Source organism: Symphalangus syndactylus, chromosome 6, assembly GCF_028878055.3.
Source record: "Symphalangus syndactylus isolate Jambi chromosome 6, NHGRI_mSymSyn1-v2.1_pri, whole genome shotgun sequence".
Lineage (NCBI taxonomy): Eukaryota > Metazoa > Chordata > Mammalia > Primates > Hylobatidae > Symphalangus > Symphalangus syndactylus.
In genome coordinates, this window is record NC_072428.2 from 110,924,529 (window position 1) to 111,501,244 (window position 576,716).

Below are 576,716 nucleotides of genomic sequence, written 5' to 3' on the forward strand. Positions count from 1 at the left end.
TGATCTGCCTGCCTCAGCCTCCGAAAGTGCTGGGATTACAGGCATGAGCCACTGTGCCAAGCCGGCTGTTTATGTTTCAAGCAGTTAAGTCACATATACCTTCTAAGTCTGTGTTTTAACTAATAGATTGTTAGATGCTGCCGGGCACGGTGGCTCACGCTTGTAATCCCAGCACTTTGGGAGGCCGAGGCGGGCGGATCATGAGGTCAGGAGATCGAGACCACAGTGAAACCCCGTCTCTACTAAAAATACAAAAAATTAGCCGGGCGTGGTGGCGGGCGCCTGTAGTCCAAGCTACTCGGAGAGGCTGAGGCAGGAGAATGGCGTGAACCCGGGAGGTGGAGCTTGCAGTGAGCCGAGATCGCGCCACTGCACTCCAGCCTGGGTGACAGAGCGAGACTCCGTCTCAAAAAAAAAAAAAAAAAAAAAAGATTGTTAGATGCCTACGCATTATTAAAATAGTTATTTGAAAGCAATTTAATAATTTCTTAATAAATTATTCAGAGCTATATAATTCAGTTGTTAGTTAACCAGGTACCACTTTTTTCTTCACTGTTAAAGAAAATTACAGAAGAGAACATTATAATCATTCATCTTTCTGCTGCTTATTAAAAGTTAAAGATTTGATGGAACTTATTGCCAGTGTGGGACGTGAGAGTGTGGCTGCGTGTGTCTGTTGATGTGTTGTTTATTCACTTTCTCCACTCTACCTGCCTACGTTAATACGAATAGCTCTACTTAGGAAGGTGTATACTAGTATGCTGCTAGTCTTTGAGGATGGACTAATTTAAAACATTTACAGGTTTAATATCAGTTGTAGGAAAAGTTAGTGTTCATATGTTAATTATTTTTTGTGTTGTTAAATCTGCTCCCGTACAGGAACCTTCCATACTGATACGCTAAAATAAGAACTATTGTAACAGGTATCAAGTTATTTTAAAAAGCTGTATAAGTCAAATGTAATATCCCATACATTTGAGTTGAGCATAAATATGAGGCAATCCATTGGAATGATTTAACTAATATTATAACTAGTTTTAATGTTTAAACTATTTGATTTTAATAAAACTAGTTGTAATGTTAGTAAAATCATTCTAATGGATTGCCTCATATTTGTTCTCAGGTAAATATGAAGTATTAGTAGAATCTAATTCTAATGGGATATGACCTCCCTGGTATATATCCCATTAGAGTTTATCAAAGTTTATGATTATATCCTTGAAGTATTTGTGTATTTATCTTAATATGGTCATTCTTTTTTTGAATACTTTGAGGAACTGGTTGTAAAGATAATTTTTGTGGGTTTCCCAAATGTGCCAAAACACATTTTCACTTTACCAGTGGTCACCATGCATAAACGTTTTTAAAAGAGTGATCTGTTGAAAAAAGGAAAAAAAAAAAGCTTATATATTGTTAGAGATCATACGGTTTAGATTAGATATAGAAGTAACCTTTTGACTTTATGTGGTGGAATGTGACTAAAGGGATATACTCAGTCAAAGAATGTTTCCTTCTTACCCAGCCAGATTAGCTATGTGAATGCCAGCATTCACTGAAGTGATGAGACAAAACCTTCCTCCCTCCCATCCACATCACACACATCAATTTTCAGATAGTAAAATGACACTTATATGAAAGTTTTAAAATACCTTTTATTTTCTGAAAATGGACATGACTGTTTGAATTGTGAATACATTAAAAAAAGAAAGCAAGAAAAGAGGAAAAGAAAACAAGAAAAGAAAGCAAGCTAAATTATGTGGCTATCTTGAGACATTTAAAAAAATGTATACAGTTTCCAAAGAATCTTGTTTTGCAGGTTTACAGAGAAGACACATGAGATTCTTCACGGAGAACATTGTTTGATCTGTCATACAACAAATGAAAGTTAAATATTTTCATGTTTTATATATCATTGAACTGATTAAAGCAGAAATTCTGGCTCCATACCAAGGTATAAATTTATGTCCTGAAGAAAGTAATGAAAAAAATAGTATAAATCATTGGGTTAAATATTTACCCAATGAAATGTTTACCTCATTCCTCCCACCCGCCCCAATTTTACATGTGTGCCCACTAATTGAAGTGATTCTACCTGTCTGTCTTTTAGAATGTGTGTATACATATATACAGATGTATCTCTATATCTGTATATATAATCTTTTAGAGGATGCAAATTTGAAAGACAAATTTGAGAGGCTTAAAGGAAATTATATGCCCAAAGTTGCATTTGTTTGGGAGAGCAGTATAATTACACATTCGGGAAATGGCTAAAATTCTAAGGAAGTTAATCATGTCATTGCCATAAGCTGTTGAGGCACTCACTATTGTAACTTAAGTAACACACAAATTTCAGGCAGCTGTATGTAAAAAAAAAATGTGCAACAACTATTTGTTCAGTTAATTTTGAGTTTCTTTACCTTAGCACTTTAAATAAATGCTTATTTTTATAGGTTTTGAGGGTACACCTACAGTTTTGTTACATGGCTCTATTGCATAGTGGTGAAGTCTGGGCTTTTAGTGTATCTGTTTCACAAACAGTGAACGTTGTACCCAATAGGTAATTTTTCAACCCTCGGTCCTCCTCCACCCCACCACCCTCCTTTTGGGCTCTCCAATATCTGTTATTCCACTCTGTCTGTCCAAGGTGTAGCCATCGTTTAGCTCCCACTTATAAGTGAGAACATGTGGTATTTGATGTCAAGTTATTTCGCTTAGAAAAATGCCCTCCAGTTCCATTCACGTTGGTGCAAAAGACATTATTTCATTCTTTTTTATGGCTGAATAGTACTCCTATGGTGTGTGTGCGTGTTGTGTGTGTGTATATTACATTTTTTAAATCCAATCCACTGTTGATGGACATTTAGATTGATTCCATATCTTTGCTATTGTGACTAGTGCTGCAATAAACATAGGAGTACAGGTATCTTTTTGACTAATTGTGTCTCCTGTCCAAGGAATAATCAGGCATGATAGCCGGACCCTGCTTAATTTCTGAGATCAGATGAGATCAGGTGTATTCAGTGTGGTATGGCTGTAGACTGATATAATGATGCCTTTTCCTTTGGGAAGATACCCTGTATGGGATTGCTGGATCCAATGGTAGTTCTGTTTTTAGTTCTTTAAGAAATATCCATAGGGTTTTTCATAGAGGTTGTATTAATTTACTTTCCCACCAACAGTGTATAGGGTTCCCTGTTCTCTCTGCATCTTCATCAACATCTTTTGTTTTTCTGTTTTTTGTTTTGTTGTTTTGTTTTAGACAGCATCTCCCTCTGATGCTCAGGCTGTAGTGCATCTCAGCTCACTGCAACCTTTGCCTCCTGGATTTAAGCAATTCTCGTCCCTCAGCCACCTGAGTAGCTGGTAGTACAGGCATGCACCACCATTCCCAGCTACTTTCTGTATTTTTAGTAGAGATGCAGTTTCACTATGTTGGCCAGGCTGATCTGAAACTCCTGGGCTCAACTGCCTCAGCCTCCCAAAGTGCTGGGATTACAGGCATGAATCACCATGTTCGGTCATCTTTTGTTTTTCGACTTTTTGCCATTCTGACTGGTGTAAGATGGTATCTCACTGTGGTTTTAATTTGCGTTTCTCTGGTTAGTAATGTTGATTTTTTCCTATGTTTTTTGGCCACTTGTATGTCTTCTTTTGAAAAATGTTCATGCTCTTTGCCCATGTTTTGATGGGGTTGTTTTTCTGTTCTTGTTTGAGTTCCTTGTAGATTCTGGATCTTAGCTCTTTGTTGGATGCATAGTTTGCAAACATTTTCTCCCACTTCCAGGTTGTCTGTTTGTTGATTATTTCTTTTGCTGCCCAACCTCAGCACTTTCAACATTTTGTGCCAAATGATTCTTTGTTGTGGGGGCTGTCCTGTACATTGGAGGATACATTTAGCAGCACTCCTGGCCTCTATACACTAGGAGTCAGTAGCATCTCTGCCACTGCCTTACCACCCCCTGCCAGTTGTGACAACCAAAAATATCTCTAGAATTACCAAATATCTCCTGTTTGGGGGGATAAAACTGCCTCTACTTAGTTAAATGTTACCATAATGTGAAACCTTGTGGAAAAATTCAAATAATAATGGAAAATATTTGAATTTATGCTGTGTAGAATTCTATAAATATAAATTTTTTAAACAATCACTTGCCAAGGGTGCTAGATGCTCCCAGGGGATGGAGGTGAGTAAAATCTTCCATCATAAGCAGTTTATATGGCAAAGGATTATAAGTACACTAGTAACTAAAATACAGCACAAATGTAATGAAAATAATTCTGGTACTTGTGCAAGCAAATTCAAAATGCCTATTAAAAAGAGTAAGTTGTGAAAAATAAAGTGACCCATTGAAAACTGTGGAAAACTGAAATGTGTATGTCCCATTTAAAACAGGCAGCACCAAGTGTTAGCATAGGGGAACTCAAGGTGATTTGTATGCTCAGAAACACAGGTCTGATGTACAATCTAAGATTAAAAGCATTTAGTTTGGAGGATTTGGTCTATCTGGACTGTTGGTTCATCTAGAAACTTACAAAGAGATTGGCAAACAAAAACTAAGAAAGGAATAGTAGCAAAATGAAGAATTTTCACTGCGGCATTGTACTTCCACGTGTAAATTGGACAAATGCTGTGCACAAGGGGAGTCCTGCACATTCTTCCTATTACCCTTTGACACAACTCCTGGAGCTTTGCCATATCCTGCTATCACCCTTCACAGCCTAGGGTGGTTTTAGGACCACTGAAAAGGAAGAGGGAAATCTTCATTTTTAAAAAAATGCATAGAAAGCGTCATAAAAGATTCAGGCATCTTAAATTTAAGTCCACAGTCTGTGCAAAAGTTATACTCTGTGTATACATAACTCTGTGGAATAATACATCGTCAGGCGTATTTGCATATACCTTAATTGAATACAGCATTTGTTTCCTAAGGGACAGTGAAGGACTCTAAGGCAGGAATCTGACATTTTACATAGATTTTAAAATTAAATCTTACGTGTATTTTGCACTAGAATAAGCACGTGTATTTGACTCATGTTGTTCTTTCCCCACCTATAAAACCAAGAGATTTTGCTTTGTGAGTTTACAATAGAAGGTAATGGTAACATAACAATATTCTCAGATAATTGGAGACAATGGTCACCCTACCCTGAAAACTACCATATCTTCATTAATAAATCTAGGAGAGAATTTTTTTGGATTCCTACTGTCTGCAGATAAAGGCTAAATAGACTGTTAAACTTGGAAGTGATAGCCCTCCTTTATCTGTACCTAAACATAACACTCTTTTTCAGCTATATCTCGGTGGTCTCTTACTAAGACATAAGACTTTTATTTTCCCTCTTGCAGGAGTTGAAATCTTTGTGACTTGTTGGGGCCCAGTTGGGAAGTGGCTACTTTTTTCTTATCACCTCTCAAAAGATGTGAACTCCTTATTTTGATTCTCCATGGTGCTTGGAATATATCCATCTTAGTTGTGACTGGAACTGCTGTCTGTTTATCAGCCTTATTTCCTTTTCCTCCTGGGCGTGTATCTAGACCTCATTTCACAACCCCATTTCTGTTAAGTGGGTCCGTGTGAGTAGGCTCTGGACAATAGAATATGGCACAAGAGATATATGCCAATTTGAAGCTTGGCCCATAAAAGACCTCCCACAAAATTCACCATGCCCTTTCTCATCGGTTGTCTGCTAATGGGAGGCAGAGGATCCCAGTGAGTATCCAGGATTCTAGGTTATGGAAAGTCACCAGGTGGAAGGACCTTAGGTACCAAATGTCTTAGAGAAAACTGACAAACACTTAAAAATGATATGAGTGAGAAATGAGCTCTTATTGTATCAAGCCAATGAAATTTTACGGTTGTTTCAGCAGTTATCCTGCTGTGACCTATTCATCAGTGTGTTTCTTATATTTCAGTTGTTCATAGTATTTGTCATATGTCTTCTGTTTTTCCCAGCACCTAGGATGATGTTTCTGCATAGTAGAGATTCAGTGTGTCATTCAGGGTTTAAAAACCTCATCTTAAGTTCATAGCTTATGGGGCAAGTTCTAGAGTCAGCATTAGATAAGAGGTGGTAGGAGCTGAGAAGAGGGCTGTCAAACTTTCTAGGGAAGAGGGACTGGAAGGTTAGAGACCAGGCATTGCTGATAAGACTTCCAGCACTTAATCCATGACGTCACTGCTAGTGACTACAGCTGGATTTTACCTTATCATAGTCAGATAATATCCTGAAAGGGAAAGGCTGTTCCCTGCAGGAAAGCAACAGAGCCCAGAATCTGAAGACAGAGAGGAAATCCATGTCAAAATGTATCCCTAAAAGCATACATTTTCATAGCCTAGGGTGACCTTTGAGGTCATCAGTTGATTCCTGAAACCCCTGTTTTATGAGAAAGATGGGACTCAGAGGGATAGAGAGAGATATTACTTTCCCAAAGTTCCTAATCCAACACTGGGATTTTATGTTAAGAATACTTTTATACCCTTAGTTAAAAAAAAATTAAAAAAAATACCTTCTTCAAACAATTATTTGAGTGCATACTTTCCTCTTACCCCTACTCCACACCAAAGACCAAATGAAATGTGTAGGAAGGGAGCGTATATTTTGTGTTGGAGAGGTTTGGGGAGAAAGATGATTCTGTTTTGTCCAAGCTCGAAATGATAGGATCCTGAAAGGCCTGTTAATCTATTGTCCCAGATTAATCTGCTTAAATACAGGCCCTTGAATACTGAAATTATTTAGTGTAAAGTGTACTTTATGAAGTTATATGCACAAAAGCATTTAGTCTGAAATACTGCCAGAATCTACAGCCTCATGGTTCTAGTGAATATTTATCCTCTCACCCCATCCCTAAACTAACTTGTTCTGTCTTTATTATTCCCTGTTTGTTTGTTTGTTTTGTTTTGTTGTTTTTGAGACAGGGTCTCACTCTGTTGTCCAGGCTGGAGTGCAGTGGCACAATCATGGCTCACTGTAGCCTTGACCTCCCCAGGCTCAGGTGATCCTCCTACCTCAGCCTCTTGAGTAGCTAGGACCACAGGCACACGCCAACAGGCTCGGATAATTTTTTGCAGAGATGGAGTTTCGTCATGTTGCCCAGGCTGGTCTCAACTCCTGGGCTCAAGTGATCCTCCCGCCTTGGCCTCCCAAAGTGCTGGGATTACAGGTGTGCAACATCACAACTGGCCTCATTCACTCTTCTGATTCCTTCAGGCTCTGTCATTCCATTCGAATGTGTGTAACCTACTGCTCCGGCGTAAATACCTCTCAGGTAGAGTCTCCACATGCTGCTTTCATGCCACCCTTGCCCTTGTCCTCCCAAACCAGCATCTGCTGGTGGGTGCACTTCTATCTCAAAGAGGGAAGGGAAGAGAACTAAGAGCTCATGTTTGTTTTTGGTGTTTAGATGTTCCACGGGACTCATTATTTGATAATTATCTTTTTATGTGTCTGACACCACATCTCCCATAAGCTCAGTGAGGATGGAGCACAGCCTCAGGATTCAAACCTTAACAGTCATGCATTCAGCATTCATTTATCCAGCAAATACAGAATGCTTAGTTGCTTTCCATATATTATCTCATCTAGTTGTACCAACAACACTTCAAAGTAAACATTAGTATCCTTATTTCACGAATGAGGAAAGCTGAGACTTTGGTCAAACCACTTGTTTAAGAACAGCTGATAAAAGGCAGTGCCATGAATCATATCCAGATTGGGTTTACTCTAAAATCAGATGCTTGTGGATCACTTTAGTCTATTTGGTGATAATTCCTGCTATATCTCCTTTCCCCCTCTTGTTTGCACCGTCTCATGCTACCTCTTTTCTCTCTCTTGCAAATATTTCCTTACTGCCTTCTTCCACTCCCTTGGACTCAGTGGTTAAAATGGGAAACTGGGTTCTTCAATCTACTAGAATCATTTCTGGGATACTAATTTTCCACCTTCTTCCCAATTCCCGTTATTTGAAGCCTAGCTATATCATCTTAAAATTTTCAATACTGTTGTCTTTCATTTCTCCCACCTGAAAGGCAATTTTATTTTAGCATCTGATTTACTCTTTCTTCTGTACCTTGTTCTCAACAATTTCATAAAGCATAAGAATGACTCTTCAGATTCCCCAAACTCTGTTTTTCAGACTTCTTGCCTTAACAGAACTTAATAGAACTGTCTGCCTATTCCTTATCACTCAGTAACAGCATTGTCACACCCTGGATTCCAATTTAGAAATCTCATAATTCTTATTATCTCTCAAATCACATTGCATCCACCAAAACGATATGTCCTACAACACCATTGTTCAGCCATTTTCTCTTAAAACTCTTTTGGCTTCTAAAAGTGAAGCATCACTTTATTTTTCTCTATCCCATTTGTCATAAGATTAAGGACTCTGAATCTATACATAAAATAATATCAAAGCCACTGGAGGTGATACATGCAAGGGCTTGGGATGAATCCAGCTTCCGTGTGAATATTTCTTCTGTAATATGTTAATTAATTTGTTCTATAGGATGTTAAAAGTGTTTCTCACAAGCAAGGAACTCTAGATGCCCATTTCTCTGAATCTGTGATAGCTGGGCACCCCTAGGGGGCGCTCCGTCTCTCAAAATACAAGGGACTGACAGCAGCGTGCCTCTGGGTGAGGCTCACTCTAGGGGTGTGGCCTCACGGAGAACCTCAACCCACAAGAGTTTGGCTTAGAAACAAGTTTGAAAACCTCTTCAGGTCCAGAGCCTTTAAATAATGCCTGCTATGCGCTAAGACAGCCCTGGGTATCCAGAGTTCGCAAAGCAAGGACTGATTTCCGGACTGATTTCCTCTCCCTTTGACAGCCTCAGCAAAAGTGGAAGGGGGTTTGCAGAATTGCAGTATTAGCAGCGTCCACCCGAAGGTCTGCAAGAATTAGATTGAGCTGATTCTGGACAAATCCCACTGTGTACCTTTATCTACTGGGCAAAAGTTACCCCCAACACCTGCTATAATCAACTCATTTTAGGAGCAGAATGTCAGGCCATAAAGCATCAGATCATTGAAAGACGCAACTAATTAGTCCAGGAAAGGAGTAATAAGAACATCTGTGATCTGACTTCCATACTAAGGCACAGAGAGACGACTGAGTTATTCTGGTGCTTGCTGTCTGAGGTCCAGACAGTACTTGTGACCCTCTTATCCTCAGAAGAGTAACCACAATTCCCTGGAGTGAAGAATATCCCAATTCACTCATGGAGTTCACTTTAGTCTCGTTCTCGACCTTTGTCCCCAATTGGCTAAGGCTATTTGTTTTTCCAATTCTATATTAGGAAAAAGAAGTTGCATAGAGGATCAGACATCAGATACGTTTCTAAATTCTGCAGCTCTGGGTAGGCAGCCTCATTTGGGGAAATGCTAGCTGCTGTTTCCAACGTGGGGAAGCCCACTGTTTCGGACCCAGAGCTGACAGCGCTGCTCCAGCAGCCCCCAGGGCCAGAGGAACCCGGCCTTAGCTCCGCCCCGCTCTGCCCGGCCCCGGGTGGCTGCGATGCCGAGGTCCTCTGCTCCCGCCGGGCGTGCAGCGGGCGCGCGCGAGTGTGTTTATGTGTGTGTGTGTGTGTGTGTGTGTCTGTGTGTGTGTGAGATGAATTGGAGTCATACGACTGGGTGTTTCCTTCCGAGTGGTTTTCATCAGCAATCCATTAGGAAATCATGGAAACTTTTTTTTTCTGGCTAAAAGGATGAAAACTGAGTAAGTACATAGAACTTTGAACTTGAGACGGAGTGAAACAAATTCAAGCAAAAACTCTGACAGTAACCATGTCCATTCAAATTGCGTATGCCTTTTTTATGTTAAAAGCTGTGAATACTTACAGGACAGTGGGAATTTAAAACTAAATGAAGGGAAGCATACAAAAGGCTGAAAGCAAGACTGCTTTAAAACCGGAGGAAAATTGAGGAACTGCTAAGGCAACCTGGCCTGAGTTCAGCTGTGCAACAGGCACTTTGGGTTTTAATCTTTTGCGTTCTTCAATGCTGTTTTCAGACTCCAGATTTACTTTGGTATTGTTTTCTCTCTTCCTGGAAAGCTGAGGCAGAGTCGGACTCCTTTACTGTGAGTTTAAAGATGTGAAAATAAGGCATTGCTGGAAGCAACAGTTTGGCAGCCTGGGGTACACTCAGGTTATTCGTTACAACTATTATTATTTGATGTCTTTTTTTAAACTCAGGTCATCCAGTTTTGACTGTCATCCATGGAAGAGCTCTTATTAAACGCCTCAGACTTTCGGGACCTATGATTCTTTGGCACAACCCTTTGGAAAATTCTTAAGCAGGGATGAAGCAAACTTGATTGGAGTTGGGGAAAAAAAAGACAGATTAGTATTTTTCATGCTGACAAAAAATAGCTGCTATGACTTTTCCCGCAACGTGGACAGAGGCCAAGTGAAGCTGAACTGGTCATGGTCTGTCGCCCAGTGTTCCCTTGTCGTCGGCGATTTTGCCCCCGACCCTTCTTGGTGGGCTTAGTGGTGGCAATCTGTCTCTTCTACCAGACTCTGACCCTCCGAGGGACGAGGAAGCTCACAGCCGCTGCCCCTGGGGCTGTCCCACACACATCCACTGAAATCCAGGCAAGCAGATGCAAGAAAGGATTCTCTCAGGACAAACAGTGCTTCCTTCTCTCTGGTAATGCCCAGGAAACCAGAAAGGTAAGACTCTCATAAGCTTAATGGAGACAGTTTCTGCAAAGACAGCAATCTGCTTCTCTGTCCTTTCTATAAAACTAAAATTAACTTCCATGAGGTCTGAAAGGGATCCAGAGTGTAAACAGCCTAGAGAGTGACCTGATGACAGGGAAACACGTTACATAAGCTTCAACTTCTTATAGTTACTTCCAGAAAGTTCTGGCCTTACTTTATCTCTTAGGATTTCACTTCATTTCAGTGGAATGAAGTAGACAGTTTGGAGGAGGCATAAGATGATGTGGATTCTTTCTAAAATATCAGGATTCTTAGAGATCTGAGGCTTTACAATTCAAAAACATAAATCAAAGATTCAAAAACATAAATCGAAGATTCAAAAACTTTGATGAACCTTGAGTGTCTCTTTTCTCAAGGCAGTCAGTATGAGTACTTAGACCATTCCAGACTCAAAGATTCTCCAGAGTTTCATTTTGTAACTAGCTGGATAGATTCTTAATTGGTGACCACATTTCTAAAGCAATATATTTACTTCGAAAGCATTTAAAATAATAGGATAACAGGTTTCTTCAAAAGAATCGATGCACTGTGTTTTATTGTTTATAGGATCAGGGAAATACAGATTATTCTATATTTATACTATTCAGCTAAACTTACTAATCTTACTTGTCAAATGTTGAAAAAAAACACAAAAAGCACACAAAGTAACACAGGATTTCTATTTTAATATACCACTCTCCTCATGCCTATCAGTAAAATAATGACCTGTAACATAGTCAAGTGTAAAACAGAACATGAACAAAGAAAAAAAAAATCCACGCAAAAAAAAATCATGGTGGCAAAGCTACTAAATTTTATGTTACAACAAGTAGTATTGTAGCAGCATAATTGAGGGCTCTGAAAGTAGCATCTTATATCTACAGTAGATTCTGTTCGATCTTATGATGCCGGTTACCGTTTGAAGTAGAATTTCTACTTGAACACCAGCTCTGTCGCTAGCATTATTACCAAAACCTCCACGATTGACCAGCACCACCTGTTTTAAAAACTCTTTTATTTATTTCGTTTCAGACTACTGCCCTGTGAGACAGGTACAGTAAACATTATTATTAGCATTTTATGAACAATGAGCCTGACACTCAGTGCCATTTAGGTAGGTCACATGGTTAGCATTATGACATGATGCATCCCCACAGCAATAGCTATCAAGCTGTGTGGTTCCTACTGCAGGGCTGATGCTCCAAATAAAAAGTAAATTCAAAGCCCTTGTAATAATTTTTGAAACCACAACTACAAGAACTTATTGAACTACAAAATAACGTTAAGTTAAAACAAAGAAAATTTGAAACTTTTAAGTGACTTCATTTGTTATCCGTAATGCCAAGAAACATCTTGACCAAGAACGATCTTATGACAAAGAATAGTAGATAATATAAGTTGAAACACTTTAAAATGAAACTGCAACCGAGATTGTACATCTATTTTTAGGCACAGGAAAGTGATTGAAGAATGTGTATTTTTGTTGTTGTTGTTCATTTATACCAGCATTAACTTTTTTTCTTTTCCTGAATACATCACAGTTGCAATGGATGTAAACTGTGACTGTTAAAGTCATTTCTTGTTAGTTTCCAATATTGAGAAAGGTAATTTATTCAAAAATAGTTGACATAGTCTTGCTCTTATTTAATGCCTAAAATTTTTGCTAAGAATTTTGCATGAAAAGATTTTATTAATGAACTTACAGCTTTCTTATTCCCCTTGTTCTGTGTGATTCCTGCTTTGTTTGTAATTTAGGCATATGTTAGCTGTTATTTGTGGGCTGTCATAGAAAATTTTATTTCAACTTTGAATCTCCTACTACTTATAAACCATCTGAAACTTACTGGCTGCTGGTGTAAAACATTCACTTGAGACTTTTCTTCACCAAAAATGCCAAACACATGATGAATTTGGTTTACAAGTGATTCACAGTCTTAAGTATTTTAACTGTAAGCAAGATGCTAAATTTACAATTATAGTTCAGGAGCCCAGTGGATATGAAAAGTAGATTTCCAAACATTAGCCATGTCATTCCATTTTTAACCTATGCCAGCCCCTGGATTAAAGCCACTTTTTATTTGAGACAGAAAGGAAGTGAGAAAGAAAGTATCATACACATGTTAATTAAAACCAGATACAAATTAATTCTACTTATAGTATATGTTTTGAAAAAGGAGTCAAATCATACTGCAATTTAAATTATTAGATACTCTTTCAGATGGCTAAAATGAAGAGAGAAAGCTTTTGGGATCAATATATTGATCATTTTCTAAAGTAACTATTTGTGAAGTTCATTAAAAAAAAACTGATTAGATGCTATATAGGTTTCCTGAAAACCTAGAATTAGCTTTGAGGCATTTTATAGAAGTAGCATTGCTTCTATCCGTAAATTTTGGATTTTGTTATTACTTTTATTTAGTCAAATCTTTGCTTTAAGTGTTTTTAAAAGTTACTTAAAGCAGCTGATTTTGACCTAGGGTTCATGGATTCCAGAATGTATTTAGATGTATAAAATGTATACATCCATGACATTTTATGCAAAATACTGTAATGTAGGTGTATGTGAAGATCTTTGGGGGGAAATTATAGATTTCTGTCAGATATTCAGAACTAAAAACATGCTAAGAACCACTACAAATGCTTAACAACCAGTAGGTTTACATGTTAAACTAACTGCCCCTCCAGGATGTGTAAATTTGATCTAGATTTAAAAACGTAAAATCAAAAAAGCATAATTAAATACTTCAACTGAGCATATTAGAACAAGTGTTTCAGTGAATGTTTTAGTGTTTGCAGGGATAAACATTCAGAAACCAAAGTAAATACACAGAAATAAAAACTTCTTGGATCAGAGTTTTTATTCATTGAATAAGTAATACGTATTTCCCAGCCTTTTTTGTTGCAGTTGTATCTATGAGAAGACCTTTTCTACTTTGTCAGCCTCCTAATGGAGGGTTCTGTACTACCAAATATTTGATTGTGGGTGACTTTACCCTGCACACTTTTACACATGGGATCTGGTTCAATGTGTAAAGCTGTTTTCAGTATGGATTGAAATCATGGTATAGTATATGCCAACTTTCCATAGTGAGGAAGTACTCTCCCTCTTTCTTGCCAAACTTTAATTCATTTTTCCATTTGAATAATCCAAAGGGCTTGGCTAAGCAGATGTATTTTTGTCACTTCTTCTGAGTTTTCTCTCAATATCAGTAGTCTGAATATTGCCTGACAATCTGCCAAGTCTTAAAATTATTTCAATTTAATATATAAACACAGATGTGTTGTCTTCGTCAAAGTAGGTCACGCAATAGATTTATCTATTTTATAGCATCTAACATTTTAACATTTCATAGCACAGGAAGCACATTAAATTATAAACAGAAACAATGAAAGAAAATCTCCTTAGTATATGCTCCTTTAATGGAAACTTTGCTATTTGGGGAATACGTTTATACTCATCATAGCCATGTGTTTCTGATTACCTCCTGTTGATGGCTCCAAAATGAGAACTACTATTTTGTTGACTGTTGCTTGACTATTCATTTCCCATGTCTTCTTGACTCTCCCTTCTCTTTAAATGACCGTTCTATATGGCATCTACTTTCTCAAGGATCCAAACACAGCCCAATGCAAATAAGTGGATGTTCTCATTGAAAATGATCTAATTAATCTTGTTTGCATTTCTACTAGTAAATAATATATTTAACATTTGAAACTTTCTAAAAAAATTCCTTACTTGGCCCAGGTTTTCTAGAAATAGAACTGGAGGCAAACACTTGCATGCTAACACTTTATTGGAGAATGCAATCCCAGGGACACAAGAGTGAGGAAAGAACAGAGAAGGGAGAGCAAACAGAAGGGAGTACATTATTGCAAGTCATTTCCAGAGAGGCTTTCTTCAATGACCACGTCTCAGTACAGGTGCCAGACAAAAGGAGCAGAAAGGGCAAGCAATTTATGGCCTGATCTCTTCTCCTGCCTTTTATTGACTGGAGTCCCTCTCATGGTACTTACAGGTTGAGTTTTTTGGCTTCTCAGGGCAGCCAGTAGAGAAGCTAGCCCCTGGATGGGGGTTGCCCTGCAGGTGCAAAGGTGAGGTAGACCCTCCTTTTCAATCAGTACTGTGAGTAGGAGCTTCCAGGTCTGTGCTTCAGAGACAGTGAAAACACTGTCCTTAGTTTGATGACCACAACAATGGTGAGTAATGCCCACTAGAGGGGTAGATGAGGCAATGTGACCTACTCACTACTGAGACAGTAGTTTCATAACTTTGCTTTCTAGAAATCCACCAAAAATCCAGCAAAAAATCCTCGCACTCTTGGGAAGAGGTCTCTTCTTTTATATAAAAATGTTGTAATTATCTCACTGAGAATCCTTCTCTGTAGCTAAAAAAAAATCCCCCACAGAATCTTGCTTCATCTCTACCCTTTCTCCTCCTGATACCTTTCATTTATTCATTTTCATTCATTTAGTAAATATTTATTGAACAATTTGTATGTATTAGCCTCTTTATGAGATACAAGTTATACAGAAATAAAAGCTTCCGTGAGACAGACAAGTAAATTAATACGGTGATAGGAGACTGATAATTACAAGACTACTTTTTGAATGTTGAGAAGGAACTAGAGAGGGTAGAGAAAGAAAAAAGTATTACATGCAGAACAGCCTGCATATGCAAATAAGAAATGAAATAGCCGGATAGCCTGATACATTTGGAGAATTCAAAGTATTTGTTATACTGTGTGTGTGTGTGTGTGTGTGTGTGTGTGTGTGTGTGTGTGTGTGTGTGTTGTTGTTGTTGTTGTTACTGATGGAAGCAGGAAGGCAAATACACAAAGTAGAAAAGTCAGCAGGGTCTGGATGTTGGAAATGTGCACATGGTAAGGAGTCTGGATTCTATTCCAAAGGCAACAGAGAATCCCTGAAGAACGTTAAGCAAAGACTGGCATAAATACATAAGTGTATTAGAGAGAAAGTACGAACACACATTGCAGAATGGACTGGAGTAGAATTGAAGGCAGGAAGACCAGTTGGTAGGCTGTTTCAATATGCCTCTTCTTTGCCAAATCTTACTTTCCATGTGTGTTCCTGAACACCCCCTTTTCAACATTTTTCAAAATTGGCTCCACAGTTACCTTCTATTACTTATAATATTGCCAATTCCAAATCTTTCCTCCTGCCAGCAAACATGTGTAGAACTAATAAAACAATAAGCTTTCTTTGTACCTGGCAATCTACCTAATATAATATGCTCCCTGTCTCTCTACTTCCATTCGGAGAAACTGTAACTGGTTCTCTTTGCATGTACTTCCTTGTTACCTCTCCCCATTCCTTATCCTTTGCATTTGGTCATTTCTATTGAAACCTCTCTTGGTGAACCCCTTATTACCAAATCTACTGATCTAATTTCAATCTACATCCTTCTTCTCTGAGGCATCTTCTGCTATTGGGAAGTGACTCTTTCTTGAAATTTCCTTTTTGAATTCCACAACACAACAAGGTTATTCTGAAAAGCGTGTGGTCTCTTTTTGAGTTCATTTCCTCTCTCTGATGACACAGGTAGACATTTCCAACCTTAGGCCCTTGGATCTTTGCCTTGTTTTATACTTTTCCTTGATGAATGTATCAATTTTGCCTATTGTTAATTTTCACCCTTGGCAGATGACATATCACCTACCTCTTCAAATTCCTGTTACCTTTTTCTATAATATTATAAAATACTACGAAAATTTAAATAATTTATTTCACAAACTTCATGCCCAAATCAATGACTCCTCTTAATCTCCCTATTTCCATGAATAGGACCTGACACCCAACCACCATTTTCTTAGATGCATAGTTTTTATACCTCTGATATTTCTTTCTTCTTCTCCATACCTTGCTCATCACCAAATCCATCTTGCCTGGCTTCTTACCAAATCTGAGGCCTACCACTGAGCAACATGGCCAGCTCCTAATTAGAAAGGCCACAGCATTCTTCAATTTCTTCTTCTCCTTCTCCTTCTTCCCCTTCCCCTTCCGCTTCTGCTTCCCCTTCCGCTTCCCCTTCCGCTTCCGCTTCCCCTTCCCCTTCCTCCTCCTCCTCTTTTTCTTCTTCTTCTTCTTCTCCTCCTCCTCCACCTCCTCCTCCATCTCCACCTTCTTCTTCTTCTTCTCCTCCTTCTCCTTCTCCTCCTCCTCTTCTTCTTCTTCTTCTTCTTCTTCTTCTTCTTCTTCTTCTTCTTCTTCTTCTTCTTCTTCTTTCTTCTTCAATAACTCTGGGAGTGGTGGCTCACATCTATAATCCTAGCACTTTGGGAGGCTGAGGCAGTAGGATCACTTAAGTCCAGGAGTTCAAGACCAGCCTAGGCAAAATAGGGAGAGCCTATCTCCACAAAAAGTTAAAAAAATTAGCTGGGATTGATGGCATGTGCCTGGAGCACCCCAGCTACTTGAGAGGCCAAGGTGGGAGGATTGCTTGAGCCAGGGATGTCAAGGCTGCAGTGACCTGTGATCGTGCCTCTGCACTCCAGCCTAGGTGACAGAGCAAGCTCCTGTCTCAAAAAAAAAAAAAAAAAAAAAAGGACTTATCCTTAAAAAATTTTAATAGAGGTAAAAAAAACCCCACATATTATAAAATTTACCCTCTTAACCATTTGTAAGTATACAGTTAAGTAATATTAATCATATTTACATTGTTGCACAAAGGCCAAAACTTTCTTGCCTTGTTCACAGCCCTTATTCAGAAACATTAGTCTCAACTGGCTTGCATGTTGCTTCCTCTTCTCCTTGGCATCTGGCCCAGATCTGGATTTCCTCCTTGTGGTTTATATATTGCCTGTAGACATGCTGCTCCTTTTTTAGCTCTAACTTCTAATTTCTCTCTGGGACCGTGCTGTGCACTTAGCCCTTTATTATACTATTATAATTTTAGTAAATATCACATGAGCACAGCCTTTATGGCTATGTAAAGTGGAATTTTCTCTAGTCCTCCAAATTAATTCAGGTAAGAGTTCATCAGATTCCAAAATCTTAGCATCTACCTTCACAATCTCAATGCTGTGTCCTCGTTGTCACTAACCTAGACTCGTTCAGTGGTTTAACCAGTTACCCCTCCATCTGCCTGCATATTCTATGCAGTCTGTGCACAGGTCCCATTAATACCTCTGCTGAAAGCCTTCAGGAGTTGTAACGTTGAGCACACTCAATTGAGTAGAAACCGCCCTGATCCTGGCATGTTCCAACATACTTTTCCAGCCTTATCTCTACCCTGTCTCTATGTGTAATCCATAATCCAGCCAACAGCCTATTTTCTAAACTCCCACATCTCTCCTTCTGTCAGGAGTCTCCTCCAGGGAGCCTGCTCTACTCAATACCTCTAAAAATCTTCATGATCATTCTTAAAGCTTTTGAGAACCTATGAAGTTTCACCTCCTTCATCATAGCAGCCCTTATCTCCATGAGTGGATGTGTGCTTAAACATCCCTAATAAAACTTATGTTTCATTGTAACTATTTATAAATGAAGGAACATTAGAATGTTATAACTACAAATAAGTTAGAGATGATTAAGTTCAACATCTTTCTTTTTTAAGTGAAGAGAAAGAAGGCCACAGAAAGAAAGTGGCTCTCTCGAAGTAACATAATAAGTTGATAGTGTGGACAGGACTGGACTGAGACCTATGTCCTTTCTATTTTATTATAGCCCCATATGCTAACTCCATTCATTGGTATTATGAGTTGAATTGTGTACCCCGTCCCTGAACAGATATGTTGAAGCCCTAAACTCCAGTACCTCAGAATGTGACCTTACTTGGAAATAGGGTTATCGCAGATATAATTAGTTAGGATGAAGCCACACTGGAGTAAGGTGGCCCCTAATCCAATATGACTGGTGTTATAAGAAGACAGTAGATGGGGCGTGGTGACTCACACCTGCAATCCCAGCAGTTTGGAAGGCCAAGGTGGGTGGATCACCTGAGGTCAGGAGTTCGAGACCAGCCTGGCCAACATGGTGAAACCCTGTCTCTACTAAAAACACAAAAAAATTAGCTGGGCGTGGTGGCGGGCACCTGTAATTCCAGCTACTCGGTAGGCTAAGACAGGAGAATCACTTGAACCCAGGAAGCAGAGGTTGCAGTGAGCTGAGATTGTGACACTTCACTCCGGCCTGGGTAACAAGAGCGAATTTCCTCGGTCTCGAAAAAATAAAATAAAATAAAATAAAATAAAATAAAATAAAATAAAATAAAAGATAAAAAGAAGAGAACAGCATAGGAAGACAGAGACACACAGGGAGAATGCCATGTAATGCTGAGGGCAGACATTGGAGTCATGCAGCTGCACCCTAATGGACACCAAAGATTGTGGCAAACCCCCAGAAACTCGAGAGTCAAGGAAGGATTCCACCACAAGTTTCAGAGGAACTGCTGACACTGTTATTTTAGGCTTCTAGCCCCCAGAATTACGAGATTTAGTAAGTAAGCTTCTCTTGTTTTAAACTATCCAGCTTCGAATACTTTGTTACAGCAGCCCTAGGAAACTAATAAATTTGGGAAGGCAGAATAGTTAAGTACATAAACACTGCATTCAAATTAATATCATTTGTTAACTTGTTACCTTGGGCACATTTCTTGACCTGTCTAGGATTTAGTTTCCTTACCCGAATATGGATATATTATCACCAACTCCCCAGGCTAACATGAGCCTTAAATGAGATAAATCACATGAAGCACTTAAAGTGTCTGGCAGATAGAAAGCACTCAATAAATATTAACTATGAAAATAATTATTATTTAATTTCCTTGAAGACTCACTCCTCTCTGTGGACCCTATAGATCCTAACATTTGGCCTTCACAAAGTCAGTGAGCAATAAATTATTGCTGCAATGAACATAAGTCTTTGGATAAGAAATGTCTGAGATGAAAGCTTTGTTGAGTTTCTCTCTCTATCCCCCAGCCTCTAAGCTGTTGCCTTTCCACAGTAAAATGAATCTTTTGAATCAAGACCAAATTTAGGGAGGCTGATGTATCGCTCAACGTCAGACTTGCTGATCTATAGGCAAGTCCTCAGTTTTGCAGAATCTTTTTTTTTTTTTAAGTCTGAGTTGCTGAGACGAACAGCATGTTATAGCTGGGGATGGGGAGGAGTGAGTTGAGTGCAGATAGGAGGAAAGAGATTAAGATTTTGGACCCTGAGTAACAAATCTATTCACTTGTTTATTGTCTTTCCGCATGGAATATAAGCTCCTTCAGATCAAATACTTTATTTGATTGGCTTACTGCTACATCCCCAGTGTCAAAACAGCCTCTGATACATAGTGAGCATTGAATAAATATTCAGTCAATGAATGAATAAATAAATGAATGATGAATTTGATTCTGCCAACTCTAGAGCAGGGCAAGATATGAGAGGAACTCTTTCTCCCTCTTTTCTTTCTCTTGCTGAACTAAAAAGTCCTCCACTTCTCCTTCTTCCTGTACAAGTATCCCTTGATCTCTTTACTGTACTATCTCTTGGACTTCTGGCTAATGGTAATCATCATGCCACTTCTACATTAAAGTTGATTAATTATCTTTGATTAATTAACTATCACTGATTTCTCATTATCATCAGCTCCATTGTCTCATCCTTAGCCTATAAACATTCTCAAGTACCTACCATGATAATAATAAAAATAACATCCTTTCCTAATCATTGTGCCTTTCTGTTTACATCTCTTCTTTTTTATCCTCATTGTCACCATCATCTAAACTCTATTTCTGTTAAGGAATTTCCATTTTTAATAGATTGATCCTACCTAAAATTGAGCCATTCCTTTTATACATTTTTATATTGTAACTGGATTGGAAGATGTAGATTTAAAAATCTTGCCGATGGAATTTAAATACAGGAGTTTATGTATAGGAGGCTCTCAAGAGATGTTATCAACACACTAATAGGTATGCAACTTCCATAGAATTAGTTAGGCTGCCTGATGAGCATTTAATGCTTGTGAATTTATCTGAGACAGTTGATTAGAACGATGTTACATTTTTATAATGAAATATGCATATGGGTGAAAAATTGCTCATACTGAGAGAATTTAAACAAATTCAAATTTGTTTACATTGATACATTTTAATGAAGTCTTGATGAAGCTCAAATTTTAACAAGTTATATTAAATGTCATATGTATCAAAGAATTAATCATTTTATAAGTGTCATTCTCTCTTGTTTTTTCAGATAGTGGCAGGAACTTCTGCTTCTTTCTCCTTCTAAGCAATTCTGTTTCTTGTTTTAATGGAATTGAAAATTCATATAAGATAAACCCTCTGAAATAGAAACCACTAAATACACTGACATTATAAAAAGTGCTTCCTGTTATCAACTCTGAATCTGTGGCCTTTTGGGGTGAAAGGAATGTTTTGGTTTCGTTTTTCCCCTTGGCTTCCTTTAGATATTTTTTTCCAAGGGATCTGTTCTCACTAAAAGAATGAGCTCATGTTCTAACATAGGATTTATGTTCTGTGACAGAAATTACATCAAATTTGGAAATTTGCAAGGTAAACAGAACTTTGTCAACTTTTACACTTTTTTGGAGACTTGTTCAAAATATAAAATTAAGCATTTTGACTTATCATGTATGGAGTTCAGAAAGAAATATGACAAAGACTGAGTCAGCCATGTATAAGGATCTTAAAAAATTTTATTCAACTCTCAATTAAATTCACTAAGAGAGGCTGGGGTATTTATGATCCAAAATAATAGATGGATCAAAATAATATTAAGAAGAACACATGGATTTGGCAGTGCAGAATGGGCCTTATCATGTTCCTTGACATATAACTACCTTTGGTGTCCCTAATCTTTATCTGGGTGTTCTCAATAGGAACCCCTACCAGTTCATTTATAGTGCAGGCCAATCAGAGTAACCTGGTAAGAGGGAAGCTCTGTAACTGAATATTGCTGTTGAGAATAGATCTTACAATCTTCAGCACAGCTTTCAATCTCAAGCCTGTTAAGTATATTGAATAAGAAGCCTAGCAGATCATGGGTATGTTGTGGAATACATTGGTCCAAATTCCAGCTTTATCCTAGCTATAGGACAATTGGCAAATTTTATATACGTTTTTAAATCCTCAGTTCTCTTATTGGAAAATGGAACTAACCCCTATTTGTGGGAACTGAATAAAATCATATGTTTGAAAGCATCAAGCATGGTTGTTGGCCAGAGTCAATGTTCGATAAACATTACATGTGTCCTTTCTTCCCCTGAGAAGCTGGGTTTAAGCTCTGATCTCAAAAACAAGCACTGGGTATATGTTACATTATATTTTCTTCAATAATGCATATATAGTATGTATTTTTTATTGTCACCCTGTGTTTTCTTTGGTACATTTTGCTCAGGTAAATGTTTAAAGCTGCTTGTCCACTTTCCTTTTTGGCACCTATAGATACAGTCAAATGCAAGCATATTCCATGGGGTTTCCAGGGATATGCATAATACTTCCTCATCTGCTCAAGAAAGTCACTTTGACTGCCAGGAGTCAGAATGCAACATATCTTCCCTCATTTATTAAACATAAATTATTCACAAATTTTGATATTTTAGTTCTTTTCATAGCCAATCTCTTGTAACATACATCACAGCTGATCTCGACAAACTGAAGCTGGTAATTGCTGACCTGAGCATATTTTGAGTATGCTCGAGAGAGGGATTTGGGGTAGCCAATCTAGGAAGAGAGAGTCAGGTGGAGGAAGATGCCTGATGGTAATGTGTAACTATGGGAAGAAAATGGAATTTACTTAAAAAATAATATTGCTCCGGGGTCATGATATTTCTTATTTCTTTTGGCATAGGAAAAAGTAGGTGGTGTTAGGGTGGTGGTGCAGACTTCTAGAAACCACCAGAACAACCTGTTAAAAGTTCATGTGTCTGAAACAGATCCTGCCATGACCCATTCACCCTTTCCAAGAGAAAGGGAAATTACCTGGGACTGAAATGGGGAATCCCAGTTTGCATAATGAAGAGTTGGGTGACCGTGGACAAGTGACTTCTTTGGGTTTTATTTTCCTAGTCTGTGGTCCAGGGATCGAAATGCCTGTCACAGAGGTGCTATGGGATCTAATTAGACACTTTAGCTGAGAGTACTTTGAAAAACATTGAGATTATAAAAGACAGGGGAATATATAGTTTCATATCCAAAAGAATGATATCATTAAAATATTCTCATTGCATTTGGTGCCTCTTGGGAAAAGAAGACATTTATATATAACACAAATGTGATTACTGGAAACACTCTTTTCATTAAAAATTTATAGTATAGTGTGCTATACAAATGCCAAGTTATAAAGTTATGTTTCAAAATGCCACTAGGAGTCCAAAATTGTGCTGCTACAATTGAGTTTCCTCTTGATGTTTCACTATTTCTTTAACAAGCAATAGGAAGTATAATAGCATTCCAATAGCTACAGCCCTAAGCCTACTTCTTCCCTGGTGGAAAATCTAGTATTAATTTAGCCAAAGTGCACAAATGCTTCAGGAAAAATGGAACAGGAAATTAACTTTTCTATAGTAGTAAAGGAACTACCCGACCTTAGCAAAGCATCAATCAGAAAGTTGACTTTCATACTGAGCAGTAAACCTTCCCTACTGGACACACCCAGAGGGCAGAAGTGATTTTGAATGTTTCCCTTTACTCCCTTGTCTGTTATTATCTTTAAGAACTATCTTTTTTTTCCTGAATAAACAGTGAAAACATTAATAACACATCTGAAACTCCCAATGGTACAAGCTAAACCTACTTATCTAAGTATTTTAGAACTACATAAGCTATTTTAAAAGCAGATAGGTTTGAGGCAGAGTTAGTTTTCTTGTGGGGGAGTATATGAGGATAGGGAAGAAAGGAGGTGAGTGTACTACGTTTCTTTTAAAAAAATGATTAAAGTACGACCATGTTTGCTTTTAACAAACTTGTTTTGCTGGAGAGCAGATAAACTGTATTTGTGGAAACATATTCTGTCAGACATATGAACTTCAAAACCTAGAATTGTCTCCTATTTTTCTTGTAAAATAATATCTTACAAGGAAGCCCCTTTTCTGGGATATAAATAGGAGTATGTCTCATGATCCAACAATGTGTACGTAATCCTAAGCACATTTCCAAAGCAACCAAGCATTTATAGTAATGTAACCATACCCTGTGAAATCTAGCATTAAAGCAAAACTTTCCAATAAATTACTGTCAGCTGGATCAGGGCAGAGACCAAGTTTACACAATTCCTGGCACATAATATGTTGAATGAATGGACAAACGAGATCTAGTGTAAGTTCATGTTGTGTATTCAGTATAGAACTCTCTGTGGTGGTCAGCAGTCCTTGAATTCTTCTTTTGTACTTTCCATTCAGCTCTTAAACTCTGATTATTCCCAAACAATGTCCCCACCCAGGTCTTCCTTCATTCAAAAGATGTCTTCACCTCCTGCCTTCCTGAGAAGACCAAAGCAATTTGTTTGACCATCTAAGACATGGTTTCCACTTTAGACCTGACTAAGACCTACTGCTACACCCTTTCAGAATAAACTAGAACTCTAGGAAAGGAAATTCCTTTTCCAGCCAGCCACAGAAGAAAGCCAAAAGCTATTCTGCAACACAATTGGTCCCATAAAGAAAGGATTAGAGAGTTTAGGGGCTTGAAAACTTGATATCAGTATTAGATGATGTATTATTCCTTCCTTTAGGAAACAGTGCTTATATTTGGGAATTTTAGATATTGGCATTTCCTGCCAATTTTTGATTGTGGGAGCAAGAAGTTGGCCATCTGATATTTAAACATTCTAGAATGAATATGTAATTTGGAGATCTCCAGGGCTGATCTTGAAAGAATATGTGAGGTCGTGTTATGATATGTTAGTGTGATTGTGCAGCATCTGGCAACATGAGCAGGAACAGGTAGACATGGTAGAGTGGGGGGACCTCTCGAGGGAAAGCATGGGAGAGAGAGTTCTTGGAGCTCAGTCAGGTTGGAGAAAGTGTTATCCAGGGTTGTCTCAAAGGAGAGCCAAGGTTGCATGTCAGTAATGGCCAGTAAACCGAAAGGACCAGATAAGAAGGCCATGGAGAGTGAATAGCCATGAGGGTAATAAGAGTAAGCAAGAAAACAGAATGAATGCCCAGGCATAAATGTGTGCTAAAGGAAACTTGGTCTACTTCTTTCATGTGGAGTGTGGTGCCTCTTTGCCACATTCTTCTTAACACCGTGGTCCCTCCATGAATAGGATAAGGCAACGTTTCTCTGGGTTTGCCAGGTATGTGCCTCTATCCTGCAGCCCTTCATTCAACAAGAAGTGGAGCAGATCTTTACTGCCCTGGAGTTGCAGAGCCACCTGCATGAAGGATGTTGGCTATCCATCCTTAACCATCTGTTTAGCTCAAGGGAGCCCTGGATTTCTGGGGAAAATCCAGATGAACTGGTTGCTACATGCATCTGAATGCCAAGGGGAGAAGTCAGGAGCCAGAGATGCTATGCATGGGATTGACTATGTTAAACAGTTGAAATGGGCTTAGAACCTATCCTCCTCCTCCAGGGGGTATAAATGTGGTGACTGGATAGGCAGTGGATGGAGAATCTCTTAATCCCCAAATCAGTGCCTGAATTCTACCCTTACATCCGGCAGGTGTTCCATTAGGCTGGATTCTGCCCAGAGGAGGACATGTTTGCTCTGTGCCAGAAAGAGATTCTAGGCCGGCTGCCACAAGTTCGTTCATGATGACCCACTGCAGAACTCTGGGCTGTGTGTGTGTGCAGAAGTGAAATGCAAAGGGGACAGCAGAACTAGGAGGACAACTGAGGTCACAGGCTGGGCAGGATGGAGGTGGGAGGATGAGGAGCACATTTTGTGGTTGGGAAAGTAGATAGAGAAGAATGAAAACTGAATGGAGAATGAAAGCAAGGAATTCAGGAATTTCTAGGGGAACCCTTGGAAGACCCTAAGAGTAGACACTGGTGACCATATTTTCTGAGCCATAAACAGAGAATGTAATGTTTCATAAAGGGCTAATATCCTAATGTGTGAATTTATTTATAGAACATTATAACAAAGTAAAAATGAAGTCATATTTAGTTGTACAATTAACAAATGGCCTAACTTCTAGTCCAGCCCCCAAATCTAAGAAGTATGTTCATTATATGTATGACATCATGCCCCTACGCATTTTTATAATGATATGTTTGCTCTAGCACTGAGTTTTTATCAGAGAATAATCATAGAGATGGTGGCTCATTTAGTATTTTAAAATTATTTAATGTCTCATATATAAACACTACCTTTTTGTATCCTACCTGTAATTTGACAAAACCCTTATGAAACAATATGATTAAATTTTAAAGGCTTGTGTTCTCATTGTTTAACTCCCACTTATGAGCGAGAACATGTGATGTTTGGTTTTCTGTTCCTGTGTTAGTTTGCTGAGAATGATAGTTTCCAGCTTCATCCATGTCCCTGCAAAGGACATGAACTCATCCTTTTTTATGGCTGCATAGCATTCCATGGTGTATATGTGCCACATTTTCTTTATCCAGTCTATCATTGATGGGCATTTGGGTTGGTTTCAAGTCTTTGCTATTGTGAACAGTGCTGCAGTAAACATACGTGTGCATGGGTCTTTTTAGTAGAATGATTTATAATCCTTTGGGTATATACCCAGTAATGGGATTGTTGGGTCAAATGGTATTTCTGGGAACATCACACACTGGGGCCTGTCGGTAGGTGGGGGGCTGGGGAGGGATAGCATCAGGAGAAATACCTAATGTAGGTGACTGGTTGATGGGTGCAGCAAACCACGATGGCACATGTATACCTATGTAACAAACCTGCACGTTCTGCACATGTATCCCAGAACTTAAAGTATAATAAAAAAATTTAGAAACAGACAAACAAAAAAAGCTGTTATTCCCCATTTAAAAAAAATTTAAGGGCTTTTACTTAAACTATGTTAATTTTTCAACATGTTCTTTTGTCTGACAATTCTTTAAGATCTATTTCTCTAGTAATATCTTACGCTTGTGTGGGACTCCATATTTTGGAATGCTTTTGTCTAAACTGAGTCACTTTGGATTCTTACAGTAGCACAAAAAGTAGCTGGAAGGTGTCAGTGCTCATTTGCAGATGAAGAAAATGAAGTTCATCAAGTGGAACTTAATTAGTGTCAGCTGATCATGAATGGGGTGTGGGGGGGAAATGGAGACTTGAGATTCAGGAGGCTTTGTGTTGTGGCTGGAAAAGCCTCAAACTCAGATTCAGAGTTTCTGGCATCTATGAAAATGTTTGGTCGACCACATGATGCTTAGGTATTGATATTGTTGTAATTGCCCCAATGCTCTTTCCTTTCTGCTATATTGCCTCTGTATAGACTTACTATTTTAAGGCTGAATTGCTGAATTAACTTGTTGTTTTGGCATCAGGGGACAGAGACTTGCTATTATATTAACATTTTTCAAAAGAACAAGGTCTTTCCTTGTCCTCTGCTTGTTATTTCATAATTGTGGATTGTCAATTCTCTATTTTCTTCATTACGGACATCCTTTAACTACTTCTGACGCTGTGGTAAGACTCAGAGGGCAATAAGGAACCTCATAGAGTCAGCTGGAGAGCATTTACTTTAACACCAGCAAAAGCAATCAGGGCTTGGAGATAGAAAGAAAATAACTTCTTCCTCCTGTTAAGGGCTACGTGAGTGTCTGAGAAAGAGAGGACAGGGATAGGGGAAGAGTCTAAGGAAGAGGAAAGCAGAGGGAAGAAGAAGAGACTAAAGAGGGACACACTCAGGAGTGATTTTCATTGGCTCCAAAAGAGGGAATCACATCAAATTGTGTCAAAAAAAAAAAAAAAAAAAAAAATAGCAAACTACATTCTCTTTATCTCTTCATTTCAAGTTCTACCTTATTTTCAAGTTCTGTCTTATTCTTACAGATATATTGAAGGAAATTGTCAAGACCACCATCTCTCAGCTATCCTGGTGTTTTTGTAATCTCAGTTGGATCTGTGTTATGTCTGTGAGGTTACAGTAAATAGTAAACTGCTGACCCACAGCTGTGCAACGTGGGTGGCATCTCAAAGGAGCCTTGAAGAGGAGGCTCAAAAACATACTTTATACTACTTTTAAAAACAGCTAGAAGAGAGAAAAGGGAAAATTTAGGATAAGCAGAAAAGGGAAATAGTATAAGTTCCTTCACATTGGTTGAAACGAATGAGCATTCCAGGGGAGGTGGAGGTTGGCAGGCAACAATGAACGCGAGGCACAGGAAGGCTAGAAGTCACAGCTGGTGATCCTAGCTATGCACTTGAGGAGAAAAAGCTGTCCTTGTGTTCTTAGTTTTGCCTTTAATTTCTTTCTGCCTCCAAGATTCACCCTATGCGTAGGGGTCAGCCTGGGGAAGGAAGGAGCCTCACTGGAGCCGAAGCTATACCCAGAATGATTCTGCATTTGCTGGAGTTTGAAGCGTTGCGAAACTGTTCAGGTTGCATTTTTTTTTTTTTTTTTTTTTTGTCTTGCAACTTGCACTCTTGCATTTTCCATTCTCTCCTCCTCTCCCTTCAGTTACACACCTCTGTGTTGTATACTTTTTCAGAAAGGCACCGTATGGTCTCAAAGTTTTGAGTGAGGAGAATGGGCATTAAACATTGAGGTTACCCAGGAGTTCTCAGAGTTTGCCTCCAGATTATATGTTTACTGTTTTATAGATTTGATGGAAAGTCTTCTGATAAGGAAAAATCATGACCGATCTCTAAGGTGTCAGTATTTCAGAAGTGGACTAAGGCAACTAAGGCATTACAGCATTTATTGTTAATTATTTTCTAGCCTGGGATGTCCAAGTCAGGGTCTGCCCTGCTGTTCTTCTGTTTTCTTCTTTTTCGCCTTCTTTCCTTCTGATAGAAACTAGGCTTACAGACTCCCTTTCTGTTTACTGAGTGTCTTCACAACAAATTAATTTTCCTGGAATTTTCTCTCCAGTACTGGAATGTTTTCATTCTCTGTACGTTAGCTCTCTCTTTCTGAGTTACACATAGCATTATTTGACCATCCTGTTGCTGCTTCTCTTTGCTCTTTCTACACCAAATCAGGCTCCATAGTACAGAACCCACTGCTCAGGCCCTCACAGTTCTTTCTCTTCCCAGTCTTCCCCTGTATGGTTTAATGCCTCCTTAGGCAGGTCTCAGGCATCCCTCTTATGGCTTAGTGACTCAGGTTACTGTCACTGTTTTTTCTTTCTTTCTTTCTTTCTTTCTTTCTTTCTTTCTTTCTTTCTTTCTTTCTTTCTTTCTTTCTTTCTTTTCCCTCTTTTGTTAACCTCTTTTCGGCAATATGGAAGGGGTGTCTTGAGGTATTTAGAAAATACTGCAACTTAGGTAGTAAAAGTCTCACCTTCTGAAATTCTATCAGGGTACTCATGCATCCAGAAAACAAAACAAGAAAAGCACGCTTTTTATGTCTATACTAAGCCCGGTTTTCCTCATCTGCCTCCTCCCTGACATGGCTTTAGTAAACCGAATCAAAGTTCTTCAAAGTTGGACTTACGTGTAAAGACCAGTATAGAGTTATCAACCTTTAAATTCTCCACTACTCACTGCATTTAGGTTTCCTACTAGCTACTTAATAAGATAATAAGTAGTGTTGCATTGCTCCATTTTTATCATCATTGCCAGTCATTTCTTGTTTCCTATCTGACCCTATTTGCCACTCACAATAAAAAGTATTCATGGTACTGGCCTTTAAGGTCAACAGCAAGGACCTTCAAGAGAAAAAGGACAACTCTTCAAGGCAAGGAAAAGATAGGAAGATAAATTACCAATTTAATTACTTATTTTCTTTCATACACAATATTCGTAATATAGGCAAGCAATAACACCAAATCATCTAAAAGAGCTCCTGGGTCATTCTTTAACAAACCAGAACCCTTATCTCCATAGGAAATTATACGATTTCATTAATGGTTTTTTGCTCTTCTTGCTAAACACTAGCCCTCCTAGTGAGGGCTAGAACCTGGATAAGATTCTTCACTGTTGCATTCCCAGACCCTAAGACCATGCCTGTTACACAGAAAATGCTCAAAAATGTTAAATAGACAAATGAAAGAATGATGAGAATAAGCCAGAGGACAGAGGCAGAATCGGTTTTGCCATCCAGAATCTGTCCCACTGGGTGCTTTTCTTCAGTAGCTCTCAGCAATCCCAGCCCAGGTGCAGGACAGGCAGGTTGCTGAGATCACCCTCAGGTCCCTTAGCTCAGTGTTTCCACAGCATCCTATGCATCCTGACTTACTGGGCTTATCCTAGTTTATTATAACTAGTTGCTTATGTCTGATTTTCTTGCTAGGCTCTTAGCTCCTTAAAGGCAGAGAGGATTTACTGTGGATTCCAAGCTCTTTCATGTTTGATGTTTTGCCATGTGGATGTGAAGGAAGTGCAGCAGAGCAAGGAAATTTAATATATTAGCTAGAGGGTGGTCAGAGTGTTGGACCATGGAATCTGAACTGCAGAGAGAGAGGCTGAGGAAAAAGGAGGCCAGTAGAAAGTTCAGGCTGGGCACAGTGGCTCACACCTGTAATCCCAGCACTTTGAGAGGCTGAGGCAGATGGATTGCTTGAGCCCAGTAGTTCAAGACCAGCCTTGGCAAGGTGGTAAAAGCCCCACCTTTACAACGAATATTTAAAAAATAGCTTGATGTGGTAGCATGTGCCTGTAGTCCTAGCTACTTGGGAGGCTGAGATGGGAGGATGGCTTGAGCCTGAGAGGAGGAGGTTGTAGTAAGCCTAGATCATGCCACTGCTCTCCAGCCTGGGTGACAGAGCCAGACCCTGTCTCAAAAAAAAAAAAAAAAAAAAAAAGTTCAGATTAGGCAAAAAGACTAATGACTGAAGAACTAATACATTGGAAATAAATGAGAAGAGCCAGACACTTCAATGCAATCAAAGAATGGAATATCTCATTTTATAATTTCAAGGGAGGGGCTGTTCTGAGATCACAATGTCTAAGATATGGCCATTGGAGCAGGTGTTTGAAACGAAGTGGAGGAGAGTCAGTGGAGATGAAGAGGTCATGAATATTTTATGGTTTGAGATGCAAATATTGAACCCTTGACTGAAATATTCTGGTAGATTTTTTTCCACCTAATAGTTAAATAATTAAAGGGCATGCGTGTATTTATAAAAAATAAGCTCATACTTTACATTTATGTATTCATTCATTTGCTCATTTATTCATCCATTCTCTCTTATTTAGAACCTGGCAGTAAGTTGCATATACAACAATGGCCAAAGCAGACAAATCTAGGCCCTCGTGGAACAGAGTAGTAGGAGAAGTGGACATTAAACAAATAATATATAGTTATACATTTTGAAGTGTGTCCTTGGGAAAATTACACTGAAGGATATAGGTGATAATGGGTTTTGGTGATGCCTATTTAAGTGGGTGCTATTTCATCAAAGCTCTATTGGGAATACATTTTTTTTTTAGTTTTTAAAAATTTTCTTGAGATAGTCTCGCTCTGTCACCGTGGCTGGAGTGCAGTGGCACGATCTCAGCTCATTGCACCCTCTACATCCCGGGTTCAAGCATTCTCCTGCCTCAGCCTCCAGAGTAACTGGGATTACAGGCACACCACCATGCCCAGCTATTTTTTCTATTTTTAGTAGAGACAAGGTTTCACCACACTGGCCAGGCTGGTTTCGAACTCCTGACCTTAAGCGATCCTCCTATCTTAGCTTCCCAAAGTGCTGGGATTACAGGCGTGAGCCACCACGCCCTGCAGGAATATATTTTTGATAAGCAAACTTTATTAGTTTTTTATCTCTCTTATTTGTATATAAATCCACAGGTGAGTGAACTTGCCTATCATTAGATGTTGAAGGTTGGGATAGCCCCAAAGTACGGTTTAGGAGTACAGTCAGAAGATGCTCAGTGACCTGGAGTAGTTCTGAGAAATGTGTAGCCCTCCCATCATCAGCTTGAGATTCAGTTAAGTCAGCTGTAAGATGCAAACAGAAGTACACCAAAGCTTCGTTTGAAGAGGGACATCCTTTCAAACCTCATCTTGCATATCCAGAAACCTGTGGTCCCTAAAGTGTCCTGCAATTATAAGTTTTAAATAGAAAATGTATATGATATAGATCCTAGAAAATTCCTTCCATTTACTTCTTACATTCCCTAAAATAAGAGTGCATTTCACCAGTGGGGAAAAGAATCTGTATTTTATTCTTACAGTGCAAAAATGAACACATAATTCACTATGATAGACTCTATAATATTTCTAAAATGCCAAAATCTGGACCAGGAAGGCAATTTAACTTTTAGTCATATATGACACACATCCAAAGTCTACTATATGATTTGTATTTGAGCATCAAAAGATGTCATAAATACATGGCTACTTTAATAAATCCAGAAAAAAATCTTTCTACTATGTGAAAAAAAAAACAAGTTTTATTTTTCAGCCTTACTATATTTTGAAGAGCTATATTTCTTTGCTTCATGGTAAGTTTTAGTAAAGATTTTAAATGTGTAAGTAACTGAGAAATATAGTACTTTTATAATGTAGTTCTTTATTCATTTTTTTACTGTAAATTCATTATTTTGCTTAAATATTTAACTCTGTATTTGTCATTCTTGCTAGTATTTACAATTCTATTGAAATAAATTTGTTAATACAAGTCTTAACTACTTTCTATTCCCAGTCTTCCATGGCTGTATTTATAACAAAGACTTCTACACATTGAAGGAAAAGATGTTTGTATTCACTCATTCAAAGAATATTTATTATGTGTCTCTTATATGCCAAGTACTGTTTTTAGGCTAGGAAAGCAAAAGTGAACAAAACAGTCGAAAACATATGCTTTCATTTAGCTTCCATCCTGGTATAGAGAGACAGAAAATAAACATATAAGTTTTCAAGATATGGAAGGCCCAGGAAAAAAATCAAATAAATGTAATAAGTAAACAAATTATATTTATGCATTAAAACTTAATCGCTCCTATAGAGGAAAACATGTATCAGGTATACGGAATCATACACATTATTGCAAAAATGCTTTTTAGCGCATAGATCAAACTATATTAATTGAAAAGCTTACGGAATTTTGAATATAAAGTTACAATATAATATTATTACTGAGTTTTATTTACATATATTTAACATAATTTATTGGTGAGCCACCATGTTGGACCCTTTCATATTGAAAATTCATTTAATTCCCAATACAACCTCATGCAATAGGATTTGTTACTTCATTTACACATGACAGAAAACTCTGATGTGAGTAGATTAAATAATTTAGCTCAGTAGATGAAGCAAGCAAGTGATGGAGCCAGAATTCAAATCCAGATTTTTGATTCCCAATCTTCTCTTTTTACTCTACATTGCTGCATCCAATGCCCCCAGTACTTTATGACAGCATTTTGTCCTTTGCTTTATCTCCAATGGCACAAAGTTTTCAGATTTTGACATCCTTTCATTAAAAATAAAAAGTGTCCAGTTATAAAACAACTTTTATGTAGTCTAGCAAAGGGATTTCTAAGGAAATATTTTGCAGCTCTCTCAAGATGAGAGGCAAGTGAACACTCAGAATTAACATTACGTAACACTCATTCTTTTCTAAATTCTGGGCCAGCAGGGTTGTGTCAAGTGAAGTTGTTGTAGTGGTGACCAGGTGAAATGTATTCTTCCATTAAAAATATACCTTTGGAATTGTAGGAATAATCAGGACCTCTTATTTCTAAAAGTGCTGCTATTAGCATTTGATGATCTTGCACTTGCCAGTGCGGTTGACATAATTGTTCACATCGTTTTAATTTCACATACGCAATGTGTGCACCTGTTGTCAGACTGGCTAATACTGTTCTTGCACTTTGGTATTGGGCCATTCTGCTGATACAGTGTGTTATAAATATGACAAGGACAGCAGCAGTTTGTATTACAGGATAGTACAACATAATTCTACTGACAAGCTCATTTCCTATTTACTCTCTATAGTCTGAGATGTGGGTTAAAATTTCAGTCTATGGCTATGACGGTTATTACCAAATATGGCCAATAATTATACTTTATTTAGAATATGCCTTTTACAGGGTATATTAGTAAAAGTTACATTGTTTTTGCTTAAATTGATCTTGACTGGGGGAAAAGAGGATGGTATCTTTCAAAATAAAAACAACTCAACGTTTTAAAATATACCTTCCCTGTGTGAAATTCCTTTCGTACTTGAGCCAGCTGTAATAGAGAGGAGCATCCTGTGATTACAGAAGAAAATGTGACATGGGAATTCTGGATACAGTGGGTTTGCTTGAGTGACACTGATATATTGGGAAGCATCTGTCTTCCCCTTTCACCTAGACACTTGTTTGTTTACTTTGGCTTTCTACAGGCTACTCAGTTCCCTCTAACCCCTGTGTCCAAAGGCTCAATGTGTATTTGGTTTCAAACACTTCTTATAAATTTATTATTGCCAACATTTATTTTCATTTATTTATTTATTTATTTATTTTTTTGAGACGGAGTCTCGCTGTGTCGCCCAGGCTGGAGTGCAGTGGCGCAATCTCGGCTCACTGCAAGCTCCGCCTCCCGGGTTCACGCCATTCTCCTGCCTCAGCCTCTCTGAGTAGCTGGGACTACAGGCGCCCGCCACCACGCCCGGCTAATTTTTTGTATTTTTAGTAGAGACGGGGTTTCACCGTGGTCTCGATCTCCTGACCTCGTGATCCGCCCGCCTCGGCCTCCCAAAGTGCTGGGATTACAAGCGTGAGCCACCGCGCCCTGCCATACTGCCAACATTTATAACAATGGGGGAGAATCGTGTCCCAACTTTCACTTAAATTGTTGCATTTAAATGGTTTTCTCATCAATAAAACGCAGTGTCTTTTAACAAAGGAAAATATCTAATCAATCTTGTTCTCCCAAAGTAGCACGTACAGAAGGTATGATTAGCTACAGTTCTATTCTTTTTCATTATATTCATCATACATATAGTAAGCTGCTATGTTAACATGTGCCAGGCAGAGCGCAAACTCAGAAGCAGTTTTTCCAGACTCATTGTTCTTTGTGATATATTATTATTAACAAATAATACCTCACAGCACCTCCTACATAGCAGGCATGGTTCTGAGCACTTTACAAGTATTAACTGTCTAATCTTCATAGCACCTTAGGAGGAAAGTATTGTCTGAAGTCACACAAATAATGCTGGTGCAGCCAGGTGATTGAATCCAGCAGTTTAGATCCAGAGTTTGTGTCCTCCTGAACTACTCTGTGCTTTGTCTATGAATTTTCAGCTAGCAATAGTTTGTATGCAATAAAAAAATAGGATATGGTTCCTGTCCTCAAAGGATTTACAATCTAACCCTGTTTCTTCTTTCTTTCAATATGCATCTTCAAAGATTTTGATAGATGCTATGATTCATTAATTTACTAAATATCTTCATTTATTAAGCATGTACCATATATCATGTCTTGGGATAGACATTTGAGAGACATGAACAATGCAGGCCTGGCTGTTAAGGGGCTGATTGATATGAAAAAAATATAATTTCCTTTCATGAGTGCTAATGAAAGTATGCATTTCAATTAAAAATTTCCGTCAGAGATAATGTTTGACTATTGAGAGTTGATTTGGAATTTGATAAGTGAAATAACGAAAAGAGGAAGGAATTGTAGGTGGAAGGAATAGTGATGTATAAAGGAGCAGGTTGTGGGTCAGGAATAAAGATGATTAAGAGTGTGATGTGATCTGACCAGAGAAGGAAGGCAGGGTATATGTTAAATGATCTTGTGTTGCTTGATAAAGATGTAGAATTGGGCCGGGTGTGGTTGCTCACGCCTGTAATCCCAGCACTTTGAGAGGCTGAGGCGGGTGGATCACAAGGTCAGGAGATCGAGACCATCCTGACTAACATGGTGAAACCCCATCTCTACTAAAAATACAAAAATTAGCCAGGCGTGGTGGCGGGTGCCTGTATTCCCAGCTCCTCGGGAGGCTGAGGCAGGAGAATTGTGTGAACCTGGGAGGCGGAGTTGCAGTGAGCCGAGATTGCGCCACTGCACTCCAGCCTGGGTCGACAGAGCGAGACTCCGTCTCAAAAAAATAAATAAATAAAATAATAATAATAATAATAAAATAAAAAAGATGTAGAATTGATTCTATCAGTATGGGAAATAATGAAGACATTTAAGTGCTGAAAAACATGGCATTCACAACATTAAAAAGATTGTGTTTTAGGTTAATAAAATGGACAGGTTGTTGACTCAGAGCTGTCATTGCAAGTAATTTAGATTCCCAATTGTGTTTTTTACCAAGTCCCCCTCATCTTCTCCACCACCTCCTTTGGCTCCTCTTGTTCAGCCTCTCTCCTGGTTTTTGCTGACCTCCAACCAATCTCATCACTCCTTCTAGTAATAAAAATCATCTGTACTTTATTGAGGTTTAATCTCAAGTTTTCAGAAAAAACTGAGTATCTGCCTTTAAGCCTTATAATGAATTTAAATTTCAGCCTTCTTTTTCCTTGTCAGTTCAAAAATCCCCTTTGTTAGTAGAATTTCAATTTCCATTGTGAGAAAGGGGAATATTTATATGAAAGAGCAATAAACTATTGAGGGAATAACATAGAATTACGATACTTCAGTAGTTCTCCTCTCCTCACATGTGAAGACCCATTCTGCCTCACTGAGATGCGTTCCAGTTTTGCTACAACCTAATTGAAAGAAACTGCAGCATTGTTTATCTACAAAGAGCTCTGGATTGCTTCTCACCTCAACCCCTTCCTGACCATGTCCTTTCCGTAAAAAACCCATTCTCTCTGAGTGTTTTCTCTACTATGTTTACCTAAAAGAGCTATTAAAATATAATGCAGCTAGAACTACTTTATAAAAGCACAGTGCAGATTAAAGGCATTGCTATTAATTTGTATTTTCAGCTAGAGTTGAGCTCTATATTTCTATGCATCAGTATTCCTCCAAAGACCTCTATATTTTATGGCCTAAAATTTTCATCTTTCTGTTACAGTGAGGACAATTCAGTTGACCTTCAGTTCTTGCATATGAGGTCATCTTTGTCCTTGTCAGCCTTTCAGAGAAACTGTCTTTCACTTCTAGAGAAAAGCTTTAGAATAACTTCCCAAATAGCCCTTGATTTGCATTCATGATTTCCTATAAGGGAAATGTACTACTTTTTTATATTGAATTTCTATGCCTTCTTTTCTTAGATCGAAGAATCAATGGAGACACACTTTGGCAGCCATGGCCGAAGGGCCATACTCTACAGGCCTCCTTTCCACAGCAAAACAGAGCTTCAGCTACACCAGCGCATTCTGACTCAACATGGCTATACAGTTGTCATCGCTGAAGAAAGGCTCAATGCTGGCCTAGCGCTGGGGCTACTAGAACAAGGTCAGAATAGTAAGAAGTAACTGCCAAAGTCACTTGATGTATAATGTTAAACAATTTCTAGAATGTGCTACTATCTCCCTCTAGAAAAATTTATAAAAACAAATATTTATCCATGACCAACTTTCTCACATCATAGAAAACTTATCTCTTTTTTTTTAAATTTCCCCTCTATTTTTCTTTAACTGTATCTCTTTATTCCTGAAATTATTTTGTTTATATATTTGTAGCATTTTGGAGTTGTATAGTTCATGTATAAATGCTACACAAAAAATGTTCATGTTTATGAGACTGAATACATTTTCTGCCCAGCACCCAAACTGCTTCATATTTTAAGAAGATTGCAGCTTCATCTGACTGCAAGTAGAATGTGCTGGAAATTGTTTCCAGAAGCCAGCTTAAATGTGATTCACAGATTGGCTAAAAATAGGAAAGAAGTATGGATATTGATCATATGTACCATTACTTGTCAAGTACATTATTTCTGTCATTTGGAGAGAATAATAAGAGACAAGTTTTTAAATAAGTTATTTGCAAAGAAAGTTGAGTAAATAATGAGAGTCAAAAGGGCAATAACAATAAGACCTAACATTTCTTGAGCAAGTAACTGTAGCAGATTCCATGCTATACTCTGTATTCATGATCACATTTAACCTACACTACAGCTGCCAAACATCCTAAGATTAAGAAATATTAATTCCACCCCTAACCCAGATTGCAGAAAAGGAAACTGAGGCTTTACCGGCTGAAGTGACTCACCCTGCATCTTACATCTGGTGTGAGGGATGGACAGATGGTGATACCTGTGTTTCAACTCTCACTTTCTCTGCTCTGGCTTTTTACCTCTTTGATACTTCAATCTCTCCCTTAGTCCATAATCCTGCACTTACCTATCATTATGAGAGCTACAATAATGCAGAACCCTCATTCAGAATAAGCAAATCAGATTTTTCTCTTTATGATTGTACAATATATCTATTTTCCTATTTATTACAAGGGGAGGAGGAGAAGCAATTTGAGTTAAATGCTCTCAGCCATCGGTTCCTTTGGTGGAGAATAGTCAGATCCTGGTATTACAGTAGTTTTCAGAACAATCTTGCCATCATCACAGCACTCCTTCAGTTAGGTGCCCCTTGCTGGTTTGTGCTGGCGAATGAATGAAAGCAAGTTGGGAAGATGTTTCTGAGAAGGTTGGGGGACTATTTAGCCATGGCCATCCTTTATCACATTGGCAGTGAAACTGTGAGCTACTTAGAAGAAACTCTGAGGGAATAGAGCCCAGAAGATCTGCTTTGATGAGAAGAAGAAGGTCTTAAAATATGCAGAGCCTGGGTCATGGGGACACAGGCATTTGTTTATTCCATTTAGTCATCACTGCCTTCTAGGAGTAGTGTGGAAATCTAAAGCACTGAGCTTCTGGAAGCAAGTGAGGAAAAGAAAACAAAATAGGAAATCTCTGGAGTATTAAGGAGATCTGAAAAGAAACTTTGCAAACCTTATAGTTTTGCTGGTGTTGGCTCTATTATGTAAGACCAATCTAGAGTTCTGGGATACTCATAAATGATATTTAGAAACCTATTTATCAGAATACCTATTAGTATAAAGAAAAAAATATGAAATATTTAATATTTCTTTCATTCAACAAAATATTTCATCCCATCACTGAAGGGGTGATTGTATAACTACTGTGCACTGCCATGGGACCCATGCTCCTGGAGCCGTGCAGAATGGCCCTGATAACATGCTACTATTTTCTAAAATTCCTAAATTTCCCTGCCTTCTTGGTGCTGCTACTGACTTTCTATGGGCACAACATGGATAATCTGTACATTTCAACTTGAATTTTAGTTTTCAATTTTCTCCAGCTGCAAAACAGATGGATTATATCTCCTCTTTCCCTCGATGTTCTTGGGTCAGTTTTACCAGAAAAAGGAGAATTACTCTGCAGCTTCCAAATATCAAGGAAGTGCAAAAACAGCCTGAAGGCAATAGAATATGGCAGCCAAAGGAACTGCTGAGCCCAGCGGCCCAAGATAACTATATAGTGTCCCTAGAATTTGTCAGTGTAAATGCTTATTTGGTTTCCTTTTCCCACATTCCCACAGCTTTTAAAACATCTAAATCCTACCTCTGTCTTGGCATTCTTTTACTGTGTATAGTAAGATATTATTACTGGATAGGTCTCAAGAAAGGGTAGCAATTTCACAATTTCATGAGTATGGAACATTGATTTTTGTTTTTTTATTTGATTTTGTAGTTTTTACTATGAGAACAATATGCATCAAATACCTGAAATTTTTTTAGAAAAGAGTTGTGACTATAATCTAACATTTCCTTGATGATTTATTGTATAGAAAGAAAACATTTTTATTGCAGCCTATTTTCCATGCCACAAATTTAATCTATAAATTATGTTTGAATTGAGGCACTTGCTACAAAACAATATTTCCTAGAAATGTGATTCTTACAGAATTTGTTTTGCTTTAGTTTCACATATTCATCTCATGGTTATTTTTACCATGTGTATATCAACAGAGAATATGAAACTATAGTGGGAATATTTAAATGAAACCTTCCCAAGTTGAGCAGCCTGGGGGAAGAGGAAACAATTCAGAATAATCCAGAACCCTACTCCACTTCCTTTTACCACTGCATTTTATGCCGATTACTAACCTGCAATTTGAAAATATTACATTAAAAACAAAACAGATACTCTAACAAATGCTACTGAGTACCCAGGTGCAGTTTTGACACTTTGATAAAATGTATTTTTCATCCTAGGACAATAAATATAGAAGGTATTTTCTCTATTTCACCTGCTTTCCTGTCCTTTCCTGATCCATTCCATTCACCTCTAAAATCTACTTTGAGTAGATTTTAATCATTGGATCTGAATTATTTACATATACTTGAAGAGTAGTACATATTTAGCAATTTTCCGTCAATTTCTGAATACATATTGCACTTTCAAATTATGTATATTATAATCCACACAAAAAACAAAATGCAAACCTGCCATCAAGCTACAGAATTAAAGTCACTCACTTTGCACCATCTTTTGAAGCACACGTTGCCCCTTTCCAGCTTGGAGCCATTCTTTTTTAACCTTTTGAGGAACATAAAAGGATAAAATCAGCAAAACTAAAATTGTCATAGGCCAGATAGGAAATACTCCACTATTAAATATAATATTTACTGGTTGAGTAACTTTGAGTTTTGTATTTGATTTAGTTTTCCTATGATTTATATACTAGACACTTATTGAAAAGGGAAAAGTAGGCAATTTTGAGTCCTACATTAGAATATGGGTGTTATGTCACCCCACCCACTGGTTAATTCCTTTCTAGTGACATAACAGAAGTTGATGTCTCTATTGGGAAAGATTTTAGGGCTATGAACATATGACTTAAGCAAGTTAAGTTCTTTGAGCCCTAGTCCTCTTATCTGTTAAAGGCATTAATGTTCTTAACTTCAGAGTAGTATGTGATGGGGATTAAATCACTTTGTCCAATCTTATCAGAGTTCTAGAAGGAGACAAGGTAAAGTCCAGTCAGTGTTTTTTCTCATGCAGTAGCCAGAGAAAGCAACCCAGGATTTTACGTGTTAAAAACAGCCACAAATAATTCTTATGTGTAGCCCAGTTCGGGGAGCACTGTTCTGAGGGACCTATTATTGGTTCAAAGAGTAACAATTTTTAGAGTTAATTTTGGGAATAAAACAATGCAACAGTCTGCTTGCTATTATGCTATTGCATTGCCTATGATTTAACTGCATAGGTATTTACAAACAGCATTTCATCTTTAAACTGATTTTGAGAACAGTATGAGAACAATTGTCTTTACAGATTTAGGCCTACAAAACGTAGCATAGTAAAAGCATGCACTATTATGGTTCTCCCATCCCTTGCTTTGGAAAAATATATCTTATGCCCCTGCATTTGTGAGAACATATAATTCTCTAAAGGAAAATATAGGAGCACCATTCAATTATTTTGTTTCCTATCATGTAAGTGCTGTTTAGTAAATCAACGCTTCAGTGCACAGTGGCCTAAAAAGGAAAGTTTTTATCCTACTCCAGTGGTAAAATCCAAGTAGTATGTGGTCAAGGACTCTGACTTAGAGTAGATTTTATCATTGGATCAGAATCATTTATGTATACTTGAAGCGTAGTGGATATTTGGCAATTTTCTGTCAATTTCTGAATATATATTGTATTGAAAAGGGTATACAAATATACAAATTATGTATATCATAATCCATGTGAAAAACAAAATGCAAACCTGCAATCAAGCTACAGAATTAAAGTCAGTCTTGCAGTTTGAAATTGCTCTTGTTTTTATAACTTGGGGGTTTCACATAGAATGTTTTTTGAAGAAACACAGAAAGTAAAAGACCATATAGATGTCCTTGCCAAGGGCTGGCAAACTACAGTCCACTGGCTAAATCTGGCCCACTGCCTGTTTTTGTAGATAAAGTTTTATTAGAACACAGCCACTCTCCTCTGTTTTTGTATTGCCTTTGGCAGCATTTGTTTTACAAAGGCAGAGTTGATTAATTGCAACAGAGGCTGTATGGCTTTTAAAGTCTAAAATTTTTATTGTTAGGCCCTTTACAGAGAAAAGTTTCCTAGCTCCTATATACAGTATAAGCCTATGTAACTTGATGTCATACCAAGTTGATGATTCAACTCTAGGACTGAGATGTTTCATTTTTTAACTTACACCAAATCTTATTCAAAAAGGTTTTGGTTTACAATAAAATATATAATAACAAAATTAATAAAATGTACATATAAAATTAGGGGCCAAACTGGTTATTCCACTTAGCTACCATAATTTAGGCTTAGTTTTGTCTGTGAGCCTCCAAGCACCTAGAACAAACAAGAGAAATAATAGAAGTTTTACTCTCAGGAAGAGGGAACCATTATGATTCATCCCCCTAACTTCCCACATGCTCAAATGAGATATTTAAAACAATTTTTTTCAAAGGGAGTATTAAGTAAACAATGGTAAGTTATGCAATGGGTCAAAAGCCAGAACAACATTTGTATTGAAAATAAAGTAGATGTCATATCTTGGTTCATATAGCAACATTCTAATATGAGTTGAGAGTATAACATTGCAGCATGATATAGCAAAGACATTTCCATAAAGGGCTAGAGTTAATACTACAATAAATAGTATTTATTGGAATTTGTATTGATATTAAACTTGATACAGTGTGTTCTGGAGAATAGTATTTAAATGATGCTGCTTCACAGCTTTTCAACTCCTAATAAGGACACTGTTATTTACCCAAATGTGTTCTTGGGAAATACTATTAAAATATATAGTTAATAGAGCAAGAGATACAGATCACTACTTAATGTTGTGGAAAATATAAAAAGGAAGATCTATTTCCTTCCTTGTTTATAATTTAATAGATTTCTATCTTCCTATATTTTATTTACATTCACTTGCACTTTAAAGAATGTCCAACATCAGTATATCACTTGAAATTTAGTCTAATTTCGAAGGTTATTTATAGTGGCTACTTGCCAAAAGCTGTTTCTGAAGTTTGTATAGAAAAGAAACATCCACGACAGATCAATCTTAACCTTTGTAATGGAAAACATATTTCACATTTTTCTTTTTATTTGTAATAAAAAAGAAGCTATAAGGAAGTCGAGCTTTAAATTGCCCATAAGTAAGACGAATTTAACCACAATAATAACTTTCTTGGGGAGGTAGTAGACTTTGGGAATTAAAAAGTATAAGCATTGAAGTAAGACAGAACCTAGGTTGGGGTCCTTAGTGTTACCTTTTAATGGTTACATAACCCTGGGCAAGTAACTTATCCTCTGAAAGTCTTGGTTTTCTCATCTACAAGTTGATCCTTTTGAGGTTGTTTTAAGAATGGTACATAGTAATCACCCTATAAACGGGAGCTAATATTGTTACTGTTGTCAAGAAGTAGTTACAGAAAGGAGAATATGACATTTCCCCAGTAGGGAGATGTATTTAAAATATGCAGTAGTATAAGAGTGCTGCTGTTGGATGTTATTATGGGTAAAATGAACTTGATGGGTGTTTTTCAATTTAGCCTTCTCAACTTATATGTTCTCATTAGAAGGTCTGGGTTGTAAATCCTCCTGAAATTCTGACATACTCTCCTGGATTATTCCCTTGGAAACATCTCACATAAAAAAAAAATCTGTAAGCTTCCTAAGGTCAGGGACCATGTCTTTTCTGCTTATCATTTATAACCACAGCTTCCACATAGGGGCATATGATAAATATTTATTAAATACATGAACAAAGGAAGATAAAATAGTACATCAATATTTGGGCTCCTTAAACAGCAAATTCACTCAGGAAACTCGTATTAAACTTAATTCATAAAACTTTTATTTTATTTGACTTTAGAGGAACACTGATATTCTACTTAGACTTAAGTCCACTCTTACACCAAAGATAATGAAACCATAAATATAATATTACATAGGGCTGATAGTTTATACATCAAATGATTCTATACTGCTGGGGCTTTTAAGTACTTGTGTCCATTTTTAAGAATTTTACTCTCGCCTTCCTTTCAAGGCTCTCCTGTTAACATTTGCCAGGTTACTTGACCTGTTGATTTTGGGACAGGTTTGATGAGTTTTGTTCTATACATATTCAGTTATAGGTGCTGTGAACTTTTCATAGGGATGTATTCAGCAGAAACTCAAGCAAGCAGAAAGGCCAGGTCAGGAGATGTAGATTTGTGGGTCATCTGCTGAGAGGTGATAATTGATTTACTGAAGGTTCAATAGCCTATAAAGCAGTGTAACACATAGTGTTACCTAAGGATGCTCTCTGGTAAAAGTAAGTATACAGCTTTTGCTACTTGCGAACATACAAAGCAAGAAGGAGGACAGTCAAAAACCGCATCGTATCACTTAGGTCCTATCTGCATCCTCTATATTATGCCCTGTAGTTTATTTCTTAGTGTAATGTTAGTTTTATTGGTCTTCCAGTTCTTTGCTTTGAAAAAACATATATTATGATCCAGAATTTTAATAATATACTTCTCTAGAAAAAAAAGACACCATCAAATTATTCTCTTTCCTATCATCCAGGTGCTATTCAGTAAATCATTGTTTTACTTCATAGGATAGTAAGTGGCCAGAAAAAAAAAGATACGTATTTTTCTAAGTTTTTAACCTGCTCCTGGGGTCAAGTCTCAGTAATATGTAGTTCAAAAGACTCTGACACGGAGTATATTTTATCATTTTGTCAGAATTATTTACATATACTTCAAGAGAGTTTATTTCTACAGTTGCAGCAGAAGCCAGAACTGTAGCAGGAATGAGAAAACAGATTGTTCAACTGAAGAGAATGTTTCTGGGAGGCCCTATAAGTAGTTGAACCAATATTTTTGTATTCCCATTGCTTAACAAGGTGCTTGAATGCAAGATTTATTTTTAGTAACTCAAGAGGGCATCACTAGGACCAGTTTATGGAAGGACATTTTATCTATCAGAGTTGTCCAGCAGTAGAACAGCCCAGACCAAAAAGTAGGAAGTTTGGTTGCAACAGAAGCAACTCTAGGTTGCTGTATTATGTAGCAGAATGAGTGAAATGACCACTAAAGCTTTTTTTCAACTCTACAGTTCTGTGGTACAATATAAGACTCAAACACACAGAATGAGAGAAAACAAGACAAAAATGTGAATCTCTATCATTGCAGCGATTCGTTTTCTTTAGTCTTCGCTTTGTCTGGTGTTGCATGGGCGGAAGAGAGAAATAGCAGGCAAGGAAGAGGTGAGAAACACCAGTGTGGAGCAAATCAGGAGGTGGCCCTCTTGGACTAGTAGTGCACGTTTATAGCAGATGCTTCTGCTGAGAATTTAAGACTTGAGAGCCTAATGAACTTCTCTTCTCATTCCTTTTCCCCCTCTAGCCCCACACCAGCACCCTGCTGCTTTCCTGAGTTTAATATGCTGTATGACTATTTAGCAGGAAGACAAAAGAGTAAAGGTCACATTTAAAAGGCACTGTGTGTTTTGCCTTGCCGGTGTTTTGCCGAGAACACATTTGACATACGTTTTTCATTATGCAAGTAATAGGCTTTGGATGGTATCAGAAGTGCTTCTGTACTTTAGTTAATCAAACTGGGGGGAAAAAAGAAATTGAATCAAAGAAACATATAAGACTGTGCTGTTGTATTTTATTATGTTATGACACACAGTAATTGTATGCTCAGGTTTATTGTTATTTTCCTCAGTGCTTATAGAATTACTGATGTATTTATGACCAAACAGAATTCGTTCTTTAATTGGCTCACTGGAGCTCAAGGAATGTTTATTTAACCTTAACTCAGTTGAGTTGTTTAGACTACAGGGACTTGAGTTCAATTTACTTTAATTTTTGAAAAAAATTTTCTTATTTATAAAAGTTGAGCTTAGAGTGGCCTCCCCATTCTGATGTTTTCTTTACCCTTCGCTGTGCACAGAGAACAAAAAGCCAGTGTCTCATTTTTACTCCAAAGAAACTAAACTGCTTCCTTAAATGGGTTAGCTCTTACAACTGAAAATGGCAACCAGATGTTTACCAAAGTCCCTAGCATTGCGCCTTCAAGCCTAGCTTCTTTCTAATTGTTTGATCTTTTTAAGTTACATAGAAACCAGACTGGGTATTTAAATTGTCTAAAGCTGGGAAATGCTTAAATACAGCTTTGAAGATACTTTCTCTGAACTCTCTTGTTAGATGTACCTTCTTTTATTTTTAAGGAAAAATGCAGCACTGAAAATTTGGTAAGTAATTTACTTCGGGTCATTGTTCTTTTTGTATATCTTTAAAATGGAAAAAAGACTATTTTTTGAAAAGAAATTAGACATTTTTGTTTAGTTTTGCCTAAACTGTGCTTTGAATGGCAGATTTAATTTGTAAAAACACATAATATCCGAATTACATTTAGATTGAGGAAGGACTCCAGGAAAGATAAACAAACTCCTTCATATGGGAGCTTTCAAACCACAGTTTGTGGATTAACTAAAAAGGGAGTTTGGAGACTCCAAGTATAGTGTGTTTGCTATGCCAATGCATTATCCAGTTTAGCTGCTTGAAGTATTTTTGACATTTTTCTCAATCTGGGAGGAGTTTGAGAGCTTCTAACTATAGTTCCCAGACTGTCTTTTAATAATTGTACAACTTTTACTTTCTACTCTCAATATTATAAATATTGTTGAAACCTCTCAACTCACTTCCTTTTTAGACTTGATGTTTCCCAAAATAATTAACATTTTCTCCTGATGGTCTTTCATCTTTTTTAGCTGAAGTTGCTTCCCTCTAACACTGTCTCTCGGTGGACATACAAACTACCATTTGGGTAATAAAATCTTAAGAAAAAGTAGAAATTTTTTCTTAGCAATCTCTCTCCAATTAAATGTCTATAATGACTTTTGCCCCCACCTACCTCCTAAAATTGTGCCTTCAAAATTTACCAAGAAACTCCTTTTTGTTAGGAAATTCAGTCACTATTGAATTGCAATATTTTTGGTATGAGAATAGATTTGGGCGTGAGTAGAATATCAGTGTTTCTCAAAAGTTATATAAATTCTATTTAAATAATGAATTAAGCATTGATGTGAATTCACTGAGGTAATTTCTCAGTTTCTTTTTTCTTACTCTAGCAGTGTTTCCCAAACTTGATGAAATGCATGAGCCGTAGTGGAATAAACATCTTGCACGCGGTATGGCTTGGGAGTGTTCTTCCAAACCCTTTTCTCTCTTAACCTCCTGAATGATGCCTTAACCTGCATCTCCCATCTTTCAACCCCTCCTTCTTTGTGTTCTTTCTCCAAATATGGACATTCTCTAAGACGTTTATCCCCAGTCACTTTTTTCCTTTTCTTGATACTCCTGTCAAGAATTTTTTCTACTCTGCAGATGCAATATCGCCCTCAGGAGACACAACCTCTAAATAAGGTTGAATCCTACCTAATTTGTCTCCTATGGGCAGAATTTGGAGAGTCAAGATTGGCCAGTTTCCTGACAGATGTTTTGATTTGTGTGTCCTACCGCCTCAACACGTGTAAAACACAACTGATGGTGCTATCCCAGCAGTATCTATCATTCTTGCCTGACATGTTTCTGTTGCTAGTTCCATGTTCCCTCACTCTCTCAGCTCTAAAGCTCATCGTCACATCCCCCATCCCCATTAGGAGATCACTATGATTCGGGCAGTCTTCCTTAAGCTCTGAGCGATCATTTCTTTCTTAAAAACATGTTAATTTCTGCGATGCCAACTTTATATTTCTATTGAGCAAATGACAGTAGTATAACCATCAAAAAAAACAAACAAACATAAAACAAACAAAAACAGAGGACTTGCTTACTTAGGTGAACTGGAATCTCAAGTTTTCAAGAGAAACTGGCCTGTTCAGGGATCTACCTGCCTCCTTACAGTTTCAGTTTCTCTTTCCTGAAATCACAACACACATCTCTCACCAAGCCCTGTAAAATGTGCATCTGCTCTGCCCTGGCTCTGCTTTCCCTACAGCTGCTTTGCCTCATCCTTCTGCTATCATAGTGGCTATTAAACACTCCCCTATTATTTTCTACTAAACAGAACACACATTTCTTAATCAGGCATTCAATACTTTCCCTGCCATGGGGTCAGACACTTCCACATCCCTGCTATAGCCATGGTTCTCAGGCCTGTTCACACATTCCAATTACTTAAGGAACTTAAAAATTTAAAAACCAGTGCCCAGGTGACACTCCAGAAAATTAAATCAGAATTTTGGGGGAGGGAGACAGACCAGGACATCATTATTTAAAAAAAAAAAAAAAAGTTTCCCAGGTGATACTGATACATGGCTAGGGAGGATAGCTACAGTAATTGGCCTGCTCACCTTTGCCTGATCACATTTCAAAGCTTTCTGCCTTATGATGGTGTTGAAGTTTTTGTTTCCTAGAGCTCCCTCCTGTCAGTTCTTTTTTTTTTTTTTTTTTTTTTGAGACAATCTGGCTTTGTTGCCCAGGCTGGAGTGCAGTGGTGCAACCATGGCTCACCGAAGCCTTAACATCCTGGCCTCAATAGATCCTCCCACCTCAATCCCTGAGTAGCCAGCACTACAGGAGCGTGCCACCAAGCCCAGCTAATTTTTCTTATTTTTTTTTTTGTAGACAGGGGAATCTCACTATGTTACCCAGACTGGTGTCGAACTACTGGGCTCAAGCAATTGTCCCGCCTCAGCATCTCAAAGTGCTGGGATTACAGATGTGAGCCATCTCGCCTGGCTCTGTCATTTCTTAAAGTTCAAATGAATATATGAATTCCCCCCTCAAGTCTTCTCGAGCTAGAAATGGTGAACAAATTTCCTTAGACCTCATCACACATTATTCATATATCTCTGATGCCTAGGGTATGCTTTGTGTCATACTTTTTGATAATTTTTGTGTGTTCATCTTATCTCCCCTTTTGTATTATAAACTTCTTGTGAAGCAGGGAGTATTTTATTCATCTATTTATATGGTATTCTGCATAAAGCAGTGCCATGCATATACCTAGCAGATACACAATTAAATGTATATGGAATTGAAAAAACAAACCTACAAATACACTAATAAAATAGCTGAATCTCTCCTTCAGATATTCAAGTGCCGTTTTCTTCTTTGGACTTTTGGAAAAAAAATTAGTGATCATAAAGAAACAGCTCTATGGTAGAGCAAAATGAAACGTGCTCAGGGCTGTGTCTGAGCTCAACCAACTGAGGAACAGAACTCACATCCCCCTACCCCTAGTGAAGTCTCTTTGTAACATTCTTTCAGATTTCATCAAGCCAGTGACATCTGTTGCCAAAGAAAGAATTCTACCAACAAGTTAATTATAACATTTAATAATAATAATAATAATGAGTTTCAGCTCTTTCTCGAAGGAAAAGTAGGAAAGTCACATGTGAATCTCACCATTTATACAACAAAATGTTCCATTTAGAGTGGAGAACTCTTGGAATTTAAAAAATCTTGTTTAACATTCCACCTCCTTATCAGAGTCACTAAACAAGTGATTAAGGGATGAGGAGAACAGAGGCGACTCTTGGGGACCTGACTAGCTCTATATTTTATAATTATCAGAAGCTAAAGGGAATCCCTGTCTGGATGTTTGCTTGAAAACACAGTTTTGGCAAAAACTACCATGGTACCTACTGATTTGCTAGGATGGTGATTTTCAAATTTGGCATGCGTCAGTGTTCTCTGGAAGGCTTGTTATGTTGCAGACTGCAGATTGCTGGGCCCTACTCACAGTAGATCTGATTCAGTAAAATGGAGAGGCAGGTTAAAAATTTGGATTTCTAACAAGTTTCCAGGTAATGGTAATATGCTGGTCCTGGGACCACGTGTTGAGAATGTCTGTGCTAGTTACTTTTTTATTATGTTTTTTCAGCTTTTCTTACAGAAGCACAAAGAACTTCTGTGTATTTCCTATTTAAGTAGTTAGTAGCCAAACAATTCCTCATTTGCCTTGCCAGGACCCTGAATCAACCTTTCACTTTGGGGAGAAGCCCCACTACTGAATTTGCGTAGACGCTGAACCCATTAATTATGAGTTGACTTGCAAAGTATTTGTACATGTTAGCTTCTTTACAGTCAAAGCCAGTGATCTCATTTTAAAATGATAGCACAAGCAGCTGAATTTAGACTGTCTTTGGACACACTGAACTTTCTGGAAGAGAGTAGGATCAAGGCAAAAATATGAACACATGATTTATTGCACATAATAATTATAGGCCCCAAACAGAAGCAAGATGAAACTGTGGAAAAGAACATCGGCCTAGGTTGCATTGTCTATGTGAAACCATGTCTAAATTGCTTAATTTCTCCAGATGCTTTTCATCTGCATAAAATGGATATTTTTGGATTAAATGACCTTTGAGGTCCATTCCATTTGGAAAGTGCAAAAAGAAGTACACTAATGAATGAGAGGGATTACCTGTAACCCACCAACAATGATAATTAATTTTGGATGTTTCTTTATAAGCTTTTATACATTTTATGCAGTTTTCTAGCTTGCTTTTTTAGCTATTAGTTTAATAGCTAATAATAATAAAGCATTTTTAGCTTTATTATTATCAGAAACACATACCATAAAAACTTTGTAAACATTATTTCAATGGCTGTATAAAGTTATATTATATAAATTTATTTAATACTTCCTTAACCTAATTTACCTAATTTTTCCAACATCATTAGATAATTATATTTCCCACTGTTTTGCTGTTGTAAATAATGCAATCATAACATTATTATATATAAATCTTTGTCCACATTCCTAATTATTTTTAGCATAGATTTCTGAAATTAAAGTTATTGGAATAAAGGGTGAGAATAATTTCTAAAGGTCTTCATTTGTGTTATCAAAATTCTATCTGAAAAGGCTAAGTCATTTCTCATCAGTTGCACAAGAAATTTCCCATAAGAAACAAATCTCTTATTTTAATAAGTGAGGCTGCTTTAAGATTGATAACTTCACCTGTTGTTCTATGGAAGTATAGAGTGAAATTCCAAATTTATAGTTGTAGTATAAAACTGATGAACTTTTTTCTGGAAAATTGTTATTTGTGTCATATTAGAAATTCTGGGAATGCTGGAATGGCAGGCACGTTCCACGGTTATCTGAAAACTCATCCAGATAGCAAATGTATCGGGAATAATGAGGGTTTACATTTTCATTGGTTTGTTTGCTTAAATATTTCTGTTCATTATTTTTCCACCTTCAGGAGAGATAGCATATTAAGGTTAATCAGCAACAATTTATTTTGTGTGGTACCTGAAATCTCTATAATTGTACACGACATGATTACCACATGATAAAATTGATTTTTCTTTCTTGTCTTATGGAAAGAAATCCTATTATCTTGTCTTACCACATTGAGTATTTTTAAGGCACTCTGTCTTATATCAGAGACACTTTGAATTTTAAAATGATTCCTTTATAGTGCTTTAAAAGATACAATTTATGTTTTAGAGAATGATGTTCCTTACCTTGATGCATAGTCTTCCTGTTTATAAAGATGTTACATGTTTATGGTGGAATATTCAATCAAATACTGGTAAATACAAAAATAAAAGTGAAAATTACTCCAAATTCCAGAGATAACATGGTTAACAATATTGTGCATATTTCCAGGAATCTTTTTAAGCATCACACATGCACACACACACACACACACACACACGATAAACACACACACTTATGTTTTACTCTTTTACCTCCTGCCTCTTTACAAACAGTACATGATAAAAGACTTGCCATATTAACAATTTTAAACAATTAATACATTTTTTTTTTTTTTTTTTTTTTTGAGACGGAGTCTCGCTCTGTCGCTCAGGCTGGAGTGCAGTGGCGCAATCTTGGCTCACTGCAAGCTCCGCCTCCCGGGTTCACGCCATTCTCCTGTCTCAGCCTCTCCGAGTAGCTGGGACTACAGGCGCCCGCCACCACGCCCGGCTAATTTTTTTTGTATTTTCAGTAGAGACGGGGTTTCACCGTGGTCTCGATCTCCTGACCTCGTGATCCGCCCGCCTCGGCCTCCCAAAGTGCTGGGATTACAAGCGTGAGCCACCGCGCCCGGCCAACAATTAATACATTTTTAAATCAATAGTTTTAAGCTAGCCTTTATTGAGTACAGTATTCCTCCCTTATCCATGGTTTCACTTTCCATGGTTCCAGTTACCCGTAGTCAACTGCAGTCCAAAAATATTAAATTGAAAACTCTGAAATAAACAATTTGTAAGCTTTAATTGTGCATCATTCTGAGTAGCGTGAAGAAATCTCAAGCTGTCTCACTCTGTTTTGCCCCAGGACATGAATCTTCCCTTTGTCTAACATCTCCGTGCTGTAGATGCCCCCAACCCTTGAGTCACTTGGTAGCCTTCTTATTTATCAGATCGACTTTCGTCTCAGTGCTTCTACTCAAGTCATCCTTATTTTACTTAATGGCCCGAAAGGGCAAGAGTAGTGATGCTAGCATATTGTTATAATTATTCTATTTTATTATTAGTTATTGTCATTAATCTCTTAATGTGCCTAATTTATAAATTCAGCTTTATCAAAGATATGTATATATAGGAAAATAATAGTATTTATTGTGTTTTGTACTATCCATAGTTTCAGGCATCCACTTGAGGGGGGAGGTCTTGAAACATATCTCCTGCAGATAAGGGGGACTAGTATATTAATTAAATGCATTGTTCTATGCACTTTATATGTATTAACTAATCTATTTCTCACTTCTAGTCCATAAGGTAGATATTTCTATTTCAAAGATGAACTGAGGTTTAGACAGCCATATATCCAAAGGAGTTCATGTCATAAGTGGTGGAGTTGACGCTTGACCCAAGGGTCCGTTTATCATCAAACCTGAGCTTTTAACCAGAGTATCATACAAATTTCCTGAAAGTGTATAGAAAATGCATGCTTCATTCTTTTTAGCGTATTATTGTATGCATACACCATATTTTTAAATGAATTCCTTCTTAATAGATAATTAGATTTTTTCAACTTGTTGCTATAAAATACAACTTTGCTGTTATATTCATTTATATTATATTTTAGAGATTTGAGTTATAATACAAAATTATTGCATCAATGGGTAGAAATATTAAAACTGTGGGCCTGTCTGCCAACCTTTTTCTTTTTTTGTTTTTTCGAGATGGAGTCTTGCTCTGTTGCCCAGGTTGGAGTGCAGTGGCGCGATCCCGGGTTCAAGCGATTCTCCTGCCTCAGTCTTCTGAGTAGTGGGGATTACAGATGCCTTCCACCACACGCAGCTAATTTTTGTATTTTTAGTGGAGATGGGGTTTCACCATGTTGGCCAGGCTGGTCTCGAACTCTTAAACCCAAGTAATCCACTCGCCTTGGCCTCCCAAAGTGCTGGAATTATGGGTGTGAGCCACCACACCCAGCCAGTCTCTGCCAATTTCTCTACAAAAAGATGGTTTCTGTTTTTGCTTCCACCAACAGTGCTGATGCCCTATGTGTCTTCAGTATTAGACATTATCACATGTCTTCAGTATTGGATATTTATCTCATCAGATTAAAAAATGACACTAAATTTCTATTTTTAATAAAAATTTTGATTTGCACATCAATTGAAAATATATTATTGACTAAATACATTTAAAATAATTTTATTTGTAAAACTTTTAATACTATGTATATATGAATACACAGTTCACAGAAAAGCAAATTTAAACGACAAAATGAAGAAAAGATGCTGAACCTCATAAAAACTTAAGGAAAGATAATTTAAAATATAGTGTATTACTTTATGTTCATGAGATTGGCAAAACCTAAAATTAGTGATATCACCTATTGATGGTGAGGATTCTGAGAAAGAAAGCTCTCATACATTGCTTGTGGAAATGTGAAATATTATGGCCTTTTTTTTGGGAAAGCAATCTGGAAATATCTATACAACTTTAAATATACTTTTAAGCCAACAATCTTATTCTTGGGAACCAATATGATAGAATTTAAAGCATCAAAACATTATAAAGTATATACCTAAATCTTAAAATTAATAATGTTAATGAAGTAGGAAAAATGATTTTAAATAAGGACAAACAAAAGAAGCAAGATTGCTATACAGATTTTTAGTAGTAAACAATTAGAGATAAAAACAGCAAATTATGTTCTAAGCATTTCTGGAAAGGTAGAAAATTAATGTTATGATACTAAATGAAACTATGATTTGGCATAATCCTGTTAAAATATGTGAGATAAAGTGTGCTTCTCCATCATTCTCAGCAAACTAACATGGAACAGAAAACTAAACACCGTGTGTCTCATAAGTGGGAGTTGAACAATGAGAACAAATGGACACAGGGAGGGGAACATCATACTGCGGGGCCTGTCAGGGTGTCGGGTGGTGGGGTGGGGGGGAAGGGGAGGGAGAGCATTAGGACAAATACCTAATGTATGCGGGGCTTAAAACCTAGATGACAGGTTGATAGATGTAGCAAACCACCATGGCACATGTATACTTACGTAACAAACCTGCACGTTCTGCACATGTATCCCAGAACTTGAAGTAAAAGAAAAAAAAAAGGAAAAAAACAAAAAAAAACAAAAACACTTCTTTTTTTTTTTTTTTTTGAGACGGAGTCTCGCTCTGTCGCCCAGGCTGGAGTGCAGTGGTGCGATCTCGGCTCACTGCAACCTCCGCCTCCTGGGTTCACGCCATTCTCCTGCCTCAGCCTCTCCAAGTAGCTGGGACTACAGGCACCCGCCACCACGCCAGGCTAATTTTTTTTTTTTTTTGTATTTTTAGTAGAGACGGGGTTTCACCGTGGTCTCGATCTCCTGACCTCGTGATCCGCCCGCCTCGGCCTCCCAAAGTGCTGGGATTACAAGCGTGAGCTACTGCACCCGGCCAAAAACACTTCTTAGAGGCATAGGAATGATGCAGTTTAATAGTACTTGGCATAGTTTCACATTGGCCTAAATATTCTTCATCTCATAGATGACAGAATTATTAGCCTTAGGAGACACTTCTGATATACCCTTGGCTGCGGGGAACAGGGCCAATTTTAGGAAAATTGTGAAGTGGGTGAAACTTGTCTTAGGCGACAGCCCTGATTACTTATTACCCAGCGTCCTCCGTATCTAAAGCATACACGTTAGGATCCAAGGAGACTTGGCCTGGCTTACCAGGTAGCACCTACCACCTGGAGCTTGTTGTTATTTACTCATGTAAATGTACCTTCCTCCATCATATTTCAGGGCTCAAGATGTCACCTATTCTAGCAAATAAGAGGAAACTGCTGAGCCTGGTTCTAGGTAATACACATACATTTTAACTGAGGCCAACTACTCTGAGGTCCTCTCTTTTTCTTAGATTGAAACCACTGCTGAGTGTCTGTCAGGTTAATATTTCTTCCTTCTGTGGGAGGAATGCCTGCTGAAGAAACATGAGGGTGTGGGTCAGGGTTAGAAGAGAAGACTATTATTTCCTGTGTTTTCTGCATGACACTATGTTATGTCACTGTGTTCAGAAGCCTTAATAATAGGCTGGCAAGACACATAGAAGTCACATTTTGTTACTTGAAAGTTCATCACCTAGATGTAGGATTCATCTGCCTGTATCTACCTACCACCTACCTAGCTATTCATTAAATAAATGCTTATATAAAGCTATCAAATACTGACAGTGTCCTACACATTTTACAAATATCAACTCACTATCCCTGTAACATGCCCAAAATGTGAGTATTATCATTCCTGGGAGGTCTGAGTTTTATGCCTCATATCCTCTATTTGAAATGACCCTGAACAAGCTCATTAGATTATCTATTGTTTGATTTTAAAATGGAAGATAAGACTTTCTTCATAAATATCTCACAGTAATGTTATGGTTGGATTCAATAAATCTCCAAAGATTATTGAAAATAATGCTTATGAATAGGAGATGTGTAATCCTAAAATACTTGTGACATTAAGTAATAAGCCATTGAGAAACAGTTGATTCTTCTTCTCATGTTAGCGAATTATATTTTCTCAAGCCCTAATTCTCATCTGTGCTGAATTAATGTGGATTTATTCTTGAAATAAATTAGAAATCAGTGGTTCTTTCCTCTCTCTTAGACATCTCACAATCCCCAATGCCTCATTATACAATGTTAACCCAGATATGATGAGGTTTTATTCATTGCATTTCACAAAAGTCATGAAAAATAACATTTAGTAGAACAGGAAGAAGGAATAATATTTGGTTAAATGAAGTGTCATAATGCTAATTATACACTAAAACCTCTTTTGCTGTTCTGCAGAATTTGGCATAAGGAATGTCTATCAAAAAGCCATATTATATACTCAAGTAATACAAGTAATAAAAGAAGCCAAGATAAAGCATCAAACTCAAAACAAGGATTATAAGGCGGACATTATTATAGCCAGACATCAAGGTTTTTTTTTTTTTTTTTTTTTTTTTGTGAGACAGAGTCTCACCCTGTCGCCCAGGCTGGAGTGCAATGGCATGATCTCGGCTCACTGCAACCTCTGCCTCCTGGGTTCAAATGATTCTCCTGCCTCAGCCTCCAGAGTAGCTGGGATTACAGGCACCCACCACCATGCCCAGCTATTTTTTGTATTTTTAGTGGAGATGTAGTTTCACCATGTTGGCCAGGCTGTTCTCAAACTCCTGACGTCGTGATCTGCCCACCTCTGCATTCCAAAGTGCTGAGATTACAGGTGTGAGCCACTGTGCCTGGCCGACATCAAGTATTTTATAAGTAACACTAAGCACTCAAGTTTTGTTCAACACACTGTTATTAAGTAAGAGCTATATGTAGGACCCTATAATTGGTGTGGGTAGGGGAGGGAGCATTACAAAGGTGAGATCTTTCAAAGAACAATTGGGCAGAGGTGTATATCAGTGTTTCTCGAACTTACTTGTGTATACCAATCATCTAGGGAGCTTACTGGCAAATTCTGATTTGGTATGGTCAAAGATGGGGCCTGAAAATTTGCATCTTCACCAAGCTTTCAAGTCATGACAATGTAGCTCTATGGAGCATTTCTGAGTAGCAAGGCTATACATGTTTAAATGTAATATCAGGTAAAATAGAAGCAGTCTTAAGGGCAGAAATAAAATGTTATGGGAGAACAGAAAAGGAAATGGGCAATTCTGAATGTGGGGACCTAGGAAGGTGCCACAAGTAGAACACTTGGCGTGTAAGGATGATTTCTTAAGCAAATATTGGAGGGAAGAGCATTTAGTAGTATGAGCTCCATACTAGAGGCATACAGGTTTGTAAGAGCTTGGAGTTTCAGGGACCAAAAAAAGGCAGGTGTGGCTGGAGAACAGGAGTGTTTGTGGTAGGGAGGGGCTACTTCTAGGGAAAGGAGACTGGAAGACTGGGTTGGAGTAGATGTGCAGGGACTTGGTTGCTTTGCTAAGGAATTTGACCTGTAGTGTTCTGACAAGGATGAGATCTGTATTTTAAGAGAATAACTCTGACTATAGGAGGAAAAATAGATTCTAGAAAGAAAAATAATTAGAAGCAGGGAGACTAGCTAGAAGACTTTGCAGAGATGATGTCTTAGATTTAGAGAATAGGATAGGATTTAGAAAGGCCAGGAAATATTTTAAAAATTAAAATTTAGAATTGATGGTGTTTGAAATTAATAAGATTTGGGAATGAGATGTGAGTACCAGTTGAAGATGTCCTTATGCCTTGTAGTTTGAGAAAGAGTGGCTATAGCTTTGATGATTTAAAAAAAATGTAGGGCTGGGCACATTGGCTCAGGCCTGTAATCCTAGCACTTTGGGAGGCAGATGTGGGAGGATTGTGTGAGCCCAGGAGTTTTAGACCATCCTGGCAAACATAGTGAGACCCCGTCTCTACAAAAAATTACAAAATAGCCAGGTATAGTGGTGTGCAGATGCAGTACAAGCTACTCACGAGGCTGAAGCAGGAGGAACACTTGAGTGCAGGAGGTCAAAGCTGCAGTGAGCCGTGATCGCACCACTCCATTCCAGCCTAGGTGACAGAGTGAGACCTTGTCTTAAAAAAATAATAATAAAAAAATAAAAAGGAGGAAGAGCAGGTCTTTTGGTGGGAGATAATGGGTTCAAATTTGCACGTTTTCAGCAGGGCATCTCTTCTAGAGTATTACTGGACATGCCTCTTGAAACATAAGAAAGATTAAGAAATGTAAATTTGTGAGCCAATGACAGAAGCAATAGTTAAAACCATATATGTCAATAAAATGCCAAAGGAGTTGTTAAATTTAGAGGGAAATAGTAATAAAGGTAAAGGAAAGGTAGGGATTTGAGGGGCTGCATACATTAAAAACATTTATTTCAATAGGTTTCTGGAGAACAGGTGGTGTTTGGTTACATGAATAAGTAACTTAGTGGTGATTTCTGAGATTTTGGTGCACCCATCACCCAAGCAGTGTACACTGCACCCAATGCATAGTCTTTTCTCTTTCACCATCCCCCATCCTTTTCCCCAAATCCTCGCGTTATCATTCTTACGCCTTTGCATCCTCATAGCAGCTCCCACATACTACTGAGAACATATAATGTTTGGTTTTCCATTCCCGAGTTACTTCATTTAGAATAATAGTCTCCCAGTTCCATCCAGGTTGCTGTGAATGCCATTATTTCATTCCTTTTTTATGGTTGAGTAGTATTCCATGGTGTGTGTGTGTATATATATATATATATATTTTTTTTCTTTATCCACTCATTGATTGATGAGCATTTGGACTGGTTGTATATTTTTGAAACTGCAAATTGTGCTGCTATAAACATGCTTGTGTAAGTATCTTTTTCATATAATGACTTCTTTTCCATGGGTAGATACCTAGTAGTGGGTTTGCTGAATCAAATAGTAGATCTATTTTAAGGGTTTTAAGGAATCTCCACACTGTTTTCCATAGTGGTTGTACTAGTTTACAATTCCACCAACAGTGTAAAAGTGTTCTTTTTCACTACATCCATGCCAACATCTATTTTTCTTTTTAGTTTTTGATTATGGCCATTCTTGCAGGAGTGAGGTGTTATCACATTGTGGTTTTGATTTGCATTTTCCTGATAATTAGTGATGTTGAGTATTTTTTCATATGCTTGTTGGAAATTTATATACCTTCTTTTGAGAATTGTCTATTCATGTCTTTGGCCCACTTTTTGATGGGACTGTTTGTTTTGGTCTTGCTGATTTGTTTGAGTTCCTTGTAGATTCTGGATATTAGTACTCTGTTGGATGTATACATTGTGAAGATTTTCTTTCCCTCTGTGGATTGTCTGTTAATTCTGCTGATTATTTCTTTTGCTGTGCAGAAGCTTTTTAGTTTAACTAAGTCCCTTCTATTTATCTTTGTTTTGGTTGCATTTGCTTTTGGGTTTTTGGTCATGAAGTCTTTGCCTAACCTAATGTCTAGAAGGGTTTTTCTGATGTTGTCTTCTAGAATATTTGTGGTTTTGGGTCTAAAATTTAAGTCTTTGATTCATCTTGAGTTGATTTTTGTGTAAGGTGAGAGATGAGGATCCAGTTTCATTCTTCTACATATGGCTTTGCAATTATCCCCGCACCATTTGTTGAATATGGTGTCTTTTCCACACTTCATGTTTTTGTTTGCTTTTTTTGAAGATCAGTTGGCTATAAGTATTTGGGGTTATTTCTGGGTTCTCTATTCTGTTGTATTGGTCTATGTGCCTATTTTTATACCAGTACCATGCTGTTTTGGTGACTATGGCCTTAAAGTATAGTTTAAAGTCAGGTAATGTGATGCCTCCAGATTTGTACTTTTTGCATAGTCTTGCTTTGGCTATGCGGCTCCTTTTTGGTTCCATATGAATTTTAGGATTATTTTTTCTAGTTCTGTGAAGAATGATGGTGATATTTTGATGGGAATTGCATTGAGTTTGTAGATTGCTTTTGGCAGTTTGGTCATTTTGACAATATTGATTCTACCCATCCATGAGCGTGGGATGTGTTTTCATTTGTTTGTGTCATCTATGAATTCTTTCAGCAGTGTTTTGTAGTTTTCCTTGTAGAAGTCCTTCACGTCCTTGATTAGGTATATTCCTAAGTATTATTATTATTTTTGCAGCTATTTTGAAATGGGTTGAGTTCTTGATTTGATTCTCAGCTTGGTCACTGTTGGTATACAGCAAAGCTACTGATTTGTGTACATTAATTTTGTATCCTGAAACTTTGCTGAATTCATTTACCAGTTCTAGAAGCTATCTGGATGAGTCTTTAGGGTTTTCTAGGTATACTGTCATATTATCAGCAAGCAGTGACAATTTGACTTCCTCTTTGCCAATTTGGGTGCCCTTTATTTCTTTCTTTTGTCTGTTGCTCTGGCTAGGACTTCCAGTACTATATTGAATAGAAGTGGTGAAAGTGGGCATCCTTTTCTTGTTCCAGTTCTCAGGGGGAATGCTTTCAACTTTTCCCCATTCAGTATAATGTTGGCTGTGGGTTTGCTGTAGATGGCTTTTATTACCTTAAGGCATGTGAGGAGCTGCATGTATTAAGAAGGGGCTTTCAACTCCAAATTTGATCTATTTTTCAGTCCTCTGAATTTTTTTTAAAATTGGAATTTATTTGTGGAAGAATGCATGTTGCATAAAAAGTAATTTACTTTCAGCATTATAATGTTGATTGGTTTTGTGATACAACATTCATAGTATAAAATACTTTGGTGAGATATATAATTAATAGGTGAAAGGTTGTGTCTAGTTACCACCACGTAACAATCATCATCTTATTTCTTCTGGAGAATTCGTTTATTCAGACTTTTAAAAACTGAAGTGCATACTTTGTTCAGATTTTCTTAGTTTTCACCTAATGTTCTTTTTCTGTTTCAAAATCCCATCCAGTATACCATATTACATTTAGTCATTGTGTTTCATCCAGCTCATGCCTCTTGGCTGTGACAGTTTCTCAGACTTTCCATTTTTGATGACCTTGACAGTTTTGAGAGGAACTGGTCAGCTATTTTGATGTCCCTCACTGGGAATTTGCCTGACGTTTTTCTCATGATTAGACTAGAGTTATGGTTTGAAGGAGTGTGAACACAGAGATAAAGCATCATCCTTATCACGTCATGTCAAGAGTTTTTCAACCCACATGACTTAGCTCTGTTCATGTTAACCTGATTATCTGACTGAGGTAATGTTTGCTAGGTTTTTCCACTATAAAGTTATTCTTTTATTCCCTCTTTCCATATTGAACTATTTGGAAAAGTGTCACCATGTGCCATTCACACTAAAGTAGTAAGAACTTATGCTCTACCTCCTTGGAGGCAGAGTAGCTGCATAACTGTTTTGGAATTCTTCTGCATGAGATATTTGTGTATTCATCACTATGTATTTATTTATTCAGTCAGTTGTTTGCACGATTATGAGCTCATGGATATTTATTTTCTACTTTAGCTTATAATTCAATATTACTCTATTTATTTAGTTGTCCAGATTGCTCCAGCTCTAATCGTTGACTTCAGTGTGTCTTTGACGTACCTTTGTTGTTGCTTTTGTTCGTTTGCTTGCTTGTTTGTTTTTGAGCACTTTCTTACTTTCTGACACTGCAACAGTCTAGGCTTATCTTGTGTATTTCCTGCCCCAACCCTTGAATCAGTCATTCCTCCAACAACATGGTTCCTTTTATTGGAGAATGGTATTATAAACCAACATTTTGCAATGGGAGTTTTATTGATTTTTAAATTGTTGCAATGTTAATATCTTTTAAGGTGTTTTAAGCTGCTGAGCATTTCAGACATTTAGAAATTTGGTAAAATGCAGTAACTATAGTGTTGTCCCAGACAGACAATAGTCTTGAAAGCAGTAAAAATGTAAGCACACGTACCCACACATGTGTATAGTCAGTTACACTTCAAAAGAAGATGACATAAATGGCATGAACACCTTTTTAAAAAAATCATTTTAAAAAACTAGCAGGGAACTTTAGCAAGCTTTCTAAAGTGAACATTTCTTAAAGGATTTATTTCACAAGAGTAAACTCATCTATTTCCTTTTATGCTTTTTTAAATGGCAAATTTCTTCACAGCAAAAATCTTTTCTTTTGCAAAATTTTAGGGTAATGTCACTTTCTTGAACTTATGAGTAGCTTAGAAAAATTTGGGGAGCTCAAAACTCATCACAGATACTATTACTTCTCATTGATCTTTACAACCTCTTGTTGGGCAGAAAGAGGGTAGACATTAGGACAGGAAAGCCTGACCCCTAGTATGGGTTTAGGCCATTCATGGAGAGAATGGTTTAAAATTTCTCTGTTGTGTAACATAACATTTTCATTAACCCTTAAAGGACATGGAGCCAGAAGCATAGCAAGTAAATACCCATGACCAGCCACTTGAGGTGAAGAGACCAAATTTAATTAGATTTTGTGGCCATGTTGTATAGCTCATTTAGGATCTCAAGATTCCGTACATATGATTTCTCTTAAATTTAATTCTGAAAATTGACATAGTCAACCCAGTAAACATCTACTAAGTGTCTACTATAGTCAGTGTTAGAAACAATAAGGTGACTGTTTCTTGTCCTTAAAGAGCAATCATAAATAGAATTAATTATGGGTGCTATGGTACTGTTCCATAGCTACATGAAGAGTGCAGAGTAAGGAATTGGTTAATGCAACTTGAGAAATTTGGGAGGAGATAAAGGTATTTGCAATGATTAACTTATATCCAACTAATCTTGTGGTGGAATCAAGTATAGACCCTAATTTATCATCAATAAGCTAAAAATGTACTCATGAACATAATACTATGCACTAATCCTGATAAAGGATGGATACAGGTAAATACTTTGTTATTTAATAGGGATTTTATAATTTAATTGTGAAAAGAAGGGTAATACAAATGAACAGTGAACAGATAAAATATCCTCACATATTATATTGTAAAGGAATACTATGAATTACTAAAAAATTAAACACCTTTACTACTTCACCGTAAAGGAAAAAAACTCAGGAAATCATCCTTGTTGTATCCTTATGGAATATGATAGTTTAATATTGTGAATAAGTGAATGAGGCTTGGCTTTTGTAGCTTTGTATTCTAGAAGCTCTCGGACATGTTTATTTTCCAAACTATATAAATCTGTTCTGCCTCAGATTAATGTGTAAATGTTTACAGAAAATTTCCAATATGTAAAGCACTGGAATCTCCCATTTGTTTTTATAATTTAAGCACAATGAATTATTAACTTTGTTCTTCTCATGTTTATTTCTCCTTTTTTATCCTTATCAGCTAAGAACCAAAATTATATTTATTTCCTTTTTAAAAAACTAAGGTTTTTCTTACTATTATTCTATTTTTAATTTATAGAATAGCATTTCAATATACTTGCTTTTGATTTAATTATAATTGCTTGCTGTTCACATGCAATTATTCACTGATTCACTCATTTATACATTTTACAAATATGTGGCAAATGCTTTACATTTCAGCCACTATTGTAGGTACTGAGAATCTAGCAGTGAACAAAATAGATATAGTCTCTGCCCTCCTGGAGCAGAGTTTCAAATTGGGGGAAACATAATAAACAAATACAGAAAAAATACATATATATATAAAATCTGTGAGATGGTCGTAAATACTATGCAGAATAATAAAGCAGGAATAGACTTAATATTCTTAGATTTTTATTACGTGTGCCAGAAAATCAAAGTTGTCATTCCTTGAGAATAAACAGCATTTGATGCTAATATGAACGATGCTATCTCAGATTTCTCTGTTGTTCTCTGGATTAAATTACAGATCTTGCAGATGTTATCAGTGAAGGAGGTCATTTGTGAGCCAGGAAATGAGTGTTTGCTTTATGGCAGCCTGTCTATGAGAAACTGGAAATATTCTAAAGGCAGCCTCACTCCTTAGGGCAGATGCTTCATTTTAAAACCAAACAAAACAAAAACCTCTAAAAATTGCTCTTACTTTTAACAGGAACAGATGTTAGCTGGTTTCTGAGAACACTTAGAGAAGGATAAAAACCATAGTCAGTGACATTTTATATCTGAATTAATTGATCTGGACCCTGACGTCTCCTTCCAAAATTGTCTGAGGAGTTTTTGTCTTTTCCAGAGATAACACTATGAAGGCATGATAGTGATTCGTGTTATCAGCAGCTTTGCTTCCGCGTGTTTGGGAGGTGCCTGTAGGTTTTTCACATTCTGAGATGGGGACTGGAGCATCCACATCCTGTTTTCCTAGAATTATACGCTATGACCTTTCTATTTAAGACCTTGATAAGCCTGATCAGGAAGTTCTGGTTTCTCCACAACAGAGAAAGAAATAATTTTAACCATTAAAAAAAAATTTAAAAAGTTTTAAGGATATATTTTCAAAAATAGGTAGAGGCCAAGTACATATTTCTAGTTCCTGAGTACCTGTGAGGTAAGTACTAGCTCCTTTTATGTAGGAAGATTTAACTTTGATTACCAGTGGTACTGCCAATAGTATGATGGGCCACAATACCTAGGTGAGGGTCTAGGGATATCTGAGTTATACCTGCTGTAGTTACTTCTTCCTCCGAGCTTCCAAAGAAAAACAGATGCACTGGACAGTGAGAGAGAAAGGCTAGAGCTGGATAATTTCTGTGTCTGTTTCCTCACTTGTAAAGTACATGTAATAACATGTAATAATTGTTTCTACTCCACAGGGTTGTTGGAAATATTACATAAATTAATACATGTAAGGCATCAATAGCTAAATTTCTTTGTTGCTTCCCTGTTTTCAAAGGAGATAATGGTGCAATGTTCAAGAACATGGCCACTAGAGCTAGTTGTTTGTATCCAAATTCTCTTCCCACCACTAACTGGAAGGGCCACCTTGGGCAAGTTATTTAACCTTTCTGTGCCTGTAAAAAATAGAATAATCATATCAAATAGATTGTTGTATGGGATAAATGAGATAATACAAATACGTGGAACAATATTTGGCACATTGTAAGTTCTGAAGAACTATTAGCTGTTCACATCATTGTTACTACTACTTCTACTACTAATTTATTTGTAGTGGCTTTGGCCCCCAAATCCTAATGCAGTATTCTAAAGAGCAAGGCTAAATCATATAGAGTTGTCCTTTTCCCCATGCAAGGAGAACCTAAGAAGTCATCATCCAAATTAACCAGGGGCTTTGCCTGTTTTCAGCTAACACAAATCTGATGTCTTAGCACTTCTTACTCTAATCTCAACCTTCTCGGTGCAGAAAAGGCACATCGAGAAAGACACAAACAATGAGCGTTTACGCCAGTGCTTAGAAAGAGCCTGTCCTAGGCCATTTACAACTATGGCAACAGCCTTGAGACAGGCTCAACATGGAAAAAAAGCGTAACGAGAGGGTGTGAATGAAAAAGAGATGAGGCAAGGCCAGGTAGGAGCAGATTCTGGGCCACTTTTGCACTCCAACTGGGAAGAAGAGATGGAAGAAAAAAAAGATGATCAGAGACCACTCTTGATTTTTCCAGGCTCTGAAAGGAAGGAACCCTAAGAGGCTAAGTTGCAGCCCTTGCCACCTTTAATGTAACCAACAAAATGTCCTTGGAATTGAATGACCTTCCCCAATCTTATGGAATAGCATGATAAATCTAGAGATCAAAGGGTATATTCAAACATCCCTCTAGGGCCAATTAACCAAATAGTAGTTTGCCTGATGTTATCTTAATAAAAACAATTTATCTAATGAACAACTCTAATTCATTAAAAGCTAATGCACAGAACACCAATTTGTCAAATGGTCAGCTCATGGAAACCTGGAACACTGTTATTTTATGCCAGGTCTAGAATGGTGTGCTGCTACTAGAGACAGAGCCCAAGCAGAGGAGGTAGGGTAAGAGGTGTGGGGGTAAGAGACCATGGCAAACTGGAGAACATGTGGGAAGTGGCTCCAGCCAGTCACTGCCTTGTAGGATATGGACCCAGTGTTACCAGAGCTTCCAAGTTTTCAAATAAAGGCTGAAATTGGAATTTTCTATGTGAATTGAGCTGACATTTGCATTTCGGCAAATACTTAAAACAAAAAACAAACGCTGTGCAGGCCAAATGTATCCCGTCTGAGGGCTTGACTTGCCTGTGTGCTTTTAGTTTGCAATCTCTGCTGGAGACCTAGGGCATTTGCCTCCTAAATGCTCATGCTTTCAGCTGTGAAATGTGGCTCCAAAGCCCCACATTATTTAGTAATTTGTAATTGTGCTGAGGTACCAATTTGTATCCCAAATGCTCCAAGGCTAACTTCTCAATGTGATTTACTTAGATAGTGAAAGTGCTTTGATCTCTGCCCAGTTTCTACATTTCAGTGTGGCTTTAGGGTTTCTTTAACTAAATTTTAATACATAGTAGCTCTCATGAAACAAGTGAAACTTCATTAAGAAAAGAAAAAGGGCTTTGGAAAGCAGGGGAGGGAGTTGACTTCTAATGTTGGAAATAGAAATGAAGACAAAGTGAAAAGGTCTACTAAATGTTTAACTAGGAAATAGCTTTGGGGACATTGAGGTGGGATTCAGTGCAGGTAACAGTGGGGGTTTTGAGTGGAAACAATTAGCATTTTTAGACCGTGCCAGCAAGCATTCGTGAAGAAGGTGTATGAAGATATTACTTGAAATTTCAGTTACACTTTACTTCATTTTTAGAGGAGATTTGTGGACTGTACAGTATTTTTAAATTATTAATTAAAAATATTAATTAAATATCTTTGAGGGATGAGGGGGTCACCCTTATGAATGCCAAAAAGCTGTGTAATGCTTTGTAAGTTATCTTACTTTCTCCTACTTTGTTTTTAATGTTTAGATCCCTCAAAGAGATTGCTGAGGGCGGTGACTTTCTGCTCTTTTTTTTTTTTTTCTGCTATTTACTTTCATACCTTGAGTACAATGTCCTGTTCATAGAAGGTTCTTAATAAATTCAATGCTTTGAATTAGTTAAATGTGTCTTCCCATTTTAAACATTTATGGCTTAAATATATATTTCCATCAACTCTAGAAATTGTGCATGTGCCTTGAATAGTGAAGAAGGGTATGCTTTAGACGTAGAGGAATATAAAACTTACTCTGAGACCAAAACGCTGCAGGTCATGATTTGAAATCCCTTTTTGCATATCCTTATCTTCTTAAAATATTTAGTTGGGAATCATATGACAGGAGGTTTCTTCTAGGGTTCTAGTTTTTCCTGGGCTAGAAATGATATAGAATAAAACAGTCTTTGTGTTTCGCTTTGAATCCAAATTCGGATGAAAAAGCCAGGTGCACGTTTAAAATAAAGTATTGGATTCATCATATAGTATTTGGTTTTGTCTATAGGAATCTATGGGAACTTTCCTTGAAAGTGAGAGTGTATGGAGCAGGGTAGATCTTGCAAGCCTAAGGCCTGATGGTTGCTGCATGATGAGATTTCTCTCATCCCCAAATCAACTGCTGCACCTCTCCTCGCCCCTTTGCCTTATTGTGCTATCTTCCAGCATCTTGAGATACATCAAGCAAACAGAGAAGTTCTAGGATAAGAGCTTGAGTTCAATTGCCTGGATTCCTTGTTTGGCAGAAAGGTTTCCCTTCTAGTAACAGGACAATTAAAAACAGAGGAACCAGTAGCCCAGACAGCACAAGACTTGTGAAATTGAAAAGGACTTGATTGATGGGGAGTGAAATTTCATTTCTAATTTTCATAGATCCCTCTTCCTTATTAATACTTTTCTCATAAAGCCTTTCTTTGGAAATATTATGCTTCTCAAGTGAGAAAGTCTTTTGAAAAATTTGAAAAGAGAGGCATTTAAAGAAGTTGGTTACTTTGTAGCTTTTTAGAAGCTACTAGACATAATACAGGAGATGACTGGTGAGGTCTGGCATAAATAATTACTCAGAATATTTATCTCAGGACTGATCAACAAAAGAGGCAATGTATACAGAAATTGTTTTTTAAATTGGATTTTCATCCAAAATGAAGACTATTTCCTAAGTAATACCAATCCATTTACACATTACCCAGTGGGGTTTTTTCCTGGTTATTTTTGGGATACCTATTTCTATATTGTCTCTGAATAACATTAAAAATTGAAATACATTTCTTCTGTTGCTTTTATTGTTGTTTTTTCTCCATGAGGTAATGTGTTTACCATGCTCTCAAGGGGTAGTTATTCATGCATCCGTCAAGAAATATTTTTAAAGCACCAATTATATGTAGGGCATGTGATCTATATCTATATATCTATAGATATAGATATAGATATATAGATATATAGAAATATATATAAATCAAAGTGAATAAAGAAAAATAAACCCATGTATACACACAAATGTTAACTTTAAAATGTTTAGAGATTAGGCAAGAATATACCCTTCTGAGATTATTTTGGCAAGTTACTATGATTTATTGGCAAAGGGCTTTGTCCTTGGTGAAGTAGCTGAAATATCATTTGCTTTCATCCGTGTTATACTCCATAGTTTGAACTGAACTCTGCTGTGTATAACTAGATTACAAATTTCTTTTATGCAAAACCCGTCATTTTAATTTTCATTGAATTTTATTTTCTGTCTATTACAACATTTTTTTTATGAAACATCACAAAAGTAAATTTGATGTTTGACGTGTAGATCTATGAAAAATAGTGGGAATATCTAAGCCCAGAACAAAATATTTGATGTTTTCACTTCTTATCATTATTTGATTTCACAGCTTTCTTCTATCTTAAAAGATTTTATTATTTTTTCTCCCAAATCTACAAAAAAAGACTTTATTAATTTTTAAAATAAGTGATTTAAGGTATTCTAATTTCAATATTTTAAAATAATTTTATAATGTCTTTTAAATGAATTTTATAATATGTATAATATAGACAATTACATTTTCTATAGAATAAAATACTAAATGTAAAAATACTAGAACTTCCAAAATTTAAAAAGTTGAATTTTAGTTATTTTACTTTTAGTCTTAAGTATATTTGAGATCATTTACTTGTTTCAGAATTTAAATAATTACATTTTTTAATCTGAAGAATTAAATATTGCCTTTAAAGTATCTGATGAAAACTTACTTATTTTGAATATTCTTTTGCTTTTAGGTGATCTGGGCTCTTGGGATCTGCTCATTTGCCTGTCTTCTAAGAAAGCAGAAGGAAAACCCTGTATATCCAAGGAAGTCATGTGCCAGTTAGGTTTACATCAAAAGGTAAATACTCTCAAAATGTGCACAGATTTTATCAGCCCTACAGATATTAACACTGGCATTTCCTGGTCTATAATGTTTAAGAGTCTTAAAGAATTAGAGTCATTATATCTATGGAGAATCTTCCAACTGGCCATGCCTTATACACTTTACCATAAAATAGTCACCACTTTTTGTTTGATAAGATCTCCCTCAGCTTCAGCTGCTGCAGATATTGTTGTTTTACTCAGTAGGATCCAACTTTATCTAGAAGTCTGCAGCCTATGAAGTGTTGCTTAATCTGACCACTTGTTCACCGAAGTGGTAAAGTCTTTATTTTTTAGATGCCTTTTCTAATTTTTTTTCTAACTTAAGTTGGTATCATAAGTTATAATAAAATTTATAAAATTTCTAATTACCGTTTAAAATTGACATTTAGTACTTACTGTTTATATTGTGTGAACTTTCGTAGATGGTTTTAGAAAACTTAACTAAAAATTATCCAATGTTTACCATGTGCTAGTCACTGTGCTGGAAAATTTACATATTGTTGATACCTATAACGAATCTGTACGAAAAGTGCCAAATCCAATAGCTCTTATACAGCCCCTAACTGGAGACGGAGTATTGCACCCAGATCACTTGATATTCCTACAATTCGCCATCTAGATAACACCTTTCTTCTTCCTTTTTTTGAGACGCAATCTTGCTCTGTTGCCCAGGCTGGAGTGCAGTGGCAGGATCTCGGCTCACTGCAAGTTCCGCCTCCTGGGTTCATGCCATTTTCCTGCCTCAGCCTCCGGTGGTAGCGGGCGTCTGCAGCTGGGACTACAGGTGCCCGCTACCACGCCTGGCTATTTTTTTTTTGTATTTTTTAGTGGAGACGGGGTTTCACCGTGTTAGCCAGGATGGTCTCGATCTCCTGACTTTGTGATCCGCCCGCTTTGGCCTCCCAAAGTGCTGGGGATAACTCCTTTCTTCTAACTCTTCACTTTTTTGGCATTTGAGCTGAGCACACGCGTTTGTGACTCTATGTACATTTCTGGCCATTCCTCCTCTGTTTTCTTTACAACCAACTTTTCTCTGCCCATTCTTTGAATCCCTGTGTTCCCTAACACCAATCCTGAAATTTCAACAACCATTTGTAGTTGAGATTCCGAAATCTACCTAAGGTACAGAGCATGTTTCCAGGCTTCAGGCTTGAATACGCAACAGGCTGCTGAACATCTGCACTTGGATGTCCCACAGACATATCAAACTCAACCTGGCGAAAACTGACTTATTCTTTTCCTCAGTAAATTTTCTCCTGCTCTTGTGTTCAGAAGCTTCAGCTCTTCTGTTTTGTTTGTTATAAGCAGAATCACCCAGTCTGTCATCTCCCAAGATAGAAATTACCCACTTTGTCATCTCCTAAGATAGAAGGGCCATCACCCTTGAGCCCTTCCTTCATCTTCCTTGGCATTGACCCTCTGTTAATTGCCAATACTACTGAATTTAACCTCTTAACATGTTTTTTTTTCTTCTGTTCTTGTTTTTGTTTTGTTTTTTTGAGACAAAGTCTCCCTCTGTCACCCAGGCTGGGATGCAATGGCGTGATCTCACCTCACTGCAACCTCTGCCTCCCAGGTTCAAGCAATTATCGGGCCTCAGCCACCCAAGTAGCTAGGATTACAGATGTGCACCACCACGCCTGGCTAATTTTTATATTTTTCGTAGAGATGGGGTTTTGTTGTGTTGACCAGGCTGGTCTCGAACTCCTGGCCTCATGTGATCTACCTGCCTCAGCCTCCCAAAGTGCTGGGATTACAGGCCTGAGCCACCATGCCAGGCCTATCTCTAAACATTTCTCACATCTGTCATCTATTCTCTGTACTTACTACCTTTATTCTGGTCAGATAATCATCATCTCTTACCTGGTTTATTGGTAAATCTTCCTCAATGGTTTTTCTGAAGCAAATATTTTACCCCTGAAATCTATCCTCCTCACAGTTATGAGATTAAAAATATAAAATTATGAACTAGCCTTTTTACATTTATGCTTACAATCTTGAATGGCTTCTCATCAACCCTAGAATAAAGTTTTAGTATTTGCTTTGTATTAGGCTTCTGGGAAGAATCAAATGCCATACTCATAAAGGTGTATCTGAAGACAAACTAATAAACTATTTACAGTGGTTTTGGCAGGGAAAAAGAAACTAAAAGGCCTAGTGAGGCACTTGGGAGCTAGCAACATTATAAAAGTTTCACCACACTGGGTCGTAAGAGAGATGTGTAGAAGGAAGGGCATAGCTAGAATCCAATGAGAGCTGGAACCAAGAAGGAGGCGTCCTTGGAAAGGTGTGGTAAACTTAGGGGAGTGTAGCTTTTGCCATATCACAGACCTGCAGAGAGGGAGCCTTGGGGATAAACACCCCACCTCTCTCTACTCCTACCCTCCAGTCTCTTGCCAGTGCCTCCCATTGGTCCAAGCTAACTGCTAGTCAAAGGGCAAGAGATTCTCTGTGATGCCACCCACAAAAGTCAGCCTCCTGGGGGACAGAGCAGGTGGCAGAGACCTGGACGGCCAAGTGGTGAATATTTAGCACAATAAGCTATTCAGGGTTTTTTGTGAGTGGCTTTTGCCTAACAGTACCCTTCTCTTATCTCTTTCTAACTGGGTGTCATGCTGCAAGTGATATGAAACTGCTTATTATTCTCTAAACGCCTGTGCTGTTTTCTGTCACATACCTTTATTCTTACTGTTTTGTCTGCCTGGAATGCTCTTTCTCAGTCCTCTTTGCCTCAGTGATTTTCAACCAGGGAGAGATTCTGTCTCCTCTAGTAATATTTGGCGATGTCTAGAGATATTTTTAGTTTTGTCACATCTAGGGGGAATGGTTGGTACTGGCATCTGTAGGTTAAAGCCAAGGATGCTGCTAAATATTGTATAATGCCCACAACAAATAATTGTATGGCCAAATACGTTCATAGTGGCAAGTTTGAGAAACCTTAATATGGTCCCTTGCCTTAAAGTCAGCTGCTTAGGTCTGTTACACTCAGCACCACTATCACCTCAGAAACCCCAATGCTTCTGTTTTGTTGGTTATAAGTGGAATCACCCACTCTGTCATCTCCTAAGGTAGAAATCTGGCCTTCACCCTTGAGCCCTTCCTCTTCTTTGTCATCTACAATTGCCAATACCATGGAATTTAACCTCTAAATATTTCTCAGATCTGTTATCTATTTTCTGTACTTACAACCTTTACTCTGCTTACCTGGATTGCAGGCGGGGCTTCCTTGCCTTTCTCCTCCTGGATACTCATACAAATCCTCATGCATAGCTCGAATTCTGTACTTATCACATGGTTTATTTTTTCCTTTGTTGTCCGCAAATGCACGTCAGGCTTCACCAGCTAATGAGGACAAATGAGGTCACGTTGGCATTAGTATTGATATTTTGGGGGCAATACAGGTTTTTTTTGTTTTGTTTTTTGTTTTTTTTTTTTTTGAGATGGAGTTTCACTCTTGTTGCCCAGGCTGGAGTGCAATGCCGCAATCTTGGCTCACTGCAATATCCGCCTCCCAGACTCAAGCAATTCTTCTGCCTCAGCCTTCGGAGCAGCTGGGATTACAGGCATCTGCCACCATGCCCAGCTAATTTTTTGTATTTTTAGTAGAGACGGGGTTTCACCATCTTGGCCAGATTGGTCTTGAACTTCTGACTTCAGGTGATCCACCGCCTCGGCCTCCCAAAGTGCTGGGATTACAGGCGTGAGCTACGATGCCTGGCTCACCCACAATACAGGTTTGTTGTTGTTGTTGTTGTTGTTTTTGAGACAGGAGTCTTGCTCTGTCACCCAGGCTAGAGTGCAGTGGCCGATTTCGGCTTACTGCAACCTCCGCCTCCGGGTTCAAGCAATTCTCCTGCCTCAGCCTCCCCAGTAGCTGGGATTACAGGCATGTGCCACCAGACCCAGCTAATTTTTGTATTTTTAGTAGAGACGAGGTTTCACCGTCTTGGCCAGGTTGGTCTCAAACTCCTGACCTTGTGAACCACCCGCCTCTGCCTCCCAAAGTGCTGGGATTACAGGCGTGAGCCACCGTGCCCGGCCACAGGTTTTCTTAAGAAGCTTTCTGGTGGGTCTCAGCAGCTCAGGCGGTGGGAGGAGCGGCAGCAGCCAGGCAGCCCAGCTTCGCGAAGGCTCTCGGTGCGACGAGGCCTGCAGGCACCTGGCATGCGCCCTCCTCGTCACCAGGATGCCCAAAAGGAAGGTCATGAAGGGACCACCAAGGAAGAGCCCAAGAGGAAATTGGCGCGGTTGTCAGCTAAACCTGCTCCTGCAAAAGTGGAAGCGAAGCTGAAAAAGGCAGCAGCGAAGGATAAATCTTCAGGCAAAAAAGTGCAAACAAAAGGGAAAAGGGGAGCAAAGGGAAAACAGGCCAAAGTGGCAAACCAAGAAACTAAAGAAGATTTAACGGCAGAAAACGGGGAAATGAAAACTGAGGAGAGTCCAGCCTCTGATGAAGCAGGAGAGAAAGAAACCAAGTCTGATTAATACAGTATACCATGTCTTATCAGCGGTCCCTGACTCCCTTCTTCTACAATCCAGAGGAATATTTTTATCACTTATTTTGTAAATGCAAGTTTTTTAGTAGCTCTAGAAACATTTTTAAGAAGGAGGGAATCCCACCTCATCCCATTTTATAAGTGTAAATGCTTTTATTTATTTTTTTTTTTTAGAGGTAAAATCATTTGCTGGTTGTTTATTTTTTTTGGCACAACCAGAAAATAGTGTGGGATATTGAATTATGGGAGGCTTTGACTGTCTCGGGTGTCAGCTTAACATTCCATAGATGGGGGGTTAGTTTTTATATCCTATAAAACAAAGCATATTAAATGGAAATATGAAGTCAGTCCTGCATTTAATGTCTTGAACATTTTAAATTACTTCTATTCCCTTGTTTTTTAGTAGAATTGTTTTCTAAAAAAAACCACTCCTTGAGCATGGCTCTCCCTGTCAGAATTGTGTGCACTCTGTAAGATCTTTGGTTGTGGTAGTCCTGTTTTCCTAATAACTTTGTTACTATGCTGTAAAAGATTAAAAATTTGAATATGTAGTGTATATGCTATTCAGTTGTGAATTGGTGAAATGTATGTAACAGCTTATCAACATGTGAAGACATTGATAGCCTCTTAAGGAAAATTTGCTTCCAAATTTTAAGCTGGAAAGTCGCTGGAATAACTTTAAAAAAGAATTACAATACATGGCTTTTTAGATTTTCGGTATGTATGTTAAGAATTGTGTACAAATTTAAGTGTCTGTACTGATCCACATCCAATAAAATCTCAATTATGAAAGAAAAAAAAAATCTTTCCCATCTATTTCCCTAGCAAGTGTCTTCCATGTACTTAGAAACAGTGTTTTTGGTATGCTGTTTCAGACCATTACACCAAATGCATTGAGGAACACCCCATACTACTTTGGCTGCCACTGATGGCTCCTGTGATAGTTATGTTCCCAGCCTGGGGTGCAAAATCTCTCCCCACAGCTGTAAAATTTTTGAGATGCCCAAAGTCCTGCATTCATCGGTCCTATCTGAATTGAAACTAGACTTCGTTCAGTATAGACCAAAGTGAACATTATTCTATTTAACTCAGTTCTTCACTTCGTTTCCTGAGCCCCAAAACATACGGTTGGCACCTGGACAACACGAAGTCACACAAAAACTCTTCCCGTGACTCTTTTGTCCCCTCTCCTCGGGCTTTTGTGGTCAACCCTTGCATCATCACTCACTAGCTAAAGGATTTTGATCATGTTATTTGATCTCTGTAGCCTTCACCGTCTTTTCCTGAAATAAGAAGGCATTAGACACTGGACAGTCTCCAAGATACTTGCTAGCTTTATGTTTGTGTGAGTCACTGGAGGCGAGTGGAATATGTGATGAGAAGAGAACAGAGCAGATCAGGCAGCGATGGCAATGGAGAAGGCGAGAAGGAGGTTATGGGTGAAATAGGTAGAGAAGGAAGTTATAAAGTACAGCGTCAGTTATGCTGATATTCTCTTTTTAAATTTAAATTTTTATTGTTTTTGGGAGACAGAGTCTCACTCTGTCTCTCAGGCTGAAGTGTAGTGGCATGATCTTGGCTCACTGCAACTGCGGCCTCCTGGATTCAAGTGATTCTCACGCTCAGCTTCCCGAGTAGCTGGGATTACAGGCATGCACCACCACACCTAATTTTTTTTATTTTTAGTAGAGACTGGGTTTTGCCATGTTGGCCAGGCTGGTCTTGAACTCCTGGCCTCAAGTGATCCACCCACCTTGACCTCCCAAAGTGTTGGGATTACAGATGTGAGCCACTGTGCCTGGCCTTAATTTTTAATTTTGTCATAATTTTAGACTTACAGAAAAATTGCAAAAATAATACAAATATTTTTCCAAATACCTTTCACTGAGCTTACTTTAATGTTAAATCTTACATAACCATGGTACTTTCATCAAAACTAAGAAATTAATGTGGATACAAACTGTTAACTCAATTATAAACGTCATTCAGATTGCATCTTTAAAAAAAAAATGTTTGCCCCTTTTCTGCTCTAGGAACCTATCAAGTACCCTTCATTGCATTGAGTTTTCATATCTCCTTACTCTCCTTCGATCTGATGCAATTTTTTTTTCTTTCATGACCTTGACATATTTGAAGAGTACTGGTCAGGTGTTTTGTAGAATGATCCTCAATTTGTATTGGTCTGATGATTTTTTCATAAGGTTCTGAATCTTTGGCAAGAATTTCTTGGAAGCAGTCTACCCTTCTCAGTGTAAAATATCAAGGGACATATGATGTCCTTGTCTCTTGTTACTGGTTATGTTCACCTTGATCACTTGGCTAAGGTGGTGTTTGTTGGATTTTTCCACATATAATTAATAAACATCTTGGGAGATAATATTTCAAGACTGTAAAAAGATCCTGTTTTTCTTCAAATTTTGCCCTCTAATTTTAGGATCCAGAGGTGGATCTTGCTCACAACAATTTTTATTCTGGTGTTCTAATGGTGATTTTCTATTTCTCTTATTACTTTCATAATTATTAACTGAAATTCTTCTGTAAAGAAAAGCTAGTCTTTCTCCTGAATTTATTTATTCAATAATTTATGTCAGTATGGACTAATGGATATTTGTTGTATTCTATGGGTTATAAATCAGTACTATTGTTATTAATTTTTTTGTTGTTGCTCAAATTGTTCCAGCTTTGGTCATTGAGAGCTTATTCATGTTGGCTCCTGGCCATTTTGACATGTCATGTGTTCTTTTCTTGGACACTTCCTTACTGTTTAGCACCATGAGATACTCCAAATTCATCTTGCATTTTTCCTGTCCCAGGCTGGAATTAACCATTTATCCGGGAACCCCATCCCTGTTATTGCAGAACGTATTTAAAAACAAAGATCTGGGTACTAGGTGTTCCCATTGCTACTAGGGTGTTATGGAGTTTGGGCTCTCTCAGCAGAGAGAGCTTGGAACTGTCTGTATGTATACTAATCCATGCAAACATACACTTGTATTTATTTCTGTGTCCGCCTCTATATGTACATATTAAAAAGCTGATTCTTACCATACCCCTGTTTGCCATCCAACACCACAAGGTTCATTATAGCCTTCTGCTGTCCTCATTTGTAACTTCATTCTCAGACAGTGAGAAAATTGGATCTCATTTACATCACAGTTCCCTATTGTTTAACCCTAGCATACCCATACATTAGTTTCAGAATTGTTAACCTATACCCCTGCGAGAAACAAATTTACTAATAAGAGTGAACGTTTTGTGTATGGTCTTTTTGTCTTTTTGTCTAATAATATTCAGTCAAAATATTATTTTCTGAAGGTAGGGCATATCTTTTCTCCTTGCTCCCTTCAGTGCGGCTATCTCATTCAGTAATACAGTTAGGGTCATTTGCTGCAATTTATATATTATTTGAGTCCCCAACCTCCACCCCCACTGCAAATCAGGGTTGAGGTTTGTTTTTTTTTTTTAATTTGCATGTACTAAAATTCATTATTTGTGGTTTATAGTTCCATGGGTTTTGACAAATGCATAGTTATGTATCCATCCTCACCCCTCAGTCATGGCAGAATGGTCCCATTTTCTCCAAAATTCACTTGTTCTGCACCTTTGAAGTCATCCCCTCCTATGATCCCTACCCTTAACAGTCACCACCTCCTGTGATCCCTACCCTTAACAGTCACCACCGACTTCTTTTCTGTCTCTATTGTTTTTTTGTTTTTGTTTTTGTTTTCTGTTTGTTTGTTTTAAATAGAAAGCCATATAAGTAGAGTCATATAATTTGTAGCATTTGGGTCTGGCTTATTTCACCTTAGCAAACTCATTTAAGATTCATCCCTGTTGTGTCAATTAGTAGTTTATTCCTTCTTATTGATGAATAAGATTCCATTTTATGGATGTATCACTGTCTGTTTATTCATTCACAAGTTAAAAGACATCTGGATTTGTTCCAGTTTATGGCCATAATGAATAACACTTGCCATAAACATTTGCATACAGGTTTCTGTATGAATATAACTTTTTCCCTCTTAAGGGTGATTCATATGGCAAATATACGTTTAACTTTAAGAAACTTTAAAAACTGTCTTAAATTTAAAAATTTTAAAAATGTTTTAACTTTAAGAAGCTGCCCAATGTTTCTATAGATGTGGCAAGTTGCAGTTCCTTTTATTTAAAAAATAGAGAAAGTCACACATGAGAAATTTCCTGCCTTCAGGGTTACTTTACAGTAAATTAATTTTTTAATCTTTCTGTGAGCATATCGTTTATTTCATGCTTTTATCTGATTGTGAAGCAATATTTACATAGCAATCACAATAGATAATTGCACTAAATGTGAGTATATTATGCAAACACTAACACAAATTACAGGTGTGACAAAATATAATTATATGTGTAAAAATATAGGTAAATAATTATATATATAATTATACATATAAAATATAATTATACATTCATATAGTTCAGTTTTTTTCTGTTGTTGCTAGTAAAAATTCACTCTATTATTTGTTGATCACAAGTTCCATAGTCAATACTTTGTTTTAATGAATGACTTGAGCAGCAAAGCCTATAAAGCACATTTATTTAAAGACAATTGTTTTATAGAGATGTTTTGGAAACTGTTAGAAAATACAGTTTCTCTCAGAAATGAATAGAAAGAAGTCCACTTGTTTCCTGGATATTTCAAAAAAGAAGAAATCAAAAATAGAAACTAAAAATCAAAATTTTGAATGTGTTTTATCTAATAATTCTATTTCTTGGAATTTACATATTATTCTTTCTGGTCAGAGGATTGAACAATGATTATGCTAATAGTGTTACTTATTATAGTAAAAAATTGGAACCAAAATAAGTATTTTGGAAAAATAAATAATGCACATGAAACTCATTAATACATGATTAATCACATGGAAATGCTCAGAATATGAGTAAAATAAGCAAATCAGAAAACAGTTTATATGTCCCAAATCCAAATTGTGTTTTTTAATATGTGTAGAAAAATACTGAATAACTGAAATGTTAGGAATGTTATTTATTTCTGGTTGGAAAAATTATGAGTGATTACTGTTTTCCTCTTTACATTTAACTAAATATTCTATCATACATGTATGTTAATTCTACCATCAGGAAAAATACTGTTTTAGGGAAGGGCAATCCCCTATTTAAAATAAGTTTACCCTGCTAATTCTTATTAAAAAAGAAAAAAACAACAAACATTCATAGTTGAATTGATCTGGCAGTTGGATGAGGCAATACCATTATTTTCTATATTTAAGTATGCTAGTTGTGAATCACTGCTTTAGCAGACAGTCCTAAAACCTTTATCCCACACTCAGTACCTTTTCCATTCTCTCTCCACATCCCCTTTTTACTCTTTACTGTGTTCTCCTAATTCTTATAAAACTTTAGCTAAAATAGTGACAATGAAAGTGTCAGTAACATTTGCCATTATAAGTTTTCAAATCTCCTCTGGGATATGTTCTTATATTATTTCTTTAATCATTTCTCCATTCCCTTTCCTCTTTTTACTTTCTGGAACTTCTATTTGTCATGGGTTAAACCTCTTGGTTTGCTCTCTAATTTTCTTTATATCTGCTTCACTTTTAAAAAATTCATACATCATGTTTGTACATATTTATGAGGTACATGTGATATTTTGTTTCTTGCATAATATGTGCAGTAATCAAGTCAGAGTATGTAGGCTACTCAAAACCTTGAGTATTTATTATTTGTATGTGATGAAAACATTTCAAGTTCTCTCTTCTAGTTACTTGAAATATACAACACATGCTCTCTATTTTTTTATTTTTTATTTTTTTGAGACGGAGTCTAGCTCTATTGCCTAGGCTGGAGTGCAATGGCGCAATCTCGGCTCACTGAAACCTCCACCTCCCGGGTTCAAGCGCTTCTCCTGCCTCAGCCTCCTGAGAATCAGGGATTACAGGCGCACGCCACCAGACTCAGCTAATTTTTTTGTATTTTTAGTAGAGACGAGGTTTCATCATGTTGGTCAGGCTGTTCTCGAACTTCTGACCTCGTGATCCGCCCGCCTCGGCCTCCCAAAGTGCTGGGATTACAGGTATGAACCACCGCGTCCAGCCTCTATTTTTTATACTAATTTCAACTTTTATTTTAGATTCAGGAGTACATGTGTAGTTTTGTTATATGGGTATATTGTGTGATGCTGAGGTTTGGGGTATGATTTATCCTGTCACCCAGGTACTGAGCATAGTACCCAATAGTTAGCTTTTCAACCCTTGCCCCCCACTTCTCCTCTGCAAATCCCCAATTTCACTCATTGTGATCCTTACGTCCATGAGTACCCAATGTTTAGCTCCTACTTATAAGTGAGAACATGCGGTATTTGATTTTCTGTTTCTGACTTAATTCACTTAGGATAATGGCTTTAGGCTAAATTTACACAAATACCATTTATCAAGATGAAGGCCACAAAAGGCCTGAGAGGCTTGACTTGCAGAATGTCTCAGTAACTTTATTCTTGATTTTATTGACTCATTCATTCATTCATTCATTCATACATTTATTTATTCATCTATCCCTTCACTGTTTCTACAATTATTTATTAAACATATTTATTTAGCTCTACTTTAGGTGCTGGGAAGATAGCAATTAACAATACAGACAAAAATATATATTATTGAGAAGCTTAGACATTTTTGGGTAGACGGGGGAAAATAACCGCTAAGTAATAATATGATAGATGGTAAAGAGCACTAAGGAGAAAAATAAAGAAAGGAGACAAAATATTGGGGGATTGAGTTTAAGATCACCAAGAAAGTGACATTTGAGTAAGGCCTGGAAGACAGGGCGCTCCCCATGCCAGTGTCTGGGGTAAATCCACCGAGACTCAGAGGAGAGGAACAATAGGCCTACAGTAAAGGGAGAAAGTCTTGGTTGTTTGAGGAACGTAAGGAGTTCCATGGGACTGAAGTAGAGCGAATGTAGTAAGAGGTGAGGGCAGAGAGGTACCTGGAGCTGGGGAAGCTCAGCCATGGGGCCACTGGAACCATCGGGGCTTTTACTCTTGGTAAGTGGAGAGTAATTGGATGATTCTGAGCACGCAGATGACAGATGACATGAGTCCACTGGCGTTTTTACAGGATTGCCTTGATTGTTTTGTTGAAGTAAGCTATCCAGCAAGCAAAGACCAAAACAGGGAGACTAATTATTGTAATAACGTAGGTGTGAGAGGAGAGGGACGTGGGCTAGCAGAATAGCAATGGGGTGGTGAGCTGTGGCTAGATCCTGAAGACATTTTAAAGGTATAAGTGACAAATAATAATAGCTCACACTTACATCTCCTTACTGCTTGCCAGGCACCTTCCCAAGTGCTTACATGTTTATTTATGTCCATTCTTTACAGATGAGGAGACTGAGGCACAGAGAGGTTATAAAACTTGTCTAAGACCTCCTAGCTAATAAAACGACCAAGATGCAAACTCAGGCAGTCTCATTTCAATTTTATGTTTTCTTAATCATATAATAGCACCTTTTGATGTAAACATTTAGGCAAAGCACTTACAGCCTAACCTAATGAGTATTCTTAAGGAAACACAGATTCTAAATGATACATGTAGATAACTGTCACTCTATAACAGGAATAATTTGAAGCTTTATGAACCATGACTTTATTATGTAAACAACATAGATATTCAAAACAGAAGTTGGTTCAAATTTGTTGGAGATGTTGTAGAATTGTCAATAACCTTATAATGAACAAAGAGAGGACACTGGCTCAAATTAAGATTACTAATCACATTAGAGCTTTGTGATTTTAGAGCTTAATGAAAATGGTCATAAGATCTGTTATTGAAAATAAACTGCCAGGAGTCTCCCCAGTCAGCAGAATAGTAATATGAATTTAAAACTATCAGTCTGTGTGATGATAAAAGTGAAGTGAGGTCCATTATTTGTGGTAACACTAAGTTTAGTAATTGGGGCTGTATCTCACCGCAAGTAGACAGGTGCTAGTGTTTCAAAAGCAGAGAGATTGATTTCTAGCTCTAAATTGTTGTAGGATTAGCAGTCCCTAAAGCTAGGATGCTGTTCTTAGTACATAGGAGTACTGAGAACTACCAAATGGCTCTTATTTTAAAGCATCCCAGGGAATTTTCAGGTGAATTTGATGGAATGATAATTGCACTTGAGACATGGGGAGAAAACACATTTTTCTTTTGATTAGCTGGTTCTCCTAATTCCTTGTCATTGATTCTTTTCATTGTGGATGATAATGAACAGCTTTGGGAGAAGTTCTAATTTTTGTTCAAGTAAAAGCGTGAACATTTCTACAGATATGAGGAAAAGGAGCATTTCTCTAAAATGCAACATGATGTGTGTGTCACTCTTAATGTTCAGGAACAATAAAAAAAATCAATTCCTTCCCCCTCCAGTGTTTTCTTACATTTTATAACTAGTTCAAATTCAGGTGTCCACTCTCCCTAATAAATTAATAATATTATTGTAGTTTTAGTTTTTTTTATTTATAAGCACTCCATAAATGGTTATAATTAATATTATATTTTTGCTCTTATTAATAGACTGTCTGAAAAGAATATTTTACTTTTGCTTCTGACAATATGTAATAGAAACAATTTAGATGCATATTATCACAGATTAGGATTCTGAAAGGTATATTGGGATAGAAATCTTTTCTAATGCATATTCCCTTTTTCAAAACTTGATCTCATAGAAATATCCTAGGGTTTAAGTATTATTATCATTTTATCGGTGCATTATAATTCTTTTAAAGATATGAAAGGATTTGTGCTAAAGAAAAATAAGTCTGTGTATAAATATACACTCATACACATAGATGCATATTGTATATAAGGCATTCAAACCTAACACAAAATCTGTATGTATTAAAAACCATAAAAAATGATAATTTGGATGATAATGATGTGTAGGTTCATCAAGTGTAACACATGGCCCACTCTGGTGGGGGATATTAATAATGGAGGAGGCTGTGTGTGTGTCAGGGCAGGGAGTATATGAGAAATCTCTGTGTCTTCTGCTTAATTTTGCTGTGAACCCAAAACAGATGTAAGAAATAAAGTCCATTAAAAAATAATAATTGCAATGTTAAGCTGGAGAAGCTCATCATATAAAAGTCAGTTAATCCAAATTAAAACTCCTTTGATGATGTTCCACTTAATAATGATGCAAATCTTATATATTTTATGATACATGTAAAAGTAAAAATACAAAGCAGTAGGATATAGAAGAGTATTACTAGGTTTAACAATTAGAAAGTTATAATCTGTGTAATATAGTTGAGTTACTACAGCTGTATGACACATGACCCTTGAATGTTTTTACTTCTTTGTGCTGTTATTTTACTCAGTTTAACTGCTTAGTTTGGTGCTCAGTTCCAGATTAGAATAGAGGTGATGTTTCTGGTGTCACATGTCACTATGGTCATGTCATCAGTCGCACTATTAATTCTAAAGATGCACTTTGGAGGAACACAGGGAGAAGTCATTGTTTGGGGGACAGGAAAATAGAAGGCAGAAGTATAGAACAATTGTTTCCCTTGGCTTGGCTCTATTATTTTGAAGTACTTTTTTGGTTAAGAGAAGGTTAGCAATGGATCTGAGTCAGTCCATAACCTTTAATGCTACTTACCCAATGCTGATTCTCTTTCTGAATCATATTGTTAAGGATTCTATTAATTCACCAGCAACGGAATGATTTTGCCCTATTTAGGGAAAATGGCTCAATTTCATTGATTGTTGAAGCTTTTCACAGACTAATTTAGAAAGATACTTTGTGAACTTAAAAAACAAAAAACATTTCTATTACAACACTACATTGTAAAAGTCCATACGGACACCAAAGTGTGTATTAGTCCTTTCTATTAGTCTATTATGGGTTATCTATACTTTTGCAGTGCTGTTTGTTCCCTCCAGCCCTTGTTAAATTCTGAATTGAAGAATTCAGGGTTTATGAAAGCCCTTCTTTTTCTACATTTAGTTCCTGAGATTTCTTACTTTTGGATTTGAGAAATCGAGGCAACCTTAAGATCGAAAGTGTACTGCACTTACAGCCTTTTCTCAATTCTTAGTGCAAATGAATTAAATGACGTCCACTTTGATATGTTTTGGCTGTGTCCCCACCCCAATCTCATCTGGAATTACAGCTCCCATAATTCCCACGAGTTGTGGGAGGAACACAGTGGGAGATAATTGAATCATGGGCGCGGTTTCCCCCATCCTATTCTCGTGGTAGTGAATAAGTCTCACGAGATCTGATGGTTTTATAAGGGATTTTCCCTTTCACCTGGCCTTCATTCTCTCTCGCCTGCCACCGTGCAAGGTATGCTTTTCACTTTCTGCCATAATTATGAGGCCTCCCCAGCCACGTGGAACTGTGAGTCCATTAAACCTCTTATTCTTTATGAATTACCCAGTCTCGGGTATGTCTTCAGCAGCAGCATGAGAAAGGACTGATACACACTTTGGTGTCCTTGTGGACATTTACAGTGTAGTGTTTAGGAATGCCACTGGTGCAGAATCACAACAATAGGTTCTGCTGAAGCTTGGCTTCATTCATACAGGATCTGGGCTGAAGTTTGTCTTTCTTACAGCTATTATTGGGGAAAAGAAAGTTTGCTGAACACATGAACAGGGTTAATAAAGTAGCAAGGATTGGGGAAGATTTCATCGATGCACGGTTCCCAAGCGCTTTAAATGAATCAGTTTTTAGAACTGTATCTTAATGATTTGGTAAAAATCTTAGAGCAGAAGTGGAACTTAGAGACTAAAAGCTCTAAATGCTTTATTTTGCAAATGAAGAAACTGAAAAAAAAAAAAAAAAGCAAATGATGATTCTCTTAACTGCCCGAAGCAAGCTACCACCCCTATTTCCAGTTGCCTCTCTTCTCCAACTGCAGCTGGGTTATTTCTATCAAGTCATGCCAGCAGGACATAGTGGAGAAACTGCAATACTTTATTAGGTTAGAGTGTGTTAATTTGGAAGTAATCAATAATGTCTCAAAAATGAATCTGATTTTCAAGCTAATTTGTACTGATCTCTGTTGGTTTTAACAAGGTTTTTTCATATTGGGTATTAGTTTGAGGATTAAGTGGATGATGTTAGTTAATCAATTTGTAAATTCACAAGAGAAGGGAAGAGTTAAAGTTGTCTGTATCTTTTATACTCTTCAAATTCCATAATTTGAATTTATGATAATATTTAAAAAGCTGTCTAAAAACACGTTTTGGTTGAAGTTTCGTGGGTGACTGGGTTTTATATTTAGAAATAATAATGCCCTTCAGTATGAAGTGAAGAATGTTTATGAAATTTTAGAACAGGTTTAACACTGAATTGTCACTAAATGTCAAGTTATTTATGTTACTATATTTGTCTCAAGTATTTTATTTTATATTTAGCAAATATCATGGCTTCAAAATATGAAAGGGTTTTTCTTTTTTTTTTTGAGACGGAGTCTTGCTCTCTCACCCAGGCTGGAGTGCAGTGGCGCGATCTCCGCTCGCTGCAAGCTCCGCCTCCCAGGTTCACGCCATTCTCCTGCCTCAGCCTCTCCGAGTAGCTGGGAGTACAGGCGCCCGCCACTACGCCCGGCTAATTTTTTTGTATTTTTACTAGAGTCGGGGTTTCATCGTGGTCTCGATCTCCTGACCTTGTGATCCACCCGCCTCGGCCTCCCAAAGTGCTGGGATTACAAGCGTGAGCCACCGCGCCTGGCCTATGAAAGGGTTTTTCAAAAAGTGGTCCCAAGGACCACTTTCAAAGCTTCCCAGGGGCAAGTTTTAGTTTTATCAAATAAGCTACTTCAGTATTCTGGATTTGCATGTTGACTTGCAGAGATTTGAAGGTGGGGTGTGGGTGGTTTAGACAATGCATCCCATCTATACTCTCTGGATTTTTTGTGTTTGCTTGGTTTTGCTTTAGCATTGATGAATGCCTAACTCACTAGAATCTTTTTCATTCCTTTTAGGCAAATATATTACCAGCAATACAGCAACCACTTTGCAGAAAGGAAGGATTATGTCAAATAGTTAGAAGATTCCCAGGTAATCTTTCGTTTGCTTCCTTAGGCTTAAACATGTGAGCTATGCAGGCTTCCTTAGCAGACAGCAGCTAACATGGTCTCAGGTCAGCATCTGTTGCTCCTTTGTCTATCAGTTCTACAATCACAGATCCTCCACAGTTCACAACGCTTTGCCAATGAAAAGACCTAAAGTGAGGAATAACAACCGTAACACTTGTGTTCTTTTAGTTTTGCCTTCTGATTTGCCAGATGAATATATTATTCTCCTTTCTGTTTGTTTTTAAAATAATTGCTGCTTTATTTTTAAAGTAACCATTACAGTAGTTCTTAGTTATGTAACACTTGGGGGTTTTTATCAAAGTATGTATTTCTTTATATTATTCTGATCCTAAAAACATTGTTTCTCCTTTCTGGAATCCTCTCAATTTCTCTGTGTGTTAAATACAGGACACTGAATGAATAAATTCTGCGTTTTAACTATGTTAGGAATTTGGGACAAAAATTACCATCTTCAGTTTCCTCATAGGTTCCCAGAGTAGAAAAAGCATCAGAAGGTATATGAGCCCTCAGAGATGAAATAAGCCCTCATAGAAAAAATGATAGCCTACTTTAAAAGCCATCAGTGAAAGGGTTCCTCAAATTTCTTGTTTAAAACACATTTAATGTTTAATAGTTTATGTCCCCAGAAAATTCCTTACTGCATAATTAAAACTTAGATCTACATAGCTTTAATTTTGTTTTGTGTTGATTTGTCTCCTAGTTGAATCAGGAAACAAATAATCTATCTTAATCCATCAGCTCTCCCATTGGGGTTTCTGCTCCCACTCCAAACATAAACCACACTGGCATGTTCCACTGTAAAGACTACAGTCATCGACTGGTATTTACTGAGAATTAAAATAAAATAATAAATCTCAATTCAACTTTCAATTTAAGATACATATCTAAATAGCTATGTAAATTTGGTTCTGTAGTTATTGTTTTATATGACAATTATAACTGACTACATAAGCTGAGTGTTTTTTTGTTTTTGTAAACTCTAGCTGGAGAGTTTTTCAGTATATGAAAAAAGTAATGTTTTGAGGAGAAGCAAATAAAATAATTATTTTCATTAATACAATATTAAAATATCCAGAAATTCTTTAGAAAAGGCAATCTGAAGAAATTATTTTTACTTTTGACCAGAACCTACACATTTTAAAGTGTGTTTTTCTTTGTTGCTATTTACATTTCAGAATGGTTGATTCAGAACATTGTTTCTTTAGCTTTGTACTTAACAGAATAAAATCATAGAAATGAAAGGCTGTTTATGGTCAGAAATAGATTACCAGTTTTTTAAAAAGTTCCCCAAGCAATTCTTATATAAGTTTATATTTTACATTTGCTTCTGTAAAACTAAGAAGTATTTTCTATCTTCTTTTGCTTCAAACATTTTTTTATTCTTGAGAACATCTAAGTTCTAGGCATCTGTTATTTCTTTCTACACTCTGTCTAGTGCGTTAATTTTGTATTTATCTCTGTGACTAACAAGATAGTTTCACAGAATGCACAGCTTTTTAAATGGAATTATTTCTACCATCATGTTATCTTTCTCTAGATGAAAATAATTTTCTTACACGTGTAGCTTTAAAGAAATGTCTGCAGCATTATTTTCTGACCTAAGTTTTATGAATAGTAGCTTTCGTTGTAGACTGTTGGTATAAATATATCATGTATAATAAATTCAATATTCACAAAATTAAAATTTTATTTGTTATGAATACTGAATATTTAATATTGAATACAGATTAGGTAGTGACATGTCAGTACCTAAATATAGAGTATGATTATAAAGGTATAATAGTAAAACTAAACATAATACTATATAATCCAGACATTATATCAAAAGCCAAAACGTCCTGTGTAATTTTAAGCTGTGTTTCATTTGAAGATTGACAAAACACAAATTTTGAAACCAGAGATTTTAGCTCTGCCACCTATTCTCTGTGTGACTTCAGGGGTTTTTGTTTTTTTTTTTTTTTTTTTTGAGACGGAGTCTTGCTCTGTTGCCCAGGCTGGAGTGCAGTGACGCGATCTCAGCTCACTACAAGCTCCGCCTCCCAGGTTCACGCCATTCTCCTGCCTCAGCCTCCTGAGTAGCTGGGACTACAGGCGCCCGCCACCATGCCCGGCTAATTTTTTGTATTTTCAGTAGAGACGGGGTTTCACTGTGTTAGCCAGGATGGTCTTGATCTCCTGACCTCGTGATCTGCCTGCCTCAGCCTCCCAAAGTGCTGGATTTACAGGAGTGAGCCACTGCGCCCGGCCTGTTTTTTGTTTTTTTAATCCACAAAGTGGGGTTAAGAACACCCCTTTCATAGGTTTAATTTTAAAAGTCAGGCAGATTGTATATGTGTGTATATATAAATTAATTTGAAGAATAAAACATATTACACATTATTCCTAACACATAATGTCCAAATAATGGTAACTGGATTACCCTGGATTTGAAAAATCAAGCAGGCAAAAATCTAGAGGCAAAAGGCCTCAGAATACTTAATATTTTGTCCCTTTATGTGATAAATTATCACTAAGATTTTATCTTTGGGTCAAAAACTGTGAAGGGTTTGAGATCTTACCCCCTGTCGCAAGCTTACAGGTCAACCTGCCTCAGTTTCATGGTTATTGGTAGAAGACATGAGATGCCTAGGTCAGAGACCAATGACTTTTTTATTTATAGCAATAATGGTAAGCCAACTATCAGCACATGTACCAGTTCACTGAAGCCTGTTGGCCCTCTGTATCTGTGGGTTCCACATCTCTGGATTCAACCAACCATGGATAGAAGTATTAGGAAAAATAATCTCACAAAGTTCCCAAAAGCAAAACTTGAATTTGCTGCATGTTGAGTATTACATTGAATCCATAGGAATGAAGTGATATGCAGGCATTGTGTTAGGTATTATAAGTAATCGAAAGATGACTTAAAATATACAGGAGAATTGCATAGATTGTATGCAAATACGACATCATTTTATATCAGGAACTTGAGCACCCATGGATTTTAGTATCCATGGCTGGGGGGCGGCAGGGGATGGGGTGCAGTCCTAGAACCAATCAACTATACTTAGTGGTTTGCATTTTTTTTTATACTTTAAGTTTTAGGGTACATGTGCACAACGTGCAGGTTTGTTACATATGTATACATGTGACATGTTGGTGTGCTATACCCATTAAGTCGTCGTTTTAACATTAGGTATATCTCCTAATGCTATCCCTCACCCTTCCCCACACCCCACAACAGGCCCTGGTGTGTGATGTTCCCCTTCCTGTGTCCATGTGTTCTCATTGTTCAATTCCTACCTATGAGTGAGAACATGCGGTGTTTTTTTTTTGTCCTTGTGATAGTTTGCTGAGAATGATGGTTTCCAGCTTCATCCATGTCCCTACAAAGGACATGAACTCATCATTTTTTATGGCTGCATAGTATTCCATGGTGTATATGTGCCACATTTTCTTAATCCAGTCTATCATTGTTGGACATTTGGCTTGGTTCCAAGTCTTTGCTATTGTGAATAGTGCTGCAATAAACATACGTGTGCATGTGTCTTTATAGCAGCATGATTTATAATCCTTTGGGTATATACCCAGTAATGGGATGGCTGGGTCAAATGGTATTTCTAGTTCTAGATCCCTGAGGAATCGCCACACTGACTTCCACAATGGTTGAACTAGTTTACAGTCCCACCAACAGTGTAAAAGTGTTCCTGTTTCTCCACATCCTCTCCAGCACCTGTTGTTTCCTGACTTTTTAATGATGGCCATTCTAACTGGTGTGAGATGGTATCTCATTGTGGTTTTGATTTGCATTTCTCTGATGGCCAGTGATGATGAGCATTTTTTCATGGGTCTTTTGGCTGCATGAATGTCTTCTTTTGAGAAGTGTCTGTTCATATCCTTCACCCACTTTTTGATGGGGTTGTTTGTTTTTTTCTTGTAAATTTGTTTGAGTTCATTGTAGATTCTGGATATTAGCCCTTTGTCAGATGAGTAGGTTGCAAAAATTTTCTCCCATTCTGTAGGTTGCCTGTTCACTCTGATGGTAGTTTCTTTTGCTGTGTAGAAGCTCTTTAGTTTAATTAGATCTCATTTGTCAATTTTGGCTTTTGTTGCTATTGCTTTTGGTGTTTTAGACATGAAGTCCTTGCCCATGCCTATGTCCTGAATGGTATTGCCTAGGTTTTCTTCTAGGGTTTTTATGGTTTTAGGTCTACCACGTAAGTCTTTAATCCATCTTGAATTAATTTCTGTATAAGGTGTAAGGAAGGGATCTAGTTTCAGCTTTCTATATATGGCTAGCCAGTTTTCCCAGCAGCATTTATTAAATAGGGAATCCTTTCCCCATTTCTTGTTTTTGTCGGGATTGTCAAAGATCAGATAGTTGTAGATATGCGGCATTATTTCTGAGGGCTCTGTTCTGTTCCATTGGTCTATATCTCTGTTTTGGTACCAGTACCATGCTGTTTTGGTTACTGTAGCCTTGCAGTATAGTTTGAAGTCAAGTAGTGTGATGCCTCCAGCTTTATTCTTTTGGCTTAGGATTGACTTGGCAATGTGGGCTCTTTTTTGGTTCCATATGAACTTTAAAGTAGTTTTTTCCAATTCTGTGAAGAAAGTCATTGGTAGCTTGATGGGGATGGCATTGAATCTATAAATTACCTTGGGCAGTATGGCCATTTTCACGATGTTGATTCTTCCTACCCATGAGCATGAAATGTTCTTCCATTTGTTTGTATCCTCTTTTATTTCATTGAGCAGTGGTTTGTAGTTCTCCTTGAAGAGGTCCTTCACATCCCTTGTAAGTTGGATTCCTAGGTATTTTATTCTCTTTGAAGCAATTGTGAATGGGAGTTCACTCATGATTTGGCTGTTTGTCTGTTATTAGTAGTTTGCATTTCAAGAGAGCAACCCAGAGCTTAGGAAGTTTGAATCTTTAATAATGAGCAGTGAGTATGCCTACCCTTTGCCCCAGAGAGAGACATTAAATTTGTTATAGTAGACAAAAAAATAAACGTTCCTTTGCTCTGGAGTAAGGCACCATCTCTATTTTTCAAGGCTTTCCACTATATAAATATCTTTGAAAAGCTAGTTCAGAACAAATGTGCTCAGTGCCTCTGTTTGCAAAATGTGCAGAAATATGAAAGATAGAGCAGTGTCTCCAACAATTTCAGCGAGGAATACCTAACAAGTCCTAGCTCTGAGGCTTAGTCATTGTATAATTCTGAGGAAGACTTAAAACTTACTTGTACTTCAGTTTTCTTATCTCTAAAAATACAAAGTTTGGCAATGATCAATAATGCTGAAATCCCATAATTCTGCTGTGACTTTTCCCCATATAGACTTGTCACAGACTTTATATTCAGTAGTAGGTAGAGACAGGAATGCTAAGAAAGGAGAGATGACCATGCTGGTAAATGTGGCTGGAACCCATGCAAGTGAGGCAGGACAGAGTGTTGGCTAGATGCAGAGGAGTGATTGGAGATAGCACGTAAGGCTAACACAGTCTGTTCCATTCCATAGACAGAGTGTACCTGACATTAGACTTGTGACTCACATTGAAGGGCACACATCCACGGAATTTTTACTGGCTAGCACAAAGATTTATTTTTTTCTTGCCATTTAATGCTTTGCCTTTTGAAAAAAAAAAAAGTGTCATAGTTTTTAGTCGGCCCAAATTTGTTGCTAATGTTTTTTGTTGCTTTTTATTAAGTTTGCTCATTTTGATAAAAGGGAATTTTTCACCATATTTGAAAGACAAGTAAGTATAAAACAAAACATAAGTGAACTGTTTTGCTTGGGCTGTGAGTTGTTGTTTTTGTTCTTTTTAGTACAGCATCGCCATCTAAAAAATCCTAGTTAAAAGTTTGCCCAATTTTTGGCCATAACTCATTCTTTCCAGTAGTTTTATCTTACCTCTGAGCACTGACCTTCATGTGAAACTTGAAATATACCAGGACTTGTATTCAAAGATAGCATTTTGGACATTTTAGGATTTGTGTCCTCATTTTAAAAGTAACATGTGAGTATATAAAGAAAAATGAAAATAATAGGTAAAAGATAATACCTTTTGTTGTATCAAAAACAAGATGGAACTTTAAACATTATAGATAGTATTTACTACCAAATATAAAATATATCTTCAAAATAATAATTAATATATAATTTATATTTAATATAATTAAAATAATTTTTAAACATTGACCAATAATAGTTATTTATTTTAGGTGGCACTGATGATTGCTATTAATATCCCAGGTCTAATATTCTAAGCAAACTTTCAGAGAAGGTTAAAGTTTGCTTGTTCTCTGTGTTCTCAAATCCTGATACCCCCTCTCTGTGGATTCTGTGGGCTCCTTGATGCTTCTATCATTCCAAAGAATCTCACCTCTGTCCCAAACATGATTGTATTCCTTATGCAAAACATTCCACTCCCAAGTAAAATTCTCATCTCTTTAGTATGACTTACTTCAGCTAGGTAATAGCAGAAAGTAAGCTGATGGAACTAATTCAGACTAAATTATACCCTCACCCCAGTTATAAGCCTCTTAGATGTATTTGCATTTTTATAAAAGAATCTTGCAAACCCAATGAATTTCTAGTTGGTATAATTTCTGGAAGTGCATTCAAATTCCCATTTAATTCATCAGTAAGCCATCCATCCCCAAAGCTTACCGAATTTGTCCACTTTTCTCCATCTCTGCCATGACCAGCCTAGTCCAAATCAGCAGTCTCTCATATTCTTCTCACTTCCTTTCTTGCTCCTAAATAATCCAGTCCATTCCATTATCCAGACTGTAGCCAGATTGATCTTCCTCCCACCATTTCGTAAATAACTGAAGCAAGTTTATTAGGCCTGCTCACATAAGTCTGTTTAGGGACTGAAACAGTGTAGCCTAGGTCACCAACTCTTTGATGTTCTGACATGATCCAGGGACAGATTTTATCTAGAATAGGAACCATAAGCCCAAATGCTCACAGGGCCTTGGCATGTGACATAACAAATTTCCTAATAAATTCAGAAGCTTTAGAGGCCAGATAACCTGCGCCTTTTCAGTATTTGGCCTGCCATCAAATGTAGAGACTTTAATAAAAGCCATTTGGTCTCCAAGAAGAGAAGAGTTGAAGATACAGGAAAGTACAAGACAGGAGCAAGTGGCCTCACTGAGACATCTCTCTTGGCAAGGTTGGAAACCTCTGGATAAATTTCCTCATGTTTCTTTTTTTTTTTTTTTTCTTTTTTTTTGAGATGGAGTCTTGTTCTCTCGCTCAGGCTGGAGTGCAGTGGCGCGATCTTGGCTCACTGCAAGCTCTGCATCCCGGGTTCATGCCATTCTCCTGCCTCAGCCTCTCCGAGTAGCTGGGACTACAGGCGCCCGCCACCACGCCCGGCTAACTTTTTGTATTTTTGGTAGAGACGAGGTTTCACCGTGGTCTCGATCTCCTGACCTCGTGATCCACCCGCCTCGGCCTCCCAAAGTGCTGGGATTACAAGCGTGAGCCACCGCGCCCGGCCCATTTTTCTTATCCCTGTAAAATTCAGTAACCATTAGGATTCAGATCCCATCCAGTGGTCTAGTCCTTCTTCTCCCACTTCCTCAGTCACATGCTTTCCTATACTTTCCCTCAGCACATTCCCTTAGCCCTTGGTAACTTTAGCTGCCATTTTCCCTCACAAAACAGAAATTTTGCTAGCCAAGGATGACAATGAAGCAGGGCTTTTAAATTAAAACTTTACTCTCTGGTATTAGCAGGGATTTTTCAACATAACTTTGCTACTTTTTCTTACTATCATCTACTAACTTTTAAACCATTCAACCCTTTTTTTTATTATTATTTCTTTTGAGACGAGGTCTCACTATATTGCCTAGGCTGGCCTTAAATTCCTGGGTTCAAATGATCCTTCTGCCTCCACCTCCCAAGTGGCTGAGACTATAGGCGCGGGTCACCATGCCTGGCTCATCCAACATATTTGATAAGAAACTTATCACTTAGGTTAATTTCTTCCTCTCCACTTCAAATCTGTAACCATTCTTGTCAGTTTCAACATCTGTAAAGATGAGCCTTTAATTTCATCAGTCTAATCTCATAGCTCTTTGAGTTTATCCATGTTCTCATTTCTCTTCAGCTTCAGCCTCCCACCTCTGTAGCCCTGCTCAGTAACTTTTATCACCCACAACTGTCTCTGGAAGCTCAAGCTTACTTACCACTTTATAATCACACTCTTTTGGCCTTCCTCATTCCTTCAACACCACCAATCTTGGAAACTCAGATGACATTTTTGGTAATCTTAATTCTGTCACTTTCCCCAAGTCCAACAGTCAATTTTTAGATCATAATTTCTTTACTACCAAGCCTGGACCATTGAATCTGTCAGGTGAGGTAGAAACACCTGGAACATTCTTTCACACTAGTGCTTAAGCCACCAACCAATTCTACATTCTGATTTCTCTTTTCCTATACAAAAAAACATGGGAGTAAATTGCACAGTGTGCTGTTCTCCCCCCTAGGATGCCTTCCTCACTTACTAAAATAGAAAAAATAAAATCACATTAATTCTGCAATTGTCAGCTCAACCACCACCACCACCAAGAAAACTGGCTAGTGGCCACGGAATTAGCCTCACTCAATTACCCTCTAAAATACTTAGGAAAATTCATACCAAAAAATTTTAAGAACTGCTCTCAGCATTCATAGTATAGAAGAATCTAGGATAAATTTCCATGCATTCCAAGGCTGATGGAACTAAATTTTAGTTCCTAATGCTTTGTTCAATTCAGTATGGGTAGAGGAACCCTGTACCTCCATGATCAGGATGTATTTTAAAAGAAAAGCCAGCAGAATGTGCTGATGGTTGAGATGTGGTTTATAAAAGTAGGTATCACTAGAGTTTTTTTCTAGTCATTAGTTGAGATAGACAAATTAGACAGTGGGAAATAGAGCTTTAATTTGTCAGTCAACCATAGGCTTAAGAGAAGACACATGGCAGATCACAGACACATTTCTTCCGATTTGAGCATATTGGTTTTAAAATGAAATTTATATATGAAAATGAGTATCCCAACCAAAGATAATTACTAGAAAAGTTTTTATGTATACATTTCATACGAAAAATTTAAACTTGTTTTTTTAGACATTAACTCAACAGTATGTTCAGAGTGAAGTCTACCTAATTTGCTAAGATAGATTTACACTATGTTTCCTCTGTGTTCTTACTATACCTTGAAAAGCCTCCATTGTAGCAGTGTCACAATGTGGCTTTGTTGCATAGTTGACCCTTGAACAGTGCAAGTGTTAGAAGCACTGACACCTTGTGCACTTGAAGACTTTCCCATAACTTTTGACTCCCCCAAAACTTAACTACTAATGGCCTACTGATGACTGAAGCCATACTGATAAAATAAACAGTCAACTAACACATACTTTGTATGCTATATGTATTATATACTGTATTTTTATAAAATAAGCTAGAAAAAACAATATGTTATTAAGAAAACCATAAGGAAGAGAAAATACGTTCACTGTTTATTAAGTGGAAGTGGATCATCATGAAGGCCTTCATCCTCATCATCTTCATGCTGAGTAGATTGAAGAGGTGGAAAAAGAGGAGGGTTTGGTTCTGCTGCCTCAGGGAGGCATAGGCAGAGGTGGTGGAGGAGGTGGAAGAGGAGGCAGAGGCAGGCACACTCAGTGAAACTTTACAAAATATATCATAATTTCTGTCTGACTTTTTTGCTTTTTCATTTCTCTAAAAATATTTCTACATAACACCAGTCCTTCTTCTACAGTTTACTTTAGCTTCAGTGCCCATATCGTAGAAGGGTTCATGTTGTAAAAGAAGTCAAAAGCCGTCTTGTGTAATGCGAACCCTTCTTCCAGGTTGTCTAATGTCAACTTGTTTTCTGGCACTGCTTCTTCTACATCTTCTTCTTCATGATCTGGTACTTGTTTGGAAGGACTCATCTCCATGAAATCATGAATACTTCAAGTTATCTTTTGTTAATTCCTCCGGTGTGGTGTCTATTTGCTCTTGAATTTCTCCAAGATCCATATCTTGAAACCCTTCACCTCTACCCAATTTTTTTTTTTTTTTTTTTTTTTTTTTTTGCCAAATCCACAAATTATTTCACAATTTCCTTGACTGGCTCTCTCATTAATCATGTAAAGCCATGCACAACATTGGGACACAGTTTTCTCCAGCAGGAATTTCTTCTTTTGGGCTGATGGTTTTCATGGCTTTTTCTATAGCAACAGTGGCATCTTCAATGGTGTAATCCCTCCAGATTTTCATGATGTTCTCTCTGTTGGAGCTCTCTTCCATAGCACTGACAATCCTTTCCATAGAGTACTGTGTATAATGAGCCTTAAAGATCCTATGACCCCATGATTTGGAGGCTGAATTAGAGACATTGTGTTTGAGGGCAAGTAGACCACTTTGATGCCTTCAAAGTGTAGAGCTCATGGAGTTCTGTGTGATCAGAGTCTTTGTCCAATGTGAAAAGAACTTTAAAAGCAGTCTCTTGCTGGCAAAGTACTTCCTGACTTCAGGAACAAAGCATTGATGGAACCAATCCAGAAAAGGGGTTCTTGTCCAGGCCTTGTTGTATAGCCAAAAGACTGGCAGCTGGCATTTATCTTTGCCCATCAAGGCTCAGGGGTTAGAAGCTTTATAAGGACAGGCCTGATCCTAAACCCAACTGCACTTTCACAAAAGAGTTGAGTTAGCCTACTCCTCCCTGCCTTAAATCCTAGTGCTCACTTCACTTCCTTACTGATAAATTTCCTTTGTGGCTTTTTTTTTTTTGAGGGCAACTTCATCTGCATTAAAAACCTGTTCAGGCATATATCCTTTCTCCTCAATGATTTTCTTAATGGTGTCTAGGAACTCGTCTGCTGCCTCTTAGTTGGCAGAAAATGATTCTCCTGTTACCCTGACATTTTTTAAGCCAAACCTCTTTTTGAAATTATTAAGCCATCCTTTGCTAGCATTAAAATCTCACCTTTAGATCCTTTACCTTTCTCTTGCTTTAAGTTGTCATATAATGACTTCGCTTTCTCTTCAATCACATTAGAGTCTGCAGGCATGCCTTTCTTTTAGCAATCCTCCGCTCACATAAAAGCTGCATTTTCAATACAAGATAAAAAGGTGTTTCACAAAAACTGCAATGTTTTCACACCTGCTTGTGTAGCTGCAGTGATGGCTTTATGAATTTTATTTTCTTCTGTTTACCATGGTCCATATGCTGGATTCATTTATTTTGAAATGGTGGGCAACTGCAGCTACAGACCTCAATCTATGGTACACATCAAGGAATTCAACATTTTCTTGTAACGTCGTGGATTTGTCTACTTCTTGGGAGCATTTTCAGCATTACTAGAGGTACTTTGTATGAGTCCTACAGTCTTATTCAAGGTTACAGCATGGCATTAAACAAGATGAAAAATAATAACAACAGGAGGTTTTTTTTTTTTTTTAGTTTTTACTGCAATACACAGTTTACTGGTCTGACAAATTGCTTAGGAGAAAATGATTAGCATCACAAGTCATTTTAAGCAAACACTGGAAATACTTGTGCTCACTGCGATAGCAACAGGAGATGGCTACAAAATTATTACAGTAGTATGGTGTGTACTACTGTTAATTTTATGCTGTTATGATTTAATATTGCATTTTTACATTTGTTTACCTTTCTCTCTGCAGTGCCATGCATGGTCTCAATATGTTCGTGTGTATAAGTTTTTATTTATTTATTTTTTTTTGAGACAGAGTCTTGTTGTGTCACCCAGGCTGGAGTGCAGTGGCGTGATCTCGCTGCAACTTTCGCCTCCCAGGTTCAAGCAGTTCTCCTGCCTCAGCCTCCCGAGTAGCTGGGATTACAGGCATGTGCTGCCATGCCCGGCTAATTTTTGTTATTTTTAATAGAGGCAGGGTTTCACCATATTGGTCAGGCTGGTCTCGAACTCCTGACCTCAAGTGATCCACCCATCAATAAATTTTAACTTTTTATAAGATTTATGTACATTGCATGATAGTAAGTGATAAAATAGACTGAAATCTACATATATTTTACATTTTCATGGCATATCTCACTTTTTCTTAATTTTTAAAATATTACTTGGCTGCGTGATTCAACTTTGAGCTTTTTAAAAAATTGTTGCAAATTTCCAAAATTTTTCCCAATATACTTATTGAAAAAACAATCTGCATATTAGTGAACCCATACAGTTCAAACCCATGTTGTTCAAGAGTCAGCTGTATTTGTATGTGTTTGTCTCCCCACAAGGACTGAGACGCCCTGAGGGTGGGACATTATTTTTTCACTTTTCAAATTCGGTACATGGTCATAGTCCCTAATATATAATAGTCACTCTAATAATTTTGAATGAAACATGCTAACTATGGGGGCCAGAGTTAAGGAAGGGGAACACTGCCAATTATCAGAGAGTTTTGGCAATGCCTGGACCGATTTCTCTACGTATGCATTATGAGCTTGATATTGAGCTGATGCTATGGGGCAAATAACAAGGGTCGGATAAATCAAAAATATAATTCCCTACTCCTGCAAGACATAATTAACCATTTTAAATAATAAGCTTTCTACATGTGTGAAAGAACTAGAGAACTAGTTTTAATATTGTCCATAAACTAGGTAGAAAGATAGCAACAGATTTCATAATATAGGATCCATTTCTGGGTGGTTACCATTGCAGCCGAGAGACTGTTACTGCTATCTAAAAGGACAGGTTTGACCCTTTCTTACATGGTTGGTTGATCCTTGTGCATGTGGTCTGGAGATGAACAAGTAATTTTTTCAGGCTGACTCATAGTTTTGTACATTTCCACCCAAGTCTTTAAGTATTCGTTCACCTTTCATTTGAGGAGAAGCTAAGTGCTGACTGCCAAAGGATGGAATAGGAAGACAATGGTGAGAGTTTTCTCTCTCTTCTTATCCAGCAATGTTTTGGTACTTCTTATAGATTAGCTCTCTGGGCAGTGTCTTCATCCTAATGGTTCTGTATTCAGGGAAAAGGGAATAAATCTGCTATTTCTTGCTGACTATCAGGCTTTAGCTTTTCTTCTCCACGGATCTTGTAAAGAAGATAGTGAGGGTGTATGATATATAGCCAGAAAAACCTAAATCAGAAAGAAAGAACATTGATCTAGATTGCAGTGGATATTGGTGGATTTTTTTAAAGCTCTAAACTTTAAAAAAAAAATACTCAGGAGTCCCATATAACCAAGAAAGAAATAAAATGACTGTGATAAAGGGTAGGATCCTCTCCCCTGTATCCTCCTCTTTGCCCTTTATTTTATTCCTCCTGGTGGCGCCTGGAGACTCCTGCTTGACACTACTCCATCCCCCACGAAACTTGGGAGAGTTCAGTGTGAAAATAATGACTCCAGGTAAGGAACTCTAGAATAGATTAACAGCAATCAGTGGTGGTGGGTATATTTTCTACCCCCACTTTTTTGTGATTCTCTCTATTTATCAAAAATGAAACTTAGTAGACATGTTCTTTTTCCTTCCTGTATCCTTTTTAGGTTTCTGGCCATCTGTGAGAAGGAAATTAATGAAAATGGAAGTCAAATTTTAAAAATGACTGAACATGCATTTTTTCATTCCTTTTAGCTTTTGCTTTTATTATGTCTTTATCAAACAGTAAGACACATTCATTATGAAAAGAATAGAAAATACGGATAAGCAAAAAGAAAGCAAAAAATGAATTTAATGAAATTACATACCTTTCCCATTCATGTGCAATTTTTACATACTAGAATGCTACATAATTTAAGTGTGAACAAATTATTGCACATTTATTGGTGGGAAACTGAAGACATTATAAATAATGGAGATCTACATTTAATGTTACAAAAATATTCCAACCATATTGTTGAGTTAAAAATAATAGACAGGAAAGTAGGCTCAATAATGTATACATTATATAGATGTATTAATATATTTTATATATTTTTCCATTTATACAATATGTATTTAAAATGTATATTAGCAATATGCTTTGTTTTAAAATAGATACACTTACATATTTACAAATATACTAATTTTTTTTAATGTAAATATATGCTTGTCTTTTACCTTTGTTTATGGTATTTCTAGGCTCACATAGGTTTAAAATTTTTATCTAATCAAATTATTATTTTTAAAGTGGTTTTTACACCTCACCTTCAGGCTTAGAGTATCCTCAGAAGTAATTAGAATTTACCTTGCTCAGTTAGTTTTTTCTTTTTATACTCTGTTGTTCAGTACTTTATGATTTGTTTTTCGCTTCTTACTTTTTATTTCATACTACTTTATCATTTGTATTTTTCGTTTTGTTTTTGAGACAGAGTCTCACTCTGTCACCAGGCTGGAGTACAGTGGCACGATCTCCTGTCATTGCAATCTCTGCTTCCTGAGTTCACGTGATTCTCCTGCCTCAGTCTCCCGAGTAGCTGGGACTATAGGTGTGCACCACCACACCCAGCTAATTTTTGTATTTTTGGTAGAGACGGGGTTTCACCATGTTGGCCAGTATGGTCTCAGTCTCTCGACCTTGTGATCCACCCTCCTTGGCCTCCCAAAGTGCTGGGATTACAGGTGTGAGCCACCGTACCTGGCGTATGTGTTTTTTAATTTTTAGTGGAGCATTACATTTTCATAAGCCATTTCTTAGTTTTGAAATAAATGACTCTTCTAGCCAGGTGGAGCAGTAGCATGTACGTATAATCCTACCTGCTGGGGAGGCTGAGGCAGGAGGACTGCTTCTGGCCAGGAGTTCGAGACCAGCCTGGGTAACATGAGATCCTGGTTCTGAAAAAAAAAAAAAAAAAAAGACTTCTATTATTGACATACTAGTTGAAACTCTGACCATTTTATGCTTGAATTGCATATATGCTAACTATTTCTGTACGTTGGCTTTATTCTTTCTGCAGATGGGCTTTCTCCACATGATGGAGAAGATGGCTGCCAGGTACTCCCTGTTCAGAAATGCAGCCACTTCCCTTTCACCTCCAAACTGGGAGACCAACATGTGTCAACAGCCCACTCTGCTCAACACTGTGACCAGGAGAATAGCTCCTGTGAATGGTTGGGCTGAGGCTGCTCCCATGGGCACTGAATTAGTTTGCTAGGGCTGCCGTAATGAAGTACCACAGACTGGGTGGCTTCAACAAAAGAAATTTCATTTCTACAGTTCTGGAGGCTGGAAGTCTAAGATAAGGTGTCAGCAGAGCTGCTTTCTTCTGGGGCCTCTCCCTTTGACTTGCAGACGACCGCCTTCTTGGGATATTCTCACATGTTCTTTTCTTTATGTGCAAGCCTATGTCTGTGTCCTATTCTCCTCAGGACATCAGCCATATTGGATTAGGGCACACTCACGTGATTTCATTTCACCTTATCTACCTCCTTAAAGGCCCTATCTTCACATACACCCATATTCTCAGGTACTGGAGGTTAGGACTTCAACATATAAATATGGGGGAGGAACACAATTTGGCTCATAGCAGCCAGGGATGGGTGAAGAAGACAGAAGGCTGCGAGTAGCAGATTCATGATATCACATGGAAACAGGAGAACAGATCCCCAAAGGAGAAAGAGATACTGGACAAAAACAATAGATGTGTATTAGTAGAGGTGTTTGAAAAATGTTTGTTGACTGCTTGTGGTAAAGCCCATGGAATTCTTAGGCAGATGTAGTCCTTTCAAAATCATTTTAAAGTAAAGAAATATTAATCTTTCCTTCCCTTCAGCACCAAGAACTCTGATACTGCCCATTGGCTACCCAAGTGCCCATCTGCTGGTCTATATATAGAATTGCCTTTCTGTGCCATACTTGGTTCTTTGTCTCGCAAAAGCTAGACCAAGCTCACTGAGCCAAAGGTGTCTCTTGCTCCTGTGTTGCTCATAGCTTTATACTTTGCTTATTTGGCATCAGGCCAGTTTAAAAGTCCATTTTCCAGAAAACATTTAGCAGTTTGGTGACATCTCTGAAGTTGTGAAAAAGACTGATTGGCTAAGAAAGCAGAATAACCCCTCTGCTCTTTGGTAGAGTAAATTTCAAAGGCACCAGTGTTTAACTGATTTGGTAAATTTTACGTTTCTGGTGTTTGACTTCTATACCTATGTTGTCCTGTATAGACACTTACCTATTTCACTTAGAGAATTTGTCATCTTGTGCCAAATGCCACTAGAAATTAGGGGCAACATTGGGTAGCACGCTGATAATTTGTAGGATTCTGACAATTAATCCTGATTTTCAATAGACCAAAAAGGAAGAAGTAAAAAGAAAGATACTCACTTTTGTGATCTAAATCTCTCCAGCAAGCCTGTTTACTCATGTAGATTGTAAACATAGATGCGTAGCAGTGTGTCTGTATAACACCAAAACAGCTGGCTAACACATGAACTTCATGCAATTGATATTGGATTTCTTTGCATTACATAATAAACACTGAGTATATCATATTTTTACTTTGCAGATTTGGTTATCCTGTTCACCTAGCCTGAGTCTATTAATCAATAGTTTATTCTTAGTTGTGTGTAGACATACTCCATGTCTCACCATATAGTCTGCGAAAATAAAGTATACTATAAAATAAACTATACTACAATTGTTTGGATCTTCCTCAACTAATACATTGCCTGTGATTGTGATATGATATTTGCCCCAATAAATTCTTCCTGAGCCACTCTGTTTGCAACAGAAATATTAGGAGTTAATCTGAAACCTGGGTCAGATTTCTAAAACACACTGCTTGCTTCAAAATAGATGAGAAATTTTTTGCAGAAGTGGTCAAGCTTTTTATTTTGAAGCCATCAGGGGCTCTGCCTGGGGATGACAAGGACTGGGTTAAGGGTACAGAGCACAATCAAGTTCCAAGAGTTAGCTGCTGAGGTGGTGAAAATTCACCCTAAAATTTACATACCTGCTTTGTGAATAAACCCAGTGAGTGAAAGAGAACTATATTATAATTTTTATTATTTATTTATGCATTTTGAAAACCTTCATTTTACACACACATACACACATACATATACCCAGAGAGAAAGAGATTGAGAGGGAGAGAGAGAGTTTGGTGTTGGGGGATACACTGTATTGAACTTCAAGATGATCACTCTTTCAATATCCTTCTGCTGGTAGAGACAGATATTGAACAACAAGAAACTTACAAGTGTTAGAAAAGCAGTATTAGTAAGTTTGCAGTGCTTAAGGCTGTTTTCATTTATTTTCACAGAAGTCCAGGGCTATGCACTGATTTTTGATTTGCAACCTATCAATATTAGAAAATAAAATCCCACTAAAGTGATGCATTAGCTGAAATGCACAAAACTCCATAAATTGTATGCTATATAACATGTTACTCATGGAAAGGCGATGCTCGTTATGACTAGTCTCTTGAACTTACTTTTCATTTTAACCATAATTAATATTATTAGGATCAATGCATTGTCACAGGCGTCTAGCCTCTTCTAATCTGACACATCCTGTTGAAAAATATATTGATAAAGACTCAAAATGAGAGTTGCAGCAAACTATAAACAAAGTGCAATACATTCATCTTCCTTAATAGAATTTTAAGAGTCTTTCATTTGCATTTGAAGTTGTGGTTAGAAAAGGAGCATGTTTTGGCAGAAGTATAATTAACTGAATAAATAGGGTAGCTTTGGAAGATGTTTTACTCTTTGATGGGTTGGGTGTGCTCCTTTCTGGGAGAGAAGCATGAACTCCATTATATAGAAAACCCCATTCAAATCCTGTGATTCATTGCATCAATAACTTTTAAGACCATTTTCTTTCCACTTCTCCTAGCACCATCTAATGGTGAAAGATGGAACTTTCTTTTTTCTTCTGCATCACTTTTCATTAACATCATAGGGTTAGAGCAGCTGTGCAATCCCAGTGTTGATACTCATTTCACAAGCAAATGTGTTGCATTTGAGAAGGCCAACTTTTGCCCAAAAGGAGGCACTCTGATTTAGAAAAATAGGCAAGTAAGTGCAACTTATGAGAAGGCCAACTTTTGCCCAAAAGGAGGTACTCTGATTTAGAAAAATAGGCAAGTAAGTGCAACTTAGAGATAGTCAACAAGCATAATTAGTACTCGCTTTTGGCTTGTTGTATAGATAATTATGGTGGGCTTTATAATTTATGCTGCAGGATTATTTTATAGATAAGTTACCCTAAAATAATAACAGGAGAGAACATTAATTTGTTGAACTTATCATATATCAAATACCGTGTCAGGCACTTTATATACTTCCTTCTTTCAGCCCTCTATAGCAGTTAATTCATCCACATTAGCTGAGAGGGCCTTTTCATGGCTTATTTTGTCTCACCTGTTTCTGAGCATCTGTGAGAATGTACGTATGTTCTCACACGAATTTTAACCCTAAAGGAAGGAATTTACAGTGATGGTGGAAATCAGGAATCCTATGGCCCAGGCTTACAGCAGCCTAATTCCAGTTCCACCTAGCTGCTAAATATAGTCATACAACTTTGGGAAAAGTCCTTAGCCCATTTGAGCTGCTTTTCTAGACTCATAAAATGGAAATAATTAAACTGACCATTCTTTTCTTCTAGAGTTATGAAAATGCTTTATAAAAGAATATTATGATCTATGAAAGTAATATATAAGAGATTATGTCTGTATTACTCTGGATATCCATGGATTGATTTGCAGAAAGCAATTGAATGAAGTTTTCTGTTTTCTACCTCAACATAAAGCTGTCACAATAACATATAATGTGCTTTTTTGAGGCATTCTGATTTAGAAAGAAATAGGCAAGTAAGTACAACTTAGAGGTTGAGTATAATAAAAAAAATAATTAGTACTTGTTTTTGGTTTGTTTTCTAGATAATTATGGTGGGCTTTATGATTTTATGCTGTAGGATTATTTTATAGATCGATTACCTTAAAATAATAGCAGGAGATGACATTAAAATTTTAACTTATATGTCAGACACTATGTCAGGCACTTTATACACTTCTGTCTTTAAACCATCTATAGGATAACCATCTGCAAGATAGATATGTTCATGCCTTTTTTAGATGAGTAAATGAAGCCTTCAAGAACCTCTGGGCTACACAGCTATAAAGCAGCCTATCCATATTTAAAGTATTATGCTATAACTTTGTGATAAACTTGAACCACTATACTGTATTTTAAGTCTGTCTTATAAATAAGAAAGGAGCTATTTAAAGAAAATTGTTTCAGCTAGGCCTAATGAGAAACTGAATTTACCTATTCTATTATTATTTATTATTCTTTCATCAGCTAAAATGATCCTTTAAATTTCTTATTTATAATAATATTTATGCATAAGCAGAAGTTAAGTGAATATGCTGAAGGCAGAAGACTGTCTTTCCCTTGCTTTGTCTTAGTGTTTGTATAGGGCATTCAACAGCAGATGGGAATGACCAGCTCTAGGAGAATCAGAAGCTCCAGTTCTCAGCTCTCACTGGCACTCTGCTTCTTGAGGGTCCTCCTTACCCTTTTCTGTTGCATCTTTCCTGATGTGCCTACTCCAGACTCAGCTCCTCAAACCATCTACAGCCTTTCTAGGTAGCATAGAAAATTTACCAATGCAAATCTCACAGTGCAGTCTTATGCCTGGGATTTGTGATGAATCAGATGTGGGTGTAGCCACCAGCATTAGGTCTGGGCCTCCAGAATAATAGTGACCCTCTCCCGCATGGGGCACTTGGAAGGGCCAAGAATTAGTTGTCCTAGCTTTTTGAAGCTGTTCTTCTGGTCTTGGGAGGGTTTATGATAGTCTTTAGATCACTGATTGTGTTGCCAAACTGATTTGTATAGCACCAATCTGGGAATGTTAATGAATGCGAGTAGAGCCAAGTTATGTTTTATGGGAAATATATGATTTCTGTGGAATTAATGGTTGTTGAAAATAGTTTTCAGAAAGGGTAATTGCTTTGACCTAATTGCACAGGTGCTGGAGGATGGCGGGGAGGTACAGATGGAGCCAGGCTGCGTATGTGTAAATCCTGTCCTGCCCACTTGATATCCCAGTGTCCTTGGGCAAGTTGTACCTTCTCTGTGCTTCGCTTTTCTTCCATCTAAGTACTAACCAGGCCCAACCCTGTTTAACTTCCGAAATCAGATGAGATTGAGCACTTTCAGGGTGGTATGGGGCCGTAGTCTGTGCTTCAGCTTTCTGTCTACAATGTAGGGATGATCAGGACTCTGTCTCCTAGGGTTGCTGAGAGGACAGAATGAGTTAATACATTTCAAGTACTTGGAACAATGCACAGAGTGAACACCCCATAAATGTTGAGTATTATGATTGTTTTTTTTCAATAAGTATCTCCTGAACTGTTAGTTTATAATTAGTAGCTACGACTTTAATCTAGTTTGGTGAGACTTATGTTTTTAAGACTCGCTAACCTGGAGATAGAACTTGGATTCTAAAATCATTACAAACATATTTCTTTGCCTCTACCTACATTTGCTATTTTCAGGCTCCTTCCCCTTAACATCCTGTTACTAACCACTACTGAGTCATCATAAAGCAATTCTCTCACTCCTATCAGACTCCAAATTCTCTTTTGGAAATAGATATATATTCATTGACACCTGGTTGATCCAGAATGAAATATCTATAACTCACCTATCCACATAATTTTAACACACCAGTATAATACCCCAACTCTTTTATAAAGGAAAATTAAGGTGAAAGTAATTTATAATATAACAACCTGTATTTCAATGTGTAAATATTTATGCATGATGACACCATAGGGTGTAATGAAATAGTCAGATGCTTCCACTCATCTTTAGAATCACCGTGAATGTGACAGCTACAAATTCAAATTGCTGTGGTTGTATCGTAGAGGGCAACGAAGATTCCATAGGTCACATTGCTATTGGTGATGTGCCTTTCCAAAATGGAAGCAACTCTGGAGAAAGTCACAAATAAAGCAAAGCTTAGTGTCCCCTTGCTTGGCCATGGAGTTTCATTTCTGCAAAATTCAGTGTGTAATAAAACTGATTAAAATGAGTAAAAGTGAGTTTATATGCAAAACCACATCAAGCTCTAGGTTCAAATAATTACCAACTGGCTTTTCATCCACATCAATATCCATTGAGACATTCAAAAGTGATGTGGGACAGGGGACAATGTGTTGTTGCGCAGCGTGATACTCAGCATAGTAGCAGCTGTTGTGGTATGAGAATGAATGCCTAACCATTTAAACAGATGTTAGACTTTATACCTTACCAGGGCATTCCAAAGAAATACCACATCTATCTTGCACAAGGCACAAATCTATCTGTGGCCTTTATCTATTAAATTTCAGTAGCATTGCTCATCATGGTGACGGCCCCAAATGCTCCCTTTGTCTCAGAGATCATTTCCTATGTATTCATAAGTACAATCCTCTCATACCTGTTACGGCTATTCACCGTTTACTCCACTTCTCCTGGAGTCCCCCATGGCCATCTGCTGCTGATGTACACCACTGCTCATGCCCACCAAAGGCACTCTGCCCCTGGGCTCCATGTGGCATCAGTCCTGCTGCTACAACTGCCTGTGTCTGTGCTGAGGTGCCATGTCCAGGGTTAGGGACACAGATTCATGCTGTATCTGCTTCTCCTCCTGCTGCTGCTGAAACTGAAACTGCTGGTGCACATCCCACTGTACCAGTCACTTTCCTGCCCAGGGCCTGTCATCCCTTTGGTTTTCCAAAGCCTGAATAAGTCAAAAATAAATTGGATTTTTTCACTTCAGTAGGCAAAATCCTTCTTTATTTTATTATTTTTTTCTATTGTATGTAATATTGTAGTCTCAACCTCTCACAGATGACTTGAAAAAAATGTTTTAGTATTGTTTTAGCTTTTGACCTAAACCCTGGAGTGGAAGTGGAGCCTGTGGAATACAAGAACAGCATACAAAAAGGTGCCTTTCTCTTTTGTCATCCTGGTATCCTTGGGCTTCTCTTGCCATCTACCTCTTTTCTCTTTAGGAGAGATTCCTTACTATTAAACCTCACGCACAGTTCTGCCAGTCAAGGCCAGACACAGTGGACTCCTTGTTGAACATGGATTAGTTTCACACTAAACTGCACTACACTAATAAATAATAACCGAATAGCATCTTGTCATCTCTCATTGACGATAGGGTTTAAAAGAACAACAACAAAAAATAGATGTATTTTCTACCATTTCCTATTTTGGGGGTTGTCGTGGTGTGTTTAGTACCCCTGGGTTTTAACAGTGTCCCAACTGAACCTGAAATATTTCTCCCGAACAGACTTTGGATACAGAGCTGTATTTAACCTTCACATATAAAGCCATAACTATTTATACCCTTGTGATCCAAATATTGCAGAAGCAGGAAGGTTTACTTTGAATCTAAATACAGAATTGAGAAGAAAGGGAGGAAGACGACATGGTTGAGTAGAAAGGTTATGCTTAATCTGTCTTCTTCAGTTCAGTATTTTGTAATGTTTCTGTTTCTACATTCCTTCCCTCAGTCCCGTGTAGGTCAGCCCAACAGCCAATTTTAGAACAGTTTTGTGTCATTTAAGGGAAAGAACTTTCAACTGTATTTGTAGCAGGCTATAAAAAGCAAAGATACCACCCACAAAATGATATCTAAATTTTTCCAATTACGTGATTTATTGGTAAATCTACACATTTGTTGTGCCAAGAGCAAAATGAGAAATGTGCCAGGTGTACTCAGAGTTTTTAATTAAGGAAACCTTACCTAATGGACAGATTTTAATAGGGTATTTTGTTCTTTAAAAGCCATTGAAACAACATTTTAAGCCATTTGTCGATAAAAAGCCCTCAATTACGTAGAATATGGCTCATGAGGGAAAGTATACAAACTGGAAAGAAAGCAAAAAAATTTGAGTCTTATGTTGATTTTGAAAATATCTAGTCAGAAACATGTGCCCAAATGTCAACTCAGGCTCCTGGGACTAGTAGATACTTCAATTTTTTTAAAGTGATTTAGGTTGGAAAAGCTAGATTCAGGGGATAGAAGAAAATGCTGAGTAAATGGCAACATTCTCCAAGAAAGTGGCAGTCACTGCAAGTTGGAAATGAGGTGAATGGTTCTGAAGCACAGTGCTGAAAACCTGAGTTGCAAATCATTTGATGGATAATGGTGGCCGTGAACTTTTGCCACTTTTCACTCCAGATACATGAAATTGAATGAACACTCTTGAGTTTACCCTCTCTCCTAATAGAAACTTCATGCACTTTTGCTCTAAATCTGATTTTGCTTTACTACCAATGACCACCACTCTTCACTGGCTGGCCCCAGAGGCAAGGGAACCTAACCCCAGCCGTGAGGGCTTGAGCCAGGCATAGCAGGGGACCTAGGTAGAAATGACCCCTTAGAGAGAAAGCTGAGCATTATGTTGTATTAAGCAAGTAAATAAATAAACAAATTAAAACAGTCAGTCCCCTCTCCACCCAATAACAACAGATCTGATTCCCAAAGTCTTGAATAGGAGTTGGCAATTTTAATATAGTTTTTTTTTCTTTGGTGGGGGCGGGGAGAGTGCAAACAAAAAGGCAGCAAAGGGGGGATTAGGCATCCTCAATACACAATAAATTTTTTTGCAAAATTCAGTTTTTATAACCCTCTTCTCCTACTAAGTAACTCCCTCTAGCTCACTAAAACACTATCATCCCGCCCAATATCTCTCTTCATTGGTTTCTTTGTCTACTCTTCTCTCTGCAACAAACTGATATAGATTAATAAATCAGCTTATTATTTCCCATTACTTCAAACAACATAATAAAGACTTGGTTCCCAAATTAGCCTGTATCCTTCTTCCTTAGAGAGGGAAGGAAGAGGGGTATCTGTATTTTGACATTTTTTTTACTGTTATCCAATAATTTCCATTTTAACTTAAAGCTATCTTGAATTATCTCTGCTACTTACAATTCAAGCTTTTATTCAGCTTCCACTGTCTGGGTCTGCACAGCCAAAATATGACAAAGAGTTCAAGTTCAAGGATTCTTTCTTTTTCTTTTTTCTTTCTTTTTTTGACACAGTCTTTCTCAGTTGCCCAGGCTGGAATGCAGTGGCACGATCTTGGGTCACTGCACCCTCTGCCTCCGGGGTTCAAGCAATTCTTTGCCTCAGCCTCCCGAGTAGCTGGGATTACAGACGCCTGCCACCATGCCTGGCTAATTTTTTTTTTTAATTTTTAGTAGAGACAGGGTTTCACCATCTTGGCCAGGCTGATCTTGAACTCCTGACCTCGTGATCCACCTGCCTCAGCCTCCTAAAGTGCTGGGATTACAGGCATGAGCCACCATGCCTGGCCTGAGCTCACAAGATTTTTAAAGCTAGGACTATACTTCCCTAATTTATTGAAAATGACTATGACATTATTAAGTGCTACAAAATTATTTTCTCTAAGATACTTAATATATTTGATAATAAATAGCAAGATATAAATGACTTCTTATCCATCATTCACCTATTCTTAGGCATTTATTTAGCAGTTTAAAACAGGAAGTTCAAGTCTAGGATTGTTATACAGGGCCATGCAAGCAAGTGGTGTTAATTGAGACAAGGTGCTGATGTCAAAACCCTAAAGCCTGGGTTAGCGTATGTTAAATTTGTGAAAAATAATTCATACGTGTGTATATTCATATATATGGTAAAAGCATCTTGCCAGCACAAGTGATAAGAGATGATTACAGAAAACTTGGAAGAATATCTTTATAGAAATAGTCATTTGAGGCCGGGCGCAGTGGCTCGTGCCTGTAATCCCAGCACTTTGGGAGGCCGAGGCAGGCAGATCACGATGTCAAGAGTTCAAGACCAGTCTGACCAACATAGTGAAACCCCGTCTCTACTAAAAATATAAAAAATTAGCTGGTTGTGGTGGTGTGTGCCTGTAATTCCAGCTACTCGGGAGGCTGAGGCAGGAGAATCGTGTGAACCCGGAAGGCAGAGGTTGCAGTGAGCCGAGATCGTCCCACTGCACTCCAGCCTGGGCGACAGTGCAAGACTCTGTCTCAAAAAAAAAAAAAAAAAAAGTAGTCATTTGAATGTAATGTCCTGGCTTAAATTCTACCTGGAAAAGAAACAGGTTAACTTCAAAAGTTAAAATCTAGACAAAAATAGGCAAAAAAAAAAAAAAAAAAATTTTTTTTTGAAAATGTAATCATCTCATTAACATCTTTAAAGACAAGCAATTATTTAGCACTTCAGATAGGAAGGCCCTTCCCCTCTTGGCTCAATTAATTGGATAATTCTTTACTCATATACAAGATATAAGATAGATGTACCTGGCTAATGATGGGGATAACTAGCTAAGGCTGAGAATTGAGACACCGTTTCAGAAACTCTTCTCAGGTTCTGCCTGGCTTCTGACTCAGGCGCTTGGGTCCTCATCTATGAGGAGTGAACTCTTGTGTTATATGTCACTCAGCCAAACCTGAACCCCTCAGGTTCTAATCATATCATTGAGCAACTGGAGGGAAAGAACCTCAAGGCAAAATGGTTTAGTAATCCTATGGGAACATCTTCGCTGACATGTTTCCATGTTCTTGACCTATTTCTGGCATTTGGAGCTCTAACCCTCATTAGATTTCACTGTGGCCGTTGGCTCTTGCCTCTCCGTGGTCTATATTCTTACCTCCCTTTGGGAATCAGATATTATAAAAATCTTGATATTTTAAATATGTACTTGGTTCACGTATAATATGTTTACTTTTAAATAACATAGAAATAGAGGTAAATTAACAGGAATATTGTGTACATCTTATCATACCAAAAATACCAGGCAAAAATTGAAAGTTAAATTTGCCTGTGAAGTTGCCATTAAGTAAAAGATATATTAACACACGGTTTCATTTAAATAGGAGCCATGACCCCTAGTGTTTGTGTGTTACATTTAAATTAGAATTGACTTTCACATTCTGGTAAGTTATTATTCTGACTTAAATTATTTCAATAATATCTGATAGTTACTACAGAAAATATTCCTGAGAAAAAAGTTTACTATTAATAAAGTGATAAACTACTTTTCACAGTGGGTGGGTTTAGGCTGCCATTCTATTATCATATTTGTTTCACTCTATGTATTAATATTTTTTGGAGGTTGTGTTTTAAATTGTTATTAATGATACTCATTAATTTATACTAAATTATCCACCTTTGGTCTTGTTGCAGTAGTCAAGCATTTTTCCTTTTTAAAAAAATGTCATTTCCCCTGGAAAATTCATGCAGAAAAACATCAAAGGAAAATTAAGCTGCCATAAAGTAATAAAACAATCTTTCATGCTGTTTGGTCATTGCAGCGAAATCATAGGGCAAGATAATTGAAGTAGTAGTCTAGACACAGCTTTTATAACTGGCAATAATGAGCAGAACTCAAGGTTCTTATGTGGTCATGGTCAAAACATAGAGCAGTCCATGGGGAAAATTATTTCTGTAGAATTGCACGACTTTGACACTCCCACTGAAAAAGACTAGAAAGGAGAACGTTCATGGCTTGCATTTACTGAGTGCTCCGTAAGCATTTGATTGAGTGGTTAGCTGGTGGAAAGTTTATACAATGACTACCCCTTTAGAGTACATTGCTGTGTCATTGATCTGGTCATTTTTATGGGTCAAATTGTGTCTCCACTTCCACTGGGACATGGACTGCATTTCATTTCCTATAACAAAGTGAAAGTTACTGTTTTTCTGCCAAGAGTACTGTATAGAAATACCATGCTATTCATATTTGTGGTTTGATGTACACTGATATGATAACATCATATGAAAGATATTCTGAAACCATAGAGAATAAAATATTATTATCAAAGTCACACAAGTAGTAATACAATAATGTCAGATCTTGATAAATGAATTATGAGTTGCCTAGGTTAAGGCTAGAATTCTGTACTAATATACCTTTATGTGTTTGGTGTATCTATTTTCTCAAAGATACTCTAGTCAATGCTATTTGCATAAAGTAAAAGTAAAAATTTATTAAAGAATCGATGTGTTTAGGCCAGGCGTGGTTCACGGCTGTAATCCTAGCACTTTGGGAGGCCAAGAAGGGCAGATCTCCTGAGGTAAGGAGTTCAAGACCAGTCTGGCCAACATGGTGAAACCCCGTCTCTATTAAAAATACAAAAATAAACCAGGCATGGTGGCAGTTGCCTATAATCCCAGCTACTCAAGAGGCTGACACACAAGAATCGCTTGAACCCATAAGGCAGAGGTTGTAGTGAGCCGAGATCCTGCCACTGGCACTCCAGCCTGAGTGACAGAGCGAGACTCTAAAAAAAAAATAAAAATAAAAATAAAAAGCATGGAATTGTTCAGAGTATACAGATCCCCAAATTATATTATTTAAGCTGAAGTGTAGGTCTGAAATAGTTCCTGGAGTTTTGCCTAGGTGTCATAAATCTGTTGATTATAAGCTATTTCTGTTTTAATTTGAGTTGGTTGCTTGAAAAGAAGTATGTCTCTGAACAAAATACAGAGGAAGAGACTTAAATACTACAATAACTGAAAAAAAAAAAAAAATGCAGTAACTGACTCAGTCTTAGGTTTACTCAATCCATAGAAAACTAATACAGAATTCCTTTAAAGAAGTGAAACAGAACAAGAAATGAATTCCTTTCCTGGGATACTGCAATGCAAAATTTGAGGAGGATCACTAAAAACACAGTGTGTCTTTACAGGCCATGTATAAGTAAAGATACTGTGTTTCATTTTGGTCTTGTTTTTAAGAGAGTAATGTCAAATACCAGATGTTTAAGAATGCCATAAGAGGATTCAATGGATTCGCTTTTATCTGATAGTGAGTAGTGGTGGGAACCTCTTAGTGTTATACTCAAAAGGAATAATATTGTAGCTACTCTTTGAAATTTCCGAAGTTAGAAACAAGATTTCTAGATTATTAAAAAATCTATATTAAACTACTATTTAATAGTAGTAACTGTGTAACACTTCTTGAGCACATAAGTCAAAGGCTGTGCAAAGCACTTTAAGGGAACTTCATATTTAATTCTGTCAGCATCCACATGAGGTAAGTTCTTATTATTATTACTATTCTTATTATTCTAATTTTCCAGATAAAGAGACTGAATTTTAAAAAGTAAGAAATTGAGTCATGATTACACCTCTATAGGCATCTATTAATAAACAGGAATTCGTATTTTTAAAATAAATGTTATTTATAATATTATTTGTAAAATATTTTTGGAAAAATATTATTTAGCAACTATCTACAATGTGCTGGACAAATTAGATTATGCATCTTTATTGGTTTCCCCCACATCTTCTTGGGCCCGAGTTCAGGCAATTTGGTAAGACAAATGAATCCTAGGCCCCCAAATCCTTCACTTTCTCAGCGTTCCTGTAAGGAGCAGTCTTCTTTTTGGCTGTCTGCTGGTGACATTCTCTCCTATGCTTTCCCATGCTCACTGTGGGTTCCAGGGGGCTTTGCTGATATTAGGCCTCTTGGCCTTAGATAGTTAATCTATGAGCTGTGGATCCCTTCCTGGGACTGCCTTGGTGCCATTGTTGCAACCTACTCTTGTGTACACAGTATTGTGCCCATCTAACACTACATTGTGGTAGCGAGAGAAAACCAATCCCCACCCGTGTTATACACATTTCCTAGGTCTGAACAATAAGTTTGCATTGTACAAATCCAGTGAAATTGCTCAGCAGTTGACTTGTTTACTCTTTTCATTTCTGCACATACATCTGGTTACTTGGGTAGGAAGAAGGTGGAGTTCACTTATTAAGTATAGATTTATCTGAGATCCTATATTAAGTGCCAGGATGTGTTTGGTGCTTGGCACTAGTCACTCAGTAGAGAAAAAAAAATTAGAATCTCTGCCGTCGTGGAGCTTATAGTCTAGTGAACTGAGAATACCCTTAGATGCATTCAAAATAACCCTTCCCTTCTAATTTCCAATGGGTGATCAAGCTTGTAACCTTGACTCTACCTTGGGATATGTTTTCTCACCATTTTATACACTGCTTAAGAGGTGAAAGGGTCGTTGATGCTCCTCAAATAGTAGTTAGGGGATAGGAGCTTGTTCAGCTAAAGCCTCTTCCCATGAGGCTTATTGAGCCTCACTCAAATGAAACGAGCTGGTTGACCCTGTGGAGCACTCACAATTACCAGAACGTGAGAAATTAACAGGGGGACTGCATTTCAGCTCTGGTGCTGAGACCCTGGCCACTTATCTTCTCCATTAGGTCATTTATAGCACATATTTAAATCATAACTTTGTATCTAGGATCACAGAGATTGAAGATTGCAAAGGACCTTAGACACCATCTACTTATTCTTTTAGTCTACTTGCTGCTAGACTTTTTCATCATCATACAAAGAGAAAACATTCAGAGCTGAAGATTTTTGTTCTCTTCTAGCAACTGGCCCAACTTAGACTAGGCTTCTATTGTTTTCAAAGCATAAGCCAAATGCTCATTGAGTGATTTCAAGATCCCCCTTTTGCCATTTCTACCCACTGACATTCTAGCCACTGGAACTGTTTTTCACCGTAGTATGTTTAGTCACTCTTTCTTCCCCACCGTAGGCATCATGGTGAAGGAAAAAAAAATTAGGTTGAACATTACGAAATTGCTGATATTTGATCAACATTCAACAATTTTTTTTACCTAACAAAAGGCAATTTTATGTGGCTCAACCTATGCTATCCCTTGCTGCCACATCTAAATGCTCTTATTTGAAATCAAAGCTAACATTGCTCCCTTTTTCTGTACACACACACAGAAACACACACACACACACACACACACACACACACACAGTTGTTTGTTTGTTTCTCCAGGACATGTGGCTACTGAGAAGACTAGGGCCAAAACTTGTATTTACCAAGTACTGTGTAGAGTTTGTGCTGAATAGTCTCTATTTGGCCCTCAGATTCACTCTACACACTTCTCCAGGGAGCTGCCCTCCACAGACTGCATCACAGGGCATCCTTGTTCCCTGGCATCTAGCGAGAGATTGAGGACAGGAGGAAATAATTTGGGAATATTTGTTGCCTGGCTACCTCCCCTCTGGACCCTGGCTTGGAAGTGGCTGTGTTCCTCTACCTGTAGCCATAGTCTTTCTTAATGGCCTTTCCTATAACAATGCTTTTGCCTGGTTCTGGAAACTTCTCCTTCCTGGGCTAATAGTGGTAAAAGCTTCCCATTTTGTCAGCCCTGGGGAGCTCCTCTACCCCTTGTTGATTTTCCTGAACTACACCCATGTGTTTGTTAACAGTCCCTTCTTTAATAGTCTCATGGTTAATAGTCTCTTCAGTTACTCCTTTGACTCTGCTGTCTTCTGGGGCCCTGACTGATAGAGTGATTTCCTCGCTATGACTTCAGTTTGTGCATATATTAGTTTCTATTTGCTATATGTGAAAGTTCTGATGTTGTATTTGCAGAGCTTTTATACCTGTAGGCTAAGTTCTAAGACTTATTAATGCCCTCAGGAGGAACGATTAATGCACTCATAAATGGTACTTATTTACACTTCTAATCTCAAAACTAATTGCTAATTATTAAGTAAGGCCTTTATCTTTATTGAAAATTTTAAAATAAGAAAATGCTGGCTAAATCTAGTTTTCTAAAATCAAAATGTGAGACAATATTCAAACATCTGTGAAATATAATTATACTTTTATTATTACTTCCCTATTAATTATTAGTTGTAAGGCAAAACATTTAATCAAATGCAATATAAATTTGGCATCTAATCTTTGCCAGTATAAGTGTTTTTTCAGTGTTTAATATTTGACTGTGGTGTATATACTCATATGTCACATAGAAGGGAAAGAAGTAATCAAATAAAATGTTTTTAATTCATTGGAATATGATTTTGTTCTCTAACCATAGATTGGCTTAACCCTCCAAAACAAGTTCATTGTTAGAACAAATACTTCAAATATTTCCTGAGCACTTATTTTAGTACTTATTTTAGTCAGTATAGTGTTCAGTGATATGGGAAGTTCAGAAGATTCATGGGATTTATGTTCTGGATTTTAGAAGGCTTCCTAACAATGTCACAAGCCTATTAATTGTTGGTTGACAAGAACCAAAATGAAAGCCCAGGTCTCCTGTTTCTGGTTTAATCATCATTTTCATAATACTTTTTCCCCATAAGCAGGCGCTCAGTATCTAGCCAATCAGACATTAAAAGATATTGAAAAGCAGGTTTCATGCATCCCTAACAAATTGTTCACTTTTATTCTGGGTAAACTTTACTGACCATAAAGTTACAGGCTTCAGGGCTCTCTAAAATAAGCTAAGAGTAGCCAATAAATAAAAGTCCAGCACTACTCACCATATGGTATTTCACATTTTAATCTATTTTCCATTCAGTTTGCATATTATGGGGGCAGGAAAGCCCTAAGAGTCATGCTAGGTATTCCATATTAAGTTACTTTAACATTTTTAACAAGTATATGTTAATGAACTAGGCTATTTGGAAGACTGTGTCATACAGCCTCATCACCCAAATCCCTTCCAAAAACAGAAGGTCGTTTGAGCATTGTTTGTAGGAGATTTCTAGGCTCTTTGAGTGTGTTGGTTGGGCCATGGAGAAGGGGAATGGAGTAATAAATGGATTAGACTGGACTGTTGAGAGAGCCCTTGAAGGCTATGCCAGATGAAAGATACAAGAAATAGTGCTCCAGACATACCTTTATCTGTTAAATGGTAGCCTAGGACACTGAAATGTTTACATGATTATTTATAAAATTCCATAAAATGCATTTGCAGCTTTTAAAGATATAAATGAAGCTTATATCTAAGTTGTGGCTATAATCAAGTTAAATGAGAATAATTTTAGAGGGGACTGCTAATTAGAGTTTTTTCTTTCTTTTAGAATAACAAAAAGTAACTGCAAGCCTGGAATAATATAATAGGAAGCCTACAATTTATTGATATATGTATAAATATAAAAATAAAGGTAAATTTATTTTGCTCAGTATTCATTTCCATTATCCAATCACAGTTTCAGAGATTCATGTGGAAATCTGACATGGTCTTGGCAATTCCTGTATTGGACCCCTTCAGTTTCATGTATGGCTCCACTTGAGCTAAACCAGAAAAAAGTGACATAAAATTGTTTATTTTTTTGACATGTTTTTCGACAACTTCCTCAAAACCATTGAGATACTATCTTGGCACAAAACTTAGTATGTCTAGTTTCTTTAATGTCAAGTGTGCTTGGGTTTGAAATCAATTCTGTGCTTTTTGGCAGCAAGGTAAGAGGGAAATCAGAGTAAATTATACTTTTCTCATACTATACAAAAGAAGCCTCCAAATCAGCTCCTTGGAGACACAAAACTTGTCCCAGTAATATACTCTGAAAACATAACTCTATTTAGTAAAATTTTAATTAAGAACACGTATTTTATTACTGCAAATTTAAAGGCTTACATAAACACTTCAACTTTTTAAAAGTTGTGATTCCCAAGAAAAGAAATTAACTTAATGGCTGTTCATTCATCACCTCCAAAACCAAAGCCATTTGAATATTTCCTTTATTATGATGTATTAGAACTTCACTAAAAGGGTAAACTTACAAATAAGTTATCATTTTTGGAGCAAGATCACACTGTGCTAAATAATGAGATATGGGAATACATTGAACAGCTTGACTTCTGCTGACTTTTACTTAAGAGTGTGAAGTGTTTTAAGTTAGACTATGTTAGTATTGATGAAATGTGCACAAAGGGGAAAAATAATTTAAAGGCTTTGTTCTATTTTGAGAGCTAGATAAATTATATAATTAAAAAATAAAGCACTGTGACCTGGGATTAAGAAAAAAACTTCCAAATACTGTTGGAGAGAGTGGAAATTGGAGCAACCATTTTGGGAGGCAATCTGGTCGTGTCTAACAAATTTGCAGTGCATTTACCATTGACCTGGCAATTACACATACCGATACAAATCTGCCACTAGACAAACTTGTAAAAGTACACCAAAATAGATGTATAAGAGTATTCATTGCAGTACTTTTGAAATAGCAAAAGAAAAACATTACAAAAATAATGTAAATACACAACAATAAAGAATGGCTAAATCAAATGTATATTTATTTAATGAAGCACCCTAAGCTATTAAGAGGTACGTATGAAATTACTCTGAATATGCTGATATGGAAAGGATGCCAGGATGGGTTAGTAGGTATAAATAAGCCAGACATATATTATTATAACACCTCTTTTGGATAATTAAAAAAACAAACAGAAATACCTACATATACCGGTTCATGTAGATACATTGATATTTATATTAATTACATCGACTTTTATATTGAAGAAATATATGCATCTGACCCAATGTGCTTATTCAGATCTTACAGGTTAATATGTAAGCATTGGTTTTTGGTGAGAAGAGATTCTAGATAGAAGTGAATTGGAGGATGCTTTTTCTGCTTATTTGATTGCTTTCTGTAATATTTCATTTTTGTAATCATGTATATGCAATACCTTTATTTTTAAGCATGTCAATATGAGTGTTCTTAAGTAAACCATTATTATTGTTCTTTATTTTTATATACCTTAAAACCCAATAATTAATATTTTATAGGACAATAAAGTCCTGTTGTTGAGATTCCCAAGGTCACGAAGCATAACAAACTTTAGTATATCAGCATTGTATTGTCAGGAAATCAGCTCAAGTTTTCTGTGTAATATTCTCATCACAAACAAAAGTCTGCTCTTGCAGCCACCACCCCCTCATTGAGAATGCATCCCTTAGCTTTGTAGGATAGATCAACTTGATGTTGGGCAGTTAGAGACATTGTGTCTACCTCCCCTTCTGAGCAAGAAAATGAAATCAATTATTACAATTGTTTTCCTCCTCTGTAGTAAGAGAACATATGGCAAACAAAGACCTCTCTAAATATGCATTGGTACTTAGTGGATCCAATTTTGATTCAGAATGGGGAGAAAAATGGTTGCATATTTCTCATGTACCCTGCAGTTTAATACAGCATACTCTATTTTCAAAACAGTTCCAAAAAGAAACAATAAAATGACTGTCTTCTGCTCTCTTGAATCTTTTCAGAATTGCAACTTCCAGTGAGTCCCTCTGTGTGTCTGGATCAGGGAATACAATTAAAGCCGAGTACTTCGAGTCACCTTTTGAAAACAGTGAAGCCACGTATGTGGAAACCAGGGGACTGGAGACGTGAACAGCTGTAAGCTAATCATTTTGAATTGTTATAGCCAGCATGCATTGTAGGAGACAGCTAACAAGAGAAAAGCGCAGAACAGAAATGGGGGGTTCACATGTGTGAATTATTAGTTTCTCTTACATAAATTTTCAGCTCTCCTTTTTAAATAAAGAATGCCATCATTGACTTTCTTCTACATTAATTCAAACCTGTCCTCCCAGAAAATAAACATTTGGGTAAATTGGACTCTTATCTAATAAGTTACGTTAAAGGAAATTGAATTTAAAACCTTGACAATGCAAACTATAAAATTTTAAGTTCCATTTTATACTCAAATGACTTTGCCTTAGACTGTGAATATGGCTGGATGTATTTTTTTTCTGCTATTATTTTTTTATGGCTCTTAGCATCTAAAAAAGCATCTGCTGTGTATCAAGTTATCCAAGTTTCCTCCCGGGAAAGGATTTTATAATGTAGATAAATTATAGTTAAAAATTAAGAGGTTTTAATTATCTTATCCAAGACACAAATAAGTTTGCCTCATCTAATTTTATAATTATTAAGTAGTATTTAAACAGTTAATAATATTTATTGAAGAATCGTATGCATATTGTGCCAACCTAGAATTTTAAAGTTTAAAGTAGGCCAGGCTCATGCCTGGAATCCCAGTGCTTTGGGAGGTCAAGGCAGGAGGATTACTTAAGCCCAGGAGTTCAATACCAGCCTGAGCAACATAGTGAGAATCCATCTATGCAAAAAATAGAAAAATTAGCCAGGCACAGTGGTGCGTGCCTGTAGTCTCAGCTACTCTGGAGGCTGAGGCAGGAGAACCAATTGAGCCCTTGAAGTGGAGGCTGCAGTGAGCTGTGATTGCACCACTTCACTCCAGCCTGAGTGACAGCAAGACCTTGTCTCAAATGTATATATATATATATATAAAAGCACAGTCCTTTCATTGATCAAACTTAGATATTTAACATTTAGAATTATGATGTAGAAAAGCAAATAATTATACATTTTGGTATCATTTATGATGAAAGCATATGTTTCATTACAAAATATTAAACTGGTGTTACTTTTCCTTTGTATCCTGAAGTGTTTTTTTTATTTTTTTTATTTTTTAATATGTCATCCCTTAAGTTAACTCTACATTATCTGGGAGTAGGGACATTAGGTAAGATTGAACTAGTGGGGAAAGTATTTTTGCATATTCTTGGTGACCTGTCCACTATTTAAAAACATAACGTGTTTTTCCAGAGAAGAAAAAATAGAGCAAAGGTAGGCAGAAGTAGACGCTTTTAGAAAGTTTCACCCAAACTGTAATTTATATCACTTTTGTTGCAGTGGTACCATGCATCTGAGGTCATGGGTAATGTGACTAATTTATATATTTATTTTTTGAATTCAACTTTATTCTACATACTACCTTTCCACCTTTTTATTTAATTTGATTAATTAATTAATTTATTTGAGACAAAGTCTCACTCTGTTGCCCAAGCTGAAGTGCAGTGATGCAATCTCGGCTCACTACAACCTCCGCCTCCCAGGTTCAAGTGATTCTCCTGCCTCAGCCTCCCAAGTAGCTGGGACTACAGGCCCATGCCACCATGCTCGGCTAATTTTTGTATTTTTAGTAGAGATGGGGTTTCACTATGTTGGCCAGGCTGGTCTCGAACTCCTGAGCTCATCATCCCCCCCCTGTCTTGGCCTCCCAAAGTGCTGGGATTATAGGCATAAGCCACTATGCTCAGCCACCTTTCTTACTTTTTAAAAATACTTTGATTAAATCTGCCAGAGTGGGAAACTATTACCAATTTGACTCCTCTCTGTACCTCTCCACTACCTGGTGGTGATGCTAATAAGCAATTGAAATTGTTCAAGGAAACCCACACACTGAAGGCGGGCGTCCTATGAAGGATAGAAGCAGTTTACAAAGCTTGTAGGTAATTTACAAATTATATACTCAACCCTACATTATGGAGTGCTAACTATGTTGTTTTATTTTTTTTTTAGGAATGAAACGACAGTCCTTGCTCCACATGAAACAATCTTTCGAGCTGAAGATCTATCTGTGATTCTTAAAGCGTATGTGTTGGTGACATCTTTAACCCCTTTGCGTGCATTCATTCATTCAACTGGCACAGTTTGGAATCCACCAAAGAAAAAACGCTTCACTATCAAGGTAAGCTCTCAGTTGAAGCTATTATTTCATGTAAGTACACCGAAGTAAAATAAAGTGAGTTGGGCTGCCATTTTCCCACCTTTATGGTTATCAAATCCCATTGAACAAAGATCACATCTTTTTTATTGCTGCAAGAAAGGATTTTCACTTAATAGGTGCAGGTTTAAAAAGGAACTGGAAGCAGCTTAATTCACTAGGGATCACAAAGGCTACATTCTTTTTTCTCAATTCATCATGATAGTTCAATTCTTTGATCTACTTATTACAGAACTAGTTCACAGCTATACTGTTTTTCTTAATTTTTCACTTATTCGAGAAAAATATAGTCAAGGCAACAAATGAAAATACAATTTTGCCTTTGTGCTTTTTGCTTCACCCTTAGGAAGCATAATGCTAGTTCATCACACCAGTCAATATAGAATATTTGCTGAGTGAAAAATAAAGCTCTCAAGTGTGCCTAATATAGCAAGCTATGACATAAAGGATAATAAGGAAGATTTCAGGGAAGATCTTAATAATAATCCCCAAAAGTTTAGTAAGTTATAAAAGGTAGCTCAGGTCAACTTGGCTGAAAATGAGATCTAGTGACAATATGTTTGATAGATTTTAAAGAAATTTTGATTTTACAGTATTTTATTCTGTGTATCAAAAAGAGGAAATAGAAAGAAACTGAAAGAATGCATAGGGTCTCATAGTTTCAACAGATTAAAGAATGACTGAACTTGATTTTTTTCAGAATTTACCTTCATAAATTGAATTTTGAATTTTGGAAAATCTTCCACCTCAAGGAGAAGGCATGAGCAAATTGTTAGAATTCATTTCTGCCATCTTATTTTTTTATTTAGTATGCTTTCTTTTTCTCCTCTTAAACTTCGCTTTTTCACTGAAAAGCTTAAATATTCTTCTGTAAGTTTAAAAGTTGTGCATTCTTTACATATATAACATACAGTGGTCACTGTTAATTTAAAACATGTACTCATGTTTATGTTTTCCTATGATTTCTTAGACTTTTCAATATCTCTATCTGCTTCCCAGCCTTGCCTTCTCAAGACTCTTTCGGTCTCTGTACCACGTCCCCAAATCCCATTATCACAATGTAGATTTTTAGTTTTAGTTGAAATAATCACTTGTTCCTTTTTTTGGTCTTTTTTCCCTCAAAAACAAAACAAAACTTTATCAAGACACTTACCGACCTTACTTCCCCACATTGTTTACAATGCCCTCCTGGATTTATTTCTTTTATTATTTGAGTGTTGCCAGTTTGGGTCTGATGTCTTTAATCTTTAATTCTAAAAATTTGTTTTCATGATTTCTTGAAATATTTTTGCTCACTGTTTTTATTCTTCCTTCTTCTGTTGACTAGATTTGATCCTTCCATTTCTATTTATATTATTTGGCTTTTCTTATCTGCTTTCTGGAAGCATTTCTGTTTTCTAAGACAGTGCTTCAATCTTATCTTTCGAATCATACAATCTGTGTCAGTCCGTTTTTGCATTGCTATAAAGGAACACCTGAGGCTGGGAAATGTATAAAGAAAAATGTTTATTTAGTTCATGGTTCTGCAGGCTGTACAAGCATGGAACCAGCATCTGCTTGGTTTCTGGTGAGGCCTCAAGAAGCTTCCACTTATGGTGAAAGGCAAAGTGGGAGCAGCCATGTCACATAGTGAGAGAGGGAGCAAGAGAGATGCCAGGCTCTTAAACCAAGCTCTCCTGTGAACTAATAGAGGGAGAACTCACCACAGGGAAGGCACCAAGCCATTCATGAATGATCCGTACCTTCAACCCAAATACCTCCCAGCAGGCCCCACCTCCAGTATTGGGGATCATATTTCAACACGAGATTTGGAGGGGGCAAATATCCAAATTATATCAAAATCCTTCTTACACTATAGCTTTGCTGCTATCTCATCCGTTGTTTCTTGTATTTCAGTTATTTAATGCTGCATATATAACTTAAATGCTCATGCCCCTTCACTTAAAAACTATGTATATTTTTATTTATTTCTAATATTTTTTACTGTATTTCCTTTGTTCTTTTTAATGACTTCTTTTTCACATTTTATTTTGCTACTATCTTCCATTATTTCCTTGAGTATATTGCTGGCATGCTTATTTTAAATTCCTCGTCTATCAGTTTTGGTAGCATGATATATATTGTTCAGTTTGTTGCCTTTCTTTTGAAGTAGCTGTATTTTTTGTGCATTCTCTATTTTGTCCTTTGAGCTTAAGTCCTCCTGCAGACATTACTTATTCCAGCTAGTATGATGTTTGGGGAAGGTCAGTCCTTTCAGGTGAATCCAAGGAGAAGGGAGAGAATGTGCTCCAAACATGAAGAAACCACTTTTGGTCACTTCCCTTTGTAGCCAGGTAACTTCCCTGGTCAGAATTTCACCCCCTAAACTCTCTTAGGCATAAAAGCACTGAGAGGAAGCACACCTTCTTCCATTATACGTCATCAAGCCTGAAGGTTGACAGACAGTAGGGTGGAGGAGTGAATGCCACATGTGACCAGTAACTCCATACATTTTTTCCTCCTTTCTCCCAAGTAATTCAGCAATCTGAATCCTGGGCCTGGGCTTAGTATCCTTAACAAGGAAAGAACAACCAATGATTGTCCTAGAGGAAGACAGGGGAGAGTTAGGAGGAAAACGAAAATATTTTCCTTCAGCCTGTCGTCTCAAGTAGCCTCCAACAACTCCCCTCCCCCAACTCCATTTATCCCTGACCATGGCTACCACTGGTCAGACCAGTTCACAATAGCTCTAGAATCCTTTTCAAAGAGGTATTTGTTATTTGTTCTTTGTTATCAAATTCTTCCTTCGTTCTCATTTCACCTGGGCTAGTGAATCATCTTAACAGGAAACTGAAGCTCTTAGGTATTTTAAATAAATTTTAAAGTATTTTTCCTCTTTTTACATAAGTGCGGCTCCCCGTACCCTGATACAAATAACAGGCTAATTTTTATGATAGTTTTTATTTATGTATTTCCTGAAAATAAATCATGAAAAAAGAAATCTCCTTGTGATCTGGTTTTCTTTAGATTTTCATGCTTTATTCACTATTTCCTTTCTTATTCACATTTTTGTCTTTTCTGTGAGACAGATGCAAGCTGCAGTTGTAGCACAGGAAAGCAGGCAGTTCTTGTCATTTTCATCCTCTCCTTGGGATTTATCTTTTCAAGATCTTGCCTGATTATTCTGAACAATACTGTTATCTCCTCTCAGAGGGAGGTAGTGCAGCTTCCTGGGTCAATGTGGAGAAAGCAATTGTTTCCTTACTAGTTCAAAGTTACGCTTGATGATACAGATAAGTTTCAGAAAACAAGAGGATATTTATTTACCCTTCAACTGATGTACTTGTTATTTCAGTTAAAACAAATAGATTATAACCCATCTGTTGAATTACTTAGCCATCCTCAGAAATACTGCTTTCTCCTGGTATTTTTAGATGTGAAAAAATACACAGAAACTTCTCACTGCTAATGTGGAGGACAAAACCAAAACCCACTTTAAAAACTACCCACGCTATACCAGCATGTTATTAAACACTGTTCTTAAATTCCACAAAACACAATTTTGTGTGTGTGTGTGTGTGTGTGTGTGCATGTGTGTGTGTACTGAGTGCTGAATTCAAAGCCCAAATGACTTGGTTAAATGAGTAGTGATTTATGTACTGTGTGATGAGGCAAGCCCACTAAACTAGTTATCAGTGAACATTTATAGAACATTCTGGCAGCTAAAGAAGGTACGAAGGCAATAACAGATATAACTATGAGCTCATTTATTTCCAATTGGGTCTTCTGCTGAGATACTTTATCTGTTAAAGCTTTGGAGAGAGTAAAAAAATATCAAGAAATGCAAATTTGAGGAATAATGGAAAATAGAAGCTTTGTAAACTATTTTTAATGCCCTTCTACAGAATAAAATACTTAAAAATTTAAGTGTTAGATGTTTCCTAAGGATGTTCAAACCTAAAAGCAGATGAAGTTGTGAAAGGGAAAAAAATTGCAAATGTAATATTTGCTTACTATACCATTTGATCTGATTTTAAATCAACTCTATTTGTTGTTGTTAAGATAATATCATTTACTTGATGAGTATAATAAATCCAATTTTAAGAAATATTTTATTTAAAAATGTCTTCCCTTAAAAAGCTCTCTATTTAATTATAAAACACTTAAGTTTGTATCTATAAATTCACGAGTAAAACTCTTTCACAAATATTCTAACTATAACTTTTGGTTAAATGCGTCTATGTCTGTCTTAAAACACAGGTCATATAGATTAACTGCAAGAAATGTCATAAATTTAAATTTGGTTCTTAGAGCAAAAAGTCACAAGTCATCCCTTCATCCATTGTAAATCACAAAATAAGTTACCCAACAGAGAGGCAACTGTAGTATCTGTAACTTTTTATGATGTCTGAAGATTCTTTATACTTCCGACCGTAGTTGACTGACTGTTTTTATGAAAATGTATTGCTAAAGAGATTTGTGACTTCTGGCAGAAAAGTTTGTCCAAAGCCTTATTTTGTCCAGTCAAGACATAAATTAAATTAATTCATTGTTTGATCAGCCATCCCATATTTGAAGATGTTAGATTTGTTGCTATTCCATATTTGAAGATGTTAGATTTATTGCTATTCCATATTTGACATCAGATATAAAGTTATATGAAGATGATTCCTTGCATATAATCAGCTCCCTATAAATGTCTCTTCGATTGAATTGAATCAAAGGTCATTTAAAAAATTTTAACTGCATGAAGAAATTGCCTGAGTCTACTTTATCCCTAACTGCTATAAGCCAGCCACTCTACTTTGCAATGATATATACATGATATAGGTAAATATTATATAAATGATCATTTGTTTTCCAGTAAATGCAAGAGACAGATGTCATAATCTGAATTTCTGGATAAGGGCCACTTTGATAGAGATAGGGAAATCTGGGATGCCGTAGCCTTTTTTCAAGTCAGATTTGTGAGTTCTAAATCACCAGCTCTCTACCACCACTGCACTGGCCTTCAGGGGACCATTCTTCCATCTCCAGTGCCTGCAGTTCCCTCTCACATCAGTACAATCAGCAAATGTGCACAGAGGGCAGAGGAAAACTGTGGCAAAGAGAGGAATGGTGTTATGTACAAGATTCCTTTTAAAAAGATGCATATATCCCTTATTCATTTTGGAAATATGACACAGTTGCAGGGATGAAGTTAGCCTCATTTGTCGTCAATATTTATGCACTGCCTTTGATAATGTTGGGTGAGATCGCTTATATATTCCCAAGGTAAAAATGAGTAATGTCTTTGGAAGAAGGTATAAAGTGACAGTATGGTTTTTCAACCTTAGGAAGTATTCTTCTCCTGATCTTCATTTTATGTCCAAAACTGCAGGCTATGAAGCAGACCTTGTAAAAGGCTTTTGACTGAGCATCTGGCCCTTTGCTAGGCCTGGGAGATTTATGTCAGCTGTAGAAAGAATGTGAATAAAAGTCTTCTCCTGAGAGTTTGTAAAAAGAGTTGATGTATTACTTAACCTACTTTTGCTTGAATTAAATTTTAAAATTGCATCAGGGTGTTCATTTTAAAGTATGATTTTATATAAATAGAAATTATAAATAACCAGCATGTAATTGAATAAACTTGTGACCAAAGCTGACTTACTTTAAAAACTTTTATAATAACTGCAAAGTAATCAGCCCACATCGATGTTAGATTGCACTAATACTCTTTATAGCAAATTTGTGTCTTTTTTAAAAGCAGTTCATTCACTCAGTCATTCATTCCTTCATTCCCAACTTGGTTCTATTAAAAGAATTGTCAGGTCATTTTGTACATTCATTAATTCTGAAGGCTGAACTTGGATGATTATCCTAAATGTAAAGAAAACTATTCATTAATGATGATCATCTTTATTTGGCCAAAATGATAACTTAAGCAGATGACTCTAAGCCTCAAAAAGGCAAGCAATGTGTTTGCATTTCCAGAGCCTCACAGAATTCCTGTTGCATGGCAGACGCTCAAAAATGTTTATCAATGAATCGTTGTCTATCATCCTTATTTTAATTAAAGGTACTTTATTAATAATAACTTATTAAAAACTGCCATTTGGGGAAAATATGATTTAAGAGCAGGTTTTACAACAGAAGATAGTATTATGGATTTACATATTCCATCATTGTTAATTCAAGCATATTTTCTCTTCTGAACTAGGGTAATGAATGCATAGATATATGCAAATATAATTAACTAAAATAATGCTTTATATAGGTGTATATATATATATACACACACATATATATACCTACATATATCTAATGTATTTTATAATGACAATATAAAGGTAAAACCTAACACTAATGAATAAATTTGCTGATTATTATTGCCTTTACTACTAGAAAATCAGTACGCATGTTAATTATATATCCAGAAAAATGGAGGTGAGCTAATACTCAGGGATTTCAGTGTGAAATCAGGTGAGGTAAGTTCATTCCTTCTTCCCTCCTTCTGGATGCTTGAAAGATGGAAAAGTTACTCAATAGTACTTTGGAGGATAGAACGTATGTTTCCCTTCTCAGCTCCTCCCCTTCACCTGTCCTGTTCACAGCCTGCTTCTCCCTGGAGCCATCAAGGGAAGGTATATGCTGGGATGAGGATGGGGCCCGGTTGAGGACTTGAAAAGAGCAAGTGTTGTTTCTCTGAACTGGATCCTGGAAGTGCATTGCCCGTGAACTTCACAGAAGCTCTTAAAAATTAATCTCTGCAGGCTCTTCCTCTTTCTGCCATTGCCCAGCACAGTAATATCACTCTGATTTCTGTTACACCTTGCTGATCACAAGTTTAGAGTAAAAACCAAGCCTGGGAAAAGAGGTCTAGTGTAAGCAGTCTTTCAAAGCACTTTAAGCATCCATAGAGAGCAGCACCATCTTAATTTTTTAGTTTCTTATTATTTCTTTAATAGATGAGCCAGCTAAGCCGTAAAGATGTTCGAAGACAGAACAGCTGTATTCCCTTTCTTCATTACCCTCCATGCAAGAAAGGGTTGTTAAGATGGAACTTTGGGAAATGGACCATGAATTAAGGCAAAACTCCCTGCAATCTTCCTAAATGTTTTCATTTCTGTACAGGGACCTAGAGAGTTATTGAATTTAATTTTATAAATCTTTATCCCTAAGACTTTAACAACAAGGCCTAACTGAGTTTTTCATCACTGTGGTAATGTTAAATATCTTCTGATGACAGGAAAATATATTGGAAGGAAAAAAATCACATAAAGTCTGCAAACAAGAGAACAAAAACCAAGAGGAAAAATCTACTTGCCTAAATCTTTTTGAAATCCTTAAAAGAAGAGATTATGCTTATTCTTTATTTATGTAGGAAACAAATCTTCAGTGCCTGGCATAGTACCTAGTATTCAGCAGATTCATGGAGAGAGAAATGGATTAGAATAGAGACTCCACTCATCAAATTGCTGAAAAGAATAATTAGTAATAAAAATAACTCCTTTACAAAGTGGTATGTGGGTGCAAAGTAATAACAGTGAAAATAATGGCAGTAATTGTCTCCAAAAATTAATTGCTTTAATGCTTAAGTTTATTACAGAATATGTACTCAGTGGGGAAGTTAAATGATTTTTACACTTTTACTTTGGGTACAGAAAAAAGTTTTTACCAGTACATTTTGAAACTTATTAAATGTATATCATTTTTGAGATTTTTATTAACAATATCCTTTATTTCTTGAGATCTGTCTCAAAGGCTGACAAATTCTAAATATAAAATATCCTCAAATGTGCCAACTAGGTAAAACTGATTTGTCTGCTGAAGGAAGACAGGCTTTTGCTCCCTTCAGGAGAAAATCTGACTTGCATTTGTCTTACGTGATTTATTCATTGTAAGTTTAAAATGAAATACAGCCTTTTTCCTTCCACATATTAAAATGTGGTTTCAAATTTAGAAGAAACAGCAATCTTTTTTTACTAAGGAAGCCTGCATAGCTGTGAGATGGAGCAAAACAATTACTGTATTGCCCCCAAGTGGTCTTTTTTGCTATTGTACAAATAGTCTGAGCTGTCCAATGGCAAGACGAAAAAAGGCAAAAATGCTTAGCAAAGCATGGACCATTTTTCCCCCATTGGATACATATTTATTTTAAAAAGTTATTTTATAACCCATACTTATGGTAAGATAGCTATGCTTTTAAGTAGATTGTGAATGATGATAACTCTTCAGTACAATTTAAATCACGTAGGCCACACAATTATTTGGAATGATTTCAGCATTTGCCAGCCACTGGACATTGTATTTTCACTTAAAAAATTTTGTAAAATTTAATATGCAGTGCTATTAAAGAATGGTATTACTCAGAGGACTATATGTTAAGAAAATTCCTCCAGGTCAAATTCGTATCATAAAATATAATAATCTTGGTTTTTTTTCTATGGAAAAGTTAAGCCTATTAGTCATAAACTTGTCAGTATACATTTAAGTGAAGAAATGTACATTTTGTAATGATTTTTTTCATATAAGGAAATTCAGTGATATTTTCTAGAGCTCTTTCTCCTCAAGGAATTTACTTGAGAGTGGTATAAATATGCAAAGTACACAAATATAGGATACTTTTTTTATGGAATATGGAATATTGACTTTACTTAGAAGAAATGACTTATAAACATGCTATACTGTGTTATGTGTAGATCATACAAAATATGTCAGGGATGTTGGACTGATTTCCATTAAGCTCTAGTCTAAGCCAGTCACCATAAGCTCAAAAACACCACCCTGTCCCATTGCCCAAAAATTAAGACCTAAACTTTTTTCCTTGGAAAAACAACAACAACAACAAAGATTTTGCAACACATAGTTTTAAACTTACTACACCATACCAGTTTTAAAATTACTATACAATTAGAGCTGACATTTTATACTTAACATGTAAGACTGCACTACTGTACCCATGAATCTTTTGTGTTACTTCTCTTTGATTACAACCTGAACCTCAAATCTGCTGTTAACTGGACTTCCTTAGAATTATCTAAATGACCTGTTATTATGATATAGAACTGAAAATTTGCATTTTATTTCTCTGAGTGCTACTGAGGCAGCAGAAATGGACTCTCTCCCAGGATTCTTCAGATATATTTTGTATTCTCTACCTTCTGCAACATAAAGATGTATCTCGTTGCTTTTGTTAGATCTCTATGGAGCATCTGCCTATAGGGCGGTGATTCTCTCATTGCCTCACTGACTGACACAGAGCATTCCTATACACATCACTCTATCCTCTTTGTCTCAAAACAATTTGTTCTTCCACTCCCTATTCCTAGCCTGTAAAAGCAGTTCTTAGAAGCTTGATGAAGCAAGTCTTTAAAATTTAGAGAAAGGGACTTCAGGAGAGGAAATTCCAAGCACCCCTGTATGTATATATCCGTATCTGTATGCACTATGTTTCCCCTCTACATCAGCTTCTTCGTATGTGGTCTCTAGTTTTCCGGAACCTAACAGTTCCAGGTACCGTAGCCTCATCAATCTGTTTAAAAAACATACTGTTCCAAACTGACGCTTTGGTAGAAATTTCTAGTACAATAACTTCTACTAGAATAGAAGTTATCTAGTAGAATAATTTCTACTAGAATAGAAGTTATCTAGTAGAATAACTTCTACTAGAATAGAAGTTATTAGAATAGAAGTTATCTAGTAGAATAACTTCTACTAGAAATTTTTTCAGATATATTTGAAAGGTATAAGAATTTTTCCATGTGCTTGATTACTCAGATTATCTACATGAAGAATATTTGTTCAAATCACACACAGAGAAATCATTACTTTAAACTCAGAAGTCACAGAAGAAAAACATTATGCTAAGGAAATATATTTCATTTTCATGCCTTCAAGGAGTTACTGTTAAAGAAATGTGATTTTAAAATATGAATAGGACGATGAATACATCCTTTCAGGCTGGGTAATAAGCAAATATCCAATTGCATTTTTACTTTAAAGGAGAGAGAAATAAATCACCAGCATTAGATCTATAGCACTGGATATGCAGGAAAGAAAAGAAAAATCCCAAGCCATAGTTCTACAGGTCTGGGGATGGGTGTGCAGTAGGAAAGTCTTTGTACAAACTCTATGACCTTAGACAAATCTGCTAACATCTATGGACCACTTTCCATGTCTGTAAAATAGGGATGGTTTTCCTATGAGTTAAATCAGCCTTTTGATTCCCGCCACAAGTATTTACTGGCTACGTCCTGTATGCTACATGTTATGTTAGGCTCCAGTAGCATAGCAGGAAACAAGGCAAAGTCCCTGCCTTTGTAAAGTTTATTCTTGTGTGGAATGACAGATGAAAAACAGATAATGAATTAATGATACACATATAAAGAAATTCAGATAGTTACAGGTATTTAATATATCTAAGAATGAAGTGAACAGGATGGATGTTGACTAGGAAGTAACTGGTCTGCCCACTTTATGAGAGGTAGAAAGATTGCCCTGAATAGGTGATATCTGAGCTGTAATTCTGTGATAAGACTAAGTGCCATTTGAAGAGATGACAGTGAAATACTCCCAGCAAAAGGACAATTCCAAAGATAGGAGAGTCTTCACATATTCACAGAATGCCACAACCACTGACTGTGTAACATGTTGAACACAGGGTGAGTGGTAGAGAGATGGAGAGAAGGGCAAGAGCCCAATCACACAGGAGTCAGGAAAGGTAAGAAATTGAATTTTTTCCCTATGGGCAAAGGGATGCCTCTAAAAGATAGTGAACAGGAGGTTATCATAATCTGATTTACTTTTTAAGCCCATTCTGCTGCTGTGTGGAGAACAGATTGAAGAGAATTGTGAACAGAGGCAGAGAAACCAGTTGCAAGGCCATTCAGGGATCCAGCTGAGGAGCATGGTGGCTTGATCTAGGTTGGTGAGATGGTAGTCTAAAAAAGGAGAAATGTGGATACGTTTTGAAGGTAGAAACAAGAATTGGTGTTGGGTGTGAGAGGCTAAAGAGAGGGTTCAAGGATGACTCTTCAGTGATCATTTGAATGGTGGTGCCATTGACTGAGAGATCAGATGGGGGAGCAACCAGCCAGGAGGAGGAATGGGAAAGAGAAATGTGAAATGAGGAGGTGGAGAGGCACACAGGTTCCTGTTCATACAGCAGCTTACCTGTTGAGGCTGGTTCTTACTCATCTACCCCTTCTCAGCCCTTGTTTGCTCTGTTACCTGACTGAAGGCCCTACCAGAAAATTTCTCTCCTGGACAATTTGGTGATTCTTTTTCCATTCACTTCCTCTCTCTGCCTTTCTTCTCCCCAGTCACTGCAATCCCTATTTCCAACAGAAGTATCCTACCACTTCTAAATGAACAGAAGAATAACTGTAGCTATTTGCCCATCCTGGTGTGACAGGGAGGTTCCCACAGCTCCAGGTACCCATTGCTATAAAAACAGCCCTGGCAGAGGTGCCTGTTTCTCAGCCACCATAAAATCCGGGGTTATTTTCAGACAGGTGGTGCCTCAAATCACAAGTCTAATCTTTTGAAGGATAGTAGAGTGGTCAGTGTGATGTATTCAGATAAGGTGAGAACATGCTTAGGAAAATGCTCACCCTAAAAAGGGTTCAATCTATTCAATGTTTGGGATGGAAGCCAGAGTGAAGTTAGAGAAGTTTGAAACAAATAACTCAAATCAGAATCAGCAAGGCTTAAGTTGCATTATAAGCACTGAAAATAAAAAAGAAAAAACACATGAGGTTCTTAGATCACCTTCTCCACATGAGAGGTTCATGTGAGAAGGAGACACAGGCTCCATTTCAAAAGGAGGAGAAATGAAGACAAAATTTAAACAATGATAAAAGGCAAATTGAATCAGTCAGCTTTTGCAGATTACCTCCAAACTTAGTGACTTCAAATAAACATTTATTATTTCTCATGGTTCTATAAATTGTCTGGACCAGCTCTGCTCATCTCTATAGGCAGATGGTGGCTAAGCTTGGCTGGGTAGTTTAGCCTGCCTTCACTCATGCTCCCAGATATTGGCTGGGTATGAGCTAGGGCCATTGGGATGACTTGGCCACGTGCCTGTCATCGTCTTGTAGTCCACCTAATGTTCCGCCACACAGTGGCAGTTTCAGGATTCTTAAGAATTGCAAGAGAACAAAGCCACTTGAAAAGGCCAAGTCCTTTCAAAGTTTTTGCTTGTATAGTAGATTGAATGGCCTCCCCCAAAAGGATATGTCCATATCCTAACCTCCAGAACCAGTGAATATTACCTTGTTTGGACAAAGGGCTTTGGCAGATGTAATTAAATTAAAGATATCAACATGAGATCTTCCTAAATTATCCAGATGGGCCCTGTGCATGTCCTTGTAAGAGAAAGTCAGAGAGAGATTTGACACAGAAGAGAAGACACACAAAGGAGAAGACACATCTTCACATCTTCACTCATGTGAAGATGAAGACAGATTAGAGTTTTGCACCCACAAGCCAAGGAATGCCAACAACCACCAGGAGCGGAAAGAGGCAACGAATGAATTGTCCCTAACAGCTTTAAGGGGGAACGTGGCCATGTGGACATCTTGATTTTTGGACTTCTAGCCTCTAAAACTGCAAGAGAATAAATTTGTTTTAAGTTGTCAAGTTTGCAGCAATTTGTTATAGAAGTCCTAAAAAGCAAAAGGAATTTACATCACATTTGCTAAATATCTCATTGGTCAAAGAACATCACATGAATAGGCCAAGATTAAAGGGGTGAAAAAATAGACTCCACCACTGGATGTGAGAAGCTGCAAAGTCATACTGCAAAGGGGTGTGCATACTGGGATGGGAAGAATTTGTGACCATTTTTTGCAAACTGTCACACTAATGAAAGACTTTCATGTTAGGGCAGATTACTGGCAGGTTTGGCAGGATGTAATTTAAATGTGAGAAAAGGGAAATATTTAAATTGGGGGCAAGGGAAAACAAGAGAAGTGGGAAGTAGGGAAGAGTATCTTGACTGATGACTTCTCAACTAAAAAAGAAGTAAGTTTATAATGGTTATATGTCCTTCATCAAGTAAGGTATAGAAACAGTATAATTTCACCCACAATAAATGGGTTGAAAATTCATGCATTTAATCTATATCTTCCTGCATATATAAGTTTGTTCATATGATCATGGAGCCAAAACAACTCAAGGGAAAGCAACATTGAATATTTCAGTAATCATTCACAGCTAATCCAACTGTTGTACTCCAGAACTGTTTGGGAATTCCTACTATGTGCTGGGCCATGTGAAGAAAGACTCAAAAAGAAATATTTTTTCTTGCTTTCAAGGAACCCTCCAGTGGGGGAGAGATATATATTTATAAATAACTCTAATACTGGGCAGAATGCAAGGCATGACTCAGAGTTGCAGAGATAGTGAAGAGTAGGAGAGAATTATTCAGTCAGGAGAAAGTGAATAGGTTTCATAGAATGGCTGGTATTTTAGCTGGGCTTGGAAGAATGAGTAGGGTTTCTTTAAAAATGAAGAGGGATGTTTACATTTGCTTTGCCAAGACAGCATGAATCATGCAGGTGAAAACATAGGTTATAGTCTTGGAACTATAAACTGCCTTATTAGGCCAGAATTTGAATGTCTGTAAGAGAAGGGAGAATCCTAGGGTGGACTGAGGTGAGAGGGATGGGGAAGGAAGGAAGGAAGAGAAAGAGACACAGGATTTGTGGAGTAGGTTAGACCAGATGAAGATATACTGGAGACGAAACCTGAAGAGCTTGAATTTCATGGAATGTAAAATGTAAAGTGACACTATTGTCATTTTACACTTCTGAATGTATTCTCAGATATAGTCTTATTTGAAACTTTTTTTTTCTTTGAGACAGAGCCTCTTTCTGTCGCCCAAGCTGGAGTGCAGTTGCACGATCTGGGCTCACTGCAACCTCCACCTCCTGTGTTCAAGTGATTCTCTTGCCTCAGCCTCCCGAGTAGCCGGGACTATAGACGCACACCACTATGCTCGGTGAATTTTTTTATATTTTTTGTAGAGATGGCCTTTCACCATGTTAGCCAGAATGGTCTCGACCTCCTGACCTGGTGATCCGCCTGCCTCAGCCTCCCAAAGTGCTGGGATTACAGGCGTAAACCACCATGCCCGGCCTTATTTGAAACTTTTAAGAAACCCAGGAGATAGGTTGATGTTTATATCCACTCTATGGATGAGGAAATAAAGATTCATGATTTAGTGAAGAGGACAGAACTAATAAATGTGGTTAGGATTGGGACTCAGATCTCCAGTGACTAAAATCTCTCTTAGTTACCACTGACAGCTTATAGTACTGCTCTGCATTACCCCAATAAAGCTTGTTGACTGCTGAACCCAAGAGCTCAATGCCTGAGGCAAGGATGCTACCTTCAAGTTTGTCCCTTACACCCTTGAGTTCTATGCCTACCTTCATGAACTGATGAACTGTAAGTGCAAAAAGAGACAGACTTGCTTCTGTAAAAGCAAGCTGAATATTTATAACATCATCAATATAGGACAATCGAGTTAAAACATTTCAGATGAATTAAATGTGGGTATAACAACTTTCAAAATTTGAAGGGAAGCTGTAAAACCTAGAATAATTCTGCTCCGGGATTTCTTTGCAAGTGTCTTTGTGTTCTTGGTCTAATTGCAGTTAAGTCCATGCCTATGGGTAAAGTTTCTGTAAGTTAGATGACTTGCAATTCCAATTAGTTCACCCATAGTCAAAGGCCTTGGCCATATGTCAAAAGATTGACAAAGGAATACAAGTTTAATTCTTTTTTATTTTTTAAAAAAGTTTAAGAATTGGGTGTATCACTTTTTGAGTTCTCACATAAAAATAATGCACTTTTATAGTAAAAAGGATAAAAGTACTTCTACTGTTTACTGTGTGCATAAACATATGTGCGTGCATAATCGTCTATGGATTAATTGTTATGTCCTTCAAGCATGAATGAATTAGCACCTTATGGTTTTATATGCTGACTTGGAATGTTCAAGATAAGTTCAGCTACAATTGATTCATATCCTTTTGTAAATGTTGGGGACTTCTGTTCTTTATGAGCAGGGGACTGACATGATTGGAACTGGCCTTCATAAAGATGACGACTGGCAGCAATGGAAAAAAAATTGAGGGCAGGGAAGTCAGTAGTCAGTACTCAGGGCACATGGAGATGACATGGATTTGGGCTATCTAGCATTATATTTGACTAGATGCTAAATCATGAACTTTTAAATTATGCATAATTAAGCATAATTGAAAATAGCCCATGTAAAAGAATGAAATATTGTTTGGTGTGAGAGAGGTGTAAGGTAACTGACATGAGAAAGGTGTGAGAAAACAGCAGAGAGTTGTCATAAATTTCCTATGGATTCAACAGACTTTAACACTACAGCCACTTAGGGCAAATTGCTCTATCATGTTCTTTATTGTACAACCAGAATCCATTTTTTTAATAATGAATACATTTCCTTTTGTGATTGACCAGGAGACTTAATAAGGCCTAAAATAGATACCCTGCATAAAATATCCAGAATATAAATTGAAAACATTTTCCCTTTTTACTTTCTTACTCGTTTGAGAGTATTTAGAGATATGAGATAGGTATCTTTCTGCCAAATGACTCCTTATTTGCAAATTTTTGTACTGCCCGTAACAAATATTACTTAGTACAAATATTACCAGATTTCAATGCCATCTTCTAGTCAAGATAATTAATAAAAGATGGATTGTTTTCAAATGAGCTGTCAGACCTTATTTTATTGGAAGTTCAAAGAAGGCTTGGTTTTAACTTTAATAGAAATAGTTGTGACCTGCTCGAACAATGGCATTCATATAAAGAAAATGAGCAGGCATATACGTAGAGAGTTCAATGATAGAATCTTTACAACTTTAGCTTTTGCTCTTTGCTGTTAAATCTCTCTGCTCCTTTATATCCCACTGAGAGATTCCAGAAGGTATAATAAAGAAAACCTGCCAGTTTTCTAAGAAGGTTGAATATAATGCAATCAAGGGTCTATCATTCAAAGCAAATAATTAAATTTTTATTATATTCACAGCCTTTTGTATTTCTGTACTCTGCTTCTGAACAATTCCCTTATATGCTTGTGGGAGAGTTTAAAGTTTTCAGCTGTGAAACTGATTAAATTGTATAGAATCTACATTCTGAATTTCCAAGTTTAATATATGCTATAAAGTTTAGGGCTGTGAAGAAGTACGAATGAATAAAATTACACATGTCACTGGAAACAGAAAGCTTATTTAAATTTTGGAGTTTTTAATATAATTCCAAGGAATGAGTAAAAGTATCCTAATTTAGGTTCAGCCAATTTGGTTTTCTGTGCTTTACCCTAAAGCAAGCCAATTTTCAGTGAACTAAAACAAATGATGAGAGTATTTATATTCTTAAATCATTTTGAGTTAACATGAATTTTTTTCTTGATCTAGGCAATTTGATTTAAGTTACAAAGAAATATTCTTAGTTTTTCCAAAAGGTAATTAGGTTACATAAATTCTCAAGTTGTTGAGTTGTTAATTGTGTGGGTGTAAAGGCATGTGCTTGAGAATTGTGACAGTTTCGAACATATTTTAGATCAAAGTAAAAACACAGATGATTCATTCTTCTGGATGGATTATGGTCCATCCATAGTCCTAAATCTAATATGATCAAAAACACAAAGGCAGAAGTAATGCTGGGGCTTTGCAGCAAAGCAAATTGGCTTCAATACCCATGTTGGTTACCTCCAGCTGTATAACCTTAGGCATGTACCTTGCATTCTCAACCCCAACTTTCTTCATCTATAAAATGAGAATGATGAGTACCATCTTCATAGCATTGTTATGAATACAAACAAAGCAGTGCATGTAAAATGCAGTGTCTGCCACATAGTGTCAGCTTGGCTAAGGGTAGTGATTATTATTAAATACAACATAGAAACTCTCTCTCTCTCTCTATATATAATGTGTATATATATATAATGTGTGTGTATATATATAATGTATATATAATGTATATATGTATATAATTATATATAATGTCTATATAATATATAACGTATATATACATTATATATAATGTATATATAATATATAATGTGTATATACGTTATATATAATGTATATATAATATATAATGTGTATATACGTTATATATAATGTATATATAATATATAATGTATATATTATATATAACGTATATAATGTATATGTATTATATATAATGTATATATAACATATATAATGTATATGTATTATATATAATGTATATATAATATATAATGTATATATATTTTATATATAATGTATATATATTTTATATATAATGTATATATAATATATAATGTATATACACATTATGGCGCGATCTCAGCTCACTGCAACCTCTGACTCCCTGGTTCAAGTGATTATCCTGCCTCAGCCTCCCAAGTAGCCAGGATTACAGGCGTGCACCACCATGCCCAGCTAAATTTTGTATTTATAGTAGATAATGTATATATATATAATGTATATATACTACATGTATGTATACTACTATCTATCTATAGTAGATAATGTATATATATATAATGTATATATAATATATACAATGTATATACATTATATATATTGTGTATATATATTTGAGATGGAGTCTCACTCTGTCACCCAGGCTGGAGTGCAGTGGCGTGATCTCAGCTCACTGCAACTTCTGCCTCCCGAGTTCAAATGATTCTCCCACCTCAGCCTCCCGAGTAGCTGGGATTACAGATGAGTACCACCATGCCAGGCTACTTTTTGTATTTTTAGTTGAGATGGGGTTTTGCCATATTGGCCAGGCTTGTCTTGAACTAATGACCTCAGGTGATCCACCTGCCTCGGCCTCCCAAAGTGCTGGGATTACAGGCATGAGCCACCATGCCTGGCCAAATTATATTCAAATACAATATGTGCATTAAACTAAAAAATTATATCACTACTTAGGTTTGTAATTTAGTCATTTTTCTCCATTTCTCTAATCTTTTTTTCTCTTTTTCTTCTATTGTTAAAAATCTGATTTTTTTCCTTCTAAATCACCTTCCTCTTCCAAGGGTCCAGGATGTTCACTAGCCTTCATTTTTGGCCACAGCTCTCTCAGAGGCATTTTGGAGTGGAGGCAGGCAGCTGTATCCAGAGCTGGGTGTCATATGCCTTTGGGGATCCCTGATGACTCTCCGAGGGGCTCAGAGGCACATGGACAATTTTGAGAGAGTCAATGCCCAGAACTTCACCTTTCATATGGATCATACATTCAAACTTTCTAAAGTTTGATCTTGCTGAAAAGATACCTCTAAAGCAGGTTGTTCTTTCCCATTCTTTTTATATATCCTTCTGCTCTTCAGAAGAAAGACCCAGCTTTTGCTAGCTCTGATATTATAATGATGGTTACTCAAAGGTGAAAAAACATTTGCCAAAAAAAAAAAAAAAAAAAAAGAGAAACAGACAAATTTAACTATGTTGTTCTTTAGAGCAAGTGAAGGATGCTAATCACTGGGTAACAAATCCTTCACAATTCAGGTTGTTTTCAACAAGATTGAATATTTCATGATAAACCACTATGTAATTTTTAACATATACCTTGGAGGGAGTTGAAAGAACTGAGCCATGTTGCTATAACTAAACCCTTCCATCCACGTCTGTGTATTTATGTGAACATATTTTCTTCATGCTTATATTTAAAAGAATATTAATACTGATGCTGAACTCTTCTTGTTCTAGCATTAAGTGGCATTCTTTTAATGGATATATGAATTAATTGAATAAAAAGAAACCGGCTGGGCGCGGTGGCTCACACCTGTAATCCCAGCACTTTGGGAGGCTGAGGCAGGCGGATCATGAGGTCATGAGTTCGAGAACACCCTGGCCAACATGGTGAAACCTGTCTCTACTATAAATACAAAAATTAGCTGGGCGTGGTGGTGCACGCCTGTAATCCTGGCTACTTGGGAGGCTGAGGCAGGATAATCACTTGAACCAGGGAGTCAGAGGTTGCAGTGAGCTGAGATCGCGCCACTGTACTCCAGCCTGGCTATAGAGCAAGACTCTGTCTAAAAAAAAAAAAATAAGAAAAAGAAAAAGAAAAAAACCATATCTATCTGAGAGATTGCATTAGGTCATTCTTGTGTTGCTGTAAGTATCTGAGACTGTGTAGTTTTTAAAGTAAAGAGGTTTAATAGGCTCACCATCCTGCAGGTTGTACAGGAAGTATGGTGCAGGCATCTGGTCAGCTTCTGGAGAGGCCACAAGAAGCTTTTACTGATAAGAGAAGGCAAAGGAGGACCAGGCATCTCACATGGTGAAAACAGTAGCAAGAGGGGTTGGCCGGGAGGCACCACACTTTAAAAACTAGATCTCCTGAGAACTTATTCACAATGACAAGAACAGCACCAAGCCATAAGGGATCCGCCCCCATGACCCAAACACTTCTCAACAGGCCCCACCTGCAACACTGAGGTTACAATTCAACATGGTATTTGGTGGGGACATACATTCAGACAAATCAGAGCTGTATTTCCAGTACAATTTTACTTTTTATTCTATAAATTATTTAATATGATTTGTAATGTATTTCTCTTGTTCTGACTAATTATGTACGACCAATAATTTTAACTATTTGGAAGAACTTTTTTTTTTAACTTAGAGCCATACGGTCACTGAAATTCTAAAGTTTAAATTTACAAACTTTTTTCTATTGAGAAATATAGGACAATCAAAAAAAGATACTTTTTCTTTTTTTTTTTTTTTGTTTGAGACAGAGTCTCGCTGTTGCCCAAGCTGGAGTGCAGTGGCACAATCTCGGCTCACTGCAAGCTCCGCCTCCCGGGTTCAAGTGATTCTCTTGCCTTAGTAGAGACGGGGTTTCACCATGTTGGTCAGGCTAATCTCCAACTCCTGACCTCGTGATCCGCCCGCCTCGGCCTCCCAAAGTGCTGGGATTACAGGCGTGAGCCACTGCGCCCGGCCCCAAAGATTTTCATATATAAAAATATTAGGATGAAGTTCTGAGGTATTTGGGTTACTTCAGATTCATTTTAAGAGTTTTGGCTGGGTGCGGTGGCTCATGCCTGTAATCCCAGCACTTTGGGAGGCTGAGGCGGGTGGATCACGAGGTCAGGAGATCGAGACCATCCTGGCTAACACAGTGAAACCCCGTCTCTACTAAAAATACAAAAAATTAGCCAGGCGTGGTGGTGGGCGTCTGTAGTCCCAGCTACTTAGGAGGCTGAGGTAGGAGAATGACGTGTGTGAACCCAGGAGGCGGAGCTTGCAGTGAACCGAGATGGCGCCACTGCACTCTAGCCTGGGCAACAGAGAGACTCCATCTCAAAAAAAAAAAAAAAAAAAAAAAAAAAAAAAGTTTCACAATAGGCTGAGAGACACACTGGTTAGGTCAAAGTCAGGCAGATTCCTGTTGATTTTGAAAAAGGCAAAATAATAATATGAATTGATATCAAAACAATAGACTTAAATTCCAGCTGTATTACAAATAGATAGATTTGAATGCATCCTTATTGGCCTTTTAATTTGGGCAAAGAACATAGAATCCTGGATTTTATATATTTAATTAAGTGCCCTTAGCTTTATCCATGGATATAGGTGGGTCTGAGCTCTTACCTCATCCTTCGTTTTAAGCATTGACTAAAACCTGAAATGATCGTCCCCTAGATTTTGTGTTCTATCATTGATTTGCCCTCTTTTCTAGCTCATTCTTATCAGTATTCAAGTTTGCTGTTGATATTTCACGTCCAAAAAATTGAATAAAAAATTCAAGGATAAAAAGTTGTTCAAGAATAAAACAGAGACTAAAAAGTAGGTGGCATGAAAATATAAAATATTTCCACTATTTGTAGGAACTGAGAAACAGAGTAATGGAGAGGTTATTTTTTGCTTCATTTTCTTTTGCAAAATTTCTAACCTTGAAATAATTGTTTTTGGGGACTTTGGTGTTACAAAATTAGCAAGTGGATAAACATGATAATTGGAGAAAATGCAGCTGTGAAGACTGCAAAGTTATTTTTTAAAGTTTGAATTGTAGTCATATACATGTAACGTGAAATGTATCATAATAATTTCTAAGTGTATACTTTAGTAGCATTAAGTATCTTTACACTATTGTGCAACAATCTCTAGAACTTTTTGCGCAACTGAAATTATATAACCAGTAAACATGTCCCCATTTCCCCCTCCTCCCAGTCCCCAGCAACCACATTCTAATTTCTGTTTTTATGCATTTGACTACTCTAGATACCTCATATAAGTGGAACAATCCAGTGTCTTCATGACTGGATTATTTCACTTAGTGAATATTGTCAAGGGTCATTCATGTTGTAGCATGTGTCACAATTTCCTTCCTTTTTAAGGCTGATTAATATTTGTTGTAGGCACATACTACATTTTGTTTATCCCTTCATCTACTGATGCACGTTTGGGTTGCCTTCGAATGTCAATAATGTTATTATGAACATGGGTGTGTGAATATGTCTTTGAGACCTTGCTTTCAATTATGCTGATTGTATACCCAGAAGTGGAATTGCTGGATTGTATGGTAGTTCTATTTGTAATTTTTTCAGGAACCACCAAATTGCTATTCAAGTGACTGCACCATGTTACTTTTCCACCATCAAAGCACAAGGATTCCAGTCTCTTAATATCCTCACCAATGATTATTTTCTGTTTTGTTTTTGTTAGTCACCATCCTAATGGGTGTGAAGTAATATTTCACTGTGGTTCTAATTTGCATTCCCCTAATGGTTAGTGTGATATTGAGCATCTTTTAATATGACGTTGGTGCAAAATGACCTTAAGTACCAATATTCCCTCATCTGACTTAAGTACCAATATTCTTTAATCTGAGAAGATGAAAAGTTCTTTGACACACAGTAACATCGAGAGAAACACTGGTATACTTTAGTAAGGTACAATGCTGTTAAACATGACATTCTGCTATGGTTTCTCATTCAAGAACATTACTTTGAAAAACCCTAATATTAGTAAATCTTTCATCCTCCATTCTAACTCATAGATTAAATTTTCTTATCTCTAAAATTCTCTCAAACAGCTGTAGGCTTCTATTCTTCAAAGGTTTTATTACAAGACACCAGAGAAATTTATATTCTCCCTCTCTCATGAGATGGGAGCAAGAGATAAGCATGCCATCCTGAGGAAAGTGATGTTACCCAGAAACTACAGTAAGGTGTTTCTCTTGTCAAGGTGTCTGTGGTTTCTGTAATGTCATAGGTTTGTTTATTCAACAGTATTTACGGAATACCTACTTAGCATTAGTCACTGGAATCCAGAAGATAAAATGGGACAGTTCCTGACCAAAAAAAAAAAAAAAAAAGAACAAAAAAACAACTCACAGTCTAGCAGAAAGAGCAAACAAGAAGGTTGGCAAGTTTAACACGGAACAAATGACGTGTTGACATTGAGATCAATTCACCCAAGCAAGGTCTTATGGGAGGATGGAGAGAAATAATGAAGCGGAACCCAGAACATAACATGGGAGGAGTTGTAAAATATGTGGTGGAATGAAGTAGATAACAAGGACACCTTGGAAAAGATATCAGACATGATCCAAGTTTTTCTATATGCTTTTAAGTGCATTCTGTTGCTCTTGTCCTTCCATTTTTAATTAATTGAAAATTTTAGTCCATCCACTTGTATCTGAGTAAGTTGCTTGAATGGATCAATGTTGTAAAAATGTAAATACCTTACTAGTTATTGCTTGAATTTTACACAGATACAAACAAATGATGATGCGTTAGCTGACTGGTTTTACGACCATGATCTTACAAGGTCATTTTCTATATAATTTATTTTGCACTAAAGTTTACACTGAAGGAAGAAAATTTATAGTTTATAAAATAGTTTCATGTCATGTTAAAAGTTACAAGATGTTCTTTTATTCATATTTATTTTATTGCCAATATACCGATTTCCTTGCGAACTTATATTCTCACATTTATTTAATTCAAAAACATTGATTGGAAGTGTTGATAAGGAGAGGAAGAAGTCTCCTTAATATTTGACTTAATGGCTTGACTGTTTTAAATTAGCAGCAAAGGTGAAGGTGCTGCTTCAGGTATTTGTGAGTTAAGAAAGTGCATGGGTGAAATTGTTCAGCTTCCGGTGGCATTTGAATGGAATTAACATCAAATAATTTCAGATTTGTCATTGTCTCATGAGATCATTGAGCATAGTTCTGTCATTCTGCACTGAGACTCACAGAACTCATGTAATTTGACCAAGGAAATACAATTAGAGTAACAAATTGCAATGTAACCAGACACTCAAAAAAGTGGTTCACTTAGTTAATCTAAGTGAGTTAGATACAAGAACTGATAAAAGTTGTGCCTTCTTTGGAGACTTTGAAAGTTTATGATTTTTAAAAAATTCGTATTAAGCACTCGCATGATTCTACTTTCATTTCTAGCATATGTAGTTTGCTTGCCACTATACTGAATGAATTAAAAAGAAGGAATCACACTCATCTGGATTTTTTTTTTTTTTTTTTTGATACGGAGTCTCGCTCTGTCACCCAGGCTGCAGTGCATTGGTGTGATCTTGGCTCACTACAGCCTCTGCTTCCCTGGTTCAAGTGATTCTCCTGCCTCAGCCTCCCCAGTAGCTGGGATTACAGGTGTGTGCCACCATTCCCGGCTAATTTTTGTATTTTTAGTAGAGATGAGGTTTCACCATGTTGGCCAGTCTGGTCTCGAACTCCTGATCTCAGGTGATCCACCCGCCTTGGCCTCCCAAAGTGCTGGGATTATAGGCGTGAGCCACCATGCCCGGCCGTCTTGTTTTAATTAATAAAAAATAAAAGGAGCTGACATGTACTGAATACGGATGTGCTGGGTGGTGAAATTCCTTATGTACATTCTCTCCTTTAATCTCAGTGATACTTCTATAAATAGTAGGCACTGTTATTAATCCCACAAAGTCTCACAACTTTGGCACAAAACCAAAGTTGAACCTGGACCTTTTTACTTCTAGAGTCTATGTACTATGCAACTTGTCTCCCAAAGCACAGAACACAGGGCTTTCTAAAGGCTACAGTTCTCTAAAAGTTGAATTGAATGGCATCCCATATTTAAATGCTCACTGTTACATTAAGAAATTAAGAAATTAAGAAATAATCATTTTCATTTTAGAGAAATAAGTGCAACCCTAAGACATTAATTTGCTAATTATTCTTCCTCATGGAGATATAATCTTATAATTTATCTTATTTATCTCATATGCTACATAGACATTTCCAGCTTTCATATATTATTAACCTTAGCCTCTGTGATATTCAGGTAACATTGAAATAGAAAATGCAACAATGTCACACATAAACCTTTCTACATAATATGGTGAAACGAATGAAATATGATGAGTTACTTTTCCTTGGAAAAACATAATGTTACTCTGCTTTGAATCAAAGGTGTTAACATTTTTAGGTTAGCAATAATTTGTTTTCTTTCAATCATACAATTATTACATTTATTTTCCTTAGTAAAATGGAAAAACATCCCAATTGCCAAATACTAATGACGCATTCTTAGGGTCTCTATGTGTAATCTTATTAGGTTTCTGTTTTCAACTGGAAAGGTTGTGAAGCCAGTATTTGTTTATCTTGGGGGAATTTTGCTTGTGCATTGAGAAGACACATTTACCATTTTTCCGCAGGCAATCCAGGCCAATATTTGTCCTTCTTTATCATAGCAACAAAAGTTTTTCACTTTGAAATCCTGTGTAGTCTGGATAGATTTAGTCTGTTTTTCCAATAAACATTAATAGAATACCTGCTGCATGTTTTTTCAAAAAATATTTTTTGTTCTTCATCTTTAAAAGAGTATGTTTATCCAGAGAAAGTTTATGAATCAATATGAGATTTGTTTTATATTTTAAAAAAATATTCACTTGAACTTTGATATGCAGCATCCTCAAGAGGTAGTTTTGTTTTTATCATTTTAATATTTAAGCAAATAAAAACAGCTATTTGTGATACTAACAATTGTGTTTTTAAGATGACACAACTGAGCTTTATTCCCCCTTTTTTGTAATACTGCCCTATACTCTCTATCCACATGAAATAATTAAGAATTAAAACAGTAACAGGACACTGGGATTCTCTCAGAGTCTTCTCTGGTTGGCTAGATACTGCACAGAATAATGGCACGAGGAAGAAGCAACTTTGATATATTTATTTTTGTTCTAATATGCCCCCAAAATTGATAATAATAAAAAACTAACATTTGAATTTCATACTTTAACATGACTTTCAAATACATTTTCTTCTAATTTGGCTTCACATCTCTCTTGTTGGTAGATATTAATCCCAATTTAAAGGGAAGGACACAAAGATTCAGAGCAGTGGGTGGCAAGCCCAGCTCACCTAGTTAGTAGAGTTACAAGTGAAACTGGAGTTCTGATGACAAGACTTGCATTTTCCATGATTAGATACTGTGAAATGAGGAAAATAAAATGGAGTAAGCATTGCTAAAGAAATTTAAATTACAAGATATTTAAACCTTTCTCTTTCAATATACCTGTATCTTAGATTACCAAACTTGCTGATTAGGTGGGGGTGGGGTTTGGGTGTGACAAGTAGAGATAACCTAGAACAATCCTTAAAATTAGTCACCTTGAAAATGATAGACAAGCTGAGGCTATTGTTTTAACAAGTGAATCCTTTACTTTGTTCACAGCTGCAAACATTTTTTGAGACATTCCTGAGAGCCAGTTCACCTCAACAGGCTTTTGATATTATGAAGGAAGCAATTGGCAAACTCCTGCTAGCGGCTGAAGTATTCAGTGAAACATCTGCTCTGGGACCAAAGACCTTCCATAGGTAAACAAACAAATTTTAATTTAAAGAAAAGAAAAGAAAGAAAGAAACCTATCTTTTAAAAATTGTTGGTGGAAATGTATCTTAATTATCATAAGTAGGTGGTACTTGGAAAATTTTATGTCAATATACAAATATGATCTTCTAAACATATGTGGCCATATTTATAGATCCTAAAACTTTAGAACATGTGGCAGACTCAGTAGTATCTAAATAGTGGTAACAAGAAGTAAAGTACACATTTTCAAAGTTAATCTTTTAATTGCAGCCCCCTTTTCAAGTGCAACTATTTCTATCATAGATACTTGGCATTGACTAGGTGTAATTTTACTTATACATAATGAATTTCATTCTGAAATATCCCACTGATTTCATAATGCAGAGGAGAAAATGAAGAACTTTATTAAGAAAATTCAATAACTCCTATTCCCATATCTGTTTACTTGAATATAACTTATTGCCTTTGTTCTAAGGAAATGTTAAATCTAGTATGTCAAAAAGTGGGGGAAGCACATCAATTTAAACCTTATCATAATTTATATGTGAATAAGTACCTAGCATGTAGGAGTAGGAGAGTTTTCTTCTTCATGTTTAGGTTTCCATGGATTAACTTTATTGCTTAGTTTAATGTGTTATGAATATTTAGGTATATTTTTATTTTCTGTAAGAAATAAAACAGAATCCAAATCCAAAAATTTATCACATGTAATTTTACATTATCCAAGCCACTGCTCTTGAAATTTAACAATAGGGATTATTAATTGACACCAAAAAAGGGTAAATGTAGCAAGAGAATATAGTTTTTATTATTATTTTACTTTAAGTTCTGGGATATAGGTGCAGAATGTGCAGGTTTGTCACATAGGTATACATATGCCATGGTGGTTTGCTGCACCTATCAATCCATCATCTAGATTTCAAGGCCTGCATGCATTAGGTATTTGTCCTAATGCTTTCCCTCTCCTTGCCCCCCACCCCCCAACAGGCCCTGGTGTGTGATGTTCCCCTCCCTGTGTCCATGTGTTCTCATTGTTCAATTCCCACTTATGAGTGAGAACATGCAGTGTTTGGTTTTCTGTTCCTGGATTAGTTTGCTGAGAATGATGGTCTCCAGCTTCATCCATGTCCCTGCAAAGGACTTGAACTCATTCTTTTTTATGGCTGCATAGTATTCCATGGTGTGTATGTGCCACATTTTCTTTATCCAGTCTATCATTGATGGGCATTTGGGTTGTTTCCAAGTTTTGCTGTTATAAATAGTGCTGTAATAAACATACATGTGCATGTATCTTTACTTTTATGGTACCTTGTGTTTTCATTTTAGATGCAGATTCTGCTTTCAGCTTCTAACTTTTGATATTGGTTATGGCAGTTTCATGTACCCTGTAGTGCTCCAGGTCAGTATGCCAAAGGCCTCATGTGAGCTTCTACCTTGTGGTGAAAGATCAGTGTGTGTGTGTTGTTGTTGTTGTTTTCATTCATAGTAACCAATCAATAAATAGCAATTTGCAAAAGTACTGTAGGCTTATATTCACTGTGGTTCAGAGAATTAACTAGTATGTGGAGAATCTATGAGTCCAATCCTGCCTATGTGTCTCTGTAAAACAAACATGAATTTTTCTATGGTGCAAGTACTATTTGTGAAATAAATGTGGTATGAAGTCAAGTATGCATTAAAGGAAAAAAGAGGATGTGTAGATAATAGAAAGTAACAGATTATCTGGCGTATTTACATGAGGTTATAAAAAGATAACTTTTATTTTTTACGTATAGATATTTAGTTTAAAATTGGTTTATATTTAGTTTAAAAAAACCGTAGGAATTTTTGAAATTTTTGATATGTGTAGAGTGAAGTGTTTTTGCCCATTTTGATTCTTTTCCTTCCTCTCAAATTAAATACACTCATTCATATTATCTCCCCCAAAGTATTTTTTTTCCTCTAACATAGCCCTTAGAGGCAAAAAGATAAAAAATAATTTATTAAATTAGTCTATAGAAAGTTGTACCTTGGAATACGGGGTAGGAAAAAAGGAAGAAGGGGAAAATAAAATTATGTATAACTAGAATATAGCTTCGTATAACATTTCTATGTCCTCAAACTATTATTCCGGTAAACCAATTACATTATAGATGGCTCAGACATTTGGTTAAATAATTCCAAGATTTCTCCATAAAAATTTAAAACTTTATTAATTGACACTTTTAAATAGTCATTTTTTCATTATTTTGCATGCATACCTAATTGTATTACGCTTTTTAAAATCTGTTGTTCAGAAAGAAATGTTATGTATTATCTTCCATGAGAGCATATTCTTCAGCTATAAAGGGTATTGAGATAAACTGTGACTTTATATTAGTTAATTTTCTTATACTGTACATTAAATAATTGTGTCTTTAAATTGTATCTTTAAAAAAACATTACTCACATATATAAAACTGTTGACCTCCAAAAAGACCACTAGATGTCAGTTCTGATCTATAATCCAACAGGAAATAAATCATGTCTTAGAAGTAATTCCATTGTCTTAAAAGTAAATCGATGAAAAATATTTGCTGTGCTTTTGTTCTTTCGAAGGTACACGAGCATTTAAATTTTCAAGATAATGAGAATATGGATTTTGAGGACCAAAATACAGAAGAATTCCTTTTAAATGACACTTTCAATTTTCTCTTCCCTAATGAATCATCACTTTCCATATTTTCTGAGATATTTCAGAGACTTTATAGATCAGATGTTTTCAAGGTAAGTGCATATTTGTGTACTGATAAATATTTTTTCAAGTCATTCCTTAGAAGGTGTCATTCTCTTTATGGTGCAATTCAGCAACTTAGTAAATCACTTCAAATTATTTGGCTATCTATTATATCACACTTCTTAATTTTTTCTGACCTCTGGACTAAGATTATTTTTATGTCAACTAAGCAGGTAAGTGACTGATTATGATAAAATTATGGGTTGAAAATTAAGTAAAGTGTTCATAATTTCTTATTTTTTCTTTTTGTTTTTCTTTTTCTTTTCTTTTTTTTTTTTTTTTTTTTTTGAGACAGTATCACTCTGTCACCCAGGCAAGAGTGCAGTGGCATGATTTTGGCTCACTGCAACCTCCACCTCCTGGGTTCAAGCGATTCTCTTGCCTCAGCCTCCCAAGCAGCTGGGACTATAGGCATGCACCACCACACCCAGCTAATTTTTGTATTTTTAGTAGAAACGGGGTTTCATCATGTTGGCCAGGCTGGTCTTGAATTCCCGACCTCGTGATCTGCCTGCCTCGGCCTCCCAAAGTGCTGGGATTATGAAATGTTTGTGGATATTATGAATAATACATATTGTATGCTACAGAATACTTTTTTATTTTTTAATTTTTTCTTTCATCTTATAAGTTCAGAGGGTACATGTGCAGGTTCATTACATGTATTATAGAATACTTTAAAAGAAATGTTAGAACTCTTTGGAGGTAGTCTAGAGTAGCAGTGAGTGCTCCAGATTGACATCAGAAGACTTGAATTATAATACTAATTTTTTTAAGGATTCACATCTATTGTCACGTTTGGGCAAATGCCAATGAAAGGAGCAGAGTGCTTCAAAATAACATGGATTGATTTTTTTTTTTTTTTTTTTTTTTTTTTTTGAGACGGAGTCTTGCTCTGTCACCCAGGCTGGAGTGCAGTGGCGCGATCTCGGCTCACTGCAAGCTCCGCCTCCCGGATTCACGCCATTCTCCTGCCTCAGTCTCTCCGAGTAGCTGGGACTACAGGCGCCCGCCACCAAGCCCGGCTAATTTTTTTTTTGTATTTTTAGTAGAGACGGGGTTTCACCGTGGTCTCGATCTCCTGGCCTCGTGATCTGCCCGTCTCGGCCTCCCAAAGTGCTGGGATTACAAGCGTGAGCCACCGCGCCCAGCCGGATTGATTTTTATAACACGTTAGCATCTCCCCAACCTCACTACAAAAGCATCATTGAGCTATTTTATCCAGGTCCTCCCTGTCAAATATGAACCTTTCTTAATATTCAGACACCACTGTGACAAGTTGAAGTTGCTATGTATTATTTAACATTAATTAGCTCAGTTGCTTATAGAACTCGAAATTTGATTGGTTTATGAAATGAGAGGTAATTGGGGGTAATTGGGTTGAACATGGTTTGACTTTTTAACAATTGCTTAAGTTCTTTCCCCCTACCAATACAGGGTGAAAACTATCAAAAGGAACTAAATCAGTGTCTATCCTTAGAAGAAATTGACTCAATTATGACTTTCATAAAGGAGCTTGGAAGTCTGGGACAATTCCAACTGGTAAAGCAAAAGTGACATTTGATTCTTTCTTGTTGACTGGGATTAGAGTAGATCCCTGTAAGCTACCTGATTTTGACATCAAACTAGATTAAGTATTTCTTTAAGAAATAGAAATCTTTATAAGCTACTTTGCTCTTTTCAGAGATCTAAGTAGCAAAATGAGCAAGATTTATATGCATTACTTTAAGACTTTGCAAACAATATGTGACTTATTAAAGGTAAAAGAATATGGAATTAGCATAACTGCCAGAATTTGACAGTTCTCATGGGGAAAATGCCAACATTTTTCTGAGGAAGTTTTACTTTTAGCTTCAGAACATTTACATGCAACCAAAAGTTATTTCTGCTTATTATACCCTTGTTATTTCTGCTTATTATACCCTTTTTGTTTTTGTAAAATCATATAGAGTTGAAAATAATATTTTAGAAGACTGCCTAAACCTTAATTTCTTATAACTCTATATCAAACTTCAAAGAAAGGAAATGTAAATAATTATAACTTTTACTGGCTTATATCTTTTAAAAAAGGCATGCATTTTATCTTCTATGTATTTTGTTAATTCCTTGGTCAGTATCAAAGGATAATTTATTGAATGCGAAATGCATGTTTAATACTTATTTTCTTTCCAGTTCTGATACTTTTATAGACTAAAATGAATTTGTATTTTTCCACCTAAAATTTGTTCATATGAAATATCTTTTTGAAATAGCATTCTTAATCATTAATAATTTATTATTACCCTGATGTTTCACTCAAGTATTTATCTTACTTGTAAAAAGTATATGTATATATATTTATATGTATATACATACATACACTACTTGTATGAGTTTAATCAACTTACTAAGTTAATTAATGAGTGTTTGATACTCCTTTTTCTAATTTGGTCCCAAATTTTGGAGGATTCAAAGGAAGCTAATTTCCCCAAAGATAATTGAGTTGACATGATACCATTTTAACTATTTTAAACATATAAGTATTACATTCATGACAGTTTGACTTAATACTATAAAAAGGTAATAAAAGGGATCTGGCCTCACTCTTCAAGAATTTATAACTTTAGATACTGTTAATATGGAGAACATTTCTCACCATAACTTGACGAAGAACTAAATAATTATTTTGCAAGAGAAAGAGAAAATTCCAATTTCCTGGTTCTCACAGTAGAAAGGAGATAACCACAGATTTTTCTTTGTGGGGGAAAGAGGGGAAGATTAATTATTTCTCACTCTGACATAATTCATTTGTAACCCAAGAGGCTGTCTCATTCTTCCTGCTGCCTAACTCTCTTATTCAGGTGTCTTCTGGTATCTGTAACAGGAAAGGGAAATCCACTTATATTCAATGAAAAGAAAGAGGAAATGTGATCATTAAAAAAATTAGTTTCTTATAAAAAGTGGCATTTACATCAACAACTTCACAGAAAACTAATTTATGGTGCTGACCAATGGATTTTTAACTAATATCTGATTTTTTAAATAAATGACTAAGTATAAGGCTGTTCATAGTAATACTACATTATAATTTGTTTTCCATAACTTATGCTGATATTTTGTGTTCTCAGCTCTTCCCATCTACTACTCCTGGGATTCAGTCACTGATGCATGAATTTTATGATATGGCAAATCCTGTGGGAAATCCTGGCTCAGTCCTGACCCAATACTGGTCTCTTTTAAATGTATTTGAACAATTTCAGTTCATGAATAAAAAGACACAGCCACATCCACTGGAATGGTAAGACAGCCACAAATTTGAATTGTACAATCCAAAAAATCTCTAGTTTACAGATTGATTTCAAAAGGCTTTGCCTATGTTAAAGCAGGCAGCAACAACAAAAAAGTGTGTCCAAATTTCCAATGCTCTGGAAAATAAATGTCTTTAAACATTGAAACCATAATGATTCTAGTGGTCTTCAAACACTTTAATAAAAATGTATCCAACAGTTTTTTAAACCAACAAGACTTGACTCCACTATAGTGTTTATAATTGAAAGTTTCAATCTAGTTTCCTTCTGTGATATATTTTCTTGAATTGTGAGGGTATCAGACAGAAGTAATTAGGTGAGATGTGTTTTATGAACCATCAGTCAGAGTGGCAGCTTGAGATAGTAAAATTATTTATTTAGAAAGTTTTTGAGGTGTGACATTTTTCTGAGCAAAACCTGTTGAATGTATATACATATGTTCTCTCTTTGTCACAATTGATTCCTATTTTGGTTTTAGAAGGTAGAACTTTGGGGTTTTTCTTTTTTTAGAAGGTAGAATCTCAGAGGAAAATATTTGGATAAGATAAAATTTCCCACCTTCACTTCCATTCTAATGAGAGGTAGTAATTAGGGCATAAGAGAGAACTGAGACAGATAAATTTTTACCTCTGCTAGTTAGGGAAAAGGGGCAACACCTAAGGTTTTTTCTGCTTCTCTTTTATATGGGTGGAATTACGGGAGCATTTGACTTTTCTACTGGCAGCAAAACAGAAGTAAACCTAAACCTCCTAGGGAGATGAAAGACTAAATGGCCCTGCCATAATCATTTAAGTCTTTTGCAGTCACCCTGGGCCATGGCTTCGGTTCTATTGACTTACATTTCACTTCTTTCTGCTCAGGATATAGTGAAAACAGTTCTATAAAAACTTTATTTTTATAATTCAAAAATTTGAATAATCATATATTTGAAGAATTCTTAGGACATCTCCCAGGATCAGAATTCACTTTAATTGCCACAGCTTTAAGAAGCTGGTTTTATTTCCTCAATACCTGGAAGTAGTAGGCCCAGCAGAAGGTTTTGTTTATGTGTTTGAAAATTAGGTTTTAAATAACATACTTCAGAGACACTTTGTTTGTACTCTACACTCACTCAAATAATCTAAGACTGTCTCATTTATTATAGATGGGTGAAAAACAGACTTGATTTCCACAGGAAGCTATTTCAAAGTTTTTTTTTTTTTTTTTTTTTTTAACTTTGAGGAAGTTCCTTGAAGATACTCAAACTTTGGAAAGTTTGTTCCCAAGCAAATTTTTCTGAAGCTCCACGTATGTTGTAAGGTTAAGCAGTGTTCTGATCTTAAATTTAGAAGATTGAAGTCTCTTCCAATAAGAAAATTTACTAATGGTCAGTGTTGAGTATAGTTGGAAAGAGTGAGGACTTTTTTGAATCATAGAGACTATATTCAAAAATCTCAACTTTAGAATTTGTGAAGACAGGTTTGAACCCCCCTGAGACTCAGTTTTCTTATCTGCAAAATATACTTTATACTATGAACTATATATATTTCAGTATGACTACATAAAATAACTTTCGTTTGCTACATAGCATCTGATACGCTGTAGCACAGGTAGATAGTAAATATCAGTATACTTTCCATGTTTCTATTCAATGATCATTTTAGTTTCTATAGTGGGGATAATATTTTTCTTTTTTAATGGGAAAAGCAAGACAAGTTTGAAATATTTAATAGTGAGACAAGTAAACCTTACTATGTTTGTCAACAAGCAGTTAGTATATTGCTAATTTCATTTGCATTCAAGAAAAAAATGCCCAAATCTAATTATCTTCAAGATTACCAGTGAATGTGTATATATTTAATTATCATTCATGCCATATTGCAATGAGGATGCATGTTATATACATGTTCCAGATGAGAAAATGAAGTGCTAGTAAGATGGGTTGTTTGCTCAGGTTACAAAGCTAATAGAAATAGAGTTGGAACTAGGACCCTGGCCTTCTCATCCATGGTCCAGTGCTTTGGTCCAGGGCTCATTCATGGTCCAGTACATCACACAGACAGGGAGGCCATCATTGTCCTTATCTTCTCAATGGTTACCACAGTTTTTTTCTATAGAAAATGTCAACTTGATGGATGTACATTACCTGTGTTCAATGACTTCATCTTTCCTTTTAAGGAAAGATCATTCTCTTGTAGCAACGAGGTGAGAAAGTCAGGAAAGCATGACAATACTAGGTAATAGTAACATATTTTTCCTGAGGCTCAAGATCCAGAGATCTCAACAGAATTAGTGTAAATCTGAACAGAATGAAAATCTTAAAATCAAAGTGGTGCACCATGTGCTAATTTTACCTTCCTAGAAATACAGTTGCATTGTACATTGCTCTAAGGAAATGCTTTCAATGAAAATCCACGTGGATTTGAAACAATGTATTCACAAAATTATGTAGAAAATCACTGCAAGATGCCTTTACATACAGAGTGTCTCATTCCATTAAGATAGTAACCTTTCCAAACTTCAGTTTCTGTGCATTTCAGGGTTGTGTCTTTGGTAAAAGTCACCTGGAATAAACAGTTTTTTAAAATAAAACTGCAAAAAATTATCATGGCTCCCAACATTAGCAATAATTTTAATTCCTTGATGCTTTTAAATTTCCTAGCTGATGTTTATATTTGGAGCTGAATATGTCTTATTCATCTCTTCTCCATGACAGTACCCAGCACAATATCTGGGACAATACATATTTCTAAAATGTTATTTAACAAAGAAAATTGTATTTAACTCTCATAGCATCCCTGTGAAGTAAGGTAAACATTGTTATCTCCATTACGCTGGGGTGGAAATGGAGATTTGCACCAGCACAGGAAAGTCTTTTCAGGGGCCTGCAGACGATCCTGCCTGCTGTTCTTTATCATCAGGACCAGCAATTTTTCTGTCTGCAATTTAAATTATTTTGGTCCCAAATTTGAGGATTTAAAGGGCAATCTGGCCAAGTAGTTATACAACAGAGAAAATTAGGTGAACACACCAGAATTTAACTAACCCTTACTATTCACTACTGTTAATTAGAGTTTAAGGGTAGAAGACTTGGCAAGACGTAGGTCATTTTCTGCATGGTATACTTATATTTCTTCAGTTAAATGTATGTTCTTCTCAGGCTGTGCCTCGGTGATTCCAAGATTTTTTGCTTCAAAACAGTGTAAATACAGCCAAACAGATTTCCAATAAGAATGTGTATTCTTGAATCACTTCTATTGGACCCAAGCTATCTGAGATTCCTCAGATTTGGACTGAGAGTGACTTTTTACCCTGGTTTTCTTCAAATGTGCTTCTACTGATTAGGGATGATGAGATTTCCACCTACTTCCTTTGAGGGTAGATTGCCAGTTTTGAGGATTGAAATGCAGAAAGCGTTTTTTGTGTTCATCAAAGTAACTGTGCCCATACAGAAGAAAAGATAGTGTGTTAGATGTAATTTCCATGTGTTTTGTTCATTTCATTAATCCAGAGTTGTTTGGCATTGCATTTGCAGGAATTCTTTCACAGAAGATAAGAACATTGAAAAATCACAAGTGCCATTTGATGCAATAGAAAATAAAAAAGGTAAAAGTATATATATTCTCACTTATTTCAACATAAAAATAAGTATTTCCTGGCAAAAAAACCCACAAAAATATTTAGCTTCATTAGCAATCAAAAATGAAAATTAAATGAGGAAATGCTATTTTCCCTTAAATTTGGAAAGAATTTTCTTAAAATAATGGAGAGGGACTCCAGCAATCCTACTACTGGATATCTATCTGAAGGAAATGAACTCAGTATGTTGAAGAGATATTTGTACTCTGATGTAAACTACAGCACTACACACAATAGCCAAGATATAGAATCAAACTAAGCGTTCATCAGTGAATAAATGGATAAAGAAAATGGGGGTATATATACACAATGGAATACTATTCAGCCACAAAAGAGAAAGAAATCCTGTTGTTTGTTATTTGTCACATAGATAGTCCTGGAGAATGTTAAGTGAAATAAGCCAGACACAAAAAGATAAAAACCCCATAAGCTCACTCATGTGGGATCGAAAAAAGTTGATCTCACAGAAGTAGAGAGGGGTTACCAGTTTTATGTTCTCATAGAGAGTAGAATAGTAGTTATTAGAGGCCAGGGAGGGAAGGAAGGGAAGGAGGTGGCCAGAGATTGGTTATAGTTAGATAGAAGAAAAAATTCTGTTGTTCTATTAAAAAGTGGGATAACTATCGTTAACCAATGTATGTGTTTAAATAGCTGGAAAAGAGGATTTTGAATGATCTCATCACAAAGAAATGATAAATGTTTGAAGTGATAGATATGCTCATTAGCCACATTTAATCATTACACAATGTATACGTGTATCAAAATATTTCACATTATACCCCAGAACTTGTGTCAATTAAAATAAAACTTTAAAAAAGATAGTGGAGAGAGTGTAGGGAAATAAGTATTCTCATAGTGCTGGTGGACGTATAAATTAGAACCACCTCTATTAAGGGGCCATTTAAAATATAAGAAAAGCTTTAAAAATTATTTTTATAGATCAGAAATTTTACTTCTAAATGTTCATTTTAAGGAAATAATATATACAAAATTTAATTACATAAATTATCAACAAATTTAAAAAATAGAGTTCATTACTATTGCAATAAGAGTGGACTGGACACAAATTAAGCTAGAGTCATCAAATAAAATGTTATAAATCCATTCTTCTGTTGTGAAAGAATATTTATGACATGAAAATTGTTTCTGATCTATTGTTAAACCTAACAATTGGCTACCTCACCGTGAAGCTCAGGAAAAATTAATGGTGATTTATATTTTTCCTCTTTGGCTTATCTCTATTTTCTCATTTTTTCATTCCAAAGAACATCTGAGCTTTTTGTTACAAGAAAAAAATATACTTCTAATTTTAAAAAGAAAAAAATGAAAAGAAGTACCCACCTATATGTCTATAATATTTTTTTTTAGTTCAAAGTTGTTCTATTGTGAAACAGGATTTAGCCCAATGCAGTGGTTTTCAGTGTGTGTCCCCCTCTTCCCCAGAATCACCTGGGAAACCTAGCAATTCAGATCTACTCAATCAGAATCTCTGGTGATGAGACCCAGCAATTTGTCTTTTAACAAGCCCTTCAGATGATTCTGAGGCCAGAATTTGAGAATCACTGGTTCAATAGAATGAATCAGTAGGTGCAGTGAAGAGCTGAGAGAAACTGCCTTTCTGTTGCCCACCAGTTTTTTCCTCTATAAATGAATGATTTAAGTACCCTGAGTGTTTATTCATTCATTTGTTTCATAAATATGTATTAAGGAGTTTTTAAAATAAGTATTTGGTTGAATTAAAAAATATAGAGTAAATATTACTGGAACCAACTGGATGGCACTTTTATAATTCTAATGATTTGGGAAATTATAGTCATAGGATATAGAAACGATAAGGAACCTTGGCTGATCAGCTTCAGGCAATAAATGGCATTTAGACCATTCATTTTCTCTCTTAATATTTTTATATTTGAAATAATAATTCTTCTGAGCTTTGAATAAAATAACTTATTTGATTGTAGTTTCCAGTTTTACTTAGAAGTGTTCACTAGTATAATAAAAGTTAAATAAAAAACATGTTTTATTAAGTTATCTAATAGCTAAATGTATATTTTAACATTTTGATTAATAGTTTTTATTTTAAATTTACATTTCTTTTTTTTTTAGCTGCAGTTCCACAAATTAAAAATGAAAATAAAGAAATGCATTGCAGTGATGGTGAGTTGAGATTAAAGTGTTGTAGCAGCATAATCAACAATTAGGGAACAGCCTTACTTTGAAAAAAATCCATCATTTTATTATATGTGGGTATCTTAGGCTGATCATTGTTAAAGTAAATTTTAGAAGTTATTAGATTTCCGATGGAGTCAGTATCTATCACTTTTGCATAAGAACATAAAATATTACATTTTTTTGTTTAAGGACAATGACTTCCAAACCCACTTTGAGGGGCTTTAGGAGTTCTAGGGCATTGCCTTGGAAGCCTTTCAAATGTAAGAGCTTGGCTTATCAGCTTTATACACTGATCTTTAGAGGTCTCACTACCTGGCAGCGATTTCTTTCTCACCAGATTGTTGCTATAATGGTTAGTACTTGAGTAGAATTTTCTTTATAACAGTTGAGAGTTTTAAGCCAATTTTCAATTTTTTAATTCATTTTTTAACCAAGATATAATAGGAGAAAAATAAGTACTTTTAAGTTTGTGTTAACTTTAAATTTAATTTTCTTCATTGTGGTCAGTATTATTATTACAATGGTCTCGCAAATATATCATCTTAGAGAGTCTAATTGATTTTTCCAAAGTCACAGGGTTATTAAATGCCTGAGCTGTATCACAAAACTTGATCTTCAGATTCTCTGTTCAAAGCTCCTGAATTTAGGCCAGGCACAGTGGCATGCACCTATATGCCCAGTGCTTTGGGAGGCCAAGGCAGGGGGATCACTTGAGTCCAGGAGTTCTAGGTTACAGTGTGCTATGGTTGCATCTCTGTACTCCAGCCTGAGTGACATAGCAAGACACTGTCTCTAAAAGAAAAGAAAAAGAAAAACTCCTGAGTTTTCTTAATATTCTATAATATATTGTAGAAAAATTGAGTTCTATATAGCAAGATTTTTCTTGATAATGTATACCTTAAAAATATATATATATGTGTGTGTATGTATTTGTATATATATAGCTGTGTGTATTTGGTGCTAAAAATCAACTTAGAAAATTTAGTTTTCCACAAATAAAAAATCAATTTCCATAAAACATTAAAGCTGAAAAAAAGTATAGATTTAGATTTAGTTTATTATATTATTTATTTATTTATTTATTAGAGATAGGATTTCACTTTGTTGTCCTTGCTGGAGTGCAGTGGAACCATCATAGCTCACTGCAACCTCGACTTCCTGGGCACAAACAATCTTCCTGCCTCAGCCTCCCAAGTAGCTAGGACTACAGGCTTGAGCTACTACATCTGGACAATTTATGCAATTTTGTATCGAAATGAGGTCTTGCTACGTTGCCCGGGCTGGTCTTGAGCTCCTGGCCTCAACTGGCCCTCCCACCTCAGCCTTTCAAAGTACTGGGATTACAGAAATGAGCCACCGTGCCTGGCCTAATTTATTATTAATAGACGTCTTTGAATGTAATACAATCTAATTTTTATCTAAAATACAATTTAATTCATTCATGATGTTTCATCACTATTGTTAAGGTCATGGTAGGCTGAGATGTTATAATAATATAGTTTAATAGAATTAACATATATAGCCAATTAAAGAAAATGGTATTTTAAATAAAGTATTGCTAATAGAGAGCAAAGATAGCAAGTATTACTTATGCCATTCCTTCCCTGCACTCACCACCCAATCTCCTACCCCCAGAAAAATACATGCTACTCCATTCTCCTGGAAAACTGTTGTCTAGGGTATGGTGGGAAAAGGGCTAGTGAGAAAACTGGGAGCAAAATTAGAATGAACCCTTGTTGAAGGTCCACTCTGTGCCAGGCCCAAGGCAAGATGCAACATCCAGAAAGCAACTTCGCCTCTTTGGGCTTCTATTTTCTCATTTGTAAAATGAAAGGTTTGCATTGGTTGATCTCACTTTTTTTTTTTTTTTCCAGTTCCCAGGTAATATGGTGTAGATGATGTGAACATGTTAGATAGGCACTTTAACTTCGTTCATGTTTTTATGCTGATAAAAATCAGTCCTGCCTGGATCTTTAGTAATTAATCTTCCTGCTTTTATGGTATAAAATAAGATTTAAAAATAATGTGAGGATGCCTCAGAGCAGGTGGGATTATCTTTAAGAGTCTAGGCTCTTCTCATGTTCAATATGAGTTGTGATTATTCCTCAAGAGAGCAATCAAATTCTGCGGTTAAAAGAAATCCATTAAAAGCGACCAAAACTTCAAACAGCTTTCCCATATATACTTGCTGAATAGGTTAAGCAGCCTGCTACCACTGTACCTCATGCTGGGTTCTCCGTAGATCTCAGGTAAGCTGGCCTGAGACAAGTTGAGACTGGGATGGGAAAGATGCCAAGCAAACACCAGGTGTTTGTAGGCGGCAACACTGATACTTCAGTGGAAGATGATGTCAGAAGTAAATCAGCTTTCAGACAGGGGTTTAGGAGATAGTGCTCACACCGGAGGTGGAGACTTTCTGATGAAACCAAAAGTAAGCACTTGCTGAAGAGAACGATTGCACATTTATTTCCTGTCATCTAGGGCTGTTTCAGTTTCTAAGGAGGGCAGACCTCACTGAAAACCGTGACCATTAAGTGAAAGTATAAACTGCAGGGAAATTAACTCTCAGAGAATCTTTATAAAAATATATTCTATTAAGTTAAAGCACATCTTCTATGTTTTATTTTGCAAAAAGATCTTCCTCTTTGATATTCACTTTGCTAGTTCTGAGCAGAAAAGTGCAACTGTTTATATTCCCTTTGTGCCTAGGCAATGGTCATTTCCAAAGCACAGCCCATAACTCAACTCCAGCTTGTTTAATGTTATGTTGGGTTTGCAGCCGTTTGAATCAAATCTCATGATTAATAATATCCTGTTTTTATTGTGCTTATCTCAGGGTCTTTAACAGAGAAAATTCTGGAGAAAAAACTTTGATGAAAAAAGAATGTATTATTAATATGTGGTTGGATTTGAATTAAAAACTGTGGTCCTTTACAGAATAACTTCTAATAAAAACAATTTCTGCCTTCATTCTTTTTTATTATAAGAAAATTTCAGGGGCTGTTAGGATCATTGAAATTACAGATGCAGTCCACCTACATCTATCAGCCAGATACTATCTTTGGTTGACCATTAGGTCAAATAACAAGTAAAATTAATGAAGCAGACAGTTTACCCAATTCAATGAGTTATTCGACCAACATTACTAGTTGTTTATTTTTTATTAAGATTTTTTATGAAATAAAATTACAGTATATTTATTGTATTATTGCTGTTCATAATTTATACCCGAATTTGTTTTTCTTCCATAGCCTGAGAAAACTATAGAGTATAGGTCAGAAATACATAGGATTTTCTTTTTCATTTTAATTGTTTTAGTCCATAATGGGAGCTATACAGAGACCTAGTCCCCAGAACTAGAATGATGCATCCATATGGGTTGGTGGCACCCATCGTCATGGATTTGGTGGTGCACCTCCACGTCCATCAAAGAAAAATAAAAATTTTGGTCTCGTTGAAGCACAAAGACTGGGCAAAATGGGCAATGCAGCTGGAGAGCAAGACAAAGAAGGGATTGTGAAATGCCTTGTTTGCCTTATTGGGAGCTTGGACTTGACTCTGGAAATGATGAGAAACCACTAAAGGATGGAAGACAAATCATCAGATTTGATTTTAGGAAAATCAATATTATAGCTATGTAAAAGCAGAGGAAAAAACAACAGTTAATAAAATAATCTCCCTTCTCTAAGTTCAGTTTTATAGCTTTCTGTAGCAAATTCTGTGTTATCTTTTTTGTTGCCATGTTGTTAAATGTCACGGAACATTTTATGAAAGGCAACACCAAGATACTTTAATTTTACTGATTTTTTATAGAATTTTGTATGTTTATCTTTGTTGGCATTTTGTTGACAATTGGAAAGTACTGATGGAATGAAATGCTCCTTGACATTTCTTTGAAGAACACTTTGTTAAGCTTTTGGGTAATTTGTTTATTCTAAAAATTAACATTGAATATAACTTAACAGTAGCTGGTGTATGTGCCTATGAAACTATTTTTTCTTTTTTTCTCACTGAAATAAAGCTGTAAATAATTGGGCTAACATAGAGAAAGATTTTTTTAATGCCTCAGAATCAATGGTATGAAGTAATATTCTAGGTTCTATGACAGGATGGAGCAGAGTATAGTATTTCCTTCTTATACTTTATGGTACTTTCCCAAGAAAGGTGGCCTGGGAATGGAGCAGTTTCAGGATGCCCCTGTTTTTGTGTCCGTTTGGTATAATACTGGAGTTTGCAGTCTTTGCCCCACACTGCCTATAAGATACTGCATCAATCAAGTGGTATTTCAATGACACTCCACATTAAGAAATTTTCCTCATTCCTTGCTGGTCCCCTTCTGCCACCATCCCACAGAGCCATCACTCCCACTTACATAGTTGCTTGATATATGCAGTAAATATCACGAAAATGTTATCAATCCACAGGAGAGACATTTTCCCACCTTGTGTGCCTTTAAACTTTCAAGGGCTGAACAGAAAATACCATCTATATAACACCGACTAAAGTCAACAGCTGTTATATGAGGCAAATTCTACAAAATCTGATGAATTGAAAAGCCAGCTGCAGCCACAAATCACCTATGATCAGGGTACTGATTGGAAAGTCAGCAGGGATCATTGAAGTTGTTCAAAGGAAACAGAAAAAGAAAAACCTAATCATATATTATTTAAAGATATTTACCCACTTCACAGTTGTCTTTGTCATTGCTTTTGTTTTCTTAACAGATAAAAACACACCATGTCATATCAAGCAGATCTTCACACATCCACATTTGGAACTAAATCCTGACTTTCATCCAAAGATCAAAGATTACTACTCTGAAGTCCCATTTGATGTGGTAACAGTGACAATTGGAGTGGAGACTCCTAAGTGTCAGTGCAAGGTGCACCTGTACGAGCAGGCAGGGCCAAGGTATGAGGATGTTGACTGGGGCTGTGTTGAGACACCATACTGGGAAGCAGACATTTGATGCAAACTTTGAAAGTGGTTCAGAAAAGCTGATTCATAAGATCAGTTGAAAGATTGCCAGGGTGTGAACTTTCCCCTTCTCATCTTTTTTTAAAAAGATTGGCAACCTTTGCAGCTCATCTTTGTAACAATATTTTAACAAGAAAGGATCTTGTTATATGAAATATAGAGAAGATCCATTAAGGAAAAATTTTACTTATTGTTGTCTTCATGTTTTAACACTGTTGAAGATGTCAAGTTTTTGAATATTCAGAAATTGATTGCTTAAACCAATTGGTGCACAATTTGTGGACACAGTACCACTAACTTTCCTAACCTCACTGGCTTTTTTTCCTACTGATTCTTTTAAAAGTCAGCAACTCTTTTGTTCATAATTTTAAAAAGAAGATAGAACCTTATTCTGTGCTGTGTCCATAGCAAAGAAGATACTCATTGTTCCATGCTGTAGGGAAAGAAATGTACTTGGAACCCTTGGGAGCCACGTCTAGTAGAAAGAAAGGATTCAAGTCAGGACAACCCAGGTTCCAAACCCTGACTCTTCTATGTGACTTTGAATGATGTGTTTACCAGTTCTAGGTTATGGTCTCTATATTTAAAATGGGGACAATCCTATTGTATTAAATGAGATAATGTGTGACCCTGGCAGGTGGTTAATAAATATTAGTTTCCTTCGCTTTAATTATGGAAGATATAACTTGCCCTAAAAGAACAGTCTTGGCATAGTAAAGTACTGTGAAAGAGATATTTATTTATTTTCATATTTTAGGTTTCTTATGAAATTGTACAGACCTTTCCTGTTATTCAAATAGGTATTTAGTAAATATTGATATATGAGTCAGTTTGGGCTGAATAAATTTCATATTCTATTTCTCTCTCCCTCTTTCTCTCCAGCTTTGCCAGCTACCCTCTGGGCTTAGGAATGAACAAAATCTCAATATTTGTTGTGGATGAATCTCCAGCACATGGTGAGACCCTGATCACGTACAAACTCACCATCTATAGAGAAGACCGCCCAAGTCTGCCCTTGTTTGAGGCCTTCACAGCATGTGGTTTTGTGCAGGTAAGTGAAGTTTACATTTCCACTTGGGTTGAATTGGGAATGATCTGTTAACCTAGCTGAAAAATGCCAAATGAAAATTATTACAAGAAATTGTATGCCTTGAAATCGAAACTGGTCTCATTTCAAAAAAGTGAGAATCCCAGCCAGGTATCTAAGGCACCTCGTTGTGAATGATTTTCTTTTTAGTGTGATGGCTACTCTCTGTGCTCATTGTTTTCAGTGGACTTATTGTGGTTAATGCTCAAAAAAAAAATGTCTGAGGACTCACACTTAGTTGTGAAATCGGTTTCACATTCTCCTTTTAAATTGGGCTATTTTTGTTGGATTTGTCCCTGGATCTACTTTTGAAATTTTAAGCTAGATTTAGTAGAATTTACTTTGAAGAATAAGAGGAAAATTTATGATACTGTTTTACAGAACGGATACTGGATAAATGAAACTAAATTTGCTTGGGATAGTTATATTTCTCATTCACTTCTCATACAGTAATCATTTCGCAAGGCTGTAGTTTCTCTTGTGAGCAACACATACCGTTTTGTAACCTTGTTCATTTGGGAGAAGGGTGAATGTTACCCTAACACTTTTGTTCTATGGTTTTTCCCTATTTTTGCTCTTTTAAGGATCCTATGCATAACTTTGTACATTTCCTCATATCATATACCCCTTGCGACAGGTGATTCCAGGGAAGTAGTAATTGGTATTTTTATCACATATCTACTAATTCACTCAGAAAGTATACTTACAAATATATCATGTCAAATTATATGTTACTGGGAGCTTTGAAGAATAGCTGGTTAGTAAAAGAGAGGTATTGCTGACTGGGCCTTGATAGGTAGTATGGTTACCATGTTTTTTATAAATGTAACAGCCAGGCACAGTAAACACCCCGTCACTGTCTTATCTGTTTCCAAGAGCTTTAAAAATCTCAGGGATTAGTATAATTTTTATTTTTTAAGGAAAACGTATCACTAATTTAAGAATTACCACTAAATCAAATGGAATTTCACATTGGTCTGAAGATTCATTCAAAGAAAGACAAATATGTTATTCTCAAAGATATTAACAAGCATAATTAAAAAAGAGTAGAATCGAGTTCCATGGTCAAAGAAACCCATTGGTTGATGAAGCAATAAGCTAAACAAAGTTAAGTAGATGTCTTTACTATAGGACTTCCCTGAACCTCTAATATACTAATTTAAATGGTAGTTCATTTATAGTATGGAAAATATATAGTATGTTTCATTTCCAAATTTATTTGATATGGTTTTAATAGAATAGCTATTAATTATTTTTGTGGGACAGATTTGAGGAAACACTGGTGTACACTATGGAGAAGACTTTAAAATATGTTCCTCTCAGGTTTTGACCTTTCAATTTGCTTTATTTGGATTGCTGTCTCAACTTGCTTCCGAATTGAAGAACAAATAATATAGCCACACCAAAAATGTTTTAAAAAATAAAAACTTAGAGGGAGGTGTGCTTTTGTATATTTGTGTATATTTATGTGTGTATAATTATTTCTAAACTAAATATTCTTACCATTTTTGGTGGAGCATTTTTTTCATACATTGCTGGGAGAAGTGTGAAATGTTTGACCACTTTGGAGAACTTTGGCAGTATCCACTAAAGCTAGATATATATAAATGATTCAGCAGTCCTTCTAGCTATACACCTAAGATAAATGAAGTCATATGCCCATAAAAAGACACACATACACAAAATCTTCATACTGGTTTTATTCATAGTAGCTAAAAGTTGAAAATAATTCAGTGAGAAAGGAAACAAATCCAATATTATACTATTGGGGCATTAAAAATAAATGAAGTATGGATACACACAAATATGAAAGAATCTTCAAAACCTTACATTCATAAAAACAAGCCAGACATCAATAATGAATGCTAGCAAGGATGTGGAGAAAAGAGAACCCTTGTACTCTGTGGGAAATTAAACCAGTACAGCCACTGTGGAGAACAGTATCGAGGTTTCTCAAAAATCTAAAAATACAAATACTATATAATCCAGCAATCCCACTACTGAGTATATTTCCAAAATAAAGGAAATCAGTATAATGAAGAGCTATCTGCATTCCCATGTTCACTGCAGCATTATTCACAATAGCCAAGATATGGAATCAACCTAAGTGTCCATCAATGGATGAATGCATAAAGAAAATGTGGTACATATATACAATGGTGTATTACTCAGCCATAAAAATGATATCTTGCCATTTGCAACAGCATGGATGGAACTGGAAGATATTAAGTGAAATAAGTCAGGAACAAAAAGACAAATATCACATGTTCTCAGTCATATGTGGGAGCCAAAGACAAGTGGATATCATGGAGATAAAGAGTAGAATGCTGGTTAACCATAGGCTGAGTAGGGCAGTGGAGGGGCTGAGATGAAGAGTGGATGTTAATGGGCACAAAACACCAATAGAAGGAATAAGGTCTAATGTTCAATAGTATAACAGTGCAACTGTAGTTAGCAGTAATTCATGACATATTTCAAAACAACTAGAAGAATGGAATTGGAATGTTCCTAACACAAATGACAAATACTTGAGGTGATAGATATCCCAATTACCCTGATTTGATCATTACACATTGTATACTTATATCAAAATATCACATGTATCCCATAAATATATACAACTATTATGTATGCACAACAATTAAAAACAAAAAAAAATAAAAGAAGCCAGATATATAAAGAAATACTGTATTTCACTTATATGAATTTCAAGAATAAGCAAAACTAATCTATGTTTATAGAAGTCAGAACAGCAGTTACTAGAAGGTGTAGGTACAACTAAGCATGAGGGAACTTTTTGGGCAAATGTCCTATATCTTAATCTGGGTGGTGGTTACATGTATGACTAGGTGCTATATAGATAGATACAAATTTAATTAACTGTGCATTTAAGATTTTTGCAATCTACTGTTTAAAATTATACAATATATCAACTATACATGTGTATTTGTGCATATATATATATAAATTATGTATACTGCATATAAATTATACCTCAATAAATTAAGAAAAAGATTGGTGGGAAAGTTATGTATTCCTTTCTTCCATGACACGTTTCTCCAATGTTGTATTGATCAGAAACAAATTAATTATCATGCCATTACCTTAAAGAATAGATTATGTCAGGAAAATGTTACTATAATATCAAGAAAAGTATTAGAAAATTCTTGTGGGATGAATCCTACAGACGATTGCAGAAAAGTATGTTGGTAATTTATAAGAATCCTTTCCACAAGGTCTTAATTTACAGTTTATGTGCGGTCCCACCGTAAGTATTATATTTTATAACATGGAAAACTATCTGATAAACACTAGTACTTTTTAGAAAGTGTCAAATGAGTGAACAGAAAAATGTGGCATGAATAATGTGGGCTGCTTTAGGTACTTTACTAGGCACAAGTGGCTTCATGAGCTGGGGGAAGTCAACAGCAGGGGTAAAATTTTCTCACCATAGATTTCACTTAAAATTCTAGCCCATAGACTTTTCTATTATTTCTCTTTTATATTTAATCTCATTAGTGTCTTTAGGTTTCAAATTAATAGCTAAGTGGATATACATCATGAGACTTACAAGTTTTTACTTTTCCAAGCTGTTCTTTTTTTTCCCTTTTCTGTCAACAACCACAGTGTCCTCACTATATTTGTAGGGCTGAAATCTAGAGTCCAACTATTGCAGATTAAATGGCAAGCTGTTACATTTGAATCCCCAAAGCCTATGCAGGGAAATCTAAAGGAAAACGGACTAAACTTTTATTATATCTTATTTATAGGTCAAAAGGAAAAATTATAATTTCTCCCTACATTTCAAATTAGATTTTGGCCTAATGAACCCCATTATTAAATTTTAAATAAACATTGTCTTAATGTATTTGTGCTGCTCTAACAAAATACTTGAGACTAGGTAGTTTATAAAGAACAGAAATTTATTTCCTTTAGTTGTGGAGGCTGGGAAGTCCAAAATCAAAGCACTGGCCTTTGGTGTCTGGTGAGGTTCTTCATGCTGTATCCTCACATGGTGGAAGGGGGAAATGAGCAAAAAGGGAAAATTCTATGTCCTCACATGGGGAAAGATGCAAAGGCCAGCAAAAGGGTCTAAAGTAGTTACCTCCAGCACTTTTATAAGGCACTAATCCATTTATGAGAGTGGAACTCTCATGATTTAATCACATCCTAAAAATCTTAATACCATCACAATGGGGATTAAGTTTCAACACATGAATTTTGGGGACATTAAAAATACAGCAAACTTAAAAGGCCATCCACTTCCAAATAACCAAAGAAGAAGAAGAAACCAATTTAAGATTAATCAAGCCTCGTAATTTCTCCTTCCCCTATTCTTTTACCTGCTGAGCATCAACTCTGAATGTTACCATTTTGCCAAAAGACTAATATGGCAGAGTAAGCAAAGACAAAGCATACCACTCAATTAAAAAATCAATTACAGTAACATTTTGATAAATAGTAAGATAATTTGAATAATTTATTAATAGACATTTTATCAAACATTGTTAAGTACCTACTTAGCCATAATGAACTATTTGAGTTTAATGTCTATATTTTAATTATTCTTATTGCTAATTAGAATTTGTATATGATTGTCCCAGAGACAGCTCTGAGTTTAATTAGCTCTTAGTTTAGTTATTACCAGTGAAGGAGAAAGAGTTAATTTACATAACATATAACCAGATTGGGATTAGAGTTTCTCAATCTCAGCACTATTGACATTTGAAGCTGGATATTTCTTTGTTCCGGGGAAGTTATTCTCCTTATTGCTGGATGTGTAGCAGCACTCTTGGCCTCTATCCACTAGATTCCTATAGCAACCCCCTCCCCAAGATGTGTCAACCAAAAATGTCTTCAGACATTGCCAAATGTCTGTTGAGGGACAAAGTCAACCCTGATTGAGAACCACTGGTTTAGACAAATGGGTTTCTGTATTTCTACTGTCCTATGTGTTTACTAGGAGTGTGAATAATTTACAAGTAATCCTTCAATGTCGTATGTTGTAGAATCATTCTTATCTTTCATCTTTGTATTTTAAATCATTTCTGTAGACAGTGATACTATTCTGACAGCTCTTTATTCTGTTCATTAATCTGCCTTCTTTTCTGTCCAATGTAATTATTACAATCAAAAATATGCATTCAATTGCAGAAAAGATTGTTAATGAAACTTAAAACATCATATAATGAGTCTGTTATTTCATTTTGATTTACCCATGAACAGTATAATGTTTTGCTGTTAGGAAGAAAGATTTAGAAAGTAATAAACTGTTATTGTGGCTAAATATGTCATATTTAGGAATTAATAAAATATACTTATGTTATAATAAAATTGCTATACACATAGGGGAACATTTCTTTTAATACCCCTTTCCAAATCAAAAATTTTTGACATGGGGAACAATATAATATTCACACAAGTTGATTTGTATAGATGATCTATGGTGCCATATACATTTTGCCCTCAAAATGTTGCACCAGAATAGGATCATAAATAAAAGCTACAGAAAGGTTATATATAGGAGAAGCCTGGAAACTACATTTCACAGATCTGTTTGAAACAGATAATACCAAGAAAGGAGAAAATAGGATTTAAAAAATTCTCCAGCATTTAGCTACACATTTGAAACTGGCATTTGATGACTTAGATTTAAAAAATCAATTAGCCATCTAGATTCTGAAATATTAAATGATGTGTGAATGACTTCAGTTACGATATTTTGAAATGGTTTAGAACTCTCTCATTTATTTTTGTACCCTTCCAACACCATAGAGGGCTATTATAAAATAGCTCAAGTGATAGTTATCTAATAGCAAATATCCATAATAAGAGAATAGGGAGTGTGTTTATCAGTAATGATTTAATAAAAACCTATTAGTTTCCAAATTTGTACTGTCAATTAAATACCTATTTTCATGGTTATTAGTTACCTTGCCTACTTCAATTTACCAGAGGAATATGATTTAATTTTTTAACAATACAATATGTGCTATAGTGAAATGCTCTCCAGTAGTAACACTTATTAAGTACATGCTATGCACTTTATTCTGAGAAATATGCTATGTGCTATAGGGGAATACAATAGCAGCAACAGCAGCAGCCGAGGTAATAGGTGTAGTAGCAATGCAGCATTTGTAGAACTTTTGTTATGTGCCAGGCATTATGTTAGGCACTTTACCTTCTTGCCTTATTTAATGTTTACCCCAACCTTGAACATAGGTGATTTTTAATCCTCCTCTTATTTTTTAACATATGGAGAAACTAAGGCTTTAGAAAGGTTAGAAATCTTGTCAACCCTTTCTATGAAATAGATCATTAGTAAAGGTGGGGTTTAAATATAGATCTTGCTGACTTCAAATTGAGGAAGAAAGACAGAGAACAACAAAAGAAATAGGAGCCAATAATACTGAAGATGCCGGACAGGAAGAACTTGTTGGGAATTGGGGAAGAGAGATGAGAAGAACTGATTGGGAGTTAGAAATGAGATTGAGTGAACTGGGCTGCCCCATAGATTGTATTCCTGACATTTGTGGGTCCTAGTCACTTTTCCCTTTGTGGACCCTTTGTTCCAACAAACAAATATTACATTTTACAATAGTGTTGATATAAAGGCAAATGTATTTATATTACAGATGTAGACTATCTTCTCTGACTGAAAAGTTTTTTTTTCCGCCCTCTAAAGAAAATAAAAATTTGGGGGCCCCTAAAAATATCATATGCTGTATGCACTGTGGCTGCTGTGCCTAATAGAGAAGTTGGTTCTACTCTTCCGTTTCACTCTAAGAGATCTTTAGCAGTGGCACCTACTTCAATATCAAATGACCTGGGCTGTCGGCATTCTTTCAAGTCTTGTTAAGTGCCCTTGATTTAAATGCATAACCTTTGCAGGTATTTCAGATTCTTTGTCCATGGACTGAGCCATCCTTTACCAGTGAGTCATCCTTTACCATCATTTACCAAGAGCCCACAAAGCACCTAGGGAAGCGAAATGTTATTTTCATGAGCAGCAGGTGCACGGAGACATTTTGAATGCATAGACCTCCCCAGTGGCCAGGAAGCATTTGCATACATCCAAGGCTTGGAGGTTTTGTTTAACATTCAGTTTTCTTATAAAGCAAGCGAAGATCAGAGTGGCATGTTCTTTCAATCATGATCTGTTTCAGCACTTATATAAATTATCTTTTGTGTTGATGAAAAAGAGTCATGTTAAACACTCACCTCGTGAGGTCATGCCACTTATGATCAGATAGATTACCATTTACATAAAAACTTTTGCTCAGCACATTTGTTTTGCATGTTTCTCCAACTCACATCTGCTTCCTCTGCTAGAAGAAGCAAACTTTTGCTACCCAGCAGAGCAGCAGAGCCAATACAATGTGCAGGAGAATTAGGTCTTCCTAGCTTCTGACAGCATCCAGAGAAGTTTCTCTAAGTACTGCCTTCTGCAGTATTCCCTCATTGTTGCTTCAAGTTTATGTTTTGACATTCTAAGAATTTGTCTTCTGATTTCTGAACTGGACACAGAAATAGAAAGGAACCCTGAGAGGTTTTTTCCTAAAATATTCTGCTTGAGTAGCTAGATTTCCAATGTGACATTTGAAACTTTGAAACAGGTTGTGGCTAAAACAGAAGTAGAGGGAACCTCTTTTTGATAATGCCAGTCCCTGATGCCCACAGCTTTATAAGCTTTAATTGCTCCAAAATTTTATCTTTTATCTATCTTTCTTCACTTCCTTCCCCATTTCTCAAGCCAAACTAACTCAAGCAAAGGTATATACCAGCATAGTGAGGATGGAGGTGAAAGAAGAGATCTTAGATACGAAGTATTTTGTTTTCATAATTTCAGCTTTTATTTTAGATTCAGGGGGTACCTGTGCAGGTTTGTTGCATGAGTGTGTTGTATGATGCTGAGGTTTGGGGTACAATTGAACCCACCATCCAGGTAATAAGCATAGTCCCAAAGAGGTAGTTTTTCAACCCTTGCTTCCCTCCCTTTCTCCCCCATCTAGTATTGTCTATCATTGCCGTCTTCATGTCCATGTATGCGCAATGTTTATCTCCCACTTATAAGTGAGAACGTGTGGTATTTGGTTTTTTTGTTCCTGCATCAATTCCCTTAGGATGATGACCTCCAGCTGCATCCATGTTGCTGCAAAGGACATGATTTCTTTCTTTTTTATGGCTGTGTAGTATTCCACATGGTGTATATGTACTACATTTTCTTTATCCGTTTCACTGTGGATGTGCATCTAGGTTGATTCCATGTCTTTGCTATTGTGAATAGCACTGCGATGAACATACAAGTGCATGTGTCTTTTTGGTAGAATGATTTTTCTTTTGGATATATACTTAGTAATGGTATTGTTGGGTCAATTGGTAATTTTGTTTTAAGGTCTTTAAGAAATCTCCAAACTGTCTTCCACAGTGGCTGAGCGAATTTACATTCCCCACCAACAGCATAAGTATTTCCTTTTCTCTGCAGCCTCAGGTTGGGCATTTTTATAAGTGCTTTTCCCATAGCCAAACCAAGTCTAAAACATAATTATTATTATTATTATTATTATTATTATTATTATTATTTGAGATGGAGTCTCGCTCTGTCACCCAGGCTGGAGTGCAATGGCACAGTCTTGGCTCACTGCAACCTCCACCTCCCGGGGTCAAGTGATTCTCCTGCTTCAGCCTCTGGAGTAGCTGGGATTACAGGCACCTGCCACCACACCTGGCTAATTTTTGTGATTTTAGTAGAGCTGGGCTTGGCCATGTTGGCCAGGCTGGTCTCAAACTCCTGATTTTGTGATCTGCCCACCTCGGCCTCCCAAAGTGCTGAGATTACAGGCGTAAGCCAGTGGCCGGCCGATGTATTTTTTTTTTAAGGATATTTTTGGCTTTATCAAACAAAGTTTGGCTCTATATAGGATAAGTTAAAGCAAATGATTCCTCTAGGCCAGCGGTTCTTAACATTTTGGAGGAGGCAATGTGCCCCTTAGAATATCTGATGAAAGTTTTGACCCCTCATCTCAAGAAATAATGTACATATATATGCCCAATGTCATACAATGTCAGAGGTATGAAAAGTGCCAGGTAAAAATTCCTATCCTAGTAACTCACAATCTGAAGCAGAGTATTACTAGCAGTGACACACATAATAAGGACAGTTTCATTTCTGGCATAAAATATACATGATTATAATTCAATTTATTGAGCACCTGCTTTGTTCCAGCAACTGCACCATTTATACACATTGTTTCATTTGTAGTTTTAAGGATAAGGAAATTAGTGTATATTTAACAATATAACATTTTGGAATTGTGTGCTTTTTTCAACGATCTGTATTAGCACAAAGAATCAGCAATTGATATATTTCTCAAAGCAAATTGCCACCAAATCTAATTTTTGCCTTAGAAATAAATATCTGTAAAGGGCTACTAGCCCTTGCTTTCTTTTTACAGGCTCAAAAAGTGGTTATGAGATGTATGTAGTGGTTCTGAAAACCCAGAGAAATTGAACAGTATATCATTTGGACTATTTATATTGTTCTTATTGGTCAAAGCCATTGGTGTGCTTTCTTTCAGCAGGCTATAACAAATTGTTTTTTGTTCAAAGAAAGGTTGGCCCAATGTTTCAATTAGGTAATGCTGAGAAAATTTCCACATGCATTTGACTAACTGTGACATTTCCTTCAATAGGCATGTGTTGTAGAAACAAGACTGGGGGATGGAGTATTCCTTGCAGATGGTTCCACTGATTGCAGAACTAACTACAGGCTGGTTTGATATATGTTCCCTGAAGACAGAATTAGGACACTTTACCACCTGACATATTTAACTTCTTTTGAAAATGATGCTAATTTGTCTTTTTTTTCTTTTTCACCCACACACTTTTATAGGCAGGACTGATGAGTTTACAACATTGAGCATGACCTCATTCTTCAAAGCAGAGCAGGCCCCTACCCAGTGCCCTTCAGCTCTCAGGACCTCATTCTTTAGCAATGTGGTACAGACGTTCACTGTGTTTGCTGAGTTTTTACCTCCTCCACATCCCCCAGCTCCCCACCCCTCCACATGCCTGAAGATGATCTTTCCAGACCTAATGATTTGGAAAATAAATATTACATGTGGGCTTCTTGACCTGACAAATTATTTTAAAATTAAATTCTTGATAAAGTTAAGAGACCCAGGTTTCAAAGGTTTAAGAAATAACAGGGAGGGAGAAATTTTCTTTCAGTGAAATAATCCTTCCTAAATACTTTGATCAAAATACTATTTATATTGTCTAGATTTGAGTCACAGCTCAATCCTTACTTGTCAGAGACCTTGGACAATTTCTCATCTGTCTTATATGGATAGTGATGATACTGATGCTCTAAGGGAGTTTTGAGGAAAAATTGAGTTAATATTGTGAAGATCTTGGAACAGTGCCTGGGCACATAAAGAGTCCAGTCTCCATGTTTGCAAAATATATATTTTAAAAGAGATAGATAAATAAAATATGTCTTCAGACTGGCATAAGAGGAAAGTTTAAAACATCAAATTTTATTTTTCCATTGAAGTCTAGTAAAATGTATTGGAGATTTTCAAATTTCTTATATTTAAATTTAGATTTAATAAGATGCAAAAATATGAAGGACTTTGCAGCATGAATCACCTGTGCTAAATTATACAGTACATTTTTTTAATGAATGTGATTATAAACATTTCAGAATTGAATCTAAATTTTGCCTTAAACATGTATTTTAATTTTGACAGTTGCATGATTAATGGTGAATTTCATCTTATTAGCAGTCTCAGCTGAGAGACTAGGAATTCAAGAATTATTTAACAATAAGAGAGAAAATATTTCTTTGCTAAACTGGAAACATCTTTCAGATTTCATTTGGTAGATTCTATTAAGGATAAGGATGAGGGGATCAATGTTCTCTGTGCTGTTTTAATAAATTAGTAGCAAAGGATAAAGATAGTACCTATGTTTTATCAGGAATGAGGCATAACCGTAATGTAATTTAATTATTTTGTGTCCATAATCTCTAAAAAATACTATTATTCTAGAAGACTATAAACTTGTTCATATATTATAATAAACTAAATGAGAAAATGAGTCTTAGCCTACATAATTTCAACCAAAACTGCTAAACTCTTCCTCACTTTTTTGAAATCAGATTTCATTCCAAATGACTTTTAGATATTTCCCAAATGCTAATACGTCTTCACAGATTAGAGTATTGTCCCTCCTGAGAACATTTAGATGCACTGCATCTGATAATTATTTAGCACGTATTGTGTGTTAGGTTCTATTCCAATTGCTTTCCACTTATTCACTCAATTCTCAAAACTAAACCAAACACTTAAAAGGTAAATACTTTAATAATTCCCATTTCACAGATGGAGAAATAGAGGCACAAAGAACTTGCCAAGGTCACATAGCTTGTAAGTAGCAGAAACCATTTTTGAACCCGGACATCCTGGTTCCAGAGCACTGCTAATTACAAGCTATGAGCCACTCTATGACATACTAAAACAAGATTGTTAAGGTAAGTACAGTTGACCATTGCATAACACAGGATTCAATTACATGGGTGTAGTTATAAGCGGATTTTAAAAAATAAATATATTGAAAAATTTTTTGAAGATTTTGTGACAATTTGAAAAAACTCACAAACCATCTGGTCTAGAATCATCAAAAAACAAGAAAAAGTTAGGTATGTCATTAATGCATAAAACGTGTAGATCCTAGTCTATTTTATCACTTACTGCCATAAAATATATACAAATCTGTTACAGAAAGTTAAAATGTATCAAAATGTACCAAACCCTTACAGACCGTACATGGTGCCATTCCCAGTCCAGAGAAGTATAAACAAATGTGAAGATGTAGTATTAAATCAAAACTCCATAGAATGAACTGTAGTATGTAGTGTGCTACTGTAATAATTTTGTAACCGGTTATTGCAGTGAGCTCAAGTGTTGCAAGTATCCATGTAAAATGTCAACTGACACTAATCATCTCTATATGAGGAGTTTAACTCTCCAGTAAATCATGCATCACAGTAAGAAGTGATCTTTCTTTCTAATTTGGATGCCCTTTATTTCTTTCTCTTGCCTAATTGCTGAGACCAGGACTTCCAGAATTACATTAAATAAAAGTGGTAAAAGTGGGCATCCTTGTCTTGTTCTAGTCCTTAGAGAAAAGTCCTTTAAATTTTCTGCTCAGTACAATGTTAGCTGTGGGCTTGTCATTTATGACCTTTATTATTTTGAGGTATATTCATTCTATATACATTTTGATAAGGATTTTTATCATAAAAAGATGTTGAATTTTTTTATTTTTTATATTTATTTATTTATTTATTTGAGACAGAGTCTTGCTCTGTCACCAGGCTGGAGTGCAGTGATACAATCTTGGCTCACTACAACCTCCAACTCCCTGGTTCAAGAGATTCTCCTGCCTCAGCCTCCTGAGTAGCTGGGATTACAGGCATGCGCCAGCATGCCCAGCTAATTTTTGTATTTTTAGTAGAGACAGGGTTTCACCATGTTGGCCAGGATAGTCTCAATCTCCTGACCTCGTTATCCTCCTGCCTTGGCCTCCCAAAGTACTGAGATTACAGGTGTGAGCCACCGCATCTGGCCTAGAGATGTTGAATTTTATCAAATGCTTTTTCAGCATTGAAATAATATGGTTTTCATTCTTGATTGTGTTAATGTAATGTATCATGTTTATTGATTTATGTTCACAGACGACGTGATCTTATACCTAGAAAAACCTAAATACTCTATCAAAAAACTTAGAGTTGATAAAGAAATTCAGTTCTGTTCCATTGATCTATATCTCTGTTTTGGTACCAGTACCATGCTGTTTTGGTTACTGTAGCCATGTAGTGTTTGAAGTCAGGTAGCGTGATGCCTCCAGCTTTGTTCTTTTGGCTTAGGATTGACTTGGCAGTGCGGGCTCTTTTTTGGTTCCATATGAACTTTAAAGTAGTTTTTTCCAATTCTGTGAAGAAAGTCATTGGTAGCTTGATGGGGATGGCATTGAATCTATAAATCACCTTGGGCAGTATGGCCATTTTCACGATATTGATTCTTCCAACCCATGAGCATGGAATGTTCTTCCATTTGTTTGTATCCTCTTTTATTTCATTGAGCAGTGGTTTGTAGTTCTGCTTGAAGAGGTCCTTCACATCCCTTGTAAGTTGGATTCGTAGGTATTTTATTCTCTTTGAAGCAATTATGAATGGGAGTTCACTCACGATTTGGCTCTCTGTCTGTTATTGGTGTATAAGAATGCTTGTGATTTTTGTACATTGATTTTGTATCCTGAAACTTTGCTGAAGTTGCTTATCAGCTTAAGGAGATTTTGGGCTGAGACAATGGGGTTTTCTAGATGTACAATCATGTAATCTGCAAACAGGGACAATTTGACTTCCTCTTTTCCTAATTGAATGCCCTTTATTTCCTTCTCCTGCCTAATTGCCCTGGCCAGAACTTCCAACACTATGTTGAATAGGAGTGGTGAGAGAGGGCATCCCTGTCTTGTGCCAGTTTTCAAAGGGAATGCTTCCAGTTTTTGTCCATTCAGTATGATGTTGGCTGTGGGTTTTTCATAAATAGCTCTTATTATTTTGAGATACTTACCAAGCAAAAAGAGTCCAGGACCAGATGGATTCACAGCCAAATTCTACCAGAGGTACAAGGAGGAACTGTTACCATTCCTTCTGAAACTATTCCAATCAATAGAAAAAGAGGGAATCCTCCCTAACTCATTTTATGAGGCCAGCATCATCCTAATACCAAAGCCTGGCAGAGACACAATAAAAAAAGAGAATTTTAGACAAATATCCCTGATGAACATCGATGCAGAAATCCTCAGTAAAATGCTGGCAAACCGAATCCAGCAGTGCATCAAAAAGCTTACCCACCATGATCAAGTGGGCTTCATCCCTGGGATGCAAGGCTGGCTCAACATACGAAAATCAATAAATGTAATCCAGCATATAAACAGAACCAATGACGAAAACCACATGATTATCTCAATAGATGCAGAAAAGGCCTTTGACAAAATTCAACAACCCTTCATGCTAAAAACTCTCAATAAATTAGGTATTGATGGGACGTATCTCAAAATAATAAGAGCTATCTATGACAAACCCACAGAGCCCTCAGAAATAATGCCACATATCTACAACCACATGATCTTTGACAAACCTGACAAAAACAAGCAATGGGGAAAGGATTCCCTATTTAATAAATGGTGCTTGGAAAACTGGCTAGCCATACGTAGAAAGCTGAAACTGGATCCCTTCCTTACACCTTATACAAAAATTAATTCAAGATGGATTAAAGACTTACATGTTAGACTAAAACCATAAAAGCCCTAGAAGAAAACCTAGGCAATACCATTCAGGACATAGGCATGGGCAAGGACTTCATGTCTAAAACACCAAAAGCAATGGCAACAAAAGCCAAAATTGACAAATGGGATCTAATTAAAGAGCTTCTGCACAGCAAAAGAAACTACCATCAGAGTGAACAGGCACCCTACAAAATGGGAGAAAATTTTTGCAACCTACTCATCTGACAAAGGGCTAATATCCAGAATCTGCAATGAACTCAAACAAATTTACAAGAAAAAAACAAACAACCCCATCAAAAAGTGGGCGAAGGATATGAACAGACACTTCTCAAAAGAAGACATTTATGCAGCCAAAAAACCCATGAAAAAATGCTCATCATCACTGGCCATCAGAGAAATGCAAATCAAAACCACAATGAGATACCATCTCATACCAGTTAGAATGGCCATCATTAAAAAGTCAGGAAACAACAGGTGCTGGAGAGGATGTGAAGAAATAGGAACACTTTTACACTGTTGGTGGGACTGTAAACTAGTTCAACCATTCTGGAAGTCAGTATGGCGATTCCTCAGGGATCTAGAACCAGAAATACCATTTGACCCAGCAATCCCATTACTGGGTATATACCCAAAGGACTATAAATCATGCTGCTATAAAGACACATGCACAGGTATGTTTATTGCGGCACTATTCACAATAGCAAAGTCTTGGAACCAACCCAAGTGTCCAACAACCATAGACTGGATTAAGAAAATGTGGCACATATACACCATGGAATACTATGCAGCCATAAAAAATGATGAGTTCATGTCCTTTGTAGGGACATGGGTGAAACTGGAAATCATCATTCTCAGCAAACTATCGCAAGGACAAAAAACCAAACACCGCATGTTCTCACTCATAGGTGGGAATTGAACAATGAGAACACATGGACACAGGAAGGGGCACATCACACTCCGGGGACTGTTGTGGGGTTGTGGCAGGGGGGAGGGACAGCATTAGGAGATATACCTAATGCTAAATGACGAGTTAATGGGTGCAGTACACCAACATGGCACATGTATACATATGTAACAAACCTGCACATTGTGCACATGTACCCTAAAACTTAAAAGTATAATAATAATAATAATAAAAGAAATTCAGTTAAGTTGCAGGGTAAAAAATCAACATAAATCAATGACATTTATAGATGCCAAGAGCAAACAACCTGAAAAAGAAATCAAGAAGACAATCCCATTTATAATAGCTACAAAAAATATAAAATAACTAGGAATCAATCTAACTAAAGAAATGAAAGTTCTGTACAAGGAAAACTATAAAACTCTGATAAAAGATGTCACAAAAAAATGGAAAGATATTCCATGCTCATGGATTGGAAGAATTAATATTGTTAAAATGACAATATTTCCCAAAACGGTTTACAGATTCAATGCAATCTGAAGTAAAATACCAATGACATTCTTCACAGAAATAGAAAAACAATCCTAAAATTTATATGGAACCAAAAAAGATCCTGAATAGCCAAAGCAATACTTGGTAAAAAGAACAAAACTGAAGACATCACACTACATGACTTCAAAATTAACTACAAAACTATGGTAACAAAAACGTCATGGTACTGGCATAAAAACGTATGTGTAGACCAATGGAACAGAATAGAAAACCCAGATATAATCCAAGCATTTACAGCCAATTCACTTTCACTTAAGATGCCACAAACATATAATGGGGAAAGGACAGTCTTCAATAAGTGGTGCTGGGAAAACTGGATAACTATATGCAGAAGAATAAAACTAGACCCCTATTTCTCATACGCAAAAATCAAATCAAAATGCAATAAAGACTTAAATCTGAAACCTGAAACTATAAAACTAGCAGAAGAAAACATTGGAAAAGTGCTCCAGAAAATTGGTCTGAGCAAAGATTTTTTTGTATAAGACCTTAAAACCCAGACAACGAAAGCAAAATTAGACAATCAGGATTACATCAAGCTAAAAAGCTTCTGCACAGCAAAGGAAACAATCAACGAAGAGAAGACATAAACTACAAGATGGGAGAAACTCCTTGCAAAGTGTCCATGTAACAAGGATTCAATAACTAAAATATGTAAGGAACTCAAACAACTCAACAGCAAAAAAAAAAAATCTGATTTTAAAGTAAGTAAAAGATCAGAAAAGACATTTCTCAAAGAAGAGATACAAATGGCCAACAAGGATGTGAAAAAATGTTCAACATAATAACCATCAGAGAAATGCAAATCAAAATCCCGATGGCATATTATCTTACTCCAGTTAAAATGGCTTTTATCAAAAAGACACTAACAGATGCTGGCAAGAATGTGGAGAAAGGGGAACTCTGGCACACTGTTGGTGGGAATGTAAATTAGAACAGCCACTATGGAGAACAGTATGGAGGTTCCTCAAAAAAGTAAAAATAGAACGACCAGATGATCCATCAAGCCCACTGTTGAGTATATATCCAAAAGAAAGAAAGTCAACATATGTAAGAGATATTTGTACTCTCCTATTTATTGCAGCGCTATTCACAATAGCCAAGATATGGAATCAACCTAAGTGTCTGTCACAGATGAGTGGATAAAGAAAACATGGTATTATACACAATGGAATATTATTCAGCCATAAAAAAGAATGAAATCATGTAATTTGCAGCAGCATGAATGGAACTGGAGGCCATTATATTAAGTTAAATAAGCCAGGCACAGAAAGACAAATGTTGCATGTTCACGTTAATATATGTGAGCTAAAAAAATACATCTCATGAAGATTGAAAGTAGAGTGATGGTTACCAGAAGGCAGAAATGATAGAAAGAAGGAGAAGGATGGAAGGAAAAATAATATAACAATACTTATTACCACTGAACTGTATGCTTAAGAATAATAAAGACAGTAAATTTTATAGGCATATTTTATCTAAATAAAAAAATAAAATGTGATCTCTCATAGCTCTTGCATATTTTTATTGTGTTTAGTGCAATACTGTAAGCTTGAATAACACCAGGCCACCCATACAAAGTGCCACCACTAATGACGCTAGAAGTGCTCCCAAGAAGCAGAGAAAAGTCATGATAAAACAGAAAAAGTTGAATTGCTTGATATGTATTGTCAGTTGAATATGTGTTAATCAATTGTTTATGTTGTTAGTAAGGCTTCAAGTCAATAGTAGGTTATTAGTAATTATGTTTCTGGAGATTCAAAAGTTATACTTGGATTTTTGACTGCCTGGAGGATTGGCATTACTAACCACTACCCCTCTTCTTACCTCCTGTTGTTCAAGGGTCAACTATATATACTTTACATATAGTTTTGGCTCCAAGAGTTAATTTGTAGGTTATTGTTTGGAACTTGTCATTAATTTCTGGTGGGTGTATAGAAGTAAATTTACAAATGAGGTTAGATTTTATGTAAGCCTTTAAAAGCCCACTTAATATACGATATCATTAATATAGTGACGGGGGCAGTCATAAGACAGAGGTCGAGTACACCAGGGAGCCCTGCAACAATTACATGTGGGGAAAAGGTTCGAGGGGTCAACACTGTTAATGGGGAAGATACCAGTAGAGGAGGGTGTGAGCAACGGGGCATGTTACTAGCTGTAGGATTGACCAATAGCTCTGTGGCCAGTAGCCAGGTTCATAGTTAGGCCATTTGTGAGTCTTATGTTCCAATGTCGCACTGAACTTTAGAGTTAGGAGGATCTTTGACATCTAACAACTCACCCTGCATATCAGTAAACCTCAATAATTTGCCAAAGTCCACCATCAATAACTGACCAAAGTTCATTGCCAGTCAATGGCAGAGTAAGGATGAGAACTCATGAATCAGGTATCAAACCCACTGGCAGTTTGTAGTTGTGCCTTAAGTAGAAAGGCTATCGGCATCCAGACTTCGACATGGTTCTTGAGTTCCTGGAAATGAATAAAATGAGTAAAATGAATGCAGAATTGCCAATTAACTGACAATTTACACTCCCTGGCTGAAAAAGGTCCCCATTTCTTTTTTAGATTATTCTTTAGAATATTGACTTAGCTGTTCTATACCCTTACTGGTTAAATCTTAATGGCATTGTCTTGATATCACAAAATATAAAAACTGTAAAAAATTTTTTGATGAAAGGGATGCATTATATACACAATTATAATTCATTACTTTAATAACCCTCCTTCAGTGATATCTCCAAGGATGAGACCTACATTGGTAATCTGCAGATCTTCAATAGCCAATCAGCAAATAGGAAGTAATTATTGGGTCATGGTATCAACATATAAGAGGTAATTGTTATATTAAGTTCTGCTGCTGTTTAAGGGTTTGCATGTTTGTTAGAAATTAAACAAATACATTTGACTGAGGCAATATTGATACAGAATGAAAAAATAATGATTTGTGTAAAGCCCCCAAAATAGCCTGCACTGACTGGGAGTCTTTGACATCCTCTTTCCCATGCAAAGTCCATCTGTGATCACGATAACCCCAGTCTGGCATTCAGCCCTCCCTGCCAACTGGACACATGCCGCTGATGAACAGCTTCTCACCCCCTTTCATAACCAGAGCACAAATATTAGATGAATTTCCTTTGAACCTTGCTTCCTCTTGGCTCTTAATATAGTCTTGCTCCTTAGAAGAAACATTTCAGGTTCTGGGAGCCACAGAGTCCCTTATTAATCATCTTTTTTTTTTCTGATGGAATAAATATTTAAAAAAATTTTATATTTCTCCAAGGTAATAGATACTGTGTATCATGATTGGAAAAGATGTCCCACTTCTTAAATATTTAATTAGAATCTGTCACTGCAGTATATGGAATATTAACCATCTAGCCCTTAAAAAGAGTACTAAGGTTTCTCTGCATAACAATAATACTATTAATAATAAGAAATGATAGTCATTTTCTATTTTATGCTTTTTCCAAGAACTTATTTCTTTAGACACTTTCATGTGTAACTAGCCAGACAACAGCCAATCCATATTTAAATAACTCTGTGTAATAAAATAATGTTTTCCATGTTAGGAGGAAAGATTCCAGAATGTTAAATTCTTTTTAATGCCATTGTCCAGTTAGAACACTTTTAACCATAATAATAATAATTTCCAGCTATCCCAAATCCTAAAATAAAGTGCCAACCCCCCAAAATATGTTTCGTTACTGAAACATGTGTAAACAATTATGACTATCTAAACCATACTGGTATTGGTTTTCAGACTCTCTCCAAAACTGTAGGGAAAAAATGCCCCTAATGAGTATGTTGATAAATATATTTGACTTCAAAAGTTGCTTTTGCAGACCCAGAGAATAAAGATTTCACTTTTTGTTGGGTATGTAAAAAAATGGTATAAATTTTAGATTTTACATTTCAGAAAGAGAAAAAGACAGCTATACAATTTACTCTTCTGATTTGTAAAACTCAAGTTCATTCAAAACTGCAGGAGAATCTGCGAGTGGGGAGTGATCAATTGGAGTTGAGATTATAATTTGAGGGAGATCAATGAGGGCCTCTGACTTGATCAGAAGTGTTTTTGTTTACCTCTTCAAAAAATTGAATAGAAGTACATGGATTTGTTATGCCAGGTACATGGATTCATTATGATAAGAAAGAATTTGAAGTTAGATATGTATTTAAATATTAAAATGTTTAGTTCAAAAGTATTTTTAAATGAACCTACTTCTTATTGTTACCGAAAGAAGCAATCCCAATCTTATTCAAATTCTATTTTAAATGGCATGGATTCCCCGACCCATTAGCACAATATTGTTCAAGATGGTGAAATAATTGTGGTATCTTTTTAAAAACTCTACAATTAGTTAACACTCTGTTCTTGTATATTACTCTCGTCTCTCTCCCTCACTCGCACACATACATGCACACACACAAACACACACATGGTAAACTTCTCCAGGCCAAAGCCTAGGTCTCTTATCATCCTAACTTAGCACAATGCCTGGAAAGTTCTTAATATCTGTAAAATTAAATGATACTGTTCAAACCAAATACAAAATTAAATACATGCCCTATTTTAAAAGTTATGATCCAGGTTACATTAATATGGCATTCTTGAAAAATGTTAAAATGAATGATTACGTTTATGGGGTTTTTTGCATATATAATTTTTAAATTGTTCTAGCTTTGTGTTTTGAAATAATACTGAACTTATGAGTTGAAAAACAATATAACCAATTCCTATACACTTTACATCCAGATTCACCAAATTGTTTTTATTTAATTTTTATTTATTTATTTAATTTTAAATGTTTATGGATACATAGTAGGTATATGTATTTATGGGGTACATGAGATTTAAAAATGCTAAATGCATCATTACATTACATCACTATTACATTATATCACTATGACATTACATCACTATTGCATCAGAATAGTGTTGATATCCCTGTGCATGAAGGTTGTATGAGTACAGTTCCTCTTCTCCTTATCTCGGTAAAAGAAAGCCTCCTTCTTAGCCTCAGACTTTCATATATTTGGCTGCAAGAGAGATATGAGGGGATAAAGAGAAAGAAGAGGTGAACTTTGGGGAATGTATTGTTCATGAAGAGAGACTATGTCCCCCCAACCCGCTCCCAGAGGGGGAAGGGAGAGGGGCCCATGATTTCTCCTCTTAAGGTAATCACCTGTGAAGCTTAGAGATGACTTCAAGAGGGAGAGAAAGTTGCTTGTTTACCTGGCTGAATATCTGCATAGTAACAGGGTCTGAGGAATGGCCTTGTACTGCCAGAAAGGGAGAAAGAACCTGCTGAGATACTGCTGCTGGAAAGGTTCGCCAGGCTAGGAAGGGGCAAGAAGCAGTCCCCTGAGTTCTCAGGAATTTGAGGTAGAGGTATATCTGTCCCAGGCCACAGTCCCCAGAGTTAAAGCTATAGAAGGTAGAAGAAATGCGGTTCTCTATGTAGGCTTCTCAGGGACCCAGCAGGAGATGAAAAGACACCTGAGGCTTTTAATCAGGATCAACTGGAAAAGGTAGCTGAGCCTCTCAATGCTCCAGACAATTGCCTCAACATCATGGCTTTTTTGAGGCTACCCCCCAACAATGAGAATGAGCGAGGTCAACAGGGATGACCCCCAAAAGAGATTTATTTTGCCGTCTTCTCCCACCTTAGAAGGAAAAAATTTAGGAAAGTTATGAGGGAACGGACCCCATTCACCACCTCCAACCCTTCAGTGTTATTTTATTGCTGTGCAACAAATTACCACAAATATCGCAACTTAAAACAACATCCATTCACTAGGTCACGTTTGGTAGCTTAGACATCCAGGGGCAGTGGGACAGTGTTCTCTGCTCAGAGCTCAAAATCTAAGATTAAAGTGTTGGCCAGGCTGAATTCTTGTCTGGAGCCTCTGGGGAAGAGCCCACTGACAAGCTCACTGGGGTTGCTGGCAGAATTCCCTTACCTGCAACTGGAGGGCTGAGGTCCTTGTTTCCTTACAAGCTGCCAGTCCAGGACTGCTCTCAGCTCCCAGAGGCTGTCCACATTCCTTGCCACCTGGTTCCTTTCATCTCCTAAGCCAGCAATGGGGACTCTCACAGCTTGAATCTCTCTTCCAGGATTTTTCTTTCTCTGTCTTCCCTGTCTCTGACCTCTAGACCCAGATTTTAGCTCCCTAATTTAAGGTCAACTGATTTGGGAATTTAATTACATGTGCAAAATCCCTCCAGGCAATACCTAGATTAGTGTTTGCTTGAATAACTGGAGGAAGATGGATATACATCAAGGGCCAAGAAGAAAAAGAGCTATCTCAGAATTAGACCTGTCATACTTCTCTGCCTACCATAAAGTGTGGGAGCTGCAAATCTACATTTCCCTGGGGGAAAGCTTTGGATCAAAATGAGAATAAAGTTTTAGTGAAAATGAGACTTTTAATAACTGGCAATTACTAAAGTGTAATGATACAGGATTTTAGTATCATGAAGGGAACCAGATCCATTAAGAAAGGGGGTAGGTTTGTCAACATAGCAGGATAGTAGCAGTTATTAAAAAAATTATTTCTCATTTATTTATTTACCTTAGAAGTTGAGATTCTTCAGTTAAAACTATTAACTACGATTGGATTAACCTCACACAGTAGAGCAGTCTATTGTAGTAAATGCCTACACTGTTCTTGTCAGATTTTATCACTTTAATGTATAAGACAACCATATGTGATGGGCACTATCATCACAGAAAACAAGTGGCAGACCTGGGACTTAAGTACATAAAGTGTTGCAAACACAAATCTTTTCAGATATGGCTAATATAAATGACAGAATTAGGCCAAGTGTAGGCAATAGGAACTGGTGAGGACTATGGCTCAGTGGAAAGCATATGCCCTGTTAAATGTGAACAGCAACTGCTCAGCTCAAGATATTTGCTGCTACTTTGGAAAGATGATTCAGTATTGTGGAATCTCCCAGTTCTTCTAAAGAAACCTAACAGTTGAATTTTAATGGAAAACTTCTCAAGTTTTACATATTGATAACTAATTTTTAAAAGGGAAACCTCTGTAAAGCAAACAATAAAATTCTGTGATCAGATTCCACACAGAGAACATCAGTTCATGTCTTCTGGTATAATCCAATGCACCCATACCATAAATGATAAACCTAATGTGTGTGTGGGAGGAAGGATGGTAATTGAAGAAAAGGGATATAATGACTAGAACAATTTATGTTGTTAATTCAAAAAAACCTACTTTGATCTGTTTTTTAAAATAAAGAGGATTTACTAGCAGATTTCACTGAAAACATCCAGATATTCCAAGCTCCAGGTGAAGTTTGATTCAGTACTTAAACAATGTCATCTGTTTCCTCTGCATCTCACTGATGTGTATTTTAGTTGTTACTTCACCCTCAGACTCCACGTGGGAGCCTTCAGGCAACTGCAGGTTCTCTCAGATGTCCACATGGCTGTGGTCATGCTGAACTTCAAAACCTCACATCTCTTTCCTGGGAGTTCCTGCAAAATATGCATAAATATTATTATCACTGATTGGATTTTGTACCCAACTACTTACTACTGCTTGATTTAAGCCAATGAAGTCTAACCCTAGAACTGGTAAGAGGCCAGTTCCTCCAAACCTCATAGCTAAGCATAAACAACAATCAATTCCCAAAGGAAATTCGAAATACTCTTTTAAGAAAGACAGATGCTGGCAAACAAACAACAAAGTCTACCTGAGGTTTATCTTCTGAATATCTCCTCCAGTTCTAGGACTTAAAAGATGTCTATGAAATATCTACTTCCAGTCTCAACTCTCCTCATGGGCTCCAATCCATTTATCCAACTGCATTTGAACCACTTTTACTTAGATAACCAACCTTCAATCAAACATCTCTAATGTCATTTCATCATTTCTACCCCACTCCTCAGAACATTCTATTACATCTAATTTCTTAGTCAATATTCTTGTGCAGGAAATAGAAACCAATTCTGGCTAACCTAAGCAGAAAAGGAACTTTATTCAAAACATATCTGGTAGCTTACAGAATTGAGCTATTGTGGGAAGACTATAGAAGCAGAAAATAGACAGGAATCAAGGGAAATAGGAGGAGCTGCAGGCAAAGTACCACCCCGACTCCCACTGTCACTGGACACACTCTCTTCTCCAGAGCCTACAGGCTGCTGCTTCTGCCTTTGCTGCTGAACATCAAGGCCATGAACAATTTCTAAACTGTCCCATCTTATTTGTGTCATTTGTTACAAATTTGAAATCTTAGGGTGGGGCATCCAGTTAGCCACATTTAAATCACATGCTATTGTTCTGCTCACTAGACAGAGCAGGATTACTTGGATTTATAGTATAGGATTCCATCTAAATAAGGGAGGATTGAACAATGGGCCATGAAAAAATGACAAATGTCCTGAATTCTTGTATTTTATGGAGCCTCACAACAAGACAGCTACCAGTTCAATATAAATAAGTCCGTTCTCATACCCATAGCTCTCCAAAAATAAAATAAATATGCCCTCTCAATGGGCAATATGTTTGTTTTTAAAGTATCCAAAGAGTAGACTCATTGACCACTTGGTGGCAATATTAAAGAAAGAATTCAGGCATCACAGGGTTGGATAGACCAAATGATTTTTTAAAACCTCAATAATCTAAACATTTTAAATCAATATCAGGTAAGAAGTATGTCCTCAGTCCCAGTTTACTGCTAGGTGCTCTGCTCTTTCTTCCACTATTTGTGTGTTTGTAAATATTAAGGAACAAAAGCTCAGAACATCAAAATCTGATCTGAGGGCCCTAATGAGACTTTGTGATCACTTCCTTTTCCAGATGCCCCAGGGCATGGCCCACTGCTGGATACTTGGCCCAGGATTTAAAGGTGCTGTGTGCCACTGTGGATTTGGGGGATTATATCCACAATTTGCCGCCCAATTCCTCTCTGATATAGTACACTTCTTTAGTTCACTTCTTAAGTTTCATCTAGGCCTTAAGTGTTTCTGACTGATTATGAGCAATGTAGCAACTGAGGAATCCCCTCCCCGAAAGACAGTGGGACTATGTTGACCAGTGTACTGGTTTCACTTTCTTTCATTTCTCTCTTGTCACTGCTTTTCCTCATCCTAGTGATTCTCAAGCTTAAGCATGCATTGAAATTTCCCAGAGGGCTTACTAAAACACAGACTGCTGGCTTCAACCCCAGGTTCCCACTCAGTAGGTTTAAGATGGGGCTCAAGAATTTGCATATCTAATGACTTTCCAGCTGATGCTGATGCCATGCCTCTTGTCCCCAAACTGCACTTTGAGAACCGTTGCCTTTTACTACCCCTAAGCTGATGCCTTTTCTTTTTCATATAAAAAGCACCTGCTTTTACCATTATGTAGCTCAGGTGCATTCTCTTTTCAACACATTTCTTCCGTATTCCTTTTATTTGATAGGAAAGGCTATTTCTTTACCTCTCAAAATACCTGTCTTTGTGTGTGAAAAGACTAAATTTCAAGTAATGTCACCAAGGAGATAGTTTTATCAGAGAATAAAATAAACAACTTTTAGTGGTACTTCCCATAACTTGACTTCTAATCCTATATTGTCCACTCTGTATTCTTTATGACATAAATGTGTCTTCATTTTCTCAACTTTTCTAACTCTTCTATAAGTGATTCTGAACATAAAAGGTATTTTTCTAAGTTTCTTCTTAAACTCCCTGAAATTTTAACATCCATTCATTATTTTCTTACAAAATTACTATATTTCTTAAGTTTTATTTGCCCTTGTTAAACATAATTTAAATCTATAAAAACAAAAAGGAACAAAAAAAAGAAAAGTAATATCAAACATCAGATAAAAGACCTGCCAAAGTAGTATATGTTGTATATAAACTTCACTGAAGTATCCAGTATATAAACTTCACTTAAGTATCCAGTAAGTGTTTTTTCTTGTTTATTTTTGTTGTTGTTGTCTGTAACTGTTTTTGAGAAAGCAGTGTCTAAAAGCAAAAGTAAATTTCCTTTTGTCAAACTTTAAAAATTAAAAACTCATTAACTGACCAGTAATGAAAATAAAGGGTCTGTTCATTAATGACCAAATTCATGTTTAAGGACACAATTTTGTATGAGTAGCTTCAAATAATCTTTAGCCCAGTCTTCCTACTATTCAATCATGAAAGAGTGATAATATGTTTAGTAATCATTCGACCAAGTCATACATCATTAAATATGTCTTTTTCTTAGAATTAACACCCTCTATACTTTAATTTCCTTTCCTTTCATTCTGTCTCCAATCTTTAGAGACCTCATCAGAGTTCACAATATGTCCCCACCCTACTTCAGTCCCCTGGATGATTAACCACCACCAAGTCTGAAGTTTCTAAATTGTTATTTTTCTTCTTTTTGGCGTGTGTGGGGGGACAGGTAAAATTTTTACAATTCAGAGAAAGACAATATATTTTAAGATTGGAACTGATAAAGATCAAGCATTTCTTTTGATTCTGGCTTTCATTTAAATCATTTGTATTCTGATAATTTGTTAGCTTTCTAAATGGTCTCTTCAGCATCAAACTAAAATATGATTGGATGTATTTGTGGCTTTTATAAACTCTATACTATTGAGGGTCATCCAAGTTTTAGAAACATTATAATGTATGTGGCTATTTTGACAAATCAACATCCTTCTTATTGAATCAGTTTAATATATCTGATTTTGCTCACTTTAGAACGCTAATTATGTAAACACAACCTACCCACCAGCTCTGCCACAAGGGCCCGTTTGAGTGCATGGCAAAAAAAAAAAAAAAAAAAAAAAAAATGCATTTCACCAGAAGACCACATTCTGTATGTTATTCAATAAGATACATGGATTGGGTGTGGCATCAGAAGATTTGAATCTTTGTGCTAGCTTTATCGCTTATTACCACAATGACACTGAGCAAGCCACTTAAGTTCTTGGAAAATTGCTATGATATGTAAAATGGACATAATTTATACTCGCCCCAACCTATTTCCCTGGATTGTTATTAAGAATAAAATGGTAATAGATGCAAAAGACTTCTGCAAGTTATGAAGTATTATACAGATGAGACATATTGTATTATATTTACTTATATATTAGACATACTGATATATTTTAAATGATTCCAGTTCATCCTTTTTTTGAATTTCAGCTAAATATACATTCTAACATCTCACTCAGGAAAAAGGCTCTTGTTTTCTTTGATAATAAACTGAAATATGTAACCAAAATTGTATGAGCCTGTATTGTAAAAACAACTCATGATGCTCTTCTCCCTGCCAGTTCCCAAAGGATATTTATCATTGAATTTTAAGAGGTAAAATTATTTTGGTTCTTCTTATCTTTGGAGTAATGCTGTTTTTCTCATTCCTTTTAAAGTTAAGAATCTCGTAGCATTAAACATATATACAGTAGGCTATGGCATTTTCCTAGATGCTACAAGAAATAAATGTAGAAGAAAGTTCTTGAATGTAAAAATTCCTAACTGTTAACAGATCGTGAAAATCAGCAACAACTGTTGTGCTGAGGATCATGATGTACAAGCAGAGGGCAGATGATTCCACTGAGATGGAAAGAGTGCGTCCGGTGTTTGAGCTGTGGCCACATTTGACTTTCATGTCCTTTTGGGACACGACACACTTTGTGGAAGAAGAAAGTTAATGCAGCTGCCTTCGCTAATCATTCAGTATGACCCAGCCCCTCAGGGAGGAAGGTAAAAACAGCTACACTCTGAGACCCACCAACCTTGCTGATTAACAGCAAATGCTGGTAAAGTGACCCTCTAAGTCTGTCTAGCCCATCAGGCCTAGAAATGTAATTTAGATGATTATCTCTATGCCCATTAAACCTTGTGACCTATTGCAGTCCGTTTGAAGTTGGCCTGCTTACACTTGTTAATAGGAAAAAAAAGAAGGATTAACTCAGAGGTCATGAAATCAGAGTGCAGCCAAGATGATGGCAAAAGAGCATAGGAAACCTTCCTTGGCCCCTGTAGAAGAGAGGAAGAATCCCGAGAATAAGGGGCTGCCAACAGAATTCATTTCTTTATGGAAAAAGGAGTTCTTTGGAATGCAACCAAGATTGAATTCTTCACCCTCCACTAGTTCTGGAGAGTTTTGTTTAATTTATAGGCATCATATTCTAACAAGGTGAGCAGTCATGTTTAAGATCATGGGATTGATGAAAGGCATCACAGCATAAAGTCTGCTTGAGAAACTTACTGAAGAGAATAGATGCATTGTCTGCATTCTATAACAATTTGAAACAGACACTGTAACATATTTGAGATATGATATAAAAGTTAAATCATTTTGTGTAAATTGTAAGGTCTGAAGGAAACTACTAGAACCCATTAATTTTAGTTTAATTTTAAAGTCTTTTTTTTTTTTTTTTTTTCTGTTGAGACGGAGTCTCGCTCTGTTGCCCAGGCTGGAGTGCAGTGGCGCGATCTCGGCTCACTGGAAGCTCCGCCTCCTAGGTTCACGCCGTTCTCCTGCCTCAGCCTCCTGTGTAGCTGGGACTAGAGGCGCCTGCCACCAGGCCCGGCTAATTTTTTTTGTATTTTTAGTAGAGACGGGATTTCACTGTGTTAGCCAGGATGGTCTCGATCTCCTGACCTCGTGATCCGCCCGCCTCGGCCTCCCAAAGTGCTCAGATTACAGGTGTGAGCCACAGCGCCCAACCCAAAAGTCTATTGCTTTTAAACTTGAAAGAGCTGAGCTTAGTTCCTGAGGTCCTTGTTGGGCGCAGCTTCCCTATGTATGCAGAGCACTTCATTACTGGCTTTCATTCTGAACACCATCATAGCAGGAGGCTCTCTTACTGGTCAGAGCTTTAATATGCTGAGAACGTTGCTCAGATAAAATTTCTTATCAGCTGACCTCTTTACTTAGTGGATATTTAAACTTTCACTTTAAGAAAACCTGAAATAATTTTTAAAACTTACAATTCTTAAAAAGTGAGTGACAAGGTCTTAATATTTTAAAAGTAGTCTTCTCTATCTAAAGAATCAAAACTTTGTATTCTCTTAAATATCACTTTTAACATATAATTTTATTTACTAAAACATGTTTCTGTGTAATTTTAATTTTTAAAAATTTTTAAATTGTTGTGGGTATGTAGTAGGTGTATATGGGGTACATGAGATGTTTTGATGTAGGCATGCCGTATGTAACGATCACATCATGGAGAATGGGATCTCCAACACTTCAAGCATTTAACTTTTGAGTTACAAAAAATCCAATTACACTCTTTAAGTTATTTTAAAATGTACAATTAAATTATTATTGACCATAGTCACCCTATTGTGATATCAAATAGTAGGTCTTATTCCTTCTATTTTTTTTGTGTCCATTAACCATCCCCCACCTCTCCTCCAGCCCTCCACTACCCTTTTCAGCCTTTGGTAACCAACCTTCTACTCTCTGTGTCTATGAGTTCAATTGTTTTGATTTTTAGATCCCACAAATAAGTGAAAACATGGGATGTTTGTCTTTCTGTGAAATTTCTTAGAAACAAGACTATTTATAAAGATAGACACTTTAGTATGGCAAACTCTGCAAATGTTTCAGAGTTATAGGAAAAGGAAAAATCAAACAAGTTTAGAACCTCAATGAAGACTTTACTGTATACATTTATAATGGCTGATAACAGGAACCTAATATTCAAATACAACATAAATATGTGTATATGCTTATAAAATAGTCCAATGAAACAAATGTAATATTACAAGCTATTTAAAAATATGAAATGCAATTGATAGCAGTTCAGAATGCATGTATAAATGAATATGTATAGAAGTTTCAACATTAAGTAGGTTCCAAGTCACTGTATTTTATAAAACCATCAAACAAATTAACAACCTGCCTATAGCTTTTGGAGATAAGTTAAATGAGCTAAAAATACATTCATAAGACAGTATTAAAATGATTGGATGAAAAACTAAGTTCCATAAAGAAGGTAATTGGGAAAATTAACTTTAGGAAAAAGCAACTTTATTGAATATGAAATTTTTGATCCTATTTCTCGTTTTAAAAATGTATTTTTGTTTTTAATGGAATTTTCTGTTTTATATTAAGAATAGGATGGCATTGAATTAGATTTAGTTTTATTGGGAAGCAACAGATAATCTATGCTTTTTTGTTTCCATTAAGCTCTGATAATGATCAAAATATCATTTGATCATCTGATCATCTGATAATGATCAAAATATCATTTTGCTGAAATTTTTTACTTAAGAATATCATCAAATTTTGGTAGGCCACTGAGAATACTAATGGCTAACCTTTTAAATTTGCCACTCTTGTATCCCAGTGCCTGACATAATAAATATGCAATAAATATTTGTTGAATGAATGGATGATCTTATTGATCTGTGGCTAGTGAGTTCAGAGAGAAAAAGTGGCAACTAAAATGATTCTTTTCACTCTAAATTCAGGATAATAGTGCTGAAATGTGATTTCCCCCAGGGACTGATAAAATAATTTTGAGTTAATCTCTAAAGTACATTCAAATATTTTTTACATTGAAGGAACTGTGTTTGGATTTTTTTTTCTTTAGCATAGACGGCTCCAATAATGCAAATGGTTTAATCAATGTCTGTGGGAGGAAATCACTTCTTCCTTTGATCCCCACCTTACACTTACACTTCCTTACACCTTACAGTTCCCTATTTTACACGGACTACACCTTAGTGACACTTGCTTACATGCATATCTCCCCTATATTTTTCTTCCTTGTCTTGCCATGCCTGCCACCTCACAAAGCATGTGGTGTAAGGTCGATAGCCAGTGAATGTTTGTGGAGCATGTGAATGATGAAGAGTGAGTCTATATATAAGAAATCTCTCTAGTTTTTGCAGGGACTAACTCACTGCATCTCTCATCAGATGCTCTATGCTCAGTGGCATCAGACACATCATCAGGACATACTGGAATTTGTGACATTTTTTCTGTCACTTTAAGCAGGTTGCCTGTACCTCTCTGAGCCTTGGTTTAATCATTTTTATGGAGTAGCTGAATTTTTCTGGCCCTTCTCACCCTGGGCCTCATTCTACTTGGCAAAATGTCTTTTGTGCTTCTCTGTATAAGTTTAGGGTCTTTTGATTCACTATAAATTTTACTTGTTAACTTAATAAATATAATTAAATGAACTTAATAGTAATAGACAGAAAATGCTTAACACAAGGCCTGATGAATAATAAGCACTCAGTAAAAGTGAACACCGTTATTATTAGTAGTATATACTAGTTACAGGGCTGATTAAAATAGATATCATCCGTCTTCTCATGGAGCTCAGAGTCTAGTGGGTAAAACAAAAGTTCAATAGATTATACAAATAATAAATTAATTATAAGTGGTATAAATACAATGATGGGGAAGATCAAAGCTTAATAAGAAATGAGTTTCTATCCTTTATTAAAATTCAAAAGGAGGCCAGGCACATTGGCTCACACCTGTAATCCCAGCAGTTTGGGAGGCTGAGGTGGGTGGATCACCTGAGGTCGGGAGTTTGAGACCAGCCTGGCCAACATGGTGAAACCTCATCTCTACTAAAAATACAAAAATTAGCAGGTGTGGTGGCGCATGTCTGTAATCCCAGCTGCTTGGGAGGCTGAGGCAAGAGAATTGCTTGAACCTGGGAGGCAGAGAACCCAGTGAGCCAAGATCGAGCCACTGCACTGCAGCCTAAGTGACTGAGCAAGACTCTGTCTCAAATAAATACATAAATAAATAATAAAATTCAAAAGGAGATCTTCATGTCTCTTAATCTACTGGTTTTGCCTACCAAGGAGGTTTTCTGTTATCATTAAATGATTTGTAAAGTGATTGTTAAATAATTTCTAATTTACTCAGTAAAAATGCCCCTACTACCATTTAAATTTAGAATATCTCTATGCCAAAACATTAAAATTACTCAAACTTAAATTCCTGCCTTTAATACATCTTTACATATTTTCCAAAGACTGAGTTTGTTTAATAGAAGGAATACTTTACATTATCAAATGAAAAATGTAATGTCTAGGGTTAGAGGAATCCATAAACACTTATTGTCCAATTAGCTAGTAAATTTTCCTTGATTAAAAATAGCTGTATCTTCATTGGCAACATACCATTTTCCCAGTTCTGCTTTTATTCATATGATTGCAGATGTCACTAGAAGAAAGCATTTTAAAAATATACAGTGCTGTTATATCCATATACCAGCCCCAACATCTCCTGAGCCTGTCCCCCCCAGTGGTTTCTCTGGAACCTAAACATGTTATTAAACATAATATATTATAGCCTAGTTGAATCATCTTTGTAAGTCTTATTCATAAAGTAATGTTATGAAAATATTTGAAAAACCCTGAATATTTTCTTTCCCAGACTTGTCCTAATTTCCTGTAAACACATCCTGTGTATTCCTACCACAATAGATAAATGGGTATTTCTTACTGTTTTTAAATCTAACAATGCCTAGGAATTGGATATCATGATTTAACCTTTCCTAAATTAAAATGAATTCATTATAAAATCAGTGAATATGCAACTATTAAATTGATTTCAAATAAGCAATAACATATTTTCAACTATGACTTTGGAATCTGGAATCAGAAAGTCTTGGTTTGAATTCCTTTCTCTTTTAAAAATCTATTTATTTGAACCCTACCCTGAATAGGAAGGCGCTGAGGTGGCTTTCCATGACAGCTATATAAAAAAAATAGATTGGTGAAATAGAGCTGGAAGGCAGGAAAGGTAAAACAACTTGTCAAGGTCAAACAGCTTGTGGTCACTCACAGATCACATCCCCTGGTAAGTCCCAGTTCTCTCTGTACACTGTTGAGGGTCATTAGGTCTACCCCAGAAAAGGTTGTGCTGGATAGGTAGTAATCAGTATCTTATAGCTTGAATGTTTGGAGAGACATATATTTATAGTATTACAGATAAATGATGATTTTTCTATAAAACTAGTGCTTAGTTTACAATGCTAAGCAGATTTGAAATCCAAGAGCATTTTTCTGTCTCACAGTTTCATTGACCCTGTCCTGACTGAAATACTCTTTTTTTTTAAATTCATTTTGACGTGGAACAACTAGAGATATTTTTCATCCTTTAATATAGTTAATAAACTTCACATGACACTTAAAGATTGTAGATTGCTGCTTTCTTCTAGAAAGGTAAGCCAACTTAAATAAAATATTTTTAAAAACATTGTATGTTTTCATTCAGAATTTTGATTTATGTGTCTGCCCTTATAAAACATAAGGAAGACCTGACGTAAGTGGATGGATGAATGAATGGAGGGATGGTTTGGTGGGTGGGTGGATGGATGGATAGATAGATAGATAGATAGATAGATAGATAGATAGATAGATAGATGGATGTATTACTTAAAACTCTTGTATATTTTAGGACTTTAATATTACATGTCTAATTCTGCTAAAAAAATCAGTTCCCAACTGGGATATAAATTAAGGAAACCTAGAATAAATGCATATGATCGACTGCTCAGTGTAAGGACAGATCCAGCTGGTTATGAAGAAGGCTTAGAAGAATAAGATAGATTTCGTATTGACAGCTTACAGATGTCCAGTGATTAATAGCTTCAAAGTTTATATTGAATGAAAGATTCTGAAGAACACATATCTATGATAGTCATCTTTGTGTGTATACATATTTGAATTTCTATCTAGAAGTCAACATCCTTAAAGGCAGAGACCATTTTTGTTGGGCAGCTGAAAGGGGGTTGGTATCTTATCATTTGGCTCAATGAATTGGCAGTTCTTCAGTAGTTCTTGTAACTAAATTATAATTGTAACAAAATAATACAAAATAATTATAAGAAAATAATAGTGTTTACATGTCCCTACTCATTTACTTTCACTACCCTGTGAAATAGATACTCTTATTAATATCCCCATTTTGTTTTTTTTAACTTTTAGGTTCATGGTTACATGTGCAGGTTTGTTACATAGGTAAATTCGTGTCACAGGGATTTGCTATACAGATTATTTCCTTACCCAGGTACTAAGCCTTTGTACCCAATAGTTATCTTTTCTGCTCTTTTCCTGTCTACCACCCTCCACCTTCAAGTAGGTCCCAGTGTCTATTGTTCCTTTCTTTGTGTCCATGAGTTCTCATCATTTAGCTCCCACTTATAAGTAAGAAGATGTGGTATTTGGTTTTTTGTTCCTGCATTGGGAACAGCTCCATCCATGTTCCTACAAAAGATATGATCTCATTCTTTTTATGGCTGAATAGTATTCCATGGTGTATATATACTACATTTTCTTCATCCAGTCTGTCATTGATTGGCATTTAAGTGGACTCCATGTCATTGCTATTGTGAATAGTGCTGTAATGAACATTCACATGCAAGTGCCTTTATGGTAGAATGATGTATATTCTTCCAGGTATATACCCAATAATGATATTGCTGGGTCAAATTTCAGTTCTGTTTTTAGCTCTTTGAGGAATTGCCTGACTGGTTTCCATAATCATTGAATTGATATACACCCCACCAACAGTTTATAAATGTTCCTTTTTTGCCACAACATCACCAGCATTGTTATTCCTCAGCTTTTTAATAATAACCATTCTGACTGGTGTGAGATGGTATCTCATTGTGGTTTTTATTTGCATTTCTCTAATGATCAGTGATATTGAGCTTTTGTTCATTTGATTGTTGGCTTGTCTTCTTTTGAAAAGTGTGTATTAAAGTCTTTTGCCCACTTTTTAATGGAGTGATTTGTTTTTTCCTTGTAAATTTAAGTTCCTTATAGATGCTGGAATAGACCTTTGTCAGATGCATGGTTTGCAAATATTTTCTTCCATTCTGTGAGGTGTCTGTTTACTCTGTTGATAGTTTTGTTTGCTGTGCAGAAGCTCTTAAATTTAATTAGATCCCATTTGTCAATTTTTGCTTTTGTTGCAATTACTTTTGGCATCTTCATCATAAAATCATTGCTCATTCCTACACCTAGAATGGTATTGCTTGGTTTGTCTTCCAGAGTTTTAATAGTTTTGGGTTTTACATTTAAGTCTTTAATCCATCTTGAGTTGATTTTTGTATATAGTGTAAGGAAGGGGTCCAATTTCAATCTTCTGAATGTGGGTGGCAGTTATCCTTGCACCCTTTATTGAATAGGTAATCCTTTCCCCATTGCTTTTTTTTGTCAGCTTTGTGGAATATCAGATAGTTGTAGGTGTGCAGTCCTATTTCTGGGCTCTGTATTCTGTTCCTTTGGTCTATGTGTCTGTCTTTGTATAAGTACCATGCTGTTTTGGTTACTGTAATCCTGTAATATAGTTTGACATCAGGTAACATGATCTCTCCAGCTTTTTTCATTTTGCTTAGAATTGCCTTGGTTATTTGGGCTTTTTTTGTTGTTCCATATGAATTTTAAAATATTTTTTTCTAGTTCTATGAAGAATATCATTGGTAGTTTGATAGCAGTGGCATTGAGTCTGGAAACCTCTTTGGACAGTATGGTCATTTTAACAATATTTATTCTTCTGATCCATGAACATGATATGTTTTTCCATTTGTTTGTGTCATTTCTGATCTATTTGAGCAGTGTTTTGTGATTCTCATTGTAGAGATCATTCACCTCCCTGGTTAGCTGTATTCCTGGGTAATGTATTCGGTGAAAATTGTGAATGGGACTGTGCTCTGATTTGGCCCTCAGTTTGGCTGTAGTTGGTGTGGAGAAATGCTAGTGATTCTTGTACATTGATTTTGTATCCCAAGGCTTTGTTGAAGTTGTTTATCAGCTAAAGGAGCTTTTGGGCTATGACTATGGGGTTTTCTAGATATAGAATCATGCTGTCAGCAAACAGGGATTATTTGACTTCCTCTGTTCCTATTTGGATGGCCTTTCTTTCTCTTGCCTGATTGCTCTAGCTAGGACTTCCAATACTAGGTTGAATAGAAGTAGTGAGAGGGCATCCTTGTCTTGTGCCAGTTTTCAAGGGGAATGCTTCCAGCCTTTCCCCATTCAATATGATGTTGGCTGTGGATCTGTCATAGATGGCTATCTGAAGAGATGCAGAAAAGGCTTTTAATAAAATTAAACTTCCCTTCATGTTATAAACTCTCAATAAACTAGATATTGAAGGAACATACTTCAAAATTATAAAATCCCCATTTTATTGTGACAGAAACTGAGGCAGAGAGCATTTAAGTGTCTCATTACACAGGATAGTGGATGGAGTGGCTTTCAAATGTAGGTAGTTTGGTTCCAGAATCTTGTACTCAAAGCCAATCTTCTATTCTACCTTAGCTAAAAAGCATCAATGTTATTACTGAAATAACACTTTTGTTTCTTGAATTCAAATGGGAATATTTCAAGGAAGTTCCAAAATTGAAATGAATTATATTTAAAACAAAGTTCGAATTTTTAAGTTAAAATAAACTTTGAATTAACAACTACCACATTTTGGAACTTTTCGGTGCAACAAGACTGTTGACTCACTGTAAGAAAGCACGATAGAGGAAGGCTGATGCCAGCACCAGAGTGAGCCAGTGAAGGACAAGAGAAGCTCCGCAGCAGTTTTCTATAACAGATTTGTCAGGCAAGGCAGCTGGACCAAGGGATATGGTTCATCTTTTTTTCAGAGAAACAGTGGCAGCAGGGGTCCAAGAAGCAGCAAATTAACTTGAGGTGAGTGCCCTCCTATAACAGACAGTCTGAAATGTATACCGCTTGGTGATTTAGTATGGCAGGTAGATGTAAATTACTTAAGGAATTAGTCTAATACTAGCAGGACTCTGGCCATGGGGATAGGGTTAAATAAATAACTTGAGAGTTTTATGTGCTAAAAACAATAGACAAACAATATCCCTCCCTCCTCCCCGCTGGAAAAAAAAAAAAAAAAAACCTCTGGAAATAACTTCAATTGCATAGTTAGTTAAATAACTAATAGTAATAAGCCTCCTATAATTGAAATCAGGGAATATCCATAAATAAATCACAAAGTTGCAACTTTAATAGGAGCCCTTACTATTTCTTTCTCATTATTTCCTTTCATTTTCTCTGGTTTCTTTTTTTTTTTTTAAACATATTTTACAGGGAATCAATAGCTTTTAAAATATCACCTTTGTAATACTGAAAAAAAAGCACAGTTGGAATATTACATTTAGTTTTGGTTTGCACATTACTAAATACGTATAAGCCAACTGGATGGAGTTCAGAGAATAGCAAGAAAAATTAAGAGGATGAAAGGATTGATTTATTAGTCATGATTAAAGGAGTCAAAAATGTCCAAAGGGAAAGGTGAACGTCATGACAATAGCTCAAAAATATCTGAAAGGTGTAAACTCCCCTGAAGAGGACCATTTTTAAATTTGTATAACAGCAAGTATATCTTGCCAAACAGATTTGGTTTAGAAAGAAAATTGCTACTTTATGCATTTGTAGAGGCAGTGGAAAGAGCCACCATAATATAACTTATTGTATGCTTTCTCCTATTTTGAAAAGGACCAAGGCAATCTGACGTAAAATACAGGTTATTTATATTCTTTCTATCACAGAGATTTCTGCCATCCTTGGAAAGGAAGCATCTGTGATAATAGTGACTAGAAGTACTCCAAAGTATAGAATTGTTGATAGCTTTAAAGTAAATCTGTCATGCTCTGACTTATAGCTACTTAATTTGACTGCCTAGGAAGTAAGAGAACTCTGGCAAAAAGAGACTTGTTTCAAAGCAGCAAAGAATGGCAGTAGCGTACATTTTGGTATTTTGTTTGGTCTGTTGGTTTCTACACATTCTCATTCCTGGAAGGTACCACTGAGATTTACATGCGTTGGGACTACATTCTTTTCTAGCCATTTCTTGTTCAGTAGTGTGTTTTCCTTGTGAGAGAGATGCAGGTTCCTTTCCTGTCTCTGTCACTTACTAGCTTTTTGACATGAGAATAATAACATCTTACCTCCCTAACTTCAGGGATTCAATGGTATGTGTGTGTGTTCGTGTGTGCAGTTGTCGAACTCATAGAAAGTGCTTAGTTGATATTAGTTCTGTCTCCTTGCCTACTCACCATGTTTCTCTATCCAACTTTACAAGCTCTATTTAAGCCAATTTTGTACAAGTTCCTGATGTTGCCAATTTTTTATATTTTTCTAAAACAGAAAATGTGGATTTTATGTGAAAATTCTCAATTAAAAAACACTTTTTAAAGGTTTAAGTCAAGCCAAAGAAATGCATACATTGTGTACAAGACAAAATGCATATATTGCCCATATATTTACCTAAAATAATTCTTTCCATAAAGAGTTACACACATGTAACAGTACAATGGCTAGTTCCTTCTAAAGAGCAGTGAGGAGAAAGTGCTGTACTGCAGCTTGGCAATAATCCTCTCTGAAGCGGTCTTTAAGTTCTGCTACTATAATGTCATGTCGTGACATTTTGTAATAAGCTATGCTACCTTCCCCCTTTTTTCCTTCTACCCCTACCTGCCTTCCATGCAGGAGGCATCTACTGTGTTCTATTCTTATGACCAGGGGGTAAGGTTGTTATAGCACGAATGCAAGTAAGAAAATAAAGTCCATTAGATAATCTGGATTCTTCCCTACAGGAAAGGATTCTAGGATTTAATCCCTTATTATCATCCCCAAGATATTATAGTTCTCTGAATTGGAGAACAGAAAGAAAAAGCAATGGGGAAGTAAAGGAGGTAGGTGCTAGGAAGTATTCATGAGGAGGGGCTCTTGAATCCAGATCTTTTTGTCAGAAGAACCACAAAGAGATTGAGGACCTAGTAGCAGAGAGGACCTCATCCTCACTTTTTGGCATGCAGCCTCTGAGGAGGGGGCAATGAACCAGCAACTGGTGAAAAGAGGAGAAATGACAGTGTGGAATATTGGGAAAATAGCATCAGAGACAACACTACTGAATGTAAAAGCATCTAAAAGTTGCCCATCCTGACTTTCTTGAGGAATGGATATTTAACTAGAAATTAAATTTCTTTTCAGAGAAAGAAAGTTATATTTTACACACCAAATTTGTGGTCTTTGAAACTTACACCTATTATACACATGTGTATTTTTGTTGTTGTTGTTATGGTAAAGGGCATTAACTTTGTGCTGTAATGTGGAGGTAAACCGGGAATGGGGCACAGCTTGATGAGAAAGATCCACTTCAAGTACAATTGACGATGAATCGTATGAATCTTAAACATGGACAAAAAAGTTGTGCAGACAGGTGGTAAGGACTGTGCAAGATGTTACAGCCTACACTACAATGGCAAAGTACATGTGTCCCAAATTAAAAGTGGAGGAATGGAATGCCAGGAGTGACAGAACCAAAGCAATCAGTCATGATAGAAGCATTTGAACTTAGATGACTGAGAGTGAATGGTGCCTCCAGAAATACACAGGGAAAGCAAGAAGAGCTGACCTTGTAGAGAATATGAGAATGTTCGCAGGACAAGTTGAATTTTTGATACAGGTAGGTCATGTAGCAGAGCTGTCAGGCAACCTAATTGAAACCTGAAGGGGAATGTTGAGACTGGGGTTGGAGACGCAGGTGTCAATGGTATAAATGTGATAATTTAGTCTGTGAAGCCAGGTGAGACTACCTAAAGAACAGGATGCAGCAAAGAGGTCCAAGGAGACAATCTATATTTAGAAGGTAGGAGAAGTTTGGAGCCAGCACATACAGCAGAAAAACAAGGTCAGAGATATGGGAGAACAAAGCTGTACTGTGTGATGGAAACCAAAAGTGAAAGATGTTTCAAAAAGGAGTGATCAGTGAAGTCAGACTCTGCAGGAAAATGATGGGGTAAGGGTGTTAAGACTATGAGCCAAGCTGTTGGCCTAGTCAGTTAGGAGGTTAGAGACCTTAAGATGAACTATTCCCCTGGAATGGTGAGGGCAGACACTAGGCTGCAAGCCTAAGAAATTAATAGCTGTGGAATTAATAGCTGTGGATATAGATATACTCTGTAAGAAGTTTGGCACTGAATGAAATAGAAAGTGATGGTTGGAGTAAGTCAAGCAAAGCATGTCGGGAAGTATCCAACTTAACATAGACCTTTGTATCCTAATGTATACATGTAATAAATTTAAAGGGTAGGGAGGATTATTCTGAAGATAAATTTATTCCCCAGACCTTGCTGAAGTACTATCACAATAGTGTGCAGAATGGAATGTTTCTGGCACCTTCTTCTAAGCAGAAACAGAAGTTTTTTTCATGTGTCTATACCTTTAAGCCTTTAATTATGAAAATCACTTTATTTTGTTCATATTCTTATTTGATTTTCTATTGTTTATGTGAATTGAAATGTGTTCAAATGTTTAAGATTTAGGATGAATAACAGCTCAATGGTAATGACTTGTAAACCCAACATAACAGTTTATAGTTAGCTTCCTAGTCAACATGTATTAAAGGTCATTGTTCCTTAGCCCTGCCCCAAAGTAGTAAGGGAAGTAGTACATTTTAATTAGTATAATACAAAGACAAATATATTATATTGCTTTGATAGTCTGAAGTTTTGTTAGTAAACATTTAATGTTTTAAATTATTCACAATTTATAATACCTTGAAGTTTTTTAAGGGAAAAAAAAATGAAACTAACAATGATTGCACTGTGTTCTGTGATACACACTGGGATCTAAAATTTCACTTTTAAAGTATAAAACTGATTTACTGTTATGTTTTAATTGTATGACTTTCACAAAGTACACATCATTTAGCTATTCTCTCAATGAATGAGATTGCTTGGATTTTCAGAATCTTGGAACAGCATCACATGGTGGTCCAAAAGACCAGATAATAGGTAGCTTTCTCCCTGACAAATTCCCAACACTTGGGCAAACTGCAAGAAATGTGTGTGATGATTCTTAAAGTGACTCATTATGTTTTCATGTGAGTAGATTATCACACTGCAGGAGAGACAAGTGTTTTCAGCTGATGGCCTATTTTACCTTTTTCCTGTATTTTAAAAGGTAACACATAAATGGATTCCCCAGATTTTAGAAATATGTATTTTTTCTGGGAAAATATCAACAATGAAATAAAAATGGACTTTTAATGTGGTAGCTAATTTGATTTTCTTTAAAAAATTCTGAGGCTCTTTACTTAGTTTTTCTCCATTATACTTTGAAGCCAATGGGACAATAATATCCTGTAATAATTATTTTAATACATCATGGAATTCATGACAAAATCTAGAATTATATGATACATTATCTGTACACTCTTGTCTCCAGGGTTCTCCCAGTAAGTCACACCTTGGCACACACTTTCTGTTCTTTCATATACTATTATCAGCCTGAGCTTTTCAATGCTCCATCAATTTTTCTTTACTACACAATGAAGAGAAGAGAGAACAGGAAGAGACTTAAATGCACCCTTTATGATAGGAACAGAATATGATTTTTAGATGATCTACCTATAGGCTTTAAAATTAATACCTCACCTCCAATACTTCCAGCATAGCCTGAGACATGGAAGGTGGTTACTTTTAAAACTAACTAAAAGTAATGTTCTTAGTTACTTTTAAGACTAACGTGATGATTAGCTGGGACACGTCTTAGCATTCTCTGACAGGATCGGATCAGGGTGGTCAGCCAGGGTTAAAACTGTGACTGTGTGACATTTGATTTGGGCTTTATTTCACCTCTAAATGGACTTGAGTCTTTTTTCACGAAATAATATTTTAAACTATAATTTTTTTCATCATGTTCAAAAAATAGTCAACAGTAAGGGTTCTATTGTACTCAAGGAAACCCTATGAGATGAAGTGTGATGATTTTTAAATGGATTTATTGTGTTTTTGTGTGAGAGATGATCATACTGCAGGAGAAACAATGGTGTTCAGCTGATGCTTGTTTATATATTTGTAAAAGGTGAATGGTTTCCCCAGTTTGCTTGACATGCAAGTATATTCTTCAGACAGTCTGTAAGGTTTACGAGCATTTCACTCACCATGTAAGAATAAAGAATATTCCACGCGGAGGGAACAATTCAAAAAATACCCTGTAACTTGAAGCTTCCAGCAGCTAAAATTTTGAAATATTTACATATCAGTTGGTAAAGAATGACTGTCCCCAGGAAAATTAAATCATATTAGAATCTCAATTGTTTTTTGGATAGAATTAAAGATATTTGTTTGAAATACATTTCTCAAAAAATATTGCTGTGATCTGTACATAAATATATTATTGATTTTTAAAGATGTTTAAAAAATTTATATGTCAGCAAGATACCATAAAAATTCCTCTTTAATTTTCTAAGAGATGTTCATCATTTCTTAACCAAAATGTCACCTTGACTAATATTAAAAGTTTGCAAATATTGTTGTTTGCATGAATAGATTTCTAACATTTTAGTCAACCTTGTAAAATTGTTAAAACCTATATCATCTATAAGTATGAGAAAGGTTCAATCATTAAGTTCCTTTTACAAATAAGAAAAATAAAACACAGAGTGGTTGAGTGACTTTCCACAGGTCACACACCTAGTTCCTGGCAAGGCTGGCATATTATTGTCAGATAACTCTAAATCAAGGAATATTAGATGCATATTAATTGGGCATATTGTAGTCTTACAGCTTTTAATATGGTTCTGAGTTAGATATTCTTAGAGGAAGCTAGTACCTGGAAATTTAAAAGTCACGTTTATTCCAAAATGAACCTGGGAAACTAGAGTGACATTTGTGTCTCTATCAGCTGTCACACAAGCTTACTTCCCTCGTAAAACTTTTTGTGCCCCAAACCCTTCTAACATGTTGCACATTTCTGTTATTTTAGACAATAAGAATCAATAAAAACCACTATAAAAGCTATAGTAACATTAGAATATGTCAGCCCATGCTAAACACTTCAATTCAATGAGAGCTTTTTTTTTTTTAGTTTTAATGATGTTACATTTTCCGGAAAAAAATACATATAAAATTCATAGAAATTGTGCCAGAAGAGTTAGTAGACCATGTTAAGGTATTTTTTACTGCATTAAAAACAGACCAGCTCTTAGCAAAAGTAAAGAAGTTCACTTAATAGAGACAGTAACTGGTAATAGTAGGAGTGATGTGGCATTTCAGCAACCTGCCTGCCTGCCTGCCTGCCTGCCTTCCTTCCTTCCTTCCTTCCTTCCTTCCTTCCTTCCTTCCTTCCTTCTTTCCTTCCCCTTCCTTCCCTTCCTTTTCTTCCCTTTCTTTCCTTATTTCTTCCTTTCTTTCCTCCTCCTTTGCCCCCCTCTCTTCCTCTCTCCCTCCCTTTTTCTCTCCCTCCTATCCCCTTTTCATTTCTCCTTGTCATTATTTGTTCTGTGGTTATTGAATGTCATTTTGTTTCTAAGGCTGAGACTTCTATTTCAACTGATGTTCAGTGTAGTTTGAAATGACATGCCACAGAGGAATAATGCTGGTCAGATTGTAAGTTCTATAGTCGGCTACCCAGTCTGGGTTTAGATTCTAGTCCTCTGCTTGCTATTGGGATTACTTTGGGCAAGTTGCTTACCTTGTCTCTGTGATGGAGATCATAGTACCTACTTCACTGCGTCATTGCGAACATTAATTAGATAAGACAAGCTTCTATGTAGCTTGAGGACCACTGTGCCTGGTACATGGAAGGTGTTTGAAATATTAGTTTCCTTCTTTTTTTCCTCACTCCCCTTTATGCTAGCATTTTTTTCTTCAAAAACTTATTCCTATTTATTATCCTGAGTTCCTATCTTTGTCTTTTCAAAGAAAAAAAACTCGGTGTTTTTTTACAAAGCCTTGCAAAAATGTATGAATCATCCAAGAAACTGCAGTTATTAATAGTCAGATAATTGATGGTAATTATGTGCTGTAGAACCTACAAGCTTTCCCCAAGTGCTGAGTGCTTATCTAAACTCTTTGAGCCTAGAAATCACTGGGGTTATGACAATGCAATGGGCTTTATCCCTGAAGATGTAAAGCTTCCATTCAGCTTAGAGATTCTTTTTCACAACTGTCACCAGGAAATAAAATGACATATGGCAATAAAAATTCTAAATTTTAAGTAATATTTGCTTCAAAGTTTTCAAAACATTTGGAATCTAGAGTTGGTGACAGTTGTCAACCAAGAGATATTTGTTGAATATTAACTTGAACATAGGTTTGAGAACATAAAGGACCCTTGACCTCAAAGGTTTCCCAAAGAAAGAGAGGAGGACAGTATATGCTCTCAGAAATTCCAGATGTCCACAGAGTATTTTAGAAGGCTGAGAGGCTTCTATAAATTCCTCAAGGTACAGATTTTGTTTCCGCGTTCTCTCACAGATCTAATAAACCAGGTAATAAGCAGTGGATAAGTGGATGAATAGCTATGGCAAACTGTTCAAATAAAGGTTTAGATTATGTGAAATACCTCAGATGTTAGTGGGGACTGGATATGAATAGAAGAACATAATGATATTAGTTTTCTATGTATTTTAATTTTCAGGATTTCAATTTTGCTTTCAGTGCTGGCTTATAATATAAACTGAGAATAAAGCACAGAATTAGTTTAAGTTCCGGTAACTGAAAAAGTATTAGACTGTTGATGATTAAAGATTCATACAACTCACTTGGGGGTAGAGAACAACTGTTTTCCATACTTCTTTAAAAATTATTTCTTCACTTTGCAAGGCCGAGGCGGGCAGATTTCTTCAGGCCAGGAATTCAAGACCAGCTTGGCCGACATAGTGAAACTCTGTTTCTACTGAAAATACAAAAATTGGCCAGCCATGGTGGCACACGCCTGTAATCCCAGCTACTCAGGAGGTTGAGGCAGGAGAATTGCTTGAACCCGAGGGACGGAGGTTGCAATGAGCCAAGATCACGCCACTGCACTCCAGCCTGGGTGACAGAGCGAGACTGTCTCAAAAAAAAAAAAAAAAAAAAAAAGTCTTTTGTGTGATTCTTTTCTTTCAAAAGGAAGGAAGCAGAACCACAGTTGTATTTTTTAAGTGGATGTGGGAGTTTTGATTTAGCCATTTTTTTTCCTACTATTTAAGTGATAGATTCCTCTAATAAAAAGGGGAAAGGAGTGTCTTAAGTTTGCTGAAAAAGCTGAGGGCAAACCAACAGTTTCTGTGAACAGTTACAATAGTAATGTAGTTGAGATTTTTGTTTCATTTCAGATAAATGAGAAATAAAAAATATTGCTACTTTAATTTAACCCTAAAGCTGCTTTTAATTATGTCTGAGCTTCACCACACCTATCGAAACCATATAGTGTTTAATCTTTCTTGCTAAACTTTAGAAGGAACTCATTTTTCCTCTTAACAAATTTTGCATTATATTTCCTACAGAAAACTAGTGAGTGAGTTTTCTATTTCTTCCACTTTAACAATATTCTAATGCTAAATGACGAGTTAATGGATGCAGCACACCAACATGGCACATGTATACATATGTAACAAACCTGCACGTTGTGTACATGTACCCTAAAACTTAAAGTATAATAATAATAAAATTAAAAAAGATTATTCTATTTTCTGAGTTATACTCTGTGTACACTTAAGAATTGCCTTAATCAAATTCTGGCAATAAAAATAGAGTAAGAACTGGAGGTGAGTGAACGAAAAAATCATTGTAAAATAGATGCAGAAGTGTGCTTAGTTCTCACTGATGGAAAATTAATGAGAAAATAGTAGAATAAATAGGTTACTTTTACTCTTTAAAACAATTAAGTTTCTTTAACAAGGTAAACTTGATCAAACCTAGAGAAGGGAACAATATTCAATATTGGATTCAGTATATACTTGAAAGCATAAAAATAATTGTTGCTATGTCTGGAACTATTTAATTCCTATGGTTAAATGAAGAGTGAAGCAGACACAGAGATTTCTTTATGAAGAGACTAACTACACTCTTTTCTGTGGTTAAAGTCACACACCAGCTTGCAGCAAAACCTTCTAGACATGGATGCTGTTTATCATAAATGATCTTACAATGGGAGCAAGCAGAAGTATGGCTCAGTACTATCCTATCACCACTCCTGAGACCCAAAGCAGAATCAAATTCTCCAGGTTAATAGCATCAGTTCTGTGTGTGAAGAACAGTATAAAGTTCCTGGAAATTTTTAGGTGGCGCAAACAAATATAAATGTTCACTAGACTGAAATTATAGCAAATGATGTATCTCTATACAGAGATGGTATTTCATAAATGGCTGTGACAAATAGCATAGAAAGACATTCATTGTAGAATTATTTTAAAGTATCTATTTTTACCCCAAACAAGTTTAAATTTTAATTCTGAAATCTCTATTAAATCACAGGAGATAGGATAAATAAATGCACAATATACAAAACTTGATGCCTATAAGTCATCAAAAATTGTTGTTTTATTAGTAATAATTAAGGACATAATTTTAAGCTGTGGAATCAATAAGTAATTCTGGAGATTTTAGTATAAAGTGGATGGAGAAAGATAATGTTCAACATGACTACTTTCTGCCTTCATTCCCCATCTCTACAAAGCACTATAATTCGAGAGTGCAAAACTCAGCAAGCAACTACACTTGGTGAACGCAGGCAAACTTTGCATCTACTGGGCGTTCTTAGGAATGAATTGCTACTGCAGATATGAGTCCAATTATCACAGTCTCCTAATGGATTTTTAGATCCACAGCATGCTGCGGCTAACTGCGATTCTATGCTTAAACAATGCATAAGTCTCATTCCAGTGAGAAGAAAGGAAGCAATGTGCTGGGAAAATTTCAGTGGTCAGGTTGTAATCTGACATGGGCATTTTAAATGTTTTGCAAACAACTAATTAGTCAGATATGATAATGTATTAAAGTATTGAGAGTTACATCCAATAAACTGGATATAACACTATTATAATAATTATAATTTTTTTTCCACTGGCCATTCTTCCATAAAGACATTTAAAAAATGGACTAAGAAAAAAGGTATTTCGTTTTATCTGCTTTAATTTGCTTCTCTTCCCAAAATTATTCTATATCCAAGACCTTATTATTTATACTTTTGAGCAGATAGGGAGACAAATTTGCAAATCTTGTCCATACTTTTATCACAGCCCTTTATTCCTTCTCTGTCTTTGGTAAAATATGTTTCAAATTTTACTTCAACACTTGCAAATTACCTAAACATTGTGTGCATGGGAATTTATAGAAAGCTGCTTTCTCCATAACTTTAAAATTTTATTAAATAATATTTGAATGTTGTGTGTGGGACACTAGCACTTATCTGTTTTATAAAATGAGTCCTGATAGCTCTATTTGAAATTCCTGATATTTTATGCATCTATGAAAAAGCTGTCCTTGGGCCAATATAATTTTTTAATTTCCTGGTGCCCAGAAAGCTGAACACCAGCATAATACATATTCCTTACAAGATTTCCAACATATAGGACATTATACACACATCTACCAAGATTATCAAAATCAAATATCAAATGTTATAGATACCTGCAGTTTACTGAAGAAAGTCTTTTGTGAGACCATAAAAAATAAAAAAATTATGCATCCTGTAAATTTGCTTTAAATATTTTTATCTTAAAATTTTCTTACATGCTTAGCAGTCTAGTGGTTCTGGTTTCATCAAGCAATCAGTAGCTGGATTTCTTTCTTTTTATTATACTTTAAGTTTTAGGGTACATGTGCACAACGTGCAGGTTTGTTACATATGTATACATGTGCCATGTTGGTGTGCTGCACCCATTAACTCGTCATTTAACATTAGGCGGATTTCTTACCCAATATTTCAAGTTGGTTAAATTTATCTTGTCTTTTCTAGAGGAGAAAAAAAATTCTTGACCCAGTTTCTCAAGACGGTCAAAATCCAGGATATTTGTTTAAACATATATCCAATGTGCTGGGTCATTGTGCTTCAAAAGAGTCTGCACATTAGTGTGGTCTACTCTGATACTTCCTGCTTCCCTGCAGCATAAGCTATAAACTGGCCAAACCTGGGCCTGCCCCTGGGCTCTGAAGCACATTCATTCATTCTAGATGCAATTTTCTAGGGTACAGTGGGTACCCACAAGAGTATAAAGGTAATCAAAATAGACATGATTTTTCTCTCCTGCTTTTGTGGAGTTTATAATATATTTTATGATCTAGATATTAAATAAGGATCCAAAAATAATATAATAATTACAGATTATGCTAAGTGCTGTAAATGAAAAGCGCAGACTGCTATAATGGACAATGGTAAGGAGCCCAATAGGTCGGTAGGATTGTCAGAGGACATCTCACTGTGAAGGGTATATTTCAACTAAGAGGAAGCCAGTTTTGAGAAAGGCTGGGGTAAGAAAATCTCAGGTATAGAAAACTGCTGGTTCAAAGGTTTGTGGCAAGAAAGAGCTTAGCACTTTTGATAACAAAAACGAAACAGAAAGACCAGTGTGGTGGCCGGGCACGGTGGCTCACGCCTGTAATCCCAGCACTTTGGGAGGCCGAGACGGGCGGATCACGAGGTCAGGAGATCGAGACCATCCTGGCTAACACGGTGAAACCCCGTCTCTACTAAAACTACAAAAAAAAAAATTAGCCGGGCGAGGTGGCGGGCGCCTGTAGTCCCAGCTGCGCGGGAGGCTGAGGCGGGAGAATGGCATGAACCCCGGGGGGCGGAGCTTGCAGTGAGCCGAAATCGCGCCACTGCACTCCAGCCTGGGTGAAAGAGCGAGACTCCGTCTCAAAAAAACAACAAAAAAAAGAAAGACCAGTGTGGTAAGCATGGTTGAATAAGGGAGAGGGTGATATATGAAGAGGATGGACAGGTAGATGGGGATAGATCACATGCGCTTTGTAGGTGATGGCAGGAGTGTTAGGTTTTGTGTTCATTGCATCTAAAGGCACCTCAGCCTCATAATCTCCAAAATTAAACTTGTGATCTTGTCTGCATCAAGCAGTTCAGCCAAGAGCAGTAAACACTCTAGGTCTTTCAAACAGCTTTAATTTAACAGAGAAAATTACTTGCAGGTGATAGAAGAGTTGAGAAGCAAAACAAAGTATAGTTTTGCAACTCAGAATTATAAAATCTCTAATAACCAGCAGGGACAAAGAGATGAGCTGACTTTTCAGGCCCTGGTGCCCTCTCACCCCATTTTACAATGTGGCCATAAAGTTGGGAAACATAGACTTTATTTTATTTTACAGATGATGCAACTAGACATTATGTGCCTCTTGATATGATGCAATGAGGAAGTTCACAGGACTTCCTAAATAAATGTAATGTTCATGTTTTGTTAGGCTCATAATTCAAACAAACCAATTGTTTAAAAACATAAACAGTAAGAGCAATTTAAACACTGGATATTTGCTTCTATTAAGTAACTATTAATTTTTTCTAAATTTGATTGGTATTTTAGTTGTATAAAATAGTGTTTGTCTTTTAGAAATATATATCAAAGCATTTATAGATGAAATGATACAATATCTGGTAATGACTTTACAATAACCCAGTGAGAAGAAATCAGGGAGTAGAAGTTTAGATAAAGTAAGATTGACCATATGCTGATAATTGTTGAATATGGATGTTCAATCCAAATTTAGTATTTTTTTATTCTATGGGTACATAGTAGGTGTGTGTGTGTGTGTGTATTTATATATATATATATATGTATGTATATATATATACACACATATATATATATATATATGGAGTACATGAGATGTTTTGATACAGGCATGCAATGTGAAATAAGCACATGATAGAGAATGGGGTATCTGTCCCTTCAAGCATTTATCCTTTGCATAACAAACAACAAAATTACACTCTTTATTTTAAAATGTACAATTCAGTTATTGTTTACTGTAGTCACTCAATCTAAATTTAATCTTTTTGTTTTGTTTGAACTTTTCTACAAATAAAACATTAAAAATAAATACATTTGTGGGAATGAATGACACATCCTAGAGAGAGATTGTGAGGAGAAAAACTGAAAGATTCCGAAACTGAGCCTTGAGGATCATAGCATTTAGTGATGGGGAAAGGGGAGAATCAGAAAAGGAAACTTAAATGGAGGGGTAAGGACAAAGAAAGAAAATCAGGAGAGTGTGGCATTGCAAAGCCAAGAAGGAATGGGAGTAGTGGTAAAATACAGGAATGTAGCTGAGAAATAGAGTTAAGCTGGGGACACAAAAATCCTTCTCATCTCAAGTGTGATTGAGGCTCAGATACGCAATTATGTCATTGGCAAGAAGGTGTAAAGAGGAGAGAAGAGAAGACTAGGATCTGAGCTTGGGTGAGGGAGGTAATGCTTCTTGCACATGAGTATTTGACTCTGCCAGGTTTACTACTAAAGAAAATTGAGGCAAAGCCTGGGCAACAGTAACCTTGCTTCCCATTTGTCATCATCCCTTGTCTGATTATCTCAGGAGCTGCTAATTAGCAGAATAGTGACTATGCCTTATAGCAGGATCTGGGCATTTCTGAGTCCTTCAGACATATTATCAGATAATGGTGTTCCATTCTACCTTTACTTCCAACATCTTCCTTGCTCCAAGATATCTTTCTTCATTTATGAAGATGAAGGATACTTTGAAGCCAGTATGAAAAAGTCCTGTAAAATCAGTGAAGGTGTATTAATCCATTCTCACACTGCTATAAAGAACTACCTGAAACTGGGTAATCTATGAAAAAAAGGTTTAATTGGCTGACAGTTCCGCAGGCTGTATAGGAAACATGGCTGGAAAGCCTAAACGTACTTACAATCATGGCAGAAGGAGAAGGGGAAGCAAGCACATCTTCACATGGCAACAGGAGAGAGAAAGAGTGAAGGAGGAAGTGCCACACATCAGTTCTCATGAGAACCCACTATCATGAGAACAGCAAGGGGGAAATCCACCCCCATGATACACTCCCCTCCCACCAGGTCACCAGGTCCCTCCCCCAACACTGGGTATTACAATTCAACATGAGATTTGAGAGGGGACACAGAGCCAAACCATATCGGAAGGTTTGTTAGAAAAATTAATTTAACCATGATGCCTCTCAGTTTATGAAAAATAATGAGTTTGCCCATAGTTGATTTTTAAAGTCACCACAATTTTTGGAAAAGAAATGACAGTGGTTCTAGCCATATTCTTAATCTACTTTCTTATGAGGTTTTATATATATATATATAAAATTCGTATTTATTGCCTACTTTATCATCTTAACTCTGCATCCATTTAGGAAATAGATACAAAGATTTACTTATTCATTCCACAGATATAAATACTTGCAGCAAGTATTTCCTGAGTGCCTACTGAGCATCAGGTACTATTATAGACACCAGGCAACAACAGTGAACAAGAACCAGGCAGCAAACAAAAAGAGACAAAAATCCTTGCTTTTGTGAAATTTACATTAGGGTTGAAGAAACAGTTAAAGACTTTTAACAAGTAAATATACAATAGGCCACATAATGATAAGTGCTCTGAAGAAAAATTAAACAAGATAAAAAGTCAGAGAATGAGAAGGGACACTATTGTAATAGTGATGAGAGAAGCCCATTTGATGAGGTGACATTTGTGCGGAGACCTGAATGAAGTGAGAAGGGAAGCCTTTCAGCTATCTGGTACAGGCACATCCTAAGCAGAACAACAGTGAGTGCAAAAGCCCTGGGGTGTGCACATGCTGGTGATTTGAGAAACAGTGAGTAGAGGGGGCATTGTGACCCTGGCAAATAGTGAGGTAGAGAGTAGAGAGAAAAAAAATGAGATGGGTGCATAGACGTTGGGCAATGGAGGCAGATCATGAAACACCTTTCAGACTATGCTAAAGACTAGATTTTAGGCCAGGCGCGGTGGCTCATGCTTGTAATCCCAGCACTTTGGGAGGCCGAAGCGGGCGGATCACGAGGTCAGGAGTTCCAGACCAGCCTGGCCAATATGGTGAAACTCTGTCTCTAGTAAAAATACAAAAATTAGCTGTGCATGGTGGCACGCGTCTGCAGTCCCAGCTACTCGGGAAGCTGAGACAGAAGAATCACTTGAACCCGGGGGGGAGGTTGCAGTGAGCCAAGATCGCGACACTGTACTCCAGCCTGGGCGACAGAGCGAGACTCTGTCTCAAAAAAAAAAAAAAAAAAAAAAAAGACTAGATTTTATTGGACAGGGGTCAGAGGGATAGGGTGATTTTGAGAACAGGCATGGCATAATCCGATTTAGTTTTTAAAAAGATATGTCTGTATATTTTAGACTAGATAAGACCAAGATTTTCTCATTTCCAGACCTGTGTGTTCCAGACATTAAACTGCCCCTAATCCCAAAAATTATTTTCAGGAAATAATTTCAATTCTAACTTTAGTAAAATTAGAGAGGCAATGTTTTCCTAGACTCAGGAAAACTAGAAAATAAAGAAAGAAAGAAGTAATTTTTAAGAAAATACTTTTATCTACTTTTATTTTCCAGCATCGGAGAAATACATATCCTTTTTTGACTGTCAAAAACTTCTCTTTCAAATAGTACAGTCTCTCAAAGTCTGAAGAAATGAAAGCAGCTCGGATTAGTCTACCACATTTAGCAAACATATAAAATCTGAAACCTGAATGTGATGACAGGATTTTATTAAATCCTAGTGAAGTCATCTAAGTTAAGTTACAAATTATTTTACAAAAGTCACACACATACAAATCAGATTTTCCCCATCCCAGAGTCAGTGCTGAGTTTTAAAGCTTGTCTGGCCAGTCTTGGCTGTTATAGTATTGTTCCTTTAGCCTATAAATGCCAAGGTTACTTGGAGGTAAAGGCCATGTGGTTATAGCAAAATAGAGAATTAATGGAATGAGGAAAATGTTCCAAAATATTAGAGGATAGGTGCTTGGGGGAAGAAAATAAAAGAACTGTTTGATTCATGCTTTTTGCCACCTTTTAGAACATAAACGGCAATCCAAACTCTTCAAAAAACACCGAGCATAGAAAAAGACACCGTTTTTAGAGTTTAACAAATAGTTTGCAGATTTATAGGGAGATTCATGCCCTGGTGAGCAAAGGATACCATAAGCCTACATCCTGCAGTCTGCAATTAGGAATGTTAGAGGAGACTTTTTGGAGGAAGTGACATCTGAGATGATTTTGAAGGACCAGCACAAGGCAGACTGAGGAGAAGAATATTATTTTTGCTAGGGAGGCCTTTGAATTGAAACTTGGGGTTCTTTCTATGGCCGTTGAAATAAAAATGCAACAGCACAGTTATGTACAATCTGTGTCCATTTTTTATTCTCTCCATCAGTTCTCCAGATCCTTCTAGGGTGGTGGAATGCCTGTAGCTTTCGGACTAGTGTGGCAAAAAGGAAAAGTTCTAATTCACTCAAATTTGGGTGGTTATTGGTTGCATGCCTCTGTGGTTATTTTTTGTAGTTTTGGGTCCAAAACTCTGAGAGGTATATCAGTTTCAGACCTTGATCAAAATTTATTTTTAATTGGTGAGCTCATCACAGAAATTGAGAAAGATGGTAGAAAGGAAAAAAGGAAATGCTATTATTTAAATAATTCAGTTTTTAAACTTTCCTTCAACATTATTTCCCTGGCTTACCAACAAACTGGCACTACAGTTAGGTCCACAATAAATATTTCATTTTAATCAGTGTTGTTTGATCTCTTGTCTAGATGGCAGCAAACCAAAACACTTCCTTGACAATAAGTGATGTAAGTAGACCTTACAAATACATTGAAAATATCTTGCACAGTTATCCCATTTCTGGCATTATGAGTAAATTAGAGACCCAGAAGCAGAAAGTAATGAAATTGGAGAGGTGAAATCTGTGAAGCTTTGCCATTATATTTGAATCTGCAACTATTAACTACCATGTCCACTGGCCATTTCCTAAATATAATTGGCTCTTTCTTGGGTCATCTTATTCTTTCACCATTTCCCCTCATCCTTTCCTACAAGTCATGTATGCATATAGAGTTTGAGTATCCCTAATCTGAAAATCCAAAATCTGAACTGCTACAAAATTCAAAACTTTTTGAGTACTGACATGAGGTTCAAAAGAATGGTCATTGGAGCGTTTTGGATTTCAGATTCTTGGATTAGGGCTGCTCAACTGATAAATATTTACTGCAGATATTCCGAAATCTAAAAACATCTGAAGTCCAAAACACTTCTGGTTCCAAATATTTTGGAAGAAATATACAACCTATAAGATGGATGATATGCATGAGTGTACATGCTGCTTTGGGTCTGTGCTCTCTAGAATCAATCAGGACATCCCTCAAGTACCAGAGCTAACCTTAAGTTATTCTTTGTACCTGACACATAGGTTAATATGGTGAACAAAATGTTTGGCACATTATGTTTAAACTTGAATAACTGCAGGTCAGGCTTTGAGGGGTAAAGCAGACCAATAGTTATTTGAAAGGATAGAGAAAATTTCTGGGAAAACTATCTTTTATTCATTTCCTCACTTGAATACAAAACATATACTGTAAAATAAATAATATTCACACCCAATGACAAAGAGAAGACTCATATCAAAATTTTAAGACAGACAAAATAGATATGATTTTTATGTTTTCTGTTGAGGAGAAGCAGAGCACTTCCCCACTGACTTTCTGACAATTTGTCATCAGGCTCAACCACGTATTTTCTGGGAACTTGATCAAGTAAAATCATTCTGGGACACCAAAGTGCTTTCAAAACCTAGATCAGGTTTCCTTTTGGATCGGGGATCTGACCAAGAGCATATAGAACTCTTAAGATGGATTAACTTTTACTCTGTTCTTCTGATCTGTTTCATTTATCATGTAATAAGTTGACAAAGGGACTGAAATACGCAGAGACATGGAATTTTGGGGTTACCCAGATAAACCTCCACTGACTCAGTCAAATTTGTGGTTTATATTTTAGCCATTGCTATGGTTAATTTCTATTTGTTTTTACAATGCATATGAACAAATGTTTGATGAAAAAATTAAAAGAGAAGAAACCAAAAGTGAAATGTGAGCGCTGTTAGACTGGCCAACATTTATTAAAGATACCAAGCTAAATGACGGAAAATTTGAACAATCTGGGTTACTTTAGTTGAAAAAATAAACCATTTATAGTACCCTAATACCTTTTAGGCTTGTTTGAGAGATTTAAAAGTTTTGCTTTCTTTTGTGTCAAAGTTCCTATTGGGTCGCTTCAACTAATAAAATCAAAATCACATTAATTCAATTTCTTCTTTAATTGCTTCTTCTCATGGATCACCTGAAATTCCAGCAATGGCGTGGTATTCTCCAAGATTCTAAAGAGTGGGCCAGAAGCAAACGAAGGGCAGAGGAAAAGTAGGAAAATAGAGAGAAGTTGCCATTTCTGAGCAACTACTATGTGTTAGTAGGTGCATAGCCTTTCAATAACCCCACTATGTAAGTGTTGTTAACTCTACAGAGGAGGAACTTGAAGTTTTAAAAGGCTAGTAACTTGCCCAGGGTTAGTGGTAGTTAAGATTTAATCCTATTTCTGATTTATGTTAAATTTCTACTACTTTATATCTCCTGTAAAACTCAGGTGTAAGATTAAGACATGCCTGATAGAAAATCTCAGAAATAAATCAGAAGTATTTTCTTATATGTATATAATGAAGTAAGAGTTAGAAATTAGCATCTGTGGACTTCATTTATCTGTACAGTCATGGCCTCTATTTACATGGATGAGCAAGCACTCTCTCTCTCTCTCTCTCTCTCTCTATATATATATATATATATATATATATATATATATATATATATATATTTTTTTTTTTTTTTTTTTTTTTGAGACAGAATCTTGCTCTGTTGCCCAGGCTATAGTGCAGTGGTCTATCTCGGCTTACTGCAACCTCTGCCTCCCAGGTTCAAGCAATTCTCCTGCCTCAGCCTCCCAAGTAGCTGGGACTACAGGTGCCTGCCACCATGCCCAGCTAATTTTTGTATTTATTTTAGTACAGACAGGGTTTCACCATGTTGGCCAGGCTGGTCTTGAACTCCTGACCTCAAGTGATCCACCTGCCTTGGCCTCCCAAAGTGCTGGGATTACTAGCACGAGCCACTGTACCCGGCCTATGATATATTTTGAAATGATAGCAGTAAAAAGTGTTCATGGCACTACCTGGATAATGCTGATTAAATATAATTTAATTAAAATGGACCAAAGTATAGATTTATTTTACCATTTTTTTCAGGTGATTGAAGCAGAGCATATATGATCTCCACATATCAAGACTGTAACTGATGATTATTTCATTTACCAGCTGTATGGTTTGGGGTTTTGGTTTTTCTGTTAAATCTGTCAAGCTTTTAAGCTCAGTATGTCTCATTGTTTATTTAAAAATGTAATATGATGTGAAGGATAGAAATGAATTCAAGTGTGTGTATTGGGACTTTCTAATGTCTCAAAATAAGTTTTTAATTTTTATAAATTCATTAGAGAGAACTAAAATGATCTGTTTTTAAAAACATCCCTTTCTCTCATTAGTTGTTTGTTTTTTGTTTTTCTGTTTTGAGACAGGGTCTCACTCCATTACCCAGGATGGAGTGCAGTGGTGCTTTCACCATTCACTGCAGCCTTGGCCTTCAGAGCTCAGGTGATCCTCTTGCCTCAGTTTCCTGAGAAGCTGGGACTACAGGCTTGTTCCACTATGCCAGGCTAAAGTTTCTGTTTTAAAAATATGGAATTCTTCATGAATTTGCATGTCATCCCTACACAGGGGCCATGTAATCTTCTCTGTATCATTCCAATTTTAGTATATGTGTTGGTGAAGCGAGCACCATTAGTTTTTAATATTATGATTTTCTTGCTTAGTATACTACAATGTATAAAGTACCATACTAAAGTCTCCTGTTTTATTTGTCCATTAATTCTTTCAAAATAGGAGATACAAATAGAAATATGTAAGACCCCAGACTTTTAATAGACATGATGAAATATCTACACAGATATCTATAATATTAACCCAGGAAATCTTTGTGTAGAGTTAACAGCTTGATTTTGAAGAAACATAAGCTAGTTTAAAAATATTTTTGCTTTATTCTTTCCATAGTTTAATCACTATCATTTTAAATCACCTTTCATTATATGAAAACACATATTGAAACAAAGAACTGCTCATTTTCTAGTGATTACAGATACATCAACATAATGTTGATAATTCCAGCAAAAATTTAATTTTAGAAATCTGATCATTTTAAGTCAAAGGAGAAGTACATCTAACACACTTATGCTAGGTTGAGAATATGAAGTACTGCTTTAAATGTTTGCTATGGAACCAAATGTAGAAAAGTTTAGACGAGTCATGGACCAATCATTACTAAATTCACCTCAAGGATGTTTTCACTCTTCTCTACTTGGTAATAACCACTAAGGGAACAAGGAAATTTACACACATATCTAAGAAATGTGAAGGACTTCCAGACAGATATGCATTTTGAAGAAAACATTTATCTTCAATGTAAAAAAATTCAATAAATATAAGTTAATTTTTCTTTCAAAAACACAACTTGCTACTTATCGCCAGTATCTCGACTTCTAACAAAACCTCAAGCTTGGTTGGTGTTTGGTCTGAATGTGTGTTCCTATGAGTGTGCTGTAAATTGGCCTTGGAGAAATAGGGGTTTTCTTGAATCCAGGAAGCCTTGCTGTGTTGTTTGGCTGTTAGTTGGTGCCTTGACTATAACACATAAAGGGACTATGTGGCTTAGGTTGCCGCTTTCCTAGAAGGCGGGGGGAGATGGTGTTCAGTGGGTCTGCTGCTTGAGTAGGCCAAAGAAAACCTTGTTGTAAGTAGCGCCTCAGGGTGGAATACATTCTTTGCCAAGCATGTCATTCAGTTTTCAGAAATAATTTAGCTGCTTTGGGATGTGGAGAGCAGGAAGGAATTTTGCTATTGGCTGCTGGAATAGTCCTGGTGAATAAAATGGTGGGGAGAAGATTGCTGAGAACAATCTGTTGCTGGGAGCTGGGGGGAATTGAAACTTCAGTCTGCTCAGTTGGCACTAGCTGTATGCAGTCTGTTATGGGCCCTCTGAGAAAGCTACCTGCAGGCTGCTACTCAGTAAGCAAACAGCCTCCATTGTACCTTCTGACTGCTCGCAACTGTCAGGCAAATGCTTAATCAGCAGCTTTTGAAAAAGAGCATGATTAATAAACCCATAAAACTCTCTTCTCTGCTTAAAGCAGCAACTGTGTGGCAAAATCTATTAGACTTAGTTAGAGACCATTATAGTAGAGAAAATAATTTATTAAAGGGCAGATTTGTAGGCACTCTAGGAAAACAGATTTGGCTGGACTTAGTCCTGTCTCCCAGCTGTGAGAATTAAATAGGAGTGTGGGGACATGTAAAATTTAGTGCAGGACATAGTTATAAGACAGCAGGGAAAATGCTATGACTGAAAGGCAGCAGCTCTCTATGAAATGCACATTGATTTTCAAAGGCTGAAGAGTGTTTCTTCAGTTCCCCGTGCTACTGTACGCTGACAGAGAATAGATGAGACCGAATTTTAGATCACACTAAAGTTTCTTTTTTTTCAGCTTTATTTTTAAACCTTTTTCCACAAGTCTAGCTCATTAGAGCAAGAGAACTTTAATGAGATAATGGGCACAAAGTCAATCTGGAAAGTTAAAAAACACGATTTGGTTGTCGTTACTGGACTGAACTCAATTTTCGTTTTGTGTATGTTTATTAAAGTTAAGGATATCAAATATAAATGTTGATCAATGTTTGCTTCTCCAGAATTGCACACTAAAATAATGCACTTTCATAAAGTAGCTAATCCACAAGTTTCCAGTTCGTAGAGCTTTGTTTTTACTTTAGTTATTCCTTAAAAATAATCTTTTTTTTTTCTAGAGAGTACCCAATAAGTCCTGGTACTATTAAGAGAGCCTTCCTAAAGTAGGTTTTAAAAGTAATAGCAAATTAGTGCCTTGACTCTCATTTTAAAATGTATTACTTTATGCTCATTTACTTACTGCTTTACTCTATAAATGTTTGTTGATCATGAGTAATACATGAGATCACATGAAAGTACTGCCAGGGATTAAAAAATAACAACAGTATCACTAATACCTTTACTATGACTGCTGCTATGGATAACACCAAATTACTTACAAAGGGCAAACTATACATCAAGCACTGTTCTCAGCACTTTACAGAAACTCATTTATTCCCCACAACAACCTTTAGAAGTAAGTCCTATGGTTATCCTTCTTTTCATACTTGAGGAAACTAAGGCACAGGGAGGTTAAGTAATGCCCCATGTTAAACAGCTAGTAATGGGCAAAGCTAGGATTTGATTTAGGCAGAATAATTGCCAGAGTCGAGTGTGTGTATATGGGTGTGTTATGTGTGTGTGTGTGTGTGTACGTGTGCACACGCGTATGTGCTTAATAGAGGTAACAGTAGAAGAATGCTTAGAAAAATGCTGAGGGCAGAGGCTGTAGAATTCTAGCTATTGAGAGAGCCGTGGAACTGACTTGAACCATGAACTTTGAGTAGGAGCTGGATGTGCAGAGATAGAAGCTGAGCCTGGCAGCACAAGAGTAGCAAAGCAAGCTGTCCAAATTGCCTCATCTGTGGAGTATACAAATTTGATTATGGATGGTAAGGCCAAGCTAGTAGATGAAACCAAATTGTAAACCAAAGAATCAGACTAGTAAGTGTGGCTTTTGTTTAATGCCAGTGGTAAATCATTGATTTTTTTTAAATATTGGGGAGATACGTTCAGAAATGTGTTTCAAAGTTTAAGTCTAATAACAATGTGTGGTTAGATTGCAATAGAGAAAGGCTGACGTGTTTAGGATAAGATTACAATAAAAAGTCAGAAAATAGTGTTGGGGGTAGCAGTTATTACGCAAAAGACAAGGGGGTGTCAGCAGAGTTTTTTGGTTTATTGTTTAGGAAAAAAATCACTCAGTACCTTATACCTTGGCATTTATAAACTAGACAATCTCAAAAAATGTTATTGAACCAAACTGACAAAATAAGAAGGCTTCTTTATTCAAATACAAGCTTCTGAGTGTCATGAGCCCACATCTTTTTTGATGCCTTTTTATAGCTAAAAGCTCCTCATTTTTGATGGTTATGTTCGGTATGGTTTCTTGTGCACATGCTATGCTTCTGTGTGAAAGATGAGTAAATCAGATCCATTTTCATTGCAGTTTTCCTCAGATGGCAAGTGTGAGTGGAGCAAGCACACTTTTGCCTGATTGGAAGCACCTGCAGTTTATTTGCCATGGTGTTATTCCCTATTTTTTTGCCCGGACTCATACTTTACAGAGTGCTGCCCAATCCTGCTTATTTTCCTCTCACTGCAACTTTCATATCAGCTGCCATTGGGGTTGTCTTCTTACTACTCTCTGAAATTCACTACACCAGAAGCTTCTCTGCAGCTCATGTGAAATGCAGCTAACTCAAAGCCCTTCATGTAGCTGTAGATTCAGGTGGTTACAAGATACCACGTGCTGGCATAATGATTTCACAAATATGGCATGACTTATTAAAGCATGTGATTTTATTTTAAGTTTCATTCCTATTGGTAACTGAATACACTGTCTCTATCGGTTATTTCTGAGCCTGTTGCATGGACCTTCAAATCTGGGAAGATTCCTCTGAAGCAAATGTGATAGTAGTAGGGATTTTGACTTCTGCTTTTTTCCCCTGCCCACCAAGGAGTGGTAGTTTAGGTCATGAGAAACAGTGATGATGCCTTTGGCAAATTAGATTCAATGCCAGGGAATAACTCTACAGTCTAAGTGCCCAAAACTATTGAAATTCACAGAAATGACATCGGAATGATTGCTTTGAAATAGGAATTGCAAGTGCACTTTAGCATTTGTAATTGGGGAGCTAAGAAGAACATAACAAGGGGTCTTAGACCATCTGTAGAAGCACAGCATTACCAGGTGTGGTTCTCTATTATTTATAGGCTGAAGTAGTGAATGGACAGTAAGAACAGTCCACACATGGGGTATAATAATGAGTAAGAAGTGTGAACACCTTGGAGAATAAGATTCAACTCACTGGCTTTCCCAACCATAATAATTCAGTCAACAATGTTGAAAATGTTTTCATTGGGTATATGGTCTTTCTGTGTGCTATAGAAAAAATACAAATGTAGGGCTGAGCGTGGTGGTTCACACCTATAATCCCAGCACTTTGGGAGGCAGAGGTGGGCAGGTCATGAGGTCAAGAGATCTAGACCATCCTGGCCAGCAGGGTGAAACCCGTCTCTACTAAGAATACAAAAATTAGCTGGGTGTGGTGGTGCACACCTGTGGTCCCAGCTACTCGGGAGGCTGAGGTGAGAGAATCGCTTGAACCCGGGAGGTGGAGGTTGCAGTGATCTGAGATCATGCCACTGCACTCCAACTATAGAAAAAAGTTTCTATTTTCTAAGGCAGTGTCAGCCAATGGAAAGATAATGTGAACCACATCCGTAATTTTAAATTTTCCTGTAGCCACATTTTTTAAAAATAAAGAGGGGAAGTTAATTTAAATAATATGTTATTGGACCAAATATATCCAAAATATTTTGTTTCAATATATAATCAATATCAAAATTACTAGTGAGAGAGTTCACATTCTTTTTTTATATTGTCTTCTGAATCTGGTGTGTATTTTACACTTATAGTGCATCTCATCTGAGACTGGCTGTGTTTCAAGTGCTCAGTAGGTTACAAGTGGCTCATTACTACCATATTGGGCAGCACAATTCTGGGTATTTAAAAAGCCAGCTGGTATAAAAGGTTTTATATGATGACAAACGTGCATACATGTAAGATTTTTGTAACATTATCATATTCATCATTTAATGAATCAATTAGGGCAATGTTTCCAAGAGTGTGGCCTGAGAAACATCACTTTTCCTATAAGGTATTATGTAAAAAGTGGTGTGCAAGGATATAAAATCAGAAAATTCTGGGTTAAAGAAATTTTCTTCAGCCTCTCTGCTGGTGAAAACCTCAGGTGTGTCAATGCATACTGTGGATTTCCAAGAGGAGAATGTGTATACATTTCCTATTCTTAATTCGTTGTGAAATTGTTTTTTCACAGAGCATCTCTTGGGCCTAGTGTTACAAGGAATATACTGTGGAAAATGCTGATTTAAGCCTCAAATAAGTGATACAGGAATTTGGAAATTGGAAAAAGGCAAAATGGAGAGGTTCTGGGAGCCTTTTTGGGAATGTGGGCGTACCTTCAGTTAATTCTTCTCAAGTGTGTACAGCAGAACTTATTACAATATTTGGCTTACTCTGTACTTGGCTGTCTCCCCACAAATTTTAAAGTTTTTAAAAAAAGAAAGAGTCTTACATTTTTATCCCACATTGGACCAGGCACAATTATCAGCAAATATTTGTTGAATTGAATGAAACAGAAAGTTCGATACAGACCAGTGCAAAGTGGGGAACCTAAAGAGAAACAAACTTCTCTAGCCCAAGAAGAGAAACAAATCACACCAAGAAGTTAAGGTCAATGAGGAAATGACAATGAGAGCAATAGTGTCATTGTAGCAGCAAAGGGTCTCTCAGACATTCAACCTCAGAGTCATTCACAGGAGAATATCCACATTAAAGGCAAATCAAAAGAGGAGGGAGCAGTGAAGAGGTTAGATAGGGCAAGGCAGAGAATCACGTGTTGAAAGCTAATAAAAACCTCCCTTCACTGTAACGTGTGGGTGTTTCTGCCTTTAATAGAGCAATCTCTAGGTTTTTGAGAAAATCAGATCTGAGATACAAGGTAGGAGGAGGTGCACATCAGATGGGAAGGTCAAGAACCAGAGCTTAGAGAACAAACTCTAGAAAATGTACTTTTCTATCGAGACACCCCAAGAAAGACAAAGTTATAGAAATAAATTATTATCAAGACCAGCCTGGTCAACATGGTAACACCCCGCTCTACCAAAAATAAAAAAGCTAGCCTGGCTTGGTGGCACACACCTATAATTGCAGCTACTTGCTAGGCTGAGGCAGGAGAATTGCTTGGACCTAGGAGGTGGATGTAGCAGTGAGATGAGATCACACCACTGCACTCCAGCCTGGGCAACAGGGTGTGTGAGATGTCATCAAGAAAGAAAGAGAAAGAGAGAAAGAGGGAGAGAGAGGGAGAGTGAGAGACAGAGAGAAGGAAAGAAAGAGAAAGAAAAGGAAGGAAGGAAGGAAGGAAGGAAGGAAGGAAGGAAGGAAGGAAGGAAGGAAGGAAAATTTAGAGAGGAATGCCCAGAAAATTGACTTCTTTCAGCTTTTTGTTGCTTTTCTCACACCTAGATAGGGAGCAATTAGCTCATACCTCTACCTGGTAAGCCCTCTAGGAATCTAATTTCTGAATGCAGTTGTAAATACAGCCCTTCACAGAGGAAGACAGAAAGGAGAAGGTAAAGCAATCTCAGTTTCATCTTCCGTCCTCCTCTCCTCTACACCTAATCTGCAGTTTATATTTTTTCTTATCTGACCAACCCTCCTTTTAGAAGTAGACTTCCACCTTAGACTGAACACAAAAGAAGAGAAAGATTTCCTCTATTTCCTCCGTATTCCACCACTGACAGCAATTTTTAATGTTAGATAAAACAGAAATACGGAACAAAATTGAGTATGCTAATGAAAGTTGGGTATAGTATAGCAAAATTAATCCTGCAGCCATAATTGTAGTGAGAGACCATTCCCAGAACTTCTGGATACAATTCAGAGAATAATTTTTCCTATTCTAGACTTAGACATGAAAAAGAAAAGGCAATTTTCTTAATTCTACTCTCAGAAAGCATCTCCAGAACATTACCTCTGACCTGGCTTCCAAACACCAGACATACTCTTTCAGCTTGTCCTTCCAAAGTTTTGGCCACCCAAAGAATGCACCAGGCTGAAGATCAAAGAACTCTGCTGGTTTACACTTGGCTGCTGGGACAGCTCTGTGTTGTGCCTCTGCTGGAATTAGCGCTGTCTTCATCAGAGGAGTCAGCCACAAGAATACGGCAACCAGTCACTGGAGACAGGAGGAAGTGGAGAGGATAGCCTCAGTGCAGTGTAAAAGCTACGCTCCCTGCTTCCCAATGGGAGAAATGGTTGCCATAAGAGGGTTTAAGCCTGGGAGAGCCATGGGCATCTTTTGGAGGTAGTCTTCTATCTAGAAATTGTGATCACCATTAGGTCATGATCACAAGACAGTTGTTTCAAGAAAAAAAATACTTTTCTATAGATTTTTTCTACGGTTGGGCTCCAGAATTTTAAAAACACATTCTGACTTATTATCTCAGTTGACCCTCCCAGTAAATGAAGCAAGATTGGGGGTCACTAGACTGATGGAAACTTGAGGACAGAGAGTATCCTGTTTCTCTTGTACCTGCCATCCCTAACACAGCACCTTGCAGTAGTGAGCAGTCTGTAAGTATTTGTTGAGTAAATTAATAGATACCCATTTTGCAAGTGGTGAGCCTGATTGGGAAATAATTAACAATCATGCCAAAAATAGGAAAGATGTTAAGTAGCTGAGTCAATGCTATAATCCAGGTCTTCTGATTCATTTTCCAAAGAGCCTCTAGGAAGGCTTATGGACCCAGTGAGTTTTCAAAACATGTGGTGGTTCACCAAGTGCCTTTTTTTCTAGAATTATTCCCTCCTTCTGGCTTAGGCTCTTACTAATTTCTGAAGCCAGTTGTTCCTATTTTAAGACCCACTGACTCGCAGCCCATGATAAATAAATATGACACACCTGTCTCACCACCCGAGGACATGATACATCCTTTCCAAATCTTTTCCACTCTTCTCACGCTTTCATCCCTATGCCCTAAGTCTCAACAGATTGTTAAGAAGATCAAAGTCAGCTGGTTTAAACCTACATCTCCAAATCCTTCTATACCTTCACAGATCCCTTCTCTAAGAGGGAGCTGTCTGTTCTCTCAGAGGCTAAACCCTCCACTTCCCTCAGACCTATTACTTCCTTTCTCCTGGGAGCCTGGGTCCACCAATTAATAATTCTTCAAACTTATCCCTTCTACTGCCTCCTTCTTCTCTGTCAGCAAACATACAAATCACCCCCATGTTAAAAAATAATATTTATCTTTGTGACTCTTGGTCATGTCTTACTATCTTTCCCTTTCCTTCTCTGTCAACAGATAGACCCGTCAGCATGGCTTCCACTCTGACAACAGACCATTCTATATCATCTCAAATGCCACGGTGGCTCCCTAATTGCCCCTGTGGGCCTTTTCCTTGGTTAAGATGCCAATTGCTCTCAGTGTAGTTGAGCAGCAAGGCCATCACCCTCTGTCTCCCTCCTGTGCTGTTTCTGACTTCATGGTGCTGAGGAAACTCTGAATTTTCTGTCTGAGGGAAACAGGGCCACTGAAATTGTTAACAAGTGTATAATAACAGGAGGAATTCTGACTAAGTGTCATGGAGGGAAAGGGTAACTGTATTAAATGAGTAGATTATGAGGCTGTGTTTTGTTTTGGTATTCAAGAGCAGAGGAATAGAAGAAGAATAAAGAAAGAAAAAGGATGGGAAGCTGCTTGTCAGTTGCGTGTCACATGGCAGGGTTGGCTCTAGGTCTTGGGGCTGTCCACGCAAAGGGCCAAAAGAGGCAAGACACCCACTTCTCCACTATAGCGCCTACATTTGCACCTGCACTCAGTGAGGGTTCCCAACCCTCATTTTCAGGGAAGTGAGGAGGAGAAGCTCAGAAAGGAGAGATCCACCCGAGTCTGTATTTCCTCAAACACCCCACATTTCAGAACTCTTGCAGGAGAACTACCTACTCTAAAAATCTCTTTTGCCTATTTAGTGATGCCTCCATTCTAAACTCTTTGTTCCAAAATTGGAGAGGGGACCACTGGTTTGATTACAGATTAGGTTAAAAAAAATTATATCCTTTCCTTTCTTGCTGCAGTGGCCAGAAGAGGCTGAGCAGATTGGAAGTCTAAAAGTCCATAATAGTTTTACAAAGTAGAAGCCCCTGAATGAGAAAAAGGATCAGAAAAGAGATAGGGATACTGAAGGAAAACATCTCTAAATAAAAAATATTGGAAAGGCCCAGCCTCACTTATTGTCATCGTAGAAAAGGTAGAGGAAATTGTATACAAGTATATTTCAAGTCCACCTGTCCACACACACCTACAGGCAGCCATATGTCAGACTTAGTTCCTGTGGGTGAAAATTAGGTGCCCTACCTGCCCAAATCTGAACTGATCCTCCAGAATGATAGGCAGAGCAAATCACAGAACCTGAACAGTGTCCACATTGTTTTCCTTGTCCCTTCACAGAGAACTGGTCAGTAGCCCCAATGATCCAAAAAGGAGAGGCACATTATCTCATTTCCCCTGTATACAATACTAGTTAAGAGTGGAAAGAATTATAAACAGAACATTACAGCTTCATTAAGCCCATGATGCAGGTCAAGTTTCCTGGCAGCCAGTTCTGCCCCAGGCTAGTGCTAGACATGTAGTCATTTACAGGCAGAAATAATAGAGGATTATATAGTCCTCTCTGTGCAACATGTGTTGAAGCTTTATATAGCTATTAATGTTCCTTTCCTGCAGAAAACGGTCAGATAAATATAACCAAAAGAGGGTCATTGCCTAATCCCGATGATTCAAATGGGTGCTGCAGGCCACCTCCATAAAAGAATTGGTTTTCTTTTCTGGGATGCAGTTCCTTTTCATTATTAAGTAAAGAAAAGAGTTATCTCTCTGGAAAGCAAGGTTTATTTTGCTGATGAGGATTTCAGATGAATTTTAAATACTAAGAAAACTAAATTATTAAGCCTGTTGATAGGTATAGTAATTACAATTTTTATTGATTTTGAAGATTTTTTCTTAAATTTATCTATGTCATCAAACATGAAAAACCTTTCCATGTTTTATGAGTGCATTAGAAATGCTGTCCTTTATTAATCAGAACTGGAAAAATTATATCATTTTTTACACTGTGGGATTTTATACATCCCACTCATCTGTCAATGAAGCAACACTTACTTCCATTTTTAGTAAGTTAATTATTTCATCCCTCTTATATTTTTCACCCTCTAAGTAATTGAGTCTTTTATTCAGTTTTCACACTGTTGAAAGATTTCACAGTCACTCCTCACTTGATATTTAGGAAACTCTATTTTAGGTACATTTGGTATTATCTTTTCTTTGCACTTTCGGAGGTTTCTAGTGTTGTTTTTGTTGTTTTTACTTATTTTCTATTCCTGAAAACTGAGCTTCAATTAAGACAGATAATTTGTTCTTTTAGGAGTCCTGAAATGAAGAATATAATTACATATTATTTTAAATAAATAAATAAATACAATGTATGACGTTCATTTTGCTGAATTTTCTTGAAACTCTCAGCAGCACTCAGCTCTAGGATTACAAGGTTTGAGCTAACATTTTTCTCCCTTTGAAAATTTTGCAAGCACAAGACACTGTAAGAACCTGTTCAGTTCAAATGTAATTCATGTAATTTAAATGCTCAGAAATTAAAAGGCTCTTTAAAACATGGATTGGAAGCAAGTAGAAAGCTGAAGGTTACCCAGCCAATTCATTTATTACCCTAAACAGGATGATAAAAGCAGATTTTGTTCCAAACATAGGTCCTAATGTCCACGAGAAAGGAAATTCATTCCATGGACAGGGAAGCCCCCACTAGACAGCTGCTTTTTCAGGATTTTTGTATTCAGGCAAATGTAGTAATCCGCTCCCTCTATGTAAGTATGGGCAACAGTAACCTCCCTTCTTCTACCTTGAAATCTAAGTTATGTCAACATTCAAAGAGTTTCAACTGCTAAAGATAAATACCCCAAAAAGGAAAAGAGGGACCAAATGCATAGAAGTGGGGCACAGAGCCTTCCTTGAGATGCTAATGAAGACAAAATAATGACATTTTCTCAATAAGTTTTAGATAGGTAATTAAGAAACTTTGACCTCTATTTCTCCAAAAGGCAAGCATTAACTAGGCCAAAATGGGCAGCCAGGCATTGTGAATATTAATATCACAAAAAGTTAATTCACTTTACAGAAGGATATTTTGCATAATGGAACACACTACTGATCTAATTAGAATATAGTTTTCTTTACTAAAATCTATTAACTTTTAAAGCATGTTTCTAAGATATAAAACAGCCATGATGACCTTTTATTAATGGTTGTTTTAATATTTTATTGTTTTTATTACAAATAATACAAAATGTATGTAATAAATCACTGCATGTTCTTTCTAATCTTGCCCCAGACATCACAGTTTGGTATATATCCATCTAGCCTTTTTATTATTATAAATATTTGCCAAGAAATGATACAATTCAATACAAACTTTTGTTTGTAACCTCCATTTTTTTACTTACAATATTATGAATATCTTTCTAGATCAGTACATACTAATTTGTTTTTAATGTTTTTTAATGACTGAAAAAATACTGAGAATCCCTGAAGAAAGAAAAACAAATTACTCATAATCCCACCACTTAAAAAAAACATGTAAAATGCCTAGTGAACATCTGTTCTCCACCTATCCCATCGTACTCAGTCACACTATGCTCTGAGGTTAAAGAGCATGTAACAGTTGAGGGCATGTTCTTCAAGATTTTGCCCAAACTGACACTGACATATTTATATACACACCTGCATACATTTGTATTTTAAAATGAAAATGAAACAATGCTACAATAGTGGCTTGCAGCTTTCTTTTTTCTCCAACTTAATATATTTTGCACATTTTTTCAGGTCAGGAGATATGAAATTACCTTCCTCTTTTAAATGACTACATAATATTTCATTTTATGAATGTACTGTTTTTATCTTTTTAGTCATTAATTGACATACATTCAGATTTTCTTATGCTTTGCTACCATAAATATTGCTACAATGACCATCATATTACATATAAATCTTTGTATTCTTGTACTCATTTCTATAGTACAGATTTCTAGAACTGGAATTTAAAAAAATTTTAAGTGAGAATTTTAAACTTTAATATGCTCTGCTAATTACTGTAAACAATGTATAAGTGTGCCTGTTTCCCCACAGTCTCACCAGCTAATGCTAGTTAACATCATTATAAGTTAAAGTAAAAAATATTAAACAAATGGTCATCCCAGTCCTGTGACTTAGTGACAAAAATTGCACAGGGAAATGCTTCGTTAATTTATAGGTGTTGCTTAGAGCTATTGATTTTTCTTTCCAATAGCAATAATTTCAGGTTTTCTTATTTCCAAGGAGGATATCCTTACATGCCAAGAAGATGGAAGAGAATTGAAATTTAGTACTGATAAAGTATATGTCTTAATACATATCATATATTGAACAAGGCCAACGTGACTTAAAACCTATATTTATTCAGCAGATGCTATTGTCTGTGTACTGTCTAGGTTTTTGAGGTCTTGGGGAAAATCCAAATATATTACAATAGAGCACAATAGGTCTGATAAAAGTGTTATAACACTGCAGCAAAGAGAACACAAATTCCTTTGGTCGGGAAGGGGAATGGGTGTGTTTTTGGAACCCCAAACTCTTCTCATGTGTCCAGCCAGTTACCCAAAGATTTCCAACTTATCCTAGATTATTCCCCCTCTCTTTCAGTGCTCATAACTTCCTTTTACATAGCTCTTGTATCCTGGCTCCTTCCCCATCAACCTAATGCAGACTTTTATCACCTTTCCCCTGAACAATTATAATAGCCTCCTAACTCACTTTCTACCTCTAGACTCACTTGTCTTCAGTCTAGCTTTTGTTTTTTTTAAGTATGCAAATCTAATTATGTTGAGATAGCCCACCCCACCCCCATCATCATTAAAATCCTCCCACCATGTCCATGGCATATTATCAGGATAAAAAATAATAAATGGCTACAGTATGTAATGTACAGCTTAATTTTATTTTATATATTACATATATGCATATGTAATGGATACCATGTGTGTAGTATGCATATGAAACATAGTACTGACTAATGCCAGATAAATTCCTCAAGCTCTATAACTGCTGTTTGTTCAGAATATCTATTACCAGATAAATCCCTCAAGCTCTATAACTGCTGTTTGTTCAGAATATCTATTAAATGAAACTTATACTATCTAATTCACAGATATGTTGTATAAGGTACTAATGTGATTAGTGGCACAGAGTAGGACTTTAATTCTAATCATGGTCACATTTATTGAGCCCTCACCATTTGTCATGCATGGTTCTAGGTTCTTTACATGTATCCCTTCATTTAATCCTCTGAACAATTTTATAAGGCAGCCCTTCACAGAGGAGGAAACTGAGGCAACAATGGGTTGGATTTGTACAGGGTCACAAAGACGGTGAATGGTAGAGTTAACATTTGAATTATTTAGTCTGACTCAATAGCCTCACACTTAACCACTGTGCTACTAATAATATTAGATCTGAATCCTGCTGTTCTCTTGTCATCGTGCCACCCTTGTCACAACAACTCTGGTTTCCAGTGTTCTGTATTCAAGTGAGTTTCACAGGTGAACTCCACAGTGTATGACCAATGTTAGGGGTACAACAAGGGGCAGCATCTGATGCAGCATGTAAAATATGATTAATATTTTTCAGAAAAGGAATCCTGTTTCAAAAATTGATCTACTAACATAGTTCACAGTCTGAATAATGATGTGCAGGAAAATTGCTATAAATGAACAAAGGAATGGGTGTATTCACAGAATACATGAGTATAGCACATGCATAATGTATGACCTATGGAAAAAGGAAAGCTTGCAGCTAATTCAAGATCTTATTCATTCCCAGGAGTGATTTTGTTGTTGTTATTGTGCCAGATAGATGTCTATCATCACAAAATATTTATTTTGTTTATAATTTTAAGAAAATAGTAAATGGATGACAATTGCTTCCGTATATCAGTGGTATTTTCTTTTTGTTTTTGGTCCCTGTTGCCACATATGAGTTTTTCACTAATGATCCATCATCACATAAATGGTCTCACATGATTTCTCAGGTCATTGTTTTTATATAACTAGTCATTGGAACAGCTGACTCAGTTATATAGATTTTTCTGGTCATGGGCTCTTTAACAGATAGTTAAAGATATGTCACCAAAAATTACTGTCTCCTCAGGAAATTAAAATTCTCTGAGATGGCTGAATTAGCTTCCATAAAAGCAATGTTAATTTGTTTCACATATTTTTATAGTCAGCTTTATGAAACTATAAAAATTTGTTTGTGGAACATCTTACTATTGACAGTGAAATTAGGAACTATTTAAAAGTGTTTGCCAAAAGTTACTTTAGTTCTGGATATCTATATGTAGAAAAATAAAACTAGACCCCTATCTCTTACTATACACAAAAGTCAAATCAACATGAATTAAAGACTTATATCTAAGACTCAAAACTATGAAACTACTAAAAAAAATTTGAGGAAACTCTCCAGAACATTGGTCTGGGCAAAGATTTCTAGAGTAATTCCCCAAAAGCACAGACAACTAAAGCAAAAATGGACAAATGGGATCACATCAAGTTTAAAAACTTCTGCACAACAAAGGAAACAATAATCAAAGTGAAGAGACAACTCACAGAATGCGAGAAAATATCTTCAAACTATCCATTTGATAAGGAATTAATAACCAGAACATATAAACCGTAGAAACAACCCAAACAACAGTAGAGGAAAATCTAATCATCCAATTTAAAAATGGGCAAACAACAATAGAAAAAAATCTAATAATCCAGGTTTTTCAAAATGGGCAAAAGATCTGAATAGATATTTTTCAAAAGAAGACATAAAAATGACCAACAGGTACATGAAAAGGTGCTCAACATCATCGATCATCAGAGAAATGCAAAACAAAGCTACAATGAGCTATCATCTCACCCCACTTAAAATGGCTTTTATCCAAAAGACAGGTAATAACAAAGGGAGGCGAGGACGTGAAGAAAGGAGAGCCCTTATATGCTGTTGGTGGGAATGTAAATTAGTACAACCACTATAGAGAACAGTATGGAGGTTCTTCAAAAAACTAGAAGTAGAACTATCATGTGATCCAGCAATCTGACTGCTGAGTATATACCCAAAAGAAAGGAAATTAGTATATAGAAGAGATAGCTGCACTCCCATGTTTAGTGCAGCACTATTCACTTTAGCCACAATTTGAAATCAACCTAAGTGTTCATCAACAGATGAATGGATAAAGTATAGTACACATACACAATGGAGCACTATTCAGCCATAAAAAAGAATTAAATCCTGTTGTTTACAACAGCATGGATGGAAATGGGAGACATTATGCAAAATGAGATAAACCAAGCACAGAAAGACAAACTTCACATGTTGTCACTCATTTGCGGGAGCTAAAAATTAAAACAACTGAACTCATGGAGATAGAGGGTAGAATAACGGTTACCAGAGGCTGGGAAGGGTGAGGGGCTGGAGAGTGGGAAATGGGGATCGTTAATATATATAAAAATGTACTTAGAATGAATAAGATCTAGTATTTGATAGCACAAGTGACTACAGTCAACAGTAATCTATTGTACATTTTTAAATAACTGAGGGAGTACAATTGAAATGTTTCTAACACAAAGAAATGATGAACACTCAAAGTGATGGATACCCTATTTACCCTGATGTGATTATTACACATTGTATGGCTATATCAAAATCTCATGTATCCTACAAGTATTGTATATTAGTATCCTACTATATACCCATAAAAATAAAAAAAATTAAAACACACAATAAAGAAAAAAATTAGTTTAGTTGATCTACACCATTCTTTTTTTACTTTGCTAACTTCCAAAAAAACTTTATTTCATGGAAGATAATTTGGGAAATGTATGACCTTTCTAAGAATTATTATATCATTCTTATTTCCATAAACTTTTTAGAGTACAATTAAAATAGGCTTTTGAAATTTTATGTAATACTATAGGGAAAGATAAAAAATAATGACCAACCTATTGAACAGTTTATCTTCCTAGATAGTATTTTTCCCCAATTAGTAGCCTCAGCTGTTAAACTATTCTGTCATATACACATTTCCAATTAAAAGGAACACCTGGGGCAAGGCAGAGAGACTCACTGGGAATCAGTAGTGTCTAATGCTACATCCATTTTGGTTTTGACCTGTTGAAATTGGCGAACTCGATGGAGCCTTAAAACACAGTTGGCCTTTTAAAGATAAAGCAGAAGAGCCACATAGTATCCGATCTGGGCAGAGTAACAACTACAAAATTCTGAAACACAGCCAGGCCTCTGTCTTTAAAGCAGTGTTAGCTCAGTTCTGCTAGGCCAGGCAAGCATATCTGATTGGGACAGCAGGATCCCAGAACAGCTATGGACCAATGCAGATATGTGACATACTCTGGAGATCAGCTTGAACTACCACAGGGCTGTGGATTGTTAAGAATCAATGGCAGAAGGCAGATCTGCTGAGCATGTGACAGAGGAGGGAAACCTGGTGACTTCAGCTGAGTGGAGAGAGGCAACCTGGGGTAGAGTCACAGCATCAGCTTTTAAAGTGAAAACTTTAGACTTAGAAATATGTGATCTATAAGAACAGACTTGCCAGACTTGGCCTTGAATAAAAGAGTCATTTTATCCTACGCAGAGAATTGTGACAACTGCTTAATAGTAATGATCAAATCACAGCAACAGCATTCAAGTTCAGGAAATAATGAGCTAAAGTAAAACCAGGAGGAATTTAAGACAAGCTAAAATGACACTCTTATATCTTGACATTTCTTCAGTACACCTTATTTTATAACTGGGGCCGTGGTGTCTTAAGTTCCTCCATTAAGACAGAGAACCCCTAATTTTGCATTGCATGGCAAAGATGATAGCCTGTTTTCCACAGGAAAATGCCAACACCTTACTGGGCATGCTTGATGATAACTGACAATATCAGAGCTTGAACTGATATGGCTGTGTTGGGTTCTGAACAAACTGCTTGAGAGTTTTGTAACTGACACCATATGCTTTACACAGTCCTCAAATGCAACTAGACAAAACCCATTGCCAATCTGTTTCAGATTGTCTTGTGTATTTTATGGCTAAGGACTGAATTGTAAGCTAACATTCACAGCCGGGAAGAAAAAATTGCAATTTATAAATCAGGGTCCAGTAAGTCTAAGAGACAAAGGATGCCCACTGCTTTGCAGGCGGAGGTATAGGAGAGGATCAATTACTTTAGGCCGCACTTCCCCTGTCTCCGTTGTTTCCTCCGCTTAGAAAGCCTGTCAGCCTCCTATCCTCCTGGTGAACTTCAATATACTTCAAGTTTAAACTAAAGCATCTCGAGTTGACCATGTTCTTTTGTGCCAACACTGTGTCCAGAGCAATCTTCATTATAGCATTTATCACTCTCTACAGCAATCATGTGTTTACATATCTGTTTTCTCTTCTAGAACTCTATGAGGGCAGGGGCTATGGCAGGCTCACATAGATGTTAAACAAATGTCTGTTAAAGGAATTCATTGGAAAAAAATGAATAAATGTCATAAACTGTAAACTTCTTTGGAGAACTAAAAACACATGACAAATGAGTACTGATGATTTTCAAAATCATATTAAGGCAAATATTTTCCTTCATGACAGGCACGAATATGTAAATATTTTTTTCATTGTCTACCATGGGAATTTATTTTAAATCTTCAGTTAATAAGTGATTTCTAATGGACTATTATCCAAAAGTGGAAATTATATGAGTGACCCTGCATGAAGTGGAAAGATGCGTTGAGGCTTTTTCCGGGGGGGTGCGGGGGGGATGCATTTGGCTTGATTTATGTACACGCTGGCTTAGTCTCACTTTTGACCAACTGTAAGCATTTTAAAGTGCAGCTGGTTATGTTTAAAGATGCCATCTGTAGCCATGACAAAAGAGTCTTCCCTGATGAAGATTTAATTGGTCCATAAATGTTTCACAAACACAACCTTTGTTTCTTAGTACAGTGTGTTTTGTTCTATTTTGTTTTATTTTTCAGTCTATGAAGCATGGGTTTGAAGTCAGATAAACCCATGGTTCAAACCCTATTTGTTCCATTTATTATTTTTTTCTTTTTTATTTTATTTTACTTTATTATTGTTATACTTTAAGTTTTAGGGTACATGTGCATAATGTGCAGGTTTGTTACGTATGTATACACGTGTCATGTTGGTGTGCTGCACCCATTAACTCGTCATTTAGCATTAGGTATATCTCCTAATGCTATCCCTCCCCCCAACAACAGTCCCTGGAGTGTGATGTTCCCCTTCCTGTGTCCATGTGTTCTCATTGTTCAATTCCCACCATTAAGCTGTGTGCCTCCACGAAAAGCTTCCTCCAAACTTTCCAAACCTTTGTTTCCTCATCTATTGAATAAGAATGATAATATCTACCTCAAACAGCTGCAAAGATTCAATGCCATAGTGCATCTGAAGTTCCTACCCCGGGGCTTGGCATAACCAAGTTCTCTATAAATGGCGTTTTCCTTTCTCCTTGTCAACTCTTTAGGAGACACTCTTTAAGAGTTAGGTGTACCTTATCTCTTCTTTAGCTTATTGATGGTCCTCCAGTAATTTCCACAATTTTTAAAGAGCAAATGCTTGTAGATCACAATCTATGCAATGGATACCCATGAATGCCAATAAGATGTGACTATACAGAGCCATTACTGTGCTGTAGGAAACCTCACAAAACTGTGTTCTTACAGGTTAGAATGTTCTATTGTTAATGCATTTTTACCTTCAAAAGAGCACCAAAATATGACTATCAAATTGTACTAATCTTTTAATTTTTAATATTAATTTAGAGTTACAGAAACTTTTCAAATACTCTTCCCCAGTTTCTTCTAACGTTAACATCTTGCATGACCATGGTACATTTAGCATTCCTAAGCTATTAAACTTGGTACAATTTATTTACTTAACCAAACACCTTATTTGGATTTCACCAGTTTTTCCATTAACGTTACTTTTCTGTTCCAGGATCCAGTTTAGGACCCACATTACTTTTGGTTATCATGCCTCTTATTCTTCTCTAGTGTGTGATGATTCCACAGTCTTTCCTTATCTTTCCTGATCTAGACATTTTGAAGAATGAAGGTCAGTTACTTTGTGGAATGCCTCACAGTTTGGAATTATATAATGTTTTCTGCTGATTAAATGAAGTTATATATTTGTGGCAAGAATGCTACAGAAGTGATGTATTTCTCTTGCCAATATGATGAGGGTAGTGTTTGCTGGGTTTCTCCACTGTAAACTTACATTTTTCTCTGTGTCATTAATAAATATCATAGGATAGTGACCTTTAAGGCTGCTCCTTAGAGTATTTTATCATTATTATTAATTTTTTTGAGACGGAGTCTCACTCTGTCACCCAGGCTAGAGTGCAGTGGTGCAATCTTGGCTTACTGCAACCTCCGCCTCACAAGTTCAAGCGATTCTCGTGCCTTAGCCTCCGGAGTAGCTGGAATTACAGGCATGTGCCACCATGCCTGGCTAATTTTTTGTATTTTTGGTAGAGATGAGGTGTTGCCATATTGGCTAGACTGGTCTCGAACTCCTGACCTCAAGTGATCCACCTGCCTCGGCCGCCCAAAGTGCTGGGATTACAGGTGTGAACAACTGCACCTGGCCTGTCTTTAGAGTATTTTAAAAATATTATAAACATGTATAAAAATGTGAGACTACACATAGAAAAGACTGTCATGTCATAGATACAAGTATGCTTCATAGGTTTCTAATTTTTACATTGTTAGAATATGTTTGAACTAAAAATGAATATCAACTTTTAATTTCACAAGGCCATAGTAGTCTGAATGTTCAGTTTTGAAGGCATTAGCATTTCTGGGCCGAATTTAGCTCCTTTTAGCATGCTTCGAGCTTCACTGTGGATGTACAGCATGTGATCAGAGTAATCTTTGAAAAATTATTCAGCTCTAAGTAATTACTAGTAAAGCTTCAATAAGAGATGCAATTTATAACATTAAGACATGTAATGGGATACATTTTTTGCAGCAGACCATATTCCATATGTCACTTGGTTGCATACACTTAACTTGCATTAATAGTGGAAGGCAAGCCTTTACTCTTCTGCCATTGTGTGTGCCTGTAGACTGCCAGGCCCTTTCTTCTACCCCTCTGTGTCTAATTTTCAACCATGTTCCGATGCCATACATTTATGGTTATGACAGGTGAGCTCTGCTAGTGAGAGCATATTCCAGAGAAGCCTAGTGTCCCAGCTCCATCCTTTTGGCTCTGTTTCATGTGTCAGTTGCACTCATATTTCTATCTGTTAATGCAATAAACATGTAGTAAACACCTATAAGTCAGGTCCTATACTCAGTCATTAGACGTAAGTGGATTAGATGAGAGACTATAAACAGTTTAGCGAGTATTTATTATTGCAACTGGAAAGTAAAGTCTATGAGCAATATAATTTTATTTTCATACATTTAAAAAACAACATATTTAAATGTAGAGAAAATTAAGAAAATTAGACTCCAAGGCCAGGGAAACTGCATACTTTATCTTGGAATATCATCCCAGATATGTGGATTGCACAGTAACTGTGATTTGAAGTTATATATTTTTAACAAAGATAAACTTTTGTTGTTGATGTAGCAAGGGTCTAGAGCACAGTTTTTAATAAATGTATTAATTGAGATTTGTCTTCATGTCATTATTTATTTGATATGACATATAATTTGAAGTAGTCCAAATCTCTTCACAAAAAGTGTTAGTATGGGAGAATCCCACCTGACACCAATCCTTTTAATGAAATTTAACACAAAATTAAAATTCAAGGATTATTGTGAAATTTAAAATTATCTTAATTTACTCATAGGCACCAGTGAGTTTTTAAAAAGATATCTTACATATTTTTTAATTATAAGCTTTTGGCCAAGTATTAAGTGGGAAGTTTGCTTCAAAAATAATAATTACAGTAATGGCAATAATAATAATAATAATACTCATATTTTCCCAATTTCACAGATAAGAAAATTAAGGCAAAAAGAGACTAAGCAACTTGCCCAAGACCACACAGCTACTAAGTGGCATAGCCTTGGCTCAGATTTGGGCCATGTAACCTCAGTCTACACTCTTAAACTCTTACCCTCTACAACTTTCTAGATAGTTAGGTTATAGGATAAGTCGGTATAATGAAAAGTCCTACATTACAGTGATTTAAATAAGATAGAGAAGTATTTCTCTCTTGTGACAGTATAGGAACGAGTGGCCCAGGGCTGGCTAGACAGTTCTGCTGTCTTGTGTGCATGGCTTCCATCTCTGGTCCAAAGTATTTGCATGCCTTGTTGCCATCTCCCAGCCATAAGGAAAAGGAGGAGGGAAGTAAAAGGCAGGCAACCTCCTTTTGAAGGATGTGACCAGAAGTTCACTTCTGCTCACATTCTGTTATTCAGTACTTGGTCTCAGGGCCACACATATCTGCAAGAGAGGTATGGAAATGTCCTCTAATTGAGTTGCCATGTGTCCAGCTAAACCTCCTGGGTTAAAAGAAAGAAGGGGAGAAAGAATATTCGGAGGAAATTAGCCGGCTCTGCTAGAACCTTCCTCTCTGGTTTTAGATTCCCACCTACCCAAAGAGGTGGGAGTCTGTATAGAACCCCTATTCTCCCCAAAGGAGACCTCCCAGTTCAGAGTCTAAGATTTCTGGGAGATGTACTGGATGCTGGAAGTTTTTCCTTGTAGTCCAGTCACCTATAGCCAAAAAGACAAATTATGTGCTATATCCACTTCATACTCTATATGGAGAATAACCTCAGAGAAAACTCCCATTCAGATAAGAAAGGAATGGTAAATATATGGTGGTCAGTTGTCCACAGCAATTATCATATTCGGTGGCAGGATTTACAGACTCCCTGTTCCAACATGGAATATGTTCTTTGGTTTGCTCAACTGTTACGCTTTTTGGAGTAACTCTTTTGAACATTGCATTTTTTTGGAGAGTTATTCCTTACTTATTGTCTGGAGGTGGTTGTTTGAGAATATTCCCTAATTGAGAGGTTGCACAGTTTGGGTGGTTTTTATTTTTATTTTTTATCTCCCTCTGTCACCCAAGCTGGAGTGCAGTGCAGTGTCATGATCATAGATCACCTTAGACTCAAACTCCTTGGATCAAGCAATCCTCCTTTCTCAGCCTCCCAAGTAGCTGAGATTACAGGCATGAGCTACTATGCCTGGCCAGTTTTTGCCTCCTACTTTCCCCAAGGGCAGGGGTAAGACCGAGATTTGTTTTAAGGGTCAAGCAGTCAAAGGCTTTTACAAGCCAAGCTTGTGATTTCAATGGAAATATAATTCCATAAAAAATGTAGTGGACATGTATATGTATATATATTTGCATCTAGACAGCTCCATGTAAATATGCTATTCTATGTTAACTAGTTTGGCTTTTCTCTAAGCCAAGATATATCCTTGGAAGATGTCATTGTTTTATATTTCCCAGTATTTTCTATAACCATTTCCTAAAGGCATCTGTTGGCCATTTAATCATATTAAAGCATTAAATGGACTCTGGCATATGCTTCAGTTCACTGGTTAGTCTGTTTTTATTCTTAAAGTTTTGGGGGTATTCATGAAATGCTTTGGAAAGCTTGTGACAGACTTGATAGGGCATGATGTCTGACTGGTGTCTTCAACAGTTAACACAATGATTCATTCCCATATGTTCTTCTTAGTGCACTGGCCTCATCTGTATTACATGTGCCAGTACCTCACAGCACCCGAAAGCCTGTATAGAAGAATTTAATATACCACTGTGACTGGAGAAAAGTAAAACTTGTTTGTAAATGTTTGTTTCCTTCAAATTTCAAAATTCCACAGTTTAAGGGTCACTGGAGGTGTGTACCTGTGTGTGTGCATGTGTAGGTGTGTGCATATAGGTGTGTTTGTGTAGCAGTTACCAAGATATTTGGTTGGTGCAAAATTAATTGTGGTTTTTGCCAAATTTTTTTTGAGACAGAGTCTCACTCTGTCACCCAGGAGTGCAGTGGCACAATCTCGGCTCACTGCAACCTCTGCCTCCCTGGTTCAGGTGATTCTCCTGCCTCAGACTCCAGAGTAGCTGGGATTACAGGCATCCTCCACCATGTCTGGCTAATTTTTTTTTTTTTTTTTTTTTTTTTTTTTTTTTGTATTTTTAGTAGAGACAGGGTTTCACCATGTTGGCCAGGCTGGTCTGAAACTCCTGACCTCGGGTGATTTGTCCGTCTTGGACTCCCAAAGCCCTTACTTTCAATGGCAAAAATCACAATTACTTTTACACCTGCCTAATAATTGTAGACAGGAAATGTCCACATGGTGTCCAAAACTAATGTGACTGCATCTTTTATTAAATATTCAACCCTATTAGTAGTGCCACTCAGGCATAAGATTCCCCACCAGTTACATCTTTAAGGATTACAACCTCATATGCTTTATTAGCAGACTATTTATATATGGGATAGTCCATCCATGCTGAAGTATTTATAACAGCAATTATTTTGAGTATGAGTGATCAATATCTCCTGGGCAAACCTACTTACTGCTTAACAGGTGGCAGACATCTGTTGTTTGGTGTCACCATTGTTGGCAAGTACACATCAATTAAAAGTTTTACTCATATGTGGGAGTTGAACAATGAGAACACATGGGCATAGGGAGGGGAACATCACACACTGGGGCCTGTCGGGGGACACGGGGCTAGGGGAATGATAGCATTAGGAGAAATACCTAATGTAGATGACGGGTCGATGGGTGCAGCAAACCACCATGGCACGTGTATACCTATGTAAAAACCTGCATGTTCTACATATGTATCCCAGAACTTAAAGTATAGTCTAAAAAATGAAAAAAAAAGTTGTCTTTTAAAATCTCTGCAGCCTATTACCTATTTCCAGTCAGTACTATTTCTGCTTCAACCTACAAAAACAGGTTTGCTCCTTTGGAATATGAAATAAGTTTTTCTTGTTGTTATTATTTTGTCACTTCCAAAACTGATCTAGATTCGTCAAAGTATGAGAGAACCCAAAGTAGTAACACACAGATCCAACACTATATTTCTTTGTTCACAAGTCAAAAAGAACTGAATGTTGTATCTAAGCATATAAATTCATTCTTTTGTTCATTTGTATTCATATTTACCCTTCTGGATTCCATCTGGAACCAAAACCAAAAGTGCGAGAAACCACAACAAAGGCTGCTTTCCTTGGGTTTTCTACCTCACTGGAAGTGGGCAGCATTGGGCATTTCACAGGCTTCATCTCACTAGATTTTCCAGTCCAAATTCTACAAAGGCCAGAGACTCATATATTTCTAAATGGAGAACACAGGGTGTCTTTCAGAATGGACTTCAGCAAGCAGGACCACATTGGCCCCATCCTGGCTAATTTGAAGGCCATTTAGGTTGAAAAAGAAAAAAACTTTATATTAGCTCAGAGATTTGGAATGCATGAGAAATGTAAAGAAATATTTCCAATATTAATGTCATATTAATACATTTAATTGAGTAGAACTAATTCATTTGGTGTAATTTGTTTCAATTTCCTTCCTTCCTGAGTTCCTTGCAGACTAACTTAAAATTCTTTCATAGTATAATGTATAGCCACTTTTCAGCTAATATTTGTTTAGAGAAGAAACACACAACTGTGTCACATTCTATGATGGCTCATTACTAGGTGGATTCTAATGTGTTATAAGTAAGATTATCCATTCCAAACATAAACAGCAAGGAAAGCCATATGTACTATCCTCTACCCAACCTCAAGTTCCATTATTTTTAATAAAACTAAAACGTATTTGTAATCTCTCACTAAAACATAATAACACCCAGCATTGAAGCTTATCAATTTTTAAAGCCATATTTTTAGGAAAATTTTCTGCACAAAAAACTAGAATAACCTAAGTAGCTGTACATTTTTCTTAAAACTCAATGTAAGGTGATTACTTAGGTAAACCTTGTTCACTGCCAATTTTTATTAGAATGAATTGTAAGTGAAAGTCAAAATGTTTCCTACTCCTCAGTAAAGATGTTTAATTTTGTCCTATACTTTTAAAAGCCAGCTACTTAGTAAAAATTTTTATAAGTTTTATAAAAGGAAATAGAGTTTAGAGACTTACCTGGTAATAATTTTTAAACATAACAAAGTTGAAGAAGCTTAATTTGTTGTCACATTCAAGAACTCTGTGTCATTAGAATGAGCCAAGCATGGAAATCATGATTCCAAATTAATGTGACTCATTTCTACCCACTTCCTATCCCAGTCTCTGAGCATCGTCTACTCTGAACTTGAATGGTCAGGTTTTCACCCAACTCTAGCATGTTCCAGGTGCTCATCCCTCTACCTGGAACATTTACTTAACTCACTCTTATGTTTCCTTGCGAAACAAGATAGACAGTATTAAATGGCTGTACAGGCTGCTAGTCCTTCATAGCCCTTAGTAGGAATCAAACCTGCCAATGCCTCCATTTTGGACTTCTGGCCTCCAGAACTGAAAGACAACAAATTTAGATTTGTTCTAAACCATATAATTTATGATACTTTGTCACAGTTGCCCTAGGAAACAAATACAACTTCAAAGAGCTATCAGTTATCTTCTTTTCTATTATTCTGCTTTAACATCTTAAATAATATTTTTAAATTGTAATTTTAGAAATACAACCGTAATTCATCCTAATGGTGAACTATTAAAGCATGTAAAATAAAAAGTAAAAGTGCATTTTGCCTTTCCATCTCTGGCCTTCTGTTCTTAATCTTCTAAGAGATCCACTGTTTAGAATTTTTTGTGTATCATTCCAGAACTTATGTGTTCACAATCAAATATATATACTAACACTTTATTTTACTTAAATAAGATCATGATATACATCATGTTCTGCAATTTGCTTTACTGCTTTTAATAACTTTTCTTATATATATCTCCATATCTTCACTCTATATCCATCTTTTTTTATTATACTTTAAGTTCTAGGGTATAAGTGCACAACATGCAGGTTTGATACATAGGTATATGTGCCATGTTGGTTTGCTGCACCCATCAACTCGTCATTTACATTAGGTATTTCTCCTAATGCTATCCCTCCCCGAGTCCCCACCCACTGATAGGCCCCTGTGTGTGATGTTCCCTGCCCTGTGTCCAAGTGTTCTCATTGTTCAATTCCCACTTATGAGAGAGAACATGCAGTGTTTGGTTTTCTGTCTTTGTGATAATTTACTCAGAATGACGGTTTCCAGCTTCATCCGGGTCCCTGCAAAGGACATGAACTCATCCTTTTTAATGGCTGCATAGTATTCCACGGTGTATATGTGCCACATTTTCTTAATCCAGTCTATCATTGATGGACATTTGGGTTGGTTCCAAGTCTTTGCTATTGTGAATAGTGCCACAATAAACATACATGTGCGTGCGTCTTTATAGTAGCATGATTTATAATCCTTTGGGCATATACCCAGTAATGGGATTGCTAGGTCAAATGGTATTTCTAGTTCTAGATCCTTGAGGAATCACCACACTGTCTTCCACAATGGTTGAACTAGTTTACAGTCCCACCAACAGTGTAAAAGTGTTCCTATTTCTCCATATCCTCTCCAGCATCTGTTGTTTCCTGACTTTTTAATGTTCACCATTCTAACTGGCCTGAGATGGTATCTCATTGTGGTTTTGATTTGCATTTCTCTGATAACCAGTGATGATGAGCATTTTTTAATGTGTGTGTTGGCTGCATAAATGTCTTCTTTTGAGAAGTGTCTGTTCATATCGTTTGCCCACTTTTTGATTGGTTTGTTTATTTCTTGTAAATTTGTTTAAGATCTTCATAGATTCTGGATGTTAGCCCTTTGCCAGATGGGTAGATTGCAAAAATTTTCTCCCATTCTGTAGGTTGCCTGTTCACTCTGACGGTAGTTTCTTTTGTCATGCAGAAGCTCTTTAGTTTAATTAGATCCCATTTGTCTATTTTGGCTTTTGGTGCCATTGCTTTTGGTGTTTTAGTCATGAAGTCCTTGCCCATGCCTATGTCCTGAATGGTATTGCCTAGGTTTTCTTCTAGGGTTTTTATGGTTTTAGGTCTAACATTTAAGCCTTTAATCCATCTTGAATTAATTTTTGTATAAGGTGTAAGGAAGGGATCCAGTTTCAGCTTTCTACATGTAGCTAGCCAGTTTTCCCAGCACCATTTATTAAACAGGGAATCCTTTCCCCATTTCTTGTTTTTGTCAGGTTTGTCAAAGATCAGATGGTTGTAGATGTGTGGTGTTATATCTGAGGGCTCTGTTCTGTTCTATTGGTCTATATGTCTGTTTTGGTACCAGTACCATGCTGTTTTGTTTACTGTAGCCTTGTAGTATAGTTTGCAGTCAGGTAGCGTGATGCCTCCAGCTTTGTTCTTTTTGCTTAGGATTGTCATGGCATCGTGGGCTCTTTTTTGGTTCCATATGAACTTTAGAGTACTTTTTCCAATTCTGTGAAGAAAGTCATTGGTAGTTTAATGAGGATAGCATTGAATCTATAAATTACCTTGGGCAGTATGGCCATTTTCACTATATTGATTCTTCTTATCCATGAGCATGAAATGTTCTTCCATTCATTTGTGTCCTCTTTTTATTTCATTGAGCAGTGGTTTGTAGTTCTCCTTGAAGAGGTCCTTCACATCCCTTCTAAGTTGGACTTCTAGTTATTTTATTCTTTTTGTAGCAATTGTGAATGGGAATTCACTCATGATTTGACTCTCTGTTTGTCTGTTATTGGTGTATAGGAATGTTTGTGATTTTTGCACGTTGATTTTGTATCCCGAGACTTTGCTGAACTTGCTTATCAGCTTCAGGAGATTTTGGGCTGAGCCGATGGAGTTTTCTAAATATACAATCATGTCATCTGCAAACAGGGACAATTTGACTTCCTCTTTTCCTAACTAATACCCTTTATTTCTTTCTCTCTCCTGATTTCCCTGGCCAGAACTTCCAACACTATGTTGAATAGGAGTGGTGAGAGAGGGCATCCTTGTCTTGTGCCAGTTTTCAAAGGGAATGCTTCCAGTTTTTGCCCATTCAGTATGATATTGGCTGTGGGTTTGTCATAAATAGCTCTTATTATTTTGAGATACGTTCCATCAATACCCAGTTTATTGAGAGTTTTTAGCATGAAGGGCTGTTGAATTTTGTCAAAGGCCTTTTCTGCATCTATTGAGATAATCATATGTGTTTTTGTCTTTGGTTCTGTTTATGTGATGAATTACCTTTATTGATTTGTGTGTGTTGAACCAGCCTTGCATCCCAGGGATGAAGCCAACTTGATCGTGATAGATAAACTTTTTGATGTGCTGCTGGATTTGGTTTGCCAGTATTTTATTGAGGATTTTCTCATGGATGTTCATCATGGATATTGGTCTAAAATTCTCTTTTTTTCTTGTGTCTCTGCCAGGCTTTGGTAGCAGGATGATGCTGGCCTCATAAAATGAGTTAGGGAGGATTCTCTGTTTTTCTATTGATTGGAATAGTGTCAGAAGGAATGGTACCAGCTCCTCTTTTTACCTCTGTTAGAATTTGGCTATGAATCCATCAGGTCCTGGACTTTTTTTGGTTGGTAGGCAATTAATTATTGCCTCAATTTTGGAGCCTGTTATTGGTCTATTCAGAGATTCAACTTTTTCCTGGTTTAGTCATGGGAGGTGTATATGTCCAGGAATTTATCCATTTCTTCTAAATTTTCTAGTTTATTTTCATAGAGGTGTTTATAGTATTCTCTGATGGTAGTTTGTGTTTCTGTGGGATCGGTGGTGATATCCCCTTTATCATTTTTTATTGTGTCTATTTGATTCTTCTCTCTTTTCTTTTTTATTAATCTTGCTAGCAGTCTATCAATTTTGTTGATCTTTTGAAAAAAACAGCTCCTGGATTCATTGATTTTTTGAAGAGTTTTTTGTGTCTCTATCTCTTTTAGTTCTGCTCTGATCTTAGTTATTTCTTGCCTTCTGCTAGCTTTTGAATTTGTTTGTTCTTGCTTCTCTAGTTCTTTTAATTGTGACATTAGGGTGTCAATTTTAGATTTTCCTGCTTTCTCTTTTGGGCATTTAGTGCTATAAATTTCCCTCTACACACTGCTTTAAATGTGTCCCAGTGATTCTGGAACACTGTGTCTTTGTTCTCATTCGTTTCAAAGAACATCTTTATTTCTGCCTTCGTTTTGTTATTTACCCAGTAGTCATTCAGGAGCAGGTTGTTCAGTTTCCATGTAGTTGTGCGGTTTTTAGTGAGTTTCTTAATCCTGAGTTCTAACTTGATTGCACTGTGGTCTGAGAGAGACTTTGTTGTGATTTCTGATCTTTTACATTTCCTGAGGAGTGCTTTGCTTCCAATTATGTGGTCAATTTTAGAATAAGTGCTATGTGGTGATGAGAAGAATGTATATTCTGTTGATTTGGGGTGGAGAGTTCTGTAGATGTCTATTAGGCCAGCTTGGTGCAGAGCTGAGTTCAAGTCCTGGATATCCTTGTTAACCTTCTGTCTCATCGATCTGTCTAATATTGACAGTGGGGTATTAAAGTCTCCCATTATAATTGTATGGAAGTCTAAGTCTCTTTGTAGGTGTCTAAGGACTTGCTTTATGAATCTGGGTGCTCCTGTATTGGGTGCATATATATTTAGGATAGTTAGCTCTTCTTGTTGAATTGATCCCTTTACCATTATGTAATGGCCTTGTTTGTCCCTTTTGATCTTTGTTGGTTTAAAGTCTATTTTATCAGAGACTAGGATTGCAACCCCTGCTTTTTTTTTTTTGCTTTCTATTTTCTTGGTAAATATTCCTCCATCCCTTTATTTTGAGCCTATGTGTATCTCTGCACATGAGATGTGTCTCCTGAATACAGCACACTGATGGGTCTTGACTCTTTATCCAATTTGCCTTTTCGTGTCTTTTAATTGGGGCATTTAGCCCATTTACATTTAAGGTTAATATTGTTTTGTGTGAATTTGAGCCTGTCATTATGATGTCAGCTGGTTATTTTGCCTGTTAATTGATGCAGTTTCTTCATAGCATTGATGGTCTTTACAATTTGGCATGTTTTTGCAGTGGCTGGTACCAGTTGTTTCTTTCCATGTTTAGTGCTTCCCTCAGGAGCTCCTGTAAGGCAGGCTTGGTGGTGACAAAATCTTTCAGCATTTGCTTGTCTGTAAAGGATTTTATTTCTCCTTCATTTATGAAGCTCAGTTTGACTGGATATGAAATTCTGGGTTGAAAATTCTTTTCTTTAAGAATGTTGAATATTGGCCCTCACTCTCTTCTGGCTTGTAGGGTTTCTGCCGAGAGATCCACTGTTAGTCTGATGGGCTTCCCTTTGTGGGTAACCTGACCTTTCTCTCTGGCTGCCCTTAACATTTTTTCCCTCATTTCAACCTTGGTGAATCTAACAATTATGTGTCTTGGGGTTGCTCTTCTTGAGGAGTATCTTTGTGGTGATCTCTGTATTTCCTGAATTTGAATGTTGGCCTGCCTTGCTAGGTTGGGGAAATTCTCCTGGATAATATCCTGAAGAGTGTTTTCCAACTTGGTTCCATTCTCTGCATCACTTTCAGGTACACCAATCAAACGTAGATTTGGTCTTTTCACATAGTCCCATATTTCTTGGAGGCTTTGTTCATTTCTTTTTACTCTTTTTTCTCTAACCTTGTTTTCTCTCTTCATTTCATTCATTTGATCTTCAATCACTGATACCCTTTCTTCTACTTCATCGAATCGGGTATTGAAGCTTGTGTATGCGTCACGAAGTTCTCATGCCATGGTTTTCACCTCCATCAGGTCATTTAAGGTCTTCTCTACACTGTTCATTCTAGTTAGCCATTCGTCTAACCTTTTTTCAAGGTTTTTAACTTCCTTGTGATGGGTTTGAACATGCTCCTTTAGCTCAGGGAAGTTTGTTATTACCGACCTTCTGAAGCCTACTTCTGTCAACTCATTAAAGTCATTGTCCATCCAGCTTTGCTCCGTTGCTGACGAGGAACTGCAATCCTTTGGAGGAGAAGAGGTGCTCTGGTTTTTAGAATTTTCAGCTTTTCTGCTCTGGTTTCTCCCCATCTTTATGGTTTTATCTACCTTTGGTCTTTGATGTTGGTGATCTACAGATGGGGTTTTGGTGTGGATGTCCTTTTTGTTGATGTTGGTGCTATTCCTTTCTGTTTGTTAGCTTTTCTTCTAACAGTCAGGTCCCTTAGCTGCAGGTCTGTTGGAGTTTGCTAGACGTCCACTCCAGATCCTGTTTGCCTGGGTGTCACCAGCCGAAGCTCAGTTGGAAATGCAGAAATCACCCGTTTTCTGCGTTGATCACACTGGGAGCTGCAGACCAGAGCTATTCCTATTCGGCCATCTTGGAATGGATGTCCTCCGCATCCATCTTTTCTAAGAATTACAAAATATTTGATTATCTGGATGTAGCATAAGTTATTTAACCAGTTTTGTATTGATGGACACTTGAGATGTGTTTAGTTTTGTGTCATTAATATTTTATGAAGTGCTCCAGTCAGTTTCCTTGTACATCTATCTTTGTGTACTTTGTAGAGTAGATTTGTAGGACCAAGTCTTAGCAGTATAATTGCTGGTTTAAATTTATATGCAATTATTTTTACAGATGTTTCAAATGCCCTCCACAAAGGAGAAAAATCTCTCTTAATATTAATTTACATAAATTGCTCTCTTTTCTTCTTGAAAAACATTCAATTCTGGGATAAATATGATATCTCAAGGGCGATTTTAGATAGATTATCATTAATTATTTATTGCTAATGTAAACGTAAGCTAATTATTCTATAAATGTTTATTGTATGTCTGATACTGTGAATCAGACAATAGCTACTCAGTATTTTATGGCTGATTGACTACAGTGCAAGGAGAGTTGTTAAATTTAAAGATCATGTAAACACAGAAAATAATTCATTCCTTCAGAACAAGATGCCAGTCTGTACAAGGAATCCATTTGGAAATTTCTCAAAAGGGAGAACCACAAACACAAAATTCTAGAGCTAAATAGATCATATGGGAATTATTTAGACAATTATTCTGTAGAGACTCAAAAACATTAGAGCCAGAATTATATTGGAGGTCATTCCCGTGCCCCAAATATCCATGCTAGCAGGAACCCAGCATTGGCCATATAGGTCATGTTTACCCTTATGTTCTCCCCTTTTTTCTCTATTCCAGTGGCCCTTTCTCTGCAGCTGGGCCCCACACCTACATCCATCCATTTCTTCTCCTTCCATTGATCCTGTATACTGACAATAGCTTCAATCAGGAGGCATGTTTTGAATGTTTATCACATGACGAGGACTCTGACAAGTGCTAGAAACAGAAAGATTGTAACACACTTTCTGATCTGGGCTTACATCATGGATGGATTTATACCAAAAACAGCTTTGGTGTGACTGTACCTGAAAAGACATAAAGCAATGCAAGTTGATTTTAAGGAACCAACTTTCAACTGGGATTGGAGTGGAGATGGAGTAAAGGTGAAAGAGAAAGTATTGATTAATTCACAGGAAGATTGAAATTAGACTATAAAACCAATGATTTGCTCTGCTTTTGGGAAAGTCAGCCATATATTAAGATGAAGTGGCAGAGATCTAAAGTGAGATGGACCTCCATTTAAAACCTACCTCTTGGTAATTTAGCATTTCTATTTTCTTATTCCTAAAATGAAGGGAGGAGTTGTTGTGAGAAAAATAAGATAATATGTGTAAATAACTTACATGTCAGGCATGTAATAAATGCTTAAAAAATATATCTATTTCAATTATCATTTTGCTCCAGTTTTATCCTTGAGAAGCTTGACAAATCTATACTAGGTTTCTGGTAGGTTGGAAGGCAGGTTAGAACTCCAAGTAGCAACTAATAGTCATCCTGAGATTTGCAAAATATTTTTGGAATAAACTTATAGCAGAACAGACAATTCATAATTGGCGAACTACTTAAGATTTGCCACAAAAATCAACTCAAAATGGATTAAAGACTTAAATGTAATCCCAGAAACTGTAAAAATAGTAGAAGAAAACCTAGGGAAAGGTCTCCTGGACATTGGTTTAGGCAAATAATTTATGATTAAGACTTCAAAATCACAGGCAACTAAACCAAAAATAGACTAATGGGACTTAATTAAACTAGAAAGCTTCTGCACAGCAAAAGAAAATCAAGAGATAACTTGCTCAATGAGAGAAAATATTTGCAAACTATTCTCCTGACAGGGGACTAATATCTAGAATACACAAGGAACTCAAACAACAAGTGAAAAAGTAAATAATTCCATCAACAAGTGGACAACTTATAGAAATAGACATTTCTCAAAAGAAGACATACAAATCGCCAATGGGTACATGAAAAAATACTCGATATCACTAATCATCAGAGAAATGCAAATGAAAACCACAGTGAGATATTATCTAACTCCAGTCAGAATAACTAATATTAAAAAGACAAAAAAAAAAAAATAGATGTTGGCAAGGATGTGAAGAAAAGAGAACTCTTATACACTATTGGTGGGAATATAAACTAGTACTGCTACTATGGACAATGATATGGAGATTTGTCAAAAACAAAAAAACAACCCCAAAATAGAATTACCATCCAATCCAGCAATTACACTACTGGGTATCTAACCAGAAGAAAAAACATCCGTTTATCAAAGGGATACCTGCACTCATATGTTGCAGCACTATTCACAATAGCAAAGATATGAAATCAGCATAAGTGCCTATCAGTGGATGAATGGATAAAGAAAATGTGGAACATGGACCATTACTTGGCCATAAAAAATGAAATTACTTCATTTATAGCAACATAGATGGAACTGGAACTGGAGGTTATTATCTTAAGACAAATAAACCAGGCACAAAAAGACAAATATTACATGTTCTCACTTATATGTGGGAGCTAAAACGTTGATCACGTGGTGGTAGACAGTGAAAAGATAGATAACAGAGTCTGGAAAGAATGAGTGGGGGCAAGGAAGGAGGATGAAGAGAAGTGGGTTAAAGGGTACAAACATAGAGTAAGACTGAAGGAATAAATTCAATGTTTGATATCAGAGTAGGGTGACTACAGCTAGCAAAAATGTATTATACTGAGATGATGGACAACTTAAATACCCTGACTTGGCCACTAAGCATTATATACCCATGTAAGAAAATTTCACATGTACCTCATAAATCTGTACAAATTTTAAAAATAGATTTGTTAATGTCTCCTTCCCAATTTGTGAATATGATATTTTTAAAAGAATAAAAAAATAGAGAGACAAATGCTTATACCCTAAATAGCGTAAATGGCCATGTTTGAATATCTCCTAAAGTTATGCTCTATATGGTATATTTTCCATGATAAACATCTTCAATGTGAATCACAAACAACTCAGGATGTGTTATCTTGCTTCTCAGCATATGTCTAAGAAATCAGTCTTCTTGCCAAAAGGAGAAAAAATGTTTCAAAATCAGTATTATGAGTCTCATAGATTGATTTTCATAGTAGAAATTAAATGAAGGTCCTTGTAATGGGAAACCATTAGAAATCTCAAAATCCAAATTTTTCATGATTTTCACTTTACAGTACTTATATATCACATATGGCACCCAGAAAACTTCTCAGTTGACCATAATTAATTTATAAGAAAATTTGAAAAATTGAAATTTTATTTGTTTATGGCAGGAGCTGATGAAACATTTTTTAATGATGGAAGCTAAAATTTCCTAACACAATATTTGTGCATCTTATACTAAATTCATCTTTCGATGCAATTTAATTTTTCTCTTATTCAAAAATGTTTGTTTTTTTAGTGCGTGTCCTAAAAAAAGAAATGTGAGTGCTTCACAACAGACCCTTGAGAATGAACTGCTTTCAGTTAACTTTATGGAAACATCATAGAAAGTAGCACCGGACAGAGTAGAAGTTATTCAAGTCAAACAGAGTATGGGGTGAAGACTGGATGGAGATTAGCCAAAGAGGAGGACAGCAGCCAAACTTTACCCTGAATGCAATGCAATCTCTTGAATTATTTCAAGCAACAAAGGGAGTTTAAAACTTTTGCATTTCAAGAAGATGACGTTAGCAACAACATGGAAAATAGACATATGGGTGGGCCATAGAACTGTAGCAGAGGAGACCCATTAAGAGGTCAAGGCAATTCCCATGATAAAAGAACATAAATACACAGATCAAAATAGTATCCATTGAAATCAAGAAAAAAAGAAATCAAGAAGAGAAAGTTGATATGACTATTTGGTGATTGATTGGCTGCTAGGGGCAATGAAGAGAAGGGAAACTTGGAAAACTGAAATGTCTGGCTTGGGCACCGAATCTTCCAAGCTCAACAGTATTGAGGTTATTGGGGATGGAACAGATTTTGGAATGGTTTTTAAAGTTCAATTTCAGCTGTTTGGTGAGTAACAGCAAACCTGACTAATAGTAGCTTAAACAAATAAGAGATATTTTCTTCTTATCCAATAAAAAGTCCAGAATTAGACGTTTGTAGCAGATCAAGAACATCAGCACATATCAAAATGGTTTCAGAAGATCAAGAATGTCAGCACAGATCAAAATGGTTTCAGAAGATCAAGGATGTCAGCACTAAAGTCTCCACAAAGTTTTTGGCCTTTCTTCCATAATTTAAGATAGTTGTTGTTCTTCCAGCTATCAATTTCCTGTTCCACAAGGAGAGAAGAAGAAACAAGAGAGGAGAAAGGAACAGTCTCTGTACCAGAAAAACAGGCTTTCTCTGTAGTTCCCTGCAAGTTTATACTTACATTTCACTGACCAGAAATGTGTCAGTGGCCACTCTTGGCTGTAAGACAAACAGGGGAGACATGTTATTAGTGTTCTCTTTAGGAGAGCAAAACAAGGAAAAGTAAGATCAGAATGGGTTTTGACTCAACCTATGATATCTGTCATAGTTATATTGAAATTGAGGTACTTCTGAGACATCCAAGGGAGATGTCCAGGAAGCAGATGACTATGTGTCTGGAAGCCCTGAGAGTGGCCTAGACAGGGATCCAGTTTGGGAGTCATGATCATTCAAGCTGTGGTTATGCCATGAAGATGAATGATATCTCCCAGAATGCAAAGTAAGAGCGCTAAGGGCATGACTATAGAAAAGGTCAGAACTTAAGGGCTGGGTAACAGAAAGAATCTTCAAACGAGTTGGTATTTGGTAATAAGGAGTGTTAACAAAAGCAAAAGGTGAGCATTTCCAGAAGTAGAAAAGAATGAGATGAAAAATACAAGTGAAAGAAGCAAACCTTCACAGATGGAAGAAGATTTACTTTACTACAACATAAGAAGAGATATCTGGGCATGGTTGTCTTATTGTCATATAGCACAAATTTGAACATATTACTGTCTAATGGGTTCTAATTTTTTATGAAGTAGAAGACAAGGTCATCTAATGAGACCAACAGAGATGTAGAAATGAGGGAGCTTAAGGAGAATGATGAAGGTTTGAAGTAGCCTTTGTGAAGAACAGGGAAATGTTCCAACTAGGATAGTAGAACAAAGATTTCCAGGCAGTACTGAGAGACCATCAGGAAATGTGTCTGGCATTTATCTTTACATTTGTGTGATTTTTGCCAGTGTCACTGACAGGTATGTAGAACGTTGGATGGAGATAGATTGGATTGTTCCAGGATTGGAGAGTTGCTGTGCACCATTAGTAAAATAAAAAAAGGAAGATGTGGATTGTTGAGGTATAGAAATGAACACTATAGACACAAATTGAAAGAGAGTTAGGAATCATGGGAATGGAAGTTCTGCATGACTGCAGAAGAGGCAGGAATAAGGTAGAAGAAAAGTGTATTTTATTTCGAGAAAAGGAATTAGAATTTAAAATTACAGATGGAGCATCCCTGGCTTGAATAAAATATTCTAGCATTTGTACAAAAATATTGTTGAATGAAATAGAATGAGTCCATATAGACCTTTGACAGCAAATTGTGAAATGGAGAGAATGACAATGGCTAAGTTGTCCCATTGGTACATGGAAACATAATTAAGATGTTGATAGAAGATTGCCACAAGGAGGAGCCAGGTGAAATGAGCCACAGCAGAGAGTAACACAATGGAATAATGGTTTGAAAGAGGCAGTTGGAAGACAAGAGGAAGTAAACTTCCTGACTATGCAGGCAGCCTTCCCTGGAGATGGCTACAGAGAAAGAGGGCAAGTTGTCATTTCCCACAAAGTCGCATGGCAAGTTTTCTTTCCATTCCCCCTCACCTGTTTTCCCTGTGCTGGGATGGATTTGGGGGAAGGTGAGGAGATGGAGGGAACATTGAGTGAAGCCTTTGAGATTGTAGAAGGGTTTGCTTACCAGGGATGGGAGTAGCAGAAGATCTGTGAAATTGGATTAGAGGAGAGATGAGTAGCAGGCCTTGCATTTTGGTCCATGCATGAGGGTGCTAAAGATATGAGATGTGGTGGGATCTACTAGTGTCTAGTCACACGGCCTTAGGCTTAGTAAGTGTTCGGGCTCAAGAGAACCAGCAGATGCCTTTGATCAGCAGTTCATCAGAACATTGGGGAAAATACATCGTAAGATCTCAAATATATCTTACTTCAGGTGGGTTAAGAGTGAATTTATCTCCCCAGGAATGTCAGTTCTTGTGGGGAAAGGAATAGCCCTAGTCTGGAAGGGAACTCTCTGCCTTTCCAGAGGGGAATCATCATGTTTTGAGAGATCATTACTAACTTACTGGAAATGGCAGTAGCCCAGGGAAAGGGGAGGAAATGGGTCTCTTTGGAAGGAGCTATGTGCTGGAGGGAGTGATTGCATATTTTAAAATTTAGATGGACATTTAAAATTGTTTAGACAGAGAATGGAAGAATTCTTTCATCTCAGAGAAATAATTCCATGGGGTCAATAGAAGTAGATAAGATTTAAAGACACAGATCAGCTCAAATAGTCCAATTCAGTATTGCTTTAAAAATATAGCAATATCACATTTAAAATGAGAAATATTACTGATTCTTTTGTGGACAAATAATTCCGTAAGGGATGAAATGGGTGTCCAGAGGAATAGATAATGAGAAACTGTGGTCAGGCAGGAGGAAAAACCAAGAACATCATAATGATTCTGGTTAGTCACTCTAGCACCTCATGAAAAGTTAAGTAAATTTTTTGAATTATGTACTAAACATATTTACTTTGCACATGTATGAACAAGAAAACTCCTGTTAAGTATATTTTTGTACTCAATTGAGAACTATGACAATCTACTCTGGAGTTTGGAGCTTCCTTTTGAAGTCTCCAACAAAATTATTCACTCTAAGTGTGAAGATTTCTGGAGCTAATGCTATTTTACCCAACTCTGCTAAATACTACATTTTCTGTGTCTATAGATCTGTGACTCCAAGAGATGACACTTAAGACCAAAAAAGAGCTGTTAGCTGGGCACAGTAGCATGTGCCTATAGTCCCAGCTACTTGGGAAGCTGAGATGGGAGGACTGCTTTAGCCTGGGAGTTCGAAGCTGCAGTGAGCCATGATGGTACCAGTGTACTCCAGCCTGAGCAACAGAGGAAGACTCTGTCTCAAAACAACAACAAAACTGTTGTTTATTCTTTTTAGTAACTAATGTATTCAATATGCCTAAACCTGACCAAATTGCTAATCATCCCAGTGAAGAAAGAAATGAGAGACACTAATGAGAATTTTCCTTTTGTTTAATGTTATTACTGTGATTAATTGCTTTTAAGATCTAAACAAATACTCAAAAAGATTCATGTGGCATTTAAATTATAAGTTTCAGAGACCCTTTGAGGAATAGAGAAATTTGGCTGCATCTTACGTTTCGATAGTGGCTTGACCAAGTAGGAGTTTGTTTTTCATGGTAAAAAGTGTAAGGTAGCTCCACAGCATCACTAATACCCTAGGCTCATTCTATTTTTTCTGCCTATGGTTGCTTCATGGCCACAAGATGGCTGCTCATTCCCAGGCTTACATTCATATTCTAAGTGGAAAGAGGAAACAGAGTGATCAAGAAAAAGTGGCATCAGGAAAGTAAAACTTTTCCAGAACTCCCTAGCTGGTGTTCACTTACGTTTCTTTGACTAGAACTATGTCTCCTGACTCCTTTCAGCTGCTAGAGACTGGGAAATCAATTTTTTTAATGCTGGGCACATTACTCCAACAAAATACGGGTTTTTCTGCTAAAAGGAAGAAAGGAGAAAGGGTATGGCGTAGGTACCTAAGGCAGTCAGCGTCAGGACTTGAGCTCACCTAATGCAATTCTTCGCCTTCTCCTCTCTCCAGCCTTCACCATTTTGTAATGAGAAATCTAGATCAAGTGACTTAGTGTCACACAGCCGATTCATGACACAGCTGGAACTAAAATTCACAAGTGAAACTCCCGGCACGGTGGTGCTCTTTCCTATGTATCTCACCACTGTCTACCCTGCTGTACTGATAACCAGCTTTTCTTCTCTTAACTCCTTCAGCTCTGTCAACCAGTCTCTGGACTTGGGTCTGCATTTGGCCATATGCTTTGGCTCATTCAACTTTCAGGGTAACATTGTTTGGCCACAGTTCAGAAGGTGATTAACCTTCACTCCAGTGAGCTGCCCTGGCTCTCTAAAATAGTGAACACTTTAATGGAAAGGCTTAGGATATGTAAACTGCAAACAAAGATTAACTACTAAGGGGAAATTCAATAGGAAGCACAGAATGCCATAGGATATTCTTTGGCCTAAACTACAGAGAAAAGGGTATGGCTTGAAATTTCATTTACCTCAAAATCTACTGTCCTCCTGTTACTCTCTGCTTTGGTCTGTCCTTCGAAATATTGCTATTATTCTAGTCTTACCTCAAAACTTACTGGCATCACTGTTTAGTTAGAACCAACAGAGCTGACTGACCAACTGTCACAGAACAGGTACCCAGTGGGAACCTCCATATGAAGGGAGAGACAGCACCATATTTGATAACAATTCAAACACAAAAACAACACGAGGTTCTAGGTAGCAGGAGTGGTCACCTGCCCAGGACAAGCCCTCAGCACACAAGTTGCAATATGTCTTTCTGATTGATAGATACTTGCCAATTACATGTAGTGCTTCAACAGAAGAAATCAGTTAGGACTTTGGTTATCTGTGATCTAGACTCTGTTTCTAATGCCCTTTGGATGAGTAGTGGCATGTGATCACACACACACACACACACACACACACACACACACCACAGAAATCAAAACAAGAATTTTCAGGAAAAGTTTAATCTAAATCCAAACTTTAAAAAATGTTTCACCATTATTTGCATGGGTATATATATGCTAAAATATATTTTTTATTAATAAATCGAACACAACATCTCAGTCTGAAGTACCCAAGTTTAGATGACGTTATAGCATATAGAACTATAAACAGGTAAATACTTTGCATTTAAAAGTAACGTCCATCATGGTACCTCCTAGAATGAAGGAACAGCCAAGCCTGCAGCTGAGGTGGTGAAAGTTGTTTATAATATTTCAAACTAAGATTGAGTTTCACAAGTACTAGAAGAATAACATTCTCCCTAAATAAAAAGTAAAGCATTCTAGATAGAGCTAAAGCCTCCTTGACATCCACTGCCAGTCCAGGAACACATTCTGCAGGTAACTACTGTCATCCAGATTTCCTTTTATTCTCTTAACAGAGACATACTTGTTCCCACAAAATCAATATTTAGTACGTTCTTGATTGAGTGAACACACACGTACATGTGTGTATTTCAGATAGCATGGATTGTTCTATAACTTTTGGATATTTTCTTACCCATATGTCTTGAAAATATCTCCATGTTAGTTAGTCCATTTAGATTTATCCTTATACATATCTCTTATGTTTTTCTAGAGTAGACCCAGAAGGCTCCAGGGTTGCAGAGCCTCTGCACTTTTTATTTTAGTATAAACTGCCCTCCAAAGCAACTGAACTAACTTGCACTCCCATCAGCAATGTATAATGGCAATTGTTTCTCATTGCTCCCTCAACATTTGATATAAAAATATTTTTGCAAAATGAATCATGACGCTTTTTTCTAGCCTTATAAAGATCCAGCCTCCACTAAAAATAAATGGTTGGATAGATACCACACACATACATGGGTATTCTAACAAGTATCATTTATAGATGTTTATTTAGACTACATCTCCCCACATTATAATAAACTTTGTGGTTTTTATTGCTTTATTATAATAAGCATTTTAATACAAATCATTTTTCTAATTTTAATAAGTATCTTAAACTCCATGTTTAGTCATAAATTAAGAAATGAAAATATGTATACTGAATCAAGATTTTAAGTTCACTCACCCCCACCATTCCTCTTGTTCCTTAATATCCTGGACCTTTTGGTATGAGATCTGGGAATCTGAGGTTAGGATAGTTGAGAATATGAGAGAATGTAACCATAAATTGCTGATTAGAACCAGAGTTACACAGCAAAGAAGAGGTCAAATCCACTCTTTCTCTCCATTGTTGAGAATTTCTGATATAAAGAGGGACACAATAAAGTCTAACTTTTTATGCATTCAACAAATGTTTACTGTTTGCTGTATGATAAATACTGGTTCCATATGTGAGTGGAATAATTATTTGTTCCCATGGCACATTCAGTATAGTAGAAAAGACCCAGACAAATAATAAACAAACTAACAAACAGTTATCAAATGGTGAAGAGCATAAAGGAAACAAATGGGGTGCTGACATGAACAGAAGTAGGGAGACATAATTGTGCTAGAGTTTCAGGAAGAGCTCGCTGAGACCTAAAATATAAGATGTCTCCATGCAAAATTAGGAGGAAAGCAATCCCAATCTAGATGATAGGCTTTTAACATGCCCTAAATTGTGATAGACTGAGAGAACCCAGTGAGAAGAGTGGCAGTGGAACCACATGAAGTAGGATAGAAGGACATAGGACAGGTACAGGGCCAACAGCTTTGCAGAATAAGATAAGAGAAAATGAGAGTGGTCCAGCCTGCAGGTGCAGCTCAGTGGATGGGGCAGAGGAAGGAGAAGGAGAGAAGTTTCAGCGAGGCAATACACTATCGTTCTGTTCTACATCTGTCAGACTAGTGAAAGCATTGCTTAGTATAGCACATGCCTCTATAATGATATTCAGTGCAGTGAAATGTTACCCACTGTTGTAAATATAAGAATGTGCTTTGAATAAAATACGTACATCTGATTCCTTCTGGTGTATCATGAATTCTTAATAAAAGTTTGTTAAAATGAAATTCATCTGTTAAATTAAATTCTCTCCAAATAGTTCCCATTTCCCTTCTCACATTAACTGTCTTTTCCACTTGCTGTATTGTCCTCTATTATAGTTTGTTTTGTTTTTAATGAGTTGACACAGATATATGTTTAAAGTAAAACTTGCATTCATTTTTTGATTGGCAGAACAATGACATGAATATCAATGTCAAAATAAAGATTAAGTTGTTATCTACTTTTAGCACAAACAACTATTGATAAGCCAGCAGGGGAAAAATAGGGAATATTTGCTCCCTTTTATCCATAAAGGTTATTTGCCACATAAAATCTTATTTTTTAGATTTTATTATTATGGGTCAAATTAATTAATACAACAACTAATATCTATTATTTTAATGCAGGATTGTGGTTTGCTGATTCATCCAGAGGAAACCTGTGGGTTACAGCCTATTTCTTCTGACTACATTGAAGCCGTTTTACAGTCCGAACTAAAAAGATGTCCGTCTGGGGACATGAAAGGTGACTATCACATTGGATATCATTTCTCTAAAAAAAGAAAAGAATAATTTGGTATAGATAAGTGTATGCTTATTTAAACTATCCTTTTATAAAAAATTCAAGGGCATTACTTTTTATTGACTATGAACTATAAAGCATATAATTAATGTAAGTGCATTGTTTTAATATTTGAAATACTTTGATTAATCAATTATTTTCTTCTCCCCTTTTTGCCCAGTTAATCCATATTCATCTGCAGATCTGTTACCCATGTTACTTTTGCCAGAGAGCCTTCCTTGAGCCTCTGATTTGTTTCTTTATTATATAGTTCATAGCACTCAATAATTTTCTTCCATAGCAGTTACCACAATTATTTAAATGACCAAGTATTGAATTAATTGTTTAATGTCAGTTTTCCCAGGATGTCAGCTTCATGAGGGCAGAGAGCCTGACTTGTTTGCATTATACTAATTCATTTGGCACCATAATTTGTACATAGTAGTTAGAAAATAAATATCTGGTGTGAACCAAAGAACTGCAAAGTATGCAAGTTCAGTTTTAAAGTATTTCTTTTCACTAAAAAAAAGTTAGGGGGCATGATCACTAGTATCCCTCATATATCGGTCATTTATAGAGGCAAGAAAATTGTGACATCAAATTTAATTACCGTGTTAAATCCTGCGTAAGCGCTGAGCTGACCTGGAATGAGATACTTCTTTGGTGCCATTCTCAACATTCCCTATTTCTCTCCTTCCCCAGCAATCTTCTTTCAGTGGAGATGGTGGGGTCAAGCCAAAGTTGGCACTAAAAATGCCTTCAAAGCCATTAGAGGAACAGAGAGCATCTTCTCCAAGTTTCCTGGTTACTGCTCTGTCCTCCTGACCCCAAGTCTCCCTTCCTCTAAAAAGTCTGAAAAAACACTCAGGAGCTTTTCTACCCTTGCCATGAACTTCACACCACAGCTTGAATGGGAAATGAGTTTCCCAAATGGGCAGGACAAATTGCAATTTGGCATGCACAGTTAACAAACGCGGGCATGTCCCCTTTCTTGAACATGTGTTCTAAATAATAAATTACAGTCAGGGAATAGAGAGGGATTTACCCATTATGGTGTGTCAGGTGGTGTGATTTGTGATTCTCTGCGAAATGAGATATATACTCTTCCATACAAAGGAGACACTGATATGTCCAGTTAAATATTTTTTATCAGATGACAATTTATGAGAAATCATAAAACAATTCTATTCCTCCTACTGCACCAAGGCAAAAGTTCTTCAACAAAAAGTTCAAAGTACATTATTGGGATTCTTCAAGAAGTGGCAGCTTGTTCTGTTCACTAAATGTATGCTAACTTATGTTGGGCTTTGTGCCTGGACATTGTGGGTGAGGCCGCCATAGAACAGTGGCCTTCTGGTACTTAAGGAGCTAGGCCTCCTTAGAGAAGGCCCCAAATTGACTCACAAATCAAGTGCATGCTCCTTAGCCTGACAATGTGAAGCCTCCGTAATCTGTCCCATTTATATATTTCCAGCCTCCTCCCAGGCTCTTTGCCTCTTTTTATGTTGACAGTGCCCCTTTAGAACTTCAAGTTTTTGTCCACACTGTTCCCTGTATCCACAAGTCCTCTTCCCATCTTTGCTCAACTTCTGATGCTGGAAGTCCTGTCCAGGAAGCCTTTTTTCACCACCATATTCCCAGCTTAGCTTCTTCCCAGTGTATCCTGGGCACATCTCTACAATAGCGCTTACCACATTATGTTAAGTATTTTCATGTTTCTCACTTAGTCTCCAAAATGAAATGATGTTCCCTAGGAAGAGGAGGAAGTGGCACAGGGCCATTCATAGGGTGAGGCCAGTAAAGATTAAAATATATGTGCATTTATATTTTACCTGATCATTTTTCTTTTTATGTTTTATAATTGATAAAATATATAAATACAGGAATATACGTATATATTACAGTATACTTAATACATCAAGGGTGCATGAGCAATATGTTTTTACTGATGGCTTACCTAGATTATAGGCTTCTCTAGAGAAGAGATTGTCCCTTATCCATCTTCCAATGTCTAATATATGATTTTAAAATGATTGCTGAACTAAAACCAAGATCCAACCTCCTTCCCATCCACAGAAGACTATGAGCAGCCATGGCACAATCATGACAACCAACTGCTCCATCCTCAAGCTCCAGAAGGCCCAAAGACTCAAAAACTTAACAAGTGAGGTCAGGATAGCAGTCTGCAAGAATGTATTATTTGCTGCTAGAGATGATTTCCTTCCTTAGTAGCAGGATTCCCTCCTATTGAAAGAAGTTGTTATAGTGGACAAAATTGGGAGAAAGTTTATTTAGTTTTAATTGCCAAAGATAGACTGGTTTGAAAATCTTATTTTAAAAGCACAATGCAGTTATTTGGCAAAACTGGATTTTTTTTTCACTTTGCCTATGTATTGATCTCAAGATATCATTTTCAATAACATCAGCCATTAAACTTTTGAATGACTGTATTTTTTTAATTCTTAAATTGATTTCTATTTTTTAGGAAATAATTTAACTGTAACATACAACCTAGAATTAAATCTGTTTCTTAAGAAAGAAAAAATAATTATTCTAATTAGGAAAAATAAAAATTTCTACAGTGGTCATAGAATGAGAATTAACTTTAAGGAAAATATTTCATATTGCATTTTATGATATGTAAACAATTTAAAAAAATTTATCCTACCTTATTTTAGCAAGGAATTATGACAACGTATACTTTAACACTAATATTGAAAATATAGATGTTATTTCTTCTTCTTAAATAAAAATGCTTTGTATTATAACATTACAGAGTCAGGAATTAGTGCCAACATTTACATGATTTCCTATCTCACCTCAACCCTAAATCAGAGTTGAACTTTTTTCCTCCGTTGTATCATTCAATCTGATTCACTGAAATGGCTGAAATCTAACTTGCATTAAATATAGAGCTATAATTATAAATCAAATGACTTCTCCCAAAAGACAATTTCATTCCTCAGAATGTTGTTTCCTAAAACATATGTCACACTTTACTTCAGAAATCACAGCTTTGATTCATTCAGTGTTCAAATATATAACATAGAATTTATGGTACTTTTTTGGACGATTTTAGTAGAGAGCTGGTATTATTTAAAATGTCAACAGCACCAGTTTTGCAGATGTTATACAGATGCCTATTTCAAGCAGTATTTAACTCACAATAAATAAAAGGAATTGTTAACCAATGCAAAAATGCAGAGTTATGGCTGTATAAATATAGAGTAGTATGAACCACTGGGGCCAAGTTTTCAGAGACCCAATCAGGCTTCCTTTTTTATGTGCATGCAATTTCATGTCCACAAACTAATTGCACCCATATTTGAATCTTTGTGCACGCAATTAGCCACTTTTTTCTTCATCCTTGGCAGCAAGTGGCCAAAGTGGGCCTCAGTTTGTGCAAAATTAGCTGTCAGCAAGGTTGAGGGGTACAGTGTTTGGAGTAGGGATGGGATGCATATGCTCTGAGATTCTGAGATCTGATGAAAACTTAGCCCTTCAAAAGATTATTAAATAGAATCTCATTAGCAGAAACACATTTATGCCCTCAACATATCATTATCCTATTAGAAAGAAAATTAACAATCTTTGCTTAAACATAGTCTCTGTCAACACAGGAACACGCTAAGTAAATTCAGCTTTTTAAAATAAATTCATTATAACAATCAGTTTGTGAGTTTTCCTATAAGTGCTACCAAAGAGGCTGTGGGGCTGTATTTCATTTTCTGCTGATTATTTTGTGGTGACCTAGCCTAATATGATAAAAGGATAGGCAAATTGAAGACTCAGAGACCTCAGTTCTGGGCCTGCCCTGTCATTAACAGCATGATCCCACTTCTGTTATTTAACTCTTCGGGCCTCAGATTGCCTCCTCTTTAAAAAAAAAAAAAAAAAAAAAAAAAAAAAAAAAAAAAGTGAGGGGTCGGGGAGGGAGAAAGGACACACTCTAAGGCCTCTCCTAACTCCATCCAATGTGATGCTACACAGCCACTCAATGTGAACCTCTGTGAAGGAAAGACTATCATTTATCTAAGGAGGTTTGCTTGAGAAATTCATCAACAAAGATTAAACTTTAGGGTGTGTCTATATCAAAGATGTAGAGGAGGCTAGTTATTAATGACAAACCATGCTTGCCAGAACAGAATTAGAATTAGAAAGCAAGATATATTCTGAATGAAAAAGAAATTATAAAAGAGAATTGGATGGAAAAATAAGCACTTTTGAGGAGGATAATCTTTATTTTGCCATTCAAAAACCAGCATCTATCCTAAATTTTCTGTGTTGTTTCTTTTAGTAGTACTGCCATTCTCTACAACCAGAAACTTTAGAAACATCTTTCACATAGCAGACGCTCTTTTTCTCCAATATATGCAGTCAGTTCTTCAGTCTCACTCCTGCCAGGCCCATCTCTTCAGTGTACCTAAAGTGCCACTCCTTCCACGTCTTCAAATCTTATCTGTCCCTAAAGGCCTGTTCACATTTTATCTGCTTCATGGACCCTTCCAGAAAACTCTGACTGCCATGACTCTTTCTCTATTTTGAACAATTGTGGCTCACTGAGAGTAGAGGTGGGAAAATACATAAAATATATATGTTGACTATTAGGTAATCAGGCACTATGGCGGGCATTATACATATTTTCCTTATAGATAAGTAAATTTAATCATGAAAAGATTAAGTAATTTGTCCAATTTAAATAGTGGGTTTTATCCTTGGCAGCATATTGGAATCACCAAAGAAGCATTAAAAAATACTGATACCTGAGCCCCATCCCCATTGATTCTGATTCAATCAGTCTGGGGCACAATCTGGGTGTGGGAATTTTTAAAAGCTTTCCAAGTGACTCTAATATGTAGTCAATGTTGAGGTCCGCAGGCCAGTTGGAGATAGAGCCCAGGTGTGCATGGTCTCCAAAGCCCCAACTCTTTACCACACAGATATTTTTACTCCATTATGTGTTACTTGTTATTATGCTATAGTTATTCTGTATTACGTATAAATTATAATCTTCTAACCTGAGTATAAATTTTTGAGGTTTAGCGTTATAGTTAAGAGTATGGACTCTGGAGCTGACTGCCCTGCTCAAATCCTAGTTCTACTACCTACTAACTAGAGGATCTCAGACAAGTTCCTGAGCCCTGGTTAAGGAGATGATAACAGAGTTGTCGATGTTTAAATATGTTGATAAATTAAAGTTTTTAGAATATTCCTAGCATTTAGGAGGTACTGAAAAATGTTAACTATTTTCTTTAAAATTATTATATTTTAACACCAATAATGCCTAACGCTTCAACAGAGTATATACTTAATGTATTAAACTTAAATCCTTCTGGAGAGTCATATGTATATGGAGACATAAAGGTTAATTTATCATTCCTGAAATTGCATAGAAAGTACTTAGTAGATAGACATTTAATAAAGCAGTTTTCTGGAATTCTCATTACATGTAAAAATCAAAGAAAAGAAAAAAATTGTGGTAAGAAGAACAAATGAGTCTGCATTCCTTTTGAAAATTTGGTATTTCTCTTCCAGTTGACATTGTACCCCTCAAAGTTATTGTATATTTTCTTTCCTTTCCTGGAATTCATAATTTTCTTATCTCCTTTCCCTCCAATTTTCTTTTATCTCTTCCAGTTTCTCTCTCTTAATATACCTACACTTCTTTCTCTTTCTATGGTCAATCAGTAAGAGCCATAAACTATATCCTCTCATATTTTGTTATTTATAACTATTTCCACATACACAAACACATTCACAATTCTAACATCGCTGAAGTCATAAATATAAAACGCACTATATTCATCTCCTAAAAATAGAAATCCTTTCCACTAAAATTAATATAACACCAGATACCATTATTAGCAGTACCACTAATCAAAGCCAGAATGGACAAAGTTTTTAAATTTTTTCCTTTCTAACTCAAGAACTATCTGGGTGATATTTAGTTCCTCAATTTTGAAGGGTAAACATATACTAGTAACATAAGCAAGATATTTAGGGTAAGGAGAGTGATTATCAGAGACATCATTGTATATGTTCTCAACAAGGAGAGCAATAACCACTCCATATTTGTTTATACGATGTGCTATGTTCACACTCAATTCCTGAAAAGATGAACAAGGAAAAAAAAACAACAAAAAATATATTTTTCTACCACATTATTAATGTATCCACTCACACTAAAAGCTGAAGTGTTTTGCATGAATGTTGTTTTATCAATAAAACAGGAAAGATCTTAAATGCATAGAGAATATTCATTTATTTTATAAACATTTGCTAAAGCTTGGGACCTACTTTCTACCTGAACTCTGTCAGTAACAAAAGATGAATACAGTATTGCAAATGTGTCTTAAATACATTATTCCATTACATCGTTACACCAATCATGTGAGAAGAACAGTACACACCTCATCTAACAGATGAAGAAATTCAGGCAACAGCTAGAAAGAGGTAAAGAGATTCACACCAAAAAGGCCATCAATCAAATCAAAGAAAAATAACTAATCTTCAGAATAATAAATTATCATCATACTGAAGTAGTTCTCTTGTATCTTAAATCTCTTGAGAGCAGGGAATAGATCTATTATACTATTGGATGGAGAACCTATGCATGTGTTAGGCTAATAAATATTTGAGGCTAACTGCCAATTTGGGGGGCTCCCAATCTATTAATGCTTTGGTCTTACTGAAGTGCTCAATGTACTGTTTAAAAACAGGTAATGATTGAGTAATACTTAGATTTTTAATAAGTATAAGGTTTCATGGAACAGAGCTCATACTTGATTTCAGCATGAAACGTGTTATTTCAGAACATTACTTAATGTTGCTATTCTATTTGGTTGGCAGGAAGCCATGCCTTCATTATTCTACTAGATTTAAAGGATAAGGATGGTCTTACTATAATTTCTGAAATGGTGTGCCATAGCTGAATTTTAAAGTTACTTGCAAACCTCACCAGCAGAAACAGAACCAAAGAAAGTTTTGCCATCTATTCCAGGCCAGTGGATCGTGCCTTGCCTTAGTTGTTCAGACAACAGGACGTGTGACTGGAGAGAAATAACCTGGCAGCCCTACAACTGCCAATATGGTGTCCTAACTAAGCCTCAACTCCAGCAGTGCCTGGGAGGAAGGAAGGTAGGTTCTGGATCCAGTGGGGGAAGCCTTTAATGTATGCCACCTGAAGTACTAAAAATCATAGTTGTATCTACTAGACCAATTCCTGCTGTCTCACAGCAGAGGAAAACTAACTGAATGCAATATGGCTTTTTGAATCATGTATAGATGTTATCATAAAATAGCCTGAACAATTCCCTCTCCAAATGTTCAGTTTTCTCCAAGTAACTCTGTCTGACAGATGGAGGATATTAAAGTCTTGTCCTATGCTGACCCGATTCCATGCTGTTTTCTCAGCACAAATTGGTAGGAGCTTGCCACGTCAACTGACAGTTGGCAGTTGAGAGCAGCTGGCCTTGTCAACTGCAGCTCTGGCAGGCACTGCTGTGAAAACAGACATCTGCAGCTCAGCACAGGAAATCAAAAGGTCCTGCATGCAAGACTCACTTCTAGAGCTCTCCAAGAGCATGGCATTGTTTTTACGCACTAACCTTACTGATCTTCTTTCATATTCCTGGGCAGGTCTCACATGGACCTCACTAGGCTGATTTTTCCTTTAGTGAGGCTTCTAAGCTGATTTCTGGGACATGCAGTGTCTTCTTGCTAGGCATGTTCTGACTAGGTAGAGTCTGGCAGAACTCTCGGATATGCAAAATGGGCACATAGACTGAGATGCTTGGTTAACATCAAGTAAGTAATCCTTAACCCAATTTTCAAAGTGCTTTTTATTAGATGGACATTTCCTTATACAGTTTGTAAGCTCTCACACATGAGCAAGACTGATTTCAAAAGCTGATTTTCACAAAGCTCTATTAAAACACACAGAAAAAAAGCCCTGGGCAGAAGGCATGCCAATTTACTAGCAAATAGTTAAAGAAGAATAACAGGAGGTGAGGGGCAGGACAGGAAGATGGACATCTTCTTCATGGTGATTTCAATATAAATGTTCCAATTTTCATGATTGAGAATGTCTCTAAAGATCAATCAGTAGTGTTCCTTTTTAAAAAAAAAAAAAAAGAAGGGAAGAAAATCATTTAGAAACTTATGTTGCAATGTTATTAATTGAACACTGATTTTGTGCAAGAAACTATGTTTCTTGCTAACTTTGTTACACTTTAAATCCCACCAGACTGTAAGCTTCATGAGGGCAGGGAATGTGTTTAATCCACCGCTATAATCTCATTGTTGAGCATAATTTTTGACACAGAATAGTAACTTAATAAATATTTGTCGAGTAAATGAATAAATTAAAAATGTATTTATTCCTAATCACAGCTAAGGTAGATATTATCATATTTTTTTTCTGCTTAAGATAAGTAAAGCTCAGAGAGATTAATTCACTGATGATCATACATGTATGAGTGTGGCTACTCCACAAGCATTTTCTTTTTTTTTTTTTGTCTCGCACTGTCACCCAGACTGGAGTGCAATGGTGTGATCTCGGCTCAATGCCACCTCCACCTCTCAGGTTCAAGCGCGTCTCCTGCCTGAGCCTCCTGAGTAGCTGGGATTACAGGTGCCTGCCACCACGCCTGGCTAATTTTTTGTATTTATAGTAGAGACGGGTTTTCACTATGTTGGCCAGGCTGGTCTCGAACTCCTGACCTCAACTGATCCACCCACCTCAGCCTCCCTAAGTGCTGGGATTACAGGCGTGAGCCACCGTGCCCAGCCCTCCACAGGCATTTTAAACAATCAACTTGGATAATCCAGCCTCCATATCCTATAAATGTTGCACTGGGAGCAATGGCAATAGCTGTTGCCACACAGCCAGACTTCTCTAAGCTCAGAATACCATTCTGACCTCAGAATTTAGAGTGTTCAGAAAAATTCCAAGAAACTGTCACAGTCTATTAACCTGAAAAGCAGTAGATGTTCATTTAAGTTCATCACTAAATTCTGCGGTTTTGGACACGACACGTCTTGTTTCTCAGGCTCATTTTCTTCATCTGTAAAATAACCCTCTGTGGTAGATTAATCAACTTTGTAAAAAGCTAAAGGCCCTCTTCCCTGTTTGTCTTAGCTCGAGCTGCTATAATAACATACAGTAGACTGGGTGGCTTAAACAACGGACACTTATTTCTCACAGTTCTGGAGGTTACGGAGTCCTAGATCAGGGTGCCAGCATGGTCAGGTTCTTGGGATAGCCCTCTTCCTGGCTTCTGTTAACTGCCTTCTTGCTTTGTCATCACACAGCAAAGAGAGAGAAAGAGTTTTAGTCCCTGACTCTTCTTATAAGGAAACTAATCCCATCATGAAGCCTCTATCATTAGGACCTTATCTAAACATAATGACCTCCCAAAGACCCCTACCTCCTAATAGCATCACATTGGGGATTAGTGTTTCAACATATGAATTTGGAGGAAACATAAACTTTCAGCCCACAACATTATCTTTACTAATTTCTAGGCTGATTATTAATAACTCTACAAAGTAGTGGTTAAAAAAACCGATCATTGTTCATACCTGTTAATGAGAGAGAGTGTTGCAAAGTTTGAAAATAAAAGTCCGTGCTTAGATGAGATTTCAGAAGACCAGTTAGCTCCCTGCACAGCAAAAGGGCTTATCTTTGTGACTCTCCTAGTTTGAAGGTGTTCTTCAGATCTTGCATGCTCAGAAACTCAAATTTGCCAGCAACTGCCAATAGGTCTACATAGCCTGATGTATTTATCAAGATGCTAATTTATTCTATATGCAAAAGGCAAGCATTATCCATTTTTAACAGAGAAGTGGCACAACCAGCATTAGAAAGGCTATGCCACAGCAGTATGGAGGCTCTCTAGGGGTAATAAAAAATAGATGCTAGGGAAGCAGAGGCTGTTGTAATGGGAAAATTCCAACATGTGTAATTGAGGAGGCAAAGCAATTATAGACTATATCCAGAATAATCCCATTGATGTAAAAACCAATGCATACCTACAAACATCTTTACATACATAGAGAATTTCTTGAAGTAGCAAACAGTTAAGAGTAATTTCATAGGTGGAGAGGAGTGGGAGAGGGGCAGGGTGCAAAATAAAAATACAGGATCCTGTGTTCAAAATTTATTAAGAGTTTCAAGACAATAGTAGAACAAAAGGTAAACAAGAGGGCCAGTGACATAGCCAAGAAATGCCTGAGAGAGATCAAGGTTTCAAGTAAACCAACATTTGGACAGATCTTTGGAGAGAAAATGCCAAGAGCAGATGGCAACGCAGATGCTAAGGCTGAGGAGGGAGGAGGCTGGTAACCCTGTCCAGGGTACCCAAACACTGGGGCTAGTTCCCAGCCCTGAATGGGTCCCAGAGAATGGATGAGTGAAGGAACTGTGGGACTACCCACACTTGCTGTGGACTTCTGGATTCCTGGCTACAGGGGACCCAACATATCCCACGGACATTTGAGCTGACAGGGGAATCTGTCCAGAGAGTAGACATAGGTGGTACCTGAGCCAGTGCAGAAACAGGGGCCTTAGTGCACAACACATCTCTGGCGGAATCCATCTCTGGCTATAGGCACCCATCCCCCAAGGTTCCCTATCTCCCTCCAAGAAGTTTTAGCCCCAGCCTACTGCTTAGCCAGAAGAAAATCGGGCCAACTTTCCCACGGGACTGGGGCACATCTGTTCTGCAGGCCCTCCTGCCCACCCTGCCTGGCTTCCCTGCAGGAGCACGTGCACAGCAGCCTCCACTGCATGGCTGGATGCTTTGCTCCACCTAATTATGTTCCTGATGGCCTGGGAGCACTTTAGATCCCCTAGCGCACCTGAAACCTAACTCCAAGGGTTCAAAGGATAGAGCCACTAGCTGATCCTGGTGCCCAAGGCTGCAGTGTGCAGCTGAAGAGTGCTGAGCCAGGATATGTGGCCAGCACTCAAATGGGAAACAAACCCACATTCTCAGAGCACTAAGAGGGATGAGATATGTGGTTTCATGGGCCGGAACAGGAGCAAGGCACACCTCCCTCCACAGGACCAGCTTGGAAATAATGTGGCCTATCCCCTTGCCGGAGCCTCTGTTCAGGGAGCCCCACAGCTTGGATCACCTAACAAAAGAAATGCAGACACAGTGCCAGTGATTAAAGGGGACTCCCCAAAGGTGTAGGAGCAGAACTAATGAGAGGAGGTCACCTCTCTCCCCACCGTAGTACAGAGCATGGCTGCAAACTTGAATATAGAGGAGCCCTGTGGCTGAGTAAGGGCCTAACACACATTACTCTTATGTGCCATCTACTGGATCATAGCCCAAACTGCCACACCAAAAAGATTTTGCTAATATAGCACCCTGTGAAACCAAAAAAACAAAAAACAAAACAAAACAAAACAAAAAGCATTAAGCCACAAATAAAGATGCCGTACAGAGCCTTTGCCCTTTGAAAACATCCAGAAATAAAGCCAAGTGACTATACTCAACTTACACCACATTTAAAGGGACACTAACTCTCCCAAATAAGAAAGAATCAGCCCAAGAATTCTAGAAATTTAAAAACTAGAGTGTCCTCTTACCTCCAAATGAGTCCACTAGCTTCTCAGCAATGTTTCTTAATCAGTATAAAATGACTGAAATGATAGACACAGAATTCAGAATATGGATGTCAAAGAAACTTATCAAGATTCAGTAGAAAGTTGAAACAATCCAAGAAATCCAGTAAAGTGATTCAAGAGTTCAAAGATGAAATAGCCATTTTAAGAAAGATTCAAATTTAACTTCTAGACTTGAAAAAATTCACTGTAAGAATTTCATAATACAATCAGAAGTATTAACAGCAGAATAGACCAGGCTGAGGAAAGACTCTCCAAACTCAAAGACTGGTTATTTGAATCAACTCAAACAAGAATAAAGAAAAAAGTATTTTAAAAAATTAAACAAAAACTCCAAGAAATATGAGATTATATAAACAGAACAAATCTGCAACTCATTGGCATTCCTGAGAGGGGAGAGATAATAGACAACTTGGAAAATACATTTGATGATATAGTTCATGAAAATTTCCCTAATCTCATGAAAGAGGTTAACATGCACATTCAAAAAATATGGAGAACTCCAGCTAGATACTATATGAAATGACCATCCCCAAAAAACATACTCATCAGATTCACTAAGATCAACATAAAAGAAAAAAATTTAAAGGCAGCTTACTAGAGAGAAGGGTCAAGTCCCATACAGAGGGAACCCTACTAGGCTGGCAGCAGACCTTTCAGCAGAAACCTTACAAGCCAGAGGAGATTACGGGCCTATTTTCAGCATCCTTAAAAGAAATTCCAACCAAGAATTTTATATCCCACTAAAATAAACTTTATAAGTGAAGGAGAAATAAAATCATTCTCAGATAAGCAAACACTGAGGGAATTTGTTTCAAATAGACCACCAGCATTACAAGAGGTCCTTAAGGGAGTGCTGAACATGGAATTAAAAGATCAGCACCTGCTACCACAAAAACATACTTAAGAACATAGCTCACTGGCACTATAAAGCAACTACACAATCTGGTCTACATAACAACCAGCTAATAAAATGATAACAGGATCAAAATCTCACATATCAATATTAACCCTAAATGTAAATGGGCTAAATGACATATTTAAAATGCACAGAGTAGCAATCTGGGTAAAAAGATAAGACTCCACCATTTTCTGTCTTCGAGAGACCCATCTTGATGTAAGAACACCCACAGGCTCAAAATAAAGGGATGAAGAAAGTTATACCATACAAACAAAAAAGAGCAGGAGTTGCTGTTTTATATCAGATAAAATAGACTTTAAACCAATAAAAATTAAGAAGGACAAAGAAAGGTATTATATAATAATAAAGAGTAAATCCAACAAGGAGATTTAACTATCCTAAATATTTACACACCAAATATTGAAGCACCTAGATTCATGAAACACGTTCTTGTTGGCCTTTGAACAGATTTAGACACAATAATAGTGGGAGACAGCATTAGACAGACCTTCAAGGCAGGAAACTAACAAAGAAACTCTGGACTTAAAATCACTTGACCAATTGGACCTAATAAACACCTACAGAACGCTCCACCCAACAACCATAGAATATATATTCTTCTCATCTACACATGGAACATATTCTAAGATTGATCACATGCTTGAAAGCAAATCTGAAAAGATTCCAAAAAAATTAAATCATACAAAGCACATTCTCACACCTCAGTATAATAAAAACAGAAATCAATATCAAGAAGATCCCTCAAATCTACCCAAATACATGGATATTAAACAACTTGCTCCTGAACAACTTTTGGGAGAAGAATGAAATTAAGGTATAAATTTAAAATTTGTTTGAAATTAATAAAAATAGGAACTCCATTACCAAAATCTCTGGAACACAACTAAAGTTGTGTTAAGAGGAAAGTTTATAGCACTAACCACCTTCATCAAAAAGTAAGAGAGGTCTCAAATTAACCATATAAGTTTCCACCAAAAGGAATTAGAAAAAAGAGAACAAACTAACCCAAAACCTAGCAGAAAAAAATAAATAACTAATGTTAGAGAAGAACTGAACAAAATGGAGATGTAAAAATCCTTACAAAAGATCAATGAAAACAGAAGTGGTTTCTTCAAAAAGATAAGTAAGACTGATAGACTGCTAATTAGATTAACAACAACAAAAAAGAGAGATCCAAATAAGTACAATCATAAATGACAAAGATGATATTACAAGTGATTCCACAGATATACAAAAGATCCTCAGAGAATACTATGAATAACTCTATGCACACAAATTAGAAAATCTAGAGGAAATGGATAAATTCCTAAAAACACACAAACTCCCAAAATTGAAAAGGAAAAGATCAAAACTTTGAATAGACCAATATTGAACTCTGAAATTGAATCAGTAATAAAAAAAAATACCAATCAAAACAAGACCTGACCCAGATGGATTCACAGCCAAATTCTACCAGATGTACAAAAAAGAATTGGTACCAATGCTACTGAAACTATCCAAAAAAATCAAAGAGGAGGGATTCCTCCCTAACTCATTCTATGAAGTTAGCATCAGCCTGATACCAAAATCTGGCAGAGAAACAATAAAAATAGAAAACTTCAGGCCAGTTTGCCTGATGAACATAGATGCAAAGATTCTCAACCAAATACTAGCAAACCAAATTGAGCAACACATCAAAAGATTAACATACTACAAGCAAGTAGGCATTATTCCTGGGATGCAAGGCTGGTTCAATGTATGCAAATCAGTAAATGTGATTCACCACAAAAACAGAATGAAAGCAAAAGTCACATAATCAATACATATAGGAAAAGCTTCTTATGAAATTCAACATTCCTTCATGATAAAAAAAAACTCTCAACAAACTAGGCATCAACTGAAAGAACATACTTCAAAATAATAAGAGCCATCTATGACAAACCCACAGCTAACATCATACGGAACGGGCAAAAACTGGCACTATTCCCCTTGAGGACTGGAACAAAACAAGTATACCTACTCTTACCACTCCTATTCAACATAGTACTGGAAGTTCTAGCCAGAGCAATCAGGCAAGAGAAAGAAATAAATGGTATCAAAATAGGAAAAAAAAGTCAAACTATCTCTCTTTGTTAACAATATGATTCTATACCTAGAAAACCCTAGAGATTGCCAAAAGGCTCTTAGAACTAATAAACAATTTTAGTGAAGTTTTAGGATACAAAATCAACATACAAAACTCAGTAGCATTTCTGTACACCAATAATGTCCAGGCTGAGAGTCAAATCAAGAACACAATCCCATTTACAATAGCCACAATGAAAATGAAATACCTAGGAATACAGATAAGCAAGGTGGTGAAAGATCTCTATGAGGATAACTTCAAAATACTGCTGAAAAAATCAGAGATTACATAAATAAATGGAAAAACCTTACATGTTTATGGATTGGAATAGTTAATATTGTTAAACTGGCCATACTGCCCAAAGAAATTACAGATTCAATGCTCTTCCTATCAAACTACCAATGTCATTTTTCATAGAATTGGGAAAAACTATTCTAACATTCATATGGGACCAAAAAAGAGCCCTAATAGTTAAAGCAATCCTAAGCAAAAAAAAAAAAAAAAAAAAAAAAAAAAAGAGCAAAGCTTATGCCAAAGACATAACTATCCAACTTCAAACTATACTATAAAGCTGCAGTAACCAAAACAACATGGTACCGACTCAAAACCAGACACATAGACAAATGGAACAGAATAGAAAACTCAGAGATAAAGCTGCTTATCTACAACCATCTGATCTTCAACAAGGCCAGTGAAAGCAAGCAATGGCGAAAGGCTCTTTATTCAATAAATTGTGCTGGGATAACTGGCTAGACATATGCAGAAGAATGAAACCGGACCCTTACTTTTCACCATATACAAAAATTATTTCAAGATGTACTAAAGATTTAAATGTAAGACCTCAAGCTATAAAAATCCTAAAAGAAAACAGCAATAAGATACCATTTCATACCAGTCAGAATGGCTATTACTGAAAAGTCAAAAAACAACAGATGCTGGAGAGGCTGTAGAGCAAAAAGAACGCTTATACACTGTTGGTGGGAATGTTAATTAGTTCAGCCACTGTGGAAAGCAGTTTGGAGATTTCTCAAAGAACTTAAAACTGAGCTATCATTTGACCCAGCAAACCTGTTACTGGGTATATTTATTTATTTATTTCCTTCCCAAAGGAAATAAATTGTTCTGCCAAAAAGACGCATGCACTCGTATGTTCATCACCACACTGTTCACAAGAGCAAAGACAATGGAATCAACCTAGGTGCCCTTCAGTGGTGAGCTGGATAAAGAAAAGGTGGTACATATATACATACCATGGAATACTACACAGCCATAAAAAGAACAAAATCGCATCCTTTGCAGAAACATGAATGCAGCTGGAGGCCATAATTCTAAGCAAATTAACACAGGAACAGAAAATAAAATACTACATTTTCTCACTTGTGAGTGAGAGCTAAACATTAAACAAACATGGACATAAACATGGGAACAACAGATGCTACAGACTACTGGGGATGAAAGGGAGGGGCTATAGGTAGAAAAATTACCTATTGGGTACTGTGCTGACTATCTGCATGGCAGGATCCATATCTCAAACCTCAGCATCATGCAATATACTCATGCATCAAACCTACACACATACCCCCATATCTGCAATAAAAGTTGAAGTTTGGGGAAAAAAAGACAATAGAAGAGCAATGAACCAAGCACAAGACCCTTCAAAGCGTGTGGCCCTGCAAGACCGTCCAGGTCACATGCCCATGAAGCCGGCTTGGGTGGTAAAGCATAGTTGGTTAAGCACGAAGAGATATTTTTAAATATTTCTGTATGGTTTTCATTTTTACAATGTGTGAACATTGTTTTCTTAATCTAAAAGTCTATATTTGAAAAGGTTGTATAAATTAGAACCAAGGCAGAGGCAGTGGAAATACAGAGGGGAGAGCCTGAGAAAGATATTTTTTTATTTGGAATCACAGGAGTTAGCCAAAAACAGTCAGGTGTATACACTCATATTCCACACAACACAGAGATAATTGTGTAAACATTCACAAATACAACTATGACTAGCACTTATTTTAAGAAAGCTTCACTTATGAATAGGAGTAGGTGAGCAAAGGGTTTTCCCGGTACATCTATTTCTTACTTTCCATGAGAATGATAAAAATATACAAAACAATCCTGTAATTTTTCTCTTTCATTACTAAGACAAATAAGTTCTCATCCTACCCAGAATGTTCTATAATCTCCAACCCATTCCAAAGACAAATAAATGTTAAAGCATAACAGTTATAAAAATAGAAATACAACTAATATATTTTGTTTTCTAAACACACTGTATACTGACATTTTTTACCTCTCTTCCTACCATGTTATATATTCAATGAAAGTAACATTATTTGAACAATGTTATACAGAAATTTCTTCCACATATACATAAGGACAGCAGGGTATTAATGGAGTAGGAAAAGTCTCAGGCTGGCAATCAGGAAGCCTAAGCTGCAGTTCTGATCCCACCAGATGAAATGATTCTTTTAGTTATTAAACTCATCAGATTAACTCTGCTGCCCCATATCAGAAATGTTGCAATATCAGTTACCCGAATATGTTACCACAGAGTAGAGTCCAGCTGAGCACTTAACAAAGTTAACTTCTGAAATCTTTTTACAGCTTTTTAAATATCATGTTGTTCATTCATTCAATGTTTGTTGAACCAAATATCTGTTCCAGGAGCACATATATGATCCTTCAAGGTGCTCAATTTCTAGTGGAAGAAGATAAATGAGAGAAGCAATCATTGCAATATAGCACAATAATTGCAATAGTAGAAAGTAGAGGTGGGCACTGGATCCAGCCTGGAAAGATCTAGAAAAGTTGCCAGAAGGAAATTGCCTGGGTGGAGTGGTGTTTGCATTTAGAGGCAATCTATGAGTCACATTACTTTGAAAGAGGTTAATTGAACTAGAAAAAATACGGATATTTATTTTTTGCAAAAGCATCTACTGTGAGAATCCAATCACTCAAGCCTTATGCTGTCTTTGATTTGCTTCCTACTGGAGGGAACAGACAATAGAGTGCTAAGAAGGCAGGAACTACCTATGAGAAGGCACTAGAGAAGATTCTGAGGTTCTCACTTCAGTGTGCTCCAGTTCGCGTATCTTGGATTATATAAAATTGTGTACATATCTAAATACACAGTTTTAATGATATAGTTGCCTTCCTGAAGACTTTCAATTAATATGTAAAATTCGAATTTTTAACAGTGAGAATCCAGGTTTCACTGTTGCCAGGAATAAATAGTTCAAAATATTGCGCTACAAAAACTTTATTTTCAATGCTAATCACATCACAGCAAGCTTCTGCTTTGGGAACATATTAAAGTGAATTGTCTCTCTCTGAAGAATTGAATTAAAAGGCAATGCAATTTGGCCAGGGCATTGAGAATTATTAGAAAGTTAGGCCTTCAAATAGTGCTCTGCTTTCTTTAGAATCTCCAAGTAGTAATTTCTCTCAGTTGAATTTCCTTATGTTGTTATTGTGACTTTTTATATCTTTTTCCTACTGTTGTACATTGCTGAATGCCAAGACTGTACTTGCAAATAGAAGCCCACCTGCCTATAGGGAAGGAACAAGACACAAATCGGTGGAGATCTGAAAAGGTGCTCAAGCTTCTAGTAATTTTGACCAGGAATCTAACCACACTTAATGTCCTGTGAGCAGGATCATACTTTATATACCTCAGTCATTTGTCTTCATTGCAGCAACATGAACAGGAGGCTGATCTTGGGTGGAAAGTTGGAACAAATTTTCCCCCTCTGAACATTAGGTGAATATGGAACACTTTTGAACTCTAAATGTATCCAAATAATTTCATTTATAGATTTATTTCACTTATAGGTTTTTGTATATATACATAGGTTTTGTGATATACAATTGTGTTGAATCAAAGGAAAATCAATTGAAAAAAAGCAAGCTATGTATTAAATGATACGTTCACACATTTCTTTAAATGGATACCCACCTCTTTATAAATGCTGAATGGAACACACAGAAATTATGAGAACATAATTTTGTAATCACAGGATAAAATATGTAGGAAATAGTTTAGAAATATGACAATCAAATTTACAACTGCAAAAACTTAGAGGCCTGACCTAACTGAATTAAACAAGCCTTTATTTTGTTTGTCACTGGAAAACAGTTCAGAATTTAAGCCAGTAATAAAATATCTGAGAGGAGGGTGCAATTAAGAAAGGGAAATATAAAAAGGCAATATTTACAAAAAGTACTTAAACTCAGCTGTTAAAACAGGGAATGTAACTTAAATTTTTAAGTAATGTTTTCACGTTAAGTAGTGTCTTGGACTTAAAGGTGTTTAAATTTTCAAAGTGCGGCTAATTTAAAATAATATGTTCTGACTAATATGTGAATTGCATTATGGTTACATAATTCATTATTGCCTGTCAGTTTCAGTAAATCAGTCAGATATAAGGAAAGAGTGCAACTCACTCTTACCAGGAAATGACTTACACATGATGCTCTCCTTCACATTCAATAAATACTACAACAATCCAGAGATAATGGCAATGTAGACAAATAATTTTGTTCCAAGCAGCTAGAAGAGCTATGCCCAGATGATGTTGTATAGTTGCTTGCTTTGCTCTTTTCTTTCTTTCTTTTTTTTTTTTTTTTGCCAAATTTTATATCTGAGAGTGATTTTCCAAGTGTCAATCTTATATTTGTTTTTGACTGCAAACATCAATTTGGCTGCCCATCTACATCCAACTTAATTAAAATGCACAATTGGAAAACATTTATTGTAACCGCGTCACATTTCACAGAGGGATACTTTGTTGAGCTAGTTTCTCATCATGACCTAAATATCATTAGCTGTCTGACCAGTCTCAGCTTCATATTACAACTGAACCACCCCTTTCATCATTTAGAAATGCATGTTTATCTTAGGAGATCAGTGGTTTTTGACCTTAGGGCTCATCAGTATCACTGTAGAGCTTTCTAAATATGTGGGTTATGCTTGGCTCTGGACCTAGATGTAACAAATAAGACTCCTCCTCACCTCACTTTTGTTTCCCTTATCTATAGCAATGTGAAAGCTCTCCAGTAAACAGGCATTACCTGGATTCATGGACAATTAGCTCTTACTGCACTCCTATATAACTTCCCCTTTGGGAAGGTTCTAGTGGGTTCCTGTTAACTAGGCTCAGTCTTGTGTTGAAATCTACGTGCACTTCATTGGATCCAGAGAAATGCTACCACTTCTGTAAATATTGACGATAAAACTGATGAATGCAGGAGGCAAGAAAGGAAAAAGGAAAATGATTTTAATTTTTTTCTTTTTCTTTTCTTATCTATTAATACTGCATGTATCCAATTCTCTTCCTGCCGCAACAGATCAGAAGACTCTGAGAAGCTAACGAGTTATATTACCTTTGTATTGATTCAACCTAGATAGCCACCAAATCTCCTTTTATTTCTAACTTGATTCTTTATGTCCTGGTTACTTTTGGAGATGCTGGAGAAAAGAGGTTATGGTTTAAAATATTTAAAAGTCTAAGTATTATCATTGTTAGTTCCCTTCATGAAGAAACAAACTAAGATAAAAATCATTTCATTGTACATTTAAATTTAAAGTTCCCAAAGTCTTGCTTGTATTTTTACCAATAAATGTTTCTTGATATTATTCGTCTCAGGAAACCAACTTCTCAAAACAGAAGACCTTTCAAGCATCACACAAATTAAAATTTAGCCTTTCAGATACTTCCCACTTCTGCTAGTTCATAGGTAGAAAAATCTGAACAGAGGGTTTAGTTTTTCCCCAGGAAGACTTAGCATGTAAGAGAATGTAGTAGAGAATAACTAAGCAGTCATCAAAGTGTTTCTCTTCTCCATAGCACACAACTTGACTATATTTCTCAGTGTCTCCTGACATTAGGTATTTGGCCATGAGACTGAGTTCTAACCAGTGGAATATGATCAGCAATGATGTGGCCAGCTTCCAGGGCTAGCCCATAGAAAACCTGACAGCTTCTTTTTTCCTTCATTCAGTTGGGTGTCAGTGTCCAGAGAGTTCCTAGAAGCCATAATTGAAGACACATTCCAGTCATCCTGAGACCCTAAATGACTTCCCTGCCCCACCCCTGCACGTAAACCTGACTTGAATCACCTGGACTATTTTTCTGAGAGAGTAATAAACTTTAACTGGGTTTGAGCTATTCCAAGCTTTTTGGGCTATCTGTTACAGTGCTTAGCTTATCTCACCTAATACAGCGACTATGCAACTAAGAAACTGGAAATAAAAACAAAGATAATCAAACCATTTTATAATAAGCCTATGATATAGTTTGGATGTTTGTTTCCGCCAAGTCTCATGTTGAAATGTGATCCCCAATGTTGGAAGTGGGACCTATTGGAAGTTGTTTGGGTCATGGGGATGGATCCTTCATTAATAGCTTGGTGCCTTCCCCACAGTAATTACTCACAGTAATTAGTGAGTTCTTGCTTGTTAGTTCACATGAAAGCTGGTTGTTTAAAAGAGCTCGGCATCTCTCCTGCTCCCTCTCTTGCCCTGTGACATGCCTCCTCCTTCTTCACCTTCCTCAATGAGTAAAGGCTTCCTGAGACCTCACCAGGACTCGAGCAGATGCTGGTGCCGTGCTTGTGTAGCCTGCAAAACTGTGAGCCAAATAAATTGGCTTTTATCTTCATAAATTACCCAGGCTCAGGCATTCTTTTATAGTGATGCAAGACAGACTAATATAACAATTTTAAAACAAGCTTCAAGCTTTTGTAGAGCCTAGGAATAGTACCTCCTTTTAGGTCCTACAGTTCATGATGCTATGAAAAAGAATGGGAAAAATACCAATTCCTGTATACTCTGTGGTAGCTCACACTGAATGCAGAGTCATGGGAGTAGAATAGATGCAAAACTCTTCTAAACATATCTTTGTGTTTAAAACCACATCACATTTTTGCTCCTTGCTTATCCAAAAGAGAAAAAATACCCATGCATGCTAATGTAAGGCAGTAATTTTCACAGGGGAGAGAAAGAATTATTTATAAATTGTATGCCTAGTTATAAATATTTGTTATGATCATCTAGGCCTTTTAAAACAGAAGTTCTTCCTCAAAACAAATAATCTGCAAATTTCCTTTTTAGAAATCTACCAAACTGAATGGCCTAAAAGATATAGCGATTGAATAGGAATCATATAACTGAAACAAATCACTCTTTAATTCCTGACAGTATTTTCAAATTGTGTGATATGCACATTTAAAAAGCTGACATTTTGAAGTTAGACATCTTTTAGTTAGAAATATCAATCTCTTACAAAAATTGCTTTTCCAACAGAACAATCAATCTTAAAATTACAACTGAATTTTCATTGTAGTTATACTTTATTATTTCCATCTTTCATGAATGGAAAGGCACTAGAATAACATAATCCTCTAGAAATCCCAGAGCTATGTCTGCTAGATTCAGATTTGCTTTTGAGATATTTGTGATTTAGAAGAGCTTGTTGTGCAAATGACAGTGGTGATGCTTCCTTCTCCCATTCAGGTAGCTCTTGCTAGTCACTAATCAGCAATGGGGCCACCTGGGGCCCATTCTGAGACCATTGGTTTGCTCAGGATGGCGATCTCTCTTTGAGTCCTCCGTACAGAACTTTCCAGCCACCCTTCAAGTCCTGCTGGAGATCAGGAGGGGATTTGGTAGGGCAGGAGAGAAATAGCTGTGACTTAGACATTTCCTGTTTTTGCTGCCATTTTCTCTAGAGGAGCTAACAAATTTTAAGTGCCTAACAAGGCGGCATACATTCATTTTGTGCTTACATTTTGTGCTGCATACATTTTGTGCCAAGAATATGAAAAGTATTTAAAATCACATATAAGTCCTCCTACATGGACCTCTGTTTCTCCCCACTGTACACATGATTAAATGAACCCTTGAAGAGGTCACATAATTTGTCTAAAATCATCTAGTTAATAAATAATAGTACCTAAGAATCCTGAAACAGGACTGTCATGCCTCTGACATGCCTTGGTGGGCTGCCTTTTCACATATAAACACACAGAAAATACTGGAAATCTAGGAATTTTGTTGTTTTTCTCAGTAATGTATAGCTACTTTGATTTTTCTCAACCTTTGTGTTGTTCTGCATAGCCCACAATACAGATATCTAGGGAGCTTGCTGGCTGCCTGGGGATACCCTAGGAGGGACTGCACCTTGATACTGAAATGAAAAGAAACTACAAGAAAAACCCACACTGGCAATTTAGTTTGAAAGCTAGATCTCAAAGGTCCTTTACTATTGTTGTGGACTAAATTGTATCCCCTCCAACAAATTCATACATTGACATTCTAACCCCCAGTACCTAATAGTGTGCCTGTATTTAGGAATAGGGCCTTTGAAGAGCTGATTAAGGTAAAATGAGGTCCTATGTGTGGGGCCTACTTAATCCAATATGACTGGGATCTTTAAAGAAGAGATTAGGACATAGACACGAGGAAAGACACAAAGAAAAGATAGCCACCTACAAGCCAGAGAGGGCCTTGGAAGGAACCAACCCTACTGGCTACTTGATCTTGGACTTCTAGCCTCCAGAAATACGAGAAAATTAATTTCTGTTGTTGAAGCCACACAGTCTCTGGTACTTCCTTATTGCAGCCCTAGCAAATCAATACTAATGGAGTTGCATAACTGCTGATATCTAAAATTAAGAGCATTCCTAATTATACAATGTTCTTCTTTAAAAATCAGAAATGTAGGCAAGAAAACCAAACATAAATAGTGAAAGGTTGAATGTAGTAAGAAGAAATTCAAGTTATTTCACAAGCTATTTTATTACGCTGGAATGTTATTGTTCCAAATGCAACCTGGCTGAGAGGATCTATGACTGAGTCCTTGAAATCTTGTTATTCAGGGTAGCCTAATGATGCTTAGCATAACACTACTTGAGCTGACGGCAAATTGGAGAAGCTTTCTAGATTTCTTCATGTAGCTGCTTGGATATGCTCACCGTGGAAAGAGTTTAAACCTTTGCAGATTCTCCCTAAATTTTCTGCAGATGGACAAATACAGAAGTACCTGCGAAATGATGGCAATGCCTGCCGTTAAAATCAGAAAAAGACATGTGCATGACTAATGGAAAAAGAAATCTCAAAAGAAAGAAAAAGACTGAAGAATGAATTAAATCTTATCCAAAGACATTAGAAGGGATTGTCTATGACAAAACTCCCTTTGACTTTAACATCACTCTTTATTTTAAAAGTGCATGCATGGTACTATAGGGGAAAATTAGAATTAAAAATTGACCCTGACCTCAAATATTTCTTGATAGGCTATGAGAAAAAACATGCAGACACAAAAAGCCACAATTTCATGAGGCTTCTGTAAAATCTGTAATGGCAGTCAAAATATAATAAAATCAAAGACAACAGGAAACGTAATTGTGGCTAGGGGCACTGGATGAGACTTGTTGGTAGAGGCAGCATTCACATAGGGTCCGGAGGGTGACAAGTGGGGTTGCAGAGGGAAGAACTTTCAAGGCAGACAGACTAACATAAGGAAAAGCAGATGTTGAATGCAAATCATGTTTAGCAGAAAAGCAGAAGTCTAACATGCTTACATAAAGGGAAGCATTAAGAGGACGGGGCCATTCACCTTGCACTTGGATTTAAAGGACCTGGGTTTGAATCCTGGGTTCTCCATTTAGTAGATTTATGTCCTCCATCTTCCTGACCCTCAAATTCCTCATCTGTGAAAAGGAGATACTGAATCAAACCTCACAATTCTGAAGATTAAAAGTGAGGATGCTGTGTGAAATCTCCATCTAACAAAGACTGATATGCAATAAAAACTGAGTATATGTGAGAGGAACCTAGAGGATTATGTAAGAAACAAGGAATCAATAAAGTTTTTGAGCACACGAATGAGATGACCAGAACTAGACATTTGGAAATTTATCGCAGCAATATTGTATGTAGAATGAATTAAAAGCCATTGTACAAGAAGGAAGACCCAGTAGGAGAGTATTACACTAGTGCAGGTTTGAGGCAGTCAAAGCCTGAACAGTGCTGCTGCGAACAAGCAGGAGGGGATGTGGGTAAGAGGCTTCATTGGAGAGGAAATGGCACTGGGATAGGCACCCTGGGGCATGCACTTCTGTTCAGAAAATTAGATTCTGGTTCTGTGGTTCTTTCGTCAAGTAGACATGACCTCTATTGAGCTACCTCTGTGAATTCTCAGTTTGCACATCTATAAAATAAAGAGACTGGAAAATCCCTAAGTATTCCTAGAGCACTAAAATGCTTCATGCCTATTTGAATCAATAGAATTTGTTAAGCTGATTAAATGAGAAAGTAAAGAGCATAAGGGAGATAGAAAAATTGAAGATAACCTGAAACAGGTGGTAAATGTGAGTTAGTGGGTCAGTAGATGATGGCATTACTAAGAATATGGAAGAGATGAAAAGGAACAGGTTTGGGAGAGAATATAATGAATGTTATTTCTAACAGTTTGAAGGGCTGTCCTTCAAACAATTAGGTAGTGTTGTGAATATTCAAAATTTCATTATTTTAAACTATCTCCTGTACCATGTAAACATAAGCTATTAAACAAATGCTTTCTCTTTAACTTATAGATTCTGTTCATTGGAGATTCAACCAACAGAGGGATCATGTACTATCTTATCGAAAGGCTGAATGAAACATTGCAGGAATGGCAGAAAGTACATGGCACTAAATTCTATCACAACGTCAATGGTGGGAAGACTTTGATCAGTTATTCCTACTATCCCCAGTTCTGGATAAGCCCTTCATTGAGACCAACATTTGAAAATGCACTTGAACACCTCTTGCAAAGGTACAATGAAACTATAATGAAAGACACAAAACTCTCAAAGTACTGATGTTCTACTAGCAGTCATCACTGCTCAACTGCTCACTGTACATCAAATGTGCTCAAAAGGTTAGATACCAAGTAAGGCAGCAGAAAACAAGTTGTAAATTACAAGGAGTCTTATGATCAAGATGCCAGATACAGTGAAATGTGAGGCAGTGCAGTTACAATGTTTACCTTCTGTTTTAGGGCAACATGTGTTGTTTTTCTTTCTGGATTTCAGATCACGTCCCCTAGAGAATACTGGCCAGACTGTATTGGTTGTTGGTGGCGTTCAGTGGCTTAATTCCAATCACCTGCAAATTATTCACAAAGTTTTGAAGAGGTAAATGTCTGCAACAATAATTGTCATTAGTATTCCAAGTCAAAAAAGTTACTATGGATGTGACTGAGTTTTATCCAGATTTTATTTAAAGAACAACTTATAATTTAGCATTAAGTACTTAAAGTCTAGTTTAAAATACTAAAATAAAATAGTCTTGTACCCAGTCACAACATGGTTGTTCATTATCCAGATTTACATTTAGTACAGATCAAAATGTGTCTACTGACACCTAAAACTCTATCTAAAAAAAAAAACCGTAATATACATCAAATATATAAAATGAGTATTTAGTCTTATATGCCAATTATCACATTCTGAAAGAATTCTATGGTATTTGTTTATATAAACAACAAACATCTAGAAATGTAATTAAAGTTACTGACTTTAGAGTTATAATTATCTCATTCAGGGAAAATTTACTCAATATCCTAGTGATCATCAAAACTTTGGGAATTGGATTTCATCTGCCAGTGGATGGAGTACATTTCTTAACACAGGTAAGCACATTTCCTCTAGACTAGGTGAATTTCATGATTCCTATAAGGATCTCTGCTGGAAAAAGACCCATAAGGCACTATGTAATATTGAGCAACCTTCTTGAAAGTAAAAAAAAGAGAATATACTTCAGGGTTATGTTTGCAAACAAATTATAATTAATTTCATGTAGCCCACAAATACGTTGTAAATAATCCATTGACTTCATAAAAGAGGAAACAGTGTGTTGAACTATGCAAAAATAAAGAGCTGAGGGGTATATGAGAAAGATTGTGCTTTAAGTTCCCTTACCCCACCAATTTTACATACACCCTTAAAGGCTATATTAAAAGGATTTCCTTTTGTCAGGTTCATGCTGAAACCACAAAAAAAATTATCACTATCGTGAGTCCTTTGGGAAAGAGTGGTCTTTTTGAAGATGATTTCAAACTGCTTTATTTCAAAAATAGTCTTTGAAGTAGTATCATTGGTTTTTCCTGTAATTGGATATTCATCAATGAAAAGAGTAGGGGTCTCTGGCCAGTTCTTATAGAAGATAGTAAATTAGCCTCAGCACTAAATAGAAGTCTCAGAAAAGAAAAGAAAGATAGGATCTGTAGGGAAGAGAACCAGCTGCTCTTGCTCAAGTGAAGGGACTTCCAGAGCAGCCAGAATTATTGGGCAATTGCAGAGTAATGACTCTGGTGAGCACTGAGAATTGGGGAGAAGGGAAGCTGTCCATTTAATGTATAAGGAGGTTGAGATTTATATTTTTATGTCTCTGTTGAGTGCTATTACCTTTCCCCAGCACAGAACACAAGACCCCCAATTCTTTTCTCAAAAATGTATCTGCCTGGACAGCAGATCTTCTGTGATGCAAAAACAGGAGAAATGGTAGAAAGTGCCCAAGGTACAGCCTCTAAATTCAGCATCTTGGAGTTAGCAGGGGTTAATTCAAAATGAGTTGAGGCATTTAACATCTGGAAGAGCCAAAGGGTTTAAGACTATTGGGGATCAGGAGAGGGGACCTTTGATAATGTCTTCCATGGATTGAATCCCTTTAATGTTATTTGAAGTCTACAGGTCGAGATCCACAATTCATTCTTGAGGACTCCAGTAGCTCCACTGTGCCTCTTTGGTTGCAGCTCCTCACAGTAATTGGCATGCTTGTGGCCTTTGCTTATACTTAGGTTACAATTCAGAATCAATTCATTTCAGCAAACATTTCTTCAGCACTTACTATGTGCCAGATATTGTGTTAAACATTATGACTGCCACCCGAACTTTGATGGTACTCATCAATCTTTTCGAACTGAGTGAAGGCAGGAGAAAAGAAGAGGAAGGGCAAAGAATAGAAAAAAGGAAAAGGGGATAATTGCAAGTGAAGGCAGAAAACAAATGCAAACTTCTCATCATGTGCTCATATAGCCATTCAGTGCTAGCTTCCATCTTTCTCCGTAGACTTATCCCTTGCTACCAGTGCATGTGCACACAAGTGTGTGCACACACACACATTCACACTCACAACACCACTGAGCTCAGTCAGGCTGAGCATATTTCAGTTTCTCAAGAACACCATGCTCTCAGTCACCTCCAGACCTTTGAAATAAATCCCTGCTGCTTCTACTTGGAGTTAACTCCTCCACCACTCCCTCCTCTGGGTAACTTCCAGTTACTCTTCAAATGTTAGCTTACATGCTAGTTCCTCAGAGAAAACCTCTTGACACACTAGACTGGGTTGGCTGCTCCTGCCATGAGCTCCTGTAACAGTGTCTTATGTCATTACTCATGTCACTCAGCACATATACTCCTTGGCTGTCTGTCTCCTCTGCTGGATGGTAATTGTGAGAGCAACAAGGGAATTGTGGGTTAAGGGAGTTTGTATGGCTTACACTGACAGCCCAAATGCCAAATACAATTCTCAGCACATAGAAGACCCTCAAAAAATACCTGGTATACAAGTAAGTGTAGCAAGCGTAGTATCTAATAGGTAATTTTCCAATCCTTTGTCCTCCCCCTTCCTCCCTCTTCTTGTAGAACCTAGTGTCCATTGTTTCTATCTTTATGCATGTTCAATGTTCAGCTCCCACTCCTAAGCGAGGAGATGCAGTATTTGATTTTCTGTTCCTGCGTTATTTAGCTAACGGCAGGCTCCAGGTGTATCCATGTTTCTGCAAAAAACATGATTTTATTCTTTAGGCTGCATAGTATTCTGTGGTAAATATGTACCATGTTTTCTTTATCTCATCCACTTTTGATGAGCACCTAGGTTGGTTCTATGTCTTTTCTATTGTGAATAGTGCTGTGATGAACATAGAAATGCATGTCTTTTTGGTAGGATAATTTATTTTCTTTTGGATACATATCGAGTAATGGGATTGCTGGGTCAAATGGTAGTTCCATTTTTAGTTCTTTGAGAAGCCTTCAAACTGCTTTCCACAGTGGTTGATTTAATTTATGTTTCCACCAACAGTTTATAAGCATTCCTGTTTTGCACGGCCTCACAAACATCTGTTAATTTTTCACTTTTCAATAATAGTCATTCTGACTGGCGTGAGATGGTATCTCATTGTGGTTTTGATATGCATTTCTCTGATGATTAGTGGCATTGAACATTTTTTCATGTCTGTTGGGTGCTTGTATGTTGTATTAGTCTACTTTGCATTGCTATAAAGAAATACCAGAGACTGGGTAAATTATAAAGAAAAGGGGTATTTTGGCTCACTGTTCTGCAGACTATACAAGAAGCATGGCACCAGGATCTGCTCTGGTGAGGCTTCAGGAAGCTTATAATCATGACAGAAGGCTAAGGGGGAGCAAGTGTGTCACATGACGAGAGTCACATAATGAGAGAGGGAGAAGGAGAGAGAGGGGGGAGGTGCCAGACTCTTTTAAACAACCAGATCTTGTGTGAACTCATTACTGTGGGGAGGGCACAGAGCCATTCATGAAAGGTCCACCCCTATGACCCAAACACCTCCCACTAAGCCTTACCTCCAACACTGGGGTTCACATTTCAACATGAGATTTGGAGGGGACAAATATTCAAATCATATGTCTTCTTTTAAGAAGTGTCTTCCACTTTTTAATAGGTTTGTTTGTTTTCTACTTGCTGATTTAAATTACTTATGGATTCTAGATATTTGAACTTTGTGAGATCCATAGTTTGCAAACATTTTCTCCCATTCTGTAGATTGTCTGTTTGCTTTATTGATAGTTTCTTTTGCTGTGCGTACCTCTTTAGTTTAATTAGGTTCCACTTATCAATTTTTCGTTTCAGTACAATTGTTTTTGAGGTCTTGATCATAAATTCTTTGCCAAGGCCAGTGTCCAAAATGGTATTTCCTAGTTTTCTCCTAGGATTTTTATAGTTTAAGGTCTTACATTTAAGTCTTTAATCCATCTTGAGTTAATTTTTATATATGGTAAGAGGTAAGAATCCAGTTTCATTATTTTGCATATAGAGAGCCAGTTATCCCAGCACTATTTATTGAGGGTCCTTTTCACATTGCTTATTTTTGTTGAGTTTGTTGAAATAAGTGGGTTATAGATGCAGCTTTTTTCTAGGTTCTCTATTCTCCTTCATTGGTCTATGTGTCTGTTTTTGTACCCAAACCGTGCTGTTTTGGTTACTGTGACCTTATAGTATAGTTTGAAGTCACATAATGTGATGTGTTGGCTTTATTCTTTTTATTTAGGTTTGTTTTGGTTATTAGGGCCTTTTTTGGTTCCATATGAATTTTAGAATAGTTTTTTCTAATTCTGTAAAAAATAACATTTGTAATTTGATAGGAATAGCATTAAATCTGTAGATTGCTTTAGGCAGTAATGTTAATTTTTAAATTGAGAATTTTAGATATTTTATGAATCTTTGTGGGCAATAAATTTAACCACTTTTTACTGAAGAAGTTCAAAACTGTGTCACTATAGATATCGCTGTTTTATACATAAATGATTACATGTATGTTTTGAGTAAAAAAAATTAGAACACATCTTTTTTTAAGAAATGCATGTGAAGTTCTTTATTTTACACTATGACTAATCCCAGTAAAAAAAGACATTTACGGCCGGGCGCGGTGGCTCACGCTTGTAATCCCAGCACTTTAGGAGGCCGAGGCGGGCGGATCACGAGGTCAGGAGATCGAGACCACGGTGAAACCCCGTCTCTCCTAAAAATACAAAAAAATTAGCCGGGCGTGGTGGCGGACGCCTGTAGTCCCAGCTACTCCGAGAGGCTGAGGCAGTAGAATGGCGTGAACCCGGGAGGCAGAGCTTGCAGTGAGCTGAGATGGCGCCACTGCACTCCAGCCTGGGTGACAGAGCAAGACTCTGTCTCAAAAAAAAAAAAAAAAAAGACATTTACATAATTTCCACCTAACTTATTGAATCATAAAACAATCCTCTGTTAATAAAAATTTTTATTCTTCTGCTTTCCACTCAGAGTGAAGTACAGAACTTATGGAAAGAAAATCTGATTATTCTGGATACTGCAAAAAAATATGGCTATGAAGTAGTTGACACATTCACTATAACAATGGGGCGTTACAAAGAGTTTCTACAGGGGAAGTGTGGATGTCATTTCCATGAGGTATTTATGTTGACTCTCTGAGTTTTATAGCTTTTGATTTTTTAAAATTGTTTGTTGTATCTTTAATTGTATTGTCAGTCTTATTTTGCATGAAACAAAAAACAATGTCAGGTGTAGATTAAATGATATGTTCATCATCACTCAGCCAAGGCATGTAGTAACCATAACTTTAGCTCTACCAGATGAGATGTTAAAAAATTTATGTTTGTTTAGACACTTCAAAACTAGAACAATTGGTCAATGCAGGCAGGAATATGGGAACCTGGAGAGCACTTATTTTCTCTAATAGACTTCAAGCCTTCCCATCAGAAATTGCATCCAAAAAAAGGTGGCAAAGGTTTTCAGTAGCAGCAGCTTGCAAAGCACGACTACTTAATGTGCTAAACTAATGAATGACCTTCCTTCATTGCCTTGTCCAATGCATAACAGGAGGACCTGTTTTGAGTAGGGTCCCCCCCACCAGAGTGAAAATGATTTTATTTTAACCTATAAATAGGCTAAGCTGATAAGGTGATAGCCTAAAACTATTTTATTCTTTTTCCTCCTGTCCTTTTGAAACCTCTGTGGATTACTTCCTCCCTAACCCTTGAATAAAAATCTTGGTCAGGACCCATAAGTTTAACACCACTTTCAGATAACAAAAGGTCTCCAATCACCTTCAGGCATAGGAGTATCACATCAATACTAAAATTGTCCCATTCTGAGTCATAACTACATAAGTCATTTCCATCCCCTAGCTTAGGTTTCCCTCAGTCTCAAAAGCCCAAATCAGGGGAAAGAAGGCAGGACACTTATTTGCCATTTCCCCATCTTCCTTCTCAACTTTTATTCTTCTACATTTTTCTGTGTTGGTCAGAGTAGAGACAGGATGCTAAGGACAAGAAGAGTCTTATTTGACTAGTACAAGCATAACCCAGTGATGTGCTCTCTGAGTCTAGCATGCTACTTCTTTCTTTTATGAGTGCTTTTGTGAATTGCCTTGGAGAGCCCCTCCCCACCAGTGGAACTTTCTGGCTCCAACTTCCTTGATGGCAGTAATACCTCTCCTCCAACTAGATTCCTTTTTTGGCTCCTTGGTATCCAAATGTCCATCACTCTGTTGAGGATCACGTTGCTCCTCCAGGCATCCTTTTGAAAAATATTCAAAATAGCACTAGGCTTGCTATACTTTGAACTATAGAAATATATACATTTGATATACAGAAATATTAAGGCATTGTTGCTCTGTTGTTGCTGGAAATACAGTTAGTTCCCAGTGAAGCTTTCTCTCTCACTCTCTCTGCCACCCTAAAGCTGATCTGTAGCCACAGTATATCATACCAGTTCTAATGCTTCCCAAACCCCAAGAGACATGTGCTCAGCTCTGTTGAAGGCTCCTCTCACTTGGCTTAAGGCAAAAATAAAACAACACCCTAATGGGGAAGAGGGCCCCAAAACATTGGAAAGCTCACACAGAAATTGCATCCCTTCCTTCCTCTTTGTCTCACAACTCTTTTGGTGAGACAAGGATATGGAAAACTGGATTTTGTCCATACTTTTGCAAGTCTTGTATAGGTTGTCCAGAAATTTCTTGGAATATGAGTTTTTTTTGGCTTCTGTTATTTGCTCTAGATTTCAGGAGATTCAGCTGAAACTGAGAGATGAATAGTGCCTCATTTTATCTTTCTATTAGATATTGATTCACTCTTTCTTGCTTGCCTTCTTTTGTAAACCAGGATGCATTTATTAGTGGGTTGATTCGTGAGGTGACAACTAAAGTTTCCTTCTGATTCTGTTTTTCAGCCCTTAGCTGACTGTCAGAATCCATCTTGGTGGGCCGGGTGCGGTAGCTCACACCTGTAATCTCAGCACTTTGGGAGGCCAAGGCGGGTGGATCACTTGAGGTCAGGAGTTTGAGACCAGCCTGCCAGCATGGTGAAACCCCGTCTCTACTAAAAATACAAAAATTAGCCAGGTATGGTGGTGTGTGCCTGTAATCCCAGCTACTGGGGAGGCAGAGGCAGGAGAATCACTTGAACCTGGGAAGTAGAGGTTGCAATGACCCGAGATCACCACCACTGCACTCCAGCCTGGGTGACAGAGCAAGACTCCATCTCAAAGAAAAAAAAAAATCCATCTTGGTCCCAAGAGTTTTACCAATACTAAAAACGTTATTGACACTGCAGTAGTTGCTCCGTATGATTTATGGGTGGATTTACATTATCCTTTAATATGACCAAATGGAACTGCATTTCAGAGAAGTGAAAGCCTGCAGCCACAGTACAGAACATGACATTTTAAATTTTGACCTATCTGCTTGAAGCTGGATCATGCTGTTGCAGAACAGATTTTAAGCTGTAGGATACTGTGTGTCTACTAATGTCTTCCACAAGAAAATATACAACCTTTAGAGTACTTATCCTATTTGCAAAAGTCAAGACTTAGAAATGCAAGGGCTATAGCCTGGAAGAGAAAGAAGCAAAGATCTTGCAGCTGAGCCAGCCCAGGATCACAGCTGGCTAAAAAAGCAAGCCAGTGGTTGCCAAACCCACAGAAAACAGGGCTTTTGAAAGACAACATACAGATTGGTTTTGTTCCTCTTTTAGAAAGAGTTTGTATTTGTTTTATTTATTTATTTTTACATAAGGTATCTTCAATTCATAGTTTTGCGGAAAGGTGTCCACTTTTTTTAGCTTTAGTGCTCTGAAAGTCTAAAAAGCAAAATGTCCTCAAATAATTTCAACATGGCTCCAATTAAAAACAGAAGTGCCCTTCCCACATGGTTACATGTATCTCCTACCACAGCATCAACCAGTTCACATTAATAGCCATGGTATTCAGAAACCACAAAAAAGGCTTTTTGAACCATCAGCACTAGAATATTGGCTTATAATTATTACTGATTAAAATTATCATTAACTTGCATAGTAACAATGCTTCAAGCATGTTCAGGTAAAATCATTTTGCTTATTTGACTTTATGGTTTTTGGTGTGTAATTATCACCTATAACTCACTTTTTCTTAACTCTATTTCTGATGTAGCCTGTCTTGATAGCAAGCCATGTAGGTCTCCGCCAAATTCTTAATTCATTTCAGAGTAGTGTTATCTATTTTGAAGTTTTAATGTTTAAGCTAAAATAAGCTTCTGGGAGCATTTGCCGTTCCAGTCACAACATACAGCTGATATGATCATCTTTCTCAACTGACTCTCTTCATCATAAAGTCTCTAAATTCATTCATTACTTAGGCATAATTATTGCTTAACTCTTAAACAATTTGTACCCCTTGTACCTCAGCAAGTCTCTACTGCTGGCACTGACATTTTATAATCTTTCTAAATCATCACCTAACATCTTAACAGTGATGTAATGGCAATGTTAGCTTATTACAAACAATCCAAAAAAATCTAAAACTCTTTATAGAGGACATTTGATAATGCATGCAGCAAGCTGGAAAAAAAGTTGGTGACTGCTCTCATGTCTAAAAAGTTAAAGGGCAAAAATTCTATTGATTACCTTTATTTCCCCTCTGTGCTCATCTTATGAGACTGGCAAATAAAGCTTACCATAAAATACTAGCAAGAGTTGAAAAAATTGTGTTAGAACCGTAAAAATTCTGGCTTGGGGGACTTTTATCTTCTGATGTTCAACTAAACTATTACCACAATAGATTCAAGGTTACCTGAGAAGGGTTGGTATAATCATTACAGTAAGATATTGATGTTTTTTCTTTGGTTTGTGGTTATAATTCTATCATAGACATAACAAACTTGCTTCAGTGAGCTCTCACTGCCATAGGTGAGATTAAAGGTCTTGAGGTGTTTCTTTCATCTGTCAAGGCACCAAAAGAGAATATGTTGCCACCAAGAATCTATAAACAATTTCCCAACTGGTGTGCATCAATTTTGACAAACATGTTCCTGCTGATTGGAAAAGCAGGTGTTTCTTTTTATGAGTGGAAATGGATTACGTTTTCCCAGTGTTTACACAGGACAACAAACAGGATCCAGGTAGCTCTTGCCAAAGAGAGGTTTTGGATGGTGCCTTCAGTTATGTGGCAAACACCTACTGTGAACAAGCTAAAACCTGGAAAGAATACAATAATGTTATCTACACAAACCTGGCTGCAGAAGGGACAAATTCACAACCAATTGATATGTTATTATTCATTAGTCTAATCAATTATGCGGACCTTATATAATATCTTCCTTTTTTGGCAAATGTAGCTACAGCTTTTGACTCAGTCAACAAAAACCATCTGGCATCAAACTACCACCAATACCAGCAAGTTTCCTTTGATTGTGGTACTATAGAAAGAAGAAAAGAAGGGAGTTTTGGTTCTTTGTCAGAGATGGTTTTCCACTATTAATTAATCTTAACCCTATAATCTTTATTATTTAATCTTAATTAAATAAGCAAAAGATTATCTTGCCTAGAAACAAAGTGTTTTACTTTCTCCTTTAAACTTTACAAGTTTACTATCTAACCGCAATTTAAGAATTAGAAAGAAAGAAACTTTAAATTCATCTGGAAAAAAAAAAACAAACAAACAAACAAACAAACAAAAAAAAAAACGGAAATAATGACTTTTAGGGAAAAAAAAGATACAAATATGGTTAACATAGTTAGCTGATATAGAAGAACCCAGAATTTAACTTTCAGCATGGCTATTTTTAATGAATTAGTATGGAAATTTAATTCAATAGATATTTTTTAGTATCTACTCTATGCAAGCATTGTACTACTGCTGTAAAGTGAATTAGAAGAGCATTTTATAGGACTCCCATAGGTATCTCAGCATGTCCTTAAAGGGAGAATTAATATTTCCTTTAAACTTTCCTCCCCTCTAGTATTCTCTAATTTACTCTATCACACTGCCATTTATAAACTAGAGCCATCTTCGACTTTTGCTTATCTTTCTCCAGCCCCTTCACAACCCTTAACCAGCCAGTTACCAAATCCTGTTTACATGCTGTATGTTTTCCATGTTTTTCTCCTACACTACATTCCACTGCCTTGGCCTTGTTTATTCTTTTACTAAATCATTCAACATTTATTTTGTGGGTCCAATTCTTGAACTAAACAGTAGTAATATAAAAATAAATGCTACATACTCTATGCCCTCAGGACATTGCAATCAGGGTCAGGCCTAAAAACCCATATTATGAAACAATACCTTTGATAGCACATCAGATATATGAATAAGATATTGTGAAATACCAAGAAGAGGCACTCAATCTGAGGATTAAGTGTTTTTCCTTGAATTACCATCCAAGTTAATTGTTGAAGAATGAGCAAGACTTAATCAAGGTAATAGGATAATGGTAGAAGGAAGGCCATTGCAACCCCATAGGATAATGAGAACCAAAGTAGCCCTGAAATACCTGATGTTCTCATAATCACAGGCAATCCTGTATATAGTAGAACATAAATCACAAAAGAATATTTGAAAAAAGTAGATGAGGGCAAGATCATGGTAAGAACTGGATGATTCTGTAGGTGATGGAGAACCACTGAAAGGTTTTCAGGAGAGGAGTGAGATGGTCATGGTTTTGTTTCAAACAGTTAAGACTAATAACAGTGAGCAAGGAAGATTTGAAGAAGAACAAGTTAGAGAAGTTAGGAGATTTTTTTTTCCAGAAGTCAGGTGAGAGATTGTAAAGTTCCACCCAAACCAGGACGGAGACAGCAAGTATAAGAGAGAAGTGGACAAAAGCAAGCCTGGTTTTAAAAAATGATATCTGTAGATCTTATTTGTGGCATTCGGGAGTGGGAAGAATCAAAGATGACTCCTAACTTGAGTGATGGATTAGGGAGAGAAACTGGCAATTGAGACAAAGAATGACTGAAAAGGCACCGTCTTAGGAAAAGATGATGAGTTCAATTTTGAACATGTTGTATTTGAGTTGCCTGTAGTACATCCAGGTGGAGATCTCCAATGGGCAGTTGGATATACAAATATGACACTGGAGGGACCGGCAGGGATGAGAGATGGGACAGGGAGTCATCAGAAAATAGGTCATAGTTGAAACCATGAAAATAGATCATCCACAGAGCCCAGACTCATTGACATCCTGCGTGAACTGCAGAGTTTTGGTAGAGGTGCAAGTGTATTCTGTGTGGCAGAGAAGATGGCAGGTGGTGACGGCTGCATTTCCTGCACGTCATCAACAACCCACCTCTTCTTTCCCATCTTAATCCACTGTGTGATCTCTCAAGGGCTGTAGGCACTTAGCCCTGAATCCTCCTCTGAGCCGGCTTTGCCTCCTGCTGTTCCCACTGAGCGAATTAAATAAGTCTTTGCCCTGTGCCCACTGTATGTGCGAGGTCATGCAGGTTATGTTTTTAACTTCCAAAAAAAAAAAAGAAAAGAAAATAGGTCATCCAGAGAAAGTGAGTAGAGTGGCTGAGAAAGAAACTCCTGGAAACACCAATATTTAAGCAAAGTCTGGAGAAATAGGAGCATTTGAACTTAGAGCATAAACTAATAGCAGGAAAACTCTAGTAGAAGGTGATGCCATGGAAAGCCACAGAGTAACCATTTGTGAAAAGGAGAGATGGAGACAGGGTCAGTGTTGTCAAATGTAATAGACAGATCTATTAAGGTGAGGATTCCAAAATAATGTTTTTGGCATGAAGCAGGGGAGTCCTTTCTGATCATCTTAAGAGTGGTTTTGGTAAAATGTTGGGGCAAGAATTAGACTACAATAGTTGAAGAGGTATAGGAAGTGAGAAAGGGGGCTGATAACAGCTTTCAACAAATAAAAATAAGAAAAGGGTAAAAATATTGGATTTAAAGGAGGAAAGACTTTGGCATGTTTTTAAACAGAGGGGAAAGAATCAATACCAAGAGATAGAATAAAAATACAGGACAAAGAAGGACAGTTGGAGAAAGGCCCCTGAGGAGCAGGTTGAGGATTCAGGTAAATAGTGTGTGGGGTGACAAATGAACAAGGTGGGGAGGAGGGTCTCTCCTTCCCTATCATTTCTTTGCCCTCAGCTTTTGCAATATTTTTATCTCAGAGCCTCCAGTGTCAACTACTTGAATCCGTACTTCGTACCTCCCACCAGGAGAATGCTCCTTACTTCACATTCGGTGTTGTCATTTAAAAATCTTTCAATGACCCTGTGCTGAAGATGAGTCACAGATTCCTACACTCCTTTTTTAGAAACGTAGTTTCAAACAGTTCTTTCTGTGTAAAATGATTAGTGCTCATTCAATCATCTGTAAGTGAATTCTACCCTCTGCTATTAGCTGATTAGATTAGAGATCAGTGCCCAGTGAGAATGAATTCATTGGTCATGAGGGAGCCCAGCCTTTTCTGAGATGACTTGGTACAAAATCCTGTTTCAAAGGGAGTACCCTATATTGAATGGTGATAACACCAATTAAATCAGGGTCTCTCTCTTAAGAAGGATAATTAAATGGAGGGTCAACAAACAGTGAAAGTAACTTACGTTGAACTACTATTATGACCCCATAAGGCAGCTATACTACCCAGCCTTTTCAATACTGAAACCTAGAATGTCAGTGTGGCTAAAAAAGAGATGCCGACTCATAAACTCCTTCATGTTCTTTGCAATAAACCCCCATGTCAGGGAGTTTATTACTAGCCTTTAAGAACCAAGCTAAGCCAGAGTGTGAACTATTTTGATTACCATTTCCTACATTAAGATTTAATGTTCTAATTTGGCGAAAACAGGTTTTGTGGTTTGAGAAATGCTGAATACACCTGAACCTTATGGGTTCTCAGATAATAATATTAGTATATTAAATATTCCCAAAAGCTCTTACACTAAAGAAGCTGGTTAGCTTAGTGTGACCCAGTTTTTCCCCAGCATTTTTGACCACAGAATGACTTTTCCTTTTTTTTTTATCACAACTATTAACACCCCACTAAACACACTTTGAGAAAATTGGCATAAAGATAAGGTCTAAAAAATCATGCATGAAGTACAGACTAAATGAGGCAGATTGACCACAAGCATTTATCTTCTCTTCCACTTGAAACCCCAAGAAAAATACTTTAAAGACATAAAGCTACTCACTTACTCCCCACCCCCCACCGCAAAGAAGAAACAGAATAAGAAATAACTCATAACAGACAAGAAATCTGAATTCATTTGAATTCATTCTATGAAGTTTGACTTAGCAGGCAAAGTAAGGTACAACTGAAAGTGCCGAGAGAAGAGAAATACCAGCTGTGAGTGAGGCATACTTGCTGTTCAGATCCTATGCTGAAAAAGAGAAGGCTGAGACACATGTCAGAAAACAATTGGCTAGAAGTCTATGTGAGAAATTGGTAGACCCCTGAGTTCCTCACCCCAGCCCATACAGTCGGGAACCTATATCATCACATACAATATCTTTTAAAATGGAGCTGCAGAAAGTCTGGACTCAGAAACACAAGTATAGTAAAGAATAAATTAATCTAGAGGCTGAAAACAGAAAGATGAAGGTAAAGTTGGCATGTGAAGGGAGGAGCCCTGAACTTTTCCCTAGATCTCCTAGCATTCCAGAGTCAGGCAGAGGGTCCCTCAGACAGGAGGCTGGAGAGCTCTTCTGACAAGAAACTGAATGACCCACCAGAAGATCTTTGAAACGGCCAGAGTAGTGCTGAGCAAATTCCTACAGTGAAGTCAGCAGTTGGAAATGTTAGTCCCCACACAAATTGTGTAACATTTACTGCCTTAATCTTAAAGAAAATACTTAAGTTCAAGAGCGTTAGATAGAAACAAATACCTGTGTTTTAACGTCCAATAGATTCCAAGACCCAAGATGCACATCTAAATAGAGCAAAAGAGGAATTAGCTTATACTGAGACTAATACAGGTCATTCCAATAGTGTAAAAATTCAGCAACATAGATATTCAGCCACTTGGGAAATTGAGTTTAAGACGGGGGAATTTAGTATCTGGGGAACCGCGTGAGACTGCAAGATAGAACCAACAGTTTAATACTAAATTGGTAAACTTCTGGTCTGGAGCTCCTTACAATCAGTCTCCGCACCTCAGAGCAGAATTTGTTTCCAGAGCCAACGCTCAGCTTTGTCCAAGGGCAGGAGTTAAAGAGGCTCAGCTGTCAGAGTAAGAAGGGCTGGGGATTAGAGGAAGGGTGGGAGACAGACAATATGCTGACTGCAAATCTGGAAACACCAAAACAAAACAAAACAAAACAAAACTCATTCCTAAAGAAAATTTTAGTCTTGCCCCCTAATCCCCAGCATCTTTGACAGATTCAGAAGCTGGATTCCCTTCAGTCAAAACACAGTTTATTTCATGTGGCCATAATTAAATATTTGAGGGCTAAGGGATGAAATGAAAGAATTCCCTATTATCTGTCAAAATTGCATGATGTCCTGAAGTGAAATTATGAGTTATAAGGACTAACTTTTAGCTATTGTTTGTCACGTTATTTTTATTCCACTTTTGTGAATTCTTAGGCTACTTTTTCAGCTGGTCATAATTTGGTGACTGGATCTTGGATTGAATGCCATCTGCAGAATGACTACATCCAACAAAAAGTACTTCAACAGTATACATTTGTCTTAAGACTAACACATTTGCCTGGCCAATCTCATGTTTTCCAACCTCAGAAAGCCATTACCCTGTCTCCTTTTCAGACCCCATCCATGATCATGAAACATATTTGTAATCAGAGCATCCTCTAATCCAGTATAGGACAATTTTGGAACACTTGCACCAGGAAAATTGTTTTCTATTTTATTCTGTGGATCTGGAACCACATCAGAAGTTCTTTGTGGGTTATTCAGGTCAAGATCAATTTTAAGAAAGGTATTTGTTTGTAATCTGCCTGACACCTTTCCAGTTCACCAAGCCTTCCCTTTTGTACTGGCTTTTTGGAAATTCAAAGTTATTTTTAGATGCAGCAGTTAATTGACATGACAATACACACATTCTGATGACGGTTTATGTGAGATCAATTTTGAGTGTTGAAATTACCTACATTTAATGGTAAAAGTTGCAACGTTAAGTTTGGTTTCATAATTCAAACAATTTTTTGTTTGTTTGGGAAGTCTTATAATTCCCATAGGCCAAATCCAGTCAAGTTGAATTGTGACCATTTGTATGCCTTCTAAAATGTCTCCGTACCCCCATTTTTAATGGTGTAGAGATGTGGAAAGATCTATAATTATAAACTGGCAGATCCCTTACCATATAAGGAATCTATAAAAAAGTAAAAGTTACGTCTACACTCCAAAGCACAGAATTTCAATTCTTGCTACACTGAGTCACAGAAAAGTGTGATCATTTAATAGCCTATAAGATCTTATACTTATAAAATTCTATTTTAGCTCCAAAATTGTTTTCCTAAATTTCTATAGTCAGTATATTAAAAATATTTGTCTTTGAAACACTGTAATCTTTACTTGAAAGTCTTACATGTAACTTAATCAAATGTGAACATTGCTGTGAGAAAAACCATTTTTATTATAAGACTTATGGAACAATACTGATCTAACAGATTGTCATGCAGCATGGAGATAAATTGTCCTTCACTATCTCTTCCTACTTTAAAATGTACTTCAGTGTAGCAAATTCACAAAAAAAATAAACACAAAAGTAAAGAGGAGTTACTTCAGATTAAAGTGGCAAAATAAAAATTGTCCTTTAACACTCATATTTAACATATTACAAACATTTGCCAAATCACACATGTATGTATTATTAACCGTATGTAGTAGCTCCTTTCCTCTTAGATATACCTGTCTCTTTTTCAGTGGTCAAGTCATCTGCACCCAAATTTAGAGAAGCATTTGGATGTATCAAACCATTAGAATTTGTTTCTGATTAAGGTAACCACTGTATGCAAACATCTGAGGCCTTTTGTCTCTGTGTCAAGGTCTAAATCTTTCACTGATGTTTTCTAATGGCTCATTTTGTTGTTTACCATTATTATTATGCCTCAAAGGTAACCTAACATGTGTATTGCAAGCAGCTTTCTTTCAAGGTCACATTCCAGTTGACACTTTCGTTGGATTTTAATAACCCCAAATGGCTCTCTGATTTTGGAAAGGACCCAAATGGGCACATTTCCACCATGAGATCAAAGGAAAGGAGCAATTTGCTCCTTACTGTACAGGTATCAAACATCTTTCACCGGAATAACATTTCCAAGCCTTAAAAATGTAGCTAACTCCTTTTTCTCCACTTTAGAGCCTAGAAGAGTAAGTAAAATAAGGTAACATTTTGAAACTCAGGGACTCAGAAACAGCAGTTTGACAGCAATGCTGGACACAGAATTTTACACATACGTTCAAAGGAATAATAGCTGTGTGAACAGATGATCATGCCCACCATAAATTAGCACTAAGTCTTTTGAATGTACTAAGGAACTATTCATAACATGGAAACAACATGGTGCCTGACCTTGGGGAGCTAGTCTCAGACAATGTCTTTGAAGTCACTTCATTCTTGTTCTTACTTCAAGTATCTTAGACATGTGTCTTTATATAATCCCCTTGAGGATAGGGACCATATCTGAATTACTCCATGTGTTTCCTGACACAAACAACTCTGAAGATTGAAAGATGGATATTATATGGGAAAAAAATCATTAAATTTTAATTCTACAAGATACAGAATCATTTTGTTTCTCTTCTACTTTTTCATTACAAAAGGATTCCATGAATTCTTTTTCACTATAACAATTAAAAATAAGTATATACAATAAAAACAAAAACTCCTTTCTTCTACATTAGAGACTCAATTAGCCCTTTGGTACATAGTTCTGTTTTAAATCTACATTCCTGATTTTAATCTCATGCAATTAAAAGTATTAGGACCACATTTATGGTCACTGGATTTATGTCAGATTGAGCTTTATATAGAACTACCTTATTTCACCATAAACATTTTAGGGAATAGTAGTTTAAACCTCATTTTAATCTGCAATGTGAATTTTCCTATTCTTCTATCTCAGTATTGAATTCTCCTTGTACTCAGCTTTTAATTTATATTTTGTCATCAAGTTCTAGAAAGCTCTCTACAAAGGAATTTGCACCCTTAATCTAGACAAGAACACAATAACGTAAGACAAAATATACTTGCCAGTTTAACTAAAATGGATTGAGCACACAATGCATTCCAGCTCCTGTGCTAAGCTCTATGTTTAGATTTCTAGTCACTAAGAGTGGGGAAGAGAGACATACAGACACTTTAAATACAATGTATGTGACCCTCTTTACCCTGACTCTGTTCCTCATCTGCTCATGTTGGAACTTTATGTAAGTATTATAGGTCCTCCCAAACAGGGGCTCTGGGGCAAGCCCACTCCTGTGGGCTCAGAGCTGTTCCAGCACACACTGCTACCTCTGATTTCTTGTTGCCTGTCTAAGAGCACACATGCTGCAGCCACTCCAGGCACTAACCATGGTGACTGTCTCCCATGGCTCCGCCTGATACATGCCCTCATGGTCCCAAATCTGCACATCTGTCTGTGCGGAGCCTTACTCTGTCCCTTTGTGTATTCTCAGTTGGTGGGTTTCCAAAGCCTGGGCTCCAATGAGTTATACTGTTTAGTGAAACACTTTTTCCAGCATTTACTTATAGTTGCTCACAGTATCATAGAACTCAGTTAATCTCACTGTATTAGTCCGTTCTGATGCTGCTATAAGCACATACCCGAGACTGGGAAATTTATAAAGGAAAGAGGTTTAATTGACGTACAGTTTAGCATGGGTGGGGAGGACTCAAGAAACTTACAACTGTGGCAAAAGGGGAAGCAAACACATCCTTCTTTACATGGCAGCTGCAAAGAGAAATACAGAGTGAAGTGGGGGAAAAAGTCCCTTATAAAACCATCAGATCTTGTGAGAACTCATTCACTATCATGAGAACATCATGGAGATAACCATTATTAATACCTCCCACCAGGTCCCTCTCATAACACGTGGGGATTAGGGGAAATAAAACTCAAGATGAAATTTGGGTGGGGACACAGCTAAACCATATCATTCTGCCCCTGGCCCCTCTCCAAATCTCATGTCCTCACATTTCAAAACACAATCATGCCTTTCCAACAGTCCCCCAAAGTCTTAGCTAATTCTAGCATTAACCCAAAAGTCAAAGTCTAAAGTCTCATCTGAGACAAGGCAAGTCCCTTCCACTGATGAGCCAGCAAAACCAAAAGCAAGTTAGTTACTTCCTAGGTAAAATGGAGGTACAGACATGGGGTAAATACACCCACTCCAAAGGGGATAAGTTGGCCAAAACAAAGGGGCTAGAGGCCCCATTCAAATCCAAAATCCAGTGGGGCAATCATTAAACCTGAAAGTTACAAAATGATCTCCTTTGACTCCAGATCTCACATCCAAGTCACGCTAATGCAAGAGGTGGTCTCCCACAGCCTTGGGCTGCTCCCCTGTGGCTTTGCAGGGTACAGCCTCCCTCCCAGCTGCTTTCACAGCATGGCGTTGAGTGTCTGTGGCTTTTCCAGGCACACAGTGCAAGCTGTTGGTGGATCTACCATTCAGGGTTTGGAGGACAGTGCCCTTCTTCTCACAGCTCCATTCAGCAGTGCCCCAGTAGGGACACTGTGTGGGGGCTCTGACCCCACATTTCCCTTCTGCACTGTCCTAGCAGAGGTTCTCCATGAAGTTTCCACCCCTGCAGCAAACTTCTGCCTGGACATCCAGGCATTTCCATACATCCTCTGAAATCTAGGTGGAGGTTCCCAAACCTAAATTCTAGTCTTCTACACACCCACAGGTCCAACACCATTTGGAAGCTGTCAAGGCTTGGGGCTTGCACTCTCTGAAGTAATGGCCTGAGCTGTATATTTGCCTCTTTTGGTCACAGCTGGAGCTGAAGCTGCTGGGACACAGGGTACTATGTCATAAGGCTGCACAGAGCATGAGGCCTTTAGGCCTGGCCCGCTAAATCATTTTTCCCTCCTAGTCCTCCAGTCCTATGATGGGAGGGGCTGCCATGAAGGTCTCTGACATGCCCTGGAGACATTTTCCCCATTGTCTTGGTGATTAACACTTGATTCATTAATGGTGATTAGCTCCTCATTACTTATGCAAATTTCTGCAGCTGGCTTAAACTTCTCCCCTAAAATGTGTTTTTCTTTTCTGTCGCATCATCAGCTGCAAAGTTTTTAAACTTTTAAGCTCTGCTTCCTCTTGAACACTTGCTGGTTAGAAATTTCTTCTGCCGGATACCCTAAATCATCTTTCTCAAATTCAAAGTTCCACAGATCTCTAGGACAGGGGCAAAATGCCACCAGTCTCTTTGCTAAAGTATAACAAGAGCCACCTTTGCTCTAGTTCCCAACAAGTTCCTCATCTCCCTCTGAGACCACCTCAGCCTAGACTTTATTGTCCATATCACTGTCAGCATTTTGGTCAAAGCCATTCAACAAGTCTCTAGGAAGTTCCAAACTTTCCCACATCTTTGTCTTCTGAGCACTCCAAGTCTCTAGGAAGTTCCAAACATTTTCTTATCTTCTTCTGAGCCCTCCAAACTGTTCCAACCTCTGCCTGTTAGCCAGTTCCAAGGTCACTTTCACATTTTGGGTATCTTTACAGCAGTCCCCCACTACTAGGTACCAATTTACTGTATTAGTCTGTTCTCACACTGCTATGAGGACATACCCAAGACTGAGTAATTTATAAAGGAAAGAGATTTAATTGACTTACAGTTCAGCATGGCTGCAGAAGCCTCAGGAAACTTACAATCATAGTGGAAAAGAAGCAAACACATCTTTCTTCACATGGTGGCAGCAAGGAGAAGTGCATGGTGAAGCAGGAGAAAGCTCCTCATAAAACCATCATATCTCCTGAGAACTCCCTCACTATCATGATAACAGCATGGAGGTAACTACCCCCATGATTCAGTTTCCTCCCACCAGGTCCCTCTCATGACAAGTGGGGATTACAGGAACTACAATTCACAATGAGATTTGGGTAGGGACATGGCCAAATCATATCACTCCTCTTTGTAGAGGTGAGACATGCCAAATTGCATCTGAAATTAAGTAGAAGACACAGCCTCAAGGTTCTTTCCCCAGGGGTTCCTCAGTCTCATAACTAAACAAGCATGGCAGGAATGCCCTGCCTGTCAGTGTATTACACAGGCCCATGTATTACTGAATCCCTCAGTCCAAATCTGGGATCCTCCTAGAAGACACAGTACTTTTCCACTGGCATTCTTTCTGCTACCCCTGGGAGATTCTGAAGGATTATAAGATGAATGGCTGATCAAATTTGATTTTTACAAATCTAGTTAACATCTAGGATGATAACAGGATTACAAATGTGCTCAAGAAGTTGGTGGATGGCACCATTGGAGAGATGTTAGAACAAGTTATCACTGGATGACATGAGTCCTCAAAGAGCAGTATTAAAGGCTGCAGATGGAAAGGTTCTGTCCTTGAAGTGGCACTAGATGTTCAGATAAAACTAACTACACCTGGTGTATTAGTCCATTTTCATACTGCTGTAAAGGACTTCCTGAGACTGCGTAATTTATAAAGGAAATAGGTTTAATTGACTCACAGTTCAGCATGGCTGAGGAGGCCTCAGGAAACTTATGAGCATGGCAGAAGGCAAAGGGGAAGCAGGCACCTTCTTCACAAGGTGGCAGGAAGGAGAAGTGCCAAGTAAAGGAGGAAGAGCCCCGTATGAAATTATTAAATCCCATGAGAACTCACTCACTATTATGAAAACAGCATGGAGGAAACCACCTCTCTGATTCAATTACCTCTATCTGGTCTCTCCCTTCACACGTGGGGATTATGGAGATTACAATTCAAGATGAGATTTGAGTGGGGACAGAAAACCATATCACCTGGGATTTAAAGATCATGAACCACGGCAGGACAAGTAGCACCACCATCAGTGCCACCCTTTTATACCCCCAACCTTCTCCTGCCACACACACACAGACACACTCACACACTCACACAGGAGAGGGTTGTGGTGTCTTCCTGGAGAAGCAACATTTTAATTTTGGCAATGACGCCAAGGAAACCTTCAGTGATGATGGTGACTCTCTAAGAGACTTTGTTTACCATGGAAAAGAGGTTTCCAAAGGAGCAACTGAGAGGTGTAACAGCCAGGGAAGGCATCAGAAATCAAAGAGGAAGCACCAAGTTTGTGACCACTAGCACTCCTTCAGTTCCCTGATGGTAGATTCAAATCACAATGAGTCATGATTGTAGACTCTATTCATAATGATGAATGAATACCTGGTATTGAAAGTCTCCTCTCATCACTTTTTTTCCTTTCAAATGGTCTTAACTGTTTTCCTACAATTATTCTTTAAGATGTATTTTAGAATTTCTTTTTCATGTTTTCCCCAAATTCTTCTGTGATTACAACTGGAATAGCATTTTAATTAACTTGGGAAGATTTGACATAACATGTCTGCATTTGTTCATGTGCTTTTTAATGACTCATTAAACTTTTGATATATTTTTCACCTGCATCCTATATATCATGGTTGAATTTAGTGAAGTTGTTTCAGTATTGTAATGGGATCTTTTCTCTAATATATTTCTTACTAATTATTTATAGACTACAGAAAAGCTATACAATTTTCAAATGTGAACTTTATAATATCTAATTATTTTTCAGTATATTCCTTGGATTTTCAGGGTAAACAATCATACAGTTACATATAATTGGTAATATTCTATAATGAAATATTTCATAATGAAACATTTTGCATTCCTGAAATAAATTGTATGGGCTAGTGATACAGCATATAATACTACCAGATGTTTTTAATGCTCCTGGATTCAATTCACAATGGCAAAGGAATTTTTACGTCTATATTTTGACAAATCAAAATTGAACTAATTCTTTATAGTATCAGGATGATAATGACTTTACAAAGGGATTAGGAAACATCATCTTTGATTATTTTCTACAAAATAGTTTCCAAGGGAAACAAAGTGAATTAAGTATTGTTGAGCCAGTCACTGGCCTGGGCATGAGGGGTTCCATTTTGAAGAACATATGGGAACACTGACCCTGTAGAAGTCATTAGCCTGGTACTCAGAAGCTACAAGTGACCCCATCATCCTGATTTCCTTTCTCAGACATCAATTTAGTGATCTCTAAAAATAGAAATAGGTTATCAACCTTCCATTGAGATCTGTCAAAATACTGACACTACTCCCAAATGGAAGCCATATGCTTCAGCAGTTACACTGGAGATCTATATTTTTGTATATCCCATTTATGAATCACATTTAAGATTGTTGCAAGCATCTACACCAGCATTATCCAATGTTTGTAATGCAACTTTAAATTCAACCCTAAAATCACACAAATATTAAAATAATGTTTAAAGAACTGTAACCTTTTTCAGTGGGATAGACCCTTTTCTATTTTGCATGTAATTAGTATGCAGACCATCAGGCACTTGCAAAAGCCAGAACTCTAGATAAAATCATATAAACAAAATTAACCTTATTTTGGCTTCAGAACACTGTAATAATATTATTTCAAGGTCGAATGTTATATTTATGCTTAAATGTTTTCTTAAATAAACTTCCTGACGACTGCTCACTAATCTTGCTGTTGAGTACAAACCTCCTCTAAAATTGACAAAACTTTCAGGAAAACATTGATGCACCTCTCCTGTCTATCATATTTAGAGTTGCCATATAACCAAATAAGGGTGGAAAGAGCTGTACACAGTAGAAACTTTTGACCCTGGGACCTAGACTATTAATCAGTGGTTAACCACAAACTGAGCTCTAAACTACAATCCACAGGGATTCCTCACTACACCCTCCTGATTTCACTGGATTTCTTAAGAGTTACCTGATCTGAGGGCCAGATCAAGCAAAGCCAAACCTTCCATAGCTACGGGAAAACATTTCTTTGGGGTTAGCAGAGTATAACTGGTTTTAAAACATATTATTGTTTCGTTTTTTTCTTCAAATGTGAATAGTTTCAAAATTTTTATCATTACACAATAATGCACATTCATCGTATTATATTAAAGAAAAAAATCAAGCCGAAAGTTACAAGAATACATTAAAAATGTCTTATAATTCCTCTACCGAAAGGTCGTTACTGTTAATATTTTGGTATAGATCTTTACAGATTTCCTATTCAAATAACTTTTCAGGAATGGTTCAAGATCTTTGCAATGTAACTAAAACTACTTCTCTTCCAAATATATATCATGTGATTTTTTTAAAAATATTCAACTTTGTTTATATGGAACTGTTTTCATTGCACTACCTTATATGAGATGAAAAAATATGTACCTAAATTGTTATGTTGAACTCAAAACAATTTTTTAAAAACTGTGTAAGCTAGAATTACTTTCATTAGTCATTGATAATAGTTTATATGTCCAAATAGTGACAGAAAAAAATATTGTATAATTGCATTAAAATGATGAAATTCATAATTTGCTATTATTTTATTATTTTCTTTTATTTTTATTATACTTTAAGTTCTGGGATACATATGCAGAACTTGCAAGTTTGTTACATAGGTATACATGTGCCATGGTGGTTTGCTGCACCCATCAACCCATCATCTACATTAAGTATTTCTCCTAATGCTATCCCTCTCCTTTCCCCCGAACTCCTGACAGGCCCCCGTGTGTGTTGTTCCCCTCCCTGTGCCCATATGTTCTCATTGTTCAACTCCCACTTACAAGTGAGAACATGCAGTGTTTGATTTTCTGTTCCTGTGTTAGTTTGCTGAGAATGATGGTTGCCAGCTTCATCCATGTCACTGCAAAGCACATGAAACTCATTCTTTTTTATGGCTGCATAGTATTCCATGGTGTATGTGTGCCACATTTTCCTTATCCAGTCTAACATTGATGGGCATTTTGGTTGGTCCCAAGTCTTTGCTATTGTGAATAGAGGTGCAATAAACATATGTGTGCATGTGTGCTTTTAGTAGAATGATTTATAATCCTTTGGGTATATACCCAGTAATGGGATTGCTAGGTCAAATGGTATTTCTAGTTCTAGATCCTTGAGGAATCACCACACTGTCTTCCACAATGGTTGAAATAATTTACACTCCCACCAACAGAGTAAAAGCATTCCTATTTCTCCACATCCTCTCCAGCATCTGTTGTTTCCTGACTTTTTAATGATCTCTATTCTAACTGGCATGAGATGGTATCTCATTGTGGTTTTGATTTGCATTTTTCTAACGACCAGTGATGATGAGTTTTTTTCATATGTTTATTGGCCACATAAATGTCTTCTTTCGAAAAGTGTCTGTTCATATCCTTCACCCACTTCTTGATGGGGTTTATTTTGTTCTTGTAAATTTGTTTAAGTTCCTTGTAGATTCTGGATTTAGCCCTTTGTCAGAGGGATAGATTGCAAAAATTTACTCCCATTCTGTAGGTTGCCTGTTCACTCTGATGATAGTTTCTTTGGCTGTGCAGAAGCTCTTTAGTTTGATTAGATCCCATTTGTCTATTTTGGCTTTTGGTGCCATTGCTTTTGGTGTCTGAGTCATGAAGTCCTTGCCCATGCCTATGTCCTGAATGGTATTGACTAGATTTTCTTTCAGGGTTTTGATGGTTTTAGGTCTTACATTTAAATATTTAATCCATCTTGAGTTAATTCTTGTATAAGGTGTAAGGAAGGGGTCCAGTTTCAGTTTTCTGCATGTGGCTAGCCAGTTTTCCCAACACCATTTATGAAATAGGGAATCCTTTCCCCATTGCTTGTTTTTGTCAGGTTTGTCAAAGATCAGATGGTTTGGAGTCAGGTAGTGTGATGACTCCAGCTTTGTTCTTTTTGCTTAGGATTATCTTGGCCATACGGACTCCTTTTGGTTTCATATGAAATTTAAAGTAGTTTTTTCTAATTCTGTGAAGAAAGTCAATGGTAGCTTGATGGGAATAGCATTGAATCTATAAATCACTTTGGGCAATATGGCCACTTTCACAATATTGATTCTTACTATCCATAAGCATAGAATGTTTTTCCATTTGTTTATGTCCTCCCTTATTTCCTTGGGCAGTGATTTGTAGTTCTCCTTGAAGAGGTCCTACACATCCCTTGTAAGCTGTATTCCTAGGTATTTTATTCTCTTTGTAGCAATTGTGAATGGGATTTCACTCATGATTTAGCACCCTGTTTGTCTATAATTGGTGTACAGGAATGCTTGTGATTTTTGCACATTGATTTTGTATCCTGAGATTTTGCTGAAGTTGCTTATCAGCTCAAGGAGTTTTTGGGCTGAGATGATGGGGTTTTCTAAATATACAATCATGTCATCTGCAAACAGAGACAATTTGACTTCCTCTCTTTGTATCTGAATACGCTTTATTTCTTTCTCTTGCCTGATTGCCCTGGCCAGAACTTCCAATACTATGATGAATAAGAGTGGTGAGAGAGGGCATGTTTGTCTTGTGCCGGTTTTCAAAGGGAATGCTTCTAGCTTTTGCCCATTCAGTATGATATTGGCTGTGGGTTTGTCATAAATAGCTCTTATTATTTTGAGATACATTCCATCAATGCCTAGTTTATTCAGTGTTTTTAGCACGAAGGGGTGTTGAATTTTATCGAAGGCCTTTTCTGCATCTATTGAGATAATCATGTGGTTTTTGTCATTGGTTCTGTTTAGGTGATGGATTACATTTATTGATTTGCATATGTTGAACCCACCTTGCAACCCAGGGATGAAGCCGACTTGATCATGGCGGATAAGCTGTTTAATATGCTGCTGTATTTTGTTTGCCAATATTTTATTATTTTCACATCGATGCTCGTCGGGGATATTGGCCTGAAATTTTCTTTGTTGTTGTTGTGTCTCTGCCAGGTTTTGATATCAGGATGATGCTGGCCTCATAAAATGAATTAGGGAGGGGTCCCTCTTTTTCTATTGTTTGCAATAGTTTCAGAAGGAATGGTACCAGCTCTTCTTTGTACCTCTGGTAGAATTCGGCTGTGAATCCATCTGGTCCTGGGCTTTTTTTTTTTTTTGGTTGGTAGGCTATTAATTACTGCCTCAGTTTCAGAACTTGTTATCGGTCTATTCGACTTCTTCCTGGTTTAGTCTTGGGATGGTGTATGTGTCCAGGAATTTATCCATTTCTTCTAGATTTTATAGTTTATTTGCATAGAGGTGTTTATAATATTCTCTGATGGTAGTTTGTATTTCTGTGGAATCAGTGGTGATATCCCCTTTATCATTTTTTATTGTGTCTATTTGATTCTTCTCTCTTTTCTTCTTTATTAGTCTGGCTAGAGGTCTATCAATTTTGCTAATCTTTTCAAAAAACCAGCTCCTGGATTCACTGATTTTTTGAAGGGTTTTTCATGTCTCTATCTCCTTCAGTTCTGCTCTGATCTTAGTTATTTCTTGTCTTCTGCTGGCTTTTGAATTTGTTTGCTCTTGCTTCTCTAGTTCTTTTAATTGTGACATTAGGATGTCAATTTTAGATATTTCCTGCTTTCTCATGTGGGCATTTAGTGCTATACATTTCCCTCTAAACACTGCTTTAGCTGTGACCTAGAGATTCTAGTATGTTGTGTCTTTGTTCCCATTGGTTTCAAAGAACTTATTTATTTCTGCCTTAATTTTGTTATTTACCCAGGAGTCATTCAGGAGCAGGTTGTTCAGTTTCCATGTAGTTGTACAATTTTGAGTTAGCTTCTTAATCCTGAGTTCTAATTTGATTGCACTGTGGTCTGAGAGACTGTTTGTTATGATTTCTATTCTTTTGCATTTGCTGAGGAGTGTTTTATTTCCAATTATGTGGTCAATTTTAGAATAAGTGCTATGTATAAGTGCTATGTGCTGATAAGAAAAAATGTATATTCTGTTGATTTCGGGTGGAGAGTTCTGTGGATGTCTATTAGGTCCGCATGGTCCAGAGCTGAGTTCAAGTCCTGAATATCCTTGTTAATTTTCTGTCTCATTGAGCTGTCTAATATCGACAGTGGGGTGTTAAAGTCTCCCACTATTATTGTGTGGGAATTAAGTCTCTTTGCAGGTCTCTAAGAACTTGCTTTATGAATCTGTGTGTTCCTGTATTGGGTGCATATATATTTAGGATAGTTAGCTCTTCTTCTTGCATTGATCCTTTACCATTATGTAATGTCCTTCTTTCTTTATCTCTTTTGATCTTTGTTAGCTTAAAGTCTGTTTTATCAGAGACTAGGATTGCAACTCCTTGTGTTTTTTGTTTTTTTTTCTTTCCATTTGTTTGGTAAATATTCCTCCATCCCTTTATTTTGAGCCTATGTGTGTCTTTGCATGTGAGATGGGTCTTCTGAATACAGCACACCAATGGGTCTTGACTATCCAATTTGCCAGTCTGTGCCTTTTAATTGGGGGCATTTAGCCCACTTATATTTAAGGTTAATATTGTTATGTGTGAATTTGATCCTGTCATTATGATGCTAGCTAGTTATTTTGCCCATTAGTTGATGCAGTTGCTGCATAGTGTCGATGGTCTTTACATTTTGTTATGTTTTTGCAGTGCCTGGTACTGGTTTTTCCTTTCCACATTTAGTGCTTCCTTCAGGAGTTCTTGTAAGGCAGGCCTGGTGGTGACAAAATCCCTCAGCATTTGCTTGTCTATAAAGGATTTTATTTCTCCTTCACTTATGAAGCTTAGTTTGGCTATGAAATTCTGGTTTTCTTTAAGAATATTGAATATTGCCCCCGCTCTCTTCTGGCTTGCAGGGCTTCTGTGGAGAGATCCACTGTTAGCCTGATGCTTCCCTTGTGGGAAACCTGACCTTTCTCTCTGGCTGCATTTTTTCCTTCATTTCAACCTTGGTAAATCTGACAATTACGTGTCTTGGGGTTGCTCTTCTTGAAGAGTATCTCTGTGGTGTTCTCTGTATTTCTTGAATTTGAATGTTGGTCTGCCTTGCTAGGTTGGGGAATTTCTCCTGGATAATATCCTGCAGAGTGTTTTCCAAGTTGGTTCCATTCTCTCCATCACTTTTAGGTACACCAGTCAAACGTAGGCTGGTCTTTTCACATAGTCCCATATTTCTTGGAGGCTTTGTTCGTTCCTTTTCTTTTCTTTTCTTTTCATTCTTTTTTCTCTAATCTTGTCTTCATGCTTTATTTCATTAAGTTGATCTTCAATCTCTGATATCCTTTCTTCCGCTTGATCGATTCGGTTATTGATACCTGTGTATGCTTTACAAAGTTCTCGTGCTGTGTTTTTCAGCTCCATCAGATCATTCATGTTCTACTCTAAACTCATTTTGGTTAGCAGTTCCTGTAACTTTTTATCAAGGTTCTTAACTTCTTTGCATTCAGTTAGAACATGCTCCTTTAGCTTGGAGGAGTTTGTCATTACCCACCTTCTGAAGCCTACTTCTGTCAATTTGTCAAACTGATTCTCCATCCAGTTTTGTTCCCTTGCTGGCGAGGAGTTGTGATCGTTTGGAGGAGAAGAGGCATTCTGGTTTTTGGAATTTTCAGGCTTTTTGTGCTGGTTTTCTCATCTTCGTGGATTTATCTACCTTTGGTCTTTGATGTTGGTGACCTTCGGATGGGGTTTTTATGTGGGCGTCCTTTTTGTTGATGTTGATGCTATTGCTTTCTGTTCGTTAGTTTTCCTTCTAACAGTCAGGCCGCTATTCTGCAGGTCTGCTGGAGTTTGCTGGAGGTCCACTCCAGTCTCTGTTTGCCTGCGTATCACCACCAGAGGCTGCAGAACAGCAAAGATTGCTGCCTGCTCATTCCTCTGGAAGCTTCGTCCCAGAGGGGCACCTGCCAGATGCCAGCCGGAGCTCTCCTTTATGAGGTGTCTGTCGACCCCTGCTGGAAAATGTCTCCCAGTCAGGAGGCATGGGGGTCAGGAACCCACTTGAGGAGGCAGTCTGTCCCTTAGCAGAGCTCTAGTGCTGTGCTGGGAAATCCTCTGTTCTCTTCAGAGCCAGCAAGCAGGAACATTTAAGTCTGCTGAAGCTGCACCCACAGCCGCCCCTTCCCCCACGTGCTCTGTCCCAGGGAGATGAGAGTTTTATCCATAAGCCCCTGACTGGGGCTGCTGCCTTTCTTTCAGAGATGCCCTGCCCAGAGAAGGGGAATCTAGAGAAGCAGACTGGCACTGTGGTGGGTTCTGCATCCAGTTCGAGATTCCCAGCGGTTTTCTTTACACTGTGAGGGGAAAACTGCCTACTGAAGCCTCAGTAATGGTAGACGCCCCTACCCCCACCAAGCTCGAGTGTCCCAGGTCGACTTCAGACTGCAGTGTTGGCAGCGAGAATTTCAAGCCAGTGGATCTTAGCTTGTTGGGCTCCATGGGGTGGGATCCATTGAGCAAGACCACTCAGCTCTCTGGCTTCAGCCCCGTTTCCAAGGGAGTGAACAGTTCTGTCTTGCTGGTGTTCCAGGCACCACTGGGGTATGAAAAATAATCTCCTGCAGCTAGCTCAGTGTCTGGCCAAATGGCTGCCCCATTTTGTGATTGAAACCCAGGGCCCTGGTGGCGTAGGCACCCAAGAGAATCTCCTGGTCTTCGGGTTGCAAGACTGGGGGAAAAGCATAGTATCTGGGCTAGATAGCACCATCCCTCATGGCACAGTCTCTCATGGCTTCCCTTGGCTAGGGGAGGGAGTTCCCCAACCCCTTGTGCTTCCTTGGTGAGGCGACACCTCACCCTGCTTCTGTTCGCCTTCCATGGGCTGCACCTAATGTCTAACCAGTCCCAGTGAGATGAACCGGGTACCTCAGTTGGAAATGCAGAAATCACCCGCCTTCTGCCTTGTTCTCACTGTGAGCTGCAGACTGGAGTTGTTCCTATTGGGCCATCTTGCCAGCCCCCCATTTGTTATTCATTTATAAAGACACCCAAAACATCCTTACCAGTACTTTTTCTCCTTCTCTTCCTCTCGTTTTCTACTTCCCAACCTTTTCCCCAATCTCTCTCTTGGTCCCCCTGTTGCTCTCTAGTGCTAACAACCTGAGTTTGATAACTCAGTAATTAAAGCTGATAATTATATGATTTCACTAGGACAACATTTGTAATATGTACAAGTAGACTACAAATGTAGCCTCTTTGTTTGGATGTGTCTGTATATATCTTCATAAAGTAACCGTGAATGAAATCACAAGAAATGAACAATATATTTAGGGAGGGAATTTAGTAGCTTGGGGTGAGGAACAGAAATAGGAAATAAACTTTTTATTATGTACCCTTTTATAACTTATGAATGATGCTTCTTAAAACCGCTGTTCTCTGTGGTGGGCAGATCTATGCAAACCTACCCCCAAAAGTTCAGGAAGCTGAGAGGCTGAAGAAAGAGGCCAACAAGTCAATTTTCTAAGAAAGAAACATTTAAAAGGGACTTACAAATGGAATCCATGTCTGTGTCTCAGGTGGCAGCAAAACAAGATGGTGGATCCCTGCACCATTATAACCCTAGACCCAGGGCTTATATGCCATTGGAAAAGGGTGATTCAGAGGGATGTGTAGGAAGATTGAAGTATGATAACATCAAGGTTGTTTTGACCTAAGGGCAGGATTTACCATAACTGTGCTCTTACACAAAGAACAATAGATAAACTGGAAATCTTACAGACCTTCCTGGGACTGGGGTTAATCAGAAGTCAACATGGCACATTAACATCCAAGATGGAGTTACTTTAGCCTCTTAAGCAAAAAAAAAAAAAAAAAGTCTAAAACTAAATCTACATATATATCTCCAAATATACAAAGTTATTAGTTTAATAGTGCATAGGCAGCTCCCCGGATTCTATAACTTACTAAGTGCCCAGAGCAATAAAACCACTAAAAGTAACAGTTAGCTTGTAAGTCTGCAGTGGAAAAAATTTTTTTCTCCTCTCTGAAAATAGTTTTACTTGCCATTTTATAGAAGAGTGCCATGACACGTTTAGGGTACCATGTTTGAATCAGTGGCCCGGCAAAGGCACACGAGTGCCTTTCCTATTGTGGTACTATGTCAAACTGCATGTTAGTGTGCCTGGCCTGAAAACACACACACACACACGCACACAAGATTGGCAGATAAATCATCTGAGACTGTTCCTTAGTTGCATTGGAGGCAGCTGCAATGAGGTAAGAAAAGTGACAAAGTTGAATTTTAACCTTGGTCTTTTTTGAAGCATAAGTTACAGCCATTCCTGGTTATGTAAGTCATATTCATGCCCTTTTGGCAACATCTGTACGGCAGAGATGCATGTTCAAGTTTGAGAGTTAGTTATGCAGGGATCGGATATTCTTGATCTTGCCTCACAGTTTTCTTGATCTTCATTTACAGGTAGTGAAATCAAAGTTATCCAAAGAATATAACTTTATTAAAATGAAAAGATCAAGAAATCATATCGTGGGAAGATATTTCAGCAATCAAAGCAAACTACAACAAGGCACTGTAACAAATGTTCGATCGCCATATCATGTCAGAGGTCCAATAAATCAGGTTTGTTCTGAAATCCTTCTCAGCAGGATGTGTGCAAATATAAGGACTATGTAGGCTCCCTGCAGGAGAGATGAATCTGGAGCTGGAGACAAGCTACTCACCTGGACAATGGTCTAGGAGCCAAGCGCTGCGCATTGCACACATTTGGGATTGACCACACACACTTGTGCACACCAGCACATGCATGCACACCAGTACACACACAGTTAAATAATGATAACACTTCTTACAGCTTTATGAATTCAAGATGTGACCTTGAACACCAATCCATTTCACAGTGAAAGATATACCTAGAAAAACATTACTTGAAGCATAATTATTAACCAGAACCACTGTGGGCCAGGTATGGCATTGTGATAATAAGGTGAAATATAGACACTTAAATTATGTGAAAAAAAGGATAATGCTCTTTCATCTTGTCTTACCATCTCAATAGGTACATCAATATTGAAAAGGAGAAAAACCAATTACATTCCACTGGCAAGTAGAGGTTGTGCTTGCATTCTTTACCAGGAGAAAATGTGGTGTTTCTGATGGCTTAGGCTTTGTGAATCTAATGCTTATGAAAAACATTTCTTCCTATACTTTTAAAATTTTATTACTGAAAGGAAAAGAACAGGAATGTTCCACGACGGAATTTGAAGAGATTCTGTGAGAGAGATATAAAGTGAAATATTTTATAGTTAAAACACCAATATATTTAACTTTACACTTCTTGTGTTTTTCATAAACATTCCCTCTTGTCCTATCTGTGCACTTGGACAGGTAACTGCAGTCTGAATTAATGAAATACATAATTTTAAAGTAAGTAAACAAAATGTACTTCCTCATGTATTACTTTACTATGTTTCATTGATGATATTACTTAAATCTTGTGTTTGCCCTTACAACCCTAGGTAACTTAAAATTACAGTTATATTTTATGTAAATATTTTGCAAAGGACTATGCATTCTCAAATGTATAGGTGCGTTTTCCCATCAAGCATTTGCATATGTCCACAAATAGTATTATGTTACTAGTATCTATATTTTGATTTTCCTGAGCAACTGTATCAAATCCAAATTTAGAGTAGACATAAAATTATTATTTTAATTAAAACTGTGGCATACATATACATACCTAATTATAGTAGTGAGAACTATCTCTTCTATCTCTTTAGGTTCAAAATGGTGAATTTCTTTATTATACAAATGCTTTGTTGTGAGATAGCATCACACAATTACAATGGATTTTAGAGGTTTGTCTTTTTTGGGTGGGGTGGGAAGCTGAGAGGGTTAATTCAATACATGGCTGAAATTACCAAATGTATAAATACCTCAATTTCACTACCATACAGGAAAAAAACACTTATTTTGATTGATCAGTTCTTTTGTATGAATATCCACCTTCTTTAAATACTCTATTTTTATATATATTTTTATATGAAGATAAACATGAATTTATATTTAACTGTCTTAAATTATATTTAAATAAATGCAAATATCACTTGATATAAAACAATACAAATCTGCATCTTACAGATGATAATATTTTTAGAAGAATTATACAGAATTAACTTCAAAATAAAAGACTTTTCCAATATACACTTAAATGCAAACATCATTTTTAAGTTTTCAGTAATTTTTTTAATGTTACCAATGTCTGCAGCCTCTCCATCATGTTTTAACATACTGTATACTCTATAGCAGTTTTACAGTCAGTATTTCTTATAATTTTCTTTAGACCTAACCATTATCACCTGACTGAGGTTACTCTGGTATTTATCTTTTCACTGCTGAAATAATAATGGATTTTAGAAACAATTGTAATAATAGCATTAATAAATGTCTTACTAGTAATAGTCTGTGTTTGTAGAGTATCTTTTCTTTTTTACTGAAGATGTACAACTATGCAAATAGTGACCACTTGGCAGGGATATTATCATGTGGATTCAAGTATTATAGCATGGTTAAACAGGATTAACTATATAGTTCCTTCTAAGCCTAATATTCTTTAAGTTTATGATCAGATGAACTTCCCACTGTGCAATGAACAAAATGTATGAAGATAATGTATTGTAGTGAAAGCTTTTTAAAAATAATAATAATGACACTTAAATGCTAGGAATCATTTTAATTGCTCCTTAACTGAAACTGCATTTTATTTTACCTAAGTGTATGTGTATGTGTATGTGTACACATATCCATGTGCACGTTTTTGTACATATTTAGCAAGTTCTTAATTTCAATGGGAAAAAATGGGAGTAGACATTTTAACATATTTTTAGGTGTAAAAGTTACAGGAAATGTATTATTTTGGTAAGAATTTATTAGAATCCAATCCAAACTAAACTAAAGAAAACATTTATAACATTAAAAGTCAACAATAACTGCATAAACATTTCCAAGCATCACTGTTGATCTTGTGTGTGGGCGGGCGTGTGCGCGCGCGCATGTGTGTGGGTGGGCATGCGCGCGCGTGCGTGCGTGTGTGTGTGTGTGTGTGTGTGTGTTTAAAGGCACAGTGTACTATTTGCCAACCACCCAAGTAGGCAGATAAGATCCTGCACAGACATGAAAAAGAAGGGCTCACATTTGCCTGCCGGTTGGGTTTACATTTGGGTCATTCAATCATCCTTGTGTTATTTGCCCATGTGCCTAGAAGTCTTCTCTACAGAGCAATGGTTCCTACTTAAGAATGTGTTGGAAGAAATTACTGATTTTTGAGATAGAAATATTTCCCATGATGCTTATGGAGAAAAAAAAACTAATACTATTCTCCATTTGAAATGCCTTTTAGTTTCCTTTCACTGAACAATTCCAAGAAGAAATATAGAAATGGCTGAAAATTATGTAACCAAATAGGAGTTATTTCAAAGCTATAATGCTTTGGCAGAGCAGGGAGGGGTATCTAATATAGTGGTGAGATTAAGAGCCTAGATAGTTAATCAGGGTTAGGATATTATTAAGTATTTTCCTAAGGGCTCCTCCATGTGAGTAAATGCTGAAACAATCGTCTTTATCTAAAATTTATCTGAATTTTTATCTTATAAAAATCCCCCAAATTCACCAAGACCAGTGGCTATTAATGTATTTAAAATGAACAAAAATGACTGAGTAAGCTCATATAAACTGATAACTTCAAAAATACGTGTTCAAGCACAAAATGATAGCATAGCAGATTCCACCATTTTGAGTGGATCAAGGAATAATTACTCTCCAAATGCTACTGTAGTTTTTTTTTTAATGTGTACTTAAAGTTGAAATGATTTTTATTGCTCTTGGAAACTAAGGCATTTTAATAGATCACTTCAGCCTAAGGCGATGAACCAGAAGTTGTCGGGAACCCCCAAAGACCTACTAAAAACAACAGGATATTGCCACACCTACAAACAAGATTTTGTATTTGGCACAACTTCCAAGGTTTCATACTGTCAAAAAGCCTTTTATCATGCTTTTATTGCTGCAGTAACTGCTATTATCAACTTCCATATTTCTTTTATGATTCATTCACTTGATGTAGGAGGATGTAGAACTCATTTTTTTCTAATTCATATAGACCATGCAGTCCTCCTAAAATGGTATTCCATTTGTTTTCTTTATGCTTGCTGAAATGTAAAGAATCTGTTTTATGGCCCTATTAAATGTCAGATCACTATGCTTTAACACACTAGATACATAATCAAATATTACAGTGAAAACTTATCAAGAGTATTTAAATTGTGTAAGTCTATTTGAAAGGCAAATAAAAATAATTACTTAAAACCAACTAATAGTAGGGGAAAAATAAAAACCGTCACTTTTAGAGAAAACACTATAAAAGGATTCCTACAGTGTAATACTATTTAGGTAGCTTAGGTTTTGGATTTGATTTATGTTGCGTGGTATTTTCTCCCAAGTCTGTAGCATTCTCTGCAGAGGACTTTTTAAAATTTTGTTTTTCAAAGACTTTTTTTCTAGCCCTTTTTGTAATATATCTGGGAAAAATATTCCATTGTAGATTAGGTTATGAGTAGGCATTTAATATCTCTAACCAAGGTGTCTTCTTAAGGTGATTTATGTGTAGCATCCCATGATTCATTTTATCATATAAAATAAAAAATATACTTTTTATAATATGAAAGAGTAATTCCTACGAAATCCATTAAAATGTTTAGATATGTTTTAAAAGCAAAATATTTACAATTGATTATTGGTACATAAGAATTCAGAAGTAATATGGTTTCATAAATACAAAATGTATTCAATTGATTCTCAACTCTGCAGTGACTTATGGTTGGCTGGTAAATGCAGCTATTTGATGTAGCTTTTAGGGCTATGCTACACAGTTTAATGATGATGATATGCGATTTATTTATATATTTTGTTCAACTGTATTTCCACTTTCTTTTTTATAATAAAACCTGTCCAAAATATGCAGATTGAAACCTCAGTGTACGCCATCCAGGTAAACATTTTAATTTTCTTTCCAGTCTCAAATTTTTATTTGGTCTATAATTGGTATGCTTTTAAAATTAAATCATAAATTTGAATATTAGAAAAAAATTTAAGGACACTAAAATGAAACAAATGTATGTTGTAACTTGTAATATAACCATGTATCCACTAATCTCCATTTAGATATAAAAGGTTGTTTGGTTTCCAGTAGATCTTTTTTACGTTAATAGCTGGATATCTGGGGTTCAGAATTCTCATGTCCCTTTTCAATAAATACACGGAAATAAGAATGCAAAATACCAACACTGAATGCAGTGCAGCCAAGGATAGTCCATGAGGTACATCATAGTCTGTGCAGGATTGAAAGGAAGCTACAGCATAAGCCTTCACATCAGGAGAAGCTCTTCTTCATTGGGTTTGGGGATGGACACATATGAGCACCTTCTAGCTACCTTTGACAGCTCTTGGACATCTCTTCAACCTCTTTTTAATGTAAATCACATTGGAGGGTCCAATTTCCAAAGAAAAAGCAAATAATAGTTTTAAGTCTTTAGTGGACCAAAAATTATAACCTAGATTAACCAAATAGCAAGTGAATGTGACTCTAATGATATTTTCTGAGTTAAAATCAGGAAAAATAGAAAATGTGCTCTAATCATCAATATAGTGTATCCTCAAGAACTTGAAATAGAAACCCATTTTTTACTAAATTGATTTTTTTCACTGAAGGGCTCACTCATCTGCTGTGATCATTCCTGCTTGTCCTTACCTTTGCCTTTGAAATGGAACTTGTGCAGTATTTTTCTGTGTGCATTTAATATGTAATACAAGATACATTTTAAAGCTTACATTTTTATGTTCTCCTTCTTGCCTTAATTACATGTAACATGAAGCTTATGTTTTACTGGGCATGGGCTCTCCAGTTTTACAGTATCATAAAAAGAGTTTATGAGCCTTTTGTTAAAAATCAGTGCCTATGTCATTGGCAGGGCATGGAATTATTTGCAACTACTTCTTCTACTTATAAGATAAAATTTGGTTTGAATTAAAAATATTATGAGATAAAACTGAAACAATGTCTTTGTAGCCCAGAATGAGTTTAGTCATCAAATGGCACAAATTTGGGTCCATCAGTTTCCACCACATGTGCATACACGGTGGGGAAAACCTGATCTCTGTTCACACTTGCCTCTATAGAACACCCGTGTCAATATTCATATTAGTTATGCAAAATCAATGGCATGTTTTTAAAAGGGTGTGGATACACCCTTAGCTCAAGTTACTCCTGCCAAGAACAGGAATTATTTCAATAGGATGGAGTTTCCAGAGCCATGCTATTGGTAAACAGCTGGAAGTCTCTCTTGGCCACCTATCCTATAAATAAATTGATACCTTCCATGAATTATTTATGGATTCTGAGATGAGGCTGATACAGCCATTGCATCTCAGGTTCTTATTTCCCAGAAGAATGGACAATCACAAAGTGGGTGACTGGCTTACATGGTGTTTTTCTCTTTCCTGGGGTCATCATAAGTCTTTGAAGTACTGAGCTTCTTGAAGTCGATTTCTCTTCCAATGGAAGCATCCCTGGGCAGTCATCTTTAGTAAACTGTTATCAAATACAGTGAAAATAAATGCCTTCCCTTCACCACTGATCATGGACTTGTTATGCTGCCTCTGCAGACAAGAAAGTCAAAACTGTTGGGTCAAAGCCAAACCTTCCCTGGTTTGTGTCTGGGCAGAGTGTGTGTCAAATAAAAGACTTGAAAACAGGAATTCTGGATTATTTTCAAATAAAAACTCATCCAGACTGTATAAATACGTGTGTGTGTGTGTATGTATAGATAAAATGTATGCACACACACACATACACAATGAAATAGATAATGGAGCAGTATTAAATAATCTTATATTCATCGAATTAGTTCCTTTAGAACATTCCTCTTATTTTTTATTTATAGCAGTATGTAAAACCTTTAGTATAACAGGTTCTATATCTCTGGATGCCTTTGCCAGGTGCTCGTCTGAACATGTGGGGAATGCACTTCGAGGCCTCCACCAAGCAGTGACAGAGCAGGGAGGAACGTGTTAGGGGAGACGTCTGCTAGATGCTTTTCTTAAGAGGTGACAAGTGACCCAACTGCCAGAAATCACCAAAATAAGAAGATACTAGGAAATGTTGGACCGTGGAGTCACGAGGGCTCCAAAACTAGAGAGAACTATAAACTATAGTTTAAACTTTAAAACTATAGGGAACTCGGGGAAAGAAAGCGAGCAGGGCAACTCTGTGCCCTGATGAAAGTAAGTGGATCAGTAAAGTTCACTTATGGGATTCACTCTCAGTAGGGACTCCAGCCACATGCCGTGCCTCTGCCCTCTGATCTCACAGGGCCTTCTCACTGGCAAATGCTCAGATGGGTGGCTGAGAGGTAAGTCACATCCCTCAGTATGACTCAGTATGACCCTCAGTATGGCTGAGGGGTAAGTCATAACCCTTAGTTATGCGGCAGCATAACTAAGTCCTGTAAGCTGCGGCAGAGGTTCCGCTGGGTGGAGGACACCCAGCACGATCACAGTTCTACAGCTCATAACTTCCTTCCTCCAAATCGAATTTCTAGTTGGCCTCCACTGCTTTTCGTTTCCCCTTTTTGACTTAGATGGTTTCTGTGTCTACCTCCATTATTGCATTTTCACAGTATAATTACCAAAATCATCTGTTTGATTACCTTGAGCCATTCATCTTTCTACTATCTGATCTCTAATGTAGAGTAGGGGCTCAGCAAACATTGTTCTCTCGCATTCTTTTCTCTGTTCACTATTTCTTAGCTCAGATGCCATCTACTCTAGGAATCTTTCTCTGATTCCTCATATACTGATCAAAGTATTCTTTCTTTGCATTCCTTTAGCATTCTCTGTTTACCCCTAACCCAGCCATTTTTCTCTTTGTCTGTTTAAGTTTGTCCTCCCTAGAATGTAAACTCCATGCAGAAGGGATTGAGTTGTTTGTTTGATTCTGGATATGCAAAATTTTTAACTGTTTTATTGAGATAAAATTTACCTACATGAAGTTCACTCATTTAAAATGTAAAATTAAGTGGTTTTTAGTATATTTACAGTTCTGCAGTCATCAAGATGATCTAACTTTAGAACTTTTTTTATCATCCCAAAAAGAAACATAGCAGTCACTCTTCAACTTTCCCCGCCTCCACTCCTCAGACTTCAGTGACCACCAATCCGCTTTTTGTTTCTATGGATTTGCCTACCTTGGATGTTTCATATAAATAAGATCACACAATATGTGGTCTTTTTGGCTGCTTTCCTTCACTTAGCATTATTATGTTTTAGTCTTTGCACTCTCAGTTTAGAAACAAATTACCTGACACAGGAAAGACACTCATGAATTTTTATTAAAAAAAAAAAAAAACACAAACAAATGCACTAACAAACTCTAGCATTTTCTGGAGTTAAAAATTGTGCTCGAAATAGAAGTTATCTAAAAGGCTTTGACAAAGCACTATGTTAGAAATAGTATTAATATCATCACTTCCTGATATGCTGGTTAGCAAGTACCAAATGTTTGTTCCCATTGTTTATATATATTATTTTTAACTGTTTTATTGAGATACAATTTACCTACCATGAAGTTTACTCATTTAAAGCATAAATTTCAGTGGTTTTTAGTACATTTACAGTCGGGATTGAGGTGGAGTACGAAAGAAGTAGTTGGGGAAGATGTCAGGTACATGTGGAAGTTGTCCTCCTGGACTCAATGGGGAGGCTGCTAGAAGTTCAGGGAGCTGCTGACACCCGGTGCTGGGCCCTGAGGCTTGCAGTTTGCACAGGGCTATGGTGCTTCAGGCCTGCTCTTTGCCGTACCCCTATACCTCGCTCATCTCAGAAGAAGCAGATGTTCTTTCCACCCTGCCCCTAGCAAAACTGGAAAGGATTTGATGAAGTTATGCCCATGTCTACATGAACCATATCTCAAGCCCTCTTAAGGGAACTGAAGTTTTAAGAGAGGACAAAGTAAGACATTTCTAGTTGTGGAATTTCAGGTATCGGCTAGCCAGAAATGAGACTATTAAAAGAAGCAGAGAGTATCACGTAACTTATCTGGAAGAGTCTGCTATTTTGACACCAAAAATTGAGGAGCCAAGAAAAAAGCTATACTGATTGCCCCATTTAGAGATGTGTTATCGGAGCCTAAAGTGTATGGGAAGATATTCATGCAGGCCCTGCCCTTCCAGCATATAGACCAATGGGCATGGCTTCTGATCCATAGAAATATTTCTACTTGCTTTCTTTTTCTACCATACTATCACCAAATGCAATATTAATGCAACATCAAAATTCATTTTTACGTTATAAATCTTCCCTTAATTTTGTATATCATAAGTGCTTACAGATGCAAATCATGTTTAAATAGAAGACATAATGGTTAAAAGAAGTATGCCATATTGTAATAATTTTGCAAACAGCTGTTTCAAGTTAGCATGTGTGTATTCCCGGTCTTGTGTATATGAGATACAAGTTAATGTCAACAGTACATTAACAATGAAACTGAATTTAATTATGGAACTGCAAGTGCTATGGGTAGAGAGATCACATTTTCACTGAAAAGTAGAGGTAGGGAGACATCTGTTTCTAGTGAGTTTCAAATAGGTACTTGTGTCTTTTACACTCACCAATTCTATAATTTTTTTGCAACAGTGCAGTAGCTAAAAGATTTCTCTGCATATTTTTTCCTAAACCAAGATAATAGATATATTCTTCAGCAATTTAATTTTGCAAGTAGCATTATATGTGATTTTGAAATATGAATCTGGGAAGTATAAAGAGGACTGCAAAGCATAAGATTGATACTCATACTTTTGTACAAAGCTGTGTCTGGTATTCAGAGCAAATGAAAAGCTTTCTTGCTTTGTTACCAGATGACTCCCTACTGTGTCCAAAATTCTTTATTTTACTGCATTCTACTGTTTGAAATCCTTTCAATTAGTGAAATCACTTAAATTAACCTCCAGGCTCTCTTAAGATGCTAATATCTTTGGGAGGGTTGGGGCTATTAGACATTTACGATATGAGTGAATTTAATTTAATCACATTGTTTTTCTACCAATAGCTGGCTAAATTCCATGCACTGAGTAAATAAGGGGAATGGGGTGTAATTTTGAAGGGAACCCTTTTAGGAAAAAGATTCCTGTGGGGGAAAGGGGAGCCTGAGAAGCAGAGGGACATTGACTGCCTAAGGGTCACTGTGACCAAGTGTTATCTTGTGCCAAGTTCACCTCTAAAGACTGAACTTTAAAATCACTTACAGTTGAGCAATGGATTTGGCATATAGCTTCTCTGAGGAATTGCTAGAGGAATTTGAACTATTTACTTGGGAAAGCAGAAACTTCAGAGATGACCTGATTGGACTACTCCCATCACCCACTGTTTTGCATTTGATCAATACAGCATAGTCAGAAGACCTAATAAACACATTTCTTGAGCCTCCATCTGGCCATTTCCTGGTTTCCACCACGGCAGAAAGCAGCAAAACATTTTCCTTTATAGCACTGCACTTTCAAGCAGAAGTCCACTGCATCTAAATGCAGACCACCTAGATGGTTGCCAAGGAAGAGAAGCAATTGTTAAAATGGAGACAGTTACCTGCTCAAAAGTTGATAGAAATGAAAGGTTTATATTCATCCTTTATTGCTCAGAGAATCTGAACACTCTTTCAGTTTAATCTGGCTGAGATGCCAACTATCTCATGCTATAGAAGAATATTTTTCTCTTCCTTTTTCTTTTTTATTGATTTTTAGTTTAATTTTTTGAGATGGGATCTCAAAAGACTCACGAGACCCCAGGCTGGAGTGCAGTAGTACAATCACGGCTCACTGCAGCCTTGACCTCCCCCCACCCCAGCATCCTGAGGAGCTGGGCTACAGGTGTGTGCCACCATGCCCAGCTAATTTTTGTATTTTTTGTAAAGATGGGGTTTTGTCATTTTGCCCAGGCAGGTCTCGCACCCTTGAACTCAAGTGATCCTCCCACATTGGCCTCCCAATGTGCTGAGATTACAGTTGTGTGGGAAGAATATTTTTCTGAAAAACACATGGAAAAACCAGGAAGATTAAAGAATGCAGTGGTGGCATTCTATCTTCTAAAGGATTTTCTAAATTTGACTAGATATGCTCATTGTCTTTGGCCTCCATAGACAGAAGGCAGTTCAGTGACTTGAGGATAAACTACAAAAATTCTATCCTTTGTCTCTAGCATGCAAATAAAAAGTAAAAGCATAACTGTTACCTAAACAGAATCTGCTCCACTTTGCCGTGTTTATGTTGTCATAAAATTCCTGCTGGCTAAAATCTTGTGGGGAACAAGATTCAAAAGCTTAAAGCACCATTCTTATGGTTCTAAAATAGAAGACAAAGGAGATAGTGAAAGAACATGAGAAGAATAAAGAAAGGGAAGAAATGACAGCAATAAAAATTAAAAGGAGAAAGAGGCCAGGCACGGTGGCTCACGCTTGTAATCCCAGCACTTTGGGAGGCCGAGGGGGGCGGATCACGAGGTCAGGAGATGGAGACCATGGTGAAACCCCGTCTCTACTAAAAATACAAAAAAATTAGCCAGGCGTGGTGGCGGGCGCCTGTAGTCCCAGCTACTCGGAGAGGCTGAGGCAGGAGAATGGCATGAACCCGGGAGGCGGAGCTTACAGTGAGCCGAGATCGCGCCACTGCACTCCAGCCTGGGCGACAGAGCGAGACTCCATCTCAAAAAAAAAAAAAAAAGGAGAAAGAGGATGTTCAGAAACCCTAAAGAAATGGTGGCAGATGTCATTTGGTGTCATGATGATCAGTCAGGAAGACTGGTCTAGAATTTAACCACAAGTTCAGCAAGTAGATTTTGGAGGTTGCCACAAATGGGCAGCGAAGGGTCACTAAATTGTTTAATTATCCGGATGTGTGCCTGGCTTTACAGCCATGAAGTGACTGCATTGTCAACAGGATACAAAGATGCTGTTAATCAGGGACAGGATAATGGTAGTCACAAAAGGAAAATAAATGTCATATTTCATACAAACTAATCTGATTAGTCGTACTTTTGAAACTGCCTTTTGAAAAGAACTAATGCCTTTCTTAGTTTAGTCATCAGAATCATGAGTTTTTTTGCTTCAGAAATAAACCTAACCACTGTAACTCATTTTCTTACTGTATTTCTCACATTTCTTAGTAATAAAAGTTGTCCTAAATTCTGATTCAAATCTTCCCAGTTTAAGTTATCAAACTATTTCAGTGAGTACTGTATTTTCATTACTTGGTCATGATTCAACTTTCTCTCAAAGATACTTTCCTAATTGCTTTACACTAAAGATGATTAGTCTGGAAAGCTAAATTAACACCTGAAAATTCATTTCTGATTTTATCAATTGCCAGTACACATTTAAAACAGAAGCTATTTTCAATAATCATGATTTGAAACATGGAACTACCAGATCAAATATGATTGGCCTCATAATGTACCAGACAGTGCATGCAACTACTAGAATTACTGTGACTGAACATCAATACCAAAGAGCAACTGCTGTAGGCTGGGCACATATTTCAATAGCTGACATCAAGTCTTAACTGGCCATGGCCCTTAGGCAGTGATCCTGACAAGATCAGCTGTTTCCCAGCACTACAAACTTACTATGCGTGGATTTCTTGTCCATTGTTCTTATCTTCCTGTATTCCTGGTTTCAAGCTAGTAGACTATCTGGAGGGAAGATGGCTGACATTGCTGTATAGTCAACCTGCTTAGATGGTGTCAGAGCAAATTACTGCAATGTAATTGTGGGAAAGTATAAAATTGCACACTGTGGATAAACACTCCCTGGCCAGACTAGGTGGCATTCTAAGGACATTCAACAAGGGAAACAGTATGCTCGCAAGACTTTAAAAAAAACTGCCACAGAAATGAGTATGATCAAACAAAAAAATAATAATTTTATGTGATGGATTCTTGCTGAGGCCTCTAAAACCTCTAATAGGTGCACTGAGAGACGACAGGAGACTTACAAGCGTGGCTCAGTTCAAAGAGTTAGGATCAAGGATTTCCAAAGTATTGTGCCCATGTACTCATGAATCCACAAAACTGAATAAAATCCTCACAATCAAAAACAATATGTTGTTTTGAAATATTAAATGAAAAAACAGATTATAAAGCAATATGTACAATATGATACTTTTGTATAAAATGTACAAAATTGAGGACAAAAATCAACGGAACACATTAAAGTGTCAACAGAAACTATCTCTGGTCCTGGGATTACAAATGATTTTTCTTTTGTTTATTAGAATATTCTAATCTCTCACAATGAATATATATTAAGATGGTTAAAAGTTTTGAAAGAATAATCAAGATATTTTAAAGATCAGATTCTGTAGGAAAATAAAAGTGGAAACATTTAATAAATAATAAAAACACAACCCCAAAAGTCCTGACATTGAATGGACCTAATCAGTAACAATGACAAGTCTAAGAAATATGTCTTTTTTATGGAATTTCTGGTTAAAGGTGGTGGTTTAAACATGAATATTTACTTTTGCTCTTTTCCAAAAGTCCACAGTAACAATAGTAAATTAATGTTTAAAGAACATATGTCTAAAAGACAAAGAACAATACAGGAAACACAGCAATATAGCTTTGAAAACTGTAAAGCAGATAACTGAGTAATAACTGAATTATCAGACTCAAGTAAGTAGAATCCTAAGCCATTTGTGGAAGGTCAAGAAGCCACCTGTTCAACACCACAATATTTCTGAAAGTCTTAGAAATTGGGACCACTGCAAGCCCTGTAAGTTGAAATGAAAGTAAGGCTAAAAGTAAAAGGACTGGCTGAACGTTTAGGAAGCAGATAGACCCTCAGATTGCTTCCCTCACTAAAGGGAGCTTAACAAGTGTCCATGAGACCCCAGCAGAAGATGGTGGCCCCACTCTTTGAAGAATGTAAGATACAGGGTATTTGGACTGAAGGACACCAAGAAAAGTGAGAATTCAGATATCAGTCTTTAAAAAAAATTTAGACAGTGATTGCTGAGACTTCTTAAGCTCTCTTCTACTAAACCGAAGAACATTAGCCAATATCATCAAAACAGAAGGCTAAAATATCCTTCTCTGGAGAAACTGACCAACCTAAGAGACAAGACATAAATATACTGACATTGAACATTTGCCAATAATATCACCCGTCAAAATCATCCTAAATTAAAACCCAAAGTCAATAAGTCCCACCCACATGGTCTGAGCATTTAATTGGCTTTTAAGTACTCTTTCATAATCATGAGCAACAACCAAGGATTACTGGACATCTGACGCAAGTTTCTAAAATGACAGAGACAAAGAAAAACAATGAAATAACTTGGAACAAGCAGCAGGAGGAAAATTTCAGAAAATGTCATTGATACATTGCATTGGAATAGTGTCCCCTCCTCTAATATGCCCACATCTGTATTGGTTTCCTCAGGCTGCCATAGCAAAGCATCACAAGTGGGGTGGCTCAAAACAACAGAAATGTATTGTCTTACTGTTCTGGAGGCCAGAAGTCCAAAATCAAGATATTGGGAGGGCTACACTCCCTCTGGATGCTCTAGAGGCAAATCCTTTCTCACCTCCTCCAGCTTCTGCTGGTTCCAAGCATTCCTTATGGCATCACCTCCAGTGTTTACCTTGGTCTTCACATGGTCTTCTCCTCCTTCTCTGTGTCTGTATCTCTTCTTCCTTCTCTCATAAGGACCCTTGTTACAGGATTTAGGGCCCACCCAGATAATCCAGGATAATCTCTTGTTAACATTCTTAATTACATCTGAAAATATTCTTTTTCCAAACAAGATCACATTCACAGGTTTTGGGTATTAAGACATAGATATCCTGACCTCAGGTGATCTGCCCACCTTGCATGGTGAAACCCCATCTCTACTAAAAAAAAAAAAAAAAAAAAAAAAAAAAAAAAAAAAAAAAAAAAAAAATTAACCAGGTGTGGTGGTGTGTGCTAGCTACTCAGGAAGCTGAGGTGGGAGAACTGCTTGAACCCAGGAGGCAGAGGTTGCAGTGAGCTGAGATTTTGCCATTGCACTGCAGCCTGGGAGACAAGAGGGAGTACTCCATCTCAAAAAAAAAAAAAAAAGAGCATAGATATATGTCTATTTCGGGGGCACCACTCAACCCACTATAATGTCCTAGTCCCTGGAACCTATGAATATGTTACATGGCAAAAGGAACTTTGCAGCTGTGATTAAGTTAAGGCTCTTGAGAAGATTTTCCTGGATTATTCATGGGGTCCCAATGTAATCACAAGGTCCTTACAAGAGGGAGGCAGAAGGATCACAGTCAGAGAAGAAGATATAACAATAGAAGCAGAGGAATGGGAGATGTCACAACAGAAGCAAAGGTCAGATTGATGTGAGGAAGGAACCACAAGCCAAGGAAAAGAGGTAGCCTCTAGAAGCTGGAAAAGGCAGGGAAACCAATTCTTCTCTAGAGTCTCTAGAAGGGACCCAGTATTGCTGATCCATTGTAGATTTCTGACCTCCCAAACTGTAAGACGGTACATGTGTGCTGTTTAAACCACTCAAAATGTGAGAATTTTTTAAAGGAGAAATAGGAAACCACTACATAATATAAAATGATAAGAGAACATAGCACACTCAAAATTAAAACTAGTTATTTCATTTTTAAAAGCATGCAAAGAAACATACAAAGAGCTCTTAGAAGTCATACACATACACAAGCACCTGCACACACATATACAGGTCCACACATACACGTGTATACTAGCAAAAGGAAAAAATAGAAATCTATAAAGATGTAATTGAGAAAATCACATATAAATTAGAGAAAAACATACAAAAGAAAATAGAACAAAACAGTCACAAAACTTAAAGAATCAGAAAGTTGATCCAATGTTCAGAAAATAGAAAATTCAAGAGAAAAAAATGGAAGAAAGGAAATCAATAAAAATAATTTGAAAATGCTTTTCTACAAGCAAAAACCTGGGTTCCTATATTGAGATAGGCTACTGAGTGTCTAGACTAATTGATGAAAATATACCCACATGTAGTTACATTACCATGAAGTTGCCAAACATTACAGAGAAAGAAAAGATCCTAAAAGATAACCAGAGGAAAAAAGAGTCTGGAATGTTTCAGTAGTAACCATGGAAGCTAGGAAACAATGGGGAAATGTCTTTAACTGTCTGAATGAAAATTATATCTAACCTACAATTTGATACCTAACCAAACTATCAGGGTAGGATTATGCTATTGTAAAACAGGTAAATTCTGATAAAAATTTACTTTACATATACTTTTTATCAAGAAGCTACAGTAGTATGTGCCCCACTGGAACAGGACAGTAAACCAGAAATGAGAAATATACAAGATTCAGAAAAATGAGGTCTCTATTTAGAAACAAGGAAAATATAATCCCTGGGATGAAGGAGAAGAGGATCCCTGGACAGTGGGGCACCAGGTATAAAAGCAACCATTCCAGATTGGAACAGGTCAGGGGATGTTGCAAGACACTGTGCCAAAAACATGGACTTGATAGCACTTCTCATTCATCGGAGGAGGTTTAGAAAACTGGTGAGGTTCAGAGTTTGATTCATGGCAAGCTTATAGAAAGCTAAGCAAATGGGAACTCACAGAGTGGTGAGTTACCGGAGGCTGAGGATGGAGGAGGAATAGGAAGATGTTGATCAGAGTAGAAAGATTTAGTTAGACAGGAAGAATAATTTTTTAAAATTGTTTGCACATCATGGTGACTATAGTTAATAATAATACATTTTTCAAAATTGCTAAGAGAGTAAATTTTAAATGTTCTTACCACAAAAAAGGTAAATATTTGATGTAATGGAATGTTAATTAGCTTGATTTAATCATTCCACACTGTATACATCACATCGCTTTGTACCATAAATTTATATAATCATAATTTGTCAATTTATAATAAAATTTAAGAAAAGAAAACTAACTGGGGGAGAAAGGCAAGTGAGGAAAAGGGAAATACTCACTGTTTACCATATAGCTTAGCAAAAATAACATTGCGTGTCATGATAATATATAAGCTCACTGGTGATCTAACCACAATTTCAAGATATCTGTATTTAAAATGGAAAGGATAAGAAAGTACACATGTGCAGGGATGGGGGTGAAGATCATAGATAATGCCTAAAATTTTAAAAATTAAGAAGCAATGGCATCAGTAATAATATTTAACAAATTGAAGAAAAATATCAAAAGAATCAGGTCAAAGGGCTGCAAGTTGTTATTCCTGGGGAGAGGAAAGTGGTAGGGAAGTGAGAAACTTGTTTTTCGTTGCAAGACCTACAGAATTGTTTATTTCATGTATGCGATTTTTAAAAATCTATGGTACTGTTACGAATGTAGTGAGAGGATATTTTATTTAAGCTGATTTGCAAAGTTTGATTAGCCTACTGAATACTACAGTTTAAATATTAATATAAGGAAAGGAGCCTCAAAAAAATTTCAAGATTCACTGCAGGATACTGCATAAAACTAAGGGAAACAATCCTGGTTGAGCTTAATCTTTCTAGGTGGTTATTCTGTTTTCTCCAGCTGTTAAATATATTTATGACTTTCGACTCCTTTCTTTTGTTCGTTTTTGAATTTCAAGTAAGACACACCTTAAAGCAAGCAATTACCAAACATAACCCTCCATGGTAAGTGTTATCAAATCACTTAAATTATTCTGAAAAAATGCAGCATATTTCTTTCTATGCCATCACAAGCAGTCATAACCTGTTCTGTCAAGCGTGAAAATCTATGCAAATCTATCCACAAATAATTGTGAATATTATATGAATCAAAATATTTCTTCAGTATTTTTATGAGCATCTACATATAGCAGTATTATAGTTCTCAAATACAACCTATTGATTTTAGGCCACCTGCTGGTGATCTATTTTGTGACTTAAATCCCATCCAATTTTCCAACCTCATGTTGATTAGGCCACCTGATATGCTTCTGGGCCACTTGCCTCACTTGCCTGAGATGACAATGTGTGAGGAATCATGAATTAATTTTAATGTTGCCAAAGGAAACCACAAACAGAAAAACAACCCAGATAATGTGTTCTAAGGTTAAAAAGGTAGAGGCGGACATTATTTAGAAACACTATAATTTTTGGTGAAATCATCCTCTCTGGTCCATTGGGTTAATCTGTACAGCTGAGGGTGAATGACAATAAGAACTCTGCTCTGTCTCAATATGGCTTCCAAGTACAGACACGGATAGGGCTTCCATGGGCATTAATAGGTCCTATGCTAACCACTCCTCTTACACTGCCACTACTTATCACTGCATAGCTTGTCTTTTCTCAGAATACAATCCAGAGGATTTGCAATATAGTTATCTTGTCTATAGCTTCTGCAATGGCTCTTAATCTGCCTGCCTATTTTGAGGGCTTGCAATACTACATTTTACAGTAGGTAACAGAACTGAGTAACTCGCCCTCTCTGCCCAAGAAAGTGAAGATTTCCTGTGACATTTCTGTGCTCTCATTTCTTCCTTCTATGGTGAAGAATATGCTCCTCTATTTCCCACCTCATTTGTTGCTCCTTCCCCGTGGAAAAAGAGTGGCCAGTCAGTTGCTCCCCATCATGAGTGGGTGACTCAAAGGATGGTTCCACTTTTCCTCTTCATAGATCTCAGTGTCCTCAATTATAGTGAGCTCTCCTTTCCACTGCCTGTTGCCTCTTCCTAGTTTCTTCTCTCTGGCCCAACTTTTGAGCCTAATACTGGGTAGATATATCAGATCAACCTTGCTTCGTCAGCCTGCAGTCTTCATTTCAAGGGGAAGAAATAGGAAATTTCACTTTGCATAGTAAAACAATACGAGGAAGCTTTATACTTAATAAACCTGATACTTTGCCCAAACTGGTTCAGTTCTCTCTGTACATGCGTTATTCATCAGAACCCCTGGGGCAAGGAGGGGAGTGGAATATGAAGGGTAAGATTCCAGCACTGAACCCCAGCCCGGACTGCCAACAATTACCATAAGATTAAGATATGCTGAGGGCCAAATCAGTTCCTGAAGGAAAACTCCTTCCAGCCAAAGCCTGCCATAACTCAGTTAACCTATAAGGCAAATATTAGTTCTCTCCCCAAAACAGCATTAAAAAGTGGCTCCACTGTGTTTGTCTGGTGCTGGTTTCATGAGTGTGCCCTGGGGATTTCAGACAATAGACTGGTGCTAAAGTAGCAACTGGAATCTTTTACCCAGCCGGCTGGACTCCGACTCCGTTCTGGCATCTAGCCCAGTATATCAAAATTGTGGTTTTCAGTCCATTTTGGAAGCTGCTTCACTAAGCCATGTGACAACCCCAAAAGTTGGTCTGGCACCAGAAGACTTCTTCAGATTGCAAACTTGAGAGCCCTCAAGTAGGCTGTTTTTGTATTGATGACTCCCTTCCCATAATCATTAACAGAAGGTGAGAGAGCTGCAGTTGGAACAAACCTCACACCTATTATGCAGTTTGTGTTTATGTCTCTGAACCCTCGTAAATCTCCCGGGCTCTGAGCACTCGCCTACTCAAATAAAAAGCATTCTCTGGGGAAAACTCCAGTAAGAGTTTGAGTTATTAGACTAGCTCAACAAACTTACCTGGAAGGAGCACATGGCATGGCTACAGGTTAGTCAGAAAGATTTAAGAGTCTCAGTTTATTTACTGATTTTAACACTAGCAGAAACCGAAACTGTGAATACTCTCGACATAGCCATCTGGTGGTCCCCTTGGAACTTGTGTAAATCACATGGCACATACTAATGTAATGTAGTCAGTAGAGGTCATGACAATTTCCAGTTGAGAAGTGGTAAATTAGTAGATTATGTCAATGCTGACATCTCTCAACTTAATGCTTCATTGATTCCACTATTCTTGTAAGAGATTCCTTGTCTGTTAAAACAACCACCACTCAACCATTATTGAATGCCTACTATGCATTCAGCCCTGTGGTAGGCAATAGGAGTTGCAAAAGAATTATTCATACTCTTTGATTTAAAGACGTTTTATCAGTTATATAGACCAATGGAACAGAACAGAGGCCTCAGAAATAACACCACACATCCACAACCATCTGATCTTTGACAAACCTGACAAAAAAAAGCCATGGGGAAAGGATTCCCTATTTCATAAATAGTGTTGGGAAAACTGGCTAGCCATATGCAGAAAACTGAAACTGCACTCCTTCCTTACACCTTATACAAAAACTAACTCAAGATTAAAGACTTAAACGTAAGACCTAAAACCATAAAAACCCTAGAAGAAAACCTATGCAATACCATTCAGGACATAGACGTGGGCAAAGACTTCATGAATAAAACACCAAAAGCCAAAATAGACAAATGGGATCTAATTAAACTAAAGAGCTTCTGCACAGCCAAAGAAACTACCATCAGAGTGAACAGGCAACCTACAGAATGGGAGTAAATTCTTGCAATCTATCCATCTGACAAAGGGCTAATATTCAGAATCTACCAAGAACTTAAACAAATTTACAAGAAAAAAACAACCAATCCCATCAAAAAGTCTGCAACGGATATGAACAGACACTTTTCAAAAGAAGACATTTATGTGGCCAACCAACATATGAAAAAAAGCTCATCATCACTGGTCATTAGATGCAAATCATTAAATGCAAATCAAAACCACAATGAGATATCATCTCACACCAGTTAGAACAGAGATCATTAAAGAGTCAGGAAACAACAGATGCTGGAGAGGATGTGGAGAAATAGGAATGCTTTTACACTGTTGGTGGGAATGTAAATTAGTTCAACCATTGCGGAAGACAGTGTGGCAATTCCTCAAGGATCTAGAACTAGAAATACCATTTGACCCAGCAATCCCATTACTGGGTATATACCTAAAGGATTATAAATCATTCTACTATTAAGACACATACGTGCACATGTATGTTTTTTGCTGCACTGTTCACAATAGCAAAGACTTGGAACCAACCCAAATGCCCATCAATGATAGACTGGATAAAGAAAATGTGGCACATATACTCTATGGAGTACTATGCAGCCATAAGAAAAGGATGAGTTCATGTCCTTTGCAGGGACATGGATGAAGCTGGAAACCATTATTCTTAGCAAATTAACACAAGAACAGGAAATCAAACACCGCAAGTTCTCATTCATAAGTGGGAATGAACAATGAGACACATGGACACAGGGAGGGGAACATCATACACCAGGGCCTGTCATGGGGGTTTGGGGGTTAGGGGAGGGATAGCGTTAGGAGTAATACCCAATGTAGATGATAGGTTGATGAGTGCAGCAAACTACCATGGCACGTGTATACCTATGTAACAAACCTGCCCATTCTGCACACGTATCCCAGAACTTAAAGTATAATTTTAAGAAAGTTGTTTTACAATCTAATTGGTGACTGACAACTAAGGTACATTAGACCATGAGCAAAAGTAAATTAAGTGATAAGTATTGTGGTAGGGACCTCAGGTGATATAGGAATTGGGCAGAGAGAGACGTTAACATGGTTGACTCCAGAAGTGGTATGACCTAGAAAATGGGTAGATAGGTTTGAGTAAGTGGAAGGAGAGAAAAGAAATTTCTAGGCATAGAGGCAGTGTTTCTCAAGAAACTGAGAATATGCAGGTCCTGCTTATGGAAAAGGGAAGACAGAAGGTGTCTTGCTTAGGAAGAATGAGTACAAGGATATAGAGTGAATTTAATCAGAAATGACAGTTATGGACAAATCCTGAATAAAGGATTTTAGAAGTCAAACCAAAGGGTTTAAAACTGATATAGGAGTAAATAAATTATTAAAGATTTTATGGAGGAAAGTGAAAATATTAAGGTCAAGTTTAAATGTGAACAATGAGATATAAGTAAACACCAAATGGCATTTGTTGCTTGGCCAGACTTAAAAGCCTCCATTTCAACTTGCTCCCACTCATAATGAGGACAGTAACCAATGGTTAGACATTCGAAAAATGACCTTGGATACAAAAGCAGTATCAGCAATTGTTTACTTTTGACAGGCATTTGTTGACTGAAAGACATTTACAACATGACATTAACTATAATACTTCAGACCAACGGATAGAATAGGATAGATGCAGTCAATTCTAAATGGCTTTTCTCTTGAAGTTGTTTGTTTGTTTGTTTGTTTTTGAGATTGGGTCTCATTCTATCACCCGGGCTGGAATGCAGTGGCACTAACACAGCTCTCTACTGCTTCAACCTCCAGGGCTCAGGCGATCTTCCTGCCTCTTCCTTCTAAGTAGCTGAGACCAGAGGTGCACACCAACACGCCCAGCCAATTTTTCAATTATTTGTTGAGACGGGGTCTCCCTATGTTGCACAGGCTGGTCTCAAACTCCTGGGCTCAAGTGATCCTCCCACCTCAGCCTTCCAAAGTGAGGGATTACAGGTGTGAGCCACCACGCCTGGCCCCCTTGAAGTTTTAATTATTCTATGTTAGGAAAATCCTCCAAGAAGGGCAAATTTGTTTTTTCCATTATAGGCAGCTTAGTGATTACTCCATAAATATTACTCTAAACAATGTAAATGTCAGATTCTTAATTTTCTTGACAACATTAAAACATTAAAATCATTCATTAATGAAGTTGCTTTATTTGGAAAAAATTACTGGGAAAAAGTGTTTAAAGAATCAAAACTATCAATATATTCCAGTTTTGTGCATTTTATTTACTTTTACCCTCTGAATGAAGTGACTGCTCTTATTTTTCAAGGAATGTTTTTACTTTTATTCCTTTATTCCAAAAAAAATTGCATAATTCCTACAAAATACCACTTAAAAAATCTTGAGGTACCCTCTTTTTTAAGTTTTTTAAGGATTGCTGGGGAAATGCTGGTAAGAGATAAGTCACTTTCTACTAACACTTTACAAGCCTTCTTCAACTTTAATTGCTAGGATGAGTAAACAAAAAACTTTTAACTTTTGTGGTTGTGGAAATTTAAAAAGCAAAGCATCATCCCTTTCCAACTCCTGCTCTTTCTCCTGGGACTATCACTGGTGTCTCCTCTGTTCCTCCAAGTCTGTCATTCCTGCGGGTTTTTCTGGCCACTAAAGGACAGCAGGCTATCCAGAATGCCATTCCCCACCCCCTCCTGAGAGCCAGTGGTCACAAGCCTGTGCTCTGTTCCACACTTGTAGCATCCAGGTGGAATTTAAAATAGAATGGATGGGGACCCAGTTATGTAAAAAGTCACCTCTGGTCTTCTGTTCCATCATGGGAGTTAAGACCAGCTGGGGTGCTTCTGGTATCAGTTTCCAGCACATAAGTCTCTGTGATCTGCAGCAGAAATTCTTACAACAGGGCCCTTAGAAGTCTCGTCCTCTGATGGGCTGCCAGAGGCAGAGTCCAAGGCATATCTCTGCAGGCAGACTTTTTTTGCTGAGTTTCCCAGGGACTGAGAGAAAACTATCAGAAGGAAGAGGCTCCCCTGTATTCTACAACTAGCAATCTACAACTGTCTTGAGCGGAAGATGGGATTTATTGCCGTCTAGCTACTTATCTGGTTCAATTGGCTCAGCGGATTGGAGATGACAACAGTCACAGATTCAGCATCTTGAGAGAGCTCTTTTGAGTGAAATGAATATGCTTGAAATCTGGCTCTCCCCTCCCTAATTCCTTTTCCCAGAATACAGCTCAGAGCACCTTACCTCCGGCTAGGAAAAAGAGTTTAAGTGTATGCCCTCTATGTGGAATCCAGATACTACAGGTGCTTGAGCAACCGATGGAAACTTGCAGTCATATGGTGATTTTCTTAACATCACTAGTCAAAATCTAGGCAGCTGGGCTCAGATCATGAAATGACATAATATTAGCTCTCATTTATGTGTTTATTAAATGATTAATGATACGATCTTTTTTTTTTTTTTTTTTTTTTTTTTTTGAGACGGAGTCTCGCTCTGTCGCCCAGGCTGGAGTGCAGTGGCGCAATCTCGGCTCACTGCAAGCTCCACCTCGTGTATTCACGCCATTCTCCTGCCTCAGCCTCTCCGAGTAGCTGGGACTACAGGCGCCCGCCACCACGCCCGGCTAATTTTTTTTTGTATTTTTAGTAGAGACGGGGTTTCACCGTGGTCTCGATCTCCTGACCTCGTGATCCGCCCGCCTCGGCCTCCCAAAGTGCTGGGATTACAAGCGTGAGCCACCGCGCCCGGCCTAATGATACGATCTTTACAACATTTTATACATATGGACACTAGAAGCTTAAAAAGTTTATACAGTACAGTAAACCTTAGGTCTCACATTCTACCGCTCAGTGAATATTTTGTCCTCTCTTCAATCAAAGTATAATAAATAGGAAATGAAGCTCCTGCTTGCTGAGAAAGAAAGAAATAATTTGAAATGTGCAGTTGTATACATGTTTGGAATTGATCTATCTTTTACTTCATTCATCAAGTCTAAATAGCGTAATCCCCTCCAATGAGAGTAGAGTTGAATGCTTTATATTAATAGACATAAATTCGATTATGAAAGAGCTCCTCACTCTCATATGCCAGGATAAAATATCTGTAACTTCTTATATTCCCCAAATAAAATTTCATATGATCTGACAACATTATATTTTAAAATTCAACCATTTTAAATGACTTCTGCAATTAAAATAGATTCATTTTCCTTGAAATCCAGAAGCAAAAGTGAAGCTGGAGATATTAATACAAGATGGGGGCCAAAAAGACCCTGGCTTATGCCACCTTGGGGACTGAACCATCTTTCAGGTAGACAAGTTCCTGTCAATGGCTAAGGTTTCCTCCTCCTGCAGCCCCCCAGCAAATGCAGTTTCCCCCTCCCCACCATGTGCACGCACTCGCGCGCGCGCGCACACACGTACCACTCTCCTCCCTCTAGCCCTATGGTAGCTCCAGTAAGAGATTCAGATCTGAAAAAACTTTTTGATAATTTTACAAATGAAAAAACTGAGACTCAAAGTTGAAATGAGTAGTCTATGATCATCACGTGCTGACAGGAGCCCCGGTTACCCAACCCAACCCAGTGTTCTTTCCACTGCCCCTCTCAGCCTGCAAAAACCACAGAGGGCAAAGCCAGAAAGATGGAAAAGCACCCATGCAGCTCACCACTTGCCTCAGGGAGACCCTCTTCACAGGGGCTTCTCAAAAGACCTCCCTATGGTGAGTTTTGTTTATTTTCGGAGAACAAAACAACTTTTTCAATGTTTCAGTGGAGAGATCTGTGAACTGTGATGTAAGGAACCACAAACAGCAGTAAAAAATTTTGGTCCAAAGACCCGGTAATCTGAGTTTTAAGATTTGGGGATTTGATCTGGAAAAAAAAAATTTACATATACATATATATATACATACATTTGCATATATATATATATAAAACACCTAACATATCTCTCTCTATACACACACACACACTATATATATATACACACTATATATAGATACACACTATATATATACACACACACACTATATATATATTTATATATATATATATATGTTTTGAATTAGGTATGCAGAAGTATGTTGTAGTGAAAAAAACAGGGTCTTGGCCAGTTGCCATGGATCATGCCTATAATCCCAGCACTTTGGGAGGCTGAGGCAGGAAGATTGTTTGAGCCAGGAATTTGAGACCAGTCTGGGCAACATAGTGAGACCCCTGTCTCTACACAAAATAAAAAATGCAGCTGAATATAATGGTGCACACTTGTAGTCCCAGCTACTCAGGAGGGTGAGGGTGAGGATTGCTTGTTCCTGGGAGTTGAGGCTGCAGTGAGCCATGATAGAGCCACTGCACTCCAGCCTGGGTAATAGAATGATACCTAATCTCAAAAAAAAAAAAAAAAAAAAAAAAAGGAGGGGCCTCTAAAGGTTGATTGTTTTTGAGTAACCTCGAGGAAGTTTCTTAATCTCCCCAAATTAATTTCCTCATCTGTAAAGTGAGTATCAATTTTGTATAGAGAAAGATGGAGAATGAGACAGAGACAGAGAGACAAATAAAGACAGTAAGAGGGATTTGGGGGTGTATGGCAGCTCTCAGAACATGAAAGTTCACAATGCCTAGAACAAAATTACCATTCAAATGTCTGTTCACTGAATGAAAAGTCTGCATCTTCAGCTGGGTCAGCTCCTAGAAATATGTCTCCTTTGCTTTGGAGATATGGACAGAATGATCCCTAAGGCTCTAGCCCATACAGAAGAGATGCAAGACCACTTAGGCCCTAAAATGGTGTCTTGTGTTTGAAAATGTTTGACACAGTGGTCTCCGACTCCAAGGACAGAATACCCTCTGAGTGCACCCCAAAGGCTTTATCTGGATGTCTAGATGGTGCTAGATCCCCGGAATAATAATGAAGGTAACGTTCAAGTGTCTCCTCCCCACTCTGATCCCCAAGACTGAAATAAGTAATCTTCCTTTGTGTGTTCATAGCACGCTCTACTTCATACATTTATTGCACATATAGCTCCCTTGTCTGTCTTGCCAAGTAGACTGTGAATTCCACAATCATTTGAGTAAGTGCTATCCCCAGTTTCTAACCCATAACGGAGACTCAATATATATTTTTGATTTTTAAAAAAACACCTCTTTAAAGCATCTACCACTGTTGGCCCTAAAATCAGCCTAAGGTATGGATATTGTCCAGCACCCCCAAAGCCAAGATTGCCTCCCCACTTCCAATTCCCCTTGAAATGAAGTAAATACTGTAGTTCCAGCATTTATGCCTCTTACATATCCACTCAGGATGTTCCTCATTGTTAATCCACTCAATACATTTTGTTCAAAAACAGGATCTCATGTACTAGGCCCAATGGCAGGGGTACAGCAATGAATCCGCCATGGTCCCTCTTGGAGAAGCTCACAGAATAAAGTGAGCGTGGATGAAGGCTCTGACTTTCAGAGAGGCTGCTAGCCTTTAGCCAAAATATTTCTGGATCAGTATCTACATCCTATCATCAACTTGACTCCTTGACTCTTTAAAATGTGGCTTTAGAACCTGGTACATAGTGTACACCCAATAAACATTGGTTGGATAAGGGAGTGAATGGGATAGGATGAAAATTTCAGTGAGCTTTTATTGCTCTAGGCTGATTGATATAGGAGATAAGCAGCTAATGTTATCAAATCCTTTTTTTTTTTTTTTTTTTTTGAGTCGGGGTCTCACTCTGTGCCATAGGCTGGAGTGCAGTGGTGCCATCTCAGCTCACTGCAACCTCCACCTCCTGGGTTCAAGCAATTCTCCTGTCTTAGCCTCCTGAGTAGCTGGGATTACAGGCGTGCACCACCACGCCCAACTAATTTTGTATTTTTAGTAGGGTAGGGTTTCACCCTGTTGGCCATGCTGGTCTTGAACTCCTGACCTCAGGTGATCTGACCACCTTGGCCTCCAAAAGTGCTGGAATTACAGGTGTGAGCCACTGCACCTGGCTCCAAATCCTTTATTTAAGTAATTTTGGCTTTGGGCATCCACTGAGCTGATACATCCACCATGGGAATGTATTAACACTTCAAAAGATCTCTAACGACAGATAATGCTTCTTAGAAACATTTCTTATGTCTAATTATGTGAGGCAGGCTTTTCCAATACCACAGCTAAACACCTTGCACTTGCCTTCAGATAACTCTCGGAGACCTTCCATCCTACAAAACACTGATTAACTAACCTTCCAAATCTGCCAGTAACTGGAACACTTTCTGCTTCTGAACTATCTTTGGCTCCAGGGAGTACCTTGCTAGATTCTTTAATCTCTCTTACTGATCAGCTAAACTTATGTTCTTTTACACTTGTGTATGGTTTATTTGCACAGTTGTGGGAGGAGATCTTTTCTTTATAAATTCCCACAGGACTAGGCACACAGCAGGTATTTAATAAGTACGTTTTAAAAAATGTGTCTTCCTTGTGTTGTCCTGCCCTACAGGGACACATCAGGTAGGTGGCAAAGGGGTGCCCAATCCTAGGGGACTTTCAACTGAGGTTGGGGGAGAAGGGCAGGGACCCTCTCACCATGAGAATCGTAAGGTAGGACTGGAGAAAAAGGTCAGAGCACATCTCTCATGTACTCTAGAACTCTCCAGAAACCTCTCACTTTCTTTGTCCCCATCTTCTGCAGGGGACTTACAGCGTTCTCAGGGACTGCAGGAAATAAGACAAACAGGGAAAAGGAAATCAGAGCACGATTGAAATATGGCAGATAAGATGCTAGACTGGAATCTTCTCTTTCGCTCAAAATAAACGCATACATAAATGACAGTGATTGTAAGCCTGACAGCGCTTCACCCACTCTAAAGTCTCCTGACAGTGGGACCTCAAGCAGGGGACTGGAAGGTCAATTTGTTTGGTACCAACTCTGACTCAAAAAAATTATTCTCCTGTGAGGTGAAGGAGAAGAAAAAAAGGTCAGTGACATTTTCCAGACACTACACCCAGAGGGTAACCCAGATGTTGGTGGGATGGGTGGGACTCATCAAACCCACGCTTTCCCCCAAGGTTGCTAAGACAGAGCGTCCTGTAAGTCTTCGGGTTGAATCAACCCCACAACGACCCGCTCTAAGGAGACTGTGACAGCAGGAAAGGTCATGACACACCCAGGTCTGGACACGCTGTCCCTGAGGCCAGGGCCGGGAGCGCCCCCCGCGGAGCCGCTCTCCACCAATGAGAGCCTGAGGTCCCGAGATGATGAGATGCGGGGCCGCTGCTCAGCCAATCAGGCTCCAGGCGCGGCCAGGGGGAGGAGATGGGAGGAGAGGCCGGGGGCGATGGAGACGCGGATACATCAACAGAAGTTTCTCACCTAGGAATGCGAGGAGCGCTCCCGCATCTCCTGCACATCTCCACCTCTGCGCAGGAGGAGATCCCCAAGCTGCTCTCTCCACCTCTCCTACAGCTCCCTGCAAACGAGGGGGAAGCTGCTGAGAGTCCCTATCACGGCTGGCCTTTTAATGTTGTATGCAAGGAGGAAGAGGGCGAGGGATAACTTGGTGCTGTACAACTGACCTGCGGCCCGAAGGGCCTCTGGGGAGGGGGTGCAAAACAGGAGCGGCTGGGCTGGGGGACTCCATGCGGGGGCCATGGACAGGGCGGCGCTCCTGGGACTGGCCCGCCTGTGCGCGCTGTGGGCAGCCCTGCTCGTGCTGTTCCCCTACGGAGCCCAAGGAAACTGGATGTGAGTATGGAGGTGGCAGGGACGCATCGGGTAGGTGGCAAAAGGGGTGCCCAATCCTCGGGAACTTTCAACTGAGGCTGGGGAAGAAGGGCGGGGACCCTCGGATGAGTGACCTAATTTTTCGGAAAACAAAACATCTGGAATTGGGGAGCGGCTTAAGCTACGGGCTGCCGTGTCTTACAGGTGGTTGGGCATTGCCTCCTTCGGGGTTCCAGAGAAGCTGGGCTGCGCCAATTTGCCGCTGAACAGCCGCCAGAAGGAGCTGTGCAAGAGAAAACCGTACCTGCTGCCGAGCATCCGAGAGGGCGCCCGGCTGGGCATTCAGGAGTGCAGGAGCCAGTTCAGACACGAGAGATGGAACTGCATGATCACCGCCGCCGCCACCACGGCCCCGATGGGCGCCAGCCCCCTCTTTGGCTACGAGCTGAGCAGCGGTGAGTCCTGGGATATTAGGGGTTGGTGGGGGACGGAAGGCGACAACTCCTCCACCATTCCTCCAAATTATGTAAACAGTGCTACGTGGTCCTGTGGCCCTCAAAGTTCCAAAAGAGGCTCTTTGGTGCACGGGGATTGAGAGCTACAGAGGCCAGACCTGAGGAGCAGGTGCGAGCCTGGAGGGAAGTGACTCCCCAGGTCCAGAGCGGAGCGCTAGGGCTGGAGCTGTTCCTCTTTCCTGCGGTGCCCCGCCAGAGTTGGAAAAAAAACTCTAATTGTCCTACTCCGCCGACGCCCTCGGACCCCGTAGCGCCCCCCTACGTGGGTGACCAGCTGGAGAAACATGATGTCGGCAGCGGGGAATGCGGCTGCCGCATCTGCTTTGATTTAACCAACTCCGCTGCGCACCAAGCCCTGGACAAGTGGCTAATTGCAGCGAAGCCCCACCTTTGTTGGCTCCTAGGAGCACTGAGTCGACAGAATAATGGTGATTTTTAAAGCGACTGTCCGCGACCACCCAACCTGAGGCTAACCTGAGCAGGACCACTTGTGCGCTCCTCGTTTCTTTGGCTTTTCTATCTCTTCCCTCCTCGGCGCACTCCCGCATCGCGGGAAGCTGCAGGAAAACAAAGTTCAACTTCCACGTGCGTAGTGACTTGGTAAGGATAAAGGTACAGGGAGCCAGGATTGTTCCTGGAATATCAACAGATCCAAAGAATGTTAGGACTGGGGCGCTGAAAGATGCGCTGTCGTTTTTCATGTTCATTTCCGTTCCCCCTCCGCCTTTGACCCTTCTCCACGCAGTCCCTGCGCGCACCCCCGCCTAGTCGCGCACCTCCCCCGCGGCGTTTTGGCCGGCACGCCCTTCCGAAGGAGTCCTGGTCCCCGTAGAGAGAGAGAGAAAAAAAAAAGAGAGACAGAAAGAAAAAGAAAATAGATGTGTTTTTCACAGTTGCTGAAATGCATCAGCTGTTGAAAAGGTTTATTGGACAGCGGGCATGAAACTCTTTCTACTCCAAACTAAACATCTGGAAAGAAAAAACAAAAGTCGCCTGCTGATTCCCTTCTAGTCCACGTTATTAATGTTTTAATGGACTTTAATTTTCAAAGATTTTAGCTCAAACTCTACTGCAGGTGTGCTAAATGCATAATTTTCAATATTCAATATTTTTAATAGAATTTTGTTTTTGCTAGTGACATTTTAATTATCTTACCTTTCATTGCCTTTAAGACTGTAAGAGGACTAGCTAATACTATATGAAATGTTTAACTGTTTCATGCTAATGCGAGATTAATCTTTAATGTGAAAGTATACGGTACCGTTTACTAATTGCTTTGGTCTTTCCTTAATTTTAATTTTCATTCTGACACGTATTATTCATGCAAACAAAAGTCACACCAAAATGTTCAGCTTGTGTTCTGTGAGAGCACATTTTAAATTTAAAAAGAAAAGTAATCTAGTTTTCTTTGGGTGTTGTATTACCGTTTACAGTATCTATGCAAAGAATTTTTAATTCAGCTTGTATTACTGAGCTATGACTGTCAACTGTGCACTGAACTGGATGCAAACATACATTTCAAATTTAAAAAGTAAACAGATGATTTTAAGGTAAAGGGAAAATGTATGACCATACAGTATATGACAATCTCTTCAAGTGGAATACTGAAAATTAATGTTGCTTTTTAAGAGACTAGAACAAGAGCAAATCTTCCTTTCTAAATATGTACTCGTTAACACATCCATTGTGAGCAACTGAAAAATTACTTGTCCAGTCAGATGATGAGTAGGAGGCTTTCTTCTGAACATAAACAGAAGTTGCCTGGGTCTCTAATTTAGCAATTTATATTTTTTCTAGGCACCAAAGAGACAGCATTTATTTACGCTGTGATGGCTGCAGGCCTGGTGCATTCTGTGACCAGGTCATGCAGCGCAGGCAACATGACAGAGTGTTCCTGTGACACCACCTTGCAGAACGGCGGCTCAGCAAGTGAAGGCTGGCACTGGGGGGGCTGCTCCGATGATGTCCAGTATGGCATGTGGTTCAGCAGAAAGTTCCTAGATTTCCCCATCGGAAACACCACGGGCAAAGAAAACAAAGTACTATTAGCGATGAACCTACATAACAATGAAGCTGGAAGGCAGGTATGTATTAGAAAATGGAATAATCAAAATCCAGTGCCGCTAGGTAAATAACTAGGATTACAGATCTGGATGAAACTGTCAAAATGACTTAAAAAACAAACACTGGCAGCCCTCAAGTGGGATCCTGAAAATTAATATTGTTTTTAAAAGACTACAGCAATAGAAAATTATCCTTTCTAAATATTCATGCGTTAAAGTATCCATGGTAAGCAATTGAAAAATTCCTTCTCTGGTAAGAGGATGAATAGGAGGCTTTGATTAGAATGAATATATGTGTGTGTGTGTATATATATATACACATTTGCACGTATATTACAAACGTGTATTATACACATATATATATACTCTTTCATGAATACGTACTAACCACAATTTTGGTTCTCTAACTGATATGAGTTAAACCGTGTTATAGGATGTGTTTATGGTTGTATACTGTGTATATCTAAAACTTTAACTATAATATAATAGATACACAATGCCTGTAGGGTTCATTGGTTCTACCCCCTTAGTCGTGGAGCCAGAATAGGGTCTACAGTATATGCCTTTCTAATAGGACTGAGTCAAATTTCATTTCCCCCAATTTGAATTTTTATTATATTTTTTTAAATCTACTTTTTAGTGGGCAGTGGCTCCTAAACATGTTGTCAGTTTTGTACTTACCTTTTTTTAGCAAACATTCTTAGGGAATACGTACCCTTAACTAATACTTTTTGTAAAGGAAAGTTTTTTAAGGGAAATAGTTATTTTATTATAAAGCAATGTAGGTTAATTTTTAAAATTCGTAAATACTCCTAAGCATAAAGAAGCTATAGATATATTAAATCTATAGATATTTTAAAATATCAGTATCTTAAAGATACAGAGGAGGTATATTTGAAGAACTGCTAGGTAATTAACGACTTTTATGAATTCTACATTTTTATACTGTTTTCTTAAAATGCATCATTCTTGTAGCTAAATTTGACTTTTACGTATTCACGTTAGTGAATATTGACACAATAAAGTTTGAATTCTACAACATTGTTGACTTAGTTGGCAATTCATAGTGACTTTTCTAAAAAGTCTAAATCTTTTATATGAATATATATTTTCTATGTTGTAATAAACTTTTTCAGGACAGGAATATTAGCACATATCATATATTCTTGTAAATATTCAATAACTTATAAAGGTCCCAAAGTAATCATTGCAATCTGCCACATTCTTCTGAAATAAATAAAACAAGTTGCAATGTCTCTTAGGAATCTTAAAAGTATATGTTGCATTTGTTTTCCATTTTTGGAAAGTGAATAAATGGAACCCATTTAGAATAGTTACAAGTTACCTCCAGTTTTCTTTACTTAGTCCATTTAAAATACAAAAACAGAAAAGTCAGTAAATATATCACTGTAACACTTCAAATTCAAATTTGAATTTTAATTCAATTTAAATATTTAATTCAAAATAGCAAAATAGAAAGTAAGAATGTCAGTAAATAGCTATGTAAGCTTTTCGTATTTTTGTTTATAAAATTGTAAAAGTTATTTTATTTCACTGGAATAACTCTTGCCCAGCACCATAGTTACGCACATCTCTTAAGGCTTTACATTTAAAAAAATAAATGAGTGAGATGTTGCTTCAATTTAAATATTATCCAGTAAGGGAATTTTTATTATTTCTAGCATATTAATTTTAAAAAGGTTAAACGTAATTAGCATCTGTTCTTAAAACTCTGGAGTTAAACCTAGAGATAAGATTATTCAAATTAATACATTTTTAAAACAAGACAACAAATAAATGAGTGTTTGTTATCAACAGACCTTAAATCTTCTTTAGCCATTCTTTAAGTAAATTTGGTAGAGATTTTTAATAAACTAAAAACTCAGAACACAAAAACTCATGCTATGATTGATTCTCTTAAATAAAATAATCTTGGGACTTACAAAAAACCCCAAAGCATTCTAAAATATGTTTTTATTAATAACATTCGGCAGCTATTTGGTTTTATTTTATATTGTGTGTTTTTCAAATTAGGTAGTAATATTCCTCTCTATAACTGTTAATGTTAATCTTAAACTATTATTTATATTCTGATTTTATTAAAAACATACTTCCTATTCACCATTAATTTAAATCCATTTTTGTTGGCAAAAAATAATTTCCTAACATTACCTAGGTTCTTGCTGTTATTCTAATTAGCTTGAAAACAATTCAATTTATGCATATATGCACATTTTGTGTAAATCTCTGAGTTTTCTCTCCTGAATCATTTTTTTCACATTGTTCATTTTTGGTTCATATTGTTTCACATTTAGATGAAATCTTAAAATATTAGAAAACATTTTCTGGTTATTTGGTAGGTACTATGCTGGTGTTTTTGTTGTTGTTTTTATTTTCTCTTGAGGTGTCATAATTCAACATAGTTTTGTATTTTTCTTTCTGTTGGTGGCAAAAAAAAAAAAAAAAAAAAAAAAAAAAAAAAAAAAACACCATAAAAGAGGTTTCCTGGTTATTATCTAACATGGACAAGCAATCAACTCAATTTTTTCAACATTGGCAATTAGGATTTTAATCTAATAGGCATATTCTTCTGAGTAAAATCCAGGTCTGTATTCAATTGAGTTGATTTTCTCAGCCTCAAAATCACAAACTCAAAATGTAGGAAAGCATTCAGAGAAATGTGGGTACTGGCGCTTAGTAGTACTGTGAGCAGGATAGATGATTTTCTAACCGCTAACCTTAAATACTCTGATTCCCACTTGGTTTCTGACACCATTCCTAAAGTTATGACTCCAAGAATAATGTTGCCGAATGATGATTGGCTAACAGAATGATGTGATGTCTTCCAGGGGCAGAACTTCTGGGAATAATGTGACTTGGAATATTTATGGGTATTTCTTTTGGTGTGCTTAAAATATTTCCATTCTTCCCATGTCCACCTCATAAACTTTTAAGTTTCCCTACCCCATAATTTGTTTTATGATGAGTAACTCAACAAAGTGGGAAGGGCTCAATCCCAAATTTTCATTGACCTATTCCAAGAATATTTATAAGTAGTTGAACAACACATAGTGTTTTGCTTTTCAGTAGATTCGAATATATTTTTGGACAGAAGGAGACAAAGTGGGTCAGAGGAACAGGAATCCTACGTACACCCATCCAACCTCATGTCGCAGTTTTTATAAAAACTTAGATCATCTGATAGTTGAGAAAATGAAATGTTAGTCACAAAACGTTCCACAACAATTTTCTGGCCATTTTTATAAAATTCGGACAAAGTAATTTACTGAAAAACAATCACCAACTGCCACATTACCTCTGAGTCAAAATTGTGGAACCAATCAGTTCTTAAACCACTTCTCAAGTGGTTTCTATGTTTACATCAAGTATTAATGATGCATCTTTCCTATTTCACTTCATTAGAAATTTATCAAACCAAAATTTACACAAGGAATCCAGTAGATTAAATGCTACCCTTCTGATTGCTCTGCCATAGTTTAAAAATACTCCACCAAAATGTGCACATCTGTTTGCAATAGTTAACAAAACATTCCTCTGTTAATATCGTTATAAACCTTAACTACTCAACTAGAGTAGAGAAAGGAATTTTCTCATAACCACACAGCACTCATTCCTTTGCTATTCTCTTATGTTCCTGTTAGCAGAAAATGATGGTGATATTGCTGTAATTCAGAATGGCTATTTAACATTAATTAGGAATCCTGGAGGAAAATCTCCAGAATATACTTTTTGGGGGAGTGTTCATGCAATTTCCTTAAATATACTTGCATTTTCCACTTTTATTTTTCCCTATTCCACTAAAATTATCCTGCTGCATATAAATACCTTATATTATTTATCACCAGCTTTCCTCATGTAAGACGAACGTCTTAACCAGACTTTATTTTTCTGTAAATTGACTAGCTTATTAACCAGCTACTATGTGCGACAAATTTCTTTCGCTAAAACTAAATCAGGTAAAATATTTATTAAAGTGTGCTCTGAGAAGCAGAATTCTAATTCTGTAGAATTAAACTTTGTGTATGTGTGTATGTGTGTTTACCTGTCCTTGAATTTTGCATTTCATCAGTCCTGAGTGGTGATGACATTGCTTTATTCTAATTCCAGGTTGTCCAAGTTCTTTCCTTGGAGTATTATGGGGGTACAATCTTTTAAATTCCAGGTCAGGTTATTGATATTTCTTCCTTGAAGTTCATTTCTCTTTCTGTCCTAGAATACACATATATGTGTATATATATAGATAGATATACCCATAGATATTCTAAGAATATGTATATACCTCTATAGATGTTTGAGGATACAAAAATGATATATATCACATATAATAAAGATATTATTTACTTTATTATGTTTATTGTTGGGGACACATAATTCAAAGGTAATAGAATAAAACTCTAAATTGTCATCACTGAAAAATGATAAATTCCATGTATGTATTCAAAAGCGCTAATTTTCTAGGAGGGAAATCTTTCTATAATTTCCACACAAATTCAGCAGGTGATGTAATTGAATTTGAAAATCAGTCTCTCTTTTTACCCTTCATCGTGATGTAGTGCGTAACTTTTGTAGAATAACACTATTGCGGACGGGGCTAAAGCTGAGGAATTGAGAGAGAGAGCCCAGCTGGCTCAAACAATACCATTAACCTCTTAGCAGAGACACGTGTTTAAGAAGGTGTTTTTTATTACTCCCTCTTGATTCAGTTTACCAACAGGAGATGAGATAAAACTGTTCAAGTGAGCTGGACCAATTATTCAATAAGTATTTGATGAGCATCTACTTTGTCCCTCATGCTGTGCAAATTGGCAACATCTTACATGATGTCTGAAGTGGCTAATAAAAGAAAAAGTCGGCTCCTCAGTCATGATCCAGGGGAGAAACAGCTTTAAATCACTAAGTGATGATTGTAAAGAAGGCTGATCAGCTTAAACATGGAAACATACATTGTTATGTTTTTAGCGTTCTTTGGACAATTATGTTTTGTTATTACCCAGCACTGATAGAGCTTTTTCTCGTAACCTTTGGGAGCTTAAAATTTGAACAAAGGTAGGCAGATCGCATTTATTTGAACATTTATTTGCCCGGAAATGTTTTAAAGAATTGAGGGTTTTGTGAATATGAAATGCCATAAACTTAAAGAAATAAGCCTCTGTGACATACTTTATAAATTGCTGTCATAAAATCGCAGGACACTTTTTGCCCTGGGTTAAGAAGAAATAGATACATCTACTAGTTTCTTAGTTTTGTGAATTCAGGAAAAGCCTACGTGCCATATGCACTACTAAGAAATATCAAGCATTGCATAAATCAATACCATACGCTCTTGTTTAAGGTTGCAAATGTTATTATTTGTTTGTAATGTTGTCTCATTAGATAGTTCAGACATTTTAAAAATTTGTTTGAAAACATAACATTCTGCAAACGTGTCAATGTCAGGTTTGGTACAAAATAGCAAAGTGTAGACCCCTGTCATTTTATTGTTTTGATAAGAATTGTAAGTGGAATTTAAACTGTGAGGTTTTTCCTTTCTTCGGTGAGATTACACACATAATTTCTAAGTTATTGAATGGATAGATCCATCTTTCATTTTACCCAGCATGTTGACAGAACGTCAACTCCAAAGCTAGCCCTGAGGATTTATTAATCTGTTCTGCCATCGTCTGGGGATTGAAGGAAGCTATGCTGGCTAGCTTGGTATGTAAGAGACTAGAGCCCTAAACTTTTGAAATCTCTATATTGTTTTTGTACTCTTAACCTTACTGGAAATGTTTATCTCAATTCTATATCTTCTTTTTCAGAGAAAGGGGCTTTTATTTAGACCTTAGTGTGTGTCAGGCAGTGGACTATTACAAATATATGTAGTTTCATTTAACTTCTTAGTCTGTTTAAACTGAACTTAGCACTTAGAATTCAGAAAATTACATAAACATTATCCCCTTTGTATTTTCCATGCTAGGATAGTGCTACTGGTTCATCAAGGATAGGGCATGTGTTTTGAATTAATTTTCCAGAAAAGGAGAATTTGCTGGGGGGGAGCCACCATACTGTAGCCCCTTCTCCTTTTGACCAACTCAACCAGATTTGTCATAGTTTCTCATGTGGCCTAGAACCAGGGGATAGCATAGTTCACCACCTCCAGCCCTCCCTTTGTATGTGACTGACTTTTATAGTGATCAAACTTGAGAACTCTCAATTGAATCAATAGGTCTCATCCATGGATGCTCATTAAAATAATCTCAGCGGCTTTGTGAAAGTACCATGGCCTGGACATGCCACCCCCTGCCCGACCAGTGAAATCATAATCTGAGAGGTTTGAGCATTGGTTATTTGTAAAGTTCCATGATGTTTCTTGCACCATGAGAGTTGAGGGTAACTTCTCTCCCAGTGCTTCCCAAATTTTAATGACAATCTTGTTAAAATGCAGCTTTTGGTTCTGTAGGTCTGGAGTGGGGCCTGAGAGTCTGCATATCTCACAAGTGATGCTGGTGTTGCTGGTCCCTCAGCTGTATTCTGAGTAATGAGGTGTTGAATGGTATCAGGAACATACAGGCATGCATGAACATCCTACCACGTTCAAAATTAGACCAGGGATTAGAAATAGAAGTAATTTCCTTTTGTTATTGCAGATAATCTCCAATAATATTAGTCTGGTCCACTACTTTAAGTACAGCTTAGAAAGGTTTGCTCTGAAGGGTCAAGAAATTTGGACAAGACATTTGGGACAAAAACCAAAGGACAAAACATTTGAAGCCTACGCAATTTTAAAGATCATTTATGTTCAAAACCATCATTTTTATTCAAGAGGAAATAGACCCAAAAAGTTAAGTGATTAGATTAACTGTGCTTCTGTTGTTGAGTAAAACACTTTATGATTGACAGTCGAACACAATTACTGTTGGTTTCAGGCTGTCGCCAAGTTGATGTCAGTAGACTGCCGCTGCCACGGAGTTTCCGGCTCCTGTGCTGTGAAAACATGCTGGAAAACCATGTCTTCTTTTGAAAAGATTGGTCATTTGTTGAAGGATAAATACGAAAACAGTATCCAGATATCAGAAAAAATAAAGAGGAAAATGCGCAGGAGAGAAAAAGATCAGAGGAAAATACCAATCCACAAGGATGATCTGCTTTATGTTAATAAGTCTCCCAACTACTGTGTAGAAGATAAGAAACTGGGAATCCCAGGGACACAAGGCAGAGAATGCAACCGTACATCAGAGGGTGCAGATGGCTGCAACCTCCTCTGCTGTGGCCGAGGTTACAACACCCACGTGGTCAGGCACGTGGAGAGGTGTGAGTGTAAGTTCATCTGGTGCTGCTATGTCCGTTGCAGGAGGTGTGAAAGCATGACTGATGTCCATACTTGCAAGTAACCACTCCATCCAGCCTTGGGCAAGATGCCTCAGCAATATACAATGGCATTGCAACCAGAGAGGTGCCCCTCCCTGTCCAGCGCTAGTAAAATTGACTCTTGCAGTGGAATCCCTAGAACCTTGGACCTCTCTGAGAGTTTCCCTTACCTGATCGACATATTTTCCTTTATCTGATCAACCCATCGGTCATGTGGATTTCTTAGGATTCTAATGTTGAAAAGGTTTATATTCACCCTTTGCTGATTTGGGGAATATATGTTGACATACAAGGAAGATAATCTGTTTCCTAAGGAAGAAATAACAGGAAAGATCCCTTATACCAGGAGGCCTGCCATACTCAGGATAAGATCCTTGAATATGGGACTTAGTTACAGGACTCAATAATGGTGGGTGAACATTAGTCATTTTTAAAAGACACCTCTTATAGCAATAAGGAGACATTAACATGAATCTCATTTATTCTCTCAGTATTTTAATTGAAGAAATCATACTGTTTGTGTGTAGATAGAAGATGTTGAAAAGTTAACATAAGCATTGGATGCTGACTTACTCTTTCATGCACTTCCAAAGAAAGGTAATCAAAAAGAATCTTCTTAAGTGATACAATATCCCTAAAAAAATGATCATTACAGATGTTTAGTGACAAAGAATCAATATGTAAAATGTATAATGAATGATTTAGATTTTAAGTGCCTTTTCACTGGGAGAATCTGGAAAAACCTCTATAAAGTATATAGCAATCTTTGGTCTTTAGATTCATACTTTTATCACAGACCAGTTTCAACTGTTAAAAACCCACCTCTGAGATACTGGGGGGAGGATCCTGAAACATGCGGGAAAAGTAGAGGTAAAAAGTGGAGGTAAAAATATAATTTCATACATTGTAAAGAAAAGCACCCTTTAAATGTGTAAAGACAGTGTTTTGTAAAGAATTTTGTTTAAAAAGTTTCTATTTTGTAAATACAGTACTTAAGTTATATGATCTATATTAAAACATTTATTGACAAAGCCCAAGAGCTAAGGCAGTAAAATTATCTCATAAATAAGATTAGCTTCTTTTTTTTCCATACTATTAACACTGTTTTTTTGGACATTGAAGAGAATTTAACTTAGCAGTTAGTTATGTGGATGTGTATTTCTTGCTAAAATGACAGTTTTATATGTTACAGATTAAAATATGTTGCAAAATATCAAAAATTGTGCTATTTCAGCAGTAAGATTAACTGAATTCTCTTTTCACATTAGTTATGCTTAAATCATAAGGTTATTATAATAAATTATATTAGTAAAAGTCTTAACTGGAAAAAAGAATCTAAATCAGAATAGTGATCAATTTGTGGATTTGATATCCTGGATATTTATTATATTTTATGTAATGCTGCATTTCTATTTGAATGTTAAGTGGTCTTTCTTGTTTTAATATTCATGCATGTATATTCATCATATTTCACAAGGTTCCTGGTAAAAATTACAGGGCTCTATTTAAGGATGTATTTTAATGTAAATGCTTATGTTTTTTATGAATTGTTAAATATTTCAGTATTATATAGAAAAAATAGATTTTTTAAATTCAGAATGGACAAAGAGAAATATTCATTTTCTTATTAATAAGATAAAGAAATGTTTCCCTGCCCCACAGTCTTCATTCTATTTCTCTTTAATTTTATTCACTGAGGCAGAGAAACAATTTTTGAAAACGAGCAAACCCATGGAAAATGTCTCAGGTCTAATATTAAAATCAAGACTAAGCATTTAACTGTGATCGTAAAGTTTGACAAAGTTATTATTTACTAAATGAGATACACAGAAATGGCAAATATATGAATATAGTGCATATTTAAAAGTGGTTTTCCAGTCTTTAGCATTCCTTGAACAGAATAATCTGAAAATAGACACTCTGTCCTGCCTATTTTTTCAAAGTAAATCTATTTTGAACATAATCACCCATTTTTAAAAAACAAAGACTGTAGTGTCTATTAACAACCAATTTCTTCTATTAATTAGAAAACCTTTCATAATTACCTTATCAACTGAGTGTGAGAATCAGGCAGCCTCTAATTTACAAACACTTGATTACTGTTCAGCCATTCCTTTAAAACAGTGATGCTGACTCAGGCACCTCTCTTTGGGATGCCTAAGCAAAAACTCCTCCTAACTCCAAACCTGTGTCTTTGGGTTCTTCTTTTCTTCTCACGTTTGGTATCACCATGGAAGCCATCCTTAAGTTTCTCACCTTTTTTTTTAGACAGTCTCACTCTGTTGCCCAGGCTAGAGTGCAGTGGCCCGATCTCGGCTCACTGCAACCTCTGCCTTCTGGGTTCAAATGATTCTCCCGCTTCAGCCTCCCAAGTAGCTGGGATTACAGGCATGTGCCACCATGACTAGCTAATTTTTGTATTTTTGGTAGAGACGGAGTTTCACCATGTTGGCCAGGCTGGTCTCAAGCTCTTGACCTCAAGTGATCCACCCACCTCGGCCTCCCAAAGTGTTGGGATTTCAGGCGTGAGCTACCACGCCTGACCATCACCTATCTGTCTTATTGGCTGACAGCCTGCCCTTAGCCCATTTCCATCCCACTCCCAGTCATGGTACAGGAAGCACCATGGTGCTCCTGGGAACACAATTCTGGGACCCAAAAGCTCCTATCTAGTCTAAACCACATTGCCTGCATTCATTAGGGCCCCTTATGTTGCAAGTAACGGAAAACTCAACCCAGACTGATTTAAACATTAAATATGTTGACTCAGTAACTAAAACCTCCAAACCTGTGACTGGTTCAGGGGAAGCTTGATCCATAAGCTCACACCATGTTCCCTGGGCTCAAGTCTCTCTATTTCTTTAGGCTGGCTACTGGCCAAGTCTTCTACTTCAGGGTCCATGCAGTGCTGTGTCCCAACCTCTTCCAAAGTCTCCCACTCCCGGCATCTCCGGGATCTCTACTTTTCTTAGTAACATGGCTGCCATGCTTCCAGACCTCACATTCTCCTACCTACCACTCATTCTAAGGAAAGAGGGGTCCCAGCCTCAAGAAAGAGGTTCTCTCCTGGTTTGCTCACACAGATGGAAAGAAAATCTTTTCTTTCTCAGAGGGTTCAGCAAAGAGGTCTCCTGAGTCTCAATGGTTCTAACTGATTAAATGTGCCTCTCTCTGAAAAAATCACCATGACCATTGGGAGTTTTAGGTGAGCCATAGGTACATTGATCCATCTTAAGGCCATCATGACCCTGGAAGTGGAAGTGGGATTCCCCAGAACTAAAATTACACAGCGTGAGAATAGACAGGGAGGTGGTTTCCCTAAAGGAAAACCAGGGTGTTATGTTACCGGTAAGGAGTACCTGGGTGCTGGGCAGCAAAGACATTTTCTGTCTTAGTTCTAGTGAGTTGTTTAGGAGACAGCTTTTGGTATCATATGGAGCTCACAACAGACAAAGCAAACCCTGAGCACTGTGGATTATGTATGTGGGCTCGAAGTGCTTTGATTTGTTTAAATACCTTGCATAATGTTAAAGGGCGAAGGGAGGTGCTCCAGTGGATTATTTTTCAATTTAGGAGTTCAACTTCTTTGTAAATTTGGAACTGCCTAATAAAGGCAATGGTAAGAGGCAATGATTCATCCTGAAACGAAGTCAAGAAAAACATACTAAATGATATTATCTGTAACATCTGGATCAGGAAGTTGAATAATTAAGGCATTTTCCTGATAATGGTACTTACACAACATTAACAACACGTTAATTCTTTTTAATATAAACAACTGCATTATTTCTTTATTCACAATTTGGATGATAGTCATTTTGTTTTGTATTTTAAGAGACTGATAATTATATTAAAAATAACAATAAAATTTTAATTTTACACATTAGATGCTGTGACCTTATGTTTTGACAGCTTTAAAACCATGTGATATGCACAGTAAGTATTTTAAAACACACTTTAATTTTCTCCAGGACTGTTAGTACTAATATGATATTTGTTTGTACTTAGTTTAAAAGGTGGAAACAGAAAAGCCTCTCATCAAAATATTTATTTCTAGGCAATTTGGTGAGTTGCTCATCCTTTTTGCATCACCTCCCAAAGGTCATCAAAGATTGAGAAATTCAACTCACTGTTTAGAGGCAGGTAGTGATCTGGAACACTGATTACCTTAGGTGATTTGAGGGAAGAAAAATTTGAATCCTATCTCCAGAAACCTCCTCAAGACAAGCCCTTCTTAAAGAAAGTTGGCTAAGATGTCTCCTTTTTAAAATTAATTTAAATTTTACTATAGACCAGATGTGATAAATCATGACATTTCTTGGGAGGCAAGATGATGACACATGGCACAGCATGACAAGGGACACAGTGATACACAAGGAAAGGACTAATTTACTTTGAAGGAATAAATAATATTAGGAAATACTTCCATAGCACTTAGTATATACCCGTATTAGTTTAAGTAAAAAATACATAGAGAGATACATATAAAAATTCAATCTTCACAACAAGCTCGTAAAGGAGGTACATTATTGTGGTTTTCGTTTTACAGCTGAGGAAACTGAGACACACAGTAAGTTCCCAGCCCAAGGTCACACAGAATGAACTGGCTTCAATGTCTGTGCCCTTAACCACCACATTGTTATTGTGCTTCTCACAGTATCAGAACTGTCAGACTGTGTTTACAAACATATGCCATTTAAAGAGTTTAGGGGATTTGTGAATGTAATGAAAGTTACAGGATGTTCTTCATGGTTTGGTTATATAAACTTGGTTGAAAAGTAGGGAGCGAAGTGATGGGAGAGCTGAGATCTTAGAATTTGCTATGAAATAAAATTAAAATACACTGCCTCTTGATTACTAAGCCCAAAGTGACTTACGCTGACTTCTATTTTAGATTGCAATGTGGCTTACAGTTGGATTGTGCAAGAATCTAACAACCATTCCAAAAGAAAATAACTAGGGGTAAAGATCAAACTAATTTAGTGTGACATAAAATAAATACTTACATCCTTTTTATTGTTGTGCTTACAGCCAAATGTTACATAAGGTGTTATTTTTAATAGATGGATTAAAATTTACTATTTGTAATGGTTTACACTCATATCCAAAGGAAAACCACTAGAGGTGGTTTGCGCTAGATTAAAACCTTTTGAAACAAAATCGTACTAGCAAAAGCAGCCTCTCCCATGTGGTTGTAAAGTAATAAAGGAGAATCAAGTCAACACAAACTAAAGTTTCATGTGTGACTTTATAATTTGCAGAGTAAGTAAAAGCATCTGATTTGTGTGAACTGGAAAGGCAGAAAGGGCGGTGGCTGAGGGCTGCCTTTGTCCCTGTCAGATGGCCATTCAGAACCATCAGCGTAGCTCTACTCCAGAGGCCAAGAAGCCTTTCCCTCTACATTTTAGTGACCACCTGACACCCATGATCATGGCCCACATTTACTTGGCCCTGTTTAGCCAAGAAGAAAGGGCAGATCCTTGTTGGCCCTAGTTACTTTTTGGTGAAAGAAATATCACCAAATATACCAGTACATTTAAATACACCTCGAATTCTCTGGAAACCAACGAAAGGTGTAGATATACAAAATGGAAATCAATAACTACCTATGTATTGCCAGTACATAATCCTTACTTTCTCTTAGTCCTGTCCACCGTCATTGTTTTATCTCAAACTCCCTGGCAAACAAGGCTCTATGCAAGGCAAGAAATAACATAGGGCACAATAGCAAAATGGGAAACCTGAAGAAGTGAATGGGATAAATCCTCTCTAACATGTCCCCTACTTAATGGGTACAGGAACTTTGCAAACTGAAAGATAAATTTCAATTCTCAGTGTGAGAAATTATTTCCTTCACCGGCTTAAAGTTGTTTTGCTTTCCCCAAATACCCAATTCATCATTTTTTGAGAAACTATACTTTAAAATACAGGAATGATTTCAAAATTTCACTTGCCATGATTCCTGTAACTGTGCCCATATCCAACACACCCAGTGCTTTAAAACCACAGTATTTCCAGACTATTTCCATAATATAATTTTAACACCCTTTTGTAAGGTCTTAACAGTTCCACAAGAATTAGCTGTCAATATCATTCTTGGTCAAAAGTTTCAGATTTCCAGAGGTCTAGGAATGAGCTCACTTACCTTAAACCTTAAGTCCTTTCCCTAAGGGAGAACAGGAAGCCATTTGGGGCAGGCTGCACTCCCCAGGTAAGAAGGAGGCAGGACTTAAGGCCCAGTTCTTGCTCATTCCTTACACCTAAGGAAATCCTCACCAATTGACTCTCCCACTTCTACCCACTGAAAACCACAACTCTCAGGGAACACTGCCTTCTCCACTAACCCAACATATTTCTAACCGTAGCCCAACCATCATTTGCTTTTAAATCTCTCCCCTTCTCAGAGCTTGGACTCACAATGCATTCTCCTTGGGATTCCTTTCTGTTCCTGCCAAATAGAGCACATAATACTTCTGTAACCAGCCTTCCAAAAAAACAGAGCATACACAAGCTAAGTAGTTTTTGGAGTTGAAATTTAAAATAATTTAAGAGATTTCCATGTTAATACCAACATCTGTAAAAAATTAAAAAAAATGCAAAATTCATGTGAAGTTTTACAATCAGAGAACTTCACAGGCTCACACTGGGCTTTTCACTAAAAAACAAGATTCCCAAGCGTAGCGTGGGCATTGGTCTCGTCTGCTTTGAGGGATATACTTACGGAAAACAGAGCAATTCTTTTCAACAGGTAGATGTCCAAATCGGCCGTCTTATTCTACTGGTGATACATGAGGCTACAATTTGGTGGGGAAGTCACTGGCCTCACTGTTGAGTTTGTTCTGTGTCAGAGAGGGCCAGCTAAGTCCCAGCATCTTCCCTACCATGATCAGTATGTCACCCTGCCCCGCAGCAGGAATTGGGGTGGTGAGGTTATTAGGAGCAGGGATCAAGGTCTGCACTCTCCAGTGAGGCTCATCAACCAGCTGCTGCCACAGGAAGAGGTCAGCAAGGGCTCCCAGCCTCTTTGGCTTAAGTCACATACTTTCCCCTAAAGGACAGACCAGCAATCAAGTAGAACCATTTAAAATGCTAGCTACCTGAAGATACACCAAAATACATGGAGATAAATTAACCATTTAAAATGCTAGCTACCTGGAGATACATAAAAGCCTGAATTCTACCTATGAAGGGGAGTTGGTGTCAATGTGTAGTAAGTGAAGAGGTAGGCAGAATATGAAAGTTAGAGGTTTGGAGGTCAAGAACCTCAGGTGAAGAAATGAATGAATCCTTTCCCATGATCTTACTGCTCAAGTCATCTAGTGGCTCCCTTCTGGCTGGGTATGATGGGATTGGAAGGCTAGAGAGGCTGACTTGTTGCATCTTCTCTTGGGCTAAAATGCCTCTAAGACACATGGTTGATAACAGCAATATTAGCAGTTGCACTGAATGAGTACTTTGTGCCAGGCACTTTGATAGGCACCACAAACATGCTGGTATTACCCCTGTTTTACAGTTGGACATTGACTTCCTCAAAGTCCTCAAGTAGTTCACAGTGGAACAGAGATGAATTTTCAGGCAAGTCTGCACTCTTAACCACTATGCCACACTGTCTCCCCACTACAGAATTCTCTCCTCTTTAAAGGTTTTTCAGCCCCTTTTTTCTTTGGCTATCAAGTGAAGGAAATATGGGCTGACTATATGGAACATTACGAGCTTGCAGGTTATAAGTCAATTTTCCCTGACCAAAGGGAGTATCTTTTATCAATTTAGCCTCAGCTTGTTCTTTCAATATTAAATGCACCCCAGTGGTCAGCATAACTGATGCAGAGCTGAACAGTGAAGTTAGTGATGGCAACAAGTTGTACCCGTGAACTAGCTGTACTGAGAAGACTGTCTTCCCCATGCTAACTTTGCTTATAAATTTCCATGGGACAAGCCCAAGAGAAACATCTCTTCTTTAACCTGAGAACTTCCCAGTCCCTTTTCCTTTCTGACCACTCATAGAAGAGACATCTGTTTGAAGTGTTTCCCCAGTATAGCTTCCCTCAAGGTGTTTGCCCCCTCACTGGCCTGGAGGAAGGTTCTGATGGCAGAAGAGCCTCTTAGATTCCTTGGAGGGCTTTTCCCATGCTGCCTGAAACATCCTTTGATGCTCTCTTCATGCTGTCTAGCAACAAATGACTGACACTCCCTCGCGAAGCCTGATTACTTTTCACTCCATCTAGCCTTTGACTGGAAACTCAAAAAAAAAAAAAAAAAAAAAAGATCACAATAAGGAGCAAGCAGAGAAAAAAGGCTTAAATTGAGGAAGTTTTGATGGAAATAGAAATTAACTAGTTATAGCATGTGATAATCAAAAATCAAGTATGTGGTAGAAACACCATTCTGAAAAGAGACAGAAAATCCTTTTGAGGAATGCAAAGGTGCAATCTGTTACTTTATTCTATAGCTCTAAATTTACATGGATTTATTGCTGTACAAGAGGTTGAAATAATTGAAGAGGTTTAAGTGACAAATCTTCTCCCTCATCAACACAAGCAATTTCTCTCTCTCATATTCCTTTGAAAAAGTATCTAAATGAATTTCCACTTTTAATTGCTCTACTAACTGAACATGGCACATTTTGCATTCAATTAAGGGAGAGTTTGTTGACCAAACTGAATGAAATTATAACTTTTTTGGTCAAGTTATTTATAATTTATGTAAATTTTTAAAGTATAAAGTGCAATACAGGCTAAATGAACTCAGCTTTGATCTGTCGTAAAATTATAAAATAGCTGATTCACTTAAAAACAAGTCCAGTACAGTAAGAACAATGATAAATTTCACATTAATACAATTAAATTCAGGAATATAAAGACTCTGGTTCAATTTTTCTTTAATTTCCCAAATAACACTTATTTCCTGCTTTCTCTTGTTCAATTTTAACATTCATATTACAATACACTTATTCTGGGACAGCATCGGATTACAAATAAAAAATATGCATCAATAAGCCCATAAGCACCATTTCAAATACTATGTCAATGTTAATTTGATTTTAATAAAGAAAATTCTTAACATTAAATGAGCACTGTTTCATGTCTAAAACCGATTTTAAAGAGGTATCTGAAAATGTAGTATAAAGTTATTGCTTTCAAGTTAAGTTGGCACAATCTATACAAGATTGAACTGAGATAAAAGGAAACCACACCAGTTATATAACCAATCTTTGTCTTCTTTTAACATTTTATATATCTGGAAAAGCTATCCTTTTACAGTCTTAATAAAAGGGCTTTTTCTGCCATCTACTTAGCTTCTTACATGTTAAGATACGTCGAGGATATTACTATTTTTAACCACAGCAACAATTTTTTTTCCAAGTTAGGCAGTATAATAAATGCTTGACAAACCTTGTGTGAGTTTTTGTGAAGTTCTGTAGGTATATTACTTTGCCAGATAATACAAAAAAAAAAAAAAAAATTCACAAAACAAAACCAAGAATATTTATTTTCATTATTTTAAAAAACTGCAACATTTATTTCACAATCCCTCGAACTGTAAAATAACTATTCTTTTAATTTACAGAATTGATGGAAGTATTTTAAATGTCAAAATACACATGCTGAATGTGATTTAGCATATAAGCACCAAAAATCCCAAAAGTATACAAAGATTGTTTAAACATATAAGGTGCATTTATTCATGAATTACATTCAGTTTGAAGGAAGAAACAGTACTCCAAAGTTCATCAATATTTAAGAAATTATCTGAATAGCTTTCAACTTGGTTTGCAGCTAAATAACAGATACTGCTTTTAGGTTTTTTTTATACAATGCATCTAAAATTTAGGTTCGAAATTTAAGTGCTGCCTTACATTGTGAATGGCAGTTTGATCACTAAATTTATGTTCCAGTTTGAGATACTTCATACACAACATATATTTAATGCCCTGAAAACTTCTGTTTAAAAACTGACTTATTTAGTGAACATCTGAAGGTAACAAAAAAGATAGATCTTCTATATTTTTATGTAGAATTGGGTATAAAGTCATCTGGGGTCAAACACAATTATTTTTTAAATGTTATCAGTCCACCCAGTAATAAGAACTTTTGTAAATATGCCACTATAGCTTCGGGCAATAATTGCTATTATGAAGTTAGATAAACACAGGATTAATTTCTTGGTTTACAAATCAAAATTATTGTGATATTAAAGCATGCCTCCTTCCAAACCACTTGGTCAATGCTGATAACAATTAAGAAAAACATATGCTAGTATTGCTCTAAGTATACTGACTTAGCTGTCCTGAACAACCTAATCAGGTTGGGGAGGGGACTTGGCCCGGTTCTCCAGTTCTGTGAAGCTGCCACCTTCAGCCTCACTCTAAATAGCTTATACAGAATCAAGTTATTCCCATAGCTAACACAAATCCAGCAAGCTGTGGTCCTAAATGCCATCTACATTTACATATTTACTTTTTTACTGTGTACATTAAGAATTTTGTTGTGCTTTTCACATATCCGATGTATGTTTTCATATTAAACATTCCTCAGTTTCTTGGGAAGGAAAGAAAAAGATCATGAAAAGAGGTACATCAGGAGAGTCGGACTGTAAAGTAACATTACACACACAACTAGCCAAATCTCTTTTTAATTTAAAAGATAATGTCATCACAAGGCAATATATAGAGGTATAAAAGAAAATAAAGTATCCACCCTAAAATCCATATTATTCCATGATATTTTCACAGCAACTAGTACATATATCAATATATTTTTCACAAACCATTCAGTTACACATTGCGTATGCTTTTAGAGTTTAAAATATGTATTGCCATAGCAGTCTAAACATTGTATTTAGGGAAATGTGTGGAGACATGGTTCAGTGACTTGATCATTGTGATGACTATTTACAATGCTATCTATTTACGTTAGCAATAAATAATCCTGCTATCAAAAGAGACAATACTCATGCACACACCAAGATGGCTGCATGCTCTTAAAATATTTACACATAGCTCTGCCATTTATAGCTCTCCCATTAATAGTAAAAGTGCGCTTTCTTCAATTCTCTCCACATTTCCATCAGTCTTGCTTCTGGGGGATGCATCCTTCCATTTCTACAACTTCAGGCCATCCTTCATATTTGTTTGTATCCTTATTGTTCTTTATGTGCTATTGGAACACAGTAATAATATAGTTTAAAAAACCGTTGTAAACTGCTGATTTGAAGTAACATTTTACACATTCTCATTTCAGTAATACTCATGTCAACAATGAGTTCATTTAAATTACTGGTCAAGATATTAAATGACTGACCCTCAGGCTGTATCACATACATGGCAGACCTTCAAATAATAGCTGAAAGAATACATTGCAGATGCTTTTAAAGGATTATTTGCTAGTCAAAAACTAACATTTACATTCTACTAAGATCTAAAATATTTCCAAACTTAACTGATTCTAAAATCCAAAGCTCAATTAAAATTCTTAATAACTAAAGCTTCCTAAAAGGCTTAAGATAGGTAATCCTATTCCAATGCATTGTCCTGCAGGAAAAAATATTCCCGTGCAGAATTTTTAAGTTTTGAAATTTAAAAGTATGATGGTTATTTCAAATAACTGATTACCAAGAATTTATGACAAATATACGATCATATTTACTATCTGCTTTATCTAATTTTCAAATAGCTGGGATGGGAAAATGTACCATAAGGTTTCACAGAATTTGTTTTTGTTAATTCTGAGTCTATGACACTAACCTGTTCAAAAGGGCTTTTTGTCTTAATGCCCTTCCCACCACAGAAGACCCAGTTGTCTCTAAAACCAAGATTAGTAATAGATGTGCTCCCCAATTCAGCAATGAGCCGCCGTGCCTCGTCATTGAGTCTTGAAGAGGGAGAGAAAGAATACAACAATAAACAGAGGGAACTGTATGCTAATACTGATTCACTAGGATATTAACACACAACATGAGACAAAATGAGACTTTAAATAACAGAACATTTTGGAAAATAATTTTTTTTCACAGAGTAACATTTCTACTGGTTGAATTCTTTAGTGACAAAAGACATGAACTCCAACAATTAATTTTAAGTTTATTCTATTAAAGGGACCTTTAGGTTTTTATTTCACAACAATTCACCTTCATTTAACTTTTCAAATTACACTCATCAAATAAATAAGGGATACCACAGTTAGTAGATGCCTACCCAGACTAATCCAAGGTCTTAAGCAATCAATATTTTTATAAAATTAATAATCTTTTTGAATCTCCACTAAACCCTCTGTAAATTACATTTGACCAGAATAAAGGTAAATGCTGACAAAAATCTGTATGTTTCTAACACTATGTTTTATTTAAAAGAAAATGAATTTTGAGAACAGATACATAAATTGTACTTCAGTGATAACTGCCCAAGTGGTTACTTAATAAAAATGAAAATATTAACCACACAGCAGCTAAATGCCTACTAGCAGGAGGAAGAGCAGTGACAAAAGTCAACCACTAGGGAAACTACTAATTGAAAGATGTCACTAAAAAATTTTGTGTAAGTGATCATCCTAATGTTCAATGATTTTCTCTCCTTTATCTCTAAGGAGAAAAGAAACTCAGTACATAAATGCTAGCTATAGAGCTTAAAAAAAGAAGAAGAAAAAATTAACTAAGGGCTACTTGTACACATATTTGGCATTGAGTCCTATATACTGCACAAAAGACAGCTCTAACATCACTTAGAGAGGTTTGTTCTGCTAAAACCTGAGGCAAGGCAAGTTTGTATTTCCAAACAGCAGGAAAGTCAGTGAGGAAGGTACTTATTCATTCTGCAGTGTTCCTTCTAACATCTCATGCTACTATCAGTTAGCTCCTTTAATATCTTAGTGAAAGAAACACTACATAGAACAGTTCTCATTTAACTAAAGAAAAAGGGAAGTATACTCCTATGGTTTTTTTAAAAAAGCTTCATAAAACAGGAAAGAACTACATATATCATTAAACTTTCATGACTGATGCCAACCACATCTGTGGGGGCTGTGGAGCTGTTTTGGCCACAGCCTGGGCATTGCTGTCCACCTGGAGGAAGTTCACTAGAATCAGCAAGAAAATAAGCCATGGCCTGTGGAGTATTTAGCCTTTCAGATTCACCTCCTATATTAAGTGGTACATTTATAGCCAAGTGAACTAAAAAGAAGTGAAATGACTGTGCAGAAGAACCAATCTCAGCCTCTGTGAAGACTGTGAGGCCTTCACATGAAATCTGTGCATATGCGCTGGCTTTCCCTCCACAGTTCTTCTGCAGCTTTGTTTCCTGTGCCCATCCCTACATGAATTATCCGTCACTTTTCACTTGTTTGCTCACTTGTTAAGCAACTTTTGTGCTAGAGGGAAATGCCCCAAAATTATCACCTGAACCTTGTTTTCTTGTTTCCAAATGCTATTGGGATGCCACGGATCTAAAAGACTGTCAAATTCCACTTGCGTCATTTATCCAAATGTTCTATTTTCTAACTACCTTATAGAAGTCTACGCTTGCATCATCAGCACTAGCAATGAGTTTTGCTGCTGTAATGAGAATAAATAGTATTGAAATGTGCAGAGCACAGGTAGTAGGCTCAGTGGTCAGCTAAGTGGACTGCCTCCTGCAGAGAGGCTTTGGGGTTCCATTCACATTTACATCTCAAAAAAATTATGAATTGATACCTCACAGGCCTTTAGGGCGGTTCATAAACAGCTGAAATGATGAATGTGAAGTTCACAAATGTTAAGAGATTGCTTTATACAGGAAAAACTCCCTGCAAAGTAGAAGGTTATCCAAATGCAGGTCTAGCTCCCTGCTAAAAGTAAAATCTTATCCAAGAATTTTGCATCAACTAAGAAATATGTTGAAGCGCAGTCAGGCATTCTTATTTTTGTACTCCTGAATTTCAGAAGTGGCCATTATGATCTGTATGAATAAACCAAGCTGATTTACAATCAAGCCAGAGATCAAGGAGAAACTTAAAGATTGAGCTTTATGTTTTAACTCCATTAATCTTATTCCTTGCTTTTCCATTAGAAGATACTGAGATCCTGTGCAGATACACATTAACATAGCAGGCCTGAGCTTAGAAAAGCCTACTAGCAAGACTGACCCTTGGCTGGTATCTGGCCACTTGGATTTGGGGAGGGCTCCTATCATTTTCAAAACTGGTAAAAATGGTTCACTGTGTCTAAACTGTGGGCAAAAACAATGCAATTTATGCTGAACACTTGTTTTCTCTCTGGGAGTCTGGTATTTTGGAACAGGTTAGGCAGAGGGTGCCTACATGACCAGCCCCTAATAAAATCTCTGGGCATTGAGTCCCTAATAAGCTTCCTTGCAGACATTTCCCATGTGTTGTCCTAATTGGTTGCTGGAAGAATTAAGCATGTCCTGTTTGACTCCACTTGAGAGAAGACTCCTTTTTCCCTCTGGACTTTGTCCCATGAACCTTTTCCCTTTGCTGATTTTCCTTTGTGTATTTTTGCTTTAACAAATTACAGCCATGAGACCTACTGGAGAATTGTCAAAACTGGGAGTGGTTTGGGGGACGTCTAACACATAGCCCTGTGTATATCTAACTACAGTTTTATAACAAGATGACTTTGTCAATGACTTCTAACACTTTCTGATCTGCCTATGTAGAATTTGGTGGATTATTTTATTATTATTTTTAGATATCTTCTATGTAACTAAGTAAAAAAAACTTTATATTTCAAAAGTTTAAAATCATGTAACGTAGCCAGTATTTAATTGAATATACAGGAAATGTCAAAATGCCCCTTTTTAAAAAAAGCCAGGGCAGCAAATATATTTTTATATAGCATAAAGGTTGGAAATACAAGCTTTTTATTCCAAATAGGAGCACCCTGAGTTTGTTACATATATTTTAATCCTTACTAATGGTCCTGAGTTAAAAATGTATGTCAAATAAATTATTTTAGTGAATAATTTTCTTCAAAATGAACAGAAATTATCCTGTGATAAACCAGGATAGACAGAGAACGGTATCAGGTTTTGCTAGAAGACAATCTAACGCTGCCCAGAGGCAATCTAAACTAGAAAGGAAGTGGGAACTGGACACAGGAATCTGTGGGTTCTGCCTCCATCCTTGCTGGGAAAGGAGGCACATTGGAGAGTCCTACAGCTGCACCATCAAACCAAGCCAATGCTGCCTTTCTGGAAGCACAGAAAGCAAGAAGGACAATATTAACGGCTCAATTCTGATTAATAGGGAAGAACAAGCTGGGAAGGAGAAATATCAGAAAGTCTGGAAAAAAAATCACCATATTACCTCAGGGTGTGGAAGAGTAAGAAATGCTAACTATATAAGGCATAAATGGCGACCCAGCCTAGACTTTAAAGAGAACATATTATACAAAGTTCAGATTAGAAATTTTTATGAGGGAATACAACTCTTTAAAAACAAACAGAAATACTCTATAATTTTCACTATATAATTGCTAACACTCTCAGAAAAAAATGGAGCATAGTTTCTAAATTAGTGCTATAATAGGAATGTTTTATGATGGGCTCAAACTTAAGAAAGGAAGTGTGCAAAAATACAAACCAAACCACATTACTAATGACAAAATTTTTAATACTACTAACCAAGAAGACCTGTAGTGCTCAGAATGAGATGAAACTCATAAAATTATTAAAAGCCACAGGAACAGCTTTTGCTACTAAGTATGAATAACAAACGGACTCACTGTTTCACGAGAATGATGTATCATCAGACCAAAGCATGACTATCTTTTACAGGGAGGCAAACATTCTTTGATCAACATAAAAAGGGAATAGTAGCTCAAGAAGTCCATGTAGGTGCTCTAAAGTAAATTTAAGCCTCCAGTCCTGTAAACCCCCTCCCCCACTCCACACTTTTAGATTGTAAAGGAACTTGTTGAAATAATCATCAAGGTAGTGTCAGTTATTTTAGAAGCCTCATGGAAAATGCGAGATGCTAAGACATTATCCCAGTTTTCAAAAAAGGCAAGAAAATTTTAGAAATAATGGTCCAATAAAACTAATGTGAATTCCTACCAAAATCTTTGAAGGGATGACAAGAAGATCCTTTGAGCATTAAAAAGCAATAAGGAAAGAAAGGGAAATAAAGGGGAACTGGTGGGAAGGAGAGGGAAATAAGTAAAGCCAAGTTAATGTCATCACAACTATTTCAGCTTTTGAAGAGGTTTTCAGGCAGTAGATCAGGGTACTGTAATTAGCACAGTCCATGAATTTCAAGTGAGCATATGATAGTCTCAGAAAACAACCTCTATGAATAAAATAATGAAATAGCAGCTGGATGGTACTCCTGGTAGGGTACACTGGCAGCTGTTTGAAAAGTAGTTTCTGCAGCTGATTAACAGATGCATCCCTCGGAGGAAGCCTCTAGCAGGGTGGCACACAGCCCGTGGTAAACATTTTTATCAATGACTTATATTTAGACATAAGCATGACTTTGTAGAGAGTACAAAGCCTGGATCATGGGAACTTCATAGTACGAATGTCAGAATCAAGACCAAGGGGGCCTACATCAGCAAAATTAAATTTAACAAGGATAAATGAAAATAAAGGCCTTCATTTAGATTAAACAAAATCAAGTTCTGAAGAGAAAGACCTGATTTGACAGTGGTTTAGGAAACAAAAAAGCCTGAGATCAAATAAAAAGATCTGAGAATTTAACTTGACCAAAAACTCACGAGCCAAAAATGTAATGTGACTGTTTAAAGAAAACTAATACAATTCTAGTCTGCATGAATATTCCAAGAAATGTAATCTCTAAAACATGGTGGGCTAGCATCTGCATTGTACCTTGTACTGGCCAGACCACATCTGGAACCCTGTGTTTGATTTGATGCATTCATTTCAAGAGAGACAATAATCAACTACAGAATGCCTAAGAAATATAGCCAGGAGGATGAAACAAATTAGAAGCTATACATGATAAAAAGTTAAAAGAGCCTGTGTATTAAGCCAGAAAAAGAGAAAGCTAAAAGAAAAATACCAATTAGCTTCAAATACCTAATGTATCAAATGATTTGGGGAACACACCTACTGTTTTGTTGTTCCATCTATCCAAATTAAAGAACATCAGGCAGAATTTAGAGGGAGACCACTCTGAGAATTTAACACTGTATTGTGAATATTTTGTTTCAATCTATTTCAAATGGAGAAATGAAAGGGTACTGGCACATTAAGTAGTCAGGTGCTAAGTAGAGGTATTCACAGAGAACAAGGGAATCTTGCCCAGGCTCCAGTGCTGCTTTAGGTGACCTTTAAGATCCCTTCTTACTCCAAGACATTCATATTGAAGCCCTTCACGTAGGCATAACATGTCATGGAGTATTCTCTCCAAAAGGAAGAATACAACTGGCAAGTTTAGCTTGCTCATTCAAACCATTACCTCCTCTATAACCAAAGAACAACTTATTTTAGTGAGGGTCGGGGTGGAAAGTAGGTATCATTAGATAACTGTACTCCCTGAAATGTAAGTTTTCTTAGATCTAAGTTTTTCTCTATCTTGTTTTTTAAATGGGCTTCACAGAATCAAGAAACACCATGATTAACAAAGGAAAAGACGTTTCTTTGGGGCAGAACTTCAGAGCCTTTCATTGTGAATCCCGAAAAAGGGGAAAATATAAGGCATCATCCTCAAACTTCTTTGACCATTATATGTACTTGTAAAGGACTGGGGTTCTACCAAACACATTCTGGGAAATAATGTGATGGAGATCAGTCCTAGTTAATCTGCTGAAGTTCACAGCACTACAACGCAGGCTCATCGTGATTAAGAGAAACTAGGATCAGAGATGACGAGAGAGAGTGAGTGTGAGTCAGCTGGGTTCTGCTTTCTCTGGTTAACATGCCACCCAACTTTCTCTCTTGGAAAGAGCAGAGACAGTTTACGCACTTGACTTTCTTGAGTATAAGTGGAAGAAAATGAGGTAAAATTCAATGGCCTTAAATAAGGAAAAGCCATAATACATCAGCAGCAGTAAGCAGAATTTCTATTCATATATAAGACAGGGTATATAACACAACTGGTAAATCACTGCAAATGTGCCACAATTAGACACCTGCCAAGATAAAAGGGATATATATATATATATAACATTACATATATATAAAATAGTATATATATATATATATATATATATATAAAACAGATGTAGACTGCCTTTCTTAAGGATGTTGTCCATTTCAGTATAAAAGATATGATGCTTACAATTTCTTTTACCGGTATTTAGAAAAAGGAAATATCTGAAATATAAATTCGTGTGCCCCAAACTCATATAACTGAATTCATTTAAATTCACAGAAGATGAATCATATATTGACCAAGTGACCAAACGTAAATAAATTAAAGTTTAGATTTTTCCTTTTGCCCTAGAGGTTGAACTCTCTTCCAAAGCTGCTTTTGGTGCATTTAATGGGCACCAAAAAATAGCAGTTAAAGAGTAAACATCATTCCTCCCCTAGTTCTTAGTTGTGGTTACAATTTATTATTAGCATATTAGCAGATTAAGGGGAGCAATTTTGATTCCCATCAGGTATAACAAAATAATCTGGTGAAAAACCGAGGTCATGTTTGTCAATTCAGAAAAGTGGGGCCTTTTCTTTTTAATGTTAAAACTTCAAATTTTACACGTAATAGCCTATTCTCTCAGCAAAAGCAAATAGCAAGTTACCTGTTTTTTTGATGAGAGCCTAATTACATCCTGTTTCATTCTATTTAGGTAGATGAAAATGCTTGAATAGTTAAGTTTTATGTTAACCTTCAATTTATGGATTTAATATATTCTTAGTTGAACCAGATAAAACACACAATGTCAATGAAATTACTTCAGCTTACAACCATTTATAAAGTAGCAGTTTTCATGTAAATCTGTGATAATGTAGCTATAAAATAATACATTTATAAAAATCGATACATAAAAAATACAAATTTCTTATAAATCTTGTAGTATTAAGGTTCTGTCAATTTAAATCTATAAAATCTATAAATCTTGTAGTATTAAAGCTCTGTCAATTAAAATCTATAAAGGATTTTTTTATCCTTGATAAGTCATCTGAAGAAAAGTCAAAGAAAAAATTATTTTTTTCTAGAAAGAAGAACATTAAAGGGGATTTAATCTCAACCAGAGAGGCATGAAGTACAATTACTTTTATAAAACAATTTTAAAATAATTGAAATAGTGTCTTTTGGAACAGAGATAAATAGGTCAAGTGAATGGAACAGAACAGAAATTCCAGAGATAAAGCCAAATCTACATAAGAACATAGGCATTGTGTGTCATGGGGAAATTGCAAATGGGTTTTTAAACATACATGAAAACAGTGAAATCACTGTTAGAGAAAATCTACTAAATATCTAATCTGGAGGTGGAAAAATACTTCTCAAGTATACAAGGAGAAGGATAGAAAAATACATAGACTATGTAGGCATTAGGCTAAAATTCTAAAATTCAAAATGCACCCTACACTAACAAAATTAAAAGCAAATAATGTACAATAAACACATTTCTTTTTACATTAGAAATGGTTAATATCCTTAAAACATAAAGGGGTCTTACAAGTCAAGATACGCCAACTTGAATGGTCAAAAGACAATTTAAATAAAAAGGCAAAAGAAAAAAAAAAAACACTTGTGAAAAAAATCCAATCTCAATAATAAAGGCATATTAAAACAAGATACCTTTTCAAACTCTTAAAATTGAAACTTAAAAAAATCAACAATTGGTGCCATGGAACTTCTGAGAAAAATATAAAATTGGTAAAAAAATTTTTTTAAATCCATTTTTAAAAACATGCCATCCTTTAATCATTTCCAGTTTAAAAAAAAAGAAGTCTATCTTAAAGAAATAGACATGGACTGTTCAAACATTTCTAAGATAGTATATTTTGCTAAGTATGAAAATTGGAACTAGCCTGGGTCCAGCAATAGGCAACTCATTAAACAGGTTATAAATCATGACATTTTAAAAACCAGACTAGGCAGGCATAAACAATTTTTTATAAAGAATATTTAATAATAAGGGGAAATATTCACCACATAAGTGAAGAGATGTGCTATAAATACTAGCATTCTAAATATTTAATGCCAAAAAAAGTGCGTTAAGTCATCTGGAATAGAAACTAAAATATCATCAATGTTTACACTGGATAGTGAGATGGACTGGAACTTGGTCTCTTTGTGCTTTTCTATATTTTCCAAATTTTTACAACATATACTATTTTAAGAAAAAGTTATAAAACTACTATTTATTAAACTTATTTAAAATATAGCACACTTGTATCTCTGACAATGAACTCCATTTCTTGAAATTTACCCTAATGACATAATAGTGAAACTTTAAATAAAGGTGAGCCCATAACTGCTGATGAACCATAAAAATGCTACTGAAGAATATTAATGCCAGGAAAAACAATTTCAGAATGTTAAAAAACAGAACATAAAAGTATAAAAAATGTTATATATGATGTGATTCTAATTTCACGACAACATATGTGTGATAAACATTTACATAGAAAACCAGGAAGGAGGCAAAGTAAAAATAAAAATTGTTAGTTGTGTTTATCTGGTAGTTTGATTACTTTGCTCTATGTTACAGATTTTTTTTTAATGAAAATGTATTGCTTTTATAATTACAAATTATAGCTCCAAAAAGTTCTGTGAAGTTTTAAGTTCACATACTTGGTTGCTCCATCATCGTATGTTCCCATTAAAACTATTGTTCCATCTTGTATGGCCTTCAGAAACTCAATAAATGGTGCCACATCTGAAGAAAAAGAAAGGGTTGAGGGTTTTAAAAGATGATGAATAAGCATCATGATAATCTCTAAAAGTAGTATTATAAAACATGAAGTAACTGTAAAGCACTCATTTCCAATGTAAAGTAATACAAAAGACAGACAAATCTTATAAAGAGTTTAAAAACTGTTAAATTTGTCCCTTAATATAATCCCACCATCAACTTACAATTTCCCATTCCTGATTTATCCTGTATCTTTTGTATTGATATTCCTGGGGCTAAGTGAAAAAAATCATTAGCAAAGTAAAGCATGACTTATGAAGTAAGAAATTTAGACATCTCTCAGATTTGAATAATTGGGATCCTGAAAAACCTTATTCTGGGGTCCATGCATAAGCTTAAGGAGGCATGGGAGGTTTGTGGACTCCCTAAGTGTATGTAAAATTGTATGGGCTGAGCACAGTGACTCAAACCTGTAATCCCAGCACCTTGGGAGATCAGGGCTGGGGGATCGCCAGAGCCCAGGAACTTGAAACCAGCCTGGGCAATATAGTGAGACCTCATCTCAATAAAAAAATTTAAAAATTAGCCGAGCTTGGTGGCACATGCCTGTAGTCCTAGCTACTCAGGAAGTTGAGGCAGGAGAACTGCTTTGAGGCCAGGAGGTGGAGGTTGCAGTGAGCTGACATCACACCACTGCACTCCAGCCTGGTTGACACAGCAAGACCCTGTCTCAAAAAAAAAAAAAAAAAAAACCAAAAACGAAACGAAAAAAAGCATAACATTATTTGTATGGGTACTTTACTAGAAAGAGGATACACGGCTTTTCTCCAATTCTCAAAGATATCTGTAATTTTTGGAAAATCTAAAAATACATATACACACAGATTTAAAGGATATTTTAGGTATATCATTTGCTATGAACTGGGAGAAGGAATATGTTAGGTGATCACTAAAAGCCAAACTAATTGTAGCAAATATTACAGTCACTACTCATTTGATCTACCAAATCAAAATCCGCAAGGACTTCAAAATAAACCACTTCAGTGACTATAAACTGTTGATGCCAGACACATAGGTCAGATTCTACAAACCACTTAACATCTTGAACTCTTTACAATGTCTGGGTTCCTTATAGCTCTGAAGTCTAATTCTACTCCAAAACTGGGTACTTCAAATGTACTCAGTTTCTTTCCACAGCAAAGATTCCAAAGATTTTCGATAACTGATTATATTTCATAATAATAGCATTTTTAATTCAAAAAGATATAACAAGGCAGCTAACAAATTACTTCATTTAAATGCAAAGGTGGCAATAAACTGCAACAATTTCCTAACTAGAAGAATGCTTCCAGCGGTAATTAATCTACCTGCGACAAGAGAAGTAAGAGAGCTCCTGGTCACATGACTGATTTCAACAACAGCTTTGTAAGACTGTTTCTATCAATAAATTTTGGCAGGACCAATTTATGCCTTTAGAATCTAAAATTGATGGTCCATTTTAAGTTTATACAGCTTTGACAGCTATGCAATGTTGTCCTAACCTTATTTAAGAACAAAATAATACATGGCATCTTTTGTTTTTTTGAGACGGAGTCTGGCTCTGTCGCCCAGGCTGGAGGCAGTGGCATGACCTCGGCTCACCGCAACTCCTGCCTCCCCGGTTCAAGGGATTCTCCTGCTTCAGCCTCCCAAGGAGTAGCTGGAACTAAAGGTGCATGCCACCATGCCCGGCTAATTTTTATATTTTTAGTAGAGACGGGGTTTCGCTGTGTTAGCCAGGATGGTCTCCATCTCCTGACGTCATGATCTGCCTGCCTCGGCCTCCCAAAGTGCTGGGATTACAGGCGTGAGCCACTGGGCTTGGCTACATAGCATCTTATTACAAGCTGAAGATATGTTAGAAAAGCTAAATTATCTGGGAACTCTTAACATGAATTTCAGGAAGCCTAATAGCTGTTGGCTTCTAGGGAATATATAAATGGAACGTGGAGGTGCAGGGGAGATCCTCATACTGATCAATCTCCCAAATTAAAGAATCAAAAGATAAACCAGTGTTGGCCTCCCTTCAAACTGGAGGAAAAAAATCCCTGCTTCCGGGCAGCGTTCTTCTTTGGGGTGCCAGTCCCTTGCCTCTGCGTGCTGGTAACTTCTTCCCACTCCTTGTGGGACTTCCAAATATGGAAGAGGAAAGTTATCTGTGGATTGCGTTACAAGAAAGAAAATTCTATTTCTTCCCTCAAATATTCACCTACCTAAAAAATTAGCTGCAAGTCAGAGGGTAGAACTGTGATGAATAATAGGACTGCTTTTCTAAAACTGATAGTTTATCTTGTCCTTCTAATGCTCCTAGTTATGATTTATTTTTGAGACTGAAAAATCACATGTAAAAAACAAAAATCAATTCCTATCACTTAGGAATGCTTACATTGGTTATTCTGGTCTTCAAATTACTTTTTTTTTTTTTTTTTTAATTTTAGACAGATCTAAAGGAGCCCAAAACTTTTGAATTGGTTGTCCTGTAGAAAACAAGATGACTTTAAAAAAAAAATCTCAATTTTGATATTACTATCTTCAATCACACACCACAAAAAATTTTTCTAAGAAGAAAGTATATAAAACATGAATGATAACTTAAATACAGCTGGACATTTAGTGAACAGAAAGTAAGGGAAACAAAATGAACTAACACAAATAGCATCATCATTCTCTCATTAATGGGCTACGTTGTACTGAGGTGATTAAGTCAGTGCCAGCAAAAGAACACAGAGTCATGTTATTTACGCTTACCTCCTCCCCACATGTCAAAATATTTAGTGTCTAATACTTCTCCTGTTTTTCCTGAAAGAGATTAAATTTATATCAAATTATGCATCTGAAGTATATCATACACTGTAAGACCAATAATCTTATCCAATGATTGATGTGAATTCATTAGCAGAGAAGGAATTACTTTGAGAACTTAAAATCTGAATCATATGCACCTAAAATATATTTTTAAAGGGTAATTTCTTAATAGAACTTTCTCATTAATCTTTTAAGCCAAAGAATAGAAGTTCATTACTGACTGTAGACCATTCCAATTCGGTTAGGTATATTTCATCCTTGTTTCCATATTCTCTTATTTTAAAATTACTCGAAAGCAAACCTTTTACAAAAAAGAAGTATCTCCTTGAATCAGATGCCATTTTCTCCATTAAATCAGTTTTTACAATAAAATTTACTTAACTTGCCCTATAAAATGTATTTTTTGCTATTAATGAAATAGACAGATGCTGAACCTTTTACCTAAGGAAATGAAGAAAGCAGAAACACAAAAATTTACCTCTTGCTGTGAAAGTAGTAAAATATATTTTTCTACACTATGAAACTACAGTGGTTTCTAACCATCCTATATATCTTATAACCATCCTACACAGCTTTATGGAATACTTATTGTACCAGAACAGAGAGGATCAATATGCAGTTAGGCCTCACTTTATGGTTTCAGGTTTTCAGATTTGATTTTGAAGGAAAATTTGAGATGTTCAGGATTCAATCAACTTATTCATACTAATTAAGCTATCAGAAGAACGTGGCCAATAATGAAAAATTACAATAAATTCTTATTCTTTGCTCCTCCCCCTACACCATCCTTTGTCATTTCAGACGCCTTTAATCCTGTCAGCCTATCCTCCTATTATGTTAGGATTCCAAAATTTGAAGCAAGATTTTATCAATGTGATGTTAGACTGCTTGTTTTCTGACAATCTCATGGGAAGCTCTTGCATAGCAAGTCAGGATACTTTCACGAAACACGCTATAAATTCTTAGACACCAAGTCTCCACCCATAGATGTTTTGCGGGGCAGGGATGGAACAGAGGGCTTTATCATCAAGAGCAGCACTTTCTAACCTGATCCTCTGATAGTGCATTTTACTTTGGGACAGAAAAATATCCATTGATTTCATCCACAAGCTAAAATAATTGTTCTTACCATTTACCAAGGCAACATTGATCCCTCTTCCAACATTATTCTTAACACCACTCATTAAACTGAAGGGGGAGAAATTGAAATAAATTTAGAACTAAATATTGTACAATAACATTTCAGCAAAATAAAGTCTTTCAAAAAAGGTTAGGAATATTATACATATTTTCAATTGTTCGGTGCTGCAGAGGAAATTAAAAAGATCTCTCCTAAGTCAGAGAAGACAATCTAATACTGAATAATTTTAAAACAATGTCCTTAAATAATATTTCGCAAATAGAAATACATATTAAAAAATATTAGGCCTGAAATAATAGACCCATTTTTGTGCTACACTGCTTCAGATTATTCTTAAAACATGGACATTAAGCACATGTTCTGCACCATTCTTAAGGTATCAAATGAAAGATAATCTCTTTTCTGCTCTCTTCAGTACCAGCGTGACATGAAACAGAAGTGAGATACTACCCCCATCTTTTAAAAGCAAACAGAGCGGGGGAGCACTCTTTCATGAATGTTACCTAATTGTGAACATTCTCCTAGTGATTATCACTGTAAAGTTCCTCTACACTAAGAAATATTGCACTCATGAAATCACTGCATTGAATGACAGTCACTTACATGGTGACTACCTGACATAATTGACTTCCATGGGCAGCTCACTGACCACTATATAAAGATATAAAGACAATGACACTGTAAAACGGAAGGTACCAGTGACACATTTGCTGGTTATCAGTTCAGTCTGTTCAATTGTTCAAATTAGAATTATTAAACTAAAATTGTGAGTTCTTTTAACTCAAAACTTCAAGGTAATAGTAATACTCCCAGTGGTGTGCTGTTAAATATTTAACAACTGGTCTGTGTTTTGGAGAGACAGGCAATATGCATATATGTGACTACACGTGCACACACATGTCCATATATTGACAGAATTATATATACACATAGGCACACAATTGTAAACTAATATAAAGGATGTATAGCACACAATTTCATAAATAAAATCTATAATGTACTTTATTATAAATCTCAGTCAATTGATTCTCACAGAGTATTTCAGTTGATTTTTCAAACAATTCACATCTACAGCTAAACTATGGTTGCAACTGATGAATGAGCTCAGTTCTAACAAATGTTGGATCTATGTTAATGAGTAAGATAAAATAAAGAAAAACAAATAATGAAGATTCATGTTCAAATTCCACTTGCCTGTCAATGATGACTGAATCACATAATAAGTTTCAAATATTGGAAGACTACTTCCTATATTTTTGGTGCTATCCACCATATAATAGATACAGATATGACATATTTTTCAATTTAATCTGCATAATATTTTCTCCCTCACTTGAAGTTTAGAACTTGAGTCTGCAAACTTTTTCTGTAAAGAGAGAAAGCACTAAAGAAGCTACAGGGAGATACACTCAAAAACACTATAAATAAATAAAAAGAAACACCTTTTTAAATGTTCATGGAACTCACAGGAAGGCAGGAAAAAGAAAATAAAAACAAATAATAAAATAGTAGACTTAAATCCTCATATATTAATAATTATAATAAATGAAAATAGTTTCAACATACCAAATAAAGACAGAAATCGGCACAGTGAAATTAAAACAGGAACCAACTACACACTGTCTACAAGAAACTCACTTTAAATATAATGATATAGGCAGTGGAAAGTAAAAGGGTAGAAAGAGACATATCATGCAAACATTAATCAAAAGAGAAATTACAACTCAATTATAAAGAAACAACCCAATTTATCAATGGCAAAGGGTTTCAATAGACATTTCTCCACAGAAGATATACAAATGGCCAATAAGCACACAAAAACATGCTAGACATCACTAATCATCCAGGAAATGTAAATGAGATTTCACTTCACATCTACTAGGCTGGCTATAACCAGTAAGTCAGATAATAACAAGTGTTAGCAAGGATGTGGAGAAATTGGAACCCTCCTACACTGCTGGTGGAAATGCAAACAGATGCAGCCACTTTGGAAAACTATCTGGCAGTTCCTCAATAATTAAACAGTTACCATCTGAAACAAAATCCACTCCCTGGGAGTTTAAAGAAATCAAAACATATGTCCACATAAAATGTGTACATAAATGTTTCTGTAAATGTTACTCATTATAGTTAAAAAGTGGAAACAACTCAAATGTCTACCAACTAATGAATGAGTAAACCAAATGTGGTATATCCATACAATGGAATATCGTTCAGACATAAAAGGAATGAAGTTCTGATACATGATACAACATGGAGGAAGCCTGAAAACATTACGGTAAGAAGCCAATCACAAAAGACCAAATATTATATACCACTTATATGAACTGTCCAAAATAGGCAAATCTATAAAGACAGAAAGGAAACTAATGGTTAACTTAGGGTTTGGGGGTGGGGAAGTGGGGCAGGACAAGAAAGGCATAGAAGGGTATTAGCCAAGGGGTACAGAGTTTCTTTTTGCGGTATAAAAATTTTCTAAAATTGACTGTGGCAGAGATTGCATGTATCTGTGAATATAATAAGACACTGTATAATATAAATAAGCAAAATGGACGGCATGTGAATTATATCTCAAAACTGTTTAAAAGTACTAGTTTGGAGCACATACATTTAAAAAGTTCTATGCTTTACTATTGGCTCAGCTGCACCAAAGAGAAGGAAGTTTCAAAATGTATTATTCTGTTTCTTTCAGAAATACATTCAATAAGTAAACTCCATCATTAAGAAGTTACTGCTGTGATTAACGGGTTAAGTGCCAGAGTGACTTTTCCAAGTAAAGATCATCTAGGAGTATGATGTGGCATTTTACAGACTGAAATCTATCACAAAGCAAAGAAATAAAGGTAACAAAGAAGCACAATGACATAGGCGCCCCACAAGAGGGCAGCAGCTTACCAATTTTTAAAAACTGAAATTCAAACAAAATCTCTAACAAATAAAAAACCCACTGAGATTTAAAATGTATAAAGGTTATTCACCCTTACTAACACAAGTTGAAACATTTTATTTTATCCTTCATGAATATAAGGTACCCCTCCCCACACCTCTAGGCAAAATTCTAAAGGAAATGATTACATCATCTGTAGAAATATTCGGTATCTTCAAATATAGATTTGTTTCAAATAGCTACTCCATGTTCTAGTTATTAGTTATTATCTCTTAGATGGTTAGTTTAAAGCAGGGCTTGGCAAACTATAGCTCACGAGCCAAATCCCGCCAACTGGTTTTTTGATTTATTTTGTTTTACTACTCAGGAGCTTAGAATAGTTTTTACATTTTTAAATGGTTACATTTTAAATGATTATGTAAGTACCTATATAATAACCTTGATTTTACCTCTTTGCCCTCATAGCCAAGAACATTGATCCCTTGTTAAAAAAAAAATCCCTCAAAATAATCTCATATTCTTGCAGCAAATAATACCATTAAAATAAAAAGTAATGAATTATTCCTAATATCAAATTCATACAAATTGAAATCAAATGAATATATGCTTTAGATGAAAATTATAACTGGAACATAAGTTAGTTCTATGGGTGCTCTAACGAGAAAGAAAAAACATGTAATCCCAGCACTTTGGGAGGTTGAGGTGGGAAGACTGCTTGAACCCAAGACTTCAAGACCAGCTTGGGCAACACAATGGGATCCCATTTTCACAAAAACAGAAAAATTAGCTGCATGTGGTGGTGGTATGCACCTGTAGTCCCGGCTACTCAGGAGGTGGAGGTGGGAAGATTGCTTGAGTCCAGGCATTCAAAGTTGCAGTGACCTAAGATTGCATCACTGTACTCCAGCCTGGGCAACAGAATGAGACCCTGTCTCTAGGTAAAAAAGAAAAGAAAAAAGAAAAAAAGTAAAGGAAAAAAAAAAAAAGCTGCAATTACTGTTTTTCCTGAGACCTGAGGTTCATACCTGCGATTTTCTAACTAATGAGACATTCAAAACACTTCTTAATCTGCATAATATATTTTGACTTGATCTACTTATGACCACCATCCTAATCGTAATTATCACCTGTCTGTATCAGAGTTTCTCAAACCCAGCCTCTCATTTTAAGAGCCTGATAATTCTTGTGTATGAGCTGACCTATGCACCGAAAGATGTTTAACAGCATCTCTGGCTTCTACAAGGAGTACCTCCAAAGCTATGACAACCCAAAATTACAATGTCACCTGGAAAGCAAAACTGCCCCCATTGAGACACACTGATCCAAGAATAGTAGTCTCCAAAATGAGTTACATGTACTAAGAGCAGGTGCTCTGAAAAGATTAAATTCTCTGCTTATGTTATTTTTATTATCTACTTAAGTGAATGTATAAGCAATAAAGTCTGTTACCAATAGGGAGGCAGTATGAAAGAGCTGTGGCAGTAACTGGCAATGGCCTTCCAATTGTCCTCTCTATTCCACTTTCTTAATTATTTTACACAGCAGCCAGATAATTTTTTTCAATATAAATAAAACCACAATATGCCAGAATTTGAAATCCTTACACAAGTTCTCAATACACTCAGAAAAAAGTCTCAACCCTTTACCTGCACGGCCTACAAGTTCCTATGCAGCCTGGCCCTAATTCACTTCTCTCCAGAGCTACCCAATCTTAGGGCCTTCGAGCAGGCTTTTTCCTCCTGCTGGAAGACCAAGGATGGTCTTCCTTCCTATCCCTCAGATCTCAGAATACACACATCACTGTCTTAGAAACTGTTCCATAACCCTTGATCTAAAGTTGGACACCTCTTTCCATCCACTCTCGCCAGTACTCATCACACCCTGCTGCCCTGCAGGGCTGGTGTCACAATTTGTTTGTTTTTTGTTGGTGTTGGTTTTTTCTTTTTTTTTTTTTTTGAGACAAAGTCTCACTCTGCCGCCCAGGCTGGAGTGCAGTGGCACGATCTTGGCTCACTGCAACCTCCATCTCCTGGGTTCAAGAGATTCTCGTGCCTCAGCCTCCCGAGTAGCTAGGATTACAGGCCCATGTGCCACCACGCCCGGCTAACTTTTGTATTTTAGTAGAGACAGGGTTTCACCATGTTGGCCAGGCTGGTCTCAAACTCCTGACCTCAGGTGATCCACCCGCTTCGGCCTCCCAAAGTGCTAGGATTACAGGCGTGAGCCACCGCGCCCAGTCTGGTGTCACAATTTATAAGTGCGTATTTTTTTTAAACATCTGTCACCCCTACTAAACTGTAAGTTCCATGACAGGAGGGATTATGCTCAAAAATACTTGCTGAACAGGTGAGTAAATGACTCGCAGAAAACTTAAGACTCTTTCTTTGGACTTTAACCTGAGGCTTGGGTATAAAATCCCACCAAATATTTAATCTCTCATGGTAATGGCAGAATGGTTCCTGAAATAAGGATGGATAGGTGGCCTGCCTCATTTTATGGTTAAAGAAACTGAAACACAAATGCTACATGACACATCCACCATACTAGAAGCAAATTCTCTGGCTCTAAGCCCAGTATGTATTTTACCAAGCTCCACTGTCTATGCACTGTTCTCTTTTCAACCTTAGATCTTTAGCTGTTCAACATTAGGTTGAGGGATAGAGAATAGTTTCTAAGACAGTGATGTGTACTCTGAGAACCAAAGGACAAGAAGGAAGACAGCCCAGTGAAGAGTGAGGAAAGACTATCCTAGACAGAAGAGCATACTCTAAGGCCCCAAGATCAGGAAGATCTGGAGAGAAGTGAATAAGGGTCAGGACACATAGGAACTTGTAGGCCATGTGGGTAAACAGTTGAGCTTTTTTTCTGAGTGTGTTTTGTTGTTTATGGTTTTAATCTGTAAATAAAAAAACCTGCTAGTAAAAATAGTCTGATCTCTTCTTCTCTGAACTAAAATTCACATGCATCAAGGGGGCAGAATAGATGTCCAAGATCATCCATGGGTTAGGTATTCTAAAAGAACTTTGTTCCTGTTATTTAGAATCAAATTTGGGGTCTATTTAACCAAACAAGATAAAAAGTGGAAATGAGAATGTTTTCAGAAACCTACAAACTTCTAAAATGCTAGTGCCTTATTACATGTCAGTAAAACAGGACTATTCTAATGAGAAATCAGAAGACAAATGGATTAACAATAAATCATCATTAGAATACGGGAAAATAAAGGAAATCAGTACAGACCTTAATGATCATCTAGCTCAAGCCCTTAATTTTACAAGTGTTGTCCCATGAAGCTCAATAAACTTCTTACAGCTAACTACCTGCAAAAGAGGCTAGGATAAAAATTTAAGAGCTTCAATATTAAAAAGAAGAGGCACATAAACAGCTAGGAAAAGCTGCCTAGGTCTCCTCTTTGCTGTAAAATTATCTCTTTATTCTATATAATTCGTGACAAATTTATTATTTTATATTAAGTTTAAATAAGCCCCCATGTCTAGTTTTCTAGGCAATAGCATATTAAAAGCAACCAACTAAAAGTAGGATTTGCAATTTCAGCAGCAGGAACTTGCAAGCAACAGTTGACACTGAGGTAGGATATCAAAAATCCTAAAAACCATCCTTTAGAAAGCATCTCAACAAAGGAAACCATTCAGCTCAGAGGCAAGCAGTTTGTGCTGCAATGGAACTGAGGTTATCACTGGATCATTTCACACTTCAGCAAGCAGCACTCGAATATTTTAAATGAAAGACATTGGTTCACAAGAGAACGCATTCATTGTCCAAGGCAATGTTGCAAATAGGATTTCTGCCATGATGAAAATGCTCTCTCTGCTGTTCCATTTGGTGACCATGAACCACATGTGGTGACTGAACACCTGAACTGCGGTGACAGATACCAAGGAACTGAATTTTTTAGTTAATTTAAGTGAATTAACTTTCTTCCTAATATTTAAGGATCAAAATTAAATAGTCACATGTGTTCTGTTGCTAGTAAATGGGACAGTGCAGATCTACAGAATTCACTCAGAGGAAATCTCTTATCTCTATAATGCCGAATAAATGTTATATTCTTAGTCACTCTCTAATATAAAATTTAAGAACTTTAAGGCCCCTTGAATTCATGAGAAAAAAAACTGCATAACAAAAATGGAAATCACTTTCCATTAATAAAGTATGCCAAACACATTTTCAAAATATCCATTAAACTCAGGTTCAATTGGCTGCAATTTAATAGCACACCTTATCGTCTCAAGTCAACAAAGACTTACACATTATCTTCCAGGCAGATTTTGGGTCCCACCACGTTGGCTGCTCCACTTGCCATTTTAAAAGCAAAATGCTTCTCAGGGCAAGCTTTTGAGATCCCACACTTATATCTGGGAGGCTTTGTGGCTTTGGGGGAGAAAACATGATGTCTTTTTTAGAAAACAAGTTAATAGACTTTACCTCACTTTATTTCAAATCTCAAACCACAAAGGGCATTAAGTAAAACATCAAGATACACATGTCTTAAAATACAAGCTAATTTTTTCCCCTGAGGGTTTCAAAGAACCTCAAAAAATTAAAAAAAAAAAAACAGCAACAAAAAAAACCACAAAAGACACCAGAACTTCCTAGGAAACAAACTAATAATGGACATAAATGGGTCAAGTAATATGATCTTCATTAGGGTAAATATAGTTTATCTAACTATGAGTTTATTTTTAAATTTCAGGATGTGGGAGGTTCTGAATGTTACTTTGCACTTCTAGTCCATATATGCACAAAAAATTATCACCTCCAGGATAATTAAAAAAGGCCTAATGTTCCATTGACTACATGCCCATGTACAGTATTGTTCTAACTAGGAATTCTCCTCTTAACTCCTTCTCACACCAATTTCTGTACTTATAATAATGGAGCTAAAACCAAAATATCCATCATGAATAATTACCAAAAATATTTGGGCTGTCCAATCAAATAGCATCCTTTTATAGCTTTAAAAAGCAATTTCTATATCAGTTTTTCCTCATACTGAACTACTGACACTTTGAATATAAGCTCTTATATGCCTAAGATAAGGCAGAATAAATCATACATAAAATATTGAGATGAAATACTTACAACGTGCAGCTGTGTCCAATGCTGATCTTGCTGAAAAAAAAATTACTTTTGTTAGAAGGAATGAGTCTATTGGCAAGTATCCACTTTTAAAATATATTTAGGTCCACAAAAATAAGTGTTCAAATAATGATTCAGTATACAATAAAACATGAATATCACTTAAGAAAAAGTGAGAAAGTAACTTCACACTGTACATTCATTATAAACTATTAAATAATTGTGGAGGATAGCCTTTTACTACTGAGAAAACATTTCATTTTTCCCTTACCATTTTGTTTTGAATTTTAGTTACTACATATTTAAAATTCAATCAGGAAGTTACTCTACAAACTTACCTTTCAATGTTTATAAATATAAATTTGGTGAATATGATGGTGTTAAAAAGTTGTTGCTGCTGTATGGTGTTGTACAGATATGCAAAGAAAGCCCCAGAGAATATACATGAATCTATCTTGGTGGTGAGGTTAGGAGATTGTGAGGGCCAGGGAGGGGGATGAGGAAGGTCATTACTAAAAGATTTATAATTTATCAGTTCAAGGAATCCATGAGGTCAAATCTTAATTTGAATGTAGTAGTTCTCAACCTGACCGTCTATCATAATTATAGTTAGGGCTTTTTAAAAGCACTAACATCTGATCCCAGCCCAGGAGATTATAACTCAGATCATCAGAGTATTGTGGACAGCCATTTCCTGATTTGACTAATAAGTATGCAGTGTGATAAATGTTAACCAGCTGTCTTGCTATAAATAGTCACACAGTTTTTAGTTCTGTACTATTTTAGATAATTGTGAACTTCCTGTAGGTCCAATACTCAAACTGGTAAGCTGAAAGTTAAAAGATTGTACTGAAATGTTTAAAAAGAGGAAAATGACCAAGTAAATAAAAGCTCATCAACTCAATAGAACACTCAGTAGAATATTATGCACCATTAAAGCCACGAAGGTAATATAATAACACTGAAAAAGCTTAATGCCCAGAACATAGCAGAAAACAAACCTTATCAACACTTTACTGGGATATAATTTTGGGAGAATCAGTTTTTTAATCATCAGGATTTTAAGTAAATAACATCACCTCCATTTAATTTGCGTAAGAGTAAGGGGAGTAGATGCTTTAAGGTGAAGAAACTCCTGTGAAAGACTTTTCTTTCCAGAAGAAAGCTCATTTTTATCCAATACACATCAAAATCAAGAGCCCTGTACTAAGTCTACAATTCAGAAAACATTAGCACCTGGTGGCCAAACAGGTACATTAATTTTCATAAACAGCTGTCCAAGTATAGAATACAGGTACAACGTACAAACACCAAAATCCCTCCTCTCCTACAACTATTTTTCCCTGAAACTACACTGATAGCTTCAATGCTTAATTTCTTTCTGCATATACATTTCAATTCAAAGAACAGTAATAAACATTTGTTATTGCATTTCATCAATGAATGTCCTTCAGTAAGTCGGGCTAATGAATCAGAACTATTTTGCACTTTAGTTTTTAATAATGTCTCAAGTAATTTATGTATATACTATATATCAATAGTTTAAATCTGAAAAGGTAAAAATAAATAAATTCAATAGAACATTAAGTACTTATGGCCAGGCGCAGTGGCTCATGCCTGTAATCCCAGCACTTTGAGAGGCTGAGGCGGGTGGATCATGAGGTCAGGAGATCGAGACCATCCTGGCTAACACTGTGAAACCCCATCTGTACTACAAATACAAAAAAAAAAAATTAGCCGGGCGTGGTGGTGGGCACCTGTAGTTCCAGCTACCCAGGAGGCTGAGGCAGGAGAATGGCGTGAACCCCGGAGGTGGAGCTTGCAGTGAGCCAAGATCGCGCCATTGCACTCCAGCCTGGGCAACACAGCAAGACTCCGTCTCAAAAAAAAAGAGAAAAAAAAAAAAGAACATTAAGTACTTATTGCAGCAATATAGACAAAAATAATTTGGACTGTGTTCAGTTCATTTACTAGCTAAGTATTCATACTGAAAATAAACACTACATTAAGCCACAATGCTGAATAAGATTGGTGAATTGTATCCATGTTGATGTCCTGATTGTGACAGTGTATTACAGTTTGGTAAGATATTACGAATGGGAGAAACTGAGTAAAAGTATGCACCATCTCTCTGTATATTCAAATGGATTTGTAAAAAATAATACAATTATCTCAAAATAAAGTTTTATAAACAATTGTTTTTAAAAATTCATAATCGACATTGGTAATTTCAACTACTAATTGTAGGCAAAATTTTCATTCTTCCTTTCTAGAAATGTGTTTTATTTTTCTAAAATAATACTATATAATAAATATAAATCTACATAATTTATAGAAACTGTCAATTTTAAAAAATGGAAAACTAATCACAAAAAGAACTGTATTTAATCTTATGGGTCCTTAAGATAGTGATTATAGCAAGAATCCTCCTACTGGATTAAATATGTTAACTTTTCATATACTAAGATGCTAAACAAATGACAAAGATAACCATATATCCATCTTCGTTAAGGTAGTCTGAAATAAGAATTAAAATAAAACCACACAATTAAATTTTGGCCAATTCAATAGATTGGCAACCAGTAAGGTCACAAAGTACTATACTTCAGTTTTGACATCAAAATAACCATCTACCCTAATAATGTCTAAATCAAATAGCTAAAATGTACACAAAAACACTTTGCAGGTTCTTAACATCAGGAAAAATCAAGAAATAAAAAGTAGGAGAATAAAGGAGCTCAACGTTTGTTCATAGCTGACTACCAGTGATATTCCAACTATACAGCTTTATGTGAATCCCACTTTGGAAATATTCTTCCTTTCCATGTAGAAATCCTAATTCTCTGTTACCTACATTTGTTTTCACTCAATCAGCATTTACTAATTGCAGCACCCAGTGCTAGATGCTGGGTGAAGCACCAAAATATCGCCTTTAAGACTCACTCTTGGGTGAAGGGAGACAGACACAGGAAAAAGAGGGAAAAAAGAAAAAAAAATTATATAATGCAAAGCAGATTAAAATCAGTGCCAAATTGAAATATAAGTACTATGCAATCAGAACAAATGTTCAGAAAAAGAAGCAATACATTCTTAAAGAGGGAGGTTCAAACACAATTTCTTCCAAAGAAGGGGAATGTAGGCAAAGTTCTAAAAAATGAGAAAGATGTGCAGGGTGAGGAACCAGGACGAGCAAAGGTCAGGGTTGAAAGGACAGGAGGGGATTTGAAGCTGCAGACTGTGTGCAGACTGGCATAAGAGTGTGACCCATGCAGGAAGGAGGGGTGAAGAACAGCTGAGAAAGGCAGGCTGGGGGATCTGGATGCCACCCTAAGTAAGGAGTTTGTACTTTATCCTCTAGTAACTGGAAATACTAAAGATTGTTGAGTTTTAAGAAAATGGCTCTGAAAGTGGTGAGATAGGCAGATATCAGAGATGAGAAAAGAAAGGAACATCACTATGATGTTCATAAAAACTGTACAGACTAGAGATGAAGATCCAAACTAGGGCAAAGATGGGGGACAAAGGATGAGGACAGACATGACTGGTATCACTGGAGAGGAACCATCAGCTGCATGTGCAGTGACTATACCACACTGTAGCTTCACCCAGCCTTCTCTTCAGTCTTCTTTCTAAAAACAGTGGGTCTTTTCCCATGTAACTTCTACTTGTTCCAATGGTCCCACTGCCTCCCTTCTCCCAAACATCCTCCTTTCCCTGCTGGTTTAGTCTCTTCGCATTCATTTGTCCTTCACTCAACTTTCACCCAAGGCCTATAGACAAGTGAAAGCCTATTACTTTAAAAAAGAAAAATATGTGCAACTTGCTTTTGAGTCACAGTACACAGACCAGAACAAGTAAAGCAAAATCTCACTATACTTTGCAGTAACTACTTTTATGCTGGAACCTGGAGACTTCATTTTAGGATGTGTGCTGAAAAACAAACAAGTTTAGGAGGAACATAACCAGTTTATCAAGAGAAATGGCTGAAAGGGAGGATTCCGTTACTAGAAAAGACGAAAACTTGTAAAGGAAGGTCTGATGGAAAATGGCTACAGTTTAACTGAGGGATCACTGATGAAGAAGGGGGCTCTAGCAGGCAGAAACAAGATCAGTGAACTGAAATTACCTGGGAGTACAAAAGGCAGAATTCAGTGCAATAGAGGTTAAGTATCCCTTATTCAAAATGCTTAGGACCAGAAGTATTTTGGATGTGGGATTTTTTCAGATTTTAGAATATTTGCATTATACTTACCAGTTGAGCATCTCTAATCCGAAAATCTGAAATCTAAAAATGCTCCAAAGAGCATTTTCTTTTGAGCATCATGTCGATGTTCAAAAAGTTTCAGATTTTGGAGCATTTCAGATTTTGAATTTTCTGATTAGGGATGTTCAACCCGTACAATAAAGTACTTTCATGTAGTCACTGTAAGAAAAGTCACCTGAAACGGTTTATGCCAAAACTGAAGTCTACATATCAGAATTGTCCAAAGCCTTGATACCCAGTATGCAGTCCATGGACAGGGATCTCAACAGTACCTTGGAGCTGTCAAAAATGCAGAATCTCAGGCCCCACTCCAGACACTAACTCAGAAATCTGCATTTACCAAGATTCTCTGGAGATTCTTTTGGCATTAAAGTTTGAGAAACACTGGAATAATAGTCCTGAGATTAAATGTGAAAGGGAGTGATATGGTTTGGCTGTGTCCCCACCAAATCTCATCTTGAAATGTAGTCCCATAATCCCTATGTGTCATGGGAGGGACCTGGTGGGAAGTAATTGAATCCTGGGGGCAATTACCTCCATGCTGTTCTTATGATAGTGAGCTCTCACAAGAGCTGATGGTTTTATAAGGGACTTCCCCTCGCTTCACTCTGCACTTCTCCTTTCTGCCACCAAGAATAACATGTTTGGTACCCTTCTGCCATGATTGTAAGTTTCCTGAGGCCTCCTCAGCCCTGCAGAACTGTCAGACAATTAAACCTCTTTCTTTTATAAATTACCCAGTCTGGCAAATTTCTTCACAGCAGCATGAGAACCTAATACGGAAACTGAATTAAGTCTTGGGGATTTTTCTTTTCAAACATGAATTTATGGAAGCAAAACTCAGTAGCCCAGAGATCTCAGGTCTTTCATTTGACTTCTGCCTACTAGATCAAAATATGGTTTCTAGGGTTTATAGTTATCACTTTTTATGCTTAATTATTTAATATTATAAACAACAATTTAGTCATAGCTTACTCAATGTAAGTACAAGGATCTATGAAGAATCTCATCGTTTCTCTAGCTTCAATAATAAAAGTGTACAAAAACAAAAACAATTTCCAGAAGAGATCCAGAATTATAGTTAGGTGCTGCCTAATGACGTTTCAGTCAACGACAGACCATATATAGAGTGGTAGTGCCATCAGATTATAGTACTATGTTTTTCTGTTAACCTTCCCAAGTTTAGATACATAAATACTTACCACTGTGTTCAACTGCCTGCAGAATTCAGTACAGTAACATGCTGTACAGGTTTGTAGCCTAGGAGGAACAGGCTATACAATGTAGCCGAGGTGTGTGGTAGGCTATACCATCTAGATTTGTGTAAGTACACTCTATGATGTTCTCACAATGACAAAAATCACCTAATGACGCATTTTTCAGAATGTATGCCCATCATTAGGTGACACATGACTATGATCTCATATAGCACCTTGGTTAAATAATTGTTTTCCACTTTAATATGTCAAAATTAAATTCTATTATTCAGTCTTATAATGGTATATTTATAGAAAAGAAATGCATACTTAGCAATTATTTGAGATTCAATAAGATATTCATATACAATCATCTATAATAGCACTATGTATAACTGGTTCATATGAAAACATTTCAAATGTTATTTTATGAATGTAAGGATTCTGTTAGAAAACTGGGTTAAGGTACCTTATAATGGTACATTTACAGTATGGCAACATTAAATTAGTGGGTTAGAAGAAAAACGCCACACAGGGAAAATAAGGGTAAGAAAGCACCATGGATTTCTTTCTTTTTTTTCAAGAGATGAGGTTTTACTCTGTCACCCAGGCTGGAGTGCAGTGTGACATGATCACAACTCACTGCAGCCTGGAACTCCTGGGCTCCAGTGATCCTCCCACCTCAGCCTCCCGAGTAGCTGGAATTACAGGTGCAAGCCACCACAGCCAGCTGCAAGATGGATTTCTATGGCTGGTATCTAAAATGCATTACTGTGACTCCTAATCACATGGTTAACTCAGGGCTAGATTTGGCTTCAAGTTTTCTAGCAGCCGGAAAACAATTTAAGCCTGGAGGTATTTGATGTTTTAGAATGTGCACTTGGAATGCCATGATTAATGCCCCTAAAAATGTATAAAATAGACTCATTACATATGTTCAAAATGTTGAATAGAAAGAAGATTCATGTTTTATACTAAATTAATTCCAAGATATCTTATTACATACTGTAAAATATTCTAACAAATCACATTTATGGATATATAATAATTACATTTCCTTTTCTAGCACTGAGTGACTCAGTGCTGATAACTGATAAAACTAGGCCACATCAAAAATAAGATTTAAGAAAGGAAAAAAATAAAACTTACCAAATAGATTTCCTAAACTTGCATCCATTTTTATTTCAAATACTTGAGAAATAACATAAAATGTCAGTAAAAACACTGCCACAGCTACCACCAACTTTGCAGCACCTAAAAGGCAGAAGTATTTCAGCATAACTTTGTAAGCCCACAGAACTTTCATTTTGCATTTCTATGAAAAATGTATATAAATTTTTTAGGATTAATAAATTTCTACGTTGCATCTATTAGATTTTAATTTTACATGAGATACACAAAAATTATACAAACAATTCATCAAGATAAAGAATTTTCCTGATCAAAGAATTCTCAGATTATCTAGCTATCCAGACAAAGGACTGCTTGAACCATCTGCCTAGTTTTATATGCAAAAAAATTACCTATTACTTGCTGACAACAAAAAAGTGTCATGACTAATGGAACACCACCACCAAGTTTGTTGAATGGCAGATTCCTTACTTATACTTCAAAAATAAAAGGAGCAATACTATATAGGATTTTTCAAAAACAGTGGACCTTCTGGGGATGCTAAGGCCACAATGTCCTTAGCATCCTGAGGACATGCTAAGCGAGGAATTCTCGAGTGACATGTTACAGATTTATTGTCCTGTCACTAACCAACATATCTCCTGGAGCTACATAAGCCCTCCTGGTGTGGCAATCAACAAAGCCTCCCCCTTCATACTTAATACCTTAGTACCTTAAGACAGGCCTTCTCCATTCCTACAGGATATAATTTGGTACCTATCACATATGCTTCATAACACAGTTACATGGAAAGCTCCAAGTGGGCAGACTCTTCAATGAACTGATGATGCTCAGAAAGCTACTGCTTCTCACAGCCTACTCACTTCTATGTAGAAATACTCTACTGATGACTATGTGGGGAGCAGGGCAGGCAGTATGTAGAAAATCTCTGCATCTTCCTCTCAAATTAGCTGTGAACCTAAAACTGCTCTAAAAATAATAAAGTCTTAAAAAATCTGAAAGAAACATTATTAATGTAGAAATGAAAGAGCAATGAGGAAGTCTAACTATAATACTAATCAATCCCTGCCTCCCTTTTCCATTTCCTACCTTGTCCCCTCTAAAATCTGCTTCCTATTTTCAAGAGCAACTTACAAGTTGCCTACATTTTTAGTGCATAAGAGAGCAAAATTCTGTTAAGCTTTGAACTCTTCTCCCCAGGGATCTAGCAGAGTGCACTGTATACAGTAATACTATCAACAACTGTTTGCTAAGCAGGTAAATGGTAACAGGTGGCATAGTCCTTCTTGATCATTTAAGACTAAGACCAAGAGCTCGAAAATTACATGTCACATGATAGTCTTACCATCTTATTTTCTAGCAATCATAGGCACATGCAACCAGAGATAACTTTTCCTTGTCCCATAAAACAGTCACATGAAAACTTCATTGTTCAAAACTGAAAAATTAAAATATCAAGACGATAGCACGAACATTCTAAATTCTATACCAAGCTAAATGTAAGCCTACATTTAAAAAAAGCTATATACAGCAGCATGGATGAAGCTGGAGGCCATTACACTAAGCAAACTAACACAGGAACAGAAAACCAAATAGTGCATGTTCTCATTCATAAGCAAAAGCTAAACACTGAGAAGGGAACATATAAACATAAAGAAGGGAAAAACAGACTCTGGGGCCTACTTGAGGGTGGAGGGTGGCAAGAGGATGAGGATCAAAACACTAACTATCAGGTACTAGGCTGACTACCTGGATGATGAAATAATCTGTACACCAAGCCCCTGTGACACTCAATTTATTTTACCTAGATAACAAACCTGTACATGTACCCTTGAGCCTAAAAGTTTTAAAAAAGCTATATACAAACATTTTATATATATATATATATAATAGACACTCACATATACCGTTTACTTAGTGTCTTCTGTAGAACTAAATGCTTTATAAGTATAATCTTATTTGCATAGCTTTGCAAGGCATTATTTTCCTTTTACAAATAAAGAAAACAGGACTAAAATTTTACATCATTTGCCTAAGGTCACATAACTAGTCAGCGGCAACACTGAGTCTTAAACCAATACCAATTCACTTACACTGAACCATCAGAGGAACTAGGAGGAAAGAAAAGCTCTAAGGCAGACAAAAGTTAGAGGTGGAGAAACTAGCAGAGTCTCCATGGGGTTAGAGTTCTGCAGCTTCTGTTACAGAGATAGCCCCCAAAGCTGGCCTGAGTCCAGAACCAGCATCCCATTCTGGACTTGATGGGGCCTAACAAACCAACCACAATTCCCATTCTTAGCTTTCCGTCAGATTCCCTCTTCCTCCTAGTCACAGACTGCACTAATCTCAGTGTGTTCCAGTTTTTCACAAGCCAAAAAGTACAAACTTCAGAATTTATGCCTCACTGTAAGAAGAATGGCTATGAGGATATTTCAAAGCAATCAGATTTTTTAAAAAAAATTAGAAGAGATTAATTAGTTAAAAGCAATAAATTAATAGCTAATTGTCCTTATTCATTCATTCAAGGCAGTTCCCTCAAGACCTATACTAGGAACAGTGCCAAACACAAAATAAGCACTCAGTGAATAATTACTCATCAATTAACCTGGGAATTGTCAGAACCAGAGAAATGGACTAAATGACAAAGTTGATTTCAAATAACATGAATTTAAAATTATGTGAGAAAGAGAAACTTACTTTATTTCAAATTGCCATGCTTAAATAATGTACTTTAAAAATCATCTGGAGACATGACATCATAAATAGTAAGTCCTGCTGTACTCAAAGTACATTCACACACACACACACACACACACACACACACACGCAACATAAAAAGACACTGCAACACATTTATTTAAACCACAAACAAGCTCTTCGTTTCTGAGAATATTTTTCTTGAACAATTGTACCGTTACTTTTTTAAAAAATGCTTTGTAATTTCACAAGATTCAGTTTTTCAAGTTTCTAGAAAAGCATTTGTAACAGCCCTCAGTTATCTTTGTTTAATAATCATGATGTTTAATCAATTGCGCCTGATTCTATACAATTATGACCACAGTATGAAGACTGGTTTGTTCACCCAGCTTGACTTTAGGCATTTCTAAGAGATGCTCCCTTAGGAAAATAATTGGTTTGCTGGTGAGATGACAATTAAGAAAAAGACTAATTATCTTGATTTTGAGAAATTACAAGTTGCCTATGTTGGGCACACGCTTAGTAGAAATTTCCATGTAAAGAATGCATTTCTTCTAGGGCTTTGGTTGATGGGAAGGGTGGAGAAAAACAGACTTATTTTTACTACACAGCAAGAGGTCATCAGCCCCTCCAGTTATTTATAAACGTGTCTTTTTAGAATATTTAAATATAACTACCTTAATATTATGAACATCTAATGGTGTTTTTCAATTTTCTCAATATGCTGCTTAATAAACAGATTAAAGTTCTTATACATAACCTCACTTTTGCAGATTAAACTTAAACAAATACTGAGCAAAAACATGTATTTTATCCAATCCTTCACACACATCTTAAGTGCATACATATAAGACATTTAAACTTTAAAACCTTACAACTCATTTTTCTCAAGAAGCTAGAACACAGCAAAAACAAAAATCAGCCTCCCTAGGTTGTCAAACCATTCTTTATATGGGCATTATATACAGTCTTCAGATTTCTTTTTTCAGATTTTAGAATATTTGCATCATACTTACCAGTTGAACTTCCTAAATCTGAAAATCTAAAACCCTAAATACTCAAATGAGCATTTCCTTTGAGCATCATGTGTTGCTGCTCATAAAGTTTTAGATTTTGGAGCATTTCAGATTTTCAGATTTAAGAAGCTCAACGTGTAATTTCAACAAAAGACCTGAACAAAAAAAAAAAAACTTATGTAATACTGACTAAATGTCCAATTTGTGATTTGCCAACTACCTAAAAATAAAGGGCTGAATAATTTAGTTTATTTCAGTTTAACTTTCTCAATATAGAGAAAGATTATTTAACCTCTCCTTTAGCCATTTTTTAACAAACAGGTTACACAAAAAGTACAACTACTTCTACTAAATTAAGTGTCTTACCTGCTACCCTCATGTTTGGTTTTTCAGTCTATGGTGCTTTTCATTAATATGCTCCTAAAAAATCAAAACAAAAAGCAAGTATCATTAGTTCTAGAACAAACATTCCTCCTTAGATTGAGTTTGAAATGGGGCATATAAACTAGTAAATTTTATGACATTTCTAAGTATTATGCCAACATTGGCATTAAAAAAAAAAAAATCTCATCACTGGGCCTGTCTTCCACTGGACCATAAGACCTCAAGGAGGGTCTGTCTTATCCTGCTGTGTCCTCAGCTCTCCAACTGAATGACCAAAGAGTAAAAGTGTGTTATCAAGCTTGTGAATAGAAGAGAATGCCTTCTTATTCTCATGGATTATGCATCTATAAGAAACTTTTGATATTTAGCTCCAAACCTTCAGTTTGCAGATGATGTCCAAAGAGGTTAAGCTGCTTATCTAGTTGTGGAACAAATTATTTGTAGACATGGGGCAAGAATTGAGGTCAGCTGGCTCACTCCAGTACATGATGCCACTTCATTTTTGATATGACATAATTCAAGTGCCACTACCATAAGCATTTACAGCAAGGGCCTCCGATTTCAATACCAGGGACCTCTTCATGTTTTTCGATTTAAGTTTGTAAAATAATACGTTAAGAAGTACAGAATTGCAATTTTAAATATCCCAGCAATTATCATGACTGACAGAGTAATGTTAATACATCAAATGGATTAACTATTCTCTGATATTACTGTAAGATCAACAAGAAACAGATGCTGGGAAAAAATCTGTATGTGCATGGGTGTTTTCATCCTAAGAAATAACTCAAAATAGGTGACACTTTGAAAAGAAAATGAAAAAATAAGTAAGTTTAATAAGAAAGCCACATTCAAGTTTAGCTGGAGAGCTTCCACAGTCAACTCAACCTATTGTAAAGGAATGGAATTCAAAAGGAAATTTTGATGGATGAATCACATTTGCCAGTAGTACATATCTCTCTATTTTAGATTGTATTTTGATATTTATGTTTCAATATTGTTGCCTGATCTAGTAATTCACAGAATGTGTCAAGAAAATAATAATAATGGCACATCCCTGAAGGACACTGAAAAGAAGTGAGACATGCACTTTTTTTATTCACTGGACTAGGCAGCTGGGCTTAAGGGGGTTCTGGGGGGTGGGGGAGTCTGGACAGCTCCCGAAAGTCCAATGCTCTTAGGCTAGCTCTCTTTCTTCTGCACAACATATCCTAAAGAAAAAAACGACACTTAAACTGAGTTGTGTGTTATTGATTTCCTTTGTTGATTATCTGAACAGCTTCCACGTAATAGAAAAAGTCAATGTTATATATCTATTTCAACTACTTAGCCACAGGCTAGGAAAATACTAAAAGGAAACAAGATACTGAAGTATCCACAAACCATCACATAAAAGCAGAAAAAAACCTCCGCTTTTTAAATGAAAACCCCAACTGGTTATAAATCCTCTGTTGGCTTCTGGCAAAATTGAACTCAGCTTTCACAACACATACATGCTTTTCCTGCTAGCTAATATTCCAAAATAACTTCACTCTTATCTGAGCGTGACCTAGGAAAATTTCTTTGAAAGTGTAACAAGCAGTTACGCACCAGGTACTTGATGTTCTATTTCACTGTTTCCATGGCCTACTCAGACCACACCTTGCAGTGGCTGCTGCATGTACCTGCCACCTGTTTGTATCTCCCAACAAGCCTGTTTCTAAACTTATCCCTAAGACCACAGTATAAGCAATGATGATTGTCTAGCTGAATACAACTGTTTTCCATTAAAAAGTCTCAGAGAACTCACATTTAGTAAAATTTCTAAATTAAAATCTCATCAAATTAAATCTCAACCATAACATGCCTCAATTAATTTCCTTAAGAAGCAAATTAATGATTCAAGAATCTAAATCAGCATAGGAGTATTGAATATACTTGGGAGCAAATCCAGGAGCATCTATGTATGATGATAATGTGCTAATTCTAAATCATTCCTATTTGTCTTCTTAGAGGGAGCACGTAAAAGCAAAGAAAATATTTACATACAATTATCTTATATAGGGGAGGGAAGCAAAAACTTAATGGCAACTTCAGGCTGAAAACCATCAACAATTAAACAAGGATTGAACAGGTCCAGAGAAAAGGAGCACAATAGTAAAGGGAGAAAAAGGCCTTTGCTAGAGATTCAGAACTCTAAACCTAGAAGCAACAGGTGAAAGGGCTTATATATAAGTATGTTCATTAAAAGGTAGAAATACAGATATTAGAGCCACTTACCAAAACCAGAAAATGAGTCATAGAAGGATATTTTTAGGATGGAAAAAAAAACCCAAAACTCAACTTAGATAGTACATTTATACATTTGCTCCAAAATGTGTTACATAGGCCAAAATTTGTTTTAGTGTTTTTGATAAATATATGTCACTGAACCAAATCCAGTTGCTAATATGTAAGGTTCATAATCACCTGAGATTCAACAGCAAGGACAGCCACCACGATGTCGCTGGGCAATGAAACACTGCAGCTGGAAAGAGCGCCTGAACTAGGGCCTCAGATGGGATGTACTAAACTTCTTTACATGGTTTACAATTTAAACATTCCTTTGGCCCCACTATCTACTCTGATCTAATTTAGTCAAGTTTTATTACTCTGGTAGAAATCAAGCTACTATGTGAATAAGGAGTCATTGTTCTAGAATCAATTAACTTCAAGAACAACAGAGTAAAATCGAAGGTCAAGTGATACTTCCATTATTTCCTTGGGAAGTGGACTAAATCACATAAACCACAGAAACATCATTCTATATTGATAAAATTGTCATGAAAAAAATTATTTACCAGGAGGGGGATTTCTTGCCAGTTAACATAAACCAAGTATGAATACATACTTATGTCAGTGCAATTCACACACATCCTTATTTTATGTAATCTTTCCACCAGCGTCTAGTTGCTGGGGGTATTAAAACAGCAGCATATATGAGATCAGGGGATTTCTCTAGGGTCACATGAAGGGTAAGTAAGAAGCTCACGCTACAAACAAATCCACTTCCTTTTCACTCCAGCTGTTCACTGACACACTCTAATATAAGAGGCTTGTTGATAAAATGTCATGCCAATCAACTTGGCTTTTGCAAACTGCTTTGGGAATTGCTGCAAACTACCCACTCCAGCAATTTAACAGTATGCCAAAATGACTAAGCTTGTGCATTGGAACCCCTCCTTGAAATAGAAATGATACAAGAAAATTAAACGTACAAATACACCCTTTGACGTACCTACTTAATATTAACAAACAGCACTTAATTAAACCAGAGGAAAATACTACAAGTTATCCTCTACAAATAGAGAAACTATCATTCAATTCAATCCTACTTCAACTCAGTGCTGGACAAATGACAATTTTAACCGAACCAACTTAGAAAGTTCCCATGATTCTAATAATAAGGGATTCTAATAAGTAAGGGAGAATTCGCCTTCTTTGCCTATCTTTAAACTGAGACAACGCCTTCAGACTCAGACCAGACTATACCATTCATTCTCCTGGACTGTCAGAGCTTGCCAACTTGTCAGATCTTGGACTTCTCAGCATTCATAACCTCATGAGCCAATCCCTTATAATAAACATACATATACACACACAAACACGCACATATAAATCATATACCTATATATAAATGAAGCTATCTCCATATGCATTATAAGGAATATATGTCTATATATCTAGAGCTGTATGTATACATACATACACACACACACACACACACACACAAACATATATATAATTGGCTCTGTTTTTCTATAGAACTCAGACTAACACAGACCCCCTCAAGAACAGAATGTAAAAAATTAAATTTTTATCCCCAGAGCATTTAAAGTAAAAGAGAAAAATGAGATAATACTAAAATCAAAAGAATGCTACAACTCAGAGTCACTAGGGTAGGTTACTCTGATGTTGCATTTACAAACAAAAGCATAGTATTTTTTAAAAAATACCGTGTTTGCTATAAATAACTACTTTTATGTGAGTAAAACAGGGCAACCGTTGGCAAACTTTTTCTGTAAAAGGGCCAGATGGTAAATATTTTTAGGCTTTATGGACCATACAATCTCCATTGCAATTACGCCACTCTGCAGTTGTAGCTAGAAAGCAACCATAGCCAACATGTGAACGAATGGGTCTAATTATATTCTAATAAAGCTTTCTTTATGGACACTGAAATTTACATTTCACAAACTGTTCATGTGTCACAAAATTATTCTTCTTTTGATTTTTTTTTCAAACCACTTAAAAATGTGAAAACCAGTTTTGGCTTGTGGGCCATATAGGCCTAGGGGTTGTACTTTGTCAACCCCTAATAAAAAGAAATAAAAATATAAAATTTAAAAATAAAGGAATAAACATCTTTCCCAACCAGGCTCTAACAGTCCAACTTTTTTTGCTGGGCTACGTGCAGGACATACAACTTCCACATGGCTTCGACAGGTCCTCTTAGAAGTACTACTACAGATGTAGGACAGATGAAACAATCCTAATTTATGTGCTCCATACGTGTTCATCAAACATTTTCATAATCTGCTCTCCACAGAAAGAAGCATAATTCCATGAGAAACAACAGAATGGATCCTCTTCAAAAGGAAGAATAAAGTCCTTCCCTTCCTGTAGATGAAGCTATCCATCTATAGCAAAGGTGGAAACAAATCTAGATGCTGTTATGTTTCCAAACCAATCCCAGGAAATGTAAAGAAACCAATAAAAATTAATCTCACTATATTACACTTCAGTAACTATAAAAATTATGTTCTTGGGAAAAAACTTACATTTCTATTTCCTTTATGTGGGTGTTTATATGGGATTATTTTTGTGATAGGCTTAAAAAAAGAGTGAAGTAAACATGCATCTAATGCTTAACAAACTTCTAAAATTCCGAATATTTAGCTTTAAAAAACCTTGTCTTTAATAACAGGTTATTACTATTGCACATACAGACTGCTGTCAAGTACCCTGTCTCCCCTGAATGCAAGTATACACACATCTTTGCAAAGCTGGCTACATTTTTGAAATAACAAAATGGAAAGGAATAAGATGACTGAATTCATTTGAAAAAATATTAACATTTAAAAACTGAGTAGGATATCTGAGCTGCTATCATTGTGTTAGAAATATTGTAAATTTAACAAAATTTGGTGTTTTTAACACTAAAGGCTTGAAAGAAAAATCTAGTTACTAACTTGAGAAAGTATTTAATACTAGCAGGATACCAAATCCTAGAAGATACACTCTTAAAAGAAACCACCATTTTAACACACACACACTCACACGCTGCTGTTATACAGATTTGGAGGTGGGTATGACTTGATCACGAATAAAGGGAGATTTTTACATGATTACCAGCAACTAGAAAAGTATCCCAGATTTTTAAAGAATCAAGCTAAACTCACATTTTGAAAAGGGAAAAAAAGGAACAAAAACAAAATTGGGGGTGCGGGGAAAGGTGATCCATATGAATTCTATAATACTAAGAATGACCAGTTTTTCAAAAGATCACCAATGATTATGATGTAAATGTATCCACTCCTTCTGCAGTGCCCCCCCATAAAGCAATAGACCAAAAACTTATAAACAATGGGTCAAGTGAACCAATAAGTGTTTTAAAATAAATGTTTAATGTTCTATTGAAAATCTTGGGAAAAGAATATAGATGATCTATGCCTGCATTTTTGACAGTTTTCTGAATCAACATCATCTGGCTTTTCTTATTTTCTTAAGTAGCATCATATTGAAATTACACTTAAAAGAGAATATCTAAACGTGGCTAAGAAACAGAAATAGAATTAGAAGTATACTATGGAAAAGCACAAATGAGCCAAAAAGTGTTTTTAAATTTCCCCTAGAATGTTAACCAATGCCAGATATGAAGCAAATTGGGATTATACTAGGCAAGTTTAGCTTTCCTCCACAATCCACCATAAACTGCTCTACCTTGCTTTTCATTTGGCGCTCCTGACAGTGAATGGGGAAAAACACTTCAGAAAACTTCTATCTACAGCAATTTAGATAAAACTCCATTCTTCTAAGAATGAAATTGGTAAAATATAATACCTGCTTCTCCCTCCACTTAAAAACAGGTTAGCAAAAGTGTTCAGCTAAATCATGAAAGTGCCCCATCTAGGCCAACTTTTACCCAAAGACTTAGTGTAGGGAGAGGCAGCCAAGCCTGACAGACCATACACACTACATCCTGAGAACATAAGTATTCCAATATGATTCATCTCAATGTTAAGAATTCATAGTACAACCCCTTCAATCAATGTGAATTAGCTAAAAAGACCTACAGTTATTCTTTCCTTTTCAGAAATCTGGTATTTAGTGGATCAACAAGTATTTAACTATGTCTTCAAAAACACTTCAAGGAGCTAAAAACTAAATGGATGTGTTCTTCTGCTCCTCTATACCCGAATATAACATGGGTAGGCAACTTTTTCCTAACAAAGATATTTTGTTTTCCAAGCTAATACTACTGAAGGAAGCACCTTAAGCAGGTGGGGTTGCTCTTCACTGAATTCTCATTAATGGGGAAAGATTTGTTCTAACCTACAGATACGCCCTCATTCAGTACCCAATATGCCACTACAGCATTTCTGAGTTGGCAGCCGAAGTTCAGGTTTACACTGACACAGATTTGGTGTTTACCCCAAATATTGCCACTACATCCTACCACTACTCAGTACAAGACGCTACGTGGCTGGTATATATGTGTATAATCACCTAGCTGGCATTAATGAAGGCTGTGGACTCTAACAGGAAAGTGGCAAAAAAAAAAAAAGGTAGACATCAAATGATTATGCCACACCTTACTATTTCAGTGGACTATAATTACAAAACAGAAACCACTGAAATACAAGGAGGATAGAAATCAGACTTCTGAACTGAGCCAGCAACATCTAAATGACTGGAAATGAGTAGGATGAAATTAATATGGGGCCAAACTGGAGTCTATTACACCCCCATATACACCTAAGTTGCATTTTAAAACAAAGTCATCAGTACAATTTTCATTACAAATAGATGTCAACTAAGGATACCTTATATAAACTCCTCATTGCAATCAAATAATTTACATGGTAAAAGATCTGAAGAACTGTTGCTTTATAATTTTTTAAAATCTCATATCCACTATGCTTCATAATAACCTGTTAAGATAATAAGAGGAACCTCTGGTTGCCAGGCACTTAATATCTTATTTATTTTAACTAAACTCATTTTGCATTTAGCTTCCCTCATTTTAACTAAACTCAGGATAAGGCTTACAACCACATTTTTATTTCTTAGCAGTGAAACCACCACTGCAAAATTATAACTGAAATAGTGAAAAAGATCTGACCTAACCAACTCCATCTTGCTTCTAACCTCCAAGTTGCCCTTGTTCATTCCTGGGCATAGGCCATAACTTTGGGAGGAACTTAATTTACAGTTTTAAACAAAGATGGTAACAGCCCTTTCCCAAAACAAACCTCCTTCTTGCCTCTGGGGACTAGACTGCCTTTGTAGGACTAACAAATTAGCCACAAGATTAGAAATTAGGGCTTAGGAGTCATGCAGCTGAAAGCTACCAGATTCTGACCCTTACCATCTACGGCATCACAGATTCAATGAAACATCATATGTTCTTTGAACCTCTTACTACAGGGTTACCTATAGCATGCACACCAGAATTACTAGTGTGTTTTTTAAAATGCAAACTCCTGAGCCAACTGCAGACCTGGAGAATCAGGATCCCTAGGAGTGGAATTAAAACTCTTGTATGTTTAACAAGCTCCCCAGATGACTGTCATTCGTGCTCAGATCTGAGAGCTTCAGATCTACAGCACACCAATCCAAACACACAGGGAAGGCTGTGGGGGGGAGGGGAAGGTAAGGCAGATCTAAACCAAAAAAGTTCAAAAGTAAAATTCACATGACAAGATTTTTCATTCTTTCTGGAACAGTCAACCTGCCTCCAGAACAGGTCTTCAGTTTTGGTGGGCAACAGATAAATCTGGAGAAAATGTGGTGAGGAATAAATAATAAAGAACTCCTCTTTGCAGTGGTTAAACCAGAGTACTAGATTTAATATTATTCAAACGTTTTCTTGCAGTTTTTCTTATCTACCAAAGCAGAATTTTGCTTAAAAAGTTATAATCCACTTAACGAAATGAAATGGTGATTGGATTTCTGCAACCAAGACCACAAACATACCCAAAACAGAAAATAAGACAGAACTCTACAAAATGACATTCAGTTTTGCCTGCTCTGAGTTCTACAATTGTTTAAACATTTGTGATCTAAGCTACCTTAATCCTACAGTACACCATCCAGGGAGAGATAGATAGATGAATGAATGGATGGACAGAAAGAAATAGCTATTCTTAGAAACAATGACAACAATAAAGTGAAATATATTAACTATTAGAGGTTGAACATAAATGGGGTAATGAAGTGTCCCACTCATAAACTGCTAAAATGAGATTAGATAAAGGTACACATTTACATACAGCAGAACTGCTATCTTCATCTCATGTAACTATCTCACATTGTACTAGATGAGAAGTTATAGGTTCCTGTTCTACATGTTTAAGAATTCCCTTAGGTATCCACTGTACTTATGCTGTTTTGAAGTAGTCTGCAGAATTTAAGTGCACCAGGGTAGGCATAATTCCATCAGTCACACCCTCCAAATGAAAAAATGGAGAAACAGAATGGTTCCATCGCCCAAGGGTCCTGGATGAAATGCAGTATTGGCACACCATTTGTACCACAAAAACTGAATGAGAATTAGCACTGCTGAAGTAAATTAAAACGGAAACCAGGCCTGAAGAATCCCTGAGCAGACAAAACCAATTAGACCTCATAAGTGACATCAATCTTACTTGATTTGCAAACATAAGCAAAATTTGAAGTTACTTCTTATAAATGCCTATGCTAAAGAAAAAGAGAACTTAAGCTTAATCAATCAGAAACATCCAACAAACTTCTAATTACACATCTAGGGGACTTTCCAACATGACAGACCAAATAAAACAACTGTATAACTGTAGCCAATCAAATATTTTCTTTGCTTTACATCCGTGACCCTCCTATAAAAGCCTCCCTCCTGGATTCCCCTGGTGGAACTCCCAGATCTGGTTTGGAGCTGCTCAATTCATGAATTGTTTGTTCAAATAAACTCTAAACATGCTTCTATTGTAAAATTTTGTGAAAACGTATTGTATTAGTCTGTTTTTGCACTGCTATAAAGAAATACCCGAGACTGGGTAATTAATAAAGGAAAGAAGTTTAACTGACTCACAGTTCCACATGGCTGGGGAGGTCTCAGGAAATTTACAATCATGGAGGAAGGCTAAGGGGAAGCCAAACACCTTTTTCACAAGGCAGCAGGAGAGAGAAGAGCGAGAGCGCAGGAAAAACTTCTATTTGTAAAACCATCAGATCTCGTAAGAACTCACTATCACGAGAACAACATAAGGGAAGCCGCCCTCATGATGCAATCACTTCCCTCCCTCGACACACAGGGATTACAATTTGAGATGAGATTTGAGTGGGGACGCAGAACCAAACCACACCACGTATCAACTGAACCAACTTAAAAATCCATTTTTGTTGACCTTGTGTCCTTCAAAACTCATTTAATAATCACTGAACTGCAGGTAATGAATGGTATGTTAGGTAGCACACCTGACACCATAACACTACCTTAGCAAGCCTTGTAGAGATTATGACGAAAATCAATTTAGAGATGTTCATATAACTTTCTGAATAGCACACAAAAATTTAACAAACGAATAAACAAAATGCTGTACGTATCAATGAAATGATATATATATGTAATATGGTGTATATGAATGGAATACAGAATGGAATATTACTCACCCATAAAAAGTAATGAAGTACTGATACCTGCTGATTTAGAGGACGAACCTCTAAAACATGCTAAGTGAAACAAGCCAGACACAAAAGAACACATATTGAATTATTCGATTTTTAGGAAAATCCAGAATAGATAAATTTATAGGGGCAGAAAGCAGATCAGCGGTTGCCAAGGATTGGCAGGGAGAAGGGAATGAACAACAACTGCTTAATGAACGTGGGGTTTCCTTTTGGGGTGATGAAAATGTTTTTAGAAACGTGACGGTTCATAACATTGTGAACGTGCTAAATGCCACGCTTTAAAATGGAAAATCTGGCTAGGCATAGGGACTCATGTCTGTAATCCCAGAGCTTTGGGAGGCTGCCGTGGAAGGATCGCTTGAGGGCAGATTTGGCCAGCCTGTGCAAAATATAAGATCTCGTCTTTTAAGAAAAAAAATTATAAAATTCGTCGCGTGTGGTGGCGCATGCCTGTAAACCTAGCTACTCCACAGGCTAAGGTGGAGTTCAAGGCTACAGTGAGTTATGATCACACCACTGCACTCCAGTCTGCAGAACAGTACCCTGTCTTTGTAAATAATTTAAAAATAAAATGAAAAATTCTGTTACAGGAATTTAATTTAAAAAAGAAAATTGGAAAAAAAAAACTCACTGAAGTTAGAAAAATCATGAATAGCAGATTCTCAAAATTAGATTAAAAATAAGGGAAATATAAGAATAGTTTCAATCAAATGGAGCAGGCCAATGAAGAAGAAAAAGAAAGAATATTAATGGCTACACTGGAGAGACTTAGGGGTATTGCACTTAATTTCCTCCTCTGAGAGGAAGTCAGCTGATTGTGTCTCAAAGAATTGCATTAAAAGAAAGTACAAAACCTTTTAAAAGTTTAAAGATTTTGGGAAATTACCTGGTTCAGTCTACTCAATCAGATTAATAAAGTACTGCATGATATTAAGTAATTTAGTCAGTGCCACTCTTGAAATAACTAAATACAGAATCAATGCTTCAAATCCTGATCATCTGATCCCAAGAACAAAGATGCTTCTGGACTAAATTCAAGACAAACTTTTGCTATTATACCAAGGTCTCACAAAAATCTAGCTCAGAGCTAACACAAAAATCTTTTGCTATTTGGGTCTTGCCCTTTCAAGAAATGGGCATTAAAAAAAAAAAAAAGACTCCCTGCCTTAGAGAAAATAAAGTAGCTTTGTGAGTGCCCAGGCTGTCTTATTCATAGTATCCATGATATCTACAATTACTGGCACATGGTAGGCATTCCAATATTTTTAAGAGTATAAAAATTTTTGAAAAATGAAATGAATCATTTAAAACCTAAAATATATGGTGAAAAATACATGAGTCTTATGATACCGCCACAGGGAACATTACTTTTTGCCATTCCATAGCCTCTTAGCCTTTTGGCTCTCTTTTCCAATTTCCTTTTCCTTTTTAATGTATCTTCATAAATTATGAAAGATTAGTTGACAATGCTTAAGGCAGCAATCCATATTAAAACTTTGTAATTGTAATAAAACATCCATTAAGTTTATTTTTAAAATCACTTTAAGCCAGTAGTGTCTTATTTTTACTCCGTTTTGAAACATAAGCCCCTTACAATGAGGATTTAGAAGAATCTCTCCTGTGTCCCTCTTACGAAGTTCCCATTGGTAATTCAGAGAGGTCCTCAGGTTGAGAACCGCTGGACTGAACTCCTTTTATTGGCTCCAACTCTTATTTCTTCCTATGAAGAAATGCTAGTCTTTATTGAGTTGAGAAAACATTACAAGAATCTGCGAAACAAAGCTTCTAACACCTGTATAAAATTGAAAACCTTGTGACTTAATTGCTAAACAGCCAAGAAACACAAGAGACTACTAGTGGCCTCTAGAAAGAGGTACAGGTCGATGAAGTGACCAAAACCGGATGCTGATTTGCTGACTCTGTCAATTTCTTGTTAAATGGCTTTCAGTAAGTGATTAACTTTTATTTTCTAAATTCAATAGAGATCTGCTGGTACTCTGTAAGATACTGTATGAATAATAGCAACGTTTCCCAAGACTTAAGAAAATGTAACTGCAAATTGGCCACAAGTCCAAGGGGTCTGGGCCTCTGCTATCAGCATCGACTTTTACTCTCTGGGAGTTCATATTTTCATCTGTAAAACTGGGAAAGATAAAAGGACTTATTCACTGAGCTATTGTGAGAATAAATGAGCACATGAAACCATTTGGTAGTGCCTAGTACACAGTAAGCAATCTAATATTTATGTCATTGTATCCATATATATATGGATACATACATATATATATGGATACATACATATATATGGATACATACATATATATGGATACATACATATATATGAATCCATATATATATGGATACATACATATATATGAATCCATATATATATGGATACATACATATATATGGATCCATATATATATGGATACATACATATATATATGGATACATATATATATAGATACATACATATATATGGATACATACATATATATGGATACATACATATATATATATATATGGATACATACATATATATATATATATATGGATACATACATATATATATATAGAGATACATACACCTGGCTAATTTTTGTATTTTTTTAGTAGAGACGAGGTTTCACCATGTTGGCCAAAAAGAAACAAAGGAAAAGTCCTATCAGTTAGATAGCAGTTCTGTATTACAGGCAATAATATTTTTTCTTAAAAAAAAAAAAAGGTAGAGGATGATGGAAACCGCTCCTCCCACAAGTAAAACAGCTGGAGCTCTCAATCTCAAATTGCCAATCCGTCACTCACATATTCAGATCTAGGGCCACTAATCATCATCCGTGGTCCCGAGCGGTGAGGGCAGTAGCAAACAAATGGGAAGAAAAAGAAAAGACACCGAACATCAAAGGGCTGGATAGGTTGTAAAAAACCAAAAGTACCTCTAGTATAGGCGACACTAAAACTTCACAAGTGAGTCAAAACGGCCCCCTATGGAGTTGAAATGCAACACCCAACTCCGTCCCCACCTCTCAGAGCTCTCAGCCTACACGCTGCAGGGGCGTGAGCCACCGCCAACCTGGGGAAGACGCGACCCAGGTGCTCGCCCCAGGTTGGGGCGCCGAGTGCCAGCGCCAGGTGCAGACGCCGCCCCGTCTCCGCGGAGCCCGGGGATGCCCTCACCGGGGCGGCGGCCGGGAACTCCGGCCAGCGGCTCTCCGGGACCCCGGTCCCGCCTGCGCCCTCTCCAACGTCCGGACACGCCGTGACAACGCGGCCGGGCCCGGGGCCCGCCCCCGGCCGGTGACCGCAGAGTGCGCGGTGGCTGAGGACGTAGGTGGGCGTCCGGCCCCCCCGGCCTCCTCCATCCCTCCCCGAACCTGAGCCCCGGCTCCGTCTGCCTCCCAGCCGTCTCACCGGCCTCCCGCCCGCCTCTCCGCCGTGCGCGCCCGCCTTCCGGCCTCCCAGCGCTCAGTCCTGCCGGAGGCCGACGGGAGCCGCCGCCTCCAGCTCGCGCCTCGGCTTTCTCTCGGACTCCTCCGGCTGCCCCTCACCCCCGCAAGTGGCCAGGAGAAAGCCAGCTCGCCGCTGGGCCTCCTCCCACGCTTCCCCGCCGCGACCAATGGGCCCCCGCCGCCGGGAAGCCGCGCCCGCCCCCTGGCGGTGGAGGACCAAGCGGGAGCCCGGGCCGGCCAGAGGGAAGGGCCGGAGAGCGGAGGGAGGGGTCTGCGGTCCCGCCCGCCGCCCCCGGCCAGGCGCTGCACAATCTCAACTTGCCACGTGGGAGCTGCCGCCGCGGCGGCGGCCCTGCGCCGGGTGGCACTGCGGGAGGGAGAAAAATGTGTCACCGCCTTCTCCCCACCATTTACACGCACAAAATCCCAGCCTCAAGGGCAGAACATTTTAAATGACCCACCCATCCTAGAGATGCGCCAGCTAAGTCATCTTACATATCTTGAGATAGCTGAGATGGTCAGATCAACCAAGGACCTTGGTTATTTGCCGTTTGACTTCTTGAACCCTAGGAAACTGATTCTGAAAATCTTACTGTCCAGCGTCATTAGAATTCTGATCACCTTTAATTCACCACCCAAGAAGAAAAGTAGTCCTTGCATTTTCCAAGTCACGTTTATTTTTTAAATTATAAGCTACACAATAGTTAGAAATGTTTTTTTCTCAGGACATTTCCTACAATTGTGTTGATAATTGGGAAGTTAATCCAAATCTTAGTATATAAGACCTTAGAATGCAAAATTATTTCATAATTCAGATCCATATTCTAAAATAATGAATAACTATTACCTAGTATTTGATAGAATATTGGGATCATCAGTGGTTGCAGAAATTAAATTGCATTTAAAAACAGGGTTTGACTACAGTGTGTTAATATAGAATTGATATTCTACCAAATTTTAGCTTTCCTCCAAAAATATAAAACACACAAACTAATAATAACTATGAATTCTGGAGTTTGTGATCCGTGATCAGAGGAGAAAGCATGAAATGAATTCTCATTTGTCTTCCATGTGCCAATATTATGCTATTTGTGTATTACTTAAATCAAAAAACTAAGACTCCAAAACTGAGTTTAAATATCTTGCTCAAAAATACAAGATAGTAAGTTATGAAGCTGGAATTCCGGCCTAGCTTCATGTAGCTCCAAATAAACAAAAAGGCACTTTGCTTATTATAGTACCAAAAAATCATAACCCTTACTGTACACATGCCTCTCCTAGACTGCTATGTCTCACTGAAAGAGTTTATGAAGCCTCTTGAGTAGGGAGGTCACGGTGTGTTTCTGAAAGAGCAATCCGCTCTGTAACCAAGCCAACCAGATTGGAAATCACATGTGACATATTCTTATAGCACCACACCTGAAACAATTCCTGTGCATAAAGTCTAATGTGTTAGTAGCCTATTCTCCACTGACCATAAGATATAGCTTAGAACCCTTTGGTAGGTAATGAAATTAATACCAGTGGGTCACAACCAACATTTTGTTGCTGTTGATTCACTGAAAAATAGAAAAAAAAAAACCAGTTTAAAGCATAAATTCAGGATAAGTATTCTTCATGAAACATTTGTACAGTATCATGTGTGGATGAGTGTCTGTGTGTCCATGTCCTGGATACAGTAGAAATTATATTTCTTAATATGGGTTTCAATTTTTTTAACATTGGTAAATCACTTCTTTAGGACTCCTGTTAATCAGCCAGTTCTTACACCTATAAAGGAGTAAGTATAACTTCCTACTTTTACTTGGCAGGAGGTAGGGGAGCCAGGAGAAGTAATCAGGATTAATGATTAAGCTTAATAAAACCACAGAGCTTTACAGGTCCAGGAGGAATAAGCCAAAGATGTTGCTATTACAATAGCTATCGATAATGTATATTACATAATAATAGCTACTGATAATGTATATTTCTAAAGCTGATATTTATTGTGTGCTTATTGTGCACCGGGCACTTTTCTAAGCACTTTATATATATAGACTTATTTAATTCTCACAATAATCCTGTAAATACAGCAGAGAAAAGTGAAACTTGCTCAAGGTCCTTCTGCTATGACTAGACAGAGCTAAGATTCAAACTCATGTATGTGCTCAACTTCAAAGCCCAACTTTTTTGTTGATTCAAAAAGAATATACAGAGAGTGTGACATCCAGCTTCTGAGTGTCATCCTTCATAGCACAAGCAACAAAAGAGAGGATTAAATATAGATGATGTTGAGAAAGGCAAGAAGATTTGTATTCAGAAGGGTGCCCAGTGCCACACTGTGGAAAAGGCAGGCAAGCACAGGACTGGGCCTAATCTCCACGGTCTCTTCGGACGGAAGACAGGTCAAGCTGTTGGATTATCTTACACAGATGCCAATAAGAACAAAGGCATCACCTGGGGAGAGAATACACTGATGGAGTATTTGGAGAATCCCAAAAAGCACATCTCTGGAACAAAATGATCTTTGCCAGCATTAAGAAGAAGGCAGAAAGAGCAGACCTGATAGCTTATCTCAAAAAAGCTACTACTGAATAATAATCGGCCACTGCCTTATTTATTACAAAACAGAAATGTCTTATGACTTTTTATGTGTACCATAATTTAATAGACCTCACACACCAAAATTCAGATCATGAATAACTGACAGAATATTTTGTTGAGCAGTCCTGATGTAAAACTAAGACTGGCTTGCGGTTAAATGAATATGTTCAGTTTTTTGAATTTTAATAGTAATTCCAATTCAGTAAATGCTATCACTGTTTACCGTTTCTAAAGACATGATTAGACTTCGTTAGTAATGTTCAAGTTTTCACAAAGATGGTGAAAACGTATTGGAGATTGGTTTTATATTTAGATTTATATAACTGGTTATGTGAATATATTTAAATACTGGGGAAATTCCTTCACTATCTCAGAACCGAGCAAGATTCACCTGTGTTTTGTGTTCATTTGCCTCTTAAAGGCAAGGGTTGAAGATAAGGTAGCAATGTCTACTTTATATTTTTGGCTTTAACTATGTCAATCTAATTAGAATTCCCTGTATTTAAAATAGTTCCTTTCACTTATTGAAAGGCATTTTAGTGTAGTTTATGTGTAATATCAAATAAAGATTAACACTTCTCACATTTCTGAATGGCTGTAAGGTAACATGCTTTTAAAATAGTAGCAAGTTAAACTTCACTCTTGAATTATTTACGATCTAAGTCAAACTAAGTTATAATTTAGGATTGTCTTTAAACAGCCATTCAGAGGCTGGGCGTGGTGGATCATGAGGTCAGGAGATGGAGACCATCCTGGCTAACACGGTGAAACCCGTGTCTACTAAAAATACAAAAAATTAGCCGGGCGTAGTGGCGGGCACCTGTAGTCCCAGCTACTGGGGAGGCTGAGGCAGGAGAATGATTTGAACCCGGGAGGCAGAGCTTGCAGTGAGCCGAGATCATGCCACTGCACTCCAGCCTGGGCCACAGACCGTGACTCTGTCTCAAAACAAAACAGAACAAAACAAAAAAAAACAGCCATTCAGAAACAGAAAATCATAGAACTGCTGTGTATTTGTGATTGGGAATGGTGCTTTTGCCAACTTAGAATTATTAAAGTAGAGGAGATATACACAAATTTTAAAATTATGTGTGATCATAAGACTTAAAAACAAAACCACAGATCATGATTAAAAGCAACGAATGTTCATTCTCTCTTCAATAGGTGCCATATTTTATATAAAACTATAACCTGCTTTATATTACTATAACTATATAAGAATATATATAAAATGTATATATAAGAATTAGATAATATTGTTAAATACAAAATTTCCAAAAAGCCTCGGAATTTTAATTGCACCCACCCTCAAGAAGAAGAGTCCACTTGGTATCATTTTTCTGTATATGGAGTAGTAAATTATATGCAAATATGGCTACCAACAATTCCCCCATTCCTGTAAGTTCATGCCACTTTGTTTTTTACCATCAAGATGTCAATCTATATCCTCTTCTCTGGAACCTAGGCTGGCCCCGGAACTTGTTCTGACCCAAGGAGGAGATCTTATGTGACTTATGGGCTTAGGCCCTAAGAGACCTTGCAGCTTCCATTTTCACTGTCTTCAGGATCTAGTCACCATATAGGAAACTCGGATGACTACTGAGTAATGAGAAACTACATGCAGAAAGAGAGAGGCCTAGCTCTCTCTCTCCCTACACATCTCTCTCTGTCCACACCATCCCAAGGCACTTCCCCTGAGGCACCAGCCATATAAGTAAAGTCGTGTTGCATGTTCTAGCTCCAGCTAAGCTCCTACCTGAGTATATCGCATGAGTAACTCCAGACAGTACCACGTGGAGCATAACTGCCCAGCTTAGACCAACAAACCCACAGAAACTTGAGAAATAACATACCTAAAACAAAAAAAAAGTTACTAAGTATTGTGGTAGTTTGTTACACAGCAATAAATAACTGAATCAGGGAAGAAAACATTTGTGGGGGGAAAAAAGTTGACCAACTCTGGGGGCAGGATTACTTTAAAATATTCAAGCATGTTTATATTGGATTATAAACTCAAACCTGCGCAAGATGGCCAGAAACTTGCCTAGCTTTTAAAGAATATAGCAGAAGAGAGAGAGAAAAAAAGAGAGAGGTAAAATAATAAAACCGAAAGTAAACGTGTCAAATTTTGTATCTATACGGGTTAAAATACCACATCTAAGTGTTGTTTGAAAACTATTATTCAGAGTTTTTATAAAAATGTGAATTTAAAACCCTTAAACTTCATCCTTGCCTGTAAGGGCAAAATAGTACAGTTCAAAAAGCTGGAGTGCTCACAGGTTTCATGGCACTGTATTTGATACATTAGCAACACAGCCTATAAAATGTGGTTTAATTTACTATGTAGGATACAGTAGAATGGCATTATAGCAAATGTATCTTTGCATAAAAAAGACTCTAAGTTTTTAATCTATTACTTTTCTAGTAACATACAAGAAAATTCTAGATACCATAAAAATTTGAATTTTTAAATGAATTGAATAAAAATAAATATTCAAATAAATTTAACTTTTGATTTCACTGCATAGGGAATTCTAGTTTGGATTTGATGTTTTAATAGGTCTTTCAGTGTGGGAAAATTGAGCATTTTTGTCTTGCTTATAAATCATGTCAAATGATATACCGTATATGGTAACCCATATCTAAAAAATGTATTGGAATCATGACTACAAAGTAATTTCCCTTTCTTTGAAATTGTGCACAAATGTGAATTATAAGCAATTATTAAGGTTACTAGTGGCTTCCTCTGAAGGCTAATTTAAATTCTGTCATAAAATATTACCCTCTAGAAAAATTTCTGACTCAGCATCATATTCTACAAAATACTTTTTTTGAAGTCTTATATGGCAGTGTTAACTGTTGGTAATGCCAAACAATGATGCTGTAACCATGGATTCGCCTAAATATACCACACACACACACACACACAGACACACACACACCTTGTAGATACATAATACACACATAGTGTATAAGGTGTTTAGAAATTTATATTTATCAGACTTCTGGAGAAAATGCTTTATGTTTTTCACTGCCACAGAATAAATGGGAAAATGTGACTACACCCCTAACATTCATATAAATCTAAGTAAGTACAATGAGTAAGCTTCATATTAAGTCATCTGAAAACACTTCTATCCACATTCCATTTTTTAAAAAGTCTACCAAAAAACTCTCAGAGAAGAAGCAACTGAACAAATACTGAACAAAGTGTCTGTTTTCCTACAACATAATTGCTTAAGTCTGTAACTTCAGTTCTTTATTAAGAACTGACTATGGGAACCCTTTAGTCTAAGCACAAAAGGACTCACTGTGACGATGGCATTTTTATTAAACATTAAGATCTCTAGTTACATTAAATTGGAATGCATTGTTTGCTTTGGAAGGCAAAACAGTAGAAATATGAGTAACAAAGCATCATTCAATTGTTAGTATTGCATAAAGACCCGTTCTCTGGTGAATTTCATGGTCACTACAGATAGTTCAGCAACACACTCCAGCAGGCCAAAATCCCACGTGGTCATAACAAGTCTAAGAAATATACAATAGAAAAACAAACACAAAATAAAAAAAATACATATATACTGCATATTGTTATTGCAATCTTTGTGTGCTTTTTCATCTATTATATAGTCTCATAAATTTGTTGGCTATTTTTCCTAATATGACTTATTTCAATAATACTTGTTCCAAGGAATTAGATGGAAACATTGGAATTCTAGACAATGACATTGACCTTCAAAACTTACAGGCTGGCAGTATTTTATGTGCAACAATGCTTTTCCTTGATGTACCTGTGACCTAGATAGGAAGCTGGAATCAGCCTAACCTTCCAAATATGTTTCACTAACTGCATTTCCAATTCTAGGTCACTCTCCCATCCCTCACCACCACACAAAAGGTACGACATCTGTACTATTTTGAACTTGTTTCCTGATTAAATAGGACAGGTTACTTATGAATCCCTAAGCTGCTCATTTTTTGCACTTTTATTTTGAAATATTTTCTGTAGAACTGTTGTGGCCTTGCTGAGGCTTGGACATATTTTTAAGTGTAATTTATTTATTCAGAGAAGCTCTGCTCAAATATAGCATCTGGAATTTCATAGCGTTTTATCCAATAGTGAAATTTTCCATCTCTATTCATGAAGCCAAAACCAAGAAAACTGCTCACTTTACTTTGAAAAATCAAGCATGGGGAATTAACTAACTTTCAGATTCTATAGATTCCGGGATAATCTCACCTTCTGAAATTCCCCCTCTCTTCTATACCTCCAGGCCACCCTGCCCTCCATCATTGTTGAACTCATTGCAAGGATTGAGGTGAGAGGGTTGGATATGAAGTCAGACAGATGAATTTGGATCTTGGTTACATCTATTAATTGTTTCTAAGTGACCTCAGCCCAGGTGCTTAGTCTGTCTAAACCAGTTCTTCCCTGTAAATGAGAACAATAGCAATCCTCTCACAGATTTTTAGTTAGTTTGTTCCATTTTGTTTTTGTATTGGAGAATGTTTAGTATAGTTTTTAGTATTGGAGGTGAAATTCATTTGCCACATCAAATCTATGGTCCCAAATAATTCTTAAATGCCATTACCCACCCTCCCCTGATTTGTGTGCAAAACTTTGGTGAAGTATCCGCTTATCAGTTCAAGCCGCCAGTTGTCCTAGAACTCATTTGCATGGTCTTACTTCAGCACTAAGAGACAGGACTCATTTTGCAGAATTTTTTATTTTATTTTTGCTTTTGTTGTTGTTGTTATTCTTTTCTACACTACTACCCTTCACACACGGCCTGCACTGATTCATAGGAGCCGACATTTTCCACCTCCTCATTTCCATTGCTTCCATCCAGCCCAGCAGAATTGTCATCTCTCCATCACCAGTGGTACACCTACTGAGGGCTCATACTCATTACTGGTCCATTTGCCTTCTTCCAGGACTGCAGAGGCCACACGCTTCACTCTATGCACCTGTATCTGAACAACCTAAGCTGCTTACTCTCCCAAATCCTTAACTCAGATGACAAATCCTCTCATAGTTTCTCACAGTTCCTTGAGGGAGACAGAACTTTTAATTGGAGCTTCTCATTCATAGTAGATCTCACCAAGGGCTTAACATATGATTCCATTTTCATGCTTCTCACTTGTTATCTTTGAGCATTTCCTGAAATAGTGATGAAATATTTCCAGCATCTGAATAGAAGCAGGTACACAGATGATTGTTCCACATGTCTATTAAATTAATAAATTAATTTGCCATACAGGACAATTTGGAATCATACATGACCCCTGAAAATTTTAAATACATCTCACTTTCAAGAGAACACATGCCTCCTGACAACTACCAACCTGTTATCCATCACTATCATTTTGTCATTTTAAGAATGTTATAGAAATGTTATCATGCAATATATAAATATATAGTCTTTTGGGATTGGCTTTTTTCACTCAACATAATTCTCTTAAGATTCACCAATTTGTTATCCTCAAGACTAGGAGACAAGAGAGAAGAAAGTGGGTGTGTTTTCAAAAGGGCATCATGAGGGATCCTGGTGGCAATAGAATAGTTCTGTGTCTCAGCTGTGGTAGTGGATACACAACCAACACAGGGGATCAAATTATATAGACCAAAATCATACACACAAATCAGTGCTATTAAAACTGGGGAAATCTGAATAATTTTATAAGATGTTACCATTTGAAGAAACTGGATAAAGGGTACATAGATCCATTACTGCTTAGAATTACATGTGAGTCTACAATTATCTAAAAATAAAAAGCTTAATTAAGAACACACCAGAGGGACTTATGACTAGCAAAGTAAGAGCATACTTGAAGAATCGTGTAATTTGAATGTCAGATTTTGACAGAGCTTAAGGGATTTTGCATCTGCCATTTTGAAGATTTCATATAGTACATATTATGCAAGATACCTGGGGCAATTGCCCCTTCAGCCTGTGACATAAAAATGGTTCTACTATTATCCATAGAGACTTAATTTCTACAAACAGCCCGAGGGAATAAAATATGTATTAGTTTCCTGGAACTGCCATAACAAATTACCACAAACTAGATGGTTTATACAGCAGAAATTTACTCTTTCACTGTCCTGGAGAAGAGAAGTCTGAAATCAAGATGTTGGCTGGGCTGAGTTCCTTTTGGAGGCCCTAGGGAGAATCCTTCCCTGCCTCTTAAAGCTTCTGGTTGCTCCAGGAATTCCATGGTGGCAACGCAGGCTCCCTAGGCCTGTGGATGCATCGTGACAATCAATGCATCATCTTCATATGAACTTCTCCTCTTCTCTCTGTGTCTTCTCCTTTTCTGTGTCTTATAAGAGTACTTGTCGGCTGGGCGCGGTTGCGCCCACCGCTGGGCGGTGGCTCATGCCTGTAATCCCAGCACTTTGGGAGGCCAAGGCAGGTGGATCATGAGGTCAGGAGATCGAGACCATCCTGGCCAATATGGTGAAACTCTGTCTCTACTAAAAATACAAAAATTAGCTAGGCGTGGTGGTGCGTGCCTGTAATCTCAGCTACTGAGGACGCTGAGGCAGGAGAATCGTTTGAACCAGGGAGTCGGAGGTTGCAGTGAGCCAAGATTGTGCCGCAGCACTCCAGCCTGGCGACAGAGTGAGACTATGTCTCAAAAAATAAAAAAATAAAAAAAAAGAATACTTGTCATTGGATTTAGGGTCCACCTGGGCAATCCAGGATGATCTCATCTCAAGACCCTTAATTTAATTACTTCTGCAAATAACCTTTTTTTTTTTTTTTTTTTTCAAATGAGTTCACCTTTAAAAGTTCCAGGGGTGAGGACATGGGCATATCTTTTGTATGTGGGGTGTGGGGGTGGGAGTGGGGAGGGCACCATTCAACCCACTGCAATGAATGATAATCAATTCATCCATTTATTCTTTCAAGAAATGTTCTTTGAGCCCCTAATAGAAATGTGGCACCATCCTATGAAAGACAATCCATACACTATGATATCTGAATAGCTTGTAGTCACATTGAGCTTAAGGACAGTAGATAGAAAAAATGCATAAGTACAGGTGAGGACAGTGGTCGAGGCAGTAGATCAGAGACGTCTGATCCATTGTAAACTAGATTTAGGTAGATTTTCCAGGGGCCTTATGAAAGCAAGGTAGCTTGAGATGGACCTGAAAGGGTGGTGGATTGCATTTTGGTCTTAAGGAATAAAGGCACTGTGGTGGAAATGACCACTGTGTTCAAATGCAAGTATGCAGGAAATAAAAATGGCCAGGACAAATGCCTAACATTGTGTTCTACGACTAGAACATTTACATTGAGGCTAGATGCCAAAGGGCATCTAAAGAAGCTTAAGAATATGGAAAACCAGCCAGGCACGGTGGCTCAGTAATCCCCACACTTTGGGAGACCGAGGCAGGTGGGATCACCTGAGGTTAGGAGTTCAAGACCAGCCTGGCCAACATGGTGAAACCCCGTCTCTACTAAAAATACAAAAATTAGCCTGGTGCGGTGGCAAGCACCTGTAATCCCAGCTACTCAGGAGGCTGAGGCAGGAAAATTACTTGAACCCGGGAGGCAGAGGTTGCAGTGAGCTGAGATCTCGCCATTGCACTCCAGCCTGGGGCACAAGAGCGAGACTTCATCTCAAAACAAAACAAAACAACAACAATAAAAGAATATGGAAAAGCATGTGAGGTTTCTTAACCAGCAGTGTCACTGATTGATTGTATTTGTGGAACTCTGGCAGGGAATCATCCAAAGGGAGGGATCAGCTAGAGAGCTCTGGCATAGAGCAGATCAGAAGAGATAAAGTTCTGAGTTTAACCAGGAACAATGGGAATTGAAGAAATGGAAGCATATGGGAGACACCCAGAGGCAGGCTTCGTGAGCAAACTTAGAAGCATCCTAATCTCAGAAGGGCCCTGCTTGACCTTTAATGCTCTGTGTCACCATCTTAAAATTCTTAATAATTTTCTCTTTGAATCTGTGCTTTGTAAGTAAAACCTAATGGGACAATGGGGAAGGCTTGGAGCTACTGCTCACACACAATCTCTCCTCCTACAATCTCTTCTCCCCAAAACAGGTTCTCTGGTTCCAGCCTTACCATTTCCTGGTGTTCTAAGCCCTGTCTGACTTCCTCCTCCCTGCTTGAGCCTAGTGTCTATTGCTGCCCTATGCCCACGGTGGGCCTTGGTACAGCATGGGGAGGATCACAGTTTGGCATGCACGTCTTGTGGCATCACACAGGAGGGCCTGGAGGCAGCCGTCCCAGCCCTAGATGGTGGGGCCTTGTTGTGCTCAATGGGCAATTCTATGGGAGTGAGTTTCTTGTCCTTCCCCAATCCAGGTACTGAGCACATCCTAGCAGGGGAGTTGCAATCATGTGGGTTCCTGTTCCCTGGGAGTTGGGCAGAGGACTTTGAGCCCTGGAATGTGATCCAGCAGATAGTGGGAGGGGCAACCCAGCCATCAGTTACCTTGGGAAGGCCTGCAGGACCTTATGCTTGAGGGAGTGGGACATTAAATCGCAAATAAAAAACACCATGACAGATGGAAAGAGAAAGACCATGGTAAGACCATTTAATTCCTTGAACAGTATCTTTCTTTCTGCTTTTTGAATAAAGATCTTGCATTTTCATTGTGCACTGGGACCCCACAAATTATGTAGTCTTTTAAAGGAAGTCTTATAAAGGAAGAATAGACAGGATTTGTAATTCAATGTGGAAATTGTAAAGACAAAATTTATCAAGATTATGACCCTGGATGACAGAGAAAGTAGAAAGCACTATTGTCAGAAATTGCCATTCAGAAAGAGAGCTAATCCCCAAGGAAGGTGACAACTTGCTATGGTTTGCGTATGATTTGTTTGTCTTCACCAAATCACAGGTGGAAATTTGATCCTGTGTGGCTGTGTTGGGAGGTGGGACCTAGTGGGAGGTGTTTGGATCATGAGAGCAGATCTCTCATGAATGGCTTGGTGCTGTTCTCATGATAGTAAGTCTTCGCTCTCCTGAGATAGGATTGGTTCTGATGGGATTGGATTAGTTCCAGGATCTCAGGTTTGGTCTCTCTTTGCACATGCCTACTTCCCCTTTGACCTTCTCCACCACATTTTGACGCAGCACAAAAGCCCAGACCAGAAGCCAAACCAGATCCCTGCACCATGCTTTTTTTTTTTTTTTGAGACAGTGTCTTACTCTGTTGCCCAGGCTAGACTGCCAAAGTGTAGTGGCAAGATCATAGCTCACTGCACCCTCACCCTCAAACTCCTAGGCTCAAGAGATCCTCCTGCCTCAGCCTCTCAAATAGCTTGGACTATAAGCATGCACTACCATGCCTGGCCAATTTTTAAAATTTTTGTAGAGATAGGGTCTCACTATGTTGCCCAGACTGGTCTTGAACTCTTAGCCTCAATCAGTCTTCCTACCTTGGCCTCCCAAAACACAAGGATTATAGGTGTGACCCACCATGCCTGGCCCATGCTTCTTGTACAGCCTGTGGAACCATGAGCTAAATAAATCTCTTTTCTTTATAAACTACTCAGCCTCAGATATTCCTTTACAACCACACTAAATGGACTAAGCCATGAGTCCTGTTAGAGGTGTGTTAAATTGTGAACTTGTGTAAACCCTAGGCTGCCAGGACTAACATTTGGGTTCTGCTTGCTGAGTGGACCCATATATGTTCCTCATGCTTGGCTTTCAAGCTGCCAGGCTCCCACCTTACCTCTGGGCAGTCTTCCTTCCACCAAACATTCCACTCTCCCAACTCCCCAAATGCTGCTCTTTGCATGTGGTGTAAAGAAGCTGATTTAGCTTAGAAGGGGTCATGGGTAGATGTTTCAAGAATGAAAGACTTGCGTAAGAGGCTGTTGTGACGTATGTATTTTACTGTCAAGCATTTCAGCTTTGAAAGTGTGAGAAAATATTTGTTTTAGTTTGAGATAAATTCTAGGGTAACTGGTTCTCCCAATCAGAAATTCACAATTTAGGGATTGTCTGTTGACATTTAAGAAAAGTTGTCCCTTAGATGAAGCTATGGTACAAATGTTTTCGATATCCGTATCTCCCATCAACACCAAAGGCTTTCCTGATTAGTATAACAAAGGTTAGATATTGCCTTATTTGTGAATTTAGTGTTGCTGTATGTGTATATAAAGGTTAGATATTGCCTTATTAGTGAAATTAGTGTTCCTGATATGTATATATAAAGGTTAGATATTGCCTTATTAGTGAAATTAGTGTTCCTGATATTTATATATAAAGGTTAGATATTGCCTTATTAGTGAAATTAGTGTTTTTGATATATATATATAGAGAGAATATATATTAGACTATACATGTAGAACATATATAGGATATATTCTAATATATGTTCGATATATATAGTCTAATATATATTCTACATATATTCTTTATTTTGAGATATATCTTTCAAAGCACACACACACACACACACACATATATATATACTAGAAAAAAATTTTAGAACACTTTCTCTCCATTGCATGAACAAGATATAAGAGTCTTGTAAGGTTGTATCCTTAAGGGTAATCTCTGAAGGTACTGCCTCTAGAATGTTCCTGCCAGAATATTGTTTCAGTATCAAATGAACCTCTCATGGAAGTTGTGTTCAAATCTCTTCAGGGTCCAGAGAACTAGAATTTAATAGAGTTTATAGAATAAGCTGCATGAACGGTTTTATGCTGTTTTGTGCCCACTTGCTAATAAATATTTGTTTAATACATGTGTTTGTAGCAGATTTTTGTTTGAGACTCATTTTTATTATAAACCATTAGCAAGTTTGTACATATTAGTTAACCCTCAACCTCCTCTATTGGCAGCTAACAGTAACTACCACAATTAAGCTACAAGTTGTAATGAGCAAATTGGTTTAGGACAGGTTTAAACCATCCATGAACTCACATGCCAGCCATATACAGACATTCAGGGGGCAGATGATATTCCCTTGGGTGTGTTGCTAGTCCATATCTAATGGAAATTTGTGAAGTGAGTTTCACAAAGGAAGGCCAAAGAATTTGTCTTTAAGATTTAAAAAGGAAATCCAAGGAAAGGATGGATTATCTTGGCTCTGAAAAGATCTTCGCAGCAATGTCAAAGTACAATAACTAGAAAGAAGGAAAATAGGAAATGCCAAAAAAGAAACTTAATTTCCTGGAGATGTTGACATGTCTTTGTGAAAAAGAGGCACATGAAGATTTTTAAAAATACAAAGGAAGTCTGGAAATATGCAATATACAATTACTTTTTAAAAAGTTTTCCTATTAGTTTATTTTCTTTTCAATTATTCCTTTTCTCCCATGTACATTACATGGGAGAAACCATGGGATTCTCTTCCCAGAAAATGTTTGGAAGAAAACAGATTGAGATGCTCATCCCAACAAAGATGCCATCTACTCTGCAAGAAGCACCAAGCATTTCCTGAGACCTCATGGTTTCCCTTAACACATTAAACTTTCTTAGAAGGAAGTTATGTTTCAAAATAGCATTTTTAATTCTGAAATGCTGATCATTTCAAAAGGTATATAAACTTTCTGAAGCCCATCAATGGACATCAGATTATAATCACCTGAGCTACTCTTCCAATTACCAAATGGCTGCTAACAAAAGCACCTCATTGGCCAGGTCCCCTTTCAAATAATTAATTTTTTTTTCTAAAGGCTAACATGGCTTTCCTAAGATAGAATGAATTTAATGAACTGGGAGAAAGACAGTTTCTTGTATAATATTGTTCAAGTACTTCTCTCCCACATATAATGCAAGGGATATAATTGTGTTCAGAATTTCATCTTATAGGGTTAGCATTTGAAGGAACTTGGTTATTTGTACACATTTGACCACCTGAACTAATAAAATGTTACTAAGCATACCTAAAATGTTTACTTTTCATTTCTTAATCTAGAAAAACTTCAGGACTTTAAAAGTTTATCCCATAAAACTTTTATACTTGTTGCATAGTCACTTTTCGTGGTAGAGTTTCAGTTACCTTAAATGGACATTTGAATGACATTTAATATGCAATTCTACTATTTTCTACTGCTTTTCCCCCCGTTCTACATGTAAAAAGGGAAAGACGCAATAATCTGAGCCCTTTCTTAAAATCTAGTTCCTGGAGTTCATTTTACCACAATTATCTGCTACTTCCTCACGAGGACTCACTCATCAAGTTCAGAGGATTGAATTCATTGCCACCACCACCATAAACCAACTTTGAGGCTATTTTGACTTCCTGTTCAAGGTAAGAGATGAAAAATATTTTCACCTTGGTTCCTTCTGAGCAAGTTATAATTTGACAAAATGAATTCATTAAGGGGCTAAGAGAAACAAAATTGAAATAAAGAAAAGTAACAGAAAGATAGAAGGAGAAGCTATTGTATGGCAAAATGGCATTTTTTAAAATGAGCGAGGTGAAGCTATACAGGGACTTGGCTAGAAAAAGTTCTCAGGACAAATGTCCAAGGAAAGAAGTCAGGGACACTCAACCTCTGGTATCTGTGTTCTCCCTGTAGCTAGATAAGGTAGGTGGGTCACTGGGGAAATCTCTATTCCCCCATAGACTGCTTTCTAGTTTTCTTTTTGAGTTTATGCTCTTGTCTGTCACCTGGTTCTGCTCTGGTCTCCAACTGTGACTCTCACTTTCCTCAGAGGTCTTTGCCCCATTTGGTTAAGAAAGCTATGACTTTAGGCTGTCCTGGGATTTTTTTGTCCCCCTTTTTTCCTTTCTTATACCTATATTTAATGTTTTGCCTCCTTTTACTCCTTGATTTCTCTCTCCCACTACCGCAATACTTTTCCTATATGCCCAATTAATTTGGAGCCCATGGAGAGGGGGAAATCCCTATTTCGGAGGACTGTTATCATTGGACATTAATGTGATTGCATCTTTCAGTGACTTGGCTTCTTCACTACTGGACTCGGATAACATCTTGTCCTAATCTCTGTGGCAGCCACATGGCCTTTGATGGTTGTGCCATCTTATAAAGTGTTCATTTATCTCATGTCTGCCTTGCTGTCTGCCCATCATAAAAGTCCTTTTTGAAAAAAAAAATCCTACTTGCCCATACTCCAATGCACTCTCCACTGTTCTAGTTTGAACTTTCAGATAAATAATTTCATCTTAGTTGGTTAGTGGTACAGATGTAATCAATCAAGGCACCCCACTCAATAAGCATTGAGCATGTAATCCAATTTCCCAGGTGCTGGCTGATGGCTCCCTTCCCAGAAGTGGTTTACTATTCTAGCAGGATGGAATTTTCGTCCTCTTTCACCTTCTTTGTCTTTTTCATTCAAATCCCTTGAAATCTTTAAGCAAAGAATGATGATAATTAGCAGAAGAAAGTTCTGTCTTTTAGTTACTTCAATCTAATGCCTGTGAGAATTTATGCACCGAACAAATGTTTATTGAATTCCTACTTGTGTGCCAGGTACAGTTCTGAGATTTGGGGATTTAGAGAGAAATATGAAAAGTCCATGTCCTCAAAGAGCTTACATTAAAACTGGGGAGAACTGAGGGTAAAGGGGGTCCCAAAATGGTAGGTTCCAGGGTAGGAGGCTTTGCTAAACTTTGCAAGTTGAGAAATAGAGATCAAGACCCATACATGGAAGAGATCTAATTGAAAATGAAGGAGGAAGGGTGGCTCAGGGAAAGAGTCTTCTGGGTCCTGAAGGAAGGTGAACTTGTCATTGGCCTAAGCGTGTATTAAGGGAAGAGTAAATACAAATTTATATCATCTTCTGGACTCTAATTCTACTCTTGGTTCACACAGTTAGAATTTTTTGAAAGGCAATGGATTAAGCTAACACAGTATATCTTTCTAACCCTCAGAAATCAAAATGGAGAGGGATTTTATAATATCAGAAAACATTAGATTTTAGTAACAAACAGAAAAAAGAATTATCTCATAGCTCATGTCTGCTTATAAGGAAAGGTGAAATTAAGTTTAAAGTATATAACCAATCAGAAGGTTTACTCTAATAATAAACTACGCTAATTTATTAGAATTGCTTGAAGTTATGATTTTTATAAGCTTTGTTTTCTGCTTCCATATGGAAGAAATAAAAAAAGAAGGGAGAAAAGAGAGGTTAATAACACCCAGTTTCCTTTTAGTAATAAATAAGTTTCAGTCCTCTGATAAAATATTTCAACACATACAGACACACACACACACACACACACACATGCACACACACACATATCTTTTTTTAAATACCAACTGCAGCAGGGAAATTGGAATGATGACCTCCACTTTATTGAAATCTGAGGATGGCACTGTCCCTGCTGACCTGAATTTCTGCTCTTTAAAGTTGAAATCCAAGAAAAACTCCGAAATAAGCAATTAACATTTTGTCATTGTTTCCAATAGTCCCTTAATAAAATACAAATATATCCTGAGAAATATCACCACTAAATTGTCATTTAAAGTCATTTATCAGATTTGTTTTAACCATATTATACACAAAAGAGCAAATTCACATCAAAATAGATGGAAAATAGCAGTATGGTGGTGAGGTGTTTTAAGTAGATATCTCCAAAAAAGTTAAGAATCAACCTGTGTAAATGTAATCGATGCTGATATAAATTTATTTATATCCATTCTATATTTATATCTATCTCTATCTCTTTTCTTTTTGCCTGAAAGGAAAAGTATAGCAGGAGTCACAAAGGAAGACTAAAAGCTACCTTATCATCTATTTTAAAGAGTTTGAAGGAATATCATAGACATAGTCATAGCCTGCATCCCCACTGCCCATCCTAATTTGTGTGTGTGTGTGTGTGTGTGTGCATTGCCTCCTATGCCTAATATTTATTTTTTGCTCTACATTATATATATATATAATATGGCTTAATAATATATATATATATATATATATATATATATATATATAAAATGGCTTATCAATAGATTCAGGTGGCTTCTGTAACAAAGCATTGCGAACTTAGTGGCTAAAAACAAAGGTTTCTTCTCTCTGGAGGGCAGAAGTCTGAAGTCAATGTATTGACAGGCTTGGGCCCTCTTGGGGCTCTAGGAGAGAATGTTTCTTTACTTCTTTTAGCTCCAGGTGACTGGGGCATTCCTTGGCTCCCTTGGCTTATGTCCACATCACTCCAATCTCTGTCTCTGTCTTCACATTGCCTCTTCTCTGTGTTTGCCTTGTCATCTGTGTGTTTCTTGTAAGGACGTTTACAACTGGATTTACGATGTAATCCAGGATGATCTCCTCGTCGCAAAGTCCTTAATTTAATTACATCTGCAAATACCCTTTTTAGGAATAAGGCAACAGTCACAGAGTCTGGGGATTACGATGTGGATGTATCTTTGTAAGAGTCATCATGAACCCATCACATTAACTCATCACACATTAATAACCATTAAAGTTTTATTTCATAGAGAAATCCTGATATTTATATCAAGTATCTCAATGTCAAACTTTTCATGTTAGAAAAACTCTTCCAACCTATAGTCAAGGTCTACTTTTCATAGACGTTTATCAGCAGCTAGGCCTTCCTCGCCTCAGGCTTCAGTCCAGTGACTTCTCAAATCTGTGGCTACTATTTGTTAGTATGTTAAGGTTGCTACAACAGAGTACCATAGACGGGGTGGATTATAAACAACAGATGTTTATTTCTCTGGAGGCTGGAAGTCTGAGATTAAGGTACCAGTGGTGTCGGGTTCTGTTGAGGGTCTTCTTCTGGGTTGCAGACTGCCAACTTCTCCTTGTATCCTCACATATAGAGAAGAAGATGAGAGCGTTCCCTAGGGCCTCTTCTATAAGGGCACTAGTCTCATTTACAACAGCTGCATTCTCATGACTTAACCACTTCCCAAGTCCTTCCTTCTAATACTATCTCATTTCAGGTTAGGATTACAACATAATGGGAACTCGAGGGGACATATTCAGTCTGTTGCAATATTTTTTTAATCTTTACTTCTAGAAACAGTCCTGTGCTTGAAAAATACAGATCCATAGTGTCTTTGCCTGCTATTGCTCTCAGTACCTACAGCTGAGTTCATAGTGCCCACTTCAGCTAGATTTAGGCTGCTTAGCCCATAATCTTGTGCTTTCATTTTGTTTGAAAACCTTTTTGACAAATCTATTATAATTCAATTATAATAAACACAATAATCATTTTTCTCAAAAAATATTGAGATCACTAATTAATAGATTTTTCAACACTTTTAGCATTTTTTCTTCTGGTATTATCAACTAGAAGCCATCTTGAACACACACAGACACACACATACACACACACATGAGTTCGCTTTCACATATCTTTCTGATGTACTTATACCAGTGGTATTTTTCATTTAGTTTCAATCTTCCCAATTTATCAAAGTAAAACATTAAAACACAATACTAAAAGGAATTAAATCAATATTTAGTATTTACGAGTATGTAAGCAATGTTTGAATCTGAACCAAATGTATTTTCTTTCTTTTTAAATTTTCCTCCTAGTTTTTTTAAAAAAATTGATTAGTTTTCTATATATTTATCATTATTTCATTTCCAAGCTTCCCTAGAGAAATGTAAATCTCTGATCAATAGCTTACCAACACATCAGATAATGTATCATTTTCAATTTTTAAAATCAATCTTTAGGCCGGGCACGGTGGCTCACCCCTGTAATCCCAGCACTTTGGGAGGCTGAGGTGGGTGGATCACGAGGTCAGGAGATCAAGACCATCCTTGCTAACATGGTGAAACCTCATCTCTACTAAAAATATCAAAAAATTAGCCCAGCGTGGTGGCAGGCACCTGTAGTCCCAGCTACTCAGGAGGCTGAGGCAGGAGAATGGCATTAACCCTAGAGGCAGAGCTTGTAGTGAGCCGAGATCATGCCATTGCACTCCAGGCTGGGTGACAGAGTGAGACTCCGTCTCAAAACAAAACCAAACAAAAAACAAAAACAAACAAACAAACAATAAAATCAATCTTTAATAGACTTTACTTTTCAGAGTTGTTTTAGGTTCATAGTAAAATTGAAAGGAAAATATAGAGTCCCCATATATCCCCGTCCCCAACACATGCACAAGATCCCTCATTATCAGCATCCCACAATACAGTTATAATTGATGAATTTACAGTGATACATAATCACCCTGAATACATAGTTAATATTTGGGTTCAGTCTTGTTGTACATTCTATGGGTTTTGACAAAAGTATAGTATGTATCCACCATTATATCAGCATACAGAACAGTTTCATTGCTCTAAAAATCCTCTGTGCTCCACCTATTCATTCTCTTCTCCACCATTACTCTTGGCAAGCACTGACATTTTTACTATTTCCATAGTTTTGTCTTTTCCAGAATGGCATATTGTTGGAATCATACAGTATATAGCCTTTTCAGATTGACTTCTTTCTTTTTTTTTTTTTTTTTTTATTATTATACTTTAGGGTTTTAGGGTACATGTGCACAATGTGCAGGTTTGTTACATATGTATCCATGTGCCATGTTGATTTCCTGCACCCATTAACTCGTCATTTAGCATTAGGTGTATCTCCTAATGCTGTCCCTCCCCCCTCCCCCCACCCCACAACAGTCCCTGGAGCGTGATGTTCCCCTTCCTGTGTCCATGAGTTCTCATTGTTCAATTCCCACCTATGAGTGAGAACATGAGGTGTTTGGTTTTTTGTCCTTGCGATAGTTTACTGAGAATGATGTTTTCCAGTTTCATCCATGTCCCTACAAAGGACACGAACTCATCATTTTTTATGGCTGCATAGTATTCCATGGTGTATATGTGCCACATTTTCTTAATCCAGTCTATCGTTGTTGGACATTTGGGTTGGTTCCAACTCTTTGCTATTGTGAATAGTGCCGCAATAAACATACGTGTGCATGTGTCTTTATAGCAGCATGATTTATAGTCCTTTGGGTATATACCCAGTAATGGGATGGCTGGGTCAAATGGTATTTCTAGTTCTAGATCCCTGAGGAATCGCCACACTGACTTCCACAATGGTTGAACTAGTTTACAGTCCCAGCAACAGTGTAAAAGTGTTCCTATTTCTCCACATCCTCTCCAGCACCTGTTGTTTCCTGCTTTTTTAATGATGGCCATTCTAACTGGTGTGAGATGGTATCTCACTGTGGTTTTGATTTGCATTTCTCTGATGGCCAGTGATGAGGAGCATTTCTTCATGTGTTTTTTGGCTGCATAAATGTCTTCTTTTGAGAAGTGTCTGTTCATGTCCTCTGCCCACTTTTTGATGGGGTTGTTTGTTTTTTTCTCGTAAATTTGTTTGAGTTCATTGTAGATTCTGGATATTAGCCCTCTGTCAGATGAGTAGGTTGCAAAAATTTTCTCCCATTGTGTAGGTTGCCTGTTCACTCTGATGATAGTTTCTTTTGCTGTGCAGAAGCTCTTTAGTTTAATGAGATCCCATTTGTCGATTTTGGCTTTTGTTGCCATTGACTTCTTTCACTTATTAATATATATTTAAATTTCTTCCGTGTCTTTTCATGGCTTAATATCTCATTTCTTCTTAGCACTGAATAATATTCTATTGTCTGGATACATCACAGTTAATTTATTCGTTTAGCTACTGAAGGATATCTTGGTGGCTTCTAAGTTTTCACAAGTGTGAATAAGGCTGCCATAAATGAGTGTCCAAACTTCAGTGTGGGCATAATTTTTCAATTCATTTGGGTAAATGTTAAGGAGCATGATTTACAGATCATACAGTAAGATTATATTGTTTTTTAAGACATTGCCAAACTGTCTTCCAAACGGCTGCACTAGTTTTGCATTCCCATCCACAATACAAGAGAGTTCCTGTTGCTCTACATCCTTGCCAGCATGTGATGTCAGTGTGCCGAATTTTGCCCATTCTAATGTATTTGTAGTGGTATCTCCTTGTCATCTTAATTTGAAATTCCCTAATGACATCTGATGTTGAACACCTTTTCATATGCTTATTTGCCACTTTAATATCTTCTTGGATGAGGTATCTTTTTGGGTCTTTTGGCCATGTTTCAATTAGGTTTTCTTATTATTGAGTTAAGACTTCTTCGCTTGTTTTGGATAATAGTTCTTTTCAGATATGATATGTGTTTTGTAAATTTTTTTCCGTGTCTGTGACTTGTCTTCTCATTCTCTTGTCAGTGTTTTCACAGAGTAGAAGTTCTTCATTTTAACAAAGAACTTAATTTTAATTCTTTAACTTTAATTCTTTCTTTCATGTATTGTTTAGGTGTTGTATATAAAAAGTCACCACCACATCCAAAGTCATCTAGATTTTCTCCTGTTATCTTTTAAGAGTTTATAGTTTTGTGTTTTACATTTAAGTCTATGATCCATTTTGAGTTTATTTTTGTGAAGGATGTAAGGTTTGTGTCTAGATGTTGGCTTTTATTTTTTATTTTTATTTTGCATATGGATATAGTTGTTCCATCACTGCTTGTTTTAAAAAACCTATCTTTGCTCTGTTGTATTGCTTTTGCTTTTTTTTTTTCTTTTCAAAGATTAGGTGACTATATTTATGTGGGTCTATTTCTGGATTTTCCATTCTGTTCAACTGATCTATTTGTCTCTCCAATACCACACTGTCTTAATATTGTTACTTTATGGTAAATCTTAAACTGTCAGTTCCTTGACTCGGTTCTTCTCCTTTAAGATTGAGTTGCCTATTCTGGGTCTTTTACCTCTCCATATAAACTTTAGAAAACATTTGTAAATAGCCACAAGATAACTTGCTGATATTGAGATTGCAATGAATCTATAGATAAGTTGGGAAAAAACTGATATCTTGACAATATTGAATCTTTGTATCACAAACATGGAATGTCTCTCCATTTATTAAAGTTTTTTATTTATTTCATCAGTGTTTCATAGTTTTTCTCATAGATCTTGTACATATTTTGTTCATTTTATACCTAAGTATTTCATTTTTAGGGGTGCTAATGTAAATAGTAATGAGCTTTTAATTTGAAATCCCACTTGTCCATTGCTGGTACTTAGGAAAGCACTTGATTTTTACACATAACCTTTTATCCTGAAACCTTGCTATAAATGTTTATTTGTTCCAGGAGGGATTTTTTTTGTCATTTTTTTTCAGATTTTCCACAGATAATTGTGTCATCTGTGAACAAAGTGTGTCTTCCTTTCCAATCTGTATACCTTTTTTTTATTTGTATACCATTTATTTAATTTTATTGCATTAGTTAGGTCTTCCAGTACAATGTTGAAAATAAGTGGTGACAGGGGCATCCTTGCCTTGTTCCTGATCCTATCAGGAAGCTTCAAGTTTTCTCACCATTGAATATGATGTTAGCTGTAGGGCTTTTGTATTTTTTCAATCAAGTTGATGAAGTTCCTCTGTGTTCCTAGTTTGCTAAGTTTTTCTTAAATCATAAATAGGTGTTAGGTGTTATTTGGCTGTAGTGTGTGTGTGTGTGTGTGTATAGATAGATATAGAGATACAGATATAGATATATATAGATATAGATATCTATATCTATGTATCTAGATATAGAATATATATCTATATCTCTATATCTAGATATAGAAAAAATGGTACTAATTAAATAGTGCAGAAGTTCTGACTAGGGCCAACAGATACAGGTGAGCATGCAGAAGAGGTGGACCAGAAAAAATGGTGACTTGTCTCTGGACCCTTATGGAGCTCTATAGAAAGGAGGACCAGTGACCCTAGGCAAGGCTCTGGACCTGTGTTCCTATGCCAAAGTCCTGCCAGGCTGGCAGGCACAAACACGGCCTGCACTTTGGTCCTGCTTTCCCAAGAAGCTGGTTCCCTGAGCTCCTGGGAGGAGCCTCTTTCTCCAGTCTTCCTTGGAGAACATTCCTCCTCTTCTGGGAAAGGAAAGCAGTCTCAAGGGAAATCTGTTCTCTCCTTTCTTGCTTCTAGAACCACATCAGGTACTCATGAGCCCTCCTAGCACAAATGGAGGGGTTTGTGAATACTCCTGCATAAATCTCTTCTACTTCCCATTCGTCAGAGTAGTGAAGCTGCCTTAAGTGCTCTTACAGGCTGGGCATGGTGGCTCAGCCTGTAATCCCAGCACTTGGGAGGCCAAGGCAGGTGGATCACCTGAGGTCAGGAGTTCGAGACCAGCCTGGCCAACGTGGTGAAATCCCATTTCTACTAAAAATAAAAAAATGAGCCAGGTTTGGTGGCACTTGCCTGTAGTCCCATTACTTGGGAGGATGAGGCAGGAGAATTGCTTGAGCCCAGGAGGTGAAGGTTGCAATGAGCCAAGATCGCACCACTGCACTCCAGCCTGGGTGACAGAGCAAGACTCTGACAAAAAATAATAATAATAATAATAATAATTCTCTTACAAAAACAAAGATTCCTCCTCATTTATCCATTTATCTAGCTTGTCAATCTGGTCTTGAAGATACCTTCTTTCTTAAAGTGAGGCATGCCCTGTACAAATGCTATGTGGTCAGCCTGTCCCCAGATAGGAGATGTCAAGTCTCCTTTCCCTGTCTCTATTTTGTTACCACTGTGCATGTGTTTGTGTGTTTTTTAATACATATTGACTCGGCCAGTTGAAAAATAAATAAATAAGAACAAAAATAGCAATTTTCATGCTTTTGCACTGTCCCCTTCTTTGTTTGTATTTGCTTGGATTTCTGACTTTCTTCTAGTGCTCTCCTCAGGTGCCTGGTGACACTTGGTGTAGCTTATGTCAAAGATGGGACCATTGAAAAACTTACTGGAAGCTTTAAGCGTAGTTGTAGTGTCCTGTTTAAGTACTCCTGTTCTAAGTCAAGCTGCAGATTATGATACCAACCACAACCATATTTATCTTCTATAATATACATATAATTAATTTCTGTTCTATGCAAACTCCTGACCAAGGTTTATATAGCCCAATACAATCGGGCACTTTCCTATCTCCCTGACCTCATTTATTCCTCTCCCCTGTTTACTCTGCTTAGTCATTTTGCCTTCTTGTTCTTCAACCTGCCGGGCTGGTTCTTGCCTCATGGACTTATACCTGTTGTTATCTTTACCTGGAATTTTCTCTCCGCAGATACTGCATGGCTGCTTTATCTCATCATTCAGTTCTCTGACCACTTCTCAGTAGGAAGGCTTTACTCAACCTCCCTACTTCAATATTCAGTAGCCTCTTACTTTACTTTCCTCATTGTACAAATAGTAGGTTCATGTCACTGATTTTTTTAATTTATTTATTGTTTATCTCTGCTATGAGAATTTAAGTTCCATGAGAGCAAGGAGCTTGTTCAACTACTCTTTCCTTAGGATATACAGCAATGCCTACCACCCGGTAGCACTTAGTGAACATTTTGAGGTGACAGCGTGCTGGCAGCCCTCGCAGCCTTTGCTTGCTCTCGGCGCCTCCTCTGCCTGGGCTCCCACTTTGGCGGCATTTGAGGAGCCCTTCAGCGCACCGCTGCACTGTGGGAGCCCCTTTCTGGGCTGGACAAGGCCGGAGCTGGCTCCCTCAGCTTGCAGGGAGGTGTGGAGGGAGAGGCGTGAGCAAGAACTGAGGCTGTGCATGGCGCTTGCGGGCCAGCTCGAGTTCCGGGTGGGCGTGGGCTTGGAGGTCCCCACACTCAGAGTGGCTGGCCAGGCTGGCCTGGGCAATGAGGGGTTTAGCACCCGGGCCAGCGGCTGCGGAGGGTGTACTGGGTCCCCCAGCAGTGTCAGCCCACTGGTGCTGTGCTCGATTTCTCGCCTGGCCTTAGTGCCTCCCTGCGGGGCAGGGCTCAGGACCTGCAGCCCGACATGCCTGAGCCTCCCGACCTCTGTGGGCTCCTGCGTGGCCCGAGCCTCCCTGACAAGCGCTGCCCCCTGCTCCAAGGCGCCCAGTCCCATCGACCACCCAAGGGCTGAGGAGTGCGGGTGCACGGCGCGGGACTGGCAGGCAGCTCCACCTGTGGCCCCGGTGTGGGATCCACTGGGTGGAGCCAGCTGGGCTCCTGACTCTGGTGGGGACTTGGAGAACCTTTATGTCTAGCTAAGGGATTGTAAATACACCAGTCGGCACTCTGTATCTAGCTCAAGGTTTGTAAACACACCAATCAGCACCCTGTGTCTAGCTCAGGGTTTGTGAATGCACCAATCGGCACTCTGTATCTAGCTACTCTGGTGGGGACTTGGAGAACCATTGTGTCCACACTCTGTATCTACCTAATCTAGTGGGGACGTGGAGAACCTTTGTGTCTAGCTCAGGGATTGTAAACGCACCAATCAGCGCCCTGTCAAAACAGACCACTCCGCTTTCTGTAAAATGGACCAATCAGCAGGATGTGGGTGGGGCCAGATAAGATAATAAAAGCAGGCTGCCCGAGCCAGCAGTGGCAACCCGCTGGAGTCACCTTCCACACTGTGGAAACTTTGTTCTTTTGCTTTTTGCAATAAATCTTGCTGCTGCTCACTCTTTGGGTGCACACTGCCTTTATGAGCTGTAACACTCACCGCGAAGGTCTGCAACTTCACTCCTGAAGCCAGCAAGACCACGAACCCACCGGAAGGAACAAACAACTCCAGACGCACCGCCTTAAGAGCTGTAACACTCACCGGGAAGGTCCGCAGCTTCACTCCTGAGCCAGCGAGACCATGAACCCCACCAGAAGGAAGAATGTCTGAACACATCCAAACATCAGAAGGAACAAACTCCAGACACGCTCCCTTTAAGAACTGTAACACTCACGCGAGGGTCCGCAGCTTCATTCTTGAAGTCAGTGAGACCAAAAACCCACCAATTCTGGACACAATTTGTTCAAAGAATGAATCAAGGGAACACTACCATGATTAGTATAACCTCTTCCCTGGAGCATAAGTATTTCAACAAAGAAAGTACAATTGTAGGTGAGGACACAGTCACTTCTTGAAGGCTTTATTCTAAATTATTAAATTATTTAAATACCTTATAAAGGCCTGTTATCTCATGAGAGGCCATCTTCATCACCATGTATGCCATACATATGTAGAAAATTTTGCAATAAAACTATTGTGCAGTTTCTAATTCAGTTCAGCGAAAAGTATATGAGCCCTTTCTATGTAACAGACATTGTATTTGCAAACAAGTTTACTAAGATTATAAAATATTATGAAACAACTAAGCTAATACTACTATAAATAAGTCACGATTAAGTTCCCATGATGGCAGAAAGTTTGTTGCTAAGAATGTCAGTAACGGCCCGGCGTGGTGGCTCACACCTGTAATCCCAGCACTTTGGGAGGCTGAGGTGGGCGGATCACGAGGTCAGGAGCTCAAGATCATCCTGAAACCCCAGTGAAACCCTGTCTCTACTAAAAATACAAAAAATTAGCTGGGCATGGCGGCGGGCACTTGTAGTCCCAGCTACTCTGAAGGCTGAGGCAGGAGAATGGCGTGAACCTGGGAGGCGGAGCTTGCAGTAAGCAGAGATCACGCCACTGCACTCCAGCCTGGGCGACAGAGCCAGACTCCAGACTCCGTCTCAAAAAAAAAAAAAAAAAAAAAAATGTCAGTTACAATGATAGTAAATGGAAAAGAATGATGTCCTAAGTAATTTTTTTTGTTTGTTTGTTTGTTTTTTTTTGAGACGGAGTCTCGCTCTGTTGCCCAGGCTGGAGTGCAGTGGCGCGATCTCGGCTCACTGCAAGCTCCGCCTCCCGGGTTCACGCCATTCTCCTGCCTCAGCCTCTCCGAGTAGCTGGGACTACAGGCGCCCGCCACCACGCCCAGCTAGTTTTTTGTATTTTTAGTAGAGACGGGGTTTCACTGTGGTCTCGATCTCCTGACCTCGTGATCCGCCCGCCTCGGCCTCCCAAAGTGCTGGGATTACAAGCGTGAGCCACCGCGCCCGGCCTGTCCTAAGTAATTTTATCCTGATTATTACTGCTAGTTGCATTATTGATACAGAGTAAAAATGCTTCGTGAAAACTTTGTTTTTCACATAGGTTTAGACTTTTGCAAATGCATCTTCTGTGAGCAAGTATGTCTTGTTTTCTGTTCTGTCTCTTTGTAATCTTTGTAATCTCTGTTTTGTATTTACAATTATTTTATCACACTCTGGGGTTTAGGTTATAGCTTAAGGGGTCATCCTTGCTTCCACTCTCTTCCCTTGCTGATCTGGTTTTCTTACCATTGTATCAATGTCATTTTATTGATTAAGAACCTAAATTTCTACTTAAGCTGCCCTAACATACTCACTCTTTTCTCACATGGTGAAACACACATGCCAATCATCCAATTTCATCTTATTTTCTTCATGTAATATACTATTTCTGCCCCAATACATTTACTTCTGTAAACTTGAAAGGCCTTCTTGTTCGTGTCTTTTGAAAATGTTTTTACCCATATTTCAAGACGTTTCTTCAATCATCATAAACTTCTTTAATCCAATTATTTCGATATAAGTATTAATGTTCTGTACGAATTAGGTAAAGTATTTCATTTTCCAAATTTTCTCTCCTGTATTAGTTTTTTACCTTGAATTAGAAACTCAATAAGAGAAGAAAAAATATCATATTTCTGTGTTTTTTCCACAAAATTAGGACATGTAACATTAAATAAATAGAGTGCATTTATTCTATAGTGTCTATATTACATAGGGTGAAATAGTATAATGACTTATTTTTCTGTCATGTAGCAGGTTAAAGGAAGGTGGTAGTTTAGACAGGTGGGCAGTTGTGGTCCATAAGATCTGTCATTCAGGGTCTAGGGCTCCTTCTAACCAGCTGCTCTGCTCTAGGCTTTCTCTCATCTGCATGGTCCAGATTACAGGTTAGAGGAACATGAGAAGTGGTGGGGAAATCCTTCTCTTTAAGCCAGTGGAATAGGTTATAGTTACTTGGACATACCCAGCAGCAGGGGAATCTGATCATCTCTAGCAGGATGGGGCTGTGTCAGACATAACTCTACTGTTATGAAATATGGAGAATAGATGTTGGTAGACAATTAGCTGTCAACTCCAATATTTTAAAATCAACAAGTACTACACAAACAAACTTAGCATAAGTGTGGTTTGATATTTCAGAAAAGATCTGGATGCTTTTTCTCAGGTTGATTTCATTGGGTAAACAATTATTTTAAAAGGAGAAAAATAAAATGATTTATCAACCTTAATGAATAAATATGTCAAAATCACTAGTATTTATGTATTCAAATTATAACACAAACAATTCTAAAATTGGAGAACTTAAATATTTATTGTCCCTTACTAATTGTTTATGATGTCAAAAATGTGGAACACTGAATAGTTTAATAAAATATGCTTAATAAAATCAAAGAGAGATTGTCTCTATTAATTAAACCAAATAACTTGAAATTAAAACTCAGTATACATTTTAAGGGTCTTGACTACTTCTCCAGTTTTTACAAAATTTAAATCAACAACTAAAAGGGTATGCCATTAGAATGTGAAACAAGAAACTCCTAATAGAAGAGAGTTCTTTTGCTAGACAATTTTTTTAATCTATTAAATCTAATTAATTCTGAGCTGGTTATTATCACCACTTGGGAAGAAGCAGCAGTCAAAATTCTTGCCAAACTGTGGGTAGATCTATATTTTTCCCAACCTACACTCTTTCTATTTTTGTCCCATAGGAGCTGTTAACAATCACTCTGAATTTATAAAACTACAGAATTGTATCCCTTTCATAATTTACCACCTTCTGTTGAAGTGATAGGTAATGTTGTAGACTGAATGTTTTTGTTCCCCCAAAATTTGTGTAGTGAAGACTTTGCCATCAATATGATATCTGGAAATGGGGCCTTGGGGAGGTGATTAGGTATAGATGAGGTTGTCAGCATGGATCTCTGTGATGGGATTATTGATATTAAAGTAAATTTAAATGGAAACCAGGCCTGAAGATTCTCTGAGCAGACTTAACCAGTGAGGCCTCATGGGTGACTTCAGCCTTGCTTGATTTTCAAACATAAGCAAAACTTAGCTTGAGCTATTTCTTATAAATGCCTCTATTAAAGAAAAACAGAATTTAAGCACCAACCCTTCAGAAACAGAAAACAAACCTATAATTATGTAACTAGGAACAAGATAGACCTAATAAGGCAACTGAATAACTGTAACCAATTAAACATTTTATTTGTTTTCCTCTGTATTTTTTTCTGTAAGAGCCTCTCTCTTGCATTCCCTTGGTGGAACTCCCAGTCCACTTCTTATTTGGATCTTCCCAATTCATGAATTGTTTGCTCAAATAAACTCTTTAAAATGTGACTGTTACTCAACTTACCTTTTAAACAATGTTTTTATAAGAAGAGGAAGAAAGACTAGAAGGCTCTTTTTTGTCACGTGAGGACAGAGCAAGTAGGTGGCTGTCTGCAGGACAGGAAGAGAGCCCTTTCTGGGGAGCCAAATTGTCTGGCACATTGATCTTGGATTACACAGTCTCCAGAACTGTGAAAAATAAATTCGTGTTGTTTAAGCCACCCAGTCTATGGTATTTTGTTATGGTTGCCCAAGCTAAGATAGGTTAAAAAACACAACCGGTACAGAAAAGAACTGCACAAAGCAGAGATGAATTACACATTACCAGCCCACACTGCAGTGGATGGATATAAAGGGGTTAAACGATAATCTGACTTGAAGAGGGGACTCTATTTAAAAACAGAGCATCACAGTTGTGCATTCTATTTTCAGCCCAGAACCCAATTAGGGAGTGAATTTCGAAATTTACTACAAGTCTGTAATAATCAAAATAGTGTGGTACTGGGATGCGGATGGACATATAAATTAAGGGAATCAAACTGAGTCCAGGGGTAAATTCATTTACCTATGGTCAAGAGATTTTTGACAAATATACCAAGACCATTCAATGGAGAAAGAATAGTCTTTTTAACAAATGATCCTGGACAGATTGATAACCACATGTAAAATAATGAATTTGGATTCCCATTGATACCATATACACAAATTAATTCCAGCACTTTGGGAGGCCAAGGCAGGCGGATCACTTGAGGTGAGGAGTTCGAGACAAGCCTGGCCAACATGGTGAAACCCATCTCTACTAAAAATACAAAAATTAGCCGGGCATGGTGGTAAGCACCTGTAATCCTGGCTACTCGGGAGACTGAGGCAGGAGATGGTTTGAACCTGGGAGGCAGAGGTTGCAGCGAGCCGAGTTCGCACCACCACTGCACTCCAGCCTGGGTGACAGAGTAAGACTCCATCTCAAAAAAAAAAAAAAAAAAAGCCCCAAATGGATCAAATACTTAAATGTAAGAGCTAACTAAAAAACTCTTAGAAGGAAACAGAGGGACAAAACTTTGTAACCTTGGGTTAGGCAATATTTTCTTAAATATAACACCAAATGCACAAATATCAAAAGAGAAAATTTTGATTTCATCAAAATTAAATAATTTTGTGCGTCAAAGGACACTACAAAGAAAATGAAAAAAAAAAAAAAACAACAAACACCCAGAGAATGTAAGAGTATATTTGCAAACTATACATTTTATTAGAGTCTAATATGCAAAAGATATACTAAAAAAACTTTCATAACTCAACAACATAAAGGCAAACAATTGAAGCTGAAATGGACAAAAGTTTGAATAGATATTTCTGGAAAGAAGATGTAGAAATGGCCAATAAGCACATGGGAAGATTTTTAAACATTTTTTTTTCTTTTTATTGTAGAGACGGAATCTTGTCATGTTGCCCAGGCTTGTCTCAAACTCCAGGGCTCAAGCAATCTTCCTGCCTTAGCCTCCCAAAGTGCTGGGATTATAAATGTGAGCCACCACACTGGGCCAAAGATGCTTAACCTTATTAATAATTAGGAAAATGCAAGCCAAACCGCAATGAGATACCTCTTCACACTTACTAAATGGCTATAATTTATTTTAAGTGGAGAAAATGGAACTTTATACATTGCCGGTGGAAATGTAATAGTACAGCAGCTGTGGAAAAGAGTTTTGTGGTTCCCCAAACAAATAAGAGAATGAAGACATATATTCACACAAAAACTTAGACACAAAGGTTCACTGCAGCACTATTCATAACAGACAAAAAGTGTAAACAACCCAAATTTCTATCAATTGCTGAATGGATAAACAAAATGTGATATATCCATAAAATGGAATGAATGAACCTCTAAAACATTATGCTAAGTAAAAGCAGTGAGACACAAAAGGCCACATATTGTTCAATTTCATTAATATTAAATATCTGGAATAGGCAAACCCACAGAATAGAAAATAGATCAGTGGTTGCCAGAAGCTGAAGGAAGGAAGAGTGGAAGTGACTGCTTAATGGGTATGGCTTATCATTTTGGGGTGATGAAAATGTTCTGAAATTAGACAGCAGAGATGCTTGCCTAACATGTGGAATATGCTAAAGATCACCGGATAATACACTTTAAAATAATTAAGATGGATAATTTTATGTTATGTAAATTTTATCTCATAAAGCCTTCCAAAAATATTTAGCACTTTGTCGGTCACGTATAACATAAAGTGCAACATATATTTACCCCTTCTTTCCAAGCAAGGATGAAGTGGTAGATGAAACTTGAGAGAACCATTATTTATTTGATTTTGTTCTTTCTCCTATTAGGAACTGCTTGTAGAGTAGAATATCAAGATCTTACTACCCCCAAACATATTTTCCATGGACATCCAAAACCCAACAAGTAAATAGTTATTTATTTAGATTTTATTTTTTCTGTTACTGTAAATCTCTCCAGGTGATGAAAACATTTAAACTTCTTAATCAAAGATTAATTTAATAGTGTGTGTTAGGATGGGCTAGATCTTTTTAGAGAGGCAAGCAACCCCCAAATTTTAGTTGCTTAAAAAGGCAAAAATTGGCTGAGCACAGTGCCTGTGATCACAGCACTTTGGAACGCTGAGAAAGAAGGATCGCTTCAGTCCAGGAGTTTGAGACCAGCCTGGGCAACATAGGAAGACCTCTGTCTCTACAAAAAAAATTTAAAAATTAGCTGCCATAGTGGTGTGTGTCTGTAGTCATAGCTACTCTGGAAGGTGAGGTAGGAGGATAGCTTGTGATCAGGAATGCAAAGCTTCAGTGAGCCATGATTGCACCACTGCATTCCAGTCTGCGTGACAGAGCAAGATCCTGTCTCTAAAAGACAATAAATAAGTAAAATAAAATGAATTCTAAAATGTGCAAGTTTATTTTTCATTCATACTACATCTCCACTAAAAGTCAGATGGATGGCTTTGTTTATCATAATTACTCAGGAATCCAGGCTACTGAGGCCATCAGTATGGCAAGAAAACAGGGAAATCATGCATTACTCTGCAAAGTTATCAAATAGAAATGACACAGGTCACTTCTACTCACATTTCATTGGCCATAACAAGTAGCATGGGCATGTCTAACTTTAAAAGGAGGTGGGGAATGCAGTTGTCGCATACGGCTAGAAAGCAGAGAATTGGAAATATGTGAGTAACACTAATAACTGTATCATTGGAATAAAAATCCCCAAACTGGGGTCCTAAATTGTGTTGAGGTAATTATGACAATGGCTTTATTTTGTACTAATTTTAAACTGACATCTGTAACATCTTATTCCCTGCCGTTTCTCTACTAGACTTTTTTTTCACAGGGCATACATTCCTTCAAATAATACTTTCAACCTTCTTAGATATGCCTTGTGAAAGGCTTATTAATTCTTATTTGCCCAGATTTCTGTTTTTTTTTTTACCCATCATTTTCCTTAAATCACTTGTCTAAACTTAACGCCTATAAGGGTGAGAAAAAGGGAAACAAAAAATTACTGAATAATAACCTATTCTTAAACAGTGACGATAAGTTAGGTATGTAGGATAAGCACGCATTTAAAGAGCAAAATTACCATTCTCTAATCAAGTATCAGTTAAAAGGAAAAAACATAACACCTGCCCCCCACCCCCCACACACACACACAAACACACAATATGAATGAAGGGAGAAATTACTGGAGGGTAAGAAATGCCAGTAGTAAGTGATGTTGTAATCAATTATTTACACATTGCCAAATCCAACGGCCAGTTCTCATTCCTCATCTTTCTTGAGCTCTCAGCAGCACCTGATGCCATAGATCATTTATCCTTCTTGAGACACCCTCTTCACTTGGCTTCTGAGACACACCATTACTGTGTTTCTTCTTTCTTCCTTTTTCTTTCTTCTTTCTTCTTCCTCTTCCTCTTCTTCTCTTTTCGAGATGGGGCCTTGGTCTGTCACCCAGACTAGAGGGGAGTGCCACTATCACAGCTCACTGTAGCCTCTACCTCTCAGGCTCAGGAAATCTTCCCACCTCAGCCTCCTCCATGCCCAGCTAATTTTAATTTAATTTTGTTTATTTATTTTTGTAGAGACAAGATCTCACTATGTTGCCTAGGCTAGTCTTGAACTCCTGGGCCCAAGCAATTCTCCTGCCTGAGCCTCCCAAACTGTTGGGACTATAGGCATGAGCCACCATGTCTGGCCTCCACTAGATATTTCTGATTAAATGTCTAGTCTCTATTTCAAGCGAATATAACCAAAACATAACTATTGATTCCTCTAGTTTCCAAACATTCCCCTCCTCTGGTTCTTCCTCTCACTAAATGGCAGCTGCATTGATTGTTCAGGCCACAACTGTCTTAGTCATCCTTTACTTTTCTCTTTATCTTATAGCTCAGATTCGGGCCATCATAAAACATGGGAACATTATTTTCAAAACATAATCAGAATCTGACCACTTCTTACAATCTTCCCCACCACTCACTTGGTCCAAGCTACCTTTATCTCTTGCTCAGATGTTGCAATGTCATCGGTATATTTTTTGTGTGGCACTCAGAGTAATCCTTTTAAAAATCAGTCAGATGGTGCCACTTCCTTTACTAGTTTCAAATCTTACCCAGAAATACAATTCAAAATTCTCGTCCTTGCACAAGATAGCCATTTGGAATGCCAGAAATGTCCCATATTTTGACCTATGTTATGTTTATATGGGTATATGTAATGTATCTGGATGTGTAAATATATGTATAAAACATATGTGTGTGTATATGTAGATATATATGGAGAGATAAGTATTTATTAAGCTGTATAATTAATATGTGGGCACTTCACTATAAGTAAAACTCTCTCTCTCTCTCTCTCTCTATATATATATATATATTTTTTTTTTTAAATTTAAGACTCTGAAAATCTGCTCTACACCATCTTGTCTCTCACCACTCACCTTCTAAAACTGTGTTCCAGTTACACTGGGTTCCTGAATATTTCTGGAATTATGGGAAGCATGTTCCCACCTAAGGGATTTGCACTTACTGTATGCTCTATATAGAATGCTTGGAAACTAGCCTCACTTCTTATAGCTCTGCTAGAATTGTCTGAGAGGCCTTCCCTGAACTCCTACACAATGATATTTATACTATTACACTTTACCTATCTATTTATCTTGAATTTTGCAGGAGAAAATCACACCAAGAAGCTGGTTTCATCTTAAGAACATAACCGCACACCTCACATGGATTCTCAGTGCCATCCTACAGTCTTACTTTTCTGTCTTCTTTCCCACACTCTGATTTCTTTTTCTTCAAATCTCCCCAACCCTCCTCACCTTCTTTTCACTTTGGATAATGACATCACTGTTTTACTCAAGAGAAATGGAAACTACCAGAAAATTTTATTAGTTTCCCCACCACAAAATCTATAATTCTATTAGTAATTGAACATGTCTTCACTATGTCTTCCCTGTTACAATAAGAACTGTATTCAACTTGCTTTCAAGAGCCTATGCCAACCGAGCTGTGGGTTCATTCTTCTTCCTTCTCAAGAACTTTGATGCTTCAGTTATCTCTTACCTTGTTGCAATACCAGTGTCTCTCCCTCTGTTTCTCTGGGTGTTCCAACCAGCATGCACACATTCTCTAGTATCTGCCATATACTAAACACACAAAAAAACTACCTTCATTCCCGAATATCCCACCCAGTCTGATTTATCTGCAAAACTTCTCTAAAGAGTTTGCCTCTCATGCTCTCTCCCTTTCCCTGCCACCCACAAATTCTTCCACTCACTCAAGTCTGGCTTCTCTCCTGCCCACCACTGCTGTGGAAACCTCAGTGTTTATAACTCCAGTGACCCCCTCTCTATCCCAATGTGCTGACTTTTTCTTGCATTGAACAGGGCTGCTTTCTCCCTCATTTGCGCTTCTCCTGGCTTCCAGAACACTTCCTTTTTCTCAGCTTTTGTCTTGCCTCATGGTTGGTTCCTCCGTCTCCTTTGATGGCTCCTTCATATCTACTCAATCTTTACATGTTTAAGTGCCTCAGCGTTTGCTTCTGGACAGTTTTCTTTTCTTATCCTGTACTTGAGTAATCTTATTAAATTCCTTGGCTTCTGACTAATCGAAACATAGCTATTCTTAAGCATTTGAAATATAATCTAGATTACGGGCAGGATTTATGTACTAGAGATGTTGGATTGAGAGTTATCCAAATAGATTTGCTATTTGAGACTCTGAGATTGGGAGAACTCGCAGAAGAGTTGAAGATACAAAAAAAAAAAAAAAAAAAAAAAAAGAAGAAAGAAAAAAAAGTGCGGGGTGTGGTGGCACATGCCTGTAATCCCAGCACTTTGGGAGGCTGTGTCAGGTGGATCACATGAGGCCAGGAGTTCAAGACCAGCCTGGCCAACATGGTAAAACCCCGTCTCTACTAAAAATACAAAAATTAGTCAGGCGTGGTGGTGTGCGCCTCTAGTCCCAGCTACTTGGGAGGCTGAGGTGGGAGGATTGTTTGAGCCTGTGAGGTGGAGGTTGCAGTGAGCCGAGATCACACCACTGCACTCTAGCCTGGAAAATAGAGCCTGTCCTTGTCAAAAAAAAAAACAAAAAACAAAACAAAACAAAAAACAAACAAAAATACAAGAAAACAAACAAACAAAAACAAGTACGTTGATAGACTTTCTGTTTGGAGGTTAGGTGTAGGAAGAGATGAAGTAGAAAGGCAGTGATCAGAGAAGGAAGAACAGAACAAACATGAAACTCCAGAGAAGAGAGACATGCAAGGAAAAGAGTCTTCTACGCAATAAAATGCTGCAGAATGTTTGGATCACATGATAACAGAAAAAAATTTTTAGGATTTGAAAAGAAGAAAAGGAGATCATGATATCTGCAAGGGTAGTTTTGGTAGGTTATAAAATTGGTACCTTTTGGAATAAGGAGTAGAAGGAGAGAATTATCAGGCATACATCACTCATTTCATGAGTTTAACAGTGGGAGAAAAGGTTTGATAAATAAAATAAATAGTGGGATCAACCTTGTTTTTATTTTATTTTATTTTTTGGTTTTGTTTTTGTCTTTTTTTTTAATGCTGTTTATTGGGGTAGGGAGATGAGAGCTTCTTTTTAAAAAGGTATCTACAGAGAAGGAATTGAAACTGTAAGAGAAAAAAGAAGCAATCAAAAATCAGGGAAAATAGAAAGATTGGATTTTGCAATATAAGAGAAAGAGTGGAGCGATTCTTTTTTAGAAATAAAGAGGTTTTTTCTCTTCCTTTGAAACTTATGGAAGAGACTAAATGGTCTATCAAAACAATAATGCTGGCCGGGTGCGGTGGCTCACGCTTGTAATCCCAACACTTTGGGAGGCCGAGGCAGGGGGATCACCTGAGGTCAGGAGTTTGAGACCAGTCTGGCCAACTTGGTGAAACCCCATCTCTACTAAATATACAAAAAATCAGCCAGACATGGTGATGCATGCCTGTAATCCCAGCTACTTGGGAGGCTGAGGCACAAGAATTGCTTGAACCTGGGAGGCGAAGATTACAGTGAGCTGACGTTGCGCTACTGCAACTCTGTTGTCTGGGCAACAGAGCAAGACTGTGTCTCAAAAAGAAAGGAAGAAAGAAAGGAAGAAAGAGAAAGAAGAAAAGAAAGAAAGAAAGAAAGAAAGAAAGAAAGAAAGAAAGAAAGAAAGAAAGAAAGAAAGGAAGGAAGAAGAAAGAAAGAGAAAAAAAAACGATAATGCTTCTGTAGGCTAGAGTTGATTTTTTTTTTTTTAATGATAATGCTGGGGTATACCGAAGATGATGGCCCAGATCTTTCATGTGACATAGAAGGCAAGATCATCCACTAAACAATCAGGCAGAAATCAGGACTTGAGCAGCATGAGGAAAATAAGGAGGCTGGCTATAACGCATCAGGTGGGAGTCAGGACGTCTGGGTTTCAGCTGGCTCAGAATATCTACTGACCTCAGGTAAATCTACAAATTTCAGATTCTTCTTTCACAGTGTAAAGAAACCAGGCTCAATTTCTAAAGTCCCTAACATTCTGTGTTTGATTTTGTGATTGGAGACTGGAATATCTTCTGCAAGGAGAGGATTTACTGAGTCAATGAGAAAACAATGAAAAGATCAAGCAACGGCATGAGGATCCAGTTGAAAATTAACAAAGCTGAGTTAGGTCTGAACCACTCTGCATCTTCCTCTAAGAGTCCTCAGTGGCCAGGAAGCAGCAGTGGAGAAAGCCAGCCATGATAGCAGCCTTTTATAGAAGACAATGGTGTCCAGTTCTGCAGAACGTTGGGGTCCAGGACATCTGGTCTAGTGGAGAGAGAAGTATTGTAGACCATGCTGCCCAGTCTGAGGACAAACTGCAGTTTCGTAAAGAGGGCCCTCATAGGATGAAGTGAATTCAAGGACATGAAAGTCTTGGAGATCTCTCTGAAGTTAGAATGCTTGTTTCAGAGGGTGAAAAAAAGAGCAGGTGAAGCAGAGAGAAATTTGATATAGAGCAGGTAAGGAGCACGTGGTTGAATCTCAGAGAAATAGCAATGCCTATTAAAAATGAGATCTGAGGCCGGGCGCGGTGGCTCACGCTTGTAATCCCAGCACTTTGGGAGGCCGAGGCGGGCGGATCACGAGGTCAGGAGATCGAGACCATGGTGAAACCCCGTCTCTACTAAAAATACAAAAAATTAGCCGGGCGTGGTGGCGGGCGCCTGTAGTCCCAGCTACTCGGAGAGGCTGAGGCAGGAGAATGGCGTGAACCCGGGAGGCGGAGCTTGCAGTGAGCCGAGATTGGGCCACTGCACTCCAGCCTGGGCGACAGAGCGAGACTCCATCTCAAAAAAAAAAAAAAAAAAAAAATGAGATCTGGGCTGGGTGTGGTGGCTCACGCCTGTAATCCCAGCACTTTGGGTGGCCAAGGCAAGAGGATCACTTGAGTTCGGGAGTTTGAGACCAACTTGACCAACATGGAGAAACCCCATCTCTACTGAAAATACAAAATTTGCCGGGCGTAGTGGTGCATGCCTATAATCCCAGCTACTCAGGAGGCTGAGGCAGGAGAATCACTTGAACCCAGCAGGCAGAGGTTGTGGTGAGCCGAGATTGCACCATTGCACTCCAACCTGGGCAACAAGAGTGAAACTCCATCTCAAAAAAAAAAAAAAAAAAAAAGAGAAAGAGAGATCTGGTATATACTATCCTGGTGTGTTGATGGTGTTAAATAGAAATGCAAAGAAGTTAAGGCAACAAACTCAGTAAATATGGCATCAAAGCAGTTTAGTAATAAGAACGCTGAAGTGGCTGAGGCCATTGCTCATGGAGAAACAAATTATAAGCTAAAGATGTGAGTGTGATGAATATGGAGATAAGATCTGCAGAATATGGTGAAGATTGCATTGTCCTTAAGGCAGTGTGTATGCATGTGTGTGTGAGAGTGTGTGTGTGTGTGTGTGTGAGAGAGAGAGAGACAGAAAGGGAGAGAGAGGACAATAAAGAATTGTACAATAAAAGAAAGAACAGTCAACAGAGACTGTACGATGAGAGAAAAAAGAGTCAACAGGCAACCAAAAAAATAAAAAATAAAACAAGAAACCGAGGAAGAAAATTACTACTCATCTCTCTTCAAATCAAGTATAGGAAGAAATAGACCAACAGGTTACTGTTAGAGAGAAAAAGTGTTTTTACCAACATGAATGGGAAGAGACATTAAAGGACATAATAGCAGCACTTACCATAATGCTTAATAAACAAAGCACTTGAGATAAGTTTTGTTGAATACAAATCAACATGTTTACTGTTTGCCTTTTCCTGAATACTTTCACATATATCTGCTTTAATCTTGTGGGTTTTTAAAATAGATTATCTTAATCTGTCCCTAACTTACTTTACAGAGAAGTTGTGGTCAATCCAGCAGAGGATATCTCCTGTCAAGATTGCCAAGAATTTGCAACCTGGACATGGATTCTCATTCAAAATCACAGAAACAAGCACTCTTTTCTCAAAAGGTATAACCAAGATTCAAATGCTGGGAAGACCAATAACTAATTTCAAATTTAAACGACCAAAGGTAGCACTGCTGGGCCAAGAATTGGGTAGAGCATGGACCAGAGATGAAGAGCAATTAAGGAAAAAGTGAGGACAAATGATGATTTCATAATGTAAACATATATAAAACATCACATTGTACCCCATAAAAATAATGCATGCAATTATTATTTGTCACTTAAAAAGAAAAGAAAAAGGAGGGTTCATGGAAGCAGTCTTGGTGAAACTTCAGCCATTTCCATTAATTCATGGTGTGGGTGGGCTGGTCTAGTTTTAAGAACTAACAATGGGACAAGGTGAAATTCGCTCTTGGGCCTTCATCTGATAAGTTGTAATTGATGTTTAGGTCTCTTGTTATAAATCTTCAGTTGAGATAAAGGTCTTAACTGAAAGGCAGTCTGTCTACAATGAAAGAACGGTTTTACAATTTATTCTTTCAATTGTTCCTAAATTCCTGATTTTCAGGTTCACCCTTTCCTTTAATCCAAATAATTAGCTGGTGACATAATCCATGTGCTATTGGAAAGAAAGCACACTCCCTTCCCACTGCCATATTTCAATGTCTTCCTGTTCTCCTGTTACTCATAATTCCTGCTCCCTCTTCATTATTAACCCCTATTTATGCTCTTGATTCCTGCAGCTGTCACCTTTGCCCTGCACATGGCCACTGCTCTCCTACCTGCATTCAGCAAAGCACCACTAACACTGGGCTGTTTTATGTAATAGATACCTGCCTAAGGTTTGAGAATAATAGAGACACAGGAGAATTCATTCATCCCATTTAGTAAATAGTTTTTAACACCTATCATTGATATGACTCCAATGAATAGAGGAACACCAGGTTCTTCGTCTGGAGTTGAATTAGATAAAACGACATGGACACACATGGAGTGGTTTAAAGGAGCGGAGAGTTTAATAGGCAAGAAAGAAGGAAGAAGGCAGAAGGAAGAAGCTCCTCCATATAGAGAGGGAGCCGGGCTTCAAAGTAGAGAGAGGGAACCAACCCCAAGTGCGGTGGATACCAGCCAGATATATGCAGAGGCTGGAGGAAGCGGTGTCTGATTTGCATAGGGCTCAGGGGATTGGTTTGACCAGGCATGTCATTCATGTAGCCCATGAAAAAGCTGGCCCTCCCACCCTAATATGCAAATGAAGGGGGCCATGATGTTCTACACACGTGGGGATATGTGGGGGCAGCCATGTTGCCAGGAACATGTGGGGTAAGGGCAAGAAGACCCTGGGAATCACCATGTTTGGGTGGACCCAGTTTCTAATGGCCTGTTTTTGCATATCAAAGGTTGCCAGCCTGGCTCTAAGAGCAGGGGCTTTACAGGAAACTTTTCTGGGGATGCTTTTTAAAAAAATGAAAACTTCCCAAGGACCCGTTTTCTTCTCTATCTGCCTAAAATAATTTCTTAATAACTCCTATCACATCGTCTAGACATTCTTCTAGGTGCTGGGCACAAAGCATTGAACAATAAGGATAAAATCCTTGTCTTCATATTGTTTACATTTTATTTGGATCACGGAGAGTAAGTAATGTTAAAAACTATATTAAGGTTGCAATTAACTTTCTTTGTTAGACAAATAGTGCCAATATGATCCTAAGAATCTAGAAAAAATTAGAACTTGGCTTCTTTAAATGACTGCTTAATGGGTTGCTTATTATTTCCCACACCCTTGTGTTTCTCTGAAGAACAAAAGATAGAGGAACGAAATGAAGGGGAGAAAGGTGATACAATAGGGATTCCTAAAGACAACAGGCCAGGCCAGGTGCAGTGGCTCATGCTTGTAATCTTAGCACTTTGGGAGGCTCAGACAGGAGGATTGCTTGAGCCCAGGTATTTGAGACCAGCCTGGGCAACATAGCAAGACTTCATCTCTACTAAAAAATGATAAAAATTAGTCAGGCATGGTGGTGTCCACCTGTAGTCCTAGCTTCTCAGGAGGCTGAGGTATGAGGTTTGCTCGAACTCAATAGTTGGAGGCTGCATTAGTGAGCTATAACCGTGCCATTGCACTCCAGCGACACCTCGTCTTAGAAAAAAAAAAAAAAAAAAAAACCTGAAAAGTAACAAGACAACTCCAAGTGGCTCTAAAGAAGTCACCTTCACAGAATTCTGATGAGGGAGTCTGTCTTGGGACACATTATTCTAGATTTTTACCTCCTCAAATGGATGATCTGATGTATGAAGTCACCTCCCTTATCATATCAGCTGGAACCTTCCTCCAGTGTGCAGGTTCTTTCCTTTTTATTTATATGAAGAGCCTCCCTACATATTTGCACTCATGACTTCCACATTGATAAATGGCTTTCACTTAGTGCTATGACAACTCTTCTCTGGAACTCTTTCAGTTCTCAACTCATGATTAATAGTTTCAGTTAACATTCTTTCCTTTACTTATCTTAGTAATTTACAGAGGTGAACTTGCTCTCTCTGTTGTAACAAGTACAGGTAGCTTCATATTTTATACATTCCATTAGAAAATGGTGCAGAAAAGGAGGATCTCTGACCAGATAAAAGAGAGGGTCTCTGGTCTCTGACTAGGTAAAGATAGTTCCCCTAATCCTTCTTGACCACAGATATTACTTTTTGTCAGCATCCAAAATCTTTTTAATAAGAAGGTAAGCAGTCTGTCCGTTCTCAGATCTCAAACTCCATGCTGGGAGAACCACTACTCTCTTCAAAGCTGTCACATAGGGACATTTAAGTCTGCAGAGGTTTCTGTGTCTTTTGTTCTGGTATGCCCTGCCCCCAGAGGTGGAGTATACTGAGGCAGGCAGGCCTCCTTGAGCTGCAGTGGGCTCCACCCAGTTCGAGCTTCCCAGCTGCTTTGTTTACCAGCTTAAGCCTCAGCAATGGCGGGCGCCCCTCCCCTAGCCTCACTGCCCCCTTGCAGTTCCATCTCAGTCTGCTGTGCTAGCAATGAGCAAGGCTTTGTGGGTGTGGGACCCATGCCCTCTCTGACCACTCCTATTCAACATAGGGTTGGAAGTTCTGGCCAGGGCAATCAGGCAGGAGAAAGAAATAAAGGGTATTCAATTAGGAAAAGAGGAAGTCAAATTGTCCCTGTTTGCAGATGACATGATTGTATATTTAGAAAACCCCATCGTTTCAGTCCAAAATCTCCTTACGCTGATAAGGAACTTAGGCAAAGTCTCAGGATACAAAATCAATGTGGAAAAATCACAAGCATTCTTATACACCAATAACAGACAAACAGAGAGCCAAACCATGAGTGAACTCCCATTCACAATTGCTTCAAAGAGAATAAAATACCTAGGAATCCAACTTACAAGGGATGTGAAGGACCTCTTCAAGGAGAACTACAAACCACTGCTCAACGAAATAAAAGAGGACACAAACAAATGGAAGAACATTCCATGCTCATGGATAGGAAGAATCAATATCATGAAAATGGCCATACTGCCCAAGGTAATTTATAGATTCAATGCCATCCCAATCAAGCTACCAATGACTTGCTTCACAGAATTGGAAAAAACTACTTTAAAGTTCATACGAAACCAAAAAAGAGCCTGCATTGCGAAGACAATCCTAAGCCAAAAGAACAAAGCTGGAGGCATCACGCTACCTGACTTCAAACTATACTACAAGGCCACAGTAACCAAAACAGCATGGTACTGGTACCAAAACAGAGATATAGACCAATGGAACAGAACAGAGCCCTCAGAAATAATACCACACATCTACAAGCATCTGATCTTTGACAAACCTGACAAAAACAAGAAATGGGGAAAGGATTCCCTATTTAATAAATGGTTCTGGGAAAACTGGCTAGCCATATGTAGAAAGCTGAAACTGGATCCTTTCCTTACACCTTATACAAAAATTAATTCAAGATGGATTAAAGACTTAAATGTAAGACCTAAAACCATAAAAACCCTAGAAGAAAACCTAGGCAATACCATTCAGGAGATAGACATAGGCAAGGACTTCATGTCTAAAACACCAAAAGCAATGGCAACAAAAGCCAAAATTGACAAGTGGGATCTAATGAAACTAAAGAGCTTCTGCACAGCAAAAGAAACCACCATCAGAGTGAACAGGCGATCTACAGAATGGGAGAAAATTTTTGCAATCTACTCATCTGACAAAGGGCTAATATCCGGAATCTACAAAGAACTCAAACAAACTTACAAGAAAAAAACAAATGACCTCATCAAAAAGTGGGTAAAGGATATGAACAGACACTTCTCAAAAGAAGATATTTATATAGCCAACAGACATGTGAAAAAATGCTTATCATCACTGGCCATCAGAGAAATGCAAATCAAAACCACAATGAGATACCATCTCACACCAGTTAGAATGGCCATCATTAAAAAGTCAGGAAACAACAGGTGCTGGAGAGGATGTGGAGAAATAGGAACACTTTTACACTGTTGGTGGGACTGTAAACTAGTTCAACCATTCTGGAAGACAGCGTGACAATTCCTCAAGGATCTAGAACTAGAAATGCCATTTGACCCAGCCATCCCATTACTGGGTATATACCTAAAGGATTATAACTCATGCTGCTATAAAGACACATGCACATGTATGTTTATTGTGGCACTATTCACAATAGCAAAGACTTGGAACCAACCCAAAAGTCCATCAATGATAGACTGGATTAAGAAAATGTGGCACATACACACCATGGAATACTGTGCAGCCATAAAAAAGGATGAGTTCATATCCTTTGTAGGGACATGGATGAAGCTGGAAACCATCACTCTCAGCAAACTGTCGCAAGGACAAAAAACCAAACACCACATGTTCTCACTCATAGGTGGGAATGGAACAATGAGAACACTTGGACACAGGAAGGGGAACATCACACACCAGGGCCTGTCATGGGATGGGGGGAGGGGGGAGGGATATAATTAGGAGATATACCTAATGTAAATGACGAATTAATGGGTGCAGCACACCAGCATGGCACATGTATACATGTGTAACAAACCTGCACATTGTGCACGTGTATCCTAGAACTTAAAGTATAATAATAAAAAAAAAAAAAAGAAAAAAGAAGGTAGGATCCAGGGTTAGTTTTTGTAGCCTTGGCTGGCCCCTTGGCCTCTGGCACGCTCGAACTTCCGGCCCTTGGAGCGGACGTAGGGTTTGGTGTGGCTGTGCAGGATTCCCGGGGCCTTGTCGAAATGCCGGTACACCTCTCAACCCTTGCGAAGACCTGAGAGCAGGACGGTGCCGCAGACCCACCCTGACGATGTGGCTGTAGGCCCGGCTGGTCACGCCCAACACACACACCTTCAGTTTGAGCACCTCTTGAACCCACAGGTCATCTGTTATGGTTCCCACAACCACAGCCGTTTTGTTTTCCTGGCCAGGAAGCTTCATCTTCCGGATCATCCGGGAAAGGGACAGAGGTGGCTGGTTGTTGCACTCATAAACAACCTCTTCAGCACTATTACTTTTTTAAAAGTGCCCTAAATATCCTTATCAGAGGGGTATTCTTACTTTTACTTTCTCTTTTTTCCCCCTCAGGCCTTTCTTGCCCACTATTTAAATCTGTCTTCTAAAGCTTCTCTTCCAGTCCTAGGATCCCCAATTCTTTGTCTCCCTTGCCTTCCAAGGGAACTTTTTTTTTTTTTTAACAATTCTTAATTACGCCAAGAATTTTATTTCTTCATTTTCTCACCCATTCCAATTCTAACTGAGCTCTAGGGCCTACCTACATTTAACTAAATGAAACTAAACAAAACCATCATTTATATGGCTGTCCTATGTTATGGAAGCAAGCTTGAGTCATCTTTTTTAATAAGAATTTTATCTTCTTCCTACAAATGCATTGTCACCAAAGAGAGTAATAGAGGGAAGGATTTTGCATAGGGAGAGATGAGCTTGGGATGGGTAGAATCAAAATTTCAGAGAGTTTTAAGGGGTGGGTAATGGGATTTTGCACAGAACCGTAAGATAAAGAAAAAGAGAGAAGGGAGCTTTTCAGTTGAAGGTGGATAAGGTTTCTATTAGTGATGTGTGGGGAGAGATAGATGGATATTAAAAGGGAGGACAGTTTACATATATAGAAATTTATAAAGGCCTAAATACAGACACAGGAAAGACAACCCACCTGTTTCTAGCATCTTAGGTAGCACATTTGTGTGGAGTCAATAAAAAAGTGTACACAAATAAACCAATTATATTCAGGTATGTTTTGAAAGAGCCATGTTGACTGGCCTAAGATGTGGAAAAAAAGCCAGGGGTTTTGTTCACAGTAAGTTCAATACAAACAAATACAGTGATTTGCCAAGAGCTAACTAGTATCTTAGCCTGCATTAATGCAATTACAGTCTCTTTAATAGTGTAGTGTTGTTCTACAGCACTTACCATGGGGAGTAAATGAAGCATTTCTATCATGGTAATGAATCTATTGGTAGTACAGTCATTAATGAACTGTTTTTTTTTTTTTTTTTTTGATGGAATTTCACTCTTGTTGCTCAGGCAACAAGAGTGCCTGAGCAATGGCGCGATCTTGGCTCACCACAACCTCTGCTTCCTGGGTTCAAGTGACTCTCCTGCTTCAGCCTCCTGAGTAGCTGGGATTACAGGCGCCTGCCACAACACCTGGCTAATTATGTATTTTTAGTGGAGACAGGTTTCTCCATGTTGGTCAGGCTGGTCTGGAACTCCCGACCTCAGGTGATCCACCCAACTTGGCCTCCCAAAGTGCTAGGATTACAGGTGTGAGCCACTGTACCCGGCCCTGGTTTGTTTATTTTTATTTATTTATTTTTTTGTTTTTTATTTGGTCATATTAAGACACAGTAAGGTTTTGCTTCTATAAAGTGAATAATCATTAATTTTTTTTTGTTTTTGTAATTCAAGGGAAAACTTAAGTTTGGTTGGTTAATGTTCCTTTTTCCCCTCTATATAGATGCTCTTAAGAGAATAATTGTAGTTAAAAAAAATAAGTAATTACGCTTTTGGAAGCCAGCATGTTACATTACAGTTGTGCAAGGAGGATCAGAGGTAGAAACCCCAAGAAGCTACTGCAGGCCTGACTCCCTCTTCCCTTCCTTGCCCAGCCCCTCTAGTTTTGTCTGAGGGATGCAAAGTAAACTACATCAACAAAGGTCCAGGAACCACAACAATTCTGAGGTCACAAATGATCTAGGCCTGCAGGTGGATGCCCTAGATTGTAGGTATTGATGCCAAAGAAGGAACCCACCCTCTTAACACCTCACGATCTGTAGGGCATTGACAGCAGAGGCTTTTACTCCTCAGCCCCTCACCTGAAAGGCCTTGATTAGGAAGGTAGCTGAGTCACCATAGAAAGGCCAAGTATGTGTAACACAGCCAATACTGAGAGTGAATTCTGATAGACAACCTTTCTTCGAATTATGTTTTATTTTTGTTTTTCTATAGTCATATTGTTTTCTATATTTATTTTCATATATTCTACATTCAGAATATAGAATGTATATTCTATATTCTGAATATAGAATATATTCTATATTCAGAATATAGAATATACATTCTATATTCAGAATATAGAATATACATTCTATATTCTATATTTTGTTTTTCTATATTTTTCTATAAATAGAATGCATCACCGACCCAAGGGATTCAAACATCATGGGTATCAGAATCACATGTCCCTCCCCAGAGATACTGCCTCTGTCTAGAATCCCAACAGCCCCCTTCAGGCACTGTGTCACCCTTGGGTTTTTTCCTGAGATAGTAAGCTGTAGCAGGAGGCCCTGAGAGCTGCCGTTGCTTTGTTGGGAGAATAAGGCAGTAATCTGTAGCATCACTTCCTCAGCTTAAAATGAAGGGCTTGGCCCAAATGACTTGTAAGTTTCTTTTCAATTTCTACCTCCTGCAAAAATAGCAAAAGGAAGTTTTCAAATTTTCATTTATAATATCCTGGAATACATAGGACAAGTGAAAAGGCAGTTTGTTGACTAATTTCATCATGGTAAAGAGTCAGATTGGATAATTAGATTCCAAAGTGGATTTTGGAGGGGGCCTAATTTTCCTGTTTGGCTGTCTAACAGTATCAAAATAACTGCTAATTGCCAAATCTCTCTCTCTCCCTTCTCTGTATGCTTAGCCAATATTGTTCTAGTGCATTAAAAAAAATGCTACCATTGCTCAGTCCATCTGTGCATCTCCTAATAATTAAATAGTGCACTTGTAGAAATTTTTTTTGGTTGGAGGGAGGTGGGAGACGAGAAGATTTACACATATAGGGACTAGTCATAGCCTATAGTTAAGTGTCTAGCTCCAGAACCTGAAGCACAATGGTTTCTCCTAAGTGAAATTTAGAACTATAGGACCAGCTGTAAGCTGAGACCTCCAAAATCAGCATTGGTCAGTGGTCCCCAAATTTTGGGCAAAGGGAATCACTTAGGAATCTTTAATAATACTGATATTTGGTTGCCCCTAACTCTACCAGACATGATGATTTAATCGGTAGGGGATGAGAATAGGAATCGTAAAATTTCCCCAAGTGATTCTAATGTGGAACAAAGTTTGGGAACTCCTGAAATTTGGACGATATCATCGTAAAATGAGCTAGTTTGTTAGGTTGATTTTTTGCAATGGTTGGGCCTAAGGCAATGTGATCAAGATTGCAGGCACTTGGATCAGACAAGCTGCTTCTTAATCTTGCTCAACCTCTGCTGGTTCTGTCTATGTCCACAGACTGGCCAGGTAATTTTGTTTAGTTTCAGCTTTCTTATTTGTATGATAAAGATAAATGTGCCCACCTCATAATATTGTTCTGAAGATGAAATGAGTTTGGAAGATTTTGGAAAATTGTTGGCATGAAATCTGGCACCCAGAACTTGATACATCCTAGCCATCATTATATGTTGTTAGGATTTTGAACCTATATTTTATTTTATAAGACAAAGGTCGCTGGGTGCAGTGGTTCACGCCTGTAATCCCAGCACTTTGGGAAGCCGAGACGGGTGGAAAACCTGAGGTCGGGAGTTTGAGACCAGCCTGACCAGCATAGAGAAACCCCGTCTCTATTAAAAATACAAAAAATTAGCCAGGCGTGGTGGCACGTGCCCGTAATCCCAGCTACTCAGGAGGCTGAAGCAGGAGAGTCACTTGAACCTGGGAGGTGGAGGTTGTGGTGAGCTGAGATCTTGCTGTTGCACTCCAGGCTAAGTAATAAGAGCGAAACTCCGTCTCAAAAAAAAAAAAAAAAGAAAAAGATCTTTGAATAAGTCACCTGAGGAAGTTACCATAGGCCTTCCTTTATTTATTTTCTAAAGATTTCATAATAATTATATTTTCTTTTATATTACAAAATTAATTTCTGCAAAACAAAGCAAGATATCTACCATTGACCACAACTCTCTTCTTCAACACTGTTTTGTTCTATAAAATGGAAATGAAAGTCCTGTGCCATAGCAGTCACTAGCTAGCATCTAATTTAATTATCTTTATAGCATCTTTCATAAAACTAAGTCAGTAGGAGGCCATAAAAAGAGAATTTAGGAAATTTTATTAATCTCCTGGGTAATAATATAGACATTTTCCTTGAATTTGTAATGTCTCGGTGGGCTTTTGATTAGATATGCAACTCATGTCAACAATTTTATTGCCAATTCCTCATAGCAGCTCTATCTCTAAAATCATATGTATAATGCAGCCAACTTCCCCTAATGCAAAATATCCACATTCTGTTTTCATGTGTTAGTTTCTTTTGATTTTTAAAATGTACTAAACCAATGTAAAAATAAAATTATGTATGCTTAGCCCACCTTGGGCAAAAATGCAGTTTTGCCGGGGAGTGAGGTATGAGTAGAGAGATGGGTGTCCCTATTAAGAAGAAGATTAAAGGGAGTTTTAGGCAACTCTCTAGGAAAAGTCTATGCTCTACTCCTAAACTTCTCTAATGCCCTGGAAATGTAACTGGAATCCTGAAATACTAGTTTCACAGCTAGCAGGCGCCTACCAACATTAGGTTTGTTGCTTTTTGCTGAGGCAGCTCTAAGTTGGTCCCAGCATGCTGTGCAAATATAATCAGCTTTCATGTGTGTCATAATACAAAAAAACATGGGACGCCCTGCTTACATAGCACTCTTTTTTTTCAGTGAATGTTATCATTATAATTAAAGTGTCTTTGGGTATAATCTTGGATGATTCTAATACTCAAAGAACAAAAATGAAGAATTCCTGACCATTTCAAAAACTCATCCAATTTTAAGATGCTCTTTTTGGTTATGAAGGAAAACACAATTAGAGATTGTTGTTCAAATTATATGATAGATGACTCTGCAGTACATTATAGTATCAAAAAATCTGGGCTTCGTCAGCTTCGGAGGGCTATTATCATAACAGTTGGGTGATTCATTTAGGTCAGAAAAATCCCATTTCAGAATATTCTTGAAAAAAATATAATTAATATAATTCCACTCAGATTTGAGAACATTTGGTTTATTTCTAGCTACAAATAGTTTCCTCTATACCAGAAAATAGATTATTTACTTCTTTTCTCTAGGTTTATGTGTTGCTAGGTTTCATTTGAACTTTATTTCAACCTTAAGAATAAATTGGGAAGAAAAAATATGTTTAGGGTGGGGACTGAAATAAGTAATGTAGAATTCCAAATCAGTTAGAGTAAAAAAATTCAATGGCTTGGGGACAGGATGTGATATAAATAGAAAGACTATGGGAAGATTGCCCAGAAGCCAGAATTTGGGTTCAAATACTAAAATTTTAGAACTGAAAACAACCTGTGAGATTTTAAATGAGGAAGTGAAGGGTCACAAAATATTGTAGATTATAGCTCCAGAATAGAGTGAAATTGTGTATTTTAGTAATAATACCTTCACCAGGCCAATTCTTCCACCCTCAAATCTGGGTAAGTCTCTTCAATATTAATCCTGCTAGTGAGATGGGATTTTAAAGAGACATCTGGAAACACCAGTGTTCCAATTTGGCACCAGAGGGTTGACTCCTCCCAAACATTTCCTCTTGTTCCTATAACCACTGCCCCACCCACCCCATCTCCATCTCCTTCCCTGCTCTGCCATCCTCTTTCAAAATAACTTAGTAGAAAGGTTACTTTCCCCCCAAAATTGAATTTTTTTTTGAAGCAAGATTTGAGTCTTCCTTATTGTATTTTAGGAAATAACATAATACTGTGTGTGCCTATTGGTTGCTTAGTAAATATTTGTTAAACAAACAAAACGCCTAAGAGAAGAGTCCTGAAATCAATCCAAAAGTAAAAAAAAAGAAAGACAAAACAACCAAATTAAAGCACTTCTCACCCTCACTGGACCAGGGGAAAATTTCAGTTTCAAACATCTACAGACTGGGTGTCTGCCTGGACCCAGCAGGATTTGGTCTCCAGACTCACTGAAGCATTGTTACTCTGAGGATTTCCGAGTGCATAATGGGTTTCCCGAGCTGCTTGAGTAAGTGCATCCTAGTCCCTGCAATTATGTTCATGACAACAGCTAGCAGACATTATGTCTTGCTTTGATTCTTTCTTTCTCCTTCATTCTATTTTAATTCTTCTTGATATTTTGGCTTGTTCTTAACATAAAAGTCGTTTAAACATGGTGGATTGACCATGAACATTTATTGCCTTCCTGAAACCACTCTAAAATGATGGTAAACAACAACAACAAAAATACTCGAAGGGCCGGCACAGTGGCTCACACCTGTAATCCCAGCACTTTGGGAGGCCGAGGCTGGTGGATCACTTAAGGCCAGGAGTTCGAGATTAGCCCGGCCAACATGGCGAAACCCCGCCTCTGCTAAAAATGCAAAAATTAGCTGGCCGTGGTGGTGCACGCCTGTAATCCCACTACTCGGGAGGCAGAGGCAGGAGAATGGCTTGAACTCGGGAGGCAGAGATTACAGTGAGCTGAGATTGCGCCACGGCACTCCAGCCTGGGCGACAGTGCGAGACTCGTCTCAAAACAACAACAACAACACAAAAACAAACAAACAAACCAAAAAAACCTCGAAGGACAAATAGGAAAGAGGACATCAGTGGTTGAGAAGTTTGAGTAAATGTTTAGCAGAGGGAAAGCATGGAGCAGCGATAACTGAATTAGGACCAGAGGAAGCTGTTTAGGAGGAGAAGATTGCTTATTTGTCTCAAAGAACTATGGTAGGGCCAAGGACCATTGAAGGAGAGGGTATGGTGCTGTAAAGAAGGTGATGAATTGAGAAAGCCTGTGTAACAAAGAGTGGACTTTTTTCCTTCTTTCCTTCTCTCCCCTTCTCTAGCTCTGTGGCTTAGCAGATTGCTCACCATCTCTAGCTACTTGCTTCCTGGCAGGAGAGCCAATGCTTTTGCTCTGGATAAATTTAATAGAAGTTCCTACAGGATCACTTTGTTTTTGTACTCTGCATGTAATGGCAACCCAACCCAGACCACTAGAACCAGGCTTAAATCTCATATTTCCAAATATGTCACAGAGAGCGATTATCTGCTCCCAACAGTTTGAACAACAACAACACGAAAGTCCTGGCGTCGAGCCGTACTGGATTGACTTGGGTTACTTGTTACTTCTGAACCAATCACTGTGGCCAGGGAGAATGGATGCTCTGATTAACCAGACCAGGTCTGTACAGCATAGGAGAAGGATGGTACCACAAGAAAAATAATGGGATATGTTATAAGGAAAGGAGAAGTGGGTTCTGGGGAAACAATGACCTTATCTTCTAATATAATTACTCTGAGAATACAGTATCTTTGTTGAATAGGGCTCTCATAGTAGCCACATCCCTGACTATATGTGGCATGATAGGAGCCAGAAGCAATCCCTAGGCCTACTAGCTGGGATCAGATTTGCACATGTTACAAAACATGAGAATGTATACATAACGAATTATATCTGACTGCTTTCCTCAGAAGGAGTCATTACTGGAAAATGTTTACATGGAAACTTTTCTGCTTTCAAATACATCCAGAGAAGATTTCTTAAACTTCTTTGATAGCCTGTTTCATCGCAGCCATCATTATCAGGAAATTTACTTTTATGCTGTTAATTTAATTTAATTTAATTCTTCTGTTCTGTCTGCAGCTTTTCAAAGTAGCTGGACATAATCCTCTGTATAATATGTATGCTTATGCTTGAAGATGATCTTATAATTTTCTTCCGGGATGGATGACTTCTGTTTTTTTAGCCACAGAATTTTATTTCGCAAACCTTTCATCATCTTTGAGTGTCTCCTCTGAACTGCCTCCAAATTTTCTGCATTTATCTCAAGCTCTAGAGTCCAGCAATGAATATAATAATCTAGGGAGAGCCCCACAACAAAGTGAAGGCAATTGCTTAGGAAAATAGAAAGAATATTTTTGCACAGGACTTCATAGTTTTAAAAGGACTTTCCCAGGCATCACTTTGTCATTTGAGGTGAGTGTTGCTTCCTCCTCCTCCTAAACTCTGGTGGTTGATGTGGGTCTATCCTGAGTCAGATCCAGATTGGGAAGGCTCAGAGCTCCAGTTTGGGGTCAGCTGGAAGTTCAAGGTAGTTCTGAGGTTACAGCACAAGTTCATATTTCTTTATGCTTCCCTGGGACCAGTAACAATTTAAAAAATGGCGTAAACCACAGGGGCTTTCCATGGTTTGGACCAGTGCTGCCCAATAGAACTTTCTGTGATGACAAAATGTTCTATATCTGCACTAATATGGTAGCTATTAGCCACATGTGACTACTGAGTATTGGAAACATAGCTCATGCAACTGAGAAACAGGATTTGTACTTTTGTTTAACTTTACATATGGCTAGCGGCATAATCTTTGGACCATCCTTAAGTCTGGGTCTAAGCTTGAATTGGTTTCTGTGATTGAAGCATAAAGCACTTTGGTAGATCATCATATTTTAGAAATAATTTGATGAGTGGGAAGCATCTTAGTGGAATCCCAGTCTCTTCTCATCATATTTCTTATTATACATTTCAGTATTATTTGATTAAAAGCATTTTCCTCAGACGTGCTGGCACTATATGACTAACTTATGTGTTCTTTTCCTCAGAAATAGATTAATTGTTACTTAGCTCTTTGCCTAGGACAGCGAATACCTTCTCAAGTAAATTTGTATGGGTACAGCAACAAAACCTTGGGGTACCCTAGATGGTGACTAAGCAGGTTTTGGAAGAGAAGAAAAGTCTTAAGAGAGGCTGAGTTCTAAATACCCATCTGAGACCAAGACCAATACTGCTAAGCCATAAGACAGTTTAGCATTTCATCTATGCATGACACACTTATTGGCATTAAAAGGCTATATTAAAGGATATACGTAATATGAAACTTAATGAGCTCAGTTCAACTTCTGCCACATATTTGGTCTGCACTTTTTGCTGAGTTTAGTTTTTGAAGCATCTTGGAAGCCAGAGTAGTTATTAGAGCAGCGAGGATGTGAGAGAGGAATCAGTCTTCTATTCTTACAGATGTACACTCTGCAGATTTATAGAGATCTTTGTCCTTAGGAACATTTACCCATTTATAGGCCTCTGAAAATAAAAAATAAACATAGTTATGTGCTATATAATGACACTTTCATCAGTGACAGACTACATATACAATGGTGGTTCCATAGGATTATAGAACCATATTTTTACTTACTTTTTCTAATGTTTAGATCTGTTTGGATATGCAAATAGCATTGTATTACAACTGCCTACCGTATTGAGTACAGCGACATGCTGTACAGGTGTGTAGCCTGGGAGCAATGGGCTGTACCATAGGTGTGTAGTAGGCTATACCATCTAGGTTTGTGTAAGTACACTCTATGATGTTTGTACAACCACAAAAATCACCTAACAACACATTTCTCAGAATGTATTCCCATCATTAAGTGCTGTACGACTAAATAGTTTTATTTCCTCTTAAAAGTAAGTAGCTTCATGGTTCATTTATAAATACTTGTCTGCTGACTTTATTGTTGCTTTCTTCCTCTGAGCTCTGCTTTCTTACAATTCTGCTTTTGTCTTTGTAGTAATCTTAAATTTTCATCATTCCTCCCTCTTTTCAATTGTAGCTGGAGACCTTGCTTCTAACTGTACTGAGAAAATAGGAGCTCTTAGAAAAGCACTTCTTGTCCCTCTAACATCAAATAGACTAAACTAATTGCATTCACACCCGGGCTGTCCCTTCCTTTACAGTATATGAACTGTCCATGCTGTAATACAAGGCCAAGCCCTATGTAGGCACCAGAACTCATTACTACTTGGCTGTGGAAGGGTTTTGCTTCTGAAAATATTCTCTCTTTCTTGTGACTCATCCATTGTCCTTCCTCAGGTGAATTTTCCTCATTTTCTATTATGTATTTGCTTCAATGTCACTCATTCAAATAACAGCAATTACAGCAAACCTTCTTAATTCCAACATCTCCAGCCACTGTTTCATTTCTCCCCTTTATTTTACAGCAAAATTCCAAAAAAGAGTTCTCTATACTCAATAACTCTACTTTCTCACCTCTTATTCTTTCCTATGCATATCTGTATATGATTTATTTGCATGAAAGCATATTATGAAAATTGATGAAATACACATAAAGTCTTTAGGTATATATTTTTATTTGGAAATAATTTCAAACTTATGGAAGAGTTGCAATAGTATTAAAAGCTCACATGTCTTCAATCATTAACATTTTATCACATTTACTGTCTCTCCATGATGCTATTATATTTCATTTATTTTAAAATTTTATAGGTACATATTATGTGTGTATATTTATGGGGTACATGAGATATTTTGATACAGGCATACAGTGCTTAATAATCACATCAGGGTAAATGGAGCATCCATCATCTCTTAAGAATTTATCATATTTTTGCCTTACAAACATTCAATTATACTCTTACAGTTATTTTAAATGCGCAGGAAATTGCTGTTGACTGTAGTCACCCTGTAGTGTTATCACATACTAGATCTTATTCATTGTATCTAATTGCATTTTTGTACCCATGAATCATCTTCACTCCCTCACTGCTGTTACCCTTCCTAGCTTCTGGTAACCACCATTCTACTATCTCCATGAGTTCAAATGTTTTAAATTTTAGCTCCCCAAAATGAGTGAGAACGTAAGTTTGTCTTTCTGTGTCTGGCTTATTTCACTCAACATAATATTCCCGTTTCATCCATGTTGGTGCAAATGAAAGGATCACATTCTTTTTTGTGGCTGAATAGTACTCCATTATGTATATGTACCACATCTTTATTTGTCTGTCGATGGACACTTAGGTTACTTACAAGTCTTGGCTATTGTGAATAGTACTGCAGTAAACATGGAAGTGCAGATATCTCTTTTATATACTGATTTCTTCTTTTGAGTATATACCTAGCAGTGGGAGTGTTGGGTCATATGGAAGTTCTATTTTTAGATTTTTTGAAGAACCTCCATACTGTTCTTTATAGTGATCGTACTAATGTACATCCCCACCAACAGTGTATGAGAGTTCCCTTTTCTCCACAACCTTGCCAACATTTGTTATTGCCTGTCTTTTGTATAAAAGCCATTTTAAGTGGGATGAGATGATTATCTCATTGTAGTTTTGAATTGCGTCTCTCTGATGATCAATGATGTTGAGCACCTTTTCTTATACCTGATTGCCTTTTGTATGTCTTCTTTGAGGAAAGTCTATCCAGATATTTTGCTAATTTAAAAAATCAGATTGCTTGATTTTTGATCAAATTGTTAGATGTTTTCCTATTGAGTGTTTGAGTTACTTATACATTCTGGTTATTAATCCCTTGTCAGATGAAGAGTTTGAAAATATTTTCTCCCATGCTGTAGGTCATCTCTTCACTTTGTTGATTGTTTCCTTTGCTGTGTGGAGGCTTTTAAACTTGTTATAATTCCATCTGTCCATTTTTGCTTTATTTGTCTGTGCTTGTAGAGTAGTAACCAAGAAATCATTGCCCAGACCAATGTCCTGGAGAGTTTCTTCAATATTTTCTTTTAGTAGTTTTCATAGTTTTGAGTTCTTAAATTTAAGTGTTTAATCCATTTTGATTTGATTTTTTGTATATGGTGCAAGATAGAGGTCTAGTTTCATTCTTCTGCATACAGATATCCAGTTTTCCCAGGACCATTTATTGAAGGCACCTTTGTCAAAAATGAGTTAACTGTAGATATATGGTCTTATTTCTGGGTGGTCTATTCTGTTCCATTGGTTTCTGTGTCTATTTTTATGCCAGCACAATGCTGTTTTGGTTACTATCACTTATTGGTATCAGTCGAAGTCAGGTAATATAATTTTTCCAGTTTTGTTCTTTTTGCTCAGGATGGCTTCGGCTATTCTGGGTCATTCATGGTTCCATATAAATTACAGGATTATTTTTTCAATCTCGGTGAAGAATGTCATTGGGTCTATTTCTCTCTTTAGCTCTAGGAATATTTGCTTTATATATGTGAATGCTCCAGTGTTGGATGCATATATATTTACAATTGTTGTATTCTCTTGTTAAATCTACCCCTTTATCAATATGAAATAACCTTCTTTGTTTCTATGTTTTTTTTTTTTTCAGTTTCAGTTTGCATGGACTATCTTTTTTCATCACTTTATTTTCAGCCTATGTGTGTCTTTTTATGTGAAGCGTGTTTCTTATAGGGAGAAGATAGTTGGGACTTGCTCTTTTATCCATTCAGCTTGATTTTTTTTATTTACTTTATGTCTTTTGATTGGAGAGTTTAGTCCATTTACATTCAATGTTATTGTTGATGAGAATTTACTCTTGCCATTTTAAAATTGGTTTTCTGATCTTCTTTCTTTCCTTCCTGTTTTCCTTTTTGTAAAGGTGATTTTCTCTGGTGGTGTGTCTTAATTTCTTGCCTTTTTGTGTGTTTGTTGTAAGTTTTTTGATTTCAGGTTACCACGAGGCTTGCAAATAACATGTTGTAACCCATTATTTAAAACTGATGACAACTTAACTCTGATTACAAACAAAACCCAAAACAACCAAACAACAACTAACACACAGGCAAAGAGAAAACTAATGTAAACTCTACAGTTGAACTTTGTTCCCCCAACCAACTTTTAAAGCTTTTATTATTTCTATTTATATCTTATTATACTGTCTACATCTTTAAAAGTTGTTGTAGCTATTATTTTTTATTGGTTCATTTTTAGTCTTCCTACTCAAGATATGTGTTTACACACCACAATTACAGTATTATAATATTCTGTACTTTTCTGTGTACTTGCTGTTTTGTGCCTTTAGATTCTTATTGCTCCTTACTATCTTTTTCTTTCAGATTGAAAAACCCCTTTAGCATTTCTTATAGGGCAGTCTAGTGTTGATGAAATCCTTCAGCTTTTGTTTTTCTGGGAAAGTCTCTATTTCTTCTTGACGTTTGAAGAATATTTTCACTGGATATACTATTCTAGTATAAGAATTTTTATTTTTTCCTTCAGCACTTTAAGTGTATCATGCCACTCTCTGCTGGCTTATAAGGTTTCCACTGAGAAGTCTGCTGCCAGACATATTGGAGCTCCTTTGTATATTATTATTATTATTTTTTTCTCCTACTGCTTTAAGGATTCTTTCTTTAACCTTGACTTTTGGAAGTTTGTTAAATGTCTTGAGGTAGTCTTATTTGAGTTACATCTGCTTGGTGTTCTATAACATTCTTGTCGTTGAATATTGATATCTCTCTCTATGTTTGGAAAGTTCTCTGTTATTATCCCTCTGAATACACTTTCTATCCCAATCTTGCTCTTTACCTCCTCTTTAAGGATTTGTCCTTAGATTTGTCCATTTGAGGCTATTTTCTAGATCTTTATAGGTGTGCTTCATTCTTTTTTATTCTTTTTTCTTTTATCTTCTCTGATTGTGTGTTTTCAAAGAGCCTGTCTTCAAGTTCACTCATTTTTACTTCTGCTTAATTATTCTGCTGTTGAGAGATGTGACACATTCTTCAGTATGCCAACTGAATTTTTCAACTCTTGAATTTCTTGTAATTTTAAAAAATTACTTCAATCTTTTTGTTAAATATATTCAGTAGGATTCTTAATTCCTTCTCTGTGTTTTCTTGAATTAATCGAGTGCCATTGAAAGAGCTATTTTGAATTCCCTGTCTGAAAGGTCAATTATCTCTGTCATTCTGGGGTTGGTCACTGGTGCCTTATTTGGTTCGTTTGGTGAAGTCGTGCTTTCTTGGATGGTCTTGATGCTTGTGGATGTTCAGTGAAGACTGAGCATTGAAGAGTTAGGTATTTATTGTAATCTTCACAGTCTGGGCTTGTTTGTAACCTGTCCTTCTTGAGAAGACTTTCCAATTATTCAAAGGGAATTGAGTGCTGTGATATAAGTGTTTGGTCACTGCAGCTGTATCTGTATTAGGAGGCACCCAAAGCCCAGTAACACTGTGACTCTTGCAGACTGGTAAAGTTACTGCCTTAGTGGTCTTGGGTAAGTCCTGGGAGAATCCCTGGATTACCAGGAACAGTCTGTTGTTCTCTTCCCTTCCTTTATCCCAAACAAACAGTCTCTTTCTCCATGCTGAGCTTCCTGAAGTTGAGGGAGGGGTGGCACAATCACCCCTGTGGCTACCACCACTGGGACTGCTCTGGGTCAGACCTTAAGCCAGCACAGTACTGTGCCTCTCCCAAAGACTGTGATGACCATTACCTGGCTACCTCTGATACGTTTTCAAGGCCCAAGGCCCAAGTCAGCAGGTAGTGAATCCTATCAGACTTGTATCTTTCCCTTCAGGTTGGTGGGTTTCCTTCTGGCCCAGGAATGCTGTCTGGGAGCTGAGGCCAAGAGTCAGGAACTTTAAGGATCTACTTGATGCTTTATTGAACTGTGGCTGAACTGGTACTCAGGTTGCAAGATAAAATCTTTCATATTCTTCCCTCTCTTTTTCTCAAGCAGGAGTCTCTTCCCATGGCCATCAGTGCCCTAGGCCTATGGTGAGTACTGCCTGGCTACTGTTGATGCTTATTCAATGCCCAAGGGCCCTTTAGTCAGCTTGTGGTGAATCCTACAGGCCTGAGTCTCTCTCTTCAGGGAAGTGGGTTCCTTTCTGGCCCAGAGTGGGTCTAGAAATGCATCCAGGAGCTAAGGCCTGGACTGAGGACTTCAGGAGTCTGTTTGGTGCTTTATTTTACTTGAGACACCAAAGTGGCAAGACAAAGTCCTTTTTAACCTTCCCTCTCCTTTCCTAATGCAGAAGGAGTCTCTCCCTGTGGCCACCACCGCTGAGAATGTACTGGATTATACCTGCAGCCAGCAGGGTGCTGGGTCTCACTCAAGGCCTGTGGTGAATTGCCTGGCTACTGCTGATGTTTATTCAAGGTGGAAAGGCTCTTTTCTCAGCAGGTAATAAATCCTGCCAGCACTGGGTTCTTTCCTTAAAGGCAGTGGGTCCACTTCTGGCCCAGGATATGTCTAGAAATGTCACCTAGGAGCTAGTGCATTCCCTTGGCTGCCCCCAGCTGGTGTGTCTCTAGGTTGCATTCACCTCAAGTCCACTGGCTCCTATCCCAGCACAGCACCAGGACTTGCCCAGAAATTGCGGTTCTTGTGGCCTAGACTGCCTTCCAAATTTATTTAGGACCCCAGAGTACTTTAGCCTGCAGTGATGGGGCTAGTCAGAACTCAGGTTTTGGCCACTGGGGTGGACAATTCCCCTCTGGCTATGGCTGGTCTAAATGCCACATTTGTGGGTGTGGGCAGAATTCTGCCCGTGTTGCTTTCCACTGTTATGGGGCAGCACTGAGTTCCAATGCAAAGTCCCACAGTCACTGCATTCTCCCTCTCCCAAGCACATAGATTCTTTCGCCACACAATGCAGCCACTGATGGGGTATAGGGAAGGGGTGGTGTTGGCAATTCAAGACTGTTTATCCTGTGCTCTTCAGTGCTTCTTTCCTTGATAAGATATTAAAACCAGGTACAATGATTGCTCCCCTGATATTTGGTTCTTATAGAGGTACTTTCTTGTGTGGATAGTTGTTCAACTTGGTGTTCCTGTTGGGGATAGGGTGATCACTAGAGGATTCTATTTGGCTATCTTGCTCTGTCTTCTCCATAATGCTGTTTTAATGTTAAATACTTCAGTGTACTATTAACAAGAACATTTTCTTGCTTAATCGCAGTACAATGATCAAAATCAGTATAATTGTCAAAAACAATTAACTTTGATATAATACCAGTATTTAATCTAAAACTTTGTGTAATTTCATCAATTTTCATAATAATATTCTTTATTGCAAAACAATAATAACAACAAAAGCCACATTTTTTTCTGGCTCAGGATTCAATCTAGGATCCTGGTATACATATAACTGGGCAAAACAAGTCAGTTTTTGTTCTTTTAGGGTCCTCAGTGGATTGGATAATCCCTGACCACATTGGTGAGGGCAGATCTTCTTTACTCAGTCTACTAAGTCAAGTGCTAATCACTTTCAGAAACACCCTCATGGACACACCCAGGAATAATGTTTTACCAGCTATCTGAGTATCTCTTAGTCCAGTCAAGTTGACACGTAAAATTAACAACATACAATCCTGGTTTCCTTCTTTCGTATAGCACCTAGTTCTTTGTAGCAGCACTTAAATGGGGTGCTCAGAAATGAAGCAACTAATTAGGTAAATTACAGTGAAAATACACTTTCTGAAATCTTCACACTCTTTTCTGTTAATATAGCTTATGATTTTCCTGACATTTTAGTAGTGACAGGTTATTGAAATGAAAAAATAGGGCTGAGGAGGTAACAGAAAGAGAAGATGAGGTTAGAAAGAGCTGCTAGAAACACTAAGGTTTGCATAATTGTAAAATAGGGAATCGCACTTAATCCCTACAAAAGAAGAATAGCAACCATGCTGGGCATCCATTGTGGTACACAAAGATACTGCCTTCCCCTTGCAGAGTACTTCCTTTACCTTGAAACCACATGGAAAAGTCTCTTCTACAAATTCAGATATTAAAATTCCCAAAATGAATGAATCCTTATGTTTTAGAGACAGATATTAAAATATTTGTAGATAAAATAATGCTTGAATTTGCTTCAAAATAATCCAGTGGGGGAAAGTATGAAGCGAGTGGGGCATATATGAAACAAGATTGCTTGTGGGTTGAGGATCCTTACAGCTGGGTGACAGATACATGTGGGTTCTTTGTATAGTTATTTCAACTTTGGTGTATTTTTGAAGTTTATCCAAATAAAAGCATAGGTTTTTTAAAGTCCCTAGACCTAGGAAAAGTGGATAGAAACTGCTAAAATTGTTTCTTGGATATTCTCATTCTAATGAATTTTGCCTGTATTTGATTTCTGCTTTATATGTGTTTATACTCATAGCCAAGAAGACTCAAATCGTAGTTCATTCTGTCTTCATTTTCATGAAGATGGACAGCTATCTTTCACAAAACTGATGAATACTACACAAAGATTTTGTTTTTGTTTCTCCTTTTACTTCTTTTTAGTATTATAAAACCCTGGATATTATTATTTTCTGTATAGCCTTCCCATTCAAATGTATAGGTAGAATATGTAGGGAATTTTCACCAATTATTGGGAACATTTTCCACATTTTAAAAGAAGGCCTACTCTTCCATTTCAATATGCCACAGACGCCAACCCAAAACTAACTTGGCAATAATCCAGGCTATTTCATAATAATGTCCTGTGACACTCTAAAGTTTACAGACCAGAAAGTCAAGGTTCATTAATGATCCAAGAAGGGGAATGTTTTTTTCCCCTTTAATGTGCTTACCATGTTAAATGAATGAAAATAAGATGTGTAAAGTATTTAAAAGCATTTTATACAGAACAGAAAAGCACTCAGACTTATTATGAGGTATTATTGAGATTACACCTAAATCCTAAAACTCTATTGTAGAAAATTTGAATTATAAATGAAATTTTCATTTGGAAAAATGTATGGTTTTTATTTTTTCAAAAACCATATAGCATAAAATGGAATTACTTGGTGGCTTTCCCCTAATTTCTTGATCAACGTATAGCAAGAAATATTTTTAGGCAGAAATGCATAATAAGGACACACACATAATAACTGAAAGAAATGAAAACATAAGCATTCTACACAGGAAAGTGGCAAAATGTGGCTATCCAACGCATTAGGTAAATTATGTCTATCTGTCTGCCTAAGGGCTAGACAGTCCCTTCTGTCCCCTTAGTGTGGATACAACAAAAGATCCAGCCAGGCACTGTGGCTCATGCCTGTAATCTCAGCACTTTCGGAGGCTGAGGTGGGCAGATCAGTTGAGGTCAGGAGTTCGAGACCAGCCTGGCCAACATAGCAAAACCCTGTCTCTATTAAAAATACAAAAATTAGCCAGGGATGGTGGTGCACGCCTGTAGTACTGTTGTATCTACTCTGGAGGGTGAGGCAGGAGAATCGCTTGAGCCTGGGAGGTGGAGGTTGCAGTGAACTGAGATTGCCCCACTGCACTCCAGCTTGGGACAACAGAGTGAAACTCTATCTCAAAAAACAAAAACAAAGACAAACAAACAAACAAACAAAAAGATCCTCTTTTTTGTGTCCCACTCTGGGTTCCCTTCACCAGTTTGTGTTCCTTCTTGCTTCAGAGCTCTTATTGAAAAGTTGTAGATAAATGCCTTTAATCAAAATTTTTTTTTCTGTAGTTATTAAAATTTTGAACATTTTCCCATCTTCTTCACTATCTGTTTCTGTGCCCATCACTGTCTCCCCGCAAGTCTTAAGTAATTTGGTATGTATTTTTCCTTAAGTTTCTTTATGCTCACATAATCATATACAAATGCATATACAATCTTTCAATGACTGAATAATATTCCATGCTATGGATATAATCATGTTTTAAATCATTACCTTATGATGTACATTTTCTTTGTTTTCAAACTTTTAATATCATAAATAGTACTATAATCAATATCCTCCTATAATAGTGGATTTCTCACCATCTGTGTTTAATTTCAGTTTTTGATTTATATATTTGAAAGTTATGCTTTAGGAACATAATGTCACACTTTTATAAATTTTTGGTGTTTTTTCTTTTATTATTATATGATTGCTGACATCTGTTGCAGTATTCCAAAGTCTTCTGTCATTCTAATTAGTGTTTCTTTTTAAGTGATCTATCTTTTCTCTCTAGTTGATTTTAAGATTTTTCTTTTAAGCTTGATGCTCTGCAGTTATATTAGAAAATGTCCAGGAGTAGATCTATTTTTATTTGTACGTCTTTGACAAGCAGAGAGTACATTCAACCTGACTCTTGCTTTTCCTCAGTTTAAGAATATTCTTAGTTATGTCTTCACACGTTGCTTCCCTGCTCCTTCCTTTTCTTCTGTAACACTTATTGGTAACATTTTGGAGCCTCATAATTTCTAATCCATTTCTTTTATGTTTTTTAAATCTCTGTCTCTCTGTGTTCTATGAGTGAATTCTTCAATGCAGTCCTCTAATTCACTGGTATCTCTCCAGCCTAGAATCTTTCCCAGTTCTTAAGATTTCCATTTCCATAAGTCTATTGTTTTCATTTTCAAGATTTCTAACTTATGGCTATTCAGTTCCCATTTCATTTATGCCTATTTTTGTTATATGACTTCTTACGTTACATATATTGCCTACATAAAACATTTTAAATTAGTATATGATAAATAAAGGATAAACTTTTACCTCTAACCCTGATATGTGGATGTAACACTGTATGAGAATGCCTCCCATGTACCTGGAGCCCACCTTCTAGCCTGTCCAACTCTTTAAAACACAGCCTTGAAATCCTCAGAAATCTGAATCTCCTTAGCAATATGACACTTTCTATTCTTGGTTTTTCTACTAGAGTCATGGTTTAGTTCACTTTTCAAATATGAAATTTTCATTGGGGTTAAAAATTGGAATATATCACATCAATTAAGCATTTTCAATTCAGTTAATAAAACTACAGTATTTCTTAAAATGTTTTATGCTCATATACTAGAAAAGTTTGATAGTATCCAGTTTATTCAAATGCAACATCGCTAATGTTCAATTCTGTCTTATTGCAACATCACTTTATCTTTTAACCATTATGATTTAATAATGGCACATGACATTTTTACTCGTTAAACACAAATATCCCTTACTTTATTAGACTCAGATTAGGGCCCAAGTCCAGATAATAAGATTATTCTGCATCCCAAGAAGCATAAGAGATTGTGAATCTAACTTTGACAATGTTCAGGCAATGAGGGCACAATTAAACAATAAGAATAGTAGAGTGATTTTGCTTTCTCAATGTTGAGAGGCTGTAGCTTAAGAAACCCAGGTTAACCCAGGAGTTCCTGTGTATTATCTCACCATGCAGACCAAAAGACATTCAAGTCACTGTTTGTTTCCTCTTTTGTTTTGATTCCAAGAGTTTGTATTACCCTTTCTCATGAGAGTGATGAGAAACAACACAGTTTGCGGAATCTAGTCATTTTATCTCAAAAGCTTTTCATTTTCTAGTCATTTTATCTCAAAAGCTTTCCAATGTCTTTGAAAGACATTAATTGAATTCTGAAGAGCAAAATAACTAGAATGGGATATTTCGGTGTTTGATCATTGCTCGAGTTACTAAACACTGGAAAAACTCAATTTCCTACTGTTTGCAGTAGTTATTGAAAGCTACACCTTTCTTATACTTTTCCACAATCATTCTTGTGATTCAAAGGTTGTATATAAAAAAGGATAAAAGTAGATGACAGAAGTTCATTTCTCACTTTTAGAGCTCATGGAGAAAGCCACTTTGAAAAGGTGGCACATGAATGACTAAGGTTTGAGAAACTCTGGTTTAAGGTATTTTTAAATAACAAAAGATGATTTCCATGGAGGAAGGAGAGACAAAAATAAGGCTTTAGTTGGCAATTAAAAGAGAATAAGGTTGTCATTTGCCACAACATATATGAAGCTGGAGGACATTATTCTAAGTGAAATAAACCAGGCAACAGAAAGACAAATATTGCATTATTTCACTTATATATGTAATCTAAACAAGTTAAACTCATAAAAGCAGAAATGGTGACTGTATTTAATAATACTCTATTATATACTTTAAATTGACAAAAGGGTAGCTCCTAAGTCTTCTTAACCTCACACAGACAAAATGATTAACTATGTGAAGTAATGAATATGTTAATTATCTTTATTTCAGTAATCATTTCACTATAAATATATCAAAGCTTCAAGTTTACACAAAACTCACTTTTCAAGCTACTGGATGATGGCAAAACTAAGTCCCAAATTCATCTGGAACAAAGAGCAAGAAGCCTAGTTCACCTAGGGTCAAGCCAGTTACAGCCTCAGCTTTCAATAAGAGTTAAAGGACAGAAAAGAATGTTTGGAGCAAGGGTAAAGTGTCCCAGAACCAGAGGCATGGAGACCCCCTAATAGGCCAATGGAAGGTTGAAAGGGTTGGCTGGACACCAAAAAGGAGCTTCTAGGAATCATCAAGGAAAAAAAAATTGCCTTTCCCCGGGATCTATAGACGATGTCAGGACTCAAGAGGAGGGCTTACCAGAGGTAGGGGCTGCAGATGGCAGTCCTCCCACCCCCACACCCCATGCACAGCCCCACCACTATTATTGTGTAGAATTGCTGGCTTTTGGTGATAATATAAAGCAGACCAATTTTTAGTTGCTTTTACTAATTTCTGTTTTGTAAATTCTATATACTGTGGTCCCCTTGGATGGAAGGCTGTCACCACCCCATTTGGTTACACTCCTGCAAAATATTTAGTGTGACTGTGGAACAGCAGGATAAGAGATCTCTAGGACTGGAGACATTTGGCCTCACATCTAGAAGGTCAACTAAAAAGGAAAGATTTCTTTGGAAGGCATCTCTATGGAGGTGTAATCTGAATAATTTGTGCTCTCATTCAATACAGGTAAACCAGAATGCCTTGTTTTCAGTAGGAGGACCAGAGGGATTCCTAGGCAATAGCTGGTTGCAAGTATGAGGAAGAAAGAGCCAGAGAAATAAATAAGTAAGCACAATGAAAAACACAGATGGCCAAATTCAAAGAAGAAATAGAAGGAAATAATGGAGTATTGTATAAGTCTTTTATATGGTTCCCTGGATTTCGATTTGACATGCATCTTTCTATGCTTGATTTTGGAAAACAGTAGCAGAGGCTGCAGGATGCTATTTTATAGGCTTAAAGTCAGGAACACAGTGATGGTTAGAGTATCTCCAAATCTTCCCCTTCCTCCAGTTCTGTGCAGGCCTGGGTGATGTGGAATAGGGATAGGGCCTGCCTTTAAAGTGTATATTGGGCCAGGCGTGGTGGCTCACGCCTGTAATCCCAGCACTTTGGGAGGCCGAGGCGGGTGGATCACCTGAGCTCAGGAGTTAAAGACCAGCCTGACCAACATGGTGAAACCCCCTCTCTACTAAAAGTACAAAAATTAGCTGGGCATGGTGGCGGGCGCCTACAATCCCAGCTATGGGGCAGGCTGAAGCAGGAGAATCACTTGAACCCGGGAGATGGAGGTTGCAATGAGCTGAGATTTCCAGCCTGGGCGACAAGAGCAAAACTCCATCTCAAAAACAAACAAACAAAAAAAGAATATTGAATTTTATTTTCCATGTTAGTCCAGGTGAGTCTGTCAGAAATTATACTGAAGGAATTTTGTTCAGAAAACCCAAGTGAGGTAAATACAGAAGGCCCAGTAGCCCATCTGAGAGCTCTTACTCCAGTATTTGAAAACTTCTTTGAGGGGAACAGCCATGTCTTCCCCCAGAGATATCCTTTGGTGTCATGAGAGCATCATGGTGCTGACTACAGCATGGAGCTGAACAGGTGAGGCAAAGTCCATGGTACTACATCACATTTTTAATGATATAAAATAGTGTTCTAGGTAAAACTCTAAAAAACAAAGCTAATAAGTTATTCTATTCTCTATTCATTATTTTATGTAATGGATAATGCATGGCAATTATGTTTTTGCTTCCTTTAATTCCCTTTGCCTTACAAATAAATCATTTGCGTTGTGGTGGAGGTAGGGGAGATGGTTTAAATTGGTGAAGAAGCAAGGGAGAAGTGAATAATAACTATTGCAACTTCAATATTATTCAATAATTATTCAATATTCAGTAACTATTGCAACTTCAAACTATTGCAATTTCATTTATAGAAATTTTTAGTGTTCCCATTGATTAACATCTTAAGTGGTCATCCAAGCATCCTATATATATTTCTACCTTCGTAAACATTCACTTCTTTTAGGGATAACATTTATTTTCTTCTGTAGGCAGTTGTCTGAAGTATTCATTTACTTTCCTGGCAATCATTTTCTGTTTTCTGTGAAGCTTTGCTAACTGAAAAAGTGAAATGATCTTCAAATTACAACTTGCATCAACGTCATGGGGCATTGGAAAGTAAAAACACACAAAAATCTTTTGTTGTCCTTTCTTGAGAGATGGTAATCCTAAACTCAAGTGATGTTTTTCTCTTTTACTCTATAGCCAGGAGAAGCTTAAGCACTTTACAGGCAGCCTTCTCATTCTCTTAATCCCATAATATTCCTTGGATTCTTAGCTGCTTTGACTTTTAATTCTTTTAATCTAGTGTTAGGGCTTTTGATACCTATTCCTGTCTTCCACATGAATAGGTGCCAGGACAACCAGGGAAACAGAAAACTGGCAAACCTTTCCTTTCATATAATTAGGCCTGGGTAGAAGGAAGGCAGCCACATAATTTCCCTCTTCTTGAAAGGATGTAATTACAAATGTAAACCATCCTTCAATTAGAGTAAGGTTGCACTGAAATAATACCAGTGTCTCTAGTTAATTCAGGGAAACTATCCATCAAGCCCCAAATGCCTGACACTTGGAGACTCCATTTTTCAATTCTCATTTGCTGTAGAAACACCCTTATGTAAATTATTATTAAAAGCTGCTGAAACTGTGGGATTTAAAGATGTCATGATCTTCTGTTTGAGAATAATAAGCAAAAGGTCCAGGAAGCAAATTGAAAATCCTCCTGAGACATTCCAGCACACTGGGCTCTATTAGTACGAATATACTCCCTTTGGAGGTAGTAAGTCTCCTATTTCAGGAATTACCTAAGCACAATTTTGGATATTGAAAACATCAAGTAAGACCTGGGTTATTACATTAGTTTCAAGGGCTGTTGTAACAAACTACCCACACTGGGTGGCTTAAAACAACAAAAATTTATTCTCTCAGTTCTGGAGGCCGGAAGTCTGCAACTAAGGTGTCAGCAGGCCTGTGCTTCCTCTGATATCTGGGTAGAATCCTTCCTTGCTTCTTCCTAGCTTCTGGTGGTTAAATCCATCGTGTTCCACGACTTGCAGCTGGATCACTCCAATCTCTGCCTCTGTCATTACATGGCGTTCTCCCTGTGTGTCTATGTCTGTGTCTCTTCTTATAAGGACGCCAGTCAGATTAGATTAGGGCTCACTCTAATTCAGTATGACCTCATCTTAACATGATTACCTATACAAAGACTCTATTTCCAATTACGGTGACATTCACAGATACTGAGGCTTAGGACTTCAACATATCCTTTTGAGGACACAAATCAACCCATAACAGTTATATTACAGCTAATATCCCTGTAGATACTAAGATTTCATAATTCTCACATTTGGGTAAAATGGTTTCATGTACTTTAAATGGATGCTTGAGTATGATATTCCTAGTCATATCATTAGGAGGGGGTATAGTAGAAGGTTTTAAAGAATGAGGGCAATGAGGGTTATGTTCTCAGATCTTAGACTAAAGATAAATCTCTTAAAATTACCAAGTGTTGGCCGGGCGTGGTGGCTCACGCTTGTAATCCCAGCACTTTGGGAGGCCGAGGCGGGCGGATCACGAGGTCAGGAGATCGAGACCATGGTGAAACCCTGTCTCTACTAAAAATACAAAAAATTAGCCAGGTGTGGTGGCGGGCGCCTGTAGTCCCAGCTACTCGGAGAGGCTGAGGCAGGAGAATGGCGTGAACCCGGGAGGCGGAGCTTGCAGTGAGCCGAGATTGCGCCACTGCACTCCAGCCTGGGCAACAGAGCGAGACTCCATCGCAAAAAAAACCAAAATTACCAAGTGTTTAGCTTACAACAGTGAAGCTTACTCTTTGAAAGTGAATTAGCGCCTGTAATTCCAGCTCTTTGTGAGGCCGGGGCGGGTGGATCACCTGAGGTCAGGAGGTCAAGACCAGCCTGGCCAACATGGTGAAACCCTGTCTCTACTCAAAATATAAAAAATTAGCTGAGCATGGTGGTGGGCACCTGTAATCCCAGCTACTCGGGAGGTTGAGGGAGGAGAATCACTTGAACCCAGGAGGCAGAAGTTGCAGTGAGCCGAGATCACATCATTACACTCCAGACTGGGTGACAAGAGCAAGACTCCATCTCAAAAAAAAAAAAAAAATAGGAAATTAGACTTCTGCCTAAAGGGCCTGTAACACAAAATAATTTATTCATTCAACAAACATGAATTGGGTTCATTCTCTGTGTCAGGCACTGCACTGGATGCTAGGGATGCAAAAACAAATAAAAAATGTTTTTCACTTGATCTAGTGGGACAAAAAGGCTTACAAGCAAGAAAATTACTACACAATGGGAGATATGCCAAAATAAAATGTTACACAAAGGGATATGAGACCACAGGGACTAAATTTGTCAGTAAAGAAAGGGGTGTCTTGGAGGTAATATTTGATGTGAGATATGTGTACAATTTTATGTGGCAGAGAATGCAGAGTGTGTCAGGCATAGAGAACAGCCGATGCTGGGCATGGACATACTAAAGGTCAGGTAATATGACCACAACAGAGACGAAAGGAAGAAACAACCTGATGTAAAGTTGGCAAATGACAGTCAAATTATAAAGGCCTTATATGTCTGTCTAAGGCATATGGAATCAATTTCATGGGTCATGGAAAGCCTTTAAAATACTCAAAACCAAGGAAAGCCATAAGCCTACTCTACCATCTATCATTCTGCTCTAATCTACCATCCTGTATTTGGATGGTAGAAATGAAAAGACTTGGGACAGGCATGGTGGCTCACACCTGTAATCTCAGCACTTTGGGAGGCCAAGGTGGAGTGGATCACGAGGTCAGGAGATCAAGACCAGCCTGGCCAACATGGTGAAACCCTGTCTCTTCTAAAAATACAAAAATTAGGTGGGTGTGGTGGCTTGCACCTATAGTCCCAGCTACTTGGGAGGCTGAGGCAGGAGAATTACTTGAACCTGGGAGGCGGAGGTTGCAGTGAGCCAAGATTGCACCATTGCACTCCAGCCTGGGAAACAGAGCCAGACTCCATCCAAAAAAAAAAAAAAAAGAAAAGAAAAGACTTAGTTGCAATTTGGAAATGGAGAGAAAGTGGAGGGAAGGGACAATGAGGTCTAGCATTCTAGATTTATACCCTTAATCATCACAAAGGGATAAGAAATCAAAAAGGACTTGAATTTTCACTAGGGCAAAAAAATGAGTTTATTTAAAGAGAACAGGTGGGAAAAGGAGAATAAGAGGTCAAGGGGAGATCAAATATAAACTCCAGCTCAAGTGAAAACCAATAAAGAAAGGAATTAGAAACATGTATCAAATGTTACAGTGTGTTACATGTGCCTTTCTCTGTGTCATTCACAGGAAAAGTATATTCTACACACCACTTCAAAAGCATACCAACTGAATTTCAGTCATTATTTTTCACTGTTTAGGTTCAGCCCATGATGACGTGTATGCACAGTCATGTGTCATTTAATGTAGGGAGATATTCTAAGACATGCATCATTAAACAATTTTGTTGTTGTGTGAACATCATAGAGTTTACTTACACAAACCTAGGTGGGATAGCCTACTACAAACCGAGGCTGTTTGGTATAGTCTATTGCTCCTAAGCTAAAAAACTGCACAGTATGTTACTGTACTGAATTCTATAGGCAATTGTAACACAATGGTAAGTATTTGTGTATCTACACATATCTAAATGTTGAAAAAGTACAGTAAAAATACAGTATAAAAGATAAAAATGTTACGCCTGTATAGTGCACTTACCATGAATGGAGCTTACAGGACTCGAAGTTGTTCTGGGTGAGTCAGTGAGTGAGTGGTGAGTGAATGTGAAGGCTTAGGTCAGTGAATGTGAAGGCTTAAATTTATAACAATTTTTCTTTCTTCAATAATAAACTTAGCTGACTGTGACTTTTTTACTTTATAAACTTAAATTTTTAAAGACTTTTTGACTATTTTGTAATAACACTTAGCTCAAAACACAAACACATTGTACAACTATGCAAAATATTTTCTTTCTTTAGGTCCTTATTCTACAAACTTTTCTCTATTTTAATTTTTATAACTTTTTAACTTTTTTATTCAAAACTAAGAAACACGCACATTAGCCTAGGCCTATTCAGAGTCAGGATCATCAATACCACTGTCTTCCACCTCCACATCTTGCTGTAGAAACACCCTCATGTAAATTATTATTAAAAGCCGCTGAAACTGTGGGATTTAAAGATGTCCTGATCTTCTGTTTGAGAATAATAAACAAAAGGTCCAGGAAGCAAACTGAAAATCCTCCTGAGACATTCCAGCACACTGGGCTCTACTACTATGGAATATACTCCCTTTGGAAGTAGTAAGTCTCCTATTTCAGGAATTACCCAAGCACAATTTTGGATATTGAAAACATCAAGTAAGACCTGGGTTATTATATTAGTTTCAAGGGCTGTTGTAACAAACTACCCACACTGTGTGGCTTAAAACAACATCTTGAGCTACTGGAAGGTCTTCAGGGGCAATAGCAATAACAGGCATGGAGTAGTCATCTACTATGGTAATAAATGCATTCTTTAGGAATACCTTCTATTTTTTTTTTTTTGAGACAGAGTCTCACTCTTTCACCCAGGCTGGAGTGCAGTGGCACGATCTCCGCTCACTGCAGGCTCCGCCCCCCAGGGTTCAGGCCATTCTCCTGCCTCAGCCTCCCGCGTAGCTGGGACTACAGGCGCCTGCCACCTCGCCCGGCTAATTTTTTTTTTTTGTATTTTTAGTAGAGACGGGGTTTCACCGTGTTAGCCAGGATGGTCTCGATCTCCTGACCTTGTGATCCACCCGCCTTGGCCTCCCAAAGTGCTGGGATTACAGGCGTGAGCCACCGCGCTTGGCCAGGAATACCTTCTGAAGGACCTGCCTGAGGCTGTTTTACAGGTAAATTTTTTTTAATAAGTAGAAGAAATACATTCTAAATTATAGATTTAAAGTATAATATAATAAATACCTAAACCAACTAACATATTTATTATCATTATCAAATATTATATGCTGCACATAATTGTTGTGCTATATACTTTTATACAAGTGGCAGTACAGTAGGCTTGTGTGTGTGCATTTATATATATGTGTGTGTGTGTGTGTATATGTGTATATGTATGCATATATGTAGCTGTGTGTGTGTATATATGTATATGATTACCCTTGTTATATCAGGTGCTTATATATATATATATAAAATCATATATATACACAATTACCCTTGCTATCTGATCAGGTTCAGGTGCCAAGGACCCAATCTTTCATGTATGTCTTTGGCCTGCGTTTAGCAAGAATCATGTCATGTTGGATTTGTTTAGCAAGAATTCCTCTACCCTTCAGGCAATAATTAATAGCTTACCAACCAAAAAAATTCCAGGACCAGACAGATTTCACAGCCGAATACTACCAGAGGTACAAGGAAGAGCTGGTACCATTCCTTCTGAAACTATTCCAACCAATAGAAAAAGAGGGAATCCTCCCTAACTCATTTTATGAGGCCAGAATCATCCTGATACCAAAGCCTGGCAGAGACACAACAAAAAAAGAGAATTTTAGACCAATATCCCTGATGAATGTCAATGCAAAAATCATCAATAAAATACTGGCAAACCGAATCCAGCAGCACATCAAGAAGCTTATCCACCATGATCAAGTGGGCTTCATCCCTGGGATACAAGGCTGGTTCAACATATGCAAATCAATAAATGTAATCCAGCACATAAACAGAACCAAAGACAAAAAACACATGACTATCTCAATAGATGCAGAAAAGGCCTTTGACAAAATTCAACAACCCTTCATGCTAAAAACTCTCAATACATTAGGTATTGATGGGACATATCTCAAAATAATAAGAGCTATTTATGACAAACCCACAGCCAGTATCATACTGAATGGGCAAAAACTGGAAGTATTCCCTTTGAAACCTGGCACAAGACGGGGATGCCCTCTCTCACCACTCATATTCAACATAGTGTTGGAAGTTCTGGCCAGGGCAATCAGGCAGAAGAAAGAAATAAAGGGTATTCAATTAGGAAAAGAGGAAGTCAAATTGTCCCTGTTTGCAGATGACATGATTGTATATCCAGAAAACCCCATCGTCTCAGCCCAAAATCTCCTTAAGCTGATAAGCAACTTCAGCAAAGTCTCAGGATACAAAATCAATGTGCAAAAATCACAAACACTCTTATACACCAATAACAGACAAACAGAAAGCCAAATCATGAGTGAACTCCCATTCACAATTGCTTCAAAAAGAATAAAATACCTAGGGATGTGAAGGACCTCTTCAAGGACAACTACAAACCACCACTCAACGAAATAAAACAGGACACAAACAATGGAAGAACATTCCATGCTCATGGGTTGGAAGAATCAATATCGTGAAAATGACCATACTGCCCAAGGTAATTTATAGATTCAATGCCATCCCCATCAAGCTACCAATGACTTGCTTCACAGAATTGGAAAAACTACTTTAAAGTTCATAAGGAACCAAAAAAGAGCCCACATTGCCAAGTCAATCCTAAGCCAAAAGAACAAAGTTGGAGGCATCATGCTACCTGACTTCAAACTATACTACAAGGCTACAGTAACCAAAACAGCATGGTACTGGTACCAAAACAGAGATATAGACCAATGGAACAGAACAGAGTCCTCAGAAATAATACCACACATCTACAAGCATCTGATCTTTGACAAACCTGACAAAAACAAGAAATGGGGAAAGGATTCCCTATTTAATAAATGGTGCTGGGAAAACTGGCTAGCCATATGTAGAAAGCTGAAACTGGATCCCTTCCTTACACTTTATACAAAAATTAATTCAAGATGGATTAAAGACTTAAATGTTAGACCTAAAACCATAAAATACTAGAAGAAAATCTAGGTAATACCATTCAGGACATAGGAATGGGCAAGGACTTCATGTCTAAAACACCAAAAGCAATGACAACAAAAGCCAAAATTGACAAATGGGATCTAATTAAACTAAAGAGCTTCTGCACAGCAAAAGAAACTACCATCAGAGTGAACAGGTAACCTACAGAATCAGAGACAATTTTTGCAATCTACTCATCTGACAAAGGGCTAATATCCAGAATCTACAAAGAACTCAAAACAAATTTACAAGAAAAAACAACCCCATCAAAAAGTGGGTGAAGGATGTGAACAGACACTTCTCAAAAGAAGACATTTATGCAGCCAACAGACACATGAAAAAATGCTCATCATCACTGGCCATCAGAGAAATGCAAATCAAAACCACATAGAATGGCGATCATTAAAAAGTCAGGAAACAACAGGTGCTGGAGAGGATGTGGAGAAATAGGAACACTTTTACACTGTTGGTGGGACTGTAAACTAGTTCAACCATTGTGGAAGACAGTGTGGCAATTCCTCAGGGATCTAGAACTAGAAATATCATTAGACCCAGCCATCCCATTACTGGGTATATACCCAAAGGATTATAAATCATACTGCTATAAAGACACATGCACACATATGTTTATTGTGGCACTATTCACAATAGCAAAGACTTGGAACCAACCCAAATTGTCCATCAATGATAGACTGGATTAAGAAAATGTGGCACATATACACCATGGAATACTATGCAGCCATAAAAAATGATGAGTTCATGTCCTTTGTACGGACATGGATGATGCTGGAAACCATCATTCTCAGCAAACTATCACAAGGACAAAAAACCAAACACGGCACGTTCTCACTCAGAGGTGGGAATTGAACAATGAGAACACTTGGACACAGGAAGGGGAACATCACACACCGGGGACTGTTGTGGGGTGGGAGGAGGGGGGAGGGATAGCATTAGGAGATATACCTAATGTAAATGACGAGTTAATGGGTGAAGCACACCAACATGGCACATGTATACATATGTAACAAACCTGCACGTTGTGCACATGTACCCTAGAACTTAAAGTATTTTATATATATATATATGAATTCCCCTACCCTTTATGCTCCTCTTACTACTTTCTTATTGACTGAACTCTTCACTCTGCTCATTGGTTATAAATCTCCAACTTTTTTTGCTGTTGGAGAGTTCAGAGTTTAGCTCTCTCTATCTCCTATTTCAACAGAGTTGATCACGATTGCAGCAATCTAGAATTAAGTCTTCCTTACCATTTTAACAAGTGTCAGAATAATTTTTTAAATACCAGGCCTACCAAGATATTACCAAAATCTTGTTGAGGACATTGGACTTTTCACAAGTTGTGGAATTAGGGATGGATAAATTGTTCATAGTAGAAATCCTATGCAACTAAATTCTAAATTCGATTGGTGAAATGCAAGAGGAAAAATAATAACAATGAATATTTTTTGTCTTATAAGAAAAAAAATACCAACACAGATTGTCAGTTAGAAATGAATTTTAGAGATAGCCTGCCATAATTCCCTCATCTTAAATTAATTAAGGCCCATAAAACAAGCTGACTGGTAAATGGTAGAGTCAGAGTGAGGGTAAAATCTAGCCTCAAATGCATTTATCTTTTCACCACATTCACTCCAATCCTATTAATTGTTCCAGAAAAATTTCTTTTGAATTATTCTCTCATAAATGAACAAGATTGAATTATTTAACAATAAGGCCTGATTCTTACACTTGCTTAAATGAACCACAATACTTAGCACTGTGCTGAACTCATAAGGAAACTTAACAAAAATTCAGTAAACTGATTTTCAATTCTGCCGTCTACCTGTACTAACTCTGACAGGTCCAGAATAAATGGTAAACTGACTGCTGAAAATATTGGTAAATCATTGTTTTCTGTTCCTGACAACATTACCGAATCCTCTAAGATGAAAGGAAAATAGAAAGAGATTAGGGAACAAATGACGAATCTGCAAAATACTTTTTTCATTCAGGCATATGAAATTAAAAAAAAAAAAGTTGTAGATTGTGATTCTAGAGTTGTTAGGCTTATCTACTTAACTCATGTGACTTCCAAGGAAACTACCACTTATTACTTGTAGAAGAGTCAGTGGTATTGCGTGGGAGGGCCATCTGCCTTTTCTTTTCTAGTTAACAATGATTGAACCAAAGCTAAATAAACCAACTTATAGTCTGGCAAGGAATCTATATTACCTATAAGCTAGGTCAAAAACTGAAAAGATAAGCTGGGTCAATCAGATAATTGCTCCTGCAAATCTGGACTTAAAAAAAAATGAAATAAACCGCCAATTTCTAGCAGAGGCAGAAGCAAAAGCGTACATTAAAAGATTTCATATGATATTGTAATCATAATGTGGTAAGTCAAAAATACATGCAAATAGAAGCTATGTGGAGCAAAAATTATGAATGAGCAGTGGAAGCAGGTTGGTAGAGAGAGAATGAAGCAGGAATTTGGAAACCCGGTTCTTGAGTTGTCTTCATTCCTGATGACTCCTCAGTGAACCTTCCATTCACACATAGCTTTACGGTAACTTCTTTTGCTTGAGCTAGCTTGAGTCAGACTTTTCTTTGCAACAAACAAACCTGGCTGAGACAAGCACTAAGGATGCACTCTACAAGGCCTTTTTGACATTGCCTCTTTTAAACCTCTCAACAAACTTGCAAGTTAATTATAATCACCACCTGCTTAGAAAATGGAGATAAAACAAGCTTAAGAAATTTGTTCAGATTTACATAACTACTGGGTGTCATGGGTGAAAACAAAACTCAGGACTGCCTGGCTCCAAAGTTGTCTCAGTTCATTCTCATGCTGCTAATAAAGACATACCTGAGACTGGGTAATTTATAAAGAAAAAGAGGTTTAATGGATTTACAGTTCCACATGGCTGGAGAGGCCTCATAATCATGGAGGAAGATGAAGGAAGAGCAAAGGGACTTCTTACATGGCAGTGGGCAAGAAAGAATGAGAGAAAGAGAGCCAAGCGAAAGGGGAAACCCCTTATAAAATCATCAGCTCTCATGAGACGTATTCACTACCAACAGAACTGTATGGGGGAAACTGCCCTGATGATTCAATTATCTCCCACTGGGTCCCTCCCACAACACATGGAAATTATGGGAGCTGTAATTCAAGATGAGATTTGGGTGGGGACACAGCCAAACCATATCAAAAGTGCTAAAGCTCTTTTATGCTATGTTGTCTTATTTTTAAAAAGGTAGGTACAAAACCAAAACAATTATTTTAAAACCTTCTTTGCTCAAATGCCATTGTGTTCCACGTATGCCAAAGTATTGCATCTAGGTAGGGTTTTGGTTGTTGTTGCTGTTGTTTAATTTAATTTTAAGTTCCAGAATACATGTGCCAGATGTGCAGGTTTGTTACATAGGTAAACGTATACCATGGTGGTTTGCTGCACTTATCAACCTATCACCTAGGTATTAAGCCCAGCAGGCATTAGCTATTCATCCTGATGCTCTGCCTCCCTCCACACCCATGACAGGCCCCAGTGTGTGTTGTTCCCCTCCTTGTGTCCATATGTAGAGTTTTAATAGGTGGGTTCTGAGTTAAAAAATCAAAAGAGCAGTGTCCTGAGGCAGTGTCTTTAAAATTATTTTTAAAAGTAAAATACTTTAATAAGAAAAATGCATTTAACTATGCATGTGTGTTTTTTGAAATATGTTTTCACCTTTCAATGTGAATACATAATTTTAGAGATAGCTATGACATATGGAAAACAATTTGTAAGCCATGATTTACAGAAAAACGTACAAGGAGATGATAATTGATCATAGTCTATCACTTGAATGCTGACAAAATCTATCAATTTTGGCAGAATATGTCAATCTCACCTTGGGAGGGGCAATGAGTCACATCAGTTGGTTAAATTGTAGGAGAATGTAGGCTTTGAAGTCAGACCTGGCTTGGACCCTGACTCCTTTATTCTCTAGTTACGTATTGCGCTAAGAAAGTTCCCTTAACCTCTGATTTGGGGTTCCCTGTATAAAAATAGTTATGGCAATATGGTAGAACCTACCTCGAAAGATTTTTGTGAAAGCTAAATTAGACAGCAGGTGTTCAGTGATGCACACATAAGCAACACTGGGAAGTATTATTTTCTTTATTATTTCCTTTCAATACATAGAAACCTTTGATTAGGAAATTTAGACACATTAGAGCTTTTCAGTATGACATACTTTAATTATTGCCCCTAAAAGTAAACTCTAATGTTTGAAAGGTCAAAGAACATTTTATGGTGGTCTTATTATGCAGTAGAGAATGCCTTCATAGCCACAACTTGCACTGAAGTATGCTGTTTCTAAATAATATAGCATTCAAACCAGTAAAGAAAGTTCAGTGTCAAATAACAGTTTTTAGTCACCCTCCTGAGGAGGCAATATACAAGGAGAAGCAAAAACAGTGGACCACAGATGTGAACACGTTTTTGGAAAATAGAAAGAATAGGGAGGAGAAGCTCCTGATACAGAAGATGAAAGAAAGCTTAACAGGCCACCCAGGAAGAGTGCCAACAGGAAACAAGTCCCAGAAAATCTATGGACCTGGGACACCAGGCATTGTTCAGGGGACTTGTTTAGAGTCTGCAGATAGAGCTGGGAGTTCCAAAGGGACCCTGCATTTCACAGGATCAGGCAACTACCCTTATCTTACCTTCTATCCCTGAAGGAGAAGGAAGCTGTTTCTCCTTTGGAGAAATTGGAACTGAAAAGCTACTTATTCAGGCAAAGAGAGAATTCTAAAAGCAGGGAAATAAAGTGAGAATCAGCAAATGTACTTGAAAGTCCCTAGCCCTGCCTTCTCTTCTAAGACTCCAGGAGCTAGGCATAAATCTCCCAGGCAGGAGAGGAGAGGAATGACATCCTCAGGAAAAATGACTTCAGTTACTGACATTGTGGGTCACCCAGTGAAAAATTCCACTCATCACTGACTATCCTTTAGAGAATTCACTAACAAGCTTTGCCTATACACACAGAACTTTCATCAAGTTTCTTAACTGCCTTAAATTTAACGAGAATGTTTAGCTAAGAATTCGATATTTAAGAGAAACTTTCAGTATAAAGAGACCCCCAAAGCAGAAAAAACATGAAAAAAAGGAACATAGAGAAAGCAGAGAAGAATGCAGAAGACAAATTCTAAAAACACAATAACTTTTGACCTCAGAATGTAAGAAGATATTGCATCATGAAACAAGAATAAGAAGACATGTGAAAGAAACACCAGAGAGTTTAAAGTGAAATTGAAAATTAAAATTAAGATAACAGAGTGAAAATTTTCACTTGAGATTTAAAGTTGAAGGATAAATTTTAGGAAATTACATAAAAATTAGAAGAAAATAATGAATAAAAAACATTTAAAATGAGGGAAATAATGCAGAAAATAACATATATGACCAACAGAAGTCAAAGAAAGTGAGAAGAGAGAAAATGCAGATGAGTGAACTCTCAATAGGTTTTCCAGAGCAATAAAATACATGTGTTGAAAGGGTACATTGAATGCCCTGTGTCATACATTTGAAAAGAACCCCAATAAAGAATATGATTACAAAATTTCACTTGGGCAAAGAATGTATATTGAAAGTTCTCAAAGAAAAAAAAAATAGATTGTATACCGAAGACTAGAAATTTGACCCTTTGAAAGCTAGATGACAGTAAAACAATGTCTTTAAAATTCTGAGAGGAGTAATATTCAGCTTACAAATTTTTACCCAAACTATCAATCAAATATGAAGGTAGAATAAGGGCATTTTCAGAAAATTAAATGTCACAGTAAATTGGCTTGTCCCATCCCCGTTCTTAAAATGCTATTGAAATATGTGCTCTTACAACAGAAAGAGTAAAATTTAAAAAAAAAAGAGAGAGAGAGAAGAAAACAGAAAAAAAGGGAAGACATGAGGTCCAGGAAACAGAATATTCAACATAGAAAAGATAAGAAGGGAATGGTAGGTGACAGTTTTGCAGTGGGAAAATTCAACTGATATATTATCTGATTAATTATTATTATTATTATTATTATTATTATTTGAGACACGGTTTCACTTTGTCACCCATGCTGCAGTGCAATGGTGCAATCTCAGCTCACTGCAGCCTCAACCTCCCAGGCTCAAGAGATCCTCCCACCTCAACCCCCAAGTAGCTGGGACCACAGGCATGCACCACCATACCAGGCTAATTGTTTGTATTTTGGTAGAGACTGTGTTTCACCATGTTGCCCAGCCTAGTCCCCAACTCCTGAGCTCAAGCAATCCATCCGCCTCAGCCTCCCAAAGTGCTGGGATTACAGGCATGAACCACCACACCCATCCTTATCTGATGGATTATTGACCTTATAAAACATCCTTTGAGAATATTCAGTAATATGTGAATAAAAATTAAGCAAATAGAATTTTAAAAATATATTTTTTTCTGAAGTTAACAGAAACATGTTTATGGAAGAGAGAGAGAGACAAAAATAGAATTGGCTCATGAGATTACGGAGACCAAGAACCCCTATGATCTGCCATCAGCAAGCTGGAGAAAATGGTGGAATTCAGTTTGAGTCCAAAGACCTGAAGGGCCTCTTGTCTCCCACTGGCTGAAACCAAGGAAGTCGAGAAAAGTGCAATTCTTTGGTGGTGTGTGTTCACAAGCCTGATCTAGTCAGCTTCGACAACTTTTGAACTTGTTTTTGGAGAGAGAAAAAGCAACTTGTATGTTTTGCTACATATTACGCCAGATTTTTTAAAGGGATGATAAAGCAGATTGTGCTGGGAAGCATGACAGGTGTGGGCTTAGTTGTTCCCATGTGTTAATATAGTCACTTACTTCTGGGTGTTGCTGTCCACTCCTCTTTTCCTTTAAAAGAGTCAGTCATATTCCAAACTTTCTGTCTCCTTTAAAGGAAAATGAAACTGTCATAGGTACTGAAGAACAATAAAAGGCCTATATTCTTACACACACACACACACACACACACACACACACACACACACACACACACACAAAGATGCCAGTGGCTAGGGGCAGGAGAAGATGGATGTCCCAGCTCAAACACAGAGAATAAATTTGCCTTTCTTCTCTCTTTTTTTTTTTTTCAGACCCACGAAAGATTGGCTGAGGCTTACCCATGTGGGTGAGGGTAGACCTTCTTAACTCAGTCTCCCAATTCAAATGCTAATCTTTTCTGGAAACACCCTTATAGAGAAGCAGAATAATGTTGTACCAGCTATCTGGGCATCCCTTAGCCCAATCAAGTTGACACATAAAATTAACCATCACAATATCCCTCAACCACCTGCCCCTCATGCAAATGTCTTACAAAACCATAATGTAATTATTGAAACCTTGGAATTATTCTTGACAAAATCTGTTAACCTATAAATCTGACTTAAATTTCAATGGTTTTCCCACCAATATCTACAGAAGCAATGCAAACAAGGTTGTTCCTTAGAGACCCTTTCCAGGAACAGTTGTCAGTATATCTTCATAGCATTTCCCAATGTGCAGTATTATTATTTATTAATGTGATCCAATATATAACCAAAAGTTTTATTTTCTTTTTCATTTTTATGGACGGCAAAAACACATTGTCATTTGCACCCTCCTCTTAATCTGTATTTTGGGAACCCTGTTTGGATCACAAGGCCAGAATACAAACACCAATGTCACTAGTTTGGGAAATAGGTTGATTAAATATGCAAACTATATGAAGAAAATGAACAAATCTTGCATACTAGACTTGAAATTCCAAAGTTATAAACTATAAGGAACTCAATAATACTACTTACATATATAGCTTTATATGATGAATAAATCATTTTAATTGATTGAAGTGTACCAAAGGCTCTTAGAGCTCACAGTTTGTTTGCAGTTAGGTTAACACTGCAAGTTACCACAGATATGGCAACTCACACCAATGCCAATCTGTGTGAAAATGGTAATTTTCTTGTATATTTTAGCAATGAGACAAATGTTCAGACATTTTAATAGAATTTTCTTAATACTATGCCTTGAAATTTTTGTAAAAAGAGTCTATTAGATGACCAAAGTCTTCCTAATCATTGTTTTACTATTTCAAATAAAATGTCAGGATCTTAGTACAGTAGGTGCAGGATTCTAAAGTCCTTCTGACAGGACTGGCTACATAATTTACAGATACCAGTGGAAAATGAAAAGCAAACTCCTTTTAAAAAAAAGTATTAAGAATTTCTAAGGACGGATGGCAGAGTATTAAACCAAGTGTGGGGTTCTTCTAAGTGTGAGGCTCTGTACGACTGCACATGTTGCACTGCTATGAAGTTGCAACAAAGATTGCGCAGATTGTATGTCTATAGCCCTACCTCCTCAAGGAAATTACTCAAAAGACTTGATTGGTTCCACTGGAGAATTCCTGATTAAAGGGACTTCCTACTACCCAGCATGTGCCTATGTTGATTGGTTCAAATCACTCTCAAACTCTTTTCAAACCTCCCTTTACTTTCCCTCAAACTTGTTATCTGTCCCTACCCCAACGTATCTACTTTGCTGAGAAAATTAAAGCCATCAGACAAGAACTACCTTAATTTCTCCCTAGAAAACATGCAAATATGTCTGCATCCACATCCATCTTTCCTTCCCTCCCTTCTTGCCACCTAAGGCTGGTCCCTTCTCCCTTCAGTTATAGATCCTGTGCCCATTCACCTTCTCAGGAAATTGTCAGTGTTAGTTAATCTTTCTCCATCTTAAATATTTAGCCTCTCCTTTTCAATTCAATCCTTCTCATGACTTATATACAAGTTCAAATCTCTCTCTTTTTATCAAACAAACATATGGAAATAAATCTCCCTTAAAACCACACCTCCAAACCACCAAAACCTTATCTCATTCTAACCCTTTGTAGCTAAGCTGGCAAATTTTCTACATTTGCTGTCTCATTTCCTCACCTCAATTCCAATCTGGCTTTTGTCCCCTCATTCTATGGATCCAGATCTCCCCAACATCAGTTACATCTATGCTGTTGAATTATTCAGACATTTCTTTATCCTTACTGTACTTTAGAATCTCAAGAGCATTCTAACCAGCTAAGCAGACCCCACTGTTCCTCGGTATCACACTTTCCCTTGGCTTTGATAACCAGACAGTCTCATGCTTTTCCTCACATTCCTCTAGCTTCTTCTTTGCTGTCTCCTTGTCTACCCAACCCATATTCAGTGGGCACCATCAAGGCTTAGCTCCAGGCTCTTCCTTCTCTCACTGCATATTCTCTCCCTAAGGGAGCTTATCTAAGCTTCAATTACCACATGTATAGCAATGATTCCCAAGTTTATATATCTACCCTGACCTCTCCTCTGTACTATATAGACTGATAGACTTATCTACCCATTTGACATTTCCTATAGGATACCTTTAAAATTACTTAAAATTCATGTTTCTTTGGCAAAGCCATGATTTTCTTGCCTGCCTAATCACTCCTAAATCTGTTCTGTTTGTAGTGTTTTCTATCTCAATGAATGACATTGCCATCCAATTTGTTGTGAAAGCCTTCATACCTCCCTCCATCACCTTCTGCCATTAAAACTATCAACCTGTCCTGGGCAGCTCTACAATACCTCCTAAATGTTACTGAAGTCTCGCAATTTACTTTCATTTATATTAAAATCGTTTTAGCCCAATGATTTCCCCTACATGATCTGCCTACCTACCTGTCCAATTTCAGTCATACCATTGGCTCCTCCTCATTCTCAAAACTGCTGCCCTTACCATCACTCTCACCATGATTTTCTTTCTGTTTGGAACAGCTTTGCTTTTCCTCTTCTCTAGTTAACTCCTATTCATCTTGCAAATCTCAGCTCAAGTGACACTTACTTAGGGAGAATTGTATTATTCAAGGTTTGTATCTATAAGCAATAGAAGCATTTTCTGACCTAAGCAGAAAAAATAATGTATTAAAAGGATATTGATACCTCACAGAAGGAATGGTTATGCAGTCTGGAGAAACAAGACCTAGTATTTAGGAATAACATGCTAACCACTCTTAGACACTGGTCTGGAGAAGAAACCTCTACCATCATCATTAAGCACTGCCTGGTAGAGTTTGTACCACTGCCACTTCTGCATCACATCAATGTGAGAGGGAAAGATGGGGGTGGAGAGAGAGGGGAGGGGGAGAGAGAGAGGGAGAGGGAGAGAGGGAGGGAGAGAGAGAGAGAGAGAGAAAGAGAGAGAGAGAGAGAGAGAGAGAGAGAGACCCCATTGCATCCTAGTTACAAGGGAAGCGGGGAAGGCAAGTATCTGACATTTTCAGCCTCTAGAGTGCTAGAGTGGGAGGCATTTTATGACTCTGCCAAGGCTTATCATGTAGCAAATTCTCCAAACATTTGAAGGGAGCTCAGATGTTGGATAGTGAAAAAGAAGTACAAACTCTATAAAAGATTTCGCTGATCTCCTTGGTTAAATTAAATTCCATTACTAACTATCATTGCAACATGTACTGCTTTGTAATAGAACTTGTAACAGTTGGAATTTTACATTTATACATGTTGCAATTTGCTGTGTGCTCACTACCTATTTCCTTCAATATCCTGCCAACTCACTCAGAAAGGAACTCTGTGTATTTTTGCTCACCTATGTATTCTCAACACTTAATATATTATAGGTGCTCAAAAAGTATTTCTTGAAAGAATATTATTTAACCTATGAAAATTATTTCTACCCATGTAGATGAAATAAACATAACAACTTCTTCTATTCGGCAGATATATGTTGTATGCCTTTCCCTCACCCTTTTAAACCCAGATGGGAAAAGCATCCTACTGCTGTCCTGTTGTGAAAGCAACAGAGGCTTTTTATTTTGCAGGCAGTCCTTCATAGGAACAGCCATTTGGGTGAATTTTAAAATGCCTTCTCCACTGAGCCAGGACATACAATGGTTTCTTTAATCCCTAAAGTAAATATGGTAGTAACCCAAGCATTAAGAGACTTTGTATAAAACTACATTGTGCTCCTTGTACATTCCCCTTTCATCCTGAGCTGAAAAGCATTTTTGGATTCTTTCATTCTGCCCTCAGGGTAGCAGCACAGAGAAGAAGAAGTCCCAGCCAGATTCGCCTGGTGAAGTTAAGTAAGTCCCAGAAAAGAAATGTTGATACCAACAGAGCTTTTGGTTCGTATATTTTAATGACCATATACTGTTTAAACACTGCGTGCTGTTTCCAAATTTGCATTCAGGCTTAAATGTAAGTAATCCTAGGGAGATAAAAGTCCTCGAGGATAAAAATCCTGGAGACATTAGTTTTGCACAAATTTTTCTATGACAGTATACCATGTATTGGTTTTCAAGGGCTGCCATAACAAAGTGTCACAAACTAAGTGGCTTACATGACAGAAATGTATTTTCCCACAGTCCTGGAGGGCAGAAGTCTGAGATTAAGGTTTCTGCAGGGTTGGTTCCTTCTGAGGGCAGTGCCTCTCTCTTAGCTTCTGGCAGCCTCCGGCATTCTTTGCATGTAGACGGCATTCTCTCTGTGTCTTCACATCCTCTTTTCTCTGTAAGTGTCTGTCTCTGTTTCACAAATATCCTCTTTTTTAAAGGACAGCAGTCATATTGGATGGAGACCTACCCTGATGACCTCATTTTAACTTGATTACCTCTGTAAAGACCCTGTCTCCAAATAAGGCTACATTCTCAGATTTGGGGAGTGAGGACTGCAACAAATCTTTTTTGGGTGTACAGAATTCAGTTGATTACATAACCTAATTTGAGAAACCTCTGCAGCAGGCAGACCATCTACAATGCAGGTTGCAGGACAAGACACTTCGTGGAAGCAAAGACATTGGTCAGTGGCTGACAGACTAAGAAAGAACACTACAGACAGGATCAGCTCAGCTATCAACAGCCACAATGCACATAAAGGGAGCATTATACCCAGAAAAAAGGACTAAGCTTTGGGCTTCTCAATTTCACTCATGCCCTCAGAAAGCAGCACCAAAAACATGCCCATTTTTAAGAAATGAGACAAACCATTGTTCTAATCTTGTAAAGTTTTCAAAATGAAATAACTCATTAGTTAAGGAATTATACATTATGGAAACAGTTAAATAAAATCAAATATAATTTAGCTATTTCCTTACAGAAGACTTTTAAAAATGAAATGGTATCTCCAGTTCATCATGGGAAATGTACATGAAATTGTCCTGACTGGTTAAAATCATACGTACCGTGCACAGTCACAGTTCTATGCACCTTTACTACATAGGCCCTGTTAAGGATGAAATTTTATATCAGCTAGTGTGATTCTTGCATTAATGTTTGTCTGCCTGACTAGAATGTTACCTCCTATAGGCAAGGAGCACATTTTTTATTTATTTATTTTTGTTTTGTTTTTTGTTTTTTTTTTTTTTTGCATGTTTTTAGATTCTCGGCAATGACCACAGGTATTGGCACACAGTATGGCCTCAATAAATATTTGTTTATTATGAAGAAATAAATGAATGAATTTATTTATTATTCAAGGGTTGCATTATTCATTCATTCAATTATGTAGAGATAAAAATATTTACTGTTCTACCAGTACAGCTTAAGAGGTGCTAGAGAGGTTATGATGAAAAAGAAGCAATATTTGCTTTCATAGAGTTTAGGATTTATAAGGAGAATAAGAATTTTTTTTAAAAAAAGTTAAAAGTACAACACACAGTGGTGAAATACAAGAACAGTGAGAACGGAGTAAAAATGCTATAAACATGCAGAAGGTAGGAGAGGCTATCATGCTCTGAGAGCAGGGAAAAAAGTTTATGAGAGAAACAACATTTGAGATAGGTCTTAATGAATGAGTAGCAAATAAAAATGATTTTGAAAAATAAAAATGAGAATAAAGGGAAAATGATGAGAGAAATGACCAAAAGTGATGCCTCTATAACAGCAAGTAGTTATGTTGCAAGTAGTTATCATGGCAGAGAAAACTAAAACTAAAATACGTAGTTGTTGACAGTAAAAATGAAAATTAGACTGAGATCCTTATTTGTCAGGCTGAAGAATTTAGATAACTTTTATGATGGGGAGACAGTAAAGATTTTTTCACAGACCACTCACTGTTTCCTTAGGAAGATTGTTTGGAACCTGTGAGTAATACGGGTTTGAATAGAAGTGAGTGAAATGAGGAAGATTATTTAGGAAGCTGCTACCCTTGTCCAGGCCAATGACAGACACGGGTAGATAGAGGTTTTGTAGGGCCCCAAAGCTTATACAATTTGGACACTTTAAAAAAAAAGAATACAAAATCGAGTTTCAAACCAAATTTTTTAAAGAAAAAAATTACATATTTTAAAGGCTAAGAAATACCATAATTATGAGTAAAACTAAAAAGAAATCAGAATATTTTAATCAACAGCCTGACACATTTCATAACATTTTAATTTCTTACACTTTTTAGCTATGTATTCATTTAATTGCCTCTTCCTATGACATGTGACATAAGCTTCTGTAAAGAGAACAGAAAGATGATTTACTTTTTTCTGTGGTATGATTAGTAATAGTTTAAAAAACAATTGATAGTTTAGGAACTTTCTTCCAATTTTACAACTTGTTCCTGCTAATTTCACACTAGGATGGCCTCTAGTACGTTTGAATACACGAAACATACAACTTTGCCCAGAGACCTACTTGCTCTTGTTTTATGCCCAGGAAATCTAATAATTCTATATTACAAATTAACCATCAGAAAAGAAAAAAAAAGGTGTGTTTATGATTGCACATGATGAATTATTGAATGTATTCTTGGCAAGACAGAACTTGTCAAGAACTGATTCTTCCACTTCCAGCCATACAGACCTAATTATTGAAAGAACTTACCCCATTTAAAAAAGCTTCTGGCTCTATACCTTTCAAATATTTTGTTTCATCCCCTAACTCTGCCAGTGCTGGAAGCCTGAGAACATGTTCATATAAAGGTATGACCTCTGTTCTATCTCACAAAGCTGGTTGAGTCAGCATCATAGGGAATTGGTGTATTTCTAAAAACCAGTCCTATACCAGAGTAACTGGAAATAAATTAGTTACTCAAAGAACTGACTACAAACCACTTTGCATACTGCACAAAACCCAAAACCCAAACTAAATGTATCTCCACCTCAATTCCGTGTTATCTGTATTACAAAGTTCCTGTAATCATTCCAATGCCACCTGACAAGGGAGGATGGGGTGCTCCTAGGGGACATGTGATGGAAGGAAAGTAGAATTGGAGATAGTGGTGTTAACCATTTGCAGATAAAATGTCTTATTTTTGAAAATTTATTAAATTATATGACCTAGCGAATATTTTGCTAGGGCTCTGGGGTCCTAAAAATCCCTGCTTCCTGGTATTTAGCCCATTGTGTAAGCCCTTCTTCTTGAGTGTAGCCTGGCCCAGTGACTTGCTCTAACCAACAGAATGTGAGCAAGGTGGTGGGATTAAGTCACATAAGTCACTACTGTCTTGCTAGCTGATTCTCTTCCTTGCTGGCTTTGATAAAGCAAGTTGTCATATTATGGAGGCTCCTGTGATAAGAAATTAAGGGTGGCTTCTGGCTAACAGCAGGAAGCTGTCAGACCAACAACCCTTGAAGAACTTAAAATTTGTCCACAACCTCATAAATTTGGAAGTCAATCCTTCCCAAGTCAAACCTTCAGATGAGACTCCTGCTCTGGTCAACTCCATGATTGAAGCCTTATGAGAAAACTTGAACCAGAGGGCCCAGCTAAGCCATACCTTGATTTCCAAATCAAAGAAATTGAGAGACAAAGTCTATATTATTTAAGTTGCTAAACTGTGAAGTAATTTATCAAACAGCAACAGAAAAACTAATGCAGGTACCTTCCAAGGTCTTGGGATGGCAAAAAGGAAGGGCCTCAAAGCTTATTTGCTTCATGGCAAATTGGCCCCTGCATATGAACCCAAATCAGGGTTGTGGCCATGGGAACAACATGTTATAATCTTATATAATCACACTTTATGCTTTATCATTATTTGTAGCATTTCATCTCTGGGCAGGCAGCATGCGTTTGGTGTGGATGATTGCTCAGTTGAGTAAAAGATAAATACTCATCTGGCAAAGGTAAGAGGTTAGGTAGAGACAGGTTAAGGAAATAAGTTTTTTGAACAATTTATGAAATTAGGGCATTTACATGAAATAATATATATGAATTAGGGTGAGCAGGGAAGACACCTGAAGTTAGAGGATACACGCTTAACAATCTCACTGGCATGATTTTATGACTTTCTCTCACAAAGTTTGGCAGCTTCGATGTGGAAGCTGAGCAAAAGAAAGGTAGAGTTACCTAATGGTGAGAATTTGGGATGTGGTCATGGGATTCTGGCCCAGTTGGATGGCAAGTTAAGTTAAGAAAAGGTGATGTAATAGAAGAATGGAAAAATATATAGGGCTTGGAAGTCACAGTGCAATGAGAAAATAAGTTCAGTAGATATAATAGAGGAAGAAGAGAGAGGAAAATACGATGTGGTCAGAGAAAAGATTTTTGAGAGTTTGAGAAATTGGGATGTAATACTTTAGAAGGATTATAAGTTGGGTTTGCCCTTATAGATGTGTGGTAGAAATGGAAGCAAAAGGAAATGTGGTGAAGTTTAAAGCAAAAAATGATGACACCAGGGTCTCAAAATTGTCCTCAAAATTGTTTTTTGAAGATACAAAAGATAGTTATGTGGACAAGGCATCGAACGATGACTGTGAGCTAGATATATTCCATCAGTATGAGCTTGTCTATTTTTTACTCCTGAAAATATGGCTTTTTTTCCCAAGTGGCACATCTAATTTAATATTAGTCCCATTGTCAAAACACATCCTATCATTCTATTAATAACAAAAAACAAAAGAAACCTGTTTACTGAATCATTGTCAGTTTAAGAAATACGGATAATATTTTTCCTAAGATTAACAGCATCTACTTCCTTGAGCAGCTGTTTTATGTTTTATCTAATTGATTTCAGCAAATTGCTTCATTAACAGACACCATAGAAAAGTCATCTGAAATTGGTTATCAGTGGGGACACAGGGACAAAGTTCCTGTCTTAATTCCATCTCTTGCTTCTACAGAGAGAAAGCTTGGATAGGCTACTTTGGCCAATAAGCATCACTCCAGGTGTTGAAATGAGGATTTCATCTAGAGTTACAGAAGCTGAAATTCCAGGAGGAGATACAAAACTGAGTGCTAAAAGGAAAATGAAGGTTAGTAAGTCACAGAAGCAAGTCTGAATTGGTCTCTAATAATGTTGTAATTGTAAAGGTTAACCTTCATCTTTGAAATGTCCCTCAGTATTTGGGTAAATTCCCAGACAATGAGACCTGCTTCTTTGTTATGTCACAACTCAAATTTTGAGGCTTGCCAGCAGATAAAATGCAGACACTGGGCCTAGGCTACATGTATCAGAAGCAACGAGAGGGGACTGGCTTTGAGGGAAACTTCCATTTTGGCGGAGGCTGCTTCAGCAGATGTATTCAACTTTCAGTCTTGGCAGTGGAAGGGCAGTTTCCCAGAGGGTTTGAGGCGGAGTTCCTGGCACAGAAGTAGCACCAAGGGGGTGGCATCTGCCAAGTTTCCTTTGGTATTAGGTGGGAAGGTGGCAGCGACAGCAGGTTTTTTCATCAGGCCAATTCTGTCATGAGGTTTTGGGCTTTAGTCCTGAAAAGTTAGACTGAAGTCTGGTTTGCTAGCCTTCCTAGCAATTTTGAGATTTTTGAATACGCTTTGAAAAAACTTTTTTTTTCTTAGTCACCTGTTGACTGCATCTAAGAGCCTGACATACTTTTCTTATTAGAGTGGGGTTATCAGGAGGACTGTCAGATGGCATTTCTAAGCACATGCTTTTGCCTGAGGATGGTAGCTGTGTTCATTTCTCAATGGATCGTGGGGAGGGTACAGCTACATTTAAAGGAACAGGATGAGCTCAACATCCCCATTGATTCAGGCTTCCATGCTAAATGGGAAGGGGGTGTTATTATTAGATAAAGCCTACTGGAAGACTATATTAGTTTGCTAGACATGCCGTAACAAACGATCACAGACTGGGTGGTAAAAATAACAGAAATTTATTTACTTCTCACTCTGGGACTGGAAGTTGGAGACCAAGGTGTCAGCAGGTTTGATTTCTTCCAAAACCTCTCTCCTGGGCTTGCAGGTGGCACCTTCTCACTGCCTCTTCACATGGTTGTCCTTCTGGGTACTCGTGCACTTGGTGTCTTTTCCTTGTGTGTCCAAATTTCCTGTTCTTATAAGGACACCACCCAGATTGAATTAGTCTGCTCTAAGAACCTCCGTTTTAACTAATCACCTCTTTAAAGGCCGTATCTTCAAATACAGTCACAGTCTGAGGTACTAGGGGATCAGGATCATAATTTTTGCAGGGACAGAGTTCAATCTATAATAAAGACCTTGGCATTTTACTTGGTCAACAACAACAACAACAAAAAACACTGTTACTTGAACATACTGAAGTAGTAGAGTTGATCAACCCCGTGGTATTTTTAATCCTCCAATCAGTTTTTCACTTCCCCCTGCTACACCACATATCACAGCCCAAATGACCTGAGAGAGAACAGCTCAAGTATGTTATTGACTAGTACTGTCAGCAAACATCCAGTTCTAATACTTACTTTACTGTAAAGAATACTGGTTAAAAACATGTTCATGGAGGCAGCCTCTTATTTCTGGAATGTTTCAGAATATGTTAGGAACTTCTACTGGGCAAATCTAAGATAATATGTTTTTCCACTCCAAATGGGGGATCTTCACTAGTTCCCAAGCCCTCCTGTCCATGTTATAAAATCTTCAAATTGCTTTTAGCTTTTCTCTCTTAATTATGAACAGAAAACCAATAATCAACAGCTGTTTTTGGAAAGTCTGTAATATGAGAAAGAAAAAGCACAGTAAAAACAGGCAATATAAAACTGTACAAAAAGTCCATTATAACTAATATCATTAGATGAATGACACAAGATATTCCATCCATGAAACAAAAATATGATATTATTTTTAAGGATGTGCAAAGAATAAGAAAGAGCTCTTAGAGGCCAAAACATAAAATAAATTCAATATTAAAGCAGAAAATAAAGTCCAGAAAATGTGATATTGTTTTGTTTGACATTCAGTGTTTTCACGTGTGACTTGGACCTTGAGAATTAAATAAGAATAATTTATATTTTATTATTTGAGTCTTCTAAAGTTATTCAGGCCATCATTAATTATGTCAAGCCTAAAAAGACAAAATGTCCACACCATCTGAATGAATATCTGGAAGTTATTTTCTTATATCAATCAAAAGTTAAAGCTAATTTCACTGAAAATAATTTTTATAAAATTAATTCAACTTTTAATAGTTTTATTCTTGCTGAAAAAAATTTAATTATTTTTAATAGTCTGATTGTATTGTCACATATTTATATAAATTGCTAATTTGCATATGTAATTTGAGAATTACAATTTATATAATAAGTTTCATGAGAAGTTACTCTTCAAATACACTTATAAAGTTAAAAGTCAGAAAATTTTAAAATTCTAATTTAATTGTTAACTTAAAAGTTATTCTTAACTCTGAATTGAATAAAAACACTAAACTTTATGCTTAATAGTTTTACATGTAAGTATAGAAATACATATAGTATATGCACAAATATACAATAAATCTGTGGTATTAAAATATCGAAATTAGAAAATATGTCCAAAAGGCTTTTTAGGGATGAGATAATGAAAAGATATTGCGAGACATTGATGTAAGGGAAAGTTTTAATTTTATTCATGGTTTACTACTGAATAAAGTTTTCAGACTTAGTAAAGTTACATGTTAATAATTAGATTTTTCTGGTAGAGATATAAATAATTTCTTTCCTGCCCAGTAGAAGCAGTGACCCTCAAAATTATAGTTTATAACTGCATTGGGCATTAACCAGTTTTGCATTTAACCCAGCAGTGTCATCCTCCTATTAATATCTAGCTTTTCAAATGATCTTTGCACTGGTCATGACATCTGACTTTGACATGTATTCATTTTATGTTTCCATAAGTCATAATTTTGCCTTTGTGAAAATGATTCTTCAACATACTTCATTTTCTCAGGAAGTTATGATGGAGGGTGATTAATCAGAGAATAAGCCAAGAAAAAAGGAGATCCAGGAGCCAGGAGAAGGAGAATTCCACATAAGAAAGAGGGAAAGGGTACTTTCACTCTGAAGGTGAAGGAAACTTCCAGGAGGACACACCTGCAGGAGGCCCAGAGAGCAATGCTTCCAGATCAGAGCAGGAGGACAGAGAGGTCTCCAAGGAAAAAAATCCAGTTGACAGATCGCTTCATGGGTTTAAATATATTGAAAGGAGTTGTAGAGTTCTGTGCAAAAGTGTAGGACAAAATTAGTGATAGGCACAAAGAAAATCAAAAGAAACCACAAAAGGAGAATTAATTTCAGGAAATCAACAGTTATATAAGAAAAGTAACCCAGTAGTATATTACTTGTCTCTGCTGTGAGTAATATTTATGCAGACATAACAATGTAAACAATGAATATTGGTTTATCCATCCCAAATACATTATAACTATATTGGGGGGAGTTTCTTGGGGGACAACAAGAGGGTGGAGGCTGTAAGCAGTCTAAATCTTCTACTTAATAATAAATGAAGTGATAACATAGAAACTGGATAAATCAAGAAATGGTGATGTAAGCATGAGTGATGGCCTTTCGATTTGTCTGTTTGGCTAGGCTATAGTCCTCACTCAACCAAATATTAATCCAGGTGTTCTGTGAAGGTATTTTATAGATATGATTAAAGTAGTGAAGGAGATTATCCTAGATAATCTTGGTGGGATTGATTTAATCAGTTGAAAGGACTTAGGAGTGGAGTTGAACGTCACCAATGTAGAACAGCCTCAGCCAAATCCCAGGTGTTCTAACTTGTCCTTCCTGATGGCTTGCCCCATGAATTCACATAAGCCAATCCCTTGCAACAACCTCTTAACTATCTCCTACTGGTTTTGCTTCTCTCATTGAATCCTGACTAATAGGACAGCTCATTTTAAAATATGAAGATGACTATCAGACATGACTGGTAAAGTAATTAAATGTATTTACTGAGCTATAGGACTAGAGGGCGAGGAGATTAATGTTTTATTGAATGCAATAAAAACTAAATTAGAAAGCAAGAGAGGGAGCCCTAGTAGTTAGTCGTGGTCACTTTCCCTTTGCTTTTTTTTTTTTTTTTTTGAAACGGAGTCTTGCTCTGTCACCCAGGCTGGAGTGCGGTGGTGCAATCTTGGCTCACTGCAAGCTCCGCCTCCCGGGTTCACGCCATTCTCCTGCCTCAGCCTCTCCGAGTAGTTGGGACGACAGGCGCCCACCACCACGCCCAGCTAATTTTTTTTTGTATTTTTAGTAGAGACGGGGTTTCACCGTGGTCTTGATCTCCTGACCTCGTGATCCACCCGCCTCGGCCTCCCAAAGTGCTGGGATTACAAGCGTGAGCCACCGCGCCCGGCCTCCCTTTGCTCTTTAAGAGCAGCTCACATAATATGTCCTGAAAAGTATGTAAAAGTTGGTGAAGGCCAGTTTCACATATTTATTGAAGACCTTCCCAATCCCTACTCCCATCTGTTTTTTTCCTTTTCCCCCCACACTGGTTCAGTTACTGCTTGTTCTCATCTCTGTTCTCTCCTCTACTTTTGACTTTGCATTAACCCATATGAACATAACCTGTTCCTGCTGCAGGGGATGCATAGAAGAAAACTGGCCTGCTTTCGAGGACATCATCAGAGCCCAGAGTTCATCAGACCATGGACACTTTGAGACAAATGAAGACAGGTGGAATCTCCTTGAAGAAATAAAATCTAAGTACCAACTTCCCTTTTGAGTCAAGAATTTCCTCTCTTAAAAACGTAAAGCTATTGATCAGGGAGGGAAGTGAATTAAGCAGAGCATTTTTGACCAATGGCTGGATACTTCCTCCTCCCTAACTCCCAAACTCCAGACACAACTGCAGTAACTCCTGAGATTCTTATGGAGCAGGAGAAGCTAAAGTTGAAGAAAAGAAAGAATGTGATAAACTGACTAGCAAAGTTGTGAATAAAAGGTTTTGGGATTTAAAAATTTTTGCCACATTTGCTTTATCTCTGTCTCTCTAAATAGATTTAAATATATGTATATCATTTAACACTTTTTAAAAAATTACATATTTAAAAATTAGTTCTAGACATCATGAACCTTTATCCCTAAGTATTTCAGCATAAATATCATTTAAAATGTAAGACTACTGTCTGGGCCTGGTGGCTCATATCACTAATCCCAGCGCTTTGGGAGGCTGAGTCTGGAGGATCATTTGAGCCCAGGAGTTGTAGTTTACAGTGAACCATGATCACGCCACTGCACTCCAGTTTGGGTGATATGGTAAGACCCCATCTTTAAAACGAACAAACAAACTAAAAGACCATCTATGCTTATTACCCCAAATTTAACATTGATACAAAAATAGTATTTAACATGGAGACCCTATTCAGAGTTTTCCAATTTTCCCCAAATATACTTCATCTTTCTTTAAAAAAATAAAGAATCCAATCAAGGATTTGCAGTTGATCATGATATTTCTAGAACTATCCCCCTTTCTGAACATTTTTTGGTCTTTCACAAAATGACATTTTTGAAGAGTCTAGACCATTCTCATGGAATTGTCCTACCATCTGGATTTGTGTGATTGCTCCTTCATGGTTAGGTTTTGGTTAAACTTTTCTTTTCTCTTTCTTCTTTCTTTCTTTCTTTCTCTTTCTTTCTTTCTTTCTTTCTTTCTTTCTTTCTTTCTTTCTTTCTTTCCTTCCTTCCTTCCTTCCTTCCTTCCTTCCTTCCTTCCTTCCTTCCTTTTCTTTTCTTTTCTTTTCTTTTTTCTTTTTTTAGACAAAGTCTCCCTCTACTGCCCAGGCTGAAGTGCAGTGGTGCAAACACGACTCACCCCAGTCTCAACCTCCTGAGCTCAAGCGATCCTCCTACCTCAGCTTCCAGAGTATCTGGGACTACCCGTGCATGCCACCATGCCCAGCTAATTTTAAAATGTTTTGTAGAGACAGGATCTCACTATGGTGCCTAGGCTTGTCTCAAACTCCTGGGCTCAAATGATCCTCCTGCCTTGGCCTCTCAAAGTGCTGTAATTGCAGACATGAGCCACTGCACCTTGCCAGTTAAATATTTTTGACAGAAGACCACATAGGTGATGTTTGCTTGCCATTGTACGAATTCAGGGGACACATAATAGTTTTTTCTACCATTGATGATACCAAATTAGATCATTCAGTTAAGGGGACTTCTAGCTCTCTCCTTTGCTAAATTACCTTTTCAGAAAGTCACTTGGCGTGGGGAATTAGCTACATAATTTGCAGAGCACAAAATTACAGTGCTAGGCTCCTTGTTTTAAAATTATTAAGAATTTCAACATGGCAATAATGGAGAATTAAAGCAAGCAGGAGGCACTACTTAGTATAGGGCCCTGTGTGACTGGTCTCACACTCATGAAGCTGGCCCTGTGTGAGGTGATTCTTTGGGATCACCTAAATATCCTCTTCCCTAATGACCATTCATTCAGTAGTTTTGCATTTATAGATGATTTTCCCTGAATTAATTTTTATCTCACTGGTTGCAAATGGGTGATTTTTAAATTTTGTTATTTCTTCTATATTTATTTGCTGGCATTCTGTGGAAAAAGCTCTTTTATAAACCTAAGTTCATACAAAAATCTGCATGTGAATGTTTATAGTGGTTTTGTTCATAATTGTCAAAAATTGGAAATAGCCCAAATGTTCTTCAGTGGATGAAAAGATAAACAAATTATGTTGCATCCATACAGTAGAATATTACTCAGGGAAAAAGAAAGAACAGACTACAGATACATGAAACAACGTGGTGAAATCTTAAATTTAAATAAATTTTACTAAGTGAAAGAAACCAGTTTCAAAGACTACATATTGTAGAATTTCATGTAAAATATGATATTCTGAAAGAAACAAAATATAGGAACAGAAACATGTCTCCTGCTACCAGAGGTTGGGGTGCAGGAAAGTATTGATTACAAAGGGAAATAAGAGGGAATTTTTGCGTGATGGAACTATTTTATATCTTAATTTTGGTGGTAGTTACATGGTTGTATGCATTTATCTAAGTCATGTAATTGTATACTACTAAAAAATTTTACTGTAGGCAAATATGAAAAAGTGAATAAATAACTTAAAAACAATACAATTGGTCATGTTTTAAAAAAAAAAGACTCCACCTTCCCAGTACTTGAGATAACTATGGACTCATGGATTCTCTTTTTATTAAACATACAACAATATGTTCTACTTATGCCATTCTCTATATGTTCTACTTATACCATTTATATTATTAGTATAATAATATTGTCTTCTTTTTTACTTTTCAATTTTAAAATTATTATAAATTTGTAGGAAGTTGCAAAAATAATGCATAGAAGCCCTGAAAATGCTTCACCTCGTTTTCCTCTGTTGTTACATTTTAGGTAACTATAATTCACTATTAAAACCAGGAAAACAGCATTAGTACAATATTTCTGGGCCACTTTATCAAATGTGTAGATTAATGTAAATATAACTACAATCATGATACAGAACTACTTCATCACTATGAAGGTTTCCAGCATGCCACATGCATAGTTATAGGCATCTCCTTAACGCCCACCATTCCTAACTCTTGGCAACCATTAATCTGTGTTCTAGCACTATCGTTTTGCAATTTTGAGAATGCTATGTGAATGAATTATACAGCAAATGACCTTTGGAGACTGGCTTTTTAAATTTAGCACGATGCCCTTGAGATCCATTCAAGTTATTGTGTGTAGCAGCAGTATTTTCTTTTTATTTTATATTTATTCAATGCATAGCTTACTGAATGATTACTATGTGCCAGGCCCTTTGCAACACTCTGGAAATAAAAGTGGAGGGAAAAATGTCTTGGAGAGAATAGGGCCACACAGGTAGACAAATCACAATAACAATACAGTAGTGGCCACTCAAGCAACTTGAATATAGTGGCTTGTGAAGATCTTCCTTAAGATAAACCCACATTAAGTGGCCATATTATAAAATATGTTTTTATGAAATATGAATAATGTAAGAGGAGCTCATTCTACCCTGTTTACCCAGAAATATCAAGTAGGGTTGGTGAATCTATTGAAGAACCCACGGTTTTATGTGATCTGTGAGGAGTTAATAAACTGCCTTAGGATTAGCATTCAGCTGAAGAAGGGCAGAAGAAGTAAACGGGAAAATACTGGTGAAGCAATACTCCACCCTGGCAGCTCAGGTGCAAACCTCATCTGTAGCAGAGTGGGGGTGGGATCTGAAGATGGAAGAAAGAGATATGATTACTCAAAATGCTAGAATATTAATATATTTTTACTCAGGACTGGGAAAGGAGAATGCTTTTTGGTGAGGAAAGAAGCACTTATAGGATCCATGTTTTGGGGGGATGGAAATATGTTATATTTAGCTATTTATTTATTTTGAGACAGGGTCTCACTCTGTTGCCCAGGCTGGAGTGCAGTGGCATGATCTAGGCTCACTGCAGCCTCAGCCTCCCAGGCGCAAGTGATCCTCCTGCTTCAGTCTCCCAAGTAGCTGGGACCACATGTGCATGCCACCACGCCCAGCTAATATTTTGTATTTTTTTGTAGAGACAGGGTTTCGCCACATTGTCCAGGCTGGTCTCACATTTCTGAGCTCAAGCGATCTGCCTGCCTCAGTCTCCCAAAGTGCTGGGATTACAGGCAGGAGCCACTGTCCCAGGCCAGGAAGTGTATTCATTTTTGAGGCAAATTTGGCTGTAGTGGGTTGCAGGGAAGAAGTGAGGACCAGATGAGGAGAAAGGGAAAGTGGAGCCTTAGAGAACTCAAGGCTCAGCACAGAAAGGAAAGTAGGGTGGATGTTAAACTTCCTTTTTAACTTTTTTTTAAATTACTGGCCCAGTTCACCAAGTAGAAAAAGAGGTGAATTTGAAAGTCTAACCATGATTCTGTGATTCAGAGAAATACTTTGTGGATATAAGGTTTCAGTGGTAAAAGATCCCCAGTAACTAAATAACATTTGATATAGTTGGAAGATTAGTTTGTCAAGGTTGTCTCATTTACCTCCAATAAATAATTTAAATAATTAAAGTCACTAGTTTTCTTTAAAAAATATAGGAAAACATTTAAGGATATGACTATATTTGGCAAGATGTTTTGTAGTTGAGAAAATTATAAACCTTATACTTGACAGATTAAAAAAATGCGAAGTAGCAGAAAGCAATCATTTGATTTTAAAATACAAATAAGAAAATAATGCTGAAGATATCTAGCCAGACTAAAAAAAATACTTATAATAAGAGAGAGAAAAATACTTTTCTAAACTCTGTCAGTTGATTATGACCCTTTCACTAATATTAATAATACAGAATGGTTATTTTGACAAGGTAAATGCCATAAAGTTAGCTCTGGAAGACTAAAAATAGCTTTACCTTGGAAACAGAATGATACACATATGCACCTCAGCTTTGTCCTCTTTCTAGCTGTGTGAGGCTCAAACAAGATAATAAAATGATCTGTAAAAGATAAAGACTAATACAAAAGAAGAGCATTGCTATTAAAGGTGTTTCCAAAAAAGTGCATGGAGTCTGTAGAAGAGAAGAAACAAGGAGGTGACACCAGTCCACAAGCAGAAGAGAATCAAGATCCCACCCTGAAATTGACAGCATATTTTTGGATAGAGCTATAGGATTGTTCAGATTTGACACTGTGGAAGGCAGGCTCTCATATGGTCCCTAACGATTGCTGCCTTTTGGTATTCATGTCCTTGTATAGTGCCCTCCCATACTGCACCAGGGAGGGATTATGTGACCAGTAGATTCTGGCAGGAATGATATATTATCACCTCTGTGATTTGTTTAAGACATGGCTTCCATCTTTCTCTCCATCTTTCTCCTTGTTTTTGATCATTCACTTTGTAAAATGCCAATTGCTGTGTTATAAGCTGCCCTATGGAGAATCCCACATGGTAAGCAACTGAGGCCTCTGGCCAACAGCTACACGAGTGAGCTTAGAAGTGGATCCTTCAACCCAGCCTTCAGATGACATCAGCCACAGCTGACTATAGTCCCATGAGAGATCCTGAGCCACAGCTGCTTAGCTAGGCTACTCTTGGATTCGTGTCCCCAGAAACTGTGAGATAACAGATGTTTGTTACTTGAGCAGGTAAGCTTGGGGAATTTTTAAAAATATTGCTTAGTAATATGTCGACTTGGCTGAACTAGACTACATTTACCAGAATTTCCTTTCCTGTATGTTTCCAGTTAGGGCCAAAAGGGAGTTTCTTGCAGGAGATTTGGAAGATGGAAATGAAGCCGCAGCCTTTTGTACTTGCACATGTTGTCAGTTATCTGCTAACTCACCTAACTGGGACAAGGCAGTGGCCAGGCCTGCAACTAGCCCATTTTCTCCTAAATCCTTCTTCAGCCTCTCTGTCTCCTGAGCTAGGTGGGTGTGTTTAGTTCTGTGAAGAAGAACCTGGCTTCTGTAGGACATGCACATGACTAAAATCAGAGACAGTGTGAACTGACTTAGGGTTCAGTCCGTCCTCACGAGCTACTCATTCACTGGCATTCCAGGTTGTCCTTGTTCTCCACCACTTTACTTCCCATCTTTCCTTCCTAAATGCCTGCCTTGTGAACTTCAAGCTCGGCTTTCGACATGAAATCAGCAGGCTTATAGAAACTGCTTAACCAGCTCAACCAGTTGAGTAAGGTCAAATCTATGTAACAAATTCCTTTGTATTTATGTATGTGTGCATACACATATGTGTGTATATATATATCTGTGTGTGTATATATTATATATATCCTATCTTACAAGTGTGTGTATATATGTGTGTGTATATATACATTCACACACACACACACCCCACACACAATACACCTGGTTTTTGCTACATAGGATCAGTTGGATCCATCATCAAAAAGGAAAACGTAATATTTACTGACCTGCTTATATTCTATTTCACATGAATGCTGATTTTTTTCTCACTTCTGGTTCTACCAGCTCCAGTTTTCTATGTTTTTGAGACGGAGTTTCACTTTTTTTTTTTTTTTTTTTGAGACAGAGTCTCGCTCTGTCGCCCAGGCTAGAGTGCAGTGGCGCGATCTCAGCTCAGTGCAAGCTCTGCCTCCCGGGTTCACGCCATTCTCCTGCCTCAGCCTCCCAAGTAGCTGGGACTACAGGCACCCGCCACCATGCCCAGCTAATTTTTTGTATTTTTAGTAGAGACAGCGTTTCACCATGTTAGCCAGGATGGTCTTGATCTCCTGACCTTGGCCAAAAATATGGCTCTATTCTGCCTGACCCCACAGGCAGTCAGACCTTATGGTTATCTTCCCTTGTTCCCTGAAAATCACTGTTATTCTGCTCTTTTCAAGGTGCACTGATTTCATATTGTTCAAACACACTTTTTACAATCAATTTATACAATAGTCGTCCTGAGGTCCTGATCTCCACCTCGGCATCCCAAAGGCCTGGGATTACAGGTGTGAGCCACCGCGCCCGACCAGTTTTCTATGTTTTTGTCTAATACAACTACAAAGTAAATAGCTATTGTACTGTTTTCTCTAGAAGTGAAATGTCAGTACTGTTGTAAAGGAAAGCTGATGATGATAATCACAATAATTCAAAATGACATTAAAAGAAGGAGGGTACCAAAAGTTTCATGTGTTTAAGGGGCAAGATAAAGGCAAACTAAAAGAAATATAAAGAGCTTCTTGCTTGTACTCTTTGCATAGAGGTGGAAGGAAGAGCCTCCTTTGCCATCCTCTCCTTCTCTTCCAACATCTTCAATCTGTGGATGGAGATAGGAGCCCCAGTGGAACAGTCAATGGAATAGTGTGCTCCCAGGTTAAACCTCACACCTGGCTGTTTACTTTATATCTGAAAGAGCTCCATGTGCTTTCTACCCTTTAAGAAAGATGTGTACGAAGTATTCTAATATTTACTTTTACAACTGGAATTATTTTAGTATGTAATTTTTACAGAAGGAAGGAATTGATATTTTGAAAAATGCCCACCATGGCCATGGGATTGGGTTAGGCACTTTACATACATTATCTCATTTAATTCACAAAACAATGCCATGAAGTTGATAGTGCTGCCAATATTTTACAGAGGATAAAATAGGGTCAGATAACTTATGTAACTTGCCTGTACAGAGCTGGGCAGGTCTGTCAGACTTTAAAGTAAATGCTCTTTCTATTAAATGGCACAGTTCCCTTTACAGACCTCAATTCTGTAAAGAATAATTACAATAAGGGCTTCATTTCCTCATTGTTCTGAGGAGAACGTGGATCGACTGGAAATGTTTCTGAAGTATGTGACTTGCAGGTGAGTTTTATGCTCCAAGTAGATTTAAATATAAAAATATTATGAGCTTTGGCTGGGTGCAGTGGCTCACACCTGTAATCCCAGCACTTTGGGAGGGCAAGCGGGGTGGAACATGAGGTTAGGTGTTCAAGACCAGCCTGACCAACATGGTGAAATCCCATTATCTGGGAAACCAGCCCCCAATATTTCAACGTAGGTTCTTTCTATTTTCCCTAAGTGTCGGCCGGTCTGAGAAAGAAAGAGAAAGAGTACAAAGAGAAGAACTTTACAGCTGGGCCTCCAGGGGTAAAATCACATATCGGTAGGTCCGTGATGTCCCCTGAGCCGCAAAACCAGCAAGTTTTTATTAGGGATTTTAAAAGGGAATGGGGTGTGCAAACAGGGAGTAGGTCACAAAGATCACATGCTTCAAAGGGCAATAAATATCACAAGGCAAAGGCAAAATTAGAATTACTGATGAGGGTCTATGTCCTGCTGTGCACATATTGTCTTAATAAACATCTTAACAGAAAACAGGGTTCAAGAGCAGAGAACCGGTCTGAGCAAAATTTACCAGGCTGGAATTTCCCAATCCTAGTAAGCCTGAGGGTACTGCAAGAGACCAGGGTGTATTTCAGTCCTTATCTCAACCCCGTAAGACAGATATTCCCAGAGCGGCCGTTTATAGACCTCCCCGTAGGAATGCATTCCTTCCCCAGGATATTCCTTGCTGGGAAAAGAATTCGGCAATATCTCTCTTACTTGCATGTCCATTTATAGGCTGTCCGTAAGAAGAAAAATATGGCTGTATTCTGCCTGACCCCACAGGCAGTCAGACCTTATGGTTATCTTCCCTTGTTCCCTGAAAATCACTGTTATTCTGCTCTTTTCAAGGTGTACTGATTTCATATTGTTCAAACACACGTTTTACAATCAATTTATACAATAGTGGTCCTAAGGTGATGTACATTCTCAGCTTACGAAGATAACAGGATTAAGAGATTAAAGTAAAGACAGGCATAAGAAATTATAAGAGTATTATTAGGGAAGTGATAAATGTCCTTGAAATCTTCACAATTTATGTTCAGAGATTGCAGTAAAGACAGGTGTAAGAAATTATAAAAGTATTAATTTAGGGAACTGATAAATGTCCATGAAATCTCCACAATTTATGTTCTTCTGCCACGGTTCCAGCCGGTCCCTCCATTCGGGGTCCCTGACTTCCCACAACACCCCATCTCTTCTAAAAATACAAAAATTAGCCAGGTGTGGTGGTGCACGCCTATAATCCAAGCTATTCAGGTGGTTGAGGCTGGAGAATCACATGAACCTAGGAGGCAGCGGTTGCAATGAACCAAGATTGTGCCACTGTACTTGAGCCTGGGTGACAGAGGAAGACTCCGTCTCAAAAAAAAAAAAAAAAAAAAAAAACAAAACAAAACAAAATTACAAGCTTTGCCTTCTCAAAAATAAGTTTTTGTTTATTTATTTTTTTTTTCTAGATAGGGTCTCACTCTTTCACCCAGGTTTGAGTACAGTGGCATGATCATAGCTCACTGCAGCCTTCACTCAGGTAGCTGGGATTATAGGCACACACTACCATGCCTGCCTAATTTTTTTGTATGATTAATTTTTTCTAGAGATGAAGTCTCCTTACGTGCCTAGGCTGAAAAATCAGTTCTCTCAAGGGGCAGCATGGCATTGAGATTAAGAAAGTGAGTTCCAAGTGAGTTCCAAGGTGATACTGCATGAGTTGATAGTAGTAGTTCCACCACTTACTTTGTGACTTTGGTAAAGTTACTTAGCTCTGTGCTTCAGCTTTCTCAACTTTAAGACAGACCTAATAATAAGACAGAACTTAAAAACCTTAGTGTTGTTAAGATTAAAATATGCATTTTGTCAAAAACCATAAATCTAACACATGGAGTGTTTACTATGGGTTGGACATTGTTCTTAGTGCTTTCCCTATAATAACTCATTTATTACAAAGACTTTGTGAAGTAGACTTTGTTACTATTTCCGCCTTGTAGCTGATTAAATCAACCATTGAGTAATTTGCTCAAGGTCACCTCTCTATTAAAACCAAATAATCTGGCTTTGAAGTTTATGACCTTAACCATTATGCTAAACTACTTCTCAAGCACCTAGCAGAGTGCTTGGTGCAGAGTTTATGCTCTGTACAAGTTAATTCTAATATATACTTTCAAAAAATTCTTCCATTGACCTGGCTTCTTCAACCATTGAGTAATTTGCTCAAGGTCACCTCTCTATTAAAACCAAATAATCTGGCTTTGAAGTTTATGACCTTAACCATTATGCTAAACTACTTCTCAAGCACCTAGCAGAGTGCTTGGTGCAGAGTTTATGCTCTGTACAAGTTAATTCTAATATATACTTTCAAAAAATTCTTCCATTGACCTGGCTTCTTTAAACTCTGTTAAATGCTGCTGGGCACTGCTTTCACACCTATGCAAGGTCATTCAGTGCTACTCAAGAATAAACTGCTGAAGGCATTTACTAAAAGCAAAAGGCTCCAGTGAAAGGGTTTTGGAAGTATCTACTTAAAAGATTTTACTTATCTGATGTCACATTGTCTTTTAATTTTTTTTTTTTTTTTTTTGAGATAGAGTCTCAGTCTGTTGCCCAGGCTGGAGTGCAGTGGCACAATCTCTTGGCTCACTGCAATCTTCGCCTACCAGGTTCAAGCTATTCTCCTGAATAGCTGAGATTACAGTCACTTGCCACCATGCCCACTTAATTTTTGTATTTTTAGTAGAGATGGGGTTTCACCATATTGGCCAGGCTGGTCTCGAACTCCTGACCTCAAGTGATCCACCCACCTTGGCCTCCCATAGTGCTGGGATTATAGGCATAAGCCACCATGTCTGGCTGTCTATATTTTGAACAGTTCTTCTCTCAGTTACACTGCTATGGAAGCCGTCGTGTCCCGAGAAGGAAAGTGTGAGTAATTACCATCTATGTTATAACCTTTTTTTGAAATAGAAAGCAATCTTCAAAATGTCATTTTTTTTCCCCTTAGGATTCTATTGCTCACATTTTCAGGCATGCAGTGGAGATGGTTCTTCATCATAACACGGGTTACTTATTTATATCAAACTGATGCAATCAATGTCTGTGTAATTCATCACTGTACCACCAACACCTAAGTCAGAACCAGCAAATATTAGACACTTAATTAGTGTATGTAGACTTTTTGGTTTCTAAATTGTCTTTACCGTGAAGTCAAAAAGTAAACTATCAGAGGCATATCCTATAAGTCAGTGGTTCTCAAAGTGTGGTACCAAGAACAGCAGCATCTGTAACTCTTGGTAACATGTTATTATAGAAATGCAAATTTCCAATGCCCATCCCAGACCTATGAAATAAGAAACTTCAGGTTGGAAGCCAGCAATCAATGTTTTAAAAGCTTTCTAGGTAAATCGTATGCACACTAAAGTTAGAGATACACACACATATATATGTGTATATATATAATCTCCTATATCTAAGTCATGAAAAAGAAGTCTGTCATTTAGTGCTCTTCCTAATTCATCTTTAAAGAGGAGCAGTATTTTCGCATCTTGAAGTAAGTCAACTCATGAGGCAGAACTTAAAATAAAGGTGGTTCCCAGATTCCTGGGCAGTCACAAACCAATTTATTCAATCTCTGTAGGGTGGAGTTGGGGTAGCTGCATATTTAATAATGTTTTTGGAGTTTCTTATGCAAAATTGATTTATGAGAGCCCTGGCCTAAGATGAACTATACTCAGAGGAGTTTCTGTGTGGATTAACTTTGCATTGCTTAAGTCACAGGAAGAAACTGGGTCTGTTTATCTTGAAGCCTGTTTGATAGGCCATTTGGGGCCACCTCTGCCTTTTGACTCATAGTATTATGTTATACTAAATAAAAGCCATTTTATTTTTGGAATCCCCAGCTTCTCTGTCACACCCTTTGTAACCAGTTACCTAATTTCAGGTCTCTAAGTAGTCACTGTTTTATTAACCTGTAGTCAAGTAAACTACAGTAATAAATGGGCCAGGTGCAGTGACTCATGCCTGTAATCACAGCACTTTGGGAGGCTGAGGTGGGAAGATCATTTGAGGTCAGGAGTTCGAGACCAGCCTGACCAACATGGTGAAACCCCATCTCTACTAAAAATAAATACATAAATAAAAAATTAGCCAGGCCTGGTGGCACATGCCTGTAATCTCAGCTACTTGGAGACGGAGGCAGGAGAATTGCTTTAACCGGGGAGGCGGAGTTTGCAGTAAGCAAGATCGTGCCACTGCTCTCCAGCCTGGGAGACAGAATTAGACTCCGTCTCAAAACAAACAAACAAATAAAACCAGAAGATAAATGAAGCATGGTCATGGAAATTCCAAAGAATGCCTCACTGGTTGTGTCATATACAAGAAAATTTTGAATTATTTCCAAAATTAAGACACTGGCACCTAATCAAGTGTGTTAACCATGTATTAGTTGTTTAGTTGTTTGGAGAAGGCAAAAAACTTATTTCAAGGATTCTAAAGGAAATCTTGCGGCCACACTTACAGACAAGGGAAACAACTACTTAATTACAAGTACACAAAACAAGCCTTATATAAAATAAAATTCTGTAAGGGATGTTAACAACCTGACATTGTTTGGTTTGAACAACACTACAATCTTAATTGTGAGAGTCAAATGGGCTGTAGCATACTGTTCTGAAAATGTGTGAAAATGTAGAAAGATAAACAAGAATAACTGACTTCACATTCTGGAATAAGAATTAAATACATTTTATAGTTTGTGATGAAATACTCCCAATAAGAAATCAGTGGATATGGGTAGGGACACATAACTGATAGATTGGAAACAGAAACTAGACAAGATGGAGCAGGGCCCTCCTCTTCCCAAGCATGGAAATAAAGGAAAATCTTGAGTTCTTTCAAGGGAAATTCTAGGCACCTAGCTATCCTTAAGAAGTAAATGAGTAACTTGGTAAGCAAGAAGGTAATAGTAGCTTAAAAAAATAGCCAACGGAATTAGAATATGAGATGTTCTCTACAGAAGCTAAAGATAACCTCTTAGTATATATCCCTGAGTTTTTTTTTAGAAACCCACTAGCAAGCCGGGCACAGTGGCTCATCCCTATAATCCCAGCACTTTGGGAGGCTGAGGAAGGGGGAACACTTGAGGTCAGCCATTCGAGACCAGCCTGGCCGACATGGTGAAACCCCATCTCTACTAAAAATACAAAAATTAGCCAGGCATTGTGGCAGGCACCCTCAATCACAGCTACTCAGGAGGCTGAAGCAGGAAAATTACTTGAACTTGGGAGGCAGAGGTTGCAATGAGCCTAGAGATCATGCCACTGCACTCCAGCCTGGGCAACAGAGAGAGAGAGACTCCATCTCAAAAAAAAAACAAATTAAAAGGCAATGTGACATCAGGTAAGTAAAATCTTTTAAGTAGATATTTCCAAAAGCCTTTCAATGGAGCTTTTTGCTTTCAGTAAATGACACTGCACTCCAGCCCTGGTGACAAAGTGACAGTCTGTATATAAAAAAAAAAAAAAAAAGGAAGAAACCTTTTTTCTTGGCAGGTAGACCTCAGATAAGGGAGAACTGAAGACTGAACTCCGACTCTAGTTCTTAGTTCTAAAGTTATTCCTGAAGGGCCTAGAAGTCACGCCCAGGAGCCAGACAAACACATCTTTCTGCTGACCCCAAATTTTAAAACAAAGCTCTTCCCTAACCAATTGCATAACCAGAACATCTTTAAATCTGTTTAAGGCTTGTAAGCCCCTACTTCAAGATAGCTCACCTTTTTAGACCAAACCAACTTATAACCTCCTTGTATTAATTTACGATTTTGCCTGTAACTTCTGTTTTCCTGAATTTATGCCTGGCTTTAAAAAAATATTTGCTTGCAAGCCATCAGGAGGTCGGGTCTTAAGCATGAAGTGCCTGATTCTTTTGTCGCTTGGCACCCTGCAAAATAAACCCCCTCCTTACTCCCACTGCAAACCTTGGTGTGGGTATTTGGCCTTACTGTGCCAGGCACCTGGACCCCAGTTCAGTTGAGTAACACAAGGAAGGGGGAATCATGCCCAGCAGTGGTAGATAATGATATAGGAATTAAGAAGAAATCACTTAGGCAGATAGTAAAGGTATGGGAGTCCTTGGTAAGGCCTTTCTTTTTAATGAAAAGCAGCCCCAAATCATCTAACAAAGAGCAGCCTATAAAGTCGAGCTGCAGACATAGACAAGCAAGCTGGGAGCTTGCAGGGGTGAATGCTGACAGGAACTAGGAACTAGACATGTTCAAGACGGTGGCACCATCTTCCCTTCTCTGCCAGCCATGTGTACAGTAAAGAGCAGACAAGACAGCACTAGCCAAGGAGAATTCGTTTGCATAATAGGATTAGGGTGGGGCCACCAGCCTTCCCCAGGCTGGTGTAATGTCACCACTATGTAAATGTCATACCTGATTGAACCAATCTGTGAGCCCTATGTAAATCAGACACCACCTCCTCAAACTGGACTATGTAATCCGGTGCATTTGCCACCACCACCTGGTCCTTTCTACTCGGAGATCCCTTTCTCTATAGAGAGAGCTGTTTCTCTTTCTTTTCTCTTCTGCCTATTAAACCTCTGTTCCTAAACTACTCCTGTGTGTCTTTGTCCTAAATTTTTGTGACACACAATGACGAATCCTGGCATATATACCCCAGCAACATAGCTGCTTCAATAATGAACACTGTTCTCTCCAGGGAAAAAGAAAGAAATGAGTATTCAGGTGTGTTGGGTCTTAGATCTACGAAGTAAGACTTTCTTTCACCAACTTGGATAGTAAAGCTGTATAATATAGATAGCCTGGTGCAGGGACCCAAGGATTCTTGTTGGTGAATGTGAATGGAGAGATGGTAAGAGTCCGAGAAACTCAGTGTCTGATGTGAGCCTAGAAACCTGTGCTTACAAGCGGTGCTGATAAGGAGAAATCGTGATGAGAGAGCAGCAGTGGATGGTGGTGGGGGTGTCTGGCTGGAGTTAAGTGGAGCTAAGTGGCTATGTGTGCACCTTTATAAGCAAAATAAAATATGTTGCTTCTTCTCATAATAAAAAGTTTCCAGCTGTAGAGGCCTTTGAACCAGAGCAACTCCATCTTTAATAGGGGCTGGGTAAAATAAGGCCAAGACCTACTGGGCTGCATTCCCAGGTGGCTAGGCATTCTCAGTCACAGGATGAGATAGGAGGTTGGCACAAAATACAGATTATAAAGACCTTGCTGATAAAACAGGTTGCCGTAAAGAAGCTGGCCAAAACCCACCAAAACCAAGATGGCAACAAAAGTGACCTCTGGTCATCCTCACTACTACACTCCCACCAGTTTACAAATGCCACAGCAACGTAAGGAAGTTACCCTAGATGGTCTAAAAAGGGATGCATAAACAATCTACCCCTGGCTTAGCATATAATCAACAAACAACCATAAAAATGGGCAACATGCAGCCTTCCTATGAAATAGCCATTCTTTTATTCCATTACTTTCTTAACAAACTTGCTTTCATTTTATGGATTCACCTCAAATTCTTTCTTGCGTGAGAACCCTCTCTTGAGACGTGGATCTGGACCCCTTTCTGGTAACACAGGTACTCAGGGCCCCACTTCTTTTCTTGGTTTCAGTGTGGATTTCCCACTTCACAGCCTCAAGCTATGGAGCCAATACTGATTGCTCTCCTGGGCAGTAGGAGCACGGGGGTTGTAGTTCCACCTGGCTTCAATCCCCCAGGTCTGCTGGATGTTTATCTAAATGCAGTCCTTACAAACAAGGTTCTTTTAAGTGGAAATCTAGCAGAACCTTCTCCTTTAGGCTAAAACTGTTCCACCAGGCAGTCTCCTGATGCCAGGAGCTGATGACTCACTCTCTGCTTCCTGGTTCCTGTGTCCATAAATTCCTTGAATTAGCTAAAGAATGCAGTCCAGGCAAATTCTAGTTTCTTACTCAGACACTTGACTGAATATCTCCTTTACTCTCATTTCTTCTTTCTGCTTCTATTACTCTTATCATTTCCCTAAATTTATATTTTCTACTCCTACACTTTATAAGTTGCTTTTCTCTCTGTAAATACAAATTTCACACATTTTCAGAACCTACCAAGTATTATACATAGGCTTCTGGAGGTGCTACAGCCCATTCGACTCTCACAATTAAGACTAGTGCTGTTCAAACCAAACAATGTCAGGTTGTTAATATCCCTTACATGGTTAACACACTTGATTAGGAGTCAGTGTCTTAATTGTGGAAACAGTTCAAAATTTTCTTGTATATGACACAACCAGTGAGGTATTCTTTGGAATTTCCATGACCATGGTTCAGGAAGTACAAACTCTGCTGCTAGCATATTGGTCCACAAATCGCTATGTAAACAACAGATGCAACCAATTATGATCAGCGACCTTCACATCACCTCTTTAAAAGTCTGTCAGTGATTGGTCACTGCACATCTGTTATTCACTTCACTCACAGAAAGCAAAACATGGAGTTGTGTTGCCTCCTGGTTTCTCAGCAGTAGAGAGATACTGTAGGCAAAGTAGTTTAAATTTTAAAGCACTACTACTGTTACCCTCATTCTCCTGGTGACTTCAGAATGTGGAAAATTTGCTTTTTAGCACCAACACAACTGCATTATCCAGCCAATGGGCCAAGGGAGTTGTTTTAACTTTTAAAGGCTCATTTCTTATATGAACTTGAAGACAGGCTATGGATACTACAAGCTGGAATTCATGCAACTTCTTTAACTGAATTTTTGGAGAAATGTGGCATAAAGCATGCAATTGAAAACATTTAAGCATTATGGCAGGAAGGGGTTAGAAACAAATGCTGAGTGCCGCAAGGAAGAACCAGCACTCAGACAAAAAGTTTTCTCAGCAAGGCAATTTACTTCTGCAGAAGGGTGCTGCCTGCATCAGTCATGATCGCAAGAGCACACCAAACAAAGAAGAGAAGGGGTTTTTATCCCTAATGCAGTTCCTGTCCCTGTGTCCTTCCCTTATTGGCTAGGGTTGGACCACACAATCTAAACTGATCCAGATTGGCTGAGACTTAAATTTTTCTAAATAGGGTAAACACATGATTTGTAAGAGGAGGAAAGAGTAGGAGTGGTCCGTCTGATAGAGCACAAGGCATGTCTGGATGTGTCTGGGCATGTCAGGGCACAACTAGAGCAGGAGGCTAGTTGTTCACAGGCTGGAAACAAGAGTGCAAAGAGGTTGGGCTTTTGAACAAAGGACAAGAACATTATACAATTACAACTTTTGAAGAGGAATTTATCATTCCTAACAATTTCCCCCTTTGCCTTTTGACAATTCTTCCTCTTCAAAATTTTTTAGCATGATTTGGCTTGTTGCTCTTCTTGATCATTTAGGAAAAAGAGCTTATCTGAGAATGGAGGAGGAGGAATGGGGAGGGTTTTGTGAAAGCTGTTTCTATAAGTCTTGACATTAACCCATGGATACAGGTTATGATGCAGCATCCTACAAAAATGAGTACACTTATGACAATTGCAAGAGGTTAATATTGCGGACATAAACCCTTTCCATTTATCAAACCATTTTTCCATGAGACTCATGAAGGGGTCAGTTATTCCAAAATTTTTGGCTAACTCATTTGATAAGGAGGTAAGCCCTTGTAAGGCCTTTGTAATTGTTCCATTGGGGGCTGTGTTGTTAGGGATAAAGGTACAGCATTGGACTCCAATCATGACACAGACTCCACCTTTTTCTGCTAACATCATGTCAAGGACTATTCTATTTTCCCAGACAATTTGCCTGGTGGGGCCTAATTGTTCAGCTATTCCATTGATTGCATCTCTTGTGCAATTGACAAACTGCTGTTGATTATAACAGATGTAATTTATCCAATTTACATTTTTATTTATAGTTGATCACCAGAACAGTGCAGATTCAAATCCTGCAGCTATTTGATTTTGAGCTTTAAATTCATCTGGTACCATTCATGGGACCCCAATAGCATCTGTATAAATGTGAGGGTCAAAAGACCTGTGAGGAGCACTTCTTTTTGTCTGATTCTCCTTCTTGTTATGTTGACGGAATGCTAGGGTGAAAGGGATGGCCAATTGGACCAGAGCACAAGTGCCACTCCAGTTACTTGGCAGAGTACCGAACAGTAGTACACTGCAATACCACCATATATCTACTTGGGAATAAACAAGGGCAGTCTGACTGGTAAACTCTTGGAAAGGCTTGGTTTCACTGTACTTTTTCAGATCTCCAAGGGACGTCAATCTTTCCCCCTGCCATGAGAGACACGAGGTAAAATTAACATCAGAAGCTGGAGGCGGGATGGCCCTCAGTGGCTGACCCACAGAGCCCTTAACTTCAGGGAATAGCAGTGAGAAAGTCTTGCAGGCCTCATTGCCCTAGGCTGTGGGGTTTTGAAAGAGACTCACCATGCAGCTCATGCCCAGTTGGTCAGAAGACCATCCAAGTGGGAAGGGGACTATTTGGGCCTCTGGCCTGCCTGCTGCTCAAGTGTAACTGTAGCTTTTGTTTAACGTGCGAACAGAATATTTAATCCATTCCAGCCAGGCATTCGCATCTTGGAATCTCATTTCAATGGCTAAAGTTTGTTTTAAATCTTTAACTTCTACAATGTCTACTGTAGTTTCATCACTGGGTATGGAAAGAACAACTATTTGATTGGAAGAAGGTTTAGAAGGAGGAGAAAGGGAAGGGGGTGGGGAGCAATGAAATAGATCTCAAAGGATCCTATAGGGTCTATTCCAGGAATATCAGCTCCTAGGCCATAGAAGCGACCTAAAGTGGGGTTAGTGTCAGTAAAGGTGGGGACAGTGGTAGAGATTTGCACATGGTTACATTGTTGGAGTTGACAATTAGAGGGAGTTGTCTTTTTGGTAAAGTGGATGTAAGGTTTTAGGTTAGCACAACCTCCTCCTGGGGAGGTCAAGCCTTGACACTTTGTGGTCCAGACCACATCTCCCCAACCAAAACAGAACTTCCACTGACTGCCTCATGCTCGTTTGGTGTAAGAGTCACTCTTATAGGCAGTTTTATTTATCCGGGAAGGGCAAAGATACTTTTCTGAAGAAGCCATTTCAGTTGTCAGGAGCACTAGATAAGGTCCTTCCCAAGTGGGCTTGAGCTTTCCCTCTTTCCAGCTCTTGACAAGGACTTGGTCTCCAGGTTAGCGTAAGGATTGGGGACAACAGAGTAAGTAGTTTGAACTATTTCAAACTACTGAGATCCTGTACTAGTTGGTATGACCCGTCTGTCTTCTTTACAGGCAATATTGGAGTGTTATAAGGGGATATACAGGGCTTAAGGAGTCCATTGTGGATAAGACTTTCAACTATAGGTTTTAAACCTATTCTTGCTTTTAGAGGAATAGGGTATTGCTTTCTTTTTACTATTTCCCCAGGGGTTTTTAATTTGACCTTAACTGGAGGAACTTTTAATTTTCCCTGATTTCCTTCTCTTGACCAGATATCAGGATGGATATACTCTTCATCTATGGTGGTGAGTCAGTTTAGGGAGGTAAGAAATTTTCCCCCGTTAACATAGAGTCTTAAGCCTAATTTTAGCATTAAATCCCTCCCTAATAAGTTTGTTTCTATCTCTGGAATTAACGGGAATTTAATATTAGTGGAGCGATTCTGATATTTGACCTTTGTTTCTTCTAATATTTTTGCTCTAAATCCTTCTCCTTTTACTCCTGAGATTAGAAGTTCTTCTTGTGAACAAGTTACACCAGATGGGGAATAACAGAGAGAGGAGCAAGTTGCCCCAAGTCGATTAAAAAGGTAATAAATTCAGATGTAAGTCCCACCTCTGAATTTATGAAGGGCTCTGGGTGGGATCTGAAATAAAAGAGACAGAGTCCCTGACCCCACTATTCTTCTTCAAAGGCCATGAGTGACCTTACTTTCCTTTTCCCACTCAATGCATTCTCATTTGAAGTGACCTATTTTCCCATATTTGAAATGCCTATTTTGCTCTTTTTCCCTTCTCATTCCTTGACCCTCTGGTTTGATCCCTTTGTTTCCCGTGTAGGGTCTAACAGCCAGACACTTAGAAGATTTACAAGCTCTATTTCCCTAGGCTCTCTGCTGGAGAGTTCTATGTTGCATGGCAGAGAACATAATTCTTGCTTTTTGCCTTTGCTTTTCCTCATCCATCTGTACATACACTTTTTGGGCCTCTCTTAAAAGCTCTTCTATGGGATGGTCTTTCCAATTTTCTATCTTTTGTAATTTTTTTGTAATGTCCAACTATTGGTAACAAAATGGAACTTTAAGATCCCTTGTCCAAGGGGGTCTTCTAAGTCTAATCCAGCATATTTCCTCATTTGCTCCTTAAGACTTTCTAAGAATTCCATAGGTCCTTCATCCTTTCCCTGTTGTATGTTAAAAGCTTTGGTAATATTTTGAGTTAGAGGAACTGATTCCTGAATCCCTTTAATTATCATATCTCTGAGATCCCTTATATCCCCTCAATGGGCTGCATTATTGTTATCCCATTGAGGATCTTGGGCCAGAAACTTTTGCTCAGCTGCAGGGATGTTATGACCGGGGTGGGGGATGTTCACATTCCCAAACCATCATAGCAGCCCTGCAGATCATGCTTCTTTCCTCTCCTGAAAAGTGGATGCTTAAGATGGACATTAACTCAACCCAAGTATGTAACTGGGGTCCCAGAAATAGATGGATTTGATCTGACATACCATAGGGATCATCTAAGAGTGGTCTAAGCTCCCTTTTTAGGTTTCTAACTTCTGAGCTGGTTAAATGGGCATTCACAAAGCCAATGCCCCCTTCTCCTAGAGGCACTTCCCTTAAGGAAAAAAGGTTAGTGGTCGATCCTCTGGAGGTGGAGGGGAAAGGGAAGTTTTGAATATCCTTCTTACATTGTTCTATCTCATGTTGAAGCCTTCCTAAAGGATGACATTCAGGCTGGGGATGACTCCAAGAGTCAGGGTTATGAGGGGGAGAACAGAGTGAGTTGGGGAAGGACTAGGGGCAGCAGCATTTGCTTGAAGGGGAGGGAGGTTAGAGGTGGCAGTGGTGGGAGTGGATGTGGTGGAGGAAGGTGGTCTAAAGGGTTCCACGTGCTAGTGGATGGTTTCAGATTAGGGATCTTAATTTCCTCAGGGGAAGCAGTTCCTTGCTTGTCTTTTGTAGTTTTTAAAGGATTTAGAGGAACAGGCCCCTGCTACCAACACAGGGCAGAGTCTATTTCCTCCTGGGAGACAGGACCTTTGTTATTGACATATTCTATTAAAAGTTGGCAAATCCAATCCTCATTAGACCCAAAATTGGGCCAGAAGACTGAGGGTTTGAGGATAGGTTCTTTAGTCCAAATAAAACGGTAATATCTTATCATTTGCTGCTTTTTATTATGTTTTGTTCTTTCATTATCCTTCCAATATTTTAACATGAGACCTAGAGGGCTGTCTGAGGGGATTATACTGTCTGTCTTTTCCTTTTTATCCCCCATCTTGCTTGAGCTATTTCCCATCCTGGAAGTTTTTAGGTGTTTCCCTGAGTGTCCCGAGTGTGTGAGGCTCAACCTCTCTCACTAGAGATTTCTTGCTCCCTTGGCTCTAGAGGCTCATCCCCTGCCCCAGCTGGAGGTTTCTTGTGCTCTGCTCTAGAGGCTCAACACCCACGGCTGGAGGTTTCTTGTGCTCTGCTCTAGAGGCTCATCCCCTGCCCCAGCTGGAGGTTTCTTGTGCTCTGCTCTAGAGGCTCAACACCCACGGCTGGAGGTTTCTTGTGCTCTGCTCTAGAGGCTCAACATCCACGGCTGGAGGTTTCTTGTGCTCTGCTCTAGAGGCTCAACACCCACGGCTGGAGGTTTCTTGTGCTCTGCTCTAGAGGCTCAACACCCACGGCTGGAGGTTTCTTGCATTCTTATGCTTTGCTTTTTCCGTCTCTGGCCACTTCCCCAGAGGGAATTTAGGTACCTCTTAACATTGGTGGGTCAGTATAAACCCCCGACAGGCAAGCCACCATAAGCCATATGAGGTGACCATGGAAACACAGATCAGGACTCTACACTCAGTGCTCAATTGTGCATCTCATTCACACACTTTCAACCGCCAGAATGTCCTGACCACCAAGGAAATAATTCACCACCCCTGCAGTTTTTCTTAACTTGGTCTGTGCACAGAGTTACCTGGTCACCCTGGTATCTGTAGGCCTTTTCTTCCCATGTTGCTGAGGATCTGTGTTTATTTGTCACACTGGGTGGGTCTCGATTCCTTACCCCGAGGCCACCACAATGAGGCAGCCGGATGCATCTCCCCACGAGAGGTGATCTGAGACCCTTCCCTGGGGGAGAATGGGAATCTCAGACGAGCCCCCAGGCTTGTTGGAAACAAATGCTCAGTGCTGCAAGGAAGAACCAGCACTTACACAAAATTTTTCTCAGCAAGGCAATTTGCTTCTGCAGAAGGGTGCTGCCTGCATCAGTCACAATTGCAAGAGCACACTAAACAAAGGAGAGAAGTGGTTTTTATCCCTAATGCAGTTCCTGTTCCTGTGTCCTTTCCTTATCTAGGGTTGGACTGCACAATCTAAACTGATCCTGTCTGGCTAAGACTTAAACTTTTCTAAACAGGGTAAATGCACAGTCTGTAAGAGGAGGAGGGGGTAGGAGTGGTCCATCCACTAGAATACAAGGCATGTCTGGACATGTCCCGCTAGAGTGGGAGAGTTGTTTGCAGGCTGGAAACAAAGAGTACGAGGAGGTTGGGCTTTTGAACAAAGGACAAGAACATTATACAATTAAGGCTTTTGAAGAGTAATTTATCATTCCTAACAAAGAAAAAGTGGGTAATACCTACGTAGCATGGCAGAAACTTTTACAGCACTGTGCAACTAACTTTGCAAGATACAAATTAAACATAAATGGAGTTAAAATAGCTCACTGTAGAGAGATAACCCTGTGAAAGAAATAAAAATATTTCACCCCAAATTGTAGTTTTGTTTGTTTTTTGTGACAGAGTCCCACCCTGTCACCAGAGTGGAGTGCAGTGGCATGATCTCAGCTCACTGCAACCTCAGCCTCCCGGGTTCAAGCAATTCTCCTGCCTCAGCTTCCCAAGTAGCTGGGACTACAGGCACACACCACCATGCCCAACTAATTTTTGTATTTTTAGTAGAGATGGGGTTTCACCATGTTAGCCAGGATGGTCTCGATCTCTTGACCTAGTGATCCACCTGCTTTGGCCTCCCAATGTGCTGGTATTACAGGCATGCGCCACTGCACCCATTGCACCCAGCCCAAAATATAATTTTTTGAGATGGCTGTTCAGATGGCCTGCAAACAGAAGTACTCCTGCAAAGCTGTCTCTTAATGGGGACATTTGCATTTGTAGAGAATGTGCATTGATGCAGCCAGGTTTTACTCTGAAGCTTTCCCTTGTCTGGACCTAGGAAAGATGAACCTAGAGTCTAATACCTTTAAAGGTCTGAAAAAAAACATTACCATATATTATCTCTGAGGGTTTCTGTCTCTGAGATTTCACCCACATAACAAGACCACCTTTGCTAGCCAGCCTTCCTCGCCTCCCCACTTCCATAACCTGTTTTGCCAATGTGACCGGATTTACCACCATAATCTGCCTTTGGCCGTGCTCTGAGCCCCTACGAGGGTTTGGGGTAATCACTCTGTGGTTGTCCCCCATGTGCACATTAATAAATTTGTATGCCTTTTCTCCAATTAACCTGCCTTTTGTCAGTTGATTTTCCAGCAAACCATCAGACGGTGAAGGGGAAATATTCCCTGGGCTCCTACACCTGCCACAGCTCTAGAAGCTCTAAATAGACAGCCAGAGGGACTCAGTAAAGGTGAATTCATCAGCATAAATGAGCAAAGTCGTTGTGATGAAAAGGATGAAGAATTAAAAGAATTCTTAGCAATGTCATGACATTGAAAGCACAAAGCATACAACACTAGAAGCTAATTTAAACCTAATAAGGAGAGTGACAATTTGCTTAGGTGTAAAAAATGTTTCCTCCCTATTGTAAGTTGCGCAATGAGAAGAAAGCAGGCACTGTTCAAACTATTCTTGATAAATGTTTTAAAAGAAATAAAGTGCTTTAATTTTCAAGTTTCTGCTGTTTTTGATTATAGTATACTAAATAAACATTAGTTTTATTATTTTTTGATATACCTATACATTCATAACTGACAGTAAGAAGTTTTAAATATTTCAACAAAAAATTTGAAAGGTGATGCACAGACATAATTTTTTTGCATCAATTATTAAGACTGCTTTGCCTGGATTCAGTTTGCACAGTTATTTTCATGGTTCCTCAGAATGTGCAAAGTGAACATTGTCACATATATCACATATATAATATTTGAATGTGGAGAGAAATTGATTCATTTACTTAACAGATATTTATTTAGCACTGACTCTTTACCAAGAACTGGGGATATACAGTGACCAAATAACAGTATCGAATCTTATGAATAAATTTAAAATATGTCTAGTGATTTTAAGAGCTATAAAGAAAAGTAAATCTAAACAATGGGATAGAGTTTAGGGCAGGAGGATGGTATATTCTTTTTCTATATTGTGGTCCCTGACAGCCTGTCTGTAAGTTGACATTGGACATAGAAATGCAGATTGCTGGAGGAAGAGAATTCCAGAGAAAGGAAATACTAAGCATAGTATTGTTCTCTATTATTATTCATGATTCTACAAAATGTTTTTCTTGGTAGCTCAGGAGCCAGATCTTGGTGAAGTATTGAAAAACAATCATAAGGCTGTTGCTATATTTAGGAACCCATAGAATGCTCAGCATGTGATGATCCCTAAATAGTTGTGCTTCCAGACCAGTGGAATAGTGCATGGATTCAGTTTCTGCCTTAACAATTTCTTGAAAAACATATTAATTCAAATTCTGCTTTGTTTTCCAGTACATAATTAGGCAGAGGCAATTCGGTTGAGAAAGCACTGTTGCTACTACTCAAACGTTATCTCTGAGATGCCAAACATGTTATGGTTAACAACTCTTACATCTTTAAACAATCTTCTATTGAAGTTTATATATGTTTCTACTTTGTGAGGCATATTATTGATGCATAGGTCTGAATTAGCTCTACCTTCTCTTTACTCATTTCCACAACCAGGCCATGAACTCTGATTTTTTTTTCTCTGTTGAATGACAATTGCTTTAAGGAGAAAAAGATCAAATAGTTGGTAAAATGGAAATTAAATACATGTTACATATTTGTGGTCAAACTCCAGAAACAACTGGAAGAAAAACAAAGGTGTATTTACTGGTTAAATCTTCAAACAATCTCTGAAGGAGATATTACTATTATGATTACTTTGCAGATGAAGACCAGACTCAGAGAGCTAATAACTGGTAGATCTGGGATTTGAACCCAGACAGTGGGACTCCAGATCCTGTACTCTTAATCACTGCCTTAATCATTGAACTGGACTGAATCAAAGGACCCAGTTGTCTGAGAAAATAGTTTGCCATATGCACTTCATCTTCCCTCTAGCTGTTGTGCAAGCATCATTTTGCTCCATACAAGGTTCACTCAAGCAGAATACTGAAAAAGATCAAAGCTCTTTATCCAGCTTAATAGTTTTAGAAAAAGAAAAGGCAGATTGAATCAACTGAAATAAGAGATGTACTCATAAAAACATGGCTATTTCTGCAGTACAACATAGCAACTACTAGAAAGTTTAAGAGAACTAAAGAGTTACTCTTGTTATGCATAGGCACATTAATATAAATGGAAGCTCTCTGAGTACAGTGAAAAATCACTCCCTAAGCCAAGACTAGTATGAATGTTTCACGGGGCTAATGAATAGGAAGATTCTAGCTATTGGAATCAGGAAGGTTACTATATAATTCATAAAGGCTTTTAGTAATACACAAATGTCTCTTTTTTAAAAAGTGACATAGACCATCTTTATCACAGTCACTTAAATTATTAATAAAACCATAGCTTTTAAGATGGTCTCAATAAAAATGAATTGCAACACATGATTCGGAGATTGTTAAGGCAGACTTGTGTTTTGTAATTTATGTGTTTGCGAAGTCTGCCTACTTGTTTTAGTTCTTTTATTTTGCTTACCAACATAATAGCTTAGCTTTTTCTTCGAAGCCGAGGTACATGATAAAGCAGTTCTCAGGTACTTAAGTATAAAGACGGAAGGTACTATTCTCGCTGTCCCAGTTTGCCTTCTTTGTTGAGGATATGGAAGGATGCCTCTTAGGAAGACTATACTCCTCGAGTCAGAGGAAAGTACATTCAAAGTTTCCAATGTAATGCGTATATGTAAGATTTAAACTGTAAAATATTTTGGATGATTTGCTTTTACAGAAACACGTTTTACATAGCTGATGTTAAATGATATGGAGAATCCTATTGAGCAACCTCTGCCCTCAAGGAAGGATCATAAAATCTATTGGATACCTTACAGGGAAGCAATAGGGCACTTTAAAAGCCCCTCAGGTATTTCAGGCTGTTTTGGCTGTTATAACAAAATACTATAAACTGGGTAGTTCATAAACAAAAGGAATTTATTTCACAGTTCTAGAGGCTGGGAAATTCAAAATCAAGATTCCGGCAGGTTCAGTGTCTAGTGAGGATCTACTTTTGGGTTAGTAGATGGTGTCTTCTCACTGTGTCCTTATATGGTGGAAAGCTTGACCAAGCTCCCTCATGCCTCCTTTTTAAGTGCATTAATCACATTCATGGAATGCTCCACCCTCATGACCTAATCACCTTCCAAAGGTCCCACTTCCTAATATATTACCTTGGTGGTTAGGATTTCAACATAGACATTTCAGAGTGACACAAACATTCAAGACCTTAGCATCAGGTACTGTGATACTAGAAAGACACAAGAAAGGATTCTAGTTTCACTTCTCAGGATGACAAGACTTAATACATTCCTGAATATTCATTCCCTTGCTTGTAAAATGGAATGATGATAATATCAATCTTATAAGATTTTTGCAAGCATTATAAATGTCTAATATGTCCTAAAATTGATAAGCCCAATATGGAACTCTCAGCTTCCCTTCCCTTAATGAAAAAAAAATTTTGTCCCCGGCTTTCCGCAACTTATGAAATAGCAGGATCTTTCACCCAATTTCTCAACACAGAAACGGAAGACTTATACTTGATTTCTTTCTTACTCTCATGCCTACATTCAATATTTTAGCAAGTTTGAAGAATGCTCACTTTAATCTGAGTCCCAAATGTGGCCTCTTCTTACTGTCTTCCATTCTGACTCACCAGATTTCTCAATAGTTCCCAAAATGTTCTCTCTGCTTAGAGTCTTTCCTCCACGTTATTCTCAACACAAGAACCAGAATGACATTTTAAATGCATACAATAGATCACCTCATTTCCTTGTTCAAAATCCTTCTCCAGTGATTTCTTAACTCATTTAAAATGAAATCTAGTCTCTTCAACATGGCCTTCAAGATCCTACAAGATCTGGCTCCTCTCCCTCTCCCTTGCCCTCTCTCTCTCTTTCCCTCTTGTGTCCAATCACTTGATCTCCTGGCCATATCTTTCTAGCCATATTGATGGTCCTTTGTTCCTGGAATGTTCCTAACTCATTCTGATCTTATGAGTGTTTGCATGTGAAGTCATACCTGGCTGGCTCTGTCATGCCTCCTCACATAAGTCTTCCCTAACCATTTAGTAAAAACAGCCCCCAGCCATTACCACATTAACTTGTTGAACTCTCCTCACAGCACTTATGTCTATATAAAATTACTACCTCCATAAGGTTCACAGAGCAGGAGCCTTGTCTATCTTGTTCATTGTCATATCCCAAAGATATTTAATTTAAGCAGATTGCAATTAGTCATTTAATTAACATTGGTTGAAGAAATGACTGGATTAATGTTAACATATATAAAAATTTAGGAATACAATAGGCACACAGCAAATGTAATACACATTTAGTAATTTAAAAATGTACAAAACTCTGAAAGACAGTATGGTATAAATTAAAAACTATAAAAACTCTACAGGGATACAAACCCTCCACTTACGTGACAGTCTAGTCTAAGACAGAAAAAATGGGAAGAAATTTATGGAGAAAGTGACATTCATTAGGCTTTGAAGGATTGGTGGGGGTTTTATAAGAGGAAAATGGAGGAAATAGATGCTAAAGAGCTGTAGCAGTGTGTGCAACATCAGAGGCAGAAATACTGTGTGGTTCTGTGTATGTGGGAAATAAATTAACAGGCAGTGAGCTTCATGATGAGAAGCTTGAGAGATTATATTAGGGTCAGATCACTGGGAGTATTACAGGAATTTGGTTTTGTAGAGAATAACATGAATCTGATTTTGGTCATGCATATGGAGGTGTCAAGCAAGCAGTTGGAGATTGTCTTAGTCTGTTTTCTGCTGCTATTACAGAATACTTGAGACAGGGTAATTTAGAGAGAAAATAAATTTGTTTGGCTCATAGTTCTGGAGACTGGGAAGTCCAGTATCAAGAAGTCAGCTTTCTGGCAAGGGCCTCATGCCATGTTAGCTCATGGTGGAAGGCAAAAGGGCAAGAGAGCCTGAGAGAAAGAGAGGAAGGGGGCCACACTCTTTTTTTTTTTTTTTTTTTTTTTGAGATGGAGTCTCGCTCTTGTCACCCAGGCTGCAGTACAATGGTGCAATCTTGGCTCACTGCAACCTCTGCCTTCTGCATTGAAGTGATTCTCCTGCCTCAGCCTCCTGCGTAGCTGGGATTATAGGCGCTTGCCACCACATCCTGATAATTTTTGTAATTTTTAGTAGAGATGGAGTTTCACCATGTTGGCCAGGGTGGTCTCGAACTCCTGACCTCAGGTGATCCACTCACCTCGGCTTCCCAAAGTATACACTCATCTTTTTTAACCGGAACCCACTCTCTTTATAATGGCATTATTCTATTCATGAGGCAGAGCCCTCATGACCTAATCACCTCTTAAAGGTCCCACCTCTCAACAATGTGCATTGGGGATTGAGTTTCCAACACATGAAGTTTGGGGGACACATTCTAACCACAGCAGAGATTTAAGTGTGAGGCTCAGAAGTGAGGGCAGTCCTGAAATTGTAGAGGTCAGGGGAAAACTGGTAGAGGTGAGTGTTAAAGCAGGGAGCTGATAAAATAGTCCAGAGAGAAGCTGGTGGAAAACTCCCTCTCACTGGGTGTGGAAAGAAGAGGAACTATCAAGCATTGTGGGAAATATTATTCAGAAAGATAGGAAGGGAATCACAGAAGCAAATTAAAGCTGAAGGTGAGAATTTAAAGAAGTATATGGTGTTCAATAGAACTGCTTCTTGCCAAGAGGAAGAGTGAAATGAAGAATGAGAAGAGATGGTTGACTTTGATAATAGATGATGAGAAACTTCCTTTCAATAAAGTGGAGAATTTGATATAGTTTTTATGTGTGGCCCTGCCCAAATCTCATATTGAAGTGTAATCACCGATGTTGGAGGTGGGGCCTGGTGGGAGGTGATTGGATCATGGGTGTGGATTTCTCATGAATGGTTTAGTGCCATCCCCCTTGGTACTGTCACCGTGATAGTGACTGAATTCTCATGAGATCTGGTCATTTAAAAGTGGAACCTCCCCCCATCACTCTCTTGTTTTCTTGCTCCTGTTCTGGCCATTGTGATGTGCCTGCTCCCCCTACACCTTCCACCATGATTGTAAGTTTTCTGAGGCCTCCCCAGAAACTGAGCAGATGTTAGCATCATGTTTCTTATACAGCCTGCGGAATCATGAGCCCATTAAACCTCTTTTCTTTATAATCTACCAGTCTCAGGTATTTCTTTATGGCAATGTGAGAAGCAACTAATACAGAATTGCTGTAATTGAAGTGACAAGTCGGAGGTGAAAAGTTTAGTGGTTAAAAAAAAGGAAATGGGAAATTCTCCTTGAGGGTAAATATGATTTTATAAAGTTTTTGTTTTTTAGAATGAGAGAGGGCTGAATATATTTATAGGGCATGGGAAAGAGTCAGTGAAGGGAGACGTGAGATGGGAAATGTGAAGATGAAAAGAAGGGACTGGAAGGACAGGATATGGGAGACAAGTAGAAGATCTCATTCTCATCCTGAAATGGGCAAAGACATGTTTTTTGTTTTTTGTATTTTTTCCTCAGATAGTTGATAATAAAAGCATGAGTAAACATTGAGAGAGAGAGGTTGACGTAGTGGGTAGGGAATTTGAAAGTATGCTTTTTGGAGATCTTCCCTAAGAGTAACTTGTGTTGGAGTCACCTGCTGAGAGGTAACACAGTACTTCCTTTGGAAGATTAAGAGACAAGTGGGCCAATGTTATGGAGCGCTGGTTTGCTATGTTAGATTTACAGTTTAGATGAAGGGTGATGTTTGTTATTGTCTTCCCAATTTCAGACAACTGTATTTGCTAAAAGCAGGATTTTTCCTAAGGAAGGTATTCACTTCACAGCTGGGTGGTACCATTTTAGTAAGAAAGTTGGTATTGGAAAAGGCAATGTTATTTTTTAAGATTCCTCTAACATTTGTAATCATAAGCTATCATGATAATATTTGGGATAGTTCTTTCGGATAATTTGACAATATATCAATAGTATAAGTTAATAAATACTGAAATTTCCTAAAATGTTTTTGAAGCACATTTGGCCAGGTTATACTTTAGTGGAAGGACACACAAAAAGTGCTGTTAATATTTTTTTTGTGGTTTCTATCTGGGTCCTTAGCTATGGTAGAAAGAAGGAAATCAGTAAGATCAATCTCAGTACTGACATGTTTTTGTAAGAGTTAGAGTGAATTGTTTTGAACCAAATATTTGGTACTTTCAGGTTATATTTCTCTGCTGAGTACATATAGGTTCTCAGGTCCTACATGATGGAATAGGATTGTATTTTTGTGCTTTTCCCGTCTGTTGGATTACAGCTTTCCAAGTCAATAAAACTTAGTGCTGCCATTTCTAGGCCCTTTTCATATCCATCCTTAACTTAAATTGTAGATTGAACTTTTTCCCCCTATCAAATATGTTTTGGACAAAAGCAAATCTGGCAGGGCAAAGGTGGGGAGTGAAGAATAATCTTTGGGGTAGATTTTCTTGTTTATGATCTTGGAAAAGTCACTTCCCTTAGGGTTTCTTATCTGTAAAAGAAAGGAATGAGTCTCCACGATCTCAAATTTTACTGTGAATTCTACAATTGTGTGACTCTGTTCCACTTACCCATATAGTTACCCCTGCTGATGTTAGTTCTGTTCCACTTTTGCCCAGCAGCATTGGATAAGAATCTAACAGGGAAGTTACTGAGCAATGATGTCAGACCAAAGTGTCTCTGCAGCTCAGAAAGCAGAGAAGACATGCAGAGCCAGGGCTGAAGAGGCTGCTTGGGGCACACTGACCGTGTAATGTCAGTAGCACTCTACTCAATGCTTTTTTGCTTGCACAGGAAAGAAACCCTTTCAAGCTAGCTCCCATAAAGGATGGTTGTTTAAAGAGTACCTGGAAACGTTAGAGAACCCTGGGGAAATATTTACAGCCGGGCTTCTTGGAGACTCAGGGAACAGGAAAATCAGGAACCCTGTCTTTCAGGAACTGCTGTATCTCAGTCGGCTTCTTCATTTCATGGTTTCTCTCTGTGCAGCTGCTTTATTTCTTCTTCAGGCTTACTCCTATGCTGCTCCCTGGCTGGCTTTCTCTACTTAGTCATCCTGAATATGGCTAAATGTGTCTCCCAAGGGCCTCCTCAGCCCTGACTCCGCATGACTTTTCAGGTCCCAGAGCTACCCTCTGACTTCATCTCTTAGTCTTTTGGCATAAATTCTCAAGAGTTAGCATCTGATTCATTGCTAACCAGCCAATGGCTTGGTTAGCCTTGGGTGAAGTAGTTTTCCCCAGTCAAGTCAGCTTTGAGGGTGGGAGGTGAGGGGAAAAAGAAGTGGATGTCATCTGCTATGTACTGAGTGACCACACTTTTGAGAGTAAAAGGAGCACTATTAATTATACCGAGAACAGATGTAAATCCAAACTGACGCAGGTCAACTGGGCCAACAGAGCTGTGAACCACTGCCTGTTCTAGGATTATGAGTGGCATAGATTTTCTAGAAGAAGTGGGAGAAAGGACAAGCAATGAGACCTGTCTAATAAACTCTTTAGTCTTCCAAACACACAAATATCTTTTCCTTCATAAATATACTTCCAGTTATGGCCTGTCACATATACAACTGCAAAAACGCTCACCCTAAACCTGGTAGGAAGAGGACAAACACAGCCAGTTCCCGTGTATCAGGACCTTCTATCGCCAGGTGATATCTATTCCTCCTCTTGTCTTCTCCTCCTCTCCAGTCCTCACCAGTATGCAGACTGTGGAATAAATGAGTGGCTCTCACAGTGGGACCTCGACCAGCATCATCAGTATCACCAAGGAACTCATGAAAAATGCAAATTCTCAGGCTCCTCCTCAGATCTATGAACCAGGAATTCTGGGATGGTGCTCAGCAATCTGTGTTTTAACAACAAGCCTCTCAGATGATTCTGATCTCTGCAAAAGTCTGAGATCTGCTGGAGTAAACTCTAAATTTAACCACTACTAACACACTGGAAACAGAAATAGAAGCATTTTGCCTAACAGAAACAACTTTCCTTTCAAGTTTTATGTGATTTTCTCAAAACTTTAAGAGAGGCAACCTATATTTTATAGCTGAGAGAGAGAGGAGGGAGAGAGAGAGAGATAGAGAAGAGAGAGAAAAGGGCAGTAAAAACACATCCTGTACACTTAAAAAGAACAGAATCAAGTCAATTTCAACTTTTTTTTCCTGGTTCCACTCATGAAATTTGGTGTGTCCTGCCCTTAAGTTTCCTTCTGAGAAATTCTCATCTTTTTCTCGTATTTTGAATAAATCAAGACTCCTTGCAAACAACTGGTCCCGAAATAAGACAACATCCAATAATCAATAGTATAAAAAGGAAGTGGGGGTTGCAGAAGAGACCTCCTATATTAAGCAGGCATTAACAGCCTTCAGGGAAGAAGTTCAGTTTCACAATGGCCTTTTCAATTGGCACTAAGAGGCCAGGGGCTGTAAGTTACATGATGAGTTAGATCAGTGAGTGCCATGGGCATCAGCATGCCATCTCGCTCTCTTGAAGTAAATGAAGTTCCTTGGGTATTGCCTATCAGGAAAATTTCAATCATTTTCACTATCTTTTAGGGCCGCCCTGAGATAGATAACAAGGAGAATACTCTCGTGGAGCACTATATTTTTTATCAGTCGTGAATGGCCAGACACCCTGTTGAGCTGATTTGAGTCAGGCACAGTTCCCTGTTTGCAAGCTGCAATTTTTTTCCTGGCAATAAAACTTACGTAAAACTTTAGTGAGCTGCTGCTAAAGCTCATTTGGAAGTGTTTCATTCTTTAAAAAGCAACACTGGTCGTATTGCTGAAATTGTGGCTTAGCAGAATCTACACACTTATCCAGTTTGCTTTCATATTGGCCCCAGGTTCAGGGACTTGATGGGGTGGAGCAGACTACCTTTACTTCCCAATCTATCTTTGCACAAAACCTCTGAATGCACGATGCATTTCAAATCAGCTGCCTGGGACCATCTTGTGATTAGAAGTTAGGACTGAGTGTACATCCTGTAAGTGTTTCAGGAAATCAGCATACCTAGACTCTGCCCCATAAAATGTCACTATTACAGTTGTCATGATTTTGGCTTTTCTAGGCTCTTGTCCTGCAGAGGAGAGAATACAGTAAGACACATGATTCCCTCATTTGGACTGAGTCCAGTCTTTGGCTATTACATAATGCTACCATAACTATTCTTGAACACATCCTTGGTGCATTTTTGTTGGGGCTATCTACACACATATATATATAATCGCTATATCAAGCACATGTACAAATGCTTTGTAGACTCTTCAAAATACTAAAATGGCTTAACGAATGTTTTCTTCCTCCTGCAATAGATGAGAATCACAGTTGTTTGTCAGCCTAACCAACACTCAGCATTGTCAGTTTCTGTGTGTGTGTTTTAATTTTAGACATTCTGGTGGTTGTTTAGTAGTATTTCATTGTGGTTTTAATTTATTTTTACCCAGATAGCTAATGATGTTTAGCACATTTTTATGTTTATTGGACATTTGGCTAATCTTTTGTAAAGAACATGTTGAAGTTTTTTGTTCACTTTCTATTACGCTGCCTGTTTTTTTTTTCTTATTGATTTCTTTTAACTTATTATCATTATTATTTTGAAATGGAGTCTCACTTTGTTGTCCAGTCTGGAGTGCAGTGGCGTGAACTTGGCTCGCTGCAACCTCCGCCTCCTGGATTCAAGTGATTCTCCTGCCTCAGCCACCCAAGTAGCTGGGATTACAGGCATGAGTCACCATGCCTGACTAATTTTCGTCTTTTTAGTAGAGATAGGGTTTCACCATATTGGCCAGGTTGGTCTCAAACTCCTGACCTCAAGTGATCTGTCTGCCTCAGCCTCCCAAAGTGTTGGGATTACAGGCGTGAGCCACCACATCCTTCCTCTTACTGATTTCTTATTGATTGCAGGAGTCCTTTATTTATTCTGGATAACCCAATTTGCTTTCAGTCCAATTTATCAATAACATTTGTTTATTCTTTTATCTTTTATTCTTTATTTTTAGTGACTTAAGATATCTTTGTGTGTCCTAAAGAAATGAGGATATTCTCCTATGTATACCTTAGGTAATTTTTATTTTGTCTTTCACATTCCCAATCCACCTGGAATTGATTTTTGTAAATGGTGTGAGGTAGAGTCAAGATTCTTTTTTCTCCATATGCATACTATTGGACAATTAACCCAGAAACATTTATTTAAAAGACTTTTATTTTGCTCTATTCTGTATTGTGATCTTTATGATAAATTAATGTTTATTATTGTGCCAGTATATTTCTAAAGTCTATATTTTGTTCCTTTGACCTATTAGTTCTTCCTTATGCCAATACTACTTATGTAATTACCGTAGCTTATTTATTTATTTATTTATTTATTTAAGACAGGGTCTTGCTCTGTTGCCTGGGCTGGAGTGCGGTACCACAATCATAGCTCACTGCAGCCTCAACCTCCTGGGCTCAGGTAGTCCTCCAGCCTTAGCCTCCCACATGCCACCACACAAGGCTAATTTTTGTATTTATTGTAGAGATGGGGATTTTGCCATGTTTCCCAGGCTGGGCTCGAACTCCTGGGCTCAAGCAGTCTTCTCACCTAGGTGTCCCAAAATTCTGGGATTATAGGCGTGAGCCACCGCACCCAGACTGTAGCTTTATATTAATTATTGATTGTTAGTATAAGTCTTTCAACTTTTTTCTTAGCTATTCCATGCCTTTGAATTTTCATATTAATTTTAGAACCAGCTTGCCTAATTCCATAAACAACTAGAAACCAAATACTACTGTACTTTTGATTGGCATTATATTAAATCTATAGATCAATTTGGAATGAATTACCATCTTTACACTATTGAGTATTTCAATATGTGAACTTAGCATGGACTTCCATTTATTTTACAATCACTTTCTGAACTAGGGAATCCCAGAATATAGGAAAGCGAAAGGGAGACCCTGATGTTTAAGACACCAGACATGGGACCTGGAAACGGCAAGACCTGAGGGTACATTCTGACACTTACAGGCTATTGAACCCTCTTTCTCCTTTTCCTTTTCTACTCTTCTCATTCTCCTTTATCCCATCCTTTTTATTTATCACAGGAAAGAATGTCTTTGAATTGCTCATCTTCTTTGTAGGCATTATGGCTGCACAGGTGCCATGTGGTTTTTCAGCTCAATTACCTATTCCCAGCTAATGTCAGTTTCTAACTCTTAGTTCAAACATTTGATAGAGAAAATCCAATTGATTATTAAGTGGCCAATGGATTATTTATTTCAGGTTAGGTCTTGTGCTAGGTGGGTGGTTGGAAGGGACACATGAGAAGGACAAGCTCTTTGGAAGGAGAGGAGGCCAGAAAGGCAAACAGTCTAGGGACTAGTGTCAACCAGTCAGACTGGGATAGAGGAAGAAACTCACATTTAAAAGTTTATTTTCAGACTCAGTCTTTGAACCTTACGCGTTTCTAATAACGATGTTTGATTCTTATTCTTCAGCACCTGTTCAGCTCACTTAGCAATTGAATGTAGCTAATCCAAGTAGATATTAATAGTATGTAAGATATTGATAGTAAGTAGTAAGATGGTCTCTGTTAGAAGTTGTTCTCTACTTATTGCTCTAGCTGTTTTGCACTTCAGTTTTCAAACCTGTAAAATGGGAATAAAATTATTTGGGAGGAATATATGAAATAGTACCTATAAAGTCCTTAACACAGTGTCTGGGATATAGTCGCACTGAAATAAAGAGTCTGCTTTATTACTGCATTTCATATGGTTGGTTCCAGACCTTGGTTCTTTGGTCTGGTTCCTTGGACGATCTTCTGCCTTCAGGTTTCTGTCTGATGGTTTCTGCCATTGCTACTCATTGCCTACACTTGGTTAGTATCCTAACTTTTACCACTTCTCAGCAATTTGACATGAAGCAAATGCTTTGGCAAACAAACTGAAACTATTACTCCATTCTGCTGTAAAACCACTGTTTATGCTCCTGTGGAATTTGGTTTCTATTTTATTTGCAAATTTTGTTGCTGCACTTTTTAGAGAATGTAATAAAACCAGAAAAGGCAAAAATAATGCACATTTGAGGTCAACAATGGTAAAATAACAGTGGGCTGCTGGATCCCCTGGTCTGACTCTGGGTAGCGTTAGGTTCCAGTGGTTCTAACTGGGTTTCCAATTTCCAGTCTTGAACATGGGTTTTTCTTGTCTGACTTTCCCCAAGTCTTATTTCTTTCTCAGTTTAGCCCTGTTTCTATCCTCAGTCAAGCGATCATGCTACACTCTCTCGTTCTTTGTGGGCACAAGGCTCCTCTGTTGGCTCTGAAGAAGCACAGCTCCCTGATTTGGGGCCAAGCAGAAATCTGGTTATTCTATACACTCTGTGTAGTCTCTCTCTCTCCCTGCTTCCCCTGGATTCTTTTCCCCTTAGTCTCTTGGATTCACCAGTTCTTTTCTCTATTACGCATATTTCTCTAGCTTTTCCAAATACCTATATTTTAAGTATTCTTTTTAATGTGCAGCTCTCTATAAGTTGGAAAAATATTAATATTTGTGGAAAGTTTTTACTAACCTAAAGTTAAAGATCATGGATATGTTATTAGCAAAAGTGATCTTAGTAATAATCTGATCCAACTCTCTTGTTTTTCAGATACAAATACTGAGATTGGATGGTTAGCCCATCTGGTGACCACAAAATATCAATGGATAAATACCATTCATTTCTCACTTAGCAATCCTGGGAGGTATTTAGTTCAGTAGGGTGTACTTTCTCCACACAATCATTGAAGATCCAGACTGACGATGACTATGTCATCCTAAAAATATCAATTTTATTATCAGCCTGTGTATTAGTCAGCATTCTCTAGAGGTACAGGACTGATAGGATATATATATATATATATATATGTAATCTCCTTTATATATATATAGAGAGAGAGTTATTAAGTATTAACTTACATGATCATAAGGTCCTACAATAGGCTGTCTGCAAGCTGAGAAGCAAGGAGAGCCAGTCGTAGTTGCCAAAATTGAAGAACTTGGAGTCTGATGTTCAAGGGCAGGAAGCATCCAGCACGGGAAAAAGATGTAGGCTGGGAGGCTAGGCCAGTCTCTCCTTTTCACGTTTTTCTGCCTGCTTTATATTTGCTGGCAGCTGATTAGATGGTGCCCCCCAGATTAGGAGTGGGTCTGCTTTCCCCAGCCCACTGACTCAAATGTTAATCTCCTTTGGCAACACCCTCACAGACACACTCAGGATCAATATTTTGCATCCTTCAGTCCAATCAAGTTGACAAACCGTATTAACCATCGCAGCCTGATAGTTACCATTGCAGTTATCTTGAAAAGAAAAAGAGCTAAGAGTAGCACAATGGGCATATTTTCTGGTTGAAAGTGGCCCATATCATTTCTCACATTGCAGCTGGGAGAACATAGTCACATGGTGTGCTTAACTAACTTCAAGGGTGGCAGTATGGCCACAAAATAGTTAAACATATTTGAGGGGACAGTTAGTCGTTTCACTGCTAATCTATCATAGGTCACTTAGTTAAAATGGGAAGGTCTTTCCTACAATATACATGCTTATATATAAATGAATTTGGATATTTAAAAATGTACATTTCAGGTACAAAAGAAGTATTCTTATTAAACATGCATGGGAAAGACAGAAGACGGAGAGTGGAGAGTGTTTAGCATTTCCATGGATATAATAACTAATATTTTTTCAGTGACCACCTAGAGGTCAGTGTTCTCTTTTCATCATCACAGAAACTGGTAGGGATTGCTGTCATCATCCCTGCTTCTATAGGGAAGGAAACTGAGGCTCAAACAACATAAGCTCCTTCCTTAAAAAATTGACTGTAATATATTTATTAATTTTTAGAGCAAAGATTTTCATTCAAGGATGTTGGTTATCACATCTATGCACATTTCACTAGACTGTGCTGCCTTTAATTTAAAAAAAGGACAAATGAGCCATGAGACTCTGTGAGCTAAGAATGAGCACCACATTTTTCTTATCTTATTTTATATGATTATATCATTGAACTTGATGTTCTTATATATGTATTTAATATATATCACAATCAATCCAAATACATCCTGTAGGAATATATCAGAAGCAAAATCACTGACAAACATTTGAGATGGAGAAATATAGACACCTCCCAAAATGTCACCAATTAGACAAAGTATAAAATAATAAAACCTGTGTATTTATATTTTCATATATAATATAGACGTTATTAAAACATATGTATTGACCCTTTTCTCAGCTGCTGCTAAGGTTCTTGATCTTTACAGAGAATTTGGCATTGTGTAGAGGAGAGGACCTCACTTCATGCCTGATGGCCACAGACTCCTCATTCACCTGCAATAAGACCAACTCCAATCTCACACTTGGGCTCATTCTTTCTGATCATGATGTGACCTTCACAGAAAATAAAATGGACACCCTCAATAAACAACTGGTATAAACATTGAAACTTTCTGGCAAGACTTGTTTGCAAGCTTTCCCAATTCCTCCTTTCTACCTCTGCATGGTTGAGGCAATAATTAGTTTTATTTAATTGTTTTCTGTACCAATTGGTCCCCCTTGCTCCAACTTTCTCAATTTTTGTTTTATCCTTTAGTGTTTGCATGCACGTCATAAAGCATCTCAAATTATTTGAAGAATACAGCAGAAAGTGAAGGATGTAAGAAAGAGAGAAGGAGGATGGAGTGATGGAAAGAGGACAAAAGGAGGGATGTGTGGGGAGAAAAGAAAGGAGGAAGAATATTAATTGTCTGTACTAGAGATTTATTTTGTGCCATTTTTCGTTCTATGAACTTCCACTTACTTGTCACTAATTTTCCTCCTCTAGATGTGTAAATCTTATCTCAACCATTTAAGCACATCCAGAAATACACTGATTTCACTTCTTGAGAGATGTTTCTTTCAGAGGCTTTTTATTGCAGATGTCCTGGGAATTCTCTTTATCTCTTGGAATGGATCAGCCATTTTCTGTGTCCTGTGTCTTCCTCTTTCTTGGCTTACTCTGTCAATTTGGTAGAGAACATCCTCCAATATATCTCTGAGAAAGGGCCAATGGGTAGAAAAGGTTTTGAAACCGCGTATGGTACAGAAATGTCTTTATTCTGTTCTCATGTGTAATTGGTAATTTGGCAGGGTACTAAATTGTAGGGTAAAAATACATTCCAGGTGAAAATTTGAAGACAATTCTCCACTCTTGTCACAGGACAAAAGCACTACTCCAGATATTGCTATAGAGTGTGGTTGGTTTGATAGAAAAAGACGCAAAGGTGGTAACCAGAATCTCATGTGTCTCCGGATCCCCATGAGAGTCTTCTTTCCAGCTGAAGTTTCCTTAAGCATTTTCCAAGAAAGGGAGTATTGCCAACACATCCCTAAAGAGACCCACCAAATTTATATCACCCAGCAGGTGCCAGTATAATAATACGCATGAAGCCATATTTCCTAATTAGTCATATCAAAATGATTCAGTTCCAAGCAAGCCTCGCAAACTTTTATTATTTGATGCTCTTTTTACTGCACAGTTGCACATCTGCACAGAAGCATCATTTTATTTTCTTAGATCCTAAAGGGAACCAGCCCTCTTTACTGCTAGTGGACTCACTGGGCCTTCTTACTCCCTCTACACTGCTGGCTAGTCACTAAAAATCCTGTCCCTCTTTTTCCGTGTTGCACAACAATGTTGCATTTTTTCAGCCTTGCTTGTGGTTAAGATTGCTCTGGTATTAATGCGGTGTTAGTAAAAGTGATGTTTTCTTCCTGATCAAAGGCTTTAAGAAAATAATATGTTTCCTGCATACCTCCCCCCACGATTTTGCCAGCTGAATGTAGGTGATAATGACATCCTAGAGAACAGAAACCCCCAATATAAGAAAGTTCCTTAGTCCCTGATGTACTAAATAAAAACTGCCTATTAACTAGAAACTTTGGATTTTTACCTGAACAAGAAATAAACTAATATGTTTGAGCTATTTTATAGTTTGATTGTATTTTATACAACACCTAATGCCATCTTAATACAGAATGCATTATGATTATTGATGCTTTGTCAGAAATCTTCCTTCCTTTCTTCCTTCCTTCCCTCCCTCCTTCCTTCCTTCCTTCTTTCCTTCCTTCCTTCCCTCCCTCCTTCCTTCCTTCCTTTTTTCCTTCCATCCTTCCTCCCTCCCTCTCTCCTTCTCCCTTTCTCTCTTCTCCTTCCTTCCTTCATTCCTTTCTTTCTTTTTCCTCTCTCTCCGTTTCTTTCTTCCTACCCCTGTTTCTCCTAGACTTTTTAGATCCTCTCATGGTCCCCAGTATTCTGATATTTCAGCATGGTGTGTCTTGTTAGGTTTCAATCTTTATGCAGAAAATTCAGTGGAATTTTTTCAGTCTGAAATTTTAAAAATTTCATTTCTAGAAAACTATATTTAATTCCTAATTTATCTCCTTCATTTTTCTTTCTTGTAGAAATCCAAGTCAACTTCCTGAACTGGTTCTCTAATTTTATTACATGTTTTTCTCCTAATTTTTTTTCCTCCACCTCCTAAGATTTTCTTCACTTATGAGCTACTAATGATCCCATAATCCTTTTTACCCAAATTCGTTCCAGTGGCTTCTATGTTTTGGCAATCACGAGAACATAATTAAGAGAGTCATTCTTACAGGACAGCTGTAGCATTGCAGATATATGCCTGGGAATACTTCTTTTTTTGTTTTGTTGTTTGTTTGCTTTTTTTGTCCTGTTTCATGTAGAAAAAGCAATGCTCTCTCTGGGAATAGACCTTCCTTTTCTCTGCCTTTCCATTGGCAAGTCATTGGCTGTTGCTTTACTGCCAGTGACTTCAGCATGATCTGTATCAGTCAGGGTAAGCTGGATTACACTACAGTAATAAACAAACTAGAAACTTTCAGAAGCTTAAAACAATACAGCTTTGTTTCTCACTCCTGATGCATGTCCATGACAGTTCGGTGATGAAACTTTGCTTCTTGTGATCAGTCAAGGAACTCAGCTGCAAGAGTAGCCACTATTTTACTTGTTTCTGGTTAATGTGACAAAGGAACAAAAAATTTTTTGCGGTCTGGCATTGGTACTTAAGTATACAGGCCCAGGGGAGCCACACCACACACTGTTCACAACTCTCTGGCTCAAATGAATCACACAGCCCCATTCAAACACAAGGGAGCAAAGACGTGTCAATCTACTCAGCACCCAGGAGGGCAAAACAGGAAACAGTAAACAGTCTAATGACTACAACAACTCATTCAAGAAAAAAGTTAAGTCAAAGTAAGGGTTCATATAATGTATATATATGTCAATAACCCCATAAAAAAACTAGACTAATTATGAACATCTCCCAGTTGTCTTTGATTTTCTGTATTTATTTGCTTGTATCCAGAAGGCCACTGGTGGTTTTAGATTTTTTTTTTTATTTGTAGAAGAAGGAAACATTGACTATAATCATCAGCTGCCTTTCTAACACCTTCTAAGAAAAACCTTGGGGTATGTTTCAATTAAGAGGTGGTAAGATTTCTTAATCATGATCCAAACTGTCTTTAACAAGTTTCAACAAAAACTATATATAGCCAAGAACCACCATCTGTTTCACATATTTTTGTGTCAGTGATAGATGAGGGAAAAAAGCTACTTGAAGTCACTGTCTTGAAGTTCTTTGGAATTGTCCCTTGAAACCTGTGCTAACTTTTTTTTTTTTTTTTTTTTTGCTTTTCCACAATCTCCACAAACTGGCCAGCATTGACTATACATAAATGGAATTCAATATAATATTTATTTTCAAGAAAAAGAAGGCCTCCTTGCTAAATAGGTCTAAGTATCAACCTTGAGTAGTTTTTTTTTTTTTTTTTTTTTTGCTGTTGTGACTCAGTCTTCATGGCTCCATGTGGAAGTATCAGCATAGAAGTTCCTCAATTTACAAACGGGTTACCTTTCAAAGTGTTTTATTGATATTCTGGTTGTGTAGAAAACAAAAATGAATTTTCCCATGTAAATTATAATTTGGTGGTTAGATTTGCAGATTTTTATCACAAGAATGCTTTTCTTCCTTTCCCTTCTATTATCCATCTTCTTCTAAATCCTGCTTTATCTTCTTTGCTAGCTTTGACTGTGTGAAATGGGATTTTAAAGCATCAGATAAAATAAGGTCAAGTGCAGGACAAGTGAGAGGCAGCTGTTTTTACATGGTAGCAGGATTAAGCAGGAAGACAGGCATGTAGTGGCAAGGGAAGAAAGGTGGGGTTGTAGAACTGTCCGTACGACATGTCTATTCAGCACAGCTTTGCACATAAGAGACTTCAAGTCTGACTCATATAGATTAAAGATTGTTTCTACTGTGTCGTGGAACTTGGCACGTAACATTCATTGCCATCATCTGTCTCTGCACTATCCTATCCCCTTGTCTAGATTCTAATCCCGTTATCACATTTCAACCTATCTTATATATAACAGCAGGAGATATCCCATGTGCTAGGTATAGAACTACATGGACAGAACTAAATGTTACTGTGATTCACAGCAATGAGATTTTTTAAAATTTAAATTGGATTTCATTTTGGGTTAGTTAATACGTTAAGATGGTTCAACATTCAAAAGGAAGAAAAGGTATAACAAAAATCTCCCTTCCATATTGTTACTCTGGCAACAAATTCCCTGCTCTAGAATTAACGAATACTAAACACCTTTTGTTTATCCTTACAGAGATATGTTATGCATATACAAATAAATGCATATCTACTTGCCTATCTCTATCCCTTATTTTTTAATTATATAGTTTTCTTTGCATTGTTCTTTCACTTAGGATTGTATCTTGGAGATCATTACATGTTACACAATGAATTTCTTGATTTTTTATGACTAACACTCTATTTGTTGGATATACATACTTTATTTAACCATCACTCTATTACTGAGCAGTTATTTATTTTTAATATTTTGTTGTTACTAAAAATAATACATGTAATAAATTTTCACAAACATCATTTAGAATATGTTTGTTTAAAATATGTATGAATAAATTCCAGGATATACTCAGTATCCACGTAAAGGTATCACAAAATACAGATATAATATAGGTTTTATTGGGGATAACCTAAAAACTGAGTAGTGCATTATATGGAGTCCCCTAAAGTCTGATTATTCCACATTATGGGGTAGGTATAGATGTTCTGAATGCACATTGGCTAAAGTTTCAGCAGACAAAGGCCTACCTGAGTCAGCAGGCTAGATGCATTACAGAAGTATTCCAAGGAGAGAGAGAGCCCCACGCTACACCATAGTGAGTCTCTAAAGTCTAACACTCAATATAAGTGGTTGGAGTGGCCATCCTTTCCTTGTATCCAATACTGAAAGGGAAGTATCTTTTCACAGTTAGGTATAAATTTTTTTATGCTTTTAGGGGTTTTGTTTATTTGCAAATGCCTTTGAACAGATTGAGAAACTCTCTCTATTTAGAGTTAGCTGGGAGTTTTAAAACAGTTTTTAATTGGTATTGAATTTTATCAAATACATTTTTGGCATCTATTGAAACGCTCATATGATTTTTCTTTAACTTGTTAATGTGTTACATTTTTTAACTATCACATCAATCTTGTATTACTGAATTAAACCATAATTAGATACATTGTATTATTCTTTTTATAAATTAATGAATTTGGTTTAGAAATATATTTTTATGCTTATGTTTATGAGTGCTATCGGTTCCTAATTTCCTTTTTCGTAATGTCCATATACAGTTTTAGTATCAGGGTTACTCTTTCCCCATAATATGAATTGGAAAGTGACTTTTCCTCCTCTATTTCTTTACAAGTCTGTGTAAACTTGATATTTCTTCCTAAAGGTTTTCCTTTTCTTTTAATTTTTTAATTGAGACAGAGTCTCGCTCTCTTGCCCAGTCTGGAGTGCAGTGGCATGATCTTGGCTCACCGCAATCTCTGCCTCCTAGGTTCAAGTGATCCTCTTGCCTCAGCCTCCTGAGTAGCAGGGACTACAGGCACTCGCTACCACGCCTGGCTATTTTTTGTATTTTTAGTGGAGATGGGGTTTCACCATGTTGGCCAGGCTGGTCTCAAATGCCTGACCTCAAGAGATCCACCCACCTCGGCCTCCCAAAGTGCTGGGATTACAAGCGTGAGCCACCGTGCCCAGCCCAGTACACTTTCATATACTCTCTCCGTCTTATTTTTTTCATGTACTTTATTTCTAAATGTGCTATGGCCACCAAAATACAGTCATTATTTTTTTGCTTTGAACAATCGTGTTTTAAAAATTAAGAAGCAAGGAAAAGGCCTGTTACAGTTGCCTGTATTTGAACCGTTTGGTGTGTTCTTTATTCCTTCCTTTAGATACGTGTTTCCTTAGATACATGTTTCTTTAGTTACATGTTTTAGATACATATGTTTTTTCAGTCTAAAGGATTTCATTCAACTTATCTTGTAATGTTGGTCTGTTAGTGGTGAATTCTTTCAGCTTTTATCTGCACATATTTTCATTTTGTCTTCATTTTTTAATTATATTTTCTTTGACTATACGTCCTGTTTTCTCTTTCAACACTTTAAAGTTGTGACTCCATTGTCTTCTAGCCCATGTTGTTTCTGATGAGAGTTCCATGATGATTCTTATTATTGTTCCACACATGCAATAGAAGTTTTGTCTCTGTCTGCTTTTGAGATTTTCTGGGTATCATCGGTATTTAGTAATTTGATTATAATATGTTTAAGGATTTTTCTTCTCTATTGCTTGGGGTATTGATGAGTTTTTGGATTTCTGGATAGAGTTTTAAAAATGGAATTTGGAAAAAATATTTGCCTTGATGCTTTAAGTGTTTTTCTTTTATGTTCTCTTTTCTCCCCCTCAGACACTAATTACACAAATGTTAGATGTTATACTGCTATATATTTTCCCAGAAGTCATTAGGCTTTGGGATTTTATTTTAGTCTTCTGTGTTTCCGTTTGTACAGTTTCTGCAGGCTATGCAGTCTACAGAATACATCTTCAAAGTCATTAGCCTTTATATATAAAATACTTATAGCTCATACTGACTCTTAATACTTCCAATAAAATTCAAGACTAGAGAGATTTTTAATTAATTTTAGTTATCATGTATATATGGATTATGTATTATACATATGATTCAATATATATTTTATATATATATGATATACTTATCTACTTTTTATTTTGGTGAAAATACCTGTTAATAAAAATGTTTGCTTTTCCAACAATACTAGTTTCAAAATTACAAGATAAATCCTACCATGCCAATAAAATGTTTCTTAACCACAGTTTAATATTCTTTTGCAAACCTTTTTTATCCTCAGGGTACTTCCTACTGGGAATGGACAGTTAAATTACTGAGTTTTAAAGTCAATTTGTATAGTGATACTGTTAACGGATTCACAATTTTATGTATTTCAATTTGCTTTAGAGATTTAGGAATTAAAAAATAAGTTTGTTTTATACCTAAGTAAAATATTTACATGATTTCAAAGTCAAATCTACAAAATGTTGTACATGCTAAGAAATCTAGTTTCTATCCCTCTCTCTTTCACCCAATTTCCTTCCTTTCTTTATAGATAGTTAAATAAATATGTATAATCATTCCATTATCTAAAATATATGAAAATATATAAATATTCCCATATCACCCTTTAAAGCTAAATAGTACCATGATATGCAACCTTTTAATTTATTTTACTAACATTTTAATTCAACAATATATACTAGAGATAACTACACACTACATAGAAAATTCTATTTTTTACATATGATTCTTTTTTGTTTGTTTGAGACAGAATCCGATCCTGTCACCCAGGCTGGAGTGCAGTGGCACAGTCATAGCTCGCTGCAATGTCAAATTCCTAGGCTCAAGCAATCCTCCTACCTCAGCTTTCTAAGTAGCTGGAACCACAGGTAGGAGGCACCACACCTGACTATTTTTTAAAAAACATTTTTTGTACAGATGGGGGTCTCTCTTTGTTACCCAGGCTGGTCTCAAACTCCTAGGCTCACGTGATTTTCCTGCCTTAGCCTCCCCAAATCTTGAGATTTCAGGTGTGAGCCACTGTGCCTGGCCTTGTTTATTTTTCTTTTTACAGATACATACCACTCTATTGTGTTGATACACCATAGCTTATTCAACCAGTTCTATAATCAGACATCTAGATTGTTTCTATTATTTTAGGTATCAAAATAAAATGGCAGTGAATTATTTAAGTCTATGTATTTTATTCTCCTTGTATATCTTAGTAATCATTTCTTAGAAGTGGAGTTGTTGGGTCAAAAGGTAACTGCATATGTACTTTTGTTAGATATTGTTAAATTTCCCTTTATAGAAGTTGTGACATTTTGCAGTTTCACTAGCTCTAAATGAGAGGGCCTGTTTCTCTGTAGCTTCACCAACAGACTGGGTTTTCAAACTTTTGGATTTTCACCCATCTGATGGGTAAGAAAAAAAAGAGTTTACTCTCCTGCCAATATCTTGGGGTTTTCATTTACATTGCAAAGAACAAATTGTAAACCACTTTGCATAGTGTCCTAGCCCCAAAATAGGGGTTTGATTTACCATGTAATTTATTTCTGGTTCATATTTCTGTTCTGAACAAGCTTTTGGGTTTGAGGTTATAAACAAAATAATTTGACTGTTTGCTTGTGGCTAAACAAATGGCATAAATATGTATTTGGAAAAAATCTTTTTTGAAGGGAAAAACTTGGGCAATTGTTTCCAAAAATTATCATCTATTTGTCTGACAAGTATTTGATTCAATAATATTATCAAAACTTTTGGTTTCTTATCATAACAAAAGGTGTATATTTTTTTCTAGTCAAAAGACTTTAGGTTCTGGATAAGAGAGCCAAAAACATGTGATAACCCTTTCTCGTTATAGTCACTCTCCACGAGTTTGACTTGGAATAGATATTCAAACCTTACTCACTGTTGCTTTATATTTGTTCTTCCTTCACTTCTTTATCCTCTTATTTCCAGTTTTCCTCAAACTTCTTGTCCACAGACTTTGACATTTTCCTTTCCCACCTTTTTAAAATTGATTGCTTTTTACTCTTTCCTGCTCTCATTGCTTCCTTCCATCTTCTCCACAGATCTTCTTTGATTCATGTCTCTAACTCTCATCTAGGTCTACTCCTGCCTTGTGTCCCATGTGAGCACAAGAAACATCTCTCTCCTGTCTCATGACGTACACCCGTCCAAAAAGAAGGCACTTCTTTTAAGAAAAGGTCTCTTTTCCTGTACTTTTGCCGTCTGTGACCTGATACATTTAACTTTCATAACCTAGTAGGATTTACTTGTACAAGGGCATCAGGAAATTTCATCCCTTAGTAGATCTGTGTCTACTTCCTGGACACACTATAACTCTCTGCATCTTTCCCTTTATTTCTTTCATCATTTATGGCACGCCTAGTAAATGCCAGCCCCTGACCTAGGCAACATGGATACATGAGGCAGAGTTCTTGTGCTGAAAGGTATCGACTGACTTCAGTTATAACCTGTGAATACATACGGTGCATGGAAATTTCTGAGGCTGACTGCCCTCTCTTCCCATCCCTACACGGCAGCATACTCCTACTTACCTTTGCACTGTATTTGCTATGTTCTCTAGGAATCCTTTCTGACTTTTCCTTTCTCCATTCTCAAAGCTGTTTGATGCCCCTCCTCGAAACTCCCAGGTCATGCTCAACTTTCCCCATTTTATCACATTTCACCACGCCCTATGGTAAGTGTGTCCTTCTTTAGACTCGATGCTCCATGAGGGCAGGAGTAGCCCTCTATCATTAACTGTAAGACTCCAGCACCCAAAATAGTATCAGTAGCATAGAAGAACTCAAAGAATATTTCCTCAATGCTCACGTATACACATAAAAGTGTATACTATGTGCAGTAAATAAAAGAGGATTTAAATAGAAGAGTTGGAAGAAAGAAAACACCTCTTTCAGTGAAAATGGAATAAGCCGAGGATGTCACATAAATGGAATAACCTTCATGAAGTAGGTTCTAATGCTTATTTCATAGAGATTTTCCCAGTTTTAATTTCAAGTACTTTTGAAGTATGGTTGTTGCTGTTGTTGTGGTTGTTGTTGTTGTTGTTTTGAGACGGAGTCTCACTCTGTTGCCAGGCTGGAGTGCAGTGGTGCAATCTCGGCTCACTGCAACCTCCGCGTCCTAGGTTCAAGCAATTCTCCTGCCTCAGCCTTCCGAGTAGCTGGGGCTACAGGTGCACACCACTACGCCCAGGTAACTTTTGTATTTTTAGTAGAGATGGGGTTTCACCATGTTGGCCAGGATGGTCTCGATCTCTTGACCTTGTGATCTGCCCGTCTCGGCCTCCCAAAGTGCTGGGATTACAGGCGTGAGCCACTGTGCCCAGCCCAAGTATGTTTTTAAAGAACAATAATTTACATTTGTTTAACTTTCCTTAATGGTATTAATTATACCCATGAAATACTAATGAATTACTCATTTGGCAATTCCAAGCAAGCACAGTGGTTAGATAAGTCTCATAAATGTTAATCAGTAATTCCCGATAGCTTAATCACAGTTGTACCTCACCAAAGAATTTAAGATCTAAGTGAATTGTTATTGGTTTTAAAGCTATATGCTCGTATCTGTAATTTGATTATTTTCTTCATCTTTTTAAACTATGTTTTCTCTCTGTGTCCCATACATATTTTTTATGCAACTGAGTTTTGACTGAAGCTATTAAATTAAGCTTACAAAAGGGTATAAAATCTGTGAAAGGGTAGGATCTGAACTGGGTGGAAATGGCCAATTATAGTGTAAAGTTAGAATCACTCTCTACTTGTGAACCTAAAGAAACCCACGCCATGAAGTGGCTACACCCAGAAATTCAATGCCGGTATGCTAGAGTTTCATCTGTGCTCTTGTCTAGTCAACATATATTCTCATAGGTCTATCAGCAGAAATAATGAAAGGACCCTTAAAATAAATTACCTAAACACCTTTCAAACAAAATTTGAAATGAAAATCTTAATTAAAAGAATTATCAGATGCCGAAATCAGGGAGCATTTGTATTTACATATTTTAAATTTTAAAGAGGCTGCTATAACCTCAAATAGTTATGACATGGGTCAGATGTTTGTCCCCTCCAAAGCTCATGCTGAAAAGTGATTCCTAATGTTGGAGGTGAGGCCTGGTGGGAGGTGATTGGATCATGGGGCAGATTCTTCATAGTTTAGCACCATCCCTGCATTCGTCTGTTTTCACACTGCTATAAAGTTACAACCCAAGACTTGGTAATTTATAAACAAAGGAGGTTTAATTGACTCACAGTTCTGCATGGCTGGGAAGGCCTCAAGAAACTTAACAATCGTGGTGGAAGAGGAAGCAGGCACCTTCTTCACAAGGTGGCAAAAGAGAGAAGAGCGAAGGAGGAACTTCCAAACACTTATAAAATCATCAGATCTCATGAGAACTCACTCACTATCATGAGAACAGCATGGGGGAAACTGCCTCCATGATCCAATCACCTCCCTCCCTCAACACGTGGGGATTAGGATTCGAGATGAGATTCTGGAGGGGATACAGAGCCAAACCACATCAGTCTCCTTGGTGAGAAGTGAGTTCTCCCTCAGTTAGTTCACATGAGATTTGGTTGTTTAAAGGACTCTGGGACCTCCCGCTTTGCTCTCTTGTTCCCTCTCTTGCCATGTGATGTGCTGGCTCCCCTTGACCTTCTACCATGATTGCAAGCTTCTTGAGGCCCTCACCAGAAGCAGATACCAGCACCATGCTGTTTGTACAGCCTGCAGAACTGTGAGCCAATTAAACCTCTTTTCTTTTTAAATTATCCAGTCTCAGGTATTTGTTTATAGCATTGCAAGAATGGACTAACACAAATCAGAAAACATTTTTTAAAAATGATTATTGTTTGAATATATAGAAACAGAGGGTAGAAAGGTAGCTATTGGGGTGGTGGAGGGGTGAAGGAAATGGAAGTCAAAGCTTACAAAGTTGCGGTTATGTAAGATGAATAAGTAGAGATGCAGTGTACAGCATGAGGACTGTAGTTCATAATACTGTATTGTATACTGGAAATTTGCTAAAAGAGTAGATTTTAGGTACTTTTACCACATACACACAAAAAAGGTAACCATCTGTGATGATGGGTATATTAATTGGTTTGACTTTAGTAATTATTTCACTGTGTGTATATCAAAACATCAAATATATTTAAGGGATACATGATGTTTTAATATATATATGATATATGTGTTTATACATATATAATTATATATATTCAGGAGAGCAGCCTCTAACTTTATATATATGTGTATATGGCATATGTATATGGGTATATATGTATATATATGTATATGTATACATATATATGGGTATTTTATATATATATATATATATATATATACACGCACCCATATGTAAAATTATTTAAAGGCTGCTGTCTTGAGTTTTTGTGGAGATAAACAAGTTAACATTAATTAAAATTATGTTCCTTGGAAACATAATTAAATGTGGTGCAGATGGCTATTAAATTTAAAATCAAAATTTTATTTGTTTGGCCATCGTGATTAGTCCCAGGATGAAGACTGTCTTTTCATAACCATGATAGAAAGGAATCACAAAGAATGCTTAATAGAAGATTACATTGCATGAAGTTTAAATAGCCTGAAGCCAATTGCTTTAAAGACTTCAGTAAATTTTGTTTGATATACAAATATCAAATCTTTTCTGTTTTTGTCTGAAATTAGACAACATCAGCATAGTGTTATTTGTCATAATTTCGTTGTTTTTGAAAATGTTAACTGGATAGTAACCTTATTTCTTTAATTTGAATTCTAGGCCAATGGTTTTCAACTTGGGATTCACGCAACTCATATCTGGAGTTTTATTAATATAACAGATGTTTAGTACCTGCTCCAGATTTACTGAGCCTTTTTACTTAATAATTTTGATACATTCTTGGGTTATTCTAATTGTATGCTTGTTTAGTCATGTACGTTATATGTCAAGATTATTCTATCTGAAGGCTTTTTCTCTGTAAAAATTATGTTCATCCATTTTCATAAATTATACATGATATCCACTCTTTGAAAATATGGCTAATTTTATGTTTATTTGCATTTTGTCTTTAACTTTTTGAGTGATTTTATTTTGCATGTCACAGAAAGAATCAAACTTCCTTGTCAACTGCATTATTCCTGTAACAAATCCTCTTCAGATCTTTGTTTCGAAAATCATTAATAATAAGCTAACCACACCCATTTTAAATCTCTGTCATCTACAGACAGTGTTTATTTTGCCATGATGCTTCCCTGAAACCACTTGCAATAAGCTACAGGCCAGTGTGTTATTATTAACAAAGAAAGACTGTCTTAGAGCCTTGAGAAAGGACTATACCAGGCACTGTACCTTGGTGTACAGCTTCTGATGGTATTGCATGAACAACTTTGAGGCCATCCCAGTGGACTGAGTCAGTATTTCTGGACTTCAGTCCACAAATGGGTCCATGATATTGCTACCCCAGGATTGTGTGGAACAAGAATTCATTGCATAGGGCTAAATCAACTAATGGGTAACACTTGTTGGTTTTGTTTGGAATATTGTTGATGTTTTAATGTTCTGTGTTCTGGATGTAAAGAATCCTTTCTCTCTTTTCTGTTAAACTGTCTATAACTTATAACAATTTAGTAGACTCTGTTTTATAAACAGAAATAAAACTCTTATCTTTTTTCCCTGCTTGTTTCCTCTAGAAATCAGAAACTCTTATTAAATATTCTTATTTTCACAGCAACAGGGTTATATGCATAGGTTCAATAAGAAGAGATTATATTGTATCCCTTGTCATTAACAAGGAAACAACAGTGTTTCCAATTATGTCCTGTTATTAATAAGGATAGTCCTTATTATTCACTAACAAAGACTATGCCTGCCATTTCGTATTTGATAATGATGCATATTTAATCAGATATGACCAGACACTAAAGAAACTTGGATTGACTTGATGGAGCCGATGCTTCTGAAGCCCTCTTAGGAAAACTTGCCCATTACCTGTCTTACAGGGTTTAAAGGGCTTACAGGGCCTACAGTGTTCCTTCTCAGCCTTAGAGCTGAGGAAGGAAGGCTACTTCCTGGTAATCCTATGAATTTCAGAATATTTGAGGGACCTCAAGAAGAAAGGAATTAATCTAAATATATAGGTGAAATCTGATGATGAATTATTGGCTTGGCATACTACCCTCAAGGGGTATTTAAAAGTTAAAATTGCCCGGGCATAGTGGCTCACGCCTGTAATCCCAGCACTTTGGGAGGTTGAGGTGGCCGGATCACTTGAGGTCAGGAGTTCGAGACCAGCTGGACCAACATGGTGAAACCCTGTTTCTCCTGAAAATTCAAAAATTAGCTGGGTGTGGTGGCACGTGCCTGTAGTTCCAGCTACTCTGGAGGTTGAGGCATGAGAATTGCTTGAACCCAGGAGGCAGAGGTTGCAGTGAGCTGAGATTATGTGACTGCACACCAGCCTGGGCAACAGAGCAAGACTCTGTCCCAAAAAACAAACAAACAAACAAAACCTAAATAACTACATAAATAAAAGTTGAAATTGAATCAAGAGTTCCTAATGATAACTTCCAGGAAAGCAAACTTAAAAAGATGTATATGGTAAATTACCATTCTTACTGTACCTCTGTACATAATCAGGCTAAATCCAGTAGGAATGAAACCACATTATTTTATGATCAAGAATAATCACGTTTTTTCTTTTCTTTTCCTTTTTTTTTTTTTTTTTTTTTTTTTGAGATGGAGTCTCACTCTGTCACCCAGGCTGAAGTGCAGTGGCACGATCTCAGCTCACTGAAAGCTCCGCCTCCCGGCTTCATGCCATTCTTCTGCCTCAGCCTCCTGAGTAGCTGGGACTACAAGCGCCTGCCACCACACCTGGCTAACTTTCTGTATTTTAGTAGAGATGGGGTTTCACCGTGTTAGCCAGGATGGTCTTGATCTCCCGACCTCGTGATCCGCCTGCCTCGGCCTCCCAAAGTGCTGGGATTACAGGTGTGAGCCACTGTGCCTGGCCCTTTTTTTTTTTTTTAAGACTATCTTTGTTCAGGAAAACTTTGTTTCAGTGGAAAACTATAGCAGATCTTTTTCAGTTATCAGATTTGAAACAATAATTCAGTTGTCTTTGAACTATTTATGCCTCTTTATAAATTGTAGGTAACTGATGGATATGCAAACTCTGGTTGAGAGTTAATTGGCTTCCTTCCCCACTGTGTAATAACTGGTTTTGTTACCTACTTGTGATTAGACTGGATTTTGTTACCTTGAACAAATTGTCAACTTTTACCAAGTTTTCAATTCTTCTCATTTTTTTTTCAATATCTGGCTATAACCTTTCAAACTAACATTTCCAACTTTTCTCCCTCCCTCTTAACTTGGTATCACTGAGAACAAAAGTCTGACTATCTAGAGATCCTTATCAAGACTCAAGGTTGCCTTGTAGCTGTTCTTTCACCTCCAGATCTGAAGAAGGACTGGGGGCTAAAAGCTGATGACTTGATATATACCCTGAGGGACTTATCACCACGAAGACCATAATGGACTGAATTTCTCCCTGAGCAAGTCACTGTCTAGGCCACTAAGAAAGCTCAGTGAAATGCTCAGGTCATGCATAACCTTATATGAGAAGTAACCAAGACTGGACAACAGCACCAAGAACATTAACTTCTTAACTTCAAGAAACTCCATAAGCAGTGCTACATAATCAAAAGGTTTTCATCCACTGACTCTGGAATCCACTGGACCAAACTTTCTCAGGGTTGAACTCTTGGGTCTTTAATCCAGCTTTTTATATATATATTTTTTATTTTTCATGTAGATGCCTGATCTCTAGGACTCTAAAACAACTGACCTTTGCCACTACCTCTCAATAGATGTGTTTATGGGAGGCCATTATTTTGGACTAGTCTCCTGTGTTAGGCCCCAGCAGACAAGACCAAATTAGAATGGAGTCATTTGGGCTAAGTGCCACATAATCAAACTGAACTTTCCAACAGGCCAGTTTTCCAAAAAATCCCCAGCAGATTCTAGTACCCGAGTCAACATAATAAGAAAGCCTCCTCTGTTTGAACACTATAAGGAAAGTAACGTTGAAAGGATGAGTCTGTTTTTTATTCTCTTTTTGTTTCCTGTGGCTCTTTTCATTCTATAAATCTAACCTCCTCCATTCAGTTCATTGGAACACTCACTCTATTTTATAGAATGAGGTGTTCCCTGATTCTGGAATTGAAAATATAAGTCAATTATAAATTTAAACTAAATATATTGTAATTTTATTTTTTGATGGGTGATTCAATTAATTTTGAAGACATCATGTCATTAAGAGTCCTCATAAGAATAGTTCTTACACCCTGGTTCACCTCCCTGAGGAGATTTATGGCCACCTTCGACTTGTGCAACAGTGAATGATATTTATCTGTCTTGATCAAAAGGGAAGGAGGACTAACAATGTTGAACTTTTCCAGAGCCTCATGCTTTCAGAAAATAGTTGTGGTTAAGAAACCTCACCAACTTTTTGTTTTCAGAAATGCTCACCATTTTGTGTTCTGAAAAACAGCTTAAGGAAATGAATCACCCTTCTCCATGTGACTCACATAGCACTCACTGTCCATTCTTTCTTGTGACCCGCATAAGGCTTGTAAATGGCTTTCTTGTTTACCTGTGACAAGGCTGAACACACACTTTTCACCTTAGTTTGAACCTGCTGACAAAGCCAGGTATAAATTCCTCCTTCCCTTTGCCTCTACCCAATGTCCCATTATTTTTTATTTATTTTTTTTTGAGATGGAGTCTCACTCTGTCATTCAGGCTGGAGTGCAGTGGCATAATCTCAGCTCACTGCAACCTCTGCCTACCAGGTTCAAGCAATTCTCCTGCCTCAGCCTCCCTAGTAGCTGAGATTACAGGTGCACCCCACCACACCCAGCTAATTTTTGTAGTTTTAGTAGAAATGGGGTTTCACCATGTTGGCCAGGCTGGTCTTGAAATTCTGGACTCAAATGACCTGCCCACCTCAGCCTCCCAAAGTGCTGGGATTACAAGCTACAAACGTCTATTCTTTATCTTATGAATGATTAGCTAAGATTACAACTGTTTATTTTTGAACTAGCAAGACACAGAAATAAACATTTTCTGCCCACCTAAATAACAGAGACCTCTTCTGATTGCAAAACAATACAGCTGGGAATCCCCACACCTGCAACTTGTCTGCTCTTTCCTGTAAATGCCTTAAGGCAAATTCACTCGGCAGAGACACTCTAATTTTCTGATCTACGGGACTCTCCCTATGGCACCAGCTGGAATAATATCACCTTCTCAATTGTCTCATGCATTTTGTCTTAAACAGTACTGAGAATAATTCCCTGGGCGGCATCAGTGATTGGGTGCTAGTGAGAGTTGCATTTCCTTTTCTACTTTCCAGACAAGTAAAAGAAACAAAGCAATAAAGAACCATCAAACAAGACTTTGATAGATAATAATATATTCTGTGGATAATTTCTACTTCAGAGATTGGCAATTACACATTTTTAAAAGCAATTTTTACTGCTCAGTTACAGCAAATTTGCCTATTTACAAAATAAATGCTGTTTTATTATTTTCAAACATGTCTTACTTACTGCATGCCTCTCTATTTTTAAGAAAACCCCAGTTACTCTAACTGAGCAGGAGAGTTGAGGAAAGGAAGGAAATCGTATTGGCTGATCATCCAATAAGTGACAGACTTGGGCTAGACATTTACATTTATTTAATCCTTTCAACAACCTGGTGAGGTAGGCATTATCTCCATTTTAGAGATAAGGAACTGAGGCTTGGTGGTGTTAATATCTCACTCAGCATCACACACCTAGTAACTGATAGAGTTTTATGCTTTCCTAACATCTTACATGCCTTCAGAGATGATAATTCTTCAGAAATTAGTAAACATTCTGTGAATTTTTAACATTCTGTGAATTTTAGAACTCACTCATTAAGACAAACACACATCTATGCCTTGTATGCATAAAATCTATTGAATATTATAAATTATGTCTTATTGTTCCAAAATTGCAGATTTTTTTTTTCCCAGAAATCAAACTCAATGCATAAGACCTATTTTTAAAAAATAGTTTTCACTGTTTGGAAAATTTTTGCATAAACCAGCATTCAGATTGAGTAAAATAGAGAGATAAATGAAGAGTTGAATCAAAACAAAGTTGAAAACCAAAATAAAATTTTAATTATTTGCTACATTTAATCAGGAAGGATCTTCTTACAAGGCAGTTCTGTGCAAAACATCAATGAGTGCTAACAAATAAGGACATACTTGTGTCCCAAAAGATTTGTCTTCAAGGTATTGTGAAAAAAGTTCCTGGAGCCACCTATGAGAGAGAGTGCATCTGGTCTAATTGCAAACTTCAAGCAATTGTTAAGCTTCTTATTGTCTTCTTGAACACCTCTCTGGACTCGCCTGTGTAGGTCTGTCTCTGTCTTCCTCCCTCCTGTCTGTGAGTTTCAGTTCTACCCTTCTACCCATACTAAGGGAGAGTCCACTCCAGCCTTGTCTAGTTGCATATTCACTTTATCCATAACCTTGACATCTTCGTGAAATAATAAGTGGGTAGGGAAAAAATTTCTCCTATACCCTAGTGGAAATTTTATACTAAAAAATTTCAACTATTTAACAGAGGGCCAGGAGTTTGGAAATTAGAAGCTGTTTCCCAACATCAGCAAAATAAAGATTCCACTTTCTTTATTTGAAGCCACAATTATCCAACCCACTTCAATGGCTGCTTCATACAATGAGTCTTAGAGTCAGAAAAACTATAATTTAATGACCCCTGATTATGTAGGCTGAGAACTTGGATTCAGTGTGGCAATTAGATAAGGCATGTTTGTTTATCTGACATTAGATAAGGCATTTTACCTTCCATCAGCCACTATTTCTAATTTTCCTGTAGATGTTTACCCATGTTTTGGGGAAAAAGCTTTTATGGTACTACAGATGCAGCCATTGCAGCTTGGCAGAATGCTACAGGAGCAGAATAATCATCAGAGATGTTCGTAAGCAAAGAAGGAAAACTAGTTCTGAAAAAACAGCAATGATTAAATAAGGTAAAAAGTACACTATTTCCAATGGAATTATGTGATTTTTAAAAAACTTTGAGAGATGTGAATTTGTCTAGGTATAAATAGGTAGACAAAATTGTTCGCAAGTAATTTTAAATAATTTTTTCTTTCAGAAACGAAATATTCTGCAATTTAAGGAAATTCTGACGTTTCAGTACGCTAGTGTGTGATGTTCAGCTATTATAGATGCTCCTAGCGCCATCTGGTGAGATATACAAGCAATAGCACCAATATTTGACTCATGCTTTGTAAACCGAGGAGACCCTTACTCTGCAGAAAAGAACAGGCAGTAGAACAACCTCCACTTATTACACTATGAAGTTTGTCCTCAGATACTAAGAAAAATCACTGTGTAACCTTGATGTGCATGTAACGTCATTTTAATAATGCAGATATGGATCTCACTGAACATTTTAATTGTACCTTTATCCTTGAAATGTTTATCAACCTCTGGTGCCATTTTCTCTTCAAATAAATTTTGCATACATTTCCAACTGAAGTTAATGGAAAGTTAGGATATACATTTGAGATTACAAGTTGACCTAAAATTCATGTTGTAGCATGCAAATTAGAAGAAAAATCATTTTACTTAATTCTTTAGGACTATTTGACATTTCAATTGGAAATGTAGTAATTTCTTACCGAAAACAAAAGAATAGATGTTTTCTTTTGGAAAACAGACTTGATATGTGTACATGATATTTCTATTAGAGGAAAAGAATATTGAAGAAGAGGATGAAGTTGGCTTTGAATAAGTTGAAAAACATCGGGGTTAGAGGTGCTGAATGTAAAAACATTTAGTGTTTTGACTTCTAATATCACAAACACCTTTTCTCCAAGAGTTACTGGCATAAAATATGTAAATTTACCTCAGACAAAAATATACCGAAGTGTAAAATGCCTTCAATTCCTCCTTACATAAGCTCTATCTATTGTAAACCAAGTTCAGCATCTGTGTGATCAAGAGCTGCTGGAACAGCAGGGAATCACCTGAGCATCGGGAATCTTCAATTTGTTCCATCTCTCAGACAGATTGCTGAGTGCAGTGCCATCTTATGCATGTAGGCATTTGGTGGTGTTTTGTTGTTTTAGCACAAATGACAGTATGATATGATTTGCATAGCAAGCTTAAATAGTTAATGATCAAGAAATATGACAAGACTTTATCTGATAAACATTTACTCTTATTTTTCTGACAGAGTAATGTTAATAAACACCAAAAAGCTCTTTCTACAAATACCACTGTAGAATTCACAATCAGAACCAACTACAAAATTTGCAGTGGTGTGCTCAATGCACAATGAAAATGCAAGCCCCTTTGTTCAAAAATGTTAAAGAATTTCAAGATGGCAACGAAAGAATCTTAAATCAAATGCAGGGCCCTTCTGAGCATAGTGGCCCCATATGACTGCACAGGTGGCACAGCCATGAACTCATTGACTTAGGCCAATATTTTATTTTGCACTTGTGCAAAGGTAAACTGAGGCACATTAAAGCATTAAAAACTCTATTAAAGACTTTATTTGAGCATTTAGTGATCCATGGATCTGGGTACTTTCAGACTGCAAGTGGTTTGGGGGCTCCAATAAAGGCAAAGATACTTTTATAAGGTGAAAGAGGGAGCAAGGCAAAGGAAACATTTGGGGAGAGGTAGCCTCACTGAACTCATTCCCCTGGAAATTTCCTAGTTAGAGGTTAGTTGGTGATTTCTGGGTTAAAGTTTTATTTTACCGTTTATACTGAATTGGGTTTGAGTTTGCTTACACAGGAACCCAAGGTGCTAGAACCACCTCAGCCCAATGACCTCCTAATTAATTTTTTTTAAACACTCTTATGGTCGGGCGCAGTGGCTCATGCCTGTAATCCCAACACTTTGGGAGGTCGCCTGAGGTCAGGAGATTGAGACCAGCCTGACCAACATAGTGAAACCCTGTCTCTACTAAAAATACAAAAACTGGCTGGGCATGGTGCCGGGTGTCAGCCTCCCAGCTACTTGGGAGGCTGAGACGGAGAATTACTCGAACCTAGGAGGCAGAGGTTGCAGTGAGCTGAGATGGTGCCACTGCACTCCAGCCTGGGTGACAGAGTGAGACTCCATCTCAAAAACAAACAAACAAACGAACAACCACACTCTTATTTACTGTTTATTGAGCAAAGCCATTACATGTATGCATATTATCAGTTATAAATATTACCTCTATATATAAAGATTAAAAGAGATCTCTGCTACAATTTGATTATCTGATTAAAAAAAAAAGATGAACAAATTGCTAGGCTCAGCCTTTTCACAGCTTCCTGAAATCATACTCGCATGCTGTGGATACTACTGGGTGCATAGTGGCAAATTCACTGCTGCGGGTAATGAAGCGAAAAGTTTGGAGCCAGAACAAGGCCCTGGGAAGTGCTCTGGCAATTAGAACACATTTCATATGTCTGCAAAAGTAAGATTTTTTTTTTTTTTGACATGGACTTTGGCTCTTGTTGTCCAGGCTGGAGTGCAGTGGTGCAATCTCAGCTCACTGCAACCTCCGCCTCCTGCATTCAAGCGATTCTCCTGACTTAGCCTCCCAAGTACCTGGGCTTACAGGCACCCGCCACCATGCCCCGCTAATTTTATATTTTTAGTAGAGATGGGGTTTCACCATGTTGGTCAGGCTGGTCTCAAACTCCTGACCTCAAGTGATCCACCTGCCTCAGCCTCCCAAAGTGTTAGGATTACAGGTGTGAGCAATTGTGCCTGGCCAAAAGTAAGATTTTTAACTGCAATCTATTATAAACCTTGGTTCTGTCCACTCTGACTTCTCCTTTGTCCCTCTTATCCTGTGTCAGGTGCCATTGGAGTGGCCATGGGTATTTCTAAGATCTAGTTGAGGGGAAGTTGAGTTCATCCAGACTTAGAGGAATGTTTTTGTGGTTTGTAGTTACTTCTGTGTATAGTTATTGCCAGCCATCCTGGGGTACTCCTACACTCACTATGCTGACACAAAGTTGCTTGGGCAGGGGTTTCATATCATGAAGTGCATATGTCCTCCACCTCCAGCACCAGAAAGCGGTGGGTAGTGGAGAAGCAGCAAGGTTCACCATGCACAGAGACATAAATTCATCTGTGGCAAAGCATGTAGAAGTGTGCCAGAAAAAATAACATTTATTGTCCCTTTTTTGATAGTTTTTTTCCAAATGTGTTGTGTATTATAATTTCCTTTCATGTTTTAAATAAAAATTGATTTATATGTCTAAATTTATATTTGTAAATTATATACATTTCAGACCACTTAAAACCTGGATCTGTCCCACTGAAGGCTGAGCAATGAAAGCAGAGAAAGACCGAAGGCCTGGCCTAGATTTCATTCAGATGGGGATTATAGTCCGGTTCAGATAAAGATCAAGTATGGCTGAGCTGGAAGAGAAATTACTGTAGTAAGAATGTAACGATTTATTATTACTATCCCTCAACCCTCCATTTGTAGGTTTAGTTTTAAATGTAAGACTTGTGAAATGTGGGACTTTCACAAGCCCCAGCTTCTCCCCTCTGCGCGACCTCTGGCTGGGCTTCCCCCACCCAGGCCCTCTTCCCTGCATGGACCCCTTTCTTTCCAAGATCCACTCAGCACCTCCTTCCTCTCTCTCAGTACTCCTTAGTCCATCTTTGTTTCTCTCCTCAACTCTTCTCAACCATATCACTCACTGTTTTCTCACCTGGGTGACGTTCCCAGCTCTCAACTTTGCCAACTTCTATTTCTTTTCAAAATTGGTCTGCTCTACTAGCCCTTTTCTTCAGGTGCTAAGTTTGATAGCTAGTAAATAAAAAAATCAAAACTGAAATAATCAGTTAAATAGGTTCTAATTAGTATCATCAACTTTCTTCTTGTGTACTTTTAAAAAATTGACTTTATTTTATAGAATAGTTTAGATTTGAAAAGATGGTACAGAGTTCCCATATACTTTGCACCAGTTTCCCCTATTGTTAACATTTTACGTTAGTATATTTGTTACAATGGGCCAATATTTACTTATTGTCTAAAGTTCTTTATTCATGTTTCCTTAGTTTTTAGCTGAGGTACTATTTCTCTCCAAGGATCCATCTAAAGTACCATATTACCTTAAGTCATCATTTCACCTTTGGCTTTTTTTAGCTGTAATGACTTTTTGGACTTTTCTTGTTTTTGATTATTTTGACAGTTTTTCAGAAGTACTGGCCAGGTATTTTTGTAGGATGTTTTTCTATTGGAGTTTGTCTGATGATTTTCTCATAATTAGATGTGGAGATTATGAGTATTGGAAGGAAGATAACAGAGGTGAACTGTCATTGTTACCACATCACAGCAAGGAGATATACATACAAGGATACATACATACTATTAATATGATTTATTACTATTGATGTTGACCTTGATGACCTGGCTAAGGCAGTGTTTGTCAGGTTTCTTCATTGTGAGGTTTTGTGCTTTTCCCCCTTTGTATAACTATAGTCTTTGCAAGGAAGAAACTATGCATTGCCCACACTTAAGGAGTGGGGAGTTATGCCACCTCCTAGAGGGTGGAGTATCAATGGAAATAATTTGGAATCTTCTGCATGGGAGATTTGTCTCTTCTCCCCATTTATTAATTTATTCAATCATTTATATCAAAATGGATTCTCTGATATTTATTTTTGTTTTATACTTTAGGTATCTAATACTTTTTTTTGTTTTGTTTTGAGACAGAGTCTTGCTCTGTTGCTCAGACTGGAGTGCAGTGACATGATCTTGGCTCACTGTAGCCTCTACCTCCTGGGCTCATGTGGTCCTCCTGCCTCAGCCTCCAAAGTAGCTGGGACTACAGGCGTGCACCACCACATGCAGCTAATTTTTTCAGTTTTTGTAGAGACAGAGTTTTGTCATGTTGCTCAGGCTGGTCTTGAACTCCTGGGCCCAAGCAATTCACCTGCCTTGGCCTTCCGAAGTGCTGGGATTATAGGCATGAGCCACTGTGCGTGGCCTCCGATATTTTAAAAATGTCGTTTATTCCATGAATGTTTCCAGCTTTGGTCACTGGGAGTCCTTTCAGTTGGTTCTTGTGCTCCTTGGACATACCTCCATCAGCACAGTGTTTTATTCTCCCTTTTGGCTGTTGCTTGAGTATTTCCTTACTGTCTAGCACCACAGGAAGTCCAGCTGATAGTCTCCTGGCTTGGAGAGATAGTAGTGCCTCTTTATATCTTCCCAGGTGGCCTCCACTGACTCATCAGAGGAGAGGTAGAGTCCCAAGTCCTGATTTTTCTACCAGAACCCCAGTGGGGAGAGGAAAGTGTCAAATTATAGGGTGGGCTGGAAGTCTAGGCTACCCTCTTGGTCTTTGCCAGCATGAGTGGTGGTGGAGCCACATAATTTTTTTCTGCAGTGTTTGGCTGAAGTCAAGCAGTTATTGTATAAAACTTTTCTGTGTTTCTAGCTTGAGCTTTGATTAGAAAGAATAGACTTTGTTGGAACTAAATAGCTTCTCTGCATTCATTCTCATTGCCAGGCAACTGGCTTCTTCAGCTCCCAAAGTCTAGGGTTATATGAGACAAAACAAAACAAAAAAACACAAAACAAACAAAACACACATACACACAAAACAACAAAATAACAACCTCCCCGCCACCCCCGCCAAGAAACTCATCTCCATGTTGTTTGTTTGGTCCTGAGGTCCCTTTCTGCTAACAAACAAAACACACATACACACAAAACAACAAAATAACAACCTCCCCGCCCCACCGCCCGCCACCCCCGCCAAGGAACTCATCTTCATGTTGTTTGTTTGGTCCTGAGGTCCCTTTCTGCTATCTTCTCTCAAGCATTTAAAGTTTTCTTTCATATATATATATATTTTTTTTTTTTTTCTTTTTTGAGACGAATCTTGCTCTGTTGCCCAGTTTGGAGTACAGTGGTGCAATATTGGATGTCTGCAACCTCCATTTCCCAGGTTCAAATGATTCTCCTTCTTCAGCATTCTCAGTAGCTGGGGTTACAGTCACCCACCAACATGCCCGGCTAATTTTTATATTTTTAGTAGAGACAGAGTTTCACCATTTTGGCCAGGTTGGTCTCAAATTCCTGACCTCAGGTGACCTGCCCTCCTCGGCCTCCCAAAGTGCTGGGATTACAGGTGCGAGCCACTGCGTCCTCATTCAAAGTTTTCTTATCTTTGCTTTATATATTATGTCAAGTGGTTTTTTAGAAGTACCTGGCAGGAGGAGTAGGTAAGATTATGTCTATTTCATCTTCCCAGAAGTGGAAATCCCTTACTTGCTTTTCAAAAGTTCTCTTTAGAAGCAA

The 576,716-nt window shown here is 37.3% G+C and overlaps 3 protein-coding genes, 1 non-coding gene and 2 pseudogenes across 7 annotated transcripts; 3 read left to right on the top strand and 3 right to left on the bottom strand.

The window, feature by feature from the left end:
• Positions 1 to 9,525: 9,525 nt before the first annotated feature.
• Positions 9,526 to 323,840, top strand: CPED1 (cadherin like and PC-esterase domain containing 1). The gene is made up of 23 exons (XM_055283806.1): positions 9,526 to 9,718; positions 10,197 to 10,676; positions 36,915 to 37,098; positions 68,649 to 68,755; positions 85,252 to 85,327; positions 119,371 to 119,503; positions 121,493 to 121,661; positions 147,379 to 147,521; positions 148,843 to 148,915; positions 150,094 to 150,261; positions 151,706 to 151,810; positions 153,376 to 153,545; positions 157,070 to 157,140; positions 159,280 to 159,330; positions 164,070 to 164,256; positions 165,205 to 165,373; positions 264,592 to 264,709; positions 271,746 to 271,882; positions 290,003 to 290,223; positions 290,483 to 290,584; positions 290,994 to 291,081; positions 295,500 to 295,646; positions 321,843 to 323,840. Exons 2-23 carry the CDS (start codon positions 10,428 to 10,430, stop codon positions 322,053 to 322,055), a joined length of 3,081 nt encoding a protein of 1,026 aa, XP_055139781.1. The 5' UTR covers positions 9,526 to 9,718; positions 10,197 to 10,427; the 3' UTR covers positions 322,056 to 323,840.
• On the top strand, positions 72,968 to 73,408 carry LOC129484942 (non-histone chromosomal protein HMG-14-like; annotated as a pseudogene).
• LOC129485502 (U6 spliceosomal RNA) lies at positions 221,743 to 221,848 on the bottom strand. The gene has a single exon (XR_008658654.1). It is a non-coding gene; the product is annotated as a U6 spliceosomal RNA (small nuclear RNA).
• Positions 323,841 to 346,492: 22,652 nt separating the features above from the next.
• Positions 346,493 to 364,409, top strand: WNT16 (Wnt family member 16). Of its 2 annotated transcripts, none has more exons than XM_055281419.2 (4): positions 346,493 to 346,606; positions 350,789 to 351,039; positions 352,897 to 353,183; positions 360,089 to 364,409. In XM_055281419.2, the coding sequence occupies exons 1-4, from the start codon at positions 346,542 to 346,544 to the stop codon at positions 360,551 to 360,553; spliced, it is 1,068 nt and encodes a 355-aa protein (XP_055137394.1). In that variant the 5' UTR covers positions 346,493 to 346,541; the 3' UTR covers positions 360,554 to 364,409. The 2 variants fall into 2 exon arrangements, with proteins under 2 accessions (XP_055137394.1, XP_055137393.1); XM_055281418.2 differs by lacking the exon at positions 346,493 to 346,606 and adding an exon at positions 350,218 to 350,605.
• Positions 364,410 to 369,391: 4,982 nt separating this feature from the next.
• FAM3C (FAM3 metabolism regulating signaling molecule C) lies at positions 369,392 to 417,557 on the bottom strand. 3 transcript variants are annotated; one of them, XM_055283807.2, is made up of 10 exons: positions 417,268 to 417,557; positions 403,933 to 403,986; positions 399,872 to 399,976; positions 393,266 to 393,295; positions 392,431 to 392,554; positions 385,264 to 385,322; positions 384,078 to 384,128; positions 381,230 to 381,314; positions 372,274 to 372,400; positions 369,392 to 371,686 (listed from the first exon to the last, which is right to left on the bottom strand). In XM_055283807.2, exons 2-10 carry the CDS (start codon positions 403,943 to 403,945, stop codon positions 371,597 to 371,599), a joined length of 684 nt encoding a protein of 227 aa, XP_055139782.1. In that variant the 5' UTR covers positions 403,946 to 403,986; positions 417,268 to 417,557; the 3' UTR covers positions 369,392 to 371,596. The 3 variants fall into 3 exon arrangements, with proteins under 3 accessions (XP_055139782.1, XP_055139783.1, XP_055139784.1); XM_055283808.2 differs by having other exon boundaries at positions 417,231 to 417,476; XM_055283809.2 differs by lacking the exon at positions 417,268 to 417,557 and adding an exon at positions 401,199 to 401,291 and having other exon boundaries at positions 403,933 to 403,976.
• Positions 417,558 to 462,142: 44,585 nt separating this feature from the next.
• Positions 462,143 to 468,531, bottom strand: LOC129485419 (large ribosomal subunit protein eL18-like; annotated as a pseudogene).
• Positions 468,532 to 576,716: the final 108,185 nt, after the last annotated feature.

Excerpts from the sequence above, each read along its gene's own strand:
- CPED1 (XM_055283806.1), top strand. The coding sequence starts at position 10,428 with ATGGTCTGTCGCCCAGTGTTCCCTTGTCGTCGGCGATTTTGCCCCCGA. Across the intron at positions 85,328-119,370 it reads AATAGTTAGAAGATTCCCAG|AATTGCAACTTCCAGTGAGT; the intron begins GTAATCTTTCGT and ends GAATCTTTTCAG. Across the intron at positions 147,522-148,842 it reads GGACCAAAGACCTTCCATAG|ATGCAGATTCTGCTTTCAGC; the intron begins GTAAACAAACAA and ends TTTTCATTTTAG.
- WNT16 (XM_055281418.2), top strand. The coding sequence starts at position 350,511 with ATGGACAGGGCGGCGCTCCTGGGACTGGCCCGCCTGTGCGCGCTGTGG. Across the intron at positions 350,606-350,788 it reads GGAGCCCAAGGAAACTGGAT|GTGGTTGGGCATTGCCTCCT; the intron begins GTGAGTATGGAG and ends CGTGTCTTACAG. Across the intron at positions 353,184-360,088 it reads ACAATGAAGCTGGAAGGCAG|GCTGTCGCCAAGTTGATGTC; the intron begins GTATGTATTAGA and ends TGTTGGTTTCAG.
- FAM3C (XM_055283807.2), bottom strand. Across the intron at positions 381,315-384,077 it reads TTTTGACATGTGGGGAGGAG|ATGTGGCACCATTTATTGAG; the intron begins GTAAGCGTAAAT and ends CTTTTTCTTCAG. Across the intron at positions 371,687-372,273 it reads CAAAAAGCCCTTTTGAACAG|CACATAAAGAACAATAAGGA; the intron begins GTTAGTGTCATA and ends GTGTTCCAATAG.